The sequence below is a fragment of the Excalfactoria chinensis genome, chromosome 2 (genome assembly GCF_039878825.1).
Source record: "Excalfactoria chinensis isolate bCotChi1 chromosome 2, bCotChi1.hap2, whole genome shotgun sequence".
In the NCBI taxonomy this organism is placed as follows: domain Eukaryota; kingdom Metazoa; phylum Chordata; class Aves; order Galliformes; family Phasianidae; genus Excalfactoria; species Excalfactoria chinensis.
The window spans coordinates 102,101,413-102,539,043 of record NC_092826.1 but is presented as its reverse complement, the minus strand read 5'-3'; the positions used below and the strand labels follow the sequence as shown (position 1 = coordinate 102,539,043).

General features: G+C 34.9%; 2 protein-coding genes and 1 long non-coding RNA gene across 11 annotated transcripts; 2 read left to right on the top strand and 1 right to left on the bottom strand.

Annotated features, from left to right (window-relative positions):
* Positions 1–25,251: 25,251 nt before the first annotated feature.
* LOC140249185 (uncharacterized) lies at positions 25,252–27,796 on the top strand. Its single transcript, XM_072330558.1, has one exon. The coding sequence runs from the start codon at positions 26,312–26,314 to the stop codon at positions 27,794–27,796; it is 1,485 nt and encodes a 494-aa protein (XP_072186659.1). The 5' UTR covers positions 25,252–26,311.
* Positions 27,797–28,781: 985 nt separating this feature from the next.
* On the bottom strand, positions 28,782–30,022 carry LOC140249153 (uncharacterized). The gene is made up of 2 exons (XR_011902950.1): positions 29,636–30,022; positions 28,782–29,605 (listed from the first exon to the last, which is right to left on the bottom strand). It is a non-coding gene; the product is annotated as an uncharacterized lncRNA (long non-coding RNA).
* A 77,009-nt stretch (positions 30,023–107,031) lies between these two features.
* DGKB (diacylglycerol kinase beta) lies at positions 107,032–423,614 on the top strand. Of its 9 annotated transcripts, none has more exons than XM_072330504.1 (27): positions 107,043–107,153; positions 139,741–139,989; positions 165,920–165,996; positions 170,073–170,093; positions 182,907–183,060; positions 185,623–185,658; positions 186,718–186,858; positions 192,381–192,430; positions 193,337–193,411; positions 193,945–194,064; positions 202,641–202,758; positions 205,127–205,215; positions 205,295–205,411; positions 209,844–209,942; positions 218,763–218,795; positions 222,920–223,036; positions 225,815–225,888; positions 231,494–231,568; positions 237,654–237,739; positions 238,473–238,562; positions 240,798–240,958; positions 292,789–292,853; positions 347,557–347,647; positions 352,885–353,080; positions 411,242–411,362; positions 413,459–413,519; positions 421,178–423,614. In XM_072330504.1, exons 2-27 carry the CDS (start codon positions 139,920–139,922, stop codon positions 421,283–421,285), a joined length of 2,445 nt encoding a protein of 814 aa, XP_072186605.1. In that variant the 5' UTR covers positions 107,043–107,153; positions 139,741–139,919; the 3' UTR covers positions 421,286–423,614. The 9 variants fall into 9 exon arrangements, with proteins under 9 accessions (XP_072186609.1, XP_072186605.1, XP_072186612.1 ...); XM_072330505.1 differs by lacking the exon at positions 107,043–107,153 and adding an exon at positions 107,191–107,285; XM_072330503.1 differs by lacking the exon at positions 107,043–107,153 and adding an exon at positions 107,571–107,707.
* Positions 423,615–437,631: the final 14,017 nt, after the last annotated feature.

Below are 437,631 nucleotides of genomic sequence, written 5' to 3'. Positions count from 1 at the left end.
GCCAAAAGGATGTTCTCTAACTGATCTGTAGAACCCCTTGTCATAGAATAAGGAATGAGCTAAGAACTCATGTTAGTCACAAGCAATCAATCTCTTCACCATTGGCTTCTTAGCAACAAAGAGAAACTGCATGCTGATCAGGAGGGGTTTAAGATGAAGGACTGGATGCTGAGAGAAAGCTGAAGAGTGCTCTGTTCTTTGATCTCCTTAGATGTTGGCTTTTGTGTTGTTTGTAGTTGTTTTGTTGTTGGTCTAGCTGCAAAAAGCAACAGAATAACTATTTTCTTGACTATGGGGGAAATCACAATTGATGCATTCCTATTCCCTTTTTCTCTCTGACATGGTCAAAAAGATGTGCTATTAAGTCCTAGCAGCTGGAACTTTTACAGTATGATGGTGTTGAAAATTGCCAATATTAGACAGTGTTTACTAGCTATGGAGATGTGTAACTTCTGTGGTGAGGTTTCTATATGAAAGAAACCTCTTAAAGGAGGAAAGAGGAACTTGGGCTGCATAAATCTCAAATGGTCACAGCTTCTGTCTTTCAGGCCTTTCATAAGCACAGCTTGATAAAGTAGACATACTGTGCACTACATACAAGAAATAAAGTAATTTTGAGGTTGGTGTTAATAGCAGGATCCGAGTGTTTCCCAGCCTTGTTAGTTAGCCAGCAGGGGCTGTATTTTCTTTGCAGGTACCTATGGAACACTCCTGCACTAACACACTTTCCTGCCCTTCTATTACATACTCCATCTTATAGAATCATGACAGGGGAATGGAAGCAGGCATTAAATCTTTGTTTTCACATCTTGCACATCATAGCCTTAGAACTCACAGTTCTGTCTGCATTTGTGCCTGTCTGTGGGTGAACTCTAAGAAAAAGGTTTGAGAGAGAACAATTTTACAAGGCTCAGTAGCCTTTAGTCATCTACAGGGCCTTTTGCAAGCTGATATACTATATTAGTGGTGCAGACTAGGCATTTATAGAACCATTACTACAAGAATTTCTTTCATGGACATGTTGTTCATACTCTGCAGGGATGCAGCACTTGGCAAAGGAGACTAGGCAATCGTTATTGAGGCAGCAGTGTGACCTCATATCCTGCTGCTAACATAGGCATAAAAGCAATGGAAGATTAATTTTCTGTTTCTTTTCCCAGAGTGTAAAAGTGTCTCCCTTCTATGTTCAGCTTCAAATCAAAGAATGAGATGGAAAATTTCATTGTTTTATTTATTCTTATCCTTATTAGGTTGAGAAATCCTTGTTTTATTAAGTCAGATAATACACAGTTATATTGTCTTATATTTTTATATACGTAACAACATTTTTAAGCCACAGTTGGGGAAAAGAAAGCATGAGAATCCTCAAAGAAGCAAAACAAATTGCAAAAAATTGTTAGAAAATGCATTATGGACGGACCCTCAAGACAAAACCATGAGATCTGGACAAAAAGGCTATGTAATGCAGTTCTTGCACTTAACCTAGATTCAGATGATAGGCTTGTATAAAAGTTATATCTGATTAAAAACAACGAGTACAGAACAGTAAATCAAAATGCAGTGACATAAACCACATCAATGCAGTTCAAGAGTACTTGACTCATAATATTAGAAAATAGGATGTGATATTTGAGAATTAAAACAATGAGTCAGACCAATGAGCCACCTACTATTAGTCCATATTTGATACTGTGGAAGCTGATAGTGTAAGTTTGTAATTTCGGAATAATGCAAGACTTCTGATTTAACTCATTTTAAAACAGTGAATGTGGAATTGATTGTGCACCAGAAAAAAGGTTAAATGTACAGAAATTTATAGCCAGTTCTTTATAATGAAATATATAAGTTACTGAAGTTGATGCTGTTCATTCTTTACTGTGAAGACCCATAGAAGTTTGTGTTTGTAGATCTCTAAGACATGGTGCTTATCAGACATACAGTTTTAGCAGCATCCTTGCTCATGCGTCTTCAACCATTAATTACCATTCCAGCAAATACTGGAAGATATTTCCAAACCACTTCAAGTAACAATGGAACAAAATATTCAATTAAAAAAATATATAAATTGATTACATTTGTTTTTCTGATCTGCTTAGCCTTTGGTATTCCAAGGCAGATATAAAGGGACACTCTCTTTTATTGAGATCTGAGCTCAGTATCCTATAAATGACATTGGTTCAAAGGGTGAGAACTGGAGGATTAATGCCTTTCCAGCTGGTGGTGAGGATCAGCTTGTGACCACCTGCGGAACCTGAACACTTATAAGTCTATGGGTCTCAATGAGATGCATCCTGGAGTTCTGAGGTAAATGGCTATGTAGCCACCAAGCCACTCAATAATATTTAAAAACTCATGACAATCAGGCGAAGTTCCTAGTGGCTGGAAAAAGGTGATCTCGCCCCCATTTTTAATAATGATAGAACTAACGGGAAGTACTAAACTGTAAGTCTCAGCTCTAAGTGTTGGAGAAGATAGTGGAGCAGATTCTCCTGGAAACCATGCTAAGGCACATGGAACTGTGGGAGGTGATGTGGGATGATCAGCATGACTTCACCAAAGGATGCTCTGCCTGACCAACCTTGTCACTTTTTATTGATATGACTGGTTGATAAGGGAAGAGCAATTGGTTTCATCTAACTAGACTTCAGTAAGGCCTTTGACACAGTCCCCCACAACATCCTTCTCTCCAAATTGGAAAGATTGATCTGGTTACAAGATCATAGCCAGAGAATGAGGTCACAGTGTCTCAATGTTGGAGTGGAAATTAGTGATGAGTGGTGTCCCTCAGGGAAAAGTACAGAGATACATGCTCTTTAGTTTCTTCATCAGTGGTTCTGATAGTGGTATTAAGTGCACCCTCAGCAGGTTTGTGAGTGACAGCAAGCTGTATGATGTGGTCAGCATGCGCAAGGGATGGGCTGCCATTCAGAGAGACCTAGACAGGCTTTAGCAATGGGCCTAAATGTACCTCAGGAGGTCCAGTAAATCCAAGGACAAGTGTTTGCACCTGGGTAATGGCAAACCCTGCTATCAGTACAAGCTAGGAGCTGGAAGGATGAAGCACAGCCCTTCTGAAGAGGACTTGGGGGTACTGATGGATGACAAGCTGGACATGAGCCAGCAATGTGCCTTCACAGCCCAGAAAGTAAATTGTATCTTAGGCTGCATCAAAAGAAATGTGGTCAGCAGGTCAAAGGAGGTGATTCTGCCATTCTGCTCTGTGTTGTTTAGACCTCAACTGCAGTACTGTGTCCAGAGGCGGAGTCATCAAAACAAGAGATGTAGGCCTGTTGGAGTGCACCCATAGGAATGACAGTAAAACGATCCAAGGGCAGGAACACTTCTAAGCGGACAAGTGGAGAGAGCTGGGGATGTTCAGCCTGGAGAACAGAAGGTTGCTGGAATACCTTATAGCAGCCCTTAGATATTTGAAGGCAGGCTATAAGAAAGAAGAAGACAGACTCTTTAGAAGGGTCTGTTGTGACAGCACAAGGGGAAGTGGTTTTAAAATAAAAGAGGGGAGATTTAAGTTGGGCAAAAGAAATTTTTTAAAGTAAGGATGGTAAGGCACAGGAACAGGTTACCCAGAGAGGCGGTGGATGGCCCAGCCCGGAATCATGGAAGGTCAGACTGGACCAGACCCTGAGCAACCTGATGTAGCTATGGATTCATGCATAGTTCATGCAGCCATTGCACTGATGTAAGGGGTATTTCAATTTTACATGCTTCAGATATTGTTGTTATATTACCTTTTAGTTCATTTGTCCTCTCCTGTGTGATCTTCCTAATGTATTTTATTTTCCTTAATTAGAAAAGGTCCCTCTACTATTTGGAAAAAGTTGTTGTAGAAAGAGTAGATTTAAACAGTTCAGGTAGGGAAAGATTTGACCTAACTTCTATATGCGTGTCACTGAAATAATGGTTTTGAGAGCAACTGATAAGAAGCTGAATAATAGGCTAGCTAGCAGGATGTCTGTAGTCCATCAAGAACTAAATGAGATCTATATATAGAGCACCAGTATAATTGTAAAATCAAGACATGTAGACTGGAAAAGAACCAAAAAATACATTTAAGGATATGTTGTAAATGGAGCATGTGTTTGTGATAAAAGACTGATAGGATGAGAGGTAATGGCCTCAAGTTGTACCAGGGGAGATTCAGGTTGGAAGTTAGAAAAAAATATTTTCTGAAATAGTGGTCAAGCATTGGAATAGATTGCCCAGGGAAGTAGTGGAGCCACTGTTTTTGGAGGATTTCAAGAACCTTGTTGATCTGGCACTTGGTAGTATAGTTTAGTGGGCATAGTGCTGATGGATTGATAGTCAGACTTAGATGTCTTTTCAAACCTTAATGATTCTGCGATTCTCAAATGGAGAATGAAATGGCTTTGATTCATTATACTCAGTCTGTTGAAGGGGTAGATCCTTGTAGAATTTAGACCCAGTACATGAGGTTTGATATATTGTCAGAAGAAGAAACCCACCAAACAGTAAGGTTAGATGAATAAATATGATCTTTGGTACAGAAACAGTTTATCCACTCATTAAAATGCTAGAGCAGTTGCTGTGTTGACACATTGGAAGAAGCACACCCAAGAGGTCAGAAAAAGTGAGGTGGAATACACATTCAAGAAACACAATACATGGACCAAGACATTGTGGCTTCATCACCATCTAAACCTCTCTGCTCCCATGTGACGATACAGAGAGAGTTGTAGAATCTGCATACTACAAACACATGCAGAGAGAGTAGAAACAGCTTTTGGACCTGAGGAGGTATTTTGCTAATGATATCTTTAATGATGTTTCATGCCTTATGCTAAACATTAAAGTTCCTACTAAAGAAGACAGAAGACATTTGAGAAGAGAATGTTCAGAGAAGTATTAATTCAAGCTTTTTTTTTTTTTTTTCCTGACTTTAAAGCATTAGAAATAGCTATATCTAGTTCATTAGATGAAGCAAATGATTAACATTCTATCCAGGTAAAAGATATCTCAGAGCAGCTTCACTCTACACCTCACCAGAGAGAAGAGTTCTTGTGTATGTTAACTGCCTTGAGAAGGAATCAAAAAGAGATTAAAATTCAGAAGTATCTATTGAATTACTATTTTTAGAATTGTATTGTAACTGCTTTAATAAAGAGAATTTTAGAAAGTCAAGATCTATTCAGGAAGCATCAGGGCTGTAATCATCATGGGATAAAATAGCAGTTTTGCTGCTGCTAAAATAAACCTAGTTAAAATAAATAACTTTTTTATTTAGGGTTTTTTAAAACACAGCTATTAAATAAAATCCTAGTGTATTCTTGATCTTTCAGAAGCTCTAAAAATTGACACAGAATGCATATTCTAACAGATTGTTTTGGGGGGGGAGGTGAGTTATGGATATTACATTGATTTTCGATTACCTTTTGAGTATGGATATACAGTTTAAATCAACAATTAAGTATTGTGTGGTTGAGTCTCCCCAGATCCTACTTAAGTACCAAGAAGAGTTGTAATCATAAAAGAAATTCAGTTTTTTAATCGTTTAGATATTTAAAGTCTCTTCACATCATACTGTTTGGTATGAAAATTCCCTAGGTATACAGATTTAATTATTGATGCATTTAATTTTTATTTTATTTTTTTGTTGTTGTTGTTAATGCTTTTGTAGGGATATGAACATGTATAGCATGTTCTGATAGAGATTTAGTTTAAATTTTTAAATATCTTGGAAAGTGTACTTTTTTTGTGAGTGGGTTGCAGTCAATCATTAAGCAGCAGATAATAATCTTCTTTCCTGATATTCTTATAATCTGAGGGGATTATGAAAGCTTGGTGAGAGACCATTGTCAGAAGCTGAAAACAGTAATCTTTCCTCGCACTGATGTAAATCATAAAATCACAGACTATCCCAAGTTGGAAGAGAACAGTAAGGATCATTAAGTCCAAGTCCTGGCAGTAACACAGGACGGCCCAAAAATCATACTGTGTTTGAGTGTTGTCCGGACACTTCTTGAACTCCAATAGCTTGGGATCATGCCTACTTTCCTTGTGAGCCTGTTTTGGTGCCCACTGTCTCTCTAGGTGAAAAACCTTTTCCTGATATCCAGCCTGAGTATCCCCTGAGGTTTGAGGCAAGTAATTCCACATTATTATTTTTCTCACCTTAGTCCAGCCGAGAAGTTGCTGTCCTCTTGGAGATCCTGAGGGAATGCTTCTGTTACATTCAAAGTAAGACAGATAGAGATAGATAAGCCTCAGAGTGATTTGCAGTGGCAGAAAATTTTAGAAGCTCTTGCCTTGTTGTTCCATAAATAGAAATCTGACTTGAATAACTAAATAGTTCCAACAAATCAGGACAAATGACTTCAGCATTATGTTTGCCTTTTTCCTTTGAAAATGTGTGTCTGCCAGAGCGTGGATAAACTGTGTCAAGACAGGCATATAGAATAGCAGTACCAGGCTTCTGGGGTCAAAAGAGGAGCAGGCAAGAGGAAAAAGATACTGACATCAGAATAATTTCAACTAATACTATGTGAAATATATGTTCAGGATTCTTGCGTTCCTGCTGGTAATTTTTTACTACTTATTTATTCCTTTATTTATTTTGTTGTTGTTCTTATTGTTGCTCTTGCTCCTGTTTTCTTCTACAGTGAAGAGGGATCTGGGATCTGGCCCTACTACTCCCTAATGCTGTCTGCTAGCTGCCCTAGCTTCAGCAGAGGGTTTTTTGAGGTGTTTGAAGTGTGGACAGTGTGTGCTTAATTACTTTACAACTAAGTGAAAGCTAGAAAGGGCATCTTATCATGTAGTGCTCTAATCACTGAATTAATTAATATCTGGAGACCAGATAGTGATTGACTTTCCTATTGGTGCATGAAGTTCTTTATGTGCCATCAGGTAGACACGTGCTAGCCAACTGTCTGGAATTCTGAACTTAATGTGGGAGGAAGAAAATGCATTTATCATAACGGGCTTGCTTTCAGAGGTCTTCAAAGACATCTAACTCTCTCAGCGACTGTGTATGAAACATAACTGAATTGAGCATACAAGAGGCATCTTCACTTGATCCTATAAGGAATAACTTCGTAAGGAAGTTTTTTGTTTTTTTCTTTCTCTTCAATACTCAGTTTCAGGATTACTGGTGCTGATGAGCACTGTGAAAGTATCATCTGTTTGCACTAGGAATATAGAAAACATAGAGTTATTTCTTTTATTATAGAATTCAAAAGCCAGTGAAAATTGCTGTTTCTTTTAGTGGCAAAAAATGCTTTATAGATAAAGAAGCACTGTGCTATTAAGCTTGTGGAATTGTGTATAAAATAAATAAATTTTCTGAAATCTATTCTTATCTATTAAATACTCAACTTAACACTGGTTAACATTTAGAGCCTACTGAAAATGCCTCTAAATCAAATTTTATTGTCATAAGATTTCTAAAGAAATAGGAGATAAGAGACAATTTAATGCAAGTACAGGATACAAAAATTAGTTGAATGTAGGTGAGATAGAAGAAAAAATTTTCAAATATTAATAAGTAAAATTTAGTAGTCAGCATACCCTTGTTGAAGGAAGTTATTATTGTTTGCATCCAGGGAGTGTTTCTAAAATGTTCCTATTTATTCTTTGAGCCTTGCTTTCTGTAGATTAGTGATTTTTTAAAAATTTTTTATTATTATTATTATTTTTTTTTCCTTCGTAGTTCATAGACAGGAAATTCATCAATCAGTTCTCAAAGCAGGATAAAAGACTGTTTTCAAATGAGTTCATTACAGTGGATCCTATTTAGGACTGATTTAAAACTTGAAAATCTACAGGAGCAGAACTTTTCTTCTGCCCATTTCCCTCAGTAATCACAGTAAAAGTGTTTCCTGGAGGAGAAGCTAGAAACTATTCCAAGACAAGCAATTGTCGCAAGAATATTAAATATTTGGAGCAGTTTTAAAGAGGAGTGAAAATTACAGACTTTGCTTTAGGGACAAATCTAGCAGTATCAGAGTCTCTTTATATAACCTAGCTGCACGAATTTGTCATATAAACCAGTAATTCATCAGTTATTAAAAAAAAAAAAAAAAAAAAAAAAGAAGATACATGTCTTAGAAATGTATGCTCTTATAGATGGAAGAGATGTGTATCTTACAAATGTATGCTCTCAGAGATACTTTTTATCTAGTGCTTTTCCAGGCAAAACAGTTGCCGATCACTGTTGATTTTGAAGAGGAAACATTTCATAGTCCTAGTGACTCTTGGTGTTGAAATATTAATGTCATCTTCTTCACCTGCACCGCTTATAGTGCTGTTTGAGTTAGTTATATGGTATATCTATTTACACAAAAAGCTTTTATGTTTAGGAAAAGGAAAGAACCCAAAGACAATATGATTTTATTTTTTTTTTTTCTCATGGTTCTCCCCTGCCCATATGAGTTAATTCATCTGTTTCATCTTAATTGATCTGTCTTCATACAATCATATATAAATATTTAGTAATATACTAACAACCAACAGGGATTAGTTTGACTTCATAACCCTAGGGAAAGTATAATAGCCAAATCTACATCAAACAGTGACAGTCTTGTGGTGACTGGTGCACAGAAACAGATAGGTCAGGTGAGAAAGCATCCAATACTTTCCTTTAGATTTTGAGATAGAAGAGGGAGGAAGAAAAGAACAGAGCCGTGTGAAATTGCCAGGGCCTGCAGCTGTGTCAACACCACATCTTAACTGCCGAATGTCTCTGATTGCAGAGAGCAGCTCTTAATCCATCAATGAATAAAGTGTTGTTTTCTGAGAAACATTGGCTTCATTTTAATAAAGATATGTTAGGATCTGTCTTAATGGTGTAGTTGGCTTGGTGGCTTTAAATGACTCTTTACAGCCAAATTATGATTTTCTTTGGAATTCTACAGGGGCAAAAGCAAAGGAAATATCACTGTAGAGAAGCATCAAAGATTCCACTCTCACTGTACTCACACCAGATTTCTTGTCTTTTCTTTGCTTCATAACTCCCCCACGTGTCTCATGGGTGTACATAGTTAAAATGCAGCCAAGAAACTTCTACTAAACCTTTTACTAGATCATTACTAACAGAAATAGATGGACTTCTTCAGCAAAATTCATGTAGCTGCTGTTATTGATGAGTCAGTAGACAATTAGACTAAATGCTTATTCATTAGCATTGAGTCAATAGAATCGAGAATGACCTTGTATCTAGATCTCTGTCTCTATGGTTTACACTCTCTCTATGGTTAACAATGGTTGACAGATAATTAGGGATATCAGGCAGTGGGTGAATTCAAGAAAATCTTTAGATAAGTATTTATTATGATTCCTTTATTATTTTTTTTCAATGAGGTAAAGAAACAAGCAAACAGGACGAAAACATAAATTAAAAACAAACAACCTAAAACAACAGTAAACCCTCCATTCCTGTACTTTAACTTTCCTATCAGAAAGATCCATACTATCATATACATCTTTCTTGAGCTGCTAATGACATGTGTTCAAGAACATTCACTGGGTAAAAGATTGGTCTGTTCTGTTGTCCATCCATAGGCAACTATTTTTAGACAGTTGCAATACAGAGCTTCAAGTGTATTTCTAATGAATGTAGAAGAATACTAGCTCCACTAATGGCTTATTGATTGCTAGCAATCTTTTATAGTAGCATAGCATGTGATAGTCCTAAAACAACTTTACTAAATGATAAGTTTTCTGACTATAGTTTTACAAAAACATACATAAATGAGATTTCCCATTTAAAGCTAAGGTAGTAAGAGTTCTGTACCTTAGAAAATGGAAGCTCTGTTGTCTTCTGCACAGACTTTTGTGTCATCTTCTAATCCTTGAATAGAATGATTTACATACCAGCTTAATCTGTTGAATATGTTTATGTGTTTTCCCACACAAATGAACACGCACTTGAAATAACTTTATTTCAGATGTTCATTTTATTCAGATGTTAGTTTCTCAAACAAAATGGATTTCTGTAGTGCTGTGGTGATATTAATGTAAGCAGCTTCTGTCCTTTCATCATGCAAGGGTGAGGCAGACTTCTGGATAAACCCAGTTCTCTTTTGGATGAAGTGGCAACTCTTTTATTGCTAAGAGAAACCTGTTTGTTGCCTCCCTCTCTTTAGAAACCAGATGTTAGCCCACTTTGGCATAACTTTCATACCACCAGAGGTATCTGGTACTGAAGAGTTCTAGGCATTTTAGTTAACTACTTAGTCAGCAATAAAAGCAGTTGTATGTCAAATAGCATGCAGAGCCTTGTAGCTCAGAGTAAGATCTGAGCTTCATGTTGTATTACAAGGACAGCTCACTTCTTAGTGCCTTAGGAATCATTTATGTTCTAAGAACTGCACTTTAAGGAGCGTCAATTTGAACCATGGACTCGATTGTATATCTTTCCATGTCAAAGCTTTTTTTAAAAAGCCTTTTTAGCAAAAGAATACCTCAACATTTTTTTGTTTATTTTTATTGACAATATCAGTTTAGAGTAGGTATTGATTTAGTGAAAAGCTGCTTTTTGTGAAATGAAAGGAAATGATTACAGAGAAATACTGAAAATTATTCCATCCTGAAGACTAATATGGTAATAATAACTAGAACAAACTAGAAAAAAAATGATAGTCATATAACATTTTCAAAGGGGAGGTGAGGGGTGGGAGATACATTTAACTGAAAGTCAGATTGCCAGAATTTTTTATCTTTAAATAAAAAAAATAAAATTAAATTTAAAAAAAACAACTATATTTCCTGAGTTTTTCATACAGATAATGATTCCATATTAGAAAAACAAAACAAAACAAAATATATATATATTTTTTTTAATTTCAGAATCAAAATACCTAATAATAAGGAATTAGCTTTGATGAAAAACAATTTCAGGAAAAAAGTGCTTTAAAAGTATTTGCATTTCTCTGCACGCAATTTATAATAACATAGTACTAAATAATAAAATTCCTAAATCAGCAAGTCAAACTTGATTCTAACAATGGGCTAAATTTCTTCTGTTACATCCAGTAAGGAATTGGTGGTGAAGGAGTTTCACAAATGTATACTTACTTCATAAGGTAATGTGTCAGTGCATGTGGAAAAGATAAAAGTCTCCTGGAAAAAGTTCAAAGGAAATATCTTTGTAACTATGGAAACAGAAGTCCTACTGCCCAATGTTGGGAGGAAAAAAAGATTAAGTTAGACAAAATGAACATCTTCCATTCAGTACCAGTTTGGCTGAAACAGATTTGTCCTCCAGAGTTGATGAGGCTTTGGAAGAGATAATGATGAGATATCTCCATAAAATTGCATATGCTTTTCTTATGAACTGGAGACAGACTTGAAGTAATAGCAACTTACAACACTGTTCACTCGCATATGATTGAAATCAAACTCAATTTCAGAAAAGCTCTTACTAACAGTTGGCTGGAGTTCCAGATTTTGTGCCAAATATGGGAACTGGTTATGTCAATTTTAGTATGGATTGGAGTCTTCAAGAACAAGTAAATAAAATTCATAAGTTCAATACTGCAGGAATTTCAACTTTAAGAGTAAATGAATAGGAACCATGAACTTCTATATTCCTGTCCTTAAGTTAACCTTCAAGTATTGTTTTCTTATATTAATCATAACCAAATAACCAAATCATCCTTATAAAAAGATGACCATATAATGGAGTGGCTCATATTAAACTCTTTAAACAGTTTATCATTGAAACAGATATGGGGAACAAGGCCATAGGTATGCTACACTGCACTATCTTTTATTTAAACAAACAAACAAACAAAAAATAATTTGGTTGATTGTTTTTTCACTTTTGTCTTGCTTTGAATAGGCTAACCCTTGAAGACCTTTCATTCATTTAGTTAGGGCTACAAAGATGATGAGGGTTCTAGAGGACAAGGTGTATGAGGAGCAGGTCTGGTCCCTGGTTTGTTCAGCCCGGAGCAGAGAAGCTGAGGGGCTTCCTCATGGAGTTTGCACTTCTCACTGGGAGTGGAGAGACAGCACTGAGCTGTCCTCTGTGGTGACAGAGCGCAAGGGAATGGCATAGAGCTGCAATGCAGAGGGGGTGAGGCTGGATATTACCAAGCCTAGTGTTAGAGTTTGGCAGCTGATAAATCTCGCTTGTCATGGAAAACTATGGGTGTGGTTGTTTTGTTTTGTTGTTATTGGTTTGTTTTGTTAGTTCAGTGCAGGATTTTCTTTTTTTCCCTTCAGCTTTGACTTCAATTATTTTTTCTTTTTCATTTGGTTATCAACTGAGAGTTTGTCACATCTTATAAAGTGAATTATTTGCTTTTGCATTTACAGAATGTAAATGATTTAAAGTAATGAGTGGTGCTTCCACTCTGTATTACCATTATATAAAATGTATATTGGAATTAATGTGGTTTCAAAGATATTTCTATAGATTCATCTCTAATGTATTTTAAAATAAAAGAAGTGTTGTGTTTTGTTGTTTTTTTTTTAAATATCTTGAAGGATTTATTCCAAATTTTGAAAGTCATCTTCATATTTATCAAGAAAATCTTTTAATTTTGCTAAAAATAAAACCTTGCAGGGGGAGCTTTTCAAAATGCTTTCCTCTGAATTCAGGAAACTAATAATGAGATTTGGTTACTGATGTTTTTTCTGTATGTCAAGAGTAAAACTTAAGCTTGCAATGAAATGACTGGAGTAACTGTCTTCAAAAGTGCAGTAGAAGGTGTTTTTTTTTTTCCTCAAATATAGTTTATTATTAATGTAGAAGGAATAAAATCAGCCAAACCACAGCACACCTTTCTGGTCTATGTCCTATGTAAAATGAGAATTACCTTGATTCTCAACCTTCTGCAAAAGACTTGGCATTTTATAACTCAGCAGGAATAATGAATAGTTTTTTCCAGTTTGTCTTTGCGGTCATAGGCAAAAATGAAGATTTATGATCATCCCATTCTATTTTTCTACTGAATAATTATTTCTACTACAGCAACACTTTGGAGCCATAATCAAGACCAATTACAAAAACAAAAAAGTCTCTGTCTCACAGCACTCACGTACAGATAAGTAAAGTGAGAGATGAAATAGGTAGAGACCAATGCAGGAGCAAAATGAGAAGAGTTGGTATCTGTCTGCCCATGTCAGCTGGAGGTCTGTTTGGAAGTGGAAACAGGTTTTGGCAATCCAGAGGTAAGTTTTGCAGGTTTGAGTGTGGAATAAGAGAGAGCTAGTTCTGCAGATCTTCATGGGGAGCTCCTCTCCAGTAGCTGTGTATGCTGAGGCTGATTGCATGCGTGCTTTTTGGCAAAGCACAGTACTCACATTTCTTCCACAATCCTTAGGCACCTCATTTTGCTGGATGGCTTTCTTGATGAATTTTACTATGTTAGAGCTTTTTGAAACACATTTCCTGTAGAAATAAGAAAGAAATCTTAATTTAAAATTTGCTTTTTGTTTCAGGAGAGAATTTACTGTACTTTTGAAGCAACACAGGTAGGGTGCTAGTTCTGTTCCATAAAATACATTTGTTAAAGACAAAATCATAGAATGGTCTAAGTTGCAAGGGACCTTTTAAGCCATCTGGTTCTAACCCCCTTACCATGAGCAGGATTGCCAACCACTAGGTCTGGCTGCCCAGGGCCTGATCCAACATCACCTTGAATGCCTCCAGGGATGGGGTAACCTGATCAAGTGCTTTACCACTGTCTTATGTAAAAAAATAAAAATAAAAATCTGCCTAATATGTAACCTAAATCTTCCCTCTTTTAGTTTAAAACCATTCCTCCTTGTCCCATCGCTATCAAATCATGTAAAAACTCAGTCTCCCTTATATTTGTAAACTCCATTCACTGGGGTCTCTCCAGAGACTTCTGTTCTTCAAACTTACCCAGATCCCTCAACCTTTCCTCATAAGAGAGATGATCCAGCCTTCTCTGATCATCTGTGTGGCCTTCCTCTGGATCCGCACCAACAGCTCGAAGTCTTTCTTGTGCTGGGGGCCCCAGACTGGAGCACAGCGCTCCACGTGGAGCCACACAAGGGCGGAGCAGAGGGCAAGCACTTCCCTCACCCTGCTGGCCATACCTTTATTGATGCAACTCAGGACAGTTGACTTTGTTGGCTTGCATCAAGCTCTTTATCTACCAGAACCCCCAAGTCCTTCTCTGCAGGGTTGCTCCCTATGAATTCTTCTTCCAATCTGTAGACATGTCTGGATTTTCTCCAACTCAAATGTAGCACTTGGCCTTGTTGAACTTCACTAGGTTCTGCGGGCCCACTTATCAAGCCAGTCTCTTTGGATGACATCCCTTCCTTTTGTTATTTCAACTGTAGCACCCAGCTTAATGGGATCAGCAAACTTTCTGAGGGTGCGCTCCATCCCACTATTTAGGTCACTGATAAAGATGTTGATGAATACATCCCAAGATGGACTCCTTGAAGGCATCACTCACCACCAGCCTCTGCCTTTGACCATAACCCTCTGAGATAATCCAACCAACTCCTCATCCACTGAAACCTCTCTTCCAATCCATATCTTTTCAATATAAACCATAACCCCCTGTGATTCTGGAATAAATGGTCAGAGACTTACTACTCCAACTGGACTGCCACAAGTCCATGGGGCTGGATGAGATCTACCCGAGAGGGCTGAGGGAACTGGCAGAGGTGATAGTCAAGCTGTTTTCCATCATCTATCAGTGCTCCTTGTTGACTGGTGAGGTCCCAGAAGACTGGAGGCTTGCCAATGTGACTCCCATTTACAAGAAAGGTTGTAAGGAGGATCTGGAGAACTACAGGCCTGTTAGCCTGACCTTGGTTCCAGGGAAGGTTATGGAACAGATAGTCTTGAGGGAGATCATGCGGCATGTGCGGGATGGCCGGGGGATCAGGCCTAGCCAGCATGGGTTCATGAAGGGCAGGTCCTGTTTGACCAACCTGATCTCCTTCTATGATCTAGTGACCCATCTGGTGGATGAGGGAAAGGCTGTTGATGTGGTCTACCTAGACTTCAGCAAAGCCTTTGACACTGTCTCCCACAGTAGTCTCCTGCAGAAGCTGGCAGCCCGTGGCTTGGATGGATACACTCTTGGCTGGGTAAGGAACTGTCTGGAGAGTCGGGCTCAGAGAGTGGTGGTGAAGGGAGTTAAATCCAGCTGGCGATCAGTCATGAGTGGTGTTCCCCAGGGGTCGGTGCTGGGGCCTGTTCTCTTCAGTATCTTTATTGATGACCTGGATGAGGGCATTGAGTGCACCCTCAGTAAGTTCGCAGATGACACCAAATTGGCTGGGAGTGTGGATCTGCCTGGGGGTAGTGAGGCCCTACAGAGGAATCTGAACAGGCTGGAGAGCTGGGCTGAAGGCAATGGGATGAGGTTCAACAAGACAAAATGCCAGGTCCTGCACTTCAGCTACAGCAACCCCCGGTGTCGCTACAGGCTTGGGGCGGAGTGGCTGGAAGACTGCGAAGAGGAAATGGACCTGGGGGTATTGATTGAGGCTCAGCTGAACATGAGCTGACAGTGTGCCCAGGTGGCCAAGAAGGCCAACGGCATCCTGGCTTGCATCAAAAACAGTGTTGCCAGCAGGAGCAGAGAAGCAATTGTTCCCCTGTACTCAGCACTGGTGAGGCTGCACCTCGAGTACTGTGTCTAGGTTTGAGTCCCTCACTGCAAGAAAGACACTGAGGCCCTGGAAGGGGTTCAGAGGAGGGCAACAAATCTGGTGAGGGGTCTGGAGCACAGGCCATATGAGGAGAGGCTGAAGGAGCTGGGAATGGAAGAGGAGGCTCAGGGGAGACCTCATTACTCTCTATAACTTCCTGAAGGGAGGTTGTAGTGAGCTGGGGGTTGTCCTCTTTTCTTATGTCATTAGTGATAGGACCAGAGGGAATGGTTTCAAGCTACAGCAGGGGAGATTCAGGCTGGAAATTAGAAAGTATTACACCTAATCTGCCTTAAGTATTGAAAAAGAAGACAAAAATTGTCCATTCTTTTTTCCAGAGCTGTCTCAAGTCCTTCAGATTGCGTTGTTTTTTTTTTGTTTGTTTGTTTGTTTGTTTTTTTATTATTATTATTATTATTATTTTGTTTTCTTTTATTTTTTTCACCCTGCTTCTAACCTTAACGTCACCTTGTTTAATTCTACATGAAGAAATAGTCATGGAAAATAAGATGAGATCATTCTACATTTTAAAATTTATTTATTTATTTTATTTTTAAGCAATCTAAGTCTTATTCTACTATTTATTTTTATGTGTGTTCTAAGTTATGCAACATAAAAATTTGACGATAAAATTCTGGTCACCTATCTGTAAACTGGAGAACTTTTCTATGCTATGTTTTCTTACAAGTTTTTCTTTGTAGTACAATATGCATTTCAGAATTTATTAATGATAATGTCTAGCTATTAAGTCATTTCTGCCTCTCCGCCTTCAAATAGTATAAAATTAGAATAAAGTCTTATGGTTTTTCAATCACTTTGCCCACTAGTGTTGTGAACTAATCTTATTTTTATATCACGAGTAAGTTAAATTTGACAGTTGAACATATAAAATAAAATGCCATCATAATTAATGAGTTACATCATCCTGCTTCTTTCTTAAGCTTTTTTGTTTGTTTGTTTGTTTGTTTGAGAGGTTTTCAGATAAGCTAGGGAAGACAGGATTTCTATAGAGCAGTGTTTGATACAACACTAGCGGGGTCGCTGTACCAAGAGTAATAATTAACTGTTAGAAGTCCCACCTGAAGGATGTATTCACTGAATGTTTTCGTTGCTCTACTCTGGGTATGGTAGTTTTTTTATTTCAGCAAAGGCTAATGTGGTCATTGAAATACCCAGCAATTACAAGAATTGCAACATCTCTTTTGGGACAGCTGTTCAAACTATCTTAGAAAAGTGGAGAAATGTTTATAATATAAAAAAAAGTGCAATAATATAGATCTGCCCAGTTCTATCCTTGGTAAAAGTCATCAAATGCAAAAGTACAGGTTGAGAATGTGCTTGCAGGTAGTACCAGTTCCTGAGAAAAGAATCTGAATTATTGTGAATCATGAACTGAATGAATGTGAACAGACAATTCACTATTAAAGCAAGCACTTCAAGAATTAAAAAAAAAAAAAAAAAAAAAAAAAGGAATGTCACTGAAGTATACAGGGTGAAGGAAAATGTTCAACATTTCAGTGTTGTCCATAACGTTTTATCTCCATTATGAACATAAAATAGTGTGTAGCCCAGTGCTGTGCTATGACATAAGATTTAAACAACTTACCTAGACATCAAGTACAAGAAAAAAGATTGTGTAAAACTGAAACGTTTTGAACTTATGCTTCTTAAGCTTCCACTGATATAACTGTCTCATTGGTTTATAGCAATCTGTACTGATTTAGATATGATTAATTCTACCACCTCACAGGGGTTACGCTAGGTAAGCCTACAGATTACTTTTCACTCCTATTTTTGTATTCCATTAAATAATCATATTACTTCTTAACATTTTTTTCAAAGTACCTCAGACAAGACTAGCCAAAAGAGGAAAAAGTAAAGTAAGGAGATGGTCATTCATTTGAGGAAATTCTGTTTAATTCAATAATTATTAGGAAAACTGATAGAATTGAGAAATTTTAGTGTCATAGAAGAAAAATAATACATGCCCCCAAGATATTGCTGTGCAGGTAGCATGTTTACTCTTTGTTTGCCTTTGACAAAGAAACAAAGTAATTTTTTATGTCTTGATATTTCTAATCACATCATAAATTGACCTAAATCAAATCTTTGTCACCATCTCAAGTCTGCTGTAGAACACATTATAGCAGTTCCATCCAGCCTATTTCAGCTCACACAGAATCACAGAATGACCCGGGTTGGAAGGGACCTCAAGGATCATGTAGTTTCAACCCCCCTGCCTAGCAGGGCCACCAAACATACACATTTACTAGATCAGGTTGCCCAGGGCCCCATCCAACACTGCCTTGAACACCTCCAAGGAGTGTAACTCTTAAAGTGAATAGAAAATATGGAACAGATACAAGAATTAAAACTTTAGATGTTAAGAAATGGAGTTCTCTGCGCAATAAACTGAACAAACAGCAAGTTTACACGAATTCACAGTAAATTACATAAGCAACATAAGAACTCACTGTAGATGTTCTTCTAAAATGCATATGATATAATTGCCATTGTTATTTATAAGCATAATGCAGATGTTGGTCTAATCCATATTGCTGTGTTATACTTGAAGGATAAAGGCAAGAAAAAATGTTTAAGATCGGGAATGACATAGCAGAAGGCAGAAGAACACAGAATTAGATCAAATACACCAATGAAAACTTACAGCAAATGCTATGAAGTCCATAAAGCAAGTACCTGCCCTAATAACTTTTGATAGTGAAGTTATGAATAAACAGCTTCTGTATACCTACCACCCAGAAATAAAACTGATTCTCAAACACATTACTTCCTCATACACTGCTATATTTCATTCTTCCTTCCTCTGCTGGTGATGTATAGATTGATGATATTTTAAGAGGGAGAAGGCTTTCTCTTTCAATAAAAATACAAATGAAACAAATTCAATTGAGGGAAAAAAAGCAAAAAAAAAAAAAATCAACTTGAAAAATGTTTAAAAAAAAAACATAGGTAAAAAAAACACATGATCTTCATTTATTCTTTTGATGACATTTTAAAATATCAGTATGAAGGGAAAAGTTATCCTCTGAAACCTATTTGGGACTGGACACATATAATCAGAATCCATTCCTATAAATCCTACAGCTAAAGCTTGCAGGGTTTCACCCTATGTTCAGGGTGAAACTATATATGAGTTCAAAAATACTCAGAGCAAGAAAAGAAAGGAAATTAGTTTTAAACCACTTTGTGAAAACCACCCTTCTGATCCTCTTGAGGGCCAGAGAATAGCATCTTCAGCTTTTTTTATTGGCAGTAGAACTCCACAGAGGCTTTCCACTTATCCATTCCCAGTGCTCCTTAGGCAGCAGCTTCACACAATTAGATGGTTGCTTTGGAAGGAGTAGTAAGAAGGGAAGAAAGGGAAATTCTTGAGGGATTGTGTGTTGCTGTCTAATTGTGTTTCTAAATAAGGCCCTATGGGATTTTTGTTGCTTTTCCAGATCCTTTACTATAGGAACAAATGAAATAATATCAGGCTCACTAGTGCTTAAATTAATAAAATTAGGAGTCTCAGTGTTTGAGTTTTGTTTTTTAATTATCATTTACTTTCTATATTTTCTTTCCTAGAGAACTACAGATACAATCCAACAGTTCCCTTGTTTATTCCAGGGGTTAAAAAAAAACAAAAAAACTGCAGTAGAATCATTTCAGAATGAGTTAGAATATACTACCAAAATGGAAAAAAAAAACTATTCAAATAAGATTGAGACCATGAAATTCCAGAATTCTCTGTTCTTGGAGATGTCAGAAAGGTGACTAGCAAAACTGCTATCTTGAACTTCCAGAGGGCGGACTTTGACCTATTCAGGACGCTTGTTACAAGGGTCTCTTGGGAGGTTGCTCCTTAAGGATAAAGGGGTCCAGAATGTTCCTCAAGATGGAAATCTTAAAGGCACAAGAAAAGGCTTTCCCTGAATGCTGTAAGGATGAACTGGGAACTATTGTTGAGACTCTGAATGAAAGAGTCTATAATGACCTCTGGAAGTAGGGACAAGCTACTTGGATAGATTACAGGAAAGTTGCTAAGGTATGCAGGGAGGAAGTTAGGAAGGCAAAAACCTGACTCAAATTTAGATTGGTCACTACAGTAAAAGAGAATAAGAAATCCTTTTACAAATATATCAGTGGTAAGAGAAGAACCAAAGGAAATGTCCACCCTTTACTTGACTTAGCAGGGAATGTGACCACTGAGGATAAGAAGGCTGAGGTCCTCAGTGCCTTCTTTACATCTGTCTTTAAAGGGCAGATCACTTTACACCCTAATCTGAAAGACTCGGATGGAATACAAAATACACTCCCAGTGATTCAGGTGGAGACACTTAAAGAGCTCCTCTTCCACCTGGACTGCCACAAGTCCATGGGACCACGTGGGCTTAACCCTTGGGTGCTGAGGAAGCTGGTAGGGGTAATTGCCGAGCCTTTCTGCCATCTACCAGCACTCCTGGATAATTGGAGAGATCCTGGAGGATTGGAAATCTTGCAGATGTGACTCCCATCTACAAGCAGGGCTGTAAGGAGGATCTGGGAACTGCAGGCCTGTCAGCCTGACCTCAGTACCAAGGAAAGTTATGAAACAAATCATCTTGACTGAGATCCCACAGTATGTGCGTGATGTCCAGGGGATCAGGCCCAGCTAGCATGGGTTCAGGTAAGGCAGGTTGTGCTTGACCACCCTCATCTCCTCACTGCACTCTGCAACTTCCTGAAGGGAGGTTGTGATGACGGTTGTCCTGTTCTCCCAGGCAACAAACAGGATCTGATGAAATGGCCCTGAAGTTGTACAAGAGGTTTAGATTAGATATAAGGAAAAACTTTTTCTCTCAGTGTGGTCAGGCACTGGAATGGCTGCTCAGGGAGGGGTGATGTCACTGTCCCTGGCAATGCTCAAGAGACATCTGAATGAAGAGCTATGAGATGCTAGAACAGAATTTAAGAACAATGGGAATATGGCACTTAGATTAGAATTTCTTTTGTTGTTCTCAATGCACATGAAACTTTAAACCTTGAGTTTTTGATTTTCAGATTTGATTACACTTAGAAATGCACACATATTAATTAGTAAAGGATGGTAAGAAATCCATAAGAGAAAAAAGTTTTAAAGCCACTTCTGGTTGTAATTCTTCCTCATGAAACACACTCGCAAAATCAGAGAAAACAAAAACTCACTCTATAATCTCAGCCAGTAATTTTTGATGTGTGTCCAAATCATCTACTCAAGTGGAAAGATAACTTTCTAAAAAGTCAAATGACTTCAGCTAATCGTTTTGAGTAAACCCTTACACTTAATTGCTACTTACTAATACTCTTAGTATGGTAATATTGTAATTTCAACCTTTGGGTTTAAATTTTTCTGTTGTTGTTGTTTGTTTGCTTGTTTGTTTTTAAGAGCTATTTCCAGACAATTCTCTTGAAAACATGTTGATGGGAAGTTTCTTTCTCAACCCGTGAACCTAGCACAGACTAATTTTTATTTTATTTTAAATAGCACTTATTTGAAAACATATCTACCTGCTTAATTTCAGTCTATCCTGAATATTAGGTAATCTCTGTTCTTAATGTTGGTGTTTGCTTTATTACTACTCACTTGTTCCTAAACTTGCTCTGTTGATGCTTCCTTTAATTTTTCTACTAAGATGTGACCAAACAGCATGGCAGTAAAGTGTTAAGGAAATGGTTCAGAAAAAAAAAAAAAAAAAAAAAAAAAAAAAAAAGATGTAGATTGAACAGTGAAAAGAAGTATGATGGTTTTCAGCTTGGCAAGAAAGAAGATGATTTTCTTAAAACACTAAACTATGATTTAGTGAAGGGTTATTTAGTATGTATAGGTCATGGTTGGACTCAACAATCTTTAAGGTCTTTCATTTACACATAACTTATGAAACACCTAACAAACTAACACTGGCAAGGTAGTAATGCATATGTTCAGGGACACGATTTAGAGGAGGGTTGTTAGGATAGTTTGGTTAGGTCATGGTTGGACTCAATGGTCTTAAAGGTCATTTCGAACCTGAGTGATTCTATGATTCTAAGTCATAAGTCTCTTGTTGCTAGAAACAAATAACATTTCCTTTTCTCATGCATGCATTTATACTTCCATCAGTATAGAATGGCAGCACAAAAATGAAGAGAAATTCTAGAGCTGCTCAAAGGGATAGGCACAAGATAAGCTATCACATAAGAAGTGTAATAATACATTGCTGAGAGCAATGCTACTTGTGAGAGCTGCGTACAGCAGACACAGTAGCATAAAAGTACACTAAGAAGGAACTCCTGCCTGTGAGCTTACAGCAGATGTTAGTTTTTTTTCCTCAGGCTTCTATGGTTATAGGCTAAGTTGATGGTGGAAGTGTAAGAAGAGATAGTGTGAGACTAACATAGTGTGACAATTATTTCTTCCCCTATGATTGTCCAATTTACATATGTTTGTTCAGAAAAATCTGAAGGAGAGCAAAGAGCGCATAATCCTATCCACTGTACTGAGTACAATGCTTTGGTCAGATCTCTAGACCATGAGCATGTTCACTGCAATGAAGTGCGTCCCACAATTTGGAGAGATTGTGCATATCTCTTTGATTATTAGCCTGATCCAGAAAATTCACAGATCACAGACTTATTGAAATTGTAGTTCAAAGGATATATTTTCATTAGTCAATGTGAAATAAAAGTGTGTTAGAGACAAATAAGACACTTCCTTAGGTGTCTTCTAATGGGTATGAGCAGAGAAAAATGGGAAGGATTAATTAAATTACCAAACCAGCATAGCAGCAACAGAATTTCTTCTTTTTCGTTTAATAAATGTATTTGGTAGTATCAAAAGAGCTACTGGTTTTCACTGATAAATATGAGGCTTATAAATAGTTAGGAGTGGAAAATAACCTCAGTATTTATTCAAGAAATGTCTTAAGAAATTCAGCATAGAGCCAACAAAGAATGTATGAGGATAGCTGGAAGGAAAGCTAAGGAGTAAATATAATGTTGTCACAGTACTATAGTCAGTTTTATCAATTGTATTTCCAAAAGAGTTGCATGTTTCAAGAAGCATGACTCAGAAGTCATGGAGTAGAAATTTTCAAGAAAAGAAGGACTTTATTTTATTTTTCATGTAACAGATTTGTTCCCATGTTTGCAGAACAAATAGTAACTTATGAGTAAATCTTTTATCTGCTCATCAGGAAGAGAAGTTCAACTGCTTCAAACACTGAATGCTCTAGAAATACAAAACAAATTGTAATTCTTCCTTCTGAAATGAAATGGACCAAGTTTTGATGTTTTCTTCTAGTAGAAAACTGAATCCTTATGATTGTTTCTAGTTGCTTTGTTGAGCAGGAGATAGCATCTAGACTATACTTGTCTGGAATATTAGAAGTGCCAGATGAAAGAAACCAGAAGTTCTAGGCATGCAGCCAATTCTGTATTATAGTCAAAGATTTTGTAGCAAGCTCAAAGATTGGTATGCCTCCAAGATATTTTTATACACAGACACTCTTGGATAATTAGGAGAAATTCGCTGGAGGAATTAAGTTAGGCTGTATTGAACTCTGCGTGAGCATTCACTTTCAGAACAGTAGCCTTGAGTTACTTTTGTCAACCTTTGTATGAAACAGCAGCACAAGAGTTGCATGATGGAGTTCTGTAAACACCTTCAGTCAATTCATTTTAACTTTTTCATGTATCTTTTTGCAGATGGATTCAAATTCCTACTCAATGATGGCATAATGTCAGGATCACAATAATAAATCTAGGTGAAGTCATCAAGATTCAAGGCTTAAAAGGGAGCAACTGAGCACCCTAAAACTGAAGTTCTGAACTTCAAGCTGAGGTTTTCAACCTGAAGTGGTTGAAGTTTTGACAGTGTAGTTGACCTTCCCCATTCTACACAAAAACAAACAACAAACAAACAAGCAAAAAACTGCCCATAATTACTAACTGATTAAGAATGTATTGCTTCTTGGATCTTTAGTGTCCTTCAAAAAACTCACTGTAAGGTGGAATGATGCAAAGATTGTAACAGATATTCAAAATGTTATTTATGAGGGAAGACTCACCAATATGGATACCTACACTGGGAAATGCTGAGGCAATCTCCACCAGAAAGCAGACAGCCCTTAAATGAGGTCTAGAGGAGGTGGAGTCAAGCTCCACCCTTCCTGGAGCACAGCTAAATTACTCTGACCTGTGCTCCCACAGCTGACCTGACACTTGCCTCAGCTGATTAATCAGAGGTTCAGGCTGTGATTGCCAATTTCCCTTACACTCACCCTAATTCACTTCCTAACATGTGAGGTGCTACTACTGTTTCTTCTCCCAGGATACTGTACTCACTCAGAGACCCATGAATGTCTCTGAACAATCACTTGTTTCTAATATTTGCAAGTGTTAGATTATACACCACTAGAAGTCAACCCACAGTGCTCAAACAATTCCCTTCTCTAAGAGTGATGAAAGCATCAAAATGATACATAATATGAGAATATTTCTTGTTTCAAGGAAATATTTCTGTATTCTACTATCTAATCTCAAAGTTCTTAGGTAAACTGATATGATTCATGCTTATACAATCTTCTCAATCTTATTTCCTGAAGTTTCACTCTAGTTGCAGATTCAAATATATAACCAGTGTATTCATAAAGGAAAAGGCTGAGTAATTGGTCAGTAGCCCAGAGCTACACCTGGTTGGGTGTGTCTTTTCACTACAATTATTCTTCACATATGAGGCTACTGGGAACATTTATAAATTCTGCCTCGTTTTATTCAATACATATTGTTGTTAGGAACCTTGCTTCAACTTTTCTAGGAAATGGTTCTGCCTTCTTCAGATTGTTGTAATTAAGAGAAGATCCTTTATATTTCTTAGCAGATGTAGCAGTAATAGTCAGGTCAGATTCAAGTGCCTGTGTTGTTTCTCCTGTCCTGCAGTGCAAATAGATGTTTAGGATGGAACGAGGCATGGCTGTGGCCCAGTCGTTCTGCTCCAGCATTGCCTGGTGTAAGAGGCCATGCTTTTTACATTACTGTCTCAAAGTCTGCTGAAATGGACAAGTTCAGGGAAGCCTGGCCAAGGTTCCAGAGACACACAGAAGGACAAGTCCAGGCAAGTCAGAGCCACGGTTCCAGACCCCCTTTGTTTAAGGGTGACGTGACAGATGACAGACAGATGACCGATGGACAAGTCCGGGAGCTACGAAAGGGAGATAAGATACAGATGAATGGCCCTTAAGTGGTCTTTTGTGTGGGCCTATCTCAAGGAAAAGGGACATCTCCGAGGTATTCACAGGACTCTTACCCAAGCCTTCCAGAAATGTCCCGAAGGCTGGGAAGAAGTAGGATAAAAAGAGCATGGACAAACCATGGATTTTGGGTAGAGGTTTTCTGACATCAGATGCCTCTCTTCATGAACAAGGAGGTTGTCTGACATCAGATGCCTCACTACGTGAACGCCTGCATGCTGAAGAAGATGCATGCATGAAGAACTCTTAGGCATCTGGCTTCAGATTCCTCCAACGTCTTCCTACGGCGGACACCGGATTCACCTGGGCTTGCTGCTCGAGACTCTGCTCCGTGAGACCTCGCTGCCCGAGACCCTGCTCCGTGAGACCTCGCTGCCTCCCGATACCTCGCTGCCCTTTCTACCTCCCGCTCTGCGCTGCACCGATCTGCTGCTTGCGGCCTGACCCTCTGCTGCGGCTCTCCCCTGCGCTTGTTTCTCCTGGTCCAACGAAACGACGTGCAACGGGACGCTGCTGCGTTCAGGAGGTGACTTTCCCCGCTTTCCGTAATTCTTGCCTTTTCTACCTTTCCTGTCGCCCACTTTCCCTTCCCCATCACCCTAATTTTGGTATCCGCCGCTCTCCCTTCCCCATCCCCTCAGCCGTCTATTATTCCCAATAAACTGGTCGGATCAACATTTGAATGCTTCTCTTCTTAATCTCACGCCGAGCATAATTTATCAAAAGAACCTTGCCTCACTCCTTAATTGGAGCGAGACATTTTTATTGGCGTAGTCGGCAGGATACTCGTCGTGAGAGTGTTGTCCTTCCAGTTTCTCTAAAACTTTTCTGTCTCTTTCTCCTGGAGTTGCAAGGAGCGATAAATTCGATAACTTTCTTTGACGTGAGCACCTCTCCAGGAAGACCGCTCCATATCCTGAAACTTTGTTGCTTTCTTTCTTACGTGTATACCTCTCGGGGACGTATAGATTAATTTTGACTATTTGCTTTTGTTATATATGTGTGTGCCTCCCCGGGAAGACTATTTTGCATTGTGGTGGTTTAAGTATCTTGTAACGTACTTCTGGATTTGAAAGTTTTGTGTGTGCGCCTCTTGGGGAAGTGAGGAAGTAATTTTTGACGTGTGTGCTTCTCCAAGAAGTTTATTACTTTTGAGAAACCTAGAAGTTATTTTGTAACTTGTGTGGCTTGAAGGTGGAAGTTTTTCTTTGTGGCCTGACAGGATAGCCAGGAGCGATTGAGGTGTTTACACTTTCTTTGGAAGTGTTGATTTGAGTCTTTTTGTCTTTTGTGTAAGGGAGTGTTTTGAGCAGTTGCTGGTTTTGTTTTGCTAAGTGTTTGCCTCTCTGAGGAGATAAGGAGTCACCTCCTCCCTCAGTGTAGATTTCGTTGTAGATTTTGTTGTCTTGATAGTGAGTAAAAGTATATTCGCTATGGAAGGTGAAAATATGTTGTTTGATTTGCTAGAAAAGCATGCGTCTAGGCCATCGTTAACAGGGTTGGACTGGGCACGAGAAAATTGGCATAATTTGCAGGCTGTTTCGGACCGCATTTGTGTTTTGCAACATGGGGCTCGTACCCGAGCTGGGAAAGGTAAATCATTTATTTGTGCGGTACTCGGTGCTGCTTTAAAAGCAGCCGTGGAGTTCCGAGACCAGCAGCTTAAGGCGGAAAACCAGACAATACAGTCGTTACAAGAAACGGTTAAAGCAACACAGGAGCTCGTAAAAGCTCTGCAAAACCAAATTGGAAATCTAGAAGAACAACTGAATAGAGAAAAGCATAATTCGGTGTTGTTACAAACGGCTTTTAAGGAAATTTTATCATATAAAGATACGGATGACACTGTTATCCACAGTGCACCACAAGAGAAAATCTATCCTCAGGAGGAATTGAGAGAAACAAAAGAAAGCTTTGATAATGAAACCCCAGTAGCCCCTCTGCGTCCTCTTATAAAAACTGAATATACCTTCGATAATGGTGAGGACCTTGATCCTCAAATGAATGTTAAAGAAATCCCTTTCTCAGCTACTGAACTAGCTAAATTAAAAAAGGATTTTAGCCGGTCTCCAAGAGAATCTGAAACGGAGTATGTATGGAGAGTCAGTCTAACTGGTGGAGACCAAATAATGCTTACCGAAAAGGAGGCTGAGGGTTATTGGGGGCCAGGAGTATTTTTAACTACCGGCAACAATCGTGCTCCCTGGTCCCTAACACAGAGGGCTGCTTACTGGGCTGGTGGTCTCAACCCTTTAGAAAGGGGAGACCCTCTTGCTATTAATGGGACAGTGGATCAACTGGTTGAAAGTGTCCAAAAGGCTGCCTGTCTGCAAATGATGTACGACAGGAAATTGCAGCCACGGCACGAATCTCCCATGATGATGCCTGTGGATCCTGAAAGGATGACTCCTTTAATTAGGGGGCTTCCAGAATCGCTGAAACCCATAGGTATGCAGTTACAAGGTAAAATACAAGCCATGTCCCAGGGAGAGAGAGCTCGAACTGTTTTAGAAGGAGCTGGTACTTCAGGCTCTTTACAGTCTGGTTTTAAGGTATGGACATGGGGGGAGGTTGCCCAAGAGTTGATTAATTATGAAAGGAAATTTGGGCCCGTGGCTTCTACCAGTAAATTTGAGCCAAAGGGAGTAAGGCTTGCAGCAGCCACCCTTGCTCCTAGGCCACCTAGCCCGAAACTTAATAGAATGGAAAAGGTTTCATTGCCAGTAAGAACAGGTAGGCGAAACATTGCTCACAAACGTAATAGACTGTGGACCCTGGGCTGGCAAAAGGGTATTCCTCGAGATCTAATGAATGGACTATCAACAGATAGGCTCGAGATGCTGGTGACCAGTTGGCCGACTAAACTTGAGACCCTAGTTCCTAGTGTCCCCCCCCACAGTAACAGAAGAGATACCTGAGAAATTGGGAAACTAATTCCTTCACCCTCCTCAAGTGAGCTAGGAGGGGGGGGGGGGGGGGGGGGGGGGGGGGGGGGGGAAGGGTGGATGTTTGTTAGAAAGCTCACAACAAAAGGAGAAGATTATCCATTTAACACCTTCTGTCCCAAGGCCTCACCACTCCTACCAGCTACCCCTGTGAGTCACAATACAGTTAAGCTGATAAACTAGGGAAACACTGGCCAGCCTGTGTCAATTGACTCAGCTAACCTGAGGACAATTCCCCTAACATTAATGAAATACCTTAACAAGAATCCTTGGAAGGCTAAGGACACCCCTAAAAAAGGAATGTAAAATATATTCTCACCGAATTGTTCTCTCGTTTTTTAATTTTATTAACAAAGCCCCAAAAGGGCAAGTTGTTGTCTTGTTTTATTTTTCAGAAGATTTCCGTGGGACACTGACTGAACAGAATGGCTTGTAGCTGATTTTAACCATTTGTGTTTTGTGACAGAAAAATTGAAGATGTGATCATGCTAGAAGCAATAATATTATGTTTTGGTTTGTTGTGGGTTGTGATTGATATCAGTCCTTGGATCTGTTAAAAATTCACAATTTGGTTCAGATTTTTGTTTTTTCAGATCATTCTGACTTTCTGGTACTTCCTGCACAGTGATATCATTCCTTCTGACCCCTTCTTTCACCCCTTTTGGTTAAACTGATTGTGATTTGCATGTAACTCCTCCATGGTGTTTCCAAATTATTAACAAATTGGGAAGTGAGCAATGGGACTCATCTAATATCTTTTAGATGTGGTCACAAAAGTAAAATTTATCATAAAACCCTTTGCACTGATGCTTTTCAGTAACACATCAGTTCAGGAGTTCCATCCAAAACACAGTTGTTGGAAAGTGTCTGAGTTTTGACAAGAGATGTGTATGTTTCTGGGATTACTTTTATGATTTGTGTTGTCGCAACTCTACTGTTTCTTCCATGTATGATACCATGTTTTGTTCAACTTATTCAACATGTTGTATCTTCTATGTATTTTGTAACCTCATCAAGTGATGAGAAAGTCGAGCACATCCGTGCAACATTTGTAACCAAGCAGGAAAAATCCTTTGTAATGATTGCATGAAACATTTTAATTCCCCTGCCCTCTCCTTTTTCCCTCATGCTTACTATCTTTCTCTCACCATCCTGGATCAGCAGTGGTCCATTTTTTAAGCAAACTTTGAGTCACGGGGTGGTGTAAGAGGCCATGCTTTTTACATTACTGTCTCAAAGTCTGCTGAAATGGACAAGTTCAGGGAAGCCTGGCCAAGGTTCCAGAGACACACAGAAGGACAAGTCCAGGCAAGTCAGAGCCACGGTTCCAGACCCCCTTTGTTTAAGGGTGACGTGACAGATGACAGACAGATGACCGATGGACAAGTCCGGGAGCTACGAAAGGGAGATAAGATACAGATGAATGGCCCTTAAGTGGTCTTTTGTGTGGGCCTATCTCAAGGAAAAGGGACATCTCCGAGGTATTCACAGGACTCTTACCCAAGCCTTCCAGAAATGTCCCGAAGGCTGGGAAGAAGTAGGATAAAAAGAGCATGGACAAACCATGGATTTTGGGTAGAGGTTTTCTGACATCAGATGCCTCTCTTCATGAACAAGGAGGTTGTCTGACATCAGATGCCTCACTACGTGAACGCCTGCATGCTGAAGAAGATGCATGCATGAAGAACTCTTAGGCATCTGGCTTCAGATTCCTCCAACGTCTTCCTACGGCGGACACCGGATTCACCTGGGCTTGCTGCTCGAGACTCTGCTCCGTGAGACCTCGCTGCCCGAGACCCTGCTCCGTGAGACCTCGCTGCCTCCCGATACCTCGCTGCCCTTTCTACCTCCCGCTCTGCGCTGCACCGATCTGCTGCTTGCGGCCTGACCCTCTGCTGCGGCTCTCCCCTGCGCTTGTTTCTCCTGGTCCAACGAAACGACGTGCAACGGGACGCTGCTGCGTTCAGGAGGTGACTTTCCCCGCTTTCCGTAATTCTTGCCTTTTCTACCTTTCCTGTCGCCCACTTTCCCTTCCCCATCACCCTAATTTTGGTATCCGCCGCTCTCCCTTCCCCATCCCCTCAGCCGTCTATTATTCCCAATAAACTGGTCGGATCAACATTTGAATGCTTCTCTTCTTAATCTCACGCCGAGCATAATTTATCAAAAGAACCTTGCCTCACTCCTTAATTGGAGCGAGACACCTGGCAAAGCTGTGAGGTCTTTACTTCTGGAAGGACATTGGTTGCTGGCAGAGGTGGGAGAGATGAAAGGTAGAACCATAACCATTTTTCAGTGTAAAGATTCCCACTCTGTGGGCACCATATCATTGACAAGACCACAGCTAAGCCCGCAGAAACCAGGAAAAGGAACTGGACATGTCTAAGTCTTTATTCTGTATCTAGATTACTACTTCATCTCTCTTTCCCATTCTTTTGTTGTTGTCAGTTTGTTCTTAAGATTACATTGTTTATTTATTAGAGCATTTTCTTTACCGTGAACTTCCATTCCACAGGTGCTGAACAACTCATTTTGTTGAAAAACTCACTTGTTACAGATGTACAAAACAGTTCAAGTAATTAATTCAAAATTGATTGTAGTTTCCTAGTGGTGCAGTCATATCCATTGAAAGCATATTGATTGAGTCCCTTGGAAATGGAAAAGAATAATTTGAAACTTCTTTCCTGAAATCCTTTACTGTCTTTCTTTATCATGGAATCATAGAATGTCTTGAGTTGGAAGGGACCTTAAAGATCATCTATTTTTAAGTTCTCTGTATTTCATATCTTATAAAGTCAGATATTGAGATATTTCAGCAGCTTCTGTGTTCTTTGGGGGGCTGGGGGGATGCAGCATTTGAGGCACAGACTCAGGTGTGAATGATCCAAATCGTTTATTACAAGTTCTCACATCCCTTATATACCTTCACAAGTTGTTGTTTTCTAACTTTCCCATCCGCCCTTACAACTTTCCCAACCACCTTTACATGTCAACAAAGCATTCTACAAAACACTTTTCAACTGTCCATGCAGGCACATATCCAATCAGAGCTGTGAGACCCTTCTTCTCCTTCCAGAGGTGTCCTTGGTTCTCATGCTGTTTATCTTGCACCACAGCTGCTGCTCTGAACAGCTTTTTTTGTATTTCCACAGGGGGGCGTTGTGCTTGTTTGTTTGTTTGTTCCACCTGTATATTGTACAATGACAAAGCACCCTTGTTTCCTAATTATCACACTTCTATAAATTCTGCATGTTGGTGTCCTTTCCTATGTATATATTTATTTATGAATATATCCTTGGTTATATGTCAAAGGCAGTGTGCCAATCCTAACATGATATCAATTTTCTTTACATTTTAAGAATGAAGAGAAGAGAAGGGAAGGGAAGGAAGGGAAAGGGAAAGGGAAGGGAAAGGAAAGGAAAGGAAAGAATGAGAAGGAGTGAACATTCTGTTTCTGTATTTATATTGGTATGAACTGTTCTGGAAACATCTGGATTTTTATTGCTTTCCTTAAGAGAGATAAAACGTTTCACAAATGGCAATATCCAGCCATTCACTACCTTGTTATTTCAGTTCAGCTTAAGTAATGGAGGCATGATCATTCCACTTCCACACAAAACTGTCTCTGAAGAAACTGAAAGGAAGACTTCTACAAATAATGGCGATTTTGTTTCAGTGGCTGAGCCAAAAGCATTGCAAGGTGAAGAAGATGCAAATATCTTTAAGGTTCATGTTTTTGATTGAGTAGATATATTCAGTGGGAACATTCCTAATACTTTTGGAGTCAAAAGCAGCTTATAAAGAAAACCATATTTAAATTGAAATACCTATACTTTTTAATGTTTTATATATATATATATACATATGAACAATTACCTATTTGCTTCTTTTCTATATGATGGTCTGTTTTGTATTTGGGGAAACTGCCCAGATGCAGGAACTTGTCTCCTTAATTTTATACTTCTATAAAAATTTATTAATTCCAGCAGTCTTTGGTTGTATCTACTTAAACTGCTTTTAGAGTTAGAAGTTAGTTAGGTTACTCATCCGCAGACCAGGAGATCAGAGTGACTATATAGCTCTGCATTACATTTTGTAAGAATTTGTAGCTGAATTCAGTGGTATAACCAACATATGTCTTGTATTACTTGAATGGGCGTAGAGATAGATGTATTGCTGAGTATTTTTGACATTACCTCATTTTGCTCCATTTACTTTTTTTTTACATTTAGTTTTCTGCACTTCAAAAAATAGGTCAAACTATTTTTTGCTGCTACACTGTGATTTTCATGACTTATTATCTCGTACAGCAGTGAAATGCATATGAGTAAGTTATAAACAGTCTGCATTTCAGAAGGAAAATATTTTCATTGGGGCAGATGCTTAAAACATTGCATAAAAATGTCCTTTCTTTCTATGATGTAAAACTAGGTTTTACAAATACTATGACCACCAGTACTAGATCCGTGCAACACAGAAAAATAAAATTACCTTTTATTTAAAATGAGTAATCAGTGTTAGAAGATATTTACTCCTTCAAATTAAGTGTTCTTTTGCAAACTTAAAAATGGTTCCTGTGTTTATTTGCTTATTACCTTGTTTATGCAAAATTAGGAATAATTGCTTCTATTCCATCACCAACTATGTTTTTTGATATTTATTCAATAGTGGTTTTTTTCTTTTTATTTGATAATGTGTGAAGAAATACTAGAATATTAGAGCCAGTCAGTAATATTTAGAAAATTTCAATGAAGTAAAGTCTGTGCAGTAATACTTCCCAACAGTTACACTAGTTACATATCATATTATTATGAAGTAACTGTAATTCATCTCTGCTGTGCATATTAGCGGTGTATGAGTTGTGATCCACTCCTCTTCCACATAAACCAGTAGTATTTAGTTAACTGAAAAAATGAGCCTGCATTTTTTTGAAAAAGAAAAATAAGCATACATGACCCAGCATAACTGCAATAACAAAATTTAAATGGAAGCTCAAACTGTGAAGTAGAGAGCTAAAACGTTATTGTTTGGGAGTGGGTACAGAAGGCTTGGAATATGAAAGCAACAAAGAAACATATCAATAAGTCTTGTCATTATTTACCTTAGTTCTGTTGCACTTGTTCACTTCAGTATTAGCTGGGAATCCTCTCTCTCACATGCATATTGTATTAGTAAGCTTTTTCAGTCTTGAAAAAATACTTGTAGTAAGCACAGTTAAACATCAAAAACATCTGTCTTTTATAAATTGAAATGTGTACTTTTGTCTCATTGTTGCAACTCAATGATAAGATTCAGACTCCTCCTTTCCTCTTAGATGTCCCAGTCAGTTTAAATGAGATCCTTCAGACACTGAATGCTTCCAATTTCCATTTTCATACTTGAAATGTGAAGTAAAATAACCTTTCTGTCTGTCAACACTGCATTACCAAATGTTATATTTCCATTTTTTAATTGTAGATCAGCAAATAGCAGCTCGTACAGAGGCTTGAGCTTCCCCTGGAGTACCTGAAGGCGATTTTTTACTATTATTATCGGTGATTTTTAATGTTCTTTTATTAGTGTTTTCTCAAAAAACACCAGAAAGACTACTAAAAACAATTTTAAAAACCAAAAGAAGAATTTCCTGCCTCAACTATTTAAGGGTCAGTGTAGATGCACATTAATTGTAAGTTAACAGTCCTAGTCCTCAGCCATCTGGGGCCTGATCCAAAGTCCACTGACGTCAATGGGAACCTTTCCACTGCCTCCATTTTGGCTCTAGTCCTAAATTTCTGTGGCAAAATATGATGCTGTGAACTAAACTGTCACAAAAGAATGTACTGCAACTTTTCAAATCTCAAAATAGCAGAGAGTATATAAAGAAACGATGTAAGAATTGAATTGCTGATGTTCCAAGATGCTCAAACAGAAATACTAGTACTACTTTTACATCCAAATTAGTGATTTATCTCTATAAAAAACTAACCTATCTCAAGCATGTATGTTCTGCACAGGGAAAACAAAGTCATTTTAAAGCCATGATGGGATGGTGCTTCTTAAGCAATTTGGACAAGAATAAGATAGTTTCAATGAAATAAAAAGAGTGGTGAAATAATTCTTATGCTTCTCAGTTTTAAACTTAGTACAAGGGTTAAAGTCAAATACTTCTCTTTTCATTTGTCATAGAATGACTTGTACAAAATAATTTTTTTCCCTACCCATTCCTGAGTTAAAAGCCACAAGTAATCATAAAATTTAAAGATGGCATGGATTATTTGGAACTTAACTTTATGAATACTATATGATTTTATATAGAATTCCTCCTTGTTTTCTTTTTATTCTGTGGAAGTTCTTAATGAATCTTCTGGATCTCTGCTGAAAGTATTGAAGTTCAGCACATTTAGGCTGATACATGCAATCTAACATGTCTTCCTGATTGCATAAGGAAACACTAATGAACAGGGTTTTGTTTTTGGTTGTTTTTTTCCATATTAAATAAATAAATAAATAAAAGAAAGAAGAAAGAATGAAAGAGAGGCAAAACAAAGCAACAACAACATAACAAGAAACCAAACACCTGGATTCCTAGGTTTCGGTATGATTTTGTGAAACTGACATAAAGATTGTATTATCTATGTAGTTACTGATTGTTTTTTTGTGTTTGTGAAGACAGTGTAAGGGCACAACACTGCACGCTGTAACCTGATGTGGTTCTATGTGTGTGAATCTTGTGAATTGTGAGGAACAAAATGAAACACTTTAAATTTCATTATTCTCTATTTAACCTACAGTGTATGAACCCTTATATTCCAGGGCATGACTCACTTGCTTTCTGTGCAAAGATAAGATAAAAATGCAAGATTCTATAAAAAGATCAGCAATGGAAATTGAGGAGACATAGTAACACAGTACCCCTTCCTAATGAAAGATATTTCCTTATACTGCCTGTAAATATTCCACCTCCCCCTTTCCAGCCCCCCCTTTTTTTTTTCCTAATTTTATTCAGTTGTTGGGTGTTGGTTGTTTGCTTTTTGGTTTGCTTGTTCTTTTTGCAAGATTTCATTTGCCAGATGTGCAAGCCATGTACAGTGGTGTTGCTGCTGAGACAGTGAGACAGTACCTTTTTTTCCTTTCGCATCCTAGCCTGCCTGGCCCATTTTATACTAGAAATAGTTCAGATGCAGTTGTTGAACATGACCAATTAATCTCCAACTCAAACCTTTTTCAGAAGTGCAAACTCTTCTTTATTGAGAGTTTTCCTGATTTTTTTTCAGTGGATTAGAAGTATGGACACTGTCTGATGAGAGAGTCAATGGACAGAATGGAAAAGAAATTATGGAATAAAATGTATAGATTAAATATGTAGATAGATTAAAAAACAAACAAACAAAAACTTTCGTTGAATACCAAAAAATTGAAGCTTGTATTTATGGTTGCTAATAGAAGCAATACAGATATAGGATTTCAGGTCACAAGCCAGAAGGACTTCAGCTTCTTTAGCTTCAGAGTAAATCCACAGGGGCCTGTATGCAGAAATAAATCATCCCAGTGATTGTTTTTATTGTGGTACTCAGAAATATGCAGGGCCAAGCAGCAAAATAAATAATAATAAATAATAATGATACTAAATTTTCTACATCAATTATTTATTTATTTAAATATACAACACAGAAAAGTAACCACAGTTTACAGAGGAAGCATTTCATAGAAATGTAAGGGTTGGTTTTTATTATCATTTCTTTTTTTCTTAATGGTTGCTTTATAGTACCATAAAAATAAAGGCTAAAGGATATTCCCTTTACCCCTGGGAGAAGCTAAATTAATAAACTCATACTGAATTCACCATTTCTAACTCAACAGCCAGTGTTTGTTTAATCATGATTTACATGAATATATAAAAGACTATGGTTATATCCTAAAACGATAGAGCTACAGTTAAGCTAACAGCTTTTATTTTGAGAAGTAAATGCTAACAATTCCAAAAAGAGTTATAGCAAGCACAGATTCTGTAGATGTCAGATAATAGTCTACAAATCTCTAAGTAATGAAATATGTTAATCTACAACTTTTAAACTAAAATGTGCAACACTGAAAATGCAGTATATTGAAATGATTTCCAAGGAATCAAACTAAAGCAAAATCACAGCTGATTGAGGGCTTTTTGTTTTCAGGCTAGCTAGTAGCATATGAAATCAAACTTAATTGCTCAGCTTGATGTTCCATTTGTTTTTAATCTCTCAGTGAACAGCTGTATACTTGCAAAATATTGTGGTGAAAATACTTCAGTGATTTGTTCAGTATTCTGAAATGTAAAATTAAAAAGAAATACCGAAGACGATTTTATGGGATAATAGAGCAATTTTAAAATCAAAAGCATTTTGGAGAAAATGATGTTGAATATGTCAGAGTTGTTTTCATTCCTGAAGGGATGAGTATAATGTTTTTCTCCATTTTGTTGTTTTTCTGAACTCAAATTGTAAACATTAGTATTAGTTTTGCAGGTCATTCTTGCTGAATAAGATTTGCAGAGCCTTAATAATTTTTCTTGTAGTACTTGGATGAACTGATGTAATAGAATCAACTACCTTCTTTTTTTTTTTTTTTTTTACTGGGAGGTCCTCAATTGTCTGCTTTGCTATTCTTTAGTTGCAGGCTGTCTAATAGTATGTCCAAATATTGGAGTCAATGCCCTGTAGAGTGGCTTTTGCATTTGCATCTAATCTAGACCAGGTATGACAGCAAGTCAGATATGTGACTGGAATACATCAAAGATAGATATTTTGAGTATTCCACAGAAAATTTGTCTATCCACACATTTTAAACAAATTTAATCTGCCTCCTTAACTTTCATTGAAAACACATTCTCCAGGACATGTTTCAGAATTAAGTTACTGGCCAATTTCTGAAGCGGCTGTATTTTAATAGACTGTTTCTATCTAACTGAAAATAGTTAGGAAAGTTTGAGTTTGTCAAAAGTAAAGAATTTACAGCATAGAAATATTTTCTTCTCAGGTCGCCTTATGTTCATGAAATTTGACATGCATCAGGAAACAAGCTTAATGTGAGCTGAAGATAATTAGGTAGATATTTAAAAGATTTTTAAGAGTCAGTATGAGAAGAAAACAAAAGCACAAACAAATAAAGTCAGTTGATATTTTATGAGCAGAAGGTAAACCAAAAATAAATTATATCAGTAATGTTAAGAAAATCAAATGTTTCACGTTATTAGATCTAAACCATAATAGATGCAAAAGTCTCAGTATATCCTGAATCTTTCAGTTCCCTGAAGAGTGTGAAGTGATGAAATGTGGCAACATGTGGACCTTGGTTCTCTGCAGTTTTGTGTTTCGAGCACTCGTTTGTTACTGTCCATGGTGCTGTTCTATGATTTCTGAACAGGCAGTTCCTCATTAGGATTTCTTGCCACGTGATAAGCATGGAAAAAGTACACTTACATAATCTTTAACTAAATTTGGAGATTTTATGTGATTTTCATAATCACATTAATGAAGCAGACACAATTAAATTAGTATTCAGAAAGTCTCAGGGTGGAATAGGTATATTTTGTTTAGGGTGGCAGGTACATTTGTGCTCTTTGTAATGCTTTCTTCCTTGTTATCAGCATAACTATTAAAGCAGCTTTCAAACAGAATCACAGAATGACCTGGGTTGGAAGGGACCTCAAGGATCATGAAGCTCCAACCCCTCTGCCTGGCAGGGCCACCAAATCAGGTTGCCCAGGGCCCCATCCAACCTGGCCTTAAACACCTCCAGACACAAGGCATCCACAACCTCCCTGGGCAGCCTGTTCCAGGATCTCACCACTCTCCTAGTAAAGAACTTCCCCCTGACATCCCACCTAAATCTTCCCTCTTTCAACTTAAAACTATTTCCCCTTGTCCTGCTATTATCGGCCCTTTCAAAGAGTTTACTTCCCTCCTGATTATAGGTTCCCTTCAGGTACTGAAAGGCTGCAATGAGGTCATCTAAGTGAATGAATTCCCTCAAGAACTGTAAAAAAGGGAGTGAAATTTTACACCTGATGAACTCTCCCAGTCAGATAACAAGACTTCATTATAAGCTTGTACTAATTTATCCAGCCTACAAACAAGTTTGGTTTTGTACAAGACCATAAGGGATTACTTATGTACACATTTTTGATAACAAAAATCTCTCATAACTTGACTCTGAATTAGAAGCCCTAGAATCATCTTCCAAAGATTTATCATGTGGATTTGCTGGCTCACAATTTTATACCTTTTATGATCCTCACTGTCTTCTTCATTGAGCATTCACAGGAACAGTTTAGTTTGTTTTCCCTACAAGACTAATGTCAAGGTTTTTGTCATGTGGATGCCAATCTTGCAGGCATTATGTTCATTTTTTGTTTCGTAGGAGTAAGCGGTTCAGAATGTGAAACATTTAGAGGCTTAAGGTTAGCTAGATGACATATTTGTAAGACCTATTTTTCCTTTGAAACAGCTCACTTTTTATTAGATTTCATGAAACACTTGGAGCCATTTTTGTCCTACGTAACACAGCTGGATAGTACTTATAAAATCAGAAGATAAATGGAACTGGTTTTAAATAGTGCAAGTTACATTCTGATTTAAAATAAATCTCTCTAATAATTCAGTTATAAAAGTCTGGTAACCTTTCAGATGTCTACAAAGACTCTTGAAACTGTAGGCACTTTGAAAGCATTAAAGTGTTTGGGAATTTTTTCTACCTTTCCTTACTATATACCAGGTCTCCAATTATGTGTGAAATCAATCCAATCATGATTTTAGAGCTCTTTTGAAATGGCATTGTATATCATTTATTTGAATAGTTATAAAAAGCAAGAAATGTTGATGGTTTGTGCCTTGTGAGATTTGAATAGTTCAGAATTAATGGATACTTAATTCTGTATTGGACTATACTGATCTGAATACTATGTAATTCTACCATGAATCAAACAGTGAAGTGTAGCATTAATAAAATTGTGGTGTTGTATTTTCCATTATATATTGCCATGTTGAGACTCAGAGCTTATAATTACAGAAACTGTATGAAGGCTCTCTTTTTGTTTTTCCTTCTATTTAATCTTTTAAACCTCTTTGTTTTGAAGAAGAAAAATAAATAAATAAATCCGCTAAATAGAAGGTCCTTAGGTATATTTTAAAAGGCCAGGAAGCCCAGTCCTAAAGTTCTGAGTAACTGCAGTTTCCTAAGTATCAAGACCAAAAGGCTCAAAGCACATAAAGAAAGCTGCTTGCTAAGCATTTTACGCTTATGTGAGGCATTCAAAAGACAGACTTACCTGACATGTTTGGCACCAACAGTGGAAGTGTGAAATGTGGTAAAGAATGTGTCTGTCTTTACATATTTTACACCTATCTCTTTATGAGGAAATGAACTTTGTGTGTTATGGATATTATGAGGGCTGCTCCAAAAGAAGATTCTCCTATTTTATTACATTCACCTGCGACATCAGAGGCAGATTTTGGTGGTATAGCAGTAAAGAGAGAACCTTTCAACCAATATTCCAGTACATATTCTTGCCGTGTGATGGATGGCAGCAGAGGGGCCATCTGACAAAATGGCACCTGATATGGAGTTGCATATGAAGCGAAGGTGTGTAACTGAATTCCTCCATGCAGAAAAAGATTGCACTCTCTTGACATTCACTGACACTTCTTGAATACTTATGGGGACCAAACAGTGGATGTGAGCACAGTGAGGCAGTAGGAGGTGGTTCCAGCAGTGGTGACTCTGATAATGTATCATCTCATCTCGTGCAGATTTTTACAAGCACAGCATGCAGGCTCTTGTCTATTGCTTGCAAAAATTCATAGTTAATGATGATGTCTATTCTGAAAAAAACAGTGTTTTGTAGCTGAGAATTTACTCTGTCAAATGGTGCTACTGTTCTCTTTGCAGGTTTATTAGTTTCCATAGAAATAAATAGGAGGGATTACTTTTGGAGTGACCTAAATAATAATGCTGAAAAAATGCTTACTTTTATGTTACCAATTTCTTCTCAGAACAGTTAGCTACAAAGTCAAGAAACTTACTGTAACTCAGCAAAGTAGCAATATTATTACGGTCCACATTCTGACATTTCCTTTTCTATAGGCTTTTTGTTGATTCAGTGGAAATAATAAGGCTTTTACTAATCAGAAGGCAACCCACACAGAGGTCATCTATAATTCTATTTTAAAACTTCTGTCAGAAGAGGAAAAATGTGCAGCGCTATGTGGTGTTTATGACAGTGAGAAGAATGGGTTAAGGGGTGACAAGCAGAACTGTACAGAACAGACATAGTGAAAAAAAAAAAATCAAAAAATAAAAAAATAAAAAAAAAACACAACACAAATGTTCATATGCCTATGTTTGACAAGAAAAATGTCTTCCTACTTAACAATAAGGCATAATATAATACCTTTGATGCTTTGTTGTATATTTTTTGATCTTTGAAAATCATGCAATCTGTTTTCTAGCTGAGCAGATGTCCTGGACAAGTAGGATGAAACAAACAAGACAAATATATTTTGTCTTGTTTAACTTAATCTGTGTTTCTGTTGTAGAGCTTAAATTTGATTCATGCACAGAACCAAAGGTGGTATTAAGTTTTCCGTCTTTCCTCTACTACACTACAAATTCATTAGATCCTCAGTTTCTAGTAAAACAAAGGTTCACAAATATATTTACAAATAAATAAATGAACATCTAAACACAGTAAAAAACATAATTCAACCAGGAGTTAGTTTTGTATCTCCTACTTAAAATGTAAAATTGTGGGGGGAGTAGAAAATGACTTATGAAATAATAATGTGTCTCTTACAGTGTTGGCAAAATAAAGATGCTTCTTTAGCAAACCAGAATAATTTAAACTTTAATAATTTAAACAAAATAATTTAAACTTTAAACACTATGTATGCTTTACCTCTCCATTGTGAAAGGGCTCAGAAGATGGCTAATTTCCAGGAGACCCTTAAGCAAAACATAGATGAATAAGAAACTGAGTAATGAACTACTCTTGAATTGCACAGTTTTGTGTTGCAGTATTGTCCTTGTTACAGTAGGAGAGAAAAAAAGGGCTGCTATGCAGAAGTTCGATGAAAACTCACTGTGGAGTTTCATTCATAGTAAACTTTACCATGCATGGGTAAATGATAAGCCTAATTACATTTCTTATATCTACTATAGAAGTCTCATTATTTCCTTCTGTTCTGCCATCTGTCTCTGCCCATCTGTTTTCTCTTTTGGTTGGCCTATAAGTTCTTTGGGGTAGAATTTATTTTTAATTTCTTTTTACAGAATCTAATTAAGGGGACTCTGGTTTGGAAGTAAGAATTGTAAACAAAATAATAAAAAATGTCTCATAATAGAGGGTAACTTTAATGGATGAACATAATTCTCATTTTTATAGATGGATTTTATAGTTTTAAAGAAGAAATGAGGTGGATTTTGAGATTAAAAAATGACTGCAGAACTTGTGGATGACTATCACTGTTGAAAAGTCATCCAGTCATTCAACACACTTAACATCAGGCAACTTTGCCCAAATCAAGCTTAAGAGCCTGTGATCCTAAGCCAGCTTCTAAAGGACTTGTACCTTTGAGACTGCAGTTAGAAACTCAGGAGCTCTTCAGAATCTACTAGATCATTATCTCTGGTTATTTGAAAACTGTAAGATCTCTAGCAGTCAAAATAAATTGCACGAAACATTTGCATTACCTAGTCAAACCGCTTGAGGAAGGCACTGTTAAAGAGAAAGGAAGGCTGCAGTATAGCTAAACAGTGGCTTAGAAGAAGAGCTTGCAATAAATCTTTCTTTTCCTTTCCACTTTAAAAGTATCTCTGAAGTAATTATGTTCTGCTGTAACAGCAAAAAAGCAGGCATATTCTGTGGAAACTGCTTACTGCTCTGTTTATACCTATCTTTCTTCTGTATTTGGCATTGTCTTCTACTTTAGCCTTGCTGAATGCCCTCACTTCTCTTATCCTACGGTTACAAACTCTGTCATAGAACAATTTCTCTGTAGTTGCATGCTCTGAATTTAATGACTTGAATTATGCTCCAGAGGCCACAGCAGTTCAAGCATGTTTGAAAAAAAGAGCTGTAACCTTGACACAGAAGTTTGTTTTTGTTTATTTTTTTCATAAGACAACATTTTGAAAAATTAAATTCAGTGTAGTTTTCTCATGTGCAGCTTCTGAAGTGGGAACTTAGATTTTTTTTATATTCCAGCAAATGTGTCACGTATAACTGACTTGTCATCTATTGTGACATTTTTTCCTGTCGGGCAAGAACTGAGCACAGAGACTCAATGGATAAAGGTCTCTGGGACAGTTGATGACCAACTTGACAGAAGGTCAAAATAAATCTTCATGAAGGAACATAGAGCTGTTCCAAGTAGCCTTCTATGGTCATTGCCTTTATCCTACTTTTTGATAGGGCAGTTTCCACAGTTACCAGCTCTTCTCTATGAGGCTTCTATGCCATCTCCAATCGGCATTACTGAGCATAACAATTCCATTAGCTAAATGCTACAGTCCCTGTCATAGAGAAGAATACCAAAAAGAACAAGAATTTGGCAAAGATTTTTTTTTTGATCTATTATTATCTATAGTCACTCTGTACAGTAGTGGCCTGTTTAGTGTGATGTCTTACTGTCTGTCTGGGACTGTGAAATAAAATCAGTATAAAAGTTTTGACCACTAGGGATGACGTCAGTTATATCAGAATGGCTAAGCTGAATTAGTAAAATGTTTTTGTTTTTTGTTTTGTTTTTATTTTTGGTTTTTGTTTTTTTTTTTTTTCATTTCTGCAAGAAGCCAGAGTATACGCACATTTAGTCATGCATTGAGCACTCATCCTCAAGATTAGGTTATGTACTAGACATCATTTTGTTTAGTGAGTATCTTAGCTCAGGAAACTGAAAATTGTGGTTCGCACAGAAGAAAGTATATATACCTTTATACTTTTATAATTTCCAGGTAAGGTTAAAAAAAATAAAAAAGCAGGAAGGTCTTTATGAGATAAGCATTTAAAATGTAGAAAGATGAATAGAAGGACCATATGTATGAAATGTGTGGTGCCTATAACAAAAACAAATATCTGGATGTTGCTCTTATGTGTCATAAATACAGTTCATACATAAAGAATATTTTTGTAATGGGTATTTCTCATATCAAAAATGGTTAAAATAGTGTCTTTAGCCTGTGGTTAACAGGGGCCCTGTGGTGAGGAGGAGAAGGGAAAGACTCTCACTCAAATTAAGACTTCATCTCTGTCACATTATCTGCCAGAAGCTGAATTTTCTCATGAAACAAGGAAGTGTATCCTTCTGTTGTTTTAAGCTGGTACATATGTCTGTCTGCTTGTTAGAAGGAATTTCATGCTGAGAATGCATGGTGTAGGCACTCATAAAATCCATTGGCTTACTGGGCAGGACAAAGATGTTAACTTTAATCTACCTGAAGTATTGAATACTTTACCACTAAAATCTTAAGCAGCAGAGATTAACTGTAATTCTAAGATGATAAATCTGCTCACCAATGCTCTTTCCATATTATCCTATAGAATACTAATTTGGATATTTAAGTTCTGAATAGAGTGAATTAAGTTCAGAGAACATTTAAAAAACAACGCTTTATGCATAAAGCTTATTTATTTGTTTATTTATTTATTTTTTCTGCTTGAACCATCTCAAAGGAGAGTACAAATCAAATCTGTTCTACTCATTTTGCAAGAGAATTGATCATCTGAAGGTGACTGAAACTACACTTATTTTGTCTGGCCCTAGATAAATTGTTATTTATTTATATAATTTTATTTATTTATTTATTTATTCAGTTTGTTGTAGGATTGTGTGTATGGTATCTTTCTTTCTTCTATTATTGGCATCTACTTTAAAAAAAATGGCAAAAAGATTAAAGTCATACTGACAAAAATTTATATATAGTCCTATATATATATATATACTATATACATATACTCCTATATGTCCTATATATATAATATAGGACAAAGAATGCTTTCCTCATGCTCAAGAACTGTGGACTAAGAAATATATAATTTATGCACCAGATAATACTAACAGTTTTTTAAAATGTGTAATAGATATGCTAATAATGTAAAAGAAAGGTCCATGTTTTCTGTATGTGATGAATAATAATAGTAAAAAAAAAAAAATAAAAAAATAAAAATAAAAATAAAAGAATTAAAATAAAATATAGATGATGTCTGCAAATATTAACATAGCATAAAAGTTAAGTTTTTCAGAAAGTGCCTGCTGATTTTGTCACAGATTCTTGATGTTAATGTCCCAGCAATTATGCATGCAGACATAGTAAAATATCTTATACCAACTAGAGATGCTCTACTTCAAATGTCTATTCATTTGTTTGTGAAGTGCTTCTAAACATAGGTTCTAAAAATGTAAACCTCTGTAATTCTCCAGGTAAAGCAACATACCTGTCACAGAAATTCTAGCAAGCAATTTGTTGTACCCCTTCCTAGCCCTCACTAAGGTATTCCTATTCCTATAAAGACTAGACTAACTTTGTAAACTATTATGTTGTTTTCTCCCCTGCAAAAGTAGTAGTATTTGAAATAAATCATTTAAGTTAAAAAGTGGGATCAACTTACTGAAAAAAAAGCAAATCTGACTCCTTTATCTTTGCTGCCAGAAATCTTTCACTGGAAAGCTTAGTTTATTTTCTGAAGTTGTAGTTGTGCCACTTTTACCAACTCCTCTTTCCTAGTCTTTGCTCCTAGGATCTAATGGCATTAAAAACTGCTAAAGTACTGGAACATTACAGTTAAATGACACCAATCTCAATGACAAAAAAAAAAAAAAAAAAAAAAAAAAAAAAAAAAAAAAAAAAAAAAAAAAAAAAGTATTGTAGAAGTAATATTTAAGTTGATAGAAAATTACAGAGAAAACTCTTTGTCCCTTTAAGTTACTGCTTTGATGTTAGCTTAATGCCTACTTTCTGGCGAGCATAATACAGAAATTTTTATTAACATTTGGCTCTACTGTGATTGCTATTAGGGACTGTCATTCTATAGAATGTAAATTGTATGTGTGGCTACAGGCTGATAAAATTACTTCCTTTCACTGGATTACAGATCTCTCAGAAGAAATAACACTGATGTTTTCCAGCATCTAAAATCTAAACTATGCTTAGTCTTTACTGCTCCAGTTGAGAACTTTAGACTCTTGATTTCTTCTGGGAGTGATAGTCATATATGGCAGCACAACATAGGAAAGGTAAGGCCATGTAACCCTTTAATATACATGACTGATCATTTTCCTGGAAGGAAACAGAGGTAAGGGAGTATTCTATTTGACAAAAAATACTGGAGCAAAAGAATATGGAAAAAAAATACTGTGTATGTTGAATTTGATTTAGTAATTTACTTGGTGCACAGAACTATGCAAAACATTCAAAGTGCATTAAGTCTGAAGATGAACCTTAAAATTCTGAATCAGTAGGCAAGGACAGCGCCTGGCTTATCAATTTAAGATAGAGAACTTTGGATACTGTTAAATCGGATGTGACTTCAGTTAGCACTTCAGGTTTCAAGATTTGTAATGGATACTATTTTTGTATTCCAAAGATTTTAAGATGACTTCTCATACATTTAAGTAATTTAATGTATATTAAAGAATGCAGAAGAGTCCACTAATGTGGTAGATGCTACTCTTTTTCTCCTGTCAAAGATGATTGTAAGTTGTCCCAAAACAACATAAATGTTATTTTTCTTTCTGCAAAGGAAATAAGGTGAAAAAGGGCTTCTACACTAAAGAGAATTATCCTCTAAACTTGAAAGCGTGCAAGTTTGGTAACAATTGCACCTTCAACTCAAACTGTATAAACTGGACAAGAATTTTAAGATAAAATTTTAAGAATTGGTTATTGTAGTAATTGTAAAGAGTATCACTTTTTTTTCCTTGGGTTACACACATTGCAGATAGTAACTATGGAGCCTAATTTTAGGCTTTGTCTAAGAACATAATCTTCAGAAATTGTGTTAACTCTTCAGTACTTTTAATGCTTCAGTAATTGTTGATAGTGCAGTTATGCATGAAGTTGCTGTTTCTGTGTTTTCAAAAAACTAAATACCGAGCAAGCTCCTGAAATGCATGATTTCACGTTCTCTGCTGCAAATTCTGATACACTGGCAGCCACACCACTGTTGCACAATTTGAGTTGTTTGTGCTCTAATATGAGGATGTGCTTTTAAGAATCCCTTTGTGTCATCTTTGAGAATCAGTTTAACAGCCCAAGCATTGTTGTTATTATTAAAGCTTGAGTCTAAAAAGGCATTAAACACCTTCAGCTTTTCCTCATTCTTACTCGTTTGTAGCCATCTACCTCAAACAATAGTCTGATGTTTTTCTTTGTCCCCTTGTTGTCTGACACTACACTGGCCAGTATCAGCTTTTCTCGTTTCCTCACTACAGTTGCAAATTTTAGCTCCATACTAGCATTGTGAAGCCAAAACTAGCATCCAGAGATTATACTTTTTTCTTTTCCTGCCCTAGTTCCAGGCAGAATTTTCTGTTCAGACAGTTTAGTCATCTGTCCTTCTTACTAAAATGACTATGAGATCGTTTGTTCCTGGTCTTTTAAAAGGTGAAAAGTGGTTGGTTCTCATGGATCCCTAAACCTTCCTGATCTGATTTCTAAGGGACGCTGCTAACTACACCTCTGAGAAGCTTGCTGTCTTCAAGTCCTAGGTGACAATTCTGTTGAGTTTTTTCTCTTCGTGCGCTGAATTTTGAACTCAATTTTTACATGATCACTGTAGCCACCTATCAGATCCCAAAAAGCCTTCTCTATTCTCAAACATATTTTCTAGTTGGCTCACTCAGTACTTGAAATGGAAGTTATTATTTTACAATGACCAATTACTATCTTACTACTAATGTGATTCTGAAAACTCTGTGGGAGGATAAAAGACCATAATAAAACTTTGTTATGGTCTGAATATAGGAAGCTTAACATTTCTGGATTATGTGGAGACATAGTAGATGTAAAAATTCAGGGGAATTTTGAATTATGTGCAAACGAAAGGACACACCTATAACTTCATCCACAGTGTGTGTAGATATGGGAATGAGCATATTCTAACTCTTACTTTCAGTACAAATATATGTGGCAAATTTTAAGAAACACTGACCTATGTCATTTGAGATGTCGTCCTAAGCACTGAGCGTATGACTGTTTGTCCAGCTATCTTCTTCCTGACAGGTTTCTGCAATCTTCTTGTATTTACTAGCTGAAGAGTGGGTTTTTAATGCAGGAATACTCAACTTCGGTATCTTGTTGTATAAGCTAACTATAGTTGCCATGGAACCTTACTGAACAGGAGCACTGCTGACACTTCTTGTTCACCTCCCCTGTCTGTTCCTCTGCTTAATTTAGGTTAGATTCTTTCCATCTCCTGACACTGAGAGGAAGAGACAACCATTAAAAAAATATTCTTGTTGTGATGTGATTAGTACATAGTGTGATTAGATAAAGTTCTGAACTGAACTAGAAAAAAGAACACAAAACAAATATATATTTTTAGTTTTATATTAAATAATACAGGCTCAATGTAAATTTTTCACTGTTGGCCATCATTATGGATAAAAGAAATGTCAAGAGACTGAATTCATTTTTTGTGAAGAGGGGATGATGTTTACAATTATTCAAATGTACTAATTTCATGCTTATCTGGAGTGGAGAATCCTATTATTTGGGCCTTGTGAGATAGATACATAATGTGAAAATAGTACTTTCACCATAGTGAATGTAGGAAGTCCTCTGTTCTTGAATGTTGTGACAGTATACATCCTAGCTAACAGTGGTGGGCAATTCTACACATTTTTACATCATGTGACAGCTATTAATTAAATAGAAAAAAATTCAACAGAAACATTTGGGCATACATGTGCATAATTACATTTGCTCCTTAAAATTCTGTACAACTTCTGTACAGTGGCATCTCATGTAGAACAAAAATAATGAGATGGAAAGGACTTTTTTTCTGTACTGTACCTGTAGGGAAATCTCAGCCTTTAGTGAAACAGATATAGATTTTTTCTTTCCCTCACTCATCCTTATATCTTTTCTCCTACCTCTTGGCTTTGTTATAGATGTAAGGCAGCAACTCCTTACTAAAGAATTTCCATATTTAAAAACGAAAGTGTGAAATTCAAATACAGATTAAAATGTCAAGCTCAAGCAAAAGTCAGATAGATTAATACTCGCCCTCTTTTGTCTTTGATGTCTTGTATTATCACTAACCATCTTATTCTTGCATGTGCCGTAACCAAAATAGTACAGTTTTAACATATTAAGTTAAATTTCTTGGAGCAACTGGTACATGTTTTTTTACTCACAATGAGACAATTATTATACATTCAGTCTTTAGTTGTGGGAGAATGGAACTCTGGGGATTTTGTTGTTACTGTTTTTTGTTTTGTTTGTTTGTTTCTCTTTTGAGATGACTTGTGTTATTGGTAATAAAGCTCATTTTCCTTTTAAAGTGGTTATAAAACTGCTCTACCAATGGCTTTCATTTTTTAACTCAATTTCCAAATGTTCTCAATGTGCTCTAAACAACCAAACAAAACAAATTGTTGATGCCTGGTGTAGTCAGTCCATCTTCACTTTCATTCAATTATAATTGTTTTCAGTAGTATTACCTTCTAAATAATTATCTCATTATGTTTCCTCAAGGGGAAGCTCACTCTCGAGACTTTATTTATGCCGCAGGGGTTTTGGACCTGTACACTTGTGACTTATTGCTTTGTTTAGTATACAGGTGATGTTGCTTGTTTTTTATTTTTTTTCAGTGATGAGAACATTCTCACAAAAAAAAAAAAAAAAAAAAAAAAAAAAAGGAATCAAAATTGGGTTACTCATTATTTGTTTTTTTCAGAAATGAAATTTAGAAATCTATGTATTATAAACTTTGACTAAGTTTTTTTTCCCCTGTTATTTACTTTTATTTATTTATTTATTTATTTTAATCAGTCATGGTATTTGCCTGTTTTTGTGATTAATAAGAAGCATGATCTCCTTTACTTTTTAGCTGTAGACTTCTAGTAACTTCCAAAGAAATAAATATCTTGTAACCAGATACACGTTTGAAGTTTGTATATAGAACTGAAGATAAAATTAGTTGTACATATCCTTTGGCATACAACTCATATGATAGCGAGTTATTTATTTTAAACTGAATTGTCACTTTTTCTAGCATTTTTGCTAGGGCCTGAATCCAGTTTTTGTATTATTACTTTATTAATTATTATTCGTTTTACTCTTACTACAGCTCCACGTGGGGCCATATTCAGGACAATATGAAAATGTAACTAATGCCAATTTTACTTTTTATTTCATCTTTAAGACAACAGTCCACACTGCAAAGTTCTGATCCGGAGTTTAAAGAAGGAAAAATATTTACCTCAGATGGTGTTTCTCTGTTTAAAAGGAAATTATTTAGGTTCAGGATTTATTCCATGACCTATAACAAAATGGATTTCTAGCAAGGAAAAAAAAAAATTGTCTGTTATAACTACATCGCTCAACAATATTTATTTTGTTTATTTATTTATTTTAAAATTAATATTAAATTTAAAGGCCTAAGAAATGCTGGGTATTTTGTTTTCATTATTTTCAGATGTATCAGTGATGCAGAATGACATAATGTGATTTAGTCTCAGCCAGTTGAGAATTACAAATATAAGCTTAATGCTAAAGAGAAAATAAGGCATGTGGCTCATGCCTTCAGTTTTGGCACTGAAGCTCCAAATTAAAAGGTGTGAAATGAGAGAAAACTATCTTTAGCAATTTGTCCATGTTTTTCTTACTGTATTTTCACTAATTGTTTTGACTATTTTTTTTTTTTTTTTTTTAATCAGAACTGACTACTAATGATTGAGATTGTAAAATAGCCATGACTGATAGACACCTACTTGCTATATTATTAGCAAAGATGAGCAAGCATACTGAAAGATCTCATTTGTTTTACTTCAGGATTATGTTAAGGATGATTTTATTGAGCATGTAGTTAGAGGTGGAAAGGTATGTAGGGTCTGTGTTTAGAGTACTAAAAGCACAGGGCCTGATTTCTTCAAGCAAAACTCTAGATGAGCATCTCTTAAGAATATTGAGGAAAGTAACATATGGAATAGCACGGGAACTGAAATAAGCTCCATTAACTTTCAGACTCAAGACTGCCATCCACACACTGCATGGTTATTAATCTAATTTAACAGAAAGACAGTTCAGGGAGTAAACTTCAGAGAACTGAAAAACTGAGCAGATAAATATAATTTAGAAACTGATAGATACAGATTGCCTTTCATCCCAAGCTTGATATATTCAGTTCATCTTAGAGGCTTTCCTGATCATTTGGACAAGGGAGATGTTGCCAGTTTAATAGCAGTTATTCTTGCAGCTGGTCAAAAATTAAGATGGTTGAATTGCCTTTGAGCACTGTGAACCTGGATTAAGGAAACATTTATCACTAGTGAATGGAGAGAGGCTTATCGGCAACAGAAATAAGTTACCATCTCTTTCTTTCATGAGAGATGGAGGGTGTGATAGAGAGCTAGAGTTTCCCTGGAAAATGACTTTCTGTGTCCAAATGTGAAGTAGCCTAAAGGCATGTGGTAGAGCACCTCAGTTATAAGTATTTCTACAGGATTCCCCTTTCCAAATCTCTTCCTTGCTCTAGTCTTAATACTGAACTATCTTCTAAGAGTGTGTCAGAGGAGGAAACATTTGATTCTTTTTATGCCCTACCTGTGGCTTGTGGTATTCATGGAGGAAAGTCTCCATTTCTAGATTTGCTTGAATGCATGCGCTTGAACCCAGAGCTCCTATGTCCAAGGATGCAATGAGTAGAAAAAGTAATTCCTTTGTTCCTGCCCAAGCTAGGTTATACTACAGCAAGGCACACAGATCGATTTGGCACAGTGAGAAAGCACACAATTTCTTCTTCAATTCAGTACTCCTTGCTTAACTATTGGGCAAGGGTTCTTGTGGTTGATGATATTTGGACAACAGTATATCAAGGGAATATTTGTTTGTGGAATTTTTCTTTTCTTTTCTTTTCTTTTCTTTTCTTTTCTTTTCTTTTCTTTTCTTTTCTTTTCTTTTCTTTTCTTTTCTTTTCTTTTCTTTTCTTTTCTTTTCTTTTCTTTTCTTTTCTTTTCTTTTCTTTTCTTTTCTTTTCTTTTCTTTTCTTTTCTTTTCTTTTCTTTTCTTTTCTTTTCTTCTTTTCTTTTCTTTTCTCTTCTCTTCTTTTCTCTTCTTTTCTTTTCTTTTTTTTTTCTTTTCTTTTCTTTTCCTGGAGTGCAGAGGGTCAGTTCAAACTTGGGAAAAAAGGGAAAAAAGGATTGCTTTCATTCAGAGTTGTTTCAAAAGCTGCATACTAAGAAAGTCTGTGATGGAAAGAATTTGCATTTAAAATCTGCAAGTACAGCTTAGAATTCAACGCTACTTCTTCTTAAAGTTCTTAACCTCTAGACCCATGTATACAAAATATGGACAGCAACTCTGTTTAATGTAATTTTAATCATACAAGAGAGGATTTGTTCTCTTAAAAATGCCAGGGAATGAGAAAGAAGAGTGAGTTGCAGTTATCAAATATTTAATACCAAATAATTTTTACATCTGAGTGCCTCAGAGGTGTAAGTGAATTATATTTGAGTCATCTGGATGAAAATTGAAGTAAATAAGGCTGTTTTTCCATTGGCTTCAGCTAGTGATGATGTCTGAGGGAATTTCCAAGTCATAATTTTCTCTTCCTAACTTGACAATAGGATTATTATTGTTATTGGCGAAGGATTTGACTGTAAAATGATAATAGACTGTTATAAAACTGTATTTGGATGCTAAATAACATCATTTCTAATTACATTTCATTGTTTTTTTGTCCTCCTAATTGTTTGCATATATAACTATTGCATATCAACTCAGTTGGGAAATTAACACCAAGATTAATACAGGAAAGTGGCTTTTCATACAAATGCTTATTGTATCCAACCAGTATGTGAATTACACTTGATAATTAGGTTTCACGCTTCCTTTTATAGTTGCATCTTCGGTGAAATAGTTCCTTAATACAGTACCTACTCCTGTGCATACTTTGGTGATCGAAGTTAATACCTACACTGTTCTGGTGGAGTTTACTGATGGTACAATCCTAGGTGCTGTTACACTGGCTGAACAAGTAGGGGGGGTGTATTTTAATTGCAACATTTTGCAAGTTGAGATGCCAGTGACAGTGTTCTCTGACAGACATTTGTGAATCATTACAAGTGATTTGCTTAACTTTTGTGTCTTTCACTTCACTCTCAATTCCTGCATAAATAACTGGACACAGCATGAGCAAGGAACTAGTATTCACTGAATTCTTATGATCTATAATGGCAGTAGCAGTGTTTACACCCATATATTAATTATTTTTGCTGCCTGTGTGTCGCTTCAAGAAGAAAAGCAAACACTGGTTTATTAGGTGCAATCTCTTTTTATACCATTTACATAGCACAAGATGGTATCATTTACTCTTAACTGTCAAGCTGTGAGTTGTGATTCAAATAGGTATACTCAACCTTTCATAGCATCTTCCAACAGAGAACACGGAAATAAACCAAATTCTGCACTAGTCAATTTGTCTCAATATTATTGAGACTTGTACCAAATAAAAATGAAACATCTAGGTCACATTTTCCAGTTCTCTGTTATTTAACCTTTCCTTGTTTGGTAACACAGCTTGTAATGAAAGTCAATTTTGCTCTCATGTACTTTACTCATAGATAACATTGTATTTAAGAAGTGAAAAATGATAATTGAATCTTCTCCTGTAATGTACTTAGTTTAACAAAATCAGAGGCTATTACTGACAGTTTTTACAAAAGCAAAATTGAAAGTCATTGGGCTATTTTTTGAAAAGATGGAGTGATTCAGGAGATGATCCAGGTAAAACATTCCTGTAAGAAGGCTTTTTATCATAGTAGGCAAAAATATTTTAAAAGTCAATTAAACCAAGAATTGTTGGTAGGAAGGTTATTCTATTTTCTAAACTCCAATCAGCAAAATTATGCATTTAAAATAATTTACTACAGATACAGCAGGTGTTTTGTAAGTAAAACCTTTGAATCATGATTTAACATCATTAACGATATTAGAGATCACATTTTTTTGTAATTTTACCAATCAGGGTGACGAAATTAAAGAGAGGACTCTGCTGTATAAATGGAATCTAATAATCACAATAGAAGAGTTTTTTTTTAAACCAAGTAGTTTAGTCTTCTTGATTTGGGATTAAGTTTTTGCATAGCTCTGTGTACTTGTTGAATTTGTTTTATCTAGCTTAAATTTCAGTAGCAAATAAGAAGATTGGTACCATATATGATACTATCTCTACTGAAAATCCCTCTAATGATAGGAAAGAGATAGGAGCTGGGTGTTCTAAACACAGATAAAGGTGTGTGTGGCATCTGAATGAACTGGAAACCAGTCTTGTTACAGCAAGTGATAACACGAACCTTGAAGGCAGACAGAATACCACGTAGTTTTGACTTGGAATAATTTTAGTTTCTTACTTCTGTCTCTAGACCCAGTCTGGGATGCTTTCTCAATGGTCTGCCAAGTGAAACAACACAGTCCATCTATTGCTTCAAATCATCCTTGGAAATACCAGGTAGGTCTGTTAATACCTTTATATACTCTTACATGAGATGCAGATACTCTGTGTATGATTGTTCCTCCATTGATAGCAAATAAACTGAAATAAATGTGGTTTACGAAGAAGAGATTTGATAGAAACTTGTCCATTTGGAGTAAAAAAAAGAACAATAGTGCTAACATACACACGAAAAACTGAAAGTTAAGCCTAACCACCAGCACTTACCTAGCATTTACCATCAATTTTATCTCCAGCAGAAAATATCCTCTTCAAAAGAATATTGTAATGATAGAGTTACTAGTGTATCTGTGTATGTACAATGTAAACATGTAAGAAAATTAGGCAAATTTATGCTTTTTATGCTTTTTTCCTCCTCCAAACCCTTGTCTTCTTTCCTTTTTCTTTATTGTTATTCTTCAATTAATTGTTATCAGCTTCCTGCTTTACCTTTCTTTTCCTGCTTTACAATGTTTTTCTTCCTTTTACATTATATGAACCAGTAGAAATATACATACACACAAATATATTTTTGTATATATATATATTCACACACACAGAGTGTAAGGCATGCTAATTACATACTGATAGACTCACAATATAGTCACAAATTTCTTTAGTATTTAGCACTGCACTGAGTATAGTTAATTTATACCAATTACATGATAACGGATCCAGAAAAATACCATTATTTAAATTTTTCCCTGAAGAAGCCAGTACCATATTGTCATGTTGTATTGCATTTGTACAGCAATATGTTCGGACATCTGCATACACAAATGTTTCACAGATTCTGAAGTGCTGAAAAAATAAAATGAGTCATACTTAGTCAAATAAATTAGAAGCCAATCTTGAAAACATGAGGAAAACAAGTCACAATCCTTAATAAAATGTCAGGATGAAATTGATAGTATGTATTTGCATGAATTATATGGTAAATCTAATCAAATTAAAATTTAATCCATATAGTACTTGGGGGTGAAGACCTTGTTTATCTGTCCAAACACATTTTTTTGATTACTAGAGTCATTTGAAGTACATTCAGATCTTCAGACAAAAGCTGTAACAAAAATAGAATGCTACTTTGTTTATTAAATAGCCAGGCCTAACTGAACCTGTACTTTGCTGAGAGATCATTTATTATTAATATCTTTTTTAAAAATTATAAGGACAGATGCATTAGTTACAAGTAAGAATAGTACCTCCACATTAAATAACTTTGAGATTTTATAGTTAAATGGAGTGTTTCCAATTCATTAAAAAAAAAATAATAATAATAATTTAAAAAAAAGTTTTGCTTAATTGTATATAAATGTATATGTAGTTGAGTAGCTTCAGAACAGTAACATTTTTTTTTTTCTCCACCTTCAGTTTTCTTAACTGAAGAAAATCACAGTTCTGAATTGCAGCTTACTGGTTACTGATTTTCCTTCTTTTAATCTTCTCTTTCCCTTTTTGTCTTCACATTTTCATTCACTGAAGTTCTTTCATTCAGCTTCCTCTCTCCTCTGGAGTTGTTCTTAACCGGAAATTTGATTTCAAAGAGCTGACTTACAAGGCACGAAGTATTTGCATTGTAAAGACAATATTTGTCAGGAAGCCCAAGACATGCTGAAGCACCCATCACTGCGGCAGAAGCACTTTTCTGTTCTAAGTGACGCAGCACAGGGAAAGCAACTGGACTTTTGTTGGCAGTGTAATGAATTAAGTCTGACTGAATTTTCTCATGCTTAATATAGTTCAATATATCATTAGAAGGATGTCTTAGCCACCTGTCACCACCTGTGCCATGACTAGAGTTTTCATACCCTTTCTGTTTCCTAATAAGAATTTAGCTCATTGGGAGGCATTAGTGAGTTTCTCCTCCTCCATTCAATCATGTTGTTTTTTTTTCACAAAATTTTTAAGGATATAAAGCTAATAGAGTTTGTATGTCCTTGAAAAACTGGGGGAGATTAGCTGAAAATTCAGCTGGGTGGAAAGGAAAAGTAAATATGTATTCATACATTGTAATACAAATCTCTCTTAGGAAAAGAGTCTAAAAGGTATATATATATGTTAGCATGTTAAGATAATAAAATCTGTGCATTATACTGGTCAGGCAGCAGTTTGCTGCTACCAGCAGGATGTTGACTGAGGAAAAGGAACATAATGAATACAGGGAACAGCTTTAATAAAAGATTCTCAGCTCCATTCTTCTGTCTTCAGGCAGTTATAATTGTTTTTTTCTCTACTGACAAATTGTCTGGTGCTTCTAGGACATTAACAGATTCTGCTTTGTGGTTCGTGTCATATTCCTCACATCCAGAATTGAGTCCAGATTAGGGACATTTTCAGTCCTGCTAAATCCCTCTCTATTTAATCAATACTTTTAAGAATTAACTTGTGAAAATAAAGATGTTTCACAACTAATGACAGCACTGGGTGTGGGAGAGGGAGTGTAGACAGGAAGGGAAGTAAAAGCATTAAGCATGTGTCATGGTTTTGTGGTGTTGCTGTCTGCGAAGTCCTCTGGGATATGTAGTTTTTTCCTAAAAGCTAAAAAACAGCAGTTTATGCCTGCATTCTCCACCAAAAATCTGTCATGGGTTACCTAGATTTACCTGTGCCCGTGACAGGGGCAGCCACCCCGTAGGGCCCCCAGCCTGTAAGGGAAGGAAGAAAGGGGAATGGGAAAAGAGAACAGCGGCGGCAATCTAAGGAGGAAAACTTGTTTTACTAAATATGATATCAGAATACAAGATAACACAATATAATACAATATGATTGAGGCTAATAAACCGAACAAAACAGAGAGAGAGTGTCCCTGAAACACCGAGAGGCCTACTGTGAACTCTATGAGACACGGCTGGAACGCATCCCACTCTCCGAGGGTCCAAGAGAGCGAGAACTCCAGCCTGGGAGAGAGATTATATATGTCCTCCTCCCGTGACTTATCTCTGGCTGCAACGTCCTCTGCAACGTTCTCCTCCTAGAGCTGAGTACTCAGGATGCCACCATCCCACAGAACTGGAGCATGAACCTTCCAATGATCCATACTGCACATGATGTTATGATGTGGAATATTGACAGCAACACCACAAAACCATGACAGCATGGATGTGGCATTGCATCAGTCTCCTCAGCTTTGCCTCAGCTTTGTGTATTGCTGTCCAACAGCTTTTAACTCTTCAACCAGATTAACAAATTTGAAGCTTTGCTGAGTGTATACATAGGATAAGCTGCTTGACTAAACCTTTGAAGGCAGAAAGATGGCAGGAACACTTTGTCTCAGTTTCTCTTGACTCTTTGAAGTCTGAAAAACTGCACTGAAGGAAAGTTTTCACATCCTTTTTTAATTGAAGAGGAATTTCCTTAAAATCTTTATGAACAGAAACAGAACATCAATAATTTTAGATAGGAAGCAAAGAAAATACGTGGTAAATCTCCTATGGGCTATCCAGGCTTCAATCCAGCATGCTGATAATGCTTAAAAAATACATGTGAACAAATGTAATGAGTATTTGGGACACGTCTCTGCTAGGATGTTGGAATTAGAGAAATCAAGTTAATGCAGCCAGAGAAGGGCAGAGAGACTGATGAAAACAAAGTGAATGATGACAGTGGAGAACAAGCAAGAAGGAAAAGAGCTGACAGAAAACATTTGTAAATTGTGCTGAAGTTGAGGAAAAATGGGAAGGAAGGGAATGTAAACTAAGCCTGTTTTTCTTTTTTCTTATTTTTTTTTTTTCCTACGTCATTTTAATAAGTTCTCAGATGATAGAGTTTATGAATAAAAGGGCTCAGAAAGAGGTTTGCGATATTACAGTTTGAAGAATTGCTATAACTGTCTTGAATAATGCAGTTACTATTTTTATTTGCAGTAGATGAAAAACTTACTTTTAAGTGAAAGCAGTAATTTCCGTGGTATGATTTTCAATATCTTCATGGTCTGTGGTTCGCTTGCTAATGAAAAAACAAAGCGATCTGGTGGTAGGACTTAGTCTGACTTGTAAGAAGACTAAGCTTTGTGTTTTATTCTTTGTGGAACAGTGGATAAGTCATTAGCAAATCTACAAATTAATATGGGGGTTTAAAGCCTACCCTCATAGTAACTAAGTTATCTTCAAGGGTCTTTCTCAAGACTGAGATACCATTGAATTGATTATCCTAATTTTGATGTATAACTCATTTATATAGGTCACAATTGAAGCAGACAGAATCAGTCTTTATTTGTTGCAGATTTTGTATACTAAAAATAGAAGCTATTTACATTCATACTCTGTCTTTTAAAGCCTTGGCTATGTAGGTAATTTTGTCATCTTCAGATGAATTTATTTGAGAATAGTCATATTCTACAACATAGGTCTTTAGATATTTAAGTGTCTAACTAGATTTTAGTACTACAATGCATTAGCTGAGAAAACCTTCAGTATAGTTAGGGTGTTATAAGCTGTCAAAAAACAGTAATTTTGGGATGATTTGTGGAATATTATGACTTGCTAGCTTTCTTTTCATCCATCTCTCTGCTTCTGCTTTATAAATTTCTGTGGAATCTCTTCTATTGTTAACACAATTATGCTAATTTCATGTAATATATGTTCACCAGAATATGCAGAACATACGGAATTTATGTGGATTTTTTTGGAAACTTGAAAGATCATACATGTTTCTGTAAAATTCCTCAGCTTTGTAGTCTAGTATACCACAAAAAAATAAAAAAGTTTTTTCAATCTAAAAGTGATTCATATCCCACAATGGAAACACTGAGTTGGCGTTTCTCAGTCCCTTTCTTGCCTGAGAAATTCAGCACAAGAAAACACAGTATAGATCCAGATGTATCAAATGCCTCATCCATGTAGTTAATTAGCACAACAGTTTTTCTAAAATGGTGATTCTTAAATAAATAAAATCTTGAAGACCTCATTATATTCTTATGTCCTCTGGGGAAATTTAAAACATTAAAATAATGATAGCAGCATTTTTATTTTTATTATTATTTTTTTTCAGTGTGCAAATTTCTAATCACTTTCTGAGGAAGAACTGTATACACCTGTACAGGGCAGGGGGTGACTTGTCAAAAGGGAGATCTGTGGAGAAGGACCTGAGTTTCTTGGTGGACAACAGGTTGACCACAGTGAGCAGTGCATTCTTGTAGCCAAGAAAATCAGTGATATCCTGGGATGTATTTAAAAAAGCACTCTGCTTCCCTCTGCTCTGCTCTGGTGAGTCCACATGTGGAGAAATATGTGCAGTTTTGGGCTCCCCATTTCAAGAAAGATGGAACTTCTAAAGAGAGTTCAGCAGAGAGCCACAAAGGTGGTTGGGGGCCTGGAGCATCTCCTTTCCGAGGAAAGGATGAGAGATGTGGGAATTTTCAGCCCAGAGAAGACTGAAGGGAAACTTATCAACAATGATAACTATTTCAAGATCAGTTGTCAGGAGGACAATTCCAGGCTCTTCTCAGTAATGCCCAGCAACAGAACAAGGGGCAACAGGCACAAACAAGAACTCAGAAAGTTTCATATGAACATGAGGAAAAATTTCTTTACTTAGGGTGTTACAGAGCACTGAAACAAGCTCAAGGTTGCTGAGACTCTTCTGGAGGTACTCAAAACCTACCTGGATATTTTTCTGTGTATTGTACTCCAGGAAACCTGATTTAGCAGTGGAGAGATGGAATAAATGATATGCAGAGTGCCATTCCAACCCCTGCAATTATTTGATTCTGTGGCTGCAATTTTATATTACCTTATTAGTAATGATTTCTGGTTTGGTTCTATTATGCTAAGTACACACTTTCAGTAGTTCAGATTATTTGTGAATGTGTCTCTGGTAGTGCTATCTCCAAGGCTACAAGGTAAGATCTGTGTACTTCCCTTAGGGATTTCACCACTTCATGTTATTTATTTTTGAATACAAAACTAGCTGTGAATTGTTTCAGTTAAAAAATAAAATCTTTTTCTACTTCTATTTCCCTCAAAGGTGCATTAGAAATTAGGTAAAGCTGGAACTCCAATAGTTCTTTCTACATTTTTTCTTAAATATGATTTCTTAAAAGCTTTATATATTCCTTTAAATACAATTTTATTTATTTTCTGTACATCAGTAAGAGGAGAACTTGTTTTAACTGAGCATGGTAATATTTATAATTGTTTCATCAAAAAATTGATTTGACTAGAAGTCTTTATCAGAAGAAGGCAGAGGGAAATATAAAAGTAGCTGAATGAGCCTAGGAAGAGTTTCTGGAAATAAAAGACCTACAGTATTCAACATATATTATACAAGTCCCTAGAAAACAGTGACAGATAAAAGAAGACAACCAACAAGTTACTTGACATTTAGGGAAGACAGACCTTTCTGTTTACATGGGAGATGAGAATTGTTGCATTTTTTTTTTTTTTTTCTAGCTGAATTGAAGATTTAAGATTTCTATATATTTTTAGTTCTGCTAACTATTCAATACTAAACAGGTTTACAGAAGTGCAGTGATATGGTAACTGAAGGATGCAACTCTTAGCATAGATGAGGCATTTGTGTGTAACTTGTGCTTTGTGTATGTCAGCAGTAGTCTTAATTTAGAGGGTCTGCAATTTACATATTTTCTGAGTAGGTTCAAGTTTAAGCTCTGCATGAGAGGAGAGTCTTTAAGTCTTGCAAGAAAGCAGAAAATTCTGTTAATGCAGTGTCTCCCCATTCTGATGCAAATGCACATGCCACCAGGTTGCAGTAAAGGAAATTCAGTCAGAGAAACTTCTGCAGGACTTTGAAAGCCTCAGAAAAAGAAATTTCCTTCCCGAGGGAGTGGGTATTTTGTAGTAGATAAGCCAAAGAATAGTCTCATAAGAGACTTCATTAGGAAGAGTTTTGGCTTAACTGCTCACTAATTAAAATTCTGTTGATAATTCAATAGCTAAAGGTCAGGAATTACTCATGGCTAGCACTGTGTCTCAGAAGAATACCCAGGAAATGGCTATCAGCTCAAGTCAGAGGTGTTAATATGCAATTAAAGGTCATTATAGCAGATTTTGCTAAATTAAATTAGCTGCACTGAAGTAAGAGCTGCTTTTTTGATCTTAATGTACCTTCACAGGAGCAACCCAATTGAGTATCTGCTTTTTAGAAGGGCAAGAGTCTGTGTTGAGAAATTGCTCCCACTATCTTAAATAGTGGATAGTACCCTCTGTGTGGGTAGAGATTAATTCAGAAGGGGTGAGAAAAACAGGTTTTTTTTTGTTTTGTTTTTTGTTTTGTTGTTTTTTTTTTAATTTAATTTTATTTTATTTTATTTTTTGTGGTTCTTAAAGCTGAGCTATTGGAAGAAGGTAAGCTTTACATAACTTAGAATTAGAAATACATAAAGGTAACAATGCTTACCTTGATCTGTAGCATGTAGTTCTACTTCCAGAACATTTCACATTGTCAAGTAGATAAATACATCTATTTGATCATTACTGTCTCTACTGTGGTGGATCTATCAGTACAGTTAAAACTAGGAGCACTGAGTGATGACTGTGCATCCTTATGCATGCTACAAACTATTTTCTAGTTAGTTCAAATCTCGTTTCACCAACTAAGTACTACAGCTGTTAATAATACTCAAAACTACTATCTAGTCAGCTATTCCCTACACAGTATTTAGGCAGAAATATAAATGTTTAATTTTGACAAGCAGATTAAATTCTATTGATATCATCTTCAATATTTTTTCCTTTATTTATTTATTTATTTATTGTTGTTGTTTTATGCTTTAAAATCCTGCTACAGAAAGTCTAAAGATTCTCTTTGTGTGGTATTATCTGCCAATTTGAGAAAAGGTTTTTTACATTTTATTAACCAGGATATTTGGTGATGCAGAATTTTTTATCACCATTCTGTCCTTAAAAATATTGAGCAGAATCAAAGCCAGGACAAGTTCTGTGAGGAATTTGATTCAACAAAGCATTACAGCTTAAAAATTAACTCGATGACCACCAAGATGATTTTACTGGTTTTGAAATATTAGCCCATAGTTCATCCAAACTGGACCAGAATGTATGTTGCTAAATATTTAGATACGTCTTCACACTAGAAATTACAACCAATCCTGACATGAATTTGGAGAGGAAAAACATGAGGAGTCTCAGTGATTAAATATGACTCAGTAATCTACTGTAATCTACTACTTGGATAAGCTATGATCCTGTCACCTCATTCTGTAAATGAATCATTTTACTTTAGATTTGTTGAAGGCAAGGTAGAATATTACCAGCAAGACACTGTGTTTCTAAATTTTCCAAAGGTCTATTATGAAAACTTCGAATGTTGCTAGGTTCAGCCCTATTTAATTCTGCTTTCATTTTTTAGTTCTCAAACATTGCTGAAAGCTATTGTAAGTTCACTTATTTTAAAGTGCATCTGCATGACTGATGCCTTCACATTATTTTTGCAGCTGCTCATAAACTAGGTGCCATACATACATATAGTGAAAATGATAGTTATACTGATTAACACTTAGTTGTGGTAGCAACAAAATTTCTGCATGAAAAACAGCATAGCCTCCTCAGAAATGTTTTTGTATGAGGAAATGTTTGTAAGATAATTTGATTGTTTTTTTCCTCCTCATAATATTCTCCCATAAAATACTTCTTATGCCTAAAAACATCATAAAGTATTACACGTACAAAATGTGAAGGTGCACAAAGTTACTGACTTTTACTAAAATTTTCAAGATCAAGAATTCTCATCAGAGCAAATTAAATTGCTCTGACCATATCCAGTTTCCACCAGCATCCATCAATACCCCCTAGCCGTGAGTGTTGATACTGTGTATCCTTATGCATACTTACTATGTAAACAGAAGAACAGTGTTCCACAGTAGTAACACACAATCAGCATCCATTCCAGTACTTGGCTCACTTTACCCTCTTGGTTAAGGTGATCTTAATTAACTTTGGCCACAGAGAACCCTGTGACAGGAACAAATCTATGTCTTCTGTCCCAAGCTTTATGATGCTTCTTCTACCACCCTCAAATATCTTCCATCAAGCACATATACTGGTATCTCTGAAAGGGCATTCTCTGCATTTTCATTGTTTGATGGAGGAAAAAGAGCTAATTACATCTCTGAACTCTACTGTGGTATATTTGTCAGTGCAATCATGAAGAGGAACACTAAATGAGGCAGTCTTTAACTCTCAAAAAGAGGTTATTTGTTTAGTATGATTTCATAAGTTGCATTCTGAAGGAGTTCTTTTATAAACCTGTGAATGCTTCATGTACTTGTTGAGTACCTAACCCATGAAACTTAGTGCAATTTGGAACTGTACTTTTTAAGTGAGAAACTATAGCAACCAAGGACTTAACATGTTTTATTGTACCAAAATAACTATGTTTCATTATTGACAGCATTGGCTACTTGAAAAGAAAGTACAATATAATACAAAATAGAGAAATGCTTCAAGTAATTAAGAATTACTCAAAGGGTTATAGTAAATGGGCTTACGTGTGATTGGTTGCCAGTTAGTAGTAAGGTCTCACAGGGCTGCATTTTAGGGCCAGTTCTTTTTTATATTTTCATAAGTGACTTGGATTCAGGACTCAAATTTATAAAAACTAAGTTTTCACATGACACTAAACTGAGAGGAGCTGTTGACTCTGTCAAAGGTAGAAATGCCTTGCAGAGAGGTCTTTACAAACTAGAGGACTAGTCAGACACCAATGGCATGAAATTTATCAAGACAAGATACAGATTCTGCATCTGGGACAGGAAGATCCTGAACATATGTATAGACATGGGGACAAGAGTCTGGAGAGCACCCCTGAGGGATATGGGGATTCTGGCTGATGACAAGTTATTCAATCAAGTGAACAGCATACCAAAGAGGAGCATAAAAGATGGAACGAGGAGTTAGTTAGAAAAAAAGTTCTTCACCAGGGGATCGCTGGATGCTAGAACAGGCTCCCCAGAGCAGTGGTCACAACACCAAGCTGCTAGAGTTCAAGGAGCATTTGGGCAGTGCTCTCAGACATACGGTCTGATTTTGAGGTATTCCTGCATGGAGCCAGAAGTTGGACTTAGTGATGCTTGTGGATTCCTTCCAACTCAGGAAGGAATTCTGGTTTTCTATGATAAGAACTGAAGCAAAATTGAGGCAGTTTCCTTCTGAATTTTATTGTAGCCAATGGAGTATGCTTGTTGTCATCATATATACTGATTTTTAACTCCTATTGCAAGATCTTTCCTGAAGTCACATATTTCATATGCATTCCACTTCTGAATTTGTGTGTCAGTGGGATATCCTCTTAATTCATTTTAAGCATCTACTCCTACTTTATGCAACAGCAAAAAGCAGTTTTCAATCTCTGTGGTTTCTTTTTATTCTTATGTTCTGTTATACATCATCTTTTTAAAACATACAGTCCAGATATATTTAATTCTCTCCTGACATGAAAAAGTTTTATTCCTGTGTTTAATAACAGTAGTCTACCTGAAATATTTTTTACTGCAATATTTGTTGAAGTTGTAAATAAAAATAAAAATAAAAATAAAATAAAAATGTATAGGGAGATTGAGAATGATAGCACTGACTGACTGGGTTTATTTCCTTTCTTTACATCAACTAGTTTGTTCTCATGGTCACAGTAGGATATTGTGCTTTATGTAACCAACAAGACATTCAGACTCATGATATGATATTTAAAAAATAAATGAAGTCTTTCAACAGAAGTAATAGAGAAAATATGCCTTATGTTAGTTGGAGTATGGCCATCAGAACATAAAAGAGGTAGAATTAAAGTCAGTGCCAACTCCAGTACCAGAACTGGAGTTGAAGGAGAAGCTGTTTTATCTAGCATATGATTCTGATTGAAAGTATGGTGTGATGGGTTAGAATCTGTGGTTACAGCAGGAAAATCAGTCACCAATGTGATCTATATATGTATTTATTATTCAAGGTTTAATAAAACATCAGTAAGGAAGCACAGCAAATCTATTTGAATACTGTTTACAATTTTTCAGTATATATGCTTGCCCATCAGGATTCTGGACTTCAGTCTTCTGTAGAAGCATAATTCAGAACAATGTCTTGCCTTACAGTTCCTGTCAGTGGTGTTTCCTTCCAGCGTCTCAACCTGCCTGCCTCAGCACAGCACAGTTTGTCAGCATCAGCTGTTGTCAGGATGATCCTCACAGTCTGAGATACCCATCCTGAACTCTCTTTTACCCTCTTTTGTACATGCAGAGATCTTGGCACTATATCCACTGATCCACAAAAGGAGGCAACCAAGCTAGCAGTGCCATCACAGCAAGAGAACTGGGAGCCATCCATCTTTGCATACTTAAGTATTAGTCACTCAGATTTTACACTTATCAATAAACCAATAGTGAGCAGTAAAGTCAGAGTAGCAGAAAATGTTCCAGACATGCTGGGACTAGAGGGAATTGTACTTTTTGTTAAAAAATATAGCATTCTAGGAACAAAAATCCAACATATTTAGTCATGCACTGTCCAGCTTATGGAATGGAATCTTTCTGGAATACTTGTTTACGTCAGCCTTTTCATAACAGAAGAGGTGACACTGATACCAAGGAACAAGACACCATGAATAGACTAAGAATGACCTAAACTGAATTAAAATGTAGATAGGAGGAAAAAAGAAAACCAACACAAAAGTCTGTAACAGAAAATAAAGATGAGTTGTATTTATAACTGCTACAGAACCGACTGACTCATCCGTAGAATCCTGTACATAAAAGACATCAATATAGGCAACATTTCAATGTGAGGGCAACAGCAGATAGTATAACCAGATTTACCTAATAAAAACACCGCCCATGCTGTGAAAATAATTAGAAAGTTAAATTAAGCCTCATGAGCTCAGCAGAACCATTTTTCTAAATAGTGAACTGAATCTTCTGTGGTAAAAGTACAAATCTTTACCAGTATCTGCAGGAAGATTACTCATTTCAGATACAGCATTGAATTAAACGTGAATACTGGAACAAGACTGGTAATCCTGTTACTAAGCAGTAACCTCAGTTTTGCGGACACTTTGGTGGAGACAGAGAGCACTTATTTCCTGTCTTGGTTTGGTGCAGACGGAATTCGTTTTCTCCATAGTAACTCATGGGGTGCTAAGTTTTGGATTTGTAATAAAAATAGTGCTTATAACAAACCAGTGTTTTAGTTGTTGCTGAGTAGTGCTTTGTTACCTTAATCAAGTAACCTTAAGGAATCACGTCCTTTGTAATGTGCTTCCGACGGCCCCGTGGCCAAGTTACGCACTGCTTACACCAATGTGGTGGGTGGTAAAATGGCGTTTAATTAACCTCGTGAGTCCCTTATATAGGGCTCCTATTTCATCTAATACATATGCATTACTGAGCATGGGAAGACCTATCGCGTTACAGCACGAGATCTCGCTGATGCCTAATACAACATTTCCCCCTCCCCATGCTCAATAAAGTCATGTCCCGTTACAACGCGAACGCTAGTCCTAAACCTAATATATAAAAATGTTAGTCTCCATATAAATCTAAAATATATAAGTTATCTAAAAAGTGAGGTAGACAAGCTACAATTCATGCAGAGGTAGGTAGTGCAATGTCTAATAATATTAGTGGTTTTCTAATTATTATATCCAAGGCATCTTGGGTTTATACAGTTCCTTCTTCTTCTTAAAGCTTATCATATATCCGTTGGCACTCCATTTTGTCATTAAATATTCTTTCTATCATACGCTGTAAACAACCCTGGATACATTGAAACACACAAGGTAGGCAAATCATTAAAGCTAAGAAAACTAAAATCCCTATAATTAATACTTTAAGAAACTGTTTAAGCCATGGGCCAATATTACCAAATAGTCCATCCAGCCAGCTGCCGAATGCATCATCAATTGCAATTTTCTTGGTATGCTCTTGCATCCACTCCAACTTCTTATGAATTGAATCACTGTGGTCGCTCAGATTGAAGCAGCACATCCCTTCAAAGTCCTTGCATCCGTGCCCTTGGGCCAGTAGCAGAAAGTCTATCGCAGCTCTGTTCTGGAGAACAGCATGTCTGATGTTATTAATGTCCATCAGGAGTTCCGACAAGACCATTGTGGTGACATTAGCTTCTTTCGCAGACCAACAAGCCAATCTCTCAATTTCTCTCAGCGCCTGGGCTGCAGCTACTCCTGGGGCTAAGATTGACGCAAAGATTCTGGCTGTGGGACCCCACAACTGAACCTCATCCCCACAATCCCGATCCAGATTTTTTATTGATCGTTTCTGGCGTTGCACTCGAACCATGCTTTTCATAACATTAATCACCGCAGAATGATTGGGAGCCAACAGTGTCAATTTTCCCAAATAACACGGACCCCCAACTGGATTCTTTGGTATCCCTTGCCAAGCTCTATCCCCACATATCAAGAATATACCCTTAGGAAGAGCTTTGGCTGTACCATTGCTCCATAATCCTTCCCCAGTCAAAGGTTCCTTCCGAGCACAACAACCAGAGCATGCTAGATTGTCAGGACCCCAATAGCATGAGATATTATAGTTGGACCCGTTAGGATGACGTACCACATGCTTCTGATTGTAAGAGAGCCAATTCCCACCCTCCTTTATGCAATGGTCTGCAAATGCATTCTCGGAGCCATCCCCGGAACAAGGACGAGAGAATCCCTCCACCCTTTCAGCAGAAAAACCACAATATGCCCCTGACAACCTATATGTGTCATATCGAATGGGGTTAACTAAAGTGAAAGTTTCGGATCCAATTCTTCTCTGTAATGGTGTCCTATTCCCAAGCAGGCCCTGCCATACCTTATGATTAGACAATTGACCCGGTGTATTAAAACCCGAAAAATATAGACATCTAACTGGACGTTCCCACTTCTGAGTTTTCTTATTCCATGTTACATTACCGACTGATTGGGATCCAAGCAGCTGCAACTCTGGTGGATCCCATGGTAGGGAGGTATTCAAAGATCTAATAAGGCATGCAGACATTCTGGCCCAATGAGTGAAGTTAGACTCAAACGCCTTCATAAAGAAAACTGTGCTCACTGCATCTTTCTCGCATTTGTTCTTTCGCACATATCCGTTAAACTCCTCTGGGTCCCACCTGGGTACACCAATAAGGCATGTACTAAACGGTGATGAGGCTGACTGTAAACTCAGGCAGAAATCTTTCTGCCCAGTTCGATTAGACCATGTGACCCAAATATTTTCTGGTTGTGACATGAGATGAGCACCCTCTCCCCCTGTAACAAACACAAATACATAAAAACACACAACAAGCGATACAACAAATGTCCTTCTCGTAGGTACAAGCAGTGGTTCTTTATCTGTTCCTTTCTTCTTTCCTGAAGAATCACTTCGCGGTTGCGGCTGGCGGGTTCCCATCAACCATGCCTGAAAGGAAAGTCTCTCCCCCTGCCTGAGTTCGACGGGGTGACTGGCCCAACTTCTTGATCGTGGGAAGGACCCTGGGCCCAAGGTGCCTTCCCAATTTCGTTTCCCTGCGGCATGAGAGTAAATCTTCGGCAGAATCGGGCTTCATGACCCAGCTTCCCGCAGGCTTGGCATTTTTCTCTAACCTTATACCGTCTCTCTGGAGCTGTACACTGGTTCTTGTAATGACCTATCTGGCCACATTTAAAGCAGGGGTTCTTAGATTGATTATTTTGTGCGGTCATAACCGAAAGCCATGCCTTTGTCAGGCCATCACTGGGCAATAGTGTTGCTTGTTGTTTGTCCAGCACATACTTAATAATTTCACCCGGAGTCTCCAGATCATCAGGAGCCGCCCGAATGATATCTCTAATATTCTGATGAGACTTTTGCTTAAGACAATCTTTTATAACGGAAGATAATGCTTCCTTAGGTAGTTCTGATCCTTCTACTGCCTGTATCAATCGATTGGCAAATTCAGAGAATGTTTCTGAGGGACCCTGCTTTATCTCTGACCACGGGGAAACAGGTTCTGCTTTTCTTACAAAGTTTCTAAAAGCAGTAGAAGCCGCCCCCGTGGAGGCAAGTAATTCTCCCGGACGGAGGAGCCTAAGCTGCTTCTCTGCAGATCCAGCCAGATCTGCATCCGTTCCTAAAAGCCTCATTAAACTAGTTTTCGGATCTCCCTCCTTCCCATTCGCTGGGTGGTTCGGATCACAAGCAGTCTGTGCTACAACAGCCTTAAGTTGTACCGTCCACTCCTCCTTCCACACAGTAAACTGTACTGGTTCAAGGACAACTCTCATAAGGCTTTCAATATCATATGGCAGTAGGGGACCCGGGGCCATAAGAGCCTCAAAGGTACTCATAGTCATCGGGGACCTCAAGCCCTTTTTCTCAATTGCCTCTATAAACCGAGTCACTGCTTTCGCTTCCAAAGGCACCCAAACTGGTCCTTTCTTCTGGACGACTATCGGAAACACCGCCCAGTCCCGTTCCTTAAGCCCCAACCCTCTCATTGATTCACGGATAACCGACCAATCGGTGGGCTTGCGAGAATCCTCTCGCTCCTCCCTCCTCCGGGGAGACGCGACCAATTGGGTGGGGGTAGGCGGAACCTTTCGTTCCTCCTCTTTTTCCTCCCCCTTCTGGGGAGGCGGGACCGACAGGGCAGGGGTAGGCATTTCCTTTCTTTCCGTCCCTCTCTCCTCCCCCTTCTGGGGAAACGGGACCGGCAGGGTGGGGGCAGGCAATTCCTTTCTCTCCACCCCTCTTTCCTCCCCCTCCTCGGGAGATAAGACAAACGGGGTGGGGATAGGCAATTTTCTTTCCTCCGCTTTTTTCTCACCCTTCTCGGGACGAGATCCCTCCTCCGGAGGTGGGTCTGGGGGTGGCTCAACGCCTCCACGGCGCGCCTCCCCACACGACTCTCCCTCCCTCGGACAAATTCCATCCCCCTCAGGCGAGTAAAAGCTTTGCAAAGAGGGGTATAGGCGGGGATAATATGGTGGCGCCTCCCCAGATGACACAACTTCCGCCTTCTCCTCCGGAGTTGTTTCGGGCGCGGCCATGGCCATTGTGAAAACGGCCGGCGTGGCCGGCGCCATTTTGGGTGCAGAGTCGCCGCCAGAAAGCGATTCCTCCGCACCCCCCGGGACCCCGGACGTCCCAGTATCCAGACCAAAACCCCCAGTCGCGATGGCCTGGACTTGTTTCTCCTCCTTAGCGGCTTTAAGAGCACCCAGGACCAAACCCCAGGTTTTTAACTCCTCCGCTTTATACTCGTGCATTGCTCTATGGAGCATGGCAGCGGTGAAAGAATCCCACCGCTCCGAATCGAGCAGATTACTAGGGGAGGGTAAAATCTGCGCCACCTCCAAACAGGAGATGACGGCAGCTATATCCTTCTTAGAAGGAACATTTCTAACGCAGTGAGTTTTACAAACTCGTGATACTACCTTAATGACGGAATCCATTGTTTTTTCTGGTGCGCGACACCGTACGTCCTTGCACCCTTTGTATATACTCGAGACCTGTAGTCCCGCAGTCTTCCACGGTCCTCGTTTTCTTACGACCGAACCGCAGGTAGAACATCAGCTGCTTCAATTTCCGCCCACCGAGGCGCTTCTACGGGATCTAACCGTAGGACTTGCGTCCGCCACGCAGTTAGCCGTCGCACACTACCCCCAGGACGTGCCTCAGAGAGGGCACCAAATGTTACCTTAATCAAGTAACCTTAAGGAATCACGTCCTTTGTAATGTGCTTCCGACGGCCCCGTGGCCAAGTTACGCACTGCTTACACCAATGTGGTGGGTGGTAAAATGGCGTTTAATTAACCTCGTGAGTCCCTTATATAGGGCTCCTATTTCATCTAATACATATGCATTACTGAGCATGGGAAGACCTATCGCGTTACAGCACGAGATCTCGCTGATGCCTAATACAACAGTGCTTACAACTTTTTTGTTTCTTAAGCTGACTGCTTGTGATTGGTTTCAGGGTGCAGATGAAGCTGAGAATGGAAAGAGCCAGGACTAGTGACCAAAGGGATATCCCGTATCATATGATGCTTATAATAAAACTGGGGGAAATTGGTTGAGGCAATTCCTCAAGAGCTGGCTGGGCCAGGCTGGTGAGCAGGTGGTTTCTGTGCCACTTGTTTGCTTTCATTCTCTCCACCAACAAGTTTTCTAACTTTTGCCCTTCTGTTTCTCTCCTCACCCTCCCATCCAGGTGAGTGAGTGAGCTAGTGGCTGTGTGCTGTACAGCAGCTTTCTAAGGTTAAATCACAGCAGACTGTTTAAGGGATGTGGAACAGTCTGCATTAAACTTGTTACTTGAAGTCGCTCTGAATATCTTGCTGAAGAGTCCAAGGGCTTTTTCTCCTCCTTTACAAGATTTTTCTTTCACACTCTTTACATTCCTTTCTGTTATAACTAGCCTCTAATAACACTTGACTAGAGAACTGTGTAGAAAAACTGATACACAGGAGAGACACATCATGTTAGTACAAGTTGGCCAGCTCCTGTTAAAGTGTTTTCTTTCTTCACTGAGCTTGAAAAAGGTGGGGAAAGGATCAATTAAAAATAAATTTAAAACTATATATAAGCCAGCCATATTTATTATACAGTGCTGTGGATAGAAATTCACTGCAAGGAACAGTGTAAAACTCATTATACACCTAACACACAATAGTGGTGCATCAGCTGTGGAGTTTAAGGAAGACATATTCACTCTGTCAGTGCTGCTTGTTATAGTATGATGTCCAGAGCAACTGTGGGGAGAATCTGTTTATCATTTTTATCAACAGTATCTGTACAGATTGCCTCTTCTGAACTACTTTGTTATTTTGCTATTTGACTGCTTATAGGTCACTACAACATTTCTTTGAAGTAAATGAATCTGGCTATTCTGCGCAGCCCTTAACTCGTGATATAGTAAGCAATTTTTTCTTTGCAGAAATGTTTCATTGTATACAAGAGAACATGAGCAATTGCACCTTAGCTATTTTAAACTCTAAGGAGATTGTTTATCTTCTTCACTGTGCTACCTACACTATGGTGTGGCAGGTTTATTCACAATTTAAACAGCTGTTTAAGTTCAGTGTCTGTGGATTCAGGTGGATGCACAGTTGGTCACAGAATAATTTTAGATCAGTACTGTTCGGTGTGGTGTTGTTCTGTTAAGGAAAACTTCTTTATACAGGGATATCAATGAAGAATTTATTGTCAGATGGTAAGTGGAGCAACTGGTAGATGCTGTCTCTTTTTTGGACTTTTGAATGACTAATTCACTAATGAAGACATCATCTACGAAGAAGATAATTGAAAATAACATTCAACATTTATAGTATTCCTAAAAATACTACAAATTTGCAATTTGGGCATTTAAAAATCTGTTAAGTAACATTGTTTTCCCTTCTAATTTACTTTATAAGGAAATAACATTTGTTGTTTTGTTGTTTTTTTTTTGTTTGTTTGTTTTTTGTTTGTTTGTTTTTTTTAAATTTTGAGTTCTTGATGCAGCATAGACTACCGTTCTTATTCCCAGTTTGCATGGTTAGATCCATAAGGCTGTTTTTCTTTATTCAGTATAGGCATACTGTGATATAAATGCACTTGACTTTGTGCCAAGTACCGACTCACAGGACCAAGAACTATCTAATTTTTGGCTCATACTTCATAATAAACTTCTGTTCAAACTTTTCAAAGCCTGTAATATAATCATTTAGGGATAGTTATAAAATCCTGAGGCAAACAGGCCTCCCATTAAGCGTTCTGCTGGTAATAAAGAGCGTAAGTTTTGTTTATCACATAGTAAAATAATCACATTTCAAAATAAATTATAGCCTTTCTGCTTGGTATAATCTTAAAATAAAATCTGGCAGCCAATGTACTGGGTCTCAGATACTTCTATGTATGCTTTTATTGAATTTAAGTTGGTTTTATGAAATTCTGTAACAAGAATTCTATTTTTGTCTATTTTCTCCCCTTATTCTCCTTTCAATCTTTGGGAATTTAAAATTGATTCAAAGACAAAGGGCAATGAGATAATCCTCATATTTTTAGTTACTTTTTTTCTGATCAGATGTATTTTTTTTTTTTTCCCTAATTAAATAAGGTACTCACGTGGCTAGATATTTTTTAAATTATTTTAGTTCAGTTTAATTGTAAACTGAATTTAGTAACATCCAAACAAATAAGTAAAGTATTGAGTAATACCAACAATTTATTTCAAATTTATTTCATTCAGTATTTATACTGTATTCAGCAGAACTGAAGACAAGCATAAGAATTATATATACCTTAATTCTTTCTAGTTTTTTTTTTGTTTGGTTGGTTTTGTTTTGTTTGTTTGGTTTTTTTGCTAGCACCAAACTAATACCTTCCTAAGACTGAAGAGACTGAAGTTCAAAAGTCTGAGAGTAGCTAATGAGGAACCTCATTCCTTTGTTAACCAGTTTATCTTCTTAGTTTCAAAACTATTTCTGATTATGAAATCTTTATTGGTATTTAGTCATATATATATATATATATATGTATATATATATATATATTTCTAAATCTGATACCTTATCATTTGATTGAACACTCTGCATTGTTTTAAGTATATATGAATCCGTATTTATGTGTGATAAGATTCATTAGTCTTTCAATAGACCGAGGTTAAGCAGTGCACCTTGCTTGAAGAAACTGTAGACTCTGGTAGTATTGACTTCAGTAGTGTAGACTATAATTAATGGGAAGAGACCCCTTTGGAGGACAAGTGATCCCTGTTAAAAAGTTAAAAAAGCAGAGTGAATTCCTTTGTTGGATTGCATGCAAAATAGATGACTACCTTAATGTGCAAATTTAATGTGGTAAGAAACTTACCCTACTTCTGAAAGGTATCTTAACTCTCTGTGCATCAGTTTATTCTACTTTGCTTATTTGGGGTTTTTTCCAGCCCAAATGTTTTTGATCAGAAATGAATGAGATATTCAATACATCAAAACATGTTGAATTTATATATTGGTATAATTATATTTCCTTGTTCTTTAGAAACTGGAGATGTGTATTGGATTAATTCCCACTTAATATGTTGCATAAAACTGAGAAAAGAATTTGTCTTGTTCAGTTCCTGTCAGTAGCTAGTTAGTTTGTTGTTTTTTGTTCTTTTAAGTCACCATACTTAAAGAAAACATTTGAAACTAACATCAGTATTTTCACACCTGTAGTCTAAAAATTATTCCTAGGAAATCATACAATTGGGACTAATCTGCCTTGGCGCATTTCATATTGAACAAAGGCTAGATGGGTAAAAGGTTAAGGGCAACTTTCACTTACCTTTAAGGACAGAGTTCCCAGAAAAAAGCCAAGAACCTGTGCTTTCTATTTCAGAACTTCACATGATTATATGTTTTGTAGCAATTTGTGGAAACATGCAAAGTTTCAGAAAAGTGAAAAGCTGCAGATTGAAGGCATTTAAATGTTATTATGATTTGAATAATTACAATAAAACTGAGATTTATTTATTTATTTATTTATTTATTTTGTTTATTTTTTAATGAGCATAGTTATATCTTGTAAGGAAATACTGTAAGATTGAAAATATATAGTATTTTATGCTGCTTTTCCTGTTTGTATGTGTATGGATGACTTTACTCTGTAAAAAGCTTCATATCTTATTTTAAAATTGAATGTGTTTGCTTAGCCACTGAATCAGACCTAGAAGTTCTACTTGGTATGGAAAAAAAATGTCTAAAATTTTCATTCATACAAACAAATTCAACACAAACTATTTTGCTTCATGTTCTTCCATTTTGTTTGTTGTTGTGTTTTTTTTAAATTATTTTTTGACAATGCTTCTTACAGGCAGAATTAGTACAGCTATATTTGAATCAAGGAATAGTGTAAATATATGTATATATGTATGTATGTATATATATATATACATATTCTAATAAAACCTGAAAAGGAGATCAGAATGAAATACACTTGGGAATCAGAGCTGATGTTTACTCCAGATAAATTGCTGTACTGATTGTCATGAAGTATATTGATGTCACTGTCACTATGACAACATTATGACAAGAACTAGTAACTCTAGGTTACCTTGCAAAAGGATCTGTCATTTATATTCTTTTTTTTCTTCTTCTTCTTTTTTTTATTATTATTGTTTTGTTTTGTTTTGTTTTTGTTGTTGTTGTTTTGTTTTGTTTTTTGGTTTTTTTTTTTGTTTGTTTATTTTTTGCATAAAAAGGTGAGACTCATGCCTTGTACAAGGTTTCATATAAGGTTGTATGATTTGATATAGACGTTGAATCCAAGTATTCTCAAACAACTGACAGGCTAGTTTTTCAAGTAAGGTAAGAGCAATATGCTATTATTGAAGAACAATATGCTTTTATGCTTCAGCTCGTAAAAAACAAGATGAAAAATATTTGCATGCTCTGAATCACAAGTATTTAAATGCCAAAAAAAAAAAAAAAAAAAAAAAAAAAAAAAAAGTTTTTATATATTTCTCAAAAGTATGACAGGAATTTTACCTGAGAAAGGAGGAAACATATGGAAGTGGAATTTGTGTAATTAAACTTCTAGGTAGCTAACATCTAAAATCTTGGGATTATTTTGTTTTGTGTATTCAGTTATTTCTGTCCTTTCCATTTCAAATAATCTATCCATTCTTGTGCATTTTTGGTTCAGTGCTGCTTCACCTAAGCCAAAGAACCTGTGATGTACCGTACTTCACTTACATCGAGTACTTCACTTACATCCACAGACCCAATTTATTTTCTCTTCAATTTTTTCTATCTTATAGAGTTTAATGTTTGAGTTTTGCCACATCAGAAATGTTGTACTGGTTCTGGGAGAAATGTCTGTGAAAATTTTTAGTCCTTAGAAATATCATAAGAGTCACAAAATTGATGGTTTCTCTAACTTCATTAAACGATATTTCTTTTTTTTTTTTTTTTTTTTTTTTTTCAGATGTATTAACAAGGCATAGTGCTAATTATTTATATTAGCTGTTTAGAAACAGATAGTACCAACATGATATTAACATTCAAGTAAACCTAAATCATATTTTCCTAGAGCAATTTGTGCACATAATAAATCTTAATTAAATCAACTCAAATGGGGCTTCCTTTGAATAGTATCTTTTGAATAACTTCTGAATAAAGTCAGTGGTAAAGACAAGCAAGGTAGACTGATCTTCAGAGAGAGAAATGTCCTTTGGCTCTTTCCTACTGGTCCATGTGAGAACACTGTGTGTGTGGCCTGTATCTAGAAGGGACTTAGAAGAAACAGCATGTACTCAATGCTGATGTTTCAGCCGAAATCACTTGCTTGGGTACAGTAAGAATGCAGATTTCTCTGTGGAAGGATTGTTGCTGTAGATGAGGTAGCAAGATGCCAGATCATTAGACTGTAAGAGGTAGTTTTTCCCACAGAGTGACCTAAGAAAATCCTGCTGTGACTGAGGCTTAGAGGTACAGAAGCTGGAGCAGGGAACTGCTTCGCCTGGGAGTATACATTGTTTTCTCTCCATTTCTTTGCTGACTTCAGAAGGCTGCAAGACCAGCTCACCTGAGCTCCATTCTAGTTCCAGCTGTCTTCTTTCCAACTGTGCTCAGATCTCAACCATGTATGACTTGGACAGGAAAATTCAGTTTTTACCACACTGTTGAGAGACCTGAAACTGGTTCAGACAAGTTTAATCTCTTAGCTTTCCTACTAGGTATAAGGTCTGACAAAATGCATCTGGTAGCTGCTGACAGGCAGTGGGATTAAGGCCTTAGTAAAATCTATTATATGAATGTGTCAGCTTGGATTATCTTCATATGTTGTTCTCTATTAACATATGTAGATATGGAATACAGAGTTTATAAGATTTCCATAGTGTTGACACTAGAACTTTCAATTTCTTAGTTTTATACTTTTTGATACTTAGGGATTATTTAGGATAACATTTTTATTTGAAGTTTGATTTTCACAGTAGCAACTTCCAATTTAAATTTATCATATCTTCACATCAGTTCAGTCCTCACATATGAATAATCTACACAGGGAAAATCATGAATTTTCTTTCAGATGCTTTTTTATACACTTCTGAGCGTGCCTTGGGGAAGGTGACCCCCAATTTTAATACCACTCAACTCTGGCATAAATTCTTTAAAAATACTGAATATTTCAAACAGATCTACATTCGCCTTTTCAGAGAATTAGTTGAGAAAGGAAGAGAAAAGATTCCAAGTGTTGATAATTAATGGAAAATCTGAGATTCATTCATGAATTGCTACTAACCTGCTTTGTACTCTGCCTTCTGTGCTCCTGTGGTGAAGCCTGTGAAGCAGTTCTGTGCAAGAATTAGGTATGACCTACAATTGTTCCTCAGTTCTTTCATTTGTTATGTCAGCATGTGTACATCTCTAGACAGAATGTGGATCTAGTAATGAATTGTCTTGTCATCTTTTTTTTGTGTAACAAACTTTCACATTCAGATTTGAACAATTATTTCTGTGTCTATTTACAAATATATGCACAGTTTGCACTCTCTCTTTTTCCAGATAAAAGATATAGATAATAGCAATAGCAATGGTTATGGAGTCATCTGTAAATACAGTGGAGAAAAATATACTCTTCAGTTACTTGAGTAATCTTCTCATTTTTCTTGTCTCGGTGTATATACAAGAAGCAGCATATTCCCAAATACTTTAGTCTCCTCCAAACCTTGTAGACCCAAAATGCAATGATTGATGTAACACTATATTGTCACTGATGAATCAGTGCAAAATATTCCGTATGTAATCTTATATTTGACAGAGGTCAAATTCTGATAAAGTGTCTTTCTTTAACTCAGTCCTGTCAATACTCTCCTTTTGATACTACTGTATTAGATGTGTACTTATAAGAATTCTTTCTCTTAAATCCTAGACAGGATCAGAACCACAGAAAGATTAGGTCTGAAAACACCCCTGGAGGTCATCTCATCTAACCCCCATGTTCAAGCGGGTCCACCACCCACATCTGTTTTCCCAGGACAATGTTCAGACAGATTTTGAAAGGAGGCTCCAGAATCATTCTGAGGAGCCTGTGCCAATGGTTAGTCAACCTCATAGCAAATAAGTATTTCTTGATGTTTAAATGGAAACTCTAGTGTTTCAGCATCAGCTGCCTCTTGTTCTGTCACTGGACACCGGTGAAAAGCACCTGGTTCTTTTTTCTCTGCATCCTCCTTTTTGGTGTTTACATACATTGATGAGATGGCCAAGAACCTTCTTAAAAGTCCCAGCACTCTTGGTCTTTCCTCATAAGAGAGGTACTTCAGAAAGAAAAAATAAACTGCTTGGTTGTGCTTCACTGTGTCCTTGTTGATGCAGTGGAGAATTAGACTCATGAATCTACCAAAGATGGAGGAAGCACTGATCAAGGCAGATCCGGACTTCTTTTAAAGATAAGAATTACAGGTTCTAACAACTTACTGGCTTTATGAAGAGAAAAAAAAAAAAAAAAAAAAAGTTTTTGCAGTGTCTTATGATTTCTGTAATCTACATTTTTCTTTAGCTGGCTCTTGTTTATCAGTCCTGGAATATACAGAAAGAATAGCACTCCATAATATCTTGCATTATGCGTGGGAGTCTTTATCTCACTGCTTGTGCATAATATTTTTTACTGGATGCTAAAATTCAGATTGTGGGAAATACTGAAGATTGAAGGAAGTTGAGAAAAAAAGATTTGAGAGCCAGAGAGACAAAAGGGAGAGACAAAAAAGTAATGAAGAACTGCTGAAAGCCATAAACAGAACAGCACGTCATCTTCATTTTAATAACAGCAAATTCTTTGTTTAAGACTGTGTTCTTCCATTAATAAATGTTTATTTTTGTTTGAAAGGTCCAATTTACAAAAGAAAAAGTTAGATTTTAAATAGCACAAAAAAGCAAGTTATATAGCCAGCTCTTCTTAAAATTATCCTGGAATAAATCACTTCAATCAGAGTGAGAAAATAAGGATCTCATACAGTTTATGATTATTCCTGTCACTGGAGTTTCTTGTCAGGGCTGACAGGTCTGAGAGATATTATATTCCATCTGAAACCTTGTCAGACAAAACCACTGAGATGAAGTGTCAAAGGAATGCTAATGTTTTCTTTGTCTAGGTGGGCTTTATGCTTCCTTAAAATTGCTGAAACTGCATGATTGTTTGTTGTTCATTGTTCAGTAGCATTCATGCATTCAAGTAATTACTTCTTTCTTCTTTGCCAAACTTTTGCACTCTTAAAAAGGAAATTAGACAATTCATTTCTTAAAGATATTTAAATCTGTTCTAATTAATATTTCAAGAAAGAACCATTTGCAAACGCCCATGACTTCCTCTGCTGTGGTGTCCCCAAGTTATGGTGATGAGCTTGGTAAAAATGAAGTATCTTATTGTTTTTTTTTCACTCTTAAAGTAGCATTAGTTAAGTTATCCTTTCAATAATGCTAACAAGATTTCTTTTAGTACTTTTAGAAGGGAGTTATCTCCAGGTTAAAACTTTTTAAAACCACCAACTGACAATTGCTGAATGTTTGCTAGTTTCTAATAAACTAAATGATTGGTTAGCAGGCAAGAGAGAAAAAATGTTCTCAGTTGTGATGAACTGTTTTATGTGGTATTTAACTGCTTCATCTTTCAAAAGCACAAATTTTGGAAACCATAACTATTTGACACTTCTGCTTGTTTACCCTCATTTGTGAAGAAAGTATTTCAGAGTTTTCTCTCAAGTTATTTTTTCTCCTGTGGTTTTTAGCATTATGTTAATTGTTCATCCTCAGTGCTGTAACTACGGTGCATGTAGAGAGACAGCAGTAGACAAGAAATGAGGAAAACAAATTGTGCATCAAAACTGTGCTAACTTTGGCTACAATTATTTTTTGAATCCTCTGTGCTTCCATACTGTGATCTAAAGAACTGATTGTTTTTGGTTGTTTTTTTTTTTTTTGATTTGTTTTTGTTTTTTTTTTAAGTAACAGGGAAAGCTAGGGATACTACAAAATGAAAAATGAACCCCAGTTTTGTTCTAAGTGTCTTACAAATACAGGGATGTCAGCTTAGTTGTTGAGTCCTATTCTTGCTATGTTGCCAACTTGATCAGGTTTCTCTCTGTTGTTATATAGGTTTTAACAGTGGTTTGGCTGAGGGGATTGTGTCAAATATGGATGAACTATGTGAGAGAAAAATAAGATTAATTTTCATTTCCATTTCTCATTTGAAATTCCCGATTTAACAAATAATTGCCAGTTATTGCACCTAATATGTAAATTCTACTTCAAGAAAAGACAGTAAAGATTACTTCAGTGAGTCATCTTTCATGCAGAAATTTTGGAGTAACTGATTTTCCAAACATCTTCATTTGACATTCTAATTTGGTTATGCATTTAATTAATAAAAATGGGATATAGAAAGGTTTGTTACAAGTCTTCCCAGTATAACATCCCTTACAATTATAGTAACAGGTGTAAGTGTCTTTAAAATAATTGCATGGTATCTGAGTCATCTAATGAAGCTTGATATAGGAGTATTTCTATGTATATATACATATATATACTGTAAAGAAACTCTTAAATTAGAATTGGTCAGTTGGTATCCATCAAAAATAAGGTCATATCACTACTTCTTATTTAAAAATTTTAAAGTTCCTAGGCTCAAACAGACTGAGATATTCTTAAAATTCTCTGAAAAAGTATTTCCTGTCTTCAAACAAGAACTGCTTACAAATAAAAACGTTGTTTTAATTATTACTTAAAAATAGGACAGAACTGTGTTAACTGATTTGGAATATTTCTTCTGAAAGACTGAAAATAGTTTCTTGTTTTCTCTTATTCTTACTGAGTTACATTTAATTTCATCAGCTAAGCATCATACTCTAGCTTGATTTGATCTCTTAAGTTCTTAAATTCTCTAAATATTTGAAAGATGTAGTGTTTTGAAATAAGCTTATATTTCTGCATGTAATAACTATTTGTAGAGATTACTTTTGTGATGGTGTAAGACCCACTGTTTTAAAAATCGGAGCATTTAATTTTGTGTTACCATTGGACTCCACTGTACTGAATCAAGAAAAAAAAAATGCAGCCCTTGAGAAGAGTAAATATTATCCTGAGAGAAGTCACATGACTCACCCTCTGGTAATGCCTATATCTTGCAGATAACCATGAAGGAAAATTAGCAAACTGATTTTTAAAATGTGTATCAGCGATATAAATTTTCACAGAGTGTTGTGGTTTATTTCAGAGACATTAAGTGCTACCCTACTGTGAAGAAATTCGAATGACTGGACAAGTGGGCTAAACAGAGTTTAGACTGTGAAGAAAATTGTGAACTAAGAGGCTTCGGGTCATGCAAACAAGTGATGAAAACAATTCCTAAGATATCTTTTTTTTTTTTTTTTTTTTTTTTTAATATAATCTGTTTAAACAGTGAAAAAATGTGACAGCCTTGTTATCACAAGTTTCTCATTTCATATAATGAGTGCTTTTTTAGTTCATTTACAAAAACAGCTTGAAGGGTTATGAAATTGCTGAAATCTAGATTGCACTTATTTACACTGATGAGATTTTCTTCACGTGAACTGCTTGACTGAAGTCAGTGAAAGTCTTCATACAGACACATTTCAACATATAAAAAACACTTTTAGTTTTTCAGTTCAAATATACATTGATACAGCTGAATGAAGTGAATATGTAAATTCTTGACCTATTGGTGATAATATAAATTCCTCTAGACACTGATTTAGTTTCTTGTGATTATCTGATATTCTCTTGGCATAGAATATTGGGATAGAATTTAGGAATTAGAACAAATATCTTTTTCATTTAGAGCAGTATTGCGTCTTGTTAATCCAAGCAAGGAATTTCCAAGGTAGTTACTTTCTAAATGCTTGAATATCACACGTTTCTTGAGAAATACTTCACATTTATAAAATTGCTGATTTTCTTAATAAACTAGGTGTAGAAATCAAGACAATATTCTTATGGCCAGTAGTGCATGATATTTTATCTTATGTGTGCTGCAATTCCTGCCAAGGATGTCAGTGCTGGAAATCATACTGCTATAAGATGGACAGATTTCTGGTTCAGAAAACCAGTAAATTTCCTCCTTATTTGGAGATAATTGAATTAAAAGAAATTACAGCTAAACTGCTAACACAGAAAATACAATGAATACATATTTGGGAGTGTACTGAAAACAGATGCGGTCTTTCCATAGCTCAGTTACAGTTCATGTACGCCACAAGTTGATACTTTGATGGAAGTCTAACCCCTTTCCGTCTTAAGTCTGGGACAATCCTTGCAGAGCAATTTGGTTCATGCATGCATGAATCTTGGGCAGTCATTTAAGGACACTTATATTTGTTATGAAATGGACATAACTGTTAGCTCATCAAAACTGGCAATAGTTTCAATAACTTGGTGGAACACTGGAGTGGCTCAATTTCAAATCTGACAATGTTTGAAATAGTGGTGAGATATACAGTAGTAGAACTGTGGTATTCACTCAGTTTGGAAGAGGGGAGTGTTTTCAGATCTTTCCACTTTTATTATTTTTTTACTATTTTTGGACAGCTGAAATGCTATTTTAGTGAACTGCAATGAAAATTAGGTTGAAAATGAAGAGCATAAAGGAGATAAGCCGCTCAGTTTTATTTATCCACTTGTTGGAGGTTGTTCTGGAGTACTTCAACATATAATTTGAAAGCACAATTAAAACAAAGAAGCAAACAAGGAAAAAAAAAATTAACAACAAGAGAGTGAGAGGTCAATTTACTTCACAGTTGTTGCTGAAATCCATCAGTGCTTGGTGCAAGTATGAGTATGCAAACACTGCAGTTTCCTCTGCCTGTTCAATGCAATTAGTTCCATTATCACTCATACAACTGAGACTGATAGTTTTCCTATAGTTTCACTAGTTCTATCTTGCACCTCATGTCTTTTCTGTGACTTTTTTTTTTTTTTTCTAAATAAGACCTAAATTAGGCAATGAATTGAATATAATCATTAGAATTGTTTGCCTTCAGAATTGTAGAACTTACGTGATTTCCCTCTCAGTTATTACTCAAACTGTGTCTTGTTATTTAAATGGTTGCTAGAAACAATATGTTGTCAATATACAAAGAGAAGATAAAGGATGTGTAAAAAACAAACAAACAAAAAAAAACCAGATATTTACACATTTGTTTATTTTGGAGTATTTAAATATGGTAGTTTTATTTACTGTGACAATGAAATGTTCACACTAATGGTGACTCAGTGTTTTGCTGAGTATCTGTGATTAATAAAATACAATAACACTACAGAATTACTGTAATTTTGGGTTTGAATCTATGACACAACTCTTCTATTTGCTTTTCTTTGGGGCTGAAAAGGTTAGATGCCTATAAATAGTACATGATCCAATAATCTGTAGAATTTTCTGTCCTTTGCTTTTGAGAGTCTGTGACATTTTCTTTTGATGATACCAGATTCAGTAGCTTTTAAGAAATACAATTTGCTGGAAGAAAATTGTTCCAAGACTGATTTCAGCCTCATTTTCCTTTTTCTGTTAATACTTGTAATTTATTTATTTCTAGATGGCATATTTTTTGTCAAGGATAGGGGTGAATGTCATGCCCAGTGAGGCAGTCATACCCATTTCCATAAACAGGGTCTACTATCCCAGTAGTAACCTGAAAACTCTTTTGTCCTAAGTGAGTTTCATGAATTTGTGCAGCAACCTCAAATATTTCCTCCTATATTTTTTCATAAAAATAACTTGCACTAGGCAGCTTCCACTAGAATCAATACAAAACTTCAACTGGTTATCATCAAATAGTTTTGATTTTGTCAGTTACAATTAGTTTATATACAGTAGTTCTAATTTGCTATGCAGCACCTATAGGGCATCAATGTACTGGTGTTCTAGATGTTCCACTGAAGCCTACTTCTATGGAAAGCCACAGTTAAGATGCCAGTAGATATGATACTCTAAATGCATTCCTGTGCTATTATATCAAATACAAGTCCTTTCTGACTGGTATAAAGAGTTTGTCAGGTTAAGGCATAAAGTTCTAATGAAAAAAATTTTAGTGTTTTTGAGCCTTGGCAAATTCTACTTGCTTGAGGATAAGTTTTAGTTCTTCACTGTTTCTTGAATTACTAATGATGGTAGATGGCAGTGAGTGGGTTGTATCAATTGAATCTATTTAAAATAAAAGAGAAGAGGAAATATAGGAATTTATTCGTGACTTGGAAACACTGCAATCTTATTTGTCTATTCCAAAAAAAAAGCTGGTGCTGTGAATAGTTGTTACTTTTTAGCTTGTTAATATCAAGGCAGAAAGTCATGAGTTTCAGTTCATTTACATATAGAATATCATGCATTATGATGATTAAGAGAAATTTAAAGAATGTTTAAAGTATGGCAGTTAAAGATCAACCTTTGGAGTATGCTAGTCCCCCATGTTAGAAAGGTATCATGTTCTAGGGCTCTAGTATTCTGTATCCCATTAAAAACACACAAAAAAACAAACAAACAAAAAAATGCATTACATAAGGTTTAAAAGACTGGAATGGATTGAGGGCTAAACACCCTGGTTGTTTTAAAAAGAATATTTTTCTTCCCACAGATTCTTAGGGAAACAGTACTGTCTTACTACAGCTGATTTCACTTTATCCATCCTCATGTATAGGAAGATCTCTATGCTGTCATTCAGAAAGTGAGGAAAGTTTTTCGTCCTGCAGCTATGTTCCTCTGTAAGTTCACCTTTTTTAACCACCGTCTTTTGTGATACATATTTTTAGTAAAATAGTTCGAAAAAATTCAAATAGAAATGGACAGTGACTAATCATAAATAAATAAATAAACAGGTTTTGGCTTTAAAATCTCATGAACAGTGCTGATAATAATTCATTATTCTTTTATTACGTACTAGCTCATGATGACTTCCCCTACTTCTGAAATGAATTGATGTAACTTATTTTTTAGCACCAATGGAAAAAATACTAGTGGTCAAGATCTGATAAGATAGCTAGAGACAAATTTCCCATTACCTCTATTAATAGCAGTATTAATGACAGACCACCATCTTTTCTGGACAGCACACAGTAAAGATATGGGAATTTGTCCTTCCCCTTGTTGGACCATGGGTTGTGAGTATGCCCTTCCCACACACATATTCTTTCTGTTTTAAGAGAAGTAGGAGTTACTGAACTGCACGGACCTGGGGAAAGTGAGCTACTCCCACATCAGCTGCTGCATAAAAGGTGGGCCTGTGGGAGCTGAAGCATGTTAGCTCAATCTGATAAACATGTTTCTGTCATGACAGATAAACCAGTGTAAAATAAGAGGTTTCATGACTTTTCTCTCCCCGATATGTCCTACATTTTCTATTTTGCTTCTTACCCTCTTACGTAAGCCAGTAATTGCATCTCTAAACTTTGTGTCAAAAAGGTTTGATCTTCCCATTGCTTCTATCTTAAGCTCTTTGAGTCTGTATCTCAAGAGAATAGCAGAAATGAAACTATTTCACAGTAGCTGAGCAGAGTACTAAAAGCTTTTCTGTTTGACATGAATATATAAAATTACACCTAAAGTAAACATGCCACACTCAGTAGCATGCCTTAGCAGACCCAATCCTAACAAGTTTACAGGATTAACACTCTAATACTTATTAGAAAGTACAACTAATTTTCTTTAATTTGTTTGATTAAATGAACATGAATAATAGATTTTGCAACGGTGTTTCACTGAAGCAGGTGATATTTATTTTTATAGAAATATAAACATGATGAATATATAATATGTAAATCAGTGTGTCTAAACAGTGGAATTATATTTCCCCAATTAAGAATTCAAAAATGTAAGTGTTTTGACAAGAGTTCTTACTCCATTTCTTACTGCATTTCAAAAAGAAATAATTTTTTATTTCTTTTTGCTGGGGAAATCAACTGACACTGTAAGAATTTAAGTGATTGCCTTGACTTCCTTTCTAATTAGCATAACTAGCATTAAAGTCCAATTCTGATGTCCTATACTGAGTAAAACTTTACTCCTAGACTCGCTGTTAAAATAAAGACATCTGCATGAAAGGTAGCTAGTACAATTTATCTAATCCCATGTATGTTTTGCACTTCCTGTTTTTAAGAGCAACATAGCATTTGCATGAAGACTGTTTCCAGAATTCTGACTTAGTCCCATAACTTCATAGGAAACAAGAAGTAAGGGCAAATCTTCATACTTGTACAAGCTTGGGTGCATAATTCATTTGGGACAATGACTGTAACTGCTCCAGAAACAACAGGAATAAAGAGCTTCTTCACCCAGCATCAGCACTAATAACTACTTATCTGAACATATCTTTCATTCTGCAATGCAAGTGATAATAAACATGACATTGTACAGCTGAATTACAACACATATGAACAAGGGCTCATGAAGAGTTCATGTACTATTTCAGAAGAATACATTCAAAAGCATTTAGATCAAATGTGGTTCAAAGGCATGAAAATATCCAGTTTTAACCTCTGAAAAGTAATTATACAGAGCATAAATCATTAAGGCTTAACCGAATTGGAAATGAAATTCTAATAAAGAAACTATAAACCGAATCCTATCTGAATATTTGATTCTGCAAAGATACATCAGGCATGTGCTGTTATGCATAGAAGAAGCAAGCTTGTTTCACAATCATAGAGCTTTATTAATACTTAGATTTTTGCTCCCTTTGGTTAAAATAATCATGGAATACTTAAATTACATAGATGGAATGAGTTGTATCCTTCCTTGTATTCACCAGCGTTAGACTGGACATCACAAATTGCTTATCAACAAGTGTGTATTTCTTTTAATTTCATTGCTCAAGCAGAACAAAAAGACAATAAATAAATAGTTTAAATTATGATAATTATTTCAATGTTCCTAATGATGGAGGTAGAATGAACGTTTTGTTTATCCTAATGATTTCAACTGCTCTTTAGATTATGTGTAAAAATAACCAGTCTTCTAGATATGTTCTGTGGATTATGTATTTAGAAGTGTTTAACTATTTTTTTGCCAAGGAAGATAATTTCTGATGAGCAAAATAGATGAGGTGGCAGGCATGACTGTCCTATCTTTCCTGAATTTATTCCATGCATTAGTGAAAGCGGGAACAGTCATGACTGTGTAGAGTGTTACTGGCCCTGACATAGTACTAAATGTTGCTCATATAAATTCTGCTTACTTTGGTTACAGTAGCATTCCATTTTTCATTCACAAGCTCTTTGAAATTTGTTACTCCCCCCAAATTTCTAAAATAGCTGTTTGTTCCCCATCTGGTGTTTTTCCCCCTGAAGAGTAGATTCCGAAGCTATATTATGCAACTATTGCATTAAAAATCTACAAACAGTAAAGATATATGGAGTAATGTGAATAGTAAGTATAATAGACATAGTATTAAAAATACTTCTAGATATAGTTGTTTATTCAGAGAAAAGGAAAAGGAAAAAAAAAAAAAGAACATTCATTATTCAAATACATGCTTTACATGCTTCAGTTTGTGGTTTTGTCTGTATGTGACTTCTGTGGCTCATTTTTCATCAAAAAAATATTATCTCTGTGGTCAAATGTTTGTGGTATTGTTTAATACCTACAATTCAGTTTGTACTATACTTCCTATAACTGAAGATGAAGCAATTCTATAGTGTTCATTTCCACTGAGAAAGAAAATTATTGCAAAAAACAGAGTTCAAATTCTGCATACTGTGAGGTAAACTTTAGTTCTTGGTTTAAATAAGGTCAGAAGGTAAGAAATAAGTTTTATTTCTTCTATTAAATATTTCTGATGTATTAAAATTCATTCTGCCCTAGACAGGTTCCACAGAAATTCTGGAGACTGAACTATGCTGGTATCAAATAGGATTATTTAACATTTCTTTTGTGAAATGATCCTGCATATACAATATGATGGTTTTGACTCTCACTGTCTCTGTGATTCATTACCCACTGTAAATGTGACGCATATTCAATTGTTCCTACTTCTGTATTTTTCCAGCTAAGGATTATTGCTACATGGTATACTTTGTTTTTTTATTTATTGAACAGCATGTTTTCCTTGTTCTCTTTCTTCCCTTCTTTCTTCTTCTTTTATTTATTTATTTATATATATATATATATTTGATGACCGCTTTTACAATTTGTCAAGGTAACTTTCAGTTCAAATCTTATTCACTAAAGTGCCTGCAGATGCTTTCAGCTTGGTATCATCTCTAAATTTAATAAGTGTACTGTCTGTTCCATCATCCAGGTCATTAATGAATATATTGAATAATATTGGATCCTGGACAGACCCCATGAAACCCCACTCAGTATTTTCTTCCAGCTTGACAGTGGGTCAAGCTTAAAGAACAGCTTCAAATTTGTTTGTTCGTGTAGTTATAATTATGTCATCTCAGTTGCTTAATTTCAAGATCATTTGTGAGGAAGGAATGTAAAACTGCCAGCTGCTTTTCAGCAATTAACATGCAGGGGATTTATAATTTCTCAATGTTTACAAGTCTTAAAATGATTATAATATCTGCTCTTTTTTTCCAATAAAAGAGTATTTAGAAGAAATTCATGTAGGCTGTCACTAGAGAAATGGAAACACATTCACTCCTGCCACAACATAGCAAAATTCTTCAAGGAATCTATGTGGATTTGTTGTTTTTTGTTGTTGTTGTTTTGGTTTGTTTGTTGTTTTTTTGTTGTTTTGTTTTGTTTTGTTTTTACTCTAGTTTTCTTCAGAGTCTAAATATTGAAATGTGTGAAATTATTTCTGGGGATATATTTCCCACTATATCTTTAAAATTTCATAGTAACATCAGTCAGGAAAGTCAGAGTAAGCAAATCTTTATCAGCAAGATGTCCATGAAAATTTGATTGCAATAAGTATGCCAGTGAAACTTTCCTTAACAACTGTATCAAAGTTATTTCCTGATTCTCATTTCTGTAGGCTTTTTCCAGGATACTTTTTTTTTTTTTTTTTTTTTTAACTACAATCATACAAGATAAAAAAGAGCATACATTCCATGCTTATAAAGAAGTAAGTAAAATTACATTTCTCACTACCTCTTGGAATTATTTGAGATGATAAGAAAAGGTGGGATTTAAGTATAAGCTTTTTGACTCTTGAACTAAACTGGATTTAACAGCTTTTTTTTTTTTTTTTTTTTCTTTGAATGGATGAATGAACAAATTGACCAGTGCATCTCAGCAATTTGCAAGTGTAGATAACTTGACTAGTGGAAAAAACTGTGCTGTCTCATTTGAGAACAAAATACCTATTCTTTTCCACCAGCCATTGACTCTGATATTCACTGTCTGGAAATGTGCCACACAGAAGCAGCCTGCTGATATCTCTGAAACTGTTTCCTATGTGAAAGCTTCAAAGCAGTCTTTCAGCATTATATCAGCACTATGTAGTCATTTGAAATTGACAATGACATTGCAATAAATATTAATATACATTCTATTTTGTAAAAGGTGAGCTTTTGTTTTTTAAATAGCAGCTATATCAGTCATAACAGTTCTAGGCCATAAAAAATGAAGCACATCCTCCAGAACTGATACTTATATACAGAGAATTTATATATTTGCTGATGTATTGACATTTCTCCTGCAAATAGAAATCAAATAGCACCATCAAAAAGCCAATTTACAGACAAGATAGTATTCTAAATGTTCATTTCTTACTTTATACTGCAAGCTTTGTTGTCTTTCTGAAGAAAAGCCACACTCCCAGAAGGCTATTAATATCTAGAAGATATGACCTCAAGTGGGGTTACATTGAGCTTAAATGTGTTATACTGAGAAGAGATTTCTACAGGAACAATGAATCAAGATTGTAAGGACCGAGGATAATCCCTGCTGTTTTATGCACATGGGTTATTATTATTTGGCTTTTGAATACATTATTTATATTCATTCCGAAAATGAAGTGGTTGTCACTTATCTTTAAGCAGTTTTTTTAAGTTGCCTGTTGATTGTATTATGCATACAAAGATGTTCAAAAAGATTCTGCAGACTCTTCTGAAGTTGGACAAGGCTGTTCTTCCAGGTGAAACAAAGTAGAATTGATTCCTTGGTGAAGAATATGCAGTGTGAGAAGGGAAGGGGAATAAAGAAAAAGATTTAACTGTAAAGCTCATTTATTCAGTGTAAATCAGATGCTGCAAATCTTGTTGAAACTGAATTTCCATAGGAGGTTTTTTTCTAACCTTTTTTTTTTTTTTTTTTTTTTTTTTTCTTCTTGATATAAAGGCTGTTAATCCCAAGTGATAAGTTATTAATTTGTATTTCAAATCTATCAGCAAATTAAGTACTTAAGTAAGTATTTTTAAAAGAAAGGATAGGTCCTATGCACCTGTGTGAAGATAGAACAAAATCTATTCATAGTTAACAACATAATAGAAAGTTTAAAGCCATTATGCAAAGCTAAATTTAAAAATAAATCCCTTTCTCATCATGCATGTTTCTGCAGGAGAAATTGATCCTGCCACCTACTTCACCCTATGGAATTTCTGCACAGCATTAACTCACAGTGGATGTGTTTGTAAGTATCTGTGAAAGTGCTGGATGCTAGTCTAAGATAATGAAGAGCTTGAATTTTACATTCATAACATAGCTCATTTAATTACTATTTTCATTTGTAATCTATTTGCTAAGGCAGTGCTTTGCACATGTCAGTTGTTTACCAATATGGTGTCCTGATATAATTGTTGGGAGGCTCAGTTTGTCCTTTCTGCAACTCAAGGTTTAATTTTCCTTTCTTGCTCTAAAATATATTAAGATAGCTGCTATTTAAAGCATCCTGGAAGATAGCATTTGATGTATACATTTGAGATTCTCTTATCTTTTCACAGATTAATCCTGTAGAATTATAGATGGAGTTAAACAGTGTTTTAAAGATACTATTTCACTTATAAGGACTCCAATTTCTCAACTAAAATATTTCCCAAATTGCCTGCAGTTAAAAATAAACAAACAAACAAACAAATAAATAAAGTGGTAAACATCTATTACAGATTATATGGTAATTGATAAGTCATGGCCTGAATCAATGATTGAGCACTTGGTGAAGGGACACAGCCAGCTCTGGGAGAATGGGTGAAATCAATTCACCTGTGCAACTGGAATTCTGTAGCTTTTCCAGGTTGTAATATTATGTTGTTAATGATGTTACTAACTGCACCTAGGTTGGTATTTTTCACTTTGTTTATGGCAGTCCAATAACTTCCCATTCCACAGACATTCTTATATATTTTAACAGAGTACATAAATTAGTTAATAATTACTAGCAATAAATGAAAATATGAAGATTTACGGATCCTTGCTATAGAAGAAGTTCTTGAAGAAGACCATTCAGTTTCTACGGTTGATCTTTAGTTTAGCTGGGTATATTGGAAATTGTGTTGATGACCAGAAAACTATTAAATGAAAATGAGTACAATATATGTGACTCATAAGGGAATATGTTTTGATAATATTAGTAAGATAGATACAGCATTAGAGATATTGAAATTCTTTCTGTGCTTTTTTTCTCATTTGTTAAATAATGTGTTTTAATAAAGTTTGCACTCTTGCAGCAAGTCCACCTTCACAGAAAAATCTTTCTTACTGAGTAGCAGAAATGTATGCATTTAGTTAAAAACCATTTTCCAGAAGCATTTGAATGAATGGAGACATTCTGAGTCAGCTTCTAGCAAAAGGCTTATCTAATGCCCCATGTGAGTGCTCAGTGTATTGTTTTGATTAAAGCTTGAATGGGAAACTGCTGATCTGAGGTAGTGCATGTTATCAAAAACAGACAAAGCCATTTTCAGTTGTGTAAACAGCAAAAGTGTTAGTGGTAGAATCACATAAATTTCGCACCATTCAGATGATACAATATGGGTTTGGATTGCTATTTGAAGATGGTTAGGATTAACGCTAAGTGTAAATGAATGTCATTTCTACTAAATTTATCTGTAAATGTGCCTTATTTGCAAAGATTGAATTTTTCAGGATACATACTGGTTAAAGAATATTAGCTTTAGAGACACCATCTGCCTTTGCTGATGTATACTATTTTCACTTTTGCCAGTTGGTTTAGCTTAATGTAACTTCACAGTTGTTCAGTCTCCTGCAATTTACACAATTTCGTTAGTTTTATTCTAGGGTACAGACTCCACTAATCTTCGTTACTACAACACAAGGTTTATCTTTTTTTTTTTTTTTTTTTTTTTTTAATTATTTTTAATGGAGCAGTCTCCATCTCTTTATATGTCCCATCCTCCCCGACACAGACTTTAACTGCTTGTTAAAACAAGGCAAAATGACTTGCTGATGAAGAATGCAGTGATTCAGTGATGAAAACACTTTGATTCAGGTTGGATGTTAGGAAATACTACTTATCTGAAAGAGTGGTCACTCTGAAATGGGCTGCCCAAGGAGGTGGAGGAGTCAGGGATCATGGAAGTGTTCAAGAAACATTTCAACATTGTACTGAGGGACATGGTTTAGTGAGGTGGATGGTTGGACTGGATGATCTTGTAGATCTTTTCCAACCTTGGTGGTTCTTTGATTCTATTGGAACCACACTCTTGGCAAAAGCAGCTAAATTTTTAAAAAGGACACAGTTGCTGTAAATTTTGTTTAGTGTTGTACTTCATATATAAATGTGTGTACTACAGAAGTCTAAAGTTCAAATGTTTTAACTTGTAAAACAAAGGAAACTGAATCCAGAAATAAGGACAGTTTCTGAAACCATGCCCTACCTGCTTCAAATCTGTCAGGTGACTCAAATGTACTGTTCCCCTTCTGATCTAAGTTGATATTCCACTGCTTTTAATGAAAGGAAGATGCACAGAGCTGTGGGTGGTAAGTGCATTTGCAATCAAGTATAGCCCCTGGAATAATTTTTCTCAATACTGAGTGCTGTTGTTCAAAGAGCCATGTTACACACTGGTAAATCAAGCACCTGTTAAAATAACTGAATTGATAATTCAACATAATGCAACATACAGTTTGATGCTATTACTCTGGTCAAATTTTATTATACTTTCCTTTATTCTTCTATTTTTTCCTTTTTTAATACATATTTTAAAATATTATTTAATTATCACTAAAAATATTCATAGCTTGTGAAGAAAAATAAGATTAAAAAACAACTCATTCTATAATTAATGGAGCTCCATGAAGATGCATGTAGTTGTTGCTATACTGCTGTGTGTATATGCTGACCTACTCAAGATATACATCCTTTGCAAAGTTCTTTGTATCTTCAACTTTTGGAGGTATATAGTTATTTCATCATATTTTTGAGGTGAGGGTAGCTATTGAACTGTGTACAATTATCTTAATGCTTCTAAGTAAGGCATCTTCACAGAGTACAGTAGTTTAACTGGGTGCCTCTTTAAATATATTTTGTATATCTTGTCATTCTAGTATCTATATTTATATAGATAGAATAATAATGAAATCCACACAAGATATGCAGAAAAATACAAAATGAATCACCCAATAAGAATCCCACTGTAGGAAGAGGGATTCATGTTGGTTTTTGGGAAAAACTTTTTCTATGAAACAGTGGTCAAGCACTGGAGGAGCAGGATGCCCAGGGAAATGATAGAGTAACTCCCTCAAGGTATTCAAGAAACATGTAGTTGTGGTACTTAGGGAAATGGGTTACTGGGCAATATTGGTGGTAGTTTGGTGGTTGGACAGATGATCTTAGAGGTCTTGTCCAACTATTGTAATGTAGAATCATGAAATTATTAATATGGAAAGCTATACTAACTGGCATGCAGAAGGAAGCTAACTACTGGCAGTGGAAGAAATGTGTCTTAACAATAGACTGCAAATGCACAGAGGTAGGAGAACTTCCTATCTGTATCTTGTAAATGCCTGCACACTTCTGTTTATACTGCATGTAACACTTCTAGACTATGAATCACTTTGCATAGCAGGCATTTTTTTACATTAACATGCATGTTTAAAATCAGTGCTTGAAATTTCTTTTTAATTAAAGTATTATGTTCCAGATATAGGTAGTATTTTTTTTTATATTGTTAATTCATGAGTAATAAAGCTAGATTTTCACTTGTTTTACAAAGTTTAAGATTCATTTTGCAAAATATCTTATTTTGGTATAGTTCTGAAAGAGATAATGAGCCAGTAGTCTAGCTGATTATGGAATGTCCTGTGGTGTAATCATCTAACATAAAATACATATTATTTTATGTTTCCTTCCCCAAAGCAATTGCATTGCTTGAATTCAGAGTAGCTTAACATTCTGTGCATTGCAAATTTTGCATTAGAAGTCCCTAGTTAGACATATATACAGTGCTTAGTATTCTGAAAACATGCTGAAATAGTTATGGTTTCTAATTGTAAGAAAAGAATTAGGTTAAAATGTAAGTATTAAAGGCAGCCTGCTATAAGACAAAACAGAAAAAAAAAATACATGCACAAAAACCTTCTAAATGTTTTTGAGTAATTAGTTAAACTGATTCTTATGGAATGCCTATGTGGATGACAGTTTATCCATAATTCTGTGGAAAGCCAGTCTGTAGTTCTAGGTAGAAAATTAACTAAGTGGTATTTCACCTGATATTTTTAGTGATTTTTAGTGTTTTTTTGCTTTGCAAGAAGGAAAGCTGAGAAGAACTTAGAAACCTCCTTCTCTGGTTTATACTGAACTACATGCTTCCAGAATGCTGACTTTTAGTTAAGTGCTGTTTCCAGGATACCTTTCAGTGATCTCAGTAGAATTTCCAAAACCTACAGTGACTTGTACTGTATGTGTGCCAGGCACTATACAAATAGGAACTATTTTACCTAACTTGCATTTAGACAAAAGACATTTGTTGGAAAAGAACTCAAGAAGTAGGAGTCCTGGAGATATCAAAATAATAATAATAAAAAAAATAAAAAATAAAAAAATAAAGTACTCTGAAAGCTTCCATTTGTTTTGCAGACCATCTATTTTTACTTTAATTGGAGGCCCACAGAAACTGGTTATCTGTGATCAATTTTGAGTGTCTAAGTACAGAAAAAATATTCCAATCCCATGCTGCTTTTCAATATTAGCAAGTGTCCAGCGTGCATTTCCCAGGGCACTTCACTATTTGTGGCTCTGCCCAGTTCTGCGAAATCCACACAAACTGATCTTTCAGTTGTTTTTACATAGCACCAAATTTGCATATCGGAACTAGAGTTATATAATCATCTAGAAATTGAGGGAACTCTTTGCCCAGAAATCATGTATTCCAGAAATTATAAATTTCAGGTAGGGATTTTTTCTTATGTGAAGAAAAATCTCAACATTTCAGTAAGAATTGTAAACATCCTTTCATCTGTACTATCATTTCACTCCTAGTTAGCCTTCAGCTATCTGATCATACTTTTGTGAGGAAATACTGCTGCACTTCCACTTCCTTCCTTTTATTTGCTTTTTAAAGTATATCACTTTAAGGGGAACCTAACAATATGGAACCATTTTCTTGCCACATCTTAACTATTAAAGGCTGAGTTTTACCCTATTTGTTCTCCTGCAACACATACAGTTTCATTCTTGCCTACATATTATTTTGCCAAGGCTATAGCTGATGCTATAGGCCCATTCCAAATATCAATTGAGATGATTGAGTCTCTAGTTTTTTCCAGTTGGTACTGGATTATACTGTAATAGCCCAATGGGAAATTAGAAAAGCAATTACTTTTATTAAGAAGCTTAATTGAATAGAAAGACCCTTTCAAATAACTTAATCTCAGTTGACAGCTCAATTAAAAACAATACAGGGTGATGGCATCAGCAAAGTGTTGCTTCCTTGCAAGTGATTTTACAGTCAGTATTAATTATCTAGTTCTTCTTTTGTGAATTATGATCTTTTGAGAGCTTAATCTGTCAGTTTGCAAAGTGGAATGCAGATAGAACTACTGCATAACTTACTACTGCTACTTCCGTAGCCTTCTTAATGCCTTTTGGTAAGAAAGTATTTCACAAAGTTACTTTTCTTAGGAATTAGGATGAAACACTTCTTATTCAGATGTATAATTTGGATGAACATGCAATATTTGTTCCTTTACCGGTTTCAAAGTGATTTTCTTTTTACCCATCCTTTAATTCCTAGCTTCTCAGCAGGAACTTGAGGCAAGTAACATCATGCCACATGCTTCCTGAAAAATCTATCATATTTTAGGGGGTTTTATGCACTGTTATCTAATTTCAGACACTATTAAAATTACATAAACTCCTCATAGATAATTTAAACAAAATACATAATAAAGCCTTTTTTTTTTTTTTTTTTTAAATTATTGATATATTTCTAAATACTTTTTAAAATACATATTTCAAGATTCACTTTAATTTGCAGCTCATTAAACAGAGTTTCAGTTTCCACACTATTATTTTCTGGATAATTTTCTATTTCTTCTTTTATCATTATTTATTTTCTTGTGTTTGGAAAATCAGTCATTTCATCAAACTGAATTCCTCAGCTTCCTCTCTGACATTACTTTAATATATTCTTTCATTACTTTGCATATTGCTAACTGAACTGTTTATTTATTTATTTATTTATTTTTCTAGAAAGAAGATTGAAGATTGAAGAACAATTCTCTTATGCTGCTTAAGAAAGATACCTCTATTTTTATGTATCAAATTGCCATCTGTAGCCTCTAATGACCAAAAAAAACCAAACAAAAACAAACAAACAAACAAAAAATCAAAACCAAAAAACCCTTCTTTTTGAGTATTCAGTAAAACAAACTGTTCGTTTTTTTCCTAATGTATCACTAATGGTACAATCTAATTACTTCTAATTGATTAGATATGTGAAATTTAATTTTAAAAATGTAAATTAACATGAAATGTGGGATTTTAAATGTATATCTGAGATGATCTTATTTGGTATGATTTTTTAGACAAATCAAAGCTCATCATTTCTCTTAAATGTGGGCCACTATCTCTTTAAGGAGGATGAAGTAGCTTTGCATAATTTCTCTTTTGACAAACTTTGCAGATTTTGCTATTGTGAGAACAGATTTGTCCCTCAGGCTGAGAAAATAGCTCAGTTATTTAAGAAGAAGCTTTGAGTAATTAATGGTTGTCTTTGCAAATTAAAATTGTTTTGCTGCAACACTTCTAAATTTAAAATGTGTCATTTTGTGGTCAGCTTTGCCACACTTCTTGATGGCATTATGAAAAACCTGTGGGGATATGAGTGTCTGCAAAGGGCTACAGTGCAACTCTACAATACCTCACTGAGTGTTTGTACAGGAATAGAGGACTTGTACAGCACCAGCCTCCTGAATGCATTTATCCTCTGTCTTCCACTTCTAACTGCTTCATGCCAGGCATTCTGTCTCTAGTACTTCTAGTACTCTACCCAGCTTTGAATGGGTCTCATATTGGGTAAATTAAAATACTTGTGCTTATACAGAAAGATGCTAAATTTGCCCTGCCTCCTACAGTGTGCATGTGGGTCAGCTGAAAGACCAAGCAGGATAGTTAACTGTGGTCATGTTGAAACCTTTCTTCCAGTTAAGGTGCTAAGCTGGGTGTCTCTCACCTGCTTGGTCATTGGCTTTCATAAAAATTATATGAATGTATTATCCCTGAGTTCTGTGCTTCTGTACCTCTTAACTGTGTGTCAAATTTAGTTAGAACTGACCTCTCTTTTTGAACATTGGATGTTCCTACTCCCTGTTTTTAAACAAACCTCATTTCTCTTAAAGAGACTTAAAGCTGGCTGAAGACAAGCTGAACAACAAATGTTATTAGATCATATGTAGACTTCTGAATAGTTTTACATATTAGTAGCACATTTTTCTGATTGGTATTTTACTTTATAGAAGGCTTCCAGTTCATGAAGTCCTCTTGGAAATCAATCTGAAATACTTTCTCCTATATAAGAATATTGTTTATTCAGAAGAGAATATGGATCTTAAATATGACAATATATAAATAGAATCAGAGCTTATTTCCTGGTCTTCCTAGTTTTTCAACTTTGTTTATTCTCTGTACCAGTGTACAGCTCTTACTTGACTATTTCTGATTTCTATACTTGCTATATGTGTCACTGCTGTATTCTATGTTATGTTTCAATGTTTGGACTACAATACATTATGAAACAATTTTCTGATAACTTACTGTAAAATTACAGAAAGCAGTTATCAGTAACAGACATGTCTACATTGCCCTGCTAATCCATTTCTAAGGATTACTTAACTACTAGTTCTTTTTATGAAACACATAAATGTTCACTTAAAATCCTTAGATTCAATCACTCTTTTCTGTGCTCAGCCTGCACTGTGTGAAGTGTGTAAGTTCTGAAGAGTAACGTTAGTAGAGAAGAGTATGCACATAAAAATCAACAACTACTGCAGTGCCATCAGGGAAAACAGTAGATGGAAAAAAGAGGAGGTTGATTTATCAGTATGCTGTCATGTTTTAGTATTTCTTATTTTAAAAACAGCTTTACTACTAAGGAATTTTTTTGTGAAATATTCTGTCACCTTCATTAAAAAGAAACTGAAAGGTACTTTACAAAGTACAGACCTGATTTAGACATCTCTAAGAACAATTTATTTATTTATTTATTTTGTAGCTTTAATATCACATAACTGGGGAAAAACAACAACACAGAAGCAAGGAAGTTGGACTTGGCAGTTTCAAGCTGAATTTACATTTTCTAAGGTGATTCAGGTGGGGAACTGAAGAAGACCTTGTACCAATGCCTTATTTCACAGCCACTTATATCACAGGAGCTCTGCTGGTTGCAGCACTATTTGAAATTGTCAGGTACTATGTATTCCATGTCTCCCATTCTCCTGCATCAAGCCTACCTTCCTTATTATCTGTGTCAGGTGAAGCCTCCTACAGAAGGATCAAGGACTAATCATTAAAGGGTAAAAATTCTAGATAAGGCCTGAAATTCCAACTCACAAGTGCTGAAGCACTGCACCAAAAATAACTCTATGCAGGTGGATGACTGTTCATACATATGCAAATGTACAATATCAAGGATTTACTTTCCACATAATAAACCTGAATATATAACTGACAGAAATGAGCAAAATTTTCAACATCAGAATTGTTTTGTGTTCTGTGAAATGGACTGTGCATGTTTATTCATATTAGCAGACTGGCAGTAGTGATTCCATCCAAGATAGACAGATTACTCATGAAAATAAGGGCTCATCAAAATTAATAAAAGTTGAAGTGTTTCTTATACACTGAAGCAGAAAATTCTCAGCCTTTCAGAGTTATTAAAGCTAAACTATAATAAAAAATGCTGAATTACAGAAAATGGTAGTAATGTCAGTTTGTAATATACTTGCTTATAATTTAAGCATAGAATAATTAGCCTAAAAAGTGTAATTAAGATTTGCATTCAGGAGCTAGGAAATGTATGGATTGTATTTGTTGTTTGGTTACCCAATTTGTGTTTAATTTACTATTTAGAAACAGACATTTCTTTTGCTACAAAGCTCTAAGGTTGGGTTTTCTATAAATTGGGTGAATAGTACATACATGGACTCTTAGATACCAAAACCAGATAACAAACTCTACTGTGCTCACTGCTCTATGAGATTCCACAGCAGAAGAATTTGTGGATTTGGATAAGATCAATCAGAGAAGTAAAATATACATAAGGAAATAAGGGCTTGCTCTTCAAAATGGTATGAAAAATTGTTTAGATAATCGAGGCAAACATTTTTTATCTAACTCCAAGTGTGTGGCTTCTACTGCCTAATGTGGAGTTCAATGTCTTTTGTCCTTCAGAACTCCTTAGAAGTTGCACATATTCATATATCCAAAATTGCAGTAGTCTTCCTAGTTGTTGTGTCATCATGACAGCTTATATAAAAGTTGAACTAGCTTTTACAACAGCATTTATAATAAATTTTTCAGAGAACATCCAACAAGCATCCATGCCATCTGCAAAAACATCATTATTTCCTTTTATAATTATCAGGCAAAGGAGAAATTGATAGTATAAAATGTAGAACTTTTTTCAGTTACTTTCTGGAGGGATTCAAAGTCCCACCTCTTCTTAAGGTCAGAATTTTAACACCTAGTCTGGTCTTGATGGGATTTGAGCTTTAAGAGAAGTTCTTGTTGTTTTTTACTTTTTCTTCTTGTATCAAAATGACAGCTCAAATTATGGCTTTGTAGATTCCCTAGGTGGAGAAGCATCCTTGACCTCAAGAGAAACAGTAAACGTAAGTTCTTTGTCTTTCTGAAAGGATGTGAATACTGTATTATTATTATGGTTTTGGTCCAGTTAATTTTTCTGCATAGGTCTCCATTCACAGGAAATGAAAAAAAATAATTATCTTCCTATAAGATAAGAGTTGCAAGTGTGTTTTCATTGAGAACAAGAGGTCTGTACTGGGGCACCCCCACCATGCACTTCAACTGCTGAGCAACCCTGGGAAATCTATTCTAGGTGAACCTGCTTGAGCCAGGAGGGTTGGATCAGCTGACCTCCAGAGGTCCCTTCCAACCACAGCTATTCTGAGATTCTGTAAAGTTTTTGGAACACTACCACTTTGCCCTGCGTCTGTATTTCTATGTAAATACAATCAATTCTCCCGTGGTTTGTACAGACCTTGATCCTGAGTTTATACTGGGAATGCTTGAAACGTGGTTGCTATACTTAGTCTCCCCTGGGGGTTATGAAAGAAAATGTCCCACTGAAGGCCCAGGCAGGAATTAAAAATTGATCAGTAATTTTATTATTTATTTATTTATGTATTTAAAGGAAGCTGTGGTTGTCTTTAAAAGTAGCATTTTTATTACCCAGAGGGGGGAAAAAAATAAAAGGAAAAAAAAAAAAAAAAAAAAAAAAGTCTGTCTAAATACTTCAGGTTTATAATGTTAAGAGAATTTTAAAAATCACAGTCTTTATTTATTTATCATTTAATGATAGTGCTGGTTTTGCATACATAGATCCCAAATATCAGTTAATTAATGGGTCAACAACAGAACTGAAATATATCTAAGCATACCTCTAAATGTTTTTCTCAGAGGATCCTGTTACTCTTAAAATGACTATTTTAACCTTATTTGTATGGCGTACAACTAGAATTATTCATATTGGTAGCTCTGACAATAGTGCAAATAGATTAGAACTTAGCTATTAAATAGCATGTTCTGTAAAATAATACACAAGAGCAAAAGATGACAAACTGCTAAATATACCCCTGGAATCTGTATTTATTTCCACAGAAGTCAGTGGAGAATGCTTTTTCATACATACTTGCAACTGCATGTAGAACATCACATAAAACATGTCATACAACATAACATCAATGATCACATAACAAATATGAACATTTTAATGATATTACCTGGTAAGAAGTATAAAAAGGCTTACTAATTTTAAAGAAAAAAAACACATAAAGTAAGTTATCTAAAGGATCTGTAATGGAACATTTTTAGTAACACATCTGCTCTAATATTTCTATAGGGGTCTCCAAAAAGCTACTGTGGAAACAACATGGGGATATTGAGCTGCAAAAGAGTTTGTTTTAGAACTGCTGACCGGTTAGTGAAACTTCGAATGCTGGAATGTCTATTTCTGTTCTCTTTCCAATGCTTACTTCTTACAGAATATTTTTTGTATACAAGGAATTTTGAAACTGTTAGTACTCTATATATTTCTTGTTCTCTCTGCTCTTTAGCTTGTGCTGCAAGAACATGAAAGTTTACCATTTGCACCGTTTCTATTTTCGCTGTAATTCCATGAATCCTTCTGTTTCCTGCTTCATCATTGATTCCTTAGATCTTTAGTCAGCTGTTGTCTTTTTAAGACAACACTTTTCCTCTCCATCATAAAAGCTTTGTATATTTTTAATGATTTGTTAAAATTCTGCACTGCCATTTATCATGTGTATTCTATTTTGTACTATTTGTGTCAACACATAAATTAAGGGAAAAAGTGGATGTTCTCAGTTCTCTTCTGTTCAGTCTTATCATAGATAGTGTAGGCAGATGATTCGTACAAACATCAGCTATGTATGTATTTATTTGTCTACTTATTTATGGAGACATGGCAAGCTACTGCTGCCTTTCTTTGATCTACCTGTAGGAAGTACATATGCGGGGATGACGTTAAATGTAAGAAACATATGCAAAGCAGAGTTCTGAGAAAATTTGGAAAACAGAGGATGAAGGACAACAAATCAAGACAACAAAAGCCAAGAACTCATCAATATGTTTTTCAGTTTGTATTTTATTAATAGGAATGATCTTTGTGCAAGGTGCATATAGTGAACGAATAACATCTAATAATTCAGGCTATCAGGACTGTGAAATGATTACCATTTACCAGAGAATATATTACAATTAGATTGCTGATAAATTACATATAAAATAAAGCCTTCCTATAATAACTTACCTTGGTTTTTGAATATTAGTGATTCCCAAATGTGTGCTCTGATTCAGCAATTGTTTTAAGGACATGCTATGTCTTTTTGCATAGTTGAGACAGTTCAGTAAATATACAGATGATCATTAATGTTTTTAAATCATCTTTTCAAATATAAAGACATCTTTGACATATTTCATAAAAAATCTTTCTTTAATGACAGTTAAACCAGATGCTTCTTTTAGATATCCTGTGTATATATACAATGAGGAATAGTGAAAAAATTTTGCATGTCACTGCTATAATGCTGTGTCAAGAAATACAAAGTAAATGCTTTTTACCCATTAACTCCAGCCTAGCTGAATATTAAAGAATTTATAGAGTTTAATAGTATTTTATATTACAGCGTTTAAGAATGAATGAGTTAGCAGACATCTGCTTCTTACATAATCTTTAACCAAATAGTCTTTTCAGACTGAATAAACACTTCTGAACTACTATGACTAAGGGCTCATTCCTGCATACAGCTGAAATAAGTTGAACTTTTCATGTAGATTAATGAGCTTGTAAACCCATTACCCATTTATATCTCTGAAAATCTTCCCATTGAGATAAGATGGCTTTAGAGTGAGATCTATCTTTAAAATAGGAGGAACAGAGGAGAAAACTGCCTATGTAGACAGAAGTAAAAATGAGTAACAAGAAAAGTAGGGTTAAATTCACTGAAAGGTGCTATAATCCATTTGCTGTTGCTTAAAGTACTAGAAATGCTGTTAAAGTCCAGAGTATAGAATAATATAGTAGTAATTCAAATATCATAGCTCTTACATCTCAATCTATACAATCAATGCCTTATCTGTGCAATAATTAAGTATGGAAATTTCACTACTGCCTCCCCAAACTGAGGCCTGTTAAAGAGGCTAAGGAAATCTGACTTGTTCAGCCTTGAAAAGGAGGGCTTTGAGGAGACCTCACAGTAGCCTGTCAATAGTTGCAAGGAGGCTCTCAAGAACATGAGCTCTTTACATTTGTACCTACTGGGAAGAAAAGAATTAATAGGCAAAAAGTGAAAATAAGTGTTCAGTCTGGATGTAGGGAAAAATGTAAGGACTGTACAGCATTAGAACAGGCAGCCCACAGGAGTTGTGCTCTCTCTGTCTTTGTAAGGTTTCAAGAGACAACAGAGTAAACCCCAGATCAACTTTGCCTAATCTCCTATTTGATCGTTACTAGAGGTTAGAAGACATCAAGGTCTTTTCAGCCAGAATTATCCTATGAGCCAGTACTCAAAATTGTATCAAATATTGCGAAATGGGAGAAAATCAGTCCCTTTGAGTTATTTGTAGTGTTCCTATCCATACAGCTCATTATGGTGTTGGTCATCTTTGCTGCCAGGGCTCCCTGCAGGCTCATGCTCAGCTTGCTATCTTCTAAAATCCACAAGGCTTTTCCAGAGGAGGTAGTGCCCAGCCTGGTCCCACCATTGCAGAGTTTTTTTCCTTCCCCTCCCTTGTGCAGGATTTTGCTTCTGTTCTGGGCAAATTTCATAAGGCTTCCTTCAGTCCACTCCTCAAGCATGTCAAGGTCCCTCTGGGTGGTAGCCTTGCCCTTAAATATGTCAATTAGTCCTCCTAGTTTGTGTCTCTCCCTGTCTCGCTCTAATTCATAGGAGGGAGAGGAAGTTCTTTGGTATATGTATACCCGGCATGAGATTAAGAAACAATGTTTCAAACGTTGGCACAACCAGTTTATTACAAATCTTAATCAGGGAGAGAGGAAAGGGGAGGACGGACAATTTAGGGCATTGGGGAAGGGAAGGCAGGGAATAGAAAAGATAGAAAGAGGCAAGAATTGCATTAAGTGGGGATAGCCACCACCAGGATCCAGCAGCAGTCCTGTTGTAAGATGGTCTGAGACAAGAGAGCCGGGGGGGAAAGGGGAGCAACAGCAGTGTGTAAGGTCTTGGGCAGCAAGCAGGTAGCAGTATTTTCCTAGTGTATACTGACATTTCCTGATGAAAATACAGAGTATAGAATTTACTGAGTGAAAGATGCTTTTCTTTATACTAAATTCCCATTAAAAAATAATTAAAAAAAAAAAAGTGTACCTTAGGTGATTTAAGTTTCGAGAAATTTCCTTTTTTGGTGAACTATATCTGCTTCCGATAACTACATATTTTGAAAAGGATTTCCATTACATACAGCTAATTTATCTCAGCTGAATTCACATGGAGTTAGATTCGTTTTCAGTAGTTTACACCTGTGACTTTGTACAGCCAGGCTATCACTGAAATCACCACTGGAAGACTGAACTCTGTTTCTCCCAGAAGTACTAATATACAATAACTGCAGATGACTGATACTGTTGCAAGTTCTCAATAGCAAATAAAAGGAAACAGAGTTTGGGAATTGTTTTCACAGTTAAGGTTCATGGGTTTGATGCTTTTATCTTTCACAAATGGTAAAAGGCTTAGGGCTCTCAGTTCATGACAAAGGCATATTAAATGAGCAATCTAAAGTCATGCCTAGCAACACAAATAATTTAAATAAATATTCAAACATAGAAGGATAGACTATCATAAGTTTATTATTTATAAATTTTGGCTGTGGATCCTCAACATCAATTATTTTCTGTGCTGTGGGAGAATGAGCTGCTAAGGGTCAACTTTCTGCATATTTTAACATGTTCATGGTATGTGTTTGAATAAAGAAGGAGAGGAGACTATGGGCAACATGGTGCTTGCAGAATTGAAACCAGACCAAAGCTGCTGACATGAATGTGCTACTCTGAAACAGCCTTTGAGCTTTAGGCTAAGGAAGTCTATCTGTATTCCATCTGTCTATCCACCATTGAATTGACCTATTGTCAGAACTGCAGACACTATAAGCCTGATTCTAAGGATAGCCTCATGGATAGCAGACTTCCTAAGAATACTTTAGTGCAAACAAAAAATCTTAATGTTGGCATCTCTTAGCCTGACATCTTTTCTGTTGATCTTCCACAGCTTTGCTGTATTGAGTTGGCTTTGGCCTGCAGGGGGGTTACCTCCTTTCAAAGGAAAATTAAATATTTAACAAAGTGGTTTATTTTTCTACTTGAGCAAAGACCTAGCGCTTTAAAGCTGAAATTGACATTCCACAATACACAAAAACTTGGGGGACATTTTCCATTTCAAAAAGAATGGAAGCTGTGGAAGTTGTATGCTGTCCCAACACGCAGCAGAAAAGAACAACAAAGGTCCAACTTAAGTGAGTTGTACAAAAGTTACACAAAACAATAAGAAATGGTTGTAACTGTGAAACATTGTTTTAGCTAGTAATTTTGATTCTGATATGACCTTATGTGACTCAGAGTGCTTGAAAGCAATTTTTAAGGCAAAATGGTCTTTCAAAACCAGGCTCCCTCCCACAATCCACTAAATCAAACACTTTATTGAAGAGCCTATAATTTATTTTTTTTTTCTGTTGTACTGCAATGATTTATCACAATTAAGTAACTAGTCATTGTACTTCAGTGTTTTGATCCATATTTAGTAACCCAAGGTTCAAATACACTGTGACTGAATTACTTCCCTAGGAGAAAAAAAAAAAATCTCTTGAAATCCATGTTTTAAAGGGAAGGCAATATATTCAATGTACAAGACTAAAGCCAAGTACTTGTCATACACTACTGACAAGCTTCTGTTTGGAAAGATATTTATAAGGTTGCCTACTGGGTCTGAAATATAAAAGTGAAAATTTGTGATTCTGCCCTTCATTGAATTCCTTTTCCCAAAGTTGTAGAGCAATGTTTTTAAAAATAGTATTATTTTCCAGGTTTATTTTTATTTTCATTAATTATTTTTATTTTTTAAATTATTATTATAATTTATTTTGTGTGTACGTGTATGAAAAGGATGGATTTCTATATTTCCTTTTAATAATTAGACTGTGGGCATACTGAGCACAAAGTTATATCACACCATAAGTTTAGTTGTGAGTGCATATATTTCACTTAGTATATGATAGAAATATGTATGCATTGTGTTATATAACATAAAATACATTTCCCTTGCACATTCCCTTGAAGCTTATCTAAATATCTAAGTATCTAAATATTCAAACTGATTGCATGAAATGGATGAAGGATTTATAGTGCTATATACCAACAAAGTGAATTTAGATAGAGATTAATGGTCACTGTAACGAACCAAACCATCAGGATATTGGCAGATGCTCTGAGGCCAGTCTTAGTGTGGCACCTAAACTTGGCAAAGGTAGACGTTTGGCACTGTTTGCTCTACTTAGACATTTATTAGCGTTTCAGTGGGATTTCTTCTCGTCAGGACAAACTGCCATTAAAAATACTGGGAGGCTGTTAGCAAAAGTTTCATCTGATCCATTGTTTCATGTCTGAGAACTGCTGGAGTGGGTCCATAAAGAAAGGCTGGAGCGCCTCTCCTAAGAAAGGCTGAGGGAACTGGGCTTGTTCAGCCTGGAGTAAAAGGGATCTGAGATCTCACTGGGCCTTCCAGTACTCAAGGGGAGCTTATAACTAAGATGGAGACTGACTTCTTACATGGCCTAATAGTGACAGGACAAGGGGAAATGTTTTTAAAATAAAAAAGGAGCGATTTAGGTTAGATGTTAGGAGAACATAATTTACTCAGATGGTAGTGACACACTGGAACAAGCTGTCTAGAGAGCCTGTGGATGCCCCATCCCTGGAGATGTTAAAAGCCAGGTTGGATGGAGCCCAGGACAGCTTGATCTGGTGGGTAAAAGGGTGTCGGAGCTCAATGATTTTAAGGTTCCTTCACAACCAATTCATTCTACGTTTCTGTAAGTGGGATGCACTGTCATAAAATAATTAATTCTTAGGCCATTACTACTCTGTTTCCTATTTATCTTTTCCAAGTAAATCTGCAAATTCCCACCACAGGCAGACCTCTTTTGTTGCTGCCTACAGGGGATTCCCAAACGCGTGTTGGAGACCCACCTCTTGGAGGGAAGAAGCAGAGAGAACGAGGCTGCTGTTGCAGCCCTAAGATTCGTGCCGGTTCCTTCCCAGGGACACCCAAACGGAGGCTCGCGGCGCGGTCACGACCGGCAGCTGCTGAAGGGCTCCGGACCGGCAGCCGGTCACCGGACCGGCCTTGCCGGGCGAGCTTTGCCTGCGGCGGCGGGGTAACAGCCACCCACCGGAGCCTGGCAGCGCAATCACCGCCGGAGCTGCGCGGCAGCCCCTCCGCGGCAGCGCGCAGGTAGGCGCGGGCAGGCGGCGCGCAGGTGCGCGGGAGGGGTCGCGCACGGTACCTCCGCGGCCCCGCGGCTGCGCGGCCGCTGTTACAGCCCCGCTGCCTCGTCGCCAGCGTGAGGGCCGCTGCCAGCGGGGAGAGCAGGGAAACTTTGGGTAAGTGCTGAGTGGGTATTGCGGGTGCGTTGTGTTGCCGGGATCCGTCTTGCGAGCGGGTGGGAAAAGGCTGCGGAGCGGGCGCGGCGGTGGGGTGAGCGGAGCGCGGGGGACGTGGACGCAGGACAACAGGTACCGCAGCTGCGCGGGGCCGGGAGGGGCTGCGTGCGGAGTGTGTGTGTATATGCGCGTGTGTGTGTGCGTGCCGCTTATCCCCTCCCCCCCGCCACCCTGCCAGAAAGGGGTGGGAGATCCGCTGCCGCACGGCCGCTTAAAAGCCCGCGGCCCAGCCACAGCTGCCTGGCCCGGCAGGAGGGTTGCTGTAGGGATCCGCGGTGCGCCGCGGCCGGCGCTGGGGAGCGGGGCATAGGGCGGCGGCGGCCCCGCGGGGCCGGGCACGCTGGGCTGCGGCAGCCGGCGGGGGGGCGGCGGCGGTGGTGGCGCGGTCGGGAGGGCGGTCGGCTGCCTGGATGGCCGGTTCCTGCGGCTGCCCAGCGTGCCGGGCTCTCTCGCAGCCCAGCGACGTGCGCTTCCTCCTCCCGCATTGTACTGCAGTAAGTTCGCGAGGCGCTGGGCGGCCGAACTGCTTGTGATCTCGAAGCTGATGGGGGGGGTAGGGGGGGTTGTGTCTCTTCGGGGCTACTCGTCGTGGAGGTGCTAGGCTCAAACTTGTAGCTAGGAGGGCTATAATGAACCTGTCACGGATCGCCGCTTTGGTACCTCGTTAATGCCAGATTGTCTCGTTGACCGGCACCGCTTACCTCGGGCACGGTCGGAATGGTGATGCTTTCCGGGCTCGCGCTGAGAGCTGGGGTTAGACAGCGAGCTGCTCCGGCATGCGGTGCGGTACGCGAGGGCGTGAAACAAATGGTGCAACTGCAAACTTGCGCTGTAAAGACTCATCTGCAGAAACTTTCAGAGTTTGATTCGACATGCAGCCTCTGAGGGTCTTTTTAAGGAAAAACTAGAATTACTCTGAAAATCGGCACAACTTTTGTACGTGTGACGTCTTATTTCTGGGTTGCATGGTCCAGCGTTCAGGTTTATTTTGTTGAAAGGAGTTTCATTTGTCTAGAGTGTCTGTAGTCGCATTTTTTCATTGTGAGTGTGCTGATTTTGAAATGCATGAAAGATTTTTCTCACAAGATTATTGTATTATAAGCCGTTCTTTTTTTCCCCCTAGGTAAACAAGCAGATTGTAGTCTTTGTTAATTCTCACCAAATTTGTAGAAAAGCTGTCAAGTAGAAAGAACTTGATTAATTTTCAGGAGCAATTCTGCCCGGCTGATGTAACTTTTGAAAACAGATCTAGTAGACTAATAAAATCCATATTGCAAAAGGAGAATGAGGATGCAACAGGATGAGGAAAAAACAGTAATTCTTATAGGAGAGATAGGCATCAAAGATGTTCTAAAAAGACACTAAATATCTTTTTTCCCATTCTTGTTCTCATGAAATGACCTGGTGTTGTAAATGCTTCTGCACTTATTGAAACATCGTCATACATCAGAAGTGCATAGCAAGAACCTGATAGGAATTCCCAAAGGACTGAACTTGTGCTACGCTTTATGGATATAATGACAGGAAATATGTTGTTTCTCCCCAGTGTAATATCCAGCATTTCCTAGTGCGTGAAATACTTATGTCATACTGAACTAAAGCAAACATCAAGAAATGTGGGCCACCAAAAAACAGTGCTTTTCTCTTAGGTTTTATGTTATCATTTGTGTTTCTTTTGAGGTGGAAGGACTTTGTTGTATACTGTGGCAGAAAATTCCCAGAATAATTATTCAGCTTTCTAAAATGGGTGTGCAATAATGTAATGCTATGGATTTGAAATATTTGTGGCCCAAATCTGTTCTTCTGTTGTAGAGTACTGCAAACAACTAAAGTTGATACTTTTATTCAGGTTTGGAAAAACTACACTGTATTATGTTTCTTTAGGAAGAAGAAACATACATGAATTGTTGCTAACAAACTGAAATAGTCATTCTTTAAACGCCTGTAGGTGTCTCTGAATAAAACACTGAAATAAAACTGTTAAGTAGAAATACCTTAGTGAACAGGTGCTCCGTTTTTGTGTGCAGTTTGAAAGTAACAAAGCTAATATGTTCTCAAGAGCACCAGACATCACTTTATATATATATATATATATATATATATATATATGTATATATATAATGTATATCTGTGAGGTTGCTGTATCATTTCTGTTCTGGAGCATGATGTAATTCAGGTGACACTTTATGGGATCAGTCTAGGTACCTACTGCCAGTAGAATGAGATCACTAGCAGAGGAATGTGGAGAATGATAAGAGGGCTGTAGATCTGCTAAGAGCAGCATTTTGATGAAGCAGGATGTAAAAACAGCACAATTGTGAGTACAGGTAGTTATAGGTCAGGGCTGGAGAACTTCAAAGTCAGTCGGCTGGATGACTGAGCTGTCTTTTGCTTTATGCTTGTATGACAGTAGCACTGAGCTCTTGTGAATGTCACTTAAAGAATGAAACATACGGGGCTGAAGTTATGCTTTATCATAAATTTAATAAATGTTAGCTGTATGATATATCATTCTCTTTAAATAGTTGTGACCTTTATTAGTTCACTGGTAAGTTAAATTTTTTTGCACATAATTCTAACAAGTCTTTTAAAGGGGCTCACAGGAAAGATGGGGGGAGATGCTTTATCCAGGAGCGTAAGGGCAAGGGGAAATGGCCTTAAGCTAAGAAAGGTACATTTAGATAAGATACAAGGAAGAAATTTCTTAGTTGGTGGTGAGGCACTGTCACAGGCTACTCAGAAATGCTGTGGATGCCCCATCCCTGGAAGTTTCTAACAGGATTGGGCTGTGGACAGCCAGATCTGTTGGGTGGCAGCCTGGCCGATGGCAAGGGAGTTGGAACTAGCTCCTTAGTCCTTTCCAACCCAAACCATTCTAAGACTCTGTAAGGCATCAGGTATTTCAGGTGTGTCTTTGTTATCTTTCTTGTCAAGAACTCTACATGACTGTATTCATAGTGCATCTTCTCTTGTCATTGTAAGAATCTACAGCTGTTGTGAAAAGACTGTGACAAAACATACCCGTTTGTGAAGTAATGGTGAGGGAGTGACAACAATAGGAAAGGAGAGCAAAGCAGAAAGAAAAGATCTTTGTAGCTTAGTCTTCAGGAGTGAAAGAATTTCAACTAGGCTTCACCTCTGGAAAGATGAAGGTACTTGAGAAAGACATCTATGTTTATTTCAAAGTTATGGTGTAATATCTGGAAGGCATCAACAGAGTGCAGAGCTGCTGAAGAGCAGGAGACTGGCTTCCTGAAATCCATTAGTTTTAGATTCTTGCTCCCAATCTTCTGTCACTATCAAGTAAACTTTGCAGCCAATTTTGGGCATTACCAATTGAGCTTCTCTCTACTCACAAACAAAAAGTAAATCAATAAATTGTACTAGAACTTTGTTTGGATATCATTCACTTTTTATTTTATATTTATGCAGAATTGATTTGAAACATTACTCTGTAGCAATGAGGAAGAATCATAGCCGTTTATTCAGTAGTAGGTGTTATAAAAGATTAAAAAAAATATATCTTTGTGAGTATAGTTCCTTATAAGAGACTCGTTGACCTTCAGTGGTAAGTTTCTTCAGACATTTCTTCAAATCATCTTTGTCCACTGCTTCCTGTGGCACTTACAAAGTAATTAATAACAGTAATAATAGACTTAGGACAGTGGTTTTTTTTTTTTGTTTGTTTGTTTTTTAACAGTATTTTAATAATTTCTTATTTCACTATGATGGTATAACTGCATCAGTGGACAGGCAAAGAGCCATTGAAATCATCTATCTAGACTTTAATAAGGCCTTTGACACTGTTCCTTGAAACATCCTTCTCTCCAAATTGGAAAGATATGGATTTGGTGGGTAGACTACTCAGTAGATGAGTAACTAGTTGAAAGATCATACCCAGAGAGTGGTGATCAATGGCTCAATGGATGGAAATCTGTGACTAGGTGGTGTTCTTCAGTGGTCAGTACTGGGACTACTGCTCTTTGATATCTTAAGTGACACTGACAGTGGGATTAAGTACATTCTCAGTAAGTTTGTAGATGATGCTAAGCAGTGTGGTGCAGATGACACACCTGAAGGATGGAATGCCATTCCAAGAGACCTTGATAGGCTCAAGCAGTGGACCCAGGAGAACCTCATTAGATTCAACAGAGACAAGCATGAGGTCTTGCACCTGGTTCATGGCAACTCCCACTGTCAATACAAGTTTGGTGACAAAGGGGTAGAACACAGGCCTGCTGAAAAGGACTGGGGGGTACAGGCATAAGTCAGCAATATTCCCTCATAGCCTAAAAAGCTGACCATATTCTGGGCTGCATGAAAAGTTTTGCCAGCAGGTCAAAGAAAGTGATCCTGCCCTTTGCTCTGCTCTGGTGAGGTCTCACATAGAATACTGCGTCCTGATGTGGAGTCCTTAGTGCAAGAAAGACTTAGATCTGTTTGGTGCACATCCAGAGGAGGGACACAAAAATGATCCAAGGGATGAACAGCTCATTTATGAGAACAGACTGAGAGAGCTGGGGCTGTTATGCCTGGAAAAGAGAAAGCTTCAGGGAGACCTAATAGTGGCCTTTCAGTATCTAAAGGGACGCTGTAAGAGAGAAGGGGACAGACTCTTCATCAGAGTCTGTTGTAACAGGACAAGGGGACTTATACTGGATTTAAGAAAAAAGTTGTTTGTTTGAAAAGAACGATAAAAGTGGTGAGGTACTGGAATAGATTGCTCAGAGAAGTGGTAAATGCCCCATCCCTGAAGCCATTCAAGGTCAGGCTGGATAGGGCTCTGAGCAACCTGATTTAGCTGTAGATGTCCTTGTTCATTGCAGGTGAGTTGGACTAGATGACTAATAATTTGTTCGTTTGGGGACAACTCTGTAGCTCAACCAAGTAATTTATGTTGCTGCAGTGATATGCTGGTCTTCACTTGATAGGATGTTTAAGTTGCATTCAGTGTGTCTATGAGAGCAAAAAAGTCACAGACTTTGGCTTTGAAACTGGTATCATCAGTTTGTTGATCTGTACTTGCTTTCATCAAGCTAATACTCTTCCTACAAATAGAAATGATTTGATGCAGGTAGGGTATTTAGGCCAATTTAGCAAGTAGATAAGTATTTAATTATTTTCTTTATTTTTTAAGTCAGGATGATATAGTGACCCAAAACGTCAAGTTAAACAGCTTTATGCAATCTAGAACATATTTTTCCTTTTTGTTCATGAAGAAAATGGATTTCTCTGAATAATTGCAGCAGTTCGTCCCTGAGGGGATATCGTCATGTTTAGTTTGCCACAAGTCTGAAAGCATAACAAATGTAAGTATTTTGAGGCAGCTCAATTACTTCTTGCCCAACCTTTTAATACTAGTTTGGAATGAAAATGCGCAACTCTGACACCATTGTGCTGTCCTAAACCAGTAAAAATAAAAAGAATATGAAATGAAGGAATGCAAACTTCCAAACACATTTGATGGTTCAGTGTTACCAATAAGGATTATAGTTTTATTTTTAGATTTATTATTTACTGTAATAAGCTATGAGTAGAATGGCATCTAGGTACTTTTTATTTTTTTTGACATTTTGATTTTCAGAATAGAATTTCTAATTGTGCTAGCAGAAATCCAGTTAATATAAGTGCCTTGTTTTTGTTTTTACTTTTATTCTCAGCTACATTTCGATTCCTGGGTATGAAATTGTTATTTTCTTTTTCTTTTTTATTTTTTTCTTTTTTCTTTTTTCCTGGTATGCGGTGGGATGTCTAATACACAGCAGTAGTAATAAGAAGATCATTCCCTATTCTTTACATCTGGGAGAAAAGAACCCCAAAAGATCTGTAATGCAGTTCTCACAAAATTTTATTTTGTATGTTGTCAAACTGAGAGTTCTCTGCTATGAAATAGAGCTTCCCTTCCCTTTGAGTGGTCTTATGGGAAATAATGTGCTATTCCAGTGTAGTAGTGGCTTATTCAGAGAACTGAAGAACACACACAGATAATGGAAACTTGATTCTTTTTCTAATTTATTTCTCTAAATCTTGTTGCATAAAGAAAAGCAACTAGTCAAATTTGTTCTTTCTGATCTAAATATGTCTCCAGGTGGATATTTCTGATGTTTATGTTGGTTCACATTTGAAAGAATAACAGACGGTGTAAAATTAACTGGCTTTCCTGTATGTTCTGAAAGTAAAAGAAGTCATGTCTGTTAAACCTGGCATGTAGGGCCTTCTTAGATGATAGATTTTCTAACATCTCTTTCAGAAATGTCTGTATTCAGCATCCGAATGGATAAGGCCAAGCAGATGTTTTTACACATGGGAAAAAAAAAAAAAAAGAGGGGAGACGAAAAAAAAAAAAAGGAGGGGGGAAAAGGGTGAAGGTGATGACAGAAAATGAGTAGTAGACGAAATGTGTGTCTATGTGTGTATATAAGTGTAAACATGCATACAAAAGTAAATATAATGGTTACTATTCAAGTTTAGTCTCCAAGAAAAAACTTCTAAAATTTGAAAGAACCTAAGCTAATGAATTCAGTGATAAAGTTTCAGTACTAGAAATTTAATGTACAAAATACTTTTCAGATAGCCAGGTTGCTCCTCCCTTACAGTGCTGGAATATTTTACTCAAGATTTTTAATTTGGTGGTTTCTACGAATTCTGAATAGAATAGTTATGGTAATTTTAGTCATTGTTAGAGTTGAGAGTTTTGTTCATGTTAAAAATGTAGATAAATGGAACTGTTACATCCTATATTTGGTATCTAATTATCATCTGGTTACCTTTTCTTGTTCCTATTTTGCTGATGGAAAGAGAAAAACATCTGCTGAGTAAGATTCCCATTTTGTGATAATCATCCAATGTAGGTCAGTTGACATATATTCTGGATGTATCCAGGCCCATAAAGGATGTCTAGGATGGCAATTTCACAATTTAAGATCTAATTTTAAAGCAACCAGCTTTGGGTGAGATACATTGCACTCTTGGGTATTTTCTCAGCTAGGAAGAAAAGCACAAGGAAGAGTTGAAATCCTAAGAATGTGTAAAATCATCCCTGTGCGCTACTGAAAATAAACACTATATAATAGCCCTACAAAATAATTGCTTAGAATGGGATATATCCTGTAAGTTAAATAACAAAGTACATCTTTTTAAATATATGAAAATATAAAATTACTTCAGAGCACTTTCATTTTTTGCTGTTGTAAATTTGTTGAAGGACTCCAATGGCTTCTGCTCAGAAGGGGCAGTGAGTCATTCTACCTTTCTGACTTACGAGATTTGTGTTTAAATAGACTTACGTCTGCTCTGTCAAAGAACTCAAATGTTCTAAATACTGATCTTTGGTAGAACGGAAAGAGGAAACTTTGTACTGCTCTACGTTAGGCTTAGTGCTGTTGACATAGCTGCTTTGTCATAAAAGTAGAATGACTGGAGGAATCTCAGGGAAACCTCCCAGCTTTGATGAACAAATGTTAATGACAGGAGATACTCTGAGAAGAATATTTATTTACTTCCTCAGTACGTTTAAAGTACCAATTGTTTTGTTTTCCTTATAGAGGAAACAACCATATTCAGACACAATTTTTTTTTTTTTTTTTTTGGCCTTTTTGAATTCATAATAAAGACTCACAGGAAAGCTTCAATGTTCTATTAAAGCTCCAGTGCTCTATTGTCTATAAATCATGTAGGCATCCAGAAACAATAAAAACAATTTGTGATGTTACTTGTTCTAGAGATCAGGATGTTTTTTCTACCCTATATTAAACAGTGTTGCAGTGAATTTTACTTGTCTGTCTTGATACTGAGAAAAATAATCATGATGGGTGATCCAGTACTAACTTTTGACTGCATCTCTAATGAACAAGGGGAAATACAAGTCCCTAGTAAGGATTTCCATGCATTCTTACTGAGATCTGATGGAGCTGAATTCAGACTAGGTTAGATCATCTGTTAATGACGGAAGAATCTGTAGAATCACATAGATACACTCTACCAATAACAGTAACGTGTCCAGTCCTATTAGCACAGTTTAACAAGTAGAAAACTGTAGAGGAAATTAGTAAGAATATATAAGCCATATAAATATCATTTATTTTCTGTAGAGTACTCTTCAGGGTTCAGTTTGGTTGATCAGTTCAAAGTACTTTCCTGGTTGACTCTGGTTATTTAGTGTAGCTGTTTCATTTCAGGCTCTACATTACCAGCTCTGAAAATGTTCACCAACTGGAGGAAGATAGAACTCTTTCCATATCCTGATGTGGTGGTTTGTAAAGACAGAGAATTCTGCGTGATTAGTCCAGGACTCTAAGGGGTTAGAAACCACAGAGGGAATAATGATTCTGTGTAGAAACCCTGAAAACTTCTGTAATTAATCCTTAATTCATCTACTGTCTTCTTGTAAAATGAAATAAAAATGTTTCTTAGCAAAATCCATACCCAACTGCTGAGGAGCATGGATTTGTGGAAATAGGAATTACAGAATAGATATACATCATTGTGTTGTTCACTTATTCTAAAATCTGATCTAATCTATGTATCCTGACAAGGTGCAACTCCTTAGATTTGTTGTGAGGTCAAGGGCTGAATTGTCTTGTATTATTTATGTTCTTGGCAGTGTTTCACTGGAGAGTACCACAAGCAGGCATAGTTTGCCAGTTCTTGTACGTAGTTCTTGAAAGCCGCAGTTTTCATTCAGATTCAAATGCTTCATCTCTTTCCCTTAGAGGTTATTAATCTTTAATTTATTCAGGAAAAGTTTCAGCTCTCCTCCCCTTGTCTTGTTTACTGCTCTGATTCCTTGGAAATGCAAATATGTCTTTGGCAAAGCAAGTGCCACCTCTTTTAAACTATGAGTGATCTATTAAGCCATGGAGGTATGAATTGCTGTTTTTTTGCTCCTGTCTTCAGGAGAACTCATATACATATCTCAGTATGAAGATCTTTTGCACTTGCTGAACCTTGAATTTTAATATCAATGTGTGTGCTGATAACTCTGCTCAGCAATGACGTGAATATGAATAGACCTGTGAAATAAATAAAAAAATAAATAAATCAAAGTTGATGTTCATCTTATTCAAACAGGTGGAATCTCAGTTCTCTTTGAGGGATATACATTGACACAAAGGTACCAAAACTCTTTAAATAGAACCTGTGCATCTGTTTTCTTTATAGAACCTAAATGTCTTGAACATTAGAAACATCATCTACTACTTAAGTTCAGGTATTTCAGGAATTTTCAAGGATTGGTAAGGCCACTTGAAAATTATTTATGCTACTTATGCTACACACAAAGTTCAAAATCAAACATCTGAAGCCTTAATAGATGTTGTGAGGACTTAGGACATATGAGTGCTAGCGAAGGAAAGGTAATACTTCAGTCTTGCCTCTTTAACGATGTTCTTGTTGTATCTGCAGATTTACTGCAAATTTCACTGAATGTCTTTGTAGGATAACCTAATAGAGAGGAAAGACTGATAGCTCATGTCAGCATACTCTTTGTCCCCTCTTCATACACTCCAGTGGTTGTAAACAGAGAAAAGCAAAGACTTGAACAGGTTGTTAAGCTTTTTGTAGAGAAGAATCATGTATAATAGATGGATTCTCCTAAAGAGTTGACAATACAGATTCCATTATTTATGTTGTTTCACTGGAATTCATCATATGACTACATGGACAATTAGGACTTTTGAAATAAAGTTTGTCATCAGTTACTATCCAGCTATTTAAAAAAATAAAAAAATAAAAAAAAAGCTGCAATGAGCTGCAATGTTTACCATCATGGGTATGGCAAGTAAATAAATGAAGTACAGATTGTCGTAAACATTGCAGCATTTCTTTTTCCTCCTTCTTCTTTTTTTTTTTTTTTTTTTTTTTTTTTTTTTTTTTTCCTCCAGAGGCAATTCCATTATTGTTAACCAGTTTTGGGAGTTATGTTCTACTTATTGTACGTAAATTTCATTGTGGCTTATTCATATTCTTATCAAGACAAGGCACTATTTTCCAGGACAGGTAGATGGGACATTCTTCATCCATCTTCTTAGAAGCATAATGATAGTATTACTGGATCAGACAGACAGTCTGTCTGTCCTTGTACACTGTCTTCCAAGAGTGATTATTATAGAAAGAATGTAAAAATAGTCTAAGCACTTCTAGAGTTTTCTTCCAGTCTCTAGTGACAGTTGCTGCTTCTTTTTTAAGGTGGAAGATTTCTTTCGTACTCTTTTATACCATATCAGCAAGTTGCTTTCTCATTTTGTCCTTCTCTTCAGCTGAACTGTAATCAATTCAAAATGCTCAAAACTCTATTATTGAAAATGTAAGTGTACCAGGGGTCTATAGAATGGAACAAATTGTTTTAATCTCTATTCCTTTCTGAATACATTTTCGAGTGTTGCTGAACATGGATCTGGTGTTTCTGATTATAATTCCAAAATTTCATTTCTGAGTTATAACTCGTCATTGAGGAGCTTGACTGCTCATCACAAGTGTATAGCTAGGATTCTTTTTTCCCCCCCACGCACAGTACTTTAAATGTATCTATGATGAAGTGTATGATACAGCTTCCACTTCCCACTGGAACAAACATTAGCAAGCAGCAGAAGCAAGAGTCAGGTGTATGGGAACTGTTGAATCATGGCCTGAACATCTAATTGATCACCCAAGGTGAGCACTGAGTCAGCCATGGGAGCACAGGTGAAGGCAATTCAGCTGTGTGACTAGAAGTCATGGAGCCTGGCTGCACCTCTCCTGTTTAAGGGCTGACCGCCACTAAGGAAGGATCTCTCTTCAGAGATTGCTCCCTGTGGAGTTTCTTGCAAGCCTATGCCACCACTGGGCACTTTTCATTTGTCTTTCATTATCTTTTCCAACGTGATAATTTTACCAGCCTAACTTCTCTATATTCTATATATCTGTATACTCATTGACAATACAGTCAGGGTATTAGGGGATTTAGTGCCTCTTTTATGCTTAAAACCTGTTTCAACTCTCCATATCTTTTCCTGCATATAGCCTTGAAAACATTATAGTACATGTTGCATGTTTTGAAGTGATGTAAAAGATTTTTCACTTACTTTGATGCAGCAGCTCTATGATATTCATTGATATGAATATAATATGAGCAAGAAGAAGAATGACTTCATCATCCATTGGAAAGAAACACCTTTTTTGTGATTCAAATCCATAGTGAATGTAAAATTAATTTTAAGGGAGCATTTGGAGAGATTATTGAAGCAACTCATCCTACCTGGGTTCATATCAGTTCTGAATGATGTCCAAACCTTAAGTTTTATTTTTATCTAGGTCATAGGCTCAACTGAAGAGGAGTTCATAAGTATATGTTACTCACCAAGTGTGTCTTTCAAAATAAATGACTGTAGATTACAGTGTTGCTAAAAAAAGCAAACAAACAAGAACTCCATACACCCCCAAAAGACAACAAAAACACAACAAATCCAACATTATTGTATTTATCTTCTGTTAATTAACTAATAAAGCAGTGAGAACATGGAGTTGGAATAGACCATTGTCCAGTCATTCAAAGCCTGAGGAAACCATGCTACAGATGTTTCATTCAGGTGGGGCTCACTGACCATCCATTTTGCACACCCTTAACACAAGCCACAGATTATTTCTCTTCAGTCTAAAAAAAAAAAAAAAAAAGCAACAACTAAGTAGCTTAAGATTTATAATAGAACAACAAGACTTCAAAAACGATAATTCCTTTTAGAACAGAGGGCAAAAATACTGAGATAATTTTAGTTTAGACTAAAATATAGTACTTTGCTTATATTTATATGCCTTTTGTATTCACCTATGAAGATATGTAAGAATGTTACTGTCACAGTTTTTTAAGGTTTGCTAGTTTAGATGGAAGTATTTGAAGAGATAGGGTTGGGGGGGAAATTTTCATTTGGAAATGTGGCTATTCTCAGTGGGAGTCTGTTTCCAAGAATTATATTTCTGTGAAACTGACAGTCACGCTTGGTTTTAAAAAAAAAAAAAAAAAATACATTTCCCATAAATTATTCTGTATGGACTTCTCATTATAAATAATGTTGGCAAATAATAGAGCTAATAAATAATGTTGCATATATTTTTGCATTGCATCATTTCTTTAATCATTTTAGCAGGAGTTACATTTCTGTGATGTTACATGAATCAAAGCAAAATATTGTCCAGTATTTCAGAGGCATTCTGAACTAATGAGATAGACTTCTATCACTCAGGTACATAATGCAAGCTTTTACATTATAAAGGAATCTGGTCAATTTCAGCACAGTAAGATATGCGTTAAATAATAACTAACCACTGTAGTGTCCTGGGCTTGCAAAAATAATGAATACCAAATGCTGTCAGATGATAGCCTATTATTCTCTGAATCTGAATCTGCAAAGGTGAATGTGATAAAGAAAGTGAATGGTAAATGAGGAAGGCCAGTGCAGTCTGACTTCAGTTACTACTCTTAAACTGCACATGTATCTGAACATGTTTAGGTAGGCTGAACAATGTTTCCTGTATTTCAAAGTTTTGAAGTTGTAATGGCATATAATATAAAATGAATGGTACCTATTCAGATGTCTCCTCTTTGTGAATATTATCCTAGGAGAAATTATCAAGGTTATTTTCCTTGAATTTTCCCTTAGCTGTACACGTTATGGTCCTAATGGAAGGTGCATCGACAGCATATGCAAGCAGCTTCTAACCTGCTGGTACTCTGAGGAAGTTACTTTAGATTTTAGAGCTAGATAAATTAATTCCTTTGGAACTGTTGGCCTTTGTTCTGTGTCTGGAGCTGTTGCTGGCATGTGTGGGAGATTCCCTCATGTGCAGAGTGGTTGTGGTATGGAGTACTCAAGACAGGCTTAAGTGAAGTGATTTGCAGTCAGTATTGTGGGATTTGGCAGTGGTCTGTATTTGAACTGCTTCACTGTGATTGTAACTTCATTCATTTTGGAGAACAGAAGTGGAAAGCTGTTTGAATCTGATATTTAGATAAACAGATTTATTACCTTCAGATCTTTGGGTGATTCTCCTTGTAAGAGGCTTGCATGTTTGGAAGAAGGTAGATGTGCAGAAATATGAAGATAGAGTAAGGTTTTTATTATTTATTTTTTTAGTACAAAAATCTTTAAGTATGGATGAGTATCTGTTTTTATTTATAGCTTTCTGTATGGAGTACTGCTTACAACACTGCCTCCTAAGAATATGTAATACACATACATTATTTTTTTAGAGGATTAACATATCAGCCTTCAGATATGGCTTTTTGTTCCAGATTACTGTTGTGCCTCTACTCTGCTATATATTGTTCATTAGTTGTGTTCCATATAGTACTTTTCTCCTTCTGTTTTCTTACTGCCATGGTAGTAATATTCTTAGAAATATGAAAACACACTACTATAATCTAGGGAACACATAATAAAGATTATCTATTTCTTATACTACACCAAAGTGTATTTTCACTTACAAGGAAGTACGTCTTGGAAAATATTAAGGTACATAACTCTCTTTCTACCCTGTTATCTTAGAGTCAGGGAAATATGATACAGAATTTAAACTTACCTTGTCATTCAGCTTTTTTTTTTTTTTTTTTTTTTTTTTTTTTTTTTTTTTTTTAATAAAATCTGGAAAATAATAACATTTTCTTGCATTTCCTAAAATGGAGCACCAGAAGCACAGCTGAGAAAAATTCTAGCCACTGCTTTCTTATATCCTATCTTACATCCTCTTGGCTTCCCACTCACTGTCATATGCAGAGTCATGCTTGATTTGCATGTGTTTTGGGTGCATTTCTGTTTCAAAATATTTAAATTTCTACTTGGGATGATTACAGCAGTTATTCATATGCAGAAAGTCAATCTATACTTGTGTAAACTAAGTATTAGGGCTAACATTTTTCAGCATTTTTTTGGGAAGTGAGTGCAAAGATGCTCAGAATTGAGCAATTCTTTGGTTTTTGGATGAAAGCATAAGACATATTATTTTGTGGAAGTTAAGGTCTGCTTCTTCAGAAAGCCGAAGTGCTGTTTAAGATGGTTTATGTGAACAAACATACTGATTGCCAGAGCAAAGCTTTTGTCTTTCCCCTCCGTGTATAAGAGATTCTTAGAATCATTTTCCTGGGTGGAAGAGGCAGAGAGGGTTATGGTTGTGACTGAGAGATGCTGGAGAAATGCTTTTAAGTTTTTTGAAAACTTGTTGACCCAAATGAAATCTTGGGAATGCATCCTGTATAGACAGAGCTTTTACTGCCAGTCCTCTTGTTCTGCAGAGGCAGAAGAGAAAATGTGAGACCGGGATGTAAAGGACCAAGATTCAAAGTGGGCATGTCCCTCCTCTGGGCTGGCAGGAACCAAGACTGCTAGCAGTCTATGAGCAAGACAATGTGCCTTGGTTATGGAAAGAGCAGAACAAGGAGTCTTGTTTGATAAAGTAGACTAATTACTTGGTAAATTCTGGAGCATGAGAGGAACAAACAAAATGTTGTGATTAATAAAAACCATGTAGTTAAACAGTGATGTGACACGGTGCTGAGAAGAAAAAAGCACACCAGGAATAAAGATAAGTTGAGGCCATGATGTCCAAGAGATATGAAGGGGGAAACATTCTTTTGCAAAGTGAAAAAGAGATATCCCTGCATGTTGGTGTTGGAATTACTATGATTTTATGTCAAATATATATATATATTTTATTTTATTATGTCCTGCATGCATGTCACAGTCTCATATTTCCTTATGGATCAATCTTGACAAGGATGTCATTTGCATGACTAGAAGACTTCTAAATATGGAAAAGATACTTCCTACCTCATTGATTCAAAACAAAGTGAAATGTGTAATGCAAAAACAGTTAAATCTATGTATGACGTACATACAGCAGGGGTTGGATTTGGTATGCCCTGCATGTGTTTTAAAATTATCTAACTATAACATTGAAACAAGTTTTAGAAATAGATGAATATTGAAATTTTGTGATAATGCTCTTATTGTCAACTGACTGATTTTTCTGTCTGTCTGGATGACTGGGTAAAAGGATGCAGTTCCTTTGAACTAGACAGACAAAAAATACTAATGTTCTAAGACCATTGGGTATGCTATGAAAACAATGGAATTCTTAAACAATAGCTGTTTAATGAAGCTAAGGCAGGCTTTTGTGCTTATTATAAGTCAGACATGAGATAATATGAAGCTGTATTGATGCAGAAGATTATTTATTCTTTTGTAAGGAGTTTCATGACTTTACCAGGGGTATACTGTGGTTGTTTCTCTGTGTGTGTATTGTAAGATAATAGCTCTGGTGCAGTGTAAATAAGGATAGTATGCCTCCTAATAGAAGATACTTGTTTTGGATTTAAATCGGAACTTTATGATTGCTTTGTTATTTTGGAGATCATATTATCTTAAGTAAGGAAACATGAAAGTCATGGTGTTATTGTGGCATTAAAATTTATAGTTGTGTTTTGCATAATTTATATTAAAAATACAAAAGGGGAAAATATTTTCTTCCTTTTCTTATGCTCTGTAGAGCAGATGAAGTGCATCAAAGGTATTTGGCGTGATGAGATTTTTTTAGTGTTGACACTGAGTAAAAGAAAGTGTTTTTTTATGGTTTCTTTTTTGTGTGTTTGTTTTCCACATCCCCCTCCTGTGATCTTCTCTCTGCCTGTGACACCAGCGCTGTTTGTGCTATACCATGAAAGAACTGAGATGACATTGGTCAGATGTAAGGATATCGTTAGATTGATCCTGATGTTCGTTACTTATGGTTGTCCAGCCTTTGTATGTCTGTTCTCCCATGCATGTTTGTTGCCTAGCATTAATCTGCTCATCAGTTACCACAGTGTTTGCAAGTACCTGTGGCATGGAGCTGTCACCGAAAAGGAAGGGAATGGAGAAGGATTCATCTCCTCAGACATCTGGGACTCCTGGCGTGGCACTGAGTCAGATTCATCCTGATCTGTCTTGGTATTCATGGAGCAATTCGATGTGTGCCCATCATATCGTAGAATGGCTTAGTTTGGAAGGGACCTTGAAGACCATCTAGTTCAAACTTCCCTGCCATGGGCAGGGTTGCCACCAACTAGATTGTAACCTGGATCCCATACATTCTGGTCTTGAATACCTCCAGAGATGGGACATCCACAGCTCCTCTGGGCAGTCTGTGCCAGTGCCTTACCACTGAGTAAATAATTTCTTCCTAACATCTTTTCAGTTTAAAGCCATTCACCTTGTCATCTCACTATCAGACCATGTAAGAAGTCAGTCTCTCTCCTGTTTGTAAGCTTCCTTCCAGTACTGGAAGGCTGCAGTGATGTCCCTTTTCTGCTCCAAGCTAAATAATTCCAACTCCCTCAACTTTTCTTCATAGGAGAGCTGCTGAACCCTCTGGATTATCTTCATAGTTCTCTGGGCCTACTCCAACATCTCAGTCTTCTGCTACTGGGGGCCTCCGTACTGAATGCAGTACTCCACGTGGGGCCTCATGAGGACAGAGTAGGGGGAGACAGTCATACCTGTAGCCATACTGGCCATTCCTCTTTTGATGTAGCCCAGGATACCATTAGCCTTCTGGACTCCAAGCATGCCTCATGTTCAGCTTTTCATCCACCAGAGTTGTTATGCCCTTTGCAGGGCTGCTCTCAGTCAGTTTTCCCAATCTGTAAACATATTCGAGTTTGCCCCAACACAAGTGCAACACCTTGCCCTTGGTTGTGTTATACCTTGTTACATGAATACAGAATCACTCTTCATGCCTGTCCAGGTCCCTCTGGATGGCATCTCTTCCTTCTGTTGTATCAGCTGCACCACTCAGCTTTGTGTCATCTGCAAATTATCTTCTTTGGGGGAAAAAGTGAAGAATAAGGGGATTCCTTAGTGGAAAGGCTTCAGCTTGCCAAATTTTTCAAATCCTTTTAATCATGAGTATTAAAGCTAGGTAAAAAGTACTTTGGGATGTGTTGTTCCATTTATTTTTTAAGACTGTTCTCCATGGAAGCCCCTGGAGAGTTCATTTTAAAACAGACGGCACAATGTGAGCCACTGTAATACAATTTTCATTGTAAAATATTATGTCCTAGGGCAAATTTACCACAAATGGAGCAATCGTGTTGTCCTATAAAACACAAGATGTGTTTTTGCAACTTTTGATATATCTAAAAACTATGCACAACTCCCTCCAGTCTGCCAAATAAGCAAAGCTTGATATTTTCAGTAAAGTATTTTTTGGCTTTTGGAGTACTTGAGACTGTTACTAGCATTAACTGCTTTGACTATTCAAGGTGACATTGTATATGCACAACTATAAACATCAATAGCCAGAATATTATCTGTAATAATGATTAGAAAGAAGATTTTGGATATCCATTTAAACTTTCCTAGCAGGAGTATAATAAATATTTTGTGTTAGCTATCAAAGTGTCAGGAAATAACATCAGTATGTATAGATTTTAATGACATAAAATGATTGAATATTGTATAGATTTCACAGCAGAGATACTTACCTTGATCAGTTGTTAACTGGAGAGGTGGCTTATGTATCTTGCTGTGTGAAATTTCACAAAGTAATTCATTAATCAACAGTGTTGCAAGAGATCTGCTGACAGTATTGGTGAATCTTGCTGTTTAAAAATCTAGACAAATTTCCTGACTAAATAATGGAGAAATATGCAAAATAAGATGAAGTTATTTTTGTCAAAATATTCTGGAAAAAAAAAAAAGGAAAAAAAAAAAAAAGCTGGCCTATGTATATTTAAATGCACCTATAAAGAAATATATATGTTCACAAATTCTGAACTTTACAATAAGTAGGTTTCTAGATTATTAGGAGTACGTAGTATTAATGTTTAGTATTGTTACCCTGAAAATGAAAATAGGGAGCAAAATTATATGGCATATTGTTAAGAAAAGGATACTTTTGCAATGAATTTCAAAGGTATGCTAATTCTATGTTTTTCTTTCTTTTAGGATGCCAAAATAAATAACTTTCTTATTTTAGCTGTGCTAATTTAAGAAATGTAAACTAAAGCTAGTTATGAAATTGATGCCTGGGAACCTTGAGTACTCATATAAATTAGAGTTCTGTAACAATCTCTTGAATAATAATTTGTTTTGCATATTTGAGAAGGCTGAGGCTTGAGAGAGACTGAATTCTCGCTTACTCCTGGAAGTTGGCAATTCAAAACCTTACAGTTTTATATTCCAAATAAGAGCAGTTTTTGTGTATTTATTTATTTATTTATTTATTTGTTTGTTTATTTATTTTTACTCTGCTTAATTTATATACCTGAGAGGAAAGACAACACAACAATTAAGACTTGACAAGGTGATATGTACTGGGTTTGTACTATACAGCACATTGCTGAGATTGTCCATCTTCCTTCTATTTAAGGAGGTTTTTACTGGGACAAATAAATTGGTGTGTTAGGAGTTTTTCTGGCCTTTTGATTGTGGCCTCAGGCTTTGGGCACATCTTCCCAGGGCTATTTTGGAAAGGACTAGGGCTTGGGTTTATCTCAGCTCTGTGGAAGAGGAATGGAGCTGCTGAAAAGTAGTGGAAGCTGTGATATTTTTCCAACCAGGTCCCCAGCAGGGGTGACTGGAAGACCAGTGCCCTGGGGAAAGCCACAGCACACAGACTCAACTGATGGAGCAGCAGCCACCGATTTCCAGAACGGTGACCTTATTGGACACGTGTAGTTAATTCTGTAAGTGATAACATTTCCTCAGCAATACTGGAACTACTTGTTTTAATTAGTGGAGCATTATGTGAAGTTAGTTGTTCATGACAGACTGTTAATTAAAATTCTGTGATTTGGATAATTAGAAAAGTAATCATATTTAATGTAGAGCTTTAATATATTTTATACTCGTGTAGGCATTTAGACTTAAGTTTACTTGTTCAAACTTAGAAGGACATGGAAAAATAAAGCTGTTAAGGAGTAGAACTGTTTTATTGACATACATAAATTAGCACTATTCATGTATTTAAATATATTCAATTACAAATCTCAGTTCAGTTCCTGACTTTTCCCCACAACTCCTGTGTGATAGTGAGCAAATTATCTGAGAACAAATGTTTCAGTGTGTCTGTTGAATTTAAAATGCAATGATTAATGCCAGCTGAGATCTGCCCCCTTTTTAAAATTCAATGCTAGGTCTGTATTCTTTTTTAGGAAATTCTGTTATTCATTTATTTTCTCTAAAATGAGATATGCCTCATTTTCTATGCTATTTAATAAAAAGCAAGCAGGACTGTCCCTTGTGTCCGTAGTACTATCACTGCTGTAGTCAGTCCTACCTCAGTTTGTGCTTTCGTAATACAAGCACATAATAATGAAAACATAATTAGTAGTTACTTAACATTTCTCATCTCTTTCAGTCATCAAACCAACTTGTAAAAGAATAAGCAGAAAATCAAAACGTACATAGGGAGCACTGAACATCAGAGGTCAGGCACTCTTGATTTGGTTAGAAAAGCAGCATAGTGCCTGAGCTGTATAGCTCCTGTTTCTCTGTTGAGCTCAGATCAGGGGGTTCTGTTTTCACAGACTAAGCAAGTAAGTCCTAATACTGAGCAATAGTATCTGTCGTTTTGAACCATAGACTTGCATGGGTTTACATGACTTGTTATGAATAAACATCCTCTTTTTTTTTTTTTTTTTTCTTGCAGATAGTAGCAATTCTTTTATTTATTTATTTATTTTCAGGTAAAAGTGTAAATCAGTAAATCAGTGTGCCTCAAGTTATCTATTTTATTGACAGTATATTGCAAGTATCACCAAAAGGAATTAGTTTGTCAAAAGCTTGTCAAGTACAGTAAAAACACATCCGTGAATATTAACTGAAATTTATAAACAAGCTCATTGTAGATGTATTTTATTGTTTTGAGTGTGGAGGTTTACAAAATATTAGCTGATTGTTAGTGAATATTCTCAGGAGATATCAGTAAGTATCTCAGTGTCATCAGTAAGCATGACTAACTTCTAAAATACAATCTTTATAAAAAGAGTTCATCAGGGAACAGATTTAAGTAGCAAATAACAGATTTTTTTCTCTTTTTAAAAAAAATTTGTAAGTTATACCAAAATAGAATGATTTTAGTCAACTCAGTGACTTACAGTTCACATAGATCTGATATTCTGGTGATATGAAAAAGGTGTAAGTGGAGCAATCTTTTTTAGGTTTGTACTGCGTGTAGAAGAATTTAGTTATGCATATTTCCATACAGAACAAATAAAAGTGCCTCACAAATTAAAAATAATTTAGCAAAGTTAAACAGTAATGTTTCTATTAACATAGCAGTTCTTAAAAAACACATTTGGAAACTGATGAAAGGTGAGTTTTACATGCATGGCTCATAGGGTAAGGCTAAATCCTATGCCTGTTGGTAAGTGTAGGTCCCCCAAAACTTTTGTAAATCTCTTCATTTGAAACATTATGGATCAGTTCTTAACAGAACATTATGGAAAAGACTCATAATCCCTAAAATATCTGCTTATTTATTAAAAACAAAAAGTTTTCATGTGCACATTTTTCATAAAGTCTTTATATAAAGCAGCCAGGCAAACAGATCTTGAGTAAGGACTTTGTATAGGACTTCCTCTTTCTATGGGGGAAGAAGTACTAGAGTGCTTACAGACTTAGTATAATCTAACCTATACAGTCTTATTGTATAGGAAAAAAATGTTGGAAAACAATGAAAAAATAGAATGCAATTTAACAATTCTTTACCAATTCAGAAGTAGTAAAGTGTTTTTCCATTATCTTCTCTTAGTAATGTGAAGCTGACCATAGAAATAGTAGATAATATTGCAGTTTTCTGGATAATGTGGAAATTATGTAGGGATGATATTTTAATGTTTAAAACAATGCTTGTAACCATCTTAAGGGTATTTGAAGGCATACTGAAGCAAAGGTGTCTTAAATAGATTTAAAAAAAAATCAAAAATATTTACAATGATGACTAAAAAGGTTAATTTATAGGGTTTTCAAGTTTTCATAAAAGAAGCAATTGAAAAGGACTAGTTGAAGCAGTCTTTTAACTGAGATAGGTATTACAGTTCCTCCTATGGAGTGAGCTTATTTAATATTGCTGTGTAAAAATTACTCATGAAAGAACACTTTCTACTTAACTAAAATCCAACAATACGATTCTATGAATAAGAACATTCAATCATATTCATACTTTTATAAAAACAGTAGTATCATTCCTGTTTCAGATGTAGGATTATCGCCTTGCTAGAAATTCTCCCACAATAGTTTGAAGTCATTTTACCTGTTCTTAAAGTTCAGCATTTAAGATGTTTCTTGAATGTGAGCATTACCTGAATTTATTTAGTTTCCATGACTGAATGCGAGGTGGCCAGGGTCTGAGTCAGCAACATCTCAGTGATTTGGTGTGGCGGCATTTATTTACTTTTATTGTCTGCTTTGCTGACTTGTAGTGCATGAGGTGAGCAGTGTGTGCAACCCAGTGCTTCATTTATGAAACTTAACAAGGCAAAACAGATTGCAGAGTGAAAGCAGGCAAACTACTGTACATAGTGCTAGTGAAAATGATGATGCTTTACAGTCATCTCTAATTATTCTTGCTGCTAAAAAATATAAGAATATAGTTTAATGGAGGCAGTAAATAAGTGACTACTATTACAAGAGAAGTGGTAGTGTTTATGTCTGGTATCTCTGTTCTGTGTGGGAGTAGAGTCCAGAAGAGTAATTGTTGAGTTATGTGCTTATTCCATTAACAGAAGAACAAATGAAGTGTTACCAAGTTGCCATCCATTTTATTATACCTCTTTTGTTTTGGAGCCTAAGAGGATTTCTTTAATAATTTATGCAAAGAAACAGCAAAACATTTTAAATTTCTTCTGCTGCATTGTGTTTATTCTGGTTTCCTTATAATTCCTTTGATTTCTACCTATTTAATTATTTAGTCATCATGTTTTAATATGCAAGCCTTTGTGATGTATGGCTTTAAAATGCCAGAATGAACTAAGCTTCCCCCTTAATCCTCCCCAAATTTGCCTTTATCTTTAAAATATGAAACATATAACATTTTTGTGTCTTTTGCTTTTTAAAGCTGCGGGGGAAAGGAATTTAACAGAAAATGATGGTTTTCAGGTGACTTCCATTATGATTCAGATATATGGAGGTCATATGGCAAATAACAATAGCAGGACAGCCTGCATTAGATGTCCGGTGCTTTAAAAAGTGTTTTGGCATGTTCAATGTGGAGATGAATTGGGATAATTTAATACTGTTTTTCTTCAGTCTACAGTTAGTGGATAACATTAAAACTGCTTTGGCTTAAATTCTATGCATCCCTTGGGTGAGCCTAGCAGAACTGTGGAGCATAAGGAAATGCAAGTGTCCGCAGCCAGCAGTGTCTGGGGAAATCGCACCAGATTTCCAGTTGTAGAAGGTTAGAGTGAGTTCAAGTTTGCCTCCAACAATTACATATATGTCTGTGTGTGCATGGCAAATAATCCACTGCAGTATCAAAAGAATTTTGTTCAGACTTGCACACAGCATAAACAAGCTATTACAGAGTTTAGTAGTCATACTGGGGAAAAAGAACTGGAAGATGGCAAAACTAGATTTGAGAATCTCGTGATGACAGGTTACTCTGTTGCCCTCAAGATGCAATAGGATTCTGACTACCCTTTTCCCTCAAACTATAATTTGAGTGTAATTAAGTAACTAATTTATCAATTAATCCAGGTAATTGATCTTAACCTGTACTTAGCTTGGAATTTCCTGTGTGTCTTTGCAGTCTTGAAGATGGAGTTGTCTGAAATCTTCATGCATTACATTTTACTTCTATCTACCAATCCTCTGTTTCTCTTATTGTTAAATAATCATACTTATGATAGCAATAATGTTAGTGCCAAGGAGTTTGTGAAAGCATAAGCTCTGTCTGAGAATAATTAACTGCAGCTCTTAAAGAGAGAAGATTAGCTAGAAGAGGAAAAACATCCTGAGAAAGCAATAACAAGAGAAAAACAGAGATGCAGTCTTTTCAAGGGGAGGAGTGTTTAAAAATTTAAGTAATATATGCTACAAAATATCCTCAAGGAAAAGAGAACAGATTATCAGCTCCCCCTCTTCCCCCCTCCTCTCTTTAAGATGAGGAAAACATAGAAAACAAATAAAATTTCACACTTACGTCTGAGCATCATAGGAAAATAATACATGTTTATGTTGCACAGTTATATACTATCATCAATTAAAAGCACAAATGCCAATTCTTGTAGATATTTAAAAGATTTCACGTGATGTTCCTCATGACTCTGGTGGCAGTGTGGACATACGATCAACACAAGTGGTGGGAACAAAGAAGTGGCCATGATAACAGAGCCTTCTCAAACTTAGACATTAATGGAGTTGAATTTGAACAAGTCAGAAACTGAGGGAGAAAAAGGAATAGAAGTTGGAGTGGCCCGGTGGTGCAGTGGTATAAAGTGCTGCTTGCAACACTGGAGGCCTGGGGTTCAAATCCCCTCTGTGGCGCAAGTGGTAGATGTACTGCTCTGCTACACAGAGAGGCTCGAATCCTGGGAGTTGGACTCAATGATCTCTAAGGTCCTTTCCAACTCACACGATACTGTGATACTGTGATACTAATGCCATCACATAATTTCCTTTGTCTGTAGATATATCCTCCTGTAGGCAAGACCTCTCCCACTTTTGAAATCACCTTTTCTATTCCACTGTCACTAAACTTTTTAATAGTGATGCTAATTAAATAAATGTGAAACCCTTTCTAGTTGTCTAGAGGAGTGCACACTATCCCAGCGGACAGTGACATAGTGTCGGCTATTCATATCCCAGGACTGCAGTAACTTCTGCATGTAATCTCCCTGCGGAAAAGAAACACACATCAGCTAGTAAAAAAAAGAAATCAGTATCTGCAACAAAATCCATTAACCTTCCTGCTAACTTGTTCTCTGTTTTCTGCACAGATTTCTTGTTGAACGTTATATCAAGTTCATGTTCTCACGTATATTCTAGAAGCTATTCAAGTGCCCAGTTCTCAGCTTATTTTAAAACTGCATGCATCTTTGGAATGAGGACAGCAGTTAACAAATATTTTCCTTGAGCAGAGTGGAACAGTTGCATCACAAGACAAAAGTATATTTCTGCGAAGGTTTATTTCTGAGCATGAAGTAGGAATTTCTGCCCTAGGAAATCAAGGATCATCAGAAATCTTCCCCAGTTGGAAATTACATTTTTCAGCTTTGCCTCCCTCTGTTGTAATGACCCCTGGAGCACCTAAACTGGAGAGATAATTAAACCGAACAGTTACACAGAAAGCCCTGTTGCTGATGGGTAACAGAGATTAATTGTTATGTTGAATTTACAGTTCATCCCATGAGAGGCAATGGAAAGAAAGGGCAACAACACATGACAGATGTTAGTTAAATTGCCAAACACTGCTATACTGGGCTTACATACTTGTGGCTCTGTAGTTGTGGGAGATGAATACAGGATTCCTTCCAAAACATGAACTTCTAAAATTGGATTTCATAGGTAAGGTGGCAGATGTTTGGTTTGGAAGGAAGAGGTTGCTCCTAAGGCATTTATTCTTTGATGTTCAAAACTTTTTTTTTTTTTTTTTTTTTTTTTTTTTTTTTTTGGATAAAATAAATAGCTGTGTGCATCATTGAAGGAGTTGGGCGTAATTCTCTTGACAGTGGCTTACCCAGCGGACAACAGTACTTTATGACTGAGAACTTCCTGCATATTACATAATTACACCTATTGAATCATGGGCTTTCTGCCCTAGATTACATTGCTTGATTTATTAAAGAAAATTAGTCATAAATCTTAGTTATTTATTCATATTTTAAGAAGAATTTCACACTGAAATTAACAGTTGTGAAATTCACTGATTTCAAAATATTAACAGCCTTCTAGAGATATTTCTGTCTAAACAGTTTTTCCCCTGCTTTTTGTGGGGTCAGTTTTGTGTTTGTCTCTTACTCTCACCTATTTTCAACATCTTTATAATCATAGAATAGAATCATTAAGGTTGGAAAAGGTCTCTTAAGATCACCTAGTCCAACTGTCAACCTTCCATCAGTATTACCCACTAAACCATGTCCCTAAGTACAACATCTGCACATTTCTTGAACGCTTCCAGGAACGGTGACTCTCTGGGCAAGAGGCAGAGCAGCCATTAATTTCAGAGCGGCCTTCTTATTTTTCCAGAGACATAGATAACTTCTTCTAAATGGAAAAGTAATAATTACTTATAAAAGCATAATGTGATACACTGTGACCATTTAGTCCCAATGAATATGGCACCAAACTTTGAGGCCCCTATGGAGAAATCTGCTAGTCACAGATGTAAAATGGTGAGAAGGATGACTAATTCCTCAAGTTTCCTGCATTTGCATTTAAAAAAATTATTTTCTTAGAATTATAAATGAGAATTCTTTAACACTGGGAATAGCTACATTACTCTCAGAGATTTTTAGTTTATATGCCATTGCCTCTATAAGTGTAAAATAAATTCCAATCCAAAAAGGTGTCAGTGGATTATTTCTTTAATTATCATTATTATTTTTTGCTTATTCTGTTACATTATTTAATGGAAGAATGGTCTTTAAAAATCTGCAGCACCACAAAACATAAACATTCTGGCATTTTCTTATTCCAGTGTTATGCTTATATTTCATTTATTTCAGTGTTTCTTTCAGTGAAGGAAGTGTTCTGTTTTATGTAGCAGTTTAGAAATAGCAAGTCTAGAAAGAGCTGGAAATATTTGAGAACTATCTGAAAGTAAAATATTTTTTAAAGTAGGCCCACTGTGAAGTTAAGGTGCATGAAGACCAAGGTAAAAAAGATAAAGAAAGTCTATGTTTAAAATGTATGTGAATATTTAAAGTGGTGTCTATTTCTCATTTTCATAAAAGCCTATGTTAGTGAAATGTTTTCTCAAATCATTTTTTTTTGGCATATTGTATCACAATTATTTTAGTTTTAGTTTAAGTTTTTATTTTTATGCTACATGTTCCCTGTGTTTACTGACATACTTCATATAAATAATATGATGAAGAAAATTTGAGCAATCACTTTTTTTTTTTTTTTTTTTTTTTTTTTTTTCAGCTTGGCAAGCAAACTTTCACTGATTTCAGTGTATTGGTGTTTAAAGTTAATATCTTTGAGTTATGATAATACACATCAGTAAATGTTATATGCCAAGTTAAGAATCACAGAATCACAGAATTGTAGGGGTTGGAAGGGACCTCTAGAGATCATCGAGTCCAATCCCCCACGTGTCTATTGTAAAATGACTTTAATACTTCTGAATGCTGAATACCATGGAAAGACAAGACAATGTTATGTGAATTGTTCACATTATGTTTTTGTAGGAAGATGTATTTTGCCACCAAGGCTCTTTTTCATTCATCCAATTAATACAGCAACAGTTAGAAACAGTCATAATATTTCTGTGATTGAAAGTGATGATGAAACCAGAATACTGATTATTAATTGCTTCTGATGGGGCATTTTGTTCCTCCTTAAAATGTTTAGGACTAACTTTCTACTACATCTATTTGGGATATTCTTGAATTCTAAGGACAAGATTTTCTATGAAGCAGTGGTTTAAGCTGCTGCCTGCGGCACTGGAGGGCCCGGGTTCGAATCCCCCCTGTGGCGCAGGGGTAGAAGTGCCACTTCGCTACACAGAGGGCTCGAAACCCGGGAGTTGGACTCGATGATCTCTAAGGTCCCTTCCAACTCGCACGATACTATGATACTATGATGATGATATTTGCAAGAATATTTTCACAAATTGTCTGGTATACCCATAAATAGTGCCAGCATTTTTATGAAATTAATTTGTTTTTGTCTTTATGCTGGTTTGTTGTTGTGTTTTAATATTTAATTGTGTTGACAATTGCAGCCTTAGTGAAGAGAATGTTCTGGTGTTCACTAGCAAAAGTTGTTCAGTGCTGAGGAAATACTATGTACTTTGATCTCAACAGATTATTTGAATAGAAAGAGTGCATCACGATCCCTTGTGTATCATTACCATGTAGGACTTGAAATACAATCTCGAGAATATATTTTATGCAGGAAGACAGAGTTACTTTTTACAAGTGTTCATTAGAAGTCTACTTTTCCATTGTTTACCAAGCCCACAAATGGCACTGTTCTCAGTGGAAAGATGCTTTGGTCTTGTCTGTTAAAAAGAAAAGGAAAAAAAAAGAGCTTTTTGATCTTGTTTCAGGAGTTAATAAAGAATACTTTTTCATATCTGTGTGTATGTGTGTGTATGAGCTGATGAGGTGTCTGATGAGTAAAAGTTCTCCTTTGGGAAAAAGTGTGAGCACTTAAATCTCAGGACCCAGCTAATTATGGTGAAGGTACTTACCCAATTGAAGGAAATTTTAAGTATGTTCAGTATAGAAAGGTCCTTGAAAAGCATAATTGCTTCAGCCTCTACAGCAGTTAAAGTACAATATGTTCTGTGTTGTTTATTCATAGTATTCAGTCAAAGATCAGTAATCAGTCATGTGGAGAACTATAGTTTCCTTTAAGACCTAGAGGGAAACTTCTCTCCTTAGGGTTCATGTTCTTTATCGCCCCTTCACCTTCCTAACAAAAACATAAACAGATTGAAACAGGATTTTCATGGTAGGCTAAATGAATTAGTCTTTTTATAGCTTTGTTTCTCACGTAGAGGGAGGGATAGTTTGAGTCAGTAATTTAAAAGAAAGTGGGGGAAAAGGACTTGAAGGTCCTGTTCATATAGAGAATAAAAGATGCTTATTTAGGATCAGTCATTTTGTCTTTTGAACCCCTTCTTGGCATCAGTCTTTACCTTCCCATTATGAAGTAACTGCAAATTACTGATAAAATTGTATGCGAGATGTAGATTATAGAACTGGTAGAAGGTCAGAAATGGCTAGATAATTCCAAAGGCCAGTTTCTTGGCTGTTTCAGTTTTCCTTGTTATATTTGACATAAGAAACCTCCATAGGGTGTGTGTTAAGTTTTGTGCTTTTTGTCATGGCAATAAGCATGAACCCAGAAGACCTTTCAGGAAGGTCTTGGATTTAATGAAAAACCGAAGTATTTAAAATGATGGCATTATATAGGCTGTCAAAGACCATCAAGATCAGGCATCAGCTTGACCTGCTGAGTTTTGGTGCTAAAACATGTCACTTAGTGCCACATCCATGTCTCTTAAATTCCTCCAGGGATGGGGAGTACACCAGTTCTTTTGTCAGCCCTTCCCAATATTTGGCCACCCTCTCTATGAAAAAATTCTTTTTAAACCTCCTCTGACACAACCTGAGACTGTTTTCTCATTTCATTTCTCATTGCTCGAGAAGAGAGATGCTCTCTTGACTGCAGTCTCCTTTTCAGTTATAGAGACCACTGAGTTCTCTCCACAGCCTTCTCCAGACTGAACAGTGCCAATTGCTTCAGTTGCTTCTTGTTAGTCTTGGTCTTTTCACCAGCTTTGTTGTTCTTTGTACACACTCAAGCAACTCAGTGTCCTTGTAGCAAAGAGCTCCAACCTGAGCATGGCATTTGAGGAGTGGCCTTGCCATTGCCATTTACAAGTGGAAAATGACTTCAATGGTCCTGTTCGTCATGTTATTTCTGATGCAGGCCAGTCTGCCGTTGGCCTTCTTGGCCACCTGTACAAATCTCTGGCTCATATTTAGCCAGCGTCCCCAAATCTTTTCAACTGAGCAACTTGATAACCACGTTTTCTTAAACCTGTGCTGTTGCCTTGGATTGTTACAAGTGCAGGACCCAGCTTTTAGCCTTGTTAAATCTCATACTTGTTTGTACAGGCTGTAGTCATCCTCTGGAAATGAAATGTGAGGGCGGACTCAATATTGTTGATTTGTTTCTGTAGAACTGAAAGTAATAGCTTTTGCCTATACTTTATAGAAACTCCTTTTTCTTCTCTACTTCTTAGTTCCTTCAGAGAATTTTCAGTGGCATGGTGAATTCCTGGAAATCTGGGTTTGTTAGCAAGTGTTGGCTGAATGCTGAGTAATTTTATTTGTAGAGTTTTTAACAAAGCTTTACTTCCTAGCTTGGTTATGTGGACTGATAGGAATCCTGACAGAAAGACTATGTAAACTCAAAAATCCAGAACGAAAATCAAATTATAAAAGGGAGACTGAAATTTGGTATGGAAGAGAATGGAAAAGAAATATTTTTTTAATCCTTTTTTTTTTTTTTTTTTTTTTTTTTTTTTTTTTTTTTTTTTTTTTTTTGTGATGAAATGAATGCTTAATTAATTAAGAAACATTAGGAACTCATTACTATGAGATTTGCTTTGTGTCAGATTGAGTGAGCTGTGAATTGTATGCATGCAGGTACTGACAAAATATTTGCATAAATGCATGTTTCGTGGAATATGTCAAACTCTTAGAAGATAAGTGAAAGAGTTCATTACCTGCCATCTTCTATATTTTAACTATGTACTTGAATGTGTTCTTTGAAATAATTCATCTTTGTATGGGGATATTGCTGTTTGGTGCTGCTGTTTTATGGTCTTACCTCATCATGGATGTCTAGTAAAAGGGAAAGGATGTTCTCTTTTAGAGTGGCTGATTTAGAGTTTAAGTAAGAGTAGGACAGTGAAAATCAACATTTTTCCATCAACTTTCCCATGAGCTGTAGACATAACAATCCCTATAGACCAAAAGATATTACGTGTAAACAGACTGATCCATTTGGGACCCACAGCAGTTATTACCTTTCTAGTCATAGCAATTCTAATGATAAGATGCTTAAGCTGATTTTAAATAACCAAGATAATATCTAGATGTACAGCATTCAACAGTGTTTATTTTTTCAGGTGATTAAGCTTCAGATGGAATTGTGGTAAAAAAATTTTGAATCTGTTAAATCAATAATTCAAATATAAAGGCATTTTAACTAAAACCTGCTCAGCTGTCAAGAATACAAAAAAAATGTTTAAATAAATAAAATTGTCTTCAATGTAATCTACTAACATTTCAGAAATGAAACATTTCTAATTTGATTAAAAATTCTGTGTTTACCATTATTATATTCTATTCTCTTAAATAAGAGGACTGAGGCTGTCAAGACAGAATGTTAAGCTTTTTTGATTGTATGTCACTTTCATCTTTGGTAGTTATTACCCTTTTCCTGACACTGAGTGATGATCCACTGATATTTGAGAATTGATGAGCTTTCCTCAGCCAATTTTGTCCTTATATTATCTTTTCATCCCAATCTCAATGATCCTATTAGTTTTTTTTTGTTTGTTTTTTGTTTTGTTTGTCTCTAGATTTGTCTTCTAACATATCCATATGTTTTATTCCAAATTGAGGAAGTGAAGAGCATAGAAATTTCCTCTGATTTTAACTTTAAAAAGACAAGGCAGCTGCCTAATAGGTTGTATACATCTGATATTGTGTTTGGATGATGTTACTTTCTGGTAATACCAGTGTATGTACCCAAGTTATTCACCAAGAAGAGCCTGAGAGCGATGGAATCATCATAGAATCATAGAATTACCCAGGTTGGAAAAGACCTTGAAGATCATCAAGTCCAACTGCAGCCTAACCAGTACCCTATCTCTAAAAAAACAAACAAACAAACAAACAAACAAAAAAACCCTCTACCTCTGCTAAATCATATCCCTGAGTACCACATCCAAACGGCTCTTAAACACATCCAGGGATGGCGATTCAACCACCTCCCTGGGGAGCCCATTCCAGTACCTAACCACCCTTTCTGTAAAGAAGTTCTTCCTAATAGCCATTTCCCCTTGTCCTGTCACATGTCACTAGTGAGAAGAGACCTGCCCCACTCTCACTGTAAGAACCTTTCAGGTACTGGAAGAGAGCGATAAGGTCTCCCCTCAGCCTCCTCTTCCTTAGACTAAACAGCCCCAGCTTCCTTAGCCTCTCCTCATAGGGCTGATTCTCCAAGCCCTTAACAAGCCTCGTTGCCCTTCTCTGGACCTGCTCCAGTACCTCCATATCTTTCTTGTGCTGAGGTGCCCAAAACTGGACACCATACTCGAGGTGAGGCCTCACCAATGCCGAGTACAGGGGCAGGATGACTTCCTTAGTCCTGCTCACCACACCATTCTTGATACAAGCCAGGATGCCATTGGCCTTCTTGGCCACCCGGGCACACTGCTGGCTCATATTCAGCCAACTGTCCATCAGCACACCAAGGTCCCCTTCCATCTGGGAGCTTTCCGGCCACACTTCCCCAAGCCTGTAGGGTTGCCTGGGGTTGTTGTGACCAAAAGGCTTAGGGACTAAGATTTCTTTCTTCCCGGATTTCTTTGTCCAGAAATATATATATATAGATGAGACAAGGAAGGGGAAAAAAAAAAAAAAAATTGCCCATCATTGAGTAAAGGGGTAGTTTGTTTGTTTTACATATGTTTCTGTTCCTAGCTTCTCTAGTTTTTATTTTGATTTCTTCCCTCTGCCACCTCAGGCTGAAAATCTGTGCCTTTTTTCACTTCCAGCTTTTTCTTCCTTTAAACTGTTATTATGTCAGTGTCTTCTGGTTTGATTTTTTTCCTTTGCTCTTTTTGTAATTTGACCCCTGGAAATTACACCCTTGCTAGGCACATAAAGAGATACCATTTATGGTCTAAAATTAGCTTTCTAGTCTAAACTTGTCATCTAGGCAACTTCTGCAATCAATAGAGAAAGATAAATACTGCAAGAAGCAATTCATCACATCTTAAGATTATGTTGAAACTGGAGGGATTAATTGCTGGTCTAGGTTGCCGTTCTCTTTCTGCTGATTAAAGAGAGATTTCTAGGTGACAACCTTGGGTGAGATGCCTGATGACCAGAAAGCTAAAATTATATGAAAAGTATCCTCCTACCTGTTGTGCAAGGAGCAGTGTTGGTAATGCATTGCCTTTGTAACATCTGCTGTACAGTGGTTAAAACTGAAATGAGTTGAAACCCAGAATTTGTTCTTTTTGTCTGAACTAATTTGCAACAATGCCAGTTCGTTACATTTGATTTTTCACTAGTGAGTTCTGCAATGTTGTGACAGATCCAAAAAATCAACCCCCTACAATTTTGTTAGAACAGTTAATATTTAAATAGCTTTCATGATTTTCCCACCATGTTGCTAAATAAAATTATTTTCATTTTGACACTGTGAGATAGAAGCTTTAGAGTGTTTTTGATGAAACCACATAGTACTGTGCAACAACAGAACTGAATACAAACCTAATTACCTGAGTCCCATTTTAAAATTTTAAAGATCTAATTTTACTGGTAGGTAGTGTCTCTAGATATTACTGAAACAGAAACATACTCACAGAAGGTGTTTGGATGCAATTTGATCAGTATGATAATATTTGATTATTAGTGCTGGACATGAGGAATTGAAATTATAAAAATAAAATTTGCATATGCATGTAAGACTAAATATGGATAAATATTTTATGGACAAATTTTGTGACAGAGTTGTTATGACAAGATATTTTTCAGTTGTAATTAGTCGTGTTCTAGATCTGGTATTTAGACTTACATTTGACCTTTTTTTAACAGTGCTGTAACTCACTGCTGAACCAACAAATTGGAAACAATTCATAGCATCAAAGGCTTCTGACTGATGCCGTCTATCAAGTCTTCAAGCACTGTGAACTGAAACTGCAAATCTTGGAGTTTGTGTCAGCTGGGTCAAGTGGGATGCTTTTCTGATATTAACAAGGACTATTACTGCCATTATGACGAGCCAGGAGAAGTGGCTTAACCTTAGTCCTGGAGAGTTCTCTCAGCTTCAGAAATATGCAGAATGTAAGTACTTTCTAAAATATATTTTTACATCATTTTACTTCCCAGGTAATAGCTCAGAATTACATGCTTAGAGGACAAAATACTAAACATGAGAAGTTGGATTTAAGTGGAACTTTGTAAAGTCTGGTAGAAGTTGAGCTAGATATGTTCAAGAGTATTTTTTTTCTGCCTGTGGCAACATGACATCTACTTAATTGTATCAGTTTAGTAACCTAACAGAATAACCATAAAATCATTGCTTTTCTAGAAGAGCTGTTAATATCAAGATAAAGTGATCGACAAAATTGTTTGGATTATTTGTGTTCGAATTTGTGTTTATATGTGAAATGAAGATGTGGTGTCCTTGAACTGTACTGTATCAACCTTCCTTGGCTGTCTGGAATAGGAAGCTTCTAGTTGTATGTAGCTGCAATTTCTCCATGCATAAATAGTTAAATGCTTGAGATAATTAGGTTGAAAAATGCTAATGGTATATAAGGGTTGATATATAATTCCAAGGTAATACAAGTGAGATATGGGCCAGGTTTTGTATTTGTGATCTGTCCCAGTTAATTCTCTTAAATATCTGAATAACAGTATCTTTAAATATATAGTTAATAGTTAAAAATACAATTTCATTAAAATAAGTTGGATTTAGCATTTTTGAGTTGGTTACATTTTTATCTAACTTACAGAGGTATGAAAGATTGTGACAATACATATCTTATTACTTTATAGTAGTTAAACTATTTGTGACTTATGAAGTCTGAATATATAATTGCTTTGAAACTCCATTATTTTTATTTTTGTTAAACATGGCAAGAGAGTGAAATAAATATTATCAAATTCCAGAGTTTGTCTGGAATTGGTGATTATTCACACTTCATTGTGAAGTTGAGCAATTGTGTGACTTGTTCATTAAAAGTTTTAAAAGAAATGAGAAGACTAGATGAGGTTTCTGGTTTCTGAAATAAAATACTCTGTAGTACCAAAAATGTTTTGGAGTTGCTTGCAATAAGGAGAGATTATCAGTGCCATAAGGACTTGTGGGAGATGCATTGAGACCAAAAAGACTTGCTTATCAGTCCTCAGCCTTGCCTTGCCTTGTGCTTAGGAGTAGGTTTCTTCAAAGCACTGGGAAATTCAGTAGGGAAAATACATCAAGGATTCCCTTTTCATTCACTTGCTGATAACTTGTATTGTCATTTGCTCAGCTTTTCATTTAGTTTGGTGTAAGTGCCTTACTTTATAAACCTTAACCTGAATTACAATATGATATTAACTTTGGAAGTTTTTGGCACATACTGTTTCTTCAATTTACAAAATATAGTCTGTCAAATACCTATCACTTGGGATGTCAGCCACTTTTAGATCATATTGTTAGTGGCAGACAATCATATCTACTTAATGAGGTCACTAGGGCCAGAGTTACTGTTGTACAACTAACTGGAATATTAACAGAATTGTTTTCTTAAATTTACTGTAAAAACATATATTGGATTTTTTAAATCTCTGAGCTCAATATGTGCATATATTTGATAATAAAACACATCATAAGACTGAAGCATATTAGAGTTTTTCTGATATCTATATTAGTGTACATGCATTTTGGTATGCAAATAAAAAGTAATAACTCTGGATGATAAGGACTAAATTAAAAGAAAACATGAAAAGATACTTAAGCAAACTGTTAGAGAGGAGCATGTTAGACGAGACTACATCAAAATAGGGTGAGGGAAGTAATAATTGTATTCCGTTGCTCCGCTTTCATGAGGGCCCCTCTGCAGTATTGCTTTTAGGTATGGGGATCCTGTCACAAGAGGAATATTGAAGCAGGTCCAGAGAATGGCCACAAGAATAATCAAAGGACTGGAGCATCTCTCCCGTGAGGGCTGAGGGAGGTGGGCTTGTTCAGCCTGGAGAAGAGAAGGCTCCAGGGTGACCTCATTGCAGCTTTCCAATAACTGCAAAGAACTTATGAGTAAGATGGTGACAGACTTTTTATATGAGCTAACAGTGAAAGGACAAGCGGAATGACTTTAAACTAAGAAGAGGAGAGATTTAGGTTAGATGTTAGGGAGGACATTATGTACTCAGAGATTGGTGAGGCACTATCACAGGCTGCCCAGACAAGTTGTGGATGTCCCATCCCTGGAAGTGTTTAAGGCAAAGTTGTGTGGGGTCCTGAGCAAGCCCCCATGATGGAGGAAGCAACTAGATGATTGTTAAGGTTCATTCCAATCCAAACCATTCCATGACTTGATGATTAACCAGAGCTCTGTGGGTAGAATTCAGAGTTTACCTCTGTATTCTGTTGCTGTGATTGAATACTAAATGTTTGTACTAGGTGGGTGATTAACAGCATCTACTATAATTAATTCAAAACAGTTACCTTATATAATTAAGTCCAAAGAGAGTGCATGCTCAAGTGCTTTACATATCATTAGGAAGCTTTAAGCAAATAATGTATTTTGTTATTATTTATTTGGGATGTATGTAAATTTGGTTAAAAATATTTGCTCACTTATTTCCAGGGAGGAGTCAGTATCCTGCATGTTATGTGCCTATCCTCCCAGAAAGCGCTCTTTGTAAAAAGAGTTTGCCTTTTTCTGTGTATTAGCATTATTAGCATAGTTATTAGTATAATTACTAGTTTATTACTTAGTTTTTAGTGTAGTTTGTCTTCCAGTTCTTCTGTGAACTCCACGGTATCCTTTCTTCTACTTCTGTATGCAGATAATCTCTTTGATGTCTTATCGGTATCCTTAAATGTAACTGAACAGCAAAGGAGCATATGGATTCTTTACCAATTGGCCCTGGTGACAGAACATTCTATACTTTCTCTCTAAGCAACACTTGGAACTTGGTAGTGCGTAAACATCTTCCAGTTAGTTAACATCTTCACAACAAACTAATTCACTGTTGTTACAATTAAGTATAATGTCGTGTTAAAAGGTGATATTTTCACAATCCAAGGAATATCTGTGGCGCAGCGGTAGAATTCCCGTCTGCAACACCAGGGGGCCCGGGTTCGAATCCCCTCTGTGGAGCAGGGGGTAGAAGTGCCGCTCTGCTACACAGAGGGCTCGAATCCCGGGAGTTGGACTCGATGATCTCTAAGGTCCCTTCCAACTTGCACAATACTATGATACTATGATGATAATTTCATTATACAGAATTATTTTTCAGATCAATCTGAGTCAACTTTATATTCACAGTTTAAGACCTTTCTTCAAATAAGAATTTGGTACTTCAAATGAGTTTTGCAAATGTTTTAACTATTACTTTAAAATGTAGAAAAATGTCTTTGTAGAATTAAAAGAGCGTATTAATTAATACTTGTCACTTTGCAGTTAGTTTGCATGTGTGTGGGTTGTTAGCTTTTTTTTTTTTTTGTGTGTGTGTGTGTGTGTATTTTTTTAAGAATAATTCCCAAGGACAGTTACTTCTCTTTACTCCTTTCTGAAGAACAGTAGGTCTTTACTTAGTTTTATTACCTCAGAAGAGAAAATGAGAACTGAGATAACTGCTCATTATGTAATAATAATTTTGCCTATGCCAAATATATATACACTAATGGAAGTACACTTACAAAGAAGATAATTTTTTTCCTTTAGATTTCATGATCAGGTTTACTTATGGGAAAGAAGGTGAGAAGATGTACAGTATTTTTGCATAAAAATCTAAAAGTATATAGGATAAGGTAGATATAGGATTAGATGTTTAATGCAAAGATTTATGAGGCAGAGATTGTTTCTTCTGAAATATACAGTACCAGATATATGCACAGTTCTGTACTAGCAGCGTAAAATATAGGGACATTAGAAAGAAGCCATGAGTAGTTTCACTGTAATTATTACCTGTAGGGTAAATTCTATCAGTTAGGAGGTGCTGAATTTTTGTTTGTTTGTTTTTGTTTGTTTGTTATTGTATTATCAGTTAGAAGAATTTTAGTAAATTCATGTTGTTATAGTCCAAATTACAGAGATTAAAAATAGTTAAAGTGAGACTGCTTCATGATTTAGCTGGGCTTTAGAAGAAAGAAGTCCTTCCTTTAGTAAGCAAAGAAAGGCAAAGGAAAAAGCCTCTGAGCTCTGGCGTATACTCTGGGGAAAATAGCTTTGTTTTTTCTAGTCCTTTTGAATTTGTCAACAAAATGCGCCCTGAGGACTAAGCCTGAAAAAGGCTTTTTGCAAAATTTTTGTCAGTGTTTTTTTTTTCCCAGGCTGGTAGAGGAGAACTTGGGCAAGCTATCACAGCCTGAAGATATAGATGTTGGATTGTTACTGAAATGGCTATGAGAACAGGAACAACGTCAGCAGTTGCTGCTTCTTTTTGTATACCATCAATAGCTACTGTCGGAACTAAACCGTGTAAGAATATTGTAGGGCAACAGGAGGAAGAACTTGTAAAAAAGATTTCTGATGAGAAAGGCAAAGGCCAACAGAAGATTTGATCAAGACTTAAACTGCCAGACACTTTTGGGTGGGTTTAATTCTGTGGCCCTCACAGATGGAAAATATTTTCTTTTACAATGGGTATAAATGATAACCTGCAGGGAACTTCATACATGTGGCAGATGGCCACCAGCAGTGCTGAAAGCTCTGGGCAATTACCCAGTCCCTCAGAGGATCCCAGGCTTCTGGCACTGCATTGGCTTCTGCTAGTCATAATGAAGGACTAGGCCACATCAAAGAATACAGATTGCTGAAAACAACTATTTTATATTGTTTTTAAAGGGTAGAGAAAAAATTGCTAGTAATTACTGAGATTATTTTTGCCCCAAGTACTAGGTTTTAGGAGTATGAACTTTCTGCTGTTAGTAAAAGCGGAGGAAATAAGGTTCTTTTAAAGTTTACTCAGAGACTGTAAGACTGCAGTGGTCCCAGATTCCATAGAGAAAATATTGCAGAAGGGACTGTTTAGAAACCCATAATTTGAGCATGCAGAGTCTCTGGCCATGCTAAATATGTGATGAATAGGATGCTGTTTCTTCATCAGGTGCACCTGGTTGCCTCACTAGGAGATGCCAGTTTACTTGCCAGAAGTGCTGGGTAAGCGTATAAGAATGAAGACTGTCAGAGCTCTAGCCTTGTCACTGCTAACAGGCTTGTGTTTACTCTTAGAGATGCCGATAAATCCACCATTCTTAATATAGTCAGACTTCCAGGTGCTGGCCTTTGTTGCAGTAGAAGGGAATGGTGCATCAGTGATTGTTTCCATTTTCAAAGGTATCTTTGCAAGAAGCAAATTGAAAGTGTTCCTATGAAGTCCAAACAAATCCTAGTTCTCAAGTTTCTGCAGAAGTGAAATCCCATGGCATGTGGTGACAGGAGGTGGCACATTCTTTCTAGAATCCTGAAATGCAAAGGGTGTCAACTCACCTTGGTTTCTCTTTTCTTTGACAAAAATAGTGATTTCTTTCTAAAATAGAAGCTAAAAAGATAAACACTGCCATTAAGACTCATTGTTGCAGCATCAGCTTTTATTGGCTTTAAACACACATTGTGGTTATTACAAATATGACAGACAGTCATAAAGTTACTGAATGTGTATTTATATGCTGTAAAAGGTACAAGCATTTATTATGCCTTTGTTGTATTTCCCGTGTTTCTATGTATCTTTCATATTTATTTTCATTATGGTTTCATTGTTTCCAAGGACATTTGTATGTAAACAGTTAGCATCTTTTGTGTCTAAAAGTTTGTCTGTTCCTATTGCTTATTTCCTATTACAAAGATTTGGGGGTTAATTCTTTTGGTTGCTGTGGAAATGGTTCTGATGTCACAAACAGAGGATTCTAGTTAACCAAGCTCTGAAAAAACAAAGAGTGGAGAATGAACTAATTATGGAGTCACATGGCTGAATCTCAGCTCTCAGTAAAAGCGTGTATTTTTAGTTCTTGTGCTGCACAAAAGCGTGAAAGTATAAATGATTACAATCCATGACTCATCAGGCAGACTGAAAAAGTAGCTTTATGAGAGGGGATAATCCCTCTTTGCTTTTATGGAATTAAAATTCAAAGAACCAAGAGATTGTGGGGCTTCCCTCAGCCCAGCAAAGCATTATGCCTACAAAAAGAAGGGGAGAGCAGCTCATACACTGAAAAAATCATACATAGTTGTTATTGCTTATGCTGTTCTGCCTTTTATGGATTTCTGATGGAAGAAGTCAAAACATTCTTCTCTGTTTTTCTTGAAAACATGAGAAAAGTTGCTATTGATGATTCAAAATGGAAGATAGAATCTTGTTGGGTTTTTTTTTTTAAACAAACAAACAACAACAACAACAACAAAAACAAACAAACAAAAAAAAAACCCAAAAAAACTAGATTTGGGGCTTCCTAATGGTGTCTCTCAATCTCTCTCCCTGTTCATTTTGCTGGGGATGAAGAGCCCTGTGCTGAATTTTTCTGAGTTGTATTCCACTAATTAAGGAAGCAAAACTGGACGTTAAATGTGCTTTTAATTATGTATGTTTACATTGTTGTATTTTTAAGCACTGAAAATATGTTGTGTTTTTGTGTGGTCTTGGAAGATTATTACTGAGTGTTATGGAGTGTCACTGCATGGTTTTGTATCTGCACTGCAGAATTTAATAGCTTTTTGAGGACATTATTGACTACTACATTTGTTTTTAGAAACCTCAAGTTTAGTGGGGTTTTACAATTTTTTATTTTTTTATTTATTTTTTTTTTTTTAAAGCTTGTGTGGAATACTGAGGAAGCCATTTGTGATTAAATTCCAAGATAACATTTTTTTCATAGTTTCTGAAAAGAATAATTCTTAATTTTATTTTTGAAATGATGATTATAAACAGTTTGCACTCTAAAGGCACTCCAACTAATTGTAGCAGTAATTATTGATAACAAATTTGTTTTGAAGAGCATATTTACTAAAATTTATTAAATGGCCCAGTAATAGATCAGATGTTTTCATGCATGAAGACATTCTGAATAATATTAAAATGATTCATTAGGTGTTTATTCATTTTAACAGAGGACTAGTTCTGCATTTAATACTTTATTTATGCTTGAAAGTCACTCCAGCAGGGGGGAACAGAATCTATCATCCCTATCTGTATCAGATCAGATTACTGACATCACTGCTTTGGAAGAAAGAAGATACTGTATAAAATATACAGGTTCTTGATCAACAGAGGTTGAAATGAATGGAAGCAAACAGTGAAAATTTTATACAGTTGTGGGAAGAGATGGGAGCACTCAGTTTATGTACTGAGTATATGTCTGAGAAGTTCATTGAAGAGAGATCCTTCAGTGCTGAATAGGCACTATTGAAGTTGAATGCACTATTGAGTTGAAGAAATTATTAAGTGATACTAGAGATGATGAAAGGAAGTTGAAGAGATGCAATGAAAACGAGTCAGCAGCATGAAACATGGAAGATAGATCAGCCAGAGCACTAAATTACCCAAATTTGATTCTGAAGTACATTACTGTAGTTTCAGGCTAAAGTTTCAAGGAGATGGTAACTGTACTATTTTAGTAGCATGAACATAGGACAATTCAGGATTCTTGTGATTAAGAAGAAGCCCTGAAGAGGTGATAAAATTATTGAAGGAGTTGAAAATTTAAGCCAAGGAAGGGAAAAAAAGACAAAAGTTTCAGCCTTCCATTTTTGGTAGATCAAATTATATGGATCTGTGCTGTTATTGCAGCATTGCATTGAGTGAGTTAAGGAAAGGAACAGAACAGATCTCAGAATGGAATGATTAGGACAAAATGAAAATAGGCTTTTAAAGTCTCATAATGGTAAAGGGGAACCAAAACAAAGCTCTGTCCCAAAAGCTTGATTTTGGAAGTTCTTATTCGATGTTTGATTGTTTGGTCATACAAATGATAATTATTTTGTACAAATGATAATTATTTTTTAATGAAAATCAAATTGTGAGGCAGAGAAATGACCTAGGACAGGTAGAAGAGAATTCAAGTAGAATACTAGTAGCTAGCCAAGCTTTAACTTAAAATACTCCATACAAGAATATTTTTGGTTTTATTTTATTTCATTTTTTAACAAATAAATATTTATGTCTGTGAGAATGTGCTCAAGTGATATTATTTTGAATTCTAAAGCTTAACTACTTATTAAGCTAATTTTGTCCGAGTTAGTGCTCAAGTTGGAATTTGAAATATGCCACTTGCATTCCCTTTAGGATCCTCTTATATAGTAAATAGCAAAATATTGTTCATTCAGAATTATTTTTGTACATAATTTGTAAGTTAATTAGGAATTTAATAATAGGGAAAGGAATAATGACCTATTTGTTTCAACTCTAGAAACATATTTTTTATATTTTACTTCAAACACAATGGATATTATCACATTGTCTTCAAGCCCAAACTCTATTTGTGCAGTCTTTCTAACATGTGGTACCTCCAGGGATAGTCACAGTATCTCCAAACAATATCTGATGTGTCCATATTTTTAAAAAATTATTAGTGCCTGAAGAGGATTCAAGCAGTTTGGTGGATCCATAGACAGAATGACAATTGTCATCAAATTGTCCCAAATTGCGCAAAAGCAATTTTCTGAAATATTACCTGGTGTAACTGTATTATTAAATTAAAGCACACACTGAATTTTTATTTATTTATTTATTTTTTAATTAGGTTTCAATAAATGAGTGCCAGAGTGGCAGTGGCTTCTAATAGCACGCCAGGGATGAAATGACTGACTGTACAGGAGGTCCACTGAGCTGCTGTTTAAATTGCAAGCTCTCCAAGGCAGGCTCTGCCCTTAAGACAGATACTTTGAAGCTCTGTCTACACAATGGAAGCTTAATCTGTTAATACTACAATTATACAATTCTGTCACGTCAAGAGTACATTAAATTTCTTTGCTTTAAATTTCTTGGTTTTCTCCCACTAACAACTTTCATAAAAACCAGTTTCTTATTTTTCTCCTTTTCTAGCCCCATTTTCTTAGCTATCCAGAAAACCAATGTAGTGTCTTGGGCTAACAGAACTAAATAAATGATCCAGTAAATAATCCAGCTATCTTTACAGCGTAGTATCCTGTCCCTGGGAGGCATGCATTTGAAAAGTTGTATATGAGTTCCAGGCACAAATATGTTAATATGTGTTCGGTGTCTGTTTGAACATTAAATACCAGTAATAAATTTTGCATAATTGAACACAGTGGTTGCCTAACAATCACATCTCCATTTTATTATTTCAGTGGAAACTAGCAATATTGTCTTTGCACTACAGAAAGTCTTTGGCTTGAAGCTGACTCAGTCAGACTTCCTTGAGTATTGTGTTGCTTCTTTTAGAAAGTTGCACTTTTAACAGCTCAGGTTAACAAATAAGGAGTGTATGATGCTGCTGTATTTTTATATGTTAAACTTGCCAGTTGATAAATACTTTAGGTTTTGTTCTATACAAGATATACAAGAACTACAATGATATTTGAGAGCTGTGCCCACTTCACATCTTATATTGAATGTACACAGTGTTGTTCCTTTCCATGTTTTCTCCTTCTATTTCCCCTCAGAAGTCAAGCAGCGATGCACTGAATCCAATGATAAGTTTGCATTTACTTGCTGCTGGTTGTTGCACAAAGAACAGTGCCAGAGAGTTGGTACATGCAGTGTTCTGAGGTGGTGGTTAAGACAGACTCTGTGAGGCTTTTTAATTGTGATTAGTCTTGTGAGTAAAAGCAGTTGAGATCTATTTATTTATTTATTTGTTTATAAGTGCTTCTCTTATTCAGAATGCCAACATATCACTATGAACTTGACTGTAGTAGCATTTTAGTGTTTAGTCCAAGCTTTTTACAGTCTACATACTCTAACATCTATACCTTCAAAAATAGAGTGGTAATAAAAATTAAAAAAAAAAGCTGTATCCCCACAGTTCTCACCTTAAAAGGGTGAGAATCTGCAATGTCTTGATTTTTTGCATTGTTTTATTATACACTTGTGTGTATCTGCTCAGTCGTTTCCACAAACGTTGTCTTGAATTCTTCTTTGACAATTGTAAATGTAAATGCTAAGTAAACAAAAGCTACTGGCTGTTATTTTCTTTGTAAGTTTGTGAAAGAAATGAATTATATTCCCTATTTCTCCCACCTGGTAAGTTATCACAGGAAAGAAATAGTCATTCCTGCTTAAAACGAACAAACAAGAAAACCCACTCATCTCTTTCAAAAAAATGAAAAAGAAACAAAATCCTATTTCAAAGTAGATTTCTGTTAATTATGTATTTTTCTTTCCTTAGTCAGTTTTTAGTGTTTATAGTGTTTATGCAGCATGACAGTCTCGTCTTAATCTTTCATGAAGCAATACTTCACCAGCAGGGATTCCCACTTCTGCAGATCTTTGACTGTCAATAATAGTCTTCCATATCATTATGAAAGATTGATTTTCTTAACATACATATTTCATTCAAAGCTAGATTGTTACTTTTTTTTTTATTTATTTATTTTTACTATAGATACTTGGTTTTAAGTAAAGTTCTAGCAGCTTAGGATGAGTAATTTTAGCGATGGAAGGTACTTTTTAAAAACTGGGTACTACCATGTGCCAAATGATCTTCCATAGTTTGGATAGCAGTTTGCTATCACAGCTATCTGCGTCTTCTTAAACTGTTCTTTTTTTGTTGTTGTTGACATAAAGTTTATTTATTTTTTGAGTGATTCAGATAGTCATTTTAAGGGAATGTGAAAGATTCTGGTCCATCTTTATTATCAGGTCTGTAAATTCATGTAACATTTTTACAACTTTGTAATCATTTTGTATAAGTCTGGTTTTGGTGTTGTTTGGTTTTTCTTTTTTCTTTTGATTTTTTTTTTTTCTTATTTAAAAAAAAAAAAAAAAAGAGAGAGAGAAAAAATTCATCTCAAGTCTTCCAGACTTATAATTTATTTATTGTTACACACCATTAATTACTGCAGGAAATGCATCGTTGTTCTCTCTGAAATAATTTATTATCAATATTTCTTCTGAAAAGACAATCTGATTTCATTTTATCACTCTTCTCTATCTTCTGATCTTAGAGAACACTTCATCTTTAAAATGACATGGATCCTTTTCTTTTAACAGTGAGCCAAAACTTGGAGACAGTGAACAAGGGGGCAGATTTTTCTAGGTGCTTGTTTAAATTAAAAAGATTTTGAGTATCCAGGCTGTATAATAATCATCAGGAGTAAAAGACAGTTGAGAGTCACAAGTGAAAAAGACAATGGCAGACATGAAGATTGCAGAATTTTGGATAAAACAGAATGAAAATATTGGCAAAGAGGAAAGGTTACTGGTAGGCAAGGTAATATGCATGAAAATATCAAGGGTTTTTTTTTGTTTGTTTGTTTGTTTTTTGAGATTTGGAATAGAGACAGTTTTGGAGCCATGGCAAAGGTAAGGTGGGTAAGGTGAGAATAGAAAAATAAGCATACGCTATTCCTGGAATGGAGGGATTTGCTTTCTGTATTCTCAGAGAGGGAAGAAGTAATACTGTATAATCAAATCTTTAATCAGTTATGTCCTAAATCACATGAAAGCTTTTTAACAACTGAAATGATAGCTGTTCCCTTGAAAGTTGGACAGAAGTCAGTTCTTGAGCTTTGCAAAGTACTCACAGGGTACACAGCAGGCTGAATTGAAGCCTTCATTCTGATTTTCCAGCTTTTCCATGGTTAGAATTAACTCCATATGATACACATTGTTGCATTTGTGATTAAAGTTTCCAAGGAATTACTTGAATTCTGATAGCAAGAAAACTGTGTATTTTCTGTATGCAGAGTGAATGACAGCCATGTTGCCCTGCAGAGCTTTGGAGAAGCTCCTGCTGCCTGCAGGCTGTAAGCTTCTGGTTCACACTCCCACCAGCAACTGGCAGCTATTCTCCTTCCTATTTCAGACAGGTGTTCCCATTTTCTCGTATCCTCTGCCAGGATTCCTGTCCTGCCATCTTGCAGAAGTGTGTGTTCAGTCCCCAGTAAAGCAGTTTGCCACTTCTGCTTAAGGTCTTTTCTCTGACTCAGCTTGGCAAGGTGATGAATGAAACTGAGATCCCATGTTGTTCCAAAACATTGTGCATATCTGTGTTGTGGACCTTGACTTCTATCGTCTTACAAGAATAAAAGGCTGCTTTGGCATTTCCCAGGGAAACATCATGTTTGTTCTGCACCTTGCAGTGTGGTGTAATGATTCCTAAACTATCAACCAGTGCTAAACTCCCACCAAGTGCTGCTGGAGTCTCTTTTCAGTTTATTTTGGGAGCTTTAGAGTTCCTCTGGGTCCAATTCAAGCCAAGCAGGGTGGCTTTACATAATAGTGCCCTTTGTGGGCATACAGAACAGAAAATTATTTTCATGAAACAAAATGTGTTGTTCCTTTTGAAGCATTTCATTTGGGCATTTACAGAATTAAATATATCAGTATTTTATTTAAAAAAAAAAAAAAAGTGAAATTCAGTTGTCAAAGGTGCATTATGAATATTAACCTCACTGTGATTTGTTATCAACTGAAGCATTTAGGATATTTTGTTTTATAACAAATAATATTTCTAATTTTTTTTTTTTTCAGGTTGTTTGAATGGGGCAAAAGCAAGAAGTTTGCACAATCTTAAATGTGACATTTTAGTATAAGTAAATTCAACACAGATTTTTTCTTTAGATAATTTATTTGAAGTTGCCTTAGGGAAACAATTTTAACCTTTGCTTAATTGCCTAAAATAATTTACCGTATTGTCTAGCCATTTTATTTGTGTTCATATCTTGCTTTTTTTTTTTTTTCTTTGGACTTAGAGTTTGTTAGAATATGCAGTAAAGGAGTGTAAATCATATGTTCTTCATTTTAGTGTGACTTACGGATTATCTGATTAGCGCCCTGTGAGTAACATCAAGCTTGAGGTATTCTGACAAGGATGTGGCATATTTCTTAATGGTGCCGAGTACTGTGCGTCACGATTTTTAGGAGACGGTGTCTTTATTACATGACTTATCTCAAAGTGATGATCTCAGACATTGAAAGCCAGTAAGTCATTTACTCTCTGTCATTTTCTTAATGCACAGTCTGGGATGAGCTCTACTTCACTAAGTGCACACAGTATGAGAGAAGAGTTTAAAACAGAAGTAAGTCAAATCTGTTAGAAACACTGGAGGGCTGGGGCTATGAAACATGGGAATAGCTTAGCTGGGATCATTGTAAATAGTGAACAAAAATGGCATATCCTATATTTGCTATTAATTTTATCTTTGGGGAAACAGTATTTTTTTTACTAGTTTGTCTATTCACTGGTATTTAAAACCTTGTAGTTTCTATTAAAGTGTGGCACCACAGCTTAAGGAAAGCCATTTTTTACCTTCTCAGCTCATCTCCATTGATGCTAAATTATCTTTACTTGAGATAAAACGTCTCAATATATGTCTTTGATCTTTTCATACTATACTGTCTACTGTGTAGAGCATTTACCACGTACTCAGCAGGCTTCAAGACTTCCAATGCTGTATTTATGGTAATTTTTTTTTTTTTTTCCCTTCCAGGAATAGATTCCTTGCATTAGGATGTCCTAGAATAGCCTTTATGCAAAAGAAATATTGAAATTTATTGCTGTTGTATTTCTAAAATGAAGTATAAAACAGACTCCAGCTTAGAAAGAATAGGAAAAATCAAAGAAGTCTTTTTCATCAACCTTTGACAAACCTCCTAAACAGCTCTGAAGTCCATGAAGTCTAATTTTTGTCTTTTCTTTGCTGTCTCCACTGTCCTGTACTAAATCTACCAATGTTCTTCTTCCTCCTCCTTTTATTTTTAGCCCCCTCCCCCCTTAAAAAAATATTTATTTATTTATTTATTTACTTATTTATTTATTTTATTTTTCCTGGAGCATGGCAATATATTTCTAATCAGCTTGATCTCCACAAGCAGCTGACAGATTATTTGCATTTTATTCACTTGGAATATAGCTCCCTTTTGATTCCTCTGTTCCACATTTTTCTAAGCCAATTAATGACAAATCCTCCTATTTTTTCCTCTTCTTTCCTTACAGCAAACTATTTTATTAAATTATTATTAAATTATTGATTATTAATTAATTTTTAAATCAGACTTAAAAGACAGCCTGAATGTTGAGCTGCAAGTTAATGATGAATACAAAAACTTGGGAAAAGATAAGGTTCTGCTTGTGACTATAATTTACTTCTTCTGAATGCTCTAGTTTTTTTTTTTGTTCAGACATAAAGTATTTGATGACATACTTTTATTGTACAGTATGTTCTTTTTCTGGAAAGGGAGTCATCAATTTAGATTATCAAAAGAAAGTTAAGATCTCTTGAAACTTAAATAGCATTTTCCTAGGCTTTTTAGATCTTTATAATTGACATAGCCTTGCTAAGAGCTTTTTCTCTTAAGCTATATTAGTTTCACTCTTTTCTGCATTATGAGGGAGAAAAAGAAAGGAAGGCCTATCAGAAGAACTGTTTTATCTTCTTCTGTGTTATTTTTTGAAGTCTGATTTGCCTCTATCCTTCCCTCTTCCCAAACTGTATTTGTCTTCTGTTCCTTTTGTCCTTTTGGGTGACCAACCCTTCATCCTTTCTTCATCATTTCTTCTGTCAGATGATCTTGGCTGAAATTATCTTAACATGCTCTGGAAGGTATCTCTGTAAATCTTGTTAACTGATTCATTTATAATTAAATAAATAATCCTGTCATCTGTGAGTGTACTGTGGCAGAATGGATTAGGAAAGGATATAAATTTGAATGCTGGAACCTGGGAGAGATTTTAGTTCATTGCAACAGCAGTGACTTTTGTGTATGGCAACATTAAGATGATGAATGCCTGTGTCATGTTACTGGTATTTTGTTACATATTAAGCACTCTGTGTGTTTTACAGAATTAACTAGGTCAAGTAACCTAATGTTTTTATAATCTCTGTGTTTTCAGGCTGACTGTTCATAAAGCATTCCTACAAGCTTACATTGTTTATATCAATCTTACATCAAATTTATCTCTGAAATATACATTAGGTTTCCCTTGAGGTCACATTCTTGTAGTTTGAAACATAGCTGAGAGAAAAGATACTTGAGCAAATGTGTTTGTATCCTTCCAATTGTTTTTCCCCAGACTGTACTATTAAGGATTGGAAAGGTGAGTGACTGCTTGTTTGTAACTTGATTGTTGACATAAGCATAGGAACAGTGAAAAGACCTAATCAAAGCAACAGAAATTTGGAAATCAATTTTGATAAGGTAGTACTTGAGCTTGTCACTGAAAGATGTTCTAACCACAGTGACAGATGAATAACAAGAATTACTTTATAAAAAGTAGCAATTTCATCAGTGTAGTGTTTGTCCATAGTGAATGTTCGTTTGTAGTGGTCCTTTATGTGAAATAAATCAGTGAAGTATATGTTTTTTTAGATATTTCTCTGTATACTATGCCATGTTATAATACACCTGCCATAGGGCTGCTTGATCCTTTGGAAAAGGAAGAAATTAAGTTACATGATATATAAGCAGAAATTAAACTCAGAGTATGCTCATGTTACAATCATGTTGTGATAATGTCTCACACAGCAACGAGTTTAATTTAGCTACCTTTGAAACCTCAAGTGTAAGACTTAGCTTTTCACCTTTGGAAGTTAAGGCAGGTTAAGCCAGTGGTTTTAGTAGTATTGCTCACTAAAATTTGTTATAAGTACATATAATTTGTGAATAATATGTATATATTGTGTACATATATGTATATGAAGGAAAGCTTCGAGCAACCAAGGTCTTCATTGACAGACTGTAACTTGTGATAAGAACATGTGTCAGTGGCTTCAGACCGAAGCAATATGATTTGTTTCAACTGCATGAGTTTTTTGATAACAAAATTTGGACTCCCTTTCTACCTTCCCTTATATTAAATATGAATTTGGGTGTACATACAGATTCAGTTTTAGTAAAATACCATTTTGACCTTTTTGGTTTAAGTAGTTCAGTACAGTTTCATAGTTGGCAATTTTCATTCTCTTATGAACCTGTAGATGGACGTCAGAATTTTCTTTCTATCTAATGCTGAGTAGTGTTCTGTTCAGTTTTTTTCTGCTTTAATTCATATTGTAGCAGTGCATGTTTTGTGCTAATGAGTTCTTGTTGAATCTTGATTTGTTAAGTAAGAGGTGCTTATACTATACAAATATTTTGAATTCATAGGGCTTTGCTTTATCCTTCATTCAGTTAAGCTGTGTGCATTTGTGTTATAAAGTATGGTCTTCCCAGCACATTTAATGTTTGCTGTCTCTTGGTTACTGGGTTATTTTTTCACTTATTTACTGTTGCTGTTGATTTTCTTTTTTCCCCCTAGAAAGTCATCATATATTTTTTTTTATTTATTTTTTTTTTTCCTACATTCTACATAGTCAAATGATTAAACTTATTTTGTAATTACTAGTCTTGGCTTCCCTTATTTATTTACTTTTGTTCATTCGCTGTGATGTATTTATTTAACTGTCCTTCATCAGTGTTCTAGTCTGGGTCTGTAGTACCTCTCAGTCTTTCCTAAGACAGTGCTGTTAGAAAATAGAGCTATTGTCCCTATGACTGTTATGTGCTGAAAGTGATTTGTTATACATTACCCAAAAATAAAATATGATCATTCTTTCAAAAATGCGGTAGTAATGTCATAGGTCTAGAAAGATGAATTTTAAAACAACAAAATCTTCTGTTTTTCTAATGAATTTAGAATTAAAGATACTTCTGAGAGACTAGAACAAATATGTTTATTTATTTATTCTTTTTTCTTTATTTTATTAGTGGAAGAGGAAAGTCCATAAAATGATAGCAGAAAAAATGTTAAAAGAGTAAATGACCTTTGACTTCTAAGCTACTGGAGAGCAAGTAACTCAAGTGGTTTGTTATTAAACTGCTGAAACTATAGTTAAGATGGTTACTGCTTAAAATGGTTAGAGAGCTCTGTAAACTTGCATAAGGGATCTACTTACCTGAATAATGTTCTTACAAGACTTTATCTGGGAAATGCATGAAAATATTGTTTAAATAGCCCTTGTAATAGGGTTTTAGAGTGCCTTTATTAGTGAACTATGTTGCAAGCATTTATTCTTGCTTGCTGTCTCCTTGGCAAAAAAAGAAATTGTTTTCTAGATTGTTCAGTGGGCAATGATTTGTTCTATTTGAGCCTTTGTATTAGTCTGGGAAGGTGGAAAATGTATATGTAATGAAATTTAGAGATGTATATTTAGTCTAATGTTTATATACTGAAAGGGAAAGGAACTGAGATACACCAAACAAGAATCAGCATAAACTAATCATATGAGCTTTTCTTCTTCTGAAGTCCATACATATTCCCTCTCTCTTTTACTTTGTTTTAGTGTTATTATGATTAATAGCATCCATGAAGACTCTTGAGAAACTGAAATAAACTAGTTAGTTAAGAGGAAAAACTATTTAATGTTGATACAAAGAAGATTTAATCTGTCAACTTTGCAAAAGATGCATTTAACTGAACTGATCAGAGAGCTGGCATGGATGGAAACAGTAATTTTTAAATTTTGAACTCTACAACTAGAAGACTTAAACGTGTTTTTGAAACATATTTGTTTCTCAGAGCATGAACATAAAACAGACATCCCAGAACAGGTTTACAGTGGCAATTGTAAGATAAATAACCATATATTAACCTTAGTTAATGTGTGAAGGTAAAATATAAACATTGAGTTTCTTTATGGTAGTAATGGGAATAGGAAAATTCACATTCTTTCTAACATAAGACAAAGACAAACTTGTAGCTCCTTATCAAATTTATGTTTTATTATACTTCAAGTCTCTGGTTATTAAGAGAGTGATATTATCCCAGAATTTAGTTCCAGAGTACTTTCACATTTTACTGCACATTTTACTGCAGATTTTGCTTCCTTTTATTAGAATTATAATTTATTGTTTTAACTATTCAGCAGTATAGTTTCTTATATCCTATTAAGGTAGCAGCACATGTATCTAATGCAATCAGTTTGATCGGTAAACACTTTAGCAATATCTGAATTCTGCATTTAGTTTACAATGACTTTACTTTTTGCCAAATTAGAAATCATTTAAGTTCTTAATAATGGGGCAAACAAGATAATACAGATACCTGGGAGCAAAATGGAGGCAAGTTGAGGTCATTTTTCTATCTCTTCTTCAATGTTTAGACAAGGAAACAATACAGAAGAATTAACAGAATTAAATTACTGCAAATTTTTAAACAAAGAAAAATTGTGATGAACTGCTTGTCTTAATGATTTAAAGATGGCTTTATTGGGGAAAAAAATGTGTTGGAGAAGGTCCTAGATTTGTGTGCTTTGCTTATCAGTTTGTCTTGCGTTGTTAACAGTTTATATGATCTAGTGTTACAACAAAACTTAGAAGTAAATGTGTAGTTGTAAGTTCATTAAAATTATACTGTCATATTAAAACTAAAACAACAACAACAACAAATAATACAAAGCAAACAGGCAAGCAAACAAAAAAAATACAAACCAAACAACAACAAAAAAAAAAGTAGAAGATCACATATATTAGCTTGCATGCTTGCCAATAATGGAAGTATATCTTAGTGGAATTCCTAGAATAGGCTTAATAAAAATTCTAGCAAGACCATTAAATTCTCTTCTACTCATCTTTGTCACTTGTGCCAATTGCCAGTTTAAATAGCTGATTATACGAAATGGCATGGAAATGTGCTCACTATTTTGACACATTAAATAACTATCATGTTGTGTAAATATATATTATCAAGATTTAGAAAAAAAACAAAAAAGGAGACTTGAATGACAGAATAAATAATAAATTCTTATCATACTTGCCATTGATACTTTTAGAATAATAATAAAATGTCTCAAAGCTGCCTTGTATGCTTCTCTGTCTGTTTTCTGTTACATTTTGCAGATAGCATCTTTTGCTAACCTGGAAACATTTTATGTATTTTTATTTTACCTTGATTTTTAATATATGTAGTCTGTAAAGAAATTTTTTTTCTTTCTCATTCACTGTGACTTGGAATCTAATGTCTCTGTGAAACTGAATGCCATGTATGGGCACAACTTCTAGCAGTATCTTGTTTTTAAAAAACGCACTGCTTTGAACCAAGATTAGCAGCTTTAAAATCTTACAAAAAAAGAAAAGATACAAGTGCTTAAAAGAGTCTAAAACGCTAAATTACAGTGTTGTAAATAAGATAACATATAGAACCAAGTATGCTTTGTGTGGGATCATGCACCACTAAGAGCATGAATGTTTTGAATAAAATTTGTAAATAATAATTAACGTCATGTGCTTGAAACATATTTTTCAACTTTACCAGCTCTGTAAAACTGAAATATCTCCTTATAGAGATGAGATGAGAGCCAAAACCTGCACTTCACTAAGTTTGTTTGAACATTTGTCACACTGCTATTCTTGTAAGACCATCACTTTGTATTCTTCAGTAATGGTTGAAAAGATCCAGAGAAAACTGTACTGGTGTTAATTCTTCTAGTTTTATGGCCTAAATAAGCATTTGAATTTAAGGCTTCTACTCCTGAGATTAAAATAATAATAATAATAAAAAAAATAGCAGAGAATTGTTACATCAGGATCTGCAGCTCTTGTTTTTTGAAAACATTTCATTTCAGTAGTAAATACATCTTGAGATGGAAGGTGAATGCATCAGAAACCTGAAAGTCAGAACAAAATTGAGCTGGATTTTTTTTTTCCTTGTTGTTTAAAATGTCATCCCTAGTTTAGCATTTATATTTAGAAGGTCATTTATTGTATGCTAAGAAGATTGCCTTAGGTGAAAATCTTTTGAGGTTAAAGCCAGAAAGCAGTTCTGCTTCTTTTTCTACAGAGCTAAAATATAATCTCAGAAATACAATTTCTGTAAATAGGATATTGAGAATTGTCATTGCATTAACCTTAAAACCTTTCTTTTTAAGAGGATTGAACTGAATGTGCTACTTTGAAAACAAGAAATGTGTCTAAGAAAAAAGATGGTTAAAAAAAACAAACAAACTCAAAAGACCGAAAAGCAAAAAACAAACAAACAAACAAAAAAACAAAAAAGCAAAGCCAGGAGTACAAAACCATTTCAAGATATGTTTGCATGCAACAGAAGAATGGAAGAACCAGATGTATATTTTAAATTATGTCTTCTAACGAAATGGATGTTAATACAGCCACATCATAAAGAAACAGAGGAGGGCAGAAGAGAAAAATCCCACAAAAACAAATCCCCAACTAGAAGTAGTGACTAGAAGGGGTGAAGCCAGGATGTGTAAGGATACTCTGTATGTACTTAATCCTGTTCAATAACACTTGAAACCATTGTTAAGGTTAAACAGATAATGAGTACAAAATATAGATAGTATATATTACAGAGAATAATTTTGGATAACAGAGAGAAATAAACTATTGTGTTTCTAAAATTTTTATTTAAAAAAATAAAAGAAAACAAGTTTTCTGAAATGAAATGAAAGCCATTTCCCAATTTCTGCTTAAAATCAGAAATAATACATGGTAGATTTCAAGTTAACATGATCTGATTCTTCCCAGCTACACGGTTAGTACTTACAGAGTTAGTTTGGGATGGAAATATATTGTCAATGACAATACTTCCTTAATTTAATGTAATAGGGAGTCATTTCATCACTGTTCTTATGAGTTGGAAGGCTGTATCAGATAGCGTGACCAGCTATAAATAAGCAGGAAATGAGAAAAGAGAAAGGAAACAGTTGCCTGTTGAATGCTTTTATTGGTTTTGGGGTTCAAACAAGATGATAAAATCTGAGGACTGGAGAGATCTCCAGAGGCGTATAGTCCTCCCTGTTCTCAAGGCAGGGTAGTGTGGCATATTCACTATATGCATAAATACTGCTTTTCAAAGTTGAGTTTTAGAATGACTTGCAGTATTATGGTGTTCTCACATCTTGAATTTAGGATGAGGGAACACTGTCCTCATGCCCTGGGGGAACTACCAGCCCTGACTATTCCTGACCAGCCTCCCCTGGGCTCTGAGAGTCTAAAGATCCTCTTCCAGAACCCTGGAGGTTCCCTACACCCTGCAGTCCAAGACCCCATTTTAGCTCCTGAAACAACTCTGTTGATGTCCCTGTGACTACAAGAGGATTCTCCACAGCCCTGCCCTGCCTTGGCCTTGGAAAAATTGGCCCACCAATGGTCTCATGTGTCTCCCTGGCTTTGTGCATCCCCATTCACAGAGTGATGTCCAGTACTTAGGGCAATGGCTGTTCTCCAGCCTCTCCTGATCCTGGCTTGTGTAGCTAGACAGGCCCCGGCTGCCAGACCCTATCCTGCCAGGAGAACTGCAGACTTGGCTCAAGGGTGTCCCTAGCCATCACAGCACCCTGAAACACTGAACTTTGCTTTCAGAGCTGCTTTATGGGGATGTCTCAGATTGCTTCAACCTTAATTTTCTTAATATTTGATGGCAAAGGAATTAAGGAGAATCTGAATAAGATCATTATAAAGCTTTTAAAATACAGAAAAGTGGGCAATACTTGGCTTTATTTTTTTCCTCAAAATAATTCTAAGTCCCCAGAGCAATTACCCGCGGCTCCTTTCAAGACCTGGAGTATGTTTTTGTTCTTTTCTTATTTCTTCCATTCTAAACTGCAACCTACTGGCAGGCAAAATTCAGCCTCTTCCTCACCCCCCCAAATCTCTGTTGTTCACCATGTGCTTCTGTTTGAACATCTGCTATGGGGAAATGGGACTTGGTAGACATTTCTTGTTAATTTGGACTAAAGATATGCTGGCACGTGCTATTAGTATTTGCATTTTATTTTTTTTCTTCCATAAATAAGTCTGATTGCCTGTATAAGCATCATTTAGTACAAAGGAAGGAGTAAAATTTATACATCTTCCTTCTAATAATGTCATTAAGAAATTCAAAATATGTACCAATCTTTAGGTGAGGAACAACAGGCATCACTGAGGCTGTTTGTAAGGGTCAGTGGCAAAATTCTGTGCTCTTTTGCTTGGCAGGAGCTCCCAGTTCAGCTGCTGCAGCAGTTGTCCTTCCCTGCAGTAGTAGCTGCTGTCCCTATCTCTCCATGTACCTCTTCATCCATCTCCTATTGCATAAGTTGTTTGCCACCATATTTATTTAGGCAACCTCATCCAGTTCTGTCTGAGTTTCTAAGGAGCTTTTTGCTGATTACTCATCAAAGAATTCAGTAGAAGAGTGATTTTCTGGAGGTTTTTGTCATTCAAATTCTCCAGTTTAAGTAAGTGCTACTGCAGTCGCTGGTAATATGAAGTAAGGGGAGGTCTCCTTTACAGCATTGGACTGTGATTGCCTGGCAGCTGTTTTCAAGGTGACGGTAAGTTTTATAAAGATATCAAATACAAAGAAAAAAAGAAAAGAAAAAAACAAAAGGGCAAAAAATAGTGACCAAGAAACATGAAAATGGAGCATTTTTCCACTTGTGAATTCAAATGTGTTTCTTTTGTGAAATTTGTTTCAAAAGACTTCTAGTTCTTAAGCCATCAATAAAGTATGACCTATTGTGTTAAGAAATAAAAGCAGCAAGCCTCCAGCCTTACCTACAATACTAATTTCTCATTGTTCATTGTCAACCACCACAACCTCTTAGCAACACAGACATGCTGAAGGATGCAGTATCATATTGGGAAAAACTTACAACTTTGGGACATGCTTTTGAGTCATGCCAGAAAATTGTATATTAAAAGATTTTTTTTTTTCCTTGTGTTATATTATAGTTATAGAAAATCTCTAGGACTTCGGAACTTTAATGCATAAGCTATGAAATTGATTGTTATAAGACTCTGGATGCTTACTTGTGATATTTTTTTTTTTAAATTATATAATCATATCTGGATTTATAAGAGAATTAATTGTAATCCAGCTATTGTTTTCTAGCGCTTATTTGCCTTTACATGTGATTTTAAAACGCCTATGTTATGCTATCATGTCTTTTTTTTTTAGGTTATTTATTTTTCTGTTCTTAAACTTCCTAAGAATGTTTCTGGGTGGGTGGTTGAAAGCATAGAGAAAGTCTGTGATCAGGGCAAGTTTTCCTAATGTTTGATGTTTTCCATTTATGGGAAAAATGGTTCACTGAATTCCAATCTCAAGTTAGTGTTTAATCTTCTTCATCTAAAGCTGAGTCATTTTAAAAAATGAATCATAATTTTAATGTGGGCTAAGTCTTAAATGATTTGCAACTCGGTATGTAAATTAATCTTCAGTTATAAAAGGTATCTTTGTTAGGACTATAAGATACTTAAAAAATCAGATACTTTGACACTTTGAATATCTCCCTGTTAAATATGCAGGTTTATTATTTCTACTGTTTCATGATTTTGATTGTTTTGCCTTCTGGAACAGTACCTTAACTCAGGTTATCTACGTAACTACTGTTTAGAAGACTATTAAAAAAATAAATAAATAAGTAAAAAATTAATGACGTGCCCAGCTGCTTTTCTGAAGTGAAGTAGTAGCGTTTTCAGTTAGTAGTCTGTCACTCTATGCTTAGCCTGTTTGCTACTCCTCAAACATGAGCTGGGAAAACACAGCTCATCTCCTCCCAGGAGAATTCTGACTCTGGAATCAGTTTCTCTTTTTCTCCTACCTCCTAGGCTAAATCCATACAGACAGAAGTGAGAACTGAATGGTTTCCATATTTAAAGTGAATTCCCAAAGCATCATGCTAGTGGGTAATAAAAATAATACAACTGTAAAAATGTAAAAGAAAAAAGTTTCATGAAATGAATTTTGCATTTTACATTAACTGAAATTTATGGGATTTAAGCATTGTAATGATGGACATTGTGCTATTATATATCTCTGCATACTTACAAACTTTGGATTGGAGCATCTCATAAAAAAAAAAAAAAAAAAAAAAAAAAAAAAAAAAAAAAGTATGTCCATGATTACAAAAGAGTGAGAGATATCTAAAGAAGTTTAAGACCAAATTCATCCTGATCTTTTAATATGTGGATGGTACTTCTGGATTTACTGTGAAAAGTAAGTTGCTGAGCTGTGCAGAGCATATGCACTTAGAGGTAACAGGCCAGACACAGGTTTGCATTTGGGATGTGTTTTTACACCACCTGTTTCCAGTGAGTGTACAGATTAGGTCAATCAGACTAAATAATTGAAAAGGAACCCCTAGCATTGTTATTATTTCCTGGGATGAAGCTTACAAAAATAAAAAAAAATAAAAAAAAATTAAGAAAACTTCATAGTTATTTCTGTGCATAATTCCTGATATAATTTCTGATACTTTTTATTTTCCATAGAGCATTTACTTGGCTGATTTTTCTGTCAGTGGAATTGAAAACATTATATTGGAGTTCCACATTTTTTATTGGCATAGAACTTTCCAATACTCTATTTCTTATGCACAAATATTAATGAAACTTGAAGATTACTTCAAGTTTGTTGTACTGTTGTATCTTTAGGTCAACTTATTGAAGATGGAATGTTTATAATACTAGGTCAGTTGCTAGAGGCTGAGTAAGAAGAATTGTTTTTTCTGAAGAAGGTTAGCACTGTTAGGAATTGCACATGCAGAAGATTGTCTTTTGATGATTGACTTAAAATAGTGATATGTCACGTTTTTGTTGTTTAAAAAAAACATCTCAATGCATGCCAGTTTGGATACTATCCCATGAACTGAAATAATGATTGAATGACTGTGAAGAAAAGGTTGTGAAAAATGGTTCTGTCTTTTCTGTGAAATATATAGCACGGTGCTTGCAATAAATACAGCTCATGTCCAGAATGTGGAAATTTCTCAATTTTGCTGGGACAACCAATGAAGAAATTACATCCACAAAACATGACGAGTATTTCAATCATGCAACATAATGTTCTTTTTGAATGGCTGCATTAAGGTGGTATTTACGAACAATTTACATAGCACAAATGTTTGATTTTAATTACAACTGCATAGATATAATGCTTGTTTGAGGATGACAAAAATATTATCTGGAAAAATACAAAATTTAAAAAGCATGTTCATTATTTTTTTGTTCTAATTTCCCAGTTTTTGTTTTTCTCCTTTCCGTCCAAGATTTGCTGTAGTAATAACTATGCAGCTGTTATGTATACCTGCTTTCTTTTGTAATTGCTAGTTTATGATTTACTCCAGTGTTTCTCCCCTTATGCACATTTGACCATCATGCATTTCAAAGACAGAATTAAGTTAAATCTATTTTTCTTTTTTTCCAGGATATTTAGAGTGGAAAAGATGGTTATGTGCTAAGTTAATGTGAATTCAAAGGATTTATGTATTGACAGCTTACTGAATAAACTGCTTTGTTCTTTTGCGAGTAGACATTTTTTAACAACAATGGGAACAAAAATTGGGGAAGTAAAGACCTACATGCTTCTGAACTGCTGTGATATAGCATGATTCTGTTAGCCAATAACCAAAGTTATTCTGACTGACAGTTGTTAAAATATCTTGGAGGTCTGCTGAAGATGGAGTTTGAGTAGCGGCATTTGTTTTCTGTAATGAGTCTGCAGAAAAACATGTATATATATATTTATGTTGTCTGGCTCCTCTATTAGTTTCTCTACTCACTGGCACCTATGCCAGATGGGATTTAGTAGCACTGTTGGGAATGAACGTGCATGGTAGATGACTCATGTTTCAAGGACAAGAAAAGAGACTTGAAATAGTCCTTGCAGACAACTACATGAGAAATATGCTGCTTAACAACAGCTAAGGACTGGAGTAAAGAATGTTTGTTTCTGGGCTTTCTGTGTTTACTTACAATTTTTTTACAGTATTTGTTAAGAGGGTACAGTATGTTCTCATTTTCTTTATGCCCACAGCTCTCAAACAGCTAGAGAAAATTACTGATGCACATTCAGAAAAGCTATTAGCATTTTTTTTGTGTGTGTTCTTCTAATTACAGTTCATATTATGTAAATCAGTTTTCTGTATTTTAATTTTCTCTCTTTTCATTCTTCATCTAGATTCCACTAAGAAAATTAAGGATGTCTTAGAAGAGTTCCATGGCAGTGGTGTGTTAGCAAAATATAATCCTGAAGGGGTAACTTATCTTCTTTCTTTAATGATTGGGAGTGGTGGGAAAAGTGTTAACAAGTGTTGTAAGGATTTAAAATACAAGTATTTTTATAAATCAGTTGTTTGGGGGTAATTGAGTCTGTTTGGAAATAAAAATAAACTAAAGGTTTATAAATATCATAGTAGACACATGTGCTTAGTAATTACATAAACAATTTAATAACTAAAACAAAACAAAACAAACCACGATAAAAATAAACCCCATAATTATAAAGGATAATGTGCTTTCTAGTTCTTTTTGACAGTTAGAGATGTGAATATTATCAAATCATAGATAAATAAACTGCAAATATATTTTTTCAAACTTGTTTTTCTTACATTGTTTCTGGTAGTGGGATCCCCTCTGGGGCAGTTTCTTTTCTACTGGTATTATGAAACAAAGAATTCAATTGAATGTGTGTGTGCATTGCCTCTATAGGGTCACTACTAAAGAAAACACTGCTTAGGATATTAAAAAACAAAACAACAGAATATTTCTTATTGTAATCTCCAATTGCAATTTTTATTTGTTTAGCACATCATAATAATGTGATTCAAAATGTATCTAAATAAAACTCTGTTTCATCATTGTTACTAAATAAGTTTCCATGATATAGAATTCAGAACAGAAAAATGTACTAACCGTTATGAGCGTGACTTGTACCTACATTTTAGTACACAGTTGTTGTTAAGTAAGGCAGTTATAACAAATATTGATATATTATTTTATACTTAGTATTGGTCATTTGAATCAGTTTCTGAAGATAATATTTTATATTTTGGTAAAACGATATGAGTTGATTGATCATCTTAAACCTCAATTATTTTATTTAAATAAATCATACATTATAAAATGGTGGGATCATTTTGACCATTTGATTTAGTCTTCAATGTGACACAGGCTGTAGAACCACCTTGAATTGACTCATATTAGAATGCAGACATATTTTTAGGAAAAGTTCATACAATTGATTTTCAAATTCAAGCGTTCTATGTTTACTTTTAATTTCCATTGCTTTCTTTGTACTGTGAATGTATGTGATAAAATGTTCTTAAATTTATTATTCAATTGTTTTTGAAGTCTTCACTTCCATTCTTTGGTCATATAATGTTTTCAATTCTCTGAAGTGTAACCTTTTAAAGTGTAAAGTAATTGTGTATTTGTATGTTTTAATTATGTTTTCTTATAGGTAGTAATTGTTAATACTTACTCTAAACAAAACAGTATTTAACATTGTGAGATTAGTCTTTTTTAACAGTTATTCCTCCAGTTTTGGAGTATGTGGAGGTTGAATCACATGAAAAATGATCCGTATCTACAGATAGGACAATTGCTCTAATTGAAGCCAGAATCTGTGCCATGCTGGAATTACTAAACACACTTTGTCCTGAGCCAGTTATCTGACATTATACTTTTCTTAGAGTTCTTCATTTTACACCTGTTTGCCTGAGCATCCTACCAATGCACTGATGCATCCAGGGATTATAAAAAATCACAGTACCCAAACTAGTGAGCAGGTTGGGAATATGAAAGGGGCAGAGGGAATGCAAGTCAAACGACTTGCTGCAGTTCCACTGATCTCAGCAGGGATCAAGCTATTGATTGCTACTGGACATTGCTGGTCTCAAGCTAAGCCCAATGGCTTTTTCACTTTTCTGTTTAGTATTTGACTTCAGGAAGTGCAACAAAAGGAGAGGGGAAAAAAAAAAAAAAAAAGATAGCAAATGAGTATTTTGGATCTAGTAGGATTTATCAGGTAAGGTTTCATGTCATCAGCTTCTGAACTGCAAGAAGAGTGACTGAAATTTCTTCTGCAGTTGGGTGAATGTAGTCAGACAACTAACTGCCTTTTCCCAGGTGTTTTTGACATCTCTTTAACCTGATGTATGGATAAGACCTGTAGAGGATGACTTGAGAGTTGATTGCATCTGGTCAGATGAGAACTCCTTGTGCTGCATGAGTTATTTAAACTATGCAGTCTTGATCTATAGAACCCACTCCTACATTATTTTAGTAGATGTGACAAAAAAAAAAAAAAAAAAAGAAAAAAAAAGATCTAGCTGAAATAAGTCAGTTCAGCTTTTCTCTTTCACATATTGTAGATAATCCTTTAAACTTCTAGGCATCCTGTTTTGTTCTTGTGTTTTGTAGTGGAGAGCACTGTGCTTCCTTTTTACCTCTTTGTTTTCTAGATCCTTGTCTCATAAGCATTTTAAATATTTTTCCAGTCTTGTCTTGTCAATATCCTACAAAAAGGTGGTGCCAATTTTATACTAATAAACATGGAACATACAGGTATGGCAGATTTTGCAATGTGGTGTATTTATGTACTTTAGAAAAAGTCTTAAGTTTTTAAAAACTTCTTCCTGCTTAAAGGATTGAGGATTTTATTCCACTGTTGCTTTGTTATTGCAGTTTATTTTATTTTATTTTATTTTATTTTGTTTCCTTCTATTTTTAATCATGAGCAAAATAAATAGCAAAAGAAAAGCTGTTGATACATGAAGCTTGTGACATCAAGTCATCTGGCTTCTTTTTCCATTATCTTATATCTTCCTGAATGAATGTTTTTTAGGCTTAGTGGAAATGACATATTTGATTGTACAGAGGTCTTTGTCTACTGTAAGAATTATATTTATGCAACTTTTACCCTATGCTAGCTTACAGTCCATGATAGATTATTGAAACTTCCACATATGCTAATGAACCTCTGCCCTCCCACGTTCTTCTATGTTGGTGTAAAATATGTAATTTTTACTGTGTTTTATACCTGACGTAAAATATACAGGTAGGTTAACAACACCCTACTGGAAAGCTGTGATTTATAAATAGTCTTTCCATCATTTGATATTTCTCTAAGCTAATTTCAACCATTTCACTTTCAAGCAAGTGCTGAGTAGGCTGGCAAAAATCAGGAAATGAAGCAAAAGACTGTATCCACGTGGGAAATAGATGCACATAGTTTTTGATGGTTCTATTTAAGTGGATCAAAATTTTTTCCTGGTAGACACATCTTGAGCTTTTAGGTTTAGCCAATGCAAAGAGAGGAGAAATGTGAACAGATGCACCTTAGCCAGACAAGTGTAGGTTTGAGACAGTTAGATGTAGCATGTCTGTGCTTGGATCTGGGAGGTGCTCCTGAATGCCACAAATTGGATTTGGATAAAAAGAGTAAATGTAAATGTTAAGATTGAGCAGTGAAACAGAAATTTCTGAGAAGGTTACTACTGGAGCGTCTGCATGGCACAAGGCATATATGCCATGTTATGGTCTGACTGGGTAGCTGAAGCCTCAGGTTTAGCAAAATGACTGCAACATGTCAGTAAACGTCTTCCACCTTCATGGATTTTTTGAAAGTAGTGAAAATCTATGATTCTAAGAAGAATCTTTCTAATCTTTCTCCAGGGTCTTTTTGTTTGCTCAAAGTACGTAAGGGTTGCTTTTTTGTTTGTTTGTTTGTTTGTTTGGGTTTTTTTTTTGTTGTTGTTGTTTTTTCTTCTTATTAGTAACTAAAGTTTGTCTCAATCATTGTAATTTACGTGGAGTATATAACTATGCTTATAATTGAAGGTAGTCCTAATTAGGAGGTACTGACATCATTTTGTGAATAAAGCAGGAAATTAGTGCCTTTATTAAAAGGAATGGATTATTAGAAACTTCTGAGACAGTGCTTGCTAGTGTTTGTTATTGCATTCATTTTTGATTAAATGGTTTCAATAACAACCATTCTTGTCAACAAACAATTATTTTTTTTTTTATTTTTTAAAGTGCACAGGGCTGAGATAGAGAAACATATTTAATTCCTTATCTTTTTCTTTGATATCTATCATTCCATGATTAAAAATAAATTGCTTACACTTTCTAATCAAGACTAGAATGCTGAGCTGAACCATTTACTTGACATGTGTACTAATGCAAGATAATAATATTCTATCTTCTGTCTTATGCCTGTTCATCTGCATTACTAACCTTTCAACCAAAATAGTTTTATAATAACAAAGTCTGTGCATTACTATTCTACATTAATTTATGTCTTCTTTCTTTTATTGCATGCATTACAGAAACAAGATATACTTAATCAAGTAAGTAATTTTATTTTTTTTCTCCTTTTGTTATGCATAGAAGCATTATATTTTATTTTGTAGACTGCCATTGAGATGCCGTTTATTAATAAATAACCACCCATGGCCATTGCATCCGTTACTAGACAAATAATTAAAACTGAGAGCAAAATGATTATTAATCTGAGACTGACTTTATGGGCTTTGTAAGAGAAAAGGTTAAAGAGCTTATTTCCAGCCCAAGGCTCTACTTCTGAGAAGCTGGTATAGCATAAAAACAGATATAAAAATACAATTTAAAAATGCTACGAAAGAGGGACAAATCAAATGAACTTTTCTTAGTGACCTAGTTATTCTTCCTTTGTAGCACAGAGGTGTTAAAAGGCCTTTGCTCCTTTTGGGAAAACACAGATAGATACAACATGAGAATAATAGAAAAAATCTAGTCTGTAAGGATTCATTTTGTAGAAACCCCTCTCTTTCTAGAGTTAAAGGGCAGCTGAACTTTTGGAAGCAGACACTGTGCTCACATCCTGTTCTGAGAAGGGCTCACTTTAGATAACTGGTGTTACTCATTTAGTAAGTTAAAGGAATTATTGTAGTGGGTCCTGAAAGAGAAGACTGTCCGGTTAAAATACTGTTTCCAGGAACAGTCATAAGATTAATTGCACAGTTTTCACCTATAACATTCTAAAACAGGCAAACATGAATACTGTTTAAAATCAACTCACTAAACCAAATTTGAGAATTATTATCAGAAAATTTGAATGTTGTGCTGGCAAAATTTGATGACATTATGGAGTATAAATGAACAGAAAACAAATGAGTTGAAGTAGTGCAGAGCACAGTGCAGTGTGCCCTGAAGAGCTGAGTGTGGTAGCTGATCACAAGATGACTGCAAAGTCTATCACTGTTTGGTCATGAAGAAGAGAAATACATCACTAGGACACTGAAGTAGTATTCCCATGGTCATGGGTAGTCTGAGAACAAGACAGGGCTTGTAAGAATAGGTGATGCCTTCAGGCCAATTGAAATAAGTGTAAAATTAGTTAAATTTTAAAGCAGTTAGAAATGTGTTAAAAAAAAAAAAAAAAAAAAAAAAAAAAAAAAAAGGCTTTTTGTGCTGTCTCCTCCAGCTACATTTTTTGACTGGCTAAACATACGAATTTACTGTAATGGCTTTGCCTTTTTATGATATATAAGTACTATAGGTATTTCTACTACAAATGAGCAGGCATTAGTTGAACTATAAAAGAGCACTACAGAGAAGTAATCTTCCTCCTTTTAACCAGTACATGTGCCACAAAATGGGAAAAGGTGAAATCAAATTGGAACTAATTTACAGAAAGGATAGCGGGATGTGGAGAATTAGAAAAAATCCTCTATGTAGAAGCCTGTTCCTGAAATGCAGCCATCTGAAGACTTACAAAAGGATATTTTATTGTTCTAGCTACAAAAAAAGTTACAAACTTGTATCACCAGCAGAGAACTCTACCCTTCAGACACTGAGAACTCAGGGTTTTGTTTTGTTTTTTTTCTTTTTTCCTGGCTTTCTGAGCTTAACTTCTAAGGAAAGACCTTCCAGGATATCTAGAAAATTAGGAAGCCTGCCAAGAAGAAATGCTGGCAGCTTGGCTATGAGGCTGCTTTTTGTGCAAGGTGTTGAGGGCACTGAGGTGTTAAGATGTTTTGAATAGGTAATTTCTGTTGAAAAACTGTTCAGTGTTGAATATTCTTGATATTCAGTGGTCCCTCTGTCTCCTTTTTCATTTGCGTCTACAAGTCCACCTTTCCCTCCTTGACATCTTTCTTCTCTTTTCATACTTCCCCTCTCTGATTTAAACTCCTGTTTTTTATTATTTTCTTAAATGGCAATGGAAAAGAATTTTCCCATATTTTTAATTGTAATGAAATATGACTCCCCAAAAAATCAAGGATGATACAACATTTTCATTAATTCTGTACCCAGGATTTTCTATAGTAGTTTTATTCTGATAAGAACTTTATAAATTAAGACCTAATAGATACAGCTGTTATACACAGTAGTTAGCATAAAGTGATCACAGATGGTCAATTGTGCAGTGCCAGTGGTGAAATCTTGTGAACTGTAACATAACAATCCTCGTTCTATAAGCTGCATTCTACGGTTAGGGAAAAAACTAATACTTATAAATAAAAATATCTCTAAGGAAGGAGAAGTGCCTCTAATCAGTGTTTATTATATTTTAAGATGTATCCATGTTTACGTATGGATGTGCTTGTGATAGGAAAGCATATATGTGAATCCTTTAATTGGTGAAAGAGAGGAGAACCATTTACTTCCACGTTGCATGTAACAAGCACTCTGCAATCACTTTACTAATAAAGTGTTTCTTAGGTTATGCACAGAATTGCTTTCTAAGAGACTGAGAAAACAAGGCTTATGTTCTTTTCTCTTAAAATACTGTGATCATGAGAGATGGTTACAATTTCACATTCCTTTGGGATGGGTTCTCATTTGATGACTAATGAATTCAAATCTCTCATATTGAACATGAAGATAAGTAAGTTAAAGTTCTAGTGCTTGAAGTTCCCAAACAGTGTTTCAGGTTGTTATTAATTTTTTTTTTTTTTTAATTATTTTTATTTTTTGTTCTTATGGATGGATTTCTTTTTGTTACATTTAAAATTTAATTGACGACAATGTAGCCAGCCTTAGCACGGTCAAGTGTTAGTGAATATTTCAGAACTGCTTTTGTCAGGTAATTTAGGAATCAATTGCATGTAACATAAATGGCCCCTCACTACAAGAAAGATATCAAGGCCCTGGAGCATGTTTAGAGAAGGGAAACAAAGCTGGTGAGGGATCTGGAGTATTATCTAGAAATCACAGAGGAATCTGCCTTAATTCTAAGTAAATTTAACTTAATGTAGGTTTACTCAAGCTGAAATGGGAAGGACTGGTTAAAGTGCTTTACCCAGGCCATTTAATTATGACTTTTAAAATTGTTTTTCATCCTGATGTATAAAGTGTTCTTCTGTTATATTTTTGTGATGGTTAAAATTGATTCACTTTCTAAGGATATCAAGATACTATTTATGAAAATGGACAGATGAACAAAATGTAGGAAAAGCTCTTAATCATCACATTTTATGAATTAATCAACAAATGGAAGTTACTTGGATTCCTCTTATGCAATGCGGGTATAATTGCAAGTATTAACCTGTAAGAATACCTAATTGAGTAGTTAGTGGTGCTCTTCTTTCTGTTTTTTAAATTATTATTATTTCTTTCTATGTAATACTTTTAAGTTCCAAAGCGTGTGCAAAAACTTAATTCTGCTTACAGAGCAACATTTTCCTGAAGACTGTAAATCCACTCTGTGATGAGTAAAAACTGTTGCCAACTAGAACTACAATTCAGCAAACAGTTTTCAAGAATTCAGTGTTTTAGTCTGAAGCGTAACATCTACCCTATCTTTCCTAAATTATTTAGTAACTATTTTCATATTGAGTTTTTGTTTGTGTTACATGCTGACATACATCCTAAAACATGTATCATTGTTTGCTAAGGAAAATCTGCAGTTAGTAAGATTTTATTTTTTCTTAGCTGCATATAAAACTAGGATGAAACTGTAGTGGCTCATGAGTACGTTCTAGATTTATTTTAATAACTAGCATCAACTTTAATAATGCGAGTAAATGCTACAAATCCTCTCATTTCATTTTTAAAGAGATATGCTTGCTGTTCTCAAGATTGCGAAGTATTTATTTCTGGTGGGAAAGATTTATTTTTGGGAAGATTTAGGCCTATACTCTGGATTTAATCCAAATATTATTTGTCCAGGTGGAGTTTTTGGTAGGAGTAGGTTATGAGAGCAGAGCTCCCCCATAAGCTTTGATGTTGATACAGAGCAATTTAGACGATTATTGAAATTAGTTCATTTGATTACCAGTACTTATATAACACTATTATGTCAAAAAGTATGTTAAGTGCTTAGATCAGTAAATTTCAGTTTGAATTTCTGCCATGTGAACATTAGCAATATATATTAAACAACAGAAAATGCTGTGTTCCCTACTTCATATTTTATAATGCATTATCACTCTCTGGATAGTCTTTGCTCTTCTCCTACCACTTCATATATTCAATATGTCAGAATTAGTAAATTTTCAAAACGTGATAGTGCTTTAGCATTGCTGCTCACAGCTAGTCACGTAATTGTTGCTAATGCAACATCTGAATTGTATTCATTATACAGGGTGCAAAATCTGATTTACTTGCATATATCTAGTTTTTCACAGAGAAGCAATATGCTGTACACTCTGAATATCAGGATATACTGAGATACGATGTCTACACAATAGAAAGTTTTGAGTATGTTGGCACAGAACATACATATAAATGTAAAAACCTTCACAATACGGACACTATAAACAGCAGGAAAGAAAGAAAGAAAGAAAGAAAGAAAGAAAGAAAGAAAGAAAGAAAGAAAGAAAGAAAGAAAGAAAGAAAGAAAGAAAGAAAGAAAGAAAGAAAGAAAGAAAGAAAGAAAGAAAGAAAGAAAGAAAGAAAGAAAGAAAGAAAGAAAGAAAGAAAGAAAGAAAGAAAGAAAGAAGAAGAAAGAAAGAAAAAAGAGAGAAAGAGAGAAAGAAAGAAAGGGGAGGGAGGGAGGGAGGGAGGGAGGGAGGAAGGAAGGAAGGAAGGAAGGAAGGAAGGAAGGAAGGAAGGAAGGAAGGAAGGAAGGAAGGAAGGAAGGAAGGAAGGAAGGAAGGAAGGAAGGAAGGAAGGAAGGAAGGAAGGAAGGAAGGAAGGAAGGAAGGAAGGAAGGAAGGAAGGAAGGAAGGAAGGAAGGAAGGAAGGAAGGAAGGAAGGAAGGAAGGAAGGAAGGGAGAGAGGAAGGGAGGGAAGGGAGGGAGGGAGGGAGGGAGGGAGGACAGGGAGAAAAAAAAAAGAGAGAAAAAGAGAGAGAGAGAGAGAGAGATATTAACGTCTTAAAAGTCCTGTGAGGACTTATTTTGACCGAGAGCTGGAGATGCTCATACCCTGATCCCACCCAGCTGCTGCTCATGCAACTATTGATGGAGTTCAGCCTCTCCCCACCAGCATACAAATTGTAAGAAGTCATTCTACTTTCTAGACAGAACAAGGTATTTGAATCATCCTCATAGCCTGTTGTAGCTGAAATCAGGAGATCAGAGGGCTAAGCTGTCCCCTGTTTTTAGATGAGTATTGGTCTATATATATCTAGAATAAAATTAGAAAACACCTGAAATTGTCTGTTATTTTTCACAGCACAATCATAGCTTCCATTTTAATGCTGGCACTTGGAAACTAGTCTTCCAATTCCTGTTTTCTCTGTGATTCAGAGACTCATCATCTATGAACCAGTATTAAATTAGTGTAATGTATTTATCACTGGGTGCTTGAGGAGAAACAGAACACATTCATCATGTTAATTAGAAATTTTTAAGCCTATTAAGCTTAGCCTGTGCTCCATTTCATTTTCCTTGGAGTCTCATGTATACAAGAAACTTGAAACTGAAGAGTAGGAAGAGCTCTGAATTATTCTAGGGATGGAGAGTAAAAGTGATGTAGGGTATATGTATGCTTTACTGGTATTAATGTGATAAAAATCTTCACATCGTGCATCTGTGAAAAACATGTATCTGCAAAGAAATACGTGTATGGTCATGATCATACTATAGAAAATAACTTACTTTATTGTCAGGTTTTAATATTCAGTGCAATAACAAGAATAAAATTGCAGATTATTTTAAGGTAGATTTTTAATACTTATAAAAATCCAAAATTTTCACAGTTTTATATTGATAAATCCAAATCTGATGTCTGCAGCTCATTTGTATCCTTTTTCGAGCCCCATAAATATTTTTCTGTATGTGCCTCTTTGGCTGTTGGCAAAATTAAAGAAAATTAGGAGGAGAGATGCTGTGAAAACAGAGGTGCCATCAAGTTTGGTTGAAGGGTTGATAGTTACTGCTGTTTCCACACCGCCCCCTGTTCCTGCCCGATTCAGACATAGCCTTCTCATATTCCATTTTGTTCACAATTTGCATCATCACTCTCTTCAGATTTTCAGTTTAGACAGAATTGTCTCTATTTGGTATTACTTTCTGCATCTACCACTTATGCATACGTATAGTGTTGTTTTAGTTTTTCATTCTTATAGTTTATGATATCTGTAGTATTTTTTACTGTGTTTCTTGAGTAACTTTTTTAATCCTGTTTCTTAAAGGGCTGTTTGATGGAAGGGATTTCTTCAAAGAGATGGTAATTGTCAGCACAAGTCAGTCCTAAATGTTTTTGTTTGTAGCTTATTGAAAAAGTGAAAGATGCCATAAACTTAAGAAAAAACTCCATCCCAATGTACTGGTTCAGTATGGATTCTTTAAAAAGCAAAACTGCTGAAAGCAAAGGTCTGTGCAAATCTGTCTGTATTTGCTTAGTTGAATATTGTAACAGCAAAACTCTCTTATCATCTTGAAATAAGACTGGTTAGTCTGTCATAACACCACTGAAAAAACTGTTCTTCTTAAATGTAAGAAAGTAATAGTGAGTTATTTGCGCTAACAGAGCTTAGTGTGCATGATCTGTTCATGCATTAATATTAAAAAAAAGGAAAGCAAAACAAAACTCTGTGTATTTGGGGTTAACACATTGGCCAAAAATTTAATTTAAAAAATATATGCAATGTCTGAAATGACAAATTATACTACTAGGGGTGCTGAATGATTTCTTCAAGCAAACTACATTTCTTATTTGCTTGTTTGTTTCATAAACAATATACATATGTAAACAATATGTATATGTATTTATACATGTGGATATTTTATTTTATATATGCAACATTTATTTCAGCATAGATGAGATGATTCTACTCTGAGAGAGATTAACACTTGACTCTGATATTACGATTTTAAGAAGATGTAGAAATAATTATCTCAACCATTTTCTATAAAATTTACCTATGCACCTTAAATTCTTCCATAAGTGGATATTCTATGTCCAGAAGTGCTGTGGTAATGGCTGAAACATTTTGATGTCTTTTTTGATGAACTTGAAAGCTGAACCATTTGATGGATAAATAATTGGTTGAATGGTCACAGCCAGAATGTTGTGGTCAGAACTGTATGTCCAGGTGGGGCTCATGAGTGATGTCCCTTGGGCATCCGTTTTGGGACCAATGTTCATCAACATATTTATTAACAGTTTAGATGTCAGCAAGTTTGCTGTTACATTAAGATAAGGGGTGTGACTGGCACAATGAAAGGAAGAGGGATTAAGAAAGACCTGGATATGCTTGAAAAGCTCTTGAGAACCCAATATGGTTCAATAGGCCAAGTGCAAGGAAAGCACTTGAGTCAGGGCAGTCCCAGACTTTGAGATGAACTGATTGAGAGCAGCCTTGTGGAGAATGAGATAGATGGAAAGATGGACATGAGCCATCAATGTGTGTTTCTAGCTGGCAAGACCAGCTGTATCCTGGACTGCTTCAAAAGAGCAGTGGCCAGAAGAGTAGAGGTGCTCAGTGTCTCCCTCTGCTCTGCCCTTGTGAATACTGCATGCTGGCCTGGGGCCCCCAGCACAAAAAAGATGTGGAGCTGTTGGAGTGAATCCAGAGGAAGGCTACAAAGATTATGAAAGGGCTGAAGCACTTCTTCTCTAATGAGGGATTGAAGATTAATATGGATTAATAGCACTTTAAATAGGACTCTTCAAGATCCTAATATAAGTAAGGGCATCAATATCCAAATCCAGGCATGTTAGCTCTTTTTCTGAGCTCAAATATCTTGTTCTCATTAGACTATAATTAGCTGCTTGGTTTTACAGTTGAATAAAATGGAATAAGATGTTACTAAATATGCACAGTACTATGAAGTAGAAGTCATACCTCATCACAGTACATTAGTGAATGGACACAGGTAATAAAGGTGTGAAAGACACTCTAGGATGCTTTAATCTGTAAATCTGTCATGTTACATGGAGGCAAATCCAGATAGTTTCTTTCAGCAGTCAGTAAGTCATTTAGAACTCATTGTAAACTTTGCTTTGTTTCTTCTTTTTCTGTCCATTGTATGGATCCATACTGGAGGGGAATATACAGAAAAACAATACCTATGGATTAAATACTTGTTGGCAGTTTGATATTGGAATTAATTTTGAAATTTAGTGAATGATTTAATTAAATGTTATGGATTGTCTCTGACAATTTGTCACATTAAAAAGATGCATATCTTTTATTTTCCTCTGCCTTGAGTCATAGTGAGTCCAGTATAATATCTGCTTCCAGAAAAGCTGAAAGTGATCAGTGTTTGACATGTTGATTAGATACAAAGATTTTAAAATAAAAATGTGCAGTTTTATGTCTGCCTTCTGTCCTTTCTCCTTTTCTTTTCTCTCAGGGTAGATACATACTTCGGTTTTGAATTTTAGGTAATTGGAAACAGTGATAAGAACATATGACTGGGAGAAGATGCGTATGGAAGCTGCTTCTAAGTTTAGTAGTAAAAATAATGTTTATGTGGATGTTATATTTTAAATTAGCAGAACTTTGATGATGCTTTTGAGTGTGTACTTTTCTGGATTTGGATCAAAATATTTTAGTACTAAATAAAATTTAATTTCCCAAACATCACCATAAAAGTACGTTTTACAAATTATGAAGATTTATATAGTTTTTCTTCATACAATTAATTTTGTTTAATTGTAAAAAATAGAAAATGGTGCTCCAGTAAATTGGGCAAATCAGTTATTTGAGAGATAGAATAGGAATTCATTTATATATAATAATTATAAAGACACCTACCTTTCTGTGGTCTACTTACAAAGCATTTGGTATTACTTTTTATTTGTGTCAGAGCTAAAACACAACAGGCTATTTTTTTTGTTCCTCGTAAAATTTAGGCCAAAATTATTTGGAAGTTCTTTCATGTTCCTCTACTTATTGGCTGCTTTGAGCATGTTCTTCTTTATCTCCTATGCTTTGTTTTACTGAAAATGTTCTCAAAGTTCCTAAACTTGTGACCGAAATATCCCAACACCCTCTTGTCTCCTGTGAAATGGAATGAATTAGTACGTGTGTCAGGTTAATCACAGTCAATTTAGTACCTCTGTGCACACTCTCATTCTCTCATTTGTGAAGCGTCATGGAAAATGCTTTCCAAAATGCTAAAGCCTTCTTTCAGAGGTTCATTTGAATTCAGCTGGAGCTTCTGGAAGCCAAGCAACTGTTGAGAATTAAGCAATTAGTATGCATGCTTAAGAAAACAAAATCCATGATTATATCTTATATGTTGTTCTGGTATTATTGATAGGAACTAGTTAAGTAATGCTAATGAGTTCTTCAAAAGCAATAAATTATTTTCAAATTGTAATAAAATATACAAGATCTTTTATTTTTTTGCTACTTTTTGGTTCCCAAAGCATTGTGTGGTCCCTTTGGTGCAGAGAAAGTATGCTAGCAATTAGAGAAAGGCTATTTACTTACTGAGGCATTTTCAAAGTTTTGAACAGTAAAATTTCACAAGGAAAAAATAAAACTAGCATATGACTGCAGGAAAGGGAAGCGTTCATAATATTGTGTCTTGTTCCTCTCTTCTGTGAAAGCTAGTTTACATTAGGCTGAGATTCAGCAAATGTTTTCACATCTTTAAGTGTTCTGTTCTAATTGAAATACACTCAGTACTAAAAATGAGTGAGAATATTCCACCTATGAGTCTTCTGTGGTGGTCCTCTCAGGATAGTGAAAACGCTGACAATATTTGTAGGTGAGCCTTCCTTGAAAAGTCTCCCCTTTTTTGTCTGTGAACTAGATAGATAATCTAAACTACTAGCCCTGCTACAGTCTAGCTCAGTTCTGCTCTGTACTCTAGAGACATTTTAGAAAACAAACTTTCAAATGTGACTAAAGTACCTGTTAGTTCTTATTAGGATAATCTGCTCTGAGTGCACTGGTCTTCTTGAAAGTGTTACTCAGCTACGGTGTATTAGAATCAAGCATTTTGTCTTTGTTATATAAACAAGAACGTTATCACAGGGATCTGTTCATTGGCTTTCTTAAGGCAGGACTCTTATACATTTATTTGGTACAGCTTGTGTTTTTCCATCTCTACTTTGGACAATTATCAACATGTCTGATGTGTATTTACATCACTTACCAGCTCCTAGCTGAACTTGCAGCTTCATCTGAGAACTTTTGGGTATGTAATGTCTGATTTGTTATAAGAATCTTGGTGTTTCCAAGGGGGAAGAGTATGAGAGAGCAGAGGATAAAGCACTTTCAGTTGAATAAATCTAACTGTGGAACAGCTTTTTAGAACAACTACTCTCTCCTTTGCTAGGCACCGTAATCAGTGGTAGTCAGAGCGTCAAATATACTAAGTAGAAATTAGATCCAAGTCCTGGTATCTATTGTCTTCCATGGGCAGAAAATATGTTTGGAATACTTGCTTTGGAGGACATAAGGATAAATACTGGTCTGAACATCTTTAGAAAATAATGAACATTTTAAGTCCCATTCAGAAAGAGAGTCAGCAGGAAGAAGGAAGCACAACAGTTTAACGTTATTTATTAGCTCATATCCCTACCCAGGCACAGTTCCAAGCACATAAATAGAAAAATGTGGCATAAGGGATTTAGTTATTGCTGTCATCTTGGCGAATATGAATGAGACAGCAGTCTAGAAATCTAAGATAGTTATAATCTTAAGGAATATTTTTAGCAGATGTGTATACAAACAAGGAAAATGATAATAAAGCCTTATGTCCTACAGAGATATCTTGTATGTCCATACATAATCTTCAACTAATTGGGTTGTAATTTGTTTTTCTATTTCTCTTTTTCACTTGGTTATTTCTTTTTATACGTAATGTAATGAAAGAACTAACACATCATTGCTGAACAACATAAAGTAATTTCAGGCTGTTAAAGTCAACAGGTTTAGAGATTGGTGTGTTTGTTGTGATTGCAGATTTAAAAAAAAAAAAAACAAAAACAAAAACAAAAACACAAACTAAAGCATTTATATAATGTAAGCTAATGACGTTGGTTGCTAATTCATATCCTTTTGCTACTGTGCTTTCATAAACATTGAAGTGACTATCAGGAACTTTATTATTGAGGATAAAAACTTAAAGCATTACTGAAACAATTCATGACTTACCAAGTTAGAAGGCAGTGACTGAAACTCTATGATGATAAGGTACTCTGTGTCCAAGACTGATTATTTCCATTTTGAGCCTCCTGAAGTCTTTTTTTTGGTTTTGTGTTGTTTTGTTTTCTGCTATTTATGTGTTTAGTAGGTGAGAGTTCTATTAGTTTCACTCAGTATCTTTGCCAAATGAGGTGTTCTCTATTAGATGGTCAGCTCATTTGCCAAGTTTGTATTTCTAATAATAATTTGCACAAGATCAAATTTTGCAACGTGTGTTGTTAGTCTCTAGTAACAAGAGTGATATGCATCTAAAACATTACCCTGGGGCAGGTAGGTATTTGGTATTTGCCTCAGTGGGAAACACCTTATTTCATGTAGGAATAAAACTTCTTTGTCTCGTATTAAAAAAAAAAAAAAAAAAGGGGGGGGGGGGGGGGGAGGGGAGGGAGAGAGAGAGAGAAATCACTGCTCCAAAGCTTTAAAATAATTTTTTTCAATGACTTTAATATAATTTATACTCTGACTCAGATCTGGAAGTCACAGACACACTGTAAAAATCTGCTTTCCTTTTTCCTTTCCCTGGCGTGCTTTCAAGTCTTGCTAGTCTTTTCTCTTCTAAGGCTACATTGACTGAACAAAAGGTGTTGTTGAGCTGGAGTTCAACAGTCAAGAGCAGAATTTTCCCCAAGCATGGAGAGGTTTCAACAAGTTGATTTTGTGGAATACTACGGCTTTCTCTTTTAACAAAGATGAAAATTTTCTTAATTTACTTACTCTCCAATCCAAAATTAAAGACAGTGACATTTTATATTTTTGTTGATTAATGAGTGATAAGCCATTCTGTTAAAATAACATGTGTAACTGAGTGACATCATTAATATGTATACAGCCGTGTCACAATTATTCCAGAGATAATAAGGAAATTGTCTGATGATCTCTTATACCTTTCTCACATTTGTAGAGGTTTTATATAAGCAGGATAATATGGGATTGTAGTACTTTACATTCTTTTTACTACTTAAAATAGATAATGCTGCCTTACAAGGTAGGAAGCATCAAGGAATCATTTTGCTGCCATAAGTAATACCAAATTAAGCTAAATGAAAAATGTTTCAATTTGACAACCCCCCTAACAGCCCACATAGTGTTGTGCAGTTTCAACTCTAATTTTACTGTTAGAGCTGATCCATTCCTGTTTCACAAATACCAGCAAACTATTGTGCCACTTAGAAAAGACAGGTGGCCTTCAATTGCCTGAATTTGGTATCCAGAAATCCCCTGCTTATTGTCTGCATAGACATGAAAAAACTAGGAATTAGTATGTACATCCACATGAGTTGCGTAACTACTGTTGGTTGTTAAACTAAATTGTAATCAGTCAGAGTGTCACTTAGTTTTGGGATCTTTAGAGAAACGCTCTGAATTTAATACCTTACCCTGTGTTCTAGGGAATTGAACAAATACAGTGTGTTTCCAAAGTAGTAATTAAATAATCAGTCAGTTCAGGACTAACTATGTGGGCTGTATCTTCAGGAATCATTTTTTAATTTTTTTATCGTTTTATTTTTTTGATAGACTGAAATGTTTGCTAACAGAATATTTTCTGATGCATTAGTTTGAAAGTGTTAAAAAGGAAGCAATTCCTATTATTTATTTATTTATTTATTTATTTTCCCTCTAGACAATTGATTTAGAGGGATTCAAGCTGTTCATGAAGACTTTTCTGGAGGCAGAGCTGCCTGATGATTTCATTGAGCATCTTTTTACATCATTTAGCAACAAAATCCCTCACTGCAGCCCATTAATAAAAAACAAACCCCAGCTCCTTTCTGGAGGTAAGTAATACAATGAAAGTAATATAAGAATTAAAAGTTTCATGCCCCTGACACTTACTTTCCAGTAGTGATAAATATGTAGATTTCTAAACTACGTGCACTTTTTTTTTTGTTCTGATATTTATGAAATTGGATAATCTAACTCAAGCATGAACAAGGAATATTGTAAAGAGAAACAGGCATTTAATAGTTTCATCTTTTTAGCTCACAGCAGTGATGCAGCTGAGGCACCAAAGTGGATGTTATTTGTTCCATTAATGCTAATCAAATTGTTATGCCTACATGGTCTTGCTGACTACTATAAACAGTGAGAAACTTTCAGAGCCACATGCAGGAGGCTTCTGCTGTGCCCCACAGTTTCTCTGTCTAATTGCTGCTGCTTCTCTTAATTAGTTATGATGCTTCTCTTAGTAATCTTAAATACCTATCAGTAGCTGCTATTTTAAATGTCCCCTAACAGCAGTAATTGTTTTATCCAGTGTAAGAACCATGGCTTTAATGCAGTGTAAAAGTTTCATGCTACATTAAACGTTTATATGAAAAATGATTTTAAGTGCAGATGATAGCATGTTGATATACTTCCAGGCAAGATAGTGTTTAAAACTTTCAACTTAGAAAACTTTATAAAACTTTTCTTTAATTCTTAGAGAATAAATTTAACATGATTATCCTAACTTGAAATCTTTGATTTGGCACAGTACTAATTTGGGAACTATGTCAAAATTAAGTTGCTAAAAGTAGAAGTTAGGCTAATTTAAAGAAATAAATTTCATATTCTGAACAGCTGGGATAATCAAGCATTTAGAACATTTTACCAAATGGTTTGATGGGTTCTTAATTGCCAGAATTCTTCATATTAAGATTAGGTATCTTCGAATTGTAATTTATGCAGAAACTGTGAATTTGGTACAAATGCTACTAGCTAAAATGTTAGCTACTGTGCTGCAGCTCTATAGATTTCTGTAGTTGCCTCAGTGTGCAGCGTTAATTACAGACTTTCAGGTATTACCACCACTGAATCCAGCCTTGGTTTTGGCACATGCCATTCTCAATTGATTATGGTAAATGGAGGGATTTAAATTATTATTATTTTTTAGTTAAGTTTACAGTAAATGTTATTTCCACTTCTTACTTTACTTTTATTTTCTGATAACATATGTATATAATTGTCATGCAATGCAGTTAGATTTAACTGATTTTTTTTATTTTTTCCCTGCTAGCAAAATTTGTTTGCCCCATTAAGGGTATGATTCCTCTTTTAATTGAAATTAAATACTTGAGGTAACTTTATTCCTTCTAGTCAGAAATGCCATGGACACATCTTTGAAAAATATCAGCTTTATAGACATTACATTTCCAACATCATGGACTTGTTGTCTAAACTGGTCCCATGTACAAAGAAGTAGGCTTAGTAAAAAATAGTGTACTCAGTTGTATGAAGTATCCAAAACCTATTGCTAACTGCAGCTCTGATATGACTTGCTCATAGAAGTGGGCAAGTTACTTTGGGTAACTTGTGTTAGTCCTTTACTTTGTGATAGAATCTCTAAGCATATGTAAGTATACTGTGATGGCTATTTCATGTATCACATATTTTCAGCATTGCATATTTTTTCTGCATGCCTATAGATTCTGTTGCCTATAATATATCCACCACACAATTTTCATTGTCATGACTTTTAATTTTTCCTTGAAGTTTTCATTCTAAAATGAGCATTAATAGTAATTAACACATACAGTACCATCCATTTTTTTCAAAATTCTGCCTGATAATAACAATTCCATCTTTTATTATCCTGGGACTGAGTTTATTTGCCTTGCACACTTTTTACATAGAAATGATAGCAACTGTTTGTAGGTCACTGTCAGATTTATTGCTGAATTCTGCTCAGTATAGGCTGTGCCCAGCTTTGCTTTTGTTGTAATTCTCTCTGATACTTTTGATTCTTAGTAGCAGTTTAAAAAACAAGAATAAAAGTGATTTCTACTGTCAAAACTGTATTCTTGGTTTCTTACAATAGGTGTTATTTTCTAAACTTTTTCTCCTTCACACATTTTTTCTATTTGGTAGTTCGTCTTCAATTTAGTAAATTTCCATATGTATATAGTGTAATGCCAGAAGGACTGGTTGATAAATTGTTATTTCCAAAGCACAGTTAGAGAGACAGTACAGTTCATCTCATGCAAAAATTATTATTATTTGTGCCTGAAAATATGCTGTTCATAAAGTCAATTCAATTGCTCAAGATTTAAAAAGGACTATTTTCTTTTAATTTGAAGCATTTGAAGTGAAAAATTAGGTATTTGTACATGGTTATGTGCAAATGAAAATGACAGAAAGTTTCATTTTAGGATAGGTCTAGCAGTCTTTAAATGGCAACTGGTGAAAAATACCTAATCATACTGAGAAAGAAATCAGATATATCTAACATTCTGGAAATTGAGAAGGAACACATGAGCTAGAGAAGATCACAAACAGTGTTTATAAGTCTCTCTACATGCCCATTTTTTCAGTTGTCGTATATCAGTCCACTCAAGTCTATTTATAATTTGTATTTTCAGTTAAAGCATCTGAAGACAGATGGAAACAGATGCCAGGTAAGCATCAGTGCTGTAAGTCAGCATGGCATCCACCTTGCTTCCACTTCTGAGTATGCTTTGATTTGTACCTTGTAGATGACCATACTCTAAAACTTTGCCTTAAAGCTTATATATCATGCTCATTTTTTGGTGGAATTTGAGACTATGCATTTTTAAGATGACTAGGTCTCAGATTTATAATAACTTTTATTTTGTGCATTCACATGCACTATTTGTGTAAACTCTGTAGTTTACACAAAAGATAGCATCTTAATAACATTTTATACTATCTAAATTTATACTTTCTGACATGCATGCTCCACTAGTAGAACATAGATCTACTAAATCTATTTTTTCATTTAAATTTTTACACTCAGTATCTGCGTGAAAACATGAACTTCACTCAATTTATTTATTTATTTATTTATTTATTTATTTTGCATGCCGATTTGCTCTTACTTAATCATGACATTTGAGCAATTATGATTGTTACTTAAATTCTTTGTATATTTTCATAATGTTCGTGGTCAGGTTTTCCACATTTTAAATATATGTTGCTGCGATGCACTACGAGCTGTGTTTCAGAGATTACACTTTTGAGTGTTTTCAGAGTTTTCTTTGTCACTAAAACATCTTTAAATACTATATCTGTCAACAAACTGTAATTAAAAAAAAGTTTTATGGACACTGAGAAATGAATACAGATTTGTGATTGCTTTGATACTTAATTTAACATGTATGTACCACGTAATAAAAATATTCACCAGAATTATTTTATAGGAATATGGTATCAAGTCAATGTAAATGAAAAAGCGGGGCTACTGTTCCCATACTTCATTTATTTTTATTATAGTATTTTTATCTGTGCAGTATTTTATCACCTCACTCCCATTTTAATTCTGCTTTTCCTGTATGAACCATAAATGTCAGTTGTTCAAACTTTCACAGTTTGATTGAAATTAAGAGATCGCATGTGATTCAAATGGAAAAATGGTGCATGCATGTATGTAAAAGTTCTGGGTTGTATTCTCTACTTATATCCTACGTTAAGACTAACAAAGGGTATTTTATTTCCAGGTCTGAGACTTAACAAAGGTACCTCTACATCCCGACCACCTACACCTGCCAACTTGAATTTACCAGAGGCGATCCAGCTGAAAGACATTGTTTGTTATTTATCACTGGTAGAAAGAGGAAGACCCGAAGACAAGCTAGAATGTATGTTGTTTATCTGTTGCTTTTTTTGTGTGTGTTTGTTGTTGTTGTTTTGTTTTAAACATAAACTTACTTTTATATATTCATTTGTTTTCAAGGAAAACTAATGAAAAATTATATCAAAAGCAAATATAATACACTGTAGATGCTTAAAGAGATATATAAGTAATGAATAATCTGTAGAAAATGAGCTAATTCAGACAAATAATAGTTGCTAATTTGGGCTTTGGTATCTCTAGTGAATTCAATAAAATAAAAAGTGATCCAAACTTATACTGCTGTCGGTAGTGCAAGGAACTTCTGATTCTGGAAGTTAGGATAAATTTAATTTTTGAATTAGGGGCCTCATTCATTAAAGCCAAAAACCTCTATCTGCTAAAAACAAAAACAAAATGACTTGATCTGCAAATCAGAAAAGAAAAACAAAACAAAAAAAAAAAAAAAGAAGAAAAAAAAAAAGTATATTTCTTCTTGAGACCAGGTATATTTTAATATACAAAACTATCAAAATTGTGGGATCAGGCTTCAATGCTGTATGGAAAACAAATATTTAGTATGATACGAAAGTAAGCTATTGGAGCAAGAAATTCATTACAATGTTAGCTGACCATGTGTTTTTGAAGTACTCTGATGTTTTGTTTACCTGTACTTAAGTTGCAGTTAAAATTTTGTACTCTAAGTTCACTGACAAAAATTGTAGGGAATCAGCCCTAAATTTGATAATAATAATTTAGTATTTTGTTATTAAAATATTAGGCTATATTTGTCTATGGGCATTTTAAACACAAGCAAATGGCAGCTAGGATTCTAGGACTGAATTCAACTGACAATATGTTAACTGTTTCACCATATGGCAATTCATACAAACAGTATCAGAGCAGTTAAGAGCTCTATGCACTAAGCATAACATGAAAGGAAGTGCAAGTGCCTCCCCTGGTGTCAGAAACCAGTATAATGTAAAAGGGAGGGAGATAAAAGAACAGAATTATTCTAACATAGAGAATATTTCACAGATTTTCCTGAGTAAGAACTGCATAGGCAAAAGGCTATGTATGATTTATGAGCTAAAGCCTGGTCTCATAAATGCATTGTATTTATATATTTGATATATTTGAAGTTATATGGATTTATTACATGAATTAAGGGTACGGTTATTGCAAAGATTGATATGCTACTCTGTCTTCAGGAGTTAAAATGTACCACGTCTTGTCACTTTTTAGTGTATAAAGTTTAGGCTACATCATACCACTAGTATATAGATTTCTTGACTGATTATAAAATAAAATTAGTTGCAGTGGAGGGGAAAAAAAAAAAAAAAAAAAAAAGGAAAATAAGAAAAAAAAAAAAAAAGAAAAAAGAAATGTTCCAGAGTTTTCAACATTAATATTAATACTAATCTCAAATCTGAAATTTTCTGTTGATAAAAGATGTGAGAGACTCTGAGTTTTAGCAGAGTGTTTGGAAACTAAATTCAGGACAAGCAGAACATGGAAGTGATGATCTTAAGTAAAACCTGATATCAGATGGAGGATTTTTGAAGATAAAATGCACCAAAAGGAAACAGTATTTAGACTTTGAATCTGTATGATCAACAGGTTTTCATAGATTTATAAACATTTCAGCAGATGAATAGCTTCTTTAACATGTTAGCAGTGCATTTCTTGGATGTCTTCAGCACAATGAAACTCACATGCACAAAACAATCAGCATATCTGTTCTCAAACCATGTATGGACTAAATATATCCCAAACTGTCATAGCAGAGATGCACTGGAAGAATTAAAATTCTCTTTATAAGGACATAATGCATATAGATAAAGGTACATCTATAACGTTAAGTACCTCTGTGCTCTGTGGACCAACTTGCAAACTCGATCTGTAGAAACTCTTTTCTATTCTCCCACACTGTCGTTCTTGTATGCGTAAGAAAAAACACTTGTGCATATGTGGGGTACTTCTGAGGAAGCGAGCAGTGGTATTTTATGGCTCAACTTCTCAGGGGAAACTACAGCAGTGCAGCAAGTGATCTAATGTTTTCAGTTATTTTTAAATACATTTATACATCATTTGCAAAAAGTTTGCACTCTTGTAATAGATACATGTAGCCAGTCAGTGCTTCAATGTAAGGGAGTGAGAAAGGAATATAAAGAATTAACTTGGGCTCTGTAGTTTTTATTAGGATTTTTCCTCAGTTACTTTTATCATTTTTTTTGTTTGTTTTTCACTTAGACTGGGTAAATCAGCAAGAACACAAATATTTAGAAGGGTCTGGATGGAAAAGAGGTTTCATACCATATCAGTTCAGTAATTTTTCAATCTAAACAAGCACCCAGATACCCAGTACATATGTGAGTGGAGACTTTGTTTGCTACAGAAGTGGAACAGTTATAGTTGTGCTAATGTCTGTTTTCAAATGACAAGTCCAAAGTACTGATTGGTGTTGAAGGAAAAGTAGTATGCAAGCTTGAACTGCTTCTCTGGAAAGAGGAATGCTCAGGGAGATGCTAAGCACCTGTTGCTTTTGTGATAATTGTAGAACATTTCAACCATTGTATTGCAGTAGCGCAGGAGGAGGATGGAGAACCAAATGGCTTAATCACTTAATGATTCAGTGATTCTCTATGGAAACTGAATGCTTAATGCCATTTTTTTTTTCCAGATAATATTAGCTGTTTTACTGAGTACAGCTCAGCAGCTTTGGCAGAAGAATCTAAGCAGGGATGTTAAAATTTCTGGTGGCTTTAATACTAACTGTTCTATTCTACAGAAGCAACATAATTCACAGGCTAAGAGGCATATTCTTATACATTTTTTAGACTATAATTAATGGGCTTTTATAACTTGGAACAAATTCTAGATTAAAAATCTTCAAACAGAATCATAGAATCACAGAATTGCTCAGGTTGGAAAAGATCTTAAAGATCATTGAGTCCAACCACATCCCTACCCCACAACCTAACAGCCCTCCTCTAAATTACATGCCTGAGCACCACATCCAAATGGTTTTTAAACACATCCAGGAATGGTGACTCAACCACTTCCCTGGGGAGCCTATTCCAGTGCTTAACAACCCTTTCTGTAAAGAAGTGTTTCCTGAAATCCAAACTAAACCTCTGCTGTCTCAAGACCGTTTCTTTGTCCTCTCACCAGAGAGAAGGGACCAAACCCACTCTCGCTGTAAGCATCTTTCAGATATTGGAATAGAACAATAAGGTGTCCACTCAGTCTCCTTTTCCCCAGATAAAACAGCCCCAGTTCATTCAGTCTCTCTTCATAGGGCATATTCTCCAAGCCCTTCACAAGTCTTGTTGCCCTTCTTTGGACCTGCTCCAGCACCGCCATGTCCTTTCTGTACTGAGGTGTCCAAAACTGAACACTGTACTCAAGGTGAGGCCTCACCAGTGCTGAGTACAGGGGCAGGATTACTTCCCTAGGCCTGCTCACCACACCATTCCTGATACAAGCCAGGATGGCATTGGCCTTCTTGTCTACGTGGGCACACTGCTGGCTCATATTCAGCCAACTGTCCATCAGCACACCAAGGTCCCTTTCCATCAGGCAGCTTTCCAGCCAGTCCTCCCCAAGCCTGTAGAGTTGCCTGGGGTTACTGGGACCTGACACTTGACCCTATTGAAACTCATACAGATAATGTTGGCCCATTGATCCAGTCTATCCAGGTCCCTCTGTAGTGCCTTTCTCCCCTCAAGCAGATCAACACTCCCTCCCAACTTGGTGTTGTCTGCAAACTTACTGAGGGTGCACTCAATCCCCTCGTCAAGATTATTAATAAAGTTGTTAAATAGAAGGAGCCCCAGTATGAAGCCTTGGGGAACACCACTTGTGACTAGCCACCAACTGGGTTTAACTCCATTGACCACAACTCTTTGGGCCCGGTCATCCAGCTGGTGTTTCACCCAGCAGAGCATACACCCATCCAGACCATGGGCAGCCAGCTTCTCAATGTAAATGTTGTGGGGGACAGTGTCATAGGCATTACTGAAGTCCAAGTAGACCACATTGACAGCCTTACCTTCATCCACTAAGCAGGTCAACTTGTCATAGAATGAAATCAGGTTTGTCAAACAGGATCTACCAATATTATATTACAGCTCTTAAGAATAGCATGAGATCTTTTTTTTTTTTTTTTTTTTTTTTTTTTAAGAGATGGGGTACTGGTTAGGCTGCGGTTGGACTTGATGACCTTCAAGGTCTTTTCCAACCTGGGTAATTCTATGATTCTATGATTCTATGATTCTATGATCACATTGGCTAGTATTGATGATGTGTCAGAAAGTTTAGTGATCAACTTGGGAAGCAGATAGGGGATAAAAGGAAACAATCCAAGCCATGTAGTTGTGAAGTGTGTTTTGCTCTTAAGTGAATAGTAGTCAAATTCTTTTCAAACTTCACTCTGATCACTCTCTTCTATTGTTGCCTGAAAAAGTTAATTTTTTTTCTTGCATAATTGACTGTACTGTGGGAGAATTTTCATATGGATCATTATGTATACTGTTCACTACTGAACAGGCCATATGTTACTTTTTTTCCAAGGCATCTAATAAGGTGATTACAGCTTGGGTTTTGCTATGAATCGAGGCATAACAGTGTCCTGCAACCACCTGTAAATAAACTCTACCTTCTTCTTTGAAAATAGATCTTCTAGGGATTAGGAAGTTCAGAACTCTGACAAACTACATCACAGAAACAGAGAGAGAGGCATGCCTGGACTCCTAATTTTCATCTCTAGGCTCTTAAAAGGATTTCTACCAGAGGCTCAAGCTTCTTCCTGCTTTGTAGTCTTTTGTTATATATGATCAGCTGAAGAACTTCCTTTGGAATATTTTGGTAATAGTGGATAAGCCCACTCTTGTGGCTGGCAGTTATTGATAGAAATTTGAAAGTATATATTCCTTCTGGATATCACCAAATTGCACTGAATTTTGTCTGGGTAGCTCTTCAGCGTGTTGGCAAGAGTGTTTTAATTTAGTTTGGTACAGGTAGGATTCATGCAGGTAGCCTGTGAGGAATGTTATTTTGTTGTTTTTACCTGATTAGTTACTAAAAATAATAATCTTCTGTTTCATTTAGTGTAGATCAGAACGTTTTTTTAAAGCAAAAGTAACAGCTGCAGTCAAGAGAGTGGAATAGCATTGTAACTTCAGTATGTTTATCAACATTTGGTTGACAAACTGCATGTTTTCCTGTGTCTGATATCATGTCTGAGTCTTTTGGTGGTGCTCCTTGTCAGTGCAGATCAGATGATCTCTGGGAAGAACTAGGAATGCATTCACAGACCAGGTTAGGTGTGGAAAAGGTGCAGTTATGTCTCACTGGAGGCAGTGTTGCGGGGGACTCGCTGAAAGACCCATGTGCATTGCAAAATCTTTGGTGGATCTGCAGTTATGATCATGCTAGTAATCATGTCCTTTGAAACTCAGCTTGTCTTTTTAAAAAGTAAATAACAAATAGAGAATAATGTTACTATGTTTCCTAATTGTGTTTCCTTCTCTTCTTGTCTCCTTTTAGTTATGTTTCGTTTGTATGACACAGATGGAAATGGATACCTGGATAGTTCGGTAACTTTAAATATTTTGTTGTGTTTTAAGACTATGCCCTTATGGTATACCTATAAAAAACTACATGAATCTTGAATTAGTAGAACCACTGTAAATTGTAGTCAATAGAAAGTTGCCTGTTTTGAAAACAGCATTTGATTATTTCTTCCATCAAGCTGCTGTTTCTACAACCATAAATGTTTTCAAATGCTGACACTGCTAATGTGGAGTCTTATTTTATACTCTTCTTATTTGTGATCATATTACTATACAGGACACATTAATATGGCTCCTAAAACTCTAATATGCCTCTTGGAGAGGTATATGAAAGCAACATAAGCAAAGATTTCATTAAAATGGGAAAGCATTCCATACCTGAGTTTCAGATGTTCTGACTCTCTGCCTTGTGTACAAACATCCAGCACTTTGGAAAATCAGGTTATACATATAGAAGTATACTCTGTGTGTCATTTTATTTATGTATTTATTTATTTATTTTTCTGTCTTTCTTTCATGTCAAGTGAGGAAAACAGATTTTTCCTGATTAAGGAAGCATGCCAACTAGAAGTTCCCAGTTCTTTCTTCTCACACAGAAGACACTTTTTTTTTTTTTTTTGAGGGCAAATACATCTATGTAAAGTATTTGCTTTTAAAAAATATAATTATTTTCTTGTTCTGCTCACTGGGTCTCTGATTTTCAGTTTCAAGCAGTGAAAACTGTTTTGTTTGTTGTTATTTGTTTGCTTGTTTGTTTTAAATTAAGATTAATTGTTTATCAGTTAGTGATTAGAAATGAAGCTTTTTTCCTGTATTTTTCAGTCCTGATAGTCATTGGATGCAATAGATTTGAATTGTGAATTGTTTGCAATAGAATTTATATTTTCAATATTGCTTTAAATATGATAACTCTTTTTCTTTAACCTGTAGGAGCTGGAAAATATCATTGCACAAATGATGCATGTTGCAGAATACCTTGAATGGGATATTACTGAACTGAGCCCAGTAAGCATCACCAGTCTTTGTGGTTATACAGGCTATTTTTATTTGTTTTGTGATTCTTCATGCCCATATGAGATTTTAGATATTAGCAAGATATAAATAATAATAGTCTGTGATCCACTATGGCACTGTAAATTAACACTTTTTTCAAATCTTTTTCTCGTTATAACTGCTATGTAAAGCATTCTTTGGTAAATTTGAAGGCTTTTATTCAGTGTATATAGTAATTAATATATGTATTGCAACTGAATTACGCCTGAAAATGTCTTAACATTGTTTGTCCCTTGCTTGTAAATAGTAAGCACATAAGTGGCACGTTTAATTGGGAAATTTAGTTGCTAATTATAAATATTAGGTAGTATTAAAACGTAAATATGAATATTGCATTTCATTTTCTGAACTGGCAGGACTCACTATAGACACCGTATAAATAATGTGGTTGGTTTTTTTTTGCACATAGATGAGAGATCATAGATCCTATGTGTCTGATTATGTTAGAGTATGGAATTCATTAACCTTTTCATTAAACTGTGTAGATTCTTCATGAAATGATGGAAGAAATTGACTATGATCATGATGGCACTGTTTCTCTGGAAGAGTGGATCCAAGGAGGAATGACAACAATCCCACTCTTGGTCCTTCTTGGATTAGAGAATGTAAGTATTAACATTGGAGTAACAAATTTCTGCTTGCATGTCAGCATGGTCCTCAAGTCTTTTTTCTTTATAACCTATATTACAAATGGCTTTACTTGTCTTTACTATGTCTTCAGAGCCAGAGCTACATTTGAATGTCTGAAACAACATCCTCTCTGAAGCTGAAAATTATGAAAAGCTCATTAGTTTATCCTATTGACAGCATATTATGAGTTGTTAGCTGCAGAAGCATCTTGTATGAATGTTTTACTACTCATGCATATTTTACAGCTGCCTTGGAGTGGTGTCTTGGCAACTCCACGTGTTCTGTGTAGCTTAACCACATTGGATGATGGGACAGATTAGTTTGGAAGGCACTTTGAAGATCACTTGTCCATCATCATATAGAGAGCAAGCCTTAGATTATTTTGTCCACTGCCTTTTCAAATCTGGTCTTGAACAATTCCAGTGAGATGGGCCCAGTTCTGTGGATGGTTGCTCCCAAGATTTAATTGTTCTCAAAGGAAAAAGATTTCTTTTTCACACCAAGATGGAGTTTATCCTGCAGTGATTCTTGCCTGCTAGCTCTTACCTTAATAAGCATGAATATTTTCTTCCTTCTTTTTAATTAGCTTAATAAACTGTACTAACAGTATCAGAGTGAACACTTAGACCAAAGGATGTAGTATTATGAAAGTGTAGGCTCTATACATTTACAACATCACATTAAAGTTAAGGCAAATGTAATACAGTCAATAATTTATGCCTGTTCAGCACAGCTGTTTTACCTCTGGCATGTTGCCAGTGTCACCTGCTGTCCTGTATTTTTGCTAATTTTGAGCATGTGTATCTTAGCATATATTTCAAATGTTTTTTTTATTTGACATAAAACCTTTTATTTTCTGAAGTCTTTTTCCAGATACTAATGTAAAACTATACATAATACTTACCTTTCTCCATTCAGTGCTATGTTCTGAACTAAATCTAGGCTGTAGTGAATCCATGGTATCATATTTTCACAAAGAATAGTCAGATTTTCCATATAAAAGACAACTATGCATTTTGCAGAAGACATAAAATTATTGCAAAATAATAATAGTCAAACATTTAGCTCTTACAAACCAACTTACCACAGAAATAGCTGAACTGCTGATAACTTGCAGTCCATTTGGATCAGTGTATGTACTAATTTCAAATTCTGTGTATATGGAGCTCAGTGGGAAAAAGTGTACTAATCTGTCATCAAAAGGCAAGTCTTTGTCTTTATTAACTCATATTTACCCTAAGCACAGGGCAGCAAATTCTCTGTAGAAATCAGTATAGGAGACGACTGATGGTCATTTTCAATACATATTTATCATCTGCAACAGATGTTGCAGCTATTCTGGGAGCATTTTGCAGTGTCTGCATTTCTTTCTTTCTCAATTTAAAACTACTTAATTCTGTGGTAAATTAATGTAAGTCTTTTTGTAGAGGATAATTTTCATGTTAAATCAAAAGCCATGTTATTAAAAAGAAGCTATGTAAATGTATGTTATTAGACAATTTATCCTTTTGAGTATTTTTACTAGTTATTAGGCAATTTATCATGCTGTGAGTCATTTTACTAAGGAAATAATAAAAATACATAAACAGTGATAAAAATTCTGTTGCCTACCATCATCATGGGTCAGCTTTTATCAATCAGGATAGTTTTATTAGTTGAAAACCAGAGGAAAAACATGGGTAAGATAGCAATTTAATGTGTTGTATTTTTTTTTCCCCATATATTTTACTTCACTGTGGATTAAAATACTGTTATCTAGAGAGCCGTACAAACTGTGTTGCTAGTCATTTACTAATGATTTACTAACAAATTACACCATCCTCTCTAGAAGGGCTCACATTTTTCATGTTAAGTTTAAAGGTGCTCTTGATTTTTTAAATCATTCATTCATGTAATGCTTGGGGAAGAAACCAGTTTTACCTTTTTCATCAAAGCAGCAAAAGTTCTATTTGTGTACAGTTCTAAGTGATCAAACATAGGTATTTTTTTTTAGGGTACAATGAAATTAAGAAAGATTTGTAAATATGTAAAAATGTTTAAAGATAAAACAACTTTATGCCCATCTACCATTATTTTGTGTGAACTGATAGTGTGATTTTGATGAATTGTAGAATCAAACTCTCATATTAGTGCAAGTTATTCCAATTAGTGGAATGGCATTATTTCTGTTGATGTGCTATTGTTACATTTTGCAAACCCAGTCTATCTTTCTCTCTCCTTTATTGACTGTAAAGATAGGTAGGATAAGAGGACTCTGGAATCAGATAACAAACTACTGGTCTCTTAGATTGTTTTTGTGGGATGATCAAAATGTGAAAAGAAGGGAGGCTGGCTCGTACTGCTTAGACATGACCAGATAGTCTTGTTGTGAATAAAGAATTAATCAAGTGTCAAGCTATGTGTGCATCTAATGTTAAGTAAAATTCCCTTATTTTCCAACTTATATTTATTTGCACAGAAAAAAAACCAAAACAAACAAACAAACAAAAAAAAAAAACAAAAAAACAAAAAACACACCAGCTGAACAACAATAACCACTACAAACAAGTGAACGAACAAGTGCATGTTCTCACCTTCTTTTAACTTTATCCCTTTACTCTTGGTCCTGTGTTGTAATTGTTCATTAATGAAATTTTAAATCCAAGTGGAAATAAATTGCAGTCTAGTATGTTATTGACAAAGGATTGTGTCTGTAACTTCTTCAAAGGAAAACAAAATGAAATCAAATAAAATAGTCTGACGCCAGTGAAGACTTTTCTTAGTTTTAGGCAAGGGAGAAGATAAGGTTAGTCCATTATTAACTTACTTCAACATACCTAAACATGCCTAACACTTATATGGAGTTTTAGGAAATATCTACTGTAATAATTATTGTGTATTATAATAATTATACATTATAATAATTAAAAAAAAAAAAAAAAAAAAAAGGAATCGTAGAGGAAACTTATATATGTACTACAATTTTAGTAATAAATATATGAGGTAGTTGTTTTTTGGTTTTTTTTTTTCCTTAATGTCACACTTCAGTCTACAGTTCACACAGTCCTTGTCAGCTTTTGATCTTTGTTTTTTGCTTCTTAAGGCAATAGGTGCTTTGTCTCCCATCTGAATACAGGTTGGATGCAGATGTTCTTACTCGTTACACTTCCTGATTAATAATTACAGTTTGGGGAAGCAGCGTGCTACATACTAGTGACCATTAGACCATTTATCCTACTCCTTCACAGTAGAAATCTTCAAAGATTCTCAAGATTCTGATTTCTTTATCTTATTCTGCCTTAATCTAAGTCGATCAAAACTGTTGGTGAAGTTTGAAAGATTCCCTGTTGACTATCTAAACAGAAGTCCACATGCCCGTGGTGGATTTGGTACCAGAAGCTTTTTAATGACAATTTGTTCTTAAGGAGTCTTAACCAGCCATATACATCAAATAGTGCTCTGCACTAGAAATACCTCACTTGCATGGTATTAGTCTATCTTATCCTGATAAAAGCACTTGATTCATTTTAGAAAATAATTCCTTGTCTGCTATTCATTTGTTGTGATGGATCCTTACTGTGACCTCTGCCAGTGATTCTATGGTGGGCAGCTAGTTATAAACTACAAGTTCACGGGCGCTGGTGTGTAAAAGTCTTTAGTTTTAGGAGTGGAAAGTATTTTATTACCTCCTCAGTGACCACTAGATGTCATCATTGCACTGTAGTTGGTAATTGTAACTGCTGAAAAACTGTCCTAAGTTAAAATTCAGCAACCAGAAATGCTTCATAACTGCTATAAATTGTCATGAACAATCTGAAAACAGGCTGCTTTCTCTTTCTTTTAAAACTTTCTACCTACTTCACCTCCTCTCCTGAACCACTTATAAAATTAACAAACAAATTTCAGTGTGGCAGAAGAATATCTGTAGAAGTGTGATGGTGCTTCAATTAAAACAGAAGAGAATGCTCTTACAGTTTTTCATTGGATCGTCAAGCAGCAAATGGTTTGTTGTTATAGCCAAAGAAGTTAAAAGATAAGTTTTGAATAAAGTACATAAGTGTGAGTCCACATGTGGGAAATACAACTTCTTATACTGTTTATTACATTAATGATGTAATTAACTCAGACTTTTTAACTCGGAGTATATGAAATTGGAAAGAAATTGGCAACTTCAAAATGTTTCCAGTATAGTGTTGGATCTGCTGCACAATGAAGAGACTCTCAGGCTGAGCACTGAAATAGTTATTTAATTCTTAGGCAGTTTGGTAAACTTGTCTTCCTTTCGTCCAGAGAGGAATAAGGGAGATCTGCTTGCTTATATAAGAATTTGTAGCTTGCCTACACTGTGAGTGCTAACTCTCCAGTTAGAAGTAGATTTGCCCAAAGCGATCACAAGAGATATTTTAGCAATATCATTGCACGTTGTTGCCAGCAGAGGGAGTTATGTTAATGCTTTGAGAGCATAAATAAATAAATAAATAAATAAATAAATAAATAAATAAATAAAGTATGCTGTCTACTTTTATGCTCACTCACTCCTGCTGCTTTGTAGAAGGTTTGAAAGTTCCTTTCCTTTTGCCTGTAGGTTGTTAAAAGCCCAGGAGAAACCAGGAGAAATCTTTCACAGTGCAAGATAAATGGCATTTCATAAAGACATACAAATATAACGTTACTTAAAATATGATTACTGCAGCATTTCTAGTGACTACTAATTCAGAAACAGAGAAATGTGGTGGTGTGGCTAATGGTGAAGCTTGTCTCAAGAAATGAATTTAGCCTCCTCTGCTTCCTTTTCTGCTCCCTGCTGTCATTTCCTGATGTGCATCTTAATATCTAAGTATTAGATTTACCTACAATCAGACTATTAAACTGGTCGGTTGAAAACTTCTTCCCCCTGCCCCACCCACATTTGTGCACTCCCACCCGCCCCACTGACCCCTCTGAATTTCTTGGAAGTTAGGAACTCTCCCAAAGTCTCTTGAATGAGATTACTCCTTTTCCTGTTGAAACAGACCTTAAACTCTCCTTCTCCAAACCCAAAAGAAACAAAACAAAATCTACCGTGAATTCTTTGCTGACAGTCCAGCAAAGAAATGCAAACTTAACTGCATTTGTATTTAAATGAGGTGCTGTGTGATTTAATGGATGCTTCTCACTTTCCCAGTAACAGAACAGTACTCAAAGATCAGTCATAAAAATGTCTACAGGTCATATAAATATTTTTAAAAGGAATAAAAGCAAAATAATAGTAAGCCACAAAAGAATAACTTAGCAGACTCCCTTACATTCTTCTCCCTTGATTGCTTGTTACTGACTCTTCTCATAGGAACAACTGAGAATGCTAGTATTGCAGTCTCTATGGCTATTTCTGTAGGGTGTGATACTTGCTAGGTTAATATGTATATATCAATATATATATCTTGCAATTTACAATTTAGTTACTTGGTTTTTTTTGTTTGTATTTTTTTTGTTTTGTTTTGTTTAATCTCAGAATGAGGGTTTTTGTGTTTGAAACCTCAAGATCTCAAGATCTCTCTATCTTCTTTTATTTACAAATATCTAAGAAGCAGAGGTAAATTTAAATTTGACCTGACTTGGGATGAGTAGCAAAATTCCATGAAAGTTTCTACTGATTCTAAGGCTATTTTTTCTTGGTCGATTTGCTTTTAAGGTCAGGTCCTTCTGGCAATCAAATCTGTGGCAGAAAGGTCAGAAGCATAAGTTAAGAGAGCCATTGTTAACAAAATAAATGTTACTCTTGTCATTATGTGCTGAAGTCTGCATATGGCATATGGAGGCTTCATTTTCAGTGATGTATAATGAAGTGAGGAAGAGATTTTTACTGTACCTGCCCTGCTTTGAGATTTTCTTAATGACTATTTGTTTTTAAACTCTTTCTCAGGATACGGAAGCAAAATTACTGAATGCCAGTAAATGCACCTATGTGTCAAAATCGTGGATTTTATTCATACTTAAAGACTTGTATCAAGAGGGCTTTGTTTCATGTTATGTCTTTTTTTTTTTTCCCTGGCAGTGTTTTAAAAAGTTATGTGCGTGCATAATCATATGCAGCACTTTATTGCTGATTTCTGGCAGTGCACAAGAGCAAAAATTTAATTTGCTATTTTCCAAAAGTGCATTGTGTTTATGTAATGGATTTGCATCAGTTGCAGTCTGTAACACAGTTAAGTGTTTTAATTGGCAGAACACCCACATCAAGACTTATTTGTTTTTCTGATAAGGAAAATGCCAGCTAAGTTGGTCCATATGTTCTGTTCAAATAAGAAGCAACATATTCACATGTAATAGCCATTCTTTAAAAATAAAATTCAAATTTAAAAAGTAACACAAAACTCATGTGGAAGAGAGGCATGTTTATGCATAATCATGAATTATTACTATTTTTCAGAAATAGCAAATATTTTTGTGGACAAAATTCAAGAGCCTGCATTTGAAGTGCTTGTAGTTTATGACTATATCTGTTGATGACCCAAGTGATATATGTTGAAATGAAACTGTACGTTGTTTACTGTTTTGGTGGTGTCTTTTTCTTGTTATTTTTTGTTTGTTTTCTATTTTCTTATTCCTCAGAAGGATTTACTTGGTATTTATTGACTAGTGAGTAACTTTACTTTCGGAAGACTCAAACCTTGCATTACCCAGTGTGTTGCAATTTTGCAATACTTTAAAAATATGTTGAATAGTTGAATAGTGCAATAAAATTGAAATCAGAAAAGAGGCTGAAGGACTCCTTTTAATGAAATACATCCTCCTCAGCTGCCAGTCATGGAGGAGCTTGACATGCTTCTAGGGCTTCACAGCTGCAGAATCTATTTCTGTTTCTTTAGGGGAAGTTGCAAAACTTCCACAATCTGCCAGCCTGAGAATCCCAGATTAGGCAACCATTCTAATCCTTCTCAGAAAGGAGACCCTCGCATTGCCTGGTGACCAGAGATGGCATTTGAACTGCTGTTGGTAGGATAAGGGATAAGCCCAATTGGGCTCTGTTTTCAACAAAGTATTGAAGCTGATCTCAGTTCCTTTTGTTTGTAAGTAATTTGTATTTGTAGGAATTATTCAAAACTGTGTTTTGGCCAGAATCTGCTGTTGAAGCAAATATTCCTAATTTCTTCAAGTGCATATTTTTTATTTTTTTATTTCTTTTTTCTCATGAGGAGGAAAAATTCTTCATTGTTTTTGACTTGCGATATACAACTAACTTCTAGAACAGAGTGAAACAAACTTTTAAGGACATTACTCATGTGGTACATACTTAGAAACAACATTAGCTTAAAATTGAAATTTATGTCCGCTTACATTGATGTTGAAAACCATCATATTACTGAGGGTCATCAGGAACATTGTATATACATGATGACAAACATTCTTGTAGCTTAATATGAGAAATCAGAAGCTGGATAAGAACCAGATGTTGATGTGTTTTCCTTTAAATATGTGCCAATTTATGTTTGTAATGAGATGACCAAAAAGACTATGGCATTCAGTAATATGCAAAATCAAACTACTGTATCTTGTTTCCAGCTGATAGATGTGATCAACTTTTGTTCTACTGGAAGTTGTATTCATTAAAATAATAGATTTAAAGTGAAATGTTATTAGGTTAATCTCATTTTTAATTCAAAACCTCTGATAGTTTAAAAAAAAAAAAAAAGTGATAACCACATTTTCCAATACATTTGGAATTTACAGAATTGATTGTGCGTAATTTGCAATCTGTAAAAATGCACATTGTTTTACTAACCATATAACGACAATGAGATCTCAGAATGGTTTCATTAAGAAGGAAGGAGGAGAAGTGTGCAACTGAAAGCTTATTTTCATAAACATTTTATTACATTTGTTAACATTTTAGTTGAAGCATTGGGCTGTTGAGTTGATTGGTCTGTCCATGCAGCATTTGAGCGTAGTGCTAAAACTAACAAAAAACAAACAAACAAACAAACAAAAAACAACACCAAAAAGTAGGATTAATTTAAAGGAATTAAGGTTTTAGAATGTAAATCCCACCTGTAAGTACTTGCTTAGTGTAAATTAGAGCTAGCAGTATGTATTTACTGTGATTAGGTTAGTTGTCATTATGTCCCGCTTCACATATAATGATGCATGTTCCTTTCTGAGAGTCTTTAAGCATATCTGTGAAGTTTTCAGAATCTTTTCTGTTGTTGCATTTGGCGACTTTTACCTTCCTACTGGTAACACGTTTATTTTTAGGATTAGTCTAGAGCAAAATTTAGTTGGTTTTAAAACTAATTACAATTTCATATCAGCCTAGATTTAGTGTTAGCATTGTTGAGCACTGTAGACACCAGCTTGGTGTTATTTTCTGAGTCATTTCTGAAACACATGGACATCCATGAGCTTCTGAAGAATTTTTTTATTATATCATTGCTTGTGTATTTAGAATGATGATACTGTGATCTGGTGCAGGGTATTAAATGAAGTAACAGATTGTATTTTACGTTCTTGAGTCAATCTCCAATTTTTATTGGCACTTATATATTTCATTGTTTATTTTATTAAGTGAAATCTGTTTCTTTTACGTCCTGTGCAGAATGTGAAAGATGATGGGCAGCATGTATGGAGACTGAAGCACTTTAACAAGCCTGCTTACTGTAATCTTTGTTTGAACATGCTAATCGGAGTAGGCAAGCAAGGCCTCTGCTGTTCTTGTGAGTATAAGCATTTCAGTGTCAGTGAGCCTTTATAGCTGTTCTTAGAAGTGTTGCGTATTCTGCATAACAAAGAACTAGTGGTTTCCCAGTACAAACCCATTGCCAGCACAGTGATGCTTTCTCCTTGGTTTCCTGTGCTTAAGTGCTCCAGATTATATTCTTAATTTTTTAGAATATGAGGCTTGAAAAGCTCTGTGTTAGGATATTCCAACTGGACCCTGCAGTATTTTTTATTTCTTTTCTCTTAGCAAGTATCATGATTAAAACACAACCTCATATTTTACTGTTCCTCTTTTGTATTTGTGAGTAATTATTCTTTAATAGGCATACATGGTCTCCTATCAGACATGTACTTTAATAAGTTAGATTCTAGCATAGTAAAAATTTTGAGTAAAAAAAAAAAAAAAAAATAGGAAAAATAAATACTGTATCTCATCTGACTTTATTTAGACAATTTGATGCAATTGCTTCAGTTCATTTTCTTGAGTTATATTCTGTGTATCTCATAATAATTTGTTTCACCAGCTCATATGCTGTATTTTGATACCTGAAATCTTGCCAAAAGATCCCTCTTCTCTCCTTGAATATTTCAAGAGATGGATGATCCTTAACTTTTTTGTTGTTGTTGTTGTTGTTAATCTTTATCTATTATTAAACAAGGACCTAATATCTGATTTGATTGTGTAGATGGTTCCAATTAAAATCTGTTTGTGTAATGCCCTTCTGCATTAGATAAATTAATGCCGAATATATTGTTTTCATGATAGTAACCTTTCTTCAAGCCACTTTTCATTATTAATAACTTCATTAATAATGTTAATAATTTTGTTATTGATTTTGATAAATTAATCAGTTTCTTAGTTTAACTCAGTTTCTCCACTTTTGATATGAAAGCCCATCACAGTAAGTGGAGCATATATTAAATGATGAATTGGCTGTTAGATCTTGAGATGCTACGTTCTTTAAATATCCTTTTAGGACAAACTGTTGTAAACTTTGTCCTTGTAAGGAAACAGCACATACATGTTTGAAAGAGAAATTTCTCTTCAGCAAACAGTGTAGATCTCAGTTGGTAGTTACTAAAATGTGTAGATGAGTTATAAAAAATAAACTACCTCAAAATGACCAGCTTTATGAGAGCTTTAATTTTCTCTGCTTCAATATACCTCTTATAAATTTATTTGTTGTTTTACTTGGCATTTATTTGGGGAGTAGAATGGTCACAGAGCAGCTAAAGAACTTCCACTAGCTCCTTTCAAGTACTTCATGCAGGAAGGGACATAAGTCTACTTAGAAAACTACTACACTGTTTCTTTATCTTACTTGGTTTCTCCAGCTTATTTTCAAAGCATTGCTATAGATTTCATTATTTGCATTTTAGATTGTGTGGGAGAAAAAAATAAAAAATAAAAAGAAACTGCAGGGGGCCTCACCATCCCTCCATGGTCCAATCAACAATGTTACTCCCTGCGGCTTGTCTGATTAATGGCTGTGTCTCCCACTGGGTTTGTGTAATAGGTGCAAGCAAGGTGTTTAGAAGTACTTTGTGCTTAATTGCTGTCGAGGTCAAAAGCATGAGACATATACCATGCAGTGAGAAATTCATTCTCAGTTTTTAATAGTTGACTCTACTGAATGCAGGTATGAGCTGAGCATTACAGTTAGGCACAGTGCTATAGTGGAAGACAGGTCTTTGCAGCGTACCCTGACATTCACATGCTTTCCAAGTGCAGCTAGTGTGATCTTTAAAGGTCTAATCAGCAACAATGGTTACCTAATGCAGATTTGTGAAGGGCGTGTGTGGAGAAGATATTTAGAAAATAAATCTTCTTTGGAGACAGCATTTGGGAAAGTAAGAGTTAAATTCGAGTGATTACATGAAATGCAAGAAAACAATTGCTATCTGAAAATGGACTAATCAACCATTTAAGATTTATAAATCAATAGAAGGCGCAATGTAAACTCATTGGCTTTTATTTTTGTGCTTGCCAGCTGCTCTCATGCCTATAGTTTGTAAAATATAGATTTCCTTCTACTAGCAGATGACACCAAGCCATTTGGCAGTCTTCACTTTGTCTTTAATATTTTTGTCATTTAGCAATTATTGTCAAAAAAATGTAGTGAGCTCTGATTTAATTAAGCATTTCCTGTTATGCAATGGTAGTGCATTCTTGGATTTTTCACATGTATAATATTTCCTGTTCTAATTGGCCTTTTGTAATCCATGGAAAAAACAGTCTAGTTTGAGTTTTCATTGACTGATTGGATTGATTGTATAGAGATGACATGCTGGTAGAGCTGTTACATAAAAATGTAGTCAGAAACATCATAGCTTTACCATCTATTAATGCATTTCTTTTTTCAGTTTGCAAGTATACAGTCCATGAACGCTGTGTTTCAAGAGCTCCTGCGTCTTGCATCAAAACATATGTGAAGTCCAAAAAGAATACTGATGTAAGTTTGGGGCAACATTACCTTTACCATCTACCTGTTAATTTAGTAACCTGACGTGTAACACACTTTCCTTTTACAGGTAATGCACCATTTCTGGGTGGAAGGAAATTGTCCAACAAAATGTGATAAATGTCATAAAACCATAAAATGTTACCAAGGCTTGACTGGACTTCACTGTGTTTGGTGTCAGATCACAGTGAGTACTTGCTCTGTAATGAGACCTTTAGCAGGTTTTGGAGAGATTGAAATCTGCAGTGTTTTCATAGCCACATAATTCAAAAAGTCTCAGTTTTTTTTGTTGGTGGTGGTGGTGGTTTTTTTTTGTTTGTTTGTTTTTGTTTTTGTTTTTTTTGTCAGGAACAGATAATGTGTATTTGAGAAGTATTTGAATATTAAGATATATGCAGAATATCCATAGGAATACATAGTTGTTGTAACCAGATAAATGTGTACTCTGCTTCATGACAATACACAAATAACATACATCATTCTGAAATAACAGAATTCTTAATATATATTACAGAGTCTTTGTGAAAGTGTTTTTATTACTGGTAAAAGTCAAGGTCGTGGTGAAGTTAGAGCAAAATCCTAATTTGTGGTGTACTGCCAGGCAAATGAAATTGAGGACATCTGGTAGGATACAGCGATTTCAAGTGTAGCAGAGGCATCTTGATAATATACTAATCTGTGCACCAAGCCTAATACATAACAACTTCTGTGCACTCCTTATTCAGCAGGAACCAATAACTGGAACTAATGACATTCAAGGAACACTGCCCTTATAAGTGAGATCTTCATGCTAGACAGAACAATGCTGGTATTTCTGTTTCTAGCTAGTGCAGGATTTAAATCTACATGGGGAGGTATTCTAGGGTTTCTGCTTTTTATTTTTTATTTTTTTTATTATTTTTTTTTTTTTTGGCTGATGTTATTGTTTTTGTTATAGAACAGCAGTTGTTTGTTCAGTGTTGTAAATAATAATGCGAGACTGAGGCATTTGTGAGTGTTTGTTTTCAACATATAAGTTTGTATGTTTTGTGACATATTTTCTTAACACAGGAATGCAAAATATGAAACATGAAACATAGTCAAAGAAAATGGATCCAGGATACTTTCAGATATAAGCTGTTACTATCACTTAGAAATGAATATTTTAGAAGAAAGCAAATATGGAGTCCAGATTGCTGTCAGAATGTGGATAATTTAGTTAGACACAATCCAAAATTTTGAAATGCAGATAGTTAAATTTAAGCCATTTCATTTTAGGTAGATAATTGAATAGAGTGCTCTGCTCTAAATAGAGATGTGATTGCATCTTTATTATATGTCTTAATACAATGTAAGGTTCCCTCTTGAAGTCAAAGGAAGTTGTACATTCTGCAGCTTCTTTAAAAAAAAAAAATAAAATGGTCCCTCTATTTATGTATCCAAATGTGAGTCTGGACCAAGATACACATCAACATTTAGAGCACGTTCGCAAGCAGTAAGAAACACTGAGGAGATAATGAGACAGGATTTTTCACTGAAGTCACCATGTATAAGAAGCCAACTTCTTTTGAAAGTATCGTTCCTATCAATCTACTTAATTAAATAATTAGGTACCGGTCCAAACTCTTACTAAAAATAAATACATGTTTTTTGACATTCAGGATGAAAAATACTGGTTTACAGTTTTGTGGTTGTATTTTCATCAGTATTTTAAATATTTTTTACTTTCTTATTAATAGCACGATTCAGAAGATTATGTACTTGATTATGTACACAATTCAGAACTGATCTTTTCATTTAATGACTTAAGTGAAAATTGGTATTTTTTAAACTTGAAACTCTATATTTAGATCATATTTTCATTCTTCTATTCAATTTTCTCCGAGTTCTACATAAGAAGTTTTTTGTGTGGTGTTTTTTGTTGTTGTTTTGTTGTATTTGTATGTGTGTGTTTATTCATTTATTTTAGCTAATGGTACTAACTTTCTTAATTAGTAAGAAAACAGTTGTTTAGATTTATATTGGAAACTTGTATAGAAGATGAAGGTCTTTTGTTCAAGGGATGCACAGCAGTTAGGGCAGAGAGTTCCCCTCGTGTGTATGATATTGTAAATAAAGAATGCCTTCTCACTAACACAGTGTTAGAGTTAATGAGTTTATTCCTGAATTTTGAATGACAAATGTAGGCATGATTTTTAAATTGATATCTTGGAGTTATCATCACATCATTTGCTCAATCATTTCACCTTTTGTACAGAAATGCTGTTGCTGATGTTTTTTTGCAATGCAAGAGGCTGTTAGTTATTACGAGACTAATTCTGAGTTTCTTTTAGATATTCTCTTTCTTGTGATTAACAGGGTCACTTTAAAGTGAAATAACTAATTCAAATCCCCAATTTTAGGGATATTTGGTACTAAGGATTATACTGAGTATAACGTTATACTGAGTATTTAGCCAGGCTACTGCATATTTCTCTCATCCACCACGATATTGTAAATTTTTCTTTCCTCAAGCTTTCCCCCACTGCAAAGACTTTTTTTTTTTTTTGTCTTTTTTCCTACTTTGCAGAAATTTGGTTGTGTTAATATTCTGAAGGAGTTAAGTTTCTGGGAATGGGAACTTGGGGAAAATATTTTAAAATCATTTTTTGAGAAGAAATGCATCTTTTAATTTATTATGTTGAAGTGCTATTTTTGTTAAAGCTACATATCTCTTACCAATTCTGTTGTCAAAGATCAGCAGAGACTAATAAGAAGATTAAGCTATTTTTTCATAGATAAGTTTCCATGCCACTGAGTAACAGAGCTGCTAATTACCACTAAATGTGCGAAGATACTTTTATTTGATGTAGCCTGGCCTAGTGTGCATTAATTATGGTACAAGTAGCCTTACCACTGAGGCAAAGAATTAGCATGACAAATGATTTAGATTACAGGGTTACCAAAATACCCTCACAATAAGGCTTTAATACTCAGAGTAAATCGAAACTCGTTAGACTTTTATTTTCTGTTGCTAAGTAACTGCCTCAAAAGGTAACTTTGCTGTTTAAATGAATATGGACAAGGCTAATGTTAGACACCATTTAGTTCAACATACAGAAATGTTATGTCAACATTAACTATACCAGATAACTTTATGATGAATATATTACTGGTAAAGATTATACATCAACAGCTGAGATAGCTTTATTATAATTTTCATAGAGTTCAACTGACATAGTTATGTTATCTAAGGGAAAAATGAATCAGTTGTTTGAAAAAGCATGATTTACAGATGCAGCTCTTGAACTACAGATTTTGTAACAGCTATTCAACCCACTGAAGTAATGCTGTGTGCTATCCATTAAACCTGTTTGATCACCTGATGAATTAGAATTTAACTTCAAAATTTGTTTCTTTTATTATCTTTTGATGCAAATTTACCTATCTTCTCAAAAATAAAATATTCATACTTACTGTACAAGCATTTGTACATACTTACTGTACAAGCGTCTGGATAGGGAGCTAGGAGATATTGTTTAGGGTTTTTATGTAGGTATGGTGTAGGGAGGATGGTTGGACTAGATGATCTTATAGGTCCTTTCCAACCTTGTGATTCTGTGATTCTATGATTTTAATGAACAGTTTTTTCATTGCAAAAGTAGTAAACTTTCATCAGTTCTCACCATATAAATTTGTAGTATTTTATTGTGGCTGTCTCTAATAGTTTTGTGAAATGTACTTATAAATGTGGATGCTTTAAAAGATCCACAACTTTAAAAGATACACAACTCAACCTTTGTACTGTGGTTGGATAAATATGTTGAAATATTCTATTTAGACGTGTTTGATTTGAATTAAATCCTAAGTAATCAGTAAAAAAAAAAATTATGATAATATAAATATTTAAATATGTAATTGTTAGTTTACTGGCATTTTCTTTTGAAGTTATATACACATTTTTTCCTTCCCAACTCTTTATCAATAGAGAAATAAGCCAGTGCTCTTTCAGTCAGATGCCCTGGAGATTTTCTTTCCATATTCTCAGCATAGAACACTTCTCATTGCTTTCATGAAAGCTGGCTGAATGCTAGGGGTGAAGTAGAAAAAAGAGAGTAGTTCTCAGTAGTCAGTGGAATGATTTCCTGAAGATAGCTTAGAGATGTTAGATATTCTTAACTGATTTTCTTTTTTATCTTAACATTTTAAAAGATGTTTTAGCATCACAATTGAATCAGTGGTGAGTTTATAAGCTTCAGGTAGGAAAGGACAAAGGCTGCCCCAAATTAACCTGAATTGCCCCCTATAAGTAGAACAGAAGTCTTTCTCAGTGCAAGTTGAAATGAAAATTTACTTTACAAATAGCACTTTGCTGATGTTACTCTACTATCATACAGAGTTCTCATTTTGTGTGCTGAACCATACGTGCAGTTTCTAAACTGTAAAGCATTTAGATTCACTATTCTTTTCTTCAATATAAATTATAAATTCACTGCTTTTGTCAATCCTAAGAGGCTTTTCCCTTCAGTGTTTTATTTCCCTTGTAGTACTCTAGTAATAATGAGATTAATTTAGCATATCTAAACTCACTCAATTCTAGAATGCACAGACTATGGTAGTGAAATACCAAAGCTGAATATTTATTTTCTGTCTTCTCATAGTTGCATAATAAATGTGCTTCACATCTAAAACCTGAATGTGACTGTGGACCTTTGAAGGACCATATTTTACCACCCACATCAATCTGCCCAGTAGTATTGGTGAGTTGTCTGTATGTTTATTCAAGATGTACTGTTCTGTTAATAGCTGAAATGATGTTGGAACTGACTTGCAGAGGATTTGTTAAATTCACAGGAATATGTGAACCTTAAACCTAATGGGTAGTTCTGGCTGATTAGTTATAGATGCGGATGTGCTTGATCCTCTGTGTATTGCATTTTCCTTCATGTGAGAATGAACTTTCTGTAGGGCAAATTATAACTGAAGCTGACTCAGGTTTTATCACTTACTCAGACTGTACTTACCAGAAACTGTATAGGCAGAACACTTCTACATTTTACATCTTTTATAGATCCAACTTCCCAGAATAATGAAGTTATTCTTATGGACAGTTTTTGCTTGGGATGCATATTGTATATCTGCAATGCTGAGGTCTCTGATCTAAACCGGAGGTTACCTAGAATGATGACACTGGCCTTGCAGTAAGCTATGCATCAACATTATGGTATATTTTATTCTGCAGTAGTGGACAGTAAATTTCTCTGTCCACAAAAACAATAACTCAATTCAGTGAAAATAAAAATGCATGCTGTATATGTAGGTGGTACTGAAAAGACTTGAGCAGCTTATGATGAAAGAAAAAGGTCTTCAAAATTAACTTATGTTTTCACAGATTAAATTGGATGTTATGTGCTGATGAAAATCATAGCATCATCATATAAGAGAACGGTCATGCGGTCTCTTACTTTAAATATATTTCAAGAGTAAGAGTAGTAAATTCCTATATTCATTTAAAGAATGATTTTTGGTAGTGAGAGAAAGTTAAAAAAAAAAAAAAAAAGCCTGCTAATCTTGAATCTGATTCTGATTAACAGTAATATATATGTGTTTTTCTTTTTAATAATCCTTTCGCTGTTTATTTGTCAGCCTAATAAGGAAGGCGTTTGATCCTCAACATGAGTAAACTGGTAGTATTCCATAGCTGTTAATGAAGGTAAAAAAGCAAAAAGCTGGGTTTGATATTTATGAAATATTTTTATTTATTTAAGCAAAGTCAGAAGAGTAGTTTTATTGTCCATATGTAATGGCATTTTGATATTATCTGGACATGTTCTAAATAGTAATTTCAAAAACATTATTTTAAGTTTATCAGATGATTGCATTTTCCATTACATTATTTAATTTTCAGGTTTTTAGGTCATACTAAAATGTAGAAATTCTGGTTTTGTTATTGGACAAGTTTTGTTTTATTGTTATTTATTGTTTGCCATTTTTATAAACTGAATAAAGCCTCTGTATGAAATTTCATCTTCGATTACATGTATTTGTGTAACTCCATTTTCTTTTCAGAGGAGGAAGAGATGTAGCAGAATTAAGATTTTTATTTCATAATTTGAGTTTAGTTAAGTTGTTTAAAGGATAGATAAAACCACTCTAGATTCAAAGTCATCCTTGAATAGGTTTGTTTTATCTGCAAATTTTGAAGACATAAGCAGAAATAAATGTTTTCCTGTATCAGAATCATGTTTCAGTATTCCATACTAATAACGTAACATGAAATTATTTAGAATAGAAAATATGTTTTAATGTGATGGGAGCTTTATAGTTTTATGGTATGTTTATTATTATTATTTTCTCTCAAAAACATATTAAAATCATGTGTACATTACAAATAACACATCAATGACCTAACTAATAGGAATTCCTCTTAAAAATGTTTGATTACAGTATACATGTTATTTATCTCAATATTTATTTTAATTAATTTCTCCCATTTCCTGCTAAGGGGATTCCTTTTGAGAAATATAGGGTCTCAGTGAATGTGAAACCAACACTTTCTCTGACAGCAAAGAGTGAACGTACAGACACTGAAATTCTCTGAAAATATAATAGTAAGTGTGTCTGTTAATAGAAATGATGTGTTAAGATGCTGCAAATCATGAACCTGACAGATTTTCATTTAGGACACACATTTAGCTTCAGCAGTCACATAACCAATAACATATCTTGCATTTTGGTGAGAAAACAGAATGTTGTTGATGCCTCAGTCTTAACATCTCTGCACTACATCAGATAACCTTGTTTGAAATGACACTGCAGCCAGTACCAACATCTCCTAAATAACTAATTTAAAGCTCTTTTTTCCGTGGCCTTTAAGGATGATGTAAAACACAATGATTCTTATAAGCTCTTCTCTTCCATTTAGCTTTTTCTGATTTGTATTGGTTTTATACACATTTGAAACACAATGTTAGACTGACCAAATATGTACATGTGTTTAATAATCCTTTTATGTGTGGAAAGCAAGAAAAAGCAGACTGCCATTTTTGCCACTTGCTATAGGGTCTTTTGTGCTATGTTTGCCCTCATTTACTTGGAGGTGTCAGGGAACTTTTCAGGTATCTTTTTCTTACTGTTGTACCTTCCTCCAGGCAGACAGCTAAGCCTCACACAGCCACTCACTCATTTTCTTGCTCCACCTGTCAGGGAGAGAGTGCCAGAAGGATGCAAGTGAGAAAACTCATGGATTGGGATAAGGATGGTTTAATAGGTAAAGCAAAAGCTGCATGTGAAAATAAAGCAAAACAGGGAATTCATCCAATACTTCCCATAGGCAGGCTGATACTCAGACATTTCCAGAAAGGCAGAGTTCATAGCATGTAAGGGTTGCTTAGGAAGATGAGCATTGCAGCTCTGCACATCCCATATTCTTCTTTCCTCTAAGTTTTGTTGCTAAGCATAGCATCATGTGAAATATCACAGAAACACATAATACCTTGAGCTGGAAGGGACCTGTAAGATCATCTAGATAATATGCCTTTGCTTAACTGTGTAAACTTTCCCAGCTGTGTCTTCTCCCAGTGTCCCCCTCATCCTACTATTACTGGCAAGAAAGTGTGACAAAGATTTTGATCCTGCATAGGCACTATTCAGAAACAGCTAAGGCATTGGTGTTTCAATCATTTTTTTGTAATAAATCCAAAACACAACACCACACAAGATGCTAAGAAGAAATTAACTCTATCCCAGTCAAAATGAGTTCACTCGCCTATAAGAAGTTAAGGTAGTTGTGGGAAAGAAAGTATGATTAGTTGAAAAATAGTTTACCATTGATCTCTCAAAAGCTTTGGCTTCTTTTCCTTCCATCCTTTGGAATTCCAGACTTCTTCCAGAAAACTGTCAAAGTTCATCTCTAACAAAGATTCCTTCTTTAAGGTTTTTCTTCAAGAGTAAAGGAAAAATCCCTTCTTATTTACCTCATGGAACTAAAGACATTCATATTTATACGTATTTCTCATCCTTTACATGTAATTTCTTCAGTTCTTGTCCAGCCTAGATTCTTTCTGCAGAGGTAAAGGGAATTTTTTCATAAATTGCACTTCAAAGCACTGTGTATAGTACCAGAGTTACCAAACCAATGGAATTGGCCTCTCCATTGCAACCTGTTGTCCAGGTCCACATCTTCTCATTTTTTTTTTAATTTTTATTTTTTCCATTTCTGTTGATGTCAAAAGCCACTGTAGCAACTTTGAAGAATAAACTAATAAGTCTGTTCTTCCTGATCTTAGTATCACAGAGGGTGACATTTCATTTTTCTTTTCACACTAGAGATTGTTAAGAAACCATGTGGAAACTCATGCAGTAGTTGTGTATGTTGTGAAATAATCCTGTCTGTCTAGATTTGGTTCCACATAAAGATTTTTCATATTTCCCTGCAGTACTTTTAGATATTTTAGTGGAATGTAGTATGTGAACTTTAGTCCTTTTTACTTTTTGTTTACTGTATATAAGGATTGTATAGTGAGTTTTTTTGCTTGAGTTAAATGAGTTCTGTTATAAACTGTGTGTAGAGATCTCAAGTGATAGTCTTTTAATAGATGTCAGATACGCTTTATAGCTACTCTCTTTTATTTCAGTAACATTTAAATTAATTCATACTGATTGAATAAATGTACATTGAGACTTGTTTCCTAATGAGGGCACATTTAGAGGAAAGGTTTTGCATCATTCTGATATCCTGTGGGTAATTATATTCTAATTATATGGTGGGGGGGAAAAGTCTATAACTCAGTACTGATCTTGTTCATTGGACCCAATTAATTACATGCACATAATGAAAGTTCATGATAAGGTTGACTGTCAGTGAGTTTAAAAATCTTTAACTCAATTGAATCCTAGCCTACCAAGAGTCCAGAATGAGATCATAACCAGGTTAAAATCTGAGTACTGGAATGAGATGAGTGAGTAGTGAAGAAAAAAATTGGTCTTTCTCTCTGATACCACTCCTCTACCCAGTCCACATGTTTTATAATGCAGAAAGGGAAAACTGCTAGCATACCTTTTGGCTTCTTCATTTCATACCTTTACTCCATTTAGTAATAAATATATAGGATGTTCTCTTTTATTATTTTATTTTATGTATATAAAGAAACTACTAGTCTTTACTATTTCCAACCAAGACAGAAGTAGTTTTGTCTAATGACAGTTCATCCAATAAAACCGGATGGATTATATATATATTTCATGAAGTATGATTGTTTTGATTCCCCTATAATTAATGTGAATTTTAAAATGATTTATTTTTTATTTAATTTCTATAATTGATTTTGTAAACTATAATTAAAATTGTTAATTGTGGAGTGAAAAAAAAAAATAGGTAATCGTGGGATAAATCGTAAAACATAAGGTGCCTCAAAAGCAGTGTGAGCATTACTATACGCAAGTTACCACTATCTCCATAGTAACCAGTTTGTTTCAAAGGGGGAGATTCTGATGAAATACAGAAGGCAAGAAGTGACAAAAATTAAATTTTAAATTGGATAAATTTCCTTCTGTTTGATTTTTAACTTTATTTTCCAGCATTCTGGGATGATAGGAAGTTTGAAACTTCTTTCTTATAAGTGAATTTGCTTTGTTCTTTTGTCTAGTGGCAATAATTAAAGTAATTTAGGACCAAATCATAAAAGCGTGAATTTTATATATAAAACCACTGTATACACCATCTACATATATAATATAAAATATAAATATAAAATATAATCATAATTCACTTGATCTCTTAAAATATATTTGGCTGTATATTTTCATGGTGACAGGAAATTTATCTGATTGGAGCTAGGATTTTGCTTTTTGTTGTTCAAGAACATAAAGAACAGTGTTCAGAAAATGTTCTGTTTATAATTAGTCCTATTTAGACACATAATCATATAGCAAATGATGTTTTAGACAAACACTATGCCTTGTGAAACAAAGCAATATACATTATAATCTATAGCTTCACACTTCTGTGATTTTTGTGTAAATATAGGAAGTGTGTTGTGTTGGAAAAAAACTAATACACTTTAAAGCAGAAAGTACTGTACAGTAGTTTTATTTCCCTAGAAGTATTTAGGGAGAATAAATAGCTGATACCTGTTCCATAATTTCAACATATAGATACTTTTTTTCATGTCTGATAATATATTTTAGTGGTAGTATTTTTCTGTGATAGTTAAATGTTACTCACATAGGAAAGCATAAATGTACAGATAGTAAAAGGGAATGAGCAGTTCCTGGTTGAAAAATGAGTCTTCCTTAATCCATTTTCCATTTATTTTTTTTTTAATCCTAAAATGATTTTTTCTGTTTTTGTTACAGTAGAGAAAAGTGTTAACTCAGTTGAATCCAAGCTCAACACAGAGCACAAAATCAGTGTAGTGTGTAATCATCTTCATGAACAGCCTGTTTCTTTCAATTTGAGTACTAGCCTTGTGCTGAGTTTTTGAATGTACAAGATACCACAAAAAAATCCTACATGAATTTATATGCGTCTGCAGGTGTGTGTGCGCATGTGTGTAAATTTTAATCTGGTTATGAATATTAGGTAATAGTTTAGCAATTGAAATAGATGAAAAAAGTTAGTTTTTTTTCCTTTTCAGTTGTGTATCATGTTGCAGATTCAGTTCTCTGCAAATCTAAAACAGACGTGAAATATAATGGTGTGCTTATCTACACTAAGAGCTTTTTCATTTCTTTGAAGTCAAAAGGAAATTAATAATTGCCCTGGAGGAAAATGTATCTTCCTAACTAATTATCTGTTCGGCAAACACAGTTCAATGTTAAAATAATAAGATGCTGATAAACTGAAATGGCAGCCATTCAATCATTTTAATTTATAACTAGTTGCCTGCCTGCAAGTCATTACTGTTGCCTGTCCCCGTGTTTATTTCTTACTTTCTCTCCTATTGGATTGTCTTACACCCTTACCTATATAGAATTATAGAATGTTTTAGTTTGAAAGGACCTTAAAGATCATCTACTTCCAACACCCAGCTCAGCAACACCTCCCACTAGACCACCACATCCAGCCTGGCCTTGAACACCTCCAGGAAGGAGCATCCACAGCTTTTCTGGACAGCATGCTTATCACCCTCTGAGTAATATTCCATATTTATCTTCTGTTTAGGCTGCAGTGAGGAGCCTTCTCCTCTTCAGGTTGAACAAATCCAATTCTCCCAGCCTGTCTGAGTAGGAGAGGTGCTACAGCCTTCTGATCATCTCTGTGGCCCTCCTCTGCACCCACTCCAGCAGCTCCATTCTTGTGCTGGGAACCATAGAGCTGAACCCAGTACTCCAGATAGGGAGCCTCACAAAGTCAGAGTGGAGGAGGGGACAGTCTGTCTCTGCTGGCCACCCCTCTTTTGATGAACCTCAGGGACAGTTGGCTTTCTGAGCTGCAGGTGCACAGTACTGGTTCATGTCAAACTTTTCATCCACCAGTGCCCCCAAGTCCTTCTCCATAGGGTTTTCTTTATCTGCTCATCACCCTGCCGATATTCTTGTTTGAGATTGCCCTGACCCAATATAGTACCTTGTGCGAATGAGTGTATTTTCAATTATTATTTTTTTCCAACTCTGTCTCAGACAGTGTGTATTATTGTCTTCTATAGCACATGTTCATTTAGGTTGCAGGTAAAATAATCAGTTTTTGTTCTAATGATGGGGCACACTGATGCTCATATTGAATGGGTGCAAGACATCAGGCAGGTTTTCTTCAATGAACTAAATGAACTAAGACAAACATGCTAAATGAGAAATACTTTATAGTAATTTTGGTGTGTGATTCTTTCCACCTTTATTTAAACATATTAAGCAAGTAATGTAATGTGTATATAAGGCTACTGTGTAGCAGTTCCTTGTTGAGTGCAGTCTTGTTTTTAATCAGAGAGTTTCAGAGGGTATTCCCAAATGACAGTCTCCATTCTAGAATTATCTTTTTCTATATATTAAGGCTACCAGTAGTTGAAATATATATACATATACATCCTACAGATTGTGGGGTATAATCTATGTGTGTGTATTCAGACACACAGATATATAATTACAGATGCGTTTATCTATATGTGTATATAGATGATTACAGATGCTTCTAAATCATAGATGGATGTGACATCAAATAGCTATTACAAATATATTGCAACCTAGGGTGTTTTTAGTTTTTTTGTTTGTTGTTAGTTTCTGTTTTTTTTGTTTTGTTCTGTTTGTTTGATTGATATGGCTTTGGGTTGGTTTAGGTTTTTTGAGGTTGTTTTGTGTGTGTGGGGGGGTGCGCTTATCTTTGGTTTTCAGGTTGTCTGATTCTCTTCAGATGTTGTATAACTGTGGACAGAAATTAAATGCAAGAGGATTTTTATTAGCAGACTACAGGACAGATTTACAAAATGACTGTCTAGAAGTACTTGATCTAATATCTCTTTGCATACTAAAGCAGGAGTTTTGCATCTCTTGAAGACTCCCACTGAACAAGGTAGCTCTATGGAATCATGGGCCAGCCCTTAAAGAACACTAAACTTTATTTAAATTTATTTAAATTTATTTAAAAAGCACTAAACTTCAGTCTGGTATTCAAGTCATGTATTTATACTTCCATGACCTTTGTGCTGCAAACATTTGAGTATATTTTTGCATGGTATTCTATGGATTCCATCAGATATTACATGATCAGATTCCTCTCATCAGTATATCTTATGCATACCTGTTCTGGGCTTTCAAGTACATATATCATCTGTAGGTGTATAGTATAAAAGTAATTATATTGAAATCATCTGATGTTTTCAGTAGGTATTTGACAAATTGTGTAATGTTGTAAACTATTCACTAATGGTTTTATAATCCTACTTAATGAATAAATTCTAAAAATATACTGTTATGTATGATCACAGTTGTTTTCAAAATAATTAAGAAAACTACAGATTTGTGCAAACTGAATAAGAGACAAGGTGTAAAAAAATAATTTTTGTTGTATAGGCAGTGGATGCCATGTCAGCAGATAAAATGTAAACAGATAATTAGTAAGCCATTAGTTACTATTCATCTGTTTTCTCTTGAGTTTCATATTTCTAAATGTCACTATTGTGTAAAGGAAAAGACTGTTTATCCAAGGAAAAGGTAGAAATACTGTTTAGGACTATTACATTTTATACTTTTTCCACTTTAATAGAGAAAAGCTTTGTAAATAAGGTTCCCTACATTGAATGTGGTTTCAAAGACTTAGAAGATGAAATAAAAAGAGCATTTCCTAAGTACCAAGTACGACATTTTATTGTATGAAGTAGTGTAGTCCTCAGGTTTCATAATACTTTCAGCTGTTGATAAAATGATCACATGTATTATTCCTGGAATATAAGTTATATAATGTAAAACACTAGGGGAGTAATGTTTGTGCTTGTGCAAATATGTTGCGGGGGTGGGGGTGAAGCGCAATGTACATTCATTGTTGAATACAACTGCTGCAAGGTACAGTTCCTTGTGAGAGCTCTTGCAGTGCCCGCTGCCATCTCAGCTGTTTGGTATTGCAGCCTAACCTTCTTTTTTTCCAACAGACACTCCCCACTTTAGGAGGTTTGCTCCCTGAGGTGCGTAACGGGAGGCATCCTTGTGCGCACAAATACTAACGGATCATGATAACGTACATTTGTCTTGCTAAAAGTGCATTTTGGGGCTGAACTAAAAATCTAGTCATGGTGTTTCTGTGTTGTTGTTTGTAAGGCCCTGTCTCATCAATTCTTTAATTCTCATTTGGATTAGTGAAAGATAGATACAACTGGGTAGCTATTATCTGACAGTGCTCTCTGGAGCAGTTCTGAATCCTAGAAGATCCATCTTCTCAGTTAATGGGTAGTGATCTCAATGTGGGAATTCAAGGGGAGAAAAGAGGGTGTGAGATGTGTCAAAATGGGTGGAAAAGATTGTTTTGGTAAGTACTGTTTTGAAAGGTATTTGCTCTGACATACCAAAAGAGCAGAAAAGTTCAAATCTTTGAGCCATCAAAATGTACAATAGCTTTTAAAATGCTGTATTCTGTATCTCTGTCAACCTCATGCATGTACACTAAACAAAGTCATTCACAGATGCATTATTCATTTTGTATGCTTCAATTAGAAAAGATATTAAATACAGCACAGTTGTGTCAGCATTTCTTACTTTGAAAAATAAATGCTTGCATTTTTAATACCATTTCTTCAGTGCATGTTAAATTTGTAATAGTGTTGCTAGAGCTTATAGAATGTTATCCAAAGAAGGTTTTGTTAAACTATTATGACTTGATAAGAGAATGGCACTCCTTGGTTCCTGACAATCTTGGATATCTTTGTAATGTTACACTGTAGTTCCTGAAAGAAAGTTGATAGGAAATACTATATTTGCACTCACTTGGAAAAGTAGACCTTCAAGTATAGTGTCATCAAATATCCATATTTAATTGTTTATAACACTTTAGAGAGTTCTATATGAAGAATATGCCTTTTCCTTCCAAATGTGCAGAGTGTATGGCCTGTTTTTTGTGGCCACTGCTTAGGAGGAATTTTAATCTGTAAGGCAAGCAATTGTTTTGCTTATGGAGCAGGTAATGTAAATTGTGGAAAGGATGTTGCTGTTGTGGCAGTCATAGAACCAAGGCCAAATGAGGATATTTGCTGTCTGTCTCATGCTGGGACAAACAACAGTATCAGAAATTTTGTTTAAAGTAATTGTTACTAGATTTTGATAAAAATGATTGAAGAAAAGTTTTGGTTATGGTGGTAAGCATCCTTAATGTAAAGACAGTTTTCAGCAGTGAATAAACACTTTTCCTCTGGGTAAAAACAAGATTTTTGATGTCACACTTCATAAGGTATCTTTTGAATCATGTTTTTTAAGCTCTTAAAATACACATCCTCTATATGTCAAATCTGTTCCTTTCTGTTAACTTTGAACTGTCTAGACTTTTAAAAATCTTCTCTCCTTCTGTAATTTTTGTTCCGAATCACAGTTTTATACTATTAATGTGTCTGCACTTCTGAAATCTGATTTAATTTCTGAATATTTTGCAACATCCAGTTTTGGCCTTATAAAATTAGATAATATAAAATTCTGTTTAAGGTGGTATACTCAATTTATATAGAGCCTGTTGACTTTTAAGAGTAGAGTTGTTTGAAACATCAATGCTACTTTTTACATATGTAGTGAGTTATGAAGTTTCCTTCTCACTGAAGTTTCACACTTTCTATCCTTAACACTAACCAGTATCATTGTGCATTAGAGTTTGTATTATTTCACAAGCATTCTGTTTGGATGCCTCATCCTAGTTCTAGTTTCTAAAAATCATCAAGCACATAAACAAAGAGCTGCTGAATTCTCAGACAGCATTCTGAAAGTTAGGGCTGAATTTCATTGTTTTAGTTGTTTCTACTGTTTTCTATGTAAAGCTTATGTAAGCTTTATAAAATTAAAAATAATATTGTAGTCTGGATGCTTGTAACAGTCAAGTTATTTGAAACATCCAAGAACTCTGTTAACTAAATTTTTAGATGTCTCCTTGTGTGGACTCCCTCATTTTTTATTTTTATTTTTATTTTTCTTGAAACATAGTTTTTTAGATTGCCTTTTATAGGTAATCTAATCATAGAATCATAGGAGTAAGAAATGACCTCTGGAGATCATCTAGTGCAGCCCCACTATGCTAAAGCAGGTTCCCTAGTGTAGGTTGCACTGGAAAGTATCCAGATGGGTTTTGAATATCTCCAGAGAATGAAACTCCACAGCCTCTCTGTGTAGCTTGTTCCAGTCTCTAAGTAAAGAAGCTTTTCCTCATGTTCAATTGGTGCTTCATGTGTTCCAATTTGTGCACATTGCCCCTTGTTCTGTTGCTGAGCACCTCTGAAAATAACTTGGCCCCATCCTCCTGACAACTGCCTTTTAGATATATATAAACATTGATATAAACATTGGTAAGATCCCTTCTCAGTCTTCTCTGCTTTGGGCTAAACAGCCCCAGGTCTCAGCCTTTCCTCGTAAGGGAGACTCCACATGGTCTTTGTGGCTCCCTACTAGACTCCTTCTAGAAGAGTCGTTCTTAAGTTGGAGAGCCTAGAACTGAACACATTACTCCCCCAGATGTCGTCTTTCTCAACCCTCTGGCTGTGCCTTTTTAAATTGTCTTTCTTGGCCACAAAGACATACTATTGACTCATGGTCAACCTGCTGTCCACCAGGGCACCCAGAACCTTCTTTTGCAGAGCTCCTTTTCTAGAAGGTCAACCCCTAATCTATACCAGTGCTTGTGGTTATTCCTCCCCAGGTGTAAGACTCTAGATTTGCCCCTGTTGAACCTTGTTAACTTTCTCTCCACCCAACACTCTGCTCGCCCTGGTCTTGCTGAATGGCTGTGCAGCCTTCTGGTGTGTCAGCTACTCCTCCTAATTTGGTATCATCAGCATATTGCCCCAGTTCTGCAAAGCGCTGGGCAACCAAAAACAGTCAGGGGTGACTTGGACCACTGTTTGCTTCAGAATTAGTTTGAGTCTGGGTTCATGTTCAAATTTAGGGAAACCAATGACGATAGAAAAACAGTGGTGAGTAACATCTGTGTTATGCTGATGCTAGAAAGGCACAGCATCAAGCTAGGATCTATTCCATTCCTCCCTCGAAATCTGTGTCATTGCTTCATACCAGTTTAAACTGATAGAGAAAAAGTGGCATGGATTAATTGCTTGTGCAATCCCTTAGGCTTAATCAGAGGTACCTGAGAGATGGATTTGTCCTGGTATGGAATGTAAATGGTTAACGTTTCATGAAATATTTACAGAGGGCAACTGCAGGGGATGCAACGGTGTCCTTCATGTTCTTCTGTAGCACAGCAGCTTTGTGCCAGCACTTTCCCCTGACAAGCTGAAAGTCCCCTCACTCTTGTAAAGTGAGGAGAGTGGCTGGAGAGCAGTCAGGATTGGTTTTACTGATTCTATTTGACAAACATCTGCTTGTCTTAATTTGTGGTGCATTTTTGGACAAACTAAAAGAACATGCTGGGTGCAGTTTATAAATAGGATAAATGAGATTCAAAGAACAAGGACAATTTTTGCTTTCAGAATTTTCTGAAATGACCTGACAAGAGTTGCAAATATAATGACAACAACACACAAACTTCTAAGTGTTTCTCTTTCAAAAAGCAATCTGACTGTGCTGTATATCACCATCGAAAGTTGACAGCTGTTTAGAATCTGATGTAGAATCAGAACTTCAGCTGGTCTCCTTCTGATACAAAATGTTTTTTGTTTTTTGTTTGTTTGTTTGTTTTTTAATAAAAAGCTACTTTAAAGGTTAGCCTCTTAAAGATAGACACTCGAATGATCATGGCACATTTAGAACAGGTATATTTTGTATGATTGGTTTTAAGTTTCAGAATGCCAACCTAGTAATGTCAGATTATCTTTTCATATTGCATTAAATTGTATTGTGACTGCACACCTTCATCCATCCACTGCCTAGTCATTATGAAATGTACAGGCAAATAGATAGATATTTTGTGAAGTGGACAGTCATTGTGTAGTAGCTGGATATTTCATTTTCACTAAAGCAGAATCTGACATTACTCTCCAGTCAAAAAGCATGTAGGGGGGATCTTAGGATCTTAGTTATCATTTTATAGCATTATAAAAATTGTTTGTTTAATTTTCTCTCTTTCTTTTTTTTTTTTTTTTTTTTTCTTTCTTCTCCCCTGAAGGAAAGGCAGGCAACAGTGAAAAAAGAAAAGGGATGTCCCCAGCAAATGAACAAACTGGGAGAACGAAACAAAATGCAGAGAGCAAATTCCATCACCGTAGATGGACAAGGTCTTCAGGTGTGATTATTGTTATTTTAATTTTAAGAGGTATGAAGACAACAGTAGAGTAACCAGTCTTTAAAGGGAAATACTTCCTATGTGTTAGTTCTTCTAATATTTCACACTTACAAATAATAATAATAAGATTAAGGCCTGACAGTGTTCACTTATTCAGTGTAAAATTTTAATTGCATCATGTAAAAATCTACATTATTTAGAAAAGCTATAAGAAATTAATTGAAAGACATTATGTTAGAATTGAGCGGAATACAAACAACTTATTAGATTATTGTTTTTTGATGGTCTTAAACTTACCTGCAGTAGTGTGGGTAAGTTCTGGCATAAAGTTTTTTTATTTTATATCTATTCAAATTTTAGTTTTTGTTGAGAAAATTATCATGACCAATCCTTCCTTCCAATAGACAGCCGTGAGCAGATAACTTAGTGGCAGTGGAGATCTGCAAAACTTAAAGACAATTAATCATAGTTAAGCACATTCATCTTGCTTCTTTGTAGCTAACCAGCATAATGATCAGGATTATTATTTCTAATTAGAGGAAGTAATAGATCATGTATAACCTTAGGACGAGTCTCATTAATTAACCTGCGTCCTAAGGGATTTCAGTAGGTAGTCCATCTCTGTCACAATGAACACCATTGGTTTACACTTAGTTCACAGGGACAAACATCACGGGAATTGGCTAAATAACTAAAATTGATTAAAACAGTAGATAAAAATTAAATATATGACAAACTTCACTATATCCTGTAATTTGATATATGTTTCTACATGCACCACTATACTGAAACAATCTACTGTGACAGAGCATGATCCAGGGTTGGTTTTGTACTTGGTTTAATTCCAGAGTTTGCTGGAGCTTTTCCTTATTATGTGTGAAATATTGGTTCAGAATTTGATCAATTGTTTATGAAGTTATGGATGCAATTAACCCTGTACTGCTGAACACATGCTACTAAAAGAAAAGTGCTTTCAGATGTCTCTTTGACTATGTACCTGTGTTTACAGGATGCCTGTAAGGCACGTAATGTTCTTTGATTCTGCCCTAAATTCTGTTTTATGGAATATTCATTTTAATAGATTTTGTTGTTTCAGCAGTCATGATTAATGATTTTAAGCAAGAACTTTAAATACATTATTTTGAAATAGAGAGCCTAAGCCTTATCATCTCTGTAGCTGGTAAGTGTATGACTTTAGAGATGTTGGCTTTAAACTCTTAATATTCTTTTAAACATTCTAGACATGTAACCCTTTTAATTCTTCACAGTCTGGAGCAGTTTTCCAGCTTTCTAAATTGTTTAGAAAAAAAATATTATTATTCTGTTTGTTACATTTTTAAAGTGCGTATTATATCAAATATTGCAGTTTTCTTTCAATTATTAAAAATTATCAAACAACTATGTGGAGTTTAAGATTTCATCATTACACCTTCATAGTACACTGTCATTTCCTCTTCTCCTCACTGCAAAATGCAGTTTCTTCATAGCTTTTTTCCCATAGGAAATTATTTTTTTTGTCTGAATCAATCATGCATTTCGTAAAGTTTTCTTCACTATTGAGAAGATAGTGACAGTTATAACCTACATATAGCAGTATTGGTTTCAATGGAATTACAGGTTAGCATGACATCACAGTTGTATAACAATAACAGACACCTAGAATTAAATGTGTATGTATATATATTTGTATTTAATTGTATTTGATCGATGTACTTGATCGATGGGCCAAGGTTAATGGAATGAGTTTCAACAGGGCCAAGTGTCGGGTCCTGCATTTTGGTCATAACAACCCCAGGCAATCCTACAGGCTTGGGGAGGTGTGGCTGGAAAGCTCCCAGACGGAAAGGGACCTTGGTGTGCTGATGGACAGTCGGCTGAATATGAGCCAGCAGTGTGCCCAGGTGGCCAAGAGGGCCAATGGCATCCTGGCTTGTATCAGGAATGGTGTGGTGAGCAGGACTAAGGAAGTCATCCTGCCCCTGTACTCAGCATTGGTGAGGCCTCGCCTCGAGTACTGTGTCCAGTTTTGGGCACCTCAGCACAAGAAGGACATGGAGGTACTGGAGCAGGTCCAGAGAAGGGCAACGAGGCTTGTTAAGGGCTTGGAGAATCAGCCCTATGAGGAGAGACTAAGGAAGCTGGGGCTGTTTAGTCTGAGGAAGAGGAGGCTGAGGGGAGACCTTATTGCTGTCTTCCAGTACCTGAAAGGTTCTTACAGTGAGAGTGGGGCAGGTCTATTCTCACTACTGACTTGTGACAGGACGAGGGGAAATGGCCTCAAGTTGCGCCAGGGCAAGTTTAGGTTGGATATTAGAAAGAACTTCTTTACAGAAAGGGTGGTTAGGTACTGGAATGGGCTCCCCAAGGAGGTGGTTGAATCGCCATCCCTGGATGTGTTTAAGAGCCGCTTGGATGTGGTACTCAGGGATATGATTTAGCAGAGGTTTGTTGTTGTGGTATTGTTTTGTGGTTGTTTTTTAAGAGATAGGCTACTGGTTAGGCTGCGGTTGGACTTGATGATCTTCAAGGTCTTTTCCAACCTGAGTAATTCTATGATTCTATGATTCTATGATTCTATGATTCTAATATGTATTACTTTGCCACAAATTACAAGTTTGAGAGATATATGTATATAAATATAAATTATTATAAATTGTAGAATTGCTGCCATAGTTTGCATTAAGCCTTTTGCTCTCTATCTGCTGTAGGAAAAAAAGAATAAAATAAAATTAATGCAACACAGCATTAATGGGTGGCTGTATTATTCCTTCCTTTTAGATCACTCCAGTTCCAGGCACTCATCCACTTTTAGTTTTTGTCAATCCTAAAAGTGGTGGAAAACAAGGAGAAAGGTAAGACTTATTCTTTCTCTCTCTTATTTTTTCGCTCTCTTCTAATTTCTGTAGTGTGTTTAAAAATGATTTTTAAGGCTTTGTACACGAAAAGACATCCAGAATTTAAGTATTATATTATGGTATGCCTTCAATTTTGACAGCTCATCACCCTGTTTAGAAGAGGTGCAAACCGGCATACGATTAGAAATCCTACAATTCAAAGCTAGAACAAGCTCTAAGTTTAACATCAGGAATATAAGTTATATTCCCTGTATGGTTTTGTGTGTTTGCATGCAAATATGTTGTTACATTTTAATTTTTATATTGTAACTCCTAAATCAGAATGATTTTCTATTAATCTCTGTGATAATTATACAGAAAGGACAAAAATTAGCACTTTGTTTTCTAATGTGGATGTAGTAAATCTAGACTCTCTAATCTCTCCACAGTTACCTATAGTGAAGAAAACCTTTTTCTTTTTTTTTTTTTTTTTTCTGTATGTACGAAGCCTTCTGACAATCCAATTGAAATGTAAAAGACAAATCACACAAGCTTTAAGGCTAAATTTTCTTTATGTCAGTAATTACATTGATTTGGATTCAAAATCCCAAAGTTAATGCTCAAAAGTTAGTGTATCAGAGGTATGATATAACAGAAGTAGGAAACACTTTCCTCCTATCCTATTCTTTAAACTCTGGCAGGAATGCTGAATTTTTGGAGTGTTCTTCAGAATCACAAGTGCTAATAATACGGCCATTTTTTATTATCACACAGATCTCCAATTTTTTTATAGCCTACCTTGCAATGTCATTGCTATAACTTCATGGATGAGTCTTGAAAAATGTTAGTCTTCTAGCCAAGATCAAGCTGAAGATGGCACATAGGTACTGGGTTATGTGAATACTCACAAGGAGGGATTCAGTGTGTTTCTAAAGCTTTGAACAATTGAGCACTTTTGTCAACTTTTCCTACCAATTTACTACTCATACCTTTAGACCATTTCTTTGAAACGCTGTCTCTTAAAATGTGATACAACAAAGGGGACTGAAGAGTTGTTGTTAGGACAGTTTTCAGAGCACATCTAACCAAAACTGCACTTGCAGTCCTCTGAAAGAAGAAGATGCCAGAATGTAGAAGCTGGTTATCAGTTCCCTGTACTGATATACCTGGATATCAACAATGTCAACAATGCTACTTATGTTGAAGGTAGTTAATCCAAAAGGTTCACCATACCTACTTTTGCAATCATAAAAATACACTACAAGCCAACAGTTGACCATAAAACATTATTTTATCAAATGTAGCAATTGGTGGTCCTGGTAGGCAGCCAGGAACATTGTAGGGGTGATGCAGTAGCATTCAGTTTGCCTTTTTTATAGCTCAAACAGGAAGTCACTAGATCAGGGATTCAGCCTGGAAATATATAAGTGAGAAGTAGATTTGAAAGCTGTGCTTCTTTTGTTATCACCTAGGAACAAGTTAGTTAAATACTGTTTCACATCTTTCAGTCCCCAGATCAGAGTTGGTCTCAAGTTCATTTTCTGAATGATCTTAATACATGAGGTGTGTCATGTAATATTATTAGAAACTTTTTCTCCAGTCAGAGTTCCCGTTTCTACTCACAGATTGTAGTCTGACACTCTCCAGTTTATTTTGATGCAATTATTACTGGTGCAAAACTGACCAGAGAGGTTATCCGAATCTTAAAAAAAAAAAAAAAAAAAAAAAGAATCCTACTTCATTCACTAACACTATTACGTATGTACCAGTGTAGCAGTGGGGTATCAGTGGGAGTAGAGGATAGCTTGTAACAAAAACACAGTTTCCAAAACAGACATTATCTTGATTCATTGATATCAAAGTGATTTTTCTGAGAACTGTTTCCCAGTCTTTATTTAGGATTTTCTCTATTTCAGAGATCATGATGAATTGAGTTATGATTTCTAATTGACTGTCATTGAACACAGAAAGGTTACTGCAAATACTGTCAAGGCTCCAGTGTTCCCACAGTTCCCTGTATGAGATTTTGTGCCTTGCCATATGGTAACCCAACCCATTTCGTTGCCCTTAGACTTACAGAGAGTGCATTAATCCATCTGACAACCAGTTGAATAAATGTACTTCCCTCAAAAGTACTCTTGCCTTTTTCTTTTGTGTATTTCTTTCTCTCTCCCCCCTAAAAAGAAAATAATAATAATAAAATTATATATATATATACATATATAAATATATATATATATAAATCTCTAAAACACAAAGGAAATAATTGAGGATTGCTTTAAAGAAACAGAGTTAAATGCTTTTGCTATGTTTTTTGAGTGTTGAAATAGAGGTGTTGTGAGAAAGGAATATGTGGAAGGAATGCATTCAGAATACAGAATTACCTTCTAAACAATCCTATGTAGATTATCCTACTTATAAGTTTTAAAACTTGAATTCTGTTGGAAAACCAGAGTTTTGCAAAAGATATAGTGATAAATATGATATTCTTATGTAGATTTCTCTTTTAAAAACTAATGGTATGGTCTTCAGATATAACTTAAAAAATAGAGTACTATGAAAATAATCCAGTTGTACATTCTTTCAGATAGATTAATATTATTGCCCATTACCGGAAATACAACCGAATTTAAACAAGTTTATTTTGGGCTTTAACAGTTTAGTACAATGTGTAATACATATGTATTTGATAAATTAGAGCTGAAGTGTAATGTAATGTTTATTAAGGAGAAAGTTGCAAATTAGAATTGGTGAGAATAAAAATTTCGTATACCACAGGTAGATTTTAATTGAAAATGAAGTTGGATAGGAGTTCAGCAAAACTAGTCAGCTATCTCCCTCAGGACAAATCACATTGTGCCAGTGAATGCACATTTCTGAATGAATGCTACTTGGTTCATTTAGTCAGGGAAAAAAAAAAAAAACAAAAACAAACAAACAAAAAAGAGTACATTCATTTCACCCTATACCGAACATTCCTGTTTGCTGGAGTTTAAAATCTAACAAATTAAGATGGTAGCTTTCAATAGTTAGTGAATACAATGAATGTACTTAGTACCCAACTGACAAAATAGTTGATTTCTACAGAAAGAATATACAACAGGCAACTAGTTATGGGCTGTATTGTTTCTGAACTCTGCTATTGTTAAGGGTAGTGCTTCTCCCATAAGATAGTTAGCATCTAAATCATGCTGTTGTTTTGCCATACTCATTACTTTTTTTTCCCCTTACCCATTTTCCAATTTATTTGCCTGACCAGCAGGTGAGTTTAAACAATTGTTTCCTTGACAAATGTGCGGTTGGATGCACTGGAGATCAGCTTCCGTACACTGACGTTTCCTGCTGACTCTACGTTCAGTGTCTGTGCAGTACAGGCTGATGTTGTCTTTGACCTTTGTTGTTTTCCAATAACTTTGGTTTAGAGTACTTCTTTCCTCTACCCTGTGATTAATCTGGATTTCTAATCTTTCATTTAGCATTGAGACAGTGTTTCAGCAGAAGCGCTTTCAAATGATCTTTCTGTAATATTTTACATCTGGGGGAAACTGCCTGTATTCTTTTACTTTTGAGGCAGAGGCCTTGGCTTCTTTGCTCTCTTCCAAATGTGTTAAAATAACTTAGAGCACAATGTGTCATTTGCAGTGAGTCATTACATAGTGATTATCTGGTATTGATGTTCAATTAGGAGGTGTGGAAGGTCTACAATAATTCAAAAATAATTCATTGTAATCACTTTAATACTGCAGGTGGACTTCCAGGTTTTGGCTAGAGATACCTTGCTCCTTCTCTATTTGGAAGGCTGTTGTAGCATTTCATTGATGCCTGACAACAGTAATGTAAGCTTGGGTCATGGCTGCTATGTTTTGTAGCAGCTAACCTTTAGACAAATAACTCTTGACCCTTTAGAACTTCCTAACTATCCTGTTTAAGAACTCCTGGTCAACTTCTGGGGTTAAATTAGCTGCCTCTTTGACCAATTTAAATCCTGTATCACAGAGAAGCAACTCACTCATGCTAACAAAAATAAATAAATAAATAAAAAGGGATCTTTTTACAACAGTAAGACACTGCATATGGAATGGAAATGTACTGTGTTGTAAATCCACAGTAGAACATCTGATTTAGTTGTCATCACAACTGTTGATAATAGTGTGCATGCTGGCAATTGAAACCAGTCATTTCACATTGACTTTTTCTATCATCGATGGCATCAGGAATACATTGTATTCAGTGTGTTTGGACATAATGCTTTATGAAGAAGCTGATATACCAAATAAATGAGAATTTAAGAAAATGTTCCAATTTGGCAGTTTTACAGATTATTATGAATTTGCTTGTATTCAGTATTGTAACATCCTTGTCTTCCACCTAGCCTGATAAATTATGCATTTCTTCAATATACACATATATGTATCTCTCAGTGCGCACATAGATTGCATCTAAACAGTTTTGTTTTCTTGAATTTGAAACTGTGTAGTCATTTTTAAATAAATTCAGCTTCTGTTACCCTTCTATTGTACTTAGGGCAGTAAAAGGAAAGGGAGAGATCTTCCAAAGGGGAGGGATTTTTTTTAATTACTATTATTTTTAAACATTATTATATTAATTAGCTTGAGGCACATAAGTATTAAAATTAAAAGCAGATACATGAGTTAATAATTCAAACCATTGTCACAGATCTGAGATATGCATTCGTTCTTTCTGATCTCAAACTCTTGAGCTTTATAAGAAACCATGCAAGTACCACATTGTTATCAATGAAGGAAATTGCATTTCTAGTCTTTTTACTGAAGAAGGAAAATATTTGTCTTACTTTTAGGACAAATAACCTCAAATTTGTAGTTGTATTTTTTTTTTAATATTCTACAGTATAGGAAGATATTTTATGGGATAGGACAATGTTTTACCTGCTGTATCATTTCCCTCCTATTATTCAGATAATTTTCAATTAGCTGTACTTCAATTAAATTTACTTTATGTAAACTTAAACAACAGCTCTGAATCTTTTTCATTTTCTTCCCATTTGAATATAATGTGAAAGAGATGTAAGTTCTCACTAACTATATCCAACTCTATTTGACAGAAGATTTCCTTTCTCAGAATGTTTTTCAAGGTGCAGAGATGTTTGTGGTGGGTTACAAAAACAATTTGTAATTCTACTTGTAATTTTGTTTTAATCTCTCAGATAAATCTCTCCTTTTTTATGAAACTATTTAGATAGTAAACAAAGTGCTCTTCCAAATGCTTTTCTTATTTACCTTTCCTTGTGTCATCTTACCTTCTTGTCCTCTTTTTTGCTTCTGTCTGTGTATGCAGCATTTGTTTAGTAAATAGTTTATAGCACTTAATTTCATCCCTACAATCGTGGGGATTCATTGTGTTCAAATCTATTTATTTATCTATTTATTTAATTGTGTATAAATAAGATCTTGCAATTAAAACCTTGCAGTCAGCTTCTTTGGTCCTTTGGTTAGGAATTTAAAAACAAGACAGACTCTACAAAACAAACAAACAAGCAAAAACAAAAAGAAAACCAAACAAAACAGAACAACAACAAAAAACCCGACAAGAACAACAAAACCATATAAGTAATTTTCACTTTCTTTCTCTTTGACCTCTTTAGAATTTATAGAAAATTTCAGTACCTTTTAAATCCTCGTCAAGTTTATAGTCTTGCTGGAAATGGACCAATGCCAGGGTAAGTCTACAGTTAATATTATTACCAGGAACTCATTTAATGAAATGCTACATAATCAAATGAACAGACTGAGGCACATAGAGCATGCTTTGAATGTGTCAGCACTACAGACCTCTGAGTGGCTGCAGAAATTTACAGGTATTATTTATTTACATGTACAAATAAACTATGTATCACACATTTTACTGATACGCTGTAAGAAATGTGATAAATGTCATTTTATTTGAAGCTTCTACTGCTGTCTTAGCAACCTGACTTATCTGCAGTTTTCTTTTGCATCAAAACATTTGTGCATACTCATATGTTTCTGTGTGGTACATAGAGTATGAATATATATATACATACATATGCTTATTCTTTTGCATGTCAGATATGGAATGTTGTTTCAGATTACCTTGGCTGAGCTTTCCTTATCCAGTCCATAATATTCGGGATTTAGGGGTACAGAAAATGACTAGAATGCCTAGATTATGGTGGCAATGGCATTTTATGGGGGCTGAGTTTTGTTGAGTTTCAGAGATTCAGTGTTATCTGAATCCGTATTGCAGTCAGTCAGCTAACATGCCTCTTCCGTGACTCTTCAATTCTGTATTTGTTCAGTGTGCATGGAGGACAGTGACAATATATCAAATACCCACTTTTGCCACTTCAAATAGTCTCCTTTTTAAGTAGCGTGTACCTTGATAGAAGAGAACAGGACAGCACTGATCATCTCATCAAAATGTCTTTGTATGTGTGAGTTTGATGTTATTTGGTTATGCCACTGAGAAATGCAATTTTACACAAATGAGAAAAGTTACTGAAGGATATTAGGGGATATGTTCAATATGAGCTTTATGCTGTTGTTTATATGTAATGAGTATCTAGTTTCTCCCTTTTTTATTTTTTTAATGTTTGGATTTTATTTTTGTTTTTAAACTGGAGGAAGTAAAAGGTGGCAGTGGAAATGTACATGTTTTGTGCCTTGCAGTGTTGTATTTCAATTGTCATCTGTGTATTACTGAAAATAATATATTTTGACAATTTCTGTCAGTGCTGCTGATTTTAAAGCCAAATACACAGGAAATTATTCTCTATTGAAACCATTCTGTATTAGCTGTCCATTCACGACTTATGTTAGACTTAAGATGTGTTCATGAAAGTGAAAATTGCTCCAACCTTTTTTGAAGTCAGAATTCTCAGTATACATTGTTCTACAGCATGGCTAATATGCAACCTGCAAAATGTTACAAAATCTGCTTAAAAAACAGAAATAATGAGATGCCTGATTTCTTCCACATCTCTAATTTTATCTTGTACGGAATGTTACTTCTGTTTGTTTATTCAGACATTATTTGTGTTTTGTTACACTCATCTTGAGGCATATGGAAAATTTAAGTGATCCAAAAAGTAAGCAGATTTGAAAGAAATACAGAAAGTTATTTGAGGAATTTATGAGAAATTTTGTCTGACACAAAAGTTGTAACTGATACTGTTTACGTAGGGCAAAATAGAAATGTCACGCTAAGAGATTATGAGGGCAACTTTTAAAATAAAATAAATACATGATTTCAAATTAATCTGACTTCATTGAAACTTAAACAAACAAACAAAACCACCCACCAATTGTTGGCTGCATTTCAGGCTATGACTGTTTTCTGGTTTTTATTATCTTGTGAAAAAGGAAAATGTATTTTGAGGAAGGAGCACAAGAGGGCAGTGTTAAGTTCAGACAGAAATCTGTACTGAAGGCAATTTAAACTCCGGACTTTTGAACCAGAACAGTGGTTGGAAATATTTTCAATTTCTCTTCCTATTAGGAATCTAAACAGTTTTACTTCAGAGTCACTTTGAGGCAATTTCTAATTAATTTTCAAACAGAGATTTCATTTTATTAAACCCGTTTTGGTATTTTACTTTATTTTATTTATTTATTTATTTATTTTTAATTCATTCCACAAAAGTGAATAATCCTAAATTTCCAGTTTATCTCTTACCATCACTTCTTGCCTCTGGCAGTGCTATGTGCTCTGTATGTAATTTGTCCATTAAAGCATGCAGTTGAATACACTGTATATTTAATTTACCAGTCTTTGTTTCCATTTTTGTGGGGGTTGGATTGCCTAGCAAAGTCTGCATATACATCCATCTGTCCATTCACTCATTGATCTCAACAGTGCCAGATATGCTGAACTGTCAGTCAAAATGTTACATTTATTTAGTATTGTCATTTGCATGGAACAGAGAGGAAGACAGCAAAGGGGGATTGTACAACATGGACGTGAATGAAAGCATATTCCTTATGCCAGTTACCATTGCAGAATGGAAAGGAATAAATGTGAATTTATTTTAAAGCACTTATGATTATTGTAATACATTTTAGTTGTGTTCATTTTGAGCTTATTTATTTATTTATTTTGAACACTGCTTTCAGACATTTATACTCAACCTATAATATATTTCTATGACTGGGGTAGAATTTATGTGTTTTCTGCCTGTTTTAACCCAGAAAATAGTTATTTAGGGTGCTATCTTTCTAATGATGTGCTGTCAGTGACTGAGAAAATAGCATTTGTAAGTTTTCTGTCTTGAGTTCCAAACATCTGTGGTTACTCTGAGTTAGTAAGTCCAGTTCCCTTTAGATGAAAATGTAGATAATTGAGAAAAACAAGAGGAAAGGGGCAACATGTAAAAATCCTAAATCTTAAGGGTACTGTGAAACTGCTGTATTTTTTGACAAAGTCAGTGGCTCAGTATTTCTAAGTCGTATGTTATTCCTCTTTAATGGGATAGCCATGCTCCCTCACAGAGATGTGTTGGAATAAAGGGTTCCTTTGCTTGCCACAGATGAAACAGGGTTAAAACAGTCTTTGCTCTGGGGAAGTAGGGCCACTAGTGGAGTCCCATGTTTAAATTTCTTTGAGAAATGGAATTAGTACTTTCCACTTTTCCTTTCAATATTAATTGTTAAAAATTAAAATAAAAACTAAATGAATGTTTTGGAGCATCAGATATATTGTGTATTTTCCAGTAAATGTGCTGATGGGTAACAGGTCAACAGGAAAATGTTTTGAACAAGCTGACAGGAAATTTAGTATTGCCATCTCAATGTATAATTATTGAGTTGGATATGTCACCTAGTTTCATAATAGATATGATGGTACTTTGAGAACTGCAGGGACAGCAGCAAAGACACTTCTTGTACCTGTTTAGCATGTTTAAGCTAAGGTTTCCACTGTTCTTTGTGTCAGTACTCATATACATAATCTATATAAAAATATGTCCTTGATGCAAATAAATCACAGTGGAACTGGCTTTCTGGCATTGATTCTTTTGTAACAGTGGAAGTTAACCTGCTGCCATGCCTGAAAACTGAGGAGCTCTCAGCCAAAGGGCGACAATATATATTAAACACCGATATCATAATTAATGGTTTGGACATTCTTTATTTTGAAGCGGAGAGATTAGGTTAAGCCTGAGAAACCTTGTAAACTTGGCAGACTGAATGCAGACATAAAAGGTACTCCACGGTTACAGACTGCCACAGTTAACAAAGTGACGTGAAAATTGCCAGGCTGATACATTGTGTAATTTGTACCTAGCACCTGTGTTTTTAGCCTTGAAAAGACTTTCTCTGTTTGGTTGTTACATCTCTATAGGAGTCTTCTACTTCTGACAACAACTGTTATTGTGGGTTTAATGATCTTCAAGAATCTGAAATTCAGTTATTGTTCACCTCTCAGAGAGGTAAATAATAGCTGGATGAATAGCAGCCAGCCACAGACCCACATGGCTGTGTAGAGAGGTCACCATTTCCCAAAGGCTTTGTCCCTCTGAAAAGGCTCCTGTTCCCTTAAGTCTATTATTTAAAATGTCTAATTTATGTTATTTTTATACACTATAACAGAAATTATATCCACTAAAGTTGTATTTCTTTGTAACTCCCTTAACCATTTAATTTGGAGAGTGTGCCTTTTTTGAATTCTATCCACAAGTTTACATCAGCAGACCCTTTTAAACCTTCAGTTCTGTCAGCTTAAAAGATGCCCAGGATAGCCAAACTGAATTCCTACAGCTTGCTGTGTAATTTAGCTGGGAATCTACAGCACCTGGGCCTTTGTAACTTCACAAAGCAATAGTCCTATTTTGAAAATTACACTATTTTCCCTGATTATTTGAATTGATTGCTAGAGTATTTCTTTGCTGTTTGAACACTGGAAATTTACAGAGTATTGTGGGAAGATACATACACCAGTAATACTTTGAGAAGATAATAACTGCGTAGTTATTTTCTCCTGAACAAAACCTTGGTCCTGATGCATATTTCTCTGAAAGAATTATAAATATGTATATATATTATATATCCAAAAGACAAAAGAAACTAGGGTGGTTTAGTTGTTATCTAATATTAACTAAGCTCTAAGTGCTGGTTGTACACTATAAATCAGAACTCAGTATGTCTTAACATGTGAAACTTACTGATTGGTTTTAGCTATTTAACTGTATTTTTACCCATAAAAAGAATGTCTGCAATATGCATAGCACAATCTTCAAATATTGTGAATATCACCAGTTTCTAGTCTAGACAGCTAAAGCTGTGGTCCACAATAATTCACCCCTCTCTTAACTGCTGTAATTTTTCAGTGGTGAGTGTACCTCTGAAATAATAACCTGTTCTCTGAAATCTATTTTAAAAGGGCATTGCTTCAACTTTAGCCTCCTTATTAAATAGGTTGCCATAAAAGTAATGCCTCCTATTTATTTTCATGGAAACCACAACAGTTACAAGGAGCACAGTAACACTATTTGAAAGAACAAATACTCAGCTATAAAACTCTATTTTATGTACTAGTTTTCATTACTCTGAAATTCTGGTCTGAAACTAATTTGAAAAGTTGTCCTGTGATCTTCTACGTCTTAGGTTTTGTGGTTGTTTTTTTCCACCCCTATTGGACTTTCTGTCACACATTCTTTATCTGCCATTTTTCATTTTGTCTTGATTTTACTAGTAATGTATAACTTTCTAGAGACAGAAGAACTGTTCAGTGTATAGCACTAAAGCATCATATAGAAAATAGCTTGATTTAAATATCATAAGTTACTCAGTAGATTTATTTGTATCTCAGAATTTTTGCATGTTGTAATGATTGTGCATTTACTAGGAGACTGCAAATTGGAAATCTAATCTGATCATCAGCATGTAGACTATTCATTAAGATGTCTTTGAAACTAAAGAATGTATGTTGAAATGCATGCACACACATAATAATTCAGTAAAATGATTGTATAGTTTCTGTATAGTCATAGTTTATGCACAATTTCAGCAAATGCCAAAAGCTATCATCAAAAAATGTTTTAAATTAAAAGTATTTCAGCTTAGAAGTGTTTTAATATGTCCTCACTTTTCAGCATTATTCAAAACTGATATTGCATGGAGTGGAGAATGATGATGTGGTACTGTTTGGGACTCAGTGGATGTGGAAGCAAAAATAGCTAGGGAAATATTATCAGTGATATTGCACTTAGAAAATAGTTTTAGGATGGTGTAGGGTAGTGGATGCATTCAGTCTGATACACATTTTATGTTTAACCACAGTGCAGATTTATTTATTTATTTTTTTTAATTAACCACAAAATGCTCAGGTTATTAGGTATTAGTGTGCTTTCCGAAGTACGTCGATTTCATGTGCTTTTGTAGACAGTACCTCCCAAAAGCTGACTAGTATATTTAGCCATCTTAAACTTTTCTTTCTAAACAGACTACATATCCATTTACTACTCATTAAGCAGAAAATGTTTTCTGACAATAGTTTGAAACAGGATTTTGAAACTGAGACAAGGATTTGGATTAGCCATTAGGTCTAACCCATTTCTAATATCTGTGCACCATATTAACACTTGGATTAATTTCTTTATTAAATTTATGAGATAATTCATTGTTGGATGGTATTTGTCTTCTGTTTAAGAAATGAGCGCATGGTCAGAGTTGATTACTACTTCAGATGCTGGTTTATCAGATACTATTAAATGGAATGTCTTAAGCCATGAAATGTATGCACAGTGCATTTATGTTTATTAAATAGATATCTTCATTTACTGTTTTTAGGTTAAACTTTTTCCGAGATGTTCCTGAGTTCAGAGTACTAGCATGTGGTGGAGATGGAACAGTTGGATGGATTTTGGATTGCATAGGTAATCAACATAGCTTACATATTTTTGCAGGATTCTTATATTTTACATTTAGTACTTTTACTTGTGTATCAGCATGTAGATGCAATATTGGTACAATGTGTTGTTCATTTAAATTTTGGAAATACCATAATATGAGTCATAATTATTTTAAAGAGTATTCAAGTTGTAGAGAATATTGAAATTCCCAGATGAATCCAATGTTTCTAGTCCTGGAAACAACAACAACAACAACAACAACAAAAACAAAACAAAACAAAAAAACAACTAACCAACCAACCAAACCAAAACAAACAAACAAAACAAACAAACAACAACAACAACAACAAAAAAAACAAAAAAAACCAAGAAATTTGAGTCAAACTGGATGATAGTAAATTCATATTTCTGATCTTAGTATTTTATTTTATTTTATTTAAAGGAGGAAGGTAAAATGTTCTTTTGCAAATACAAGGTCTTGATTATGATGTTAAAATAGCTTTGAAAATTGTAAATCAATGGACAACTTTTAATACTTTGTCCTTGTGATAGCAATAATGTAAAACAGGACTAAGGATTGAACATGGACTAGGGAGTGGGTTGCGCAGTGGAATGCTTGTTGAGTAGACAGCGTGATCTCATATAGAGAATACATATCTCTACCTTTCAGTGAAACAAAATGTAACATGGTTGCTATGTTGGTACCAAACAACTAAATTTTTGTTCCTTAGATATGTTTTTCCTTCTTTATTCACAGAGAAAGCAAACTTGCTTAAGCATCCTCCAGTTGCAATTCTGCCTCTTGGGACTGGCAATGATTTAGCAAGGTGTCTGAGATGGGGAGGAGGTAAACATGAATTAAAATTCCTTGTATTATGTAATTAAAAAAGGAACAAAAAACATATTTACATCAAAATCTACTCTTAACATTTGGATGTCTCTTTTATGGTGTATGTAAAGAACCATTATCATCTTTACTCTTTTTGGAATTAGCTGTCTGTAAATGTTATATGAACTGTTTTATTGATATTAAAGTTCATAATCACTCTTCATACCTTGTTTGTAGCTTCTGCTAACTACAGAAAAGCTCCAAGGTATACTGAGAAGAGCATATAGATATTTGTTTAGCGTTCTACCATCTGTATTGTAGTTATTTCTTTCATCAGTAAATTATAAAAGAAGTATTCTTAAATGGATGTTAGTTGGGACTGTTCTGAAAGGGTTACTGAAAATGTTTAATATTGGGCTTGGAGTGATTTTATCTTTTTTAATATTAGTAAATACTAAATGAAAAATATGTCTCAGCCTTAGACTAGCTCTTTTGATCCACTCCCCTTCTCCTATGGAGGATTCCAGACAGTCATTGTTTTGATGTTATTTATCAGGAAATTAGAAGACAAAAAATGCTGGAAGAATAATATATGTAAAGTCAAAAGTTTAATATCCTTTGCATCCTTTCCTGGATACGTAGAAACTTATTCTCAGCTCCTCTAATAACTTATTTCCATCCAGAATTTCCTCTGTTTGCTAAAAAAGAATAACACAAAAACTTGAAGGAGACCTGAAGAAGGAAGTGGTAGGCAAAACTGTCTCTGGAGAAAACACATTAGTTCACAGAATCAAAGGTAGCTCTGTGTAATTCTCAGTTAGTCATTTCAGTACAAATGTATTAGAAACTTGGCTCTTTATTTGGAAATTCCCAGCACTTGTAAATGTTTCTTCCTTCTTCAGTCTCATCGTAAGTTTCCTTTCCAAATGTCTGCCTTGTTACCAGATACATCTTTATCAAAATCTCTGTAGAACTCTTGGAACTTTTGTTAATGGCTCTGTCAGATCATTTTAGAATCTCCTTCATCTTCACTGTCATGAATGGTGATTTTTATTTATTTATTTAATGACGTGGTAGAAAAAAAAATACAAGTATCATAGTATCATAGTATCGTGCGAGTTGGAAGCCTTACTTCACTTTCTGGACATAGAATAATTTAGGATAGAAGGTTAAAATCGGGATAGATTGCAGGTGGTTTTCTAGTACAATCTCCTGCACCAAGCAGAACTGAATAGATCACATTGCTCAAAACTTTATGTACTTTAAGACAACAACGTCTCCTTCAGTCTGTTCCAGTGTTTGACAGTCTTAATGGTGAAGAAGTTTTTTCTGTGTAGCCAGTCTGAATCGCTGTTGAATGGAATTTTTTAGAAGAAGGAATGAATCCACAGATCTTAGTTATTTCTTACATTGCTATTTTATATTATTAGTAGTGATGTTAATGTAACCCAGGAAAATCCCTTTTTTATACTTGTGCACATGTGCATACTGTAGCTTGTGTATACTCAAAAATGTGTAAGCAAAAATACTGCTTGAATTATTATACAGTGTAGTGGACTAATTTGCCTAAAGAAGAGATGTGCTTCTTGCAAGTAAGAGTGCAATCTCCCTGCAGGTCTTTGTGAAATTGTTAAAGAAATCTCTGGAAGATGGAAAAATGTTATTTCAGCTGATAACTCATCAGTTATGAATGATTTTCATGTTTTACGTTTTTTATTATAAGCTACACGAACAAAATTGACAGAAATACTGGGCAGCTTTTAATTTTTCTGTCCTGTTTTAGACTTTGATCAGATAATTCTAGGATTCTGAATTCTTTTTTTTTCTTTTTTCTTTTTTCTTCTTTTTTTTGTCTACATTTTGAAGTGAAAGACACTTAAGTATTAAGATTCATTTCAGAGGAAGAACATTTTGCAGTGTGTAACATTAGATCTTTGGGTAGTTGCTACAATCATTGGGAAAATTCAAGGGACTGAGAAGTTTAGAAGTTCAGATTATTTTCTCCAGTATTAATTTGGCACCCAGTGAAATCTATATAGTAAACCTAAGTTTACATTCGTGTAGCTAGGTGCAGAAGTCAGCTCTATGTTTTAACTCCTTTTAACAACAGGTGCTGGAAAATTGTCTGTACTTCACACATAATCCTGCTTTTCAGGTCTTACGTATAGTTTGCTTTTTTTTTTTTTTTTCTTTTTTTTTTCATCTAGAAAAAGAAAGAAAACTGAATAAAACTTAATTTTCACCTTTTGATAGGTTATGAAGGTGAAAATTTAATGAAGATCTTAAAAGACATTGAGAACAGCACTGAGATTTTGCTGGACAGGTGGAAATTTGAAGTAATACCCAATGATAAAGATGAGAAAGGAGACCCAGTGCCTTACAACATCATCAATAACTACTTTTCTATCGGCGTGGTAAGACTCGTACATATTCCTAAGTTATTTTTTTTCTGGTTTTGCTTTGAAAAAATATTTGCATTTTTTGGCTTAGCTTGAAGAATTGTTGGTTACACTTCATTTACAATGTTATTTTCCTAGTGAAATGTATTGATTCAGCAATTTACATAAATTTACTAACACAGACTTGAGACAGATATTTATTTATTTTTTTAGATTTACCTTTCCATGTATAAGAGAAGTTATTTATGTTGTTCCTAATGGCTTACAAATGGTTATAGCTCTAAATTTAATCAGCATTATTAAGTTCCTATAGAAACATAAAGGAAAACTTGTCAGTAAGTTCTCAAGTAACATTTCCATGTGGATATTTAGGATTCACATAAGCTATTATATGAACTGTATGAACTATAACATGAACATATATGCATATATGAACTATATATCAGAACCACATATAAAAGAATTTTGTATGATAATAATAATAATAGCAAGTATGTTCTTGGTACAGTCATGGAGTGTTTAAAGTTAGAATGAATTATAAGGGATAAGAGCATGAGAACTCTTCATCTTGTAGTAATTCCAGCTTGTGCTCCTCTGTGGTTTCCCATTTCCTATGGTCCACGCTGCATATATAAGAGGAATCAGAAAATCTAGTCTAAATCTTTTGCTTTGAATATGTTTTCAAACATTTGTGGAAATGGGACTGAGATGAAGTCAATATTTTGCAGAGTTTAATTTACATGGCTACTGTGCTTCAGTCTTAACAAGTTTCTGCCACAGCCTTAAATGTTTCCTTGGAAATTTTTGAATATTACTTGCAGTTCAGTTGTTATGTAGTGCTGATCATCAACATGCAGACAGTTTGTTCCTAAAACCATTCCTTGGCCTCTACTCCTGTGTAGTTTTAACTGCTCAAAAAATAATCATTGTTATTTAAATAGTAAGAAATAATTGCTTGCTTTTTTTGCTTGTGTAGTTTGGTATTTAGCCTGTCTTGTTTGAGATGAGTGCAGAGAACAACTAGATAAAACAGAAATAAAATTAAAAAAAATAAAATAATATAATAATAAAAAGAATAGTCTAAAAAAAGCATATAAAGGCAGAATATATGCACCAAAACAGTAGCAAATACTCTGCTGGGGAACAGAACATATTTTGTGACTTAGTCATAAGAAAATAGTGATGCTAAAGATCAAGGATGAGGGAAAAAATAAATGTGCAAAGGAAGCATAGAAGAGGTGAGAGAGAGAAAGGATGAGATTTTGTGTCTACTACTGTTTTGGACACCAGAGAGTAGCTGCTGATGCCCAAGAATATAACTAGAATCAAGGAGCAAATAAAAAACACCACAGTGACATTTATGAATTTATGTTAAATGAAACAAAATAAATTGATATATGATGTTATTTGTAGAACTATAGGAAATGAGAATAATTATAATACTTGCCTCATTTCCCATAATTGTTTATACAGTTTGACTCTTTTCAGAAAAAGGAAATTCCTGTATTTGTCTATGATCACCTACTCAATTACTTTGTTTTCCATTCTCTGAAATTTCTTTGCTATCTGTGATATGAAATAGTGTTAATGTAGCCTTGGCCCAGGACATCTCGTCATATGCAGAATGGAGAAGGAAAACAAATTATTCAATTTTTTTATAAAACTTTTTTTTGTTGTTTTTTGATAGCCTAACAATCTCCATTTTCTTCAACATTTTCCTGCAGAAAATGTTTTCTAGACATCTGATCATGCCTGTTACATTTTACACTGTTCAAGTAAGAAATGAGAATTCAATCCAATTACTCCTTTTGTTCCACATCTCCCTGGAGTTGTTGTGCTCCCAATGAGACAAAATGCTTCATTTGATGTCCTATCAGTACTGAGTGGAAAAGAGGAATTAAGTCGTGTCTTGCAGATGATATTTCCATTAGGAAAAATAGTCTTCTTAACAATAGCATGATTTATTTTTTTTTTTTTTTTAAATTCATGTGTGATTTGTGATTCATTGTTAATTTCAGATGCTCTTCTGAACAGCTACTATCTCGTATCTCATTTGGGTTTTCCATAGCTTATTATTTCTTCCAAAATGTAAAACTTATGCTTACTGAATTACATCCTCTTTTAATTTTTTACTGTTTCTCTAAGGCACTGTAAAGAATAATTGTTAACCTTTAACATGTTTCATATTGCCTCATAGTTTTTTTGTCAAGTAATAGGAGCAGTGTCTAATCATTATGAACAGACCCTGCTAAATCGGTTTTGTAACAGAATGGCAGAAATGATATTTGACAGCAATCTTGATGTCTGCTCAGAAAAGTCAAGGGAGTATAACTCAATAATATTGTGCCTAACTGGAGGTTTTTACTGCCCTAGGACCATAATTCAGGTAGAAAGAAAATGCAGGAAGTCACTAGTCCAATCTCTTGTTCTAAGCAGGGTCAGCTAGGAGAGCAAGTTACATTGTTGATGGCTTTATCCAATAGTGTATCAAAAAGCCTCCAAGGATGGAGATGTCACAACCTTTCTGGACAGTCTATTCCACTGCCTGACTTTCCAAATGGTAGAGATGTTCTTTCTTTTATCCAGTCTGTTTCATCTTACACACTTCTCCTATCCTCCCATTCTACACCACTGTGAAGAGATGTCTCTGTTCTATTCATAACCTCCCTTCTCATAGGTATGTACAGATTGCTATTGTATTTCCCTGAAGCCTCTTCTAGACTGAGAGACGTGTCTTTTTATTTTTTATTCGTATATTTTACACCAAAAGACCAAAATTTCCCTCATTGGATAGAAGATTGCTGGGGTAGATGATGTTCAGAATGTTGCTAAAGTTGAGCATAGTATCCACTGCTCTCTACAAATCTCATCATTTTATCATAGAAAAGAATCAAGAGGTAATTTACTGTAGGGAAGGAATATTCTTTGCTAAGTTGAAAATGAACTTTTCAAAGAAGTGTTTGTATTGGAAAGGTTGGATTCATATGTTCCAGCAAAAAAAAAAAAAGATGTGTTTCCACCACACTGTATGATTTCTGATACCCACATGAGTGTATGTACTATATGTTAGCACAGGAAATCAAGAAGCAAAGTGAGATGCAGTACCTGAATGAATATATACAATGTTCAATATGAAGAAAGTACAAAGCACAGAGGAACCATATGAAGCATCAGCCAAGCTGTGTGTCAGTTTCAAAGCTAAAGCTAGAAAACATCTAAGAGAAAAGTAGAATGAGATAAAGATTTTCAAGTGCTCACATCCATCATTCTGTCAGGATGGCAAGATACCAGAAGAGAAGTCCCATCTGCTTCCCAATAGAACTGGTATCATTGAAACAAGCTGAATATCCAAGAAAAAATGGGTATTAAAGCAATCAAGTCATATTTGCTTAAAAAAAAAAAAAAAAAAAAGATCTGATTTCTGATTTGCTGGCCAAACATAACAGATATAGCTGATAACACTAGAGGACAGATTAACAGGAATGATAGAAACAGGAAATGTCAGGATAACTACCAGAAAGAGGATACTGAAGTGCAATTACTGACATATTTTGGAGAAAATAAAAATAATCTACACAATGTGCCTTATTTGTCTTACGTTCATGCACTAAGTCGATATTATCACAGTGATAATGAAATACTGATCTCAGTATCTCAGTAACACCAGTGTTAGCGTGTTATCACAGGCTCTGCATTCCTGATAGTCAGGTTGCAGTGCCTTTCTGCAGTTGCTGCAGGAGTGGAAATTCAGTCATGTCACATCATTTAGCTAAATTGCTGAGGGTGTAAACAATTTACTAGAGGTGAGCGTGTGTGTAGACAATATCAGCTTGTACATATTAATTGTCACAGTTAGCCTTTTCCCCGTGGATAAAACAGCATAATTTACTTTCTTCACTCACTCATCTGCTTACCAATAATGGTGAGTCAACGTGTATAAATGGACAGCTGCTTCAGATAAGCCTTCATGTTGTAATACTGTGGGACATCTGATTTATTTTATCTGTGCTATTTCCCAAGCCTGTATTAAAAACAAAAACAGAACAACAACAACAAAAAGAAACCCACTGATCAATTGTATACCATGTTGTTTTAGCACAGAGAAATATTGTCACAAAATTTAGAAATAATCCTTCAGTTTAATACTTCAAAAAACAAACAAACAAAAAAAAACAACAACAAAATTGAAAATCCGTTTTTTCAAATAAAAGAGCTTACGAATGTAATCTCAGATTGTTTTCAAGATCAAGCCATTTTCACGGAATAGTTACAGAACCACAGCAACTATACATACATAGCATTAATTGCAAAGTATAGCAGTGAATTGGTATTTATTCCATGAAATGCACACTAAATGTTTCTAGATCAAGTGCACAAAAGACAACTAAGCATGGAAATAACATAGCACTATCAAAAATTTTACAACATCAAGATTTTACAATTTTACAATCTTATAAACCTTAGAAGTATCTTTTTTAAGTAATAAAATTTAGTGACTCTCAAGGGTGTTCATATTTAATTGGGAAGTTATTCAAGAATGTTAAATATATAAGGCTGGTGCAATGCTTTCTTTTAGTGCTTCTGAAATTTTCTCAAAGTGAGGCAAAATGTGTATTTTGGTAAAAACATTTTCACTTATAAATTATTAAATAATTGGTTATGACGAAACTTCAGAAACCTCATCTTTCACCAAACGCTTCATATAAAGGAGCATGTGGAATGAAAAATAAGACATCTTATACACTTAGGGATAGGAAGAGTGGAAGAAAACAAGAAACCCTGGTTACTTATCCTTACAGTGCTTTCTCTCCAAGCTGGACACACATGAGAAATGATTCAGTGTTTCTCTCTGTCTGCACTTTCTCTACTATTTAGGAAGGGCAAAGGAACTGCAAGGGTCCTGGGAACAAGCCATAATCATAATGGTGGTGGAGATGCATAGAGAAAACCACTGTGGAGATTTAATGTTTGAATTAGTTGATTAAGAGCTCAGAAAACTCAGAAACAGCATGATCTAGGCAAAAAATAAAATAAATAAAAAAAAAACAAACAAATAAAAAACAAACAAACAAAAAAAAACTTTGAATAATCATTCATTATCAATTATGTAGATATGTTCACCGGTAAGGAATAGAAAGTTCACTCACACTCTTTTTGAAATCTTTTTTTGTAACTAATTTTTGGTTGGATTTGTCAATAAATGTTACTGTAAAACTGGCAAAATGACCTGATTTTCTAGGTCTGGGAGTATAGGCAAGGTTGTAGCTGCCACGTATTCATTGGCAATGTAAAATATTAACAGTAATAATAATCAGTCAAAAATTATAATCCTTTTAAAAAAGTCTCATTGTTATTTGATATCTTACAACAAAACATGTTTGTTTCTAATAGTAGGATAATACTTCAGAGAGTCTTGGTAGCAGCCTTGACTGGAGCAAGTAGGTATTGGATAGGTGTAGGCGAAATAAAGGCACAGAGGTAGTCAGATGGGTTGCATCATTCTAAACTGGACACTTTTACCAGAGCCTGTTTTTTTCATGTAACTAAGCAATGAAATTGAAAATATACTTAAAAGGGTGATGACAACAACAACAACAAAAACACAAACAGCTTTTAATTGTGCTCAAACAATAACTGGCCTCGAGAGTGCTAAAAATAATCTGTAATCCAAACAATTAATTTATCTCCCATTGACTTCCTTTATAGTTAGTTATTCATGGTGCTCTCTATTGTTTTCGATTTTGTGGGTAATAATGCTGAAAGAAATTATGAATTGATTTGCATTGCTGTTAAAATGAAAATTCGAATGTAGGTTTTTGTAAAGCAAGATTAATTTTGAATTTACTATTCTGTCATTGAATTAGAGTTTAACCTTTATAGAGCCAAAATTATGTCAACATGAATCAGTAAAAATCTTACCATGGGTATTTTCTTTGTTGTTGTTACTGTTTTAAACCAGCAGTAAATTTATATATGGTTAATAGGTGATAAACTATTAACACTGCTTAACTATCTTTTAAACTGTTATAACTACATAGAGTATTATGGAACATATGCTACTAAGCCCCTTACATCTCTGTAGTTAGAATGTTGGAGCATAATAAGCCAAACTTGCAAACAGCTACATTGTCTTTTAGTACCAGTTTGTAAAGAAAAAAATCACCAGGATTAATTCTAAGGCAAATTTTACTAGCAATAGTGTGGTGTAGTGCAACATTTCTTATGTAAAACATCCACTTGTTGGTGTCAATGCAGTATTCAAGGTGTAGGAATAAATCAAACACTGTAGTATTGCTAGTTAGCCCTTGGCTGGGCTGAGTGTACACTTTATATCTAAGCCTTCTTGGTGTCTTTATGAATGGTGCTCTTCTGCATACATTCTTTGAAGTGTCATTACCAACGGGATGACACTGCTTACTCAAACTATTTCATTTGATCAGAATAATTAAAATGTGGAAAACAGCTGGCCTATTTGAACTAAGATAGGATTTAAATAAGAATTTTCCAGTGTTCCTTCAGTTCAAACTTTGCATACATGTGCAAACACGTACATAGATACATATTGGAGGAGAAAAAGGAGAGTAATGCTCTAGGACAATAATTAAGACAGCAACTTAGAAGAAAACTGTGATATCCAGATTAATGTTCCATCTGTTGTTTTTGTCCATTTGATTAACGTGTGTGTGGCAATTCAGAAACTTCCACTGCTGTGAATGACTTTTCTAACATTATTAGATGCAAAATTTGAATGCCAAAACAGAGCTCATGCAAGTAGAATACCTCAGCCTTTCATTCAGTCTCTACAACATGTGATATTGATTTCATAGCAATATGGTTATATTCTGACTTGGATGAACTGCAGTGATAATCTGTTTTGCAAGTGTATTTAGCTAAGACAATGAAGATTTCTGAAATCTGAAATGCCTGGAAATGTTCTGTAAATTCTTTACAACATAAGCCAATATCCCATTCTATTTTTGTTTTGTTTTTGTTTCTTTGCTTCATTTTGAAGACTGATGAAGATAGATGGAAGATCTCTTTCTTACTAGTAGTATTAGATACAGGATGTGCTCTCTGAAAAATTATTATCAGAATGTAGCAAAGGTCTACGACAAAGACAAGTGTACTTTTATGACACCTAATATGTTACCATCCAAATGCACTATCAAATAGATATTTGCATGGTTGTGATTTAATATCCTTCAGCCTTAACCAGTCACTAAGAGCCTCTTAGTCTGCCAGTGGGGAAAAAATATGACTGCTTAATTCTCATAATCATAAATTTGAACTTGTTAGGGGTCTGCTTCCCCATCGCTGTTCTCTAAGTCATCATGCTCAACTTCCATTACTTCTCCTTAATTTTTTTTAGCAAAACTGAAAAAATAAGCTTGCATAAAAGTCATATATTTGGCTTTTCTTATGTAAGGACATTTCATTAGCATCAGTAGAAACTTTGACTATTAGAATTTCTGATCATAAATGTGAAAGTCTGATTTTCTTCTGACTGATATTATGATCCCAGAGTCTTCAATTTTAACTATGTTATTTCAGGGTGTATTAATTTCTAGAAATGTTGTCTTGTTATGGTATATGTAATTTACAGAAGGAAATGAATTTTAATTTTGTGATAACCATATATACTGAAATTTGAAAGCCTTATATCATTTTGCTGTTTATAGTGGCTAGAGAGATGATTTTAATTAATTTATGTTTTTAAACAATGTGTGAAGAAACTCCTATGGAAATTAGTTGCTTAGTCCTTGATTCAACTCAGAACATATGCATATGCATATCTGAGAATTAATTCCATGTGACATTTGAGAAGGTGTTTAAGCATTCTTCACCTAGCAAAGTACTTAAACACGTGGTTAATTTTTTAGCCATTTTTATTAATATGACTGGATAAATGCACATACTTAATTTTGGATATTTGGCATAAGATAGTAGATTGTTCTAGTGAGGATTGAGGGATATACATGAATAAAAATCATGTTTATTGATTTGCCAAATTAATAATCAGTTTGATTGTGCTAATGGAATACTGTGATGTATTGCAGTATTATTGTGCCAGGGAGGGAGAGAAGATTTGGTAATAAACAATGTCATCAGTTTGTAATCCATATCAATTTTAATTTATTTATTTATTTATTTTCAAGAAAAGGGTTAAGGGAACTAGAAATTTGTCTATATATGAACATAAATATAATTTTAAAAGAGCTGTATTGATGCTGGTTATATCACAACACAACCTTCGGTCCTGCTGCCAAATCTGTAGAAGTGATTGTTCCTTGGCAAAAGTTCTGCTTTCTTGGTAAAGGATAATGATCTGAAAGAGCTCTAATACCAAATTTGAAACACTGCCTTATCCAGAAGTCAGTGGTAGTTTGATCTGTAATTACCTTGAAACATTACTAATCTTTGACAAAATTAGTTATTCTTAAAAATTTTCACAGTTTGCACATTAGAATCGTCTTTATTATTTTCAGCTTTTGTTGCTATTGAAATTCTACTAAGGATTTTGACATGATAAATGGAGGTTGCAAATGGCTACTTTTTTCACATGGAAGAAAGTCTCAAACACACAACACACGCTGTGGAAAAATAGACCTGTAGAGTAATTAATAGATAAAGAATGATAGAATTCTCTCTGATGTTTTCCCCTTGCTGTTTTGAGTATTTTGCTACGTACGGCGAATGTAATTTTCATAGATAGAAATAGTGAGCAATGAAGTTAAAAATACCCATATAACAACATCGATGTTGGCATTTCCTGCTGGCTAGTTTCCTTCCATCACTGTGGGTTTATTTTCCCTTGTAAATCTCTCTGACCACTATTGCTTCTTACCATTCATAAGGGCTATCAGGATAACCCGGAAGGAGACTTGCATTTTTCTATATATGCAACTTAAAAGGTACATTCACGCAGAGAGCCAAAGATTTCACTATATATCACTTTACACTATATTGCTAAAATGTGTGCATAGGCAGGTCTGTTCTGCAACTTCCTAAAAGAATGCTTATTATATGGCTAGATTGAGAAGGCTATGTGAGATTTCCTTTTATCACGAACAGAATACTGAGGACTGTCTTGGATTTATGGTAGGTTTTTATCAGGATCAGTGAAAATGCAGTTTTGTGGGCTATACTTACATCAGCAATTGATTTGGCTCATTAGTAGTACAGCAATGGATGTTGAGTCCCTTCTGTCTACAAAACATGTGGATTGGGAATCTTCAAACTGGATGTAATCTCTTCCCTTGCAGTGAACTGTTCTGGTGCATGTTTGTCCTGAAGTGACTTGAAAGACCTGTTCTTGCTTCATTCACGTTTCCCAGCACAAAGTTTCTTTCACAAGGCATCATGCTCAAATGCATATGTCTTTACTTCATATAAATTGCAGGGCATGGGGACAGGTAGGAGATTTGGTTTAAAATTTCACTGCTGCTTCAGGAGTTTTTCAATAAATATGGCAAAGTCATGTAGGAGTCAGTATACCTTTTACCTTCCCCTTTTTTCCTCTCCTCTCCCATACAGATTTATCTATCTATTTATTTATTTATTTATTTATCTATCTATTTTTTCACTTGGCATTTAAGGCTTTCAAAATTCTTTTTCTTTTAACTATTCATCCTGAGGTTAGAACAATGCTTAATGCCCTGAACAAAGAAAGACTCCCTTGGTTTAGATTTATGAGTAGCTCGTGCATTTGCTATCACTTATTACCTATTCCTGTCATGTTAGATTATTCTTCTGGTATGCTGTCAGTACCTAGAAAGGGTCTTGTTTCTTACAGTCAGTAAAAACTTTAAGAAGTATCTTTGTGATATCCTTTGGCACTTAATTAAACACTTCTCTTTAATTTATGAATGGTTTGGAAAATAGAACAATTTGTAGAATTGGAAAGATTTATGTTCAATTTCATGATTCTGAAAGTTAATTATATCATATAAAATGCAATGAGACATTATAATTGTACTGAATTGATACTGTGTAGGTTATTTTGTGGACAGAAGTGCAGTAAAATAAAATTTGCACTCTTCTAGTGCTTTCTGTCTTAGTTTACCGTAGTAAAGATTTTGACTAAAGGTCTTTTCATTGTGTGTTTTGTTGTTGCTGTTCATTTTTTTCTGCTTGTGCTTGTGCTGATTTTTTTTTTTTTTCCTTTTGTTTTCTTGAAGGAAGAGTGTCTGCAAAGCAACCTAGGCAACTAGTGTTGCAAGTGACAGTCATAAATGAGAGTATATGCTTAAAGACATAATTAATCATCAATGAGCCCAGAATGGCTCCTTAGCTAAATGCAACTAAATCAGTACACAGTGTATAATTAGCTTATAACTGCATTAGACCTGGTACAATATTATTCATTATATACATAAAGCATTATTTTCTCTATGAAATTTTTAATTTACTAAGTAGTGATTTCACTCAATGGAGTATTAAATTTATATTATAGTTTATAAAATTGTGACATATGTTCATCATTTTAGGTGTTGTTGTTCTTAGCTGTTCTTAAAAGAAATGTCAAGGGTATCAGAAAACATTTAATTATTTCGCATACAGACTGAGAAGCATTTGTTTTCAAATGAAATTGAATTATTGTCCTCATCTTGATTTTGTAATTGCATTTGTAAGTGATATTAGGAATGCTTTGAGGAAAAGTGAAAGGCAAATGTACCTACTGACTTTAATAGTAAGGTGAATAAACTTTAAGGTTGTTCATAAGCTTTGTACTCAGCTTAAAATAGGATAAGTCTTACAGATATGAGAAAATAACTTGGAGGAAAAGGCAAGAGATCTCAGAGACATCTGAGACCAGCAGTGGGGATTGCTTTACGTAGATGTTACAAATCATAAAATGGGTAATGTGTACATCGATACCATAATCTAGATAAGCCACAGAGCATGTCTCGGCACACTATGTGTTCACATGTTAAACTGTACAGTTTGTTTAAAACTAGAATTTCCATGCTTGCATTCTGACTCTATTCATCACTGTTAGTTGCTATCAAAATATCTAGCTGCCCATTCAAAGGGAGAATGTTCACCTTTTACTCATGTCGTGTAAGATCCTATCTCAGGACTTTGCTTTCACAGTCCTACTGACTCTTCAGACTGCCTGTCTTTAGCTGAGAGTGACCAAAGAAATCATTATTGTGGTGACTTCAGTCACCACTGAGGACATGAAGTAAACTTGTTTCTGAGAACACGGTATAAAATACAATTTATTACAGGTAACAAACAGGGATATGCATTTCATATGCATTTTTAAAAATAATAAAAAAAAATCTTAATTGATTGCTTAGAATTAGAAAATCAACAGACAGTGATAGGCACTTGAGCTATTTTCCCTAGTTTTGCTTTACTCATTTTAGAACTGTGTACCTGTTGTCTAGGTGCAAAAAAATGCTGATAATACTACAAAACTAACCTGTGGTCTCAATCCTCTGCGTGCATGATGAACACAATACAATGCCATCTTATCATGCTTTATTTAGACATAGCTGTTGTGTTTTGATGCTATAACAGAGAAAGATGAATAAGAAATGAATATCAAAGGTATTCTGGCCACAGAGAGAAAACAGAAAAGAAATAAACATAGAATCCTCAAATTTGAAGACAAGTATCTGAGAAGATTTTATGCCATAAATATATATCAAAATAATAATAGGGTATCAGCCATTGAAATTATGTAACTTATTGATTTTATGGTTTATCTTATGCAAGGAGAAAATACTATGGAGAAAATGACTAAAAATTCTAGAGACCTGGAATTATCTGCCATTTAGCATTGTTTTTGTATCTAGAAAAAAAGATTAATTTAATTGAGATTCCAGTAGTATAAAAATATTCTTTATATATCAAGAGCTGCATGTTTTCCACGTTTTTTTAATGGCAAAGTCCCAAAAGGAACATGATTTAACTGAACTGAAAGTGGGTGGATTTATCCAAGAAACACTTATTATTACAATTTGAACCAGGTGGATCTAGAAGCAAATTATGCAACAGAAGTTATTCCATGTTCTTACTGGAACAATTTGTACTACAGACACATAGCCAAGGAAGCTCCTGTTCACTGTTTGTAACAGTTTCTTCATTTAAACTAGAGTTCTGAGTGCAAAACATAGCACATTTGTTGTTTCTGTGACAATCCCAAGAGTTCTTAGGGTTGTAACGTGCCAAAGAATGTATCTTATTTGTAGCCTCTGTGCTGTCATTTTATATAACTACTTTTGGTACCACTAAGGCCGAAAGAGCTGACATGGAACACTAGATTAAAAGTCCTAGAACAAAACACTCCAATCACTGCTTTTCCAGTTCATCCTACTGCACTATCACCATAAATGATGCTTTCATCAAGAACCATGTAAGTCTGCCGACACTATGTGGTGCAGTACAGATGCAATCACATGCACCTGCACTTTTGTTCAGCACCACTGAACTGCATGTATAGCTTCTTCAATAACTGTGTAATCTAGACAGGACTCCCTTTTTATGACAGGGTATGGTGCATCCCAGTATTGAGGTTCCCATCAAGAGGGCTGTTCTTAACATTACATTCGGTAGTGTTGATGTAGGATGACTTAATGAAGCCACTCCTGTCCCTGCAGTGGGGAAGGAGGAGCTCCTCAGCTGCTGGATTGCTTGGGATATTTCCAAACACATTTCTTGCTTTTCTTTTCTATCATCTTCTCTGGTTTTCAGAGAGAGATGATTTCCCTTTTTTCGATAATTTATAACTCATTATGTGGGTAACTGAGCATGTGATGAGCTGGTGATGGTATTAGGTTTTTACACTAGCTGTACATTGCTTTTACCTCTTAAAAACTCTTTGCCAGACTTGTCTCAAATTTAAGAATTAATTATTCAAAATATATTACATTTCATTTCATTACTTATTTCTGAAGTAATCTATCTTTGGCATTCACACAAGTCAGGTAGTCTAGAATGCTAGAGAAACAAATGCTGTTGTCTAGAGAAACAGAGGCAAATTTGTAATTCTATGAGCTTTAATACAATTGGTACTTAGAAGCAGTGGGATACAGTGAACTATGAAAATTCAGCTTTGCCACCTTGGCTAAAGAGATAAAGCAGTTAACAGCACAGCCTGGGAAGTCAATTCTGAGTCTGACAAGGCTTATGTAGACTAATGCATTATTTTGTTTCCCTGGGATAGTAGCAGGAATAAGATCTTCTCTTTGCATCTGTAAAATCCTTTAGATAGTAACTGAGATAACAAACAATTCGTCTTTCCTTTCTTATGTCTTAGGCAAACTTCACATCAAAGGGGTGATGTCAGGAGCCTATTGACTTTTCTCTGTTTGAAAAGGCTGTCTGTCACCTGACACATCAGACTGGTGTATCATCTACCTGAAATATCTCAGCCACTTTGACTTCTGCTAGTCCTATGGGGAAGGAAGCATGCTTACTTCCTAAACAACAGTGCTTGAAAAATTGTCAGGAAAGTGAATACACCCAGTCATAAGCATGGATGCCAGTGTAGAGGTTGTGTAATATTAAAAATCATTTCCCTTTGGTCTTTGAATGTCTACTTGCCTCTTGATTTCAGTGAGTTTTACTGTGGTGATCCAATTTCTTTTGTTCTGCCACTTACAGTATGCATCTCATGAGACTGAAAGGAGGAAAGATTGCCATTGTCTAGGTAAAATGCATTGTTAAGCTGAAAAGAAACACAGTGACAGGAAAAGAGAGTTATTTGATGATAGTTCTTCAGTTCAGTAAGATAGCAGTTCAAATATTATTTACTGTTTTTTTTTTGCAATGTATCTCTGAGGAAAGTTGAGCATTTTTTGAAGGAAAAAAACCCCAAACCTTAACAATGGGAGTCTAGTGAGAAAAAAAAGGTAATATTTTACGATCATTTTTGAAGTTATTAGTTTAGTAAGTACAGCCTTAGTTAAATGACATTTCTCTTCTTAGGAGTGTTATTGACATTTTGATATGAGACAGAGAGACCTTTAATGAGATCTCAATCAAAGGTAATATTTATATAATGATACATGAATTTGTAAATGCTAGTCAAATCAAAATCCTGTAGTCCATTTTGGCCTTCACCTTATGGAAATCTGTACAGGTCATAATATGAAAAATCTCAATGAATGACAACTAATGCCCTCTCACTTGACTGTCTAATTATGTCTAGTTAATTGCATGAATTAATGTTTGAAGCTGGATCTTGAAATGTAACTTAATCCATCACCCAGAAAAAAAGCATGGAAAAAGATACTAAAATTTTCTCCTTGTTAAATGTGTGATGTCCTTAATATTTGAATTTATGGTAATCTCTATTGTCATACAAATATATATATGTTTAAAAACAATATGGAAATTTTATAGTAGTGTATATTATCTGCCAGAGAAATGTACAGAGAAGTAGATAGATCCTTAAAATGTGTGTTTCAGACCTTTGTTATTACTAAGTATTTTTGCTAGAAAATGCTTTGTTGTTTTCTTATTTCTTGCTGAAATTAGTCTCTTAGTCATTGTAGTCCCTTCCTACCCCTACGATTCTGTGATTCTGTTACGACACTGGTGTCACAGAGAGGAGCTGAGGATGTCAGTACCTGTTACACTTACCTAGACACTAGGGACAACAATCCTTAATAACAGTAGTCTTCACCAAATTCCCAACCTCCGAGTGCTCTGAAAAGAGGCAGAATTCATTATGTGTGTTTTACTCATAGTAGAAGTGACTTCTCAGAATGCATTCAGAAAGCTATTAGTAGAACTGAGAACAGAGAGAACTCAGATCTGTTGAGTATCAGACAAATTTTACCTAGAAACACTTCCTCCAGAATACTTTCATCTCAGGTAAAGTCCATCCCCATGTGTGGAATTATTATTTAATTACATGAATTCTTTTGTATGATTCAAATTCTTGTTGCTAAATACAGATAACAGTTGTGTGATTCTTGCACTTCTGATCATCTGCAACTGATTTGTGCTGTGGATTTTCCTTTGCGTGGATGAAGATACATACCACATTGTCTGAGCAGGAGCCAAGAATCGGAGCAGCTTTCTTCATCTAATACTGTTCAGTGCAGATAACAGATCAGGCCAGAGATAGCTTAGAGATGCATAGTCACAGCATCACTTTTTTTTTTTTTCTTTTTTTTTTTTTTTTTTTTCCCTTATTACATCTTTTATGTCTGTATTTATAGCTTAACTGTTGTGTAGTTTAATGTGATTTTTTCTTCAGCTACCACAGGTCCAGATGCTTGGAAAAAAAGCCGTATAATTTTTGACCTAACAATTCATATCCTTACTGTATCACAAGTAGCCTTGTAATCCTTCCGCTCCCACAGTATCTTCAAAACTTAAAGAAAATAAATTCCCTAAAACATTTCTGGATAAGACAAAAGAGAATATTGCACTTCAGAATTCTCAATTTCTAAACTAGATAGCTTTTGAAGATGTAATGAAGAGATTATAAGGGAATTGTGATTGTTGTTTCAAAGCCCTATTTATTGCTACTTATTTCAACTTAATCTGCTTGAATGGGAAAGACTACTAACATCTCAAGAGAAAAATCTGGTTTCCAGGACTTCTAAAAAGCTATGTGTCCCCTTAGTCTACTGAGATTTAGCTATTTAGGTTACTCCAAAAGTAATGCCTTCGATTTATTTCTGTTGGAACTACAACATATGCAAAGCATAAAATAACAGTATTTGATAGAGCAAATTCTCAGCTACAAAACAATATTTTTCAACATCGGAACCACCATTAGCTGTGCATTGTCACCAGTGATGTATAAGATGACTTCAGTGATGAATAAACCTGCATGCTGCATTTGTAAAAATCTACACCAGCAGAGGTGACATACTGTTGCTGTCACCACTGCTGAAAAATAATCATCCACTGCCTCACTGTGTTCACATCCACTGTTTGGTCTCTATAAACATTCAGCAACCATCAGTGAATGTCAGTGGCTATAATATTTTCCTTGTGGAAGAACTCAATTCCACCCATTTGCTTACTCAGCACTTACATGTCAGATGCCATTATATTGGGCTGCCCCTCTGCAGCCATCTGTTGCACAACAACAAAATCTAATGGAATACTGATGGGAAGGTTTAGCCTCTACTGCCATAACACCAACATCTGCCACTTCTGACATCAAGGGCCTACATAATAAAACAGAAAATATTAATTTTGGAGCAGCACTTGTATACAATATTAACATTTAAATTTTAATATTTCATGTCAGATTTTTTTTTAATATTCATTGAGTGGGTCATGGTGTTTTTTGTTTTTTGTTTGTTTTTTTTTGTTTTTTGTTTTTTATGAATTTCAGGATATGAAGGAATTTCAGGAAGGTATGCAGGAAAGTGAAGTGTGATGAAATTTTTAAGTGAGGCTTACAATGCAAGGCAACACTTATCTACCCAATTTTACATATCAATTTGTATATATGGCAACAATGTGTGTGTAGATAAACAAAACAAAAATCACGAGACTAATGAATTTGGGTCCCTTTTGTTGCTGCAGTTTACTTGCATTTTATAAGCAATTGTCAAAAATTTAAATATCTTACCTCATTTCATCTTGTCACCCCAGAACCAAGTGCACTTAATGTCACTTGATTCACAACTACATTCGTGTTACAAGTTATCTCTTAAAAAATGACTCTCATGAATAATGAAAATAAATCCCCTTTCTACTCCCAAAGCAAGAGGTTTTAAGTGCTACCACCTGGCATCTTAGCAAAAGATCATAATAAGCATGTTTTCTTACAATAGTTCATTGAGATGGTACATGGTAAGAATGAACAAATTTCCACTTCTAGTTCCAAATTAGAGGCTCAGTCTCTACTCAGGCAAAAATCAGTAACAGCATTGCCAGACCAAGGCATAGACAGTTGTTGTTTGAAGCAGGATTTATAAAATCTTTATCTAAACTGCTTCTGTTTTTGTTGATTCTGTAGGAAATTTAAGCTAAACACATTTCCCCTTTTATTCTGCCTGTTTATATATATATATATTGTCTTCATTGGTATTGTCTGCTACTCATGTTCCCTCCTCTTGGTTCATTCATTTATTACACAATATCAGTTTATTATTACCCCATTTTCACCACCCTCTCTTTTTAACTCTGTCACTTATCTGTTACTTTTGTGTGACAAGAATTGTTCCTGAGTAACAAAATCAGTTTCTAATTCCATTTAGCTAAGCAGGTTCAACAGCTTTGTGTGGACGCTGAAGCAGTCTAAAAGTGGCTAAAACAGTTTTAGCTTAACCTAATTAAACTAAATCAATTTTGACCACTCTTTAACCACTTTAAAAGCAACCACACAAATGAGTGCATCAATTTTGTCTAAATTAATTTGGATAAATCAGCACATTTCACATTTGTAAGCCCTTAATACCCTTTTTCCCATTTTAACTCATCCAAACAGAGTTCCATATGTTGTCTTATTGCTCTTATGCTCTAATATCTGGGCCAGACTTATTCTAGAGTACCTCTGAAAATTGTTTCAGATGAATAGAATGCAAAATACAAGTTTTCAGATTTCAAGCAATTTAGTCAGACAAACTCATTGCACAGAACTGTGATTGACTAAATACTGGGGCATAAATTGTATTCTTGGAGGTTAAATTCACTATGATTAATGAATGTATGCTTCAGCCTGTCAGAGAGGTTAGCAGGGCTTCCCAGATACTAAATACTGCAAATTGCATTGGCTGTCACAAAGAACATACTTGTTAATTAATTTATTATCTGGATCAACTTCAGTCTTTCCTCTATTCTCATTGTGTGTGTGTGTGTGTGTGTGTGGCTAATATTAAAGGTTTTCTTTTCTAACATGATTAGATATCTAGAAATGAAGGATGGAAATTATAATGTAGGAGACTGTATGCCCCAAAGCAGCAAAGGAAAAGCAATAATTGGCCATATTCAGTAATTGTGTGAATATATGAGTTGTTGCTACATGGGCAAATATGATACTTGAATTTCTTCTGAGGATGGCATTAAGTGAAAGTAGAATGCTCTGAATGCAGTCTTGCTAAATTTGTCCAGCTGTGGCATCCATATTTCAAACAGGATGCTAAAAGATTCAAGGAAGTTCAGAAAAGTATAAGAAGAGTGGTTCCAAGGGTTTGAGAGTTTTATTGGAAACGACAGCTAAGAGACAGCTTGATTGGTCTAGATGTACCATAATTGGTAGTCAAGAATGCGTTATGGTAGCAAACATCCTCAAGATATAAAACAACACTAGGCGAATCACAAATCAGCGATATTTAAAAATGAAGGAGATTAACAAGGGAGACACTGTGCTTTTGTCACTTCATCTTCTAACTCAAGCCAGTACAGTTCAGTTTCGAAAAAAATATATATCTTGGGAAGAAATCTTATTTTTTTCATTTAGGAATAACAGTGTTGAGTTTTATTTCCTGTTTATGAAGAAAATCACAATGAATTCTGATTGAATGGCAATCTTCAGCAATTGGGACCTTTTTCACATAGTTAACTGTGCTGAGAATTCACTTTCCAGAGAAAAGAAGGAGAGCCCCACAAGTGTGCGAGAGGGCTCCTGGCACATACTGTGGCTGGGGAACTGGGAACTGCTGTGTCCCTGCCAAAACTCTTCTGCTTACCTGCAGTTGCTTGCTACTCTTGCATGCATACTGCTATACTGCTACACGTGATAGTGGTATATTGTTATGTTTGAGGCCCCTCACTACAAGGAAGTCATTGATCATGTCCAGGGAAGGCCAATTAATCTGTGAACAGCTGGGAGCACAAGTCCTGTCAGAAGTGGATGAGGGAACTCGGATTGTTTAGTCTGGAGAAGAGAAGGCTCAAGAAAGTCCTTATCACTCTCTACAACTACATGAAGGGAGGTTGTGGTGAGGTGGGAGTTGGCCTCTTCTTCCAAGTAGCTGGTGATAGAACAAGAGAAAATGACCTCAAGTTGCACCAGGGAAGATTCAGGTTGGGAGGAGTTGCTTCTCAGAAAGAGTGATTGTAGCAGGCTGTCCAGGGAAGTGGTGGAGTCACTCTCCCTGGAGGTTTTTACTGAAATGGTAAACGTATTATTCTAGAGATGTGGTTTAGTGGACAGTTTTGGTGATAGGTGGACAGGTGGGCTAGATGATCTTAGAGGTCTTTTCCAGTCTTAACAATTCTGTATTTCTATGATAGCAGTGGCAACTCAATATGCAGCATATTGTTGCATATAACATGGTACACATGCAACTCAAAGAAGGCATAATCTTTTGAAACCGGGAGTTGAAAGTATTACAGAAAGTACAATAGCGACGTTTAATTTTAGTGTAATGTAAGATATAACATTATGATATTAGTGTCACAATGACTAAGCAACTTTTTAATTTATTTATTTATTTATTTATTTATTATCTGGTGAATTTCTATTTTATCTAAAGCCCATTATAATGAAAGGGATTTTTTTATATAATTGATACAAAGCTAAAATACAAAACTATTTGATACTTAGAAAGCAAAACTGCTTGATTTGAACTGTGTTTCTGCATCAAATGTTGCATAATATTCCCAAGCAATTTCTTTAATCAAAAATGCATTCAATTCCTTATATGTCTTCCTTAATGACATTATCCCAGCCAGTTTTTTCAGCCCATACTCCCTCTTCTTTTTGGAATGTCCTGAAAAAACGATTGAAGCTGATATGTGCCATGTGGCACATGTTATTTCAAGATGACTGCTGGATTTAAAAGACCCAGTTGATTCGTATGACCGTTTAGAAGGGGTGTTAATGATAAGAATAACTTTAGAGTTCAGAGAAAAAGAATAATTGAAAATGCTGCAGAAAAAGAGCATGTACATATGCAAAATTCAGAGGAAAATCAGCATAGAATAATTATAAGGTCTTCTTCACCCTTGGCTCACTGCATAAACTGTGTGTTGTTCTGTCATTTTTTGTACCATTCCTCTTTAACTGTATTTGAAGTTAAACAACATGCATGGTGTCTTTTTCTGTCAGGAAGAGTGACAGCTTCTATAATTCCCTTGTTTCACAGAGTATAAATATTCCAATGACTGTTTTGATGTCTACAGTTGTTGAGTTTTAACATGTATATTTATTGATTGCCTTGTTCTGATAATTTATGGTCAGCTGCCAGAAACAACTCAGCCTTGCAGTTAAAGATGTTTTTTCAAGTAAGACTGAAAAAATAAGGTTTTAAATGTAAAACACATGTAAAATATTACAGATTTCATGTATTTGAGTGGTAGAAGCAAAGTGGACAATTGATAATCCCTTGAGAAGTAAATTTCTGAAAGACCCTGCCTGATATTAATTTGCATAAAATTTTAAATTCAGAATGGAAACATTTATGAAAGTATGGCTAAGTATACTAAACTGTAGCACCAGGATGTATTGTGTATCTTGTCTGGTCTGGTCAAGCTAGAACATCTCATAATAGTCTTGATGTTTTTTCCTGAAATTGTGTAAATGTTTTACTCTCTCTGGTTGGATTATAACACCTCTGGATAGCTGTAAAAATCTCAATTTTGTGTTAACCTGTGCATATACTGAGAAACTAGCAAGTGGATTTATGATTCTATCTCTGGGAAAGTTTTATTCCTGAGTTAGCACCCAGTAGCAGAAGTACAAATTAGTAATGTTATCTTGTACTGCAAGAGCTACAAGATCGGAAAAAAAGGTAAGCTAGTGTCTCAAATGAATGCAAATCGGCAATAAAAAATAAAACCTGTAGGCTATGTTTTGCTTGCAGTAAGGCTCTTTGTAATGCAGTCAGTATATAAAGATGTCTTACTCCAGTTCCAGTGAAATGGTTAAAAGGGCAAGAGCCTTCTCATTCCCAGTGATGTGTCCGGAGCAATATGCAGCTTAACCTTTCTGGTGTTCAGCAAATCTAGTGTCACAAACATATGACTATGAAGACACAATCTTGTTACATGTACAGGTTTATCATAGGCTTTTTACATGAGTTGAGTTTGTCCTGCTTTAGAACAGGAAGAAAAGTTTGTTTTCTTGTAGATGAAGTCATACCACTACATAATTATTATTATTTTTGTTGTTGTTGTTGTTGTTGTTTTTTTTCTGTGGTCTGTGAGCCAAAGAGCTGAAATATCTACAGCTTGTGATGCCATCAGGTAGATGACAGAGTTGATATGATCCTCTCCCTATTGCTTTTCTATCCAGCTGACTGAAATCTTGTTCTCTGCTTTATCTAGTCATTAGTACCCTTGAAAGTGAAGGGACAGCCAGGTTTTATTTTGTCATGAATCTCCCGAGTCAAGCTGCAACCTTTCTAGTAGTTCATACTCTTAGATCACAATGAGTAAGATGCACCCATTCACCATCATGAAACTTGACCATGGAATCATAATGTTGTCTTAGGCTGTTCATAAGCTATATCAAGGGACTTGCTAAGTTGTTTGCTTTTTTTTTTTTTTAATTATTATTTTTTAATGTTTTCACTACAATTCTTTGTTTCAACTGGACTGCATGTATTTTGTGTGCTAAAAGTTGAAAAGCTGAAGTGCCTATTCATACAGTTCTTTATTCTGTAGTGTAACTCTCACAAACTCAGCCAGATGAAGTAATTATTTCCTAGAAAAGCCAGGGAAGCTTTTTGCCACCCAGGCTGTCTAAAAAACTAAAAGTTTGTCCCTTTATCTGCCTGAAGTGCTACTGAGATGCATGATTTGATAGTATTTGTCAATAGTAATTATAGCATTAACTAATTAGTGGTCACTACTGACTCATAAGCTCTTGGTCAGTGTTTTCTTTTTTCTTTTCTTTTCTTTTTTTTTTTTTCCAAATACAGGAATCTGATCATGAAGTTTTTTAAAGTGCATTATGAAGATCCTACTGATTTTATAGATATGATAAAATACAAAATCCCACATAATCCTTGAAAAATTGTGTTAAAATTCCAATTTATCTGCTCATCAATCTAATAATTAAACTGCTGCAGGTGATTCTGATTGTTGAGGCTATTCTAATGCTCATTTGTGAATATTATGTGCTACATTACACAAAAATATGAGGCTTTCTGTTCTCATCTCACACTTGATCATCGTTTAAATAATGCTGTTGTGAGCATCTAAGTACAATACAACACTGAACCTGGATGAGGTATGTTCAAGTATGAAAGGGTACCAACCAGCACTGTCACTATGCCATCTAGACATTAATTTCCCACATAAAGGTTTTACTAGCACTTTGCATGTAAGTTGTATAACTTGTGACCAGCTGCTTCCGTGTGTGGTGTGTAACTGATGGGAACATATGGCTTTAATTAAGTAGACTATTCTAGCTGATTTTTAGGCATCTTTCCACATGGCATACAATATTTGTTGAATCCAAATCAAATTTCACAGCTGTCTCTTGAGATATACTGATTGACTGACACGAGCTGCTTTTAAACACTGTCAGGTTAGTTCTCATAACCTCGGGAGATTCAAACAATGGAAAAATTGGCTCAGCCGTTTTCATTGATGCTCATATTGCTAGGCAATATATACATATATGTATTTATGTTTCACATGTCAGGCTAACCTTAACGGATTTCTGTAGCTACTGATGCTGACAGGCAATAACACATACCTAAAATGACAAAGAAATCTCTGTGTTTTACTGATTTGGTTGTATTATTTTGAGTGGCCCAACACACCATACATGACACAAGTCTAAACTTTAGCAGTGCGTAACAATTATGAAGTAGAAATGTATAATTATCAAAGTGCTTCACTGGTTCACTTCATTGTAGAACTGGCTGATGTTAGCCATGAGAAAAACAAGGAGAAAGACAGACGCAAAATAGAATTCTTGTTCTGAATAAGAGTTTGCTCATTTGGTGAATAGGTGAATTGAACAGCAGCTGAATGAATTTGTGCATTATGTTCTCTAATCAGGAGATGTGTTTGCTGATGCAAAGGAAGGAATATAAAAGTCAAAGTTATGAAATGTGAAAAAATATTCATGTCACTTCTAAAAGAGTCAGTGTATTTTCAGTAGTATTTTGTAATGATCAATGAAAGAGAAGACAGATAATCATGGCTGATTATCCCACTAAGTACTCTGACCATAACTTTTTACTAAAGGTGTCAGAAGTAAAATGATATGTTTTTTATTTTATTTACAGGATCGAGGAACACTTTATGTACCTGAGCTATATCTCTGGGTTTACTTCAAAAGGTTTTGTTGTATTTCACCATATGTCGAAATTTAAGATAAAAAAGGATTATGGAAATAATTTTAGAGGCCATGAAATTCTTCTTGGGAAAATTAAGCACTTGGAAAATTGATTGAATATTATAATGAATTCTGATTTACTGATTTTCTATACTACAGTGGTGATGGCAAGAGCCCAAAACAGACAAGTGCTGTGAAGAAAGGGTGAGAGCACTCTAAATGCCAAGTTTGTAGCTCTGTAATTAATAAGCTGTCTGTGGGCTCTGTGAAGATAAACTAGATTGTGAATTTGATAAGATGTATTGATAGTGATAACTTAGGAGTTCATGATCCCTGGTGACCTGTGGTCTGTGACTTGCAACGCTTGAAAATATTGTGGTGAGCTGAAATTTAAGCTAAAAGAAATGAACTTTCACAAAAGGTGGAAGTGTGGAAGATATTTTTCTTGACACATCAACAATGAATCATAACAAAAACCAAAGAGGGAGAAAATGGGCGAGTGACCCTTAAGCAAAAAAGAAAAAAATGGAACCAGTAAGCAAATCCTTCAAGACGATGTCATTCTTAAGGATTAGGAGTAGACTTATTTCTCTATGTTGCTGAAATTAGACAAGATTAGATAGCGGTTGGGAAAGATTTTTATTACTTAAAATAATGTTGAAATATGTTTTGTAATTATTACTTACATTTCATTTTTTAATTAATTTTGGATTTTAAAATCAAAGCCTTGCATCTTTTTGCCAGAATTCATTTATTTTTTCATATTTAATCTTATGTAGTATTTAGTGTTAACTTCAAAGTGTTAAAAAAAAAAATAATAATAATAATAATAATAAAAAAAAAAGTTTGCAATACCAAATTAAATCGCAGCTAGTAAATCCAAAGGAAACTACATTTTAGATAAACTTTTCCATGCCTCCACTTCCAAGGAGATATGATGGGAACTGACATTTCATTCTGTGCTTGTGTATTCTTTGTGCAATGGATTTTAATGTTGACTTCCCATGCAGAGCAAGGAATAAAGTTGAATAATAGCATGAGAGAATGTAAACATACTGAGAAAGGCTGTATATCACCTGGAGACAGCCAGTGTCAGATAGAAAGTTTGCTTATTTTTTACTTCATCCAGTTCTGATGTTTTTTGTTATTTGTTTGTTTGTTGAAATTATCTTAACCCAAAGAAAAAGAAAATGCTGTGCACTAGGGTCTGAACTTTGCTGTAGCCTGGGTCCACAGTGCTTTTTTTTGGCTCCAGTTTTGGCATCCAGTAGGTATTTCTGTATTATAACCCCTCCAGTCGGAGTGGGTGGTCACACTGCTCACCACTGTCCTATGCTCTCTGCCATAGGTGCATCTCTCTTCAGTTACGTCTCTATCCCTTGTCAAGTTGGCTGTGTCTGAATGCCCTCCAGTTCAATGTATCCCTGCCTTGAACATATTTTTACAGTGGACTAATGTCAGATGAGAATAAGTGTATGAGAGAATGAAATTATGGGGACAGCTGCCAGTTTTCTTGGGCATATTTTTTGTGTGCTGGGATTGAACCAACCCTAAGCCAATTTTGTCATGCTTGTAGAAGAAGGGCTCAGATGTGAGCCAGTGCCTTGTCTGACTCCTGGAATTCTGTGGCAGCTTTCCTCAGACCAGGAGCAGACCAAAGTATAAGCCAAGAGGCAGTTTGTGTGAATGAGGTCAAACTGTAGCTCAAGGCAACAGAATGTTATAGAAAAACGCTGTGCAACTTGGGTATGCTACTGAGGAACCAAGTCCTCCTAAGAAACTAGGAGGATATTGCTTCCTAAGTGTCTTACACTACTTAAGCACTATTAAAGTCAGTGTTCCTATAAACTCTAAGAAAGTACACACAACACCTTTGAGGTTTTAGTTAAATGTTGGTCAAAGAACACTGTTATTGTTTTATTAAAAAATAATAATAATAAAAAAGAAAGTAATGATCAGAAACAACAAACACCATTTAGTAAAGGCATCTGGGGGAGTACTTTAACTACTTACAGGCTCATTTACTTTTTTGGTGGTTTCCTGTGGCAGTAAATTCCTGATAGACAGAAAAATAAAGAGCATAAGGCCTTAAAGCCTTAATGAAGAACAGCAATTGCAATACTATCAAGAGTTCAAGAGATTCTGGAACTCATTTTACCAGTAATAGATATTGTATGGTCCTGATTATTTGGTTGTGTATGCAGATAATTATAAACAAAGTTCAGATTTTTTACTGTGTTGTTTCTCATGTTACTACATGGTTATATAGTCCATGATGTGCTTGTTTGTTCTCAGGATTCCATTTTCTAATAACGGGGCTGAAAAATATTTATTTCAAACACATTTAAGAAGCAACTAGACATAAGTATTAATTTACAGCAAGAATATATACATTGCATTACTAATAATATGTCAGTGGAACAAAGAATTATTTTCATGACTGTTGTAGGGATAAAATTGCTGCTTGCTTAACACATAAGGATTTCTGAACGTTAATTTCACCAGCATCAAGTGTTGTATATTTTAAAAAACAAATATAGAAAGCAGAGTAGGCTTCTAGTGAATCACACTTTAAGCACTTGTATAGTCAATAAAGAAAATGTTTTTGAAAGACTTATTTAAACTTTACTGTTTTTGTTAACAAAGACTGAATGTGTTAGTCTGTGTATAAAATAATTGTTCTAGAAATTATTATGTAAATCAATCTCATGATATATAGAGAGACATTTTTCACTACAGTAGTTTCACAATTAAATTACGTTTACTGAAGTATACAGGCAATCATTCTCATAGTTGTTCTACAACTATGAAAGCTTTTACAATCTACTGTTTTACTTCACGTGTAAAGAAATTTTGTCCTTAAAGCTATTATTAAGATAATCTAATCTCTGAATTGTCTGTCTTTTGTTGCAATCACAATCTAGTGTAATTGAAAACAGAATTTGAGCGATGAAGTTAAACTGTAAGGATATAAAAATTGATTGAGTCATAAATTGGATATGAATATTTTTAGTAACATTCTTATTTTGATTCTCAAGAGCAGCTTCTGCCATATTACTGGTGATAGCCTGAAGTATAAAAATGAGCAGCTCATCTCCAGGAAGGGTTAGGAAAGCATAACAGTAAGTTAATTATTGAACAACTTGCTGCTCTGAATTTGTTATTCAAATATTTTTAAGATGATCTTCAATCTGAAAAGAAGGCCAAAAAGAGCCGAAAATCTTCCTGTATTTAGTGACACAAAATATATTTCATCTTAGTGATGTTGGTTCAGGTTACAAGACTGGATGTTTGTTTTTCACTTCTAAGTAAGATGAACATGTTTATTCATGGCACTGAAGGCATATCTGTAAAATCCAAAGCAAAGATTGAAGTCATTCTTATCATCCCTTGCAGTATTTTGACCATGACACTTAAGTCTTGTCATCCATGTATTTCTTCACTTTACGATTGCTTGGAAGCTCTCTGCAACAAGATTTTTAAGTTAGTTATTACTAACTTAATTACTAGTTAATTGGCATATAAGCAAAATAAGTATAGCTGTCATCCCTATATTCTTTAATTAATTAATTAATTAATTAAACTCACAAACACATGTGTAACCTCTGGTGGTATTGGCTTTCATTAACTATGCTCTCTAGAGCACTGTTGAACCTCATAAGCCTTCAGGTATGTGTGGTCTGTCTCTGCAAGAACAGTTGCAGGTAGAAATGATTAATCACTCTTATTTTCAGATCATCCAGTGTGGAGTTCCCACTTGTACAGAGTCATCTGGATGATGAAGCATCAGGTGGGAAGGGGACTGGATGGAAAAAAATACAGAGAAATAACAGGTTCCTTGGAACCAATGGAAATTTGAAACCTCGTTCTACAGTGATTCACTGTCTAAATTAGTAGAGCAGGAAGTCTAAATTATTTTTTCTCTTTGCTTTCCTGGCTTTTTTTTTTTTTTTTTTTTTTTTTTTTTTTCCGTAAGCAGGTTAATCAGCCTTTTTTCAATCTACATTTTACTTGTATTATTTATCATAGTGCTTCGATTAAATATATATATATATAAATTGATTAAGAGTCTACATTAGCAATACTAATCTAGTAGGTTAGAGTGCAAACATATATGCTGAGTGTAGAAAAGCCTTTAGTAGCTTTTAAGATTGATTAGTTAAAATAAATAACTATTCTGTGTTCTCCAGTAGCCAGAGAAGGTTTTACTACACAGCATTTTACTGTGGATATTTTATATGATTTAACATTTAATAAATTGAACTCTTAGTCATGTTTAAAAGAGAAGCAAGAGTAATTTGTATGCATTGGCTACTGATTGTAAATTATAAATCTGTGGGATTGAGTTCAAATTTCTAATTGGTGGGAAAAAAAAATCAGTAATTAACTGGGAGGACAGAAACGATTTTCTATCAAAGCTGTCTTCCACAGAGAATTCTACTAAAGCTGTTCACGATTATAAGGGTTATGATACATGGAAACACTATAATTTGTATATAAATGTCAGCATGGTATAATCTGATTATAAAATGCTTTTGGAAATTGGAACATTCTAATTGAGTAAAACAGTTGAAAGCAGAACTGTGTGCTTAGAGCTATATCGGGTCCACTAAATTAGGATGCCCTGAAGCAGGGTAGATGAGGGTTGCAGGCCGTTGGACAAGAGCAAAGAAGAAAAGATCTTTGCTTTCTCTGTAGTCTGTTTGATGCACACAGAGGTATAATCTTCATGGCACTTCAGTTCCAAGTGCCTGCAGTTTTGCATTTAGTTTTGGACAACTGTGCTCTTGACCACTAGATTTCTTGCTTTTTTTTTTTTTTTTTTTTTTTTTTTTTTTTTAAGTTGAAATTTATGTTTAATGTCTACGTACTCGTATCAATTAATCTCTGAAGCACTTGGCACTTATAAAATGCTTTTGTTTTTGTTTTTGTTTTAAAGAATTAAATTCTGTATATTTCACATTCCTTTTCAGCAGATGGTGGGGGAATCCAACCTTTTCTTTTGTGAAGTCATCTGCAGGAAAGACTTTTAAAAAATACAGAATCACAAACATGTATCAGTACATACTTTCTTACTACATTGTCGCTTTCATTTCCTACAACAGACAAATGAAACTGTTGTACTAGAACAATTTTTCTGTGTCTGGGAACAGTGCTAAAAGCAAAGCAAACTTTGCCCCTGTGGACTGTTGGTGCACTAAATATTTGTTATTAAGTTAATCATATTAATCTGATTTGGTGATAGTCTTCGGATTTTAAAGGAAATTTGATAATGAGAACAGTCCTTGTCTTGTTTTATCAGATAATAGAAAAAAAAAATAAAAATCTAACTACCTTCTATTTTAGGTTTATATTTCTGTCTTCAGTATGGGGATTTTTGTGTAATATCTATATAGTTATAGATTCATGTAATTATTGAAAGTATGGAAATATCAACAAAGTATGATATAGCTATGTTGGTTTGTATGAGATCAGTGATCAAGATACCATTAATCTACTGTGAGTAAATTGAGAAATGATGTTAAAATGCAACAAAAAGGGTAGCTTTAACAATTGGTTTCTCTAAGAAAAACATTATGTAGGATGTTTCCATATCTTTGTAGTCCTGTGCTGTGCTCTGCTAAAGCATCAAGATAAGTTGCTAGTGGACCCCCAAAATAATTTTTATATCTAAATATGTTGCAAAACGGACCATAGGAACTTTAGCTCTTCACTGTAGTTTCTCAGGCTTGAAAAGTGTAAGATTCAATCATGCTGGAACTATTTGAGCAAAATGTATTGATACTGTGATAAAATCTTTGAAGGAAAAAAAATACAACACTGAATTACCAACAAAACAAAAAATAGTGTTGATAGGCAGAGCAAAGTTAGAAGTCAATTATGCGACATATAGCTCCTACCTTGTTCTTCTCAAAACATTTCTGATACAGGGATTTGACCTGCTGTTGAAGGAAGTGGCAGGCAGATGTGAGTATGAGGTGCCATGTTACTTTAAACAGCATTTTAAGAATTAGATGATGAATATATGTCAGTACTTATTTATTTTATTTATAGTAGCTGTACTTGACAAGGTGTGGTTCAAGGTTGTTTCATAATCTCTGCTGTGCTACATGAAACTGGACTCAGAAAGAGACCTACGGAAAGCAACAAGACTCTGGAAAGTGGGAGGATTAATGACTCTTTCCTCAGTTCTCTTGCTTGGTCATTTATTCTCTAGGATTCTTTCCTCCTCTCTTTGTGTATTACGTTACTAAAGACAAAATTGACTATCATGTCTACTTTGTCCGCTTTTTTCCACTGTGACTAACCTGGGTGCTGGGGAGACCTTGAAGAGCCATTAGGAACAGGTGAGTGAATGGAATCAAAGAGTATCAGGACAGCGTAAGGTTTATTAAAGGAAAGGTCTTAAATCACAGATCTATTATGTAGCAATACATAGGAAAGGTGTGTTTTTTAAGCCTGATAGGTGGTAGGATAGATGGTAGGTATCAGATAGAGATCAGATGAAAATTACCCATGCTGTACATAGACAAGCAGCCTATATGTCAGCTAGACCCATCCTTGTACCATTTTTAATTTTTTAAACTAATTTATTCCTCTCTGCACATTCTTACAGAGGAGACAAACATATGGGCTTTTATCCCTTGAGCTTCCAAACATATTTTTTTGAAGCAGAGTTGCAATTTAGTGTGGGCAAGTATTCACTGAATAAATGGGATTTACAACATTGTTTATTTATAGACTTTTACATGACTCTCTTTGCAGTAGAAATGGTTGCAAATTAATATAATTTCACAGTGTGTTGTAAAATAAGAAAATACTATTCCTATTTTGCAGAACCATGGCCTGAGAACAAGAATTTGAAAGTATATAAACCTTCAGAAAATCATGTTCTGTAGCAAATGTGTTTGAAAAAAACAGATGTAAGATTAGATGATGGTCTACAAGAGTTTCGTTATTCTTAGTTTTTACATTAGCATTCTGCAGAAAATCTTGCAATTAAAGGTTATGTATCTAATTGTGTTCTCTGGAAATTGCTGTACTACCAAGGAAGGAGTGTCAGAGATGCAGAAGGCAGACTGTGTCAGTTCAAAAAATGACTTGGAGTCTTTTTTTTTTTTTTTTTTTTAAATCTTTATTTTTCCTTTTCCTTTTTTTTTTTTTTTTTTTAAATTTTATTCATTTATTTATTTTCCATTGCTTATATTTGATATTATTGTTGCTGAATGAACATGAGTTTCACATTTAGGGTGGGTTAGGAGCTTTTGAAAATTCTGAAATGTATGAAGATGTGATCTGCTATGATCAGTTTTGTTGGCTATTAAATTTATGGCCAATTTACTTTTGAGAGACTTTTGTTTTTAAAGGACAAAATATATCAAATGTAATTGCTGAGATTTTGAAGGAAGATGAAAACAAGGTCTGTAGAGCAAAAGATCTTAAAGTCATTTTAGAAAGCCCACATTCAATTAAAAAATGTATGAATGTCATGCTTTTAAATCACCTGGGAATTTTTGCAAATGTACTTCTTCGAGCAAATCTTTGTTGGAGGAAAAAAAGAAAACAACTCTCCAGTATTTGTATTAAACAGTGTTCAGTGATTTAGTATGATATTAGACTAATTTCCATGAAACTTGTACTTTTTTGTAGAAAAAAATCAGAGAACTCAAAATAAAATTATATTAGTTCTAGCTGTGAACAATCAATTAAACAAAGAAAGTCATTGTAGGAAATTTAGTGTAATCATAAGTAATAACTCTTATATCTGATATGAATGAGAAAAATTAACTTCTGCTTTTAATTAAATATAATGCCAAAAGGTATTCAAGCTATTCTGACATATGTAGAAGATAGAATAATAAAGTACAGACCCAGTCTTAATCACTCTGCATTATTAAACATTAATATACTGTCATTAACAGTACCTGTTATAATCCATGTCATTTTGTGCCTTGCAAGAGAAGCGCTCATCTCCTTTCAAATACTAATCACAAAAGCAGATGCTTAAGATCCTTGAATAACCCTTTTATTGCCATACTTTGCACATGTAGTTACAAAGGGACTCTGAGATGTGTCAGTGAAACATATTACAAAAAATGTGCTGTCCTTTTACTGTGGTATGCAAAATTTCTCTATATTCTAGGCCAGTTGAAATAGTAGATTCTAATTTGCATCCAACTTACAGCATGTTTTTGCCACTATTAGCTGAGGTCCTTCAAGAGATCCTGCATTTTTTGTTGTTTTCCCAGTTTTCTCAGTTACTGGAGAAGTGGCTGCATTGTGCTGCCACATTTTTCACAAGTGAACTGGAGCTGAAACACTGTTTTCTTGGTGTGAATGAAACTAGTATTATAAAATTGCACAGCTGACATAAGTAAAATGAGTCACTATGCAGTAAAGCTGTGATTGTATCTTACTCCTCAAACTATATAAACCTTATTGTCTGTATATAGGGACTGTAACAGAATAGTATTTTTTCCTACCTTTCCATCTGTGGTGTTAAATCATTTAACATTAAGCCTTATTATACCTTTGTGAGGTAAGTATGTAATTGTCTCTTGCTATGAATGGATACCGTTAGATTCAGAATAGAAAAAGTGTGTAGTTAAGTCCAAATCTAGGCAATTTGAAACACTGATGTTAATGTGATCTCAATCATTATATCTCCACTTAAATCTCCTACTGTAATTTTTAAGGATTATGCAAGATAAATGGTTTTAAATTTTATTTTTTTTTTTTTTAGTTATTTATTCATTTTACTATCTCCTATGCTATCGTAATGGAATTATAGCTAAAACCAGAAATTATACATGTAAATACTAAAAGATTTCTGAAGTTCATTGTGCTAGTAAAACAGAAAACAGAGAACGTTATTTTTCATATATGTCTTAATGATAGTAGATTTATGCATACTAATACCAGACTAACTGTAATAACAGGAGCTAAGTTATTTTGAGGCAGAAGTGTATGAATTACATTTTTTAGTTGACAGATTCCCTGTAAGTTGAATTGAACAAGGTCATGAAGACACACTAGTGCTCCCCAAGTCACGGAACTACAAAAGGACCATTAAACACCCCATACTTCACTATAAGCAGATCTTGGATTTCAGCGTAGAAATTTATGATCTACTGATAGAAGCTGCTGCTTTCATTTTATGTCTTGATAGGAATGTGATTGTGTAAATGCTAAGTCCTGAAATGTGAGGGTTACATAGATATGTTGCATTAAAACTGAACTATCATTTAGGTACAAAGGTGACTGACAAAGGTGAGACAGTGCTGCTAGTAAGACTGTGACACAGCTATGCTAGTCATGGATTACACTCAAACTGCCTGAAGAATTTCACAGAGAGATTCAGTAACCTGTTTAACGTCCTGTACACATCTCAGTCATTCACTCACAGTCTCCAGAAGGTAAACTCAGAAGTAAGGAATTACTCACAATCCTGTTACAGAGCTAGTTAACCCCACTCCAGACTAGTAGGCTTTCTATAGTCATTTCCAATTTATTGTTGTAGGAAGACGGGTAATTTTAATTACTTATTTGTTTGCTATTTTTTCTCAATTACAATTTCTTTCTTTTTTTTTTTTTTTTTTTTTTTTTTTTTCATATTTACCTCTTGACAAGGAAGAAAGCCTAACATCTTTCTCTATGCTAGGATAAGCTCAGGAGGTATTCACGTGGAAAAGAACTGTTCCATGCTTTTTGTCTTCAGTCATCCTTGCAGCTTTGTTGATTTTATACATATTTTCTTGTGAATAAAATATACATGACCCTATTATCTGGCTGTGTGAGCATCAAACTGATTCTAGCCAATTTAGATAGAAATAAAAAGATCTCAGAAAGTTAAGAATGTCAGTGGCTGATGTAGGAAGTTGCCTCTAAAAGCCAAGCAAATGCTATTTTAGATGTTACTCTAATTCATAACAATGGTGCATTAAATATTGCATTTTCTTTTGAAATAGTTTGAAGAGTCACTGTTAAGAATAGTAGAATTTTAGGATCCTTAGAGTTGGAAGGACCTCTAAAGACCATCCAGTCCAGCTCCCCTGCAATGAACAGGGACACCACAGGTAGACCAGGTTGCCCAGGGTCTTAACCAAACTCACCTTAAAAGTCTCTAAGAATGGGTATTAACCACAACACTAGGTAAACTGTTCCAGTGCCTCACTACCTTCACTGTAAAATATTTTTTCCTTATATCTAACCTAAATCTACCCTCTCTGAAGTTGAATCTACTCTCTTTGAGCTTGATCAGCAGTTTTCTTGTGAGTTAGAGAGATGTTATCATAGCAGACTTAGATCAGTAAGAAACCAGAATATATGAATTCTGCATCCTGAAAAACAGTTTCTTAAACTCATTCATCTACATCATTTTATTTTTTTAACCCATTTTATTATATATATTATATATTTTATATCTCTTTAGCATAGTATTCTGTTTTAAGGAGTAATTTTCATTTTGATCTTAATATTTTTACCTTCCAATTCTTGCCAAGTTTAGTGTAACAGTGTCTATTTGTGTTCTCTTCTTGGTGTCATAGTTACCATTCTCTCAACACTAGTCCTCCAAAATGTTTGTTTTTTTTTACTTGTCCTACCTTTTTGTCTTAAATTTTAGGCCTTTTCTTAAACTATAAATTGCTGCCAGTTAGGACTTCTTGTAAGTGCTCATTTTAACATTTTATTATTATTATTATTATTAATTTAGTTTAAATTTAGTTTACTTTATAGTTTTGATCAGTGCTGTTCTTTGCAAGCTCCTTAGTGGGTCCAGAAACACCTGAAAAGATGCCATTGATGAACCTTTCTTTTCATTCTCTTTCTGTATTGGGCAAACATTTCATTTTCATCTCCTAATGTAAGATCCATCATGGCTTCCAGAAATACATAGGTCAAATTTGGGAAAAATGTACCTTTGGATTCATGAATTATACTAGGCTGTTGCAGCAGCTGCCCTCTACAAACAGGAAACTTGAATGGCTTATACTTTCACAGCTGTGATAAGTATTACCGAGGAAGGATGGATGCCATCACCAAATATTTACTCCTCTGCTCAATACCCAGTGTCCCTGTAGTCTATATATATATGAAATAAGTTCTTTTTATCTGTGCTTGACCAGTTGCACATTACAGGTAATAAACTATGTTTCTGATGCCATTTGCTAAAACAAGCTTCTTTTTCAAAATGTAGCAGGAAGAAAAGGTTTAACCAAATGTATACATTACTGAAGGCTACTTGAAATTTTAACTCTGTGATCAAAACCACATTCTATTCATGTAAATTTCTCTGCTATTAGCTTATTTTCCCTGTAGTTCTGTTAAATCCTCTTAAGAGTAGACAGGTTACAGTGTTCAATATGTTGAAGACAACAGCTAAACAAGAGCTAATTTAGCAGATTTTTGACAATTACAGCTTTGTTACTGATTGCATTGCATTATTATTTTATTTTTTTTTTCAATTGGATTTTGTTTTCCATTTCAAACCAGCTGCCCTCCCATTTGCTTTGTGTAGCCTATAATAACACAGCTTTTCCTCCACAAGTTTCCCTACAAATCTTTGAGATTTGTTATACATGTTTTCAAAGACGGAAAGGTGTAATATGTTTACATTCAGTTCGTACTCCCATTATATCAGTAGTAGGCTTTCTGTTGTTCTTGTTTTGACACCAAATTTGTCTTCTAGTTTTCCAGATTGTTTAGCATGTACAAAAGGCATCTATCAAGAAGTGACTTAGGAGACTGTGGTCCTTTGTGTATTATATTGAACACAGGTCAGTACACTATTCTATTGAATCAACCCTTGTTATCTGCACAGAGACAACTTATCTACACTAGTGAATTTGTAGGGATGGATCATTCAGTAAAGCTAATTAAATTGCAGCTGGCAACATTTTCCCTATAAAGCTACACTATTACATCTTCTGGAAACTAAAAGGTCTCTTACCTTTGGATGGGTGCTGACATGGAATCCAGCACTGTTGTTTGAAAGTAAATTTTAAAAAATTATCTGTTTTGCTAGAAGTACTGAAGAATTTAAATGAAAATTGCATTGGTACAATCCCTGATTTGGATCTTCAGATCTAGCTGAGGCACACTGTTAGCAAAGCTGTTGGTTGAATTTGAAATATTCGTAGTTCCATGAGAGTGAAGATGGATAACGTTTGTAAAGCATCTGATACAATTGATTGTACCCAGCCATGGGTGTGACCATAGTGCCTTGAATAATTTCCTGTCAATCACTGAGTAAAAGAACATTTCATTCTGTATTTCCTGGGAATGGTTGTATAATTTGTGGGAAAAAAAAAAAAAAAAAAAAAAAAAAAGAGGATGTTGGCAAAATCAAATGAACGGTTCTGAGCAAAAGCATTCCTTCACTCAAATACTAATTCTTTGCTCTTCTGATCAAGATATTTGGCTGTATTGTGTTACCACAGCAGCAAGTAACAAGTAGAATAGTCTGGAAAACTATCTTCATTCTTTTGTTCTGTTGTTTTAAAATAAATAAACATGGGAGTTCTCTTGAAAGTGAAATATCTACTATTTTCAGCTCCAAGGACAATTTTTTATTATTATTTAAAAGAAAAAAATAGTAGAGAGCTGGATTATTGATGACAATTCCCTATAAACACGAGCTTGTAAGATCAGGATGGACAACTGTTTAGACCTTCATGGCTGGGAATCATGCCATTACTACCCACAGCCGATGCACATACATGGCTTTTTGGCTGTGTACCTCATGCCATCTGCTTAGATGGCATTTTGCCTGAACACAAATTGGTTAGACCAGTGCCAAGAGCAATTGCTCTAGATGGTTACACTGCAAAACACTGCAAGTGGCTCCTATTTTGTACAAAGTTCCTCTCTTTTGGTCACCACTTTAACACTTTGTTATATCCTATGGATATACTGGCATGCTGCTGTGATTAAAAATGCAAAAAGAAATGTGTGATCATCCTGTCTCTACTGCTACTAAAGCTAACTTCTATAAATCTAAAAAGAGGAAAACAAAGTATTTATTGTTGAGTTGAAAATATTTCTAGTTATTTACCACCAGAAAAATACTTGCTTAAGATTGAAAATCTAATCAAAAGCCCACAGGAATATTTGTACTGATATGAGCGTGTCTTGAGATGCGGTATAGATTATAGTAAATTGTATGCTTGCTGATGAACAAAAATCAGGTTAACTGACAGTTGCTAAATGTGGTTGGTTGACTGACTCCTTTCTGTTTTAAGTTTCTGAGAGAAGTAACTAGTTATGGAGATTTTCTTTTTTAGATTAGTTATTTAAATTCAGCTGAGGTATACATTAACCAAGAGTTATTACCATAAACCATTTATACAGCCTATAGAATAATTCTGCTGAGTCTTCTCTATTGAATAGACATCCATGTCATACAGTTGGCACATTTGTTGACAGCCTCAACTGTGAACCATGGAAGAGAACTTACTGCTTGCCAGCAGAAGTAGCCCCTCTAAGTAAAAGCCAAAGGATATTGGCAGGGAAACATAAGCTTAGCAGATAAATATAGGACTTAATGCAGAAAATGCTGTCATCTTTCCAGATTTGATAGCTACTAGAATCATTTTAATATAAAAATAAAAATAATATTTTTGTTACTAGAAAGATCTACAGTGAAAAAATTCCAAGTATATGCAAGCATAAAAGAGTTATTTGCCTGTTTCTCTATGAATGTAACTAACTGTAGGTGTATTGTTATTTTCCTTCTATGAACTTCTCCCTGTTCATTAATGTCACTGCTCAGTTTGAGCATGCTTAGTTGTATCAGGATGATATCATTTATGTGGGTGAGTTTCCATATATTGGTTAGTAGGAGGTATGATATTTTGCTGATTTTAATCTGGAGGTGTTGCCAAAGCCTTTAGTTTGAGTTTCACATAAGTAATACTGATTAGCTCTCACTTTCTAGAGGGAACCCAACTGGAAAGAGCTGGTTAAGCCTTAAAAGGAAAATAAAGAGATCAAAAGTCTGAACTGTTTGGAGTGCCAGATGTAACTGCTTGTAATTTGAGTGTGTTGATTATATTTTATTTTTTTTCATATTTGTATAAGTCAATACAAAGGCAAGAAAAATTGCCTATGGAAGACTAAGGTCCTTTTAAGTAGCAATAAATGCTATATTCTATAGTTCTTTCACTGTGAGATATCTCACAAACCTGGAGGACCAAAATTTTGTCCAACAAAAAACCCTCTCATTAATTTAAAAGAGGTTCAGTTATTAAATGAATCATTTCTTGCAGAAATGAGCAGATGATGTTTGCTTCTGCAATTAACTCGTTTTGGTTCTATTACCTGAGACAAATGAACAGACTATACCAGTTTTGAAGAACGTAGAGGAGGTCCATTTCTGCACATTTACACTTGGCTGATACAGGCTTATATTCCTTATTAGTATCTTGAGCAAGCACTATTGCATGTTATGCGTCCTACTAAATTTTAGTAACTGAGATTTCATTAAATGAAACCGCATAACTAAAACTGTAGAGATGGGAAAGATACAGTTAAGTGTTTTGTATAAATTGACAAACGTTTGGTTTTTCCACTTATTTGAAGGGAAGGTGATATGAAATTCTATTGTCTTTACACCAAAACTTAGGTAGTACTCTTAGATTGTGAAGAATTTTTTCATGCACTTGTATTTTCAGAATAGCAAGTTCTCCTCTTGGTGAAGCTTTCACATTTTAGGTGGCATAAACACCCTAACAATGTGATGAGCAAAGTAAAATCAGGTAAATTGTTACAGGTCTGATGTGCTGTGCATTCTGAGTTGAAAACTGGACTTAGTGACCTAGGTGACACATTGAAGTGATCTGGGTAGCAGTATTGTTCCAAATCCTTGAAACACTGGCAACTGATTTGTTTTACTTCCATGCAAATGAATGAGAATTTTCATTTCAGTGGCAGTAGGATTTGATGTTTCTTGAGTTGATCAGCGCAAAGTAACACTTATCTGTGTATAAGGAGAGATTTCTTTCATCTCAGATGAGTTCATTTTTAAAACACACTTTGCTGTAACCTTGTAGACCTAGATAACCCTATAGTTTGTTAACACTGACCTTTAATGACTGCTTCTGCCAGTCAGTGAATATCCATTTAGCTAGTGATGATCTGAACTCTAGCTGATTGTCCTAGCAGCTGTTTGACTTCATTACCATTAGAAAGGCATACTGCCAAGCCAGCTGGAATTCAAAGAGGCTACTCTATACACATAACAGTCAGGTTTTTTGGTTTATGTATGAGAGCTACAAAGGTCTCCTACCCATAAACAAATGAATATAATTATTTATGAAGATATATTTTACAGGATGAGTTTAAAATAACTGTTGCACCAAGTGGAGGCTACTTGTATTGTTATATACTTATATATTGTTGTATTCTTACATGACACTTTTTATGCCACATTATAGATGTATATATCACCTTATTTAAGGAAAACTAGACCCACTACTTCTCCCCAAAAAAGAGAGAAATAAAAACAAAGAAACAGAGTATCAATAGTCCCAGTAAATTTCTTGTGCCTGAATTAAAGTTTTCTTGAATCCATTTTAATCAGTGTTCTGAAAAGGATAAAATTATAGACTTGAAACTTAGGAAAGCTATCGATGTAAGAAAAAACATTGGCATGCCAGAAACTGACTAGCTAAACTATATGCTTTTCTGGTATTACATTGACCCTCTTAGGACTGAAATTATCTGTATAATTGAAAAGTTACTTTTTATTTATGTCACTGTGTCTAAAGTAAGAGGAAAATGTACTTGCAAAGTCAATTTGAAATTGTACCTTTTCACAAAACTTTGCAGAGTTTTCAAAAGCTTGCAAGACAGGTATTTCTAAAGGTACCGTATAGTTCAATCAGCCCAAGAGTAATTAAAAAAATATTTTGGTATAAATAGTCTAAATAAATATCATTACTTTTATATATGAAATTTTGATGTTACTTGAACATTATTTCTCCCAAGTTGATTGATAGTAGTCATTACAAAAGTCTAGTCTATGTTGCCATTGATAGTAGATAGTAGATAGAAAAATGCCGTTTCAAATGAAAAAAAACAAAGCAAGGCATTAGGTTAAATATTAATTTGAATGTCTACAATAATGGGTACATACGCTATTTAAGGAAGTCATTATTCCACTGTGTAGTCAACAAGAGCATCGATTAGAATTAATTCACTACAAAAAGTCTCCAATCATTTTTAACATAAGTTTTTCCTCTTTAGCAGTACCCTGACTTGTCTTTTTCGTGGTCAATTTAGCAACAAATTTACAATTAATCATTTGTTGATTGCAATGAATGGTCTGTCGATAATATGCAGCTTACATTGCTAAAAGGGTTATACAAGAGCTTTATTGTTTTCCTTTTGTCTTGGGAACACTTTGTCTAGCTGTGTTTCCTAGAATGGATTTTGAATAGATGTTTTGAAGTAACGCATGCCAGTTTTAAAGAGACACCACGGACTTCTCTGAGAGTATTAATCAAGATATGCCCTAACTTTCTTCTGGCATTACAGTATTTGGACATCTGTTCTGACTCCTTAGATGTGAAGTAGGACACATTGGCATAAATGAAGACTTTCATTATCTTAAATGTCATAACATTTGTTTGAATTACTTTGTGTAGATTTTAAATGCTGGGATTTTAATCTTGGTTTTTTATAGATTACTTTGTCCTTTCAAAAGACTATAAAAATGGAAGCCTTCTAAAAATTTCATCCATAATTCAGAAAGCATAATTTACAATTTATGCAACAACAGTGGAATTGCTGTAGATGATACTTTAGTAATTTTCCACAATGGAAGTATTTTTACTGAAAGAAGTTTAAGGGCAAAAAGTGACTCCAGAAACACATGGTTGTTTTGGTTTGGAGTTGTTTTTGTTTGTTTTGTTTTGTTTTGTTTTGTTTTGTTTTGTTTTGTTTTGTTTTGTTGTTCACAGATGCTATATAACTTCAAGCTGTTATGAAATGCCCCTTAGGGGTATATTCATCCCTTGGCATTCACCCCATGGCGGCTAGAACTGCAAATTTCATTTCATTCAAAAGATATATGTTTTATATTTCAAGTTGTCCTTCAAAGAGTGTCTCAATGTCTATTACATTCATACGGATGAAAGATGGCTTTCATGAATGGAATGCCCTTCACTGAAACTAAAACAACAAAAACAACAAAAAACTCTAAGTTTTGGTTTCAGACTTTTGCAAATGTTTGGAAAGGTTTGGATTGCACTGGTGTTCAGTTTTATTGGTTTTGTTTGTTCAGTAGCAAAAACAAAACACAATTAAAACTAGTATTTAACTAATTTATATTATCCTACTAATGTTAGTGTTATGTGAAATAGTTACAATTAAAATGTTCTCAGTCCTACATAACTTCTGATGTCATATGGATGTGATATATATGCTTGTGTTAAAGTTAATATTCATAACATTTGTCTTTGCTAAAATTACAAGGATTACTTACAAACACTGTCATAGAAGTGTATATACTGTGCAGCAAATTTGGGAATACTAGCTTGTCATCTTGTATTGATTACATCATTTGACTAACTGAGTGAAGAACACTTTTTAAACAGATGCTCTTTGATTTGAAAATTTATAAAAATCTTGGAGTGGCTTTTAACCCAAAATTGAAGGGTGATTAGACTATGTCTTCATATAGAGCATGAATTTCTGGCTCGTTAAGCAGTTTGAATTATTGTTATGCCCCAGTCCCGCTACAAGAAACTTAGTGTCCCAGAAGATCCTTCTGGTGAACGCAGAAACAAAGGCCAGTGATGCTGCAAGTCCTTGGTATATTCTATGATTCTATGATTCTACTCTGTGAAAAGAAAGGTAGTTTACCATCCATAGCAGATATGCAGAAAAATAGCTCTCTGTCCTGGAGTTCATAGAAACTGTCTTGTTCAGATTCTTTGTACAAAGTATGATGGATCTGGCTTTGAGCATTGCAGTCTCCTAAGTGGCTGCGTGACCTAAAATGACCATGTCTGCAGATTTTCAACATGACAGACTTTTCTAGTCATGTTCAAAATGTGGTATACATGCAACTAGAAGTGTAGTTTGCTATTTTTGTGCATGTATATACCTCGCTCACATATGGTTGCATATTCTGTTGCTTGTTTCAGACTGGAGAAAGAAACAAGAGTTTCTTGCCATACTTTGCTTGGTCCTGCCTCTGCACTACAACTTGCTGCACTGCTAGCTTGATGGTGCAATTACCTGGGGAGTAACTGTGAACTAGATAGATAATTATTTTGTGGAATTGTACCCCAAAATTTAGGATTAACAACTTAGCCTTTAGACAACCTCGTCTGTGCTGAAAATTCTTAATATATGGGATATGTGCAGGGAGTTTTTAAAACAGATGTAGAGTCCTCCTAAATAATTGGAGGTTGAGAATGGAATGCTGGAATAGCACATTCCAGCAGCTTCTGTGAAAAAAAAAAACCACCATCGAAGCCATAAGTTAGTTGCTAAACAACCATTAACCTGTCTAGATGGTTAAGCAAAAAGCATTAAGTAAGTGCATGCTCTGAGGGGGATATTTTCTGACTAGAAAAGTTGAAGTGTTTCTCAGCTTCACTCATCATACACTTCTCTAAACTTTTTTCATCAGTCTTGTAATCTTGGCTCTATGACATATAAAAGTCAGTAGGGGCTTTTCTTTAGCACTCCATGCAGGACCAGTGCAGAAGTTCTGAAGTAATTTGGACATAATAATTTATTAGGTTGAAAATTCTGTATGTATGAAATGAAAGTAAAGCGCTGTAGTGCAGTTTACGAGTTTTATCTACATCAAAAACTTTCTTTTTTTTTTTTTTTAATTTTGGTTTGAGATTTTTTAATAGTGAAGTAATAATTTACAATGCAGTAGTACAATATAGACTCGATAGTTAATAAATTTACTAGGTGTTTTTTTGTGGTTTTTTTTTTTTTTCCTTTCTCTGAAGCTGATTTTAACTACGCAGTAGTTTCTCAAGCATAAGTTTATAAATTTTATTTTTTTATTGTGTTGACTGCAATAAAGGGCACTTTTTTTCTTGTTATTGTCTGTAAGTATCATCAGCATTTCAATGATAATATTTCTCCTTTACACAATATAATAGAGACTCTCTGTCAAATAAATATATTTAACTTCAAAGCCCTTTAATGTCCAGAGGTGACAAAAATTGGTGTTGCATAACCTCTGTGTGCCATTCTTTTTCATCACTGTAAATAAAAATATATTCTGCATATCCTACTCAAAGCAGACTTAGAGAAAGTTTGATCTGTTTCAGGAGAATAAAATATGTGAATCAGTTTTATAAAATTTGACTATACCTACCGTAAATACTTGCTCATATATTGGTGCTTATTAACACTGTGTCATATATCAAAATACTAAGGTTCAAAAAAACATTTAATTTATAAGCCATGGTTTGTTGGAATACAGGATCTTGCTATTCATGACAAATACAGTTTTCAGCTGCTAAACAGTCAGTAAAATGACTTTTAGTTCCATTCACTTCTTCCTGAAGGGAGGTTGTGATGCAGAGGACTTTGGCCTCTTCTCCCAGTCAACAAACAGGACCTGAGGAAATGGCCACAAGTTGTGCCAGAGTAGATTTAGATTAGACATAAGGAAAAGTTTTTTGTCTCAGAGAGTGGTCAGGCACTGGAATGGCTGCACAGGGAGGTGGTGGAGTTGTTGTCCCTGGCAGTGTTCAAGAGGTGTCTGGATGAGGAGCTACAAGGTATGGTTCAGTAGCCTGTGGTAGCAATTCGAATGGGAGAAAGGTTGGGCTAGATGACCTTGTAGAAGCTTGTGATTTCATGATTCTATGATTTTTTAATCTAATTTGTAATTCAGGTAGGCATTACTGCAGAGTTTACGTGTTATATTACTTGAAAACAATTTATATCAAACACTGTTTATATGAACTAATGATGTTCTGGGATCACAGGCATATTTCAGGAAATATTTTTCATGGTCATTGCCATGAAGTGTATTATTTGGTTTTGCACTCCAGAAGTCTGGCTTCTTGTTCTGTCTATGATGATGAGCATATGTTCACCTTTAAAGTTACAAATTTCAGTAACAGTAAAAGCAGTGTCTAATCTTTTAGGACCTAATATTTAGATAAATAGTTTACTTTCATTTTATTTGTGCAGTGCCCTTGTACATGCTCAAAGAAACCACTCTGGTGGGGGCAATCTTGGAATTCACCATCTTAGATTTACCTCACATGGATCTAACTCATAATTCGTGGAGTAGCCATAGTTTTTTGGATATTTTCAAACTACCTGTTAAATACTCTTATATTATTTTGATATTATGTTATTCTATATATTGTATTATTTTGATACAAACCTATTTCTTATATTTTCCCCATGACCTCATTCTGCTACAAGGCAATCTAGCTCTTTTCCATTAGCTGTAAGCACTAGGGAGAATGAAACTATGTATATGGGTACTTCCATAACATACTTTCACTTCATAGCCTGAAGTCCTCAAGGGCTGTGCATATATCTGACAAGCTTAAATCATTGAATCACAGATTTATACAGGTTGGAATGGAGCTCTGCAGATCGTCTAGTCCAACTCCCCTGAAAATAACAACCAACAACAAAATGGAGAAGACTGCAAAAGTAAAAAATGTAACTCAATAGTTAAATGGACTCGATGATCTCTAGAGGTCCCTTTCAACCCCTACAATTCTGTGATTCTGTGATATTTTTCTAAGGGTCCTGAAGAACTGTGGCTGGAGAAAAGGAAACATCATTTCCATTTTTAAGAAACAGGCTGGTGAGCTTCATGTCTGTACTTGGGAAGATCATAGAGCAGGTCTCCTCTAGAAGAGATGTTAAGGCACATGTGAGATGAGCAGTTTATCTGAGACAGCCAGCTTGGCTTCACCAAGGGCAGATTGTGCTCAACCAATTTGGTGGCCATCTGTGATGGATGGACTTGTGCAAGGCTTTGACACGGTTCCACACCACATCTTTATCTCTGAATTGGAGAGATATGGATTTGAAGGCTGGACTGTTTGGTAAATAAAGATCTGGATGAGTGGTTGCAGACAAAGTTTATGCCCAGGTGGAGGTTGATGACAAATGGTATCCTCCAGGGATCTGTCCTGGGACAGATAATGGCACCAAGTGCACCCCAGCAAGTTTGCTGTTAGCAAAATGGAAGGAAAGGATCTGGACAAGCTTTAGAAGTGGGGCTAAATAATCTTAATAAGGTTCAACAAAGCCAAGTGAAAAATGTTGCACTTGAGTTGAGGCTATCCCAGCAATGTGTACAGACTGAGAGAAAAACTCATTGACAGCAGTCCTGCCAAGAAGGGGTTTTGAGTCCTGGTAGATGAAAAGCTGGACATAAGCTGACAATGTCCTGAGCCCACAAGGGTGGCCAACAGGATGAGGGAGGTGACTGTCTCCCTCTACTCTGCCCTTTTGAGGCCCCATCTGGTGTATTGCACCCTGGGGCCCCCAGTGCAGGAAGGACAGGGTCCAGAGAAGTGCCATGAAGATGATTAGAGGGCTAGAGCACCTCTCCTATGAAGAAAGGTTGAGGGGTTGTTTAACTTAGAGAACAGCTGGCTCTAGTGAGACTTTACTACAGCCTTCCAGTAGCTGAAGGGAGCTTATAAAAGGAAATTTAGATTAGATGTTAGAAATTCTTTTTTCAGAGGGTAGTGAGACATTGGAACGGGTTGTTCAAAGAAGCTGCAGATGTCCAACTGTGGAGGTGTTCAGTGGTTGGTGGGTGGCAACCTTTCCCATGGCAGAGTGGTTGGAATCAGAAGGTCTTTAATGCCCCTCCATTCCAACCCAAACCATCCTATTATTTTCCATATGAAAAAGTTATATAAAAGATGTGACAGAGAAGGTCTTAAATGTTTGCTGTAAATCAAAAGCAAGACTTATCTGCAGCTAAATAATCTAACATCTAGCACTAATTTATGAGTATGTTGTTTACCTTTTGTATAAACTAATATTTGTTTGATAGGGAAGATAATAAATAATATTCTTATGCAAAAATTTAAATTTCAAATTGAAAACATAATGAATGAGGAAAACAGTGACCTTTTTCAATTAAAAGAAAAATATTCTTTCAGAGCATAAATCAAGAAGAGATGTGAAAGTAGTTTGCATATTTCTTATAAAATTAAATATCTGCTATGGAAACAAATGAATAGTATAAATATGTATTAAAATAATAAGGCTCTGTTGCCAAGGCTTTGACTAATAAGTTATGGGAAGTTGCCAACAAGTCAGGTGAACATTTATAATTTGATCTCTATCAAGCAAATGAGCATATAAAGTGGATGGAGGTACAAGGTTTGTCTTGGACTTCTCTGAAGATTTCAGAAGATTGCTTACACTATTCAAAGCTTCATAAAGTTAAGAAGCTAGATGTGCTGAGATTCCTTTATGGGTATTACCGAAAGATTTCTAAATGGTGAATCAGTTTGGAAACTCATGTACATACCTTTTGGAAGAACTTTTCCAAAGAGATTTTATTGTTACAATTGACCATATTGGGAAAATAGAGAGTTCACTCTTCCAGTTTAGTCACTTAATTTAAAGGCCTAAATTTATCATCCAAGAATAGTACTCTAATGATAACTTAAGCTCAAGATAAAAATTCCCCAAAAGATGTATACACGTTAATTTAGGATAGCGATTAAAAATCATAAGCAAATTGAGTTTAAAATTTTCAGAAAGCATACAAGCAACTATTCCTTTTCCCAAGGATGCTTTTTTTTCTGTTTGTTTGTTTGTTTGTTTTTTGTTTTTTGTTTTTTGTTTTTTGTTTTTCTTTTATTGTGATGAAAATAGTTAGTAAGCGTATTAATTGATTTTTTTGGACAACTACTTACTTTCCTCAGAATTGCTAAAATGCTGGAAATAACATCCTAGGCACTCTTTTTCTGTACTTTTTATAAATGTCTCTAAGCCATTTATGTTTCTGAAGAAGAGCTACAATAACAACCATTTTCAGTGCATTGTATTAATTATATTGACTTTCAGTCTGAGCTGTGACCTTGATTGTTTTATGCTCAAACTCATTATGCAGAATAATTTGAGACAATTTCAGTGTAGTCCTCTGTCAGCAGTTATCAGAAATGGTACTAAAAGTTTACCACAGAGATCTTTTTAATACACAAGATATTTCATATACTCTCTATATGCTTATGTTGGATAATTGCCATATGGTCACTTTTCTTCTCTTTTTAGTATCCACATAAACACTCAACATGGATGTAGAACTCTTCTCTAGTTACAGCAAATGTAGTATCACCAGATGCAAAGGAAGGAAAATGTGCTCTGTAACACACCATCAGCAGAGCTCCTGTTAAAGGTTGCAGGCATCATCGAGTCTTGGGGAACTATTTATTTTAGTCATTTAGTCTTTAAATAACTGTACATGTCTTGTCTCTCTGTCTTCTTCTGTCTTCTTGGATTGTCCTAGAATTTGGTGGTGACTTAAAAAACAAATGCATGGAAATTTGGTGTCAGCTTCTAAAAAGTAAAAGAGATCCACAAAGAAATTTATTTAGATACTAGTACTAAGGCTTGTCATGCAAAACTGGGCCCTGAACTTGCATGGCATGGTTGGGACACCTAGTTGCCTTAAGTAGCAATTTGCTGTAGTAAATTCTGATGAGACAATTTGTGTACATGGTCACTGTTTGTATGCTATAGATTTATATATTAACATAACTTTTTTTTTTTTTTTTTTTTTTTTTTTTTTTTTTTTTTTCCCTTCTCCACAAAAGCATATTTTTTTCTGTAAAATGGATTTCAGGTTTTTTGTACAAAGCATTTCTAGTACCAAACATTGTATATTTAACATCATGAGAGATCTAACTTCAAAAGAAAAGGAAGAGGGAATGTGCTTACATTTGAAGGCCTGCTCCAAATATTTCATTGCAGTTTCTAGATAAAACATCCTCTAGACCCTTGCCATCATTTCTAAATACTGTGCTTTCTCATGTTTCATCCTAGTTTTAGAGATATTACCTCTATAAATGAGTATTTTAAATGCGAGCTGTCACTTGACTTAGTAATACATGTTCATGTACATGTGACCATCAGAGGTCTGACTGTCAAGAATATCACTGAGAAAATGAATAGCATTATCTTGACAGTTACTGTATTTTTCTTAGAAAACCAGGAACAAACTAACTGTTTGTTCAGGTTAGTTTTGCATTCTGATCCAAAAATTACAGGTTACTGAATTATCTTTTAAGCTCCCTAGCCCTGTGGATCCACTAAGCCTTAATTAAAGAGGAATCTTAGGAAAAAATAATCAGACACTTATATCTATGGAAGGTGCGCATTGGTCATTTGTTTGTTCACCAGCATAAAAATTATTATTTAATGGAAATTTTAATCACAGCAATCTTATAGGTAGACATATATTAAATGTATTAATCTTTCTATAAGGTTATTCACAATGTATAAGGTTACTCCTCTGAAAAGACTGCTTCAGATTGCTTTCCGGTAATGCTAATACCCATTAAAAAGATGAATATATATGTGTGTAAGTCAATCATAAGGTATTAAAGAGGTGTAGCAACTTAAGCTTCTTTTCTTCTTGGCAGGTCACTTTGAGAAATGTCCTAGTTCAATTAAAATATTTTTTCCATTTCCTAGGAGTAGATTCAGATATGCTCTGTCTGTTCTCTATCTTATCTTTACTGTCAGGACTTAAAACAAACCTGAGTGAGATATAAGATGGATAGTCCAGCTACTTCAGATTCTGAACAGATTTGTATTAGAGATGTGTATGTGTGTATGTTTTGTGTTAACCACACATATGTTCAGGCTGAATATTTAGGAGATAGAAAAGTGTTTTTTTAAAGAATATGTTTATAAGTTTGTTACAGAAAAAAAGAAAGAAAACAAAAAAAAAGTAGAATTTAAACCATAATAAACTGCCGCATGTTCCTTATTGTGTATATGATTTTTCATCTCTTTAACCTCACCGCAGGCCTGACAGTTTATTAATAATAAAGCTCTTGAGAAATTTAGTTATGTTTGTGTGCATGTATGATGTGTTACTGTTAAAAGCAGAAATTGTTTAGACTTAAGTGCAGTTCATCTGTAAAACAGTATTTCAGGCTTGAATAAATATAAAATCCTTAATAAAAGTTAATAAATAACACTCATAGATGATATTAATAATTGTACACCACTATCTGATGGTCATGTGACCTTACTAAAAAAAAAAAAAGTTCATTTGTTATTTTTATTGTGCAATATCATAAAGCCTGTGAGTTTGCTTTACTGACTCCTGAATTTTCATTTTTAAATCAATTTTATTATCAAATATAAAAATCAACTATCAGTTTGACTGGTAATTCACAGTATCAGGCACCAGGAAAGGTCACTATATTATGGTGACATCGCATTAAAAAATATTTGGCTTATCATGCATTTGGATAATACTCTGTTTTTCAGTGTACATAATTAGGTGAATTTAATATCATTCATGACACGAACAGATTGTTTATTGGTCCAACAGTTATGTGCCCTAAGGCATACAGGCTGGTTGCCTCTTTTTGAAATGGCTGAAGTCTGCTAAAATTAATCCTATTTCAGCTGTAGTGTGAACAGCTATCAAGGAAGGACCTGCTCTTCTCATCCAGAAACAGAAAACGTGTAATGGTTGTTACTCAGGATTCAGGATTAATTCCTGCAGCTCTAAGAGTAGAGCACTTGCATTCCTACCCACTCTAAAGTTCCTGCTTATTTTTTAGAGTTGTTCTTCATTTATTTCGCTCTATATGCTGCTGCTATCATTTTAGCAAATGAAAGGTAAAAGACATTAGAAAACCATTAGAAAAACAAGAAACGGTCACATTGTTAAAATGCAACTAGCATTGGCTAGTTTGAGATTATTCTATGTCAGGCCTGGAGTTGTGGTTGGAAAGTCCTTGTCTATGGAATTTAAGGCCTATGCACGTTGGATTTGAGTGCTTAGCAGTTCGGCAGTTTAAACCTAAGAAAACCTTAGCAGTTCCCCCACTTCCAGGCTTATCTGAGTGTAGTTACTACTCTGCTTTACAGTCTATTAACAAAGTCATAGCCTTTCAGCAGGTTTGTAAAGAATTGTTATGACGTGTTTGTCTTGTGTTGTCCCCTTCCAAATTGGCTTTGTGTGTTACTTATTTGTAACCTCTCAGCTCATTAAGTTAGTTGATCTACTTTGAAGTCAGAAAATATTCAGGCAGGAGAAAATTTCAATCAGATCAACCTTGCATAGAAACAACTGCCTGTTTGCCATCTGCAGTGGGCATTGATCCCTAGCTTGTTTGTGCCTTGTATTTGTTATGCATGAGTAAGCACATTAGCCTTTTCATTTCATTCATTAGACAGTTAGTCCTTGATTAGTGTTTCCTAGTTTCTGTCATAAGTAACTACTCCTTTATTCTTTTTGTCTTGAGTCTGCCTTTTTCTTTTACTTCAACACAGAAAATTAACAGTTAAGCACAAGAGTAGTGCTTTTATTTTTTTCATATGCAACTGGCAAACCACTGTACTTTTCTTGTGTTGGCACATCTAATGTGGGATAAAGTATGAATGCTGAGCCTTTCTAAAGTTAACACAGTTATTATTTTAGTTCAGCTGGTAGGCTTTGTTTAGAAGAGTGAAGTCTCAAGCTTTACTGGAAGCTTTATCTTATCCATCTTCAAGAACTGCGGGATCACCTGAATATTTGTGGATATTTTCCTCATAATATTGCATTGTACATAAAAATAAATCTAAAGTAGTGACAGGTGCAGTTTGAGAATATTGCACTGAAAGTTTCAGATGGCAGTTGAATGGCAGGACACAAAAATAAGGCATTTTATGAACATGAGTTCAGTCGGTAGGGCTTTTTGTTCTCATTTCCATGTGGGGCAGTAAAACATTAAATGACATATATGTTTGCAAATAAAATAGAAAAATAAATAAGGAGATGTTCCTAAAAATAAAAACTATATACATCTTTAGAAACTATATAACAGTATGAATTGAGTATTTCAATTTACATTTAGTGATGCCACTAAGAGATTTTATTTGAGCAGTGATCAAAAGACATATTACTCAAAAATTCTGTACAGTGCTACATCCTTAGGTAAGCCGAGTGTGTGTAAAATATTATTTCTTATTTATTACCTTTTATTCATCATATTAGAAAAAATATACCAGTGAGCAATTTTATTTTTGTATTAATTGTCATGCATTTGTTTTTTTCAAAATTTCCATGGGTTAGTAAACCAAACCTAGAGGTTAGCCTAGTCTGCTCACTGGAAGTTACCTTGTTTAAAATTATAATAAAAAAGAAGTATTTTAGTCATAGTGTTGTAGCCATGTTTGATATTAGTGATATTACACATCTGCACTAAATATTTGTTTCCTTATTTGAGATTTAAACTGAAGTTCAATGGCTTAAATAAAAATTATTTAAAACAATATTTTAATCAGCAACAAGATAAAATTTACATAAAGTTTTTCATTTTATTTTTCCACCAAAAGTTAATTTTGATTTTTTGAAAATCATGTAAATTGTTACTAGATGAAGTCTGAAGGCTTCATGTTGAATTTGACACTTTTCTCTAAGTTTTGATATTTCTATAATCTTTTAAGTTGTTTCTCATCCATGATAGTTGATTTTAGTGAAAAAATGTATTTGTGATTTTTGTCCAGCTGTATTTACATGGAAACTAGAATTCATTTAAAATTATTGCTTTGCACATATATTCTCATATATGCAGTATTTTAAGACATACTTGCAAAAACAGTGCAATGTTTACTATCTCTCATGAGACTGTAGAGTTGGTAGATTTCATAATCATAGAATCATAGGATCATTAAGCAAAATAAATATTTCATATCTGTAATGAAGAAAACATTATTTTTGTACTTTCAGAGGAAATGTATAAATGCTAGGAAAAATGATTCTAGCATATTAGCAAATTCCACTACCACAATTATTTGGTTACCTTTAAAATGTTATACACATATGTATTTTATTGTGGTATTTCATTTGTAATTTGTATTTTATTCTACTATTAGCAACATTTACTATTTTTGAACTACTTTAATAATACATATAATATATATTTAATTAACAGGATTCTTTTCTGTCCAAAAAATACATCTTTCCTGCATCATTTCCAGTGCAATAAAGGATATGTTATCATTTATTTCTGTTTTCTACAAAATCCTGTAGAAAGCTATTGAATGATCTTATGCAAATGTCAAGCGGTATACATTTAACTCTATTAAAACTATCACTCAGCTGTACTAGAGCTTGGTATACTTAATTTAGCATTCCAACAACAGCATTAAAAACAACAAAGTAGATCAGTGAAGAGCACTGTTGTAAATCTGTGGATCTGGATGATATTTGCTATAAAGGAGTTGAAGACCCTCTCAGTAAACATAGCTATTACATCTGATTTGTAGAAGTGGGGAATGCAGTAAGTGTAATGAATTAATTATTTTTGTGTAGATTCCATCCTTGGAACAATGTACCTACAAAGTGATATATTGCTCTTTTTGAAAATGATAGGCAGTAAAACACCTCACAAACAATGTGCCTTGATTAAAGTTTTGGTCTTCTGTTTTGTAATTTTTCTTTCATGATAAATTTACAGGTTTTTTTTTTTCCTGTTAGGATGCTTCAATTGCCCACAGATTCCACATCATGAGAGAAAAACATCCTGAGAAGTTCAACAGTAGGTAAGACTTTCAAAATGCTTATATGTGGAAAGATTATTTCTATGTCTTTGAGATATGCTCTGTAAGGAGTTAAATCTTGCACAGCCTTTGAAATATTGATTCTCATAAAAGAGAGGAAATCAGTGCATTTTGTATTAAGTATATGCTCCCAGACTGCTGGTAGCGTAACTGTTTTATATCTGGTATTTCAACTGAAATGAATAGGATTATAAATAAACTGTTCTCACATGCAAAATGTTTGACTTGTAAGACTAGCATGGACAAGATGATGCATTGTGGTATCTGAGGATCTCTGAATTGACACTTTGCCATTAGGCACTGAAGAACACTTATTAGACAGCTGCAGATGGTGGTCCTTATGTTTCATTCCCACACGCACACTGGTACATTGACAGGAGGCTCTTCCATATATACTCTTAGTAAGGGCAAGTGAATGCCATTTTACACATAAATGCTTTTATCATTAAACAGCTTTGGATATATAAAAAAGTCAGGAATGAGACTTTGCATCTGTTCCTTGTGTTGCTTTTTGAATTTAGAATTTATCTCTGAGCTTTTCTGAATATTAAAAATGTATTACAACATGTACTGCAAAATCACCTTCTTTCAATATCTGGTTTGTTGAGTAGATAATATCCATAATGCAGTGCTTATGCTTGTCTCTTTCTATTTAGGTAATCTAGCACATCCCTTGTGATGAGTAAAAGCAACATTTCAGAAACCTTAATTAAGATTTAAAGGTGCAGGGGAAGAGGAAATTAAGATATGAAATACTTTGGGATATAATGGGAATATCTAGGAATAATCTTTGAAACATATGTGTTATCATACCTACAGATTTTATTTAAATTTCCACCAGGGTCAACTGGAAGATCTTACATAGAAGCCAATCTTCATAGACATCAGGATGATAAAATATTTTCTTTGTACAGCCTCATTACAGCTGTATAGACTGATGCTTGAATGTGTTTGAGTATTATCTAATTTGCTGATTTCATGTTGCAAGTATAAATTTTACTCTTAACAGTCTAAGATGGGGACTTTTTCCTTAAATACTCATCCCTGCAATTATGTACTAGTATCTATGCAATGATACACAAGAACTGAACTCTTTGAGCTCTACAGTAAACATTTAAATTATATTACCTCTTCCTGCCTCCTATACTTCTCATTTTGTAAGAATTATACTATGAAAAGATCTTAAGCCTGATCTGCACATCCAAATCAATTAGTCATTCAGTCATTCACTAAGACTAGAGAAATTGGACATTTAGCAAATGCAGATATTCTAGACCCTGAAGATGAAGCTAGTTTATCAGTGGTCTTTCTGCATATTTTCAGCAGCTGGAAATTATAATTTATAAAAAGCTCAGCTAATAACATGAGTTTCAGATCAGATTTCATGTCACAATAAATCATGTGCCATTAATAACATCTGCTAGCAGACTCACCTTGAAATTCATCTATATTTTAATGAACTCAATGTTTCTAACACTATCTTAAGGATATTAACTACAAAATATATAGTTGAAGTCCCTGTGTTTCAGTACTGTGGTACTGAGAGAACCTGAAAAAAAGTAATAATTCTCAGACTGTTTAAAGACTGTTTAGAAAGGTCATGCATTCTAAAAAATAATGTAAAGATTTGGTCAAAGTGTTGCAATAGAGACTGATTCTTTTAAAGGTTACTACTTTTGTAAAATAAGAAAAAATGCAGATTTCTATTGCTGTTGAATAGAATATTCCAAATGCTGTGAGTTCAGAAACATGTATATTGCTCCAAAAGTAATGCCTCCTATTTATTTCCATGGAAACTACCACAATAATAACTCTCTTTGAATGAGCAAATTCTCAGCTACAAAACACTATTTTTCAACATTGGCATCACCATTAGCTGTGCATTTTTGCAAATAATGAACAAGAGCCTGAATTCTGCATACATAAAAATTTGCACAAGCAGAGGTGACCCATTGCTGAAACGTACCACTTACTGCCTTGCTGTGATCACATCCGCTATTTGCTCTCTATAAGCAAGCATCAGTGACAGTCAGTGGGTGCCATTTTTACCACATGGAGGAATTCAGTCCACACCTTTTCTTTGTATGCACTTCCATGTCAGTTGCACTTCTGTCAGACTGCTCTTCTGCTGCCATTTGTCACACGACAACAAAATGTAGTAGGATATTGCTAGGAAGGTTCAACCTCTACTGCCATACCACCAGTATCCACCTCTGACATCGCGGGCCAACATAATAAACCAGGAGGCATTACTTTCAGAACAGCCTTCATCCTTTGCTCCTGCATGTGGCAAAGCTCCAAAATGTGTTGTAGCAGCATTTTCCTGCAGTGCATGAAAATGGAGCCATTTTTTAGATATTAGACAAAATCCATTTTATCACTCTTTTTTTCATTGTTGTTTCCTGTACATTCTTAACGATTTAGGATCAGCAAGTCAATCCCAAGTCATATTCATAGCCTACTGTGTAGTTAACAGCACTTACTCATTTCAGAATCTTGCATTGTCACATGTGAATTTATTATTTTTTTGTGGGTTTATGTTATTTTCTTCTTGCTTGATTTTCGAAAGCTTTGTACTCCTACTGTTACCAGTTTTGTAAAGCAGACCCTTTCACTGAGGTTCTACTTTAAAAGGGACTATATAAAGTTTCCTTGCTGAAAATAAACTGTGAGTTTATGCCATGTGCGGGGATCTTCTGAAATACAGAGGTGTTGTATTTGATTCTTTTATGTGAATTAGATTAAGTTTTTAGTTAGATAATCATCTGCCTTAAATTGTGGTAATGATAATCCTTAAAGTGCTATGACATTCCTTGACAAACTGATGTCATGTTGCATGTGTAATTAGAGCATACCAGTATGGAAACTCCTGACATGCTGTATGTAGGAAAGAAGAATCTTTCTACACTTGTTTACCTTCTCAGAATGAAGATGAGAGCAAATTACGAGGCTTAGAAGGACTTTTTAATTACTACTTACTGATACTGTAGAATGTTTTGGAAGCAGGTATCTCCTTATGAACCCTGGCATGTTTTGAAACTGTTCAGTGTTCCTAGGTTTTGGATAAAAAGACTTACTACTGACTCATTAAAAATAGAAATAAATTAAATAAGGTGTGGATTTCTGCACTAGAAATGCATAGACATACAGGTCTTTGAAAAAGTCTCAGATTAAGAACATTTAAATATTCGTGAATATAAAATCTATATTGTCTTTCACTTCCTAAATCTTTGAATGTCTCAGAAGTTCCCTGTGCCATTTCAGAGCACCTGTTTGTTTCTGATTGTTATTAAAGTGAAATGATGTCTTTGTCAAATGGGTTTTCTCTGTTCAGAATTTCACTGAAAAACTGTTAGTAAATGTCTGAGTTACTTAAGAATATTATACTTGTAAGCTGCAATTTAGAATGGCTTGATATGATTTTACAAATAAGGCTTGGTGTAAGTATCTTACAATAATTGTAAAATATCCATTATTTTCAAATAATCGTATCTTATGATCATAAATATACTTTATCAGAAACCTGTACTAGTATTTCATTAAGATTTAAATGTGTTCATATATAAAAAAAAAATCTTAGCTGTCACAGCGCCTACTCTGCAGGTCTGCAGTGCAGAGAACTCTGTGTGTAAGATAACAGGGTTTGCTTCTTAGTGTCTGCTTAGGAATAGGGTCAGATTCCCTACTTTCAGCATAGAATAGCTGTGTTAACCTCAGGGGGAAGAAAACTTGCAAAAGACAGCATTTCAAGTAACAGTATCATTAAAGTAGGACATACTGTTGAAATAAGGATTCAGTTAGGCCAAAATGCCCTGCAGGGAGATCTGTGTAAACATCATAGACTCAATGCTGGGAATAACAGATGTATGAGTTATGTGACTAGAATACACACATGGAAACAGGGAAGACATTCAGCAAAATATCATTCAAGTTCACGTCAACTATTCTAAAGTAGTATAATATAATGCTAATTCAATTCCCTGGCACCCAGTAGCATACAAGGTGTTTCTTATTCTCTGTAAACTGAAGTAGGATTTATAAATTAAATTTACAGTTTTAAGTATATTATCTTTGAGTTTTTCAAGCATCGGTCAATTTTCTTCCCTCATGAAAAGGAAATCCGTATGCAGAAAAGGTTCCTATTCCTAATAACTCAATTTGTATCATGTTCTTGACCATGTAGTTCTGAGATTCCCCATCAACATGTTTACTTATGCTTTTATTTAATCTGGAAAGGCCACTTAAAATAATGATGGAGGAAATGGAAGTTAAATGAATCTTTAGCACTTGTTCTTCCATGTGCCCCAACTGCTAGAGTACTTCACAATGCTGTATAGTAATAGTGAAGCAGCTTCTCTGACCTCAGGGGAAAACAAAAAACAAAAAACAAAAACCTAAAAAAAAAAAATAAAACAGTCCTGCTTGTAAGTGCTGTTAGTGTGTTGAAAAGCTGTATCTTATAACGTTTGTAAGCCAGTGAGGCAGTAAAGAAACTTTATCTTCAGCATAGGAAGTTCCGCACGAATGTGCGCAAGAACTTCTTTACAGTGAGGGTGAAGGAGCACTGGAACAGGCTGCCCAGGGAGGTGGTAGAGTCTCCTTCTCTGGAGATATTCAAGACCCACCTGGACGCCAACCTGTGTGATGTGGTGTAGGGAGCCTGCTTTGGCAGGGGGGTTGGACTCGATGATCTCTAGAGGTCCCTTCCAACCCCTACAATTCTGTGATTCTGTGAATCAAGAACATTTACTACTGAAAACATGTATAGCAAATAAAATGCTTTATTCTCAGGCGTACTTAACCTCTGTTTTAAAGATGACATATTTTAACTTTGAATTGAAAAGTCAAAATGTTTCAATTTAAAGAGAACAAAATTATTTTTATATTTTCATTATTCTTCTAGTTTTTCAGCTTCAGTGATGTAGTCTCTTGGGTTGAACCACTAGTACATATTTAAGGTGAATAAACTAATCATCAGCTCACAGTTTCTAACTTGAATTGCAGACATTTCAGTCCGTTTCCTTCAGCCTCTCCTCCCTTCCTCATTGTGACATTCTCAGCATAAAAAGAAGGCACTGGCCCCACACAGAGACCAGATTGCAGACATCTGTTACCTGCCCCATTGATCCCACAGGTTTCTTTTCGTAAAAGGATAAGACTCCAGGGAGCACCAGCTCTGAACTCAGACACTATTGCTAGAATCATAGGCATCAGAAGAAGCAACTCAAAGCCAAAAAACATATGACCACGTCTGAAATAGTTTCACATGATCCAGCAGAGGCTTGTTACATGGTCTACTCTGCCTAGCTCTTGCTTATAACATTTATAGGCAGGAATAAAAAAGAAGGAAAAAAAAAGTAAAGAAGAATCAACATGTTCTTTTTTCAAGCTTCAAATATGGAATAGTGTATCTTCAGAAATCTACCTGCAGTGTATCATGCATGCTTGAGTTCACTGAGCTCAGATAAATCTAATAATAATTTTGATACTATTCTTTAGGACTTCACCTAGAGTTATTGAATCCTTAGTGGAAGGATTATGCAGATACCAACTCAATACAGTTTATATCTGCAAAGATACAACAGTATTATATATTTATCAGGTTTTCACTACTGATAAATAAACTGCTCTAGATTCTGACACATAGCAGCTTCAGTCAACACAGTAAATTGTATTTAAAATGTTTGCTTTTGTTTAGACATCCTTCTTTCATTCAAAATGTAGCGGTCCAAAATATATTCCCAAAAGATGCTTAAAGAATTATGCTGATTCAGCTTACTTATGTATATTGTCAATACAAAAATAAGCCAAAAAAAAGAAAAAAAGAAAAAAAGAAAAAAAAAAAAAAAGTAAAAATACAGTGGTGTGCAACTCCAGTATCTGTACCTCTCTTTGATAAATGATTCCATATTTTTGTCCTTTCTCTAGAAAGTGCTAAAGGGCTAAGGCCTTCATGCTTGAGACACCTTTTGCTCTGCTAAATACTATTCTGTGATGGCTGTGGGGCAGGTTGGTGTGATTTAGAAACATTAGGTTCAGATTCTTGACGACTAGAGGTGATATGATATAAAAAATAAATTCTAAGCAGAGAGCTGTGCATCCCCAGTGATTTCAAAGTACATATTTGAAATTAGCGCAGTATATCAGGCTCTGTTTGTAGCAATGGATGTTTTCATTTTCAGGGTGCTCAGCTATCAATTTCACTACAGCTGGACTAAAATGGATTCAGGTTTTGTACTGTTAGTACAGTAAGGACTAGCTGTTCAGTGGACATGTTCATTGGAGGAGGCTGTTGTGAAATACTTGTCTCCTAAGGAAATAACTGAAATAGGTACTATTAATATTATCAGTATAATTAATAATAACTATTAACATCAGCAGGATATGGGAATGTTTTTCCTTTAAGGAAACAAATATTTTAAAGATATGTAATGATATTCAGTTGCTATATACAGAGTTGAAGTAGAAATTGTGAAGTAGAATGTATATTGAAGGGCAAAAATCACTGCATTGTCTAGAATAAAGGATTATTCTACATGGTGCACAATGATATAAAGGAATTGGCTCAGCATGCCTTCTGCAAGTAAAAAACTGTAGATTCACAACAGGTCTATCTGTTTGCTATAGGCTAAGGCCAATAAAATCTAATTTTCTTCAACCAGTGTCAGGCTGGCAAAGGATTTTATTGAAGATGTCGTTTCATTACTCAGAGTAGGTCATTGAACCTTTTCAGTGGATTGAAGTGCCTGTTGAAAGTTCTATGCATTCTTTAATTAATTAAAAACTACTGCATTTGATTACAATGCTTTAAATGCAAACGTCACTACATACAAATTAAATCTGAGTCTCTTCCACTGCATAGTCACACCTTTTGAAATAAAAAAAAATATTAAATAATGGAATGATAGAAAAATCTTTCTCATTGCTTTCCTTTATAGTAAATTCACACATGATGAATTCTATAGAATAGAAATTCTGTAGCAAAATGGCATAACTACCTCTTGCTATTTGTTGCTTATTGATAAAGTATAGATGGGAATTTTTATACAAATGAATAAAGTTATTTTCCCTGATTTCTGTGAGCACAAGCTTAATAATTCATTGTAATACTTGTACTACTGAATATGAGAAATGTAAATCTGCAGCAGATTTCAAACTTCATTTTTGATCAATTAGTCTTCAAAAAACTGAAGTACATGTCAAATCTTTACATAAGTTTTATGTGGTTATATTTTATGTTCATAACAGATGCTGGTCTTCATAAGCAGTTAGGCAGCAGCCTGTTTTAATATATATTGCCAAACCATCAAAACCTTCTTTCAAAATCCAGTCAAGGTTGCTAAGTGGCCACAGTGCACTTACATATTATATTATTGACAATAACCAAGCCATTAAAAGCAATGAAATGAATTGTTAAGGAATAAATTTTACACTTCCTATTTAATAAATATAAACACATTATTCTTTAGTACAAAGAAATTAAAATTTAATCACAACATGAAAACCTTTACTCTGAACTGTGAGTGCTTTATGGGTCTTTTTTTTTTTTTTTTTAAATCCTTTAATTCCAGTAATTAAGCCCCTACTTTTAGAGACTGTCATTATCCAGGCATATGCTACAACACCCATTGATAATGAGACCCCAACTATTACTTTAGTACTGCATGGACCAATGTGATATAGATCATGTCTTTTTTTTACTTGCCCTGTGCCTTAGGTTCCTAGAAATTAGGACCAGAATTTGCTTCACATCCAGATCTTAAATTCAAATACAGCAGACTTCAATTTCTACACTCTGAAACTGAACACTGCTTTGTGTCATGTTGGAGAGACTTAGGTAGCGTGAAATAATAAAAAAATAAAATAACAGAACCTTAGTACTAGCTTTCAAAATTGGTTTTTGAGTAGATTACCTGACCTGAAAAGTAATCCTTTCAACCAATGTGTCCATCCCTGATTAAATATTCTATAGTTCTTATCTTTGCTAATTATATAACTGAAGTGATTTTAAGTACTTAATGTATCTAATAAAGAGCGTGTGCCACCATCTCCATCACTTCAGAAAACAATTTCCATTTCCCTCTTTATTCTATTTGAATGCATTTTGCCTGACTCATGTCTACATATCATTTTCATGCAAATAATCAGACTTCTTTCTGATTTGATTTGAAGTCTCTTACTTCATTGCAATAGATTACACAGTTCTTTATAAGAAATGTGAAAGCAAAAAATATTCTTTCCAAATTTGCTATCATGAGCTATGATTTGTATATGTTAGAAAATGGGATCAATCCTTTTGAAGCACTTCAGGTAGAGTTTGCATTGCCTTTTGTTTTACATTGTTGATTCATTAACATAAGGCATATTGTTCCAAAGAAAATATTTTGAATATAATGTTGTTGTTTTTTGTATGATGTAGAACAGTGTCATATAATAGATGCACAATAGTTTAAGTGCATTTTTATAATTACGTGGAAATTAAGTTTTGTCATAGTAGTTATTGTTATGACCACATTGTTAAAAATGTGGTCTATAAAAAAGTTTACTGCTGATTTGTTAAATCCGATAAGAACATAATTATATAGTCAAAATGAGAAGTATTTATTTTAATATTAATTCTCATTAGAATCACTGCACCCAAATTGTATTTTGACTTAGATTTAAAAATATGTTTTCATATTTTTTCCCTTTTATTTTTATCCTTTCTGTTATACTCCTATATCCCAATTATATAAATTTCAGTAGATGTGTATGTTGGTGTGTTGTAAAATCCCTACACATTTTCTTAAAAAGTACAAAAGAAATAACATCACCAGAGAAATACATTGGCTGACTTGGTGATGTAAAGGAAATGACCATTGCTTATTCTGATAAGTGATACCACTAGCATTGAGTCCAAATTTAGCTAAAAGTAAAATGTAGTTTAAAGTCGTATTGCCTACCTTTCTCTCATCACATTTTATCAGGATATTTATGTGCACTTGCACAGGACTGAAAGGATACCTTTCTGCCTCTCTTGTAATTGTATCGCCGAATGAATGGGAACTATTGATCTACATCCACTTTTGAAATGGGTAATTAATGCATGTTCATTTACTGTCTTTCCAGTGGTGAGGACACTGGTATCCTTTTCTCAACTTTTTTTCCATCTCCCTTGAGACAGAAGCAGCATGAAGTATTTAGGGGCATACTCAGTGGACATGGTGGAGATGGTCTGATGGTTGCACTTATCTTAGAGATTTTTTCCAAACATAATGATTCCTTGTGTGCTGTCTCTATCAAGTGCTCTGTAATATTCTGCTTTGATTAAAATGGGCTTGGATCAATATGGGGACTGTAACGTATGTGGCAGATTGTGGTCTTTGGTTCAGAATGCCCTCTCTTCCAGCTCAGAAGGCCTAGGAAATCTCTTTGGGGAAACTGCAAGGTGTGAGATGAGGCAGCGGAAGAAACATGTGAGGAACAATGTAGTTTTGACATTGTTTCTCCAAATCTAAACAAACAGTAATTACAGAATTCTGAATCCACTTATTGATCAGTGATTGTGAGTAAGAGCTGGGAGCCTGTGGGATGTCATTACATAGAAAATGATAATATAAAAAGTAGAAAGGTGTTAGACAAAAAAAAAAAAACAACAAACAAACAAACAAAAAAAAACCACCCTATTACTTAGTTATTAACTGGAACTTTTTAATCTTGGCAAGTTTTCAAATTATAAACAGTTTGATTCCCTGAAAGCATGATTAGATATACTAGCAGCTAACACTGTTCTTTAGGTGTAGGAAGTAATACCATAATACTTGAGAACTTTCAGCTGTGCTTTTTTTAAAATAAAGATTTGTCCATTTGAGGAACAGCAAGGTCTGTTAACCTTTCTTGCAGCATGCTATTTCTGAGCCAATTATGAAGATGTCTAAAGGCATCAAATGCTCTTTGTAACAGTAAGTTGTGATTTGGGATTATAATGGCCAACTGAAGAACTTTAGCTGTGGTTAGAATATTTGTGCTCACAATATATTAAAAACAAGGGCAACATTGATTTTTTTTTTTATGAGCTAAAATACTTCTTGGATTTTTTCTTTTAGTTATCATGATATATTAATAGCAGCAGAAGCAGCAGAATATTCTTAAGTGACTTGGATTCTGATAATAAAGCCTTGAAAGCTTTGCTAAGCTGTCAGTCTAGTTCTTTACTGAGAATTTGTTGATGTTCAAAGAAGAAAGGATGTGTCTTAATCAAAGAAATATGTTCCTACTGGTATGACACAGCTGACAACTTGTTCTGAATGAAATCTTCAGTATGTTTAGCTGCTTTGACTTTGTAGAGAATTGCAGCATAAATGCAAAGTGGTTTGGGAACATAAATTTAATTGTCAAATTATTGCTCTATAAAAACTAAATTTGGGTAGTCTGGTAGAAGTCTGAGTTTTTTATTATATTCCTTAAATTACTAACAGTAGTTATCCACTGCTTTGTTCACATGAGCAAAAAAGAGTACCTTGGAACCTGCATCCTTTGGCACCACAAAGGTGGTGGTTTATGTGTAGCATCCTAGTAATAACTTCATACCAGAACAAGAGATTCTCAAATCATTGTGTTTCATATAGAATAAGAAAACATGGATACTAATCTAGTTTATTTACCATCTGGCTTATTTGATAAATGTACACAACAGTCTTCCATCTGTCTACCAAAGCTCTTTTGATGTCATCAACTGTGCCCAAAGACACTAAAATCGTAAGATAAGGACATGATGCAAAACAGTCTCTGTTCGAGGAACATATTAGATAGACACAGCCAGGAATAAACTAGCCAGTAGCCTTCCATAGTATGCCAGCTTCTTGGTTCTTGCAAAAAGTTAGTTGGGTTTTGGGTTTTTCTTAGCTATCTCAAATAATATTTTTTAAAAAGTCCTTGAGATGACATCTTAACTGATAAAATTGCCTTTGCTAAAGGCAAGTTCAAGTTTTTTTTTTGTCTAACTCTGACATCTAATGCCATCTCTTGTTCCTCTCTCTGCTTTTGACTCCTTTTTTCTTTGTCTTTCTTGACTTTATTCATTCACCTTATAAAATAATCAAGGATACAGAATTCAACAAAACTACTCTCTTGGTTAAGAAGGATTTCAATTTTTATTATAAAGCTAAATTAAGAGCTACTTAATGCTCATGGTTTAGTGCTTTAATAAAAGAGGAAACGAAAAAGTTGACAGAGCAGGGGGAGAAATACTTTTCAGCTATGTCTCTTACTTGAAGTCTTAAGTGTTGCTTAGTTTGGACTATTTATTATTTTTTTCCTGAAGTCTTTACTATATAATGGGTATCTTTTCCATAACTATTTTCTTTTCTCTGAAATTACTTAATGGTGTACAGCAACATGTTGTTTACTCTTCTACCAGACTATAGTGACTATGAGCATACCAGTTTAGTGCCCCGAGCTGCTGGCATTGCTCTTTAATCTGTAGCCTGGAAGAGGGCGTATTGAGATTCTGTCATGAGTTTTGTATAGTGTGGATGCTGAGAAAGCCCAATGCATTCACTGAAACAAGATGGAGGGGAGGGGAAAAAAAAAAAAAAAAAAAAAAAAAAAGGAAAAGGAAAAGAACATGAATGAGTGGATGTGCTGGCCGGCAAGAATTAATCAGTTCTATGCTTCTTTGAGAGCACTCCCTGTAAATATTATCTTGTTTTATTCTCTAAGAATTTGGATTTAGGAATAAGCCTAAACAGCTGGAACAAATTAGTTCTAATAGTTCAGGCAGTGTTTCCATTAAAATCATGATCTTTCTGAACTTTTATAATTTACATCTTCTTTTACAAGGCATGATACTGTTGTTCCCTATTATAAATAAAAAAAATAATCCAGAGAGGTAGAGTTTATTTTAAAAACACTGGCTTTATGATTTGTTTCATTAACTCAAGCCCTGTCCTTTACATTAAAATGAAGTAACCCTACAGTATTTTATCCAGAGAGTATTATTTTACAGTTCTGTTAATCTTCCATGTATAGTATCAGAATATTGTACATTTTTTTTTGATGACTGGATACATCTTACCCTCAAGCCACAGAGTTCAACATTTAACTATATAAAATAATATTTAAGAAAAATCAGAGTCTTTATATCTGAGGCTTTTCCTCACGGAGAATATAAATGTTACTGATAGCCAGAATGACAGCTTTATGAATGAAGTAATTATTGACTTTCATGATCAGTTTGATCCATCTTTCTGATGACATGACACATAGGATTTTTGAATTTTTTTGTGTGGATAGAATATCCAAATTTTTATATCAACTGAAGGCTTTATATTTTTATGGCTTTTATCCACTTCTATGCAGTAGAAGAAAATAATTGTGTAGCACTTGTAAAGAAACCTAAATTATTTACCTTATGAAATTCTGGGTTGCTTGAGAGGGCAAAATATTCTTTGAAAGGAGATGGTAGCTGTTAATACTCCCTCAGATGATTGTGCTGGCTGGGCAGGAAACACTTCCCCTGATTTTAGAGACTTTATCCTGCTGAAGACACAAAGCTCAGTAAGAAAAAGGGGCCTTTGCTTCTCCCACAGCTGCTGTTATCATAAAAGTGGTAGAGCTTGCTTGAGATGGGAGACTCCCAGCTTCAGCACCTTGATGCAGAGCCAACTTTTCCCTCTGTGCCTCTTTTCCTTAAGTAAAGAATAATATGTTTTAATTTAATATTTGAGCAAAGTGGTAGTAGATTTTTGGTTGTGGGTTGTTTGGTTTGGTTTGGTTTTCTTTGGTTGGTTGTTATGTTGCTGTTGTTTTTAAATCTGCAGAAGTAAATGCTCGCTTATACAAGATAGAGAACCTGGGCTGCCTGAAACTGTTTATAGTATAGGTCCATCTGAGAGACTTCTTCATTCTTTTCCTGCTGCCAGGGTGAAAACTCCAACAAGTAACATTGAAAACCATGGCTAGAAATGCAAAGGTAAGAGCACTTGTCTGAGATACTGGAGATACAGAGCAAACCTTTAGTACACATAAACTGTGTCTCCCAAATCCGATGTGATGTGCATTGACTCATCATATATAGCTTATTAGAGGTAGATATATGCATTTTCATATGTAGTTATAGGCTGAAATTTTGTCTGTTAGCCAACAACTCACTTTAGATTGAAAAAAAAAAAAAAAAAGGCCTTAAAATTTGCTTTATGTTGCTTTTTGTTGTTGTTTGTATGTTTTGTTTCAGTCAACAATATAACTTAAACAAAGATAGCTAAAAAACAACCCAGGCTAGCTTAGATTCCTAAATGTACTCACTAACTATAACGTTCTGCAATTACTGTGGAGAAGGGCTCTAAAGATTTGGAGGTGAGCTTTTTTGTTTTTTTGTGGATGTAGGTTTTTGTTTTTGGTTTTGTTTTTGTTTTTTCCTTTAGGTTGAAATATAGATTGAATTATCTTACAGAAAAAGTGGATAGAAAGATATCAGCTTATGATTTTGATTAAAAGCGAGCAAAATAGTACATTATCTCGTTTGTATGTGTTTAGCATAGACACATACATAGGAAACTAGTGAAAACAGTTTAAATGGAATACTGTGTCCAGTTCTGGGCTCCCCAGTACAAAAAAGACAGGGATCTCTTGGAAAGAGTCCAGCGGAGGGCCACAAAGATGGTGAAGGGCCTGGACCATCTACCCTATGAGGAGAGACTTAGGGAACTGGGTCTGTTTAGCCTTGAGAAAAGAAGGCTGAGAGGGGACTTGATCCAGGTTTATAAATACCTGAGGTGTGGGAGCTACAGTGGCGAGGCTGGTCTCTTTTCAGTAGTGCGTGGGGACAGGACTAGGGGCAATGGGCTGAAACTCCAGCATAGGAAGTTCCGCACGAATGTGCGCAAGAACTTCTTTACAGTGAGGGTGACGGAGCACTGGAACAGGCTGCCCAGGGGGGTGGTGGAGTCTCCTTCTCTGGAGATATTCAAGACCCACCTGGACGCCTACCTGTGCGACGTGGTGTAGGGAGCCTGCTTTGGCAGGGGGGTTGGACTCGATGATCTCTAGAGGTCCCTTCCAACCCCTATAATTCTGTGATTCTGTGATTCTGTGAAATGTTTGCTAATCTATTACTCACAATAGCAAAAAATGTACATAGGACATATATGTTTCTTACAGTTTTAGAAACAGTTGATATACTCATTTGTACTTCATAATCCACCACAGTGAAGGCTTAATAGACCATTAAAGAAGCGGTGGGAAGTTAATTTTAATATATAATGGTGTGAGGGGTTTTATTTTTTCCTTAATACAATGAAGCTTCTAACAATTTTATTTGCAAAGAAGATGATTATTTAATAAAGTGACAAACTGTCCCACTGATAGGATACATTAATTTTCTTCTAAAGCTGTTCCTTGTACTCCATAAGAAGGTGATAATTAGGTTTGCAGATTAGAATAACATAATCAGACCACTTGTGTGGATGCTTGTTAAAATATATTTTCCTCTTCATATAAGCCTCATAATAATTAAAAACTGTTTAAAAAGAAAACCATTCTTTTTTTGGCATGGACTTTTTAAATGAATCCTAATAATATATCAAGTTATTCTTAAGCTAATTCAACTTTTTAAAAGGTTAATATTTGAAAAAGAATATGGGAAGTGATTAACTGATGAGTTTAAGTATTAGCATTAGGTTTTGCTGGAACACCTACAGTATAAAACAGCACTCATTCATATCCTGATTTAATTTCTTCCACTGCCACTCCTGATTGTTCCATTTAATCTTTCTTAAGTTACATAAAATTATCTTGTATGTGTAAATTAACAATCATTTTCTAATTCCACCGCAAACTTGAAGCACTGTCAGGAGAGGAAAAAAAAAAAAAAAAAGATATTGACAGTGATTAATTCTCTCTTTTAAACAAAACTAAATGCATTTACTGTTGAGATGGAGCACACAGTGACTGGGATTTTGAGTGATTCTAGACTTAAATAAAGGCAATAGAAAAATAACAATGAATGTGCAATGAGTGGTTTACATCTAAACAATCAGATCTTCTGTCTATCACATTGGATCAGTGCAGTATCCACTGACCTTAAGTTTTGAAGCTCTGAAGCTAATTTCCTTTGCTTGGGATTTGTGCACTATTAAATACTTCTTGAAACTAACTTCCTGGACTCCTCCAAGGTGAGGGCTGTGTGGCTAAGATCATTTAAATTACCTTTAACTGTTTCAATTCCATCACTTTTGATAAGATTGATAATTATTTTTTGAATATTTGATACACCTAGAATGAAGTCTTCTCCTAGAAAGGAGGGGAAGGGGACTGTTTGCTTGTCATTTTGGTTTTGTTTACAACAGACCTGAAATTAGTCTTATATAATAAGGAAGAAAACTAATTTTATAAATCTATCTTCTTGATATCCAATCATTGTGTTGTATATTTTCAAGGTCTGAGAGGTCACGAGATTGGTTACAATCAGTGTGTTGATACAAAAGGCCTGATTTAAACACTAAAAGAATGGCATGTTCTGTCTAGAAATTATTTCAATTTCAAATAAATTATTGGAAAAAAAATGTAACATTAGCAAAGATTCACTGATTTATTAAGTACTGCAATAATCTCTTTTGTACGTATGCTCCTAAAAGCTTGACTCTGTGTGCAAAGTTCCATACATATAGCTTTTCTAAATAGTCCTTTCACAACAATCATCATGGTAAATAGCCACTTTGAATGACAGTTTTGTATATCATTTAGGTCTAGATATTTTTGCTCGGAGAAAAAATATTAATAAGGCATCAAAAATTGACATTTAAAAAAAAAAAAAAAAAAAAAAAAAAAGTCAGAAGTACATAATTGCCCAAGGTAGCAGTCATTAGCTAAAAGTCCTTCTTTGTTCATGTCCTGGCAAAAAGTGACATAGATGATGTGTTCAAGGGACAGGTATACATACAGACTTGATCTCCACTTTCCAAAGGTTGATGGTCTTATAACTTTTGACTATTGTAGGTCAAACAGCTGAAGGTGGAATGGCCTGCCCAGGGAGGTGGTGGGGTCACCGCTCCTGGCAGTGTTCAAAAGGCGTCTGCATGTGTAGCTACAAGAGATGGTTTAGTGTCTTGTGGTAGTAATGGTAATGGGAGGATGGTTGGACTACATGATCTTGTAGGTCCTTTCCAACCTTGTGATTCTATGGTTCTATTCTATGATTCTGTGTTGAGTATCCTATGAAATGCTTTAATGGATTTTAAACATGATCCTCTTGCAAAATACCATAGTTGAAACTTTATTGCGGAAGCATGATGCTGTCTCATGAACATATCATGTAGGCTGCAAGCATTTCACCACAGTGTTAGTTTTCCTCAGTCCAAAGGAACCTCTCTGTCCAGGTGAAGAAACCCTGTCCCAACTCTGTGTGGTATTGCCTGTATTGGCCTACTCTGTGTTTGAAATATTGCATTCGCCACAAAGATGGTGAAGGGCCTGGACCATCTCCCCTATGAGGAGAGACTTAGGGAACTGGGTCTGTTTAGCCTTGAGAAAAGAAGGCTGAGAGGGGACTTGATCCAGGTTTATAAATACCTGAAGTGTGGGAGCCCTAGTGGCAAGGCTGGTCTCTTTTCAGTAGTGCGTGGGGACAGGACTAGGAGTAATGGGCTGAAACTTCAGCATAGGAAGTTCTGCATGAATGTGCGCAAGAACTTCTTTACAGTGAGGGTGACGGAGCACTGGAACAGGCTGCCCAGGGGGGTGGTGGAGTCTCCTTCTCTGGAGATATTCAAGACCCACCTGGACGCCTACCTGTGCGACGTGGTGTAGGGAACCTGCTTTGGCAGGGGGGTTGGACTCGATGATCTCTAGAGGTCCCTTCCAACCCCTACAATTCTGTGATTCTGTGATTTAATTGCAGTTGGATGGTATATAGGGACACAGATTCAATTCCAAAGCATGTCTAAGCAGTAGGAAATTGAGAAAATGGTTACTGATCCATGGTATCTTGCTCCATCTCTAATTTTAATGTTACCATTAGAACCCAGTCTTTGTCTTTCAAAATATAATTTGTGCTTAAACACCCTATAAAGTATTGAAAAGAGACTGAGGAAGATCATATGAATTTCAGTTGAATTTGACTTATTTACTTTATGTATTACAGCTACTCCAAAAGTAATTTCTCCTGTTTTGTTAAGTCGAACCACAATGTCAGAGACAGATGTTAGTGGTATGGAAGTGGAGGTTGTACCTTATTGCCAATATTCCTAAACCTTTTATTGCCGTTTGACAGATGACAGCAGAAGGGCAGTCTGACAGGATGGCATCTGACCTGGAAGTACTTATGAAGCAAAGGCGTGAAACTGAATGCCTCCTTGCAGAAAAAAATTCACCCACTGATATTCATCACCGCTTGCTGAGCATTCATTGAGACCAAACAGTGGCTGTGAGCACAGTGAGGTGGTGGGTGATACATTTCAGCAGTGGTGATGGTGACAGTGTCACCTCCACTGGTGCAGATTTTTACGAGGGCCACATGCAGGCTCTTGCTCAGCTCTGCAAAAAGGCACAGATAATGGTAGTGGTTATGTTGAAAAAGTGTTTTGTTTTTTCTTGTAGCTGAGAATTTGCTCTATCTGATAGTGTTATTGTACTCTGTTTATCTGCCACATTTTCCAAGGAAATAAATAGAAGACATAACTTTTGGAGGGACCAACATGTATTCATAATTTCTCTTTTGCACCCCTTGAATATATGAGATATAAATGCTATCCTGAGTCTTCATGCTGCCATGGTAGACAAAAAGAATATGTCTTTGTAAATTTTAAATTATTAAATTATTAAATATTATCAAAATTATTGCGGAACTTTAAATGTTAAGATACAGATATGTCATAGAGAGTAATAAGAGAGTTTATCAGGTCACTGTGTCTTCTTATTACTCAGATTTAAAGTATTCACATGTTAACCTTTAGAAGAGGGGAAGGGAAAAAAAGCAAAAAGAAAAAAAAAAAAAGAAAAAAAAAAAAAAAAAGCCAGATGATTAGGAGGTACTTAATTATCTGTTTCTTTATGAAAGATACAGTCAGGTCCAAACTCATTCAGCTGCCAACACTTGCACAAAGCTGCCAGAGCAAGTTTCTCTGAATACCCACTTGCATTGTCCTAATTTGAGATAAAATAATGCATCTAACTTTACTGTTATCTATAATTGATAGGCACTTAAGAGTGTAATTCATTGAAATCTCACCTTTGGCCCAACCTCTGCCACTCCAGGAAGCAAGATTCATAGCACTTTTCTTTCTAGCTTTATCCTAATCATTGTGCAAGCTTTATAGGGGGTTCAAGCAGTAGATTTTACACAATAAACATACAGTAGCCTAGAATGAAGTAGAGTCTTTTAATAACAGAGCCTGCATTTGTTTGTTTTCTCTTTCCTTCTTTCAGGATATATAAATTGGAAGGAAAAAAATAACATCACTGTTTGGTCCCCTGCTAAGATTAAGCTTTTCTTCGAATGTCATCCATTTTCTAGAACTGTAAAAAATTGAAGAGCTTTGCTCTTTTGACCTGCTAATACATCTCAGTCACAGTTCACTAAGAAACTGTGACAACACACATACTGATAACAAGGCAGATTGCTACATTCCATTTTTTTTCTCTTAATCTTGGATATATCAGCATTACTGTGACACCATCTTAAAAGATTTGAAATAATGTTGATAATTTATATGAGATTCTTTTCTTTGTTTAATTAAACTAGTTACCTACTAGTATATCCAAAGGGACTTCTTTATGTTGTTAGGGATCTTTCTATGTTGCTAATCTGATGATTTCATTCTGATTTTGTCAATACAAATTATTTATTCCTTGTCATATTAGATGTTTGCATACAGTATTTATTATGGGTTATTTAACACAGTGGTAAACTAGCATGACTACCTGTTCCTCTCTCTCCCTCTGCCTTAGTTTTACAGCATAAGTGCCTTAGTTCTCTTGCCCAGAGGCAGATCTATAAGCAAGGCCCAATAAGAAATTGCAGGCATTACACAGTATTTGCATTTAGTAGTTGTATAGAGGAGCAAGCTTGTGGATATGAGCAGCCATGACTAAACAAAAGCCCTAAAGTTTTCAGGTTCTAAATCCACTTGAATTCAACTGTTCATTCTATTTTATACTAACATAATTAAAGTATTGTAATCTAATGTATAATTTAACTGATAAAAATTAGTTTACCTTGATGTAGTTTGTCCTAATAGATAAAAAGAGGAAAAATTCCATTTAGCCAAAATAAATCTTTATGTACTTAGGGAAAACAAAACAAAACAAAAAACCTCTTAGAATGGCCCATCAGGAATCAGAGGAAAGAAGGAGACAGGCTCTTTGCTGGGTTTGTTGTGATAGAACAAGGGGAAATTTTTTCAAGCTTAATGAGGGTAGATTTCAGATATAAGGAAAAAGTTTTTTTTGCAGTGAGAGCCCCTGGAACAGGTTGCCTGGGGATGTGATTGATGCCTTGTCCCTGGAGACTTTCAAGGTGAGGCCAGATGAGACACTGGGCAACCTGATTTAGCTGCGGATATCCCTGTTCATTGCAGGGTAGTTGGACTAGATGACCTTTAAAGGTCCACCCCAAGTTTAGAGCTTCTATGATTCTATAATAAAACGAATGCTTGGCCATTAGTTTAAGTATGATGTTAAAAAATGACCTGTTAGTAAAATCAAGGAAACAGCTGGACAGTTGGAACAGATTCTATTGCACCACATCCAGTAGGTTTGGATCATTTCTTTTTGGTTTGGCTCACTAAAAATCTATTTTATCTTCCATTTGTCTCACGTTTTTATTGTCCAAGAATTGAAAGATTTGACCTTTCTTTTTTTTTCTGGTCATTGTTAAATATTGAAGATAATTATTTCACCTCTGTGTGGGAATTTTTGATTCAGCAGGAATAACCCTGATAAAATGTTTGGTTTTGCAAAGATGCCCTTTGAAGATGCAAATTAACACAATTACCTTAGTTGAAAAAATATTTTGGAGGTATGCAATCAAAATAATAAACTAGTTAAATAAAGCTTGCATGTGCAATCACGTTTGGTAAATAACAATATTTTCAAATGTGAAACTTGATAGGATTTGCTTAGTGCATGCAGGTTTTAAATCAAATGATACAGTTTCAGTTTTATGCCAGTGTAAAGAGGGGTTCTTCTCTGTGTAACAAAACATGAATTAAAGAGCAACAATTCCAGACAATTCAGGCAACATGTCTGAAGAAGAAAAAGATATCCAGGTCTTTCTCTTCACCCATACTCCACAAGATATTTATTTAGGAATACAGAACAGCAGGATAGAGCAGGGATTAAGCCAACACTCAGCAAACAGCAGATGCACAGGCTCAACTTAGTTCTGCACAGTCTCTGGTCTGAGATGCAGAGCAAATAATGCTTCTTAGAGAAGGAGAAAGAAAGAACATAATTATTGTGATTAACCCCACAGCAGTTCATCTTCACATGAAGCTAAAGCAGGCAAAAAAAGTCTTCGCAGTGGCTTCTAGACAGCCAAAAAGAGAAACATTCCTTAAGATTCACATACTGTACAGCACTGATTCCATGACTTTGTTTTCTGTGTGGGCACCAGTCTGTGCCTTTGAGCCTTCTGGGGAGTCATAAAGCCATTTGGAAGTATAACGAATAAACAGTGTTTGTCATGAAGTTCTCAGCAAGTATTTTAAGATGAACCACAAAAGCCATGAATATAGTGAGTTGTAGGATCTGCGCTGAAGGGTATTGTCATTTTTTAAATTTTATTATTATTATTATTATTACTTAATTTTTAAGTATGGTGCTTTCTTACTTGATTTTTTTCAAAAGTTATTGCTAATCTCATATTCCATTTAAACAGCAGTTTAGAATATAGTTTTGATGTCATACATGACTGAAATATTTGTTGCCCTGCTTTTGTAATAACCACATTAGCAGAGTTTATTACTGGTTTGGCTACAGAAAGCTAATTTCTAATAAATGTAGAATATGATTCCTAATGAAGCTGCTGAAGCTTCAGTGTGAGTTCTGAAATTGGTAGTGAGGGAGAGATAGAGAGCTCATCATATTGAGTGAGAAAGAATGTGCCTCTTGTAATATCTGATAGAGAATGTGAGCTGACTAGATTATAGGATAACAAAAACTTTCCTCTTGTTTTTATGGAAACTGAGTGAGAAATGGGAGATTTTGTGTCTGTCTAAGCTATGCTGATTAGGGAACCTGCTTTGTTTGATTATCTCTGATATATACATTCTCATCAAGAGATTTACCATTGATAGAAAAATCAAATCTATTGGTTTTTAGTGTGTTGTTTTGTGTTTTTTTTTTGTTTTGTTTTGTTTTGTTTTGTTTTTTCTTTTGCTATAGTAAAAATATTTTTTTTAATAAAATACTAAGAGAGATTAACCTAAGGGTGTAGTTCATTTCAAATTAGCAATCCCGTTCCAAATAGGTGGAAGACAGAGATCAGGAGCTATTAAACATTACAGTCTACTTGCAACATCTAGTACAGAAAGTGTCAGAACTACTGATGGTTGGGAACTAGTTGCAAAAATCTAGAAGTGAATCATTACACTGTGGTGTTTTTTTTTTGTTGTTTGTTTTTTTTTTGTTGTTGTTGTTGTTTGTTTGTTTTTTGTTTTTTGTTTTTTGTTTTTTCTTGTTTATGAAGATAGGAACTGAAGGAAACCTCTGGGATATCAGGTTCAATCCATTTCTGTCGCAGATGACAGTGCAATAAAATTAGATAGAGTATTCACAGCTCATCACATCCACTGTAATGTTAGATAATTCTCTTCCTGCTGTGAGACATTTAAGTCAAATAAGGAGAGAACCAAAGTCATATTTTGCAAAAGAAAGTATAGAGATGTGATCACAGGTACTGGCAGGCCTACATCCCATCTATGTGAAAATCTTTTTTATGAGGCAGAAAAAGCACTGCCAAGCAAAGCGAGAAAGCAGACCCTAGTCTGTGCTGCTATGACAGCTATGAGATCCCAGTAGTCCTCTGTCCTAGGGTAAAAATTCCCCTCGTTAGCAGTTGATTTAAGTATTGATTATGTGAACAGGAATGCTGCTACATGTAACTTAGTGGCATCTATACTGCTGGTAAATATCTAACCTGTCTAAGACTTTTATTTATCTGTGGCCAGTCAATATGAATCAGAGAAAGACAGAAACAAGTCGCCATATGAGAAAGGTTACATATATTCTGTACCAAAAAGGAAAAAAAAATAATATTCAGAGAAAAGATGGGCATTTGTAAGAAACACACCCAAGTGATATGGTACATACATCACATTTCAAAAATAATTTTTAAATTTTAAAATTAGTCAAATTGAATTCCCAGCTGTCTTGGTGCTTTGATCTAATGTGGAAGTTTCATTCATTTGCATGAATAAATGAAATTAAAAGAAAAATCGTATTAAAGAATTTTATTGTATGAACTGTTCATGATACACTTGAAACTGAAGGCAACGGCTAAGCTTTCTCCACAAAAGAGATAGGTAACTTGCTTATTTAATGCTTTTAAATAAAACCATTGCAGAATTCTATTTCATTTTATCATTTCTTAAAACATTTTGTCAGCTTCAGACTTCCAGAACCTAAACTAGATTGCTGCTAGCTGAAGTGCACTATTTTCTGAATTTGTAAAAATCAGCTCTAACAGGCACTGCTATCTATTTGATGATATATTACAAACTTCACTAAAACAGATGGCTTTTCACATTTGATCACATGATCATAAACTCAGCTGACAGTCATTACCATCTCTTAGTCATGCTCTTTGAATATCCAGATAGCCTTTCCAATCCTCTGTTGCTTCTTACAGCACTTCTCTACCTATGTGAAACACATTTACATTTGGAAAATAGATGCTCTTATTTTGGCCCATTTTTGGCCTCTATTTGAATGAATCTCCACTTAGGCATAGGTTAATTATATTCCAGATTTACCTCTGTGTGATATATAGAACCCTAGTGATATGTTTGCCTTAGTGAAGTGAGAGGTTATTGTATTTAAAAAATATTAAATTTAAAAAAATCTTTTCCTTCAAGACGTTATAATGTTGATATGTGTTTCTGACACTTCCCCTGCTGCAGTCTATCAGCTTTATTGATCTTGATGGAGTAATGCTCACTTACAGCAAGTGAAGATTTTATTTTCCAATAATAACATTGCAACTATTTTGGTCATCGTATGGAACATTTATCAAGTTAACTTTTCTTTTTCCAGCATAGCAAAAATAAATGCTTTTATTGTCCACTGAGATTTATCAGGCACAGCCTTTGCAAACAGGAAAATGTCAGGATGCTGAAAAATATAACATTTGTAAATAATACATTTGAAGTGCATTTCTAGTGACTCCTTCATTCCTTAGGCAGACTGTATTTGTTTTTAGTATTCAATTTCTGGAAACTAAGTTAGAGCTTCATTTTATTAGTGATTGAATATCCATAGATGGGGAAAATACTAACAAATCTGCAGCCAGACTACGAAAGAATAATTTCCTACAGATGTATATCCTGTGACCCTTAGTGTCCTCACTGTTATGATCCCAGTTTCACATATGGACTGGTTCCACATGCTGATCTGTGCTGTGTGTTTCTGATTATCCAATCAGTATTTGCTGATTTCTGGGCTTTGTTACAACTGGAAAAAGTGCCAGACACTTTCTTTAAGCTGCAATTATCTTGTTTGTGTATAGACTAGTGTCAATGAAAAAAGTAGTTAATTCTTTCATCAACTGCCTCGTGTTTCGTAATTTTGACTCTTCTTCATCCTTCCCACTCCCCAATACAAATCATTTTCAACCTTATACAGTCAGATTCAGATAAATTTGGAATTTGATTGATCCACAGTGTTGCATCCAATTTAGACATATCGTATGTGGTAAATCTGTAAGGCCTTAGAGTAATTGACTCTTGAACATAATGGGTTATAATGCTGTCATTAAAGGACTGATTGGTTGTTCTATGCTATTGCAAAGAAATCCCATGGAAAAGAACGTCTGGAAAGTGCAGATGTTCATCTGTCACAACTGGGGGTAGATTTGTTTCTTTTGATGTGCAATTGCAACTGATAATTGTATAGAAAGAGGAAAAAAAAAAAAAAAAAAAAAAGAGGATGTTAATATTTCAGATCTCTTTCTCTTAGCATGCACACAACAGCTTTATCCTAACACTGTGTTGTCTCTGAGTCCTTACACTGTCCCTCCCACTCAGCTACCTTTCCCACACAGTGGTGACCATTTTCAATGTTGTATTTGTACAGTCCATGCTACCCCTAAATCACCCACTAAATTTCTGTTGCCTCTCACTTTTTCTCTCTGTTCAGCCCAGTCCTCATCCTGCTTCTCATGGTCCTTCTAGAAGTCTGACACTTAAAGATGCCTTAAGATTGAGAGGTTACAATAGGGGTTATTTCCCAAGTGCCTACAGAACACACTACTGGTGTTATCCTACTGAAATCTATTTGAAGAATCTGAATAAATATCCTAGTTATTTAATTAATCATATGAAGGATTAAACTTAATCATTCACTTCAAGTGGGTCATAGTTAATAAATAATAAATATGTAGCACCTCCTACTTAAAATGTTGTTGCTGCTCTATTTAAGCCCATGTTTATGAATGTAGAACTACATGTCTATTTACCATGTACATCATTGTACATCTGTTCATGGTCTCTGTATTCTTTATAATGCTTCCTTACATCAAATATACCTATTGAACCTCTCATGCATAACCTGGCTCATCTTAGAGCATCTCTATAGTGTGCATTTAAAGTATTTTCCTGAACATGAGGATCTTGCAATTGTTATAAATCTTAAACAGTAGATTCATGGGTGCATTCAATAGGAAATAACATTGTCTGGAAGAAAAGGAAGAAATAATTTTAACATCCTATGATATAAAATAGAATTTCTGTCAATTTGATTGTTTTCAGTCCTAATTTCATTTATTAACCATTTTTTAATAAGACACTGTCTTGTAACATGCTTCTTTTCCTCCTAAGTATATTTAATGTCCTAACTGAACTATTTCAGTGATTACCTAAGTTATTTTTATTTCCTTTTACATCTGTCATAATAAATAATGTGAGCTCTTTTACCCTAACATCAAAAGAGGATGCTTCAGATTTCAGCTGACCAAATTAAGGTTAAAAAACAAAACAAACAAACAAAAAAGAACCCCAGCCGAAGTAATTGCTAAGTTCTCAATATGCCACAGTTGTAGCCCCTCTCTCTGTTACCAAGTGTACAAAAATGTTCTGTAGCAATTTTATTTTTTCTGGTATTATCATTTATTGCCTAGATCCATAGTTTCAATTGTTTCTGTTTTTTTGTTGTAATTGTTTTCATACCTCTATCTGCCATATCCATTTGTCTATTTGTGATCTTCTCTCTTTCTGTATCCATCTGCAGTCTTTCCTTTATGGACAGCAGTAGTCTTTTTTTCTACGTTAGTGTGGAGTTTAGCCCAAAGACACATAATCCATGACAAGAAGTACCTGGTACTAAGGTCATAACAAGTATCACATGTCATATGAAACACGCTATCACAAATTTGCCATGTCTTCATTATTCCATATTCTTTGGCCTTTGGTTTTTGTTTTGTTTTGAATTTCACCTAATAAGTGAAAATTAGTGAGTCCTGTTCTACTTGTTCAGAGCAGACAACTTATGCTACTATGTTCTTGTAAAGGAACAGCAGTAAAATAAATATTCCAAAACAACAAGTGGTTGAGCATTAAACTGATTGTCTTTTTGCAAAGTCTGATAGTGATAGGACAAGAGGGAATGGTTTTAAACTAAAGGAGTAGAGCTTCATGTTAGGTATTAGGAGGAAGATTTTTATTTAGAGAGTGTGAGGCTCTGGAACATGCTCCCCAGAGTTGTGGATACCCCATCCGTGGAGGTGTGCAAGGCCAGGCTATATGGGATCCTGGGCAGCCTGTTACAGTAGATGGCCAACCCTGCTCACCAGAGATTGAAAACAGATGGCCTTTAGGGTACCACCGAACAATGGCCACACTATTTATGTATCAGTGTTTATTTGTCTATTGATCTGTGTTATTTGTTTATACAAATATGCAGACAAATTCATAAATTACATATATATACAGTTGTGAATGCTTGCACATTTATGGTGTAACAAGAGAACTTAAAGTAATTTCATATTTTGATGATTCAAGTACTCACTGCACTCACAGAAGTTCTCCTGACAATGGTAACCACTATCAAAATATTTTGTTTTAATGATACCTGGGGGGAGGGGGGTTGGTTGGAGATTCATGATCCTTGAGGTCTCTTCCAACCCAGGCCATTCTGTGATTTTGTAATACTTAATGTAGTTTATTTTGTAATAGTTTGTTTCCTTTATTATATATGCGCTCTTCATAACATAATATTTCAGAATATTTCAGCAGCTGGGTGAAGGCAGCATTTGTTTATCAGAATGAAAATTGTGTATAGTTTTTGCAGTATCCTCTGTTCTACTGTCATCTTCAACAGTGTACAATTATAGCCACCTTTGTACTTTGCAAGATAGTAACACTAAGAAGGAGTAGATTCCATTCTGAAAAAAGGTTTTTACAAAGGAACCCAGACTCTGAATAATGCTAACTTAACTAGAATAGATAACAGCAGATATGGAGGGGTGCTCAATAGTTAAACTATGATTATTTTCCATGTGAATTTTCGTAATTGTGATTAGACCTAATCATTCTGTTTTGAGCAGCCATAATAAATTCAGATTTTTATTATGGAGCCATTTTATAGCAATTCCAAAAAAGAAAAAGAAAAAAAAAAAAAAAAAAAAAAAAAAAAAAAGGCTTTTTCAAATTTGTAAGAAGCTTTTGCATTTGCAGAGAATGAATTAGGCGCATTTTCTTTGCTGTTGACAAAGTACATTCCTTTTAATCTAGTCATTATAGGGAAAGTCAGCAAAAGCAGGGGAGGAAATATAGAGAGATTATAGGAAATGACTGTTTAAAATACATCTGCAAATGAGTAATGCTGGGCTTGTGTTGCAATACCCCCATCAATTTTTCTACAGTTGTATGCTACAGCTATGCTACACAGGATGTGTGCATTTTTATGTCATTTTTTACAGTCTTAAAGGTGCTCCTCTATTACCAGACATCAAGCACCATACAGTCAGAATTCAGGATATATATGTGATTTTAGCTTCACAAGATAGCACTAATTTCATTAATTCACATATACTATTTATTATTTCTTGGAGCTCAAGTTCATTGTTTACTTTGAGGAAAGTGTCTTGAAAACTCCTAGAAATTCCATCAAATTAAGAATTTAGCTCAGAATTAATAATGTAATGGGTAGAAATAGTTGCCAAGTTTTTGATAGGTTATTTAGGAATGCTGAGTATACTTTCTAGAGTGGGATGATCTTGCAGTCTATTTCTACAGGCACTAGCTTATTACATGAAATGGAAGAACAAGGTATTCGTAGTGATTATATTCTGAACTTGTCATTGAAAACACTTTGACCTATTTTTAAGAAGTGATTTGTTCTGTTTCTTTCCAAAATAACAAATCAATTAGTACCAATTACAAATTATTTACCTCCAAAAACCCATTTAAAAATCAATTTTTTGAGCTTTAAGTCATTCATTCCTGCATTTTTTTTTAAGTATACTCAAAATAGATACTTATTTTTCATTATTAACTTTTGTAAACAAATTCATCCCTAGTCCATCTTTTAATGGCAAATAGAAAATATTTTTAAGTGCTAAAAATAAGAATTTATTGATAAGGAAAAGATAGGTGATCTTTCTCTGTGGCGTATCTGTACAAATAGTACTGCTGTAAAAGTGATAGATCTAGCAGAAGAAACTGTAGAAAACAGAATACAGAGTTCCAGGACAAAATGCCAAATAGCTGTGAAGACTGACTATTTTTAAATAAAAGCAGTGTTCACTCTGGAGTCCAAAACACCCTTTTATAAATCTAGAAATAAACATTTGTTAGTTTTTCCACTGTAAACCTTCATTTTTATGGGTTTACAATAGAGTCATAAAAAGTCATTCCATGTTGAAACTTGACATCATAAAAGCCTAGGAAAGTCCTTTGGGTAAGTAATAAATAGATTAAAGGATGATGGAAAGGTATGCTTGCAGTACAAGCACACACAGAATATCATGCCCTTGTCCATTTGACATGTACCCTTTAATCATAGTTCAAAGCTAGGCAGAATTTCTGCTTTGAAAAATGTACTGTATGCAGGAGATTCTTTTCCAATTCCATTCCAAAGTGAAGGTAGACAACTCAGAAGGGGTGAACTTTTCTGAGGATTTGGCTCCATCAGCAGGGTGCTGTTGGAGCTCATGAGACCTGTACCAGAACTCCCATCAATTTTGCCTTGGTCATACCTTTAATTTCACTTTTTACTTCCTTCCTTGTTCTAGATCAGTAAAGACTGTAATCAGGTGAATTTCATGAAAATGTAAAGCATTACTATCTGCCTTACTAGTAAAATACAATCTTGCAGAACAAAATAAAACAAAAATCTACATTCACAACATGAAAGCCTTTCTTGTAAGCCAAAGTGGAAAATTTATGATGGTGTATTTTGCTACATACTAAATGGCAGGATAAATAATGTTCCTTGGAATATCAGTGGGAAACATTACTTGTCCTTTTTTGTTTCTTTTAGTTCTGGATGCAAAAGAGTAAAAAGACACAATTTTTGCAAGCATTTGTGAACTCTAAAGAAATCACTGTCTGTTCCTATATGGACTGCCATTCTTGTGTAATGTTATGGTGTCATGGGTGTGGTCTTGCAAAATCAGAGGAAAAGAGATGCAAAAGCACATCACCTAAGCTGCTTTTAAGTCTTCAGACTTATATCTAGGAAGCAGTTGACAATAACTTGATTAGTTTTAGTCATAAATATACAAGTTGTGACAAGAATCCTTGAGGCAATGTTCTGGAATCATTTTATAGCTTCAGTTTTTGAACTATTTGGGTCATGAATGGAGACATATAATTATAGAATTAAATAATGACAAAGCTGAATTTTCAGTATCACTGTCATGAACAACACTTATAACATATGCAAAAATATGAGAATAGAGCAGATTACCTGGCTTCTCTTTTGTAAGTGGTTATCCTGAGTACTATTAATCTAAAAGCTCAAGGCCTGAAAATGCACATATGGAGAAGGTGTGTGATTCTGTTATAAATTCAGCTTCACTGCACATCCCTTCTTGGTTCTGCCATGTCGTTTCTCCTAATCTGCCTTCGCTATTTTTAAGTGAAAGTTTTTATGCATTATTGGTCCAACTTTGTATACATGTATTACTTTTTGTTTCTTAGTAAACTCCATTTATGTTGTTAATGATTTGTGACCATTTAAAGGATGTTGTATGATCAAGGAGCATTAAAATCAGTTGCAGGAAATTAATAATCTTGGGTAATTTTAGATTTCTTTTTATGATTGTTTTGTTTATGATCTATTTGTGAATTACTGTGAGTGATCTTTTTGTCGGAGTATATTTTCAAAAAATGAGGGTTCTGCAATATTTAATATGAGAACTTCATCTAATGGTGAATAATGCAATAATAGGAAGGTAGATACAAAGGAATCTCCTATTCACTAAAAGGGCGGTATTGTTTAATCTTATAAATACTTTCTCAAACAGTTCCACTATGGAAAAACTTGTTGGTGATGATAAGCAATACTATTGTCTAAATCTTGAGATAGTCTAGGCTGGAATTATGCAGAACTGAAATGCTAGTCCGAGAGATTTGAAATTAAATCCATGTTTGGATGAATGATGACACAGGATGATTGAAAATTCATAGCAAAACACATCTAAGATGAGGTTCACACCAGAATCAGATTTCTGAAACTTTCTGAAACTGCATCTCTGATTATCTAACTGAAAGCACAAATGAGAAGTGAAAGTCATCAGACTGGAGTAGCATTTGATAGAGAAGGAGTTGTGTGTTGAGCAGACGTAGGTGATGTTTTTTTCCATAGTAATGCCCGTAATGTGCATAATGTAACTATTTAATAGCAAAGATAACAGAAACTGCTTGAAGAAATATTGTTAGATAAATGTGAAAGGTGCTAATTTCCAGTTCTCTACAATACAATGTACTGAAGCAACAATCATTTCATGATTGTTCATTCATTCACAGCCTCAGATGTTTTAGGATGTTTTTGTTGTTGTTGTTGTTTGTTTTGTTGTTTTTTTTTAATTTTTTTTTTTTTTTAGTCTTAGAGGAGAAATATAGCTAAAGACAGAACTAACGGCAGACTGTATATTCTAGTGTAGAGAACTTAAGTATGCAGTACCCAGTAGTTCAGTAGAGGTAGTCTGAACCCTTTTAAAATTACTAAGTCTGAGATCTGCATATATTGATCTATTAGAAAAATACAGGGTATCTCATTCATATCCACCAAAACAACAGCAGCAAAAAATGTTCCCTTGTATTCCTGTGGCTTTGGACCACATTCCTCACAAGAGCATACTTCATTTTGAAATGGCCATCCTTGTTAGTATGGTCAATTAAGAAAGGAAGCTGTGAAGGGGCTGCAGAATACTTTCATTATCAGTGCCCTAGTCTAGACTGAATGCCTAAGGATTCAATATAACAGCTGTAACTAAATGTTATTTATGAAGAACAATAAAACATTTGCTGTTTCCCTCTTAGTTCTCTTCGTTCTTGATTTTCTATGGAATTTCCTTTCAGTTAGACAATAAGAATTGACTTTATATCTTTCATAAATGTGAGAACCAGAAATAAAGGTTTTATTAAGCAAGCTTCAGCTTGTCCATTTGATGTTTTACTTTTACAGCATGAATTTCTTCAGAAATGATATTAGATTAGCTTATCCCCAGTTAGGGAAGAAACTGATTAATGCAATGCCAGATCAAGGTTATTATATTAGTGATAGGAATCTTACAAAAAGCCAAAGGCAGACAGTAGTATTTGCATTTAATGAAACAGTGATTTTTATAATGTAGCTAACTAAGGGAAAGAAAGATCTTATGCCAATAAAATTCTCATCAGGTGATGGCTTCAACAGAGAATCTCAGTATCCTTGTCACCCAGAGCTGTCGTAAACAAACTACTGATGAGACAATAATAATAATTAACATAGTGTTAATGGGACATAGATGCTCACAGCTATTTTTGAACTACAGTGTGCTGAACGAATGCCAGAAAGTGCATGTGGCATAACATCAGAACATGCTTCTTTTTCCATTTGCTATGGTAGCTGTTGGATTTCTTCTTATTCTAAGCAGCAAACCCTTGCTGCAATCTGATAGTATTCATTTTTGTCCTCAGAGAAACCACACATTAAATCATAATATTGAGAATTACTTAGTGGATCAGAATCTCAAGCACTGCGCTTTCAGAAGGTGTCTGTTTTTTGAAGCTGGTTCACCAAGTCAAAATGTTTACCTTCATTCAACAGATATAATATAGATCATTATTACTGGTTAGCCCTATATACAAAATAATCTCTTTACTAATAAAGCTGATGTAAAAAAAGATAAATAAATCTTGAGGCAATATAAATAACAAAAGACCTCAGAAGATTTCCTTGCTTCCTTCTTTCCATGACTTGGATTAGGGAAACTTCAAACATGGGTATAAGTGGCTACAAATCTCTTTTTTTTTCTTTTTTGCTAAAACAATGGGGTTTTTGAATTATAGTCCAAATATGTTCCCTCCTTGGGACTTTCAGCATGAATGTTGAAGAACTGTAGGTTTTTTGTCTTTTGGTCACTTAAGCAAATGATGAAACACATTACAATGAATACTCTTAGGAAATAGCTACAGAATACTAATGCTGGCTTTTGTCTTCACTAGTTATGGCACCACACAATATCTAAAATAAAAGAAATACCATTTCTTTGTTTTTTCCTTATCAAGGTATTCCCTGTCCGGCATTGTCTCCTTGAAAATATGATTTAAACCTGTCCAGATACTAAATCTTACCTTCTTTTCTAATCTCCTCGTGCTTCCTTCATGTCAGATTCATAAATTTTTATTCTAAACATGTTCAATCAGACATCTTAAACCATTTATAAATGAACTGAAGAACAAATGTGAAATAAATGTAAATTGGCCAAGAGTCTTACCCTCTCAAGTGATCATACAGTATTGTGTTCATCCTTTGTCTTTAGTGTTCATCCAATTTTTTTATGAACTTGGGCTTATTCCTTGCAAAAGCTCGCTATGCAAATAAGAAAATACTGACCTTTATTTACAGGAATTCATGGAACCTAACATAATCATTATTATTCTAGTATTAGCAAATACTAGTATTTTCCTAAAAAAATGTTAGTGTATTTGAATATTTCTGAATTGTTATTTCCAAATTCTTGTCATAGTTGGAAAAGCTCACTTTCAGTTGCAAATATGTTTATTTCTCTTTACCACTGTAGAGAAGTGTTAAAGGTATAATTTGAAAATGTCTTAAGGAAGGTAACAAAGAACAAATGTAAAGTGCCCACATATATATATTTTTTCCAAATGTCGTGGTTTTTGAGTCTGGGCACATGATTTTTTAATATTAAATTTGGTGATATCACTGTTCCAAATCAGAAAACACCATTATATAAGAAATAATGACATTGACATCCTCTCAGCCAATGAATAAAAGTCTCTTATCTGATCCATAACATGAAAAAAAATATAAAATAAAATAAAAAAATAAAAAAATCCATTAGATGTAAAGTGTTTCAGATTTACAGTCTTTTTGTTTCGTTCGTGACACAGGTGTGTCCTGTTCCAGAAAAGATGTTTCTCACTGCTGCAGGAATTATAAGAATGACAACAGAAATGTTCCTATGATATTTTGTTTGGTTTTGTTTTCTGTTTTTGTTTTTGTTTGTTACTATGACCATCTAATAGTGACTTGAATCTAGATTTTGGAAAATACATTCTTAAAATTATACTCTTGAATATACTCTTGAACTCCACTTGAAGACTACCTGGAGTACCTGAAATGACAGCTCTCCTTAAAGAGCATTTATTTGGAAAATATACAGTGATACATTCAGGAAAATGTTTCTAGTGTTCAGGATAGAATGCACATGTTTGCAAGACTTCAAGCTTCTACTTTGATTTCAAGACATATCAACAGACATGCAGATATATATGACTACCCTACTATGGTGCACAGCTTATACTTCCTAGTCCTAGGGAACTTATGTGCAGCGGTGACATCTTGCAATTACTGTGTATGTAATGCACGTACTGCTCTGTAGAGCACAAATCATATGATGTGTGACAGATTATGCTTCATCCTACACACATGCTACTGCTGCTCTACACTCCTCTAAGTTGTCCAAGATCGGTCTTAGTCAAATCATAGTTCTCCTAAGAAGGCAGCTAGGTGACTTGTTTGTGAATCCAGCAACATGAAAGAACCACAGCTTTCTCTTGATGTCATCCACTGAAGCACAACAGTTTGAAAGTAAGGCAGGCTAGGGATAGTCCCATTTGCAAAGGATGCTGTTGATGTAACTGCAGACTAATGTACAGCTAGAAGTTTCTTAGATCTTATAAACATATGGCACTTTGATTAATGTAATTTGCATCAAGTCATTTTAAAAATGATATCTTCTATAATTTTATATAGTTAATTTAAATTGATTGTTTTGCACTTAAAGAAGACATCACGGAAAGATGGGGAACATCAGGTTTCTTAGTTGATAAAAATTTGAATGGGGAACATATATCATCTTTCTGGTGTTAGGTTATCTTACAGTATTACCAAATACTTTCAGTCTAGTGCTATTTCTAGTAAAAAGCCAAAAGAGGTTATGTATTTATCAAAAAATATATAGTTGTCCTTGCTATTTTTATGTTATCTAAATAAACAATGCAAAATCATTATGTAGTTGTAAGCATTGAAGAGCGAAAAAGACCCCATAGTTTCTTGCTAGTAATGTTATTATCTTCGAAAATGTCCTTGGTTTTTTGTTTCCTTTTTTTCTTATGAAAAATGACAGAATATTTTTATTTGTCTGGATCATAGGTATATATATATATTTTAACAAGATCAAGAGTTTGAAAGAGATATAAAAAGCAATTTCCCTAAGGAAAGATTTATTTTAGGGTTACCACTTTATAAACTTGCAAACAAGCTACAGATATATTTCTTGGGAACTTCTCAGGAATGATCTCTTGTAATTACTCAAGTGAAAAAATATTGAATCTATGGAAAAGTGGAACTTTCGATTAGACTTACCAACAAGAGCTGATGAGTAGCATTGTACAAGTCATTTGTCAACTCTTTCAACTCACAGTTCTTGGACTTGTCCATATTTTTCCCCAGCTATCACCTTTTTGCACAGGTGAGAGTAATTATTCCAGGCAAGCAGGTTGGTACAGGATAAGCAGTGCAGCTCCTCAGTACCATGAAAAATGGAGGCTTTTATTGATTTCTCCAACTGTCACTACAATGCTATCAAATTGCTTCTTGCAAACAAAGTTATAAGATGTATACAAATGCACAAGCGTGCATTAATGCTGATAGAAGCCACAAGATCTATATCTCTCTTTGATGACACGTGAGCTTGAAACAATATGACATTCTCCTTTCTCAGCGTGAACAGCTCACCGAGCTTGACAAGGACTCCAATAGAAGACGAGCAGTTCTGCATCGTAAGGCTTTTGATGGAAGACATAAATGTACTGCTCTGTCTGACTGCTCTCTAAACATGCTAGAAAAAAAAAATAAAAATAAAATAAAAAAAAAGACAGCTTATCAAATTAAGTGCCATGCCGTTCATATGAAAACGAAGTGAACATGATGAAGGCTTTTAGTAATGGGTGCAGATTTAGTTTAGACTGTTTTCCAACACCTTGAACTATGCAATAATAATAGTTTACTCAATTTGTTGCTTGTGAAATAAAGAAAGAATATTACATTTGGCTGCAATTTGATAAATTCTTTTAAAAAACAATTTACTTCTCTGAAAAAGAGTACAGGAAAGATAACTGTTAGTGTTAAAAAGTTGGCTGTAAAATTCAGAGTGAATTAAGATACATATACTGAACTGAGTGTGTTGTTGCCTTTTGGAGCTCTTTGATTACTTCAGTGACAGAAACATTCTTTAAATCTTGTGGTTACAAAAAAAGTGGGAAAATATGATGTGGCATAACCAATGCTATTTCTGTCTCTGTTTATTGGCAGCGTTAAATAATTTTTCTGAGAAGTGTGAATTTTCCCATTTTCATTTTGTAAACTCAAAAGAGCACAAAAGTAGAGGTACATGTACTGTGATAGATACATTTGATTTTTCCAATTTCTTCACTTTTCTGCTCATTAATCTAAATTCATTTCCTTCTGTACATTATTTTTGGCTTTCTCATACTTATTTCTAGGCTGATCTTGTATAGTTTTATGTCTATATTGTGAAGTATTTACTTAATTTTTAGCATTTAAAATTCAAAAGTTGTTTCCAATCTTTAACTTAAGAATATAATAGTATTTCTTAAAAACAAACAGAATTTGAATATTTTTAAGTCCCACAAAACTCTTTTAGTTAAATCTAATGGTTGCCTTAATTAATAGAAAAACTGCCAGATTTTATTGGTATACTGATAATCTAGAATGAGAAAAAAATGTAGTGAGTACATCCTTTCAGATAGATGTGTGTCCTTGAGATGTCTGGGTTATGTAACTTAAACATTCAGGGACTATTACGCAAATGAGCATCAAGACAACAATCTGGCTATAATATTATATATATATATATATGCATATATATATATTTATTCTCTGCAGTGAAAAAGAAACAACAGGCCACGTTATTTTCCTTTTTGTGTACTCTTCTTAATTCAGATGTTTACCTTTACTTCTCTAAAGTTTGTTTCCTAATGTTTTTTGTGTTGATACTTGATTATATCTTAGCTCCATCTTTTATTCCAGTTAACAAAAGTTAGATGATGTTGAGCACTGCAAATATTTTGCCATCATAATCATCATCGTAAATCACAGGCTATAAGATCTGTTTTGTGTTTAGAGGAATCAGCTTTTTTATTGACTGTCTTCCATAATTAATAGCACTTTACTTTGTAAATCAAATTAGCCCACTTTTTCTATAAAGATTTAGCGTGAGATCATTTTTTAAAACACTAAATGACCTTGACAAAAACAAGGGATCAATAACACGTTGATTAGCAGTTTGTTTTCAGTAATATTGGATGTTTCCCTCGTCGTTAGTTTTTCCTGTTGCAAGACTTGCAGAGGGCAAAGGTCATTGATACCTCCTGGCAATGCTATTTCCATAAACAGTTGATTCTGCTTATGTCTAACACTGATGGATTCACTTAGGCATGTGTATAGATTTTGCTAATGTGTATTTTAATCTACACTTCTTTAAATTACAAGATTCTGGGGGGAAAGTGTTTTGTCAGTAATTTTGCCAGAAACAAATACAGTTTTGCTTATGATGGGAGAGAACTTCAGTTCTGAGTATTCTGTTTACTCCAGTGTTGCTATGGCTAAAAATTGTGTCAGTCTCTGGACTAATGTATTGTGTGTTGATAAAAGCAACAGATGTTGTGGTGTAAGTTCAGACTTCCTAAGAACAGAAATTCCAGATGTTCTTAATTCTTCTCTGTTCTTACTCCTCATTTATAAATAAAAGCAGTGTATCTGCCAAACTTAAAGGACTCAGTTAAAAAGATAATGAAAGATAATAGTTTTTTTGTAGGTTATGTAAATAATTCAGTTATACATAGGTACCTGTTTTAATTAATGACAAAATTGCAGTTTTATCAGCTAGAAAATGTCTATACTGGACATTTGTCTTGCTTGCTCACAACTTCTGAGCATCTCAAAAGAGTTGTAGTTTAAATGATTTTTTCCCATTTTCCCACTTGGTCCAAACACCAGGATGCATCTCTTGCAGTGCTTTGGGCTGTCAGGATACTCTGTGAGTCTGGATGGAGAGGTGGCTGTATGACAGCACCTACAGCACCTGCCCTCGTAGCGCACTGCTTGTTTCAGAGAATGAATTCTACTTCCTCAAATTACCTAAGCACAGCAGAGAAAGGCAAAAGAGTCTTGAAAGTGAGCTCCCTGTGATTGCTTTGTGCTAAGAAAGATCTATTTAAATCAACTTTGAAGCTATTTCAATCAGGAGGTTTTGTTACCACTATTTCTGACTAATGTTCGAACTTGTAATTTCTCTGTTTTGTTGGTGCTGTAGTATTGAAGAGACTGCTTTTTTTATGTTTTATCTGTTACATGAAACTTCTGGTTGTACATCAATCAACTGAGAATGGTGATCAGCTCTGAAAATTCAGTCTTAACTATGGGTAACTTTGGTTTCACACCTCATCAGCAAAGCTTTGAACAGAATTTAGTTTCCTGAGTCCCAGCATTTGGGTAAAATATTCAGCTTTAGACACAAGAAATAGTAGGAAAAAGTAAGATTAAATAAGAGCATGTTTATGTAAAGCTCGTTTGTTTGTTTGTTTGTTGTTTTTTGTGTGTGTGTGTGTGTGTGTTTTGTTGTTGTTGTTTAAACATAATCGCACTTTAAAAAAATCAAATTATTATTTTTCTCTCTGGCTAAATCAATAGAGAAAGAATATACATTCCTTTAGCAGCTACTAAGACATGAGTGTTATAAATGCCTAAAATAAGTATCAAACTATGTAGTTTGTGCCAGCACATACATTGAGACTAAGAGTACTTCCTGCAAGAAAATAGTAAGAGCAATTCCTGCACAAGGGGTGGGATAATTCTTTCAAATAAGTATCTAAAGATTTTAGGTTTTTTAATGGTACGTAGGCTCTAGCATGTTTTTAACGTTATAGGAGATTAGAAAAGTATTAATTGGACCCTGTAATACACTCCATGAAAGCCAAAATGCATTTTGTGCATATTCTGTTTCTAATATTTTCTTATCAGCATGTTACAAAAACTAAAATGGCACAGCCTGCACAGGTGTACAGCCAATGAAAGACACTTCTCTATAGTTAAAAATGGTGTAATGCTTTTATGTCCAAAATATGTGTGCAGAATTAAATACTTATTTTTCAATAAGTCTTTGTCAGAGATCTGTAAGAAAGCATTGCTAAGAAAGTTTTCATCTTATAAAAATTATAATAATGAAGAAATGTCAATAGTGTAGTTGTCTGGATGGTTGTTCTGTGTATTTTAAAATTAGCTAAATACAACGTCAAACATCTGCAAATCACAAATGTAGATCATGTGGGAAATGGTGTCATTTATTTCAGAAAACCCCGGTGGCGCAGCGGTAGAATTGCCGCTTGCAACACCAGAGGGCCCGGGTTCGAATCCCCCCTGTGGCGCAAGGGGTAGAAGTGCCGCTCTGCTACACAGAGGGCTCGAATCCCGGGAGTTGGACTCGATGATCTCTAAGGTCCCTTCCAACTCGCATGATACTATGATACTATGAAAACACTGACTCTGGACAGGACTAAATGCTCTTGCCTGGTAATGAGCTGAATGGGAGCTTCTGAGGGTGATTTTGTGGCTTAGAAAGCAGATATTGTCCTCGGTTTATGAGTGGGAGAATCTTGCTTGTAAGTAGGAAAGTAATTATTTAAATTTTATGTATAATTCCTTATACTACTGCTGTGGTAATATATATGATTCTTGTGCCCAGCCTTCAGAAAGAACATAGAAAATGGAAAAGTTTTCCCAAAAAGCTGCAGAAGTTGAAAAAAGTCACCATATAGCTGAATTGTGATTGTTTATCATAAAGAAAAAAAAAAAGTTAAAGTATCAGGACATCACAGAAACCATCTGTATGAAATGTCATTTAATTGCAAAGAGATTGTTTGTTTTAGTAAAGGAAGGTATGATGAGGCACAGAAGCTTAAGGGTACAGATTTGATGTAGGAATGAAGAAATATGACTTCACCAAAACAATACCAAAAGCAAAAAAAAAATGCCCTTCCTAAAATATAAAAGCCTTCACTGGTTTCTTAAAGTGATATGACTCCTCAAATCAAAATCAAAAAATCAAAATCAAATCAAAAGTAGAGAAGGTATTCCTTTTAATTCTAATTTACATCTTGCATACTCAAGGATGAGGGATGGGAACCACTTTTGCAAAATATTTTGAGAGGGCACGTTCTGTAATACTTTTCAGATTTTCCATTCCATGGTTTTGATGTCTTTGATCCATTTTTTCACCAGACTGCATTCTCTGCCAAAGATTAGTCAAAGAGCACAGCACAACTTTTGTGACCTAGGAGGAAGTTCTTTCACAGCTCCACTGTGAAAAATACGGGGGCTTTCTTGTGCATTCCTAGGTAGAGGGAGGGAAAATCGTTTGGGTCCAGCAAACATCTGGTAGCTCAGCAATGACTTAAAAGTGCTCATTGGTTCTGACAGCTGCCTGCTTCACAGCGGTATTTAAGCAGAAATATTTGAAACTGATTAATATGACTAATGAAGGATTGCATGATCTGTGACAGAAGGAAAAAAAAAAAAAAAAAAAAGAAATAAAAAAGAAAAGGTTTCTGGTATAAAAAAATCCTTATTTACCATTCTCCTCATTTGCAATACTCCATTTTTAATAACTTGACAGCAAATAAGGTTTTTATAATAATTTTATCCATCGGGCACTGTTAGTATTTCACTGTGAAAAAGGTTGAATGGGATGTCATTGTTCTTTAACTTTAACAAGTGCTGCTGATGGATGTGGTCCATTTAAATGTACAACAGAGAGCTGAACTAGATAACGAACTTATTATTACTCTCTGAGGATTACAGGTTAGTCCCAGAGGAGTGCAGTAAGCCATCTACTGGCAGTATATCTACTGGCTAAACAATAGCCAGAAGGCTGACTGGAGATATTGATTTACTTTCTAGGCCATTTAGACCTTAATGGTGGAGAAAAGCTGAAGTGCTGTTTACTTTTCTGCCAGAATCGACCAAACAACCAGTCCATTTTTTACAGACTTTTGATTGATTTCGCTTAGAGGAATTAGAGGTGATTTATTTTTAAGCTGAAAGCAACTCGTAAATATCTCCTGCTACACAGGTTCTCTGAGAGTAGATGTTAAATGGAAATACTTACTGAGAAATACTTTGCTGCAAATCAATATGAGCAGGTAATACTCCTTGGTAGCAACAGTCAGGTGTTGTACACCTTTCTCAAGGGTGGTCAGGATTCTACAGCATGATGCATAGTAGTTTTAGAAGCCTCAACTTTTGTGAACTGGTATGAAACTGATTGTTTGGCTGAATTTGTGCCAGCTGTACCCTGCTGACTTAGAAAAGGGCTGTGGTGGTGGAAGCATAAGTGGTGCTCAAGGTCAGTAGTGAGCAGCTTTAATATTTGATGGATGACAATGGTAATTTGTCACGTGACAGTTCCCCGTGATACTTTGTACTCGCAAGAACTCTCTAGCTGTAAAAGGCAACTGGGAAAAGAAACAGGCAAAGGTTTTGGAATTAAGTGTTTCCAAAATGGAACAAACTTCAAGAAATGCTGCTGAGCACACAGAGATACAGGCACAACTAAACACAGTGTAATATATTCATTATTTTCTGGTAGAACAAAAAGCTGAGGGTGCCAGGTATGTTAGAACTGTGTATAAAAAGTTAAGTTACCAAAATCAAAGAGAAAAAAAAATCCCCAGTGTGTTCTACTTAAAAAGTAAAGCTGGTATGATAATAGTATTCCTACACAGAGATAAAAGCCACAGTCTTATATTAGTTAAAAACACATAGTCTGTAATTTATACTTTGGAAAATTCTGTAGGCATTAGTTCACTTACAAAGATAAGATTTTTTTTTTTATTATTTTATTTTTTCAGAAAACAGTGCAGTTCTGCCTTACCTTAACAGCTTCTTTGTCTCATGAAGCAGTGCTGTTTTCTCTGAACAGATTTGGCTTTTTCCTCCTCTCCACCCCCTTCCCCAAAGGGACTTAGATTTAGTTAATGTGCTTAACCCAGAAACATGTACCTGTTACCTGAAAACTGTAATTACAGACAGTTCTGGGGACTTGCACAAGAATATGTAAAAATGGATCTTTTCAATCTAAAAGTTATATTTTAAATCCTATTTATGTCTTATGCTATGTTCCCATACCATCCAAGTCATGAATTATACTCTCATACATTTGATTCGACCTTGGAACCATACTACATAGAATCATAGGGGTTGGAAAGGACCTCTAGAGGTCATCAAGTCCAACACACTTACTAAAGCAGGTTCTTTACAGTAGGTTGAGCAGGAAAACAACCAGACAAGTCTTGCATTTCTCCAGCAAAGGAGACTCCACAACCTCTCTGGGCAGCTTGGTTTAGTGCTCTACCACCTCGGAGAAGTTCTTCCTTGCATGTTTAAGTCCAGGTTATAGAATGACTGAACAGAATCAAAAGGCAGAGTACATATAATTTTAATGTAATTTGAATGGCTTATTTTGGCTTAGTTTATATAAATTAGAAAATGGTTAACTAACCTAAATTAACTTTTATACAGCAATAGAGCCCTAGTTCTGCGAACACTGACACTCTTCATTTTATCTGACTGTGAGCAGCTCCTTTGATTTCTGTTTCTTACCTTAAAAGCATACACCCTAAAATCTTTACTTATTTGTTTAAATTTAGGAAACATTATAAGCCAGTGCAATTTTTAAATCAACCTGTCTTTGGAATACCTCAAATTTGTTGAAATCAGATCAATGATTCTAAATGACAGTATCCTTGTTTACCATGTTTAAAATTCCTTATCCAGTTTATGTCCTAAATTATTACTGACTTTAAAGCAAAGAATGATTTCTTCCATTTGTCTCAGGTGCTGAAAATCAGTGAGTAAGGATGAAGTTCAAAGAAATCTAAATCTGCTTTGTGTGGTTGTTGTTTTTTTTCCTAGTGTTTTTTTGTTTTGTTTTGTTTTGTTGTTTGTTTTTTTGTTTTTGTTTTTGTTTTTTTTTTTCTTGCAAGTAAAGTGCATTAGGAAAGAAAACAACAGCTGGTAGCATGGAGCTGTGATAGCTGTGATTTTAAAAAGCAGGGGTGAAGTAATGATTAGAAATGCAATATGGAGCTGTAGTATAAGAAGGAAAGCTGAAGGCCCTGAATGAGACAAATTCAGGTAGAAGCATAGGTCTAATTACTAGGCTTTCTTGATAGCTTAGAATTATCACCCATAAAGGTTGATTCCTCACCAGTTCTCTGGCTGCAGAAAAGAATCCTACTACACACTGGGGCTAAATTTAACCATTGCTGTAGAATACGATTATCTGAAAATTACAAAGGCAGATTTTTTGGAGTGGCTGTTGTGTATATCCTTGTGAAAAAGGAGCTAGATCTATAGACATCCCCAAATCAGAATGCATATAATAACTGACATAAGAAGGCACATGGAAAACCATTTTATGGATTTAAGTGTGCTTTTGAAAAGATATTGGTTTACTCTTGATTGTCTGTATTTTACATTGCAGTGTAGCACAGAGATTAAAAAATAAGTGTTATAAATGCAACATTCTAAAAGGTGAAACAGATGACATGGCTACATAGCACACAGGTGTTTGAAGACCTATTTGTTGCTCATCCAACAGGACTTCAGGATGACTCTTGGTCACACAGCTCTATGCTGGAGAACAAAAACAGGGCAGTGTGCCTGGCTTTCCTCTGTAAAGTAATTTACACCCATTTAGGTACTAAAGTTTTGTATTTTGAAAGGCAAAGCGATAAGTAGTTATAGTTGTAGAATTTGTTATTTATATAGCCACCGAGTGCATCTTCAATGCTTAGTTCTGATTCTACTAAGTAACCTTCTGTCACACTAAAATGCATTCTGAAGTCTCTGCAAAAGCTATTATAGAGCAGCATTTTTAACCACAGCTGATGACTGTGTTCAGTTTTCAGGGGGGAAAAAAAGTTACCTAAAAATATATGCTCTCATATAGACCATTAATGCTATTTCCAGGTTTGCTAAACAATTTGGCCTTTTAAAAGCAAAATTTCCTGCCATCTTACCCTAGACAATAGAAAAAGATGTACTGTTACTTAATATATATGAACTTCTGTTTCACAAAGAGAATAAGGCTTGGCCCACGTGTTTCATGTGTTTCATCTACCTGTTCTTTTGCATGGTCTGCTCCTAGGAGCTGGCAGTTGTGATGTAACTATCCTATATGAAATATGGAAGCACAGCTTTCTGGATAGAAGGATGGATTACATGGAATTTCATGTGAACTTTCTCAGAAGAGGAGACTAGAAAGTAGGAACAGCTGATGTTGGGTATTGTATTTAAGGCACTGTAGGGAATGCAGGTGAATAGGCTTGAATTTCAAGTTCACTTCCTGAGCAGTTCTGTGTGGTAAGTCATTAAAAGTCTTATGAATACAGAAGATTAAATGCCTTGTCCCACCTAAGTACTTTAAGGGTAGTGGTATTTAAATTCTCATTCTGCAATAAAAATGAGGAATATTGAGACTTCATTTATATTGTGGGATATTTTTAATTTTAATTTTTATTTTTATTTTGTTGTTGTTGTGTTTTGTTTCTATTTATGTGAATTGAATTTTTTTTTTTTTTTTTTTTCAATTTATCTGAATGTCCATTGAGACAAGACAGGCTATTAATTTGGAATTAGACACCTAAACATAAGTTTCTAAGGGAGCTTGTGTACACATGATCTAGTTGTCAATCCTCTGATTTCAGTGAGTTGAGAACCAGTTAGTATCTCTCTGTGAAGCCTGGAGAGCAATTCTGCCTACTCAGCTTCAATGAATCACACCTTTAGTGTCATTCAGTTGGTGTCTTCTGTTTCCAAGGGGAATACATCTGGTGAGTTCAAAGGCATTTAGAGATGTTGACACACTTAAATCTGATGTTAAACTGAATCACAGGCAAGCCAAGTAATTCTTAGAAGTGATCCTCTCACAGAGGTCTAATCAAAAGGCAGTGAAACTTGAAAGGGATTAGGCTTCCTTAACTCATAAATCTGTTCATTCAGTAAAAGAAGATTTAAAGTCCTGTGTATCCCAGTCAGAGAGGCAGAGATGTTTAGTCCTTCTCCAATTACATCAGACCTAAGTATTTCTGGAGAAATTCTGAGGAAAACAGATTTTGACAAAAAAAGATTTTCTCCTAGTCTGTCCAATGTTTGTCGCATGTCTTCATGTTGCTTGCTGTTCCTTTGCAACCTACTTGGGAATGGCATAAAGCATGGTGTTTCAGGAGAATGTAGAGGGTTGGGTGGTTGTTTTTTTGTTGTTGTTGTTTTTTTTTTTTTTTTTTTTTTTTTTTTTTTTTTTTTGACAAGAATAAATAGCAGCATTGACATACTTTGTAATTGCAGTGGAAGTTAGAATGTAAATACTGGGTAAAGGAAAAGATAAAATATTACATACACATGCCTACTTTACAGGGAAGCAAAGCTGTTTTATTTCTTTGTATGTTTCTAAAACAGTTGCAACTGTGTGTGTGAAGCAGCCAGTGGGGAATTACTCCTTGCAAACCTGTCTCTAAACCTCTGAACTGCCTTAACAATGGTCTCATTAATTGAAGTGCTGCTCAGTGTTCTATCTGCTCTTACATACCTATGTTAGTGGGTAAGAGAAAGGAAAATTGTTTTATTCTTTTGACATTATTCAAAGATGAGCTGTGGAGATCTGTGACATTGCTCTGAGACAGTAGGTCTATTATAACATATACAGAGAGTTTTTTTTTTCTTCTTCTTTTCTTAACAGTTTTCTTGGTTTCTCTAGTACAACCAAGACTGGTAAATGTGGAACTGTTTATAGGCTTTATTTTTGTTCATGATAAAAGTCCTCTTCAGATTAATGAGTCATTGGTGCCTCAGCATCTGCTCCCTAGAATGGGGAATTTGGGAAAGAAGCTGAAGGGAAAAATGAGGATAAAAATAAATGAAATGTAAAAAGCAGAAATCTTTATGATGGGAGACAGACACAAAGGATGTAAGAACTGTTTCAAGAATGTTAATTTAATGGAACTAAATGTGAAATTAAATGAAGATACACTTTAGATAAACTTAAAAAAAAAAACAACAAACTAAACTGTTGGGTTTTATTTGTCTTACTGATTACTGTTTCTAAAACAGCATATATTAGTGACAGGACGAGGGGAAATAGTGACAGGACGAGGGGAAATGGCCTCAAGTTGCGCCAGGGCAAGTTTAGGTTGGATATTAGGAAGAACTTCTTTACAGAAAGGGTGGTTAGGTACTGGAATGGGCTCCCCAGGGAGGTGGTTGAATCGCCATCCCTGGATGTGTTTAAGAGCCGTTTGGATGTGGTACTCAGGGATATGATTTAGCAGAGGTTTTTTTTTTTTTTTTTTTGTTTTGTTTTGTTTTGTTTTGTTTTGTTTTGTTTTTTGTGGTTTTTTTTGTTTTTTTTTTTTTTGTTTTTTTTTTTTTTTTTAGAGATGGGGTACTGGTTAGGCTGCGGTTGGACTTGATGATCTTCAAGGTCTTTTCCAACCTGGAAGAATATCATGTAGACTCTTATCAGCCAGGTATCACACTGTTTTTTAATAGCTGGCTGTTATACCACGTGCTGTAGGTTAACATCCAACAATTTGTCTCATTTCTATGAATTCTGGAGGAATATATTCTGATTTTTCATGTGAAGATCCTTTGGTGCATTGATAGTAAACAAGTGCTGCCTGAGATACAACTCAAGTCACTGAGTTCCTTCTATATTCTAGTGTTTAACGCAAAACTTTGAGGTTCTTCACATGATTGACAATGCTGTTTTTATTATGGTTATAGCACTTTTTATTCATAGCTTAGGATAAAATTCCTCTCCATATGTTAGCAAGATTTACTCTCCCCTGGAATCTGTACTGTGAGGAAGGTATGTGAAAAAGACATTACAAATAATACAATGAAAGTAGGTTTCAGAGCTAAAACTGGAGAAAGTAGGTTATAGATAAGTCTGACAGTTAGGATGTTTTCTCTTTACTGTGTTTCTCTGGTAGTCCACAGGACAGCACAAGTCATTCCAATCTGGCTTTCTCTTGAAAACCTGGAGAAATAACATTCTGATCCGTAGTCTTACAAAATCAAGAAACCGTGCATGAGCCTCCACTGAAGTTGTCATACCTTTTGTCTGCAAATATATAAATAATAAATGATGTTCAGGATCATCAGTCCTTGTCTATACTGTGTGGACTGACTAGTACTTATATCTGGACTGTTGTACAAAGATTTCAATCCAAATGGAAAGTTGGAGCTTGAGATAAGAAGTGGTAATGAGTGGTGTGTCACTCATTGAGGAGGAATACATAATGCAACAAAAATAGTTGCAGAAAAGAGGAAATGGGTTTGATCAGAAACTTAGGAATGTAGAAATAGCCATCCACTGTCAATCAAAAGGTCTACCTAGCCAGGTGCTCTTTCTGTGGACAGTTCTTCCACAAATCTCAGATAAATACAGATGTTAACATCCTGTTACAAATAGTTTAGCTTCTTAACTACATATTGTGTAAAGAATCCTCTTGTTTGTTGTAGCTATTGACTCCTAGCTCCTTTTCACTGCTGTAATTTTTCCATGGGAAAGGTGGTGAGTAGTCATTCCCTATTCATTCTTTTTGTAGCAAATATGATTTTAGAGAGCTCTATTATATCTCCCACATTTATCACCTTTCCTGGCTGGAGACTTAAAAATAATAATAATAATAAAAAATGCTCAGCATTCACAACAACATTCTTGCAAAGTCTATTAAACACTGCTCTGACACTTCATTAATTTATTGTAAACCCAAAACGTTATGCATGATAGCTCACCACTATTTGCAAAATTAGAATTATTTTTCATTTTCCTCTTTGCATCACTTAGATTTATCCACATGAAATTTCATCTGCATTTTTGTAATCCAGTCACTCAGTACTGTGTGGTACTTTTGCAACCCTTCATGATTTGTGTTTATTACTGAAAATGATCCAAACATGTCCCAGAGTAGATTTTTGAACAGATAAGAAAGCACAGATGAAGGCAGAAGCAGAACTGAATGGGGGAAAGGATGGTGGTGACAGCTGTAAGCAGTTGGGAGAAAACCAGGTAGAGAATTGGGACAGGTAGGTAGACAGCAGAGACTGCAGGACTGCTGTGTTCAAAAGTGTAAGCTATCTGCAAAACTGTACAGTAATTGTGAGACAAAAGGGAATCAAGTGCAGCTCTGGAGTGGTATCTGTGAAACTAATAAGTGTCAAATAGAGACAGTCTCAAAGTGCTGCTTATTGATATAAGATTTTAAATGGTAAATTTCCAACTACTTTTGTTATCATTGTAGATAACGTGAAAATTTTGTAACTGTATTCTTCTACACAGTCTTGGCTTATGCTGTGTGCTGTAAGAGATTAACACTTAAATTTGCCATAAGTACAGTTGGTAATGGGAAAAGGAGAAAATTGACAAAGATGTCTCTATTAAAATCATGCCAGTCACACATAAATCTCTTATGGATGTGCATCTCCACTGGCTATTTCCTTACCTTTGCGTATGATTCATTATAAAGCAGAACAGGAATTATATGATTGTTAAGACAGAAGTGAAAAGAAAAGAAGAACATTAGAAAAGTCATACATTCTTATTAATATATATTATGTGCTGCAGTGAAATCATTTTTATCTAAGTATAAAATTACCTAGATAATAGATTTATGAACAGTGAGAAAAGATGGAAAATATGTTGTCTGTTGGGAACTTTGTAAGAAAGATCTTGAACTGCGCAAGCATTGAAATGTTTTAGCAAGATAATTTTTATCAGATATTTGGTATTTATTTAATTAGATAAAATCCAATGTATCAGCACATTTTATTAGCAAGAACATAAAACACAGTTGTCATGACTTATAATCTGTTCTAAATTTTACTTCGATTAGTCTTTAGTATATGTTTCACAGGCTATGACTCTCTAAAACAAAAGCAGCAATTTCAAACAACTTAATAAGCTTTTCTAAAACCTGGGGAAAATCAGATGGTTGAGGTTAAAAGCACTTTTATTCCCAAATGCAGGAACAAGTTTCTCTAACTGTATTTCATTTGTTCCTTGGTGAAGAATTTTTATTTTTCATCCCATTGGGAACTAACATTTCATCCCATTGGGAACAAACAGAGCTTGTATATTGTTCTTATCTAAAATGCTTTGTGAAGATTCAAACTTTAATAACTCCTAATTCCTCTTAGCCACAGGTTAACAAAAACAACCAAAAGTAGTCTGCTGCCATAAATTTGACTTTTTGCCTCCCTCTCCCCCCCCCCCCTCCCCATATTGTTTTATGTTTCATGGCATAAATGAACATGAATTAAAATAAATAAATAATAATAAACCTTCTCTAGAGCTAAATTATTCTCCACTGTAGCTATCTATAATCTGATGTCTCTGAAACTACCTACTATCAGTGTTAGAATATTGGTAGAATATTGGAACAGATATTCAGGGTTGTTTTTTTTTGTTGTTGTTGTTGTTTTTTGTTGTTGTTGTTGTTGTTTTTTTGTTGTTGTTTGTTTTTTTTTTGCCCAATATGTTTTCCTGTGCTCCTAGTTTCATTTTCAGACTTCATTATTTTCATACTTCAAATATGTGTTGTTTTACTTGGCACCCTTCTTTACATTTATTTTCTTTTTCTTCCCTTTTCCATTATATCATCATTTTTCTTTCAGCACTGCAGAACTTCAGTGCTGTTTTAAATTAAGTTCCTATCTTATTCTCATTCTTCTCCTTTGATTCCTCATTTTCCCTGATGATGACCCCCATTTTTGTTTTAATTTTTTTTTTCATATGTACCTGTCAAACACTTTCTCCCTTTGGGCTCTTCCTGGATTCTTCACTGTGGAAATATGTATCTATTGAACATCTACATATTTACACACCTCTCTGACATTTCTGATCCTCTGCACAGGGTGTTTTACACACTTTATTGATTTATTTGTTTATTTTCCCCCCACATTTCCATGGAACAGAGGATAAAAGAGTGATCAAGGAAGATAAAAGATCCAGAGAGTCGTGTGGCCCCAGAGCACCTTCTAGAAATATGGTGAATGGGATGATAAGCATTCTCTTTGGAATTCTTTCTCCTGTGTTGTTTCTTTCCTCATGGATTTTATTTATTTATTTATTTATTTATTTGTGTTCTGTGCACTATTGTTCATAAACACTGCTCTTAGGATGAAAACTTTATGTTAAGAGATTATGCAAGTCCATGATACAGACCAAGACAAACCCTTGACATTTTGTGGCAAACACTCCTGCAATGTAACTGCAGTAGTTTAATAATGTTTTGAGCAGACACTGCTTAGGAATTCGGGGAACCAGTATAGTTTACGAAGGAAACAAAGTGCTGTGTGTTCAGGAGCAGGTATTTCTGCACAGATTTTTGACAGGGATTGATTTCTAACAGTGCACTTTTTATGGAATGCAGTTTTTCAAGGAATTGGTCATGGTATAGTTAAATTCTATATGTATTTTACACAGATGGCCAGAGGTATATTATGGTAAGATGATCTTTATGCTAAATTTAAAATCTCTGCTTTGGAAGTGTAGCACTATGAAAATAGTTCTATGTTATCAAACACAATTAATATAAATGAAAATATGTGTTTTCCTTCAGTTGTCTTTAAAAGTTGGTTGAGGCATCACCTCAGTCTTACCCCTGCCTTTAGGAAGTAGTCATGGGCTTTGCCAGCTGCAGTTAGATGTGTGATAATGCCATGTTTACCTCTAGGAAAAAAAAGCAACAACAAAAAACTGAAATTTTATAAAAATTTGTAAAAAATTCAAGCATACATTTCCCAGTGTAGAAACTGAAGCTTAGCACTGCATAATTAAAAAGTGGAAATAAATATAAATAGTAGGTATATGGCTATGTTGTTGGGTTGTTGTTTTTTGTTGTTTTTTTTTTTTTTCGTTTTGTTTTTGTATTTAAAAAAACTGTTTTTTAATTGTCTCATCACACCACCTTAGCATTCTGCTGCTGAACTATTGTTCCCCACATTCTGATAGTGTACACATTGTAATTAAGTATATGTGCTCTTCAGGTGCAGAATAAAGTATTTGTGACTTCCATATTTAGATACAGGACAATTTTTCAATTATATGCCCCATAATTGCTTAATCAGAAAGGTTATATAAAATAGTTTTAGCAGTAGGGGGGTTTTTGATTAACTGATAATGGAGCAAACCCATATCACAGTTTATTTTGATCATTTTGCCTTGATTACCAAACCTCAGCTTGAACTTTTCCAAGAAACTTCTCCAAGTTTCTAAATCTGATACTTATCTGCAGTACAGAAGTGCTGTAAGAAATGGCAGTATTAGACCTTCCATTCTCTTTTGCTGATTTGTTTCATCCCTATTTAAGAAGCTCGTTCCACTTAACAGAAAATTGACTAGTACTTTACTGTGTGGAACACTGCCAGAAAAGAAAGTATTTAGACTCTTGAAGGAAGTTTGGTTTTGTTTGTGCATCCATAGGCAGTATATATTTTGACATACTGTAATCCAATAGCAGTGTTAGATAGGATTGGGTCAGCCTTTAATCATGATTGATGTTTTATTTATATTGTATTTTCAAACAAGAAGATGTTTAAGAGTTTAGCTATGCACTTTGAAGCATACACAAAAACACTCTCCTGTAAAATAATCTATTCCCTTTCCTATTCGTAACACAAAAAGTGATGTAAAGTGCTACTGTATAGCTTTTTTTTTTTTTTTTTTTTTTTTTTTTTACTGAAATAGACTACGTCTTTGAGTAAATGTTGGAACAATTAAAAATAATCAGCTGCAGACAGAAAAGTAACTACTTCAAGGGATGTTGTCATGTCTGCTATAAAAATAATGACTAATGTTGTTTAAGGAAAGTTAAGTATAATCTGTCTTGATTTCTTTACAGTAAACTGTGCTTTGTTTGTGTAAGAAAAGATTAACTACAGTATTCTGTTCAATAAAATTGCAGTTCATTTGAATAAAATTACTGATAAAGGGAGTTGGTAAATATTTCAGAAAATAATTTCTATCTATCTATCTACCTTTATACTGGGAAAATTGATAGAGATTTAGTTAACTAAGGAAAGGACAACAGGCTCACAAAGCTACAGTTTTCTACTTAAACTCTTATAGGGGGCATTGCAATGACAAGAAATACATCTGCCATCAAAAACTCATATGATGAATGCACTTCTTCTTCTGTCATCTATTTCTACAAGTTTTTGATTTGTACATATACATTTTCTAGTAAACCACTCTCAGTGCTGAGTTTTGATTTTTCTGTACTCAAAATACTTGAATTTGAAACTATAGGTTCTGAACAGTGCTGAGATATTGTCTGTCTCTTTTATCTCTGTGCAAGTCAAAGACTTTACAAATACAGTGTTAAGAAGCTGATACGGTCAGCTTTCCAAAAATGAAAAGATCATAGAATCATATATTGCCTTGAGTTGTAAGGGACCTTAAAGTTCCAAGCCCCATACTATGGATGGGCTTGTCACCCACTAGATCAGGGTTCCCAGCACCTCATCCAACCTGGCCTTGAACATCTCCAGGGATGGAACGTCCACAGCTACTCTTAGCAGCCTGTGCCAGTGCCTCACTACCCTATGAGTGAAAAATGTCCTCCTGATAGCTAAGATAAATCTCTTCTATTTTAGTTTAAAGTCATTCTTCCTTGACCTATTACTGTCAGACCATGTAAAAAGTCAGTCTCTGATGAGAAGTTCCTTTGAATGCCACATGGAAGTCTCCCTAGAGCCTTCTCTTTTCTGACACAAGCCCAGCTCCCTCAACTTTTCTTCACAGGAGAGGTGCTCCAGCCTTCATCTTCATGGCCTTATCTGTATCTGCTCTTTCTGTTTTATGTCTCTCTTGTGCTGGAAGCCCCAGGTCTGGACACAGTACACCTGATGGGGCCTTACATGGGCTGAGTTGAGAATGGCTGTCACCTCCCTCATTCTTCTGGCCTTCTCTCATTTGTTGCAGCCAAAGATACCGTTGTCCTTCCAGGCTGCAAGCACACACTGCTGGTTCATATCAAGCTTTTCATTCACCGGAACTCCTAAGTCCTTACTAGTGGGGCTGCTCTCAATGAGTTCATCTCCCAGTCCGCGAATGTATCTGGAATTGCATCACCTTACACTCTGCATTTTGAATCTCATTAGGTTCACCACTTTTCCCAGACTGCTTTGGATGGCATCACATTGTTCTGTTATAATCAGCTACATCACTCAGCTTAGTCAGTAAAATGCACTTGATACTATTATCGAGGTAATTGATAAAGATGTTAAGGAGCACTGGTCCCAAGATGGACCACTGGAGGACAGCACTCATCACCAGTCTCCACCTGGACATAGAACTGTTGACCTCAATCATGTGGCCATGACTATCCAACCAATTCCTTATTCACTGAATAGGTCACCCTTCAAAGTCACGTCTCTCTAATTTACAGATAAAATAATATATGTATATATATATATATATATATATTTTAAAGGCATGAGAAAGTGCTCTCAAAGTAGCTGGTGTAAAATACTATCAAAATAAGTGGCATAGAATTTTTCTGAAATCTTAAATCAGTTTTGTTTGTTTGTTTTGTTGTTTTTTTGTTTTTTGTTTTTTGTTTTTTTTTCTGTTGTCACATTATTCATTTTTTCCTGTTGGAAAGTAATAGGAAAATAGCAGCATCCAGATTTTTCAAAAGGACCCAACAGTACTTTGTTTACCCTTGTTTAGATATGAAAGGACTATACATCTTTATAATGTACATTCATGTAAATACAGCAGTGCTAAAAAATCTGCAGAAATTGTTAAATCTTGTACCAATGGGTCTCTGGGATTATCCAGTACTGCAGTGCCCCTTTCCCCTTTGTGTAGTTTTGATTGTGGAAGCCATGAAGGAGATGTTAAGAGCCACTAACAAGTCTTACATTTATATAATCCAAAATACATATTGAAGGTAGAATTAGTAATTTTGCTGGCATATTTCTCAGCTATCCATGCCTGCATGTCACTTTTTGCTTCTGCCTCAAGCAAACAGTTATTTTCAAGTTCCAAATATACTGCACTGTGTTTGTATTGGAGAACAGTTTATAAAGGTAGGTGCACTGTGTTTATATGTTCATATCTGATTCCTAGGTGTGAATAATGAATTCTGAAATAATTAATTCTAATCTAGTTTTGTTGTTGTTGTTGTTTTGTTTTGGGTTTGTTTTGTTGTTTGTTGTTGTTGTTGTTGTTTTGGTTTGGGTTGTTTTTTGTGTTTTTTTGTGTTTGTTTGTTGTTGTTGTTGTTGTTGTTGTTTGTTTGTTTTGTTTGTTTTTAAAACCAGAAGTACTTATTTGGAACTTTTCTGCTGGTGTCCTGATTGAACTGCATGCAATAAATCTTGTAAAACAGAAATGCAGTCTTTTTGTGTTCGAGAAAAAAAAAAATTGTAATCTCTGCCTAGTGTCATGATAAACTAAGCAGTTTGCTAGCATTTAGGAGCACTGCTCTGAAAGTAATGCATCCTATTTTATTTTGTTGTCAAAGGCAGATGTTGGTAACATGGCAGTGGAGTATGAGCCTTCCCACTTATAATCCATTACATTTATTGCCGTGTGACAGATGGCAGCAGAGGGGGTAATCTGACAGAATGGTGTCTGACTTGGAAGTGCGGATGAAACAAAGGTGTAGAATTGAATTCCTCCCTGCGGAGAAAATTGCATCCATTGATATTCATCAACACTTACTGAATGTTTAGGGTGACTGAACAGTGGATGTGAGTGTAGTTCAGGTGGTGTGTTTAAGCAACAGCACCATCATAGCAGCTGTGAAACATTGGGTCACCTCTACTGGTACAGACTTATAAGCATGGCAAGACTTTTATAAGCATGGCATGCAGGCTCTTGTTCATTGCTGGTGAAAATGTGTAGCAATTGTGTGTGACTTGGTTGTAAAAGAGCGTTTTGTAACTAAGAATTTTACCTATCAAATATTGTTACTGTACTCTTTTTAGCTGTTGTAGTTTCCATGGAAATAAATAGAAGGCATTACTTTTGGAGCAACCTACACATATTCTGTTTTATTTTTCAGTTGAATCTATTAACGAACTCAAAAATGCAGATTCCATCACTTATTTTAAATGTGTTTATGAGTTAATTATCTGGTAATGCACCTCTCCTAATGCAAAATATCTAAAGATTGTTAGATCTTGAATTTTTATTTTCTTCAAATGTCTCATCTGTCATCATGAGCAATTTACCTTTAGCTAAGGTAAGGCAAGCTGCATTCTTGTCTTGGCTCTTCTCCACAGTGGGAGGGCCCTGCTTGCACATTTAGTGCTCTGTGGGATAGAGATTTTAGCCATCAATCAGAAATCATATAGTAGGTGTAAGACATGAAATAAAATCGATACATTTTTCTGAAGCATGTCACTAGTTAAGTGACAAAAAATTTTCTGATAGTCACTGAAAAAGAAAAGTCAAAGGTACATTTGAACCTGTCAGTTCAACACATTCTTGTTATCCCTTTAGGGGATATCATACAACTTGACACCAACATTTAAGCTTTGAAAATTATGAGCTCATCTATTTCAAATGGGATGTCACATGTTCCCAAGCCTTTGCCATTACTTATAACGGAAGACAGGATGATCAGTTTTGTCACATCTTGATAGTGAATAAGATCTTTTTTTTTTTCTTTTTTTTTTTTTTTTTTTGTTTGTTTGTTTGTTTGTTTGTTTGTTTGTTTCAGAATGAAGAACAAATTTTGGTATTTTGAATTTGGCACTTCGGAAACTTTCTCAGCCACCTGTAAGAAGCTGCATGAATCTGTAGAAATAGAAGTAAGAAGCTAATTGTTGCCTTTATCCTTGAAATGTCACTAGTTTGGCTGAAATGCAGGGAGCAAGGGTGCAGAGCGCCTGAATCCAGCAAGGCAAATCAGTGCACATCCTTTCGACCCTATATTCCAAAATATTATTTTTATCATGTCTATTTGTAGTGTAGCCCTGAACACTGGAACAAAGTTCAGTTTGATGATTAGTGAAGTCTTAATACAGTAGACAAGGTCAAGAGGTGAAGTATAACATTAAAAATCAATAGGGAGTGTGGCTAGGTCAGATGGAAAAATGAAAGACCGTTGGAGGGAGTGAGAGCTGCTGCAGGATTAAAATAAAAAAAAAAAAATACTTATTATTTCTAGATCCCAAGTTTTTATAACCTTTAAGACTGAGTTCCCTAAAATTGTACTTACTTTCCTGAATAAAGGTTAAAGAATATATTCCTTTTTTTTGAATCATTCCCCTTCATTAAATAGCTTTCCCCTCTGCACAAGAGGTCATTGTTCCATTATACATTGAACATTAACTGTAAAGACACAAGATAGTTACAGACAAAATAGGAATTTAAAATAATGTGCCACTACTACTTTGATGGATGACAGAATAATTGGCTACATTACATAAGCTGTTTGGGGGGGCTGATATTTATAAGTACATGAAAATTGTGAAATGAGTGGATGTGGAAACCTAATAATTTAAGTTAAATAATGGAATTATTTCTTAAGAAGATTGTGGTGTTCTCTGTTACTGACAGTAATGGGAAACTGCTCATGTCATTGGAGTATTTGTATAGTAGTGTGAAGCGCTTGGAGAGGTATGGTAAGAGTATGAGTGTCAAGTCAAAGCCTACTGAACAACATAATCTGAAATCATCTGAAGGGACCATGGATCTTGTGGCAGAACAGTAGCAAATACTGAGACTGCAACTGCAAGGACTGTGGAGGCAGATTTTTCTGTTAGGCTGTTATTTTCTTTATAAAAGGGAAATGTTCCACACATGCTTCCTTCAAATTAAAAAAAATAAAAATATATTGATTTCCAAGACAATGCTTCACACATTTGAGTTTAAGGACAGGTAGCCTATAAACATTTATAAATATTTGATTGATTATTGAAATAAATGCTTACCTTGTTTCTTTTTTTTTTTCCTTTTTTTTTTTTTTTTTTTTTTTTTTTTGAATATATTGCATGTTAAACATGTCCTTTAGGTAAATAATAATTTTGTTGGCTTTCCCAAGAAAATGTTTTCTGTTCAGCAAAAAACTTGTATAGCCTGATGCAATCGTCTTTAACCACCTGATTGTAGCTATTAAAAAGTAAACATACCAAAGTAAACAAATACTCATACAAGTTCATAATTATTACAAATTCATATTAGTAACACTGTTACTAATAATAAAATATTACATTGTCAGTGTATATAAAATGTTTGTTAATATTCACCTTCTCTATCATGGCCATTCTCATTTTACAAAGAATCATAGAATCATAGAATTGCTCAGGTTGGGAAAGAACTTAAAGATGATCAAGTCCAACCACAACCTAACCATACTATCCTAACTCTAACAACCCTCCATTTAATCATATCTCTGAGCACCACATCCAATCAGTTTTTAAACCATCCAGGGATGGTGACTCAGACACCTCCCTGGGGAGCCTATTCCAGTGCTTAGCCACCCTTTCTGTAAATAATCTTTTCCTGATATCCAACCTAAACTTACTCTGGTGCAACTTGAGGCCATTCTCCCTCATCCTGTCACCAGTGAGAAGAGACTAACCCCACTCTCACTGTAAACACCTTTCAGATATTGGAAGAGAGCAATAAGGTCTCCCCTCAGCCTTCTCTTGCCCAGACTAAATAGCCTACATTTTCCTACAGTTAGGAGCAAAAATCATATAGTTTCCAAAATGTTTGCACAAGAATTGTTAGGAGATAGTTATTTACAGTTAATATGAGTAAATTACATTTAATGAACAGTATGCTTGTGTCTAATTTGTATGTTATAAAATTTCAGGAGTTGAACTGTTTTCATCTGTTTGTTTTGTTTTGTTTATTTTTCCACCTTCTTCCCCATGCCTGGTGATGTTGCTACTAACAATATCTTGGTGTACGATAACCCATTTCAAACTGAATAAAATCCACAAAGAAGGCATTTGCTATACAGCCAAATTTTGAATGAACAAAACCCATAAAGATTAAGGATCTGTATCTCTAACCTGGGAGAAAACAAACATTCAGTGTACAAATATTTGTTCTACCACATATTTGATTTCTAACACAATTGACTTTCCCGATGTACAGTCATTTCAAGTCTTCATTTTAAGTCCTTTATGTTGTTTTTGTTTTTTTTTTTTCCATTTGAGAAAGAGAACACAATTTTAAACTTAGTAATTTCTGTTCTTAGGATACATGGTAACTTAAGGAAGTATATGCTAAAGCATTATCCAAAATAAGAGATGCTTTTAGTTCTAAATTGGGATCCAAACACAGATTCCATACATCTAGTGTAAGTGGGGTTACATACCTGCTGTAAAACCACTGTGTGAGCATAGGAAGCCTGCTTATACCACCTGGTGTTAATAGGTGGGAGAAAGGGGCAAAATGTTTATGTAGTCTTGCATAATATTACACTTGGTTACATGAATATTTTCTCAGCATAGGAATGGTTTGGAAATTTTTGGAGTAGGCTGAAGACAGGAAAGAAAATTGAAAGAAAAAAAAAAAAAAAGAATAGAATAGAAACACTAATGTTTGTTTCTAATTTGAGTAGGCATGTCCCATATTTTATTTTTAGCAGAATCATTGCATTATTTGAAATAATATTGATGATAACTGACAATAATAGTAATAAAGGGAGCAGAGCACATTGAGTTTTGTTTCTGTAGTATATGAATGTGTTAAGACAATGCAGAGCTACCTGTAGTGCAAACTTCTTGTTTGTGTGTGAACAAAAGAAATCCTCCTTTTGCTAATACAGAAAGTTCCCCATCACTGTGGGATTCGGAGGCCTACTCAAATAATTGTCTTAGTGTACTACCTGCTGTGTTCTATATTGAGTGAAAATGGAAGCCAGACTCTGCACCATCCTATTTCACTATTCTTCTTTTATTTAAATAATTCCAGTCAGTTTAGGGGACGCCAGACCTTTATAAATTAACAGCAGGGAAATACCAAAGGTGTCAGATTGCATATTTATCATCTTTCTCTTGTAATACTTAAATATGTATTAAGAAGTGACTGACATAAATTAGGCAGATTTCAGAAGCCACAGGCCGTGGCTTGTAGAGGACCCCCTTCTGCTTGACATTTCATCCTTGTCAAAGATCAAATTATTTTAATTTAGGCTGCAAATTATAAGGAATGAAGACTTCTTTGTGGGAATTCCCTGTGGTAATCTGACTTTTGTTGTTACTGCTGCTTGTCAGTGTGCAAAAGATATAATATGCATGCAAATAAGGTTAAAAAATATGTACTATCTAATTATCCAGCCAGTACATTCCACTTGAAGACAGTGGGAGGCCTGACACACAGTATGTGTTTGATTCATTGAGGCCTGCAGGGTATTTACACAAGATTACTTTTAATTATGAAATTAATATCTGTTTATCTAGAATATATAGGAGTAAGAGAGAGTATACATGAGCAGAATTTTTAGTAAAATAAATGATCTCAATATTTAATATATATAAAATAAAGGTGGAAGAAAAACTCCATCGATTTACTTCCAAAATAATGGTGAAGACCTATGTCATCTTTATTGTCAGAAAAATTTAAGAGTTATGCTTTAACTTATAGTTTTTGTCATAACTGCCAACTCATTTCCAGGTATGTCTTTTCACATTAGTTTTCCTTCTATGCATGTAATCCACAGGTGTGAAATTTAAGTCTTGAAGATCAAATATGAAATGGAAACCTTAAGGTCAAAACGGCTCACTCTTCAGATTTACAGTGTTGTTAGAAAGATTAGGAAGATGTAGAGTATGTGTTATAATGCAGTTTTGTTTTTTGATCTGAGAAACTTTCAGGGTAAAATTATTCAATTTTGCCCAGTTACTTTTGAGTTCTACCTTCTGTTTCCTCCAAGGTATGATAATGGTTTAGATAAATGGAGAAGAAAAAGTGCCAGTGACCCACAGAGCAGCAAGCTGCACAATGTCAGTGGACTGTTACTGAAGCATGGTTAATTATTTTTCCAGTTTTCTTCCTGATTATTATGTATTGGAATTACAAAATAAGAGCCTTAATCAATTTTCAGTGAATGTCTGGACCTCCTACTGGCTTGCAGAACATTGCAGGAGTAGGACTGCTTCTAATATATTCTATTTTACACAATAAGATGTGTGTAGCTAACAAGGATATCTGTGTGCTCTAACTGTGTTATGAGGAACAAAGGTAATCAGCCTTTAACTGACATGCAAGTTATGTACCAATGCTGGGAATTTTGCCTGGTTCAGTGAATTAGTAAGTAGAAGTGGATGCTTTCCCTTTCATGCTCAGGTTCAACTGTAGTTGGCCCCATATTCCTGAAAAGTACTCTTTTGTCTAAATGTGCAGGAAATACTAAAAAAAACTCAATGAGCATTCCAAAGATAGGCATGTTTTCCTTTGGCACAGATATATATTTCAGAGAGCTAGTGTAACTACTGCTGACGGAGGCCCTGAGTTGAGAGATGCTGTACATGCATCAACATTTTGTTACACTTACCTCTTACTATGGGTTAGTAGTCACACTTAACTCCACATTAATATAATGTTTGCGCCTTTGGATTGAAACTAATATCTGTATGGTGTTCTGTGCTCTCAGGGCCTGGTTGGATGTTGTATGCAGGGGATGCTAGTTATTGCTGTAGCAAGTTTTGCAGTATAAATTTTTGTCTGCTAATAGCTGGAATGTAGCTACAAATGTATTTCAATTAAGTCAGTGTATAGGTATCAGGTAACAAGATGGCTGTACCAAGTAGTCTCATACTTAATCGAGCAATGAAGAGTTAACAGGAACCATGATTTGCCTGCTTAGTGTCCTTACCTAGTACTCTTAATGCATCCTTTACAAATGTAAATATATATATTACGTATATACATTGAATAAACCTTTAACATTGATGAAGTGCTGAAGAAGAATGTCTGATTGGTAGAACATTCTGATTTGTCTTTCTCTTTTACTGCTCTCTTTCTTCTTCCCCTCCCCCCACCCCCCCCCCCCCCCCCCCCTTTTTTTTTTTCTTTTTATGCTAATCAGTGTGATGGGATTCAGCTAGACTTGATCAATATTTCACTGGAAGGAATTGCCATTTTGAACATCCCAAGCATGCATGGTGGATCAAATCTCTGGGGGGAGACAAAGAAAAGACGCAGCCATCGTCGGACAGAAAAGAAAAGAACAGACAAAAGAACCACTGTCACAGATGCCAAGGAACTGAAGTTTGTATGCCAAGGTATGCTTAAAGATTAATATTGGCCATCTATCTCCTTACAGTCAACTCAGTTGTATAATTGCCCTTGCACTGCTTCTTGTCAAGAGAAAGGATAGACAGCTCTTAATTTATTTTCTTGTGCTTTTAGTTTTCTGATGTGAAGCACTGGAGCACAGGCATAAACAGAGACATGCTGACAATTACAATCTATAAACCTGCAAATGTGCTTTTTTAGATAGGATGCTACCTGTTTAGCAGACTAAGCACATCATGTGGCACTATTTTCTACTAGTCTAAAAGTGCCTGGAGTTTTGGGGAGTCAAAAATGATTACTGAGCATTTTAAATGCTTATAAATATCAGTGTGAATAAAACTTTGGAATAGTCATGCCTTGTTTCCAGCCAACTGTCTTGAGGCTGTCAAAAATTACTTCAGGGTAACAAGAGCAAGCTACTTCTATGTTACCATACTGTGATGCTATGTGCAGTTCTTCATTGCATATGCCACGGCTTGCTTGCATAGGTGTCATCCTTCCTTTCAGGACTCATTGCTTTCCTGGTGATTAGGAGAATTTGCTCCTTATATTTTAATATACATACTTATTATTATAATAACTTTTGAGAAACCCTTACAGTAAATAGTAATCTCCATTCTACTTCACAGAATTTGAACACTAGGTGTTTTAACACATCATTATATGTCACAAATTGTGGTGATTTAAAAACAATGTTCTGCTCACACTGAGGGATGAACAGACTAGACTTCAAAAACTCATTTTTTTCTTCCTTTATTACTTTTTATTCTAAGGAAGTAATACCACAACTTCTAGGGTCCCGGCATCCTTAGACTGAATAATGGTCAGGACTTTAACTGCTTGATTTTACTATGGTTCTTTTACTGGTTTTGGATATCTTATTTTCTTTATTTCCTCAGAAGCAATTCTGAAATCACTTGTTATATATTAATTAAAATGCAGTGTGATTCAAATCTAGCAAGCTTACCCGGATGACAAATATTTGGGAATTAAGTAGTTTTCTATGGCTTTGAGCTTGCAACATGTGTGAGGACCCAAAATCTGCTGTGTGTTTTAGCAGTTTTAGGAAGTGATAGACAAGTGTACAGTGCGATGCACTGAGGACTGGTTGACTGGCAGAGCTTAGAGGGTTATGATCAGTAGCGCATAGTCTAGTTGGAGACCTGTAACTAGTGGTGTTCCCCAGAGGTCAGTGTTGGGTCTGGTCTTATTTAGCGTCTTCATTGGTGATGTGGATGATGGGACAGAGTGCACCTCAGCAAGTTAGCTGGTGATACGAAGCTATGCAGAGTGGCTGACACACCTGAAGGCTGTGCTGCCATTCAGCAAGACTCAGACAGTGTGGAGAGCTGGGCAGAGAAGAGCCTTATAGTTCCTTACCTTAGGGAACATTAGAGGGAGGGCAAGTAAAGAATCCTACACATTAGCAGGAATAACTGTGTGCATCAGTACAGGTTGACCTGCTGGAAAGAAGCTCTGTGGACTTGGCGTGTTCTGGTGGACGGTGGGTTGACCATGAGCCATCAGTGTACCCCTTTGGCTAAGCAGACCCATGGTATCCTGGGGTGCATTAAAAGAATAAAGAAGACCAGTAGGTCAAAGGAAGTTATTCTCCCCCTCCCCCTCTACTCTGGTGAAGCTACATCTGGAGTACTTCATGCCATGATTTCATTATTTCAAACTAGTGACTATTCTTGGTGCCTGTATTAGAGGGTGTTGCTACACATTTCTGTTTTCCTGGACAGGAAATAATAATGATAATAATATCAAAGACTTTGAAAAATATCAAAGTTATTTTATGGGCTATATTAGCTATGGAAATGCTCATAATGCAACATCAAGTCCCATACTGTAGAAACTATGTGCTGTGGATGAAAACAGTTTGAACCAAGGCTAGTTTCAAAGCAGAGGTTGACTCCTCAGTAGACTAGAGCACCTGTATCTCATCACTGAGAACATGGGTAGTATCGTGTTACAAGGGCTGCTCCAAAGGTAATGCCTCCTGTTTATTTCCAATGCAATTACAGCTGATACGAAGAGTACAATAACACATGTTTGATAGAGCAAATTCTCAGCTATGAAACATGATTTTTTTAAATATAATTACCAACATTACTAGATACACTCAGTTGATCTGATCAAGTCTCTTCATTTCATGCTGTGACAGCTGTGTATGGCCATTCAGAATGCAACTTGTCATTCATGTTGATATCACCACTGCTGAATTGCATTACCCACTGCATCATTGTGCTGGTGTCCACTGTTTGGTTTCCATAAATATTCAACAAGCACTGATAAATATCAAAGAGCGCATTTTTTTTCTACATGGAGTAATTCCGTTCTGCGCCTTTGCTTCATACACAGTTCCATTTCAGACACCATCTGACTGCATCTCTGCTGTCATCTGTCACACGGAAACAAATGTTAATGGGGTATTGGAAGGTTCAGCCTTTACTTCCATATCACCAATATCCACCTTTGATATCATCAGCCAATATATTAAAATAGGAGACATTACTTTCAGAGTGCTCATATTTTTATATTGAATTGCTAACTGTTTTTTATATTTTCAAATCAAAACATATATGAAAATGTATTTATGTAATTAACATAAATTGTTGGAAAGAAAACCTTTTTTAACAATAATGTACTAAATATTATTGAATTATTTGTTAATGGGAACAAATATGGCATATTTTATTTTGCAGAATTACAGTCTTATTCTTTTATTTTTTTTAAGCTAACTTAAATTCTGATTTAATTTTAATTTCTGAATCATTTGTACTGTACAAAGTTGATGTATCCAGAAAAGAAAATAGTGTAGCTACAGATATGTGTCAATCCTTAAAGGATGATAATTCAGTTCGTATTTTGACTTTGAGTCCGACATTTGCAATATTTCTTTTTTTTTTTTCCTTTATTTTCTAAGTCATACATATCTATGATCTATCTGATCTATCTGCAGTCTTTTTTTTTTTTTTTTTTTTTTTTTTATGTGCAGAATTTAGATACAACTGTGAACCATCCTTGAATATTATTTGGACAGGAATTTGATTTGGATATACACAGATATTGATAAATTCCAAAAATTATTGCTCAAAAAAGATGAACATACTGCATTTAAACTGAGTTATGAGTTGAGAGACATAAATTTAAATAACTAAACTTTTTACTGTTTAGTAAGTGACATCCAAAACATAAATTGAATCATGACAGCATCTTCCATGAAAGATATGCCACTTATGTTTGGTGTTAAGCAGCAAAATTTTCTTCTTCACAGAAATACTAAATAAATATGTCAAGCCTTTGTGATACGAGGAAATTAACAGAGAAATTTTCAAAAGAATAAACTTTTTTCTGAATAGAGTAGGAGGAGTCTTTCAGGAGAATATTGTTATACTTTGTTTTGCTTTCATTGTTGAAGTTCAGTTAGAGCTCTGTCCTGAAATGGATTCTCTTTTGAGGTTTTCGGTCTCTAAAGACACTATTGCAAGCATCTACATAACCTTTTTTGACATGACTAATTTCAGTCACCTCAGTGGACTCATTCCTGAAGGCAGTGTCTATGAACTATGAATGGGTGAAAAATTTAGCTTGTAAATATTTAAGTGCAGTTATTTCCTCCTTCTGTATTTTGTACATCATCAGGCACACTGATACTTAACAAGTCCTTAACAAGTTGATCTGTGCAGCTTGTTAAAAGAGCTGCAGTGTGCTATTTCTCAACAACATGCCAGAGCACTAGACTATTTTGAGACAATATGCATTCATATCACAGTATCCAGCCATAAGCTAAGCTTACTGATTTGATGCAGTAACTCTGTGTGAAAATCTTTTTTAATAACTGTATTTTGACTTTCTGAATGAAAATGCAAAAAAAATTTAGAAATAGTGAGCTGTCTGTATACACATGATTTTAGAGTACACACAGAGTTTGAAGGCCTTATAACTCTTTAAAATGTCCATACATAGTAGAAAAGGAGAAAATACCTTTTTCATTACTTGTTAACCTCCATTCTAGAGCAGAAGAGAAACATTTCATCCCAATTTTCCACATAGCCAGTGGATTCCTGGCAAGAATTCTCAAAATAATTGGTCAGCTTTGTGGGCTAGCAGGCTAATTGCATTTCTGGTGGTCTTTCAAAAACTACACTTTGTCCATTTGATTTCCACTTGCTGTTTGTAAGTCACTAAATATTATGAACTTTGAGCTCTCTAGATATGAATTAATTACATTGAAGAAGTTATAAACTGTGTTGCAGTTCAGCATACAGTGCAAAATTCAGTATCATGGAAGTTTATGTTATTTATGATATGATGCAAAGCATTTATAAGACTGTAATTAATGAGAGCTATGGATAAGGTAATGGATAAAATACCTTATGTTTCTTTTTTTCTATTTTTTTTTTTTTTTAACTTGTTTAGGCAGTTTTGAGCAATCTAACTGTTACCACATTATCATGGAGGAAAAATAACTAAAAATAGATATTTCCTTTTTTGTATATGAAAGCCTGATGAAGCGTTGTCTAGACAGAGCATCAAAATAATTTCATTACTTGCTGCCTTGACAATCTTAACTAGGTATTTTTGTGCATATATGTATGTAGTTTGAAGAAAGTACATAGTATTGATATGATCCACATAAATAAATTGTAGTAATGTTGTAAGTAATGTTGTCAGTTATTTCTGTTACTTTAAAGAAAGAAGAGGAAAATGTTAATTTATCAAACTACCTTATCAAAACATATGTTCAACTATGCATTTAAGATTCAGAATTGGAGCAAGCAGAAATATTTCTACCCAAGAAAAAAAAGTAGTTAAATCAACTAAGCTGCAAAAGAATTAAATAGTAATTGCACACTGTTATGGGCTAGACTCAAAATTACTAGATAGCTTCCAAAGCACTTGTGGTCCTTTTTCAGGGAGAATCTGTACACAAACTGATCTATCTGCATATAAAGCGAAGATACAGTTGGGGTATTTATGCTGGAAATACCTTGATGAGTAACATATGTAAAGGTTTATATTTCTGTGAAGGAGAACAGAAAAATAACAGTGAACCCAAGAAAAGAGAAAATGCCAAACAGTAATAAAAAATGTGTCGATGAATTTCTTAGGAACAGCAAAGCGGATGACGGCTTTTTCAGATTAATCTTGACTATAAAAGTGTTAGCTAACCAAAGAGACTGCCTTCTGTTCCAAACTTCCTATTTTTGAGGGGGGAAAAAAAGAAAAAAAAAAAAAGAAAAAGTATTTGTAATAGTAAGAAAGAGGTATGAAGAATGAAAATCTAGCATTGATGTTCTTTTCCTAATCAAAGTAACCTAAGAAGACATACAAGTTATCTAAAACAGAGATCAGGAAGAGAGAGGAAAACAAGTTAACTTAATAAACAGTAAAATAGGTTAAAATTAGAAAGATTGTGGTAGATAAACTTCAGATCCTACATAAGATGAAATAGAAGGAGTATCCATATGTCTATTTATGTATCTATTTAAACATGTAATAAAGTCAAGTCAAAGCCTTAAGTTCAGAAGAATCTGGTATTATTCCCACTCTACCCTGCACTGGTGCAACCTCATCTTGAGTTTGAGGCACCATGGTACAAAAAGGACATAAAACTATTAGGGAGTGTCCAAAGGAAGGCAACAAAGATGGTGAAGGTTCTAGAGAGAAAGGCTTATGAGGAGCAGCTGAGGTCACTTGGCTTGTTCAGCTTGGAGAAGAGGAAGCTGAGAGAAGACTTTATGGCTGCTACAACTTCTCTTGAGTGCTAATCTCAGTTCTCTGGTGAACAGCAGGACCCAGGGAAATTTCATGAAGCTGCAGTGGGGAGTAGAAGGTTGGGTGTTGGGAAAGCATTCTTCACCAGTGTGTGGTTGGACACTATCATACATTCACCAAATGGTTTGGGTTGGAAGAGACCATTAAGATCATCTAGTTCCAACACCTCTGTAATACGCAGGGACACTTCCCTCTAGACCAGGTTGCTCAAAGCCAGGATTTGGATTCAGTGATCCTTACAGGTGTTTTCTAACTTGGGATATTCTGTGATTCTATGGTTATCTAAATGTTAAGTTCTATAATTATTCAGAACTTATTTGTAGTGTGAAAATGTAGTAGACGTATGTATGATGTTACAGTGTTATATGAATTTAAGATTCTTAGAATAATTCACTTACATATCCACTCCATCTAGTTATATATCTGAATTTCCTTGCTTGGAAAATAATATAGGATTATCATACTGTGAATTTTTAATTTCTTTCCTGAATTTTCCTTACATGTTCTGAAAAAAGCATTTTTCATGTTTTTGGGAAAAACATATTCTGTTCTTGATGGAAACTAGGAAGAGAGAGAAATCCCTTAAGTATAATAGTTAACTCTTCTAATTCAGATATTTCTTTAGACTTTAAGCATTTAAAATATATTCCTAAATTTGTTCAAACTGTTGGTGTTGTTGTTTTTGTTGTTGTTGTTTTTCCTTTTATTTTTTTTCTGTCCAAGCATGCACCATAGATATTCTGAAAATCTTAAATCATAAACTGGAGCTTTATGCTAAACAGCAAATTTCTTGTTTAAGTTATGTGAGTGTGTGCTGTTGGCAGGAAATCAAATGCTTGCAAGGTCTTGTCAAGCTTTGGATATCATTAACTTTAGTATCTAAAAATAAGCCTTGTCGTAAATAGACAGAATCACCACAGGAATTTATCACATACTCAAAGAAGGGGGAAAAGTTAGGTACAATACAATGCTCACTTGAGGTACTTCTGTTTATTTTAAGAGGAGTCTGAGTGATAGGCCAGGTGAGACAACTCACTTCTAGCTGACTAGATGTTGAAATGAATTTCTGTAAGTATTGCATGTGGCAATAGTTAGTTAATACACAGTCCTTGGAACAAGAATGGAAACCAAGCACTGCTCTGCCAGATGAGACTTGTTGAACTGAAACGTTCTCTTTTCTATATCTGGTGCTGTTGTGTCTCACATCTTTCGTGAATGCTGTAGTCACCAATTTACTGTGCAGAAAGGACCGTGGCAGTGTATCTGTCTTTCCAGTGTATGTGTAAGTCCTGACTGGAGGTTAGCTTCCAGGTGTTGGGGACTTGAGCTGAGGAATGGCTATTTGGGGAATTGTATTTTAGACAATGTTGGGAAATGGAGTACCATGCAGTGGAGTTAAGAACTGCCCCTTCCTTGGATTGCATTATTTTGTCACCTTTTAAAAATCTGAATGGCCTGTTGAAATATTCCGTTTCTTTTGCATACACACTCAGCCACTGTGCCTCTTTTGTCAGCAGAGTATCAACAACTAGCCCCCATGATGGGCATTTTACTTCATATCTCCAGGTAGGTACTGGGTACTGCTATAGGTACTGGGAGCTGCTATCTCACTGAGATCAGCTGCATGGAATAGCTCATCAGGGTACAAAGTAGTGATTAGTGGCTTTGGTGAGGCTGTAGATTCAAAAAGAGCAAGGAACCCTTGTCAGTTTGCTCACGTAGAAGCATCTGTTTTTCCATATCCAGGACACTCACTGGTTTGCAAAAGTCAGGATGTGACTGTAAGTTTTTTCATCTGATGCAGTAGTTACTGGTTTTTGGTAGTTCCCCTAGGAGCTGTGGCGAAGATCACTTCACATTGTCATGTGTTACCACTAATCAGAAGTATCTTATATTTGTGGAGACAATTGTAACAGAAAGAAAGGTCACTCCATATTTCTGAATTAACAAATTTCTATTTATTCCCTTTTACTTTAAGAGATAATTTGTGAGTATGGTATAGAAGTGGGGAAGGTGCTGAACTGCTTGAAATGACAATGGGTTGGCTCTGATAAGTGCAACTAGAAGGACCTTGCAGTACAGAAGTAATTTTTCTAACTCAGAGTTTGAGTTTTATCTGGCTGAGGAGTAAGATGGCGGGTTTTTGTTGTTGTTGTTGTTGTTGTTGTTTTTGTTTGTTTGTTTTTTACTGTGTGCTCACATCTAATGTATCAGCAGATTCAGATATCAAGAAGGGCTAAATGGCACTTTATCCTGTTTATTCAGTTAAATTGTGTATTGCGCCTATTTATTTGTGAGATCTTGGAAAAATACTTATTTTACCATGCTATTAAAGAGAGTAGTTCTCCCTACAAGAGAATGTACTACTGGACTGTCATATTTTGATTATACTGATAAAAAGAAATCTCTTTCCCTGTCTCTCACTCACAGCAGCAGAGCTTTACTATATCCTCTTTTTTTCTATATACCTTTAATACTTAAGGGGAGCTGTATTCAAAAAAGAGCCTTGTTTGCACAAGTACTCCCATCAGCCTGGGGGATAGAGTCCATAATTCACTTTGAATCTTTTAGCAATAAGGAATTGTATTTATATTTGTGTGAAATACTGATTTTTATTGTTATAAGAAAGGAGTAGAATTGTGAAAAATGAATTGATAGTCTGATTTGGTTTTATATTTATAAAGCATGTGTATATGTTTCTGTGCAATGTAGATCATAGCAGAAAAACCATTTCCTTTTATTTACAAGGCAATTGAGATTGTCATTGTATTCTACCTTTTGGAGCAGAGAATGTTCATTTTCTTTCAAACACCATTCATCGAAAGAGGATAATTATGGTTTATTTCAGACTGCCAGAAGGAAAATGTATCTTTGAGAAGTTTCATTTCCCTTAAGTTGCTCATTTTCTATAGGAAGACAGAGCTATTAAGTAACATACTCATGACGAAGATTGATTAAAATGGCATAAAGGACTATCTTACCTCTAAGTACAGGGATTTACACGTATAACTCCTATGACTTTAAGTGCTGTAGGTGAAATTAACTCTAGCTATTGCATAAAAAGAAAAAAAAAAAAAAAATAAGCCCAAGTAAATTGGTTTCTTTAGAGAGCTAGGTGAAGGTGGGAGGGATGGCATGTTAAGTAGGAGGTTGCTTGTTGTTTTAAGGAATACCTGTAGTGTAACCTGCAAACTAAGCTAAGTTCTCTGCCAGCAACATTGACACAGTATTCTGGTAGGACTCTTCTTGGCTGTTAAACACTGAAAACTTTGTCTTGCTGATGTGGCCAAGCTTCTTAAGATAACATTCATCTGGCTTCTTGGAGCAGCTTAGGCCCCTCTACAGTGCATGATGCAGCATCCTAGCTAAGTTTGGGCTGGGTCTGCTTTACACCTGCAGAAAGCCCATCTGAAATCTTTCACAACATATGCCACACTAAATCTGATTTGCTGATTTGCCCCCATCTTACTTTAAAAAAAAAAAAAAAAAAAAACAAACTTTTATGTAGATTTTTTCTTTAATTAACAAAATAAAAACATCTGTTACTGTTTCAGCGTACTTTGTGAGTTCCTTATCTATTTTATAATTGATGCATTTCTCTGCTTTTTAAGTTTTTTCAGGTATAAATTATTTGTAAATAATTTGTAATTTTTCCAGATGCTTACAAAAAAGTGAGCAATTAACTGCAACAGGTGTTTCCTTTCTTGGAGAAAGGAATGTATGTGATTATTGTAATTTAGATTCCTGTGTGAGTTAAGGAGTTTGTCTGTTAAAAGCAAGCGCCTGGGAAATGATAAAAATGAAGTAGAAAAATGTGAGACTGAGACTTTTAACTCTTCCTGTGTATGTGAATGTTGTGGGTGATGTGCTGTCCCCCCAACAAGCCTAATTTCTTTATCCTAGTTTTTTACGAGATTTGTGCACATATTGTTTAGGTTTTCAGTAATATTTTCTGATTCCAGACACATGTTCTTGCATTGTGACCTTTGTACAAAAAAAGTTGCATCAACCATTCTGAAATATTCAGTTTGTTTAATGGCAGACAAGTATTCTCTTGGAATGTCTGACAGTGTATTACCTCTATCATTTGCTTATTTAACTCTGCCCTAGGTGCCTAAATTCTTTAGATTAAAAATAGAGAAATAAAAATGCAGTATTCTGCCAGATCATTTTTGGCTGCTGTGGCACATAACCATGACCTCTGATCCATTCTAGTTTCCCATTACTTGTTAATGCAAAAGGTGTTCTATTGACAGCAATTTAATTTTGAGTAACTACAGAAGACCAAGTTTCAGTTAATATATACTGTACTATTACATCTTTTATTATTATTATTATTTAGGTAAAATATTCCAAAAGCATTGCTTACATGAAGAACCCAGTAAGACCACAGTTTGGTTGTATATACACTTGTATTACTCACTGAAGGTAGAAGTGGATTTTACAAGAGAAAATTATGTTCATGTATGAGAAGAAAAGGGGATGAAGAAAAAGAAGCATATACTAAAGCAAAAAATGTCAAGTTCTGTCTGCTGTATTTTTTTTTATTTTTATTTTTTTAAACACATCTGTCATTTTTTTTTCCCCATTCTGCCATAACCTGTGTTAACCATTCAAGTATACTTCAACTATAAATACACACTTGCATCATGTGAGTATTTTACTAGTGTTTAACTACATTGCAAGGAGAGATTTTTGTAGGTTTTTGTGTTTATTTATTTATTTATTTCATAGTTGGTGTTATGATTAAATTTAAGATTCCTCCTGCCTCCAAATAAGTACCCATTATCTGCTAGGGAATATGGTATAGAAAAGCATGAAAAGCATGTGTCCAACCATACCTTCAAAAAGCACTGTGATAGTGTTGTTTCAATCAGATTTTTACAGAGACTAAGTGTAATTCTGGCAACTTTGTGTGCTTGTGCTGATGATAAGTCAAATTCAGTTGAACTGTGTCCCAGTAAACTGTTCCATTTTTACCTGATGCCCTTAAATCGTAGCCTCCCTCCCAACACTGTCAAGCATTGCCAGTAAACCACCAGGTTGTTTATAAGAGCACATTGTAAAGTAGTCTGTATTGGAAAGCATGAGCTACCCAACAAATTAATGGCATTGTGAGGTGCTGCCTGCTGGGGTGAAAATAAATTGTAAGAAAATGTAGAGAGACAGGTAATGGGCAGTAGCTATGCTGCACAACACTTTTCAAACTGCTTCTGACTGTGTGCCAATAGATATGGCAATAAATGTCAACAAGATTTACAATACTTTCACATTTACACAGTGAGAGTAGAAAGGTTGAAAGAGTTCTATAATTTTATTTAAAATTTAGCGCCAACTATTTCTGGACCTACTATTTCCAGGCAACAGGGTTACATACACTGCTTGTCTTTCATATGTGTCAGTGGGAGAGTTTTTTGTTATCATCGGAAGTCCTAGAAATTGGACGTAAGAAAAATAGCAGTAGAGTGGGGTTATATGCTTCATTGTGAAATCCATGAGGGTACAGATTTTGTCATTCATTGTATATGTTGTGATCTCTGATAGCACTAATTTGTGCTATCCATCTGTAGCCCCAGTTGGTGGTTCCTGCAAGGAAGACATTTTCTAGCTGTGCTTCTTTCCATGGTATTGAGAAGGCACGGCTTATTGCTACTGTATTGGCTTTGTGTCCCCTTGATGATGCATTCCATGCTGCAGAAATCTGCAAAAGACAAACTGAACAATTTTATGGTACAAAAGTCAGGAGTTGTCCCATCATCCTTTTCATGAGTATTCAGGTACTTGTATTTACACTTAAAATAACTTAATAGTTGTTAATACTGCAAAAGTGGTGAATAATTTCTTTCCGTGCTTTCAAAAAAAATTTTTTTTTTCAGTGGTTTCAGCCACTAACCAGTAAGAAAGCTTCTTTAAAACATGGACTAGAGTAGCAATGGATTCATTATAAATCATAGATTACCTGTGTATCATTATCATCATTATGATTCTTCTGCACATCTACCATACTATTGATGCCATCACTTTTCCTGTACTCTATTGTATTAGGAGGGTAAAAAGTGGCATTTTTAGAAGACAATAAATAGTATGAGGCTGACCAAGCCATGCCTTGTATTACTTTATATTAAACTTTTGAAAAATTGGCAGTTATTGGCTATTATTTATATGTTTTATGCCATCACCCAAAGGTCTCAGACACCAGACATTTGATAAACACAGATCAAATGGATGTTTCCTGATTGGGGAATCAAAGGATAATTTAGGCTGGAAGGGATCTCTAAAGGTCAAACAAGCCAGCCCTCTGTGCTCAGAGTAGGTCTAATTAGATCAGGTTGCTCAGGGGCTTGTCTAGTACTTGTAATCAGAAAAGTCTAAGAATTTATGATCTGAAGTTCATTTTCAAAAATCTAAAGATTTGATTCTTCAATGCAAGGTCAGGAAGTTCTATTCTGCTTAGTGTGACCCTAATTCAGGCAATCAGTGTGTTATTTGTTTTCTTTTCATGTTTCTTATTCACTCTATCATAGACTTCTCTGACCTATCCCAACCAACCATCCTATCCCAGTGGCTCCTACCTGTCACTTAAGGTTCTCTGCTAAGATCCCTTTTTCTTGAAGGGGACTCAGTATTCCCACCCATCTGCAATATCAGTACTGTAACGTGAAACCACTGTGGAACTGCCATCGCAACTGGCATTTTGTGCTCTGGAAACTATTATCTCATTGCTTTTTCTGATCTATGTTCCTGACTTTTCATCTTACTTAAGTTTATAAACTTAAAATGGTATGTTTAATAGTTCTTTTATAGACCTAATTAACTCACTGATTTTCAGTGTGGAGGCACACACTGAACTGTAAGTTTGCATTTGAATCCAGTTATAGGCAGTTGAAATTATGTCTGTTCCTAAAAGCTACATTATCTTCTAGAAAGTTTCTCCTCCAGATATGTTTCCTCCTAAGTAGCTTTTATTTCTCTTTATTGACCTCATATTTCATGTTTGTTTTTATTTCTATTATATTTTATTATGAGAAAGTGTCTAAAAGTTTGGTACCTCTGCATTCCAAAGTCTTACAAACTTATAATGATTACCCTAGAGTGCAGATGGCTTTATATTTAAATTACACATACTCAAAAGTTTCCCATAGGTGGCCATTTTTTCCTGGCTATGTGGAAAATACTACTCATAACTAAACAATAAATCTATGTAAAAACTTAAGAATAGTCTTTTCTCAATATCTCCAAACTAGTACTAATACCTAAGAATCGATACAGTGCATGATTTAGTCTTCAGTATGAAAAAAGTTATTCTAGTAAGAAACAATCAGCAATTTTTGTTATAGCGTCGGAAATCATATTAAGATGTAGACACTTTGGGAATTACTGAGTAAGACATAATCAGAAGACATTTAAAACATCAGAAAATAATTGCTGTATAATTAATTTGGGGGTGATGGAATTGATTAATCTCATACTGTCTGAAGCAATTTGTGTAGCTCACTTTCTACAGGTGAAAGTCTGTGTGGTTAGTCTCATATGTATTGACTGTGCTTTTCAGCTATAAATTGCCACTCAATTATCAAAACATATAAGCTATTTATTTTATATATCAACTCATGAGGATACCTATGATGTTTATTTTTAAATATTCTCATTCCAGGAAAATACTTAGTTCAGATATCACTGTTATGCAGTCAGTCTCTCTGTCTATGTATGTCTGTAAACCTTTATCTGGTGCACACATAAGCTCTCTCTGGGTATAAACACTAACAGAGCACAACAGTGCACATATCACATTGCAGTAACTTAATTGTGTTTCAAAGTAAGATCATACTAGGAGTCAACCTAATATTACCGTAAAAAATTCAGAGGAAAACATTCTATGTACCACCAATGGTTAATGAATGAAATTTGTTCTACTGTTTTCTTTACTTATGTGAATCTACACATATATTGTATCAGTAGAATTATTTGAATACAAAAATAGTGATCACTTTAATCAGGACTCTATGAAATCATTTCTCCCTGCCAGAAGGAAAGAACACTGAACATCAATTCTATTAGTGCTTGCTGTGGTATATATAATTTTAAGTGGCTATAGATACTATGTGAAATTATGAGAATATGATTATTTCTGTGTTGATGGTGACCTCTACTAAAGCATTTCATTGTGTTGCTGCAGGATTGTCTCACAGATCTAATTTTTGTATATATGAAAATGTCATGTTAGTAAAAACAAAAAAATGTCCTTACAAATTAAAGTTATTTAAATATTGATGCTCACTATATTCGGCTGTAATTTACTGTATTTTGAATTTATAGTTAGGAAGAGTGACTAGAGGTCTCTAACTTCTTTTGCAGGCAAGATTTGAGGACAAGCCTAACTAAGCGCTTGGAGAGTGTAAAAACAAATTTTGAGCCTTGTGGAAGTATAGTGTTGATCTTAAAGAGATGATCATAAATCATCTTTAAACTGAGGTGACTTTTCAGTGTTTTTTAGCCAATATAAAAACTCCAATTTAGATACTAAATCTTAATTCTGGGGTTCATTTTTAATAAGCATTTATATACAGCTGCATATGAAAATCTCCAATATTTCATCCCAACTAGAAAATCTGCAAATATGTTTTTCATTTTATTCTTTTCCCTTTATTTTCTTTTAATCATCTTTGTCAAGAAAAGAGATGTGGATAGCAATAAATAATAAACTTTATTAAACTAATCGAAGAATAATGTTTAACAGTGTATTATATGTTTAAGATACCCTTTAAAACCCTCCTAAGGCTAACCATTCCAATTTGGTGGTACTTTAGTTTAACCTGATAATGTTCAAAAGTTTCTTTATGGGCTAGAAGATTGTATAAAACCTGTTTAGAATAATTTAAAAATATGTTGAATGGTACATCTTGTCAAAATTCACAGGGAAAAAAAAAAAAAAGAATCTCCAAAGTGTCAGATGTTTCTTGAGAGTAATATCAAGGCTTTGGAACTATTCGAGAGATAGGCAGTTAAAGAAAATTTTCACTTATCCGTTGGCTCATGGAGAAAGATTTGTTCTGCTGTGGAAATGAAAGGACTGTTAAAACAAAAGCTAATGGGAGAGAAGATGGCCTTTCAGCTTTAAAAGTGGAGGAACTACTTGCAACAACTTGAAAGAGAGGGTGACACTGTGACCAGTGAATTCAAAAAATCACTAGATTCCTTTCATTGTACATGCATTAAATATCTTTTGGTCTAGGCCATGTTTGATTTTTTTTTTTTTTTTTTTATTTTATTTAAGGCATTTGGTGGTATTCTTAATATATGTTCCATCATTATAGGAATCTGACAGTTGTATGAAGTTTATGACAAGTTTTGCCAATGTGAGCTGCAAGATAATTGACAAAATGTTTCTAGATAATTGAAAAAGAAAAATCCATTTCACATGTACTTCTTTAGAGCATGGTAGATGACGTTTCTTATCTAGCAGGTAAAAAAAATTAAAAAAAGCAAATGATATCATATATCTAGGTTATCTTGATAGGAATTGGAAATCAGAGGAGTGTGTACTGCTACCACTGGAAAGTGCACTTCATGCACTGCTTCATGCACATTATAGCTCCTCAAAAAGACATACAGACTGGGCTTTGCTGCTGTTGTGAAGGACTTCCACGATGATAGCAGTGCTGTGAGTTTTATACTATAAAGTATGTATTTTTACAGTTGCTGTGTTACAGAGGTAATCTTGAATTTAAGAAAGTCTGCCCAAATCTGGAAAGTTAACTACCCAGTAAACAAAGCAAATCTCTTAATTCAGTGTCATGAAATATGGTTTTGCTTAATGTGCATCAGCTGACAACCTCCCAACAAGTTTTCCATAAACACCTGTGCAATCAGAGGACACTTTCTGATGAGTATATAGCAGACTGTCCTTAATTGTTTAACAACTTTTGTATGTAAACATTGCTTCCTAGTAGTGCTTATTAATGTGTTCTTCTTAGTAATGTAGGTTTTGTGCATTAAACTAACCACATCTTGAGATCACCCAAATTCTTATGTTAGTGGCTACTTTTCTTCCTCTTTGACTTTCCTGACCTCCCACAGCAGCTGTTCATACAGTAATTATCATCCAGTAGAGCATGCTGCTATAAAGCAAGCTTGCATTTTAAAAATAGACCCGTTAATTTAGCTTAAGCTTTCATTTTAAAAGAACAAATCTAAAATTTGCACAGGAGGTTAAGAATTAAAATGTTATTTTAAAGCAGTGGTTTATTTTCTTTAAAGTACTTACGTATCCCCACTTCACCCACCCATAACAAAATACTTTCTAATTGACAAGAGTTCAGCCAGGTCTGAATTGGTACGTGAATACAAGACCTCATAGCTAATTGTTTCATTTAGAGGACCACACACAGTTGCTAAACATGTGAGGGAAGCAAGCTGACAGATGTCCACATCCCTTGGCTCTAAGAGTAATAATAACCCTCCAACCTAACAGTCTGCGAGCAGGAAGGACTCAGCATACTGTCACCTTTCCACCCACCCTGAGAACCAAGTACATTCCTGCAACTTTTTATATGATTTTTCTCAGTCCACAGGTAGAAGCTGCACGTTTGAGCAGTGTGGAATAAACTCCTCATATAATAGGAGCCTAATTTGTATCCCTTATAGTACAAAAAGGAGAAGATGACCTTTTTTTTTTTTTTTTTTTTTTTTTTTTTTTTTTTTTTTCTTTCTTCTTCATAGTAAAGCCATAGAAATCATCTCAACCTCCTGGGGGCAAGGATAAGAGATGAGCATGCTTCCAAACCAATAAGAAGACTGGTGTCAGTAATGCAGACCAAAGTCAAAACATAGGTAAAAGTTTGGTAGCTTTCCAGAATTAGTAGGCAAAACACCTCCTGTCTGTCTGTCTGGTGCCCCTTGCAAAAGGCCAGGTATCTCCTAAATTATTTTTGCCATAATAGAGTCTGTACTCACACCTCAAGGTCTTCTGGATAGCTGATATTTCAGTAAGGCTTTTTCTCCTTCTTTCAGTTGCAGAACAAATGCCTGAAAATCTTAAAGGCTCAAAAAATGAGAGGCATAGAAAGAACAGTTTTTCTTTAGGGGAAAAGAAATAAAATCTCATGGCTATTGAATATTACTCATGTGTTCTAACTGCCTGAAACTGAAACTGGTGGCACTTTTTTCAGTCTATTAGAAGAACAGCAGTAGCAGAATTTGAATATTTGTCTAGATTCTTGGAAGAGAAACAATACATTATTCCCTACTATCTTTTTGCATTTAGAATATTCCCAGCCTCAAAAAATGGAAATATTCTTTAAAATTGAAAGTTAAGAACATGTAAAAACTGTACTCTTTCACCTTCATTTTTTTCCTGACATACTGAGCAGATTTTGAAATCTGTGTCACTGCACAGGATGCTCAGGAAGAAATGTTTGTATAGAACCACGGTCTTTTAATTACAGTCTGTGTTTATACTAATATCACAGCCATCAGCATCTGCATCCATGCAGTGTCAGCAGTAATTAGCACTGAATATATAGGCCTCTGCTTAAGAAGAATTGCTGAATGTATGATTTAACAGCACTGGATTGCTCCGTCACTATCCCTCACATACCAAAAAAACATTTTTAGTATGAACTACAAGACTCTAAAAAGAGTCGCTATTTAAGTACAGATCCTAGCTCATTCTGCACAAACTTCCTCAAACAGACAAAGCCCAAATTAGTGAAAAGCAGGAGGTGGTAAACTTGAGCAGTATAATGCAGCACAAGCAGGGTTACATCTTGTTTGACCTGAAAAATTCAGTCACTGTCCCACTGAATTTCATGCATTTATGGCTGTGGTTATTCTTGTTAAGGAGGTAACGCAATGTTAAGACAGCAGTATTAGAGTACCTGAATGGACTTATTTGTTAGTTGCAGTGCAATCACATTTACTATATTAGGGGCTCAGAACTCCCTATGTCATAACATGTTTAGTATCCCAAGCTACTTGAGCTAATTTAGTTATGCAGATTTACTCAACTATAATCTTCAAAAGTATTGGATTGGTTTTTTTTTCCCCTTTCACCACTAAATATCTCACTAGGTTATTTGTATTTGAAACTGAGGTTTGTTTTTTTCTTAAAACAAAATCCAACATCTTCTTAACAGCATGCGGAACACAGTTCCAAAACCGCAGGGAGGGTAAATTCATTTTTATTTTATTTTTAAATAATGGAACCTTTGTGCTATCTGAAATGAAAGTCTGTCTTCAGCTGGAGGTTTCTTTTCTTCCCTCAGTTGTGGGGTTTTGGGTGCAGGAAGCTCACTGAAAGATGGGTGAAAATTGTAAATAATTAAAAAAAAAAATACCATACATTATGAAATCTTCTGCTCCTTGCTGAATTTGTTTTGGCATACAGAGACACTAATGCACCTGTGGAGAGAATGTTCTCTGTAATGGATGACATCTGGTTTGAAGACAAAAGTGGAATGTCAGTAGACATAGTTAAGGGAATGACAGTGGTGAGAGCCAATCTTGCTGGCAACTGCAGTGCGGTCTCTGAACAACTGTTTTAAAACGCACTTAGCTTCCCCATAAAACCCTGAATGTATTTCTGAGATATCTGTAACTTGCTTACACACACTGTTTGTTGGTTTGTTTGTTGTTTGTTTGTCTATTAAAAAAAAAAAAAAAAAAAAAAAAAGCTTTGTTTGTGGTGATCTGATGTGGATTTTAAGAAGTTTAAGGAACAGCCTTGCAACAGTTTTTCATCAACAGTTGTGTGCAGAGCATCATAACATCTATTCGTGCAAGCAAAATCCTGTAGTCATTATTTCTTATTTAGCAAAAACAAAATGAAACTTGTTTAATATTTCTAATAAGGTTTGAATTATTATTTGTTTGTTACTTTTTCTGTTGGTGTTTTGTGCCTTTTTTTTTTTTCAGTTCAGACATAGTAGGACCTAACACATCAAATAATTATTCAGTCTTATATAGTTTCATTCATTTCTACTGAGTTATTGCTAGTATGTTGGATTAAACCTATGCATAGTCCAGTTAAAATTATTTTGTTAGTAAGACTGGAAAGTTTTGGTCAAATTACATTTAATAGTTTAACATGAGAGACCGGATATATGTCAGCTTAATGTTTAATGCTCATGAAAAATCTTGAATTTCTCAGAAATTGTGTGTTTTATATAGAAATAGATGCTGGTTTATAAAGCAGAACATTCTCTGTTCGTACATACATATGCTTAAATGAAACTATGATATCAAAATGAATGAGAAAATAAGGAAATAGAATGATCCCTGTTTTTAAAGATCCTATTAAAAAAAACAAAACAACAACAACAACAACAAACAGCTCCTAGTTGGCAGTGGTGGAAGGCATTATTAGTTCTTTCTTTAGAAATAAGAAATAAATTAAAAAACAATTCATTTCTATTCATTTTATAGTGAATACTGCATAGTTTTTTTAGAAAACAAATAATAAAAACCTTGACTGTTTTGTTGCATATAATTGATTGTTCCTTCCTACCATGCTGTCTGAATATTTGCCTTCAAGGGCATGTATTATATAACTCTCGAAAATAAGCATACAGCTGTTCCTAATCAATCTTTATACCTGGGTAAGATCTAGGTAGACAAAGACCTCCTAAAAATTAATAGAGGAAAGTGTAGAAGATGAGTAGGCTTTTTTAGGTGCATGGTCTGTCTTGTAAACTATGACTTATAGATCATTGTCTCTGAGGTTCATCACACGCATGTGTCAACAGAAACTGCGCTGTAGTTGTCTGCCTAATGATTCCTGCTGTGTTCCTGATGTAGGCATTTGAAATACATGAGATGAATTTGGTTACAGCCATGCCTATTACTCTAAGAGGCAGATATGGCAATGAGTTACTAGGTTTACTAATTGACAGGGGTGTTGCATTCAGAACTATTTGTGAAGAAAACATAATAGATGAAACCAAAAGATGCTCACATAACCAGCCCACTAATGCAGCTGTGGTGAAATGGTCTAAAAGGAACATGAGATAAACTAAGAATGCTTTCTTGTAGTAATCCCCCTTCCTAATATGTAACAGTTACCCTGATATGTCAATATTTCACTTACGTCTGTGTGACTGAGGTAATGATACTAAAGCCTTCAGATGCTATTATCAAGTTATTTCTAAGTGTAGGATGTGCATCAGTGTGATGCAAACAAGGTGACACTCAGCTAAATCAGGCCATGACATATGTACACTTTTCGAACAGCTGAGCTAAAAGATCACAAGGAGCAGGTGGGGGGCCAGAGAGACCTCAGGTGAGGGATCTAAACCAGTATGGAAAATCTGCTCATAGCTTCTCTGTACAGCAGATCAATATGCTGCAGAACTCATCAGTACTGACTACAAGTTTTTGATGGTGGTGTTGTTAGTTATCTCTTTCTCCCACAAAGAGTTTCTCTTACTTTCTCAAAAGCAGTAAATTCTTTGCAATCCTTTATGATTTTTTATTTATTTATTTATTTTTTTCAATAGAAACTAGCAATTATGACCCAGGTATATCCATTTAAAGTCTCTGTGATTATTATTTCTACAGGTATATCTCTACAGATGTAGTGATACTGATATGATTTAGGAAAAGCTTTGGAATACATTGCAGTGATAAGAGACTTATGAGCTAATCAAGCCAAAAGGGCATGAGGTTCTTCCTCTCTTGTCTTACATTTGATACAACAGTATCAATATGTAAGTTGTGCAAACTAATAGAGGAAATATTTCAGAACATGTGACCCAGTATACCTGTGAAGCTTTCATCATTCAGAAAGGACCTCAGAGTAGAAATAATTTTAAGTGACTATTTTTCTAGTAGAAATGTATTTGTGAATAACATCACAGTTAGATGAATTAAAAAAAAAAATAAAAAAAAATGTGTGTTTATTTGTCTACATTTGGGAAACTATGCTCTTTCAAGCAGACTAAGAGCTCTATAGAACTGGGGCTAAAAGAGACAAAAGGATTGTATCTGAGTGATGGCAAACTGAAACGTTCAACAGCATTTCCTATTTTGTCTACTTATTAAATGATACGGTATAAAACGTAATAAACAACTTTGTAGGGCATCTTGCGCCTAGAATGATTTATGCTCTTTGTAACTTTTTTAGTAACAGGCAGGTTTCCAACACAGTAATTTGCAGGTGTTCTTTAAGAAAGTGAATCAATATATTATCGTATTTGGAATAAATGTCTGTACAAGAAAACACTACATAGACTGTTTTTAGTCTTGCCAATTTTCTCTGAGTTATAGGAAACTTAGATATACAAATATGTCTTAATTTCAAGGAAAAAAATATTTTAAAGATCTTAAGAACTTTCAGTTCTTTAACAACCAATGTGGGATATTAATGATCAAATTTCAGACTATTAATGAGGCTCCTAATATCAGTCAGGAAATTAGATATTAATAATGGACCTAAATCTAACCCAGTAAAATACTCCAGAGCTTTGAGAGCGTTCCTATTCTGATCTCAGCAGGAGAGAAACAGCTTATGTCCCTGTGCAAAGAGTCCAGTGAAGTCAATCACATACATGGCAGGCTCTCAAGGCTGACTCAGAGTGAACTGTCTTCACATCTTTCTCCCACTGACAGGGCAAGGCAGTACTTTCTAGCTGGTTTTGGACCAGTGTGTTTGGCTGGCTCAATTGGAATGACTGTTACTGTTCGAGATGTTCTTGAGAGCTGCTAGAACTGAGCAGGTGTCTGAAACAGACCATGTGGGCTGTTCCCTTTCTGTACGTTCTTAGTCATGGAAGATATGTATAGACATTGTGCTGAAGGCCTTGTGAAGAAGATTTTGTATCAGACTGTTTGAACTGGGAGCTTCCACATTATTTTCTGTTGAGCCACAGCATATTATCATTTTCATGATAGCATCTCAGTTTTATTAGTTTACAAAGACTACAATGCAGAAAAACTCCAAGAGAACAATAACAGACTTGAATTCAGTACCAATTGTAAAGTTAGTTGGAAATAATTATTTCCTCTAATTGAATCTATTGCCTCTAGCTTTGGGTATCAAAATACAGTCTTAAGTAAATTATTTTCCTCCATGCTATGTTTTACTTTCACCTGTCTAAGCTAGTTATATAGAATAGCTTGCCTTCATATCTCAGTAGTTTATAGTGAATGTGGTGTTAAGTTTTTTCTTTTGATGTTGTTTAAGTGATAGAGGTCTCAGTTCTTAGATAATATATAAAAGTTATACTTTTTTCTCTGAAATAAGAGTAGGTCTTTTTGTTAAAATAGGTTTGAACAGTGAATGGGAGGATCGGCAGAGAAGGACTCCATCTAGATCTAAGTGTAATACATGTTGCTCCTCTGAGGTTTATAACTAAATGTATCTCTAGCATGGCTACAAGTAATGGAGCCAACATTAGTAGCAGTTGGCTTGGCTTTCCCCTCCCTACAAGGAAGTATCAAATACATACAGTGAAGTGAACAGATACAAGGTTTAGGTTTTTAACACATTTAAGTGAACATGTAGGTCACCTTAGTTTACAGCTGATGTAATGTGGAGAAAAAACTACAAAGATCTATATGTGAAAAAGATGCTTGGCTTTTCTTTATAAACAAGGTGCATTCATTAAATAAACAGAAAAACAAACAAACAAAAACCAACAAAACATCACCAACAAAAAAAAAAAAAAAAAAACAAAAAAAAAAAAAAAAAAAACTCAGAGCATCCTAAGCACACAAGGAAGCAACAAGAATAAGCACTGATTCCTTGTTTGCACAGTGCATAGCATACCCTATGCCAGGTCCTGAATAGAATTTTGTGGCTATAGTAATTCAGATGAGAAATAACAATAATAATCTTCTTTCTAAATTTTGGTGTGTTATTAAACTTTACTTGACTGAGGATAGTGTTAAGAGGTGCTTAAGTGTTATGTGAACGTAATAGATCACAGATGTCAAGTATGATCAGCAGGAGAAACACGGGGCATTTCTACTGTCTAACTTAGTTGCTAGCACTAGGATGACCTTTCCTGCTTATCTTCTTCTCTGTGTAATTACTTTTTGGAAAAGGACTGTGGATTTTGTCCACAGATCACATTTTTGTACATTTGGAAGCACTATATATCACTCCATGGTGACACACCTGTTGAAATCAACAGTCATTTTGGAGTTGTGGCCAGATGTAAGAAGGCTTTCCTACAGTTAGGGTCCTAAAATGTGCAGTATTGCCTTAGCGGCTCTTATTTTGTCAATGCTTTTTTGACAAAACTTTTTAAATTATGTTTAAGTTTTACAGCCTTCTACAGAAAAAGAGGATGCTTCTGTGCTATATGAGATTATGATAGCAAAGTCTCCCATCAGTTGAAATTATCCTATGTTTCTTGATATTACTCTGCTGTGTCTATCTATCAAACAGTAAATCTACTATGAAGCAATACTTAATGAAAGCTAATCTCTGTGTTTTATAGGTGTAAAGTAAGCCTCAATCATAACCCTGTTAGGTGCAGACTTTTAGATGAAGGCAATTATGTTGGCTGTACTAACACTTGATAACTGCTAAAATTAAATAAGAACTACATGCCCAATTTTACATGAGCTGCAGTAGCACAGTTTACTGTGATGGTTACAGGGTTCAGTACAAGCAGAGATATTATAAGCTAAAGCTACAGTTTATTATACATGAGGTACTATGTCCTTCTCTTTAAAAAAGCTTTGAAATTTGTAATAGCTGAAAACATCAGCCTTAGTCTAGCTTCCAGGTTTCTCAATTTGTCCTTTGACGTGATCATTAAATCAGTTTAACTTCATACCTACAAACACAAAATAGTAACTTAGAAGTAACTTAGCAGTAACATGTTGAACCCTTTCCTTGGTGAAATTGTGATTAAAGACTGTTCACCTGGGAAAATCCAAGTACTCACTGTAAGCATAATGGTGCTTCAAAGAAGAGCTAATGATACAGTTTATGAATTTTAATTTCTGTTTCAAAGTCAGCAAGTGCGCTTTCTATAAATGTAAACCATCTGTTGGCACCTTCTAAAAGACTAGATTTCAGTACATCCAGGCATGAATTATTTATTTAGCCTTTTTTTCCTAAGTAAACTATGTTTTCTTTTTTTCTTTCTTCCTTAATAAACCATTTCTGTGTGATGTGAGGTTTCAAAATCAACACATTAATAACAGTAACTTATACAAAGTGAGATCTTTTGAATTATGATTGCATCATGAAGATAAGGGAGAGGAGTTAAGTTTTTTTCCTTTGAAAACATATTTAGTAATATGTCAGACTGTACTGTTTTTATAGATATTTTTAGCTTCAAGTAGCACCAATTTCAGGGGAGGAATAACTCAGAGTTGAAGGTGGTATTGAAGGTCTATCACAGAGGGCATATGTCTGTGTATGCCAGTTTATTATTGATTGCTTGTAGATCCTTTCACTTATTTAAGAACAGCTTGATTAAATCTATAGGACTGCACATAGAATATGCACTTTGAATACTGAGATAAGCTCATGACTCTTTCTTTGGTACAAATTCACAGTGAAGCACAGCTTCAGTTTCCAAATAAGCCATGGTTGGTCCTCGCTAGTTTTCATGGTGTTTTTATCTCATGTGCTTTATTTATTTATTTATTTGTTTCTTTTCTGGCAGCTGTTCTTGATGAGATATATTTGGACACTTGGGAGAGGAAGCAGAAACAGATGATCTATCTTGTTGCACTTTGCTAATTAGAACAATTCCCAGTGACCTCCATCTGCATCAGTTCAATTTTGCCTTTGAATCATGAATCAATAAACATTTTCTCTATTTGATAATCCTCCGTTCCTTGATCCTGTGAACAAATAGCACGTTAGCATTGTCTTTCATTTCTTTGAGTTCTGAAAAGCTGCTTCCTTTGCTAGTAATTGGCATATACGGTTCTAAGAACTGCAGAAGCAAGTTGGGTACCAGCAATGACCATGTCAACAAATACAAGCTAATTTCATCACAGCATAATTGAAGCTGAAGCAATGGTAAAACCAGCTCTAAAAATGATCATTTTCACCTCACTGCTGTTGGAGCTTTGCAACTGTCATTCAGTGGCCTTTCACATTCAGTTTCCAGACATTTCTTGATTTCACTAAAATTAGACTCAACTGTTGTTATTTTGCTATTCTCTTGCTAGATTAATGTGAAATGTTCTTCTCTGTAGGTGCTACTGCTACTTCTGATGCTATTCAGTATGGAAAGAGAGTAGTGATTATGCTGGAAATACAGATTAGTATGAATCAATTTTGGATCATAAATATGTGCTTGTTCATCACTAACTTCCAAAACCTCTGTGACCCTCAGCAGTTTTCTCTGTTAAAAAAAAAAAAAAAAAAAAAAAAAAAAAAAAAAGTTGAACAGAGATGTGAGGGATTGTGTCTATTTTACTGATTGTGTGTTTCCTTGTACAGTATGATGAATTTTTGCATTTATCTGCAGATATCTATATATATTTTCTGTACTCATTAGGGTACAGCTGGGAAAAGAAGAATTCATAAATGTATATTTTAGCATTTTGATGCTCATATGCTCATATAGGATCATTCAACTGCCCATTCCACTCCATTTGCTTTAGAGAGAACCTGGAGTGATGAGAAAACTGACTTAAATTGTTAAATGCCTAAAAGCAACTGGAATAAAGTTGCCATTTCTCTTCCCCAACTACCCTCTTTGATCCCCCCTACTTAAAGATTTAATTTCCTGAAATTATATTATGTAATTACCTTGAGCTGTTGTCTTCTTAAGTTATTTCTTAAAGTACTTTGAAATTACATTCTTCAAATGAATATATTTTTCAAATGAATATATTTATTGAAGGAAAAGTCTTTGTGATGTCAATATAATCTCACTGGTGACAAGTGACAGGATGAAGGGAAATGGCCTCAAGTTGCGCCAGGGCAAGTTTAGGTTGGATATTAGGAAGTACTTCTTTACAGAAAGGGTAGTTAAGTACTGGAATAGGCTCCCCAGGGAGGTGGTTGAATCACCATCCCTGGATGTGTTTAAGAGCCGTTTGGATGTGGTGCTCAGGGATATGATTTAGCAGAGGGTTTTTAGAGTTAGGGAACTATGGTTAGGTTGCAGTTGGACTTGATGATCTTCAAGGTCTTTTACAACCTGGGTAATTCTATGATTCTATGATTCAAACAAATTCAACCCCATGTAGATATTTGGTTAAATAACTGTGTGCTCTTAGCTTTAATAAAACAAACTTGTTGCATTGTTTGCAGTTTATGTTCACTGGATTTGCTTGTGTACATAAGCATTCTCATAAATACTTGCATTGGTTTCCTAGGATCTGAGACCCTATACATTAATTAATGTAATTTAAATGTTGAATATGCTTTATCATTCAGGATATCTATTATTGACATACAATGTGAATTCATATATGTGCTTAGTTTCATAAAGCACACACCTTTAAAAGTCCATAAATATACACAACAGTGGTTGCTTCCTCTCTGTCAGAGTAAGAAAAAGGAATGTATTAATGTTAAATCAATCACTTGATAGCTCACTGTATCAATAATCATTAACTTTCATTATTGGCCTGTCTCTGAGCAAAAATTTGGGTTCATTATTTCTATTTTTCCAGGAAGAATACAAATGTGCAGGAGATGCTTGCTTGCTTATTTGTTTGCAGGTTTTCCGAGTGTTTCAGAATAGAGCTACACAGTTTTATGAAACATAATCACCAGAGGAAGACCAAATTCACATAAAGATATAAAGATAGCAAAAAGCTCTTTTATTTAAACAAATATATACTTTGGTAGGTATCCCATTATCTTCCTCATTTTAGTAAGAACATAAATGTGTCCCAAGAGTATCAGGCCCCCACTATGAACACTGACAGAAAAGATTTAAATCAAGGGAAGATCAAGATTGTTACCAAGAGTATTTTCTACTTCTTTCTTGCATCACTAACAAATCTATTGTCTTTTTTAGTAAATGAAGTGAAAAAAATATTGCAGGGATATATTTAGCAGGGTTTAGAAACTTCTCTGCTATATCACTTTCACTTGAAGTTTTATTTGAAACACATTACAAAAAAGAATTTAGTTAACTGAGATATTCAATGAAAAAGAAATGTTGATATAATTGTTTTACCCCTTCTACTGTGTTTTGATATTTTTAAGCTTCTATTTATACTACAATAATTTCTTAAAATGTAACATGGATCACATATAGTGTTTTAAAATGAATCATTTGCCAGTATAAAAATAAAATATTTCAGTGTTATGAAAGTATTTCCAATTGTTTAAAACCAGATTTCCTAATAATTAAAAAAAAAAAAAAAAAAAAAAAAAATTGATTTTTTTATTGCAAAAATGATGGATTATTTTTTTTCTTCCACAATTGAATTATCATCATTTTGATGCCTGCTACAAGTTTTTCAGTCTCTTCTTAATTTGGATATGGATTCAGTGCAGGCAGGTGTTCTTTTAATCTTTGCTAGCGTGCTTTGAGATTCTTCTCAGATATTCTTCTCAGAGCAATCTTCTAGATTAAGAGAATGGCACAAATTCTTTTCCCTTAGTTTATGTGAGTGGTAATGTGTATTTCAGCATAATCTTTGAATGAGTAACAAAGGCAAGCCAGCAAACACAGGAATTAAATAGCTTTTATTTAAGCAAATCTGGTTTTCTTTTGTTTGTATGTTTTCCAGTGCATTCCCTTGGAGGAGAGATTCAGTGCAAGAACTGTAATCTGAATACTAAAAAATTATATATTTTTTTAATAATTTAAATATTTATATTTATATAATTTATCATTTTTTATTTTATATATATGTGTATATGTGTGTGTATATATATATATATCAACCAGTGCAACAAAATTCAGTGCAATATGCAGCACTGTTGCACCAGTTGAGTACAATCCATTGCTTAGATGAGAACAGAGCTGCTGTGCCCACCTAGAGTTCAACATTACTATCCTGAGACAACAACAGCGCTTAGTTGCACTCTGATTTCTGCATATTTGTAGGGGTATCATATGTCTTCTGCCTGCATCTTTTCCCTGATATACTTCTGGTTGAAACAGAACAGAGAGAGAACTCCACTTAGTCCCCTTTGGGGTAACCATGTGTCTTCTCATGAAAACTCTGCATGCTGTGGCATCTGTTGTTAACCTAACAGAGTTTCTATGTAAACATGTGAAGGAGAAATGACTTCATTGTGCTATAGATGTTTAAGTTAAACATTTATCATTATGTTATAGTTACTGTGCAAGGCCAACATCTCTCAGTCTAGTTGGCTCAGGGGCTTGTTTTGTAACACTCTGTGAGCTGCCAGCTCTCAAGACATTTGGTGTTTTTCTTCAGTCCCTTGATCGTGGAATCACGTCATGCAGTAAGAATATCTTTCATTTTGTAAAATGAAAAGAAAAAAAAAAAAAAGAAAAAAACATGAAACATAGAAGAGCATAAAAGACTCTGAAAACAAAGGGATGATTAGAATTCATTCTTTCATCAGTACCTAAACCCAAATAAAAGGACGCTTCCCTCCAAGCTGAACGTTTATAAGACACCTAATTCTAAGAGATGTGATTTCTTGCACAAGCAGAGATGCCTGTTCTATGCTCAAGATACATTAGGTGTTCTTGGGACAGAGCCAGGCTTTTTCTTCTGTTGATTGAAGAGCTTTCATGTCTATGGGTATGAGGGCTCCTTAAAATTTACTGTCACTGACATTTCTATTGAATTTAGAAGATCTAACGTCATATTCAGACATTATTATTATTGATTTGGGAAGTTGTAAGAGAGATACTTATATTTTAGATATCAGGACTCCTGAGGTCACCAATTGCATTTCATAGTTTTCCTTTGTTCAGTTATTGATGCAACTTATGAATAGTCATACATATTTCTTAAAGGCTTATTTCATATTGTCAGAAATTGCTTTGATGAATCTGAGATTCTGGTGATAATTGTCTACAATGCAAGCTAGATAGGTTTCTATCCTTTTTGAAGTAATATGTCACAACTAAGTAGAAGGCCTGGGGCTTTGGATTTTACCACTGATTGTGTAAGAAGAGCATCCGACTCTGCAAATGCAGTCAGACTTTACAGCCAACAATCTGTGCAATGGAAAGATGAACGTACTGAGTGTGTAGCCTGAATTCGCTTTCCTCCAGCACAGTCAGTATATGGATTGCTGCTGGGGCACTGTGAGGGCTGTTTCTTTAGACTGTTTTGACTTGGATGATTTATTTGGCCTAATGTTGAAATCTGGATTGCTCAGTAATTTAGAGAAACATTATTTTATAGAAGATGAAGTCAAAATTGTTATCCACCAGAGACTAGTATTACTGAAGGAAAATTATGTCAGCCTGCAGGCAGGTCATTGATTTACTGAGTTAAACAAATTAAATCTATTTAGTATCTTGCATGCTCTGAACTTAGGAATGTAGATTTGCCCCACACTTGGCTTTTTATGTAGATGTGTGTGGAAATGTGAAAATTACAGCTGTTCAATAATCCACTGTAATTTTTTATATTTTTCTGTCTGCATTTTCTGTGCCGCTAGTAAAATACTCTGCTGCATGGTATTTTATTTTTACTCCTTTTTTTTTTCCCCTACATTTTATAGTGCTCTTGAATAAGAGCATTTAATACCAGCTTTCTCAAAAATATACTTTCAACTTCTCATCCTTTGTAGGCTTCATATGCGTGATGCTGTATGGTCATAATAGATTTGAGATGATTGCAGAGTTTATTTTCACTTTGACCTTCTCTGAGTCTACAGAATTGGCTTATGCAAAAGGACCTGTGGTACAGTGAATAGATTTATCCACACACAGATTAAAAATATTTTTTTAAGATCTTAGCAGAAAAATAGCATATTTTATTTTATTTATGTATTTATTTATTTTAAGCATGGAAAGCGTAAGAATCTTAGAAGAGTAACTGCCCATTAAAAAGACTATGTCACTAACTCACTGAATCAGATTATCTTTCTCTAAATATCTATGCTGGCTGTTTAACAGGGATGAAAAGAGTTCCCACAACCTATGAGTATGAATGCCTGAAAACGAAAACTTCCTTACTTCAAGCAAATCATGTTTATTTCGTCTGTTCTCTCCAAAGCTGTAATCATAGCTCTCTTAAAATTGTCATTTATTTTATCTGTTTAAATTTGTTTCAGAGTCCTCCTTTACTCTTCCACCCAATAGTACTTTCCACTGTGCATTCAATACTTTATTTAATAAGAAATCTGGTGTTTATATATATACTTATCCTGCTACTTTTTGGTTGTCCTTGTTTCCTTTTTCTTGTATTATAAATCAGTGTATATGCCTAGTTAGAATATTGTTAAGTCCTGTGTTCAGAGGAAAAATAAATAACATCAAAACTGTTATGATATAGAAAATAGGACAAAATTGTGCTGATGTTCATACAAGATTTGTAATGGAGAGACTGAAGGAGCTTGTTTTGCTTTATTGATACTTCTCTAAATTTCTTAAATAATCTTTTTCCCATGGAAAATTATAGGCAAGGTTTCTGTAAGATTGCTCAAGGAAATTGTTGTCCTTTTTGGAGGTGCTCTGTTTTGTTGCATTTACAAAGCAAAGCCAGGTAGCCTCACAGGAGAGCCTGTTCAGGGAAGTGATAGAAAGAGGACTGCGTCTGTGGCTCTGCCCTCTTAGGGCTTTGTAGCAGCCTTTGGTAGAATGAAGTGCTAACTGTCTGAGGCAAAACATGCAAGTTTTGCCTCAGACACTGTATGTAAAATCATCTGCTTCCATTCTCAGAGTTAACAGCAGAGTATTCCATAGCAAAAATCATCTAGATTGGAAAAGGCCTTCAAAATCAAGTCCAACCATCAATCTGACATACAAAGTCCACTCACTAAACCAGGTCCCTTAGGAAGTCCTCTTTCATATTTTGTTTTACATAACAAATGAATTATGATTCCTACATCTTGGATGTCTATCTTTTCTCATTTGTTGAGCTTTTAAACCTTAAACTTTCTAACAGACAATTTTTAACATTGCTCTGGAATCATTATTGCTCTTGCCTAAGCAGTAACGGCCTGATGTTCAAGAAACACATTTATGTAGTCATAGCTTTTTTTTTTGTCATCTTGATTTTGTTTATAAGTTTACAAAAGATGTTAGTAAGTTGCTAATGAAAGATGCAAGAATGCTGTGAAATGAATATGGTGGCTGCCACACTGTTACACTGAAGATGAAGAATAGACTAGTATGTGAACAGATGCAAGCCAAAGACAAATGCAAAACGAATGAGGGAAAGCAAGCAGAAAGAATTAGGCAAATAAGTTTTGGGAATATTTGATCCTTTTCTTGGGAAAATACTGTGTCAGTGGATGGGTGAATCATGTCACTGAAGCATAATTTCAGAAACATTGGTCTGCTTTGGACATGTTTTAAAAAAGAAGAAAGTCTGGATACATTTTTTTCTGAGCTTGCCCCTCAATCTTGGTTCAAAATGAGCTGTTGAACAGATATGTGGTTTCATGTTTTACTAGATCAAACAAATTTCTGCTTTGTGAATTCAGACAAATAAAAATGTTTAGGTCATAAGGATAAAAATAATTTACTCAAACCATGCTTGAATTAATTTCAGTATGAAAAAAAACTGCTTTGATTTGTACAAACTTATAAGCCTTCTACTATTTCTTTCAGCTGAGGATTTCCAGAATGGGAATGCTCACCTAAATAAGCACTAAATGGTTCTGTAATAGGTTGTTTAAAAAAAAAAATAATAAAAATAATAATAAAAAAATAATCCCATTTGATTATTTTGCTTTTATTCAGCACACAGAAATGTCACCTTATCTAAAGATACACAGCTCTGTATCTGTTCTTTGTAATCTCAGTCTCCTCTCTGCAACCTTTATAGAAATCTGTGCAGTGAGAGGTTAATTCTGAAATGGTTTGTAGCTCTTTCTGTAAGTCACATGAATTCCCTGTCGTCTGTTTTACTTCCATACCTGCAAAGGTCTGGCTTTTTTTTTTTTTTTTTTTTTTTTTTTAAATACTGATACAGTTATTTTTCTTCTTCCCTCACAGTACATTTTGGGAAATGGTAGGAAATAAACAGCTTTTTATTTTTGGAAAACATTGTGCACTGATGGTCGTGTTAAGATGTGGACAATTAAAGTCTCATTTTAATGATCTCTCACAGTCATCACCAATCACTCTGACAACTGCAGTAGCTGGATAAGCATAGCAGCATTTGCTGCAAAGTTTCCACATACAGACATTTCAGACCAAAAAGTACTGTATACAGTCATTCAGAGGGTTATAACTAAAATGAATTGACTCAGCATATTCAACACCTTAATAACTTTGACACATAGTTTTTGTAAAATTAGCACCAATGTAAATTTAATGGGACTGACACTGTAAAAGAAAAATAAAGCAGGCAGTCTAGAAACATTTCTGTGCAATTTAGGTACATCTCATGTTTACTGTCATAAAATTTTATGGCTGCACAGAGCAGCCAAATTATCTACAGGAAGCTAAACATTAATAAATACCTCTTTAAGTATGCAAGAATAGATTAGGTCTTTTCAGAAGGGGTGATGCAGCATTAGACAAAGGAATCTATAGTCACACATGCACATATCCATCTAGTCCTGTTTCTATTTTAACTAGTGGAAACTTTGCTGTTGCCTATATTGTTGCTGAATCAAAGTAACAATCTCTGTAATTTTTTTCAACTATACACTTTTATCTTTTTACGAACCTTCTTACTTGTAATGAGAATGGAGTTAGGATACCGATAAAGACTGAAGATATGTGTCAGTACCAGACCAGATTCTCACAATGTTTCCAGAATGACATGCAGGACGTGTGCACTCAGATGTTCTGGCTTCTCCTTTAGTCTCATATGAGCTGGGAGAATATCCTCTGTTGTCTATCCTAATTGGACCGTTACACACACTTTCAAAGGGATTAAACACACATGTGAGAAGGGGTGGAGTAAATATAACTTTTATGCCACTTGCAAGCACAGAGATTCCTGCAGGATAGCATAATTGATACAGAATTTTGCAGGGTTTACAAACACCGTTGTTTCATAGGTTTTCTACTCATCAGGAGACCAAATATTATTTTCATTAAGCAAGAATCTCTTAGTATGTCTCAGAGAAGTGATTAGAGGGCTATGTTTGCATGAATGCAGCTTCTGTAAACAGAAGTGCAAAGATCCCATTACTATAACTGCCATTCAGTGCAGTATTTGGATTTATCAAAATCCTTCTACACTTTGCATATGAAACTTGCATATCTGGAAAGGCTTAGGGAGTGTTTTCCTGTAAACAGGTTTTCAGTCGCTTCTGGATGCTGTCAATGACTTTTACAGTTATCTGTCTGGTACTTTATAACAAACCATTCTTCCTCTACTTACATTGTAATGCAGAGCTAGTTTAGCTTGGCCGCTGCTACCTTTTTGGCATAAACCTCACAAATCTTTACAAATTGTCTCTAGCTTTTTAATTTACATTGTCTTTGGAATTGCTCTTTTTCACTCAACAGAAATCAGTAGAACTTGCCGTTATCTGACCTACCTCAGCCTAGGTGCATTTGTCCTATGCAATAATATACAGTCTCAGACTGATGGAGCACAGGGAAACTCAGCATTAAAACATCAATTTTGACATTGCAACAGTATTCAGAGAAATAGGAAAATCTAAACAGGCTAGCATTATATCCATTCTCATGCATTTTCTACTTTTTTAGCATCTTGGCTCTGTCTGCGCATAGAATGACTATGTTGCCAATCCTTTTCACTGATTTTCTACACCTTTCTTACTGGGACAGTTTGCAGATTGTTGACTGCGCATTTATGAACGTGAACTCTGTTCCCAATCTTACTTGAACATGCTGCTAAGATAAGCCATTCAGAGAAGTTAAAAGGGAGCACCGAGGCTTTATATTTATGAGAGTTTTCTCAACATGCCACTGTTTTCTTACAGAGTTTAATTCCCAATGATTGACTTCCCAGTTATGTGTTTACGTTCAGAAGGTGACTTACTTCTGTTAACTTTTTCTCAGTCATAAAAGCATCTCTTGAGATTGCAAGATTTAAACAAAATCATCCTCAGATGTCTCATGCTTCCTTGGTATTTTCTAGTGATTATAATGATTTGACTTATAAGTAAATGACACTTTTACAGTGATGTAAAAAAAAAAAAAAAAAAAAAAATCAGAAATGCGGCATGAATTAGTACTGAGACAGTATGAGCTCTGCAGAAGCATACAAGGGATACTCCATTCCAAATCTGGATTTGCTATCTGACTTCCCTTAATCATGATGACATACAACTTATTGAATTTCTGCTTCTTTACTTTTCTTGATCATGTCTGGAAGTGTCAATAGATGGCTGTGACCCACCATAGTGATTTTGGCTATCTCTTTTTATCTGAAATTGCCAGGTAACTTTGTTTGTTTCTGTTGATAGAATCTGTGGTAATTTCACACCATAATCTAGAAGAGCTGAGAAGGAAATGATTTCTTATTTAAATGAGTGGTATTTTCCTCCCTAAAGAAAGCACTGATGTTTTTCTTTCCACCTCTGAAATGTATTCTTTAACTGCTTGACTTAGAGTAATTAAAAATTTGGGAAACAAAAAGAAAAATGAAGTGTCTTAATCAAATGTGAATTTGAAAATCATATTTTGTCTAAAATAAAAAATTACTATTATATTCACAAATGACAGTTAAGCTTTCTGTCTATGTAATGTCTACATATAATTGATCATATGTTTGTTTTTTTTTTTAATATGCCTAATTTGTGTTTGGTTCATTTCAGTGATCCCATATTCCTGATGTTCAGTTCTCTTTATCCACTCCCCAGAAACATTTGTATACAAATTCCAGAATTAATTCAACAGAACATTGTGACAAAATATTGTACTACATACTCTAAAGGGCTGTGTACTTCCTCACTGCTAATTATCACATTCAGTATATAGTCCAGCCATCAATATTGCTGCCCAAGTTTAACTGAAAATTCAATTTGATGGATATTACAAAAGTCATTTGGAGTTTGGTAAACACAGTCCAACACAATGCTAAATTTTATTTTGGAACACTTGCATAGATAAATTAAGAATTGCTAGAAATGTTCTCATTTAAATAAAAATAAAGGCAGGTTTTTTGTTGCTCTGAACAAATTTAAGTTTTTTACATAATGGTTAGTAAACTTATGGAACACATCACCAAAGGAAGATCGCTCTTGAACCTGATGGAGGGAATTTTAAAATAGTAGATTCAAGTCAAGATAGTGGACCAATATGTTTTTAATGGAAATAGAGTACCAAGCAAGATGAACTCTGGTCAAGAACCTAATCACTGGTAATGTTCAAGTGACAGCTGTCAAGTACTGGTATAAGACATCAAATCAGTGGGAATAGTTACCAGCATAAGACTGTGCACAGATCACAGCTTAGATGGCTGAAGAAATCTTAAATAATTTTATGTTACTAAATTATATCACAATAGCACCAAATCAAAATGGTAGGAGAGGTACAATGGGTTACTTGCCCTCAATGCTGACAGTACTTTTTAGAGTTAAGAGAACACTAGCTTCAGTTTCTTTACTGTCTGGAGATGTTCAGCTTTTTCATGTCCAGCCTTCAACAGCTTGTTCTTTATATAACATCATCTTCCACAATGGTCTTGGCACATTTGGGCAGTGTACTTTCTACTTCTTTGGAATAGAGAGAGGTCAGAAGAGTCAAAGTACTTTTGTTGTAGTTGGAACATCCTGATGCTGTTAGAAGGTTCACCTCAACAGAGTCCACCTTAACATTTTCTGTTAGCTTGATCACTTATCAACAGGGAAGAATATATCTTGGCATTATAGTGTTTATGAAGTAAAACTAGGAGTCTGGTTGAGGCATAGTGGTTTTCTCAAGGCTTTTTCTAAAGTGGTAGCTCATTTGAGGAACAGCACACCATATCCCAAAGGGCTAATGGCTATAAACTTCTCTTTCTAATGTGACAGAGTCAACATCTTTGGTTGCGTTTATGGCTGTAAATTAAACAAGGAAAGGCCTCAAGCCCTGGCAGATGCTCATTAGTGAGAATGCTCCCCGGTGGAAACTATCTTTCCTAGATAATGTCTGGGCACAGGCCAGGGACTGTTCCCAGCAGGCACTCCTGACAAAGCTATACAGTTATCTGGGACAAGAGAGTTTAACTCTATGGAAGGAAGCCATTCTGTGCCAGCTAGCCACAGGGTCAGAAAACCTTACTTTGTTTAGTTTAGCATTGTAGACAATACTTTGACTGGAAGGCAAGGAGTGTAAGACAAAATGCAGATGGAGAATACAAGTAGTTAATCCATGGGTGTAGGGAACATGCATGGTGTTCTCAGTAGAAATGTTAAGATCTGCTTGTGCAGACCGTATTTGTTTCTAGATAATCCAGTAAGGTACAGATTTAGTCTTAATGAGCACCTAAGCATGATCTCAGATCCTAGCGGACTTTTCTTTGAGAGATCTCTGCACAGTTTGGAAAGACTGAAAGCAAACATGCGGACAGCTTCCATCTCCTTAAACCAGAAGGGGATCATCTGTTCTGTATGTACAGGAAGAACAGAACAACAAGTGATGATCTTATATTCTATTAAGAGATTCAGCTAGACTAGAAACATTTTTGAATGGTAATGAGAGAGAGGAACTGAAATAGATTGCCTGGGGTGGCAGGTTAGTTTTTGTCATAGCAAAGCTTTGAGAATATGTGAATCGAGTAAAGCTATTCCTTAAATCTCTACTTTTTTTGTCTGCAGTTCTTTAACACAGACGTATCTGTATCAATAATTTTTAAGATTTATTGTAAGTGTTGGTTGCAAGGTAGTGTCTGACTACTTTTGCTGTTGCTCCAAAATTGCATCTTAAAACAATCAATGCATAATGCCTATAGTAAACTGATGTTTTTCTATAGCCTGAGAGGCCTCCATTCAGTAGGTCATTGGAAGAAGCTGTGTGAGTACAAACCTAATTTTACACCAAGAGAGTATGTCCATGCTGCTGTTTATACCATGCATCCACATTAACATGCATTTCATTAAGGGAGATGGGCTCTATTCAATTTTTCTGTTTTACTTCCTTCAAATTGAAGCTCTACATAGGAGTGGCTAATGTCAAGTCAGTGCACTGAAGGGGATAAAAAAAGAGGAGTACAGCAAATAACATTTGTATCACTTGTGTTCTAAATTTACACATTTCCTGTTTTGATTTGATTTTTTTCTTCCATCTTGGCTTACTAATATAACTTCATTTTAGAGAGTTATCTTCTATTTTATCTAGGAAGATACAATTCTCATTCAAAGGGCAAGACCTCTTAGGGTAGGTATTAACTATTATGAGCTCAGTGTATTGCTGGAAAGTTATTCATATTGCTGATAACACAACCCAAAAGCAGTTTCCAGAATGTTTATATTGGATTTAGTGTCCTTTCATATTAGAGATTTCAGTTTTTACTAAAATGATAACAAGATTAAAAGCTCACCATTATAACAGGCAAGTTCCTATGACTTCTACAACAATCTGTGTTATTAAAATGATAATAGCTACATGTTATGAATTAATTCAAAGCACACAGCAGTGGACAGTGACTGGCTTTGCCAGAGACATAGAGCAACAACTTAGCCTTTGTCCTGCAATGTTGTTAGCCTCCTGCTTTACTTCCTTCAAATTGAGGAAATAATCAATAATACCAGCTGCAGCTGTTTCTGTCCTTTTGTCTGCCATCCAATCAGTTTCAATTGCAAAATCAAAATCACAAAGAACCCTGCAGTCATGGAATTAGTGAAGCCCAGATACTTATGACATAATACAGTCTCTAAGCCTTTAAAACTAGAATCTCTTCTATGAGAGGTAAGTTCTTATACCTCTTCTTTCTCCTTTCAAGAAAGTGAAGGCATATACTCACATATGTACATGCATGCCATCGTCTCCATTTTTTTGCTCTCTCAAAATGATGTGCATGATGTGTGAAAGTTTGTATTTGTTTGAAGGGGGGAGAACGGAAATTGTCCTTCAGTGTTTTATGTGTGTGGTTTTGATTTGTTACACCATTTTAAAAGTTAGCTGTAGATGTTGTACAAAGGGGAAGTATTTTAATATTGAACTTTCAGACATAGGCTTCAGGATGTGGAAAAGAATTTTGTGACAGGATATGTGTGCTGAAGCATTACAGAAAAAGTCACTGTAACTTAGATCACGCATATTCATACATTCCCACAAGTACTTACCCTCTTGTTTTAGTAAGTCACAAACCTAAGCATTTTGAAGTGCCTGTTTTATGACTTCAGTATCACTTATGTTACCTGGGACCACTTACATATTTTTCAAGAAGTTCTGCTTAACTTTTTATGTTTAAAAAAAAAAAAAATACTCTGCTGGTCAAAATGCCATATTTATGAAGTTGATGATAAAAAAAAGTGATTCCTAGTTCTAGTACTAAGGTATAATACTGGGATATGTTTTTCTTTACATTCCCAGAACTTGCCATAGATGCAAAGAGGTAGCTAAGCACTCTAGCTGCAAAGGTATGGTTGAGTTCAGCAAACTCAAGGAAACGTAAATTTATGTTTATGTTTCTTTAATGAAGTAGTTTCATTAGAGAGAGTATGGTTCTTCCCTATGCTTTCAATGCCAGTTTTCCTTCATTTGTTATCTAAAGTAATTCTGTTTGAAATTGCCTTCTGAAATTAACAATCTGATCCTTCTTTGGGGTAGCATTTTAAGCAAAACAGTGAGGGCATTCTCAAATCCAAGAAAACTCAACTACATGTTTCCTTATTCTACTTCAGTACCTCACAGAACAGCTTTCATTGTCACTTATGCCCATCTTCTCAAACAGACGGAAGAGAGAAATCTACTCTGTAATAATTTCCCATCTCTTAGCAGATCTTTGTTATGGTTCTCAGAAAGCTCAGATCTTTATCAAGCCTGCCTGTGCCTGTACAATGGGAAATCATGTGAACTCTGGTGTTAATAGATAAACAAGGAAATTACAAAGCTTTCAACTCTTCAGAAATGATTTTCAGTGATCTGAAAGTGAAAATGTGGTGCTTTTTTTCAAGTGCAAGTAACACTACTTGCAGCTGCTATTGCACATGACTATTGATGTACATTTATAACCATTTTTGACTGACACGGATCATACTAAGTGTTAATTGTCTTATCCTTTGTTAAAATCTTTGCCTGGATCTTAAGATCCAGTCTTAAGGTGGAGGTCATCTAAATCTATAATTTGATAAAAATAAATAAGAAATAATTTTAAAGAATTAAAATTCAACTCTCCAAATTCAACTCATCTTGATTCTTATATTGAAATAAGAAATAATCAGTATAAAAGCCAAGCAATTCGGAATGCTCTTGGTGTGTGAAAAAATAGAATGGAAATTAGTATGTAACTAGTTGCTGTTGAAGTATTTACAAGTTTTTTATTTCAAATCGTATTCCCTTAATTGTATTCCCCTTATGGAAAATATATTTTTCTTTGGGAGAGGAGGATAAAAAGTAATTTCAAATTAATGATTGTTACATAATCTGTTGAAAATATTGTAGAAGCTTTCAGTGCATGTGAAAATAATTATTTATTTGCAGAGGACACTATAAAAACTAACAAAAAATCTTTTGTGTAGGAAAATTAGATTTATAAATAGTGTCAATCTAGTGAAACAGGATAACCTACAAATCTGAGATTTTACCATCATTTGAGTACCTACTAGTGTCTAAATTGTTGCAGATTTTTGGGCCCTACGCCTTGAGAAACTTCCTGATGTTATCTTATGAATTGACAAGAAATTGAATTTAACTTATGTTATTGGTACTTCAAGTTCATTCCTATTAGTTTATAGATTCTCAGTCTGTTCAGTGTGCAGTCTTACTCCATGTGCAGAAAGTCTTCCAGAGTACCAGATATTACTGTCATTGTTATCAATGACTTCTACTGTAGCTAACACTGCTGTTCCTGTAGTATCTTCTGTTGTAGCATGCACTAAGGAAGATTTTTTTTTCCTCTTGCTGATAACATAATCTACTCTGTAAACATATAATCTCCTGTAAATGTAAGCTTCTGTTGTTAAGCTTTAACAATTTATCGTGTTCAAAGTATTGTTTGTCTAGGTCTGTTTCAAAGTGGCAGGGATAATATCATTTCATACTCTATCCTCGTAACCACGTCAGTTAATGTATAGTTTTCTTATTACTATTTTAATGCTATTCATCTGGTTCATGCAACCTTTTCAGATGGTGATACAATAATACAAAGGTGAAATTAAGTTCCAGTTTTGTTTGTTTGTTTGTGTGGAATAGATACTAATACAAACTGCAGTTGTTATGGAACAAATACAGAGTTCCTGACCAAAGCCATACTGACACAATTGAAATTTGGTTAGCTGAGCTAGCAAAAGGATGGCTGAGCTAAATTTGAGCCAGATTTGTGGCTTTAATGCATACAAATCCTATAGTTAATGTAGTCAAAATTCTGGGAACCTGAAGTCCTTTAATCTGCCTTGACATTTGCTAAATGATCGCTTGTAAGTTTGATTTTCCCTGCGGGAAAAGAAGTGAAGGGAAGCACTCACATGTATACACAATCTAATTCTACTTTTGCAAATACAAACTTACTTAAGCAAATCAGGAAGGGAGATCTGGCATGTTGATTACTTTAATTGAATTGTTTCCCGGATCAGTTAAGAGATCAGAGCTTATTTATTTATTTCTCTCAAATGCTTTTCTTTATGCAAGTGTAATATGAGTATTTATGTTTTTACTTCATCTCTGACCCTCTTTTATGTTAATTCTCGTTGGAGGAATATTTCTCCAACTCTCTCATATGAAATTATGCAATCTACTGCAAAAGCTTCCTTTGATTAGGTTTCCATTGTTATAAAAAGTCTGTTCTTTAAAGGTTTGTCTATTCAGAACATGCCGATATGATTCTCATGAATTTTTAATTAGTACTGTGTCTGTGAACCTAGTCAGGTTACAGTGCCTTGTCTCCCGAACACATGCTTACAAAACAGCATATATGTAGTGCTCCAAAGGTAATGCCTCCTATTTATTTCAATGGAAACTACAAAAAGAGCACAATAGCCTTATTTGATAGGGCAAATTCTCAGCTACAAAGCACTATTTTTTAACATTGGCACCACCATTAGCTGTGCATTTTTGTCAGCAATGAACAAGAGCTGCACACTGTGCTTAGAAAAATCTGTACCAGTAAAGCTGGTTCACTTCTGAACTACCACCCAGCACTTCAGTGTGCTCACAGCTGCTGTTTGATTTCTGTAAATGTTCAGCAAGTGTCAGTGAATGTCAGTGAGTGTCATTTTTTCCATGTGGAAGAATTCAGTTCCACACCTTTGCTTCATGTGTACTTCTGTGTCAGAAGCCATTCTGTCAGACTGCCCCTCTGCTGCCATCTGTCACAGAGCAACAAAATGTAATGGAATATTGATGAAGAGGTTCAACCTCTACTGCCATATCACTAGCATCCGCCTATGGGCCAACATAATAACATAGTAGGCATTACTTTCAAAACAGCCCTCAAACTATGAAGCAGCATAAAATATACTATTTTTATATTATTTCTTTGAAAACAAATTTGTTCCCTCCAACCACAGCATATTGTTTTCCAGCTTGATTCTCAATGCCTCTCAGATCTGTATCATTTATTGTTTTCATTCAGTATTTACTGAGAAGTGGTTTTATTTCTGTCATAGGGTGCAGTATTCATTCAGATTAGTGGAGTATTATACTGTCACTGACTGTTACACAATAATTCAGTGTTTTCATCTCTTTACCTAGAGTTGATAATCCAGCTACAGAAATTCTCCAGGCTGAGACATAATATTCAGTTTCAAGGACAAGCAGCATATTTTAAACTTCATTCTATCATTCCATTTGTAAAAATATAACAAGAACGTACCAAATTTTTATAGCTTATATTTAATTTAAACAGTTACAATTTCAAGATAAACCTTCCCCTTTAAAAAGTTAAAAGTATAATTCTTGAATCAAATTTATTGGCCTGTAGCATAACACTTCACTATGCATGATGACACTTGGTAAGGAAGTGACACTTCAGGAAGCAGTAGTCCAGTTAATTATGCAAAATCAATTTTAAAATCAAAATATTAGTATTAATAAATACCATACTAATTAATAAAGCCCACTAAATCATACTTCACTTGAGGCTTAGGCACCTGAAATCTATCTAAATGATGGACAATTGATATATTTAATTTATTCTAGTGTCTAGATGCCCTAGATGGTGAAATTCATTCTTGGTTCTCATCCAAGAGTAGAGATGTCTGGATTCTGCACTCCAAGCCTTCATGTGATTGAATCCACATTTCACATTTTCAGATGCCCTTGCTTGCTTTCTTCCTAATCTTTATGGTTATGCACTGGCCATCCCCCAACATATTATGGAAGTTGATAGGCACTGTTCTGTGTGGTCTGAACCTTAAGGGATCCTAGTACCAGGGGCTAATTGGTAAGTACTACTCCCATGGCTATAAGTTTATTTCTTAATAGAAGGCAACCTTATTCCACGAGTACCCATGTTGTAACAGGTCAGCAAGGATCAGATTCTATGAATAAAGGATGTAAATCTTTCTCTGCTGATCAAATTGTGAGCTTATATGTGTGTTGGGTAAGGCCTGGATATACAGATCCTTTCATCCACTTCTTCCTTCTGTGCCTCATTAATGAGGTGCTAGAACTGAGATTCAGTAGATTCCAAACTGGTGTAATAATGAGTAAAGTTGTTCAGTTTAAAGAAGATGAAAACATACTGAGTTTTAAAAGGAGATACAGTGACATTAGAAGAATAATTGTGCCAGAATCCAGTGAGCAGTGTTAGTAAGAGGTGACAGGACGTTAAAGAAGGCATAAAATGAATGATACAATAATAAAGACACAGCAGATGGCAGTTCTGGTACTAGCAGTACTAGCATGGTTCTCAATAAGCTGAGAGAACAAAAGAAATAATATGAAGAAAAAGACTAGCAAGTATATATTATCATATTATCAATTTTGCTGCTTATAAAAATTTCTAGGTGAAAAATGCTTTCCAAAGGAAATGGGAGACAATTATATATGAAATATGATAAATATAGTGTATTATAGAAAATGGTGCATATGCTTCACCACACAAAATAGGGTGGTTTTTGTTGTTGTTGTTGTTGTTGTTGTTGTTTTGTTTTTTTGTTTTTGTTTGGCTACTTATTCTGAATCTTCTTACCCTTTTCTTGTCTGGTACTTAAGGAACTGCCAGTACTATTTCTGGGTAAATTCATTTGAAAGTAATTTCTGGGAATACAAGGATATCAACTACACCAAATTCCTTCATTTGTTAGCAAATGTGACTGTACCTACTAACAAGACTGGTCACTTGTTGCTGTTATGTGATATGTTCATTTACGTACATTTGCATTTACTTGGCATGTTTTGGTGCTAAATGAGTAAAAGAATCACAGAATTCACAGGTTTGCTTTTTTGTTGTTGGTGGTGGTTTTTGGCAGTATTCATCAATATTTGTTTTGAAGGTTTCATAGTTTTTTTTTGTTTTCTTATTCTCCTTCCCTTCCTACCCCACATTCAGGTTTTTTTGTTTGTTTGTTTGTTTTGTTTTTGTTTTTTTTTTGTTGTTGTTGTATTTTGGTTTTTTTGTTTGTTTGTTTTGTTTTTAGTATGGAATCACAGAAGCACAATGAGTCAGCTTTTAATGAGGCTCATTTGAAATGAGTGTAGTAAAAGAATACCTAGAAAAACTACATGAATACATAAACCAGCATGGCCAGGTGATGTTCAGTCAGAAGTTGAAAACTAGCAGATTGGACCACCTGGTTCAGCTGTATCAGAAGTGTGTCTTGCTTAAATTTTTCCTTCTAGAACTTTGCTCCTAGGTGATAGGCTATTTATTGTTTTTAACAAGAGCCTAAAATTTTTGTGGTTTGGGGTTTTTTGTTTGTTTGTTTGTTTTTTGGTTTTGTGTGTTTTTTGTTGTTGTTTTTTTTAATGGCTAGGACTTTTAAATTCTATATAAAAACTTTTTATGGACATAAATCATGTTGGGATAAAAATAGGATACAGAAAGCCAAACATATTCTTCAGCTTTATCATCTTTTGTTGTGGAGTATAAGAATAAAAAAATCAGTGTTGGTCCAACATACTTCCATATTCATTTGAGTATATAGTTAAAAATAGACTGATAGAGGCTTATGAGTGCCACAAAATTTCTAACTGGCCTTAAATCTTTTGTCATCAACCATACATGGAACTTTAGGGAGGAGCATAAAAACATTAGTTTACAAGTGCTAACAGAAGAATGGAGGATTTAAAAAATAAAATAAAATCCACATGCTTTGCTTATGGCAACAAGCCATAAAAAAGAGCCTGAATATCTGAGCAGCTGATGTTTGTAACAAGAGGAAGAGCAAAGACAGGCTTAATTCTACAACCAATATTCACATTGAGTAACATCTGTTCATGTGAATAGTCCTATTGAGATGCAGGCTTGTTCGCAGGCCAAGCCATGCTACCGTATTCAACTATCTTTATAGTGATCAGACTAGAAAGAGATCTTTGGCATTGTCCAAGTGACCAAGCACTAGTCAGTGTCAGAAAGGCATGAAGATGATGTGCCTGATTAATAACTGAATTTCAGGATTTCCCTTTATAGTATGAATTTCTTTCATAACTGTACTCATTCACTCATGCCTATAAAAATCCCCAGAGATGGAAAAAATATTTGTGAAAAATAAGCAGGCATTTCCAAGAAGGCTGAGTGACAGAGCTGAAGTAAGGATTATTTCACAAGTTAGCCAAGGAAAACATAAAGTAAATCATCAGTCTGAACTGGAATGAAATTTATGCTAAACTGGTGAGAAAGTACTGCTCAATGACACTGCCTTGTGCACATATGTGTATGCGTTCTCTTTGACAAACCTCCCTTGGGAGTTAACAGAGCAATATGAAATGTGTAGTTTACATCTTAATCTCTTAGATTAATAGTAGCAATTATTTTTTATTTTTTTTTAAATTGTCTCCTCTTGCTTATTATTTATGTATATTCCAGTACCTCCTATGGAGCCTAATCAGATATCAGAATTACAAGAAACAGAGTATGGCACAAACAAAAAAAGCAATCCATGCCCTGGAGAGCCCGCAGTCTGCTCAGTACATCATTGATGATCATCACTGAATATTGATTGAATGTGTGAAACTGGAGCTGTTGGAAATTTTTATCATAACTTGTAGAAAAACTTATTCCCATTTCCACAAGAGCCAGAAGAATCCCAGCCCCACAGTAATTCTGTATAGTTTCCTGAAATTACACAGTGTGGTCCCTCTGAACAGAATACAAAGCCTCTGACTTTTGTCCCTCTGCAATTAATAGTTAAATAATAATAAAATGAAAATGGTTAAGTGATCATTTATTGCACTAGTAATATTACACATAAAGTATTAAATCCATTTAGGCAGTTAAGATACCAAATACAAAGTGGTTGTTTCATTCCTACTGCACTGGCAGGCTTTGGAGCAGATCCCACATAAAGATCTGTATTCATGTTACTAACTAATGTTGTGATTCCTTGATTAGTACCATACAGACTTAATGTACAGTCCTATTTTGTGGAATGTTGTAAAACAGAACAGAAAAAGCAGGAAGTCTATGTCTTACCCTTTGCAGCTTGAGTGTTGCAGCAGGAAAATCTGCATGTAATGGAGATTAGTCAAACAAGTACTTTTTGTTGATAATGTTTTAATTAAATCTTCAAAAAACAGCCAATAAAAGACTAAAATGTGATTGAAAGGAAATGATAAGTATTAGGAGTTAGGTAAACAGCATAAAAAAATAAAAAAAATTAAAAAAAATGTACATTGAGTATAAAAAGTAAGTTAAAAAAACAGTTTCAAGGCAATAGAGTTAGAACTCAAAGCATAGAAAGCATCAGTGTTCAGACAGCCCAACCTCAATTTAGTACTTTTGTGAACTCCACTTTTCCATACTCCTTTGTGTTGTACATTGTATTTTCCATGGTAAGTGCCTTAAACTTCAATGTGTACACTGTTGTTTGATGATATAAAGAACTGTTTAAGCACTGAGAATTAGCATTGGCAACGTCATATTCCAGTATATTTTGGATGAAAACATATGATGGAAAAAATATGTCAAAATTTAACAGTTGTTCTCCCTCACTGCTCTCCTTTTGTCTTTTTATTTGATCATTTTTCAAATTACAAACAAAATAGCACTGATTTATTTTGTTTTATTCTGAAAAGATACTATTCTATTTACTCAAAAGGTTTAGGACCAGGTCCAGTTCTCATTATATCTAAATGTGAGTTGAGTCAAACTTTTGTTGAACTTTCTGTGAGAAAAGGCTTGTTTGAGTTTGATTTTGTTTGATTTTCCTAGCATTAAGAGCAATGGAAAATGTTACTTGGGTTTTTCAAATGCTAACTGTAGAAAGATTTTCTTACTCTTGCTTTTTTATTATTCTGTGTATCTGTTGAATTTGACAGTATACTTCCATCTTAATTAAAACAAAGTACATGACATATTCCATTGGTTTTAGGTTTAGCAGCAACTTAGAGTTTTGTTTATGGATTTTGTTGTTGTTGTTTTCATTTATTTGTGTTGTTTGTTTTTTTTTAATTTGGAAAAAAGAATAACATAAACCTCTGAATTTAAAGCTCAAGTTGATTCAGTAATTCCTTTTATATTAAGTACAAAATGCTTACTTAAAAGAAGTCAAAATGCTAATTTTTTATTTCCACTTTGTAAAGAACATTGCTAGAAATTACAAGAAGCTGATAGCTGCCATGCAGTGTTACAGATGCTTTAGCTTCTGCAATAAGCACTCAAATAAGATTTTCAAGAACACTGATATTTTTAGCATTTTGTAACTCTAGTGACCATTATCAAGTAAAGACTGTGAGAAATGAGATATTTTAAAAGTAGCAAATGGCAGCTTCTGCAGTTTTATTAAATAAAGCTTTGATTCATGTGGGTTGATGGCACAATTACAGCAAGTTCAACCTAACTCTTGAAATATGACTAACATTAGCTGAAATTGTAGTTAAATATTTAGGTATTGTACAAAAAAAAAATATTTCTCATTGATTTCTGATATTGTTGTCCTTTTCTGAAAATATCACAAGCTATATCACTCATACCTGTAAATCAGGATGAACTCCTAGTTTTTTTTTTTTTAATTTCTCCTATTCCTATAAGGGAGGATTAAAATTATGCTTAAATTTTTCATGAGTCTGATATCAATAAATGAATATTTAATGAGAGACCAAAACAGGCATACAGAACAAACTGATTTCAACAGCTGCGAGTAGGTTTTCATTCAGTGCATGTCACTCTTTCTTAGGACTCTAGATTCAAAGAAATTTGATGTGTTATAACGAGCTGAAAACAGGACTGTAAATATTCATGTTTTGTGAGGGAGGCCTTGTTGTTTTTTGTTTTTTGCAAGTTATCTGTCAGTTGTGAGATCTTTTACAAACCCTGAAGCATTGCTCCTTTTTCATTTTAGTCAACCAAAGCAGCTGGGTCTTTATAGCAGCAACATGTTTGCTCATGACCAACTGCTGTTTTGTATACTCATTTTCAGCACCAGTAAATATATATGTTTTTTTCCACTATTACTCCATGCTTGTCTTAACTTGTTGAGGAGCAACTCTGTGACATGGGTCCAGTCAATCAATGTCTTCTTTGTCTCTTCTCACCTGATTCCTCATGTGATGTGTACGTAAGTATTGCAGAAGATCCCATGTACTAACAGATGAAACTGTGGATACAAAGGTCTCTCCACAGTGTCCAACAATAAGATGCTCTTCTCTGGCCTTGAAAGCTATGTGTGCAAACTGGAATAATTATGACTATTCAACTACTTCCAGAAATGTTTTTGAGGTGTGATTGAGATGTTATCGCAGGGAAACATGATTCACTTCTTAAATGGGTCCTGAATAACCACAGCCATTTTTTCTGTTATATGGTAACCCCATCATCCAAATAGTTTATAATCTGTTGAAAAAGATCCATCAGGACCTTTAGCCTTTAACATCTTCCTACAGGGCAATGGTTCTTAGGAAGTCTGTGGTGCTACTCTGGACTACTCTGGACAATAGGATAGTCTATTAGTATACAGTAAACATATAGGTATGTGCATCTGATTTTGTGTGATTGTGGAAGCTGTTTGGGCTCATGATGGCTTAGCACTACCTGCAAGTTTGTCTGAGAATCCCATGTCATCTAGGCACACAGGAAGTCATACCTCAGCAACAGTACATATAAATTGAATGAAGTGAGTTTTGCTAATCTATAATAGTACTTATTTATGAAATATATTTTAAAGCAACCATCCAATTATTTATGTAGAATTGCAACATAATTATACCAGATGGTGTATCATATGAGGTCAAAAAATAATGAAGGAATCTGGCATTAGAACTGAAGCAGCAAGAAAAGATGAGTAACTAGGGACTGAAAATTTGTTACGGAATTTTTTTCTAAAATCAACCTTTTCTAATGTTTTTTGAGTATGTTCCCTGTGGACTTATTTGTATTTATTACATTTTTGTCACACCTTGTTGGACTTTAGCAGAGATAATTTACAATGTGGTGAAACAAACTCCCAGTTCCCAGGGAAGTCCTTTCCTTTTTAGATTTTGTATTAGATATGATCGGGTGGTTTAATCAGTGCCTGGGGATGAAAAGGGGTGAATTAAAACTGCTAAAAGAAAGAAACAGTTTTCCAAAAGTCTTTCTGAAGAGATTCCTTCAAAGCTCAACATGTCCAGCTGTATTATTGGCAACATTTCCTTCCTGTCCTGAGTAGAAATATTGGTCTTGTTAAAAGTATTGAACAAAATAAACATGACTGTCTTTGGTTCAAACACATTTACAGTGCATTAACAAATCTACTCATCCTAGAGAACAAGTACAGTCATCATATTCCCATATTTCTTCTTTTTTTTTTTTTTTTTTTTTTTTTTCTTTCCCAGTTGTTTCTTGAGAATACCTTCTGCTTTTATTGATTTCATGGTCATTAACTCCCATCTGAACTGACACAAACCACTGGTGGGTTTTGTAACAGTTTTCAGCTTTGAGTACTGAAGTCTTTGCCTAATTAAGAAATAAAAGATTGAGCCTGAGCCACTTAATGCAGAAACAGGTCATGGCCTCAATGAACTCTGTAGGAATTTCTCATATTTCAGAAGCTATTACAGGACTTCAATGAGTACATCACATGTGACTGTTTTGGTATCTCCTAGCAATCGTTCCAGCCAGCAGTCTGGTTCTTTCAGGTTCTTCAGGTCTTCCTCCAAATGCCATATACATTATATGAAACGGGTATGTCACTTGAATTTGAAATGAAAATCTTCATTTTTGTTTTGAAGGTTGATTTTTAGAATGTGACTTTCCATTAAAATTGAAAATTTTTAGGGGAAATGGACATGTTTCTAAGGGAAATATATATATATATATATATAATATTTATAGATATATATTATAAATAAATATATATATGTATATGGGGAAAAAAAGTGGTTGAGATCCAAGAATAGGATTAAAACCTGTCCTTTGCTATGCTAGAATCTAAAGCCAGATGTATTATATAAATACTCCAGTAGAATATAGGAAAGATAATATGATATATACAGATACTATCAGTCAAAATTACTCAAGCTGTACTGAAATTTCCTTGCACCTGGCACTGAAGGTATTAGCCATGCCAGTTCAGTCCCCCAACACAGATGTGCTTGTTGTACCACTTTGTATGTGTAACATTTAGGTTTCTGTTCAGTTCGGCATAGCGGACGTAAATACTGTAATCCAAAGACCACCCATTTATTAGTGCACCTGCACCTTCTGCTTTCTTTAAAGTACTGCCAGTCCCCTTGTGCTGCTGATCCTAGTGCAAAGTAGTGTCATGGAAAAGAACACTCAGCTACTATTACCATGCATGAATTGCAATGATGGAATATATATTAAAAAAAAAAAAAAAAAAAAAAAAAAAAAGTACGTTATACAAATAGGTCTGAATTTTAGATCCCTCAAATATGTAAATGCAAACTTGTTTGTTGCACTCACCCTTATTTATTTAGCTTTATAATTATGGTATGTGATTTCAGAATACTGAAGTAGTTACCATAGAGATAGGCCTGAATAAACAGAGCTCTTCATAGTCGTGGTTGCAACTCACATAAAGTCCATTTGATATCACCGAATATACATCTCATAATTATTTGTTGAGAAGAGACCAAAACTACAGTAAAATAAAAATTCTGCTCATGTCTGTTGAAAGTGATCAGGAATGTGAAACTTTCCATGAAATATTCATGAAAATTCCTCTACCCTTCCAGATTAGTTTCCGTATTTAACCAAAAACAAACAAGAACCAGCCTTCCCACTCTTTCCAGTATATAAATGTTTTAATAAAATAAAAACAAATCCATAATGACTATTTCCAGCTTTTACTAAATGAGGTTTGTGCCAGTGAAGTTGGAAACTAGAAAGCCTTTCCTGAAGTGCCATCCTGTCACAATGCCAGTGAGTAACCAAGCTTGTCCACCCCCTAGAGTTGTCCAGAATTAATTACAGAAGAAGTTTTTTTTTTTTCAGTAACTGCAGATGTGTTGACTGCTTTCCAGAGTAGGACTGCTATATTCAAGTTTGCATTGTCCGTGCTGAAAAGAGAACTAAGCCTTGGGGTAAAATTGTTCCTGCTCAGTTTTAGAGGTAGTGTACATGCTACTTGTGTCCCCAAACAATGAGTTAAGAAGAGAGTGTGTCAGTTCCACAGGCCTTAGCCTCCAGCAGGAGCAGGTCCACGAGTTCCAGTTGCAGTTGAAAAATGTAACTTCAAGCACTTTGACATACATTCTTTAAACCCTCATAAAGAGCTAAAAATTTTAATCTACCATGCATCTCAGTGGCATTCAGAATAATTTTCTAGGGTTAGGCTTGAGGTTAATAACTGAAAACTTCTGTTGTTCAAACCAGTATCCATTTTTCAAACTATGATTTTCAAACAACATGGAATTCCAACACAGTAGAGGACAAAAATTGAATTGTTTCTTATGAAGAGAAATAGTTACGATGATCTTCAAAGAGGTTATGAGCTTTTGGACCAAAGTCAGCGTCACACTAAGAGGAGAAAAGAAGAAAAAAGAAGGGAAAAAAAAAAAAAAAAAAGAGAGAGAGAGAAAGAAAAGAAAATCTCCTTGCTGGATAAATATAGGAATAATGCCATTATTAGAGTTTGCTATTCTGCAGAAAGGGCAGCATTTATCTCCTGTCAGTACCAGTTCTCTTAGAAATGTACAAATCAAAGCTGGTTTCCATTGATCAGATTTCTACATTTCCATCAATATTACTGTATTTTTCTTTTCTAGGCTGTGACGTTTTTATAGGCTAATCAAATATCCAATATTACTGGGAGCCACTTAAAGTGAATGCCAGAACTACTAAGAAGTAATTTGAGAATTAGATCTATTTTTGTTAGTTTAAATGATCTTGACTTGCTCATACTGTATTGTACCTGGTGCTCAGTAAAATGAGAATACCAATACAAATAGAAAGATATCCGGTTTGAAGTTCTTAAATATCTGTTAAAAGTGGTGAGCAATCCAAGCACATTAAAATTCCATTTTCCCCCATACAAGTGTTTGCTGCAGATGACCCCCACTGATCTTAAATATATTTCTGTATCTGTAACTGAATAGAGGTTTTCCGTACAGCATGTTCTAATGGTACTCTGGCCTTTAGCCAACAAGGCACTGAATAAGGCTATTTTTAAAATACAGAAACTGGGAACAGCTGCAGCAATCAAATTTGATAAAAACAGAGAGGAACTTTGCTTTTTTTACGGTTTGTCCAAGTTTAGACTCCTTTCATAGAACAGCTTTTGTTCTGTTGGATGAAGGGGGTATGAGAGTAACAGAGTGAAATCCTTTTGAACAAATAACTTTTAAAAGAATACAGATTAAAATAATAGGGAGCTTTTTGGTGCAGCAGTATGTTCAATGCAATTGTACCTCAAACCATTAAAAGAATAAATCTATAAAAAAAGAATAGATTTTGTCTGCCAAGCTTTACCATGAAAGACTTACCCATAATGATCTCCTGAAGTGGAAGATGAAACCTCTTGTTTCAAATGTTAAACATCTGATCGTTGGTATTTGGGAGTAGGTTTTGGGTGGAAGCTATTTAATTTGAATGTTCTGAGGTGGTGGAGGTTTTTTTCCTATTTTTCTTCTTTACTCGCCTCTCCCTTCCCCTAGTAAGCGTAAAAAATAAAGTTCACTTACATTTTACAAAAGTCTTTTGTGCATGTTAAAAAGTTACATATAATATTTAATTAGAAGGACTGATTCTTTTTTGTTTGCACTCCTACTTCTGGGGGGGAACTTGTCACTGAGTGATTAATGGGATTCCAGAAATTGTTATATAATGGGGGAAGAAAAAAGTTCAGTACACAGTAGTAGGCTGAACTGCATGGATTAAACAGTTCCATCTGAGGCAGAGCCTCTGTCCTGCACTGATGCAAGACAGAAGACACTGGGTGAATACTGGGCCTTGCTGAAGTCTGTGAGAGTTTTGCCACTGAATTCAGCAGAGCCAGAATTTTATTAACTGCATTCATTTTAAGTGTCCAAAACAGCACCCTTTTAGTTTTACCTCATTTAGGCTATTTAGAGTATATCATTAATTCAGATGGTAAAGAAAAAATGTACTGTACTTCTTAGGAGTGTATACATCTGGTTATATATCAAATGTGTGTATGTACTAATAGCTATAAAATGTCTGTGTGTTTATATAAGTATAAAATATCTGCTTAATTCATTATCGTGCTATGAGTATCTCACTAGGGTGGATATTACAGAAGTGGCATTTCTTCTTTTCCTCACACTAAGAGGCAGGCTTAACCTGTTTTGTTTATTTTTAACAGCAGGAAAAAATATGAAGGCCAGAGTAAAGACTTGAATTGGGAATCAATATTGTCATGAAATAGATGTATGGAACAAAGTTTTTTTTTTTTTTATGTTTGCAAGCAAACTCAAAGTAGTCAAATATTGGATCTAGTATTATAAACATAGGACTTGATATCTATCCTAAAGTCAATATTAAGAGGGAGAACAGAGTTTGAAATTAGAGTACTGTTGATTTAGTTCTTGTCTGACACAAATTTCATGTGTGATCTTGTCCAGTCATTTTTGCAAACTCATGATCCTAACTTTTTATAGCAGCAGAAATAGTATGACTCCCATGGGTCACACATTATACACCCAGCTGAGAACAAACCTTTTACAGGACCTAAAAATGTCTGTGTATAATTTTCACTTTGTGAAATTGATATATTATTTTTTTCCATACCTTGTCTGTTTTATTTGTCTATGTTATAAATTCTTGGATATAAAATTTTTCTTTTCTTGTTATGTGTCTGTGAATCAATAAGTTAACAGAGCCTTGACGCTATATGGTCCTCTAGGTACAACTCTGAAATAAACAGTTATAAACATTGAGGCATATGTTACTTCAGGTAGCTTCTCAAGTAGCATGAAAATAAAACAGGATTCATGGAATGCTCTTGACTTAGTGATTTCTTATAACCAGGAATCTAGAACATAGAAAAAGCTGTTCGTTTGAAACCAAGAGCTTTGTGACATTAAATGCATCTTTAGCATTGTATACAATGGTCATGGATGTGACACGACATTCCTGTGCGATAGGAAACAGTAGTTTTAAAACATGCAGTGTTCTGAGAAGATACTGAAGTATTTGTGTGGTGCAGAGCATTGAGCTCAGGAGGTTCTCAAGATTCCTCTGGCATCACACCAGTTTTCATATTCTTATCCATTATTTTAACTGGAGCCAACAAATTTCCAGTGTGATGATTACCAGGATTTGATTACATTTAGCAAGCCGTGGAGTTCCTTCTCTCTGAAGACTTACTGCTGCCAGAGACAGATTTACCACTGACCAACAGTGTTTTTATGCAAATGTGCCTGAGTGCAGTAACCCCAAATTATAATAGTCATTCAGTCTCTTGCCAGGACAGCAATATTTATATATCGCAGAGATAAATTGGATATCAAAATCAGTAAAAATCAGAGGGAAAGTTCTCTATGTAAATCAGTATTTCCTAATCATGCTTCTTCCTACTCACTACTCCACTTTTCTTTCCTTCGAAATGTGTTCACCTATTGTGTATTAACATTGAATGTTGAAGTGTTCAGCTAATGCCAAGATAATGGAAAATGTAAACACATTGATAGGAAACTTTAGTCTCCAGGTCTCCAGTCTCTTCATGCCCTGGACAGTACTGTAAAGGACTCGTATTTATGGATATGTATTTTGTCTGCTGTTTGCATTTATGTTTGGACTTCTATTACTCCTGATGCCTGATGGGAGGAAATGGACAGTCATCTCTCTAGTGACTTCATCCTCCCTATCAGGAGTGAGTACGAGGGTTCAGATGTTCCTCTGCATGCCAGTCACCAGCTGCTGCCAGCAGCTCTACCCTGGGACAGTTGCCTTTGTGTGCTGAAGGGGCTAATATGAAGAGACATGAAGTCACTTGGTTTGTGGAAGCAGGCAGGAGAGACATGGTGCTGTGAAAACATTCCCACATACTCTAATGATTAATTTGCACAGAAGACAAGAGGGAGCCTTCAGCTCTTTAACAGAGCTCAAAGCAGAACAAACCAACTCAGGAACCCCAAGGCACCAGTCAGTAACACTTTCCTAATGCACTGAGATGTGCTCTAGTGTAGTTTTACCTGTGAGATCTCAACTCTCATTAGGCAACTAAAAGACCTGGCTGGATGGAAAAGCTGCTCAGTATGGGTTAGCTACTAAACTCTTTTTTGAAAAATCTAACCTTTAATCTCCCAAAACTGCAGCCTCTGAAATCTGATTGCAATAGCTGAAACATGCATTGCAGCATGCAGAAAATTTTATAAATACAGTCATCAATTGATTAATTTATCTGTAGAATAAAATTTGTAAAAGACAGAATACAACCTGTCTAAAAATACAATTTGCCTAAAAAGAAATAATTTGTAATTTATACTTGGTAGGCATGTACAGAACGTAATTTTTAGAATACAATTTGAGGTTCAAAATGAAACAACTTTCTGAATTAGGTCACAGGCACAGTTTGAACACGTATCATGGGAAAATCCTCATTAGAAGCTGTTGTAAGTCAGAGAATCATAGAATATCCCAAGTTGGAGGGGACCCGTAAAGGTCATCGAGTCCAACTTCTGACCCCATACAGGACCACTAAGTGATGTTTAGTGAACATGCCCATTCATTATTCTGATCTGTAATTGAATAAAACTATAAGAAGGCAACAAGAACAGTGCCGCTAGGTCAACTTACAAGTTTGCGTATCTCAGTATCTGACCTCTAGCACCAGCCTGTGTTGCATGATCAGAAATAAAGCATAAGATGGCAAACTTACACTGACCTTTCTTTTAAGATACCCTGCAAGATCTATTTCAATTTTAGAATTTGGAATTTTTTAAGACTAATAATATTGTAGTTTAATGGAATATCATGTAAAAAGGCTTTCCTTTATTAGACATGAGATTGCATGTATTCAATATTCTGCCTTCTTATTGCCCATCACTCTTTAATGTGAAATTCTTAAACACTTTTTATAACTGGCTGTTGTTTTTACTTTGCTGAATTCTCAGTAACTCACTATCTGGTTCTGTTCCCAGATTATTTGGGGGAATATTTTGAGCAGTATGGAGCCAAGCACAGGTTCTTCTGAGAAATCAGTGATGACTTCATACCATAACAAAAATGAATTTGCCTTTCCCATCTTTTAATTTAAAAGAAGACTTGACCTCTTTTAAGAGAGTTTAGTTTCTTTCAGAGTCGTTGGTGAGGACCTTTCAAGGACAAATACAATGCACTCATTGATGTCTTGGTCCTTTATATTCAACCACTGTAACCAGGCTTATGTAACACCTTTGAGAAACTGGTCTAGAGTATCCACACTGTTTTTGCTTTCCCTAAGTCCTTATCAAAGTAATTTAGCTCCAGGACTTGTTGAAATGGTTGTGGCACAAAAAAACATCAGGTCAAATTTGTTAGCAGCAGTGCTCATACTAATGAGCCCTAAGTTAAGTTTTTCAAATTTCCAAATTATATTTTATATTTACTGCTTCTGAAGGGAAGTTATGTCTAATTGAAGTCTATTTCCAAAAATATTCATATTTTGCTTAAAATAACCCTACTTTGAGAATGCACTATGTTAAATGTGAACTTTTAGAAAATCCTTCACTGTTTTGATAGTTAGAGTATTGTTTCGTTTCATCTTCCAATGTTTAATACACTATGTTTTTGGAGATGTGTGATACGGATCAAAGGGCATAATTTGGCCCTTAGTTACCTGCTGTTACTGGCACTAGTCTTACAGCTATTGAAAAATGATGCATCAAATTTAAATCACTGCAAATGTCACTATTCTGTATCTTGCATATGTTGCCTGAGCTGTCAGTAATAAAAATCTGTTCTTAATTATTCTCCCATTTAAAAAATAATCATTTTCTAATAACCAAGTGAAAAAGAATTTGATATTTTCTTTGGCTGGAAACATTTTAATGATTTAGTGCATCTATAAAGTTTTATGTGCTTTTGTAAATTAGTGAGTCTTTTCCATTTAAATCTATGATTATCAAGAAAAGCAGAATTTGTTTAAATCTGAGTTAAAAGTGTATGAGTAACTTAAGGAAAATATTTAAAGAGAATACCATCTTTCATACAATTCAACAGAAAACTCAACAAGCAAAATTGGATTTATACATGTTACAGAGATGTTAACTGTAAAAATTCATTGTTAAAATTAATCATATTACATATTAAAATATTTTGCCATCTTGTTTTGTTTTTAATAGCAAATTATTTTTGCTCCATTAATATAATGTGGAACATTTCACTGTGATGAGAAATTCAAAATGATAAAGAATATTAGGAAAATGAAGGCATTGGATAACATCACATTTCCTGATTTGAAGCAGAATAATCCAGACCGAAAATCCTATTTGACTTCAATATATATATTTTTCCCCTATAACAATATTTCTGTTAGTTAATTACCTTCATTTAAAACCCAAAGAAGTGAACAGAAAAGGCTCAGTTTGAAACTTTGGACTAGAATTACAGATATGATAATTAGCATAAAATTCTACCTTCATTAAAGGATGAAGTATTTAAAATACACAAAGAGTAATGTGCTCTCCTTCCTTAGTTTTCTTCAATATCATGATAGACTAACATTTTAGCTCATGGCTCTGCTTCACCAAATAGCCTATCTTTTGGAAACAGGGATATTAACAGCCAACCTACAAAACATGCATAATATAAAGCTAAAACATCATTATTTTTTTGCTTGTCCATCTGGTTTTGACAGCATGTATTTAAACGAGAGCATATTATGCATTTCATACAAAACACCTCGGTTATTTCTGGATAATATTTCGTTACCTTACTTGTTTGTTTTTCAAACCAAACTGCTATAATACGTTTTAAGATTCTGATTGTATTTCTGTTTGTATCCAAAATTCTAGACAAAATTTGCCCTCAGTCTTTGAAGTCAAGCAAACTAAAATTGATTTAGACAGGCACATTATTTACTTTTTTTTTTTTTTTTTTTTTTTTTTTTTAATTTAATGTCAAAATGCTATGTAATCAAAAAACAATATGAAACATACTGCTAGGAAGCAGTATGAGTATCAGAATAGTTGCTGATGAGTTTTTCTGACTTTTTTCTGCCCTTTTTGCATTTAATCTGTGCACTAATTGGGGCAAATATCTGATGCAAAAAATATATGTATGTGGTCTCATAATTAAAAACAAGAACAATGCATGCACAAAAAATCAGAATTAGAGTTGTATGCATTGTCTGGAAAAAGTTTCAACCCTGTATGGAGCAGTGATTTTTCCAGTGTCATATTTTAAATATTTATTGAAACAATAAATTTGTAAAAATAAGAATAAAAAAATTCTAAGCTGGAAACAGTTCATTCTGTGAAAAGGGAATATTTCCTGTTTTCTCTTTTACTGAGGGATTCTTCCTTTTCTATTAATTTAAAGAAACCATGGAGATTACTATTGTACTTTAGAATCATTCTGGTCAAGATATTTTAGAATGGCGTGCAAGCAGGCCCAGATGCTCCAAAACTTAAAGCTGAAGTCACTTCTTACTGATTAGAAAAGGCAGTCCACATTATTTTTTATCTATTTTCATCCAGTCTTCTGATCAGCATGCTACTTAGGATGAAAACCATCAAAATCACATCTAGACCAAAAGCAATTGTTTTCAACTTTTTCAGATCTTAGTGACCAGCTTATGGAAGTGGTTGGTCTGGAAGGAGCCATGGAGATGGGTCAGATATATACAGGTCTGAAAAGTGCTGGAAGAAGGCTTGCTCAGTGCTCATCCGTTGTCATCAGGTATTGGCAGATCTAATTTGCCTTGCACTGTTGTACTGAACAGTAAAGTTTTATTTACTATCAATTGATATCATATTTCACTTATTATATTACACTTATATTACACTTTATTTAACAGTTTCATAGTCTTAATATCTGAACTTAATGCTTGTGAGAGTATCATTTGATATATTAAATGTATTTATTCAGTTTCTATATGATGTATTCTAAATAGAAATATTATATAGAATATAATATAGAATATAATCTATCTACTTATGGAAAGGTATTCTATACATTTTCATGTGTCCATACATCTTCCTTGCTTTAAATGTGTGGAGGGAGGGAGGGAGGGAGGGAGGGAGGGAGGGAGGGAGGGAGGGAGGGAGGGAGGGATGGAGGGAGGGAGTGTTTACATGCAGTTTTTGCATGTTGTATTTAACTGTCATTTCAACCTATGAAGAAACTGTTAAGCAGTTGGGGGAGAAGGAGTAATGTATGAACAACCTGGTTTATTTTATTTTATTGACGTACACTCTGTGCAGAATAGAGCAAAGAGGCATTTAAGGTTACTTTGACACATTTTAACCCATTTATAATGCATTTCTCACCTGAGAGTAGTAGCATATAATTAGTATTTGTAAAGCAATTATTTGATCCATGGAAGTCAAAGTGCTCTTTTTAATTCATTTGTTATTTACTGAACGCTGCCAAGTTACTATTAATAAATACATTGATATGTGTAAGCTGTGAGAAGTGGAGTGGATTAACTTAGTTGTGTTATATCACTTACTGTGATAACACTGACAAGAGGAATTTTGGATTCAATCTTAAGGAAAAAGTAATTATTCTAACTTTTGGATTAGATAAGGGCTGGGAAAAAAAAGGCATTCACTTTCATCAGTACAGATTTTTTCAGGAAGAATTTTGCAAAATTTTAATAAGTTGAAAGTTATATAATGAGAAGACGAAGACTGAAATATTATACAAAGTATGATAATTAACAGAAGAGTGGAAGTCAAAATTTAAAGATAGTAAGTAGGAATTCCTGAATTTTGTGGCATATTTTTGAGACTTTTCTCAAGGACTGAGCGATGCTAGCTTTAAACTGCTCTCTCATGAAGGTGAGGAAGAGAAATGGTAATGCAAAGCCATTCATGCCAACCTTCCCTGGATACCAAGATACAATATTTATAATCTCAAATCAACAAGAACTGCAAAAGAACTATAATTATTTCAAATTTATCTGAGACTTCATTGACTGTTCTTTCCTTCTTTTTCTTCTGGCTGTTGATGACTGTGGTTAACTCTACAACCTGCTAGTCATTTGTAAATAATGTCCAAGCTAGAATTTTTGCTGATAATCATGAATGATCTACTGACTCATTTTTCCATTGTTAGAATTGACTGCTCCATGTTATATTGTATTGTTCAGACTGTAATACAGAAATATAGAGATGGAAAAGGTCATCAAAAAGATCATTATTTTTGAAATTTATTTTCTTCCTATCATTTGTCTATGCTTTTCTAAATATGGTACTGCTATCTGAACATTAATATTAAAATCAGTGAACCTTTACTAACAATTTAAATCTAGAACATGGTAAATTAAATCTTCGGAATGCAGTAGAATTGTCTTTTGCTATTGATGTGTCTTAACCTGGTGTTAAACACAAGCATAAAATGTCTTTTGTTATTTTAGTAAAGCAACACTGGAGCTAAGATTTATTTCTCCTTTATAGTATTCAGTCTAAATTTAAAATAATAGCAAGAGATTTCCTTGTGTTTTTTTTTGTTTGTTTGTTTGTTTGTTTCTATTCCTGTTAATGTTGTTTTTGTTTTCTTTTTTTTTCTTTTTTTGGAAGTTCTTGCATAATTCTCTCTTTATTTCACAAATTGAAGACTATTCTCTCATGAGAGAGTAGAGTATAGCAAGAAGTGTGCAAGGTGTCTGCCTACTAAACAACTCGTTTACTTTTGTAAGCATGTTGGAGATTATATAGACGCTTGGGTAAACCTGGTGTATACATGTGTGCCATCACATATGTCTCCTTAAAAGTACATTTATTAGTTTTGTCCAGTTGCATTTTCTTATTTTATGAAATATATCATTTTAGGACCAGCAAATCTCTGCCTATGCAGATAGATGGGGAACCTTGGATGCAAACCCCCTGCACGGTAAGGAAACAGTTATCTATAGGAAGAGAACTAACAAAAAGTACATAAACTCTTTTTTTTTTTTTTTTTTTTTAATATATATATATAATTTCATTCCTTGAAATGAAAGGAACAATACCTTTCAGATTAAGAGAAAACCCGTATCATCAGCATTAATTCAATTACTTAACTAACATGTTCATATGATGTTATTGTACAGCTCAACACCTACCACATTTTCAGTTTATCATGATGTATTTTTCTAAAGGTTAAGATGGAATAAAAAGGCAGTTATTTCAAAAGTTTAGAGGGTGCATAGCTTTACCCAATGTGATCATTTATTTCTGATGTTGTATTATTTTTAGTCTCTTGTTGCATTACTGAGGAAGAACCAATGTGTGTTTTGATGCTAATAAGTAGATAATTATTCTGTTAAAATTCAGGCAAGATTTCCACTCTGTGTTTGAGGGTTCATACCAAGAACACTGTATTTAAAGCTAAAGTCTCGATTGTACTCTTTGAATTATATAACAGAAATAATAAGTAAAAGTTATCTTAAAGGAGAAATGAAGGTAAATAAAAAAGAAGTAATCCATTCCTCCAAATTTGATCAAATAGGGAAGAGCTTACTCAGAGCAGTTTCTTTGAGTAACTCTGGTTACTCTGCTCAATTGAGGGAGCACCACAATTAAGTTAGAGCACTGAGAGCTCTCCATTGTCATCTGTCTTTGATAAATTACAGAGAATAATGAAGCAGGTCAAGATGTTGAAGAATTTTAAGCTTTTTGTCATAGAATATAGTCATAGTAATGTGCTTTAATGTGCAGTTTTACTGACTTTCACTGAAGAAAATCTGTATTGTTAAGTAGTTGAGTCTGTGTCACCTTACAGTTTGTGACAGGAATGTGCCAAGGAAGAAGGTATTCTGCCACAGGAGAGAGTCATTCTCCAAATTTAGGATGTGGACCACTTTCATTATCTTTGTCTCTTGTAAAGTTAAAGGCAACACAGAGAAATAAAAGGAAGCACCTTCAGTAATGTGCTAACAAGCCTGGGAGCTGATAATGTATAGGCTAAGAGGAAAGAAGAGTTGTGATAGTCTAGGTTTGCTGGATATTCTGTAGTGTACAGCTGAACACTGGGGAGAGTGACTGAAATCTAATTCACTGTGATAAGTGCTATGGTACTGCAACGAGCAGGGAATCATGTGGACACACACTGTGTGAAGGCAGAACAGTGGGGATTTTCTGATGTACATCAATAAACCTTTTGGAGTTCGATACCATTATCTTTACCTCTTCTACAGTGGTGGTTCATTGCAGAACAGTGCTGTACCCAGCATTTACTTGTTCAAGAGAAAGACTCTCCCAGGTTTGTTAGCACATTACTGAAGGTGCTCACTAAAAGAGAGCATGAATGTATTCCTATGGGCTCTTTGAGTTGCCTTAGTCTAAAAATCTAATAAATATCCAGAATTACTGAATGAGTTGAACCCACACAGACTGCAAAGTCTGCACAGACCCACACAGTCTGACAAAGTCACTTTGTGCCAGTATAATAAGATGCAGAATCTGAGCATCAAATTGTACTGTTTTCACTGTTTTTATTTTTTTATTTTTTTTTTTAATAGGAAAGTCTTTGGGACAAGGAAAGATGATAATGTTAATGTTATGTTAAACATCTTGTCTGATTAGCTGAGGAGGAAATTCTATCAGAGCTCTCCCAGACAAATATAGCAACATGAAAGATATCTATGGTTTCACCTGATCTCCAAACAGGTCATTAATAGTAATGAAACTTCAAAGACTCTCAAGTTAATTCAATAAACCTGTAGCTTTAGCCATCAGGATTTTTCAAAGAAAAGTAATCTTTCAATTTAGCTACATAAAATATTAGCATTGTTTTGAAAAATCTATAGGAATATTCCATCTTAATAACTGTGATTTCAGTTCCTTCATCTATTCCTGACTTGAATGGCATCATGTCTGTTAGAATGTCAAGCTGCTAGTATCATTAGATTAAAATGAAGAGAGAAATGTGTACAAAACATGAAAGAATATTGCCTTGAAGGAATGAAAATGGTAATCCATACTCAGAAAAATAATCATCTGAAATATTTATCTCTAATAGCATTTTTTAGAATTATTCATTGGTAGGAAAACTTGTAAGAAGCCATTTAATAATGGAACTCAGAAATTCTATTTCAGTATATTAGGATTTGTATGTACTTTAAAGTAAGTTTGAATGAATGAATGTATAGTTTCTTTAGCCATGCCTTTTGTCCGTAAAGATGTAGAGTGTGAGTGCAAAGGACTCAGTGAGGTCCCACCTTTGTAGTTAAGTCCAGACAGAAACAAAAGTGAAAATACTTTTAACCATGTTCATGATACCCTAGGGGTAGTTGAAACAAACAAACAAACAAAAACCAAAACAAACAAACAAACAAAAAAACTGAGAGACGGTCACAGATTTATTCCTGTATTATTTATTATTTAGAGTAGATGTGGTGGCTTGTGTTAGTACACTGATAGACAGGTCTGACACAGTTAACCTCCAAATGAAATTCTAGAATGGAAGCTAAAAAAAGAACTAGGTGCTATACTGAAATGCTGCGCTTTTCACCCACAACAACATGCCTATGTTTGTGTTTCAAGACCACAGTGGTTTATCGCGCCTCAAACACTTTATATCGTTCAGCTGGGCATTATTTTTTGTTTTCACAGGTACACTGCACATTAATTAGCTTTGTTTACCTATGCATTTTTTTTCTTAATTTCATAACAGTAGTTTTTGTAATTGACAAAGCAATTTACTGCATGTGTGCTTTCTGCACCCCAGACAAATATGCTAGCATGTAATGCACCTTTCTTTCCAGTTCAGATTGGTAAGAAAAGAATTAGTTGTGACTAATTGCCAATTAATTTCCAGTGGTTTTAGGGAGGAGGGAGAAAAAAACAATTGCACCTACTAATTAAAATTTGAAATATTCTGAAGTGTCATCTTTAGGTGTCTGTGGAATACATAATTTCCATTTTAGTTCTGCACTGGATCTGTAACAACCCAAAGCTTGACAGCTCTATTAATTTAAAACCTCAGTGATACCTATTAGTACAAAACATGAAAAAAATGCCATTAATCATTTATTTTAATTTTGCAGCTCTGTCATTTTCTCAGTATGTTTAAAAATTATGATGACACCGTAATGTTTTCCAATCTACCTGTGTGAAGGGGAAACGGATCACACTACTTAGGAGAGAGACTAGAGTATATTATTAGAGCTTAATTAATGCCAAACTGATTAGATTTGATTGCACTTTCCACAATAATATTGTTAAGAAATTTATTTAAAAGATGTGTTGCATAATGCTATATTTAAAACAACTGATCTAGACCTGAGCGATTTGACCAAAATGTCGCATAATGCAAGTCTCAGGTTAATTTTTATACCACTGCCTACATTCATTCACCCAGTACAACTCTTGATCATCTACAAGATAAAAGTATTTGCCACTCCTGTGATACAGAAGTGTTGAATCCATCTATTTCCTGTAAAGAGAGCATCAAAGAAAGGGGCATCCAAACTGGAAAATTCTTTCTACCATCAAACCTGCCAACAGCCAAATCCTGCTTGTAATCCAATCTTTTTTGTTTTGTTTTGTTGTTTTGTTTTGGTTTTAATGCTTTAGTGTTTTTGTTTTTGTTTTAAAGGGTTTCTTAAGGTTTTTCATTGCTTGTTTGTTTTAAGGTATTTTAAGGGTTTTTGGCATCACTTTATCCATAAAATACAGAGTTATTTTTTCAATATTAATTGAACTATTACAAGCACAGCTGATTGTCTTCACTCTCAGTTTTATATTTTTAATTAGCATTGCAGCTAGTAATTGTATTTCTCTGCTAATAGAAAGTATTTAGGCATTCTGTGAAGCCAGAAGCACAGAGAGAGCTAGCACATACTGTCAAAATATTAGCATATATGCAAAACTGATTGACCTTAAAGAGATAGCTTTTACACTAAAAATATTGATGTTTGCAGCATTTTACTGAGTGGATGTGTTGTGTTAATGTGACTTCAAGACATGTTTTGAAACTCTGACCTGCCCCAAAACAAATTTCTGTTTCATGCATTTATAAATATCATATGCATTTATAAATATTCTTCCTGCCCCTTTATTAAAAATGTAGAGTGAAATACCTAATTCTTTTTTAAGAATTTTACTTTTTAATGAATCTTTTGTCCCTTCCCATGAATATGTCTTTAGACACACTTTCTAGTGGTAGAAAGGTGATTTCAAAATACAAGTGCAATATTTTCCTGCTTGCCTGTGTACTAGAAAGAGCAGTCCTTTAAGTTTCTTTGGTCATGAAAAAGGTTTGATTTTGGTTAGTGAATTAGACTTTTGCCAGTGGCTTCAACAGCCTGAGCTGTAAATATATGTTGTGTATGAGTGTACAATATTGCTTCATATGATGCTTTTAATTTAAAAAAAAAAAAAAAAAAAAGAGAGAGAGAGAGAGATCAAGATTAATTCATGTGTCTTTCTAAATTTTTCCTAAATGAAATTATGTTATTTACTAATTTTTTGTACTTTCTTCCAAATTTGTTAATAGAAGTATTCTATTGCATTTTTCCTCCAAAAAAAAAAATCACTCACTTCTCTATTTTATGTTTAAAATATCCTCCATGTTTTCAGTGGACTTGGATAAACAATCTCTAAAATGATTTTCAAGTATTCATGACTATTTTGCATGTGTATGTTCGTCAGGACATCATCGGCTACTAAAAAATTTTAGGTTATGGTTTGAGCTTTTTGTGGTTTTTTTTTTGTTGTTGTTTTGTTTTTTGTTGTTGTTTTTTGTTGTTGTTGCTTTGTTTTTTTCTGACCACTCTTTTCCTCTAGTTTTGTGTGCACATTGTTCAAGGAAGTCACGGGTTCACCATAGAAGAATGAAAAACAACAAACTAGTGCATCTTATTCAAAGCATTTTAAAGCTTTAAACATTGTGCTACTGACACTAAAGGCATGATGTTACTTGCAGTAGGAGCAAAAAAATCCATGTGATGAAAGTTAGAGCCCTCTATGTGTTCAGCCCCACTTTACCTGCTAGGCTATTTCTCTTTCTGAGACCCATCTTTAAGTATATACATTCACTTCTCACCAACACACAACATCCTCTGCTACTATTCCCAGTATGCGAAAAGAAGCAGAAATAAGAGTCTGGGACAGAAATGTTGCCTGAAAGTCTTGAGAAAGACTAAGTATCTTTTGGGCAATGTTGTGCAATTGTACAGCGTCTGTTACCAAAAAAGAACTTATCTTTTTATGACATAAAGATAAAATATATATGTAAATATATAGATATACCTTTTATCTTCAGGATAATAAGGAAACAATGGTTATCATTTTTAACCAATACATTGTTAACTTACACTACTGTGCATAAGTAAAAAAATATACTTTGACTTTTTTTTTTTTTTCATTATTATTTTCAGAATGTATTTTATGTCACTGGAATGTGGCCAATTTCCAAGAGTTGAAAATGTGTCATAGAAAAATGTATATAGGAGTCCATCCTCATATGCATGAGTGGTTAATCTTATTCACGCGACTTGGCTGATCTCAGCTGATAGGATACAACATACTGAAGAGGTCATGTTCTCTGAAACAGATGGCTCAAGCCAAAAAAGAGCATTACAAATGATAAATATTTTCTCAATATGTAATTGCATTCACTCTCAGCAGCACTGAACAGCCCCAATCTAACATGCAATCTGTATGAGGTCTCAGGATTACCTTACCTCTTCGTACTAAAGCCATCTTTTGAGCTTTGCTCTTTTATTCATTTTAAGATGGAATTACAGTGATTTACTTCTGAAAGAAATTCTGAAAACATTTCTATTGCCTCATCATGGCCAAATCATGTAGTGTGTTGAACCCTCATGACTCTCAAAGAATGCACTTGTCACATCTGCAGGTTATTTCAGGTGTTGGTCCTCAGAATCAGGCTGATGTCATCATTGCTCCGGAAGCACAAAACATGTCTTATGAAGCATATGAAAGTTACAGAAATACTTGAGACAGTTGTTAGGACCAGATCATCAACTGGTTTAACATGACACCAGTGGAAGAATGCCAGTTTACCCCAAGATTTGGCTTCCAAATTGGTGCCTGAAGCAGAATTTTATGTGAGAAAATGTGTTTGATGCCAGTCTTTGAAAGCAGGAGATAAAAATTAAAAATGATAATAAAAAAGCATGCTAAATTTGATACTAATGAAGAATCTTGACAAGAAGAAGTCACATATGAAGTTCGAGATTAGTGTATAAAGGTGGCATGAAAATGAACATTTGAAGTTCAAGATTAGTGTACAAAGGTGGCATGAAAATGAACATTTGGAGAATAACCTAAAGGCTCTGAGTTAAATAAACTTTCTTATTCTGTTGGGCTTTTTATGTTTCAGTTTCTTTATATTGTAATGTAAATTTCCACCCCAAGAAATGTCCTGATCTGTATTTTAATGAGCCTGTCCACGTGACATACATTTTTTGTTTCATTACTATTAGTGAATGACAAGTGAAGGATATTCATTTTAACTTGAAAATGTCAGGTGCGCACTTTAAGAGATATATTTTTCCAGTTTTTAATGAGGTAGTGTTTCTTTTTGAAAGAAATACCCATCTCTGATGTGGGTACTATGCAGATGACAACTGATATTTAATAAGTGATGGTTCTTGTATTAGTCGTAGTTCACCAAAGAAAATGTCTCGGATTGCTTTTGAAAAACTCTTAGCGTCACTAGCCCAAAGGCAAGATGTGACCTTTTTATTACATAATGAGAATCATTTATTATCTTACAATGTATCTTAAAGTCACAGACAAAATGCCACTTTGATAATTGCTTTCAATTAGCTTTGAGCATAGCATACATTCATAAAATGTCTTCTCTAATTTAGACTTGAATTAGAGAAAATTGCAGACATAATCTACTTTAAGGTTGTCTCATATAAGGTGATTCGTAGTTTTATATCAGAGAAATCAAAAATGGTTGGCTTTAGAACAGTCTTGCAAAGCGTTTTAAACAGGCTTTTCAATATTTGAGTCTATTCTAATAATAATTAATGAACAAATTAGAACACTGGTTCATCCTTTTTGACCCTTTTTGTAGTTTTAATCTTTTACTTTAATTCATAGTGCTTGTTTTGAAATTAAACAGTGTCCTGTGTTAGAAAACAGGTACCGCTTGATTAGAAATGTAAAAAAGGGATACAATGATAGAGCCTGTATCTTAGTAATAGGCAATAACTTGGTCTTTCAGCATGTATGTCCTTTCCAACTTTTAAATTCTCATTCATCTTCTATACATGTAAAATATTCAACTGCAAGCAGTAAGTCCCATAGTCAAGAATTAAGATCAGATATTGGCCTGCATATTTTGTATACTATTTTTAACATTGATTGCATGTATAATTGAAAGTATTTGTGGTGACAGTGATTATACATATATTGGCTTATTGCATTTGTAACATCATTCAAAAAAAAACAGAGGTATTTTTCCTTCCTTGATTAAATGAAGAAGGTTTGGAAATTGTATGTAAAGATGATTCAGGCATTTCAGATACTTGTACACAGGAATTTAACTAGCTCAAGGAATAACTGTGATTTTCTTCTTTCTTCCCTCAGATAAAAATTACCCACAAGAACCAAGCCCCTATGTTGATGGGTCCTCCTCCAAAAACTGGTCTTTTCTCTTCTATCATCAAAAGAACAAGAAACCACAGCAAGGAATAAGTCTGTGTAGTTTAGCTTTTAGAAAATCAGTTAGCTTTGTTGGGCTTTGGAATATTTATGCTGGAAATCTTTCAAAGATTTTAGAATATATTCTACTTGCAAATTCATGGATTTTCATTTAACAGTTTACGTAAATGAGCTAATGTAAAATTATGCTATTAGAAAAAAAAAAAAAAGTTATTGTCACAGGTTTGTAGGCATTTTGCATGAGGAAAGCAGATGTTTACATAAAATGATGCAGCATTTTTTTGTTGTTGTTGCATGAAGTACCATTTATTAATCTGTGGGATAATTCTGCCATGGAATATAGAAAGAGAATGCCATGGGTAACTTGATTTTCTCTCCATTACATTTCTATTTTCGCTGTGTGTGCTTTTTTTCTATTACAGTTGTCATATGCACTAAGATCAGTAGTATCTCTTGAATCAAACATCTTCACATCAATTACCAACGAGACCTGGTTCAGAGAAAAGTTTATTATAGATCTCATTAACTTTTATTTTATCATTTGTTTCTACCCTGGAAATATATTTATTCAGCTAAGTATTCAAATCTTATATCTTATTCTGATAACTGTACCTGCTGAAAACTTCAAATTCAATGTATGCAATACTCAAATGATTGTGATCATTCTTGTGTAGGTTTTTGCAAGACTTGAAGGCATTGAAAGGTTGAGAAAAATTATACAGTTAAAGAGATCATTCTAAGATTGAAAATAATAGTATTTCCAAAAGTAGCCATCAGTGTTATTTGATGAAACTCTAGAATAACTTTAATGAGCAGCACATCTCTGGAGCATGGCAAACTTTAAATCATTCTGCATTATTGACCAATAGTATAGTGTGTATGCACACAAATAACCAAAGCTCATGCCTAATAAAGTGCATTTCCCACCAAAGATTTAGTGAAGGATACTTCAGAGAAATGGGTTAATGCATAATTAAACAAGATCACTGGAATAGACTCACCTTTGATAATTTAGATCTCTTTTGATTATGTCAGCAATGTCCAAACAAATGTTGGGATAGAAAAAAAAAAACACACACACACACACAAAAAAAAAAAAAAAAAAAAAAAAAAAAAAAAAAAAAACCTCTAAATTGCAAATAAATACTCAATTTTCATTTATTTAATAAGCTGATAAACACATATCCTAAATATGGAAAGATACATAGTTTAAGCATTAGATAATTAAATGTACGTCTAATTTTATTTTAATTATTATTTATACATCTATGCTACTCATAGTTTACTTGTCCTCTGAATTAATATATTAAGGAAAAGATAAAATGTCTATTTCACTTTCATAGTCTATTGCCTGGAATAAAAACATCTCTTGTCATAAATCTGGGGGAAATAATTTTTCAGATTTTTACTTGGCCCTCTGAGAGACTTCCTAACAGCTTAGAAATCATAATACAGGGATTTGTCTGAGGTTTGCACAGCACTGTCTAATGTTGAAGGGAAGTCCAAGAATGGCAACTTTATTAGTCTTGCATATCAGCAGTTTCAATCAAAACTTCTGTGCAGTTTTAACATTGTTCTTTGCTTGGAGTGAGCTGATTCTCATCTCTGCATGTCTTAAGTTCTCAGAAATTTCATCAAAAAATAACAACAAAAAAAAAAAGTAAAACTTTGCTTGGAATGCATGATTTTCCATTTTTATCTAGATTTTAAAATGTTAATGATTTATTAAATCTATTTTTCTATTGATTAATTCATCTATCAAAAAAATAGCATTTCATCATTCTGTAGTGCACGATACTGTGCATGTACTTAAATAAAGTTGATAAAATTTCTTCCTCAGTGTAAGAATTCAACAGAATCCTAATTTAAACAATAGACGCCAAAATAAAAGTCAGTATATAGTTGGTAAGAATTATGATTTTGAAATATATGATTAATATTCTTTAAACATTAGGAGGTAAATACTGATTAATGTTGTGTTCAGCATTAGGTAGAAAAATTGGGCGGTAATTATTTGTTAAAATTAAGATCTTCTAGCTCGCCATTCTTGGGTCCAGTGATGGGTCCAATTAGTTACCATACTAGCAAACTCCTCTTTTTCCAGTGCATTGCAAATGTACAAATACAAAAGCATATGATTATAGAGGTAAAGATATCTGCAAAAAGATTACACAAAGTGCACATTGGTTTTATGAAATTATGGTTATAGGTGATATTTTCAGATAACTTGATGTAGGATTTTCTACCAATGCTCTTAACTTTTTGTGGCAAAGATGTGTTTAATGGTAATATATAATGTGTTCTCTATGATTATCTCATGAACATTGTAACTCTGAAAACAAATAAAAATATATATAAGCTATTCCTTTATAATGTATGCAATTTTAAAAGTGCCAGTCTGAATAGCAAATTGTTCACAACGTGCTTTTTCATTTAAAGAGGAATAGATGGGTAATCATCTAATCACATACAGTTCTGACTAGATGTATAAAAGGTAAATCAGATGTGTTTGTCAGTTTGTATCAAATTCTTATGGTAGTAAAATATAATGGAGCAGCTATTATACTACATATTGACACATTATATCAGTGACATCCTGTCTGTCTGTAAATTGTGTTTATCTGTTTACAGTGGCCTCTAATAATATAAAACCAGGATCAAATTGAATGTATCAATGAAAAGCTTAGAGTATATAAAACATACTATGAAAGAAAAATGCTTGGTGTAATGCAAGAGAATTTCACTTTTTTTTTTTTTTTTTTTTTTTTTGTTTCCTCCCTTTTTTCCCACTTCAATGTACACAGAACAAACATTGTGACATTACATTTTTGGATGTGGTGAAGCTATGAATATATGTTTGTATAGATGAATTGTTTTTGTATTGACTAGATATTAGGAGTAGTACCTGTAAACTTTTTAGCTTCCAGTGAGGGATTTTTTAAGGCCTCATTAATGACATTTAAAACATGAATGGAAATTACAACACTGTAGGAATTATGTCTGACACTGAATTTGCAAATTTTTATCTCCCTAGTAGGATGCTGCAGGTGGCCAATATGCTGAGGAAAGCATCACTTTCAGTTCATGAGTTCATATTAAACTCAGAATTTGGTGCAGAGACAAATACAATCTTATTGCTTCCAGTACTTGCAAGATATCTGTATGTATACTATTGCAATTATTTAAAGCTGGGGAGTTGGACTGCTTATTGGAGTGTGTATGCATATGCACATGCTAGATCAGTTAACATGCTAAAACACATAGGACTTTGATGATCTAAGAAACATTTAATACTAGTTTCTGAAACAGAAGTAGATGCCCTATAACATTGTCTCATGTTTATCAACTCTGTATTATTACATATAAGTCATACCAGTAATTACCTAATATTTAAAATTATCTATTGCAAATAAAGTCACCAAGTTCATCATGTTTGAAAATTTCAGTGTAAAAAGTAATTACAGTGAGAGTATCTATGTTTGAAATTATAAGAAACAAAGGAAAAAAAAAAAACACAAAACAACAACAACAACAAAAAGCATCCTTTTTAAAGTTTGATTGATTTATTTCACTATTTATGTTCTTATGTTGGGTTTTGTTGTTTTTGCTGTTGTTTTTAATTTAATACTGACACTATGGATGTTCAGACATTTGAAGAACAGAGGAAATGGCTGCAAATCTGAAAACAAATAAATAAATAAATAAAGAATAAAAAATAAATTTTAAAAAATCCAGAAAAATTACGTCTAGACAAGAAATCCAGGGAAGAGCAGAGAGGAACTCTGCTAAGCAATGAAAATAAATAAATAAATAAATGTTCAAAGTGAGATGTGAAAAAGAGTAAGTAAAAAGCAAACCACAGAAATTATGTGGGGCCAGAGAAGTTTCAGTTAAAGTTATTCAAGGCTAATGAGAACTGATGTCCCAGCAAAATTAATTAGATTAATCTGGATTCTTATTCTGTTTAGGATGAGGGATGTGAATAGTGTTATTGTTGGTTTTTATTGTTTTTTCTTTTCTTTCGTGGGGTGTGCGATAGGAGTTAGATCCAAGTGGTACCTCATTGAGCCTTTCCAGTGAAGGAAGAAGGATTTGTGAATGAAAGAAAGAAATTATATGTATTCAAAAAGGTAGAGAATTTTCTAGGCCTTTGTTTATTTCTGGATGCTTTTATAACTTGGGAAAAAAAAAAAATGGCCTTGCTATTAAGTAAGTTGTGCAAAACTGCTAAGCAGTTAGCAGGAAAGTTAATAAATGAATTTAGAAAGCTGAGGTGGTTACAAGAAGAACTGCTCCATGTTTTATGCAAGAGTGGTAAAGAACATGCCAACCTCTTGTCAGATAATTGCTACTTGTCTCTAGCTCTGTGAGGTCTGAAAGCATTTTGTTTTCCCTGTACAGAAGGAAGGAAATTTCTTGTGGTCCTGTTGAGGTGAGTAAAAGCCTTACTGTATCCCTGGCTGGAAAATAAATCAAATGTGCCAGTTCTGGAAGCTAAATCTCCATTAAAGAAATGTAAACTAATAGGTGAAAATTCATGGCATGTGAGGATCTGAGGATGCGCTGTGCAGGACTGCTTATCTGATGCTGCAAGCTCTGTCCAAGTCTGTCAAGATTATCTGGTTTCTGCCAAACCTAGTCTTCTGCTATGGTGGACCTGCTGGGTTATGTACCCTCATTAGCAATCAGTTACTGGATATTGAGTTAATTTTTAAATAAGCATGTTTGATGTGTCCTGTGAAGTTATTCTGTGGCCAATAAGCCTTTTGGAAGAAGATCAGGAGGAGGAGGTTGATGAGGTCTTCCGTAAGCAACTGGAAGTAGCGTCACGCTTCCAGGCACTGGTACTTATGGGGGACTTCAATTGTCCTGATACTTGCTGGACGACCAACATGGCCAGGCATGTGCAGTCCAGACAATTCTTGCATTGCATTGAAGAAAACTTTCTGATGCAGGTGGTCGAGGAACCGACACGGGGTGGGGTGTTGCTGGACCTTATTCTCACCAACAAGGAAGGAATTGTTAAGGAAGTAAAAGTCAGGGGTAGCTTGGGTTGTAGCAACCAAGAGGTGGTGGAGTTCGAGATCCTGAGTGGTGGAAGCAAAGCAAAAAGTAGGATTGCTACCCTGGACTTTAGAAGAGCCAACTTTGATCTCCTCCAGGACCTACTTAGGGCTATTCCGTGGGCCAGGGTGCTAGAAGGCAAGGAGGCCTGTGAGAGCTGGTTAGCATTTAAATGGCTCTTCTTCCAAGCTCAGGATCGGTGCATCCCTGTGACTAAGAAATCGGGAAAAGGTGCCAGGAGACCTGCGTGGATGAGTAAGGAGCTCATGTGCAAGCTCTACGGAAAGAAGAAAGTACATGATATGTGGAAAAAGGGTCTGAGCACTTGGGAACAATATAAGAATGTAGTCAGGGACTGCAGAGATGCGACCAAGAAGGCTAAAGTCCACCTGGAGTTGAATCTAGCTAAGGAGATAAAGGTTAATAAAAAAGGCTTTTTTAAGTATGTTAACAGCAAAAGGAAGGCTAGGGAGAATGTGGGCCCCATACTAAGTGAGGGGGGTGTTCTGGTAACGGGGGATACTGAGAAGGCGGAAATACTGAATGCCTTTTTTGCTTCTGTCTTTAGTGAAAGGGCTCTCTCTCAGGAATCCCAGACCCTGGAGGTTGATGAGAGAGTCTGGGGAATGGGAGATTTCCCTCTAGTCAGGGAAGAGGTGGTCCATGTGTGCCTAAGAAACATTAAGGTCCATAAATCCATGGGACCTGATGGGGTGCATCCGCAGGTGTTGAGAGAGCTGGCAGAGGTCATTGCTGAGCCACTCTCTGTAATCTTTCAGAGGTCTTGGAGAACTGGGGAGGTTCCTGAAGACTGGAGGACAGTCAATGTCACTCCGATCTTCAAAAAGGGCAAGAAGGATGACACAGGTAATTATAGGCCTGTCAGCCTCACCTCTGTCCCAGGGAAGGTGATGGAACAGCTTGTGCTGGATGCCATCTCCTGACAACTGGGAGAAAAGGAGGTTATCAGGAGTACTCAGCATGGGTTCACCAAGGGGAGGTCGTGCTCGACCAACGTGGTGGCCTTTTATGAAGATGTCACTCACTGGGTGGATGGGGGGAGAGCGGTAGATGTAGCCTACATTGATTTCAGTAAGGCTTTTGATACTGTCCCCTATGACATCCTTATAACAAAGCTGAGGAAGTATGGGATAGATGAGTGGACAGTGAAGTGGGTCGAGAATTGGCTGACTGGCAGAGTGCAGAGCGTTGTCATTGGCGGTGCGGTGTCTGGCTGGAGGCCTGTAAGTAGCGGCGTCCCCCAGGGGTCTGTACTGGGTCCGGTCTTGTTCAACATCTTCATCAACGACCTTGATGAGGGGATAGTGGCCACCCTCAGCAAGATTGCTGATGACACGAAGTTGGGAGGATTGGCTGACGCACTTGAAGGCTGTGCTGCCATTCAGCAAGACCTGGACAGGCTGGAGAGCTGGGCAGTAAGAAACCGCATGAGGTTTAACAAAAGCAAGTGTAGAGTCTTTCACCTAGGAAGAAATAATTGCATGCACCAGTACAGGCTGGGGGAAGACCTGCTGGAGAGGAGCTCTGCTGAGAGAGACCTGGGCATCCTGGTGGATGACAGGTTGGCCATGAGCCAGCAGTGTGCCCTTGTAGCCAAAAAGGCCAATGGCATACTGGGGTGCATTAAAAAAAATTGTGTCCAGCAGGTCAAGGGAGGTGATCCTCCCCCTCTACTCTGCCCTGGTGAGGCCTCATCTGGAATACTGTGTCTAGTTCTGGGCTCCCCAGTACAAAAAAGACAGGGATCTCTTGGAAAGAGTCCGGCAGAGGGCCACAAAGATGGTGAAGGGCCTGGACCATCTCCCCTATGAGGAGAGACTTAGGGAACTGGGTCTGTTTAGCCTTGAGAAAAGAAGGCTGAGAGGGGACTTGATCCAGGTTTATAAATACCTGAGGTGTGGGAGCCATAGTGGTGAGGCTGGTCTCTTTTCAATAGTGCGTGGAGACAGGACTAGGGGAAATGGGCTGAAACTTCAGCATAGGAAGTTCCACATGAATGTGCGCAAGAACGTCTTTACAGTGAGGGTGACGGAGCACTGGAACAGGCTGCCCAGGGAGGTGGTGGAGTCTCCTTCTCTGGAGATATTCAAGACCTGCCTGGATGCCTACCTGCGTGACGTGGTGTAGGGAGCCTGCTTTGGCAGGGGGGTTGGACTCGATGATCTCAAGAGGTCCCTTCCAACCCCTACAATTCTGTGATTCTGTGATTCTTTGAATCTGTGATAATATTTGGGGCAGGAAAATTGAAACAGCTTGTTGTTAGATAGCTTTTTTACATGGATGTAGCAAAAGTATTGTCAAGTTCATTGTGTCTTAATGGAGACCTGTACTAGAGTAGAGTTGTGTTTCACTACTGTGCATCATAGAGCCATTTCCTGATTTGGTTTTTTGTGAAACTAGCTTCTGCTTTTCAGCAAGTCCTTCACCTCTTGACATGTCTATGCCAGGTGGGGCTAAGAGGACTGAAGAAGAAGAGTAGTCACATTTTTGTAGTAATGAGTATTTTTGCAGGTACTGTCACCTTTGCAGGCATAGAGCAAAATTGAAGTGTGACTTCAGAGTCTTTCAGGAGAAAAAGAAGAAAGAAAAAAAAAAAAATAGAAAATTTCAGTACAATCACCTTTTATTTCAGAAAGTAATAATGCGTTATAACGTATTGTGCATGGTAGTAAATTTTTGTTAGGGAGTTAAGTAGCAGTTACTGAATTTGTGTGCATGTGGTAGGGATATGGACAGAGCTTTCCCATTATCTTAATTTATCTTAATTTAACAAGAGTAGCTGAGGAAGATAAACTTCTACAGTGACCATCAGCTTCCATTTTGTGAAACTGCCTTTCAGCTTGAAGCTATAAATAGGTATGTTGTAGGCAAGGAGAATCTTGGCATGATGGTATTTCAGAGACTGCTTTCTTTCTTTCTGATTCATGATTCAAAGAGACTACATGAGAAGCATCTCAGGGCGCTCTGTAAATATGACTCATATAAAAAGTGATAATCACCAGTCTTTCTTATTTATAGAAAGGTGGTATCTATACTGATGGTGAAGCAGGAGTTTTGTAGTGAACACTGAATGCTTGTCAGGTCTGAGTGAGAAGCAAAGATTAGGAGGATTGTTTTCTTTGTTTTTGTTTTTGTCTAAAGTTAATAATGCCTAAAAATAAATACTTAGCTGCTGGTTGACCTCATTGAAGTAAATATTATTTGTTTATTTATTTAACCTAGGTTCATACATTCTCTGAAGCAACATATCAGTTTGCTCTAATCAGTAGCATTTCTGAACAGGGAAGTGAATGCTGCTTACTGTCTTGGTGAAAAATATTTATGGTCCATTTTTTTTGCCTGTCAATAAGAAACTTCAAGTTGGCAATCTGCAGGCATGTCAGCCTATTTGCATTAACAATAAATAAATAAATAAATAAATAAATAAATAAATAAATAAAATCTGCAGACAGATTAGTGGTGATTTGTATGTTTCTTAGTGAGACTGTCAGATTTTGCAAAATGAGCATTACCGCTGTCCTTTCTGCCCAACTGTTGGGTTGTCTGTTGCAAAGGGTGTGGGTGTTATCCTAAAATTAAAATAACATAGGGTAGATGTGGATCTTTTTTTGTGTGTGTTTGTGAATGAGTGAATTCCAATCTTTTTCTCCTGCTCTAGAATTGTAAAGACTACAGTTTTGATTTAGAGATGAATATCCTGTGTCTATGGTGTACAGGTACGTAAGCAAGCAATTGAAGGAAGTTCTTGAGCTTTACTTCCATATATTTAAATTAATCAGTGAAGCACATCAGTGAAGGAAATGCCAGCAATTTTTAAATTCTGGGTAGCCTGAGAGGACTTGGTGGGTAAAAATGAGCTGTGGTGAGTTTTACCCCAGAGCAGTATATACATGCAGATAAGGAATTTTCACCTCATTTACACCAATGAACAATGTTTGGGTTTTTTTTATCATTCTCTTTCATCAATTTGTTAATGGTTCAACAGTTGATATATCAAAGCAGTTTTTGTGAGGCTTGTAATGAACAGCTGTCCATTCAGTAAAGTCAAGCCTTATACTGGCAAGAAAGAAAGAAAATGGGAAATGAGATAAGTTAAAAGTCAAAAGATTTAGTAATTCTCTCAATTGACTTTTTATAAATAAAATGGAATGGCCAGACAGTTAAAGAAGGGAATCCTCATTACTCTATGAATATAATTTATTATAAAATATGTGAAAAACAGATTAATATTGTTGGACTGCAAAATAAATTATTGGCAAGACATAATCTTAATGATAAAGGCATATGTGTATCACTGCAATTCATAAAATCCTACAGTCCTCAGTGTGTCACTTAACCCTTAGGGTGAATTGGCAGCTAATTCTGTGTAATAGCTAATCTATGAAAGCTTTTGACTTCACAGTTACTTAAAATATGTAGGCTGTCCAAAGTTTTGCTGCCTCTCTTCTGGTAGCTGCACCTTTATCACCAAGAAATCTCGGAATATCTAATTGCTGCAACAACTATTGGTTTTATTTTTATTGTCTTTGGATATGAGGTAAGTGGACTTGCATGAGGTTAATGGGGCTTTAAGAAAATTTCTTGTTACTTCATTGCAAGATAAGTTTCTCTTCTGAAGAGAATCCTGTCACTTCATCAGATATATCAGTTTTCTCTGACAAAGAGTTGAGATATTACTGTGCATGAAATGATATATAGATTTTCCCTGGCTTGCCAGCTGAATCTTGGGCAAAAAAATAAATCTTATGGCAGATGCCAATTGCTCCCTGTTGGTCTGTGTGTAGAAATATGCACTACCATGAGAGCTAGTCAAGCATTCAAATATGACCACAACAGTTGTTTTGACAACGTGAGCAAGGCAGAATACAAGGATCAGATGCACAGAGGCAGGAGGGAAAAAAAAAAAAAAAAAAAAAAAAAAAAAAAAAAAAAAAAAAAAAAAAAAGGGAGGGGGAAGAACTGTTAGAAAATCAGAAATGAGTTGAACTTTATGAGTTTCTTGAATGCCATCTATCTAAAAATATAAGAGTGCAAGCAGGTAATAAATACTTAACCAAACGTGCCACAGATAACTTGTCCTCTGCAAATATTTTTTCTATATAATATATGTATTATATATATATATATTAATATATATTATATGTATATATATATATATAATCTCAAATGCAGTGAAGAGAGATAAATATGCAACAGTTCTCAACTATTTTTACTGTATACTTCCTCTACAAAACAAAGTACAAAACACAACAAAATGGCACGCTGCATAAAAGGAAATTTGAACAACTGCAACAAAATAATGTTATAAGGAGCCCCAAACAACTTTTCATCCACAGGGCAAGGGGATCTTGAATTTAAAAAGATATGGGACTTTTAGCTAAAGTACATTGTCCTTTAGCTCATTTTTAAGGTTTGGAAATAAATTTGGACAATCATGATGAAACAGACCTCATCAGAGCATGCAGACAGGATCTTTTTAGAATGGAGATTATTTTTGCCAGGTCTTGTTCCCCTCCTGTACACAATCTCCTCAAAGAATGAGAGCTGCTCTAAAAGTAATGCCTCCTATTTTATTACATTGGCTCTCAGCAGATGGTGGTAGAGCAGGCAAGACTGAACCTTCCCACCAGTATTCCTTTTAGTATTACTGTCATGTGAGAGATGATAGCAAAGGAGTAGTCTGACAAAAAGTGGCATCTGACATGGAAGTGTATAGAAAGCAAAGACGTGGAACTGAATTCCTCCTTGCAGAAAAAAAATTGCTCCATTGACATTCATCAACATTTGCTGAACCTTTACGGAGACCAAAAGTGAATGTGATCTTAGTAAGGCTATGGGTGGTGTATTTCAGTAATGGTGACAGTGACATGAAAGACAAGCCACTTTCAGGATGGCTATACACAACTGTCATGCTGTGCAAGAGTGTCTAGTCAGCTCATTCATGTGAATTGGCTACTGATGGTGCCTATGTTAAAAAAAACAATATTTTGTAGACAAGAATTTGTTCTATCAAATAGTGTTACTGTACTCTATGTATCTGTTGTAGTCTCCAAGGAAATAAATAGGAGGCATTAATTTCCAAGCAACCTGCATAGATGCTTCTCAATTAGAAGTGACTTGTTTGTAAGGTATATAAACACAGAGGCAGTCACTATTTAATTCATTTTTCTAAGTTAAAACACTTCTCTCAGGACAGCAAGAATAACTAATAATGAAAAAGTAGTTGTGTAGGAGGTGCAGATGATAATGTCTGTCATTCTACTTCTTATATTTCAATATGTATCCATTTGAGAGTGCTTGAAGTCTTATTATAGAGTGGGGCACTAAGTCATAGCTTTGGCAGTTGTGCTTGAAATATTATAGCTTTGTCTGAGATAATGTTGGAGTATTGATAAAGAAGTGAAATCCCAACTCCACTGAAATCATTGGTTTGCCATTGCAATTACAGAGTCATTGTTTTATCCTTGCTGTATTGTGGTAAGGCTCAGAACATCATCAAAAGAAATGTCTGCAAAGAAGTTTAAGAATTTTGAGAATTGAGGTTGAGAATTTTTGAGCATTTACAAATCCATAAAGCTTAATGAACCCTTGTACCTGAAAAGTTTCACCACACTGGTCTGTAACACAATTCTCTTTCATTTCAGCTGTGTAATGTAACAAGGTTGAGTACACATAAATAGTTGCTTTGAGCCTAGCTCTTAGGACTTGTACATTCAATGAAATATTGACTTGGTATCAAATTTTTTATCATTGCCCTAAGGGGTCCCCACACAGTACTGCAAAATCATGTGTATGTACAGCATAACACAGCCCACTCCTAATTATTTTTGCCTAGAGTATCTAGCTGCTGCTATTGGATTTCTTGTCTTTTATGCTTAGAACAGCAGTGACACATAGTGAGTCAAGCCTTTACCATGCTTAAATATCTTATGCTAGGTGCTATATAAAATCATCTTTATTAAAAAAAAAAAAAAAAAAAAAAAAAAAAAAACAGATACGTGTGCAAACCTTGATTACAATGTGATACATCAGAGGTATGCAAATTGCATGCAAAGTAGTCATTCTCTTGCATTTACATACACCTTTCTGTTTGCAGTATCTTTCAAAGTCTTCTGACCGTTTTTTTGTTAGTTTGTTTTTGTCATATTTGATTTTTGTTGTGCATCTTCAAGCTCAGGCTGCCCCAAGGTCTAAAGCCAATCTCAGAGCTCATTCATTTCAGTGTTATTTGATTGTTAATAACTTAAGTCAGTAGACTTAAACATAAGAACAGAACATAGTTCTGGAGGAGAAAATGCCACAAAATATAATCTTAGAAGGAACAGCAGTAACTTTCTGTAAGACCAAAGAAATCATTCCTAAATACTGTTAACTTTCTTCTTTAGATACTAAAGAATAGAATTTCTAACGCTTAGAAAAATGTTGCATGTGGCATTATGACTTAGAATTATCTCATTGCTCTAATCATGTTGTAAAGGAGAAGTGAAAGCTATTGTTTAAAGTAACCATTTTTATTGTGACATTGCCATACTGAATGCTGAGAGGTATGTGGTTCTTAGCCTTACTTGTTTAGCTTCATGCAGTTATTCCCATGTATGTCACTACGCTGACCTGACAGTTTGACTCCTGCTCATCCCTACTGAATCTTTACCTTCGGTCATAAAATAATAATTGATTGACTGCATTGTTCTCAACCTTGGAAATTTTTGGTATTCCGATTTATTTTCTTCCTGCTAGATTGTTTCCTTTGCTTTGTTTGTACACTTTAATTAAAGTATTTGTTATTTTGTATTTCCATCACAGTCCTTGTAGTTACATTTTCTTGCCTATTCCGATCCATTTAGAGTTCACCTCTGAAAGATTCCTGGTTCATCAGTTTGCAGACTCTTCCTCTCTCAGATAGTGTACTCTAACTTCCTTCTCCCATTACCAGTTAAATTAGGCACAGTTAGGGGACCTTAGTGGCTTATGCCTACCTTAGTAAAAAGTTTTTTTTCTAGGTTTAGAGCTCTCATTCTATATAATCTGTTCAGTACAAAAGAAAGTACCTATTTGTGTGACATAAATCCTACGAATTATGAATACGATTATCTTGTAATGTAGATATAAAAATAAATAATAATGATAATAAAAATAATAATCAAGATTTTTAGACTTTATTTTTTTTAATGATCTTCTTTGAATAAAATTCTTCTGGAAACATCCAAAAAGTTGCTGTTTTCTTCTTTCCAATCCTTCCTTCAGATATTTGCAGAAAGATCTACTCATCTATTACCAGAGAAATCAGAAACCCTTTTCTTTCCATATATCTGCATTTAACTGTTGTCTCTCACCTCTTCATAAGTTACAAGATTTATTTGCAGGGTGGGGTGGGTAGAAGAGTTGCACAGGGCTTTCTCCATGTTCTGTGGCATTGCAACATCTGACAACAGTTGTGGTTTGTAAATACATTTAAATATTAAAGCAGCATATATCCAAGTAATTTCATTGGCAGATGCATCTATAGCCCACTGACTATACTGTAGGTCCATTTGCACATGATCTGCTGAGAACATGAACCCAGCTAGAGGGTCTATTCTGTCAAATTTTCAGCTTTCTGTTCTGCAACGCTTTCATTAATTCCATGCTCTGTTATTGAAGACAGAAACCATAACATATAATAAGATTGTACTTCCTTTTGCATCCTCCCTGCTTGCAGAAGTAACTGTGAGGTCTTTGTCCCACAGGGGTGCCATGAATATGTAATTGCAGAATTAAGATAAATAAATTAAAAAAACAGACCTAATAAACTTGGAGATTTTTATAGAGATGCTGAATAGACCAAAATTAAATCCTTTCTTCCTTTCCTGTGTGTTATATGGAAACTGGCTATGTGAAAGTAAATTAACATTTAATTTTTGCCAAAGGCCTTATCTAGAATATCTAAAGGCAAAAATATTATATACTTGATTTTCACTTGAGTAAAAATATAAGTCATTTTACCCCGCTAATTACATGGACACACAGGCTTATAACATAAATGCAAAATACAGGTACGTTAAGTCACAAGACTGATTTGTGGCTTACAGTGCCTTCCTATAGTTTATAGAAGGACACAGCAGTGGTAACTTCTGGGATGAAGTATAGTCACTTTTCTTTTCATATGCTGTATTCACTGTGATGGCATCATTTACATTCCTTCAGTGAGAAGATGTTCATTGTTAAAGCTCTTTCAAAAGTAAAGAAGTATGTATATTAAAAATAAAAAAAAGATAACAAAAGGCAGTTTGTCATAACTTTCCAGTAAGCTACCTTGGTATTGTTTTCCCTACCTGTTATTTCCCATTGGTGCTCACCAAGGCAAGAGAAAAAGTGATAGTACCTGGAGTCAGGGGAAATTAATGTGTTACTTGAAACAGAACTGAAGTGCAATGCATTGTATAAAAGGTAGCTTTAATTAAAACTTTTATTTCTGAAATTTATATATTAAAAAAAATAATGTTGAAGTACACTTAAAAAGAGGAATTTTGTTACATTATCTTAATGTATGTAACTTCGTTACATTATCTTGCATTTTTCAGGCTTAGAGACTGTCTACAAGCTGAAGGCACCTTCTGTGTCAGGCTGCATTGGCAGGTCACAGGCTCTGTGGCTGGGTGAAGGAAAGCACAAGCTTGATGCTAACCTCCTGAACTGGCTGACTGAATAAAAGCCTGGGTTTTGGCACTTTCTCAGCCTGCTTTCTGAAGCAAGCATCCTATCTTAAATCTACATAATACTGATGACTCTGTTGCCCTCTCTAATACACTCTCCTGCCTTGACTACTAAAACCAAGGAAGAGTATTTAAAAATAGTTTAAAGGCTGCTGTCTGTATTAAATACCCTCTTGACCAAGGCTTTCTAGGCATTTTTAAATGACTTGTAAATAGCTGCAGCCCTTACTTCTTTAAATTTTCTTGGGTGTCTAATTCTTGTCCTCCTAGACCTTCTTAATGTGCAAACAAAAGCTTCAGAGAAGACCTTCTTGTGCAGTATATCTTTTTAACCATTTTTTGGCTGAGAAAACACTCCATTCAAACAAAGTTCCTATTGGAACATATTGTGGTCTTGCCCCTGCTGCATTAGTAGTATTCAGTTTATTCCTAATACAAAATTCTTGTTGATGTACGTGGCATACAAGCTTGCTTAAGGTTTTACTTGAGGAAGGGATACAGAACTATCACTGAATATTTTGAAATTTGATATATTATACTTCTACAGAAGTATCTAGGTATCGCATTTTAATGAACAAAACAAAAAGCTATAGCCTGAAAAATCCACAGCACAAGGCTAATTTTGCCAATGAAACACCTCCTTCACCACGGGCAGCTAGGACTTGGGCTCTAACCTGAGATTTGTGGATGTACTTGTTTGTTCACTCCCTGCAAGCATTTGTTCATTTACTGCCATGCAGATAATACATTGCATTTCACAGCACAGCAAGTTTAATCAGGACATGTCATCATTAATTTGTACTGATATGCACTGATGGACAGGGTTTTCCTGGAGCATGAATAGATGTTTATCAAACGATCATCAATTTTGAAGAAGAAGTGGTGCTATCCCCTTGTTGTTTTATGGCATCTGCTTTATCATCTGCTCACAGGAGCACCTTTATTTTTTTTCTCTCCTTCCCTGGTCTTCCCTTTGTAGTTGTCACTTGTAGACAGCTTCATTTATTTCTGCTGTTTTCTAATTCCTTTAGGATAAATGTCTAAATGATGTGCTTGATTTATTGAAACGTTGTGGGACTGAAATAGTTAACAATGGCAAGATAAGACTAAATACTACAATGTGTACTTGATTTCTGGTGCTTTCCTGTTATTTACAAAGTGTTTGTTTGTGTATTATAAATAATTCAAAGTGAATACTCTGAAGTGCTAGAAAGCCAAAGTCAAATTTATTTCATTTGCTAATGTTTCCACAGCATAATACAAAGCATGGGAGCTCATGTTGGTCTATAGCTTGACAAAATGTCTATTAGAAAAAAAAAAAAAAAAAAAAAAAAAAAGAACATTTATAATAGTAGGTTAAGGAGTAGTGTAGTAGTGTTAGTTGTTCAATAATGCAGTCCCTGCTAAGGCAAAATTCTGAATCAAAACTTATCATTTTACCTGACTAAGGACACCAATTTTAAACCTTTAACATACAAAATTTGTTATCTCACAAGTTTATTGTGTCATTATTTTGTGAAGTTGTGAAGAAGGAATAACTCTGAAAGATCCTGGAGAATAATAAAAAAATAAATAAATTTTAAAAAAAGAAAAGTCATGGAA

Bases quoted from the DNA above. Each gene is read 5' to 3' on its own strand.
- LOC140249185 (XM_072330558.1), top strand. From the start codon at position 26,312: ATGGAAGGTGAAAATATGTTGTTTGATTTGCTAGAAAAGCATGCGTCT.
- DGKB (XM_072330504.1), top strand. From the start codon at position 139,920: ATGACGAGCCAGGAGAAGTGGCTTAACCTTAGTCCTGGAGAGTTCTCT. The intron at 231,569-237,653 runs GTAAGTCTACAG...TACTGTTTTTAG, and splicing joins GGAAATGGACCAATGCCAGG to GTTAAACTTTTTCCGAGATG. The intron at 413,520-421,177 runs GTAAGGAAACAG...TTCTTCCCTCAG, and splicing joins GGATGCAAACCCCCTGCACG to ATAAAAATTACCCACAAGAA.